The sequence below is a fragment of the Poecilia mexicana genome, unplaced genomic scaffold (genome assembly GCF_051168715.1).
Source record: "Poecilia mexicana isolate PSO_F unplaced genomic scaffold, ASM5116871v1 scaffold_20, whole genome shotgun sequence".
In the NCBI taxonomy this organism is placed as follows: Eukaryota; Metazoa; Chordata; class Actinopteri; order Cyprinodontiformes; family Poeciliidae; genus Poecilia; species Poecilia mexicana.
The window spans coordinates 14,922,538-15,438,556 of record NW_028263389.1 but is presented as its reverse complement, the minus strand read 5'-3'; the positions used below and the strand labels follow the sequence as shown (position 1 = coordinate 15,438,556).

At 39.1% G+C, this 516,019-nt stretch overlaps 24 protein-coding genes, 1 long non-coding RNA gene and 1 other non-coding gene across 39 annotated transcripts; 13 read left to right on the top strand and 13 right to left on the bottom strand.

Moving 5' to 3' along the window:
• Positions 1 to 50,927: 50,927 nt before the first annotated feature.
• On the bottom strand, positions 50,928 to 60,156 carry LOC106915379 (glucagon family neuropeptides). Of its 3 annotated transcripts, XM_014982943.2 has the most exons (7): positions 59,033 to 60,156; positions 58,747 to 58,851; positions 58,197 to 58,331; positions 57,523 to 57,627; positions 56,829 to 56,963; positions 56,202 to 56,322; positions 50,928 to 51,454 (listed from the first exon to the last, which is right to left on the bottom strand). In XM_014982943.2, exons 2-7 carry the CDS (start codon positions 58,842 to 58,844, stop codon positions 51,446 to 51,448), a joined length of 603 nt encoding a protein of 200 aa, XP_014838429.2. In that variant the 5' UTR covers positions 58,845 to 58,851; positions 59,033 to 60,156; the 3' UTR covers positions 50,928 to 51,445. The 3 variants fall into 3 exon arrangements, with proteins under 3 accessions (XP_014838429.2, XP_014838428.2, XP_014838431.2); XM_014982942.2 differs by lacking the exon at positions 50,928 to 51,454 and having other exon boundaries at positions 54,410 to 56,322; XM_014982945.2 differs by lacking the exons at positions 50,928 to 51,454; positions 56,202 to 56,322 and having other exon boundaries at positions 56,330 to 56,963.
• A 4,417-nt stretch (positions 60,157 to 64,573) lies between these two features.
• trnav-cac (transfer RNA valine (anticodon CAC)) lies at positions 64,574 to 64,646 on the bottom strand. Its single transcript has one exon. It is a non-coding gene; the product is annotated as a tRNA-Val (tRNA).
• Positions 64,647 to 67,508: 2,862 nt separating this feature from the next.
• Positions 67,509 to 91,478, top strand: LOC106915376 (tyrosine-protein kinase yes). 2 transcript variants are annotated; one of them, XM_014982933.2, is made up of 12 exons: positions 67,509 to 69,054; positions 79,176 to 79,482; positions 82,205 to 82,304; positions 83,251 to 83,349; positions 83,529 to 83,632; positions 83,970 to 84,119; positions 84,412 to 84,567; positions 85,919 to 86,098; positions 87,978 to 88,054; positions 88,257 to 88,410; positions 89,721 to 89,852; positions 90,807 to 91,478. In XM_014982933.2, the coding sequence occupies exons 2-12, from the start codon at positions 79,185 to 79,187 to the stop codon at positions 91,013 to 91,015; spliced, it is 1,659 nt and encodes a 552-aa protein (XP_014838419.1). In that variant the 5' UTR covers positions 67,509 to 69,054; positions 79,176 to 79,184; the 3' UTR covers positions 91,016 to 91,478. The 2 variants fall into 2 exon arrangements, with proteins under 2 accessions (XP_014838419.1, XP_087857668.1); XM_088001542.1 differs by lacking the exon at positions 67,509 to 69,054 and adding an exon at positions 73,406 to 74,821.
• A 2,033-nt stretch (positions 91,479 to 93,511) lies between these two features.
• enosf1 (enolase superfamily member 1) lies at positions 93,512 to 100,033 on the top strand. Its single transcript, XM_014982935.2, has 15 exons — positions 93,512 to 93,663; positions 93,755 to 93,857; positions 95,062 to 95,177; positions 95,681 to 95,767; positions 95,859 to 95,885; positions 95,962 to 96,034; positions 97,025 to 97,063; positions 97,225 to 97,307; positions 97,389 to 97,511; positions 97,593 to 97,727; positions 98,176 to 98,217; positions 98,307 to 98,436; positions 99,108 to 99,207; positions 99,280 to 99,361; positions 99,894 to 100,033. Exons 1-15 carry the CDS (start codon positions 93,583 to 93,585, stop codon positions 99,984 to 99,986), a joined length of 1,314 nt encoding a protein of 437 aa, XP_014838421.1. The 5' UTR covers positions 93,512 to 93,582; the 3' UTR covers positions 99,987 to 100,033.
• On the bottom strand, positions 99,976 to 102,833 carry tyms (thymidylate synthetase). Of its 2 annotated transcripts, XM_014982940.2 has the most exons (7): positions 102,464 to 102,828; positions 101,865 to 101,938; positions 101,597 to 101,771; positions 100,954 to 101,055; positions 100,702 to 100,877; positions 100,542 to 100,613; positions 99,976 to 100,458 (listed from the first exon to the last, which is right to left on the bottom strand). In XM_014982940.2, the coding sequence occupies exons 1-7, from the start codon at positions 102,693 to 102,695 to the stop codon at positions 100,321 to 100,323; spliced, it is 969 nt and encodes a 322-aa protein (XP_014838426.1). In that variant the 5' UTR covers positions 102,696 to 102,828; the 3' UTR covers positions 99,976 to 100,320. The 2 variants fall into 2 exon arrangements, with proteins under 2 accessions (XP_014838426.1, XP_014838424.2); XM_014982938.2 differs by having other exon boundaries at positions 101,597 to 101,938; positions 102,464 to 102,833.
• Positions 102,834 to 103,372: 539 nt separating this feature from the next.
• LOC106915358 (clusterin-like protein 1) lies at positions 103,373 to 108,131 on the bottom strand. The gene is made up of 8 exons (XM_014982904.2): positions 107,990 to 108,131; positions 107,744 to 107,892; positions 106,789 to 106,959; positions 106,260 to 106,701; positions 106,050 to 106,178; positions 105,034 to 105,248; positions 104,609 to 104,789; positions 103,373 to 104,422 (listed from the first exon to the last, which is right to left on the bottom strand). The coding sequence occupies exons 1-8, from the start codon at positions 108,078 to 108,080 to the stop codon at positions 104,412 to 104,414; spliced, it is 1,389 nt and encodes a 462-aa protein (XP_014838390.2). The 5' UTR covers positions 108,081 to 108,131; the 3' UTR covers positions 103,373 to 104,411.
• A 4,351-nt stretch (positions 108,132 to 112,482) lies between these two features.
• On the top strand, positions 112,483 to 145,350 carry LOC106915374 (collectin-12). Of its 2 annotated transcripts, XM_014982930.2 has the most exons (10): positions 112,483 to 112,776; positions 115,446 to 115,496; positions 136,744 to 136,866; positions 141,049 to 141,135; positions 141,221 to 142,264; positions 142,343 to 142,828; positions 143,338 to 143,474; positions 143,571 to 143,680; positions 144,372 to 144,517; positions 144,615 to 145,350. In XM_014982930.2, the coding sequence occupies exons 1-10, from the start codon at positions 112,770 to 112,772 to the stop codon at positions 144,623 to 144,625; spliced, it is 2,202 nt and encodes a 733-aa protein (XP_014838416.1). In that variant the 5' UTR covers positions 112,483 to 112,769; the 3' UTR covers positions 144,626 to 145,350. The 2 variants fall into 2 exon arrangements, with proteins under 2 accessions (XP_014838416.1, XP_087857452.1); XM_088001326.1 differs by lacking the exons at positions 112,483 to 112,776; positions 115,446 to 115,496 and having other exon boundaries at positions 136,383 to 136,866.
• Positions 145,351 to 146,610: 1,260 nt separating this feature from the next.
• Positions 146,611 to 159,307, bottom strand: hacd1 (3-hydroxyacyl-CoA dehydratase 1). The gene is made up of 7 exons (XM_014982932.2): positions 158,464 to 159,307; positions 156,967 to 157,084; positions 156,860 to 156,878; positions 156,678 to 156,766; positions 155,726 to 155,847; positions 151,555 to 151,733; positions 146,611 to 147,839 (listed from the first exon to the last, which is right to left on the bottom strand). The coding sequence occupies exons 1-7, from the start codon at positions 158,580 to 158,582 to the stop codon at positions 147,757 to 147,759; spliced, it is 729 nt and encodes a 242-aa protein (XP_014838418.1). The 5' UTR covers positions 158,583 to 159,307; the 3' UTR covers positions 146,611 to 147,756.
• Positions 159,308 to 159,921: 614 nt separating this feature from the next.
• LOC106915356 (transmembrane protein 236) lies at positions 159,922 to 162,850 on the top strand. The gene is made up of 4 exons (XM_014982903.2): positions 159,922 to 160,274; positions 160,462 to 160,534; positions 161,052 to 161,175; positions 162,102 to 162,850. Exons 1-4 carry the CDS (start codon positions 160,003 to 160,005, stop codon positions 162,848 to 162,850), a joined length of 1,218 nt encoding a protein of 405 aa, XP_014838389.1. The 5' UTR covers positions 159,922 to 160,002.
• Positions 162,851 to 165,606: 2,756 nt separating this feature from the next.
• mrc1a (mannose receptor, C type 1a) lies at positions 165,607 to 177,789 on the top strand. The gene is made up of 30 exons (XM_014982929.2): positions 165,607 to 165,747; positions 165,840 to 166,241; positions 166,586 to 166,759; positions 167,456 to 167,611; positions 167,694 to 167,807; positions 167,889 to 168,029; positions 168,117 to 168,296; positions 168,951 to 169,108; positions 169,186 to 169,302; positions 169,379 to 169,494; positions 169,634 to 169,782; positions 170,142 to 170,341; positions 170,443 to 170,558; positions 170,651 to 170,732; positions 170,901 to 171,045; positions 171,488 to 171,526; positions 171,844 to 172,007; positions 172,130 to 172,206; positions 172,312 to 172,412; positions 172,483 to 172,622; positions 172,741 to 172,843; positions 173,641 to 173,810; positions 174,294 to 174,399; positions 175,001 to 175,233; positions 175,327 to 175,489; positions 175,567 to 175,719; positions 175,798 to 175,914; positions 176,157 to 176,315; positions 176,391 to 176,423; positions 176,512 to 177,789. Exons 1-30 carry the CDS (start codon positions 165,678 to 165,680, stop codon positions 176,751 to 176,753), a joined length of 4,320 nt encoding a protein of 1,439 aa, XP_014838415.2. The 5' UTR covers positions 165,607 to 165,677; the 3' UTR covers positions 176,754 to 177,789.
• A 1,648-nt stretch (positions 177,790 to 179,437) lies between these two features.
• Positions 179,438 to 188,598, top strand: LOC106915371 (zinc transporter ZIP12). Of its 2 annotated transcripts, none has more exons than XM_014982928.2 (12): positions 179,438 to 179,686; positions 181,018 to 181,329; positions 181,437 to 181,644; positions 182,104 to 182,237; positions 182,334 to 182,505; positions 182,984 to 183,156; positions 183,644 to 183,799; positions 184,006 to 184,086; positions 185,552 to 185,624; positions 185,743 to 185,901; positions 185,997 to 186,184; positions 186,917 to 188,598. In XM_014982928.2, the coding sequence occupies exons 1-12, from the start codon at positions 179,438 to 179,440 to the stop codon at positions 187,043 to 187,045; spliced, it is 2,034 nt and encodes a 677-aa protein (XP_014838414.2). In that variant the 3' UTR covers positions 187,046 to 188,598. The 2 variants fall into 2 exon arrangements, with proteins under 2 accessions (XP_014838414.2, XP_087857591.1); XM_088001465.1 differs by having other exon boundaries at positions 184,006 to 184,123; positions 185,559 to 185,624.
• Positions 188,599 to 190,463: 1,865 nt separating this feature from the next.
• Positions 190,464 to 258,497, top strand: cacnb2a (calcium voltage-gated channel auxiliary subunit beta 2a). Of its 2 annotated transcripts, XM_014982914.2 has the most exons (14): positions 190,464 to 190,919; positions 192,146 to 192,235; positions 235,098 to 235,217; positions 242,932 to 243,054; positions 243,138 to 243,274; positions 243,396 to 243,472; positions 243,709 to 243,842; positions 247,159 to 247,239; positions 247,336 to 247,394; positions 249,214 to 249,323; positions 250,794 to 250,945; positions 253,690 to 253,785; positions 254,335 to 254,517; positions 255,530 to 258,497. In XM_014982914.2, exons 1-14 carry the CDS (start codon positions 190,836 to 190,838, stop codon positions 256,304 to 256,306), a joined length of 2,223 nt encoding a protein of 740 aa, XP_014838400.2. In that variant the 5' UTR covers positions 190,464 to 190,835; the 3' UTR covers positions 256,307 to 258,497. The 2 variants fall into 2 exon arrangements, with proteins under 2 accessions (XP_014838400.2, XP_014838403.2); XM_014982917.2 differs by lacking the exons at positions 190,464 to 190,919; positions 192,146 to 192,235 and adding an exon at positions 231,246 to 233,254.
• Positions 258,498 to 260,303: 1,806 nt separating this feature from the next.
• On the bottom strand, positions 260,304 to 266,737 carry nsun6 (NOP2/Sun RNA methyltransferase 6). 3 transcript variants are annotated; one of them, XM_014982922.2, is made up of 12 exons: positions 266,653 to 266,737; positions 266,223 to 266,337; positions 265,078 to 265,233; positions 264,906 to 265,003; positions 264,660 to 264,766; positions 264,424 to 264,577; positions 263,638 to 263,719; positions 263,351 to 263,470; positions 262,841 to 262,985; positions 262,610 to 262,755; positions 261,110 to 261,235; positions 260,304 to 261,029 (listed from the first exon to the last, which is right to left on the bottom strand). In XM_014982922.2, exons 2-12 carry the CDS (start codon positions 266,310 to 266,312, stop codon positions 260,850 to 260,852), a joined length of 1,404 nt encoding a protein of 467 aa, XP_014838408.2. In that variant the 5' UTR covers positions 266,313 to 266,337; positions 266,653 to 266,737; the 3' UTR covers positions 260,304 to 260,849. The 3 variants fall into 3 exon arrangements, with proteins under 3 accessions (XP_014838408.2, XP_014838409.2, XP_087857533.1); XM_014982923.2 differs by having other exon boundaries at positions 264,906 to 265,000; XM_088001407.1 differs by having other exon boundaries at positions 266,223 to 266,350; positions 266,653 to 266,678.
• A 387-nt stretch (positions 266,738 to 267,124) lies between these two features.
• On the top strand, positions 267,125 to 274,429 carry arl8 (ADP-ribosylation factor-like 8). Its single transcript, XM_014982927.2, has 6 exons — positions 267,125 to 267,533; positions 270,626 to 270,686; positions 270,808 to 270,955; positions 271,804 to 271,887; positions 272,019 to 272,170; positions 273,178 to 274,429. The coding sequence occupies exons 1-6, from the start codon at positions 267,488 to 267,490 to the stop codon at positions 273,224 to 273,226; spliced, it is 540 nt and encodes a 179-aa protein (XP_014838413.1). The 5' UTR covers positions 267,125 to 267,487; the 3' UTR covers positions 273,227 to 274,429.
• A 1,151-nt stretch (positions 274,430 to 275,580) lies between these two features.
• On the bottom strand, positions 275,581 to 281,079 carry maf1b (MAF1 homolog, negative regulator of RNA polymerase III b). Of its 2 annotated transcripts, none has more exons than XR_015761557.1 (8): positions 280,510 to 281,079; positions 280,171 to 280,259; positions 278,034 to 278,165; positions 277,783 to 277,945; positions 277,580 to 277,701; positions 277,369 to 277,498; positions 276,666 to 276,758; positions 275,581 to 276,573 (listed from the first exon to the last, which is right to left on the bottom strand). XR_015761557.1 is itself a non-coding variant. In XM_014982924.2 (8 exons), the coding sequence occupies exons 2-8, from the start codon at positions 280,251 to 280,253 to the stop codon at positions 276,549 to 276,551; spliced, it is 738 nt and encodes a 245-aa protein (XP_014838410.1). In that variant the 5' UTR covers positions 280,254 to 280,259; positions 280,510 to 281,078; the 3' UTR covers positions 275,581 to 276,548. The 2 variants fall into 2 exon arrangements, 1 of the variants encoding a protein (XP_014838410.1); XM_014982924.2 differs by having other exon boundaries at positions 277,379 to 277,498; positions 280,510 to 281,078.
• Positions 281,080 to 281,672: 593 nt separating this feature from the next.
• zfand1 (zinc finger, AN1-type domain 1) lies at positions 281,673 to 284,852 on the bottom strand. The gene is made up of 8 exons (XM_014982913.2): positions 284,696 to 284,852; positions 284,332 to 284,374; positions 283,970 to 284,009; positions 283,626 to 283,753; positions 283,422 to 283,513; positions 282,751 to 282,869; positions 282,300 to 282,455; positions 281,673 to 281,924 (listed from the first exon to the last, which is right to left on the bottom strand). Exons 1-8 carry the CDS (start codon positions 284,748 to 284,750, stop codon positions 281,748 to 281,750), a joined length of 810 nt encoding a protein of 269 aa, XP_014838399.2. The 5' UTR covers positions 284,751 to 284,852; the 3' UTR covers positions 281,673 to 281,747.
• Positions 284,853 to 286,655: 1,803 nt separating this feature from the next.
• chmp4c (charged multivesicular body protein 4C) lies at positions 286,656 to 290,824 on the top strand. The gene is made up of 5 exons (XM_014982912.2): positions 286,656 to 287,083; positions 289,106 to 289,283; positions 289,454 to 289,562; positions 289,672 to 289,795; positions 290,416 to 290,824. The coding sequence occupies exons 1-5, from the start codon at positions 286,855 to 286,857 to the stop codon at positions 290,475 to 290,477; spliced, it is 702 nt and encodes a 233-aa protein (XP_014838398.2). The 5' UTR covers positions 286,656 to 286,854; the 3' UTR covers positions 290,478 to 290,824.
• Positions 290,825 to 291,177: 353 nt separating this feature from the next.
• gimapl (GTPase, IMAP family member like) lies at positions 291,178 to 297,988 on the top strand. Of its 2 annotated transcripts, XM_014982911.2 has the most exons (3): positions 291,188 to 291,386; positions 295,243 to 296,004; positions 297,195 to 297,988. In XM_014982911.2, the coding sequence occupies exons 1-3, from the start codon at positions 291,356 to 291,358 to the stop codon at positions 297,197 to 297,199; spliced, it is 798 nt and encodes a 265-aa protein (XP_014838397.1). In that variant the 5' UTR covers positions 291,188 to 291,355; the 3' UTR covers positions 297,200 to 297,988. The 2 variants fall into 2 exon arrangements, with proteins under 2 accessions (XP_087857588.1, XP_014838397.1); XM_088001462.1 differs by lacking the exon at positions 297,195 to 297,988 and having other exon boundaries at positions 291,178 to 291,386; positions 295,243 to 296,012.
• Positions 297,989 to 299,370: 1,382 nt separating this feature from the next.
• Positions 299,371 to 382,843, bottom strand: plxdc2b (plexin domain containing 2b). The gene is made up of 14 exons (XM_014982910.2): positions 382,270 to 382,843; positions 347,242 to 347,459; positions 340,091 to 340,237; positions 336,600 to 336,669; positions 327,528 to 327,650; positions 323,165 to 323,283; positions 321,349 to 321,448; positions 317,244 to 317,339; positions 317,057 to 317,138; positions 311,563 to 311,623; positions 311,012 to 311,165; positions 306,862 to 306,900; positions 304,833 to 304,999; positions 299,371 to 304,107 (listed from the first exon to the last, which is right to left on the bottom strand). The coding sequence occupies exons 1-14, from the start codon at positions 382,355 to 382,357 to the stop codon at positions 303,988 to 303,990; spliced, it is 1,584 nt and encodes a 527-aa protein (XP_014838396.2). The 5' UTR covers positions 382,358 to 382,843; the 3' UTR covers positions 299,371 to 303,987.
• A 5,541-nt stretch (positions 382,844 to 388,384) lies between these two features.
• On the bottom strand, positions 388,385 to 431,699 carry malrd1 (MAM and LDL receptor class A domain containing 1). Its single transcript, XM_014982906.2, has 33 exons — positions 431,437 to 431,699; positions 428,798 to 428,926; positions 428,624 to 428,712; positions 427,560 to 427,724; positions 426,063 to 426,159; positions 424,165 to 424,296; positions 423,347 to 423,499; positions 422,152 to 422,257; positions 420,498 to 420,865; positions 419,008 to 419,456; positions 417,942 to 418,029; positions 417,684 to 417,857; positions 417,447 to 417,603; positions 416,855 to 417,011; positions 416,664 to 416,774; positions 416,206 to 416,419; positions 415,851 to 416,098; positions 413,598 to 413,892; positions 408,289 to 408,534; positions 406,561 to 406,718; positions 402,273 to 402,453; positions 399,996 to 400,124; positions 399,719 to 399,877; positions 397,177 to 397,334; positions 396,385 to 396,586; positions 395,571 to 395,849; positions 394,388 to 394,513; positions 392,910 to 392,976; positions 390,715 to 390,806; positions 390,499 to 390,595; positions 390,327 to 390,387; positions 388,978 to 389,085; positions 388,385 to 388,884 (listed from the first exon to the last, which is right to left on the bottom strand). The coding sequence occupies exons 1-33, from the start codon at positions 431,612 to 431,614 to the stop codon at positions 388,783 to 388,785; spliced, it is 5,475 nt and encodes a 1,824-aa protein (XP_014838392.2). The 5' UTR covers positions 431,615 to 431,699; the 3' UTR covers positions 388,385 to 388,782.
• A 1,973-nt stretch (positions 431,700 to 433,672) lies between these two features.
• Positions 433,673 to 436,966, bottom strand: LOC106915359 (leucine-rich repeat-containing protein 14). Its single transcript, XM_014982905.2, has 3 exons — positions 436,440 to 436,966; positions 435,147 to 435,977; positions 433,673 to 434,726 (listed from the first exon to the last, which is right to left on the bottom strand). The coding sequence occupies exons 1-3, from the start codon at positions 436,715 to 436,717 to the stop codon at positions 434,159 to 434,161; spliced, it is 1,677 nt and encodes a 558-aa protein (XP_014838391.2). The 5' UTR covers positions 436,718 to 436,966; the 3' UTR covers positions 433,673 to 434,158.
• A 536-nt stretch (positions 436,967 to 437,502) lies between these two features.
• wdr97 (WD repeat domain 97) lies at positions 437,503 to 449,387 on the bottom strand. Its single transcript, XM_088001351.1, has 19 exons — positions 448,666 to 449,387; positions 447,842 to 447,963; positions 447,027 to 447,747; positions 446,310 to 446,458; positions 445,993 to 446,229; positions 445,801 to 445,891; positions 445,292 to 445,421; positions 445,126 to 445,202; positions 444,968 to 445,049; positions 444,729 to 444,881; positions 443,258 to 443,389; positions 441,014 to 441,097; positions 440,734 to 440,937; positions 440,452 to 440,655; positions 440,237 to 440,361; positions 439,966 to 440,134; positions 439,098 to 439,267; positions 438,632 to 438,702; positions 437,503 to 438,552 (listed from the first exon to the last, which is right to left on the bottom strand). The coding sequence occupies exons 1-19, from the start codon at positions 449,385 to 449,387 to the stop codon at positions 438,332 to 438,334; spliced, it is 3,864 nt and encodes a 1,287-aa protein (XP_087857477.1). The 3' UTR covers positions 437,503 to 438,331.
• A 1,211-nt stretch (positions 449,388 to 450,598) lies between these two features.
• Positions 450,599 to 460,356, bottom strand: dync2i1 (dynein 2 intermediate chain 1). Its single transcript, XM_014998724.2, has 23 exons — positions 460,219 to 460,356; positions 459,977 to 460,030; positions 458,664 to 459,219; positions 458,525 to 458,592; positions 458,169 to 458,420; positions 458,010 to 458,060; positions 457,582 to 457,629; positions 457,154 to 457,379; positions 456,949 to 457,051; positions 456,732 to 456,861; positions 456,497 to 456,608; positions 455,611 to 455,705; positions 455,336 to 455,465; positions 454,995 to 455,167; positions 454,641 to 454,803; positions 454,203 to 454,316; positions 454,036 to 454,097; positions 453,294 to 453,345; positions 453,124 to 453,184; positions 452,798 to 452,897; positions 452,585 to 452,716; positions 451,200 to 451,423; positions 450,599 to 451,109 (listed from the first exon to the last, which is right to left on the bottom strand). The coding sequence occupies exons 1-23, from the start codon at positions 460,231 to 460,233 to the stop codon at positions 450,938 to 450,940; spliced, it is 3,093 nt and encodes a 1,030-aa protein (XP_014854210.2). The 5' UTR covers positions 460,234 to 460,356; the 3' UTR covers positions 450,599 to 450,937.
• LOC148153413 (uncharacterized) lies at positions 450,979 to 451,709 on the top strand. The gene is made up of 2 exons (XR_015761618.1): positions 450,979 to 451,060; positions 451,231 to 451,709. It is a non-coding gene; the product is annotated as an uncharacterized LOC148153413 (long non-coding RNA).
• Positions 460,357 to 461,045: 689 nt separating the features above from the next.
• esyt2b (extended synaptotagmin-like protein 2b) lies at positions 461,046 to 500,961 on the top strand. Of its 2 annotated transcripts, XM_014998718.2 has the most exons (23): positions 461,046 to 462,015; positions 466,615 to 466,656; positions 467,150 to 467,284; positions 467,563 to 467,639; positions 469,232 to 469,304; positions 470,422 to 470,511; positions 477,822 to 477,877; positions 483,444 to 483,564; positions 484,230 to 484,406; positions 484,634 to 484,716; positions 485,081 to 485,129; positions 486,497 to 486,586; positions 486,698 to 486,793; positions 488,205 to 488,306; positions 492,018 to 492,092; positions 493,311 to 493,397; positions 493,485 to 493,634; positions 495,234 to 495,592; positions 495,712 to 495,810; positions 495,963 to 496,094; positions 496,660 to 496,765; positions 499,463 to 499,512; positions 499,611 to 500,961. In XM_014998718.2, exons 1-23 carry the CDS (start codon positions 461,620 to 461,622, stop codon positions 499,681 to 499,683), a joined length of 2,718 nt encoding a protein of 905 aa, XP_014854204.2. In that variant the 5' UTR covers positions 461,046 to 461,619; the 3' UTR covers positions 499,684 to 500,961. The 2 variants fall into 2 exon arrangements, with proteins under 2 accessions (XP_014854204.2, XP_014854206.2); XM_014998720.2 differs by lacking the exon at positions 488,205 to 488,306 and having other exon boundaries at positions 461,048 to 462,015.
• Positions 500,962 to 501,196: 235 nt separating this feature from the next.
• ncapg2 (non-SMC condensin II complex, subunit G2) lies at positions 501,197 to 513,651 on the top strand. Of its 2 annotated transcripts, none has more exons than XM_014998712.2 (27): positions 501,197 to 501,454; positions 501,663 to 501,772; positions 502,737 to 502,907; positions 503,060 to 503,174; positions 504,228 to 504,385; positions 504,537 to 504,671; positions 504,752 to 504,846; positions 504,934 to 505,090; positions 505,514 to 505,606; positions 505,694 to 505,819; positions 506,168 to 506,347; positions 507,045 to 507,197; positions 507,731 to 507,953; positions 508,050 to 508,147; positions 508,495 to 508,665; positions 508,769 to 508,839; positions 508,929 to 509,082; positions 509,210 to 509,383; positions 509,478 to 509,594; positions 510,526 to 510,666; positions 511,795 to 511,894; positions 512,032 to 512,222; positions 512,385 to 512,519; positions 512,664 to 512,767; positions 512,859 to 512,959; positions 513,043 to 513,142; positions 513,276 to 513,651. In XM_014998712.2, the coding sequence occupies exons 2-27, from the start codon at positions 501,695 to 501,697 to the stop codon at positions 513,325 to 513,327; spliced, it is 3,393 nt and encodes a 1,130-aa protein (XP_014854198.2). In that variant the 5' UTR covers positions 501,197 to 501,454; positions 501,663 to 501,694; the 3' UTR covers positions 513,328 to 513,651. The 2 variants fall into 2 exon arrangements, with proteins under 2 accessions (XP_014854198.2, XP_014854197.2); XM_014998711.2 differs by having other exon boundaries at positions 501,198 to 501,454; positions 508,492 to 508,665.
• The last annotated feature ends 2,368 nt before the right edge of the window (positions 513,652 to 516,019 follow it).

Sequence of the window (516,019 nt, the reverse complement as noted above, 5' to 3'; positions counted from 1 at the left end):
ACATACTGTGCATATGCAAGACGAAAATCAAGATCATGCTTGGTTCTGAACCAATTTCTCACTCTCTCACACCAGCTTCATCTTTTTTTTGCTTTTGTTCTGGAGTTAATATGGGCATTTTGCACCATATCCACCACGAGCCTTTTACATTACTGCTGCGCAGCCAAACTATGTTGTAATCTTTTGAAGTGATCATCTGTTTTTGCTCTGTGGTTAGCATATCTAAGTGACAAGCATCACAAAAGTGTAACGGTATTGCCGCTGAAGTAGTTTCTACATTTATTCTTGCAAAAGATTTCAATTTACATGAGCAGAACCTGTAAATAACTGTAGATCACATCTCGTGTTTCTAAACATTCACATCAGTCTGCAGCTCAGATGAAACTATGATGATTTAATTGATGGTAACCTGTTTAAAATGTGCAATTTCTGCACGAATATTCATTTTTATTTCACTTGACTTCACTGACCTCGGTCAAAAGTCTGGATAAAATGTGTTTTGAGAAGTTGTGGAGGAGAGGTGCTTGAAAACCTCAGTCAGGTCTCCAAGGATTTTTTTTTCTGATTGTTTCCCTTCAAAGCAAAAAGCAATCAAGTAAAGGAGCCTTGATTTTTTTTATTAATATACTCATTCTATTCACAATTTATTATATTCATTCAAAGTCACCTCTGTGACTCATGTTGGTATCACTTGCTTTTCAATACCATTTTTTTGTTTACCTGCTTTATTATCTGTCAGAGTCTCAAGCTCTGTCAGAACTTCATCTACAAAGGTTTTTGTTCGTTGGCTATTTTTGTCACCTGTTTATAAAAATAATCTATTAGTCTTCATGATGCCATAACTTCAGAGTAATTTTTCTTTTACTTTATCTTCCTTGTATTTGTTTTTTTTTTTTTTTTTTTTTTGCTCTTGCACGATGGCCAGCATCCGTGATGACGTTATCGGTTTCTAAAAGATCACAATGCGCCAAAGAATGAGGTCATCTTCTCTCTCGCAGGCGCCAGTGAAAGCAGGGGTTCCTGTCAAACTAAAGATGAAGCACCAGCACAAAGACCTCACCGCACAGCTTCCCTGCTCCCCCGATGGAGCTGCGAAAAATCAGCAGCAGCCCAGTGTCTTTTACCAGATCCACAGTAGTCCTTTTCTCATTCTTTCATTGCGTTCTGGTTGCCCTTCAGTGAATATTGAGATTAATACACAGACATTAGATTGCTAATATGCCGATGTTGACTTTGACACTGACCTGAGTTTTATTTTTATGCAAAAATTTCAGAAAATACAAACATTTTCTGTTTCTAAAAAACCCCCCAAAAAAAACAAACAAACAAAAAAAAAACTGTTGAAACCAGAAGTTTGCAATACTTTGAGTAAAAACTTTTTTTTCTTACTGTCTAAAATGAAATTATGATGAAAGTTTCCTGTGTTAGGTCTGTTATGATTACCAAAATGTCAGAATATTTGGAGATACACTTTGCACACTTTTTATTGTCCTTAAGCCAAAATGGAAGGAACACTAGGTATGTTTCTGAAGGGTGAATAACATTATCATATTATGCAAAGCACAAAAATGTCAGTTTTACATAATACTGCTCTTTTAATATTTCCACATAAAGTTCTTCCTGTGGGATGCCATCATCCTGACAGAAAAATACCCCCACAGCCTGATGCTGCCAACACCATCAACTCAATCAGAAAGGTAAATGTTTTGTAAAAGCTATGAAGCCCCCATCTATTATAATACCCTGAAGTATCAGAAAATAACAGGAGATGGGGAAAAAAAGCCCAACAATATATGAGTTATTCTGATTTCAGAATGGATCAACTACTTTGCCCCAGGAGAATATTCCACATCATCAGAGACAATTCTTCTTTCCAAAAAGATGTTATGTTTAAAGGGCTCCAGGAACATAATGCTCTAAATAGTACGAAGCGTTGTCAATAACTTTGCTCACAGGATGAAAAACAAATCCTGTGGTTCAGAAACAGCCGCATAGCAGACCAGCCGTCGTCAGGGCCAAAATCTCCCACAGGAGCCTGCAGGAGATAATTATTTCCTAAGAGGTGCTTCTTCTTCCCGTCTGCTACCGTCCCAAACTCCGGTTCTACGTGTTTGCAATTACTAGAAATGCTGTTATTTCTCTGGCTAAAATAGCCATGAAAGCGCAGCGCACTTAGTAGTTTCATCAGTCCTCTTCAGAGGGAATGTGTAATCTGCAGTGGAGCGTGCAAACCTGAAGACAATTCCCAAGGTATAAATTTATTACCACCAGCTCTTGATGTTTAAGGCAGCAGCTTTAGTATGTTGGTACATTTCAAAAGAGGAGTGTTATAATTAAAACTCAACACACGTTTCTATAAAAGACCTGTCTCATTTTTTCCATCTAATTCTACTTTTACTATAAGGAGCAGCGATATCTTAGTTTCTCTATTTTCTATTGTATTTTAAAACTACTCACTGTTTCAAACTATTACTAATATGTATTAAATAATTTCCTTCCCCTAAAAGGCTTAGTTTTTCCAGAAATTTGGATAACTTGATACAAATTTCCTCATTTTTTGTTCTTTTTCATATTAAACTTACATGTTTCAGATTATCAATAACATTTATATATCAGACAGAAATAGTCTGAGTAAATACAAAAAAGCGGTCTCCGAGTGAACAATTCAAAAGAATTTTAGTTTGAACCCTGTAACTTCTTGTTGCCAGACAGCAGTGGTACCAACTGCATCACCCTGCAGCCCCACATGGACCTTATCACTGCAAAAACCTGTAGAATCAAGAAATTCCTTCAACAGAACCCGTCTGACAACTGGAGGTAGGCTGAAAGTTCTTAGAGGCAACACATCATGGCACAATCTAAAAAAACTGGTTTGAAATATGAAAATTTCTAAGACATTTCTAACACTTTAAGACTCCTGTGAATCAAAGTGAGTCATTATCCACGAATGGAGAAAACACCGGACTGAGGTGAAACTGCAGGAGAGGGAAGTTTAAGAGCTGAACGGGTCCTTAATTTAAAGCATTTTGGGGTGGCCTGGTCAAAGTGCAAACAGTCAAACAGGTCATTCATGCTTAAAAACTCTAGAGAGGAAGGGGGGGACAAAAATCCTCATCAAAGATGTAAAAGATTGCATTACAAGCAACAGTTGCTTCTGCCAACGGTGGCAAAAGTGGATATTAGTGTTTATTTTTTCAAATAAATCCAGGTTAATTTGAACAGCTTTTTTTTTTTCATTATTTAAAATCACCATCTACTTCTCACAGAGCTGTGTTTACATACGGTGTGGGAATACTTATCCATGTTTGTTGTGGGCTCTGTTGTGCCATCAAAGAAATGTTGGTGTAACAGTAAACATACTCCAGGCAAATGATTGCTTTACCATGGGGAAGGAATATCTGGTGATGCAAGATTTGTTTTCAGTGCTGTCCTGATCTGTCCCCAAGTTGGCATCATCATCAAGTCAAAAGTTTACCAGCTTTGGTGCAGTGTTCTCCTATCCGAAATTAAAGTCAAAACAGACAGGCCTTAAAAATAACTTTTTAAGATAAATCCGAAATCAGCATTCTTTTTACCCAGAAACAAAATCTAATGTGAAAAATCTAAGTGTTATGTTTTGACTCCTCATTAGTTTGACTCACACACCAGATCTGTTTCTCGTTTCTGTTTTGTTTTTGTTTTTTTCATTTAAAAGATGAAGTATGAGACATGGACTCCCGAAGAGCTCTAGAGAATATTACTCATGATTTTGTGTCATCAAGTTTGGACTGATGCTCTTTTTACCAGTCTGGACCATCAGTTTCCCATCTGCAGCTTTGTTTTGCTGACTCTATGGAGGTTTTTAAAAACAATCTGAAAACTATTTTAATTTCCAAAGATCTTATGTCATAGTTTTATTGTGGTAGGTTTAACTTACCCATAATTTATTTTGTACAATGTTTTATGACTCTGTGACTCTAACAGGTGCTTTATAAATAAATTTCACTTCTTTTGCATGTATGCATGAAACTCCTCATCTCTTTATCTTCTGCTAATATCTTTGACAGCCAGCTCACAGCTGCCATTTTATACTGAAAGGGCAATGTACCTGAAACTGTTCTTGAAGGCTGATTACAATCCTTTTTGCTTTATTTCCTAAAAGAGGCTAATTTATAGCATTTTTTCAGAGACTTCCCGGTAGCCTGCTAGTCCCCGTTAGCATTCAGTGCCAGAGGAGATCCGAAGCAGATAGACAGATGGACAGCTCCATCCATATTCATTCAGAAGGTACCCCCATGTCTCTCATGTAAAGATCTGTCTGTCGGAGAGGAGCGTGTGTCGGTGAGTCAACAAAAAGGTGTCACGGAGGGGAGAAAAAGGAATATTTGCGCGTCTGAACATGGGCAGTCAGTCCAAAAGTCGCTGAAGGAGATAAATTTGGGGTTATTAGCAGTTTAGGTGTCAGAATGGCTGACAGGTGGATGGCAGCAGGCAGGAAATCACTGTGTGCCAGATTTACAAATCCTTGGGCTTTGTTAGAAAGAACAATTCATGAAAGCTCTTTTTGTTTGCCTTTCAGTTTAGCCTGCTTGCTGTATTGCTTTCCTCTCATTTCAGGGAAGTTGTGATAAAAGCATGTGGCAAAACAAGATTCTCTTCCGAAGCTCTAATTTCTTCTTTAAAATAATATTTTTTTTACCATAAAATGAGGTTAGTATGAAGATTCAGATGCTTTGATCTTTAGATGGAGTTTCAGCAATGGGTCGCTGCAGGTTATCCAAGGTGTAAACAAATTAATGGATATTTTTAAATATGTAGAAGGAAAATTAATCTCTGCAAGGGAAAGACATGCCAACTAATTGGCCAAGAACCCCTGCTGAAGGTGTTTTCAATGCTTAGTATGCTGGTAAAATTACTAGATATGAATGAAGATTTATGCATGCTTTAAAGTATCTTACAATGTATTCTCAATACATGGACCTTTTCCACATCGTTACAGCCACTATCAATTGATTATTTTAGGATTTTATGTGCTACACAAATACAAATTCATGCATAGTTGTGAAGCCCAAGGAAAATAATTTTAAAATATCCCACTGATTCCCCCCCCCTCATTCACTGTGGACTGCTTTGTGTTGATCCATGATGTTCCTAAAGAACACCTTTAGATTCGTAACAAGGAAAAGTTGAAAAGGTCAAGAGGTATGAACACTTTTCCAGAGAATTGCATTTTGGGAGTGAATATTTGACAAAGCAGATGGATTACTTAAGAGAAGTAACAAAGTTTTTGACCAAAATAGTACAGTAAGTTGATTAATATATCACCATAGTTCCCTCTTCCCTTCAGCTGCTGTGTTGACATAAAAATGTCCCTGTCCATTATGCGATATTCCAAAAAATAATACTTTGCAAAATCGACAAACAAAAATAAGATAAAATAAAACAGTGGCTTCCAGATTTCCCACTTTCAGACGGTCTACCTTTGGCATGAAAATGGGATTCATAGCAGGAAACTAAAAGCACTTCATGACCTTTTGGCTCCATGTTATCATAGATCCTTGAAAAAGAGACTTTCATCTTCCCATGTACAAAGATAAGCTTCATTCTTCACTCTTCAATTATAGCTCTGGATGTACAGAGCCTACAAAAGTGCACACATCCTTGGATGTTTTCCCCTTTTTGTTACTTAATCAATCACTATCAACGAAATGTGGCAAAAACAAAACATTCTTCTCCACAACTTTATTTCTGACCCTTTAGGTTTTATCCTGGCTCCTTGTGCTGTCACTCATTAGGTGAAATCTAACAATTAACTACTATCTGAGCCCAGATCAGCACTGAAACATTCAAGAAACGAGGCAAATTTTGACATTTAGGACTCTGCATGGATTCTAAACAAGGAATAACTTTTCAACAATGAAAAATGTACCTGAGCAAAAACAGGAATTTATAGAAAGGAGGTTAAGGAGGTTTAAATGAAAACCAGGAAATAGCCACAATAACCACACTGAGATGTCTAATTTTCATTCGGCTGAGAGACAGATCCAGCTCATCAGCTTGCAGTAGAGAGAAGAGTCTTGTCAGACTTGGCTGTTTAAATGCTGAGATGCTGTGAGCTTTGGGGGGAAGTTGTTCCTGTTGGATGAGACTTTAAGGTGAAAGTAAATGTCAAAGGAGGAAAAAAGGCCGGTAATTAAGCACTTTGCTAGCTGTGAAGAGCAGTTTGTGGTCAAATCATTAAATCATCACATTCCATTTTTTTCTTCTTTGGTGAGCGGGCAGACCTGTAATCATTAAGAAGGTGTTGCAGATAAGTTCATGAGGAAATCCTTTGTTGTGTTCTCACAAGTGCCAGTCATGTATTGACTGAGCAAGTTCAAAGATGGTTCAGACCACCTGCAGGTTGCCTAACTTTAGAACAATGGATGCTTTTAGCCTTTAGTTTCCCCTCTTAATATCTAATTTTGCAGTGAGTCTTGTCCTGCAGAAAGGACATCAAAGTGGATAACTACCTTTACATGTTTTGCCTACATGATCATACAATGGTGTTAATGAAGGGGCGACATGGGTGAACATGGAAACTTAAAATAAATTTGACTTTGCATCATAGCGTATCTGAAATCTTAAAAGTTGTAAATGTGAAGAAAACAGGATAGAATATACATTATCATACAAGCAGAGCAGGTAATGACAATGTTCAAATATCTTTTAGATCTCTAATTGCAAAATAAATTCCCATTAGCTTATAGCAAATTACAGACCTCATCAAAAGCTTCGTGTTCATTTTCACTGAGCAAAGAGTTTGAGATGAAAAAAATTGTTCTCTGACTAAAATCAGCTCTAATAAGTTAAAATTATGTTTGCACCCTCAGTACAAAGAACTAAATACGCATGAGAGTGTGTTGTTCGGTGGGTGCGGGAGCGAGATCTGATGGGAGGCGGGGTGCTCCCAACGGGCCACCGGCTCTTGTTAAATAATAATAAATCACCTTCTGACTATGGGAGATGTGAATCACCACATCAAAGGATGTATAATAAGCTCTTTAAAATGACAGTAACCAATTAGTGCTCAGAACATCAGATCTGAAAACAGGAAATAGACACCAGGTGGAAACCGAGACTAAACTTGGCCTCTTTCAACACAAGATGCCACTGCTATCTGAGGCCACTTCGGCCTCATTGATGCTAACGGGTCCACGGGTCAGGATTGTTTATTTGGTTTCGTGTGACTCAAACGTCTACACAGAAAGGTTTACGGTCTTTGTGGTTCTCAGATCTTTTCACTTGGAGGATTTCAGGCGGCTTACAACAACATGAACAAATCTAATTTGGTGATATTGAAACATGTCTCAGTGTAATGAGGAGTCATACCTCTGAACAAATTTAGTTCCTGCTTATTCATGAGAGCCTGGCTCTGAGCCAGCTCCTTCATGACTCATCTAATTATGTTTGCAAATCATTTAGCACAAACCCAAAGACACCAATTCATCTCCCACTGATTGTTCTTGACTTCTAAATATGAAGACATGGTTAATTTGAATAACTTATGACATTTTCAAAGTTGTTCTGGCACAGAAGAACAACAGAAGTTGTGTTAGTTCTGCCACAATGGAGGATTTTCTAGATTTTCTAGCCAACCTGTCCTTCGGTGATTTTTCTTTTTAACCATTCACTTGTTAATGTGACTTGGATAATTGTTATTCAGCATTACCAAAAGTCTGCTTATTCTTAAAGAGGCAGTAAAATCAACTTTTTTTTTTTTTAGTTTTACAACTTTTGTCATGTTATTCTCTCATATTTACTGGACTTTGACTGAAAATTTGGTATTTCAAGTCCTATAACTATTATGACTGTTGGGGTGAAATGGGTGTAAAGTGATGTCTAGTTTTTTCTTTTTTTTCTTATATTTATTTTAATGTGCTGACGTCATCGGCCCTCTGGGCTCTGCCCCTTTCAAGTAAACATACAGTTTGACGTTTTTGGTCACCTTCAGCAACAGTCACGCACTTTCAAATGCGTCAACTTGATTTTTTTTTTCTCCAAAACATTTCCCATTACCTCATTTTTTTTATTTTTTTTTTTTATCTATGGGACTTTTTTCTGATATTCTTCATCCTTTGCCCTCTCTTGTCTCTTTTCCACTTAGCTTCACCAACACAGTCAAAATAATCCCTCCTCTTAAACTTTGGAGCTCCAGAGCCCAGGAGAGCAGATGCTGAAGTGACGGCATGTCATCGCTGTCCCATATCGGTGACTCACTGAAGCCACTGTGTGCCCCGACCTGTCATCCGGCCTGTCGCTCTCCAGTGCCGGGCCACTTGGCAGCACAATGTTTCACCACCTCACCGTTGTTAACACCAGCTGAAAATAAATCTTTAGCTCTTAAAAAAAAAAGTAAGAACCCCTAAAATATCTCCTGCACAAACATTCATCTTTCCCAAAAAACTAAAACTAAAAAAACCCCCCAAAATGTTAAACATGTCTGTGTTTTTGTGACCGTCTGAATCGTTTCCGCTGCTGGTCAGATTAATAGTAAGTGTCTCAGAATTGGATTTCTCTAAACTGCCGGAAACACTGTTATGTCATTACAAAGTCCTATTTAAAGCCTGGAGTACAAGCTGACGGGAACAAATGGAATAAGGAGGCCATTGATGTGGTTTGAGATATGCATCTTAAATCCCAGAGAGGTTTATGCGGTCTGGCATCTGTCAGGGTGCATTAAATGCCATTTGTTCCAATAAAAGTAATAACAACAAACAGTTAAATTTGAATTTGTGTTGCAACAAATGTCAGACTTGAAGATAGTTTGGTGTTGATCTATTTAAGTAGGAAGTTTCAACACATGAGGACATAAAGCCTACAGGGCTTGATAAAGACTGTTCAATGTAATGTCTTAAAAAGAAATCTCACATTTGAAACCAGATGTTTACACTTGTATCTGTTTTATTTATCTTTAGAAAAGGGAATGGTTTTAAGTGTTTTGAAAAAAACAACACACTGTCCAGTTTTGGAGGTAAAAACTCCCATTTCATCTCTACTGACCAGGGTAAAATCATCAAAAGTGGTCATTAATACTATTTTTAAGCCAAATCTGCTTCTGAAATCCTTAAAAAGAAAAGTTTCTTCAACGCTAATTCAAATTTTCATTACCTTGGGAGAAATAAGTGGTTGATAACTTCCCAGCAGTCAGCTCAATGCCGCAACACCAACCCACAGAGTCTGAGTCAATACTCGACAAAGGTCACTCATTGTCTTCTGTTGCATAAAGATCTGATCTATACAGCAGTGTGAGTTGACTGCTTAAACTGTGGCACTACTGCTGCCTTTGTTTGCACATCGATCAGCTAAACTGAAGATTTTTTTTTCCTACTTAAAAAAATAAAATAGTCCACCTTCTGAGAGAAAGACAAACAATTGAGGTAGTTAAGGGTAGAAATGTCAGTAAAATGCAGTTTTTATATGCTGGAAGTGATTTGATGTTTTAACACCATATATAAGAGTCCTTGAGAGTCTTGGCTTCATGAACTGGAGGTTGTCCTTGACGTAATGAGAAGAAAGAAACTTTGGTGAGGGTTGAGACTCTTTACTGACAGCGATTGATGTAAACATGTCTGAATGACCAGGTACCTAGCTTGCACCAAAGTCTGTCAACATATTTCCGAAGCAATCATTTAACACAAAATACATGGTTTGTCACCCCTGCAGTCAGAAGCTATTTAGACAACTATTAAACTGAGTTCATTATCAGTCAGCCAATCAGATTAATAACACAGGAGAGATTTCTCAGTGTTTAAAATTCATTGAGAATGCATTCAGTTGATCATTTTAACAAAATAATTAACAATTGTTCACACATCTACCAGAGGCTTTGATTTACACAGACTGTAAGTGTTTTAAATAGGGGTTTTTCGTCACCTTTCAAAATCCCTGTGCGAAAATGTTTCTCGGGAAAACTCTGAATAAAGGAGGATTTATTTCAAACAAGCTCATATCATGAAGATTATGCAGGAGGAAACGTTGGTTTCAACCCAGTTTGGGAGTTTGTACATTTCACAAGGGCTCTGAGCCCAAACTGATTTTTGACATTGTTGCTTGACGTTGATGCTGTATGAAGGAAACCTTAGCTTGAAATTGATGGGTATTTTCCTCGAACCTTCATTAAAAGAACCACAGACAACGTATATGAATTTTATGGCGAAGCTTTTGCAAAAGGAGAAGTCTCAGCAAACTGCTCCTCCGAGCCGTTCACTGAGCGTTCTGAAGACCTTTGGTTACAGGTTGTCTTTTATTATCAAGCAAAAACAGGGAGGACAGGTAAGGAAGACAGCAGAGACAAAAAATACTACTGCACACAGACAGTTTCTAAAATAGGGAGTATTCCGGTTGATAAGGAGGCACCTGAGAAAAGTAATTTAAGGTCTGGGAAACACACAGATAACTGCTTCACAGGAAGACGAACAGGCAGATGTGACCTCCAGGTCAGTTTATACACACATAAGGAAGAGAACACTTTAAACTGAAAATCACAATAATACTGAATGTTGATTAACTATTGATTAACATTAGACTGAATATGAACTAAAGTAATAACAAAATGATAATACCAAAAAATCTCTAACAGAAATATAATGAGGCATGTGAAGTATAAACTTTAACTGTTTTGAAATATTTTAATAAAATGATGCATAATTCCATATTTTCAGCTTACATTAATCAAATGAAAAGCCAGAGATGATCTGATTAGTTTCTCTGCTTGTCTTGAGTGACAGGCATTTAGTGAAAGGCGGAAAAAAAAGTTTGTGCTTCCAGGCATGGCAACTCTGAGGACACAAATTCCTTGTTACACAAACAGTTTTCTGGGCAGCGTTCCTGAATCACATTTAGTGCATAAAAATATAAAAAATGCAGAACATTATGTCTTATTCAACAGATGTCTAAACAAGCGACCAGCGCCCTGCATCAAATTAGAAGATCAGCCCAAAGGAAAGACCAAAGATGTGCGTGGGATTTCATAATTTGTCACATTATCATAAATTACAAAAAGCCGGTTTCAATAAGTAAATATGCCACAGTCAATAAGAAAAAGAAAGAACAAACGGGTATGGCTGACCCCCTGAGTCCATTTTCATCTTGTGGTGTGGAGCTTCTGTCCAGGGAAAAGTGTCAGAGACAACATGACTTATCAGCCTGCAAGGAAAACTCCTCAAACAGATGTATGTGCTAATGTGAGTTAGCAGCAAGTCGGCCCTGCAGAGAGCTTTGTCCCGCGCCCTACTTAACCTGTCACGGCTGGTCAAAGATCGTCTCAATCAGGTCTGCACAGGCCCAAAACAGAAAAGTCAAAAAGTAAAGGTGAACCAAACATTAAGAGGATTAAGGGGGCACAGGGGTATTTTTGTCCTGAGACATCTGTCATGCAGGAGAACACGCATCCGTCTTTGTGATTTCTTACAGACAGAAGAAAGAAAAACAGATGACTCTGACACTTAACTCCAATGTGGTTGATGGGAAAAACAAGGGAATCATTGAATCACAACTTTGTGATCTAAACTTCTGAACGTGATGAGTGCATGACGTTAATGCCTAGTTCAGATGAGGGTCTTCCATAGATGAGATTTAGAAAGAAAAACATAGATTTTCTCTATTTGTGAGGCTAGCATTAGCAAACCACTGGCTCTCAAACAAATATTATTATTTACCATGCATAGTAAAACAGGCCTATAAAAATAAAAAATAGTAATGAAAATTAAAAATAAAACAGCAAACTGCTCGGTTCCCACAAATCTTTGCTGCCTGTCACACAAACCCCCCATAAAAGGAAACATCAAGGTTTCCAGTTGTACCATGACAAAATGTGGGAAAGTTAAAGAAGTATAGGGTTTCCAGTAGGCAGCCCTTGTGTGCAGAGGCACAGCAGAAGCCCTGAGATGACTGATGGTCTAACACAACACCGGGATGACGTCCCTCCTTCAGAGGAGGGGGTCAGGGTGACATTTGACTACAGCTCCAGGAGGCCCAGATGTGCCTCTTTGATGGGAAGGTGATGTGTCAGCTCAGAATACTAGCATACCAGAGACAACATGCATGAAGGGAGAACAGCCTCAGGGTCCAGGGGCTGCTGTCCTCTTTTTAAAAACCTGCTGGGCAGTTCAAATCAGATCGCGTACAGTTCCAACAGCACTGGAAGGAAGGATGTATCTCTAACACTGAAATCGATCTGCACAACATCCCTTTCCCCGAGGGATATAAATAAAACGGGGAAATAAATAAAGGGGGCTTTATCATATGCTCGCTGTCAATTAAATGAAGATCTTATCAAAGCCCTGCAGCTTTATTAAAATGCTGCGCGATGACAGGCCAATAACCTTTGACAAATTAATAGATTTTTGACAGACAGCTTGTGGCAAAAACAGCAGTGGGAATGATCAGACTCTGGTGAGCTCGACATTTTAATAGCACTTAAGCACTTATCATAAAGTGGATTTACTGACTCACACTTCGTCAAAAACAAAAATTGAATTTATTAACTTAGATTAAGTTCAGAAAAAAAATTGAACAAAATAATTACATAATTATATAAGAAAAAAAATGTAGACCATTATCACAGAGAGAAAGTCGCAGAAAACAATTTTCTAAGGCATTTCTTAAATCAAGTCAAAGTCAGAGTCTTACCTTGGAGAAAAAAGTTACACAACACAGACGCATTTTACTCACTAATATAATAGCACTTTCATGCGTTAATAGAGAGATTTAAAAAAAAACAACATTTTTTAAAATGTATTTTAAAAAATATTCACACATTTTCTTAGAATGAAATAAGTCATTGTCTCTGTTTTAACATGTTAAATAATAAATGACCTGGGGTCTCATTTATAAATGTTGATATGCACAATACAGAGCCTGAAACTGGTGTATGTCACTTTCCATGCAAAGGTTCCAACAGTGAACGGTTCCTGATGCAAATGCTGACCCATAGGTACACTGGTTCTGGAGCCGGAGGAAACTGGTGACACAGATGGTAAAGTGGGGAATTGAAGCCACACTAAACATTTTATTTCACTCCATCCCAAACTTTAATTGACCTTATCGCATGCATTGAAAACAGTGGAGTTATTTATGCTTCCTCTGGAGAGCCAAAACTGCACATAATGAGCTATCAAATAAAAAAAAACCCTATTAGCCAACTTAAATCGTAAATAATAAAAAAAATGCATATTAAGTTTTCTCACATTCCTCTCCTCAGGTGATCGCTAGGGTTACATGCAACACAGATTAACACATTAGACGTGACAAGGCGTGAGACAGTCAGACTGATTGCTGTAAACATTTAAATACTGTGGTGATGAAGCAATATGTAAGACTCCAGAAGCAATTACTTTCTTTTCACTACTGTAGTTCAATATGTTTACAGGACAAAAATTTGAATGTCCGAAATCACAGATCAGATTTTGTAATGTAAAATATGACAAAATGGGAAAAACTCGCAATTTTTTAAAATAAGTTCTAATTTAACAACTGTATTGATGCCAAGTGCTTCAAGTTGATCACTGCAGCATTTGTCCTATTAGATGTGATTACAAGGACTTTCATAGTGACAAATGGCATTAGACTACAATAGGAAATGATTGAAGTGCATCCAAAAACAGATATAAAAGCAGCTAGAATAAAACATAGTCATGATTGAAGTACTTAATTTAGTAGTGTTATGTGAAGTGTCTATTTAAACAGTTCTGAGGCAAACCTTGTGGGTAAAACACACTCTAAAACATGAATCTTTGTCTTATATCACAATATTCATCATCAAGTGTTTGTTCCCTATTTATTCAGAACATTCTTTTCTTAATTATTTATTTCACTTTTTGTGTATATTCTCTTAGTACTAAATCTCTGATAGCTTTCACAGTTCACTCTACTAAATTAAATCAATCACAGAATGCTTATTCTACAACTTTATGCACTATAATTACCGTAGCAGAGTTTATTTGCTTTGTAAGCCAAGTTGACTTTCCTACCAACCGTCACATGTTTGGCAAAAGCTTGAAGAAACTTTTTATTCCCTCCCCCCCAAAAAAAACGTGCTAGAAAATGTAGAAAACTAAATGCAGACAAACTTGTCATATCTCCAGAATAACATCAAAACAACAGAATTTTTGTAGTGCAGTAAAACCATCAGGAGTAAAACAAAGATTTTCTCTTGTGGTCACTACATTTAATCATTGACGTCCCTTTGCATGTAAAGTTATCACTATTTGGCAACTTTCTGCTGCCTTGTGCTTACCATCAGTCTGTGGCGCTTCATATATGGAAATGAGCACAACCAGCGTGAGCAACAAGCCCAAACACAATGGACTGTATATTTTTAATTCCAGAATACATTAAATATAAAATGCAAAAATTAAAAGAAACATTTTGTTGAAAAACTTTCCATGTAAGACTCTTCAAAAAGTGAAAGAAAACATGAAATTAAAGGCTTGGACAGTTGATGTGCACAGATTGTCTTTTACATGATGCTTATAGGAACATCTCTGAATGCTCTTGAAGGGAATTAAATCAGCCGTTCACCTTTTTACCCTCATCTGAATGAGAAGGTGAGAAGTTCAGCATTTTGAAAGCACCTTGCTGTCCGAGCATCTGTTCGGACTTTAGTCACCCATTTTGGATGCTTTCCATGCATGACAAATAGCACTCAGGGGATGAGGAGCCTTTTTCAACAGCTTGCCTGGAAGCTCCCGGAAAACCCCAACATGAGCAGAGGAGACCCAGAGAGGAAAAAAGTGATTAAACTGGAAGTTTTTTAAAACGGGTTTGAAACCTTTTTTCCCCTCCCAGAAGCATAGGCTCAAAATTATTCACGCATTTTATTTAGATTTAAACTAATGCTTTCATTTGATCAAGATGTTTCTTCCTACTGGATTTATTAGTAAGATTTTGGAGCAGCCCAGCAGAGTCCTGATTTTAATCTGAGTTTAATCTGGAATTTTTTTCTTTTGTTTTTTTTTTGAGGAAACTAAAGATTAAGGTGACAGAAGGGCCTACAAAGACACGAACACATTGGAAATGAGAAATATTCATCAATGCCAGTGGAAACATGCAAATAACTTATCAGCAACTATTGAAAAATAAGCTTATTTTGCTGCAAAGTGAAAAAAGTGCTTTTAAATTGCTTATTGAGAAGGGTACACATTGTTTTCTTTTTAGCATACATTATTTTTTGTTAGAATGTCATTTTATAGATTAATCTTTTTAGCAAAAGGTATTCCTTGAATACATAGGGGTTGCTGAAATTTTGCTGTTTTGTCTTTCCAATTTGAAAGGGAAACAGGAAGTTGTCCATATCTCATTGAACGTTCCCAGACAATGACATAAAAAATGGGATTGACAAACGTGCTATTTTATGTCCCCCATTTATACTCAAACCATATTTTCCAGTGTGTTTTACTGAGTATTTGAACCACAAACTAAGGAAAAACTGCCCAAGGAATGTCCTCTCCCATGTTTGTTCGGGACAGCAGAAATATTTGTGAGTTACCTGCCCTCTGATGTTACCTGTTCTGACCTTTTCTCCTGCAGGTGACGGGATGCGGATCGCCGGGAGAGCGCCGCAGTGATCGCTATGATTAGACCAGATCAGAGCTGCAGGGTGTGGTGTTCTCTGTGTCGCTGTCGCACACGTCAAACAGTTAGGCGTCCCGATCCGGTATGAAGGAGCAGCAGGACACACGCAAAAAAAGACCAAAGGTGGAGAGTGACTCAAACCTCCTTTTCTCCACTTTTTTTTTTTTTTCTTTTTGGACTACTCCTCCTATCACCTCTGAGCTTGTTTACACTGTTTACTGCATGTAATGGGGAACCAGTGGGTAGGCAGTTGCACGTGTGAAAACAAAGAAGAGTGGGTGTAAAAAAAAAAAAAAACTACTTTTTCCACGCCTCTTCACACTGACTGGCTGTATCATTTATGAACATCTCCCTGAAAATAATGGCATAGTAAAACAGCACAAACATGACTCACTCCAATTAATAATGTCATTTGGTCACCTCATCCCTCCCCTAGAGAAAAAATAAACAATACATTTACAGACTGGATTCATGTGGCTTAATTAAAAATCTAATTAACGTGAATTAAGGCTGACCTTATGGACAAATTTGACTGAAACGCCTGCTTTAAAATTTTAACATGTGTCCCAGCCCAACATATTTTAAGTTTGATGTTTTTAATGTTTTTATCTTTACTTTTCATCTATTTATTAATGTCACATACTGTTTTTATTTCTTATTTAATTATGTAAAGCACCTTGAAATGCCTTGCTGCTGAAATGTGCTATACAAATAAAATTTGATTGATTGATTGATTGATTGATAATCTGTGCTGGAAAGATGCGACGTGAGACTGGACAATGAGCAATAACTGTAGATCATTCCTCCCAGCAGCTGTTAGACGCCATATCCGCTCCTGACAAACCCGTGTTCATGTCCCTGTTGTTATTTCCACAGCTTGTTCATTTTGTACATGGACTGTTTTTTATGTTATGCGTAAAAATACATGCTCATTTTGTAGTGAATAACAATCCTACTGAGTTGCACATCTCTGTTAAAAAAGTGTGCTATTTTTGAGATCTATATGCAGCATTTTTTTTTTCCCAAGGGCCTACAGTACAGTCTATTATTTTTCTTTTTCTTTTCTATTCCGCATGCTACCATCTGCTTGTCATTTTGCTCGTGGTACACGTGAATTTTCCTATTGTGAGGCAACATTGCGTTTCTATTTCGGCCTGCCCATGGCCATATTCACAGTCAGAACAACAAAATGTTAAGCTAGACCTGTGATAAACAAGGTTTTGTCCAGATTTATCTTGGGTAGGAAGGTTAAGGCTCACTGAAAAGAGTCTACATAATCAAGATCTATTTCTAGGTTTTTCCACATCTTTACCACAATTATGGGATCTGGTGACTGTGAATATTTTAGAGCTACATTGCCATAACACAAAGTGTAACAAATGGAAATGTAGATGTTAAGCTATGCATGCTTTAAGACTCTATGTGCATGAATGTTTGGGCAAAACTTCCACAATTACAGAAAAACGTTTTGAGTTTACCTACCCTTGTAATTTTGCACCAATGTAATTTTTTTCTTGACATTTTAACACCATGAGTACATATCTTCTATTTTATGAGCAAAATAATTGGATGTTTTCACCAAACGTTGTAACACAGATTTTAAAGCCTCGTTGTGGAGCTTTCAACTTGAACCTGCACAATGTCCAACACTTTCTTTTGAGTTATTTTTTCGAAACAATTAAGCATGTGAATGACTTATAATATTTATTTAATCTGTAAACATGGAGTTCATATATTCTAAAGTGTGATTGCTCAAGTTCTTTATTACAGACTTTTCTTATAAATAACATCTAGTTGAAATCTGAGTCAAGCTGACCTCAGTCCGGTTCTGAATTAGTACGCCAGCAGGAACATAAATTAATTATTTCATGTGTTCCAAGGGAATTATACGATTGATGAGTTTCTTTGTGCTCTGGTATGTTATTACCAAGACTAAGAGTAATGTAAAAAAAAAAAAAAAAGGAAAAAAAAACTTATCTCTACTGACTTCTTTTGTTAGTGCCTTAGCTTTTATTATAGGTGAAAGAAAGTCTTCTGCTGACTTCTGGATGGAGGAGACTTTCTTTTGCACATTTCAGTTTATTGTTGGTAAAGGATGGAGTGAAATAAATTCCATTTCCAGACAGAAAGAGTCCTCTGTAGTTTTCCACTGCGTGTCTTTATGTGAGCCTCAGCATCATTATGGCCAGCAGACGGTGTGATGTCAGCCTTACATCACAAACTAAAGGTGCAAGCTGGAACATCTGCTCACGCTGTTACAGTCGTGAAATCTCATGCCTCAGCCCCGGCGGGATCAGGCCACTCTGCAGACATATCAGACAATAAATGCTGACAGACAGCGTTTGTTTCAGCCAGTCTAAGTTTGGATTTTACATTAAGGCAAAGATCCGAGGGACCGGGAGGAGCAGCTAATGATGTCATCCAGGAGTGGCCAAAGACAAATCATCTGCGTCATTTTTTTTTTTTTTTTTCCTTTAGCAGCATTTTTAGAAAGGCTCATCTGGTGCTGTGGCTGAATTCAGTGTTTGGGGTGATTTGATGAACTGTCTGCAGCCACAAAAATAATGATTGTGCTTTAATCTGTTGACAAAATATTAGAGCTTTGAATGTTTTCATTCTCAGCTCATGTCATTCTTTTCAACTGTGGGGTTTTGCTTGGGTTCTTGATGATGGTTTAGCTTTTACCCATTCGTCCATCCGTCTGTCCGTTCGTTAGGTCTCAGTGGAAACAAGTCCATCAGGGAACTCTAGACGTCCCTCAGCCAAGTGAGATCCCTTAGCTCATTCTAGAGGATCCCAAAGTTTCTCCCAGCCCAACAAAAGATACATCGTCCTTCCAGTGACTTAAGAGTGTTTCCTCATGGGTTCTCATCCCAATGGGAAATGCCAGGAAAATTTCTAAAGGGAGGAGTTCAGAGAGCGTCCTGATCAGATATCGGAAACTCCTCCTCTGACTCCTTCTCTGCTTTGAGCTCCCTCACTCCTGTCATCCTCTGAAAGAAGCTCATTTTGACCTCTTCCTCTTCATCACAAAAGACCAGAGCACCCCCATCCCATCTCTTCTTCTCCTAACAAAACACCAAAATATTTTAACTCCTCTGCTTGTGGCAGCTACTAACCACTATGCAGAGGCACAGCCTACATTTTCCCAGTTGAGAACCATGGCTGCAGACTTAGAAGAGCTAAGCAGTGAATCACACCATTGCAGACTGGTGGGGATGGCCTGAAGAAGCTGTGCTTAAAAAAAAAAAAATCAGTGAAATTTTACCTTCACCTAACAGGTGCATCAAATGAGTGTAAATATTGTTCTTTCTTGTAAGATCATACACAGAAGGATAAAAAGATCCAATTTTTTTCAGATAAATTGCAGATCGTTTTACTGTAATTTGTCTGGACTGACCCTTTATGTGCTTCGGTATTTGATTGATGAAGAATAATAACCGGTGCTTGTCACTGGGACATATGTCAAGCAGCTCATCTCCTTTTGAAGGATGTCTCCTAAGCTGGGATCACATGCGTCCAGCTGAGACCCTGGGTTTATATGATGGTTGAGTGAACAACACATGGCAAGGCGGGGGGCTCAGACATGCCTGGTGCCCTGGTGATGTAAGGTGGACAGTCTCCCTCTTCTCATTATCCTCTCGCTGGGTGTTAAGGAGGAGTGGAGATGAGAGGGTGGAGGAGACTGGCTGGCTATCCCTACATCCCCCGTGGACAGGGAACAGATGGGACCTGACTCTCTGCTCATAAATCACTGCCAAGAAGGCTTTAGCCTGCTCCAGTGACCATTTCCAAAATGATAACTACTGTTTACCGAAACAAGACTGGAGTCATGGATCGAGGGAATGCAAAGAAAATTGAGAGATTACAGTCCAACAGCGAATAAACAAACTCCAGGTTGATGGGAGATCAAATTCAAATCCTGTCAGGTTTTATTGGATGGTATACAAACTGGAAGAATAAAACCAGAGAAGACAAATAACACACTTTTGGGAAATTTGAAAATGCTAGATAGATAACAGATTCCTTATCTGCAACTGTTGCATAACAGCAAACATTTCATTGACACCACCTAAACTTTCTTCTTCTGTCCGCTGCTAGGCAGCTGTATAAGGACAAGTCTGGAACTACAGTCGGTTTGAACAGTGTTAAATATTTTTTTTTTTTTTTTCCCGGACCACGTTTTGTGGTTCTCTGGCATAATTGCCATTGTTTAATTTATAATATAACTTCAAAGTGTTCTAGCATCACCTGCTCCTGGATATAAAGCTGATGAGTTATTGCTATCCACCTTATGGGTGTGTCAGCTGTTGTTGAGCGGATTGTTTAAGCACCAAATAGTGTTATTTTTCCCAGTGTTGTGTTATTTTTCCCAATGCTGCGTTCCAGGTAGATTTTTGGTTTTAAACACCAAAACTTGAACTTGTTTGAGAGTTGGTTAGTTGAGATGTTTTGGGCTGCCTGTGAGTGTGAAATAAACGTAGCTGTTGCTCAAATAATACTGTTTTCCATGAAGCTTATAGGCATTTTTAATGTCCATTCATAGATGCTGTATGTAAAAAAAAAAAGGTTTCCATAATGTTTGAGGAGGCAACAAAAGAACATCATTGTGACAAAATGTCTGCTGTAATAAACTCTGCAGAAGCACATATAACAATTCTCCTGTGGAATTACTGGGAATGATTCATCCCACTGATGGCCCGTCTCCAGCCCTCCCTCCCACTTGTCACAGGCTCAGGGTACCTGGGTAATGTAGTCATGCACTGGGGATATAATTAGAGAGCTGCCACCTGTGCTTCCTCCACGGTCCTCCTCCTCTAGAGCTCATTAGAGACTGTCTGTGTGGGGTGGGAGAGAGTAAATTAATCGACAGTGGAAATCTGACATTAATTAGTCATTTTGGCCTAAACACTTCCATGTCCACAGAGGCAATGACACGCTCACTGAATACATTTTATTTGTGCTGTCAAACACCGCAGGCAAAAACACATCAAAACATTAACAACTCGGCTTTAACGAACATTCATGAACACAACAAAGCAGTGAAACCTTTAAAACCCCAGAGAGTTTAGTGTTATGAAAGTATTTAGCCCTTAATAAATAGCCACCGAATTGATTGTTTTGTGCTATTCATATTTATGTGTTTTGACAGTTAATTTCTAGCAAGTGCTATAGATTATTACATTTCCAGATGATATTGTTCTAATTCATTTTGCTAGATGTTCTAGATTATGCTTGGAGCAGATTATGTTGAAGAAAATAAACACCCCAAGATTTCAGAAAATACTGCAATTAGACCATGTAATTAGACTGTGCAAGGGAAACTTCAACATAATTTGAAAAGTTGACGCCATAAATGAAAAACAATTACCAAGTAGTAAGTGAAATATGAAGATAATGCACTCCTACAAGTTAAAAAAAAAGTTAAAAAGTGACTTTTATCAATACGCTTATGCAACAAAACAAAAATAAACCAACATCCTTTCTTGCTCTTGCGTCATTAAAAAAAAAAAAGTAGCCTTGGGAGTGGAACTAACAGACAAACAAGTAATTAATGATGAAATGTAAGTGAATTTAAAATGAGAGAAAATAAATCATTCATGGATTTAGCATTCGGATGTATAGACCTGCCTCACTAAAACAAAAGGATGTTTTAATCTGTTAATCAGCTTCATTATTTCTCCTCAACATCATACTTTGTCCTCCAACTGGTGGGTTCAACGGCCTCCACAGTCACCAGATCGTAATTCAGTTGAGCATGTTTGGGATGAGGAGGAAAGGGAGATTTTCAGCCAACAAGTCAGCAGTCACTCACTGAATGTATTATGTTCCAGAAAAGCTACCTTAGCAACTACTTTTTAGACTCATATTCTTCCAAACCAGGAAAGGAATTAGCCCAGAGGATACTAATTTATGCTCATCTAGCAACCCTTAAAACAACAAAAAATATTTCAATGTGCTATTTTTCCATTGATATAATTAAATTTGAGAAACTCTTTCATTTTAGAAATCAGGGAAACTTATCTGAGCTGAAAAAACATTCTTCTCTTTTAATTAACATTTAATGCTTACATTATTTTGCTTTGAATGGAGGGATTGACAGGGCAGGAAAATTTTAATATTTTCAGATCAGCTCAGATTGGTTAATCAATATTATCTATTCACTGTTTCACCACAAATGCAAGTTGTTATTTACATACAACATGTTTTTAACCAGCTGCACGCCCCGACAAAGCATTATTTCATAACTAACTCCTAGCAGAAACTTCTGGCAGTCAACTGGATTTCTTTCTGGGTTTTACTCATGAGATTTCTAACAGTTTATAATAACATCGTCCATTACAATATGTATAAATCTGTTGGAAATGTCAGTTTATTTGCAGATCTAAGATAAGAATGAGATTCTGTGACTTACAGGTGTTAAAAGAAACAGTGTAATCACACAGAGTTTAACATAATTAGTTCCAGCCCACTGTAGGTGTATTTCTCGTGGTGCTGTTTCTGTCTTCAACACAGCAGCTCCTTTGACTGTGCCATTTTTTCCCCTCTAATACTTAGTAATTTTCCATTGTGCTCCACACAAGTTACTCATGAAAGATACAACGTTCTTCAGGGCCAAAGAGATTTTAGACCGATTCAAGCATCTCAAATGTCCTTGGATCTGGTAACAGTTTGCTTAGTCCAGAAACAATGAAAAAGATGCAATAAACATTCGCGTTAAGATGAAAACAGACGCTGAACTATATGTTTGAATTCTCCTGGGAGGAAACGGATCAAGCGGTGACAGAGCATGTCTTGTGGCTCAGTGTAGTGGAAGTCATCAGAGCAGAAATGGAGAGAAAAAGAGCTACAGTGAAAGCATCAGGCGTAAATAATTTAGAAGTTCTGGGAAAGGGTGTGTCAGGATTAATTTATTGGTCACAGCCGAAGCAGTACTCATCATATAGTACTTATTAACAGAAACAGCCTATTAAAAAAAATATATATATATATTCCACAGAGAGAACCAGGAATTCAGTGCAGTTTTATAAAGTTTATTTTACTCACTGATCCTGTGCCAAACTGCTGAGATCTTTCAGAAAAATTGTACGAAAGGAGAAAAATAAAATAAAATAAAAACAACTTCTTATTCTGTGCCTATAACTTTTATGAAATTCCATATAATAGTTCCTTTGGAACAAGTGCTAATGCCATTCATTGTCAGATTTATTTTGCTTCGGCAGAATGAGATTAAATAAATTATTAAGGAATTATAATTTAAGGAAGGTGAAGGTGCCACGTAAAATTTTTATTTTCATTCGCCCTCCTTTTCCTAAACCTGCATGAGTGACATAAATGGGGAACAATGGAAAATTATCCTCTAAAAGCAGAGATGTAGGATTAGGTGAAAGAAACAAAAATAAAAGCACCGTACAAAAGCACAGTAATGACGTGCAGTGTTTTTGTGCCTGGAACATATTTAAAGAAGACAAAAGTTACAGTAAAATATTTAATATTAAAAGTAACAACAATGTACGTCAGGAATTTGAAAATGTTTTCAGTTAAGTGCTATTCTAGTAAGATCAAAATAAAGAGTATTTTTTTTTTTTTTACATTGAAAAATTAAATAGGAAGAGCAGCCAGATCAGGAGTGAGAGCTTGGTTAATTAGCACTCCAGATTTAGCTGAGGATCAGGCAACACAGATGTCAGCAACATCGTTACGGCTCTCGCCACGTGAACAAACAGCAAACTCAATAAAGAATTTTAAAAAAAGGGGGTGTCACTGAATTACCACTAATGTTAAAAAAACAAAAAAAACAATTGTGGCCTTGTTTCTTCGTCACTTGTGCAGGCCTGGATGTTCAAGCGAGCGCATGGGTCGTAACAGAAAAGAGAAAATGACAGCAGAACCATTGTCCCGCTACGCAGCGGGGTAGGTATGTGGGAGGAGAGGAGGTTTAGATGAGGAGGAGGAGGAAGAGGAAGAGGAGGAGGAGGAAGAGGAGGAGGAGGAGGAGGAGTGAATGTGTGAAGTAAGAAGAGATACTTCCACATGTCCATGTTTCCAGTGACAGCGAGGAGACAATAATAATCAGTGTGCCAAGAGACAGAGGCAGTGTGTGAAAGAGGCTTAGAAACACAGCAGGATCACACTGGGTTAAGTGCAGTTTTGTAAAGACTTCTCGTGTAAAAAGAAAACATTAAAAATGAAAGTAGGCGCCAGTCTAAACCATACAGGTCAAATGCTTGTATCAGAGTCGTCATTACCTCCACAGTTCCCTTTACCTTGAAATGTAATATGTAAATGATTTATTTTTTAAATACATTAACAATCATCTATTGAGTAAATAGTTTCGTACCTTGTAGAAGAAACTTTAGCTGTTTTCTGAATTCTGTCACATTTTTTAAAATTATTATTTCAGAAATACTAAATTCACAGCCTTCTAAAATGAAGGAAAGCAAAATTTCAGACACTTTGATGCATGACTTTAAAAAAGAACAGATTTTCATTTTCACACATTGCCTCAGAAGAAATGACTTGCTAATTGAGTGTGATTTAAGTGACATTTGTATTTTTAATGACTTGGAGAGTCCCTCTTTCTGTCTGTTTGCTGGTGGAAACTACAATTTGCAGGTTCTTACACTTCATGTTCAAAGTTTCAAATATGATTTCTCAATGACAGTCAAAGACTTAGATCAACTTGTGTTCAGTAAATCCCTTTTAATAAATGTACTTACACCTTGCAAGGAAAATAAATAAAGCTTGATGAACTTTTTTTTTATTTGTAACTCTAAGTTACTCAAGTTTGGGTTTGAATATCTGTAGATGAAACTTACTGAATGAATTGTTCTTCTGCTTCATAAACTTTAAATTATTGAAATAATGGCTGGTATTACACCAGCATGTTGAACAATTTAGCTTTCCTTCACAAATAGGAATATTAAATTTTTTTATTTCCATTCTGAAAACAGAATAAAATAAATGCCACTGGACTTTATTCGTCTCATCTCCTCTACGCCCTTCTGTGCATTGCTGTGCTGCAGGTCTCATCCTAATGTCATCATCATTATTTAATTTCCCTTTGGGATAAATAAAGTATTTTTGAATTTGAATTTGAAAACTAGAGCTGTAAAGCCAGCAAAGAGGTCAGATGAAGAAGAATCTGGTGTATGTGGAGTTGCTGGAAAAAACTAGTCAAGAAAAATAATTTTTAAACCCGAAATGTGGCTGATCATTATGGGAACACTTATAGTAATCATGCTTTTCCTGTTGTATACCATTCAACTGGTGTTATACCACAACATATGCGCAAGCCTGTGAGTATCTGTGCATGCAGTGCATTTTGAGGAACACCATACCGACGGTGACATTTGCGTTTTCCTCCTACTCGCCGCCACATGGAGAGAAAGCAAACAAACGCGCTCACAAGTGTGAAAGTGATGTCGGTGGTCAAACACATGGTTAGCTAAGCAGACGGGGAAAGAAAACACCGAACGGCTATTTGAGTGATTGAAAACAAGGTGGACACGTCCCTCTGCCTCTCTGCAGGGGAACTTGCAAGTGGGAGTTCCAGGAACATGGCAATATTTGTTACAGAAAATAAAATCTGTGCAATCTTCTTGATAAAGTTGGATTTATTACAAAACCTTTATTTTTCATACTTGATGTCCATTCGCACATTTGCTGCGACTTCCAAAGTGTGACTTTGGAACTATTTTAATTAGTAGAAATTACTGAATAGTTCAAGACAAAAAGTAATGTTTGTGGCCTGCATGCAAAGGAAATGTGTAAGAAAAATTCAACACCGCGAGCCACTCATTTCAGTATACAATATAAAACTATATGCATGTGTTATGCATCACATAAGTAGTGTATTTACGGAAGACGCATAAAGAAAGTTATTGTTGATAGAAAGACTTAAGGAGACTAGTTTGAAGTCTGTTGCAAGATATGAATGGGACATGTGGAAGGAGATCTGGAGAGATGAAATTTTTTTTAAAGTTTTTCACCAACTTGTAAAGGATTATGTGCAAAAGAAAAGAAAGACTGCACGTCCCGCTGAGTACTGCACTCACATGGTAAAACATGGTAATATCAGCATCATGCTGTGGGAGTACTTTTATCTTCTGGTGTTAGGAAAGTGCTTCTGGTGCTACTCTGTACTTCAGTCTGACTTTATGGTTTTGCTACAAACTGAAGCTTGTTGTTTTTGGAAATGTTCTGCGGTTATTAATATTTGAATATATGAAAGCATGTAAAGTTCATTTTAATAAGTTAAGATTCAAATTCATTCTGTGAATTCTCTCAAGATTTAAGTATTTTATAAAAATGACTGTGATACTAAATAAAAAAAGGTATTAGATGCTTTCTGTCTGTTTTAACATTGACTCTGTTGGGTAAACACGATAAGTGGCGTAAGTTCGGATTAATAACCGTTTGCATTCATAATCTTGGATCACTCTGTACTTATCACATGCAAGATGAGATGTGATATTTATTCTGTATTTTGTTCACATCGGCGCATATCTTAAAATTGCGAGCAGGTTTCTCAGGAAAACACTCAGGCACTCTGGATTCCCACAAACACTCAGTTTCTGGTGTTTTGCCAGGGACATGCTCCTACATGTAAACAGAAGGATTACAGTCCGTGAGACGGTCCATCAGTGAAGAGCTCACATTCGAAGGATATAGCCACCTGCTTTCAAAGGCATCCGCATATGTCACTCCCTGTGAACGTGCATAAATAAGAGTCACAGGGAGCATGGGAACCCCAAGAAAGATTGATTTAAAATGTGAAAAATGCTCCCATGGATACTGCAACTGAAGATGCATCAATTTCGTCTCAAGATGCATTCATAATTAGGTCGTTTAGCATTTATTCATGAGGCTGAGAATAATAGCCGGGGTTTGATTGTAAAACTCCATAAAACCATTAGCATCTTTTTGAATCAAACACCCCCACTTCAACAAACCAATACAAAAAAGACCCAGTGCTAAGTAAATAAAGCCTCTAAAAAATGAACCCGAGTGCAATTAGAAGCAACCAGGCTCAAGCAGCTGCCTGGTGGATCCCTTGCAGACAAAAACAACCACCGTTCTCCACGCTCAGTGGTACATGCAAAGATTTGAACGAACAGATGCAGATTCCTTTTCTCCACAGGTATCCGTCCATCTGCAAGGTTAGTTGTTCCTAACAGGCTGTTCTGAGATGTTTCCTCTGGGTCTCCCTCTTTGTCCTGAACTCGTATCTTGGTGCTGGTTTGTCCATTACCATGTCAGAAATTGATGGAAGAGCTCATGGAGCACGCTATGTTTGGCTAAACAAGTGACGGCAAAGTTTTTTGGAGCGTAACTAATGAGAACAAATTAAACTAAAAATATGATGCAAACCAAATGAAAATGGTCTTAAAGTGGAAGATGTAGGCAGCAACACTAAAGGTTTGTCTTTCATTGACAACATATTTCACTTTCATTTTATTTTGATAGCACATTCTGATTTGGTAAATCGGGCTAAATAAGAGGGGTTTAAAAAAGAAGAAGGAGGGACTCGTTTCATGATCTTGTAGTCTAGAATGCATCTAAAATTACTTACATAGGAAATCAGGTGAAAAAGTTTCATTAAGATAAAATGTATTTAGATTGGTTTTAAAATAAAATTGTTTTTGTACCTTTCATACGTCACAATCGACTCACAGTAATGAACCACTAATGCACGGAAGTTTTAATCCCAAAAACGTCAATTGCATCTTAAACACTTACTTCCCTTGTTCACAAATATAACAGTTGTTGCATAACTCTGTTTTTTTTATATGAACAAAGCTAAAAAAAAAATAATAATGTTAATTTGCCAAGGAGTCTAAGTACAAGCAACCACTCAAAGAAAATATCTTTTAACACCTTAAAAAGTGAGAAAATGAAATTATGCGGCGAAAGAATCCTCTTGGATTCTTAATCTACTATATGAAACCCGTTTCATTCAAAATTTTACAAGCTGTCACAGCTGGTGTTAAAGTGATGACAACCTCCTTTCGCACAGAAGTTTTGCAAATCAATGACAAAAGAAACAAAGACTGACAATTTCCTCTCTGAGTGCCCACTCTCTTTCTTTTTCTGAATGCACACAAATCACGACCTGCAACGCTGAAAAAAAAACAAAAAAACAAAAAACATTTGATATGGAAACTGAGTTGCTAATTTGGTTTTTACTCCAGAGAAATTACTGATTCTTCAATGGTTACATCAACCAAATGGAATATTTAGCAGAGACTGACATTTCCTCCAAGCAGTCCGTTGGTCCCTTGTGAAATGCTGATAGCAACACATAGAGCATACTTAGTATTTGCGTAAACTATATTAGGATTTTAGTAAGGACCGAGGACAATGATGTTTTCTTGGACGTCCAGTAAAAGAAGCTGAACAAAATACCATGTGATTTTCCAACTGTCGCTGCATGAAACTCAGCAGATCTTTTGAAAACCCTAAACATCTTCGCCGTGTCACTAAAAGCAGCAGTTAGGTTTATATTGCCGTTCTAGTCTTTATCTAATCTAGGTCGGGGTGAAATTAAACGAACATAGGAAGAACTTTCAAATTTCCTTTTTACATTAAATGCTGGTGTGTGGTGTGGAGGTTTGTTTGAAAATCTCAATGGAGATGGTTTGCTTATTTGATCGTCTGGGTGAGCACGGTTTTTATGAAGCGGGTTTATTTGCTCGGATGTAGACTTTCAAACTCTGATAATAATATGTATTATGTTTCTGTCAACAGAGCAAGCGTGGGTCAGAGCGACTCTATGAAGCGTTTCCATTTGTGATCCACAATCATTGCCTTAATTTATATACATCTCATGTATTTAATATTTGTACTTAATGCGTTTTATGTTATTTCAAAATATTATTTACTAAAATTCAAAACAGAAAGATGAAATCAAAACTTTAACAATAACAATATTGTTTTAATACTTGACGTTGCACTATTAATTGTAAGAAGTGATAACCTGTGTCATGATTGACAATAAAACTCTTTAAACAACATGGGCACATTATTTTACCTAATCAGGAAGTCATTTCATTGCATTCCTTTTTGAAAGCAAAAAGATTTACATTTCATGAATTTCCTCTCAGAATCATTGCATTGACATTTCCACTAAAACTGAATCATTATATTGGTACTACTCACCTATGATGAACCCATTTATGGTCATGCAAATACATATTTCATGATTAGATAAGTAGAGAAAATGAAATATGAAAGAGAAAATCATTACCAACAACCACTATCTCAGCCTCTGTGGGTAAACTCACCTTTCCCACTCAAAATTACACAACCTCATACATAAAATCTTATAACTTACCTCTCCTCTTCAGTGCTATCCTGAATTTCTCCTGTGAATCTGAAGGACATTTCGTTCTTTTCATTGTATCAAAACTGTTCAAACTTCTTTTTAGTGTCTGCAGCTTCTGCCTGCACAAGTGTCTCAAATCAAACCAGGACAGGAGGATTCCTTGCAGTGAGGGATCATTACACAGCGAATGCCAAATAAGGCCAAAAAGTTCTAAAATCAAAATAGGAAAAAAAAAAAAATGACAAGAGTGATCTAGAACGGTAGAACTAAAGTCTTAGGGTTTCCCACAGAGGACCTGAACCAAATGGTTGGGATCTGGGCCTCGAATGCCTGGGCAGCTACCACTGTAATCCGACCCCAGATAGAGAAGATAATAATGGAGGGGCAACACATTTCTAATGTTATGCAGATATATATCATTTGTAAAAAATATTTGGCCAGTTGGATGGTCTCTTACTAACCTTGATGGACTACTTTGGTCATGTTTCAGAGGCTGAAAAGGAAAAGTTCACAGAAATGGGTGAGGAAAGAAAGTGGGTTGATCATAATCACCATCACAACATTCAGCAACATTATAATCACATTTTCTTGTTGTTCCAAAGTCATAATTAATGACCTACTCTTCCCATTTGATACTTATGTTTCCTCAGAGTTGGTCAGAAAATTATTTAAAGCTTGAAATGCGATAGTTTCAGTTGTGGTGCTAAAAGCTTTGAATGCTATTCCCAGCCGTCTGTTTTCTGGCTCCAAAAGATTTATGACAATGAAAACATGCTTTGTATAAATTATATACCACATGCTTCGCTTTCCTGGCTAATTATGCCTGGAAATGATAGATCTGCTCCTCCATAGTTTCCTCATCCGACCACTGTGGTCAAATAGCGGTCACCGCTGATGGACCGGTGAATGTCATTAGCGGGGGTAAGTGTTCCCTCGCTGCAGAAAAGATATAATCCACAGCATCTTTTGGACAACATTATTGAAAACCAGAGGCTTGTTTTGATCTCACATGTGATATGAAATATTCAGTACCTAAATTCATTGCCAATTAGCCGAGCTGTAGGTGGTGAATGATGCCGACTGCATTCAGCTAAATGGATGGGATGTGACCGCCATGTTGTCATCCTGCACCTCAAGACTCTGTCTCTGTCCAGCAGAGTGACTGTCCTTTTCCTGAATGTTCTCCCTAGAAAGAAAGAAATTAAATAAAGTCTACATTTAAACTTAATTTATTTTAAACAACATAATCGTAATAGCGCAAAGGTACAACATCTCTTTCAGAAATTTTTGACCTGTGTAAGGACCACATTGTATTTGTATTATTAATAGTCTTAGCTAAAGTGTTAAACCGATGAAACTTTGTCATATTTTATTGCATTACAGTCTTTAATGTCTTATATTAGGAGTTTATGTGAATGACCCACATAAATCAGTGCATAATTGTGAAGTGGAAAGAAAATAATGCATGGTTTTCACACTTGCTATGAATAAAAAAAAATCAAAAATCAAAATAGCTTTATGCTGTGGGGATGTTTTTCTTCTGCTTGGACGTGTAACTGGTCAGAGTTTCTGGGAAAATACATAAAAATACTCAGAAGTTACAGAAGAAAACATTGTAAAGCTGCAGAAGTATTGCTACCAGGAAGAAAGTTAACATTCTAGCAGGACAATAAGCCTGAGAATAGACCCAGAGTCAGAAAGGAATGGTCCAGATCAAAAGCATGTCCATGTCTTAGAACGGCCTGGTCGACATCTAGAGCTAAATCCAACTGAGACTTAACAGTAATAGTTCACAGTCACTCCCCATAGATTTTTGACTGAACTTAATCTATTTTATCAAAAATAATGAGCTTATATTCGAGTGTCCAGATGGTTGAGATCCCAAAAGATTGGCAGCTCTCACTGCAGCCAAAGTCATTCTGCAAAGCATTGACTCATATTAGTTTGTATGGAAATTTAGGCTGGAAATAACATTTCAATGAAATAATGTAAAGAGAAAGGTTTAGGTGAAGTTACTCCTTTTTTTTTTGCCCAACACTGTATAACGGTTAGGTACTAAATCTTCTTCATGGTGTGCTTCTTACTTTTACATTTAAAATTTAAATCTGAAAATGTGATCGAGATTTAATTTAAATCCCTGAGAGGTGACATGGTTGTTACAACGTCCTTGTCGAGGTAAAACTGCTGAAGTTGTCCCAGGATCTGAAAGTCTCATTTGCTATATTGTTTAAGACAAGTGTTTAATCTTCGTTCCTTATCCTGGGACTCGCCTCATGTGGAGCCGGGCTAGATCAGGTAATTTTGTGCGACAGCTGAAGCGGACAGAGAGGTAACGGTGACTTTGACAAGAGGGAAATGTCGCACCTCTGCTAAGATTAAACAGCAGGTGAATCAATAGGGTGTTTGCTTCATGAATAATGTACGAGGGGCGTTCTCCCGACAAGTGTCTTCAAAGCCCACAACGAGGAGGCACAGACAAACTGTGAAATATGCAGCTGCAAATTGGATTGTTGGCCTTTGGAAAGAGGAAATGGGCAAAGAAATCAAAATAGTGATCAGAACGAGAACTTTTGACTGCAAAAGAAGAATACGTTTCGTGTTATAGTTGCGTTACTGTGATGAAATTAGCAAAACCATAATCCCAACCCTGTATTTGTAGAATACAAATACATTCAGATTAGCTTCTTCTTGTCGCTGGGAATACCTCAACGTGAAACCTCCATGATTTGAGCTGCTTTTGACATTTAAAATGGAACGGCAGCTGTAATAACAGAGCAAATGTGCACAACAAAAATGCAGCAAGAAGGATTTCCAAAGTTTGTTTCCTTTCCGAGCCTGTTCTCCGTCCCGCCCCATCATTTCTGTCCATTGGAAACAATGACCATCACCTGAGTAGATTTGCCAGCAAAGCCGCCACATAAATGTCCACTTTTGGTCTGGACTAATATCAAGCTGACCAAAGGACTAATACACCTTTAGCCAAGTCTAAACATTGACTTCCTTCAGCATTGAGTTGAACAGATCCTCACAAGGACAGAAGTGAAGGACAAGGGACACAAACACATCAAGAAACCACCAAACCTGTGGACACCCCAAAGTCCACATGCGTTCTGCTTGATCTCTTTGGAGTGTCTCACATGAAAATATTTCAATATCAAATTAAATTCTATCATTCCTTTAAGTTCCAATCCTCAAAGGATGATTAATAATTTTTGTGTACAATGATATATTGTCTTTTTTTATTATTCAAAACTGTTGGCTTGTTGATTCTGCTCCCAACACCTCGAACATCAAAGTCCTCTATCTCAGGAGGCGATTCCCCCCCCCCCACAAAGGCAGGGTTGTTTCAGTGCTGCAGCAGGCAGCATCAAAGTACCCAGTGTGTTGTGTTATGATAGAAAGTCAGTGTGCAAGTCGAAGGTCATTTCTGAATGCGGGAGCACCTGCTGAAAAACCTCCCTGTGATATAACCCGATCTTTCATTCAAATCTGCAAGAGTCATTTCATCTGAATATCAAGTAGATCTCCATTATTACTTCACTTTAACTCAAAACAACACAGACAAAAGACTAACAGTGATTCTAGAGTACTTTGTACTAAATTGATTTGGTTTCATACCATTGTATTTGAAGTTAGTTCAATTTTTAAAAAGTATCAAACTCCATTAGTTTGTGTACAATTTTTCTTTAATTCCCATTTAGTTGGTCTGTTTTGGATTCACACTGAACAAATCCATGTGTTTCATTATTAAAGGGTTTTTTTTTTGCCAAATGCATCCTAAGCAATAGTCTGTCCAAATCAACTCTTATGCATTGTTGGTTTCATTTTTACATGCTTGAATTTCCTCTCCCACAATTTAATTAAAAGTCCCCCACATAGCGAGAGTCGTGATAATTAAATGGCAGGTAGCTGCTCTATTTGGTGTTGATCAGATTCCAGCGCCATCGTATTTGTGGAGCTCAACAGCATGAGATGCCTTTGCAGCTCTGCACTTGATCAGGGAGCTCAGCTGTTGCTTTTTAATAACTGTCAAAAAACACCTGCGCTCCGTCTCATTGGTAGTCCAACTTCATCCAAACTCTCGATATGTGACCAGTTTGTCTTTAATCACCTCTCTAATACTGAATTTAATTATAAATCTTGCCACACGTAGCTGTGTTTTCCCCACATGAGTTTAAGAGGTTGAAAACTGACTGGCTTTTGAATTTATCTCATGTCAGTTTTCAAAAAAATATATAATTTGCAAAGTACAAATAGAAGGATCACATTTAATGACATGTCATATTTTAATAGGGCAATTGATTTCTCAGAACGTTTTCCTCAGTTCATTCTTGTTTGATGCAAGTTCGGGTTTCCAACAAAGCTGAACTTAAAGGCTTACATACTTATATTCTGAGCAGGTGGCAACATAACTTCACACAACCACCAGACCTCCACTTTTCAGACTTTGTTTTTTCTGAAATTTGATGCGGTGGCAGGTAATTCCAGCACAGATGAATAGAGGCAAACATGCATCTTTACAATGCCGTACATGCATAAGTGGGTCAGATCAATAAGGAGCGGTGGGCCCGAGCTGAATAGATGAACGTGCGTGGGTTTGGTATGGTGACGCTGTCATTTCATTAGTGAATAATCTTAAATGACTGCGTTTTATTGTTTTCCTGTAAAGCTCAGCCTTGACTGAAATCATTGCAAGAAATGTCTTTACTAATTGGCTGCTTCGAAAGTTTTCTTTGACATGTAAAGATTGAGCTTTATTAGTTCAGGCCAGACAGAGGTTAGCAAGCCAGGAAGAGAGAAGGAATAGCAACAGGATGCTGAATATGCATGCATGTGAGGCTCATAAACTCTTGAGAGATCTGCTGCAAACATACAATGCATGTCCTTTAAATATATTGAAATACATAAATATACGACTGCAAAACAGCTTTAGCTATTTTCTTTTTTCGCTGCTTATTTGAACGGAAAAAGATGAACCCATTTGCTATTTGGTATGCAACCATAAGCAGCAACACCTCCTCTGCAGAGCCCAACTGGTCAACACTTCTCCCCGAGAGGCTATTGTGTTACGCTGACTGCAAGCGTGAGAGCTGGTTGAAGAAACAAGCAGCTAATTAGCCGAAAGAACGGGGCAGGTTGACACAGAACAAGCACCTGGACAAGGAAGTAATTAAAGAGCACAAAAAAATACTTTTATGGATTGAAGGTATCGTCTGTACTCTGGGGACAGTGCAAGAGTGCACCTAGAGACATCAAAGACCTAATTGTCATTAATTAAGAGAAAATAGAAAATAGATGGAGCGATGGCCGACTCCATGTGCCATACAATTGCTACTGTCATGTTGCATATATTAGAATATGAGTTTCGATGAGAGCCAGTTGCCAGATTACAAGAACTTTTTGAAAATAATCTTCAAGCAAGCACTGAACTTGCTTTTCATTAAGGCCACAGTTTTTGTGTTGATTTTTAATTGTGGTTCTGATCAAATATTTTAACCTGAAATGGTTTCATTAGCTGTAAACAGAAACAAAAGGTGTTTCCCATAGTGAATTGAGTTATTGAAATAAATGCAAGCACATTCTTTTAAAGATAATTGCAACAAGGAGTTTATTAAAACTTTTAACCAAAAAACATTTGCTGTAGTCTCAGTGTTGCGATAACTGTGTAAGAAGTGTCTAATTTCAATAAATTGATTAATCTTTTCAAAGCTTGGAGGCAATAAAGTTTCATCCATTAGTTTTCTATCTTCTGCTCTCTGGCTCGGGCTCCATGCTGCTTCATCTTCCTTCGTCAACTTTAGACCTGTCCTGCTATCTCTGTATCGGTTTCATTTATGCATTTAGTTTAATTAAACTGGTGCACCAGTTTAATTAACGTGTCAGACTTACAATACATTTAAAAGTAGTGCATGGTGTCGAGATCAGGATTTTAAAATAACTGATTAGCATAGAAGGGTGCATGCATCATTTTCTAAAAAAAAAAAAAAAAAAAAGTGATGCCAGCCTGTGTGGCTTCTCTCTTTGTCTTTAAATACAATGAAGAAAAGGCAAATAGATTTTAAAATTGTGCGTGTATTGTCATGATTGGCGGTTTTGGTGAGGTGAGGGAAGACGCAGGCAGATCCAGGTGAAGTGATGAATGATGATAATTTAATGACAATACAGAACAGAACAACGGGGAGCAAGACGGTTTACACGACGGCACAGAGAAACAGACTGGTTACACACGACGAGGATCCGACAAGAGACGAAGACTAAATACACTGGGAGAGTAATCAAAGAAACGAGACACAGCTGGGAGCAAACAGGGAAGACAGAGACTCACATGGGAGCAGACTAATAAACACAGAAAAACCTCAAAATAAATCCACAGAAGACAGATCACAACAGGTATATAGTTTTAAAAAATGTGTATCATGTAGTCAAGAAAATGCACTTTACAAACAACCATAGCCAATATTTGTTTAACATACATTGAAACGTATTTGATCGGTATCCATTTCTTTTTCGTCAATGTGTAACAGAAAACGCAACTGATGTAAATTTTTCTACCAGTAATGTGATACACCTCAACCTCCAGGTCTGTACCCTCCATGCAAAAACCATTAATTAGAGACAAAGACATTTGAACTTTCAGGAACACGAGCTGACATCCATCTCAATTCATCTCACCCCTCCTCACACATAATGAGGCACAATGCGTCTCGTTGCAGCACGGCCGACCGAGCCACGTGAAATGCATCTCTCCCTAAAGGCAGGTGGAGTTTGTTGTCTCCTTCCAGCTTGGAATGACCTACTGAGAAACACAGCATCTTTTTTTTTTTCCTAGCTAGGGAGTTTTTGTCAAGATCGGGGCAAAAAGTATAAACTAAAAATAATAGAAATAAATATTTAAATGTAAAAAAAAGCCCGGTGAAGGCCTTACTCATTTGATTCACGTGTGGACAGGGAGCATCTGCTCTGTACATCTGAATATCTGAAAGTTCGAAACGTGGAATATTTCCGTTATTGGTAACTTGATATATTTTTCTCACATCCATTCCTGATCTTTACCACGATCATAAACCTGTAGTTAGCATGTATTTAGTGACCCCACTCGCACCGAGCTGATGGAAACTGACAGGCTCTGTGGTAACCCGGTCACACCAACAGGAAGCAAGGTCCACACATACACACATGACTCAGTGAGATCCTCGTTGCCCCAGTATGGGGGCTGCAGGAAGACTTGATCCGTTCTGCTCTCTCACCGGAAACTCCAGCAGGTCAAAGCCCCTCAGGTCTGAAATCCCATATCCATGTTGTGAATGGATGTGGACAACTTTTGCTCAGCATAGAGGTTATTTGGAGATAAATAGAAATCATGTATGATCGGAAACATATTTAGTCTTTAAGTAAGTGGGATTTTGGGGTCTTTTGGTTCAGTGGGTTAAAAGTTAATCTTCACCAGAACATTAAGTCTTGTATGAGAATGATAGGTAGTTTAATTTTAAGTTTTATTATTGTATTTCCCAGTGGCCCTAATCCTCTTCTATAGGTACGGCCTTGTCATTACATCACATTATTAAAAGAAATGCTAGGATTTTTTTGTTTGTTTAAGAACAATTTGACCACTTGGCATAAAGGACAAGGCGCCTCCAGCACTTTACAGATATTTGTTTATTAAATGTGCACCAGGGTAATCTGGACCTCAATTTTGAGAGACAGTCTTTGAGAGACACTTTTTTACTTAGTCATTTTAGGGCATATTGCCAAAAGAAAACTGTACTCAAATTCATTTTAGAATGTGTTTTTGAGAAAATGTGAATAAAAAAAAAGTATTTTCAACTAACAACTTATTAAAAGTTTTTCCAGAACGGCTGCTTAATAAGGTCATGTACGCATGTACACAAGCTCGATGTCGTCTAATTGCGCTGGTTGAAATGTACAGAAATGTGCCTCCCTCCATGCTGTTTACTGCTCTTTTAGCCAAACCAACAAGTCAAAGCATGCGGGGAGTTGTATCTGTTGGCTTCGACCAACAATGTGCTAAATGCCAAAGTCCAATTAGCCTCCTGTGGCCAACACTGCTGGGTCCTCCTGTAGAGCCTTAATTCCAGTCAAGCTCTCGGCCTGACATCCAGCTCCAGTTCAAGGCCATCAGAAACAAGAAGCTCTGCTGTGCCCCACTGTAACACACTGGATAGTGTGCTATTAATCAGCTATTTAATACATAAACATAACATTTAGGTGGAGAAGAATTCAAAATTTGAATTAGCAATTAGTTTAAATTGTGAAAATCTTTGAAACTGCACTGCAGCTTGTTTATATTTTTAACCTTGTTGTTTTATTGGTTAACATAAGACTTTGCTGCATGTTCGCACCGCGGTCCAACAATTATATCCCTGTAGGGGGATTTAAACCCTCTCCACAACTCTTTAGCATTTCAGCCACTAAAAACAGACATGCATCAGTGCGATCCACTATGTTGTGCAGATGCAGACTCGATCACGTTCAAGAAACTGATCACCAGATGTTTCACCATCATTCAGACAAATGTTGCAAGCTTATCTTTAATGTGCTTGTTGGATGACATTCAGCAAAACAGTTTAAAAATGTTAACCCGGTGGGAAAAGAACCACAGCCGATTCGTGTTGAAACACTCCTACGTCTTATGAAATCGATTTATGCACTCGTTTCTTTATTTAAGTATGTATTTTTGTGACCATCATGTTCTCTGAATTTTGTGCATCCTCTGCCAAAAACAGGGCTGCTGGGTGGGATACAACACTGCGAATGCATCACTTGGAAGTGTAAATCTGTTACAGAGAAAGTCTGTCCTGCTTCCTGTTGGTTGCATTAAGTTGGTGAAAATGTGAGCTTTTAATTGATATTAACCTTTTATATCCTCTTTTTTTTGTTTTATTTTAGCATCCATTATTCGGGCAAATGCATTCTCTCTGAGCTATAAACACAGCATTGATTGAAGAAGAGTGAGTAATTGATCATTCAATAATAGCCCTGACTGACAGAGTAAATCAGAGGGTGAGCATTGAGCTGCCCCTCAAACTTTAATGAAGGTAATGAATGAACATGAGCAAATTAGCCTGTCGCTGTCATGAGCCTCCTCACACACTCAATCCTCTCTATCCGCCTACCTCATCTGTGAAACTCACTGTGGTCTAAGCAGCTGATCCATAAATTACATTAAGTCATTACCATGGAATACCCTCAAATGATATAGTTCCCATAATGCCATTACACAAAGTCCGCTTTGGTAACTTCAATAATTTGAATTTGGTGACTAAGAGGTCATAGGAAAGTCTTTAACTTGCAATTTGCATGCTATTTGTTATTTTCAAAATGTTCTTTTAGTTTGGTAAACGAGCCTCATCACATAGTCTAATTTATTGAATGTGACTCTACATGAGGCTGTGTACGTTTTGTACCCTTTTCCTGACAGATACCTTTGTACAATATAAATCATTTGGATATTTTGAAACTTTTTCACAAATTTCAGCTTTAGCTAAATAATCAGCTGAGCAAATACCAAGATATTATTATGAGGACAATAAAAAAAATCCAGGCTTTTCAAGTCTAGAAGTTAAATGACAATTCAATTGTAGATAAACTGATGTAAATACAAATTCCTAAGATATATTTAAATAAATATTTCACTTATGGTTTGCTTGAATATCTGGTACTGTTTAGTGAAATTGGGCCTTTACCAACAATTGTTTCCTGGTCACAATTTTGACCAGAACCAAATTCAAGTTAATTGGCCACCAAAGCAGCACTGCAGCTCAAGTTTGTGCCATAATTTGACAATGCCAACCCCCCCTGTTTACCAACTCTAATTCCTCCGATTCACTGAAAATAAAACACTTTGAAAATGTTCAACACTGAATGACAAAATAATCAGTTAGCTAACCTTCCTTTTCTTGTTTGCTGAATTTGTGTCAAACAGGTGTCGACTGTTTGTGGTGCAACCAGCAAAAACAACACTACTGCACCTGCTAGAGCCGTCAGTCACACCCCAGGTCTCCAGTATTCATCAATTTAATCAGTCTAGGCTTTAGAGTATGACCTAGTTCAACAAAGTGCATCTAAAAATGAGTGGAAATCTCTAAATTGACATGAATTATCTTTCGCTTGGTGTGCTGCTCAACACCGCTTTGCCTACACTCGCATCTGCTTTCTAATTTCTAAAGATCTCTTCACTGAAAGTCCTTGTCCCCCAGATGAAGCTACTGAGAGGCGGCAAGGTCGCAGCTTCACGATCAAATTTCCACAGAGGGGGAGCCTGCCAACTCATTACACACAAAGAAGGGCGAGTGTCAACAGGACAGGGACTTAGCTTATCGCTCAATCATTTATGACATTTTTATTCAAATCCTACCTCTGAGCTAAAAATTTGTGAGGCATGTATAACCGGGACACTGCCAGCAGACAGTGAAGGACTCTAAAGTCAGCCAAACCATCAGGGTCTGTTCCTCTTTCTGCATAGCCTTACTTAACTAAATGTTCAAGGAGCAATCACTAAAACATAATGCAAGTAACAATAAATTACCTTGCCTTGGAAAAATAATTAATACCCCTTGAATATTTGAGTATCTTGTCATATGACAGGAGCAAACTTTAGCACGTTTTGTCACTTTTTTAATGGCAGGAATAGAAACAAAAGAATTCGGCTTTTAACCTTCACAAATATGAATCTGAATAGCGAGGCATGCGTTTGTTTAAGACCCCTTGTTTTATAGTTGGTAGAATTATATTTTGCTGCAGTTGGGGCTGAGTCTTTCGGGGCATACCTCCACCATCTCTGCACATCTGAAAAACTGAAATATTTACTCATTCTCGCTTACAAAATGGCTGAGGCTCGGTTAGATTGGACAACGAACATCTGTGAGCATCAGCGTTCAAATCTTGACAAACGTTCCTTATTAAATTGAAGTCTTGGCCAGTTTAAGACATAAACATGCTCTTGATCTTAACTGATCTAAAGTAGCTCAATGTTCTCTGATTAATGCTCTCTTTGACAGCTATGATTTGTAGTCTTGCCACACTCTTATCTTGAAATTGTTAACTGAACCATGCTCCATGAAAAACCCTGTTTGGCTTACGGAGAGCAGCTGCCTTAACTGTGGGAACAAATAAACTGGAAAAGGGAAAACTATTTACTAATTAGGCAACTTTTACAGTATAGAGTTAACTTTGATGAGATGTTTGTATGTAAAGACATTTAAAATCAGACATAATTTTTCCTCTACTTCATAGTTTTACCCCACATCATGTTGGTCCATCACATAAAATTCTGTGTTACTGTATGGTCTATGCAAACTCCAGTCATCTTCTTTGACATCTCATCAAAACAACCTTGTTGCCAATTCCTAGAAGTACATGTTTATGGGTCCACACATTTCTAATCATTTTAAAACATGTTTGCCCCAGGTTTAGTATTTCTTCAAAAAGAATGCATCTTTTAAATTAAAAAAAAAGTTTCATCTTTGCCAGCTGTGTAGTTTAATCTAAATATCAATCTGTAAGATGACCAAACTGAGAAAAAAGAAAAACATAAATAGGGGGGATAAACCCCATCAATCAATAAAATAAGGATAGAAAAACAACAAATGAAACTTACATAAGAGATATGAACCATAAGTACATATTTTATGGACGTCATATCCATTTTAAGATTTCAGTGAATAAACAATCTTTCCACTTTAATATTCATGGCGACATTTACATTAGCTCATCAGTATACAGTGAGGATATGTGGCTGGGCTCTGTAAGGGGAATAAAAACTCCACAGCTCCATATTATTAAAATGTTTATGTGCCTGTATTATTATTGTGCTGCGATGTTGTCTCAAGAACTCATTGTACTTATTTAATGAGAAAGTAGTATGATCTGCCTCCCTTGTTTATTGCCAAGGCGGCTTCAGAGGGGTATAGTTTTTATGAACAAACATTTTCAAAGGGGAACTTTTGAATCCAGGTTCTATAGAAGAATAATACTGAAACCATTATCAATTCTCGCTACATCAAATATTTACGCATTTTCTTGATAACCTGATATTTTCAACCATTAGCAGCAAAACAAAATCCAAGGGGAAAGCTTAGCTCCAAGCATGGTACAGGCACAGATTACAATAGATGGAGGTTGAGCCCGGCGGATGGAGGATCATTGTCCTCGCAGTTGCAAGGGCCCTACACTTATGCTGCCCGTAACAGTGGTGAGCCAGACAAGAGCAATTATTCACCATAAAGCAATGTGGCACTGGCTGGGAGTAAATTACTGAGAGAGAGCCTCTGCCAATTACTTCTATTAATGGTGAGACAAATCTCATTTGACACTAAAACACCCCAGCATCGAAGGGATCGATAATGAGAGAAGTCCTTGTTCAAGCTAGCTAAAGACGAGGAAACAACCCTATCCACAAAACATAGCACGGAGAAATGTTTTTGACATTATTCGGCCACTGTCGAATGTCTTTTGCTTCTTTTTTTTAATTTATTTAATGCTCTGTAATAAATAGAGCAAGTTAGATTGACAGCTGGTGATAAAATGCTTTCAGAGTGGCTCTCTCCCACCTGGATTTTTTTTTTTTTTTTTCACTTTTCTTTGGCCATAAACTTTAAGGTTATATGAGCCAATGACATGCAGGTTGACTTCATGCCTCCCTGCCCCGTCTTCCATTACAGATTCGCCAAATGAAAATGTCTCTGCCAGACATGTACAGACCCTAATGAGCACAGTCATCACATCCACCATTCAGTTCATGGCAGCTCAGATCACATCACTGTATTAACTTTAAATGAAAACTATATCTTGAAGATTAAACACTGGACCACTTCTCAGCTGTAAGTCAAGGCTGTTAACTGTAAAGGCGGCCGCTGTCAGTCAGTGTTCTTTCTGTCAAAGGTAGCAATACAGTAAAAGTTGTACTCAGGCAAGAGTCACACACATTCAACACATTCTTACTCAAGTAAAAAGTAGCCGTCCAAAAAAATTCCTCAGGTTTAAAAAAGTATTTTGTAAAAAGGTAACTTAAGTACTTAGTAACTAATTATAACATCTAATTTAATATTTTTCAGCAGTGTCATCGGAGAGACCAAAAATATAAACATATGTGCAAATTCTGGTAATTGAAAAACTGATTCAAAAATTACAAAATCTAAAATTTTAAGCAGAAGAGATATTCTTCCAAGTCACGTTTTTTCTATTTAAAATGTCAAACTAATACTTGCACTGTGTAATGTTAGAGCAGAGAAAATTATTTCCAGTGATAATTTTTTGTATTTATTGTACATTCACATGACCTCCAAATGAAGCCACAGACTAAGCAAATAGAAAATGGAGTTAGAACAACAAAGCTAATCTACAAACAAGTAGATTTCTCTCAAGTAAGAGTAGTGATACTTCACAATGTTGCTCAACCTGAAGTAAAAAGTAAGCTACTCCTAAAAGTACATTGTTTCCCAAAAAGTTATTCAAGTAAATGTAACTAGTTATTATCCACCTCTGATGAAATTACACCTCTACAAAGTTCCACATCTGTGACTAAGGGAAAGCTATGTTGCTAAGAAGGAATGGCTAAATTTATGTCTAGATGTGTAAAACTGTTAGACAAAACCCCAAAACAACTGAAGTTGTAACTTCTGTGAAAGATGGTTCAACAAAACATTAGCAAAGGGGACTGATTACAAATGAATAGCACATTTGTCATATTTTTATTTGTAAAAAAGTTTGAAAACAAAACCTTGGCTAATATTCTACTTATACTACTCACATTTAACCATGTATTCAACTCTCTCATTTGCCCTTTTCCTTGACTCTTGCAGTTCAAATATCTATCTTTAAACAGCACCACAGGGTATGATTGTGGTTCTCAGTGATGCTGCTTGGCAAATATTAAAGGAGAAGCATATGCAGTAAAAAAACACCCCAGAGTATTGGCTCTAAACATCTTCTGGACCACTAGAATAAAATTGCTTTCACGAAATATGGCACGCTCTGTCTTTTAAATAAGCTTTAAGCTTCGCTGTACAATTCACTGCTAGACAGTAACGATGGTGGTTTGTTGCGCTGCTGAGATTGGAAAAGCAACAATATACTGGGGTTTATATGACTTCAAACTTGAAGTAAATCATAAAGGGTTTTTTTTATTAACACACTTTGTCTTCTTGCGTATCTTAGATTCGTCAACAATTGTGCCAAATTTCTTATATGCGCTTCTGAGATTTCTTCTATAGTGAAGAAGTGTCCATCTCTTCACATTTCTTCTGCTCCGCTATTTGATCGCAACATTTTTAGGCCATCAAACTAATTTTATGTCAAAGACAATCTACATAAAATGTAGCTTAAAATCAATGATTTTATTGATAGGAAAAAGGCATCCAAACCAATTTGGCATTGTATGAAAAAATAAAATAAAATAAATAATTGAATCATAATTTGAAAATAGCTTTTTGTCTGAAATGGCAAGACCTGTAGTTTACTTTTTTTTTTTTTTTTTTTTTTGTATGCTATGCAATAAAATTATCAAAACTTTAAACCAAAGCTCTGCTCATCTCCTTTGGCTTTAGCTTCATCTACAAAACCATGCTGTCAACATCCTTCCTCTGCTTTCTCAGTCGTTTGCTCCCCGCTGCCTCATCAACACTTCCACACTACGAACAGAGACTTTTATTTCAGGAGCAGTCGCTGACTGCAAAGATGAACTGTGAACGGCTAAAGATAGTGAGTCTATTTTAGTCCCTGCAGATATTAAAGATACATACGAAACAGGCGACGCAGATGACAAGAGTGATGGCACACTCATTCAGACAGCGACGACAAAGCCACTTTAATCAAGCAGCCGGAGGTTACTTTAAGTCAGTGGCCAGTCGCGTAATTTTGCATGTTTTGTAGACGAAAGGTTATCGTGTTCCCGATTGGTGCGGAGGTGCAAATTTGTCCAACATCTGTTTATGATCGTTAACCCACTGACTCTTTTTTTTTTTTTTTTTTTTTTCGGTAAACAAACGAGCCAACTTGCTGCAGTCTAATAGGAACTATAAAATCAACATCACCCTGAACATTTACCGCTATTGTCAAACGGATGACTTCATTCCGACGGAACGTTAATGATGTGTAAAATCCAAAGCGGGATGAATGACTCATTTACTCGACTTTGACCTGGATATGGTTCAGAACGAGCTTCCTAATCATGTATGACAGGAAATTAATTTCTTCCACAAAACAGATTGGAGTCGTCATGTAACTATTACTCAGATAATTTAGAGATATGTTTAGGCTGGAGTCAAAACAGATTACCTTCTCTATTCATCACCTATTTATTAGGGTGTTGCTGTGAAGGGGGCTGCTCAGAGGAGGCTAATGGACAAAATCTTTGACGAAGATAAATGCCTTTTTTTAAAAAGAGTTTTACACTTTACTTTTTTGGAGCACAGAATGCTTTTGTGCAAAACTTGCACAAAAGCATGAAACTCTAATCTCAAAAACATCTAGAGACATTATTACTTTGTCTATTTGAAAATGATACTGTTTTATAAGGTTTTTAAGAAAACCAGAAGGCTACAGATTAAAGTTATCAAGGTAAGGTGAGGGAATACGTCTTGCTGCTGGAGGCAACAGAATCGTTTTTTTATTTTATTTTTGGAGGTGAATCATTTATTATTGTTTGCAGTGCGAGTCTACATCAGCAGAGAGAAGATAAATTAACTCAACTTCTAACTTTAACAGGATTTAGAGCAAGCGGGTGAACTGATTTATCGCCACAATTCTGCTAGTGTCGGGTGAATGATGGGCATCAAGAACCGACATTTACTGCAAGACGACAATTTATTGTCCTGTTTGTTTTTATGTCTACCTTTGTAGCCAAAAGCAAGTTCTGAGCTAGAGAGAAGAAGAGTTTTATTTTCCAACATCAGCCTTCGCGAGAATCTGGAAGCTTCTTATTCCTTCACAGTTTCAAAGTTACAGCCACTGGATCTCTGCGCCATGATTTCGTGCAGAAACAGAGTCTGCTAATGGATCGATCGATAGTGTGACGACAGTGGATACATATTAATGGTGCAGTAATGTGAGAGGGAGTGTGAGTACAGTCTAGCTGTGAGACCAACAGCATCTCTAACAATGTGAGCAAAGTGACATCAGGGGTCACCTGACAAGCTCAGTAATGAGTACAGCGCTCAAGTTCGAGTCCAGGAACACGCTCCCCAACCTCTGGCCTCCAAAGCCCCCCAGACCTGAGTGACGTCCTAGGCTGGAGAGTGCTAATTGGGCTCTGATGTGCTGCATGCGTCTGTGGAGAGGAGAGGAAAAACTCAATAAATGGCAACCGGTGTGCACTGCAGATGAAGGTTCAAAAGGAATACGGCTGCAAAATGTTGGATATTTATGATTTTGGGGTGGAACTTTGCTCGACGGGGTTCTCAGAGCGATCAATAAAAGACGCGTGCCGTCTGCTGCGAAAAGATAAGATAAACAGAATCAACCGTGTAACATGGCGTGCAATGAACTTTTTACTCTTCGTTAATGACGGGAGGAAGGCTAGATCGACAAAAACTGTCATCACGCATTTGTGCTGAAGAGGTAATGAGTCTTATTGCATGCTAGGGATTGGTGTCGATTGTAATTGGACCCGGATTTAGATCCTGTTTGAGGCAAACTTATTTTCAATGAAAATAAATGCAGAACTTTGATAAAGGCGAGGAAAGGAACCGGGAACAAGCACAACAACATGAAACGTGAACAAGCACTATAATCCAGCAGGGAGAGAATCAAAGGGAGGAGATTATATACTGGGAACCTGATTACTGGATGAGAAACAGGCGGCTGATTGTGAACAGGCTGCAGCTGAGAGCATTGAGAGGTCTTCACATGTTTTGAGTACGAGGCCTGTGTTGGATTAGATGTTTTTCTGGGTTCTGTTGTAACCTCCTGGTTCAGACATCAGTGTGTTCTATGGTACAGCATGTTTAGAAAACATAAAATCCTTTTATTTTTCAATTTTTATTCAAAGACAAAATCTGCAGTCTTAACTAGAACATATATGAAGAAGCTTTTTAGCCCATAACACCACTGGTATGAAGATTGCTGGAGTTTTTTTGTTTGTTTGTTTTGTTTTGTTTTGTTTATTTATTTTTTTTTACCAAGATGTATCTTAAACCTCCCATACAAAACTCCTTCATCTGAGTAATATTTAATTTAACATTTAATAATACAAACAGAGCAACATACCAAAAACACTATTTTTGCTTCCAGACTTCACTACTGTAACTCTTTTTTTTGTTTTTGAAAAAAAAAACAATTGACCACATTTTTGCAAGGCCTTTGATGAAAGTAGGATGATAATAAAAACAGGATATTGTGTTTGTCTTTTATGTTGGCTTCATTTTTCAGCCTCTTCTTCTACATATAATGCTCCGATTGACCAAACATTGCAGGTTTCCTTTTCCTCATATACTAGCTTAGATTATCCTGAACTATAACGTTATGCCAAATATTCTTGTTTACGTGAGTAAATGGCAAGATTCTTGAGAGGTTTTAATGTCTCGCCCTTTGTAGGGTGAGCTATATCTGTAAGGAAATACATCTGTTCAAAAAAATATTTGCGGAAACTATTTGGTACTTTTGCAACCTCAGTAATGCTACAATGAGTGTCAAACTCCGGTCTTTGAGAACAGCTATGCTTCAACTTCAGTCATGTTTAGTAATGAAACAATTTCAAAGTTTGTTTGTGTAGTTGAAACTGGCTTAAAAGTTTATTCTGTGGCAAATGCGTCATTTTCAACTAAAATTAAAAAAAAGGTTTTATCTTATCCTTTTTTTTTAAATTCAAGCTAGGACATCTAAAAAAAGAAAAAAAGATTACTTCTCGAAGTGAGAGCGAGAGAGAAAAAAAAGCTTTTTCAGCAAATGGTGAAGTTTCAATCTTTTATTCCAGGAAATATTCCATCATTTATTTTTAAAAATCCAATTTTTCTTCTGTCATTTTGAGAGAAACAAGTTTGTGGGAAGCATGTAAAGGCTTGTATAGAGTGAGAGCTGCCTGTAATAATGCACAGCTCATCCAGCAGGCTTTGTTATGTCTGCTGCACACGCAAAAATACGGTATTTTATAATCACACTAGACTGGCGTCAGATGAAATACCCTGAATGTATTGACTTCATCAAGGTTACTCTTTTATTGCTGAAAACCTTCATTAGCAAAGGGAAAAATATGTTGTTTTTCTGGCCTTGAAAAGAAGTGTCATGTTGAGGTGGGCAGTGAAAGACTCAAGTCTGGCATGAAAAAATGTTTTTCAAAGTATTTCTTTTCTTACTTCACAGCGTTACAACAGATCTGCTGTTGTCACTCAGGTAAAGAAATGTCGAAGATTGGTAAAAACGAAACATTAACAGGATCAGAACACACTATTCCTTGTGTAGGGGTTTTGATGTAGGTCACACAGTTCAGGTGTCTTTCCATGTTTTTTCTTCCATTGGTGTTTCAACAGTGGAGCCAGACGGGCAGCTGCTTTCTCTCTCTCTCTCTTTTTTTTTTAAAGTGAAGGAGTAAAATCATGAGTTTGCAGCTATTTTAACCAAAGAAATCTGATCAAAGTCTGTGAGAGATTTACAAAGTTAAATTACCAAGCAAAACTATTTATTTATTTATTTATTTATTTATTTATTTATTTTATTTTTTTTTTTTTAAATAACTGCTCCATTTTTGTCCCCAAACTCCGCCCGTGGCTTTGTTTCATCCAATTCTGCATTTCAGCATGAACTCTTCAGTCAGACAGTGTATGGTCTAAATCAACTTTTAAAGGCTTTTAATAGAGTGACATCTTTTTCAATCCACATAAATTTGATAAAGTAGAGTAGAAAACATGTCAAGGTGTTGCAGGTGTAGACTGCAGGTCGCTCAGATTGTAACTAATTAGCAATATGGCTGCCAACATCAGGCTACATTTGTATACTAAATCAGGCATGACAAAATAAAATAAACGCAAAATGTTTGCTGGAAAATTAACAACCAACGCTGCCTTCTTAAGTAATTTATCTATTTGCTATGCATGTGCTTTCTTTTTAAGTTTTTAACTGGATTAATTCAGTTTAACTCGTGCTCATGCTTGCAGGTGCTTCCTCAAGTAACTTCTTACTACTTTCCATATTTGTAACAGTTTCTGCATTTTGTTTTTTTGTTGGTTTTTTCTTTTTTTTTTTTTTGGTCTGCTTTAAGTCTGGTTCATTTTGTTTCCGTGTGATTCGCTTGCAAAAGCATTAGTTACACTCTGTGTGCCTGTCTGTACACTGTAATGAATCACTGCATTACTCAACGTCTTCCTCCTCTCCGCCACAGACAGAGAGAGGGAGATGAAGAGGGAGACTGAGTGACTCTCCCTGTTTGCAGCGTTCAGCCCTGCAGAAGACACCAGAGCTTCGGCTGAGTCCGTCTGAGAGAAATGCATCCTTTGTGATGTTTCGTTTTCTCGCGAAGGCCACCAACACACCACCCACTCCCAACGCATTCTCCCGGGACTGGTTGCTTGGCAACGGCAGCTGATTGGGTTAGCAAGGTTAAGAAAGGGTCTGGCACGGGCCGGAGGAATCAGATCACTCCCATTGATCATCCTCTCTGCGAGCTCCACTGAGAACTGAGGACGCAGCCACAAAAAAAGGAAAAGAAAAATCAAAGCCGTGCCCTGGTGTCTGAGTGGGGGGTCATCATGCGCTCAGAGGGAGCTCACAGGGCCGTGGCAGGCCTCTTTGGCTGCGTAGACCACCGTCCCACCAACCTTCTGCAGATATAACTTAGCTGTAGCAGGAGGAAGCTTTTAATGTCAACCTAAAAGTTTTTTTTCTTTTTTTTAAGTCTTTCCTTGACACTGACATGCACGTAAAAAGGTGGTGAAAGAACAGAGAGGAGGACACCAGGGTGGGCGGAGGAGTTTTAAATGCCAGCTTCTGCACCCACAGAGTTTGCATTACAACAGGATATAAACTTCAGTTTTTTTGTTTTTTTTTACAGGGTTCTTGGCAATCTGGTAACAATGCAACTAGTAGTCTGGCATTTCTTCAAGCATCTTATTCAAGGGACAAAAGCTATCCGAAACCAAATTTAAAAGGGATATTTAACATTTGATGATTCACTAATCAAATTTGGCCAAATCTGTAGAATCAAATAAGCTCTTCAATAGAACATGGCTTAATGGCTATAGCACATTTTCAGTTTGTTTTTCTGTGTTCTTCTCTTTGGAAGAACACAGTTGACGGTCCAATGTCTCTGAATTGTTATAATTTACTATTATTTTCTAGATTTTCAGACCTCCAGTAGTTAGAGTAAAAAATGTGGATCATAATACAGTTAAACCACAAATATGCAGTCTAGCATGGATAAGTGTCACCATTTCTATCACCCTAAATGTTTTTTTGCAAAATAAAGCAAAGGAATAATTGTTTATATCCTTTTTTCATGGTTTTATAATGATTATTCCTACAGTCTACATTCACACTTAAGGTAGCCTCGCTTCAATGTGACTGTTCTGTGAGATGACATGTAAAAAGTTTTGTGTTGCTCTTAACTATGTAATGTGGGAGATATGACCATATGAATGAATGCAGGAAGTGCAGTGGGCGGGGCTAAGATGATGTCAGCAAATGAGCAGGCTCATGTAAGTTTGCTCAAGGTCACAAACTGATCTCTGGGATTTCTTCTTCAGGTTTGTCTTCAGGTTTTGTCCATGAGCAGAGTTCACGGTTCCGTCACTGATGACAAGTTTCTTAAGTCCTGAACCAGCAACACAATCCCCAACCATCACTCCATCACCACCGTGTTTAACAGTGGTTATGGTGTTCGTTTTCTGATATGTGATGCTAGTTTAGTGAACTTCTGGATGAGTCGTTCATGGATTCTTAGGCAGGCCAATTGTGAAAGATTAACCAATGTTTCATGTTTTTATTCTCATTTCTGTTTAATGGTTCTCATTTTGAATGAATTCAAACATCAAAAATACTTTATTGATCCGAAAGGAAAATTACATACACATTAACTACAAGTCACAAACCCTTGGAAATGACTTCGTAACCCTATCTAGACTGATAATGTCATCAACATAGTTTCTCATCTGTTCTGAATTGGTTTTTCTTACATTGAGACTTATGGTTTTGCTTATTCAGATGTTTTTGCCTCCTTCTTGTGTGTCAGACTGGTTCTATTTAAGTAATTTCTGAATTTTACAGATCAGGCAACAATCAGGCTTGTGTGTGGCTCGATAAGACTTGACTGAAAACGTATGGTCAATCACAAGCAATTCATGATTTAATTAAGGGAGGCAAAGATAGGTAATCTTTGTAAATTTTAAAATTTGTTTGCTTATCCAGCTTATTGGATGTGACAAAAAAAAAAAAAAGAAGCAAGTCCTGCAAGTTCTTACCGTTCATAAATTGTGAAATTGTGTTCTTACACATGTATCCCCTGATGTCTGCGTATGCAGCCTCCTCTGCTTCATATTGTTGCTCTCTTCCATGGAGCCGAGCGCGGCCAACTGTTCCTCCAGGCCCCGCAGGCCCTCGGCGGCGCCTGCTGCAGGAGGGGAGGTGTAAAGTGCACCGAGACAGCGTGTGGCGCGGGCTGGGTGATCCCTCCCACGTCTCCCTTTTACTCATGCTGTCCCAAATGGAGGCAGACACCCGGCCAACTGGTGTCAACGCTCCTCCGCCAAAAACCACTGAGTCACCGAGAAAAACGGGGAGGAGAGTCTCCAAGTCCTCTCTTTCCCCTTTTGAAATGTATTAATTCGGCTTGCTGATCATATCTGATCATATCCAAATGCATAATGACGAGTTTAACTTGAATGTTTGTTTGCTCTTTTACTCTGAGTAAAGTTCAACAATTCACAGCTCATCTTTGATCTTCTTTTCTTTTATTCTGTAAGACCCCATAGAGAATAGAGGGTATATGTCACCTGAAAAACTGTATATCTTTTGATAAATTCACATCTCAATATATTATTAGCTTCAAAGATTGGACAAAATATTTGTTGTTTACAAAAATTTATTCATACAAATCGTACAACACCTTTTTTTCTTTTTTTAGACATTTATTGACTCAAACTTTATAGTAATCTAATATTCACTTTCCACACAGTAAATATATATATATATGTATGTATCTCTGAAGATTAATTCATTTTCGTAAGGCTATTGGCGCTTTCAGTATTATACATGTCATATTTCTTGGGGGAGCTGCCACCTTCCCCCTCCCCCGCTGTTTTCACAAAAACATGGAGCTCTAAAACAAAGTGCAAAACAAAAAAGCAGTGCAAGGAGGATTTTTCGATGTCTAAGCAGCTAAAGATCCTATCAAACACAGAGACGAAAATGACAAAAAAAAAATTAGTGATGAAGCGTGCGCCAAAGATGTGCAGCATTGTAGGGCCACTAAATAGCCATCCGTGATTCATGGCATTTTTTTTTTATTGTTTTTTTTTTCTTTTTTCATTTTTTTTGTTACAGTCGATGCAAGGCACCACAGCTGCAAACTGCTCCCCTGCGTCACAAAGCCTGGAGGAAAACGCAGAAGTAAAGAAAAATTGATACAGTAACAGAACGATGGAACAACTTTAATCCTGTTCTCTTTTTATTCCTCATAAAATTAATAAATTAAATTAAAATGTCGTCAATAAGATGATTTCTTTCAGTAATTCAATTTAAAAAAATTGTCATATGTTCTACAGGTTCATTACACACCGAGTGATATATCTTGAAAGGTTTCTGTATATTTTTGATTTAAGCATGCATGATATAAAATCCCAAAACTCAATATTTCCAAAAAATGTCAACATTACATTCAACTTTTAACAGAGAAATGCAAGATTATAGAAGACACAATCAAAGTGAAAAGCAGTGATCTGGCAGTTGTTCAACATGCAATCATTGACACCTAAGAGGAGGACAAACCACTGGTGAAGCTGCTTGTTCTCACATTAAAGGAAAGTTGAGTGGAAGAAAAAAGTGTGCTAGAAAAAAATGCACAAGTAGTAGAGGGATGATTGTGACACACTTTAAAACTGCAGCAATCTAATTCTGAATCTAGCTCTGTCAATAGGAGGAATAAGGACACCAGAACCTACGATACAGATGAGATGAAATCTATTATTATACACAGCCATTCTGTGCAGCATAATCTCTGTGCATCTCTTTCTAATGTACTTTTTTCTTCCACTCAACTTTCTTTGTTTTAGACTTGCCTGCAGAACTTTTTTAAATAGCAGGCTTCTTTAGAAATATGTTTTTGTGGCTTGCCCTAATGATTATCTGCTGGACAACTATCTTTTTTTTAAAATGAGTTTAGTCTAAATGCTTTTTTTTTCCCCCATTAGATTTCCATCAAACTGAAAAGAAATATGTCACTCCATGTGTAATGAATGTGCAATATCTGATACTTGAAACTGACATTTTGTATTGAATTCCTGAAATAAATTTACTTTTGGGTATATTTCAAATTAATTCACCTGGAAGTGAGTAATGGTTTGGTTAACTTTGCCTGAAAATCAGCAGATTTATTGCCTGCTTCCCCTCAGTTTATGTGCTTTCTGTCCTTAATATGTCATCACTTAAGGCAGCTTTTGTGCCTCTCTTTGCAGGCAGAAATCATAAGATGCTTATTTGGAATTATCTTTAAAAAAATACAAATAGGCTTTAGTAGATTGCATCAGATTGAGCAACAATAAAGTACATTCAAAACAAGGTCCAACAAACTACTTGTGTAGAAGAGTAAGTGAGAAGAACAGAGCACAAAACATCCAGCAATGGTAGATATGTATGTACGCAGAAGTCAGAAAGCAAGCAAAACCATCTAGTTGTCTGCACAGATGCAATGAGCTGGTGCAATTACTTTAATCATGCAGTCTGCTTGGAGTTTGTACAGCGGTTCACATGACAGAAAATAGGGAAGCACAATAGATCCAGAGTTCAAACCACTTTGTATGTCCCTTACACAGAACAAACTGATGGAGAAAACCATGTAACAAGTATCGTTTCTTTTTTGGGATTTTTCTGCTTGTGGTTTGCTTTTTATGCTTGAAATGTCATTGATACTTATTATATGGACAAAGAGACAAGAGAAAATCTCCAAACACATTGGATTGAAGTTGGTAGGTACACAGCATTGGCACTTTACATGAGTCAAAAGTGGAGGATCTCTTTGTAAACATTGCTGAAGTGGGAGGAAAAAATGAGGAAAAAGTAAAAAAATTAAAATAAAATAATTCTCTGTTCCTCCTCTCAAATCTGATATTTTCTACTTTTGGAAATCATCTGGATCTAACGGGACATGGACTAATTTCAGCAAGGTACTATAAACTTATAAATAGTCATATGTTTATTTGTCTGAGGCAGAAAGGAATCATATCTTAATGAATTTGCAGAAAACTGAACAAATCCAAAGAGCAGTAGAAAATTAATATAAACTGTCAAAGGGGCAGGGATTTAGTTATTTTTGCCTAATTAAAACACTCTAAAAATGTTCACACCTGGTGATTCAACAATATATTTACTGATAATAATCGTTTATGTTTAATATAAAGTGGATTAATTAATGTGTACCAATTCTCGGACACAACACAATAATAATACTTGATTAAATAAATTATTTTAGATGAAAACTAAAGGCGTAATTTTCAAAAGTAAATAACAATAAAAAAAAATCTTAACTTAGTCACCTTTGTAAACTAAGATCTGTAAGGTTCTTATTGTGCTGCCATGCATGAAGTTATTGTGATATTTTTTTTTTATTCTCACCAAAGCCGAGATACTTTACTATCATTTTAACAGTGAGATCAGTTTTTGCGTCATTTTAATTTGATTATTTGTTTGCACTTTCTCATTTACGTATTTGTTGTGCATAATGTATTTCTTCCAATTGGTTTTACGTGTCAGTTTTGATTGTCTCAATATGAACGGTGCATGTGCATTGGGATCAGGGATGTGGAATAGGTTTGAGGGGAAAGTACTTTTGCTGTGATGAGCATTCAGTGCAGACAGAGCGTTTGCATGATGTTAGGAGATTAAGTGTTGTTAACGTTAGGTCTTTTTAATGATATCTGACCAGCAGACAAATGCATTTATGGTACATATGATGCAAGAGATCTGCAGGGCAGTTGAATTTTTAGCCAGTCATTGCAGCTTGTTTAGCCAGTGATCTAAATATGTATACAAGTCAAATTCATAAGAAGGTGATGTTGCTGTATCTTCCTATGGCCATTGACCTCAAGGTAGGTATGTAGGAGAGTGATGGGGTAATACTGAAGGTTTATAATATTCACTTTCACTAAGGCACATAAGAATTATAATTAAAGGCTTTCTAGTGACATGTGAATCTTAAAATGCATTCATTTGCATCATTTTAATGTATCATATTGCAATGAATCAAACTATAAAGTATGTAGGGAAGCCTATGTTTCTCCTATTTTAGCTTCTTTTCTCCAGGTCACTTTAAAATGTCCTCATCTAGTCAAACTTGCTTTATTGGGCAAGATATTTCTCTGTATTTCATATGTTTGAACAGTAAAAGAGCCTGCTCTCATGAGCACTATGTGTGTCACTGGAATAATAACATGCAAAACCTCATGAGTGCTGATAAGTAGTTTTTACCTGTAACTTTTACTATGTTCTATATGAACAGAGGCCACTTTGGACACTAAAGAATTCTGATTTTAGGGGGTGGTGTTGTATTTACAACCAGAAATTACGAATAATACAATTTCCATGTAGTACGAGAACACAACATAATGTTCTTTTGGTGTCTGAAGGACACGTTTTTAGGGACAAGGGACCATTTTTCACTGGCTGTGTGATAGTCAGTTGGATCAAAATACTTTAACTAGATAAAATCTTAGTTGGCAAGTGAATCTAATCCTATTGAAATTGGGGATTCTGTATTTTCAAATTAGCAGATTGTTGGAAGTGTAATGAGATATGAATTAAATAAGCAACAGAGTAAATGTACTAAAACCTAGTATGCACCATATCAACATTCTCAAAGATTTCAAACTAGACCAGGCCTGAACAGCAAGTCAGTCTAAACTCCACATTTTCTGTTTTAGAGAAAACTCAGCTGCAGCTGTGCTAAATAACTGCTCATAAATATTTACAATGTTCACAATAAAGTATTTGGTTCATAATGTGGGAGAACTGCTCTTACTCAAAGTTGTATTCACACAAACTCACTTGAAACCCCAACTAATACAATTCTAAGTGGTCTTATGTGAAATATAGAGAAGCTACGCTTGCATTAGCCCAGCATGTCTTCAAAGTATAAAAAAGCTCAACAAAAAAATGTATAGGGCCTTCAGCTTGGGCTATTTTCTTTACTTGGGTCTCTGTGAACTTCAATTAAGCTACACAACTACAGGTACTTTCCCCATGTGTTCTTGATCACATTCACATCTGCACTGACCCTGGGATTCCACAATTAGCAACCTTGCTAAACCTATGCTGTGCCAACAGGTGGCGACAAGGTCAACAATACGTCATATTGTTGAAGGAAAATATCCTAAGCATGGCTAAAGCTGTGTTGGGCAACAGATTTATCCTAAAACAGCCGCAGCCAATGTTTTCATTAACAAGAATTCCCCCTCAATTATCAATTATTAACAACAAAGTCAGGAGAATGTGAAGCAGATGTGAAAGGACATTCAAACATGTCTCATTTGTGTTGTAGTATCTAGTACAGAAGCAAAGGTGGCCAGGCTCAACGTGGGCAACTACATTATCATGTCTGCTGCACTTAGATATCCCGCACACACATAAACATCTCAAGTATTAATTTTAGAAAATATTTCTGAAAGTTAACTTTTTATTTTCCTTTGGCAGAACTTCCTATGCTCGTGGACGTGATGTGCAAATGCAGCAGTTTCTCTTTTGCAAAATTATCTGTTTTAATGTGGCCAGGCCCCTCTACTGCTCAGAGGGTATATTCACTTTCCTACAAACTCACTAATGTGCAGCATCTTTCCACTACTGGTAAAGTAGATAGCATCTTTACATAACTGCTCTTTAAAAAGTCTGACCTGTCACTTTAACCTCAAAGGTTACGTCAGATTGGCCAATTTTCTTTTCTCAGTCTTAATTAGCAACCTGCGTTCCTGTTGTCCGTGAGCCAAAAGCACAGATGAGGTGAAAGGAGAGTTTGATTCGAGACTCTAAAACAACCTCACAAAGTGAGAAAAAAAAGGAATAGAACAAAGAAGAAAAAAAAAGAAGGAGGGACTTGAGAAGTTCCAGTTTCGGGAAAGAGCCGGAAACTCACCGCAAATTCGGGAGAAAACTGTTTCAGCCAGTCTCCCAAAAAAGCGTCAAGCTCATCCCCGTCCGGGAGGGCGTCAAAGTCTATCGCTTGTAGGATATGTTGGATACCTATGTCTTCAAGGCTGTTGTGGATAAAGACAACTAAACTCTTAATGTCATGTTTCAGGGAGGAAGAAAGCAGCATTTAATGCATTGATTATCTTTTAAGCTGTTTATTTTTCCCTCTTGTTTCTATGTCTTTGCTAAAAGTTTAAAAGACAGAACTACTAAAACAAATTTTCATGTTAGACAAGAGACATATTTTCTCTCTAAATGAACAAAAATTGGTCCACATTGGAAATAAGTGCATCCTTAAGTGCTTCAAGTACAAAAAGAAACAATATTATCAAAATATTCATTTAATGGCTTACTTCATACATAAATACATGTCTTAGGAACACAAAAAGCGATCCACTGATTGGTAAAATCTCCAAAATGACTTCATCTGGGACTGAACACATTGATTTTTTTTTTTTTTTTTTGTGGGAGGGAGGGGGGGACAGAGGGGTTCTCTATACTCAGGAGGCTTAGTGGGCGATGCTACAAATACGCCATCCGCCGTCCTTTGTTTCTAATTCTCTGTCTGTACCTTTTCCCCAGGACTGCCGCCAGGTATTTCTTGACAGCCATTTGCTTCCTGTAGCGGCTGTAGCTGTCTGTGAAGATCCCGTCTGAGTGTCGCTTGGAGAGGGGCTCCGAGCTGTCGTCCAGCGTTTTGCCCCCACTGTGGGAGACGAAACAGGGAGCCGTGTTACAGAGGGTCTGTGCAGGGCACATGTACAGTACATTTCAGTAACCCTAAATAACACGGCTGATTTGAGATTGTTAGGAGAAGACCTTGAATGAAGAATCGTAACCAAAGTTGGGGATTTCAGTGTGCATTTTCCACAAACCGAGTCCACCCGCCTCCCTCCAATCAGAATCCACCGGGATTTAGTCCCATAAATTATTCAGAGGGAAATAAATCTAAAAGTGTTTAACTTAATTCTCCCTTACTGCCTTTTCCACGGCAGCCAGCTTGAAAAGTTAACACTTCCGAAATGAATCAAAGAACAGTTTGCTCCTCTTTCCTGGTGATTTCACGATGAGCTGATTTAGTAGGAAGGGGATGGGGGCACATATTTGGCATCACGTTGAGGGAAAACAATTACACCACAGACATATTACAGCATGAGTTATGAGCATTTAAGGACCCAGCACACAGAAACAAAGACGCACAGAGAACGAGAAACGGCAGATTTAAAGAAAAAAAAAAAAGAAGAGACGAACAAGAAGATTCTTACCCTACACGTTTTGCCATCAGAGAATGAAGGTATTTCCTTGCTGATAACTGACCCAGCGCTTTCCTGTAGGCTTTATTAAACATGCCGTCTGCATGCCTTTCCATTCTGGGATGATATAGACAGCCACACGGTAAAAATCACACACACACTAAACGTAGCGGCACATATTCAAACTCTACAGGGCAGCAAATATCCGTCCTACGATGTTATTTGGTGGAATTTGCTCAAATTTTCAGATAAAAATTTGGCAAAAACTGCTGAAAAGAAACCATGAGAATTTTGCTAATTATGTTTATTATTGTAGTTTAATTGAAAGATGGTATATATATATATATATATATATATATATATATATGTAGATAGATATAGATATCTATATATATGGGATGCATATGATCTATAAAATTGTTGGTCTTAATTATCGCCTGTTTAGAATTATTTTTACAACGAGCTTTTTTTCTGACTGAACTTGTCAAAGGCATCTCCAAATAGTGAATTAAACTATGAGCAAATGAAATACAAGACATACGGAAACATTTTGACAATACATTGATTTTACACAGAACAGATACATAGACAGGAATACAGAAACAGCATGTCCAACAGGGATGTCTCATACACTAACGAATGACAAGGTTTTATCCTCCAGTTTTGCTTGTTGAAAACAAAATCACCTTTTCTCTGACGGGTAGAACATGGTGAAGACGTCGTCTGCGACAGAAGAGGGGCTTCTCACCTCCAACTGATCTCCATCATAATCCAGGGAGGGCAAGGAGTTGCCACCCTCATCATAAAGCTCATTGTCAAGTCTAAAATGTTATGTTTAAAAAAAGGGAGACAAGAATTTTACAACCACAGCAAACTTTAATTTGAAGGGGTTAAATTTTTACTCTAGAAATGAGGAGAGGAAACAGTGTCTAATAGCTTTTTGTTGTATCTGTTTTGCTCCAGTTTAATTCCTATTAATTATACATCCAGATAGATTGATCGATTAATTGCCAGGTCAGCCTAAGGCTGTGCCACAGCAGCCTAAACTACATTACCTCCTCTCCCTGGTAAATGTATCTCAGCCCCTATAGATTGTCTGTCAGTTGATGTTATCCTGTAATAAGCTGTAATACTCACAGATGTAACTTGAAGATCTCATACTTGCTGCTGTGCTTGTACAGTACAGGGATTTTCAACCAGTTCTACCAATAAATAAGTGCTAAAATGACTACATACCTTATACTTGGAAAGCTTATTCCTACAGGCGAGCAGTTGATGCTGTGATGCATTATGATTCCATAGATGAGCAGTGCTAAAGTTGCTTTACTAGACATGGTCCTGCTGAGGGAAAATGAATAAAAATAAAATAAAAAATAACTATGAGACTATAAAAGTGATCCTAAGCATATTATTGTATTAAATTTCATTCTAATTTTCATGGGAAGAAAAAAAAACATAATCAGAAGATGTTTAAATCCAAAATTGTATCATTTTTACGCTGCGTAAAAGCGCCTCTTCTTACCAGTTTCGAGACGATAGACACGATCTTCCGAGGACCTCAGCTAGGAGAGTGAGGTTGGACCTCTATCTCAGTCTCTCTCACTCTCTTTCTCTCTTTCTCTGGGAAGTGTTTCTTCAGCGTCCTTGTTGGGATTGTGCAGCGTACCGTGCGCCCTCTGCTTAGCTCTTTTCTTTCTTTTTTTTTTTTTTTTTAGTAGCTCATGGACGGGACAAAAGAAAACAAAAAAAAAAACCAAACTCCACAGCAGCAGCTGCTGTCTCTGTCAAAACTTTCCTGAGTCTTGTGAAGTTGCCTCTCTTTTGGTTTTTTATCCACGAATTCGAAAGGCTCGTCTCTTTGCACTTATCATGTTGGCAGAAAGGGGTGGGAGTTAGAGTTAGAGGTGGGGTGTGGAGGTGGGTGGTTGCGTCATCAGTCCTTTCCGCCCTCACCCCTCCCTTTCTCTATCCCACATGAGCGCAGACGTCTTCCGCGTCAATGAAAGACCTAGAGCCGACTCATAAAAAAAAAAAAAGAAAAAAGAAACGAGCGAGTGGCTCTTCAATTCAAACATCATCATTAATTAAACCGTGAATTAATGTCAACAGCTGACGTCACGCCATAAATAGCGTCACGTGACGGGCCTTCGGAGGCTGTTGTGGCCAGGATAGGAGCTGTTCGCTACTGGAAGTGCTGAAATGAGCGTTAGAGGCAAGAACAAGACGTAAACGGGAGGAAGTCATTTATTTTATCTGGCTACTTTCAATTATGTTTCCTTTAAGTTTCCATTCGGCCCCTTAAGCAGTTCACACAACTTAATACTGAAGCATATAAAGTTTTTGGTAAATATATATCATAGAAAATTAGTCAATGTTACTATTTAAAAAATAAATAAATAAATAAAGCACTTTAAAAACAACAACAGCTGTGATAAAGTGCTGTACAGAAACAAAAGCATCGAAAAGATAAAAGAAAATACACAACATTAAGATCAATAAAATGTTAAAACGGAAGTAAGAGCAAAAATATATATAAAAAAACTCAATTTAATTTCTATTTTTAGGTTTAAAATGAATTAAAACATATGATCTGCATATCTACATATTACTCTTGGTTTGAGTATGTCATTTTTAATAACTGCACTGTATTTGTTCCCCCATATGTTGAAAATTTGTTCTTACTGTACATCTTCTTCTTATTTTTGTAGTTTTTACTTGCATGTTCCTGTTTACCTCAACTTGCTGCCATGACACCTGAATTTTCCCACTCTGAAAGATAGTTCTAATTTATAAAACTTGTGCAGAAAGAAAATTGGTGCATTTCCTTCAGTAGAGGTTTGTGAAATATTATGTAAAACGAAATAATAAAACACACATTATCAAAGCTAATGACAAGGGGAAAATAAGTCTACAAATATTACTGGTACTTTTAGTCATTCTGTCATGGAAATTCAGCGTAATTATTCTATGAAAAACCTCTAAAACTTGTATTTGTTGTTATAGCTATATTTAAAAACATTTGTTGGCTCTTTATGAGCCATTGTGGAAGATACAAAGAGCGACTTAGCCATCCACAGGTTTCAGATCCGTGGTTTACTATTCAACATGCAACTGCAATAAATCATAAAAACTGGTTGCTTGCACAAGTTTCAATCTATTGTGTATTTTCCTTTTTCCACACAGGCTCAAAAACATACATAAACCTCCAGTAATATTCAGATGCATAAATCTCAGCAAGTTGCAATGCAACTAGATGCTTTTTATAGGCATTGAAACATCAACAGAGCAATCTTTACCAAACCTGGACATAAAAATTTGATTTGATTTATTTGTTTGTGCAACAAATCCAGTCGGGGAAGAGTTTTAATCTCCTTGTTCAGCTCCCTGTCAGTCTGGCGTCACTGTGGACGGTGACACCAGCATTCAAGCTGCTTCCAGTCATGGTGGCTTAAGTCTGGGTGGTTCTTGAACACTATTAAACTGAAAATTCTTCTGTGGGTGACAATTTAGGTCATGTAGTTCATTTGGTTTGTTCAATATACAAAAGAGGCCGGCACATTCATCAGAACTGGTGTTAGAATGTGTCGGGGCAGGATAACGCCAAGCTTCTCCAGTGGACTCCACATCTTTGAGAAGCTGCCACATGAGCAAAATTAGACTAAAATACATTTTCCCAAAGTTCTGGGCAGAAGAGTGAAGTTGCATAAGACTAAAACTCTGATTAAAACTTATGTTGACTTGGCTTTTTTCTTTTCTTTCCTTTTATCTCCCTTTCTACCACGTTCATTAGAAGTCAGATGTGCCTTTCCTCTGCGCAGGCATCATCAGGGCCATGTGTTGAATCTTTAGTAGGTGATTCAGACCTCTTCGGTCTTCTCCGCTCTTTGACGTCATGTCATGGTTTGCTTAGCAAAAAGGAAATGCTTTAATTTAAATTCTTGAGAAATAGAAGAAGGGGAATATGTAAAGAAAAACATAAAAAAAAAAAATGTCTTAAAGATTAACTCTGTTTCTTGTACTGGGTGACCACTGCACCCCAGTGGTTATGGGAAGAAAATGCATCACGAGTCTAAGACAGATCAAGAAAATCAGCATGTTTAGCTACCAATCTTAAATCAAAATTGCACAGAGTGAGCTAAAGTATCATTTAACTGATTTAGATACAAATATGTACTTAATGCTCTGATGTGTAAAAATAGGTCCACTGTCTCTTGGACACTTAACCATGTAATTATGACTGAAGCAGCTAATCATAACATTTTCATGACTATCTTATGTTGAAATGAATCTAAGTAATCATTGTAAAGTGGTGATTACTCATTCAGCTTCAATCATCTCTTAATAAGCTGCTTTTCTGATTGTGGCAGGATATGTGGATCTAATTACAGCCTGCATAAAGCAGATATGAATGTTTAGCTTTAATAAACCAATGCTTGAGTCACAGCAACTTTTAAAGCCCTTACTGTATGCTAAATACTAATAAACCTGCTGACCGCAGCGCATCATATTTGCCATACACTTCACTAATCACAATGCATGATGGCACCAGGTTTTTTTTTTTTTTTGATATCTATTGCAAAAATAAATATGTGCACTGTTTGTTCAGATGTGTCTTCATACTGTTTTCTCAGAGGCTGAGGTCTCAGTAATCATATTACACCACACGGAGTAAAACTGAGCTTTATCACTTCAAACAAGACAGCAGAGGAACATATGACTCATTCTAATTTTAGCTCTGTTTGCTTTTAATAGCCTCGGCTGTCTCCGCCGCTGGTACGTTGTGTTTGAAGAATTTTATTGATGTTGCTGTCTCTTAGCTCAAGTGCTTACAGAACAAGCTTTTTTTTTTTTTTTTTGGTAATCAAATTTGAAAGGTGTGTGGGCAAAGTGGCATTGTGGACCCTCTGTCATGTTGTGGGGAATTGACTCCGTTGCAGGGACGAGAAAGGAAGCCCTTATCTTGTAAATCATTACATTTAATGTGAAGATTTGTGGTCAGTGTTCATCTGCAGGAAATTAACATGACTCACTGTTACAGTACAAAAAGTAATGTTTAGTTTGGGAGATTCTGTGTACTTTTTAATGTAATTTTTTTCTTTTTTTTTTAGCAATTAGAAACTGACTCAAGAAATAAAAGTTAGAAAGTTCTATCCTGTTGAGTCTACTGTTCGTTTATTGCTTGTTGTCTACTGTTTATTTCGTTCTTCTGACAGAATCTGACAAAAGGATTCAATGGCATTATGGTGCTTTTGTGACAAAGACACAGTAGGAATAAGAAGAAAAAGAAACATGAATTCAAAAACATTTTTGCAGCTTTTTTCCCCACAACACATTTGTTCAAATGCATTATCTTACTTTTGACAAATAAAAATAAAGACTGGTGAATTCTGACCAAGTAACTTTCATTATTTTTGGTGTTAGATGTTTTCTGAACATTGAGGTTAAACTCCTTGTCTTTTACCGGGGGAAAAGTGCTCATCTAATGTACCAAAACTGATACAAACATCTTTGCCATTATTATCAGATCTATGGTTCAGAACAATAAATAAAAAAAAGTTGTTCCTGCAATCTTTTCAATAAAGAGGACACAACATTTCCAAAGAGACAGATGTCTTCATTGTAAAGTACATAGTTTAAAAATGGAAACATGTTTTGATATTTTTTCATTAGTCATACAACTGTTCCACACTTTCTTATCCCATGTGCAAAGATGGCAGAGCAATGTTTTTATTTGCAATTTCAGCTTTAATATCTCCTTCAAGTTAATCATGGTAGAGTTTTCATATAAACTCTAAATTAAAAACGATCAACCTCATAGGAATTCATCAGTGGCAGGATAATTGACTTGGTTTGTCAATAAACTGGGTTCATCATAGATAAATTAATGGCAGGAATAGCTCATCAACCACACGAAACCTCCTCGTATATCGTCCTGTAGGTAAACATTTCTGATAAAAGTCATCATTTAATGTAAGCAGACAAGAGAGTGAATAGATTTTATGAAGTACAATGAAGGTTAAAATGATTAGTGCAATATAATACCCTATCAGTAAACCTTCCCAGACAAGGTTCTCAACATTTAATGTTAGTTAATTGGCATCTCTATCAGTTCCTATCAAATAAGTTCAGTTCAGTTCTCAGAAAAAGTCCTTTCTTAATACCCATTAGGGCAGGGGTGTCAAACTCAATTTCACAGAGGGCACTTCAGCATATTGGCCCCCCTCAACGGGCCACATTGACGGTACAAATCAGGAGTGCATCCCTGCTAAAACACACCCAGACAAAAGGTTGACTTCCCTCATTCAGTTCTGTAGAGGCTTATAATGAGTCAATGGTCCAGGTGTGTTAGAGAAGGAACCATCTAAAGCTGCAGATGGTAGCTCTGGAAAACTGGACTTGGGCACCCCTAGCATAAATGTAGAAAAATACAATGTTAAAAATAAATTAAACAACACTTCATAATGTTAAATAATTGATTTTATGTATTGAAGTTTTAAATATTATATTTGAGTTTCCATGGATGTAAAATTACTGCTCAGTTTAAAAATTACAATATTTAAATCAGTGTTTAAAGGTAAGAAAACAAATTATAAAAACAAGTCACATGGGCAGATATTATAGACTTTATGCAAAGATGGCCTTGAGTTTAACACATGTGCATTACGCCATAGAACTGCCAATTGGTAATTGAAGTAAAGTAGCTTCGATTTCAAAGAAGCCGACATTGAAGTCGATTGGCAAATGAACCATCACGGAAGAGGAAGGCTCTTGTTGTCTCACTGCACCCCAAGAGATGCATAACCTACAAAAACCATTTCTGTCTGGTTTCAAACCAGAGACCTTTTACGTGTAAAGCAAACATGATAACCACTACACTACAGGATCTGAACTTCTCTGCTTTGTTTCAGTTTGAGGTTCCAAAGTTGATGATGTGAGATGCAACGCATGAAAATGTCAACTGAGGTTTGCACTCAGATGCCTGGATTCAGAGTACAGACCATGACACCACAGAACCCTTGTTGACTTTTAGTAAACACCTGTGATGAATAGAATGTGTAAAATCTGTTTCTGTCTGGTTTCGAACCAGAGACCTTTTGCGTGTGAAGCAAACGTGATAACCACTACACTACAGAAACTCATGCTCTTTGGAGTGTTCCTGGTAGATGATCCACATTTTGTTAGAGACCAATGTCAACGATGGGCATGGAACAAAGTCAAATACTTACAGATCCTCTCAGAGAGCACAGTAACTTGGTGAACAAACTGTCAGACTTATACTTGTGCCTAATTTCACATTACAGTCCATAAACTAAGCCTGGGATCAAAAAATTGTATTGAAGATGTCATTAGCAGAGACAAATGGTTCTACAGAGACTTGGCTAAATGGCTAACAAATAAAATCAACACTTACAAATAAAAGATGGTTCAAAAATAAAATTAACACATTAAAATAAAAAATATCTCTGAAATACAATCAACACTTGAGAATTAAAAATGGTTCAAAAATAATATCAACACTTCAAAATACAAAATCTCTGGAAAATAAAAATATTATGTATGTTGTTTTGAAAAACAGAATATAAGCACTTTTATCAAATCTTCATTGTGGTAAAATCATGTAAGTTATTCTTAAATCCATGGAAACTCAGCTGTTTGTAAGGTAGGTGTGTTAGCTCAGCAGGTTAGAGCACGGTGCTGGAAACACTGAGGTCATCGGTTCAAACCCCGTATGGGGCAATTCATGTCTAAGGTCTTTCAGACAATCAACACTTCAAAATAAATAAGGGTTCAAAAATACAATCAATACTTTACAATAAATAAGGTTTCAGAAATAAAATCAATACTTAAAAATGGTTCAAAAATAAGATCAACACTTACAAATAAAAATGATTCCTAAAATAAAATTTACAGTTCAAAATGTATAATGGTGTCTGTTCAGTCCATAAAGTAAGCCTGGGATTAAAACATTTATTTAAGATGTCATTAGCAGAGACAGAGTCTTGCACTTACAAATAAAAAATGGTTAGGAAGCACATTACAAACCTTTGGTTGAATTCAAGTCTCCATTACAGATCAGAGAAATCAACGTTGTGTTAATCCATTTGAGGAGCCGGCAGTTTATATTGAGGAAATAAATGACGATGCAAAAGTTAATTAGACTGTAACATGCGCAGTCCGCCGCTGCGAAGACAGAAACCGCTGGATGTAACTCATCCAGCGGATTTAACAAATGGAGCCTTCTTGGTGCACGTTACCCAGGAGAGCGGCGCTCTGGAGGAGCTGCAGACGTAACATCTGTCCGTTTCGGAGAAGCGAAACCACGCAAAAAAAATAAATAAATAAATAAATAAATAAATAAATAAATAAATAATCCGGACCGCACAGGGTCAAACACTCACAGACAGAGTTCAGTTGAACTGTTTGGATCAGACAGATTCAACTGACTGATGAATTAGCGCAGATTTTTCTGCAGATGGGAACCAGGAGGAAGTGCGTTCAGACTTCACCCGTTCAAGTGAAGTCGCTTAATTTATTATAAGTTATTGGGGCCAGTCAGTGGTTTTTGTCACTACGAGAAAATGTAGATACATTTATCTGCTTAATTTGTGATGGGATCTGGATTCACGGTGAATATTAACTAAACCGCATAAAATGCGACTAAATAGCCCATGTTAATATGATTGTAATTTCACGGATAAAAATAGTACATGACCGGTTTGTGTTTTTGTTTTTTGTTTTTTTGTTTTTTTAATGTTGTCGGTCAAGATAGCGGTTAACTAAAAAAGTCTAGCGCGACCTGCCGATGTCTGTTTTATTCGCTGGGAAAATCAATAAGCAGCTTGAGGTGACTCTGCTGCTCTCTAGTGGCGAGAAGCCGTAATGTTGGCTGGTAACAATCGGAATGCATTGTGGGAGATGTAGTTTGTAGTCAATTCGTGCTCAAAATCGATGAAGGTGTTAATGAAGAAACGATTTCACAAAATCCAGGCAGCACAGATGAGCAGTGACAAAAGCTCTGAGTCTGGTACCAACTAGTAAATCAAGATAACTGACAGACGTGAGATGAACATCTGACCAGGAGCGGGGAACACAGGTGGGATTAAACACTCAGGGAGACAATCAGGGGAAACGATCAAAGGGTAGCCGGGGACAACACAGCGACTCAACAGAACACAGAAACCTAAATAAATACATGAAAAAAAAAAACCAAATCCTTACAACATTTGTAAATATCTCTGACTGAAAACATTCTCTTTTACTATAGCTACCTTTTGAAGAGGATGCTTAGTTGTCTGTTATGTGCTTCATTTTATGAAGCATCTTTTTAAAAAGACTGCACGGGACTAGTGGCCTGTATTCAACAGTAGCTGGACAGGAGGAAGGGCATAGAGAGAAGGAAAAGAGATGCAACAATTACGAGGGTTAGGAATCAAACTGGGGAAAGCTGCACTAAGGACAGTGGCTTGCCCACATTGTGCTCCTGCTCTACCACTAAGCTTCGTGATGCTCCACAGAATCCTTCTTTGCGCAACCAGTTTCAGAGGTTCAGATTTCTCTCTGCATAACATAGTTCCAGAAAATTTACAGTACATTCCTGCAAAAACTGAACATCCTAAACTTCCTCAGGAACTGCAGTCTGTCCTATCCCTACTCGTAAGCAGCTTCACTGTTGCAACTGTAGTCCAGCTTTCTGTCTAGATAAGCACTCAGTGTAGGGAACTTACCCTCTATTGCTACCTCCACTTCATTTCCCATCATGGAAATAGTGTTTGATCTATTCCCGTTTCTCCTGAAAGCTACAGCTATCTCCTATGTTTTGTTCACATTCAAGATAAGATAATGGTTTCCACCACCACCATATCTCTGTACTCAGCTTCCTGTACATAACTGACACAGAGGCATCTGCTGTCTTGTCAAAGTATTTCTGCAGATGGCAGGACTCTGACTTGTACTCAAAGAATGAGGTATAGTGAAAAAAGATTGGGGAGAGTACAGTTCTTGGTAGCACCCCTTTGCTGCTGATCACCTGGCCAGACACTGCAGACAGATGGAGGCCTCAATCAAACTTAACTAGTGGGAGTCAAAAGGAGTCTCCTTAGGACCTTCATGAAATGGGATGTCATGGGAAAAGGTTGTTGAGGACTGATGGATGAGCTTTCTTTGGTACCAGATCAACGAAGGATTTCTTCCACAGCACTAGAACAAGGAATCATTAGCATCCTTTTGACTTGGTTGAAGTCTTGTTATGGTCCTTAGGTGTCGGATATTTGGTTTTTAATTCTGTTTCTGTTTTGATCATTTCATTGTTGCTTATTTACTTAGACCTTTTATCTTTGTGTTAGTTCAATTATTCTCATCTTTGGTGGGTTTCCTGAGTTTTATGTTTCTTTCTGTTAGTGTTTATGTTTGTTTCAGGGTCTTCTTCTATTTGTTGAGTTTTTTCTCCTTTCCCTCTGCCTGTTTTTCTGTACAGTTGTTGCACATCTCCTAATTTTTTTCAGCAAACTTTCTTCCCCAGATGCCACCACTAACCTGCTCTTCTGGTTTATTTGTCACTTGCTTCTCTTGATCAGTATTTAAGTTCCTCGCTTTCCTGTTACTGATTTTTGTCAGTCGTTTTGATTTTCCTTATTAAAGATTTTTTTTTTATCATGAGCCTCCCGACTTCCTGTCTACATTTTGATCCTCCTCTAACGCTAGCAAATATTTTGTTATAGCTCTGTACAAAAATTGTTTCCAAGAATTTCAACATAAAAGACCTAAAAACCTACCTATTGAACAATCTGTCGTATTTTGCATGGGTTAAAAGAACTACAAAGCTGGTCATAAATATAGGAAATGCTCTTTTACGAAGTATTCACTGAATATTACTGTTTGACATGCAATAGATGTATAAAACCAGCAGAGGGCGCCACAAATTTACATTTGTCAACGGTAACGGTACAAGTGACTACTCCTTTTTTTTTTTTTTTTTTGGAGATTAAAAATTCTCCTCGGGCCGGTCTGCTTGTTTTCACCCATCCATTTCCCTTCTGCTCTTTGTTATTTTACCCAGCGTAAGGTTTTTCGCGTGAATATTTCACGCCGCGGCTGCGCTCAGACCAGCTGCACCAGACGGCTCCGTGTCTGCGTCTCCAGCTGCGTGGCTCCAGTCCCGCAGGCTGGGTCGGCCATGTTGTTGTGTGGGGGTTGATGGAAGTTTGGTAGTAGGAAGTGGAGAGGAGGCTCCATCTCTCCGGGATACTCCAGGATCCCACTTTTCCTCCTTCCTCTTTGTTTTCCATCAGCAGGCATGCCTCTGCAGGATTTTCCCTTCAGCGATTTCTCCACATGAAGGAAAATGACAGCCTCTTGCAGCGCCAACATCAGCCTTCAGGACTGCAACACTTGATTTAACTTAAAAACCAAACCGCTGGATTGATGAAGTGAGGATGAAGGCGGATCGGTCCCGGCTGGAATAACTCGGATTTACTTTGTCCCGAACTGATTCAAGGAGAAAGTGGTGAAAATAGGAAGAAAAATCACACTGGAAGGACCGGGAAGGTAAAGGCAAAAATAATAAGGAATGTAATTATTTGTTTCTTTGTCAGAGCAGGATGATTAAAACAAGAAGGGCCAGCTGCTCCGCTGTGTGACCTGTCATCAACAAAGGACTGCAAGCACTGCCAACACTGAGCTGATTATATGCTACTGTGTTTTTATTCACCAATGTGTTATATTTAAGAAAAGGAAAAGGCAATGCACGAATTTAATCCCAGTGGGAACAAAAAAAAAAAAAAAAACACTAATTCCCTGGAAAATGTTTAATCTGGAAAATTGCATATAATTATAGCTTTATTGCAAGAAACAGAAACGTTGACATATCATTATGGTGTAAATGAAAACTTCCAACTCATTTTATTGCCGTATTGCAATGCGTTTAACTCAAATATTTATAATTTACACAGCTGATTTTTAATGGGTTTTCTAAAGTAGCTTATCATTTTGGTAAACTGTTAAATTCTTAACCCACTCGTGAGTCATGCTGATTCAGCCCTCTGGAACATCAAGATTCTTTTTTTTTTTTTTAACAGCTAGAGTTTCTCTATGCCTGTCATCAGCACAAAGTCCACAGAATGTCTTAAGATTAGAGCTGTTTTACGAAAATGATTCAGTAACATGTCACATCCTGAACAGCTCTTTGCACAACTCTACCTGAATCAGCTGCTTTCAAACCTTTTAAGGTAGCCTGGATCTGGAGAGTTGGGAGTGCCGCTATTAAAGCTGCTGTCACCCGTTTTCTTATCTGGCTGTGTGTTAGTGTATCTAAAATGGGTTTAAATAGGACAAATTAAATAACATTTTATGTCTTATCACAGACACAGGGTGATGTTTGTCATCCTGGCTTTGGGACAGAATAGAACATCACCAGTAGTAGATGGGTACCGCACCTATTTTTATTTTTTTATTTTTCAGGTCAATGAAAGCATTGACCTTTCAGTCTGAGAATGAAAGGTTCATGCTCTGTGTACAGTCTTATGAGGGCTCCCAAATGGTCAATTCATTTATTAGTTGAAATATCAGAAAGCAGGGCCAAAGTCCCTGTAATGTAGTCTGGGTAAAAAGGGAGACCTATGGGTTCTAGATGTGTTGCTCAAGTTGAATGCTTTTTTCTTAATATCAGTCTGAGAATCAGGTTAGACCTGCAGGAGTTGTGTGTTGTCAATCTATGTGGTAAGAAATCCATTGTGAGTCCAATACACACATGCTGGGTGGGTCCAAGCATGTGTATGAGTGAGGTGAGTGACACTTCATCAGTCAGACAGAGAACCTGATTATTGTAGCAAGTGAGTAAGTAAAGTAAATATGGGATCATCGTTGCGACATTTAGGTATTGTTTGATCGAATTTTATGGCGGTGGTTCGCATGAGAGTTACAGTAAGACCTTCTGCCGAGAAAACATGAGACCAAAGCACGAGTTGGGTTCTTCAAGGTTGACACTTTCATTTACATTTGAGACTTTTATGTACATTTTTATTTCTTTTCAGGTTGTCTAATAGCAAGCATTTGCAAACACAATGTAGAATCCACTCCACCCAAACCCTGCCTCCGCTTCTGAAACTAGCTTTTTGACAAATGCACTGGATTTTACAGAGGCAAAGATCAAGTCCATGTGAATACGAATTCAGATGTTGCCTATCAGATATTGTAAACAAAAATATATCATGTGCCCTTTTTCCTTTACTTCACAACTATGCACTATTTTGTGATTATTAAATTAGAAAATTGTGAAAACGAATATGCTATAAATAAGTTTAACCACGCTCACTTACACTCTTTAAGAAATGGAGCAAATGTCAACATAGACATTTAACTCAAATAAGGTACATAATCACATGATCTGCTGCCCTCTGGTTTTCATGTGTGTACAGTCAAAAGTTTTGGGAATGATTCAAATGTTAATATTTACAAAGTCTACTGCTTCAGTTTTTATAATGGCAATTTGCATATACTCCAGAATGTTATAAAGAGTGATCAGCTTAACAGCAATTAATTGCAAAGTCAATATTTGCCTAGAAAATGAACTTCATCCCCCAAAACACATTTCAACTTCATTGCAGCCCTGCCTTAAAAGAACCAGCTAACATTGTTTCAGTGATTGCTCCATTAACACAGGTGTGGGTGTTGATGAGGACAGGGCTGGAGATCATTCTGTCATGATTAAGTAAGAATGACACCACCTGACACTTTAAAAAGAGGCTGGTGCTTGGCATCATTGTTTCTCTTCTGTGAACCATGGCTATCTCTAAAGAAACACATGCAGTCATCATTGCACTGCTCAAAAATGGCCTAACAGAGAAGAGTATCGCAGCTAGAAAGATTGCACCTTAATCAACAATGTATCGCGTCATCAAGAACTTCAAGATGAGAGGTTCCATTGTTGCCAAAAAGGCTCCAGGGCGCCCAAGAAAGACCAGCAAGCGCCAGGACCGACTCTTAAAAGTGCTTCAGCTGTGGGATTGGGCTACCGGGAGTGCAGAGCTTGCTCAGGAATGGCAGCAGGCAGGTGTGAGTGCAACTGGACACACTGTGAGGCGGAGACTCTTGGAGCAAGGCCTGGACTCCAGGAGGGCAGCAAAGAAGCCACTTCTCTCCAGGAAAAACATCAGGGACAGACTGATATTCTACAAAAGGTACATGCAGAGTACTGCTGAGGACTGGGGTAAAGTCATTTTCTCTGATGAATCCCCTTTCCGATTGTTTGGGACACCTGGAAAACGGCTTGTTCGGAGAAGACAAGGTGAGCGCTACCACCAGTCTTGTCTCATGCCAACTGTAAAGCATCCTGAAACCATTCATGTGTGGGTTGCATCTCAGCCAAGGGAGTCGGTTCTCTCACAGTCTTGCCTAAAAACACAGCCATGAATAAAGAATGGCACCAGAATGTCCTCCGAGAGCAACTTCTCCCAACCGTCCAAGACCAGTTTGGTGATGAACAATGCCTTTTCCAGCATGATGGAGCACCTTGCCATAAAGCAAAGATAATAACTAACTGGCTCAGGGAACAAAACAGAGATTTTGTGTTTTAGAGAAATGTGTTTTGGGGGATAAAGTTCATTTTCTAGGCAAATATTGACTTTGCAATTAATTGCTGTTAAGCTGATCACTATAACATTCTGGAGTATATGCAAATTGCCATTATAAAAACTGAAGCAGTAGACTTTGTAAATATTAACATTTGAATCATTCCCAAAACTTTTGGCCATGACTGTAGAAGAAACATGTTTTGGGTTAAAATGCACAACACATTATTTTTAAACGTATGAAAAAAATCTGACTTTGTGGAAGCATGTGACATATTAAGACCACACCTTTTTATCAGTTGAATATATTTGTACTAAGCCCTCAAGCTTAAGTACAAAAAGAAAGATCCATTCATATAAAAACTCTTTTTAAAGGGAAACCTGACCAAGAGGCACACCGGTGTACAGAATGCAAAACAATAATCACAAGGTGCAGACAATTATAACAGTACAAAGTTCACTTAAGTATACACAAAATATACAAAATAACTATCAAAAGTAGAACATAGAATTGTACTTTTGCTCCTAAATCTGCCCTAATCTGATCTAAATAGCAGGACAATCTTAAACCAGAAATCCCTAACCCCTATAAGACTCAAAATAAACTAGCTGGTGATGGTTTTCTGAAAGGCTCTGAAGGCTTACTTGGATGTAGTGTGTTAGGCATTAAAATTAATGTGGTGCTCGGTGGCAGCCAGCATCTGCTGCAGATCTGAACATCAGCAAGGCTCCACAGACTGCCTTCCTGCCTGTACTCACAGCTGGGCACGCTTTCAGTCGGAGCGCTGGCTGATGGATGGAGGAACTCCGGTCTCATGCTTCCTTTAAGCTCAGCTGCCGGGCTGTCATCCAGCCAAATGTCTTGTGATCTAAACCCCAGAGGAGAAGAATCTGTTTGAAACAGTGAGACTTGTTTTATTTTAGAATCGGCTCTCGGACCATTAATAATCCACAGTGCGCTTGCATCATTGCTACATCGGCTTATTTGTATTTTCAGCAGAGCTCTGCAAGCTTTGTTAAAGGGGCAGGATTATTTGTTTTCCAGCCACATTGTATAATTTTTTTAGTACGATCAAAATGTCACCTTCGATCGTATATATCAAACATGACTTAAAAGAATTCTCAATTCATAACTTTTAACATCTTGAAATTAGGCCTACGTATCTTTAAATTCCTGCCTTCATCACGTCCTCACAACAACACTCTTCTATCAAGCATTTACAAAAGTCCATCAGAGCACTGGACTGAGAAATAATTCATATAAGGTCTGCAGATGTGCAGTTCCACCAGGTGTTTGCTAATTGCTGCTGCTGCTAGTTTGAAGGAGTGGAGTGGGGGAGGCGCCTTTTATAAGTGTTGCATTTATTCATGAAAGAATAAAAGCAATACTCCAGGGGTGTTTCTGATGAGGGAATAACATTATAACTCCACCAGCTACATAAACTTGCCCAAAAATAAGGAAACCAATGCTTGTCAACAATTTCTTGTTAAAAACCTGTTTATTTTCCTATAAATGGTGCCACATCTGGAAGAAAATGACATTTTTGGGTTGAGCAGTAGAGATGAAGGTGTAGGTTTCAACCATGGCGAACTTTAATTATATCTCTAAATAGCTTTTGGTGGAGGTATGAAATATGAAATTATGGATCTCCCTGCCTATTATAAACGATTCCACTGGTGATGGTAGCGGTATAATGCGTGGTGTGGGGGACACTTTCTATGAGGAATGCGTCCAACACTGTGTTGAATCAATGTCTTGAGGAGTTAAGAACCCAGAACTATCAAGGTGGATGTAATAAAGTGAAACATTCCTAGACCACTGAGATTCTTTCCGGATTCACAGATATAACTATAGGTGAGGATTTCTCTCATACCTCCAACTTGCTCTTTCTGTGAACTTAAAAAAAATTATTTAAGTTGTGATCCTGAGAGTTTTTGCCAGGAAAAAAAAAACAAAAAAAACTAACCTCTCCCTGTCTTATCAGCATTTCGTAAATCCTGCCTTGACTGATCACGCTGTGGTTGGAATGGAAGAAGGAAACCACAGGAAGGTCTTGGATATGCAAAGAATGATTTCCTAGCTTTAAAGCTCAGCAAGACATTGCATTTTTTTTTTATTTTTGTGCCGCAGCTGGCCGCGGATCTCTGTTCAAAGTGGTATGTTTTTGGTTAAGCGTGCACAACCCCGGAGCCTCTGTGAAATCCCTCCAATGCTGTCGCTGCACACTGACTGGAGTGTGAAGTATGAGAGCCAATATTAGTAAATCAAACTCGCAGAGATGCACGAGAGCGTGCCTCTGAGACTAATGAAAGCACCAAAGACAGAGGGTCAAGAGTCAGAGAGCCTTTTGGACACGCAGCATCTTCTGTGTGCGTCGGGATGTTTGTGGAAAGATTTCTCCTCTCCAGACATCTGGAGCTGAATCAGGATGTCTGCAGATGGATAGAGTTTTTGTTTGTTCTGTGTTTCCTGGAAAACATGACAACGATAACAATTATTACTCAGCAAAGGATCATCCTTAAAAGAATGCAAATGCTTTCAGATAGAGGCAGATCTCAGCACGTTTCGGCTTTTTTAAATTTTTTCTTTTTTTTTAAGGGCCTTGAGCAACAGACTAAATCCCTGTTATTCCTTCAGGCAGTCCGACCTTGCTGGAAGAGGTATTAAGCAAAATTATTGCCTAATCTGCCACACTTCTTGCTGGACAGAGGAATGAGGAGGAGGAAAATAAGCACTAGCTGGAAAGGTACTGCTGCTTTTATTGCACATATTTGACTGTTTTTGTGGATTATGAAGGAGAGACCACTGGCAGCGTTGACCAAGTGCTTATCCCAGCCGTGTTTATATTTACGCAGAGTTTGGCTGCAGAAGAAGAGATCTATGCCTGGAGGAAAAGGTTTTAAACAGTCCGTTCCTGATTGCTTAACTTCGATTCTGATTTAAATGTCAAGCTCACTTATGTTTGATTTTCAGCCTCTGTGAAGCAAAAGAGAGAGCACAAAGAGCTTCAGTTTGTGTAAATGCTTACTTCTTGTCAATGCAGCTTCCTCGTTTGAACTCTTCTCCTTCCTCTGTCGCTGTGTTTGGCTCCATCTGGGAAGAGTTTGAGTGTCTTCTTATGTTTGTAGGTCATGCTGTCATCCTGGGGGCGGGATGTTGTCCGCAATTACAATAAGCTGCTATAATTAGCAGCACATCATAGTTTCCCAGTGGCTGCATGGCTGTACTGGTCAGAAGTTGCCTCATGTGCAGCAAAGGGACATCTTGAGCTTTTAGATGTACTGTAAGACGTAGTTGCATAAGCTTGGCAAACAGGAACAAACACACAGATGTTGATCCAGATTGTCCCTCTGTTTTTAATGACTTTGCTGCACTAAACTAATATTTCATTCATTACATTACATTTAGATATACAATTGCAGAGGAAAGAATGGTATCATTATTTATCATATAGTTCATATTTGATGGTAATGATGTTGCTGATATTTTTTTCATTTTTATCTATCTTACAATCATTAATTCATTTCCTCTTTTAAATTTGTTTGTTGCTTAGCAGTATTGTAAAAGTTGTACTGCAACAGTAGTCGCAATTTAATTTACGCATTAAATAATTTGTTATCATCCTGTATCTAATGAATTGTGATGATGATTTGTTTTTAAATCAGTTTGTTCCTGGTAGTATGGTAAACCTAAAATTTTAATTTAAATATTTGCATATTTATTACTCTGAATAATGATGATGTTTTACTATTATGTAATTATTCAATATTTTGCTAAAATTTTATTTAAAAAATGTAACTTATGTTGCTATTATTATTATTATTATTATTATTATCATCGTACTTTATATTTTTTTTCCAAATTAGCCTTCCTACTTGTGGTAGTAGCAGCAGCAATATTATCAGGTCTAGTATTTGCCTATTTATGCTTTATTTATTTGTTTGAAATCTTAAGGAGTAGCTTATACTAATTAATATTATGTCTTAAATGTCGCATGACACGTTATAATTTTTACATTTTCTGTCGAGGACGATGCACTCTTCAGTTGTTGAATTTGTATATAAAAAAAGAAAACGGCGTCGTTATGCAACAGCTGTCTGATTTATCCGACTGACAGCGAGTTGTCTGGCTTTAGCTCTGGGCAAAGTCAGGCTTCTGTGTGACAGTACAGGCAGGGTGAGCTTGGCCAAAATGACTACACACCCCCACGGACCCTGGTGGTCACTCTTACTTTGTTTTCTGTTATTATCCTCTTTGAGTAAATCCTTCACCCTTGTAATCCTCCTAGTAGTTCCAGCTGGGAGAGCTGGCACCGTGTGTGCCTGGCTGCCCCCCTTTCATTCAGCCAGGCCTGCTGTCTCGCTTTGCCGTTTCTCCTGCTCCGTGCGCAGAAAGGTCAAAATCGTTTTTTTTATTTGTGCCTACACAAACGCTCGGATGAATTTTTATTTGAACTCGCTGCGCCGGACTTATTGGCGGGGATTTAGAGGCAAGGCAGTTTTATTTTTTACAGCACATTTTCAGAAACGTGGCAATTCAGAGTACTTCACACAAAGTAGAAAAATAAAACGGTTAACAAGCGAAATAAAGAAAATAGAGTGAGGAAGGACAATAGAAAGTTGAAAAACAGATTATGTTCCAGCTGTTTTGATCAGAGGCAGCTCTGACCAAATGGATATTTCTCCTTGATTTAAAGGATCTCAGTGTTTTTGCTGTTTTGCAGTTTTCTGGAAGTTTGTTTTAGATTAGAGGAGCATAAAAACTGAATGCCTCTTCTCCACGTTTGATTCTGACTCCAGGGATGGATAGACTTGGACCAAAAGACCTGAGTGGTCTGGTAGGTTCACACAATGGCGACATGTTTTGGTGCGAAGCCATTCAGTGACTTGTAAACTTACAAAAGTATTCTAAAGTCTGTTCTTCATCTCGACGATTATTGCTGTGTATTTTCTCTAACGATCTTTGTCAGGGACTTAAGAGGTACAATATGTGCTTTTGATCTGTGTTTGAGGTATTTTCTTTAACATTCACCCTGCAAGTCTAAGACTTTATCCCCCAGAAGTCATAACAGCAGAAATTTGCTTTTCTTGTGCCATTTTACAAGACTGAGTTTTTGCAAATGTGGTTTAGGCAGAAGAATAGGACTTTTATTATTGTTCAGCTTTTCTACCACTACTGCTGTTCTATTCAAATAGCTACAAGCAAAGGGTTGACGTTACCTACTTTAATATGAGCGATACAACAAATGAAACATAAATCAGTTTTCAGCCTCACTGCACTTTGTAGGCCTTACTTAAAAAAAAAAAATCAATAGGTTATATTTATTAAGCTTTTTTGCTTATTGTCGATATAAAATAACATAAATATAGTGGTTTAGTTGAACGGATGGAAAAGTCTTCCTGTTTTCTGGTCAGCTTGGCTAGGTAAACCCTGAGCAAAATCAGCAGACTTTCATCAGTTTTTCTAATGAAATTTAGACCCCTCCACCTCCTGCCGTAGTTGACAGGATGAAGCCTGCCTCTGCTTTCCATGACAGTTGTTTCATCCTGAGGCTGGGAGCAGCGTCTGGCTCGGGAACTGTACGTCTCTACTCCATGCCAACATTCTCAGCATGTTGGCTGAACATCTAAAGTCAGACGGTGGATTTATAGCCACACTGACTTCAAACCCTTTGTAAGAAATCTGTTACTTAGAAACCTCTGTAGTGCCTTATTACGTCTAAAGTTAGTTTTCTTAAGGCAACCGTTGCTGCAGCCTACAATTTAAGCACCTGCAACATTTTATCTGTGCAAACTGCTTTAAAATGTTTGAAAAATGCCCATTTTGTTGAATCGCTTGGCAGTAAATCCGAAGAACTCTGGGAACTCTCAATTAAGCACCTCCTTCTAAGATAAGACATAATACACCCTCCTAACCTCAAGGCCACGGCTGCAGAATGAGAGAATGCTACACCTCTTTGACTAATCGTTGCATGATGTTGACTGAGTAATAAAGTAGCCTGATATCTTTGCAGCTACTGCTTCACCAGTGTGCCATCATGCTAGTCGGCACCACTTTTCTTTGGATTATTCTAAAGGACAGGTTCTACTGCTGCTTGTGTTTCTACTTATATCTTAATAGAACAAGTTTTTTTTGTCATATTTTGTATGTTGAGAGTAGGATCAACTAACCAGATTAACTAATTAGATTCAATCTGGAATGGTTGTGGTAACAGTAAAGTATGGACACTGAGGGAGGGAGACTAATGAATACAGAGGAAGTTGAACTAAGACTCAAAAATAACTATAAATCAAGGGGGATTGTGGGGGGGTGGAAACTAACACATACTTAAGAAACTAAACCCAAATGCACAAAGAGAACACAATAATAAAACAATGTGGCTGCACCTTTCTAACAATAATAAAAACACAAAAATCTACTAAATATGTCACAATCTATGGAATATACATGAACAGACAGTTATAGGCAATCTGTAATAGTAATGTTTGATTAAAGAGGGATTCTCCATAATCTGACTTTTTGGATTTTACAGTCAGTTGCCAAAATGATTGTGATGAGTTCTGTTAGTCACTCAATTTGCTTTGTTATAGTTCTCAATAACATTCAGTAGTTGTGAGAAAAAAAGAGATTTGATAGAAAGTATCTATAAACATCAATTTTCAAGTCTCAGCACAGATTCCATAGTTAGATGATAGTCTGAATTTTCACCAAGCCATAAAAAATAAATCAAAGTGTTCATACTTTGCCAAACTATTGTAGTGTAGTATCATAAGACTTAGTGGCTCTCTTGCATGTTATCTCAGTATATTCAGAGACTCATTGTTCATAGCTATGTTCAAAAGCAGATTTAAAATTCACCATATGTCCCAGTTACAACAGGGCTTAAAGTCTTAGTGGTTGGAGCAGCAACAAAATGATTAACATGGAAATATCAGGTCATTACACTTTGATTTCATAACATTCGTACCAGAGCTGGCAAACCATATGTCACGATTCCTAATCCAGGCTCCTCCCTGTATGGCCTTTCATGCAACATTGTCCACTTCTCCAGATTCTGTTTGCGTTAAATTGATCTCTTTTTGTTTTGTCTGTCCGTGCAGGCTGAGACGATGGGCTGCGTGAAGAGCAAAGAAAACAAAGGTCCCACCATGAAGTATCAGACCGAGAATTCCTCACGGTCTGACCCCAGCGCCTCTGCCGCCGTGCCTCACGTCGGCCACTACGGGCCAGACCCGACGCAGACGCAGCAGAATCAGGCTCCCGCGTCTTCCTCCAGCTCCGCAGCTCTGAATTTCAACCACGCCCTCACTCCGTTCGGAGGCTCCTCCTCTGCCATGACTCCCTTTGGAGGAGCGTCGACCTCCTTCTCTGGTCCCATGTCCAACTCCTTCTCTGGTGCCGTCTCTAGTGAGTAGAGTTTTCTTTCTTAAAACTTTACGTCGTTACATTGCCACTGCCCTAGTAGTTTTTCTCTTTACATTTTGAGTGTATTTGCTTTCAAATATTTCTCGTCAGATTTAAACGTCCTGACATCACGCTGCCAATGCCCGCCACTGACATTTGACTGAATTCATTTTGTTGAGCTGCTCAATGCACTTTACAGCCAGTCCAAAAAGCTAAATTGTTTGGTCAGTTAAAGACAAAAACATCCAATTGTCAGTATTAATGACCATTGTTGAGTTAATATGGTGAGTTTGAAAACTGTAAAAGATTAAATCATAATTAATAGCATCAAAAACATCTTTTTCCTTTAATGTATTGTACTTCCTGCACATTTAAACTGAAAACAGACCAAAGATGCTGCAGTAACCTGGTTACATAAGTCAATATTTAACTAATATTGAGTTGAATGACTTTAGTTTGAGTTTCTGGTAGGAGTTTCTCACATATGGACACCACTTTGTAAAAGTTCTCCAGCTCTGTCTCATTTGTCAATGGCCTGCCAGTTAACCTCGCAGATTATATTTTAGAGTTAATGGAGGACAAAACTCATTCAAAATGAATTTTCTTCCTTTTGAGTCTTTGTTTTGTAGATTTGGACGTATGCTTTGACTCACAGTTATACTGAACAATTGGGTTCCTGACGTTCTGTTGCCCAAAACTGACCAGTAATTAAAAATATTCATGTTTTCAGCCACCTTATTAAAACTCGGATTTTCCCTGATGCATAATTACTGCCATCATCGTGTTTTACAGTGGAGATGGTGTCGTTTTAGCCACAGTGTTGCTTCTCGCTAGAATTTTTGACCCAAAGGTTGAGGTTTGTTTTCGTCAGGGTTTGAGATCCTTTCAGAGGATTTTGAGAGAGTGTAGCCAGGACTGGACGTTTGCTTTTGTCTTCAAACCCTAGATAGAGACTCCCTACATTATTAGAGACCTGCTTTCTCTGTGTTTTCAAGACTAAAGAAGAAGAGGCAGTGTTTAGTTCCCATCTCTGTCAGCTTCGGAACAGCCTTCCTGTCAACCTGAGATGTCGTTTAAATCAGCATGTGCATTTTGTTTACTGCAGCTGTCGATCAAAGAAACTGAATAATTAACTGTTTGCATAGACGCCATAGAGTTTGAAAATAACTACTAAATTTGGATTTAAATTAAACATTTTATTAAAGTTTTTACATTTTGAATTTGCATTTTGAATGGTTTGTGTTTTTAATATTTATATTATCTTCTAATACATAAACACATTATAATAATTTACAAAGAAACAGAAAATCTGAATAAAAGTGACAGTTTTTATCATTTAAATGATAATACTATATTATTTGGCCTAACATGCAGTACATAGGGTCACCATTGTTTAAACATTTTTGCAATATGGAGAAGACATTGCAAAAAGTAAACTGTGAACCTGTTTTGCATTGTTTTCTAGCTATACTTAAGAAAATTTGTTATTTTAAGAAGTACTGCAAATGGGGCCCACCCTGGAAAGGTCAGGACAACATAGAGACACACAGGAAATACAATGATGCATCAATAGACACATTCCTAAGAGCAATTTAGAGAACTGACCTAACATGTCTTTGGACAGGGAGGCGAGGGCTGGAGTACTCAGAGAAATATGATTTTTAGACGTGTAATTAACTGTTTTTTGGGTTATTCTTGATGTTTTTAGGGACTTTTTTCATAGAATACTGAATGAGGTGTTTACAAGCCACTAATCCTGTTTCATACCGAAACCTCCTGCCTCTGTGTCATTGTTATTTTACGCTGATACATTTTTATACAAGTCTTTCTGTCAGCCTTGATCCACAGAGAAAAGAACTGATGATCAGACCCTCCTTTTTAGATGGGATTTCGGTTGTAATCCTCCCCAGTGTTGGATTATCTGCTCTTAGACGCGTCGCTGGGTTTCTGTTTGCTTTCTGCAGGTGATAATAGGATTATTGTTGACAGCATTGTTGTCATGAAAGGCCTCCGCGTGGGAAGGCTGCTGCACAGTAGGCATGTTGGTTTACAGGATGTTGTCATGGGATGCAAAGAACGAGCCGATTTATACCATGCAATAACGACAGGTGGCTTTTAATGGTTCATTTGAGGTCATGTTCTAATAAATCAAAACCACCAACCTGATCTGAATTATGACTCAAAGAAATGTTGTATTTCTGCCGACAGGTTGGATATATATAGAATTTTCTTTGACCTATGTAACAATGGTATTGTCAGATTCCATTTGTCATCTTTATAGCTGATGCCAGATGTTTACATACACTGAATAAAAATGAACTTAATTCCCCCCCCCCTCCCCCTCATTGTTGGACTAAATTGTGTCTATTTCAGGATGTCAGCGTTCTGTATCAGCTGCAGTTGTCTGATTTTTTTAGGGAGACAACTGCAGTAATTAATTCAACCAGAGATAATTGCATGGACGAGTTACTCGAGATCTTGCAGGAACATTGGTCCATTTTTTTTTCTCCTGGAAACATTCTTTAAGCGATAGAAGGCCAACTTTGTAACTGTCTTTATGTGTCTCTGTGGATGTAGACCTGGTAGCTGCACAGTGAAATTACACAAAAAGACACTTTAGCCAAATGTGCCTGTATCTGTCTCAGCTGTCTTACTCTGGCATATTTTGTAATGCTTTCTACGCGACCGTGGTCTTCAACTGTGGGTTTTGTTTTCTTATTTTCAGGTGGCGTCACCTTCTTTGTTGCCTTGTACGACTACGAAGCCAGAACATCAGATGATCTTACGTTTAAAAAGGGGGATCGCTTTCAGATCATCAACAATACGTAAGAATCTCCTCAGTTTCTCGCCAATAACTGTTTCCATGGAGGATCTGGCTCTATTTAGTGTTCATGAATGACTTGCAGTAGTGGTCAGAAGTCTACATACACTCATCGTAGGCAATGGAGTTTATTACGATTTTAAGACTTCAACAATATATTTGAATTATTCTTTTTTCCACAATGGATTGATTAAACAACTAATTAACATAGGGCAGTTTATAAACTATTTTTGGTGCAGAAGTTTGAATTTAATGTGGATTTTTTTTGCCCAAAATTGATTTTTCACTATTTGACCCAAAATATGACCCTCGGGTGAAAGGACATTGCTTACCTCAAATCAACAGCTATTCAGTTGAAATTTGAAGATATGTTAGTGTTTCAGTTTGATAATCATCTTAAACACATCAAAACTGATTTTGCAATAAAAAAAAATGTTGGCTGTCATCAAGATTCTGAAATAACATTTTTAAAACCATCTAAGATTTTTTGGGTTATTCTTAGAGGCCAAACCTGTGGCATAAAAACTCACAGGTCATAAATCACCACTTTTTGATGTCTGCAGAAAACAATTGGTAGAAGTAAACCAGACCTTAAAGGGACCTTAATCAAATATTTGTAGGAGTGTATGTATACATGCAACAAATTCAAATTTGACATTGTATGCTGTATACATTATAACATATGTAAACCTCCAACAGCAAAAGTAGCTTGCACACTTTTAATGAGAAACAGATTTATTTCATTTCATAACCAAGATCATGTCGCAGATTTTTTGCAGAACCTCTTTCATTATAGAGTTGGACAGAAAATGATTAAGTACCATTACCAGTGTTTCATTGTTGCTCTGAGTCACTCTGCCATATATACGTATAAGCCTCAGTCCCGACAGTTGACAGTTGAATGAACAAATCGTCTATGTGCTCTCTCCCGTGTCATTGTTCTCCTACAGCGAAGGAGACTGGTGGGAGGCTCGCTCCATTAACACCGGGAAGAAGGGCTACATCCCCAGCAATTATGTGGCCCCCGCCGACTCCATTCAGGCTGAAGAGTAAGACTGGCTTGTTGCCTCTCCTAGCCTCTGTCTGCAGAGTGTGTGTGTGTCAGAGAGTAGAGGCTGTAGCATGAGTGTGGATGTCTCAGTGCAGTCCAACATTATTGACTTCACACCCTTTTCTGTGAGCCAGAATCTGCTGGGTTCTCTGCTCATATGCTGTTTTCGTTTCACAGGTGGTACTTTGGCAAAATGGGGCGCAAAGATGCTGAGAGGCTGCTGCTCAATCCCGGGAATAATCGAGGGACTTTCCTGGTGCGGGAGAGTGAAACAACGAAAGGTCAGACGTTCCTTCTTTTTGAACATTTTTCATTCAGCGTCTACGATTCTTTCTGGTTTTACTGGTGTGCACTTTAATTTCAACATGAGCGAAAGTCTGCCGTAAGCCTCTCGGTGACATTTTAAGGCTTTTGGAGGCTTCTTTTAGCTCTCACGATGAGCTTAAAGTAAGTTGGGAAGGTTAGAAATAATTTTTTGAAAAATTGTCTTTCAGGAATCTTTGGCACATATCCACTGATTCATTCTCCACTTGTGAACAGATTCCCAGAAAACCGCCCGTCCCAGCCCAGTTCATAACTTTTCAAACTGGTCTTTGACCTTTCTTTGTCGTGCCTCAGGTGCTTATTCTCTGTCCATACGCGACTGGGATGAGGCCAAAGGAGACAACGTGAAGCACTACAAGATCCGCAAGCTGGATAACGGGGGCTACTACATCACCACGCGAGCCCAGTTCGACACGCTGCCGAAGCTCGTCAAACACTACACAGGTACGGTCCTGTCCTTCCCTGCAGTCAGACCTTGGAGAATTGTCTTGAAAATTGCTCTGTGCCACACACCTCGCTGTGTTGCCAAGGGAGCTGAACGCTCTTTAATTTTAATAATAGTTGACGTTATACCGTCAGATTTGGCGACGTCTTCAGCCTGAGGACGCCTCCGGTTAAGTCTCTGTGATTCCGCTCGATTTCACTGTGACCCCAGAGAGGTTCTTCCGGTGATTTTAAAAAAGCTTTGTGAAAGCGGAGCATCCTTGTAGCAGCTTTTTGTGCCTCTGTGTCGCAGAGCACGCTGACGGACTCTGCCACAAGCTGACCACGGTCTGCCCCACGGTCAAGCCTCAGACTCAGGGGCTCGCTAAAGATGCCTGGGAGATCCCGAGGGAGTCGCTGCAGCTGGAGGTCAAACTGGGCCAGGGATGCTTCGGAGAAGTGTGGATGGGTAAGAACAAAGCTTGTACATGTTTACCAGAAGTGGATGCAGATAATAAGGAGACTCTTTGTCTGTAGTGTCTTTCCGTTGGTGTCAAAATTGGGGAGTTATCCACTTCCTCCAGTTGCTTCCTTTATTTGTTGTGTCCTCTTTATCTCAACATGTTAACAGCTGATGCCACAGAACTGTGCAAAACTTTTAAACCACCTCGTTGTATTTACGCGTGGAATCCAGGGATGCCGACTTTTTGCTCATTTTAAATTGGTCCTGATTATTAGTCGTACACTTGTTTTTTTTTATACTTCTCTTGCTTTACCTTTGACTGCTTTTACTAATTTTCTGTACAGTCATTAACATCAATCAAACATTAACAGCCTCACCATAAAAGATGTTTTCTTCCGTCAGAATTTTTTTTTAAATAGGGTTAAAAGTTGAAAACATATCTGCACAAATACATTCATTTGTGAATAAAATGTTTCTGAAGAGTTGATCAGGCTGGTTTACTGAGCATGTTTGTTTAGACCAGACATATGGACTAAAAAAAAAAAAGGTCCAATTGTCAACATATTTTTATGAACTAAATAAAGGAGAGACATGAGCGACCTGAAAAAGCAATGAAAGAGATGCAGCGTTCCAGACCTTTTCCATTGCAAGAGCACACACTTCACACTCTGACCAAGGCTGTCGAAAAGGCCTTCGTCGTGACTTTAAAGTTTTGTTGAAATAAGCTTTTATTTCACGGGCGTTCTTGAAACCTGACAGATAATGTTTTCATGGCTTTGCCGAGGTTGTTAGGATTGAAGCTTTTCTTTGGTTGCGTGTTTTACATTTGAGAATACCCCGAACTGCTGCCTTCAAATATTTCCCTCAGACTCAAAACTGATAATTGCGAGAAAAAGAGGGAGAGAGAGAAACGTTTGACGTTTAAGTCTTTAAATGAGCAATGAAATAAATCGTTTCCACAAAAGATGTCCGATAGATGGTCAGTTCTGGTGAAAAGGTTAAATGACTCTTCTAAAATTAGATTCATCTTTGACAAGAAAATTGGTAAAAAAAAAAAAAAATACGAGCTTCAGAAAGATTTGAAGAATGCAGATGAACAATATTGTATGCGATAACAAAACGGTGTGGTCGCTTAGAGGAGGGAGAAAAAGATAAATAAGGGACGAACCGAGACTTTTGCACACCGTTTGTTCTGCCACTTTCTTAACTGAGGTTGAATCTGCTCATAGCTGCATGACAGCACACGTCTGAGCAATTACAAGACCTAATTAATGATACGGCCTTACTCCCAGCCGATTATTCACACTGATTCCCCCTGTGACTTCCATCACTTTGCTTCCTGTCTTTGTCTCCGCAGGCACATGGAACGGCACCACCAAAGTGGCCATAAAGACGCTGAAGACGGGCACCATGTCGCCCGAGGCCTTCCTGCAGGAAGCTCAGATCATGAAGAAACTCAGGCATGACAAACTAGTGCCTCTTTATGCTGTTGTGTCTGAGGAGCCCATCTATATCGTCACAGAGTACATGTCCAAAGGTAACCGAAACAAACATTACGTGTTTTTCCCCCCTGAAAAAAAAAAAAAAAAAAGCACAACCCGTCTTTATTTTCACGCAATCCTACTGAGTTCTGTTTTAAAAGAGGCGTATGGTAAAACCAATCTTTACAGCATGAGTCGGATTAATGCACGGAGATTTCCTTGAAGGAAGAATTTAAATATTGCAGGCATTTTTAATTGATATGCTGTTCTGGTTGAGAGCCCCCTGTTGTTCCCTGAAGGCTGGAACTGAAGACTGCAGCAGTTTTGTTGGAGGTTTTTGCACCTTCAGCTGCAGCAGCACTTTTTTTTTTTTTTTTAGTAGAGGTGTCGGGGGGAGGAGGGTTAGAGGTAGTTAGATTTATGTGAGGGTAAATGGTTACCATTTTTACATGCACCACTCCGTATGTGGATGCAGTTTGTTCATCTATTGTGTGTTTTCAGTGTGAGAAATAAATATTTTTTGTATTTCACTTGCAGATTATGGGAACATATTTTATTTCACATCCACTTTGTTTTAAGCTGGATTTTGTGGTGCTCACAAACATTTAAGATTTGAACTTCCACCTACTTTAAATATTTTCCCAGAAGTCCTTGCCAGACTTGTATCTCTACAACAGTATAACATGCTTCCTTTTATTTGAGTTTTCAAATAATTTAAGTTAAATCAGCATAATTGTTTGAATCAATATCCAGAAAGCTTCAGAATGTCTGATAAGTAATTCATGACTAAATATTTATTGGGTGTTAAACTTTGAATGCCAAGATACTTTTTTTTTTCTTACTGGAATGAATATATGGGCTACAGATAGTTTTTCCAACACAGCTTGTCATTTGGACCTAAAGAGTATTTTCCAGAACCTTCTGTATATGGTGGTTGGAACGGGAATAAAATTATTGATTTCCAATCTGGTTAAGACAGCAAGAAGAAAGGAGTCGCCAGCGTAGCTAATTATTGTGAGTAGGGTTAGAAGCAATGCTTGGAGAGCTGGCTAATGATTTATTACAGGATTATAATGTCTTCTAATCAAAAACAGGCAGAGACGTTGTAAAAATAAATGATTATACTTCATTCGTATTACACCAGACCGTGTATAGTCTTGTACGGTTTGAACCACAAAGACAAAAAAAAAAACACCTGAAAGCCTCCAATCTTAAATTCAGCTACGGACGAACTGAAAAGCTGATGAAATACAAGGAAAGGTAAAAATTTCCCAATAGAAACACTGAAAAATAATTATTTGAGGAATCTAAATGCAACTTTAAGCTTGAAATATTGAAATACTTAGAAAAACTCAAAGTTATAGAATTTTTCAAAGGCTCTATCTTCTTACTAAAGTCATTTCCGTATGAGAAATATCCTTGCTTGCTAATGTGCGATCCCTTGAAAGCAAATTGGACTACCTGAAGCTGGATTTAACCACCAAAAGGGAAACAAGAAACTGCTGCATTCTCATTCTGTGCATTAAAAGTCTGTTAAAAGTGCCAACTTTGCATTACTTTATAAATAATGATACTTTAATGCAAAGTTGGCACTTCTAACGGACTTTCAATGCAACTTTTAGAGCAACTTTGCATTAAAAGTTTCCTTATTTACCGGATGACACTTCACAAACACACACACTCTAAAATAAGATCATATTTTGCACTTTGCAGCTCAAATACTCCACTTTTAAAATAAAAAAATATATATATTTTCCAGTAACAAAAACGTTACGCCTCTAGTTTCTTTCACTAAGCATTAACTGAATAATGGGTTCGCGTGATACAGAACAATGCTGACAAAAATGATATCTCTGCTGTTGCATGTGGATTGTTTCACACAGTCACATCAACAACCTTCCTTTTTACAGCTTGTCCTCTGTGCTGCTTTTCCAGGAAGCTTGCTTGACTTCGTCAAAGAAGGTGACGGTAAATTCCTGACGCTCATCACGCTGGTGGACATGGCCGCAAAGGTGAGACAAACATCCACAGTTTCCCGTTTGTGCAGCACCGATTTCAGAGCTTTATTTTAAGACGTTTATAAAAAGAACCATTACGACAGGCAAGCCTGTCAGGTTTCCCTTTTTTTTTTTTTTTTTTGCCTTTGCTTTGTGTGTTTTGTGTCCGACATTGTTTGAAGCTGAAATGATTCACGTGGATATTTTTTATTTTTAGATTGCAGACGGGATGGCTTTCATCGAGCGGATGAACTACATTCACAGAGATCTGCGCGCTGCGAACATACTCGTGGGCGAGAACTTGGTGTGTAAGATTGCCGACTTCGGTCTGGCCAGGCTGATAGAAGACAACGAGTACACAGCCAGGCAAGGTTGGTACATTCACACAGAGAAAAAGCTTGTGTGTGTGTGTGTGTGTGTGTGTGTGTGTGTGTGTGTGGAGAAGGAATGGAAAATACAGGAGAGCTATATGTGGTCTCCCATCATGGTGAATTAGGCTAATAGTGGAAACCAGACGCTGCTATTTGCTCTGATTAGTTGCACTTTTCACACACTGTGAAATGAAATATTTCTGTCACCGGTTAGAACACATTTCCTTCTCTACATGTTTTTCTCTTGTTCATTGTAAGATCACCATATAAAATTTTGTGCAGTGCTGCACTGATAATCTTTTTCACGTTTTGTCGTGTTGCATCGTGGCCTCAGTGTGTTTTCATTTATATGATAGACCAAGACAAAGTAGGTTACAGTAGGGAAATGAAGGTTTGAGACACATTTTACAGATGAAAATCTTAAAATGGCTGTTGTGTATTTGTATTCAGCCCCTTTTCTTAATCCGAGACCCTGATATAAAGTCCAGTACAACCAATTAGCCATCAGAAGTCATCTAAGTTATAAACATAGCCCAGCTGTGTGTAATTTCACTTTATAAGCCCTGATTTTCTTTGAAAGCCCCAGCAGTTTGTCAAAGAACATTACTGAAGAAGCAGCGCCATGAAAACCAACGAACAGAGCAGACAGGTCAGTTTAAAGCGAGGATAGTTTATGTGATATGTGATACAGTGATATATGTTCAGCCAGTTATCTGGAAATGGGGAAAAAAGGATGGAGCAACTGCACACAAGCCAAGACATGGCCAGAAACTTCAACTCAGAGATCCAAACGTTTCTGGCACAACTTTACTGACTCCCGATGAGGAAAGTGAAGGTTCAAGATCTGGTGAGGCGAAGACTCCAGGAACTCTTGAAGTACTAGAAAACAACTTTATTTGCAAACCAACACGTTTTGGCTTGTGAGTATTTGACTGCTCAGAGATGCTCTTCAAACAATTAACTGATCTTGAGAAATTCTGCAAAGAACAATGGAGCAAAACGTTCCGTGTCTTGATGTCTTGATCCATGTTTTGCAAAGGTATGTCTTTGCAAAACTGGCAAAGACATACCTAAAATATTAACTCAGGGGAGTGAATATAAATGCACAGCCTTATTAATAATGGCTTTATGACATTTATAAAACAAATATTCTTCTTCTATTTCACTTTTTTTTTGCTACTTTGTTCTGGTTTATATTATTAATTAAATGCATTAATCCTGTGTTTGTAATTAGAACTACTTTCAGTTATGCAATATATATTTTTTGAGGACACTGCCTCTGATGTCACACCTCTTCATAACCATCACAGGAGCCAAATTCCCAATCAAGTGGACGGCCCCCGAAGCCGCTCTGTACGGTCGCTTCACCATCAAGTCAGACGTCTGGTCCTTCGGGATCCTCCTCACCGAGCTAGTTACCAAAGGCAGGGTGCCCTATCCAGGTGAGCGACACACTCCTCCATCATGCACACAAGTCTCTTTCTGATTTATGACTGCAGCAGATTGACTCCAGTCTGTCAGGTGTTGTCATGCTGCTGTTGTTAATGTCAGAGGACAAAGTGAAACGTCTCATACTTTGTGTAAGGTGGTTGTTTGTGGCTCTGCAGGGGGGCTGGAGGAGAGTGGGAGGGGGGAATACTGACACACACTCTCACACACATGGTCAGATTTGAGATTAGATGAGGCCATCTGGTGGGAGGCGAGCAGGAGACCAAACAGCTCAGTTATTAATGGCCATCTGCCGGACTCATTCTGCATCTCGATTTCCTGCAGTACCGTCGCAGATCACCTCGCAAGTGTCCAATGCGGCGTCTTTAAGAGATTAGTTCAGACACACAAAGTAGATGCTTAAACTACGTGTCTTATTTAGAATTGTCTCTGTCATGTATCGAGTTTCAAGCTTTATAGAGCAAAGAAAATGTTGCGTTATTGCAAAAAGTAAAATTTGCAGAAGGAGCTTCAGGAACATTTTTAAAAAATATATGCAAATTATTATAATTCAAACCAGGAATGTAACTTTTTTTTACCAAAAATTTGCAAGATTAAGAATTTGACTTAAGTATTTTCAATCTGGCTTTTGTCCATCCGTCCATCCATCATTAATGTCCCATACTTTAAAGACTGACCAGTGTAAGAACATCTGCAGTAAGATATACTAAAATATTCTAAAACCTCTCGGGAATCTCTAGGATTAACATAATAATTAATTCCAGACATTAATTTGTGTATCTTGAATAACAGATACACAAAAAATTTTAAATCAGAATCAAATACATTCAGACTGTCCAGATTTGTCCTTACGTCCAGGTTTGTGATTATTAATGATAGTGAATAAACATCCGTCCTGGATGTCCAGCTCTCGGTGTAATCTGCGATCCTGACGCCGCTCCTTTTAGGTATGGTGAACCGGGAGGTGCTGGAGCAGGTGGAGCGGGGTTACCGCATGCCCTGCCCACCAGGTTGCCCTGAGACCCTGCATGAGATGATGATGCTCTGCTGGAAGAAGGAGCCGGATGAGAGGCCCACCTTCGAGTACCTGCAGTCCTTCTTGGAGGACTACTTCACCTCCACAGAGCCTCAGTATCAGCCTGGAGAAAACCTATAGCCATCAGGAGGAAGAGGCTTTGCTAATGACTGTTGCATACAACTCTACTTAATTTGTGTCCATTGTTTTTATTTAGTTTTTTTTTGTTTGTTTTTTTGTTCTTACATGATTTTTTTTTATCTTCTCACATCTGGCACAACAACAATTATTGGAGGGATTATTATTATTATTTTTTTTTTTACCTCAACGTCGATTTTATCAATATGTATGATTGCTGTTATGGGCATACACATTCACGTTTAAATACCAGACATCACACAGTGTTATGTTTCTGTGAAATAAGCTGTGATTGAACATCCACAATGAAATTTGTAATCATTTTTGACATCTCTATGGTTTACTAAGGCAATTTGCCTCCTTTTATTTGAACATATTCTCCCTGATTTTCTCAGTTCACAACAACTATGAAAGTATGGAATGTTATTTCATTTCTCGATTAAAAAAAATAAAATAAGAGCACAGATTTTTATTTATTTTTATTTTTATTTTGGTCTAGTCAATATAGGGAAGAGAAGGGGCAAAGTGCAGTAGCCAGTTCAGTATGTGGTAAAGACAGAAACGGTCCAGAGGTAACGCTGTGGTGTCCAGTCTTTGTAGTAGCGATCTTTGAGCCCAAATATTTAGTCCCCGATCCTGACACGAGTCATTTATGATTGGCTTTTCACCCAGGCTGATATACCTCAACGTCAAAACCATTTGTACACCCAAAACACTCATCCGATTTAAAGTAACTCGCTGCATTTAATCAGTATTACAGGGTCCACTTTCGATTGTGCTCCACTTAACTGTGGCGTTTTTCATGATGCAGCATGCGTTTTGTTTTGACAGCAACCAATATTTAGTCCCAACTCTATTTTCTGTAGGACAACCTTATGTTTCTAAAGGTTTCTGTGACTCAACTACTTCTATACTATAGTCTCCAATAAACTTCAGAGCAGTTTTCAGAAACGGTAGGCTAAGTCTGTTTAGTGTTTTGATATTACTCTTTGATAATTTGGCTTATAATGTGTAGAAATAACATACAGATGATGTCCTCCCGCCTCGTCAACTTAGCATCTTGTTTTGAACATCATAAAATCTAATGGATTGTGTTTCAGCTGCTCTCTGCCCAGCCCTGTTACACAGTGAAGGTCTTTTTAAAGAGTGAAACACTTTTTGAGTGAGAAGGAAAACCCAGATTTGCAAGATTGACGAAATAATGTGAACAGTCTAGAAACGGCTTTGCAGACGTTGCAACTTGTAATACAATTGCTGTGGTCAACTGTTGCATCACTCTAGAAAACTGTGATCCCAAAATCATGAGCGAGCAATAATTGTTTTGTTTTCTGAGCGTGATTTACAGCAACGATGATGAACTCTGATCAAGTTTGCTGTTTCATCTTTTTTTTTTTTCCACTCCATGGGAGCGTTGGTAAATATAAATGTAATTAAAGTATTACTAAATGTATCTACTGTTTGTTCTTTAGCCGTGTTACTGCGTCATCGAATTGGTGTTCGAAAGTAGCCCATTTGAAGGAGGTTAGGTTGTATTTTCATAGCAATGTTTCTGTATCAAGGAACAGATGTGTTGCCAAAAAAACGGTTTATCATCACTTTTATTATCACAGAAAAAAAGCCCAAAATCATTGTGACCAAGTTTTGAAAACCATAGATTTTGTAAATGTGCCGTTTGTTAAATTAGCATTTTCAGAAGCAAGGGTAATATATTTTGTCAGTAGAAGTTCTCAGGGGGTGAATCTCATGCATTCTTATTCATTTTGGGGTGATAAAACTTAAAGGAAATCTTACACGACTGAATCTTACGTACTTTGTGTTTTCTGTGCTCCATTTTCATACTTTGTTATAATATAAATTTTCTTACATTACACAGTCAGTGTCTAATAATGAGACTTTCTATTTGCTCACCACTCAACCAAGCAGTAATTTGTGTCCTGATTATCACAGTCCTTCTTTATAACCGCTCTATATATTGTCTCACCGGCTGGGTTTTTACAGTGAAGAGCTGCTGAAGAAACCTATGGACTGAGGCTTTCTGTCAAGTCATCATGACACAAAATGTTGCTTCCAGCCAAGTATGAAGAAGACCTTTGCTGATATTTGTCTTGAAGAAAGCAACGCCTTTTATCCACTAAACTGTGACTGCTGAGAAACCTTTGGACTTGCCCGTTTATGTAACCAAAAGGACAATGCAAACACTATATTTAAGACATTGGATGGATGTTTTTAATGTTTATTTTCTTTTTTCTTAATGTTGCTCTTTCATGGACTCGGCAGGATTGTATTAAGATGAAAAGTGAGCACAGGCCCTTACAATGAGGGCTTTGTATCATAAAATCAGAATGCATCTTGAGGCGTTAACCTGTGGGGAATCATATGTTCAATTTGTAGAATAAAAACTTGATTTTACACGGAATATGTCCCTTTTGAGACAATTTGATATGTTTCTTTAAATCGTGGTTTGTGTCTTTTTAGCCAATGGCGGTGTGGTGAGGGAGTGGGTGGGATTATAATCCGCAGGTGACTGGAGAGTGAACCATTGCAAGAGACTAGTTAATTTGAGTGCAAAAATGTTGCAAAAAATAACCAATTTGACTGTGAGGGACGTGAGATTTCCTACGTCTTTGGAGCAGCACGGCTCAGATGCGATGGTGAGACGTTCATGCACAAACATCGAGCAGATTGAGTTCAGATTCAGTTAAAGACCAGGCCTTTGTGCGCTGTCTCCTGTCCACGCTGCAGCACACGGACCCGGATTACTCGGCCGCTTACGTGGTTCTGGACACGGACAGTGGGCTGAAAGGTTTCGGGCTCACCTTCACTTTAGGGAAAGGGACTGAGATCGGTAAGAGTTGAAGCAGTTCTGGAGACTGTCACTGCGTGTTGTGTTTCACGTGACCAGAAGTTTAACTTGGTGCTGCATTCAAGTGCTTTTAAGAAGCTCGGATTTTTAATCTTCTTTGGATTTGAGCAAGATTGACCGCTCGTGCTGATTGGTGAACAGAGGCCATAGAGAAAACGACACATTTTAGGCACAATGTAAACGTACATAGATAATATGTAAAGGTAATACTGAAAGAACAAGAATAATATATAACATATAAGATACAAATAAGAATTTTCACAAGTCTGACCGAAATATTTTTATATAACATCTTTTTATTTGTGACATTTAAACTGAAATATGTGCACCCATTCTGAAATAATATAGGAAACGTATAAAAGAAATATTTTGGCAATTAAAGTTGACAATTTTTTGAAAGCTTTAAATGAGCCTTTTCATTGAAATAAAATAATTTCATTTTAGAAAAAAAAAAAAAAAAAAAAAAAAAAAAACCCTGATATTTAATTTGAGTATTCAGAGAAGAAAAATCCCAAATATGTTGAAACAACTGGTTTAGTAACCTTAACAATTCCTTTAAAATAAGTTAGGGAAACTTTATAAAATTTCTCACAAGTTAGTTTTTGTTTGTGTCTTCAATCTAGAAATCCACAATTGTCTCTGTCTTTGTGAGACAAAGAGCTTGTGAACCCAGAATTATCTGTGGCAGATTTGGAGTCAATGTATTGTTTTCAGCTGCAGTTTGTTTCCGACTGAAAGTTTCGCTGTGGTCCAGGTAGAATTTTGGTTTGAATCAGAACGAGAATGTATCAGATAGGACAATGATTAGGATAATGGCTGAGGCCATCCAACCTCAAATACCTGGAGGTCATCACCAAGTAATATATAACACATGGAAAACTTCAAATTTGATTATTGTTATTCAGTACTATTTGTAGCTGGTTATTAAGAATAGTTTAAATAATTCTTTAATTTAATTAAAAACCTATTTTACTAACAGGTTCTGGATAGGTGTGTTTCTAACATTGCTGCAAGAAAGCTTTTCTGTTCTCCTGTCAAAACCAACAGTGCCACCTTGTGGTCAGTCCGTGCATTTTTTTAGACCTCTGTTGGATTAAATATTCAAATGTACTTTGCGGAATGTAGGAGCCTTTATGCACACATTAATGCATTCTATTGCAGTGTTTTACCATTTGAACTCCTGCAGTGGTGCGTGCCGTTCAGGCTCTAGCAGGACTGGTTGTTGGGAAATCTTTGCAAGACATTGTGAGCAACTTTCGAGACTTTTACCGGCTGCTGACGAGTGACGGCCAAATGAGATGGGTAAGTTGGGATGGATCTGAAACACACAAAGGCTTTTAGATTTTGAATGTGGTTGCTGTGTGAAATTCGCTTTCAGATTTCATAGAGGATTAATGCTGCAACCAAGGAGATTTTGGTGCAGCTTTATCATGAAACAGTTTACTTATTTCTCAGTTTATTGACTCCAGTCAAAAAGCAAAACTTTCTGTTCATAATTATGTTCAATATAATAAAGCACAAATCTTTTGGTTATACAGACTTTTTTTCCTTTTCATACTTTAAAGAAAAGATCTAATAATAAATGCAGCTAATGTTATGCTTGTATTTATTTTTATCATTTTTTGAATCTTTTTATTCTGGACAAAATTGAAGAAACAAACAAATACAACAGAGCTGGAACTCCTGAATTCAGGTTTTTCTTTATTCACATCTGTTGTAGAACCTAAACAACACCCTATTAGAGATCAAATATAAAGTATTGCTTTCATTAAAGCATCTGCAATACCTTATCTTGGCTGGCGTAGCTGGGTCCAGAGAAAGGAGTGATCCACTTGGCCACCGCTGCCGTTCTCAATGCTGTTTGGGACCTGTGGGCTCGGCTGGAGGGCAAGGTGGGACCTTCATATCAGGCTCTCATGATAACATTCACAGTTTGTCAGCGAGGCTCGAGATTCACAACCTACTGTCGCTATTTCCCTGTAGCCTCTGTGGAAGCTGCTGGTCGACATGGTGAGTGTGAGATAAATCAGATTTGTGTCCAGGATGCGATCACCGGGGACAGATATGTTGTCGTGTGTCGATTCAGGATCCGAAGCAGGTCGTCTCCTGCATTGACTTCAGATACATCACCGATGTCCTGACAGAGGAGGAAGCTCTTGGTGAGACACGTTAGAGGACTACTTGGCCTTTCGGTCAGGGCTTTTCGTCCACTCGTATACATGAATCTGCATTGATTTGGGGGTTTTAAAGACAAAATACAATATTTGGATTCACAAGTTTGAATTTGCTCTAGACTGTCTCTTATTCAAACAGGTTCAAAATTATACATAAAAGCTAAAGAATATAAACATATGTCCCTTAATATCTGGCTAAATGTCCCATAGAAAGCTGCAGAGAGACTTCTTTACCACAAAGAAGCCTCCAGTGCAATCCTGTTGGATGTTTGACTACATTACTAAATTTATATATATTTTTTATTGATTGGTTCCCCTGTTCAGACCTTGCCTTAAAACCTATGCCACATATCTTCAGTGTAGTTAGGGTTTGAACTTTCCAGAATAGTAATGTTAACCTGCTTTATCTGCTCAAAAGTCCATTTTTGATGTCTGTTTGGCACAATGTCTTGCTGGAGCACCTAACTGTGTTCAATTTCCAACCAGTTAGCTGCAGATTTGGGGTGAAATTGAATAAACTGTCCTTGATTTTCATTATTTTACTCACTTGCTGCAATTCCACTTGGAGGTCTGGCAGAAAGACAACAAAGCGTGCACCTTGGTGGTTGCTGGATTTCTTTCCCTCTCAGGGTGATCGTTTGGGTCAGACGGTTGCTGATGTCAGCACATCGTCAACTGCATGGTCCTGTAGGACTGCGGTCCTAAACATGCATCAAAATTAAAGTAGAGATGGACAAATCAGATAAAATGAATTCCCTTGACTTCCAAAAAGCCTCCTGTGTTCATCACTTTAAATTAACACTTGTGCAGCCCTCTTGTTCTTTTTTAAGTTGTTGTTTTATGCTGTAAAATTAGTCCAACCTAAAAAAAATGGTTCAAATGTGTCATTATATCTGTTAATGAGATGCGGTAAACTCTTCATTGTTTTTCTTAATGTGACTAGTCGCCTTTATTTGCTCCCTTCTGCTTTTTCAGGCATACTTGTGAATGCAAAAGAGGGAAAGCAGCAGAGAGGTGAGCAAACAGAAGAGCCATTCATTTCACCCCTAAATTGGATTTCGCTTGAAAAACCTCTTTTGGCTCTAAGTCGAGCACTTTTTGTTAACTTAAATATCCTCGCTGAGGTCTGTTGTGGGTAATACTCTTTAACTGCAATGACTTTTCTCACCTGCCAGAGGACCTTATGATGAGCCAGGGTTATCCTGCCTATACCACCTCCTGTGCGTGGCTGGGATACTCAGACCACCAGCTCAAACAGGTGGACTCCACAACAACCTGCTGCGTCTCCACACATTGGAGTGTCTCGTTTATTTTTGTTTTAATAATGTTGTTTCTCCAGCTTTGCGCGGATGCTCTTCAAAACGGTTGGACCCGCTTTAAGGTGAAAGTTGGCGCTGACCTAGAGGACGACATCCGGAGGTGTCGTCTCATCAGGCAGATGATTGGGCCTAGTAACACATTGGTAAGTTTTTGGGGTTTTTTTCCCCACTTTTAACCATGCAGTGAAGTGTTTTTGTTGAATTACGAAATATGTTCGTGTTAGATGATTGATGCCAACCAGAGATGGGACGTAGCCGAGGCCATCAGCTGGGTGACCAGACTGGCGGAGGTCAAACCTCTGTGGATCGAGGAGCCCACTTCTCCGGATGACATCCTGGGTCATGCTGCTATTTCTAAGGTGAGAGAAATGTTCATAAATATGTATTTAACAGCACGTTGAACCAGATAGTGGTTTTCTGTGTATTGTTTTTAGTTGTAGTTTGTTTCTCTAAGCTTACTTCATAACTTTTTTGTTGTTATTTTTACAAGAGTTTTTAACTTGCTTGTGGATTAGTTATATCTAGAATGCTTTGAAATGCAAAATCAGTGTAGGCCACGTACTTCTAGATAGGTTTAAAATTTTTTAGCTAGTTTAAGGACTGCACATTTCGACATATCACTAAACCTTGATAAATTATATTAAAGATCGTTTAAAAAATGAATAAATATGAACAAATGTGATATGAATTAATAATTTTATTAAATGTAAGAATTTACAAAAAACATTATGAAAACCTAGGTCAGAACTTTAACATGATTTTTTTTTTTTTCGTCTTTGATCATAAATGAATAATCTCTTTTCTCAGGCTTTGGCTCCTCTTGGGATTGGAGTGGCTTCAGGCGAGCAGGTTGGAGTTCAAGCGTTTTCTACGCACTTAAAATAAGGCTAAACAACTAGATTTGTTCCTCAGTAACGATTTTGGTTTTTATTCTGCAGTGTCACAACAGGGTGATGTTCAAGCAGTTCCTGCAGGCTTCGGCGCTGCAGTTTGTTCAAATAGACAGCTGCCGGTTGGGCAGCGTCAATGAAAACCTGGCTGTGCTGCTGATGGCCCACAAGTTCAAAGGTAAAAAGCAGGACAACTTGTCTTCAGTCACGCATCATTCAGAGACCCATGCTCTGGAATAATGTAGTCAGCTTATTTGTATGGCCTCACTTCACAATAAACCGTTTCAGGGTACTTTACAACACAAACCCACCCAACAAACTCGTTAGTAACTCGCATACAGTGAAATTATTTTCACTGCAGCCCAGTTATATTTGGATTAAAACACACACAATCCAGTTCAGTTAGAATTCATATACAATGCAGTCAAGTTCAGTCGACTCATTCAGTTCCAATTAGCAAATCTCAAGTAGCAATTTGACGAGGCTCATTTGTCAGATTAAAAGATTGAAAGTCATTTTTGCACATTGACAGGTATTAAACATGCTCTTAATGCCTTTTTCAAAAGGCTACATTTCTGCAGAAGCATATTACAGTCAAAGACACTAATCATTCTTGTTTTGTACAAACTGATAATTATGCTGTATAAACATGACCATTGCGTCCAGATAGTTTCCTTTCGGTGCTGAATAATGTTGCAATGTCACTGAATATCAAAGTTGAGACTATCAATTGTCTGTTTCATCACGTATCAAGTACAAAGTGTAAACATTAAACCCTGCTCCAGTGTCTTTATATCAGTGGATCCATCATGTTTTTAAATAACATTGTGTAACCGTTTGTTTTTTCAGTGCCTGTGTGTCCTCATGCTGGAGGAGTCGGTCTGTGTGAACTGGTTCAGCACCTCATCCTGTTTGATTACATCTGCGTGTCGGCGGATCTCAGCGGCCGGTGAGAGGCGTTTTAATTACCGACTGCCACGCATGCCGGTACCGTCTGAACAACCCTTCGGTGCCTTTGCAGAATGTGTGAATATGTCGACCATCTCCACGAACACTTCACCAGTCCTGCGGTGATACAAAACGCCCACTACCTGACCCCGAAGGTAAAGAAATCCCAACAACACTCGTCGTTTAATATTTGACCGAAAGACGATAGGGTTTTAAGTGATGGACCAAGACAAAGATCTGCAAATTTGAAAATTGGAAAGAAAAAATGTGGCAAGGTTTACAAAACATTTTACAAGTAAAAAAACTGCCATATAATTGTAGTTGGCCCCCTTTAGTCTAAAAACAATGCAACCAAATGCCTTCTCAGTTCACCTCACAGCATATAGTAAATCTAAATCTAATTAATCTGTCCAGTCGGACTGAACTGGAGCCATTTTGCTAAGAATGGTTAAACATTTCTGTCAGGCAGTGGCACGGCCAGACCTGCAGCAAAAGGTGGTTCTACAAAGCACCGACTCAGGGTGGCTGAACACCAAGACGCAACTCTTTCATTGTTTTCTGGTCTCGTCCATCACTCAAAATAGATTTAGGCTGGTAGCTGTAAATTGACAAATGTGTGGAAAGGTTTAGAGGCGTGAATAATACTTTTACAAGGCACTGAATCTGTGTGGTGCTTGTTGGTTTTAGGATCCCGGCTATTCCTGTGAGATGTTGGAGTCATCAGTGAAGAGACATGAGTACCCGGAAGGAGACGTTTGGAAACTACAACTCAACAAATAAGGACTTTATTGTCAACATTTCACTATTAAATACTCACTTTAAAATCATTTACCTCAAATCAGCAGAGCGTTGTCAAACGCAAAGAATTTGGAGGGTTCTTGTGATTCGTTTGTTTCGAATCAGGTTGATCATAAAGTTTTTTTTTGTTTTTTTTACAGAATTAGATAATTTATCAGTTATAATACAGGAAAGAAAAAAAGATAGTCAAGACCAACAAACAGTAGAAAACATCTTCTGGAGCAAAAGAACAATTTTCCCCCTAAATTAGGCAAAACATAGCCTTGTGGGAACCACAGTCTTAAGTTTAAAAGGCACACACGGCCAATTTCAGGTCTCACACGGCCATCTGCATCTTTATGGTGGGGTGTGGGTTGTAGCCGCAGATCTCAAAGTCCTCTGCCTGGAAGTCATTAATGCTTTCCACTTGCCTCTTGATTTTTAGTGTTGGAAAAGGGCGAATCTCCCTCTGGAGCTGCACATTTGAAGAGATCGCATGAAAAAGAAATCAAACGCAGCAAAAGAAATGTTTGAGCTGAACCGATCGACCTAACCCACCTGCACTTTCAGAGGTTCGATGTGATTGAGGTAGACGTGAGCGTCTCCCAGAGTGTGGACAAAGTCACCGGGCTGCGAGAGACGAGATGGCGAGATGAGACGTTGGACAACACGTCTGCAGATTAAAACAAGAATCGAGAGGCTTGCGCGGCGCTCGCACCTTGAGTCCCGTAATGTGTGCAATCATGTAGGTGAGAAGTGCGTAGCTGGCGATGTTGAAAGGCACGCCCAGACCCATGTCGGCGGAGCGCTGGTACAGCTGACAGGACAGCTCCCCGTCGCAGACGTAGAACTGACAGAGGGCGTGGCAGGGGGGCAGCGCCATGATGGGGAGGTCTGCAGACACCGAGGATGTTCAAATCAGAAAACAAATAACAGAAGAAAAAAAAAAAAACCTGTAACCTCGACTTACCTTTGGGGTTCCAGGCGCACATGATGATCCGTCGGTCTTCCGGGTTTTTCTTGATGGTGTCGATGATGTTTTGTAGCTGGTCGACACCTTGTCCTGTGTAATCTGTTGAAAGCGCGGGGGGAATCAACACATTTAGATGAATGAAAATCAAACTGGATCCTGTAATTAAAGAAAGAACCCTTAGCAAATATACAGTAGTTCTTAAGAGGTTTACTGTAGCTTTTAAGGTTAATTCAAGGCATACAGTAATAGTAGTAGTAGGTATTTTGAAAAAAGGGATACTATATTTTCATACAGTCCATGGACTTAATTAGTTATTTTCCATTTTTGTTTCATTTAAATAAACAAGTGTGTATTGGCTGACTTATGATGGGTATCTAATATAGCAAAAACTAGAGGGTGGGCCGGCTCAGCTCTCTGCAGTGAACCATAACAGCTGCAGGTCCTGTTTCTCGTAGACCACTTAAGTGATTTGATAACAAATTAGATTAAATATATTATTAAAGTTAAGCAGTTAAAGTGAGAAAATGTATTTTCATTAAAAAAAGACCATCATATGATATGCTTTAGTGGACTTTATGGGTCAAACATTAATTAAACATCCCACTGAAGTTATTCTAATAGCTTTGCAACAGTGCAGTACCTGTGTGCATGTCCTTGTACTCTGCACCAAAGTGCCTCCATTGGAAACCATACACAGGTCCCAGATCCCCCTCCTCCCTCTCTGTGAAGCCCAGGTTGTCCAGGAAGTCACGGGACCCGTTGGCATCCCAGATCTTCACTCCTTTCTCTGACAGCTCCTTGGCATTTGTTGATCCCTGCGTCGTACAAAACAAATGCAACAGCCTCGTTAGCCCTGGTGAAACATTGAAAAATGAAGAATCAAGAGGGGGTTTCCCCATCATCGTCACCTTAATAAACCACAACAACTCCTCCAGGATGCCTTTCCAGAAAACTCTCTTAGTTGTCAATAATGGGAACTGGTCTGCAAAGAAAACAAAAGTGAAACAGATTAACTGCTAATAATGCTCAAATATGCATGCTTTTTATATCGCAATTCTAAATTCATACCTCTGATTGACCTAAGGGAGCTCTAGTGTTTTGAAAAAATAAATCTTCACACACCTTTGACTTTTTCTGACTTTATTCCATCATAAACAAAATATTGTGTGGTGTTTTTTTTTCAACCCTAGCCAGCCTAGCCAAAGTGCAGGTCTGGTCTTTGACTAGGCCACATTAAAAGCCACATTTAGGTAGGGCACAGCTCTGTCATTCCAAGTCTGTAACAGCCTCGCCTTGGTTATCTTCTCATGAACTCTAATTTTCTCACCTTTTTGGAAAACTAAACTAAAGCCGCCAATGTCCTAATCCCTTTTTGTTCTAAATCTTAGATCTTAGTAACTCAAAATATTGTCTCTTACCATCTCTGCACCTGTACTGCATTTTCATTCATCCATTCCTTACACGACTGTGTTTGGACACACACATATAGGCTAAAGCTGGTCTGTACCTCGTAGGTTGTATCGGACTTGAGCTCCGAACAAAGACAGGACTCCTGTCCCGGTTCGGTCTCCCTTCCTGCAGCCGTGCTCCATGATGTGCTCCGCCAGACTCAAATATCCGCGTTCATCACACAGAAAGCCGAACTTCTTCTCCTCTTTCTCCACTGCAGGCTTCTCGTCCGTCCGAGAGGCGGCATCTCTCCGCACCTCCTCGGTGTGTATTTCAGAGGTTGCAGGCATTTTAACAGATAAAAGTTGAGGTTGCTTCGGTTAACGGAGCAGAGTCCGAGCCTCTTGAGTTAATCAAGACAGTCACGAACCCGCGTGTTTGCTTGTATTCCCCGGGCAAAATTTCCCGGGCAATACCGGGCTTCCTATTGGCCCGACAACAGGAAGCCCTGTAGAAGGGGAGGAGCCACGGGGGGGAAGGTGGGGCTCCCTCCCCTGAGACTTTACCTGTTTTGGCCGAATGAGAAAAGGCAATTTCCGTTACCTCCCACATCTCTCCCGCCACCCATGACCTTTATGCAAAAATAAATAAAGAAAGAAAGAAAGAAAGAAAGAAAGAAAGAAAGAAAGAAAGAAAGAAAGAAAGAAAGAAAGAAAGAAAGAAAGAAAATCCTCACTGGAGAAAACAAACTTTTGCTATGTTTTAGTATTTTTTTGCCCAAATAAAATATTACAAATATATTATTGCAGAATAACATTTCACATATAGTTAACAGGTTATCTACACTGCATTAGCGTGGCACTGTAAAAACAAATAAAAAACAGAAGTTGCATGATGCTTATTGTGTAAAATGGTGGCACCCCAGTTCTGGAATGCTACTAATCACTATGCTCCATACAACCCCAATACGGATAGATTTTTTTTATTATTATTTTTTTTAACTTGCATAAAAGTTGATGACTCAAGGTGTGATTCTTCTATTTCTTTATTTTCCTCATGTCATTGCTGAGGATCATGCTGATGAAAAGTTTGGCCCGTTAAGAAGGAATAATAATCAGTGCATCAGATAGTATACTGTAAAGCACATATGTCAGAGTCAAGGCCCGCGGGCCACATCCGGCCCGCGAGAAGGTTTTTTACGGCCCCTGGGATGATCTTGATTTATTATTAGAACCGGCCCGCAGACCGCAGCAAGCCGGCACCCCGTCTGAAAAAAAATATCTTCCTTATTTGAACTGTAAGTAGTTCTTTAAATGTTCTGTGAGATGATGTACTTACCCATGTATCCATAACAACCGGAACTTTCAATATCCACCAAGTTATTGCCGAAATATACCGTCTATTAAACGAGTGCCCCCCGGATTAATTACACTCTCTGCAGCTGCAGCTGCGAAGTTACCGTATTAACCCGATACTTGCTGGAAAGTGCAACGTCTCCCCTTTCAGAAACCGTTGGAATTTTTCCACTTAGCGCTACGTGTGGCGGAATTACGGTACTGCAAATTTAGATGTGTCGCCGGCGACACATCTAAATGCCTTGACTCTGACATATGTGGATTAATAGATTTTTGCACTTTATTTTATTGTATTTCAATCCAATTATATTTTAAAAATATTTCAGTTGTGTCTGTTGAAAATTAAAGATTACTGACAGAGCCATAAGAAAATATTGCTTTATTTATCTGATCATATTGGAATATATTTGTTAGGTTTTCAGTAGGTTCAATTAGGTTCACTAGACTATATGCGTCATTTAAAAACTTTTCAATGAACATTCGATCAGTCCGGCCCTCGGCTTGTAGCTAATTTTTTTATTTGGCCCTCCGTCCATTTGACTTTGACACCCCTGCTGTAAAGCAATTCAAAATCTATCAATGAAAAGCCAAGAAGCTGAAAAGCTTTCGCAATTTGTTTTAGTGACATAAACTTCAAATTAGACAAGATGAGTGGACTGGACTGAGCATTTTTTTTCCCATCTTCAGAGGAATTTGTTCCGAAATGGGTGGTCAGTTCGTTCCTGTAAGAAAAAAATAAATAAACACATTTTTGATTTCTGTTCAATGTGACTGAGATACAAAAATCAATTTTAGCATTAAAGTATCTAAAATTCTAAGAGTTTTTATAATCGCAGTGTTTTAACTTTGATTTCAGGGTGTTCTAAGGTGACACACAGTGCATCATGGGAATTAAGAAGAACATTTACCCCTTATTTGCTGCTTATAGAGTGTCAGAGCATGGTGAGCAATATATTCCATGAAAGCAGGATCCTCTACCGTCAGATCTGCTGGGACCGATACAGTTAGAGGAGCTGAATCCAATATGGACACAACCACGCTGCTGCCATCTCTGGGGCTGTTAGTCCTCAGTTGTTGCTGCAGATTCACCTGAAGAATAATCAGAGTACACCTGCATCATCTCACTATTTAAATAAAAACAGCTTATTTAAGATTTCTGTTAATAAAGAGACTATGTATTATTAACATTTTTGAAAGTGTTTTATTGCAAAAAACATCAGATGCTGAATATTCACTCATTATAAGTGGCAAATCTCTCCAGAATTGATGTTGCGATCCAACAAGAAAGAACGAAAAGCAACACTTTGCTTTGTAAGTTGTTCTCCAGACGTACTGCGATCACCCTGAAGATGCTGCTCTGAGCCCCAGAGACATTGGCCACCCGGCTGATCCAGCCATACTCGTCCCTGGTGTCCCCAAGCCACCTCTGTGTGCCCGCTGCGTGTCTGCGGACGAGCTGCAGCCTGTCGTCATACTGGAGACGAGAGACGTTCAGCAGGGTATGCATCTCTTCCATCTCAGAGTGCAGCTGCTGCAGTCGGGGACACTCTGTGAGCAGAAACATTAATGAAAGGATCAAATCGAGGTTAAAAAAAAAAAAAACTTTATTATGAAATCCTATAATGTTTAAAACATCACTGGGAACTTTTCAGTCCATCTTATTTATACCATTGCGGGCTATTCGGTCTGGGTTGCGTATGTTCTCTTGTGAAACAGGACTGAGGTCGTGCTGTTATCATTAAAACTTAACAGCGCCCACAGATGTTGTGCAAAACGATAATTGTATCGATAAAAACACAATTCAAACAATTTTATAAAAATTGTATAAAGGTTTTAGCTAACTTATTTAAGTCTTTTTTGCACCTCAGTACCCCAGCAGCATCATGGAACCTCAACTGTCCTTCGATGTTCTTATTTTTTTTATTTTTACTTTTGCGCAAATTTTTACCATTTATGTATGAACTCACTGAAATAAAAGCCTAATATAGAACCAACTCACAGGAAGCACAACGAGAAGAAGACAATTTTTGTTTTACTTTTCTCTTAAAATTTTTCTTGTTAAACATCTTGGAAAACCATTTGTCCTTTCTTTTCACTTCATGCTCTACTTTCTGTTAACCCACCACTTAAAATCTGAATATAATATGTTTATTGTAACATGATAAAATGTGTGGGGGAAAAAAAGGTCAGGGGGCAGCTGCATGTGCCTCTATGTCAGAAAGTTAACATAACTCTTTTTATCATGGTTCTTGTTCTATCTACAGTGAAAGAAAGCAGTTCAATTTTAGTTAGTTTAGTTAAATCAATTTATTAAGCAAACAAAGGGCTAGGAAACAGCACTTCATTTACCTCTTATCAGATTGTTTCCGCAGGTCTCACACAGGCTTTGGAGCTGCCAACACTCTGATGCCTGTCTGCGGAGCGTTCGGCACAGATACCCATTTGGATGCTGTCCAAAAGAAGAAAGCGATTCTGCATCTTTGGACATTAATAAGGAATTTGTCATTTTTGCTGGCATAAAACAGATAAAGACATAATGCGTCAGGACGTGTCAGATACCTCTGTTTGAGTGGTGGAAATATTCATCAGCTTCTTGAATCTCTTCGAAGACATCCTCCACCGTGGAGCTCAATTCCTCCAGCACATCTTTCCCAAACTCAAATGCTGAGTAAAAGACGCGGTCCAAACCCCAACTTCTTAAAAATCCACCATCAGATTCATCCGGCAATGCAGAGGTAGACCCCGACTGGAGCTCTGAGGTGAAGGCTTCGAGAAGGGAGGGTCCAAGCACGTGCTGGAAGCTCTTCATCAGACCGATGCTGTGGTTGTACAAGTCACTCATGTCTGACAGCAGCTGAGTGAACGCAGCATCGGCCTGTAGAAGCTCCACGTCTGTTTCGTCCTCTTTAATCTGGCTCTCAGCTGAACCAGATTTAACCTTATCTGAATTCAGCTCTGTGGCCTCAAGCTGGGAGGCCGTTTTCCTAAAAAATTCCTCAACCTGAAAACAAAGAGGGATTTTTCAGGTCAGCACCTGTTATGCGTCATCATCACTTTCTGCCAGACTTTTTCAAGCGTGAAGTCAAACCTTAAAAACAAAGGACGCGTAGCCACGGCGACATGTAGAGGTAAAGAAGGCCTTACAAGAATCCTCCAGACAAGGCCGACAATCCCCAAAGAAAGACTTAGTTAAATCTCGACACTGCCGCTCGGCCTCCTCGAGTTTCTGCTCCGTTTCCCTGGCCAGCTGCATGGCCCCCTGAAACAACCCCCAACAGACACCGCTTAATAAGCCAGAAGTTTGGCATGCAGCCAAGCCTGTTCTTCTAAAAAGAACAGAAAACATATAAATCTGTAGACGGTTCATTTATCCTACACAAGCTGTGTTCCCACATTCACGATTCTCTGACTGCTTTGTGGTTTCTCTGTGGCTCTGCTGTTTAGGAGGCAGAGAACAATAATTTGCTTTGAGAAGAAGCAAAAAGACAAGCATGACACTGCAGCGCTTTTTCTCTGTCAAAGCTTTCAAGATACAAATTGTAATTTTAATCATGAGTGTGTCAGACGTCTGTGGAGGAGGATAAGGGACACTAATAAATGAGAGGATTCCAACTTTAATCTCAGAATTATAACTTAAATCTCAGCATTATAACTTTTTTTTTTCAGAACTTTAAAACTGCAAAAGTACTGAACAGTAAGTAAGGAAAATGACCTGCACCTGGTAAAGTCCAACTTTCTATTGTAACAGTCTGGATGAACAGACAACATGCCAAAATACAGATTTCCTTTAAACGGCTGCTAAGACATGTTGTGCTTGCTCTTGTTCCCGTTTTAGACACGTTGCTGAAATAGAAAATAGATTAAATAGACTACTTTAAGTCTTCTTCTTGTAGCAATAATTTTCTCACTGCATGATGCATTCAATGATCATTAAAAATAATTGATTCTTTAGTTTCCAACCTGTTATCAGAGGCTGGTACTTTCATCCACTAAAATGCAAAACTGTTATTAAATGACAAAAAAAATAAATAAATAAATCATACCCTTTTCTTGTCTCCACTGTGCTTCACTTCCTCCATCAGGTGTTTGTGCTTCTCTTCTTCTTTCTCCATTTTTTCTTTTACTTGCTTCACTCTGAGTAGAGATTCCTTTATCTGCTCGTTCACATACTTCTCGCCGGCTGCAGACAGATCTACACAAATCAGAGAAGCAATTAAGTTGTCCTTGATTTCTCCCCCCCCCCCCCCCTTTTTCACAGTCAAATTATTTACTGTAATGGGAGACCTTACTTGTCAGGCTGTCTTCACTCAGTGAAGGAGAATTAGCAGAACACAGGAAAATTTTAGTGATGCACAGGATTTGAACTAGAAGCCTCCTCATCCTGTTTTAAAACATCCAAAAAAAAATTGTAGAATTTCACTTATTTTTTGTTGGATAAAGCAGAGGTTTCTTATGTACATTGCAAATCTGGGAACTTTTGAAGACATTTAACTCAAAATATATGTGGAAAGTGTGGATTCTTTTATATTTCAAAACTGCAGAATTTCTGAAAAGGTGGCCACAAGGTGGCGCCATTTCTCAAACCTTTCCCTCAAAACATTAAACATTTGCAACACAGTAGGAATGGTAGGAATACATGCATTAAATGCAACTTGTGTGACCAATTGTCTTACTTCATAAGTATTCTGGAAATATGCAACATTTCTGAGTGATGCAGGAAGAGAACATTCCAGACATTTAAGCTTTGATAATGTCTGTGAAGTCATTTAGACACTAACATAAAATGTCATAATGCAAAAGTTCAAATGACTTCTTTGGCTAGAAAATAAATAAAAAATTCTGTTTCTTTTGGAGAACCTGTATATTATTAGCTGCTGCTTTTAATGCTTTACTTATTTGTTAATTTAAGTTCTATGCAACACAGAGGGAGAAACAGAGTAGACCAGAGTTTTACCTTGATGAATAAACCAGACTCAGAGTGAAAGCTGCAGGTCCTCTCGGATGGGTGAGAGTGGAAGAGTCTGCCTCCTGTATTCTATTTTTGTGGAGCTACTCAGCAGCACAGATCCTCTTAATGTATTTGTGCTATGTGTGGAGCATACCCAGAGATCAACGTAATACCGGCATTAACACACATTAATGTGAGGCTCAGTTGTTTACATGTCTGTCTCTTGCACATACCTGCCTGTAACAGACTGCAGGACCTTCCTCAGGTTAAACTTTACACTCTAATCTCCAACAGGCTGACGGTAAGCCTCGACCTCCTGCAGAGACCCAGCACCTACTTCCTTTGTCTCAGACAGTGGCTAAGCTTCTACTTTAGAGGCCACCACATGTGCAGGACAAGAGGAGCGTGTTACTGGGAGACAAGGAAACAACTTATTTAATGTCCAGCATAAAACATGTCTATTGCATACTCACGTTCATCAGTTGGCTTGTATTTTTCTAACTCTCTTTAGCATGCTCCCAGATCCTGGACACTCTGGGAAAGCATCATGAGAATCTGTCTCTGACAGAGAGTTAGATCTAGACCTGGACGTTTAGTTAGATTTGTGGGCGTCTTCTTTCTCTTCTCTGAGGGATACAGATAGAGTCACAGAAACCATTTTTATGAACTAAGTTAGTGGTTGACTTTTTTGTACTGATCTTCGTACTCTTCAGTACGAAGATCGGTACTGAAGAGTGTACCAATCTTCAGATCGGTATCAGTAAGTGACAGTCCCCACATTGAAATGTTTTTCCAAATGGAATGTGTGTCCATGGAATAATTCTGAAGTCCTGCAAAGTCCTACAGAGCCTCCAGTCTTTGAACAACATCATCTGTGTGGGACCAGCTCAAGCATCAACTCTGACCCAGTGCCAGTGTGAACGATTTCAAAGACCGGGTACAACAGCTGTGGGCGGACTTGGCACAGATTTATGCAGAGTCGCTCTCTGGTTCAGTTTCTCTGATTCAAATTGCCTCTGTACTCAGGCTCAAGGGAGTCCCAGTCCATACTGGCATAAGACTTATCCATATGACCTAATAATCATTACAAGACCTTCAACATGTGTGATTTTATTTCAGTTCCACCTACTCTGATTTATAGTTTTTTTTTTGTGTGTGTCAGAAGGTGCACAAGAATTCAGATACAGATGGAGCCATGCAACCAGCCACAAAGGAAAGAAAATGCATTCTGATCTGTGCAACATTGTGCAGCCATAACATGAAAGCCACAAGCAATATATCACACACAACCTTTTCGTGCTGCATAACTGAAATTGTTGGACTCTTAACAGCTATAAAAATTTTTCTTGGAGTATGAACCGTTTTTTTTTTTTATTTAACTGGCCTGAGTTTTAAGGAATCTGGAGTTAAATACTTTAGAAATCCTATTTGAAAGGTGCTTTTCTGCTTCCTGTCATTCAAGCCTGCAGCATCAATTTCCCTCTCCTTCCACCAGCTCAGAAATGTTAGTTGACATACTTTCTCTTCATAATATCCTCTCATGTAAGCTGCATGGTGAATGTGGAATTCCTCTGCCGTTTTGGAGCCTTGTTTTAATCCGAATCCGCTGCTGAAAAGCCTTGACCCAGCAAATGAGATCCGAGACCCTTGAGTGAAAGCCAGCAGAAGGAACCTATAAGATATCTGACCCTGCATCTGCTTCTTATCATCTCAACACAATCTTTGAGCCCTAACACAAACCTGCTGCTGAAATTATAACTGACAGCGGGATAACAGTTTTGAAGCCTTTTGAAAAACAAGAAATTAGTGTATTTGTCCTTGAGAGGTTGGTCTGGAATCTGATATATGGCATACTTTGTAGTCTTTTGGAAAAGAAATAGAGAGAAATAGAATAAAGAATACAGTTCAGAAGAAATGAGAGCAAGGTTTTCTAAATCCTAAACTATAAATTAGCTAGTTTGAACTTTTGTCAACATGAATTATCATCAGTAAATATCAATACAACAGCGTGCATTCTGTATTGCTTCCTGTTTGCCCCGCAGGGATGCAGCTGGGCATTCAACCTTTGATCATCGAGCTGCATCTGTAGGCCGGACAGACTGCAGACGCAGGAAGTGTTGGAATTATCACAGCACCTGGAAGAATTAAAGGAAAGTGGTTTCTGGTGGACGCTCTATTTTATAACCTTGATGAGACAGGGATCATTTCGGTTGCTTTAGGGAGGCCATCTGTCTGTCACCGATAATGTTGTTCAATAAAATTCATTGCAGGGTTAAAAAAAAGAGAAATCATCTTTGTGTATTAAGAATAATTAAAATGTATTTATTTGTGCATGTGAATATATAACCAAAACAGTTTTGTGTGAATATGCAAAAATGTATTTATTAATTAATTAATTAATTTATTTATTTATTTATTTTTGGTTGGACTTAGGTTTTAACACTAAATAAAATCACAACATATATTTCGATAGGAATTGGGCTAAACTTTCTGTTTTACATATTTTTGCAGGTTTTTAGGTTTATAAACCCCCCCCCCCCCACACACACACACACACACCCCCACACACACACACTTTTTATTACAAATATTCCATCAATTCAACATTGACAACATTGTTATCGACAAGATACAAAGACTTTTTAAAAAAATTTATTTGCTCATTCATCTATTTAGAATAGGTATAACGGATAAGTATTATTAGGTTTCTGATCTATAAAGACATAAAGAATATTAGCAAACGTCAAAAAAAAGTTACAAAATGTGTAGGCTGCATTTATTACTTATTCTGGCTATTAACTAGTATTTGTGCCTTTTTAAACATGATGATGTAAAAACAGGAACTCGGCATAAAATGTCCTTGAAACACAGTAATGGGTACCAGGTTTTCTCCTGGGGGACATTCATGACGGCCATCCCCCCCGCCGTTAAACTCATCTCCGGATGGATTTTAGGCTGCAGTGCCGCTCGTTGGAGCCTCGTCTTCCAACAGGAGGAGACTGGACTGTAATGCAGAAGCAACAAGTCAAGTTCTAGAGAATACTGCGGAAAATACCGGAAACGGAAGAGCTGACAAAACAAAAGTTTCACAGAGGTTGGACATTTACTTTTTAAACTTACACGCAGACGGATACTTTTAACTAACTGGTGCTTTTGTCGTTGGACCCAAAAACATTAACGACACACATAACGCAAACACCGTAATTTGCATCTCTAGCAAAGTTTCCTCCAGAACTGAAGCTACTTTTTGTTACGCCCTCTAGTGGATGATCCCCAGTATGCTACACGCGGCCAGATGCGATTATTAATAATGGAAGCTGCGCATACACTTTACGAAGCGTAATTATCCATCCATGACCCACCCATTATCTTTGCTCACTTTTCCTTGTAGTGTCCATTACCTCTATCCAGCGGTCTTTGGCCGAGGGGTGGGGTTCACCTGGACAAGCCGACAATCCACATGGACAGACACTTTCCTTATTTTAGTTTTAAAATAATAAAACTATATTTATATAAATTAAACAAAAACAAAAACTACTAAACACGTTTGATTAATTCAGAATATAGACAGATGTATTAGAAATGGAATTTGATGTGTCTATATAATTGATCAATCTCATAAGAAATCTTTAGATAGCCTCTCAAAAGCAAACAGTTCAAATTTTAAAGTAAGGCTAAAAATGACAGGATATAATTCACCAATGCATTGGTTCTAAGAATGAAATACAATCTTCCTGACGTGGTCGCTAGACTGAGCTTTATTTTGAAACTAACAGCAGCAAATGAAACTCTCGTCTAGGCCTTGATTTGGTTAACTTGCTTTCAGCGCAAGCTTCTCGGCTCCTCTCCGCGCAGCGCCGAAGGATAAGATCCTCAGATCATCAGTGCAGCTTCCGGAGCTCCTCTGAACCCCAGCGAGCGGAAAATCAAGAGACGATGGAATTTTAAATGCAGAGCTGGACATGAGCTCAGGCGTATAACTTCGCAGAGTGTTAAGGCAAAGAGGAAGGTGTTGCTCTGAGCGTGAAAAAGTTAACTCCTTTGCACTGGATGCGGAGATGCGCAGAAAGTGATTGAGATCCTCATCGCTTCTACAAACCTCAACGAGCAATTGAAACGCCATGAAAGGTACGAACCGTGGAGCGAAACAGTTTCATGCTTCCTTATCTCTATAATGTATTCGTAGTTTGAGTTTTTGTTTAAGCTGAAAATACGTTTGTCAAATGATAAATGTGATGTAGCTCTGTGGTAAAAAAACAAACAAACTTGTCAAATCTCAGATGATGTTGGAGACTTGTCAACATCAGGTCAATTAGCACAATTTGAGTTAAATAGAGACACGCCTGTGGTTGAACTTTAACATATTACGTCAAATACATTCCTATTTTTTTAAATGACATCATTGGAAATTTAAAAGAAATAAGTGAAGATATCAGAAAGAGAATAGTGGAGTTGATAATCTAAGTTTGGGTCATTTTGGGTTCTATTTCACATGTTCAAACTATGCAAACTCTATTCACATAGAGAAAGAGTCAGGTTATGTGTCCAAGAAATGAGAGTGTCTCCGTATGAAATGTGGATATCAACCACCAAACCAAAGTCCACTCAGCAATGAACAATCCATTTATCTAAAAGCAAAGACCATAATTCCAGCAAACTATTCTGAGAATCTTGTGGAAGGATTAAATCCCTACAAAACAAACAAACAAACAAACAAACATCTCTTTCAGTGTTTTGGTGTTGAGTAATATAAATAATTTTGGTATTCTTAAATGATCTAAAACAGGAAAAGTTTATTTAGTCTTACTTAAAATCAGACTGAAGGGAAAATGGAGATGTGTCTGGTTTCAACTGTATAATCATGCAGAACTGGCATGTACCAACTTACTTAATGAAACATAAATAATTGGACTAACCTACTAGCAATGTTAGTGCAAGCATTAGCAAAGTAGCAAAGCTAGCTCCTGCAGGAAATTAAGAAAAAAAAAAACATTCTATGGGATTGTTCATGGTTCATTATTGATTATTAAATTCCTGATTTCCTAACTTTGGCCCAAGCCCCACTGGCTTTACCCTAAATGACTCTAGAGGTATGGCTGAAAGCCCTCCCCCCAAAAAACAATAGAGTGTTCATACACATTCATTTTGGTTTTCAAAAACCTTAAAAAGAGAAGTAGCGAGGAGAATATTTTGAGATGGACAACAGTAAATCAAGTGCAGGTGCTGGTTTCTATCTGGGAAGATCCCAAGTCCATTCGAAAACCAAACGGCGTTTCTTATCCTTATCAATATAAGTTGATGAACATGAAAAGCCGTGGCTGAAATTACTTTTTTTCAACAAACTGTGCAGTGAAATAGGATACTTTTTGCTCTTTTTTTTTAAATATGACAACACCAAGTACAAATTCTACTGTTGTAAAATTTTGGTCATTAAGTCTGTACTTGTAAAACAACCAACTAAATATCCTGTCTCCCAATTAGTCTGGTTTGCTTCAGCTAAACTTTCAGTGACTTTGTGGAAGCCTTGAGTGTCAAGGACCGCTATGCTGCACTTTTTATAGATTTGTAAAAAGTATTTAACGGCTTGTTCTTCTCAAGAGTCTGTATCGGAGTCAAAGGTTTTTGTGAATTGCATTGGGTGAAATTAATCAGATGGCTCTCCCCATTTCTAAGCTGATGACACAGTTATTTATTTACATACATATAAACTCTGTTGTCATGGAGTTTGACTGTCTAGTCTTCAAGTCGCATTCAATGTCATTACATCACATTTGTTCCACCTCAAAATGTTACTTAATGTCAATAAAACAAAGGGTTTGTTGATTTTAAGCGAAATGAAAATGATTGCTGCCTTTCCGGCTGTCATGTCAACACAAAATATCTTGTTTTTTTTTGTGTTTTGCTATATATTTAAATAGATTGAAAAAACTTCAAGACACATGCTAAACATGTGATTAACTTATTAAATAAAGTTTGAGAACTATTGCACCAGTCTCAACCAATGACAGCGGGAGACAGACAACAGCTCTCCTGCGACCCCTGCATGCATAAGCGGGTATAGGGAATTGATGAATGGAACTTTTATATCAAATTGTTAACAAATTAAACAAAAATCCAGAACAAACAGCCAAGATAAGATACAATTAGACCTCAACTCTTAGCCAATGTAAAAGACACTGATGTTAAGTGAATAGGAAGTGGATTGAATTTTATTTAGCACACAAATAGCTTTACACTAGAGCCAAATTCGCTGATTCCTACTCATAAATTCACCTTCAGTTGCCAATTTGGTATTAAAAGCATTACCCACTGGAAAACCTGTACACGGCAGAGGCAAGCTGGAATCAAACCCACAACTTTTGCCACAGAGATCCACTAGTGATTCAGTCTTTATCCGCATCTCTTCATCTGATCTCACGCCTTCTGACCTCCTACATCGATTAGTTCTCCCCTCTCACTCCTATCTTTCTCCCCACAGCTCCATCTGCCTGTCATTACCCAAAATGCTCTCCGTGTTTTCGTCCCGGTTTTCATTGTAGTGTGGCACGGTGTAATTAGAGTTTACCGTCAACAAACCAGAGAAACCACAGCTTGTGGCGTTCCTGGGACCACTGAACCCCACACATGAACACAAACACAAAGACAAGAAATCTTCCTTGCATCCCCACAAAAATTATTTAATTTGAAGATAAAAATCTAAGTATTTGGCTTCATGAACTTATCCATGTTTCTGTTTTTTATGACAACAGCATTCGATTCATTTTTTGCTGTATTTTTTTCCCCATTATGTCCCCCAGACGACTTTGGAGACGAGGAGGAAGTACAGTCTTTTGGATACAAGAGGTTCGGTGAGTGGGAACTGATTTCTGTTTTAAGTGTGTCTTAAAATTGTAGTGGAGAGAAACGAGCACACTTGGACCTCTGATTATAAAACTTTTATGGCTTTTCAAAGAAGTTGCCCTCAGGAACAGACTCTAAGTGTGTGGGCTTAACTCTTTCGGATCTTAAACAGTTGCTTACATACTATTATCTTTATATTCAGAGACATGATGCAAAAATCGTCGTATGCCCGGACCTCACCAGATATCTGGCACGAATGCTGACGTTTACATCACCTGATTTGATCTCAAAATGCAGTGAGGTCCAGCTCACTGCAGGCGGAGTACATGTTGACAGGGCTAACCGGATCAGGAGGCTTAAGAGAGTCTCTCCTCTATCTGTCTTTTATCAACTTACTGACTCACTAGATCTCATTGACTCACATTAAAACCTCTGGGGTGAAAAATTGGTTGCACGTGCAAAATTTATTATGGGTATGCTTTTTTTTTTTTTTTTTTTTTTTAGTTTTACAAATACCCTCTGGTGGTTGCTGAAGGTCATAGCAGTGTTATTACTTGAGAAGAAGAATTATTGTTCAAAGCTGAAACAAAAGGTGCTTCACAAACCTTTTGTTTAATGTATACATATTTAAGCAACAAGCTTATTGCAGTTTTTGTCCAATAAACTAGTTTGTTTTTCCCCTCAATTTTACAGGATATGTCACCTTTAGAATTGAAAAAACTTTAAAACGATTCATTAAAATGTATTTCAAGTACAATACTAGCAGGAGGACACTTGAGAGGCCTCCTGCTAACACTGATTATGATGCTAGCTATTAAATACGACTGAAACTGTTCAGTTAACAGCAGAATGATCCAAAGTTTCAGAAAAATATTAGAAGTAAATGCTTTTGAAGCTGAGAAGGGTAATTCCCTAAAAAGCTGCAGTTTTTGGAAAGCGTTTTTGAAGTGGAAAGACTCCTGTAGATGAATACTCTTATGAGTTTTGTCCATCAAACGTCACTAACTTCATCATAACTTCTTTCTTCTTCACTGCAAATAACACACGTAAAAAAAACACATTTCCTCCACTTTTCTGACATATCGCACAAACCACCATCGCACTGTAATTCTGATAATTCAACACAGGTTTGGAGACCTCCGTGTTTCTGTATCCAGGGTGTTACAGTTTAGCGTAACTCATTCAGACCAAGATTCAGACAAAGGTCCTCCACAGAGACCATGTTAAGCAACGACCGACTCTGCTCGACTCAGCACCGGAAAAGATGGATTTATACCGTGTTGGAACGCAATCTCTTTCATCCCAGTCATCTGAGTAGAGGCATCCTGTTTGTCTTTCTCTCCGAGCGCGTGCGAGTCCTTTGACTCATTTTTTTTCAACTCTGTTCAAGCAGAGCCAGAAAGTCGCCGAACTCTTTGCCGAGTGTCCTACGAGACGCAGGGCAGCTGTTTGGGTGAGCTGGCTCCAAGGTTCTGCCTCACCCCTCCGGAGGCTTTGTTGCACAACAACGCTGCATGCATGCAAACCATCACAAGCTTTCATTCTTCTGCTATTAGAGCTGTCGCGTCAGCTCTCCTGGGAAATCAAACAGTTAGCTCCTCTTGACATGCTTGGTCTTAATTCAGTGCAGCCTCAATACAGTCTGAGGGTGTTTAAAAATGATCAGACATGTCAAAACTGTGAGTGTTTTGAATCTGTCTCAAGTTTCTACAGTCAGGTCTCAGTTCTGAAAAACAGAACAATTCATCCTGACCATCTTATGTGGTGAATAACAAAAAAGAGTTCCTATTAATGTTCATATTCCCATACGGGACAGTTTGTGAATAACTCCAGAAGGTTTGTTTGGTAACCATGAAGGCAAACACTGGTCAGATTTGTCGCATAGGTTAATTCCTTGCTTTTAAATCATCATGCAAGCATCAGAAGAAGGCCCAGTACACACTTTAGTCTTACAGAATGTCATGCAGGACTGTAGGTTAACCTCATGCCAAGGCTTCCACCTCGCCATGCCCACACTGGTCTGGCATCGCTCCAAGTAAGCTGTGATGGTCAATAGAGCCATCTGTGTGACTCTGGCTTTAACCAAAAGATAGTCCACATTCTCACCATCAATACATACAGCTGCACACTTAGACCTCTTGCATGCGAACTGGTCTGCTACTTACTTCCCACTGGGGATAAGCAGACACACACACGCACACGCACACACACACTTCAAAAATACAACCCTAGAGGATGGCTGCAGCAGATTCAAACAATAACTTCTGAGATCTTCGTTCACAAGAGTGTAGCTGGAGGAACATCTGTTGTGTGTAGAATCTTCCAGCTCCAGTCACAATTTTGAAATGTAAGCAACAAACATTTTTTCAAAAACAAACAAAGAAATGTTTCAGAAAATGTTTTATTGGTTTGAACCAAATATCTGAAAATTCCCAGTGTGTATATATGTGGTGCTTCCGACAAAGTAAAATGGTGCACAGATCTGCTAAGTACATCATGTGCATTCATTCTGTGATATGATGCTCTCATTTGTTTTGTAATAGAAAGCAGCCTACTGACATGGCCTCTATTTAGTCAAGATAAAATATATGTACTCAAGTAAAGTCTGGCATGTTTCCCAGTTTCCCAAAAGGCTCCCATGAAACATGTGCTGTGTGTAACATCAACACATGTACATGTAACACAATGTGACCAGGTGCTGAAATATGTCTGGAGGTACATTTGGAACTGTCAGCGGTTTTACTGATATGCAGACTTGCCAGATTCTTGAACTCAGATTGAGCCCATTAGACCAATACACACACACACACACGCACAGCACACGCACACACACACACACACACACACACAGCACACGCACACACACACCCGCACGCACACATACACACACACACTCATTGAAAGCAATGAGATGTCTCTGAACCTCTCTTACTCACTCGTCATCCTGAAGGCATTCGAACATTCTCTATAAGTACACAAATACATGCAAATACATGCATGTGCCTCTTCAGCTCACTGGAGACACACAGTTTGATATATAAGCTGATCAAGTTCATCTGGTTATTCTATTGTCCGCCCTGCCAAGGTAAAGTCAGGCATGACTTGTTTCCATGCTACTCGAGGTTGAAAGATTTTTTTTTTTTTTTTTTTTTTTGTGAGGGTCTGTTACTTAAAGGCCAATTAGGTAAAAACAAATTTAGTTGAGCTTTGGCTGAACTCTTCCTACCCAATTAGGGGTTGGTTTAGTCATTGGCCAATATACTGGTACTGGTCAACCCTTATGTGGTTCACTTTCAGCAGTAATACCACTAAATTAACCAGGTATCCAAAAAGAGGAAGTAATGTCACTGTGCACATTTTATTTCATAAAACGTTTGGTTTTCTAGCTTGTTCTCCTCTGTTAATGTAGCTAATGTTTTTCACCTGTGTTACCTGTGATCAGTTATTCTCCTCACCTGTTTCCTGTAGTAATCAAGTTCGAGTTATGTCCTTTGTTTCAGGATTCCTACACGTCTCACTTGGTGTTTCCCATGTACTGTCAGATCGTGCCTTTGAACACAGAAATAAATCTGCAAAATGCCTTGCTGCCGTTCGCCTTTTGGCTCACCTTTATTTCCTGCAACGCTAACCGTGACACACTGGTCTGTTTTTACTTGGATCATATTCACCTTTAGCTCCTTTATTACAGTTTTCGAGATTTTTTGGTGCATTTCTTATATCAGTCTAAACACATAGTGCTACTATGATGTGCACAAATGACTGAGAGTTGCTGAGGATGAACTAAAAGTTATGAGAGCTTCAGTGCTGATCAGAGAAACGCACCAAAGAGCCAACAAACACTGTTAGCTGTAGAGTCATTCCTTGGAGGTGGTCAAGGTCAACACAATTTATAAAGCACACATTCAAAACAATGCTGAATCAAAGTGCTCTAGAGGCAAGATAGAAAGATATTAGCAAGGTGTCACAATGAAACATGAAGAAACCTATTAAAAATGTAATGAATAGTAATGACTAAAAGCAGAGAGCTAAAAAAAGACTTATGAGGACAAACTGAAAAGATAGGACAGAAATCAGCTCTAACCTAAACCTCTAACACCAACTATCCTAGGATTTGATGATTTGAAGGCTGCAAAAAAAAGCACCAAAATGGCAGAATTGCTAGAGTCCTATGTATTCTTATGTATTTATGCCAAGCACCACTTGCATCTCAGGTCAAGCACCACCCTGAGTTTTCCCTGCTGTGGCCTGTATTTGCAGTGCAGCATCTCTGGTACAACATCAGCACTTGACACTGAAGTTTACTAGTTTTTACAACTTAATTTGCTTTTAGAGTTCAGTTAAACCGATGAGCATCCACACCTATTAAGTGGAATGAGAATGGCTTTCCATTGGACTCAGGAGGGTTGCGGCTGGCGCAGGACCCCGAATGCACTGTATCTATTTCCTGCACTTGTTATGGTTTCTCCAGCAAGGCTCTGGAACATTCCTGCAGTCGTGCTCGGTATTGGAAGGGTGTCTGTGCCTTGAGCCAGCTGTGTCAGCACAGGCCGGCTCGGATCAGTCCTGGGGGTCTTTGTGGTTGAGGGAGGACCCCCTGCTTCACACCGACACCTCACCCACCACCTCATCCCTCCTGGTTGATGGGGATTTAGACATGCTTATGTTAACTTGAGCACTTGTAATGCCCTGACACTTTTAATGCAGGCTGCAATATTAGGATTTCATGCTCTTTTGTGTGGTTCCTGCTGTATTCTCGTGTCCTTCTTCCTTTGGCAGCTTGTGAGCACTTAATACATCTGTGAGGTGTAAAATTCCCTTTTTCACTGCCTGCCATGCCACAATTTCTTCCACTGGCTTTGAGAACTCAAAGTCAGCATGTCTCAGCAAAGACATTAATCATGTGTGTGGATGATCCTCATTTTCTTCGATTACTTCTCTTTCTCTTGATGCAGTTCATGCGTATTTTCTTAAACTGTCATAATCTCTTCTTATTACTTTAAGTTACTTACTACAATAATGACGTTTGGTATCTAAAATGAATATGTGTCTAATATATTTGCTCTAATTTGGTCCCGCTGCTTTTGACATGGCAAGAATCATTAAAAACAAGTTTACGGGTAACACACTGGCCTTAAATTATCATTTTATGTGGCCAAGAGCTTTGTGGCCGAGTTGCCGTCCTTCTCAGTCAATTCCATTTTGTTATAATACCACTGGTATTAATAACAAGAAAACTTTAATGACTGGCCTTTTTGCAGAGGTGGCACGCAAACTAGAATTCACTAAGCAACCAAGATGGGTCAGTTTTATTGGCCATATGCCGTATATTTATACAGAGAAACTATTTTAGTTATTTTTAAGAATTTTGGTGCTTACAAATAACTAAAACAAGTGCATCACTAGCACTTGTACCTGATTATTTGCTATTTGCACACATTGCTTATTGTGTACCTCTACACATCTAAGATAAACAGTATCATTTGCTTCATTTCCTTTGTTAAAGACGTATAAGTTAATGTGACATGAGGATGGTGAGGGCAAATATATGTCGTCACTGTCTTTTATGAGACAGAGCAAAAACAAATGTAAGCAGATGGTACCAATTTATTTTCCCGCAGAAACACCCAAGTGCACTGAATTAGTGTGAGTTGAAATAAATAAAGTCAGACGACCAACATTGTGTTCGCATCTCAATTTCACTGTTTTATTTTTGCTGGACAGTAAAGCGACAGACTTGTAGATAAACAGTAGGATGATGTCTGGAAAAAGGAGGAAGGATTTCTTCAAATCTACTTTTTGGGAGTACCTCACATGTCCCAGGATAGAGAGAGACGTATCTCATAGATTTAAGATGAGTAAGGGGTTCTGGCACCATGGTATTTTATCCCAGGAGAAAGTACAGGAAAGTGAGAGGTGGGAAAAAAAAAAAAAAAGAAAAGGCAGCTGGTTGAAAACACGGAACAGGGAGTAGTTGGATGGGCTTGGAGGAGTATGAGGTACTGCTGTAAAGAGATAAGTGAATTAGATGATAAAGCAAAGCTTGAATGTTTCCAGATACAAGTGTTTATTTGAATCACACTTCCCAGACAGCATGTTACCTAAGTGCTTTCTACGGGAAAGAAAAACAAAGAGAGTTGATGGTAACCACAGGTCTGTTAGTGGAACAGCCCAGTGAAGATGCAGTTCAACACAGAAACACTGACTCAGGACTACGGTGGGGAAAAAAAATAAGGCAAAGAGAACCCAAAGGTTAATGACAGCGATATTTTCTTCCAGGAAAGAGATACAGCTAAACAATGAACTACTGTGTAAATCTACTCAAAGTAAAGCAGTGAGGAGGCACTGCTTTACAGTATTGACAGGAGTCAGCTGAGTTGGTTTGTGCATCAGGTCAAGATTAATCCTTGTTAACAACCTTTGTATGTCTTTTGCGACGTGGGGCTGGTAGAGAACTTTATTCAACCCGCCTGGCCAGAGAGCTCCCTAATATCCCAACAAAGTGAGACAGAGTGTGTTTCTGGCCTTTCCAACTCTGCAGCTCCAGATGACAAAACGTATGACCTGAATAATGTAATGACAGGCTGGAGAAAGCCTCTCAAGTGGGATCTGAAACACCTCAGTTGAGTTGTTCGTTTTATGGTTTGTTATGTAACTTTGATGTATCATTAAACTTCTAAAAACGGCTTCGACTGCATGGCGAGGGAACAGTGGTGGCGTTAGCATCTTTTTGAGCTCCAAGAGGTCCCATAAACCTTTCTGTCCTTTAACTCCCTTTATGTCTCTCTCATTGGTGTCGCTTCATTAGGCTACATAAAACATCGCAGCAAAACTCCAGGTGCTACATATAAAGAGGAGGCGTTGATGGGTGATGTGCTTGCCAGATGAACGCATGTGCTATTAATTAGCTGCTGTTTTCGACGTAGCCTGTGATCCCTGAGCGTCAGCCGCTATTCTGACTCTCCATTAAGAGTGAAGGAAACCAGCAATGTCTGTGTGTTCCTCCTCTAGAATAATCTGGGTGTCCGTGATGTGACCCACATTACGGATGTCAGGGGAAAGTTTCAGGAGTTCACCAATGCCTCCATAAAGTGTCTTTCAAACTCTTGGGCTCGACTCTTTGAATGAGTAATTAAATAACGGCGAAGGTTCGCCAAGACACCTGTGTTTCTGTAACTCCTGCAGTTGGAACGCTTACACTTTGCTTTGGCAAGTTGCAGTTCTCTGTTCTGCAAGAAACACGCTTGTACCTTAGCCCTTACGCCGGCGTTCCCTGGAGGGTGTGTGTTTCTACATGCATGTGTGAGTTACGCTCAAGAAAAACACACGGCATCACTCTTTTGTTGAACCAACTGGTACTTTTCCGTGCTCACAAACACCCCCGGCTGCAGAACACACAGGCGCACTTTTACAATGAGTTTGGGGATTCTAATTTTTCCCTCTTTTAGTGTAGGCAATAAAAACAAAACAAAAAAAACAAAAAAAAACTCAAAATCTGGTACTCACGCTCCAAGATGTTAATGAAAGGAGGAGAAAAAAGCAACTGAGGGCTGCCAAAATCAACCCACTGCTTCCTGGTTTGCAGAAAGGGAGTTGAAGCGGAGAGGAGCAACGTTCGACTCCAGAACCCTGTCAGTTGTATAATGGTTATCACATTTTCCATGTGTGCATGAGCCTGCAGACAGATGGAATTCACTATGTTTCATTTTCTGGTGCCACTCCGGAGTTCTTATCACACAGATATGTTTAATAACAATGAATAAAAACATCCTTCAATCTACAGTACATCTCTGTTATATCGCAGATTCCATACCTGGTACTGTTCAGTATAATTTCATGTAAAAGCATCTCTGAACATTCTGTTTTTAAAAGGTCTGTGTCTTGCAATTCATCTGTTCAACATTTCCAAGTTTCCAAATCCGGTAGTTTGGTTTTGTTTGTGGAGAAATAGCAGCTGATGTGCACATTAACAGGACTTTAGACTCTGACCTAATTTACTCTGAAAGCCATGAAAGAATTTGATGGAATACTCTAGAATCCTTTGGATGAGTTTCATGTGTTTGCTGTATGAGTGAACATGCATTTTTGTATATTTTGAACACGCAACTTGATTTATATGTAAGGTCTCTAAACTGTTTGTCCAATTTAGTCCTATGTTTTGTTGCAGTATGTAGGTCTAGCCTTTATTTAATCACAGTTTCACAACCTTTACACAATTAGTTGTTACTTTCACTGTACTGGGGTGAAAAACTACAGTATGCTCTTGCAGCCATGTCCTGCCTTTTAAGATAAAAAAAAAAAAACAGCTGCCTCACTTAAGTGATATGCTCTCACATATTCCCCATTTTTAATAGAGGCTAAAAAATGTGTGTTTTGTCATATTTATGCAGTAGAAAAACAGAATGTCATTAAAAAATAATCCTTTATCAATCTAAGTTAAAACAGGACTTTATAAAATGACTCAACTGTCTTGTTTAGAGGTTATGTGTGTGTTTGTGTATATGTGTGCATTAAGAGCTTCTCTGAGAAGACAGCTGAACAAATTTGCATAAATCATCTTGTTGATGCTGTATGGCTCTTATTATAACATTCACCACACATGTAAACCCAATTCAAGACATATTCCCCATTTTAGCAGATTGAACCAGGAATCAAAAGGAGAAACATGAAAGGGTTACACCAAGTGCCTAATTCAGTTTTGGACATTTTTTGGTTAAATAGAAATAAATCAGCAGACAAAAGGTCATAAATATGTGTGCAATCTTCAGGACTGCAATGACATTTTGGCTTTAATATTTGTCTCTCTTGTGGTATGAATGGAATTGCATTTTACTTTAACATCCTGCCAAGATTTCCTCGCTGAGACTGATGAATTTATTTCAGCCATGAGTCTGACTCCTTTCTTCAAGGATTTATGTCCTAGACTCTGCTACTGAGTTGATCCTGAGATTCTTTTTATTCTGAAAGTGTTCCTGAAATTGCATCTCTCCTAAATCAAAAATGTTTGCCGCTGATTTCTGTACAAAACTTACGTGAGTATTGTTAGCGACAGTGGCAACAGATGCGTTTTGTCTCCAACCGATGGCTGAAAAACTCGGATTTTAAACGTCCGATCTTGATAGAGGTTTGTCCTCTGGCACTTCTTAATAACTCTAAACAAACTGTGATGTGGAGTAATTCAATCCCCTTGTCTGGAGTTGATTATTGCTATCAGTGTGTGTGTGTGTGTGCGTGTGTGTGCGTGTGTGTGTGTGTGAGTGTGTGATTCACAAACCAGATGTCAGGCAGTTCCTCTTGCCTTGAGAGGGTTCATGTTGACTGCTAGGAAGTGGAGGAGCGTGCCGCCCTCACGTCTGGAGTGTGGCTGTCTGAACGGACGCTTCTTCCAGCAGCAGGACGGTTTGTTGTCTTTCACACCGACTTGCCACACACTAGCATCAGACCACAGAAGAAGTCGGAGGGCCCACCCAGTAAAAAAAAACAAAAAAACACCGTGTTGCATTAAAAGGTTCTGTTTCAATTGATCAGCTTTTTTTTTTTTTTTTTTCTGTATTTTGACTTGTTGATTTTGGAGGTTCAACAGCATTTGGAATATGTGCATAATTGGGTAAATTAACATTCTGCATGTGGGTTTGAAAAATGTTTGCGTCCTAAAATGAATTTTTGTGGCGAGCACTTCATACATGATTGTAGTTATGTTCTTTCCGTTCTGAGGTTTCCTCTTTGAGAAAGGAGTGTACAGGACTGTCTTTAATAAAATAACCATCACTTTCTGATACTTTATATTTGTGTTGTCATGCTGTAGAGTGCCTCACAAGAGGATTCATAGTCCTTCAACTTTTAAGATTTTGTCATATTGTCATGATCAAATCAAAGAGATTGTTACCATTAAACTTATAGCTTCAGCTATGCAGAGCACAGTTCATCACTTGTACAATTATCTTTCCATTAGGTGTCTTCCGATGGTAATTGGACTGGATTTTATATGGAGGTATTCAAATAAAGGGGGCTGAACATCACTCTTCAGCTTCTTATTTGTAAAATGTTTTGATAACCATACAACCTGCTGCATCTCCTTCACAATTGTGTGCTGATCTATCACGTTATAAGACACTGTAGAGTTTTTGTCTGAAAATATATTTTTAAAACTCAGTTGGGCTTCAGCACCCAGACCACAGTCTTATCCGTATTTTACTGCTGCTGTTGGATGATATTACACAAAACCCTAAAATCACAGAGCGGTTTCTTCCACCGTGACCATGATGTTATATAGCCACTGCCCACAAATGACAGCAGAGGTAAAAAGTCAAGAACGCTGGATTGCATAGAGAAGTCTGTCCATGAAGACTTTATTTGTCCAGGTGGCAGGGTTTGTGGTGGATAGGGCTGATGTGGTGACAAGTTTTTTTTTTTCTACAGTTTGTTAGACCACTACGTTCTTGGCATGTTTTCCAGAGATACACACAGCTCCTTCAGCTGTTCAAGGTTTTAATGTGGCAACATCTCATCAGAACAGTTTAGTGTGTTTTAGTGCTTTTGAAATGTCAGAGGCTGCTTTGGGATTACAGAGGAAGACATTCTCTCTTTTTATGGTGTTTTTTTAAATTTATTTATTTTAAATATTGTCAAATTGGGCTCTCAAAGTGGATTTTGAAGTTTATAATTTTGTAACTGATTTTATCCATCTGCATAAATGTATATCTAAAAGAGCCATCACGACCTGAGGCCATAGACTTTGTGTTCATCCCGATTCAACGTGACTAATTAACTCTAATTAGAGGCACATGGCCAGCGTTGTCGTCACCTACCAGTTTAAAAATACTTCCAGGTCTCTGGAAGTATTTTGGCTCAGTAGTGTTACTTCTCCTGTTTTTAGCTTTTGTTTAGCGTCTTCCGTCTCCATTTTGTGACTTGTAGGAGGAGTCAAATGCAAATCTTTTAGGTTATGTGATTGCATTAGTTGTGCAGTGCGCTGTGTTTGTTACAGTCTAAGTTTTTCATCTTACTTTTGTTGCTCCTTGTTAGTAAGTAGATTAACACAACTTTATAAACTTTATTTTGCACGCTCTCATTTGTTTTCTTTGTGCTATTTGTATTGCAGGTTTTTTATAAAAACCATTAAGCATATGATCTTAGTCCAGATTGGGCTCAGACAATAGATTTAAACTCGAATTTGCATAATAGTGTCCATGAAAAATCAGATTCTTAGAACTGGCTTTTTTTTTTTTTACTGCTTACTATTATTGCACCATAAGCAACAGTTTCTCAGTTTTCTTTCCCACCTTACAACTTTAGTATTTTCATAAAAGTTATAGATTGAAATAAGACCGGTGTCATAGTGAAGTATTTCCAGCTGTTTTTGTTTTTTGTGCCTCTGTGGTTATGACTAAATTGCTAAGAATGGTCAGTAATTAAAACATGCCCTTCAAAATATCCTCACCATTCTGGTGACCTATTTGTTACTTTTAGAATTACAAACTGTTCTCATAAAGCATTTTATTACGTTGAAAGCAAAGGACAACAACTTTAAAAAGAAAAAGAATTTAAAAAACATATTCATATAGTAAGTTGTCATTTTAAGAGATTGTCCTTTATAAAAAAAAGTTCAAGTTGAATTATACCCCAAGTGCCATTCTGGGGCTTATTATTCCAGCTGCTCATCAGAGGGAGGACGTCACTGTATTTATTTTATTCCTGGTTTTCTCCGATTTGTGACATTTAGCTGTTTGTTTTCCTTTGAACTGCTTTCCAGCGCTCCATCTGCACCGGGGGTCTGTGTAGTGGGTTCTTCATTTTGACTGGCACTTGAGGCGAACAGCAGGAGGTCGGAGAGAACGAGCCAGAATTTGTGTTTTGTGCTTTTGTGGGTTTAAAGCTATGACAAACAATTAAAGATTTACAGTTTGTGTTGTTTTGTGATTTTAGACATATAACGAAGAGTGTGACATTAGTGATTTAAGCAAAGATTTCATTTTTTTTGTGGTAGTTTTAAAATGACCTTTGAATTGTGTTTTGAATTCTAGATCAAAATATTTCCTGCTTTCCTGGAATCAGTTCTGACTAACTTTTCTCCTTGCTGATGGCGTTGTTTTCCCTTTAAAGTCGAGTGTGGGCAGACTATCGAGTTCTGGATGCTAATGTGATGGTAATTAAGCAGTGGGCCACACACACAAAACCAAAGGACATCACACACACACACACACACATGCACACTCAAGGACTAGAACTTTTGGAGCGTTTAAGCTCTGATGTTTTGCTTTGAAACCAAAACCCAAGTCACTCTGTGGGCCCCAAATCTCAAAGCTGAGTAAGACCATTCCCACTGCCCACTGCTTTGTTGATAAAATTTTTTGGAAAGATGAACTGTTTGTTTAACTGCAGCAAGCGCCGAGTTTCACAGTCGAGTGGGGGCCTTGGAGTTCGTGGGAGGGGAGTGGACAAAGCAACGCAGGAACGTTTCTGGATGCTGCTGCAGCCTTGAGGAGACAGCATCTGAAAACTATTTGTCAAAGACTTCTTTACCTTTCATATCAATTATGTAGTAGTGGGACATGTTTGGGTTACACAACCTCCTGAAAATTGAATGGGAGTAATTTTGCAATAAAGTTGTTTTTGGATTATTCTTACATCTATTTGAGATATCAAACTCCAAGCCTCAGTGTTGACTTTGGCTTTACAGAGAATTTTGCCATCTTTTAGCTTGTTGTTCTGGATCGACAGCCGTGAAATCTGTTCTCATCGGTTCAACTTCAGCAGCTTTTCGCAGCCGGAGCCAAAAAGCTGTGATACGTCTGCTGTGCACCAACCTTAGTAACAACCGTAGAGAACTGACTTTATCCCACAGGATCTCCTGTAATGCTGCTTCATGTTGCTTTTGTTCAGCTTTATAATAACAGGGTAATCACTGATGCTTGCTTTTTTTTTTTACCGAATAATTATTAAACGAGGTAGTTCAGTTGAACTGCGTTGATCTGTTGTGGTCATTTATCTATGGTGATTCTTGTACAAGCAACAAAGGCTTAATAAATCTCAATAAATATATTAAAGAATCACTGTTCCGTTCTGGACTTGACCTTTTTAAACTAGAGATAGTAAATAGGGCCCAGGTTCCTTACAATAAGTGAAATGTTCCTTTACTTTGGCAAAGATTTTGAAACAATAAATCAGATGCCGACTTCAGCGTCATTAGAAGAGGAAAGTTTATGGCAACATTGGGCTTACTAATAATTTATGTTCTGTGGGTTGCAGACTGTACCTTGTACCCAGAATGCCGCAGCACATACAATTAAAGTTTCTTGAAAGAAAGCGAGGCCTTTAGTTTAACACCTAATGGACCTTTTTCCAGGATCCCGTGATACTTTGCATCTTGGCAACTTCTTGTAATGGTATTTTTACATGTAAACAGGCGAGACAGGTAAAAGCATGTGAGAACATCATGTTTCACAACTTAAACTGGATGATATTGTTGCATCACTTCCTTCATATTTCAAGAACTGAATAGTGAAAAGCCTTAGAAATGGACTTCAACTACGTATACCAGCTTATTTGTCTGACTTGCCAACTTTATTGTTATGAGAACTGAAGTACAATATAATTTATTTAGTTTTGATTTAGCACTGTCCATTCTTTTTGATCACTGTTAGCACATTAATGGTCAATTTTTAAGGGAAAATATTCTGTGGCGAGCAAGAATGTGATTAGATAGGGAATGATTAGGGCATCATGCACAAAAGGGTTATCACTGATCATGAAAGAATGTAACTATGTTACTTGCTATTTTGTTAAAACTCAAATTTGTCAAGAAGCTTCTGTTGGTAATTTATTGAAACTATCCAGGAATACTAAGTTCTACATCTGGGGTTTGTGCCATTGAGCGTATTTTCTCAGGATTTATTTCATTCTGGCCAATAAGTGACCTGTGAGCGATGGCCATGAGTTGCGGAACTGTTTTGTGGACATAAAGAATCATCAAACAGCATTGAATAAGTTGGATATGAAACTGAAAATCTAATATAAACTTTAGCACCATTCTTCAGTAGTGGTGCAAATGTCTGTTTTTATCCAGGGCCTATGCTGTACACAACAAAGTTGGGGAACCAACTCAGTTTTGAAATGATATGTAAATAATATATATTTTTATAAAAAATACAAGTTTATTTGCAACTTGCATAGTAATTATCTTATTGGTAAGCTAAGATGCGACTTTATCATATGCTGTTTTAGCTACAATCTCCCATGTAACACTTCACACTTCCCCACATTACAAGTCTCAGTATCTTGTAATGTGGGGAACAAAATGGAGCTTTAAATTTGCACACTTTTATTGAAGGGCTATAAACTCTGTGATAGTTACAAGTAGTGGATCTAACTGTAATCACCTCAGTCTAAGTGCTGAGTTTTAATAAAATATGGAAAATGAGACTTCAGTTAGCAAAAACAAAAGCAATCCAGACTGTCTGGGAGATAAATTAAAGGATTAAGTAACTAGGTTAGTTCTGGTAGCCTTTTAGAATATGTTTTGACATATTCACATGTGCATCTTTTAGCTAAAGTCATAACTTACAGAGGTGCTTGAAGGATAAATGTGATCTCATTTTACTAAGATTCAGTTACAAAAATTGGACGCTACACACCTACTCGCCAATTTGGCTCTGTGTACATATGTTGGCAGCTCAGACTCAGCAGATTAACACCATCCCCATGCTCCATTACATAATTCCCACTTTGACAAAGCCAATGTGTTTAGAGCCTGGACTTCTGAGAGATTGTAAAATAATATAAGCTTGATTTAAAAAAAAAAAAAAAAAAAACATTTTCGCAGTGGGTCTGATGTTGGAGGCACATTGGGAGATCTCCTGTCAGCGAAGTGCCACGTTTTTCTTGATCTTTCCATTTTTGTACGGTTGGTCTGTCTTGTGGCTTTGTGCTGGAGAGATTCTTGGCTAATTCTTTTGACAGAAGTGAATGGATTTCACAGTTTGTCCATCATCCGTTTCTCTGTCCAGCTCTTACGTCTTTCTTTGCTTTCCTCCTCTAGTTTATAGCTTTTCTCCCAGTCCATCCTGTTTGTAGCTAAACTTGGCTCTCTCATCTTTACATCTCCTACTTTTCCCTCCTTTATTGACAGGCTTTGGGCTTCATGTCTGACTGTCTCGTGTGATGAAGGCGTATCTTTTCCATCACATGCAATACAAGAGACCGAGCCTGAACCAGACCACACAAGACGCCGGGATGGTGTTAGTTCCTAGCAAAGCGCCAAAGCTTTCTGATGAACTCAGAGAGGGACCCAGAACTTTGGCCACAACTCTCTGCCCTTCCTCTGGTTACATCACTTTCCAGGTACAACCTCGAAGTGAGCGCAGTAGGCATGTAGAAGGACATAATGTATTCTCCAGGCTGCTAAACAGTTATTAGGGGGGAAGCATCCCGAGAGCCAGGACCTCCACTGCGAGAGAAAAATGTATTACCAGCAGACGTTTTTAGCATGGATGCACAACATTTCCATTTGCTGCCTCCATTTGAGCAAAACACTCACAGGAACTCATAGGCGTTTTGCCTCAAGATATAAAACTACTTTTTTTTCTCTCTCCTCTTCATTACTGCTACAACAAAATCCTCCTCAGAGTAAATATTCTCATTGAGTGCCTAATTTGACACTCAAGCCAGAACCTCAACGTTTTCTTTTTTTTTTTTTTTTTTTTTTGTCAAAAACATGAACGGGGCCCCCCACCTGATTTAGTGCAAAACCCTTTAACGTCCCACTGAGAAATTTGAGCAGCGGGTGACTCATTTACTGGGCCGTCATCTGCCTTCTGACTGTAAAACAACTTGGCCCAGATTACATTATGTCAGAGATCCTGTTAAACATCTTAGTAACGAAGGACAGATGGTTTGACATATTACAAGACTTTGGAAAATAACAACAGGAAACAAACACGCTGCGATTTGGCAGTGCTGTGCGCAAGATCTATGTATTACACAATTTTAGATGACTCATCACAAGATTAGATTTGTCAAAAGGATAAACATGTGTCTTTATTTTCCCTGGGAGTAGCGTGAACACAATAGCTTAAGAATGAATAAGCAAGTAGACAATGGAGGTTTTTTTTTAACAGGGTGGAAACTACATATTTTATGAGGGGAAAGATTCAAACTGGATTTTAAGGGATATCGCCAGGTGAATTTCTTACACTTGTGTAAGAAATCCAGCAGCAGAACATTGATGTTCTGCTGCATCATGATGGTTGTCAGTGTGGATTTCTACAAAATCCAGTCAGCTAAATGCTCATGCATGTTTTTTCATCGTGGGTTGTTCTGAGTGTGCTTCACATTTTCTATTGCTACTCAAATCTTAACTTTATATTAGTTTTAGATTTGATCTCTTATTCACTTCCCATGCAAATCGATGCTGTCTCTTATAAATATATATATGCACAAGTCTGGTTTTGAAAGCTCTTTAGAACTGCCTTTAAAATTACAGATGAATTCAAGAATGTAGCTGCACATTAGAATAGAAGTGAGCAATTTGAGATGGGGTTTCTTTGCTTGATACAGACACCCTATGATGGATTTTTTTTTATTCAAATATTTTTCTCTCTGACTGCCAAAGGCGGTGTTCTGCACATTTTCTGAAATTCCTGCAAAAACTCAACCATTCTACTGCTCCAGACTTTAAAGGACAAATATCTGCAGCATGGCTGCAGATGTTTGTGGGGTTGTTCTTGAATGCCTCAAATTTCAGGGTGACAGTTTTGGCCATACGGTGAACTCTTGGCCACAGTTGACTTTTCCAGCATTGAAATGATCCTCAACACACAACAGGACTGGATTTAAAACAGCTAAATCAGGTTAATGTTAAGATTGTTGAATTGCTCCTGATTTCACTTCTGTTCAAAATGCATGGACTCTGTTTTCCATTCAGTTCCTTGTTGGGAAACCAACTAATTTGGTAGGTTCTTCCGTTAGTGATCATAAAAGTATCCCAATACTCAACCAGGATCATGCAGACAGCTGTAAAAGCTTAAATATATTTGTGGTATATGTGACCTAATCCAAATTTGTGTAGATGAGAGAGAATTAATAGTTAAATGGAAACATGTGTACCTAATTCTTGCTTTTAAAAGAATCACCCAACTAATGGCTCAGATTTGTCTTTAAAGTCCAAAATTTGTTATGCTATTAATCCCCATAATAAGTGGCACGAACTCATCGGCTCTAATCAGAAATTTAAACAGAAAGAGAAGGTGAAATGGAGCCGTGGAAATGTATAAACATCTTTCATTGTTTCTATTAAACCCCGCACAGAACCGGTGAAAACCAAAGACGAATTTTTCTTCACTAGCGTAAATTTCCATATAACCGTACATCCATCACTTCTACATCCCTCTGGTGTTGTTACCTCCTCTCCGGTCGTAAACTCTTCCTCCACTGCTGCAATTTGTGTTAAACTGCTGTTTCTCTTTGGTGCCAGGTGTAATTTTCTTACCAATCTCTTAGTAGATTTGCTCTCTGCTTTCTTGAAAGTGTTTAGCGAGGCTGAGGTCCAAATCACAGTTTCTGTGACCTAAGCATCACACGGCCTTGTGTTCACCATGGTTTCTATAGCGTTCCTGCCGCTGTTTACTGTAAATAAACACAGTCTTTAAATGTAAGAGGCTCATGTATCACTGTGACCTCACGGACTTTGTTTTGGCATTTCAGAGGCTTGGTGTCTGGGTAAGGCTTTTGTTTTAGGAAATTAGGCTGATGAATGACACTGACTTGGAGATGCATCGACATCACAAAAGGTGAACACTCTCAATCACACCAGCGCTGTGGTTTTTGCAGAAACAATGAGTGAATCTGAGCCAAAGAACATAGTGACAAAGTGAGGTTAGTAACATGTCAAAGCCAGCTCTCGCAGTGTCCTTGTTTCAGAAAAGACCCTTTATTTCCAAAGCTTTGTTTTCTTTTGCTAGGGAGTAAAAGTGTGGCTGTCAGCCTGTGGCTTCACTTCCTTGGTTATTTTTCAAGTCGTTGCCCGTGTGACCTGACTTCATCTGCCTGTGCATCAGCTGATGGAAAAACTAAAGCTGTGGTTTCTCTCTCAGCCTTTTTCAGAGTTTTCATTTTATGATAAGTTACTGGTGATTTGTCGTTTATAATCTATTTTTATCTTTTTCATATAAAGCAGTTATTCGTATAGCATCATATGTGACCTCTAAGGTAAATAGAGTGCCTTGCAAAAGTTCCTCAAAGGTTTTCACATCGCAACCAAAGCATGCAACGTATGTCTGGGGGGATTTTATGCGATAGATTAAAACACTGTTGTAATTGTGAAGTGGAAGAAAAAAAAAACACATGGTTTTCAATTTTCAAATTTCTAAATAAATCCTGAATCTGAAAAGTGTGGCTTAATGCATTCAATCTGTTTGAGTCAAAGTTGTTTGCATTCTCATTTTGGTACAGTTTGAACTGCAGGTCTTTGCATATAAACTCGTCACATAGTTTTAGAAAATAACTGAAGAACAGTCAAATTGGATCGATTTTTTTTTCTTTCTTTTTTTGTGAGAGCGCTAAAACGGTCCTCTAATCACATTTTCCCACCTGAGTTGGGGATCCCTGGAACTCCTCCAGAGCCAAAATAGACCTCTTGACAGTCATTTAAAATATTTAGTATTTCTACCTGAGAGATCATGAAGTTATTAGCGTTGAATCAAAACAAGATGTCTCATCCAGAAATATAAAAAAAACCAACAACAAAAAAACAAGTTTCTGTTTCCTCTAGTAATGTGACCTTATCTCTGACTGATCAGCCACATGTTGCATGCATTTGACCGCCATACCAAAAATATCCAGCTTTTTACGGAGCATCTAAACGTCATTCATAACCTACAAAGTGTGTCTGCATCGGTTTGCCTCCGCAGATTTAACAAACACGTTCACCTTGTTTACTCTGAAACAGCAGCTTTGGACAGAAGCGCCTTGATTTCTGTGAGGTGATGGACCGATATGCATGCTTCACTGTGGAGTGTGCATAAAAGAACTCCTCAAATATGTCAGAGGGACATGAATGATTCCAAAACGGAGTCGTTTCATTGTGGCTGCATTCCCAGCATCCACTTTTCTGCTTGCAGTAAAGATTTCTGCTGAGTAACTCTCCCCACTCCCACATTTGTAGCAGATGTTTCTATAGTGGAGCCTAATGTTGATAAAAACCTTCCCTCGCTTTTATAAACTGTTTCTGACGTAATTGGCAAGGAATCTTAACATGCTGATTTACAGTGGGGCAAAGTGGCCAAAAATGAAATCACAGTATTTCAGTCACTCCATTTTATTTTTTTTTGTTTGTTTTTAATTTTAGTGTGGAGCAGCAAGATGGAAGGTTTTGTTCACAACATGAATGCAGAGAAAATATGCAAAGAGTAAGGATGTACTGCCAAAAGAAATTGGGTAGATTGGTGGTATTTGAGTTAGCTATAGCAAATTGGAATATTGCATTTAACTTCACAAATCTGTTCCTGTCTGTGCTGTTTCTACTCAAACCAGTCAGACATCGGGTTTTTAAATAGTTTAAATCAGAGGTCAACAGACATGAGTGGCGAATACAGATATTCAATAATCATGCAATCCTCTTAAATGCCAGTTTTTAACACCTTACTTGTAAAGATGTGCCACTTGAACGCATCTAACTGAAATTGCTAATTAGCTGTTACCAGTTTTATACAAGTCTGATTTCTGAGATTTTACTCCTGAAGGAAGTTTCTTTGAAGACTGAGATGATTGGAACTGTTTAAAGATGGAAAAAATCCACATTTTTCTGGTGGATAGCTCAACTTTCTGGTTTGAACTTCTTTCAGCTTCTCAGAAATTTGTAACACGACTTTAAATGTACAGAAAATATTCTTTTACACTACCCGTCCAGCTTGTGTTTGCAAATAAGAACAAAATTAACAGAGTAAAACCCAACCAGTGGTTATAGCGGCAAATTAAATGTGCCTTTTTTCTGTCATGTTTGAGATTAGGATGCAGTCATAAACTGTAGAGTCTGAGGTTTAGCTCTCAAACTATTTTGCAGTTTGCCTGAGGAAACATGATCTTTAATTTTATTTATTTATTTATTTATTTTTACTTTGTTCGTTTTGAGCTTTTACAACGTTGAGTTTAGATTTAAATAATGTCGGAACCTGGTAAGGACCAGCTCTTAATAAATTACTTGACCCAAATTTGTATGTTGACTGTAAATCAATCTATCAACAGAAGAAGAAAAAAATACATCAATGAATATAAAATCACCTATTTTGTTGGTGATATCATTTGTGGAATTTATGGTAAAAAAAAAAAAAGAGCTGTCTCTGTGCCTCCCAGGTCCAACCCCCAACTTTTCACCATAAACTTTCACTTCCCATCCTGCGTTTAACTGACTCCTAACTCTCAGTGACCATTAGCAGTCCCTTTACACCTATAAGGACAAGTCGTGCTATTAACTTTGGCATCTAAAATCCCAGTGGGATCTAGCAAAAACCAATCAGTGCTGCGAGTGTAATCTATTGAAGCGCGGCCTCATCGCTCTCGAATAGACGTGCACGATGGATGATTCCTGCCGGCTCGACTGTTTTCAAATGTTGAGTGACTGATATCTTTATACTACATCTAAGAATCGTCAGGAAGTCCTACTCCAGGTGCATAAAAGCTACAACACCCCCCCTCTGCACTCACACACATACGCACTTGCCCTCCCAACCTTTCCACTCACACAGACACACACTTCCTGAATTGAAAATGAAATGCAGCTGTGTTCCCGGCAGCACTGTGGATCTTGCCACTCGTCTGTTATGAAAAATATCCTCAAAGAGGAATATTCCACTGGTGCCCTCGTAAACCGGAGGACCTTGATTTGACTCTGATCCTGCGAAGAGGAGGAGGAGGAGGAGGGGCCAGAGTTCGTGCTGAACAAAAGTACAATGAAGTTAAGGGGACTTTGCTGAGTGAATCGTGAGTTTGGGGAAACAAGCATGTTACTGAGTGTAAACAAGGCAGTGTTGGGGGGGAGAGCGGGGGGCTGTTTTTGTGTCCCCTTCCCTTTCACCGCCCGTTCCCGGAGGGAACTGTTGCTCCCTTTAATGTAGACCCAAGGGCTATTTATCCAGATGTGGAACTTCAAGCTCCCCTAGTGACCGTCAAACTCCAACAATATGTCCATGCTAAACGTTTTTTTTTTTTTTTTTTGCTCCAGTATGAAACACACTAAATCATGTGGTTTTCACTGTTCTCACCCAGGGATCCAGGAGGGCACCCAATGCACAAAGTGTAAGAATGAATGGGCACTGAAGACCTCCATAGCTCTGCTCTATGTGCTGTGCACACTACTCACTATTGCTGTTGCTGTTCTTGGATACAAAGGTGAGATGAGTTTTCTCTTCTGACAGTTTTTCCTTTCATGCATATATCATATCATTTCATGCATATCATCAGCGAAATCAAAATGTGACCATGGAGTAAATAGTTAGCAAAAATCTGTGCAATCTATAATTTTTTTTTTCAAGAAAAACATTCTGAATAGAAACCTGAGGTTGCTTCCATGGACACTTTTGCATGTTTTCTATTTTGAGACTTTTCCGCAGAGGCTCTGTTCTTCCAGCTCACCAACGGGGAAGCTTAAATCACCGCGCACGAAAACTTTAAAAGGCTAGCACAATTACCTGTTTTGTATTAAGTCTTAGATGTGTCTAGATTTCCTGGGGGTGGTTTATGTAACCCTGTTTCCTTCCTAGCTGACTTATAAAATAAAACTGTTGTGATTCGAGATAGCAATGAAGAAACCGGTTGGTGACTTGCCCAGCTGCGAGCGTAAACTAGCCTAAAAGGCAGGAGTACGGCAGGTCAAAACTTCAGCAAATGAAGTGAGACACAGAAACGCTTACATCTGTTACGGAGGTCTCCGGATTCCAGCTATACTTGAGGTCAAGCTGCGTCGAAACAAAGCAGCCGCACTGATACGCTTTGTGTGGGTCAGTGATGGAGAACAGAGAGAAGCACACATGTTAAGTGCATAGAGGGGTCTGCGTCTTGCTGACATAACCATCTGGAGGTTGGAGAGCATTTGAACTGTGGTTCCTTTGACAGAGCAGCGTTTCGTACGAGTAAAAACTCAATTCTAGTGGGTTTCTCCTGGAGTTGCACTCAGTTCACCCGATGCCCATCTGGCAACAATTAGACCTGCATGACAACATGCAGCGTAGAACAAGAAAGACCGACTTTGCTCAAAACGTAGGAGACTGTCGTCGTACAGGCGGTCAAGGCGCAGCGATAACCTCTAAAACATGTTAAGTTCATGCCGTTTACACCAATTGAAGTAATGAGGGTACATATGGGAATGTTTAGCACAACTGCAGCAGGGACATTACGGATTCAAACTTGGAAAAAGACTACAGAACTGATTTCTGAACTGGAAAAAACAGAATCGGGACGTTCAGCCCAACAAAGCCTTTAAGAGGTTCTCCAGAGGTGTATGGTTGGGGGGGGGGGGGTGATGGAAAAATACTGGGAGAAGGTTACGGGGTGGAGACAAATGAGCTGAATAAAAGAAAAAAAGAGGAAGAGGAAGGAAAGGCAGTCACTCAAAGCTGAAATTTAAAGGGCCTGCTCGCACAAATTACAAGAATTCAATTACTTCTTGAGGTTTGTAGCGCCAGAGATCAGCTTGGCTAAAGTGCGGAGGTCTGGAATTTTTTTTGTCTGCACAAAAATGCTGAAGGAGGGAAGCAAGTATTTTATTTATTTTTTAACAAATTCTACTGAAATTCTTAGAGACAGTACGACACATGAAAAGCAACATAGACAAACAGGAAATATGGTATTGTGAACAGATTTTCCCTTTTCTCACATTAACATTTAACCTTTAAATAAAAGAAAAACAATTTAAGCAAATCTACACCAATGTGAGAAAAGAATTTACCCCTTGCTGAATCATGAATAACTGTAGGCTAAAAGATGTAAAGAAAGGAACACATCATGTCCTATAGAATGAAACAGAGGAGAAACAAAATTCAGTCTGCTAAAGGTTGCCAAGTCTCTTTAATAAAAATGCATTTGCATTGACCATAAAATGACAAAGTGGAGTTCTTGGACATCCTGCTCAGATGTTTTACAGGTTTTTCACCTTCAAAATCTCTCCTAATTGGCCAACTGTAACTGTAAAAATAGTCCCAATAACAGAATGACAACAGTATTGTAAATCCAAAACCCAGAAAACAGTGAAGTTTCCTACTGTGGAGCTCAGTCCTTACAGTGATTGGAGTGTGATCAATAAGTGACCTCATTTTTACTCTAGGTGATATTTGATGAATCTGTTTGACAGCATGAGCAAACATTTCACACATAGACCTTAGCTTAGTAGGTACACAAATATAAACCAATCAGCCAGAAGAGCATGACTACAGGGCCTGCATAGCTGCACACAACCAGGGTGGGCTCAACCGTACGTTCGATTTCATATCACACACTTTTGAGAAAAGGAACGCAGAACTTACACTTAAGTTTCTCCTGGAGATTCATCAGTGTTAGAAGGTTGTATTTCCAGGAAAGGCGCGGTGAGTCGTGGTAATGGTACGTCCCCTTAAATGATTCCTGCGATTGTTATTTTTGTAACTCTAACAGATTTGAAGTCATAATTTCCAGTCGTGATTTACAGTGTATGAAGACGTGCTGAGACAGAACGGTCATGTCATACTTGGCCACCGCGAAGGCCGCTAGTGAGACAAAGAGCTGCTAACAGGAGGTCTCATTATAATCGTAAGCTCACTGAACACCAAAGGTCTTGGCTGCATGATGAGAAACCTAATATGTTCGACCTCTCGCATTTACAACGTAGTGGAAGAAAATCATTACATTTAAGGAAACAGAGTACATTATCTTCTAATTTAAAAGATTTTCTAGTGCCACAAAACCTTGAAAAATCAAACAAGAAAGTAGGAGATAAATGAATACTAATATGCCTTTACATTTTTCTGTGGCAGATGGGTGACTTTTAAAACACTTAGCTTTAATTCTTTATTTGAGCTTAGATGTCTCATCCCTGCAGCTGAAAAGCTACCTGAAGCCTCCAGTAAGAAAATACGTTGTTTTCAGTTCATTGCATCAGTGTTGATGGTCGAGGCGTTAACCTCCAGTTTAAATTTTTAAATTCAAAGAAGGCAAATAGTTAAGTTCAAAGTACCAACGGTTTGCTCACTAAGAAAATTGCAGATTGCATTTTTCATTCATATTCAAAGAAAGCCTTATGAAATAATTGTGTGTTAAATAAAAGTTTGTCTTGTAAAAAAAAAACCTTCATCTGACTGGACCATTGCAAAACTTGATGTACGCTTGGACTCACTGTGATGTTTAAAGGAAATCATTTGCTTTCTAATGAAGGTATGGATTAAAACTGAATGGTATTGGGTACAATTCATAACCTCACCCATCTTTGCAAAAATCATAATTGCACCTGATGAAACGTAATCCCATGACTCTAAACTCTGCTCCTTAGTCTAGTCTATATACTGTATATGCAAAAGCTGTTTGTCAATCTCATCCTGTGCATGAAAAACAAAAGTTGCATCAACAAAACCAACATTTTAATCGGGGTGCGTGGACTGTTAGATGTGCTCCATTTAATTTGAACAGCAGCAATTTACAAGGCTCTGTTAATGCGCTCAGATTTATGATAAAACAATGGGGTGAAGATCAGCGCTTCATTTACCTTCAGGATTAAACTCAGGAAGTAGTATTCTCGGCTCATTTTGCGGCATTATTGTCAGTTGGACTGCAAACGAAACCTGTAGCTAAGCACGCAATCAGCATTATGCTATCCCAGCATCTTGTCTTTCTGGTAAAAGGCTTTTTGTACCTTATGTATTTCTTAGCTGCTGGGGTAAACAGTCTCCCGGTAGAAAAACCCATGCTGCTCCCAGTTGGAGGAAGTGTCCCCCTGGAGAGGCTGGTGGTAGAAGTGGGCTGCATCCCTGGAATCCCAGACGCATTCCAGAGGAAATGAACGCTGGTGTCGCCTGTGGGGGCGCAAAGAGCCTCCCCGCAACAGTGTCTGTCTCCAGTGGGTTGTCTTTGATCCGTCTGTTTACTGAAGAATTCCCTTCACCCCCCATTCCCCCCCCACACACACACACACACACACCCTGATGTCAGTTCCTGTCCCCCAGGGCCCTGGCCTGTGTCCCTCCATGCAGCCTCACCTTGGTCCAACTCACTGACCACCCAGTATTTTCGCTGAGTCATTGTTTCTTCTTCTATTTGTCTTTTCCTGAACACATACATGTGTTGTGCAATTTCTAAATTCCTTTATTCACCTCTTGTCTTTTTTTTTTTTTTGCTTAACGTAAGCAATGACTTTAATAAAGTCTATCTTTATTACATGCCTACAAGACATGCAGATGAATTCCTGTAGTATTAATAAGATATTTTCATCAGTTCCTCTCTGAGCTCTTTTATATGATGATGTCTGTAGCTGGAGGTCCTTCTGCCTTTTTGAAGTACGAGCTTGTTATAACACTAAACTTTACGTTACCCCCTTTGTTTGCTTTGCAGTGGTGCAAAGAGTCGACAGTGTGTCTGAAGGTATTGCAAGCTATGGCGGAAAGATAATTGCGGTCGAGACAGATCTAAAAAAGCTTGGTACGTATTTACTAGTACGAAAAGAATACAAAAGTGAGACAGCGGAGAGATTTCTCCATTTCAATGTGCTGGTGGTCATTTTCAGATGACCAGACGGAAGAGAAGTCCGAGAACACCACCACGGAGATTCAGGCTTTCAAGAGCAACGTCTGGGCCCTGCAGAGGCAGCTGTCTGCGGTGCAGGAGCACGTCCACAGCGATCAGGTCAAGCTGAGTCAACTGCAGAGCATTGGCTCAGAGATTCAGAGCAGCCAGGGCACCATTCGGGGGCGTCTCGGCAGCAACACAGCCGCCCTGCGTTCGGTAAACGGCACGTTGCAGTCTTACGGCAACATCATCGAGAGCCTGCAGGAGGACACGGCCAGACTGCAGAGGGAGCTACAGCAGCAAGTGAAACTACAAAGTCAGGCGCTTCTCAGCATCAGCAACCTGAACCTCACTCAGGCCCAGCAGAGAGGCCTCATTGCAGCTCTGCAGCGGGTCGTCGATGAAACCAGCCAAGCAATTCACAAAATGCGCAACGACTATCAGAACCTGGAGCAGACGGCGCGTCAGACACACTCCGACGCCGAGTGGCTTCGTGGGAAAATGGAAAACCTGCAGGTTGTAGCGAGCAATGCCTCGACTCTGGCTAAAGCCAACAACGACAGCCTGGAAGACGTGGGGGCACAGCTCGCTTTTATGACCAGCCAGCTGCAGAACACCAGCAGGCTGGCTGAGGGTCATGACCAGACGCTCAGAGCGATCATGGACCGGCAGAGGGACTTCAGCAACCTCACGTCCGCAAAGTTCGACCGGGTAGAGATGCAGGTGGATGAGCTGGAGGAAACTATGGACCGCGTTACGGGCAACATGAGCCACACCACGCAACTTCTGGGAGCCATAAACTTGAACCTCAATGACTTGCGCAGCTGCTCCGAGACCATCGGCCGTCACTCAGACGTCCTGCAGAACCTTAACGACAGCGTGTCAGACGTCAGGATGGATGCATCCAGCCTGAGGTCACAACAGGAGGAGCTGGCAGCCCGCTTGGACAAGGAGGTCACCAGCCTCTCTATTGTCATGGAGGAAATGAAGCTGGTGGACACCAAGCACTCACAGCTGATAACAAACTTCACTATTTTACAGGGTGAGTAATCGGGTGAAGCCTTTCTTGAACTGCTTTTGAGAATTTTTCCTAACTTCAAATTACCTTTTACATTTGAAGGCCCGCCTGGTCCGAGAGGACCAAGAGGGGACAGAGGACCTCAAGGACCACCTGGTCAGATGGGAACCAAGGGAGAGAGGGGTGAAAAGGGACCTCCAGGAATCAGAGGATCTAGAGGAGAACAGGGTTCACCGGGACCACCAGGTCTCCCAGGGTTAAAGGGCCTCCCGGGTGTACCTGGAAGCCCTGGACCAAAAGGTTCTCGAGGGTCAGGAGGCAGAGCTGGACCTCCAGGAGCAAAAGGAGAACCAGGACAGGCTGGTCTTCCTGGAAGAGATGGCCAGACTGGTGTACCAGGACTGCAAGGACCACCGGGCATCCGCGGACCAATTGGACCAGCTGGGGAGCAAGGCCCCAGGGGTCTACCTGGACCAGTTGGGCCCCCAGGGCCTGTGGGACCACCAGGGCTACCAGGAATCCCCATTCAAAGTCCAGCAGTGCCTTTTCCACAGGAAGAGGCAGTTCCTCGTGCACTGATAGCCCCAGGTAAATCCTTTTCTCTTCTTTAAATGCTTCCAAACATTATCTTGTTCTTCAATGGCCGGCTTATGAAGATTAATGTGTAATTCACAGTATGTAAACGTTAAAGATGCAATGAAGTGAAACTGGCCGCATGCCCCTTCTGGAGGAGGGGCTTCTCTAAATTTAGTAGCTTAATGAAGTGCTGCATTAAAAAAAAAAAAAAAAACCTTCCCGGCTGGCATAGTAAACTGATTCTTACTGCATTGTTTTGTAACTTGAGTGAAGTTGGAATGTATGTAATGGAACTTGAATCTTTCACTATGTCTGTATTTAATCTACTATATAATTTTCCTCAAAATAAATTGTTTTGTGAAGTGGCGCTTTGTAAAACTAAATTGAATTAATGAAACTTTACCCTTAAGAGAAATTAAACCGCTAGCATCTGATTATTAGTGGTTGCACAATTTTCCATCCGAGAAGAATCTGGTGCATTTTCCTATTAACTAATTATGGAATCTCTTAACGTTTTGCAGGTTGCCCTCTTGGTTGGGTGAACTACAACGACAGGTGCTACTACTTTTCCAAAGACCTGGACAGTTTTGATGATTCAAAAGCTAACTGTGAATCCCAACTGGCAACGTTGCTGATCATCAGCGACAAGGAAGAACAGGTGACGTGTATATGTGGTCAGCAGCTGTAAACACAGACAGAGCTGCTGTTGCGAGTTCAACTTGTGACTGACTGTTTTATTTTTCCCGTCGTGTAGAAATGGTTGGAGGGGCAAATAGTTGGAAAGGGCTACTTCTGGATGGGTTTGACGGACAGAGAAGAGGAGAATGCGTGGCGCTGGGTGGATGGAACAGTTCCTGCGTTCACGTCAGTGTTGAATAAACATTCAGAGTTTTTTCTTTCTTTGCTTCCAGAATGATGTCATCCCAATTAATTAAGTGTGTTTTGGCATTGATATATTGTACAAGTGGTGTTGTATGTTTAAAGTTTTACATCGTTACTAGGTAACCCTTGTGATTTATTATGTTTCTGACCCTCCTGACTTGGCTTTTAAAGTGACCTTCTCAGGGCCTGCTTTAAGTCCATTTTAATCAGCATACTGAAATTTCATAAATATCCCAATACAATTTATTTGTGGACTATCTCCTAAACATTTATTCCAATACAAAAAAAGCACAATAAAATGATTTATAAATTTAAGATTAAACTTGTTCACTGAAAACTAAGGCATAATTTTCTTTGCAAAACAGTTCAAACAATAGATCAAAACCATTTCAAAATGTGATCCAATTCTCTTAACATGCAACATGTAAAAAAATAAAAATAAAAGGGGATAAAAATATATAGAAGACCCTAAAAACATATTAAAGCTAAATGTAGTGATGTAAAAATCCTTAACACTGCAAATCGGTAGCCAAAAATTTTCCTTTTCTTATTACAAATTTCTTTTCGGAGGTAAACTTGTGCTCTTTTTCCACCTGCCTCTCACTGTGCAGTTACTGTAAATAAAGACTGTTGTAATTATAATGTGTGGTGGCCCCCTGTTGTCCACTTGCAGGAAGTGGAAGCCCGGCCAGCCTGACAACTGGGGCCACAGCCATGAGTCGGGGGAAGACTGTGCAGGTCTAATCCACGAAGGTCTATGGAACGATTTCTTCTGTGAAGATCTCATTAGCTATATCTGTGAGAAAGAACTGGAGACCTGTAAGTCTGCTTCAGTGTCTGGATTTGTATTTGCAGCCTGACCTGCATTTATTTAGGCAGTCGTTTTTAAGGGTTGCTCTCGTTTTTGTCTTTACAGCAAAATCATAGCAGTTAAATAAAGGAGCGCGGCGAGCAGCTCAGCTTTGTCCATGCAGCACTGATTGACTGAAGGGGCTTGTGGACAGTCTGGACGGAGAGCGGAAAGAGACAATTTTGAAATGAGTCCAGGGGCTGCGGTTTTTCCGAAACTGTGTCTTCCGAGGAGACTCGAGTGCATCATTACCAGCAAGTGCAATACAGCAGGACATCCAAATGGAGGAGAAACTGTAAAAAAAAATCGACAACTGATTTTTCTATATAAAACATGTTATATACCTGTACTTGTACAACTAAACACCTGAATGTTTCATTAGGCAAGTTTTATAGGGAAGTGTAAGGGTTATAAACGTCAAAAGGATTGTAATTTTGTATAATTCAGAGATTACAATGTGCAAAATAATAAGTAAAAAAAAAAGCACATAGCAGACATACTGTCTTCAACGAAACATGTATCTAACCTCATGAATGTGTATGTACTATTTTCATTTAAATACAAATATAATGAAGGTACATGTATAAGGAAAATGCCACAATCAAATTAATCGGTGCCTAATTCAGTCAGGCACCAATTTCTTCTTTAAGGTCTCATGTGCCGATTGTGAATCTAAGGACTGCAGCACATATGAGAGAGAAAAAAAAAGCTGTACGTTGTTTGCTGGAGCTAATAGTTCTGAATGTTATAAGAAGTAATTATAAGATTCTTTTTATTTGGCCATAAAATCATTTGTACCAAATCTTTATCTGGCTGTTATTGAACTCAAACAAGAGCATCACAGTAAAGCTGCATCCTAACACATTAGAATGTGATATGCACGTTTCATTTATTGGGTTTGAAGGTGAAGATCATGCAGATTCATTGCAGAAGTGGTTTATTTTAAGCAATTCTATATAATAATTTTAATAACTTAAAAAAACAAAAACATTACATGTATGTATTTGTCCCCGTCCTACAGTTTTGAACTTAGTACTTGAGCCCAGCTGCTATTGCAGAAATACTACATCAATACAACGTGGCATGGAGATAATCATCCTGTGGTTTTGATGAGGTGTAATGAAAGCACATGCAGCTTTGACGGCTGCGTTGCTTGCTCTGGAGAAAGAGTCTTGTCACTTTTCTCCTAGACTTATGTAAGGCAATCCTGATATTTTTCCTGTTCTTCAGGAGTTATTTTGTTTCCTGGATGTCTGGAACTGGTGGTTCTTGCAGCATTAACTCCAGCCTTATTCCACATCCCAGAAATCTGCCTCAAACAGGTTTTTGAACGTTGCTTTAGAGTCCTCTGTAGGCTCTAGTTATCCTTGTTGCTTTCTCACCTCTTTCTACCAGTTTTTCCTTCCACTTAGCTTTCCAGTAATACATGGGATGCAATACTTTCCCTTCCTCCTTATACTAGATCCAAAGGATTTCTACTATTTGCAGGACAGCTATCAAGTCAGCAGTTTTCCACATGACTATATGCTAGGACTTCATATAATGTTTCAGTTAAAATTCTTTTCATTATCAGTAAACCAAAATTTTTAATTTAACAAAATGAATTGCCTGAAATATGCCCCACTGTCTGTAATGACTCTACATTCTAAAGTACCAAGTTCTGTATTTTATAACCGAAATAAATATAATAGCATTTGAATTTATTGAGATGTACCTGCATCATCATGTTGGATGATGCATTTAAAGACAAATGTTTAAATGCTATTAATGAATGAGGAAGAAATACCTCGTTTTAAATAGTTGCTCTGCCAAACAAAAATTAGAGAATAAAGGAAAAAATGGCTGATCCTAATCTCAAGGCAGTCGACTGGTTCATCTCTAGGACTCTCAGTATAAATAAAACACATATGTTGAGCCTTTCTACTTGTAGAAAATGTGCTTTTTTTCTGCACTCAGCTTTAAATTACAAAACAATGAAGGGAAAACCTCACCAATAAATCCATTAAAACATAACGGTGGTTTGATTTCTGCGCAGCTTAACCGAAGTTCATCACAAACTCTCTTCGCTGTTGAAGGATTGAGTTTATTCATTTTGCACAAAAAGGTATTTTCACATTTCTTTTTAAATATCTTTCCATTAGATTTAACATTTGGTGTTTGTTTTCTCCTCTTTAACCCAGATGATAAGCAAAAAGTGTTGATTCGCTTTGATTAACCACAGTCCATGCAGATCATTGACCGACATTTCCTTTCGGGTCATTTCACATCCAGCTTTCCTGCTTCAGGTCAACTCCAATCACAGTCACTCCTTCAGCTGCACAGAAGATTGAAAAGATCTTAATAGCACCTTTAATAGGATAGAGGCTAGCTACCTTTCTACGAGTATGGACACGTTAAAACACAAAACGAGACGCAGAACGATGACTCAGAGCGCTGACACAAATCTAAAAATGCTCTTTAACAAACTGTTACCTCTGCAAAGACTCTTAGGAAGTCTTGTGGACACAGTAAACATCAAAATATTAAAATAAAGCACTAGCTGAGCCAAGCAGACAGAGTTAAGTTGGAGCTGTGCTTGCTCTAAGTGAGACGGTGTGTGGTTTAAGATTTCACATTGCATCATTTACACGAAAAGGTAAAACAAATATACACAAAAGCAGCAGCACATTTGTCTAAATGTAGATTTATTGTTGAGGTATGGTTGAACTTTTTGAACCATGATCTGTGCAGCCACGTTGTTTTTTTGTTGTTTTTTTTAAATCTGCCAATTAGTTGGGCTGAGGGACAATTCAGAGCACACAACGTACAATCTTCCTTCCACGTTTCTTCTCATGTTTCCTGTCATGACGCAGCGATGTGGCTCAGTTTCTCTTCGGTGCAATGAGATGGTGTAAAGCCAGTGGGTGAATGAAGGAATCCAGATCTCTCAGAGCTGAGACACAACTCCAGAACTGTAAACATCTTGCCAAATAACCATTCAAAACAGGAATTTATCCAAGTTTTCGTCGTCGTCATCATCATCATTATCATCATCATCATCATTGCTGGTTGTCAGGCAGGTTGTCAGCTGCTTCTCGGGTCCCGTGCAGTTAAGAATGCCAACAGCCAAAAAGAAAAGGTGAGATGTGTTGGGGGTGAGCGGGTGGAGCGGAGGTCAGGTGAGGGCGATGTGGAGGCAGGCTGGCTCAACGGATGAAGTGGTGCCCATCTAGTCATCCTTCTCCACTATGACTTCACCGTGGAGCACCCTCCTCCTCTGCCGCAGCATGTGCAAGTAGAGCTGAGGAAAGACTAAGAAAAAAAAACACAGCACAGACATAAACTGATGAGAAATCACAATAATACGGTTGCCATGAGGACATCTAAACAGTGCCTTGCTAAAGTGTTTTTACTTTTGGTGTACATTTGTATTCAGCCTTTTTGACTCTATTAGTCCTAAATCCTCTGAAAGACTCTGCAAACCTACATATGTTTCCCCCGAAACAGAGCGGCAGAGTAAGAAGAGAATTAACCAGAGAAAGCCAAAAGGATAATGACAACTTGATGAGCTTCAGAGATCTACAGCTCAGGTGGGAGAATCTGTCTCCAGGAATAACTTCCTCTAATAAACACTGGGGAAGAAAATGAAGATGGTTCTAGTGGGTGATGTGAGGGCGGGGGCTGGGGGAAAGCAGCAGAGAAGATGCAATATTGTCAAGAATAGAAACACCACATTGTTTAAAACAGAGAAAAAGTTGATCTTCCACAATCCTTTAAAAACCGTCAACAACTTGCACAAAATGAAGAAGAAAAACAATTTCAGTAAATGTGAAATGTGGAACCAAAGTGTGGTTCCATTTTCTAGTTGGACCTAATAAAATGATGCACTGCCGGCGCCGGTTTTACAGGAAGAGGGTGATTTTGAGGGGGAATAAACAGAGCAGAGCAGCAGGAGGAGATGGATTCTGACTGTAAAGAAGGTACAAGTTGCATAACCAACAGACAAACAGGTTTGTTGAGCAAAAGGCAAATACTATACTAGATATTATATGTTTGTTAATTTTTAGTTCATTTTTTCTTCTAATGTCATTTCACTCAGATATCAGCAAGAGCAGGGAGAACCCAAATTTAAAAGGCTTGATGGAACAACCAACAAGTTAAAGAAAGCTGGGACTACATACTCCTTACTGCCACCTAAAACATTGCTCAGAGAGAACACGACGACTCACTTGGCTCTGATAACAAAGGAAACTTTAAGACTGTTCTGGAATTAATTGCTGTCAAAAATGAAAATGTTGACATTTGTGCAGAATGCAAAGTACATAAATAAAATAATTGAGAATGAGGTTCTGGATTGTCAGGCATCCGATGGTGGCGCAGCAGGAGTTGAGGCTACAATCAAGGACCAAGCAAAATATAACTTTTACATCCACTGTCTCAAATTAACTTTAGTGGATGTGGTCAAAGCTGTTCCACAGGTTAATTCTTTACTGTGCTTGTACTTAATTGTTCAAAAGTAATAGATTTAGTTAACGCTTTGGTTCAGTCACTGAATGACTTCAGACAGGAATTATAGTTTCTTATTATCTATGGTAGTGGACATTTCTGACCAATGTGATTATGTAACACCTGCAGGCAAAAAAAAAAAAAGATAAAAAAAACTAGGCTACAAATTTGGTGACAAATCAGTTTTGACAAGTGTTGGTCAGAGAGAATTTAAACGAGATCAGGATTTTTTTCAAACAACCTTTTTCTACCCGGTCATTAGATCAAATGCTCAGTAGGCTGAACAAGTTATTTTCAGACAAGCTTTAAATCCCAAAAGTCATTCATTCCTAACAAAACTACTTACATTTGATCGTCTGTATAATTTAAATCTTGATGACTTAAGGAACAAATTACTTCATTTAAGTGCCCGTTTAGGAAGTAAAGTGCAGAAACTGTTGCGAAGACCCATCTGCTCTAGCAGATCCAACTCTGGTTCTTGAGCCATATAAGGAGGTGCTTTTCAGACTCTGCAAGATAACAGTTGCAATCCCACTTCAACTTGTGAACACAGCTTTTCTGCTTTATGTCAGTCGTAACTGAAGAGAGATTAAAAAATCTGTGACTGCTTTGTACTGAGTCTAAATGAGCTGAGGCTTTGAGTCCTCAGCTGTTTGTTGATCGGTTTTCCAAAAACCACAAAACAGAGTTACTGCAGTACTAATAAATACAGTGAGTTTTCTGGTCGAGCTAATGGTGTTGGAGTTAAGGTTGCACTGAAATTTAAGAATGCATTTTTAGTTTATTTAGCTAAAAATGCAACTAGCATTAAAATGCACAGATCTGAAGTTAAAAAGAGATGCTGAGACGAATACTGTTGTTACATGTTGTCACTGAACCACATAACTAAGAGATTGAAGTATTCTTTGGTAAATATATTTATATTTTGGAACCTTCTGAAATCTATTGTATCTAAAGCGACTGCAAATGAACTGCTGTTATTATATTGTTGCAGTTATAAACTAAAATTTGAGATAACTAGAGATAACTTTTGTAGGGTCGTTTCTTTTATTTTTCCTTTTGCAAATAAGGGTAATTTCTCTTCAACATCATAATTATGCACTACTTTATTTTGGCCAATCCCATAAAATCCCAAATGAATACAATTAAGTTTGCATTTTTACCATGACAAAATATGTCAAAATTTAAAGAAGGCATGAATATTTTTAAGGCTATATATTGCGTTTTTCTCATGACTGTATATCAAAGCTAAGTTATGGTAATATGCACACATTGTCATCTTGCCAATAAAAGCAAGGCCATTTGTGAAATACATTAAGTTTCAATGTTTGTTTCCACTGATAGTCTTGGAATAACCCTGAGTCATCATTTCAACTTGAGCGTAACTGCTTCTTCCTGTCTGAGGGTGGTGCTGTCACTCCAGTCAAGATCTTGTGCTCTATGTTTTGAGCTGCTGACTACATTAATAAGGGTTTCTATACATTTGCCATATCTGCACTTAAATTTGTGAGTTACGAATCTATTGTGCCCATTTTAAAATATGACTATGGATGACAGAGGGGCATGCTTTAAACATGAAACCTGTAAAAACCAGAGACTGAATGGAATACAAAAGGACAACAAGGGAAAACCAGAGCATAAGGAAGAAAGACAGTTGGACAGAAAGGAGAAAATAGAACTGACACACTAAGGACCGAAGAAAAATTAAGGAAACAGGAAAATGCATAAGAGAGGAGGGTAAGGAAAAAATTAACAAAAGACTTTGAAGAAGGAAGGGAGAAACAAAAGAAAAAAATCTGAGGCGGAAAGAAAAGTATAAAGGATTGCGGGAAGGATACAATAATAAAAGAAAGCATGGAGGGACACAATAGTTAGATAATGGGAACAGCAAACAAAGTTTGGAAATACTAAGATGTTTCCTTACTGTCTTCTTCCATACTTATCCAGACCTGGAAAAAGCTGAAATAAAATTCCAGACTTTTGCAGTGTATGTCGAAAAACTTGTCTATGCTAATGTTGCAAGGAAAATATGTAATTGTGACACTACTGCTGAATAAAATCTACCATTTTCCCTGTATCTCGACGCAATGTTCCTACTACTTTCAGAGAGTCAAGAGTCCTTGTAACTGGCCAAATATATTATCGAAATGCAGGGTTTGAGCGCATGACATTCAAAATACAGCAAACTACCAAAGAAAAAAAAATCTTTGCAACTACCAAAGATGCAAAGATATTCATCCAAAGAGTATTCTACAAATCTTGTGAATTTTTTTACACTGATATTGTAATGACAAAGTGCAATTCAATACATTTAGAAACCCTTGCTTGATGTCTATTGTCACTACTGGTTGTACAGTGGCTTCTAATACACAGTAGTTTCAGAAGCTTTACATGTCAATAGAGCAATCTAAAACAACCTTTGGATCCATTTTGTTCAGTTTAGACTTAGTTTTGTGAGGATTTTTCAATTATGTCACGTTTTGTAGATTTGACAAACTTAAAGAGGGAAATGTCTCCTTACGTGGGATGTAGGACAGCATGACGATGATGAGGAAGTAGTAGTAGTCGAACGACACATTATATTTGTTGGGGAGCCTCATGGAGTACATTCCAGACCTGCGCACGAATGGCAGAGCAGCGTAAATGGTGAGCAGCTCTCCGACGACTCCCAGTGGGTACAAGACGATGAAGAAGTTGTATCTGCAGAACAGAAAAACAGCAGGATGTCTTTCAATCCCAGTCTAAGTTATAGGCAAATCCAGTTGAAGACAGTAAGGTAAGCACACATAAGACTTGAACAAACTCGCATGCAGCACCATCACTTCTTTCATAGGTTAATTTCCTTTTGATTAAAAGCCACTTGTCATAAAAAAAACAACTACAGGCCACTGATATTTTACGTTTCATTATTTGTCACTACTTTGCCATTTGCATGGAAGGTCAAGCTTAGTTGAAAACACTCCGTAGTAATTATGGGGATTAATTGATTAATTACTTGGGGGAACTGGAAAGAGAGAAATCTATATGATATCTTCACGTTTTCACCACTAATTGCATGCATTCCAATACCTTTACCCAATTATATAATTAAAACATTTAATTTATGCCACCCAGGAACTTAAATGTGAGCCTAAAATAGTGAACAAGAATGGTCGATGTTTATCTGTGCTTGAGCCTGCTGCGCATTAAGCCAGCCAGCGGATCATGAAATTGAAGAAAGCGCTCTGAAGTTGGAGCTGAGGACCTTGATCCAAGATATCTGCTCCAGTCAGTGATCTGGCAACTGGAGACTGTGTGTATGAAACTGGAATGACCTGTGTGTATACATGGCCCGGCAGAGTGCACTGAAAGAACTTGTTGTTTGGTACATACAGGTGGCCACGACATTATGGCCACCTGTATGTAACAATGTGTTTTTCCCGGCCGTGACGGCATAGACCTCCATTGGTGAAGGTGTGCCGAGGTAACTGGCACAAAGACGTTCCCAGCAGATCCTTTTAGTTCTCAAAGACGGACATGAGGCCTTCACTGATCCGACTTGTTTGTTCAGGACATTTTACAGAAGCTCCGTTAGATTGAGAACAGGGGGAATTTAGAGCCTAGATCTACACCCTAAACTTCTTTTGCCCCTCAAAGCTTTGCTGGAGCCTTTTTCTTTGTGAAAAAATGGGGTGTGCTGCTTAAGAGGCCAGACCCAAAAGGAAATATTGTATTCATGAAAGTGAGTACATGATCTGCAACAATGGCCACAAGGATGTCAGGTCCTAATATTTCCTGGCAGTCGCATCATCACACTGTCTCCACATGCTTGCTGTCCACTAATGCATTCTGCAGCCAAGTATTTCCCAGGTAAAGACACAATCACACCTGGCAATCAACCTAATTCATCAGTTCATCAATTCAGTGTACAGTACTGACATTGGGTCACCCATCAGCACGTTCTCTGTATACTGATGTCCCTTCTTCGGACCATTTTTGATAGCACTGACCCCAACAGACCAGGCAAACTCCACAGAAACAGCAGCTTTGGAGAGGCTCTAGCCAAGCTTCGTGTCCAATGGTTTATCTGTTATATCCCACCCTCTAACAGGTACTACAATGAGGACATAGCCAGTGTGTTTCCCTACATCCGTCAGTGGTCATACAATTTTGCCTGATCACTGTTCTGCCAACTGTTTAGAGTTACTCTGGGCACATTGCGCTCCAGCACCAAAGCTGAAAGTGGGTCAACAGCTTCATGGAGAAATGTAAATTTTAAAATTTTAACTGCATTTAACCAAACTTGTCCAATAAACAGATGTGTTTTGTGGAACAGCTGGAAAAATTACTTGTTTTCCTTAGTGTTTGTCCTGTGGCTGTGAAGTTCCAGCAAATTCAAACAAACACATTGTGAATCACACCTTTCAGTCATTAGACATTATTTGTATGCATTTAGACGGAAAATGTCATATAAGACAACAGTAGAAGTTCAGCAACTAAAGTAAATATAACCAAGGTTTGATTGTTGGTGTGATGCTTATCGGCATGCCAGGTCAGCAGTGATAAAAAAGCTGGCAAGTTGATCTGTTTTAGAGTGTAATAAATATAATTTGTGCCCCACATGAGCTGACCAGCAGCTCAACAGGAAGCTGCAGGACAGAGATTTGGTTTGGCACTGTTTTATAGCAACTCAAGCCGCTGGATCAGACTGTGGCTGTAATTCGACCTCAGACAACAGTTCACAACAATAACCGCACCATGACTGGATGCACTTTGAGTATTTAACATAGTGACACTTGAATTTACACAAAGCACTATTAAAACTGTTGTTGCGAATCAATAGTTTGGCACTGCTGAGCTGAAAATGAGGGACTTGCTGTTATGAAATGTCCGTTAAACTTTCTTTATTTCCTTTTTTTCCCCCTCAGCCTGTCACAGTGACACTATTTATCCAAATCTTTTTAGCGACACTGGTGAAAAGCACCAAATATGTCTACTTTGCGATAAATAAAATGTATACCAGGGAGCCTCCAAAGAGCCATCAGCTTGAAACTTGTATTACAGAAGAAGATCAACTGAAAGCTGATTCATGTGTTGGGTGTAAAGATCACTTTTAGGCAACGTATTCAGACCCCTTGAACTTGCACTCAATTGTGAACTATTAAGAAAAGGCTGCTCAATATTCTTCAATGATGAGGAAAGCAAAGAACTTTAAATGACCTCTAGAAAACCTAGAAAACTCTACAGCCCCACAATGCACTTGGGTTCCTTGAAAGCAAAATATGGAGACATTACTGGTGGTTGGCAAAACTCAGATGGCTAGAAACATGATGTTTTCTGTCCTGTCACTATGTACATACATCCAGACCAAAGTCCGTGCTTCATTGTACTGTAGTATACCATGGCACGATCCAGGACAGTGGAGATTAGTGGAGACAGCAGAAAGACTCAGGGGAGCGTCTCTGCGGATGTGAGAGAAACGTCGGCTGAACATTCCATGACCAAAACAGACGGTCTTAAAAACAGGAGCAGCTGAACATGAGCCCTTCTCCGGGGGCCTGCCTCTTCCACGCTTGAAGAAAGACGTGAAGAGCAGGGGAGAGAGAGAGAATCAAGACCAGAGACCGAGCAAAAGGGAGAAAAAAGCCCCCCAAAAATAATCAAGTAGATGGTCCTTGTAGGTACGACTTCAGAGGGTGTCGCAAAGAGCAACGTCTCTCTGCGGTAGTGAGTTGTACACACAGTGCCTTTCAGCACAAAGTATTGCATAACCGTGAAATGAAAGAAAAATGATGCATATTTATATTTCAGCCCTTCTAAAACGATGTTCTGTAGATCCAATCACCTTTTCCCGCAAATACAGCTACAAGTCTTCAGTTAGGCCATAAATTATACCCTAGCAGATTTAGGTTTACAGCAATCTTTTAATTTTATGAGGAAGTTTCTGCTGACTGGAAGTAAAGTTAACGTTTTGGAGTTTTGACTGGAATCTGATGTAGAATCTGAGGGGAGGAGCTAAAGATTAGGGTGATGGAAAATACATCCCTAAAAGACCTCTGAGTCTTTACCGTTCTCACAGCTAAGTCATGCTATGCTATGCTAATTTGTACTGGTCTGCCATATAAAATCTTAATCAAATACATGAAAGTTTATGGCTGTGACATGATAAAATGTGGAAAGGTTCAAGTCATATGAAAGTGTTTGGTGGGCTGTTATTCCAGATGGCTGATGGCTCTCTCTGTTCTATAAGACATGTGTGCTTGGACTGCTATCAGTGTCAAAACACTAATGTCTGCGTCTGAAGTTCCCTCAGACGTCTCTGGTTTCAGGTGAGCCACTGTGAGCGCGGATCACCTCGTCACGAGTGATCACAGACATCGGAAGGATAGCATGACTTCCCTCTACAGCTGGAAGCATTCCTACATTTTTAGGTTGTAACCTGCTGATAGTTAGGGATGCAAATGTCCAAAGTTGGCAAATAGTCAATTTAAAACACATGCAGGTTATTTCTTCTGTACGATGTGAGCAGTTAGCTCCCAAGTGATGGATAACTGCTGTAAACAAAATGCAATAACAAACACACGCATTACTTCTTTGCGAGAGTCAGTTGATGAGTAATACACACACAAATGTACCATTACCAGACCAGACCAGCATGCTTGCAAAAAGTATGCAGCACCACAATATTAAATCGTTAGAGACGGTGTCTCCACCTGGCCCATTTGATGAAGTACGGCAGATGGTGGAGCAGGTTGAATGTGTAATAAGAATATCTGGTAATCTCTGTCACAGTCCACACGACCAGGAACAGGATTACACTTTCTTCGTTCTGAATCTTCAACAAAATGTACAGGTTATTGCCCATTATAGTAATAAATGCTGGCCCCAGACATCTTACGCTGACGGCAAATACTTTGACACTTTACGGATAATTCTAAAGGTAATATAAAAAAAGAAACGTTCAATTACAACTGATTTCCCTCCAGAAAACAGATACACCAACAATTCAGAGTTTATCAAAATTGACTGATGATCAGCCGTTCAGAAATAAAAATAAATAAATAAGTCAACGCATCATGCTTAAGCACTATGAGTTCAGGCTGATAACAATCTAGATCTAGGACATATAAGGAAAGAAGAAAAGAAGGAAGTAAATATCAGAGTAAGGACATAGACTAGGCAGGAAGGAAAGAAAAAAGAAATCAAAGGACATGAGGTAGGAATAAAGGGACACCAGAAAGAAAACAAGGAAAGAAGGAAAACAAAGAAAGATATAAAAGGAATGAAGGAAGGAAGGAGCGACGGACCAGTAGAGAAAGAATGATGGACACAAGGAAGAGTAAACTATACACATATAAGCTTTCAATTTATCCATAAGAGGCAAAATGTATTTCTTTTTACTATTATAGTGCAACTTCATCACTATTTTAATTTCTTCCTCATAGAAAATTGAAAAGCAACACGTCAATGGGAAAAAAGTTATAAACTGGCCAAAGTGAACTGCAGAGGTTTCAAAAAGGTACTAAGTATTGCTTTTTTGCATACGTGTCATTGCAATAAATAATTTTTTAAAGCATACCAACAAAAAAGTAGATAAGACGAGACACTAACCCAAAGATCTGAGAACTACATTTTATACGTCGTTTGATTGGAATGAATATTTACCTGTCTGATGCTACTGGTGATGAACCAAACCATGTAAATCCTTGAACACACTTGAACCCCAGTTACAATCACAGAAGTCCTCACAATTCCTGGAGTAGAGGCAAAGGAAACACATTCACAACCTGGGAACATACCAAAGTGTATGAAATAGGATCATATAAATGAAGTCAATCCTCACATACCAACGGCACAATGTCCCACCTGGATGACAAAGACGGTAGCAATTGGAGTTAACAATGTCTTTCACTTATTAAACAAAACTTTTTTTAAATATATTACAAACACTTACCTCAACTAATGCAAAAGTCTGGAAAAACTTGAGTGTCCTTGCTATACTTCTGTAGAGACCCTTATGTGTGCCTTTCTGGATGTAGAAGCGCATCATTGTGATTGCCAGAACCAGCCACCTGGAGAAAAAACAAGCCCCAAGCCATAAATCCTGTCCAGACAAAGCCATGGTGCTGCTCAGAGACAACAATCTGTAAAGGCTAATGGTATTTTTATACATTCGGAATAAAGAACGAGATCCCAACTCTGTAATGAGTTAGCAATGTGTTACATAAAAAAAACTCGATGTTCAGCAAAGACTTTCTTTATAGATATGCTGTTCAGCAAATATTAAAGTATCCAGATTTTCTTAATCAAAACATTACAAACATAGAGGCAAATTCAATAAAAATAAATAAACATTCCAATTCAATAGCAGCTGTGATTACAGTTGAGTCAAATTCAGCTTAAAATGTGAGTTAATAAAATGTTTTCCATTTACAGAAGTCCTGCTGATTGGGGAACAGTGGAAAGGAGTGGCTGTTTTATCACATGAATACAAACTCAATAAAAACATTTATTACAAAGACAAAATCACAGTGGAATTAAATTTGTCTGCAAGATTCTCAACACAATTTTCTCTTAACAAGCTTGTTGATGGAATGAAAGTTTCTGATCCACTGATTCTGACTAGAAGTCACTCATCTGTTCTCTGAAAACGGCCGCTGGTTTCATACTGTAAGACATACAACGTTATATTGTGATGATGTGATGATGTATTCTGCAGGTCTATTCATTGTAGTGAAATTGCCGTAGAACTGTCACAAAAGACCCACATAGAACATACTGAATTTTGTGGTTGTACATACACTATATACAATTTGTGAATGGAAGAAAAAAAAACACTTTTCAGGACCATCTATGTGAAGGACTATTTTATTCCATAACCATTTAACCAATTGTAATTTGCTTTTATGCTTTGATCTTATAAACACACCATAGCCTACTGTAGCCTGACAGATGAGTTGTTTTTTTTTTTTGTTTTTTTTTAATTCTGCTCATTGAGCACTTTCCCCATCCCAGACTGGGTTCCAGTGTCACCAGCAGCTCAGTCCGGCTATACTTATCACTGCGACCGTGGGACTCACAGTGGGCCTTGACGCCGACAGCATGCAGTCAGCCCTATTTGGACACAGCTCCAACACCAGCCTGTCACTTTAAACCAGCCACTGTTCATTCATTTTCTGTCGCCTCTCTCTGAAACCTCCCGTCTGGCTTTTCTTTAAACTCGTCATTTACTCTCAGAACCAGCCTCCATAAAGTATTTTTCTACCAACTCCAGCAGCCAAGCAGCTGCTAAATCCTTCGAGCTGAACAGGCACTTTCAGGCTGACACACACAGGCTCAGTCCTATAAACAGCAACACACGCTTACAGTTTTTTAGGGAGCGGCAAACTTATCCGGCTTTCTTATTAATAGGCAGCAGGAGGAAGAGAGGGGGTGGAATAAAGGGACATACCCGGCTGTCATGGCGATGTTGTAGAAAGTGAGCCATGCGGTTATGAGGGCGCTTTTCGTTCTCTTCTTGTTGTTGTTTTCCTTCTCCTCCACCGTGCCGTCCTCCTCGCTGGACGCCATGGCACCGGGGGCAGGGTGGGGAAGTCAGGAAGGGAGCTGACAGCTGGGGTGGGGAGCAGTGGGGTCGTCCATCCATCTAGCCACCCACAGAGACCCCCCTCTCTGTCACTCTCTCTCTCTGTGGGGCAAGTGCGTGGCCTGCTGGTGGGCCCCTCGACGCGTAATTAAACTCAGATTCTGATAGCATAAGGGTTCATTTACATCTTTCTTTATACTTTATTAATTCCAAAGGGAAAATAAATGCTCCAACTCAGATTATCAAAGTTTCTTCGAACGTTGCAGTTCCTGAAGGCTGTGGGTAGGAATTATCTTCTGTAGCAGTCTGTGTAACGGCAAATTAAAGAATCGTCTGACTGAAAACACTATGTTCTTGTTGTGTAACAGTGTCATGAGGAGGATGCGCATGACGTTCTGTGGATTTCAGTTGGACCGTTATGAGCATTGGGATATTTGCCAATTTTAAGGTGAGTCAGGAAAATAAATAGCGGATTTACTGGAAGGTAAAAAATAAAAATAAAAAAAAGACAAAAACTGCTTTCAAAGGTGGGAGTGGGTAAATACTGAAGCATGCAGACATGAGATCTGCTAAGACTCCTGATAGTCTGAGGAAAAATTATAATCCTGAGTCACTAAGTCTGTATGCTTTTATTATTTGAAAGGCAGCTGTCTCCAGACCAAGATGTAATTTGTATGAAAGTCTTGTTACAAAGCCTCTGCAGAGCTGAATGACTACTGCTGAGGAGAGCCATTTGATTTCGGTGAGTTGAAGCAGGGATGCATCTAAAGGTTGCAGGATAAACAGGACTGGACTTGGGAAAACCTGTTGTCAACTCTAAGCTGTACATTCAGCAACACATTCTCGTTTCGCCTGAATGACAAGAAAACACTTTTATTAAAACACACCATGTCACCTCTAGTGACAGATTCTAATAATTTTTAGCATGAAAAAACTTATCAGATCAGTTTAGGTGTCACTGGCTCACCATTAATATGATTTTTGCCACTAGATGGCGGTGCATCAGTGAAGAGAATCAATTTGTTTTTGCTATTGTTGAAGTGGGATTCTTGAATTAAAGATCTCAAATCCACTTTATTATAGATTATAAATATATGAAATCTTTAGCTTTAGGTGCATTACAACTCCAACCTTCAAGGTGTAGAAATTGATTAACTTTGTTTTCCATATAAAAACAGACTAAATGCCAGTCGCATCACTCTGGCGATTCACAATGCCTAGTGCAGTGTAAGCAGTTGGTTGAGCAGAGAGCTCAGGCTGTGGTGTGTGGAAAATGCTAGTGGAGGCAGACAATGCCGCAGTCCGAGGCCTGACCAGCCCTGAGAGGGGCAGGGGTCGCCTCACTGCGGCAACAGCCCCCCACCGTCTCCCTCCTTTCCTTCTCTTTTTGCGATCTGACACAGGATGGGATCAGGGAGCACACTGAAGTTTGCCCTCTGCGAGGTGCTGCAGTTTGCTGGCTTGTGTGTGCCACTCTTCATCGTGATGCAGAGATTTGCCATCATTGTGGCAAAGGTCAAAGCGTCTGCGCAGCCCCCCAGCGACACCAGCACAGCTTACTGGCTGATCGTGGCCTCCTCAATCGCCTATGTCACCTCCACCGCCCTGCTGGTGTGGGTACCCCTGAAGTACTTGGTGTTTATAAAAAAGAAGTTTCTTGTTGGGAGGAAGAAATGGTGAGTTTCCGATGTTCTTACTGTTTGTGGTCATCAACTTGCAGTGCAGCCCAGACTGGAACAAGACCGGTTGGTGTGAGACAAAACAGGCCTGTGGCAGCTTTTAAGTTCATGTAAATACCATGAGTTAGCAACTTCTGTAACTGCCTCTGTCCTGCTCTCTTATCTTTTGTTGTCCTCACTTCAGGAGGCCTGTGGCCCTGGTATATGTAATCCTGTCCACGTTACCCTGCTTTGCCTTTCTCATTGCCAGCTCTGAGGTAAAAACATGCAGAGAACTATTTGATACATCTGTTTAGGTTTGAAGGCCTTTGCAGCAAAGGTGACCATTAGCAAGAATCCCCTTGTTCTCAGGGGAATAATATCTAACTTAATGGTTAAGAAACTACTGATAAGCAGCTTGGTTCCTCTTCCTGTCTATGCTGTCAAATCATCTATCCATGAGGCCCATTCGCACTTCCTTGCTGGCTGCAGTCCAGTCCTGATTTGCCGTTTTGTGAAGTTTTCTCAAAAGTCTGAGCTGACCCTATGGCCCTTTTCTTATCCGGTGTCTTCCAAAAATGCCGTAAATTCTGCTAAGATGACCATCTTTGTCAGCTTTTTTCTGTGTTCCATCAATGTGAACTACTGACTCAAGCAAATACCATAGGTGCAAGAGATATAATGCAGCACATCATGGTCATTCTTGCTGACTTAAAATGGAAAGGTTTGGGTCATTTGTAACTCAATTATCAATCCTAACCCAAACTCATTATTGTCATCTCATTGTTTGTCCAGGTTCAGATAAACAACAACATGAAACACGACACATTTACGGAGATCCCTGTGTCTTTGGTCTTCTTCTCCTTAATCTGCATTGATGTTGTGGAGAGGATCCGACACTGCAGATTGACCGGACAGGGTGAGAGCAAAACCAGCTCCTTTAATACCCAGTCATGTGCCCATTTAGAGGTAACTCCTATTGATATTAGATGATTTTTCAGAACGCAATACAGTGATAGATTTGCTGACCTGTCCTTAGTGTATGTTGCCTCTTACTCATTGACAGCTGGAGGTAGGCCCCAGCATCCCCTGTAATCATATTAGGATAAAGTACAGTGAAGGAAATTATTAATGAACACCTGTTAATTTTGTAAGATTGCTCACTTGTAATACGAACAAGCTTTAATTTTATGGAAGTTTCAAGATCCAGAATAAACACACTACTTACCATGAAAAGTTCAAATATGACTATCATGCACATCTATCTTCTTTCTTCAAGTACCTTTTAAATCTCCATAACAGACCTTTCATAGTTTAATTCCATTGGCTGGTGAGGATCGTTTTTTTTTTATGAATAATATATAATTCAGTGAACTAAATGTTCAGCAGAATAGAGTGGTGGAGGTGACAAATGCATTGAAGGAATAGGGGACACTGATCTTGAATTAGAGTCTTCTTCCTCCATTGAGAAAATTGAAGATGGGTAACTAACGACCATCAGTTAAGACTCACTCAGGAAAATCTTTGCTAGGAGCTAAAAAGTTGTTCTTGCCAAGCAGTAACCTTAGGACTCAGAGAAGCATTAAGGGTACAGAGGAGTAGAGTTCTGAAATGTGGACTTACTTGTGAGCAACAAAGAAAAAAAGTTTAGCTTCGCAAAAGAGATTTCAGTGAAGTTTTAAGTCATGGATGATCAAATAGTTATTTCACTCTGATGTGAATAGAGCCTTCATGTCTTTGTAAGTGAGATGACTGCATGTTTTTTTTTTTTTTTTTCCATTTGTATGACTTTGGGTTGTATTTCTTTTCAACACCTTTTTCTCATTTGACCTTTTTTCGTTGCAGCTAATGAAATGGGAAGAGATGCTGAAATCCCCTCCACTGTCTTAACTCATGTGGAACCAATAGCACCAGTATCCCCCATCACTCCAGCTGTGTCAGGAGCTGCCGTTTCAGGACCAGCTGTGCCCGGCCCGGCTGTATCGCGGCCGTCGATGCACAGGCAGGGTATGCCAAATCCTCTTCAGCCTGGAACAAGTCAGATAAGTGACAGGAACCACAATGGAGGAGGGATACGTCCGGAGACCAATGGTGCCGTAGCTGGAATAAATGGGACCTCTGGCCGGCCATTTATCATCTCTTCTCCTGAACTGAGTTCACCATCAATGAGTGGACCAGCTTATCATTTGTCTCCATACACCTACACGGGCCCTCTGAGGTTTCTATGTGTCAGTGATGCCCGAGCAGATGTGTTCGTTGATAGCTTTATGTTCTGGATGGATACGGTGGAGATGGTGAGGGTGGCAGGACATCCACTGGTCTACTACTCCGGCTGGGTCTTTCCCATCTACATCTTCAGCTATGTGTCCTGCCTACGTGTGGTGGTCATGCCCAACACCCCACTCCTTTCCTCTCTAGGAGTCGCACTGCAGGACTTACCTTTCTTCTTTGTGCGTGTTGGCCTCATAGCCCTCTTCGGGTTCGTCACGCCCGTACTCTACCTGATGAAGAATCTGTTGGTCTGTCTGGCATTTGTCTATTTTAATTTCATGACCAAGCTGAGGGTATTTAACACAGAAAGGATGTTCTTTTGAGACCATGAATGCGAGGACAGAACGCTGTCAGGAAATGCAACCTGATGGCATTCAGAAAGGGGTTCCACCAGTTTATAATTCATATTTAGCAATGGTATTCAAGGCAAAACACAACTGGATGCAAATACACCATATATGTCATAGAGTTTTGTAACCTAACCACTACATATCATTGAAAAAAAAATTACTAAAAAGACTAAATCGAATCTTATTTTAAATAAGAGGGTTTATTAGTGAGGCAAAAGTTCAGTTTATCTGAATGAAATCTAGCTCCACACATCTTATCAGCCCTGGTACAGATTTGTATAAAGCTTTCCAGTACATTTGTATGTTATTTTAGTAGCATAATCTAGACTGAATTTTTTTATTAGAAAATTTAACTTTTTTGCTTTATTTTGCAGACTTGATCTGAGTGATTAGAAATTTGTTCACTTTCTCTTCCCTTTAAAAATGACAATACAGGCCACTAATTTGATTAACACTCTTTGAAATGGGAAAGGTGAGAAAAAGGGGCATTCAAGGAAAACCGATGTGATGTTGTTCTTTAGTAGTTTTAAAATAAAAAAAGTTACTTGAATAAGAAGGTCTGATTCTTCCCCTGACGAGATGCCGCCCTGGGCAGTTGCCCATGTTGCTCATATCAGAAACTTCCACCAACTAAGCTGAAGAGAAGACATCATGAGTCTGGATGATCTAGAAACTGAGCAAGAAGGAAAGTAAATAAGTTACTCAAATGATAGGCTGGATTTCTTTTAAAAATCACTGATATTTTGCTACTGCAGTTAAAGATTCATTTCTTTAAAGGCCCTTTGGATATCTTCACAAGGGAAACTAATCGAATTTAACTGTGAACAGCTCTGTTTTTAATAAATTTACGTAAGGAAAAATTTGTAAGAATTTTAAACACAACTTTCAATTACAAAGTGTTGAAAGGGCGTATAGTTTTGCTCCCTAAAAAAAAGTGGTTTCCCAGTTAGTTGAAAAATAAAACATTCATTTTCTTAAGATCAATAGTTTTAGAAAAGTGAAAATATTTGTGCTCAAATGTCATAGAACAACTGGTGGAACCAAACAGTTTGCATTTGATTAATCAAAAATGTTTTGCTGAAATAATCAAATAGTACTTTTCACAGGCCAAATGGGAGCTCTCAGGCAATGCAGACACATCCAGTGTCAAATAACTGCTGCAATATGTTTCATTAACTCAATGTGCAAATATACTGTTTGTACCCCTTTCTACTCCTTTTGCAAAAATGGTTGTATGACTTTGACTGTAAGCTATGTGTTTTAAACCATCATAATGTGTTGTGAATATGTGTCATATAATAAAACAGAGTTGTTTACATGAGATTTAAAAACAATATATATCCATAAGAACATCCGTGTGAGTTTGTAACATAGATATATTTATTTTGGTAAGATTATTAAAGAAACTCTGAAAATGTTGATTTTTATGTGTAATTCATGTTGAGCATAGATTTTCCCTTTGTTCTGCCTGTTTTTGTCCCCAACTTCAACCTTTCACATTGGAATTTATACCATTTCTTCCCAAGTGCGTCCCGAGAGAAGAGGTTTCCTGCCATTCTTCCTGGCAACATTCCCATCACACAGATGAGCAACAGAAGGCATGGCTACAACGCACCTGCAAAGTGTGTTGTGCTTCAGCACAGCAGCCTTCATCGTGTAGCAGTTTGGTTAAATTCAGGGCTTATAAATGTGGAGAAAAATGTTTCTCCAACATCTCTAACGTACATAACTGAGCGGCAATCGTAAATTTGCTGATGTGAGAAATAAGCAAAAGAGAAACAAAGTCATGCAGACATAATTTAAATACAATTCTATGCTATTTTCTGTATTAATTTGTGGATACCAATGATGATAAGATAGCCAATTCGTCTTCTAAGCCTCACACAGCAAAATGTCTTTGACTAATACCTCTACCTATTTAGTTAAATTTTTTTAGATGTCGATTCTTCTTTGGTCGCACGTGGAAGAAAATCTTTTCTAAAGTGATTATTTTCCATTTTTGAAGTTGCAAGTGAAGTAAATGCATAAAAATGACATGTTTTGTTATTGCTAAGCTACCGCAGATGAAGATACAAGACTTTAGGTAAATCACATTACAGCATGTGATACCGTAGGATATGTAAAGTGATCTCCAGTGATTTAACACACATATGCTCCCTATGCATCCCTTTCAACAGACATGTAGCCAATTTGCCTGTATCCATGTCACTGTTGCAACATTTCTGGACAGTCTTGCAGACCAGATTGGGATAATCTCTGCTTACTTCCCCAAACAGGAAGCAGGATTTCCTTCTTGCATACTATCTATCTACAACTAGAATAATCTCTGTAATCAAGAGATTACAGAGATTAATCTCTGTGATTTGAGGGGATCCCGTCAAGAATTAGATTGGCAAAGCAATGCAAACTTAAATTAGTCGTTCCTAAAAACCAACGATCATTTGCGAGTCATCTTGATAAATCTTTTCTGATTTATTAGATGCACATTGAAGGTCTTTTATAACTTGCCAAACCTAAAGGAAAACATTTGTTTCAGGTGTTGTTCTTCTACAGGTCATTTTTGTGTAGTAGTGAAAGCCTACTTCCTCTTCTCTTTTTCCACAAAACTCTTTGAAATCCCAGGGAAACTGCAGACATCCGACCAACCGTGCTACCACGTGACAGGATGTCCATCACTGTGATTAAGGGCACAGAGACACCATGATTCTGTCATTGCTGCTCTCTGTCGAGCAACTCTCCACTCAACAGACTCCCATTCTCATGACTGGGAAACCTTCTGAGTCTAAACCAGACTTTGAGGATGTCACCTTTGTCAACATTTGCTCTGATTCTTTGTCTCCTGCAAGCCCTCCACATCAAAGCTGACATTGGTGAGTATCGTGGATACATTTGTCGATTCAGTGAGTTTGGGTGAAATTCATCAAATTCATCAGCATATTTGTGTGGTTTTGTTGTTTTGCAGACAGTGGTATTTTTCTGATCTTCAACCAGAACCACAACAAGTGCATAAAGGTAGAAAGCGCCAGCTCGGTAATACTGGCACAGTGCAATCCCCGTGCCAGAGAGCAGCAGTTTCGCTGGGTCTCAGAGTCTCGCCTTCTAAGTCTCTCCCTCAAGCTGTGTCTTGGAGCCACGGCAATTAAAGACTGGGTAAAGGTGCTTCTTTTTGAGTGCGACGAGAGTAGCAGTCTTCAGCACTGGCAATGTAAGAATGAGACCCTCTTTGGTTTGAAAGACCAAGATCTGCACCTTAATTGGGGCAACTTCAAAGAGAAGAATGTAATGATCTACAAAGGCGCAGGGGAGTGGAGTCGCTGGAAGATATTTGGCACTCAGGGGGACCTTTGCTCAAAGGGGTTTCAAGGTAGGAGTTTCGGGTCTACAATAAATTAATCTATCCAGCTTTCTGGAAAGCTTGGAGATGACTCAGAGGTTCCCCATACAATAATTTCCGTGTAAGTGAGAGTTGCACAGTCTCATTACATCAAAAATAAAAAAATTAAAATTCAAACACTGGTGTAAGTTAAAGGCAAACAACTTGAAATGCAGATCATCGAATAACTGACTGGATATGCTCAGCCCACTATGCATGCCCTCTGAGTTTCACATTTCTTTAAGTAAAATCTGATTTCAATATTTTTCCTGTTTTGTCAATGTTGACAGCATAATGACAGTGATTCTAACCATATCTAATCTTTACATGCTCAGAGACCTTTACCATAGGAGGCAATGCGTTCGGAGCCCCCTGTCAGTTTCCATTCAAGTACGCTTCGAAATGGTACGCTGAATGCACAACGGATGGGCGCACAGACGGGCAGCTGTGGTGTGCCACTGAGAAGGATTACCACACAAATATGAAGTTTGGGTTTTGTCCAACCAAAGGTATGTCTGTTTTTTTTTTTTCCTTTTTTCGTAAAGTTTCTCCTGGGTTTGTATTTTTGATCTTTTTTTAAATATTTGTGTTCATCCTTATTTATTTTTGTTTTATGTCATTTTGCACATATTTTTTATTAGACTCCCCTCTGTGCCATAACTCCTACAGCTTGCCTGTTTGATTTCTCTCTCAACTTCATCCTATCAATAGTCAGTCACCGATTCTCTATCCATTGAGCTTCCCTGGTATTTAAGCTTCTCAGTTTCTGAGTGATGGATTCTTTCATGTTTCTTTCATTTTCCCTTGTACTTGTCCTCATATTGGTAGTCCAGTATTTCCATGACAATTTTATGTTAATTCTTTCATTGAAATCTTTACTACTCAGCTTTGTTGGCCCAATGCCTTTCAGTCCTTCTGGAAAACCGTGACACTTACATTGTATTTCTAAATTACTTTCCCTGAATTGGCTTGATCATCAGGTGATTTACAACTTTTTATACTTTCAGGGTCTTGCTTGGAATACATGAACTTTCTGGTCACTAAAACTTCTGAGGTTCTTCCTAAAGCTACTCTTACTCTCCTAGATCTTAAAACATAATTTCCCCCTTCTGGGCAATTAATCAGTTTTCCTTAAAAAGTACCTAGAAAATTATGGAAAGTACCTGTTTTTTTCCTTGTTGACTTCTGTATTTCTTACAATCCAGGATCAATTGGTTGGGACACTGACCCAGTCACCAGGGTTCAGTATCAGAGGAATACACAGGCGACTCTGACATGGCACCAGGCCAGGGTGAGCTGCCAGCAGCAGGGAGCGGACCTCCTCAGCATCGTAGAGCTGCATGAACAGTCGTACATTTCAGGTATGAAGCAAGCATTCGGTCAATTACCTGTAACATGATTCAGCTGAAAATCAATCACCCTCTGATTTATGTGTTGATAAAGGGCTAACAAATCATTTGGGAACATCTCTGTGGATTGGACTAAACAGCTTGGACTTTGAGAGTGGATGGCAGTGGAGCAATGGAAACCCATTCAGATATCTAAACTGGGCCCCAGGTTTGCTAAAGAACTTGATTCTACAACATTTATGTATCAAATTGGAGTCAAAGAGGTTGCAACTAACAGTGAATCCTACAGGTAATCCATCTTCAGTCCCTGGAGACAGCTGTGCAACTCTAAATACAAGAAAAGCATCAAAATGGGAAAGCAGCGTTTGCAGCAACAAACTTGGCTATATTTGCCGTAAAGGAAACTCTACCAGTCTGCCTCCACCACCAGGTAAATTGTTTACAGAAAATACTTCAAGATAGGGCAATGCATCTGTATTTGCATGTGTTCTTACTTCTGTTTGTCCTTAATTTCTAGATAAAGGGCCCAGCTTCTGCCCGAGTCACTGGGTGCCCTATGGAGGACAATGTTATTACCTGGAGAGGAGTAAAAAGATGTGGCGGGACGCTTTGGCAGCGTGTCACAAAGAGGAAGCAGATTTGGCCAGCATAAGCAACATAGAAGAGCAGAGCTTCATTATAACGCAGTCAGGATATTGTAAGTGGTGATTTACATGACTAGACGTCTACAGTAGTTATAAAGCAACCAGAATTTGGTGGCACACTACACAAATATCTACGACGTGAATTCAGTGTTTGGTGGTGGGCGGCTAAAATACGCTTTCTTCTGAGTCGGGAAGTCCTCACCTTACTGTGACTCAAAAATGGCAAACATTGCTAAGCAGGTACTATTTCTTACTTTTGACGTTGTTACACATTAATGGTTTTATTAGTTGTATTAAAATTCCTAAATCTTCAGTTGAAATAGCAAAATTATATTTTTTAGCATTTGCTTTTTATGTATTTGTTTTCCAAAAAAATGGTACAACAGTTAGTAGGAAAGGCAAGCATGCCCATAAAACAAATATCTCTGTAGAATTTGTTTTAAATGTGAAATATCAAAAGATATCTATGGAGACTGAGGGGCTTTACAAGTCTCACTTTCTGACGTTTATAAGTTAGTAAAACACGGGTGGAAATAAAGACAATTCACCAAAACATGCTGATATCTACGTACATTAAGCAAATTAAAAGTTTAAAACAAATACATCTGTGACAAACAAGGCTGGATGAAATATTTTAGCAATTAAACAAAACAAACAAACAAAAAAATGTCTTGCATTCACTTCCATCTCTGTGTTTTTCACCTCAGTACAGACAGATGTGCTCTGGATCGGGTTGAACGATCAGAGGAACCCGATGTTGTTTGAATGGTCTGATCGCTCTCATGTGACCTTCACCAACTGGCAGAGTGATGAACCATCTCACGCTACCAACCACCAGGAGGACTGTGTCCTGATCCGAGGAAAGGTAACATCTGCAGCTGTCCTGTTGTAAAGACTGAAGTTAATGGATATGCTGTAATCGTTTCCATATTTCTCACGAAGGAAGGAAAGTGGGCAGATCACATGTGTGAGAAGACATATGGATATATTTGTAAGAAGAAAGCTTCCACAAAACCGACCGGAGGTACCCAAGAGGAAGTCAACCCAGGATGCAAGCTCGTGAGTAATGTGGCTTAACGTTAACAAAACATAGAAGTAATATGACTCAATGCGTTAAGGCTCTTTGGTTTTGTAGGGCACCACTAGATTTGGTTCCTATTGCTATGAGATTGGACGTGAAACGAAATCGTTTGAAGAGGCAATGCAGGCATGCTCAAAAGGGGGTTCGAACCTTGTAGATATTGCTGACAGGTAGGAATCATTATTAACCTTGCGACTAAATGACCTTAAATCTAATGAAATGATACAAATATTACTAAAATGTGAGTTCAGATACTATTTATGGCACTTTGTGCTGAAACACTCATCAACTCTTGCTTTTTCAAAACAGGTATGAGAATGCTTTTCTCGTCAGTTTAGTGGGACTGAGACCAGAAAGGTATTTTTGGACGGGGTTGACCAACACGGAGGAAATTAATGTTTTCAAGTGGACGACAAGAAGACAGGTTACCTTTACTCATTTCAACGTTGGCATGCCAGGTAAAGTCCATGTTCTTTAACTATTTAGCTGTCTATCTTTACAGTTAAATTGATGTTTCTTACTGCGGGGTGTTTTGAATTACCATATGTTGCATATGAAAAGTGTAAAATAAACTTACCTTGCCTCAATGATGCTTTTTTAAACTATAGATTTGCTTAGTTGACCTCCGTCTTTAGTTTTTATTCAACAAATGAAAGAATCTGAGCATAAACAAGCAGTCTTTTTTTTTTTTAGATTTATTGGTAAATGTGAACATCTTCAATATAATTATGCATGTAAATCTAATTTACATGTGTCGCTTCTAAATGAGTAGAACTAAGATGAGTTTATGCTTTTTTTTCTTTCTGAAAAAAAAAAGATAGAAAACAGGGGTGTGTTGCCATGACAACTGGGACTTTTGCTGGTTTATGGGATGTTATCAGCTGCAGCAACAAAGAGAAGTATATTTGCAAAAAAAAGGCCGAGGGTGTGCTTGCGACAACCGTCCAACCGACCACCCCGCAGCTGAGCTGTGCCTCCGGTTGGACGCCTGTTGCTAAAAGGAATGTCTGCTATAAAGTAAGAAGGAAGTTGTGAATTTTTTTATTTTTTATTTTTTTAATAATATGATGGTACTTGTAAAAAAATATATGTATACATTTTCTTTTTTTATTTGAAAGGTTTACAAGAAAATGAAGGAGAATAAAAAGACTTGGCAGGAAGCACAGGACTTCTGCAAAGCCATTGGTGGAAACCTGATCAGCTTACTGAGTATGAGGGACTTAGAAAATGTGAAGTATGTTAATCTGCGCTGACATCCTCGTTGGAGCTTCCTATATTTGGCAGTTCCAAAGGTCCTCCGTAAATATGTTTTCTGTTTTCTTGTAGTTTTTACGTTTCTGAGCCGATCTGGATAGGCCTGAGACTCATGGGTCCCAATCAAGGTTTTGTCTGGAGTGATGGATCACCTGTAAGACATGCAGCATTTTCAGCAATAATAATAATAATAATAATAATAATAATAATAATAATAATAATAATAATAATAATAATAATAATAATAATAATAATAATAACAAAGTTGTGGCTGATCGTTTTAACTCTAATTATTCTTTTTGTCCTAAAAACTGTAATCTAGTTCAGTTTTGAGAACTGGGGCTTTGGAGAACCAAACAACCACAATGACAATGAACACTGTGCAGAAGTTCACTTTTACTATTCACGTCACTGGAACGATCGGAACTGTGACTCCTATAACGACTGGATCTGCCAGATACGCAAAGGTAAAACTCACTGTAATCCCAACGAGAAACAAAGGCTAAACAAAGCTTTTCGCTTCAACGTACTTGAAACACTTTGCTTTAAATCAGTCATTTTTTAAGTTTATTGTTGTAAACAGTTTCTTAACAAAAATTTACCGGAAAATTTACCAACTTCACCTCAATCAGATTTCACAAAACCAACCATTGCTAAGTACTGATAATGAGCTCAAATTGTGTTTTTTTTTTTTTGTTTGTTTTTGTTTTGTTTGCTTTTCTTTTGTCTGTGTTGTCACAATTATATATTTCTGTCTTGGAGGTGACTTTCCTTCAGATTATCAAAGTTAGACTCATAATTACAACTCAAGGAGTTAAATATGTGGTAGCAAGTCAACATTTTGAATGTGGGTGAGTTTCAATTCCATAAATGTCACAAAAATTGTTGTTATTTCTATTGCTTTTTCAGGTGTGACTCCCAAACCTGAACCAGTCTTTATTGTAGAAGGTAGGTTTCAACATTATGACCATTTTCATCAGAAAAGCTAATCAAGGAACAAGTCAAAACCTACATGGTGGAATAACAGTCACCTGGAAATAGAAACCAAGATTCACATGTCAGTTTTAGCAAATTAATATCGTAATAAAAAGCAAAAAAAAAAAAAAAAAAACTCAGCTGGAAGTAAAAGAGCCAAGCATAACTTACCAAATTGTGATAAGCCAACACTCATATTTATGTGAACTAAGAAAACTGTGAGTCAAACAAAATGAGAAGCAATCTTAACTAATATTGTTGACCCGTAAAACTCTTTGTTCTTTTTCCAGTATTCAACACTACAGAAGATGGGTGGCTCATATACAATGACAGTCATTACTACATAAACAAAAACAAACTACCGATGGAAGCTGCAAGAGATTACTGTAAAAAGAACTTTGGTGAACTTGCAGTCATAACAGGCGAAAGTGAAAGGAAGTTCCTCTGGAAACAGGTGAGAGTTACATTTTATTGTTCAATAAGGGAGGTCAGAATGACCACAATACTTGTTTTTTTTTTTAAGTTATAAACAACAGTTTTTGATTTAAAGTTTCTCTTATGTTTATGCTTACACAGTTAATAAGGGACTCTCAAGCACAAAACCATGCACAGTACTACATTGGTTTGATTGTGAACTTGGATCAGTCCTTCAGGTAAATAAATTAGCTAGGGCAATTGAGTTGACTACAGAATTTGCCAGTAGATTCAGTTTAGTCTTTTTAAATTAAGTAACTCCCTATTTTATCTACTGTTTTCAGCTGGGTAGATGGAACACCAGTAACGTACACTGCATGGGAAAACAATGAGCCAAACTTTGCAAATAATGATGAAAATTGCGTGACAATGTACTCAAGCATGGGTAAGTCTGATTCAGATAAACTTTGAATATTTACTGTTGTCACTTTGCTTTATAAATTCTGCATGTGTAGGTTATTGGAATGACATCAACTGTGGTCTGGAGCTGCCTTCTATTTGCAAAAGAAGAGCCAGTTTTATTAATACAACAATGGCACCAACTACCCCTCCTAAAGGGGGATGTGCACCTGAGTGGCTAAACTTTAAAGGAAAGGTATTATTACAATGTTTGGCACATATTTTCTCACTGTAGTTTCCCAGTAAATTCTGTTTACAAATTCTAAGGATATTGGAAGTGACGCTAGCGAATAAAATTTGCCTTGTAAACTCAGTGCTACAAATTCTTTGCGGATAAGAAGAACTGGAAAGATGCCAGGACCCACTGCCAGAAAGAGGGAGGAAATCTTGTGTCTATCACCAGTGAGAGAGAGCAAGGTCAGCACCCACACTGTCTCATAAACACTCATAAAAGACGGATTCGATTTGCTTTGCTCAAGATTCACAAACCAAATCAATCTTAACTTGTACAAGTTTATCGGAGGGCTGTCCAAAGCTTAGGCACAATTTTAGTTCTGCTCTTGTGTCTATGTTTGGAATTTAAAGTTCAGATTTGGCTTATTTAGAACCCCAAAAATAGCTTTGCAATTTTCAACCAAATGTCTTTTGAGTTTTTGCGCATGCATTTCACGCAAGTTGAGAATTTCTGTCTTTGGTAACACTTTATTTGAAGGGGGGTGAATAAGACTGACATTACACTGTCATAAAAACCTGTCATTAACATGAATAAGCCTTCATGAATATTTATGACTGTTGTCATAAAGCGTCATTCGGTAAATTATGATACTTTTAATACAAAGTTGACATTATTCAAAATGCCTTTGTTATGACAACTTGACATTAACCAAGAAATCATTACTGATATAAATTTGTTATAAAAGTATTACTGATTGCACTTTAAAAATGAGGTAACTTTATGGTATTAAAGGTAAAGTTTGAACAGTAATGATTTCCTGGTTAATGTCAAGTTGTCATAACAAAGACATTTTGAATCATGTCAACTTTGTATTAAAAGTGTCATAATTTACCGAATGACGCTTTATGACAACAGTCATAAATATTCATGAAGGCTTATTGATGTTCCTGACATGTGCTATGTCATGTTTATGACAGTGTCATGACAGTCTTATTCACCCCACTTCAAATAAAGTGTTACCCTGTCTTTTCCTTTTCAGCATTCCTAACAACACAAATGCTGAGCCAAAAGGAGGATCTGTGGCTAGGCATGAACGACATCAATTGGGAAATGCATTTTGTGTGGACAGATGGCAAAGCCATTTCATTCACCAACTGGGCCAAAGGACACCCCATATCAACACCCGACGGACGCTTCTTTCTGGATGAGGTTTTTACAACTTCATTGAAAGTGCCAGCGTTTAGTTCACTTGCGGTTATATTTACTTTACATTTTGTTCTTTCATAATAGTTTGTTTTGTAATTCAGTAAACAATTTCTTTTTTCTGTCTGTCATAATATTTGTCTGCTCTTTGAGGCTACCATAGATTTTCTTCATCATAGTTTTGTTTGTTTATGTGGAAATACTTAAAATTCAGACTTTCTTACTAGAGTATTTTCACAAACTGGCCCAAAATGATCTAAATCTGATTGAACAAGTCCTCAATTTTCACTCCCGTTTTGCAATATAAATACTAGATACGATAGGGATATGAATATTAATGCTACATTACGTATACAGATTGTGTCTTATGCTTTGTTCTTTATATTATGGCCAGAACTATTCATTTGTCAGATTTAATAAATCAAGCAGGTTTTGTAAATTTTGAAAAGAAAAAGGCAACTCGTATAACTTTTCTGTCTTCTTCCTGAGGTGTTTGACTGTGTGATCATGGTTGGCAGCATCCTCAAAATAAAAGGACAGTGGAAAGTGGAAGACTGTGGTGAAAAACGCGGCTTTGTCTGTAAAAAGAATGTTGGTGAGTAACGTGTGGGCTTACAGCAGAGAAATAAAAATAAAATGAGTAAAAATAAAATAGAATAGAATTATGTCCCAGTCATACTGTTGCTAATATTATTTGCATTTTAATGACATATGAAACTATGGCTACTCTGTACAGATGTAGCATATGCAATCTGATGTCCAATTCAACCAGATACATAGCATTTAAAAAAAAAAAACATTAAAATTGAAACTCATCTTTGTGTAAATTCCTACAATAAAACCTAGAGAACAAATAAGGTTTAATTGAACCTCTGTTGTTATTAAACACAAAGTGAGGAAAAGACAGGCCTCCAAGGTAAAACCACAAAACAAAAAAAAAAAAAAAAACACATTTAAATCTCGTTGGTTTACTTTACCCCAATGACACAAACTGGAAGTTGCACAACTTCAGCAATGGGTGATTTCTTCAGCAGTAGTACTGCTTGAAGTCCTTGACTGCCAGAGGCAGTTCATTATGGCCTTTCATTTTGTTTGGAGACAGAAGTGTTTTTTCAAACACGTTAAAGAAAGATGCAATTGCCAGGACTTCGAGAATAAACCTGTCGACAACTGACTCACATGTCTTGTTTGTGCAGATTCCCAGATTGCGGTGCCAGCCACCACTGTTTCACCAAAGTCCTTTTACAAGATTGGCAATGACTCCTACAAAGTGGTGGCCCAGAAGATGAGATGGGATGAGGCTCGGAGACAATGCCAGGCAGACGATTCAGAGCTGGCCAGCATCCTGAACCCCATGATCCAGGCTTTTGTTACCTTGCAGATTTCCACACTCAAAGAGCCAGTGTGGATCGGCCTCAACAACAACGTGGTAAAGCCTGCTTTTAAACATTTCCACCAGAATTGTATTTTAAACATAAAACCTTTCTAGTTCTGTGCTAATTGTCAATTATTTTCTTTCCAGACCGGAGGTCGCTTTAAGTGGGTCGATAACTGGCTTCTCTCTTACACCAAATGGGGCAAGAATGAGCCAAAAAACTATGGCTGTGTGTATATAGATGTTGATCACACATGGAAGACAGCGGAATGCTCCAGCACTTATTATTCAATCTGCAAAAGGTCACAGGGTAAGCTAATCTCTTAGTTACCTTTACAGCTGCCCACTGCCTAAACTATAGAATAACAGATCTTACCTCTTTTTCAGACTTAGCGCCGACTGAACCACCACAGCTTCCTGGCAACTGTCCAGAGCCAAAGAAGGACAGATCCTGGATGCCTTTTAGGGGTCACTGCTATTATTTTCTGGGCTCTGTGGTCGACAACTGGGCTCATGCCTCAGTTGAATGTATGAAACTAGGTAAGTTGTGAAAACTTTGCACATTCTTCCCTTATCCCAACGGATGAATTCCAGCAACACGTGTTTGGGTTTTCTTAGGTGCTTCGCTGGTGAGCATCCAGGACCCTGTAGAGGCAGAATTCATACAGAAGAATATTGAAAGCCTGCAAGATGAAACCAAAAGTTTCTGGATTGGTCTCTACAAGTCCCATGATGGTGAGCATGATAGGGCTAATTTCAGACTTTGTTGACTTAAAAAATTGTATATTGTGCTTAAAAAAAAAACAAACCATGAAGGTTCCATGTTAAAAAACATGAATAGTCTCTTTTCTTGAGAAAAGACCACGTATAGATTTGGTTTAAGCATGCACACTATTAAAAACTCATTGCGGAGGTTGCAGTTCACTGTCTCCTGGTCGTGCAGATTAGTTTGTCTGATTATTGTTTCTCTGCTTCAGATGAGTGGATGTGGATCGATAACAGCGTTGTAGACTATACCAACTGGAAAATAGGAATGCCAAAGTCTGACTCGTGTGTGAACATCCATTCTGACAGCGGCGAGTGGAGCACAAACAGCTGTAGCAGATACAGGTCTTACATCTGTAAAAGGCCTAAAGGTGAGTTTAACCTGCTGCTATGTTATTTATATCTATATTGGGCACTTACACTGAGGTCTTGCTATATTTCTACAGTCATCCCACCTACATCAAAGCCTCAGTTCATAGGTAAGTAAATGAAGCAATTTATTCCATAGCATAATTAAGATGAATTATAGATCATTGTGTCTAATTTATGGTTCTGTTTCTCTGGCAGTTCAAACTGTTAAAGAAGCATCAGTACACGGCTCTGCCGGCATCACAGTGGCTATTGTGCTGATTGTCATAGCTATAGTCGGACTCACTGCCTTCCTCCTGTTTCGCAAACGGATACGGTTACCCATGGCAACCCTGGCCGAGTGCACCTTTGACAACAAGCTGTACTTCAACAATCCAAATCGAGTGCCTGTGGACACTAAGGGCCTGGTGGTGAACATAGAGCAGAACGAACAAGCATGAGGAGACACCAGTAATAATTAGCACAATAACAGACGATTCTAAATTATCTTTATTACCTTCAGTTTATGAGGAAACTGGCTGAACGACTTTGATTAAACTAATTGAAAGGTCATGATGGTAGAAACCAAACTCCATTGAGTTTATGTTCATATATGTATATACAAACACTATATTGCAAAACGTATGGAATTACCCCTCCAAAAAGTATAGTTTGGCCAGTAGTGTGTAAAACCAGAGCACCTACTGTAGCCATACAGACTGCCTCTGCAAACACTGGTCATGCCATAATAAGTAGATGTGTACTAGACCTCCGAACTTCCTGTGTCCTTCCGATTACCTCAGTGAATGAGTTTCCATTGCCAAGAAAGTGTATCTAAGCTTTGCATCACCAAGTGCAATCCAAAGTGTTACATGCAGCAGGGAAAAGCGGGCAGCTAAGTTTGGGATTGACCCCTTCCTATCACAACATGACTTCACACCAGTGCACAAAGCAAGGGCCAGAAAGCCATGAATGAATGAGCTTTGTGTGAAATAACTTTATTTCCCTCCACAGAGTCCTGACCTCAACTTGACAGGACATCTTTGTGATGATTTAGAGCGGAGACTGTGAGCCGGGCCTTCCTGTCCAGCACCAGCTCCCAAATGTATTTTTAAAGCAATGGCCCAAAATTAAAGTATACAAATTATTAACCCCTTTTGGAGAGACATAAAGATTGAAATTGTTAAGATCATAATAAGTAAAAATAAAATAAATAAATAAAATTATTGCAGGTAAATTCATGCATGTATGAAGGCAAATATACTAATAATTTTGGCTGCATAGTGGATGTATCAGTTTAATATGTACAGAAATTGGTGACATATTAGTGTAGTTGTGAATATTTACATGTTCAAAATCATGAAAAGAATATCTGCCTTTCGAGATCAACAAACACTCCTCAGATGTGATGCTTGTCAATATTTGCTACAGACCATTCAGTACTCCTTGCACTATTGTAAATAGACACTGAATAAATAAAAAATATGATTAAAGTGACTTTTTTTTGCCTTTTTTTTCTACAGAACCCTATTAGAAGCAATGTAGAGTTGAATAACATTCTCAGAGCTTGGTTTCCAAATGCACAAAGGATGTTAATTTTTTTATCAAAGATTAGAGAGAGTAGAAGATGAAATACCAAATAAGGTGAAAAGGGAGGAAAGAGATTGATAGTCCTTTTTTGCTTTCAAAGGTTCCTAAAAGTGGGAAATGAAGACATAATTCAAAACGGGAGCAGTAAAATCTGCTTCAGCTTTGTAAAATACTATTTGAAAGAGCTTAATTGTACCGTTATTGTTTCCTTCCTATTCTTAACACGGTTGGAGATTACAACTTTTACCAGTTTGCAGTAGTTTACTCACACTACTGTTGCTGGTAATTTACTGTGAATACAACAACGCACTGAAAAATAACATAATATGAAACAATTGCTTTATCCCTTATAAGAATAATCTATTTAAGTGGTTGTTAAAGTGGTTGTTGCTGAATACTGATAAATTTTACAAAGAAAAAGGTAAATGGTGGTGTTTTAATAGGCTTTTCCAGGAGTTTCAAGTGAGGGAAAGTATAATCTGTAACAATGTTGAACTTTACACAACTAAAATCAGATCTTCTTTAAACATCAGTGCAGATCTGAGCCAGGCTATAAACTGTAGCGTTAGTAATTCGCTCACAACTACCATGATCTCACACCCACTACTAGTCTGAATGTTGCAAATGAAGCTGTGACCCCTTTAAAGCTCTCACAGCTAATCTTCAGGGACTGAGTCAAACTCTTTTTCTTCCAAGACAGCTCTACCAGCTACACTGACACTCAAAAAAAATCTCGCAAAATAAACCTTCTGCTGATCCAACAAAGACAATCTGTTGTCGGAGATAAACAAAGCTGGATGCAGCAGCTGTGAAGAGCAGAGCACTCTGGTAGTCTGATGTGCCAGGTGTCAGTGTTGTTTTTCAGGATCGCTTTTTAGAAAAGAAAAAAAAAGTAATCTTCTTGCTGCTGTGCTGATTCGACCTGCAGGGTTTCCCACGTGGGAGGATCATAGAAAGCCTGCTGTATCTTGCTATGTATTTTTTTTTTTATCTTTGATGAGTCAGAGATCATGAAAAAGTAAGAAATGCTCACTCAAGCCTGCTCCCAAAGTGGGAGAGACACATTAGATCCACAAAATGTATTTACCTGTTGCCAGTATGAAGCACAGTGAAAAAAGGATGAGATTTAAAGTACATCGTAAGGAATCAACCCACCCCAAAGGCTGCACATCACCTCAATAGAGCAGCTTTGTGTCGTGTATTTGTTGTGTAGCTATTTGTTCCTTCTGTCCTCATTTGTCTTCAAACACTAATTAGTTTCTCGACAGCAAAGCAGCCAGTTCTTTCCCCCTTCTATGTGCCCTGTGCTCTTTCACTTGCTTGCGCTAATCCTTTTGTTTGGGGCTGAGAGGCCCAGGCTTTCACTAACTAACTACGTAGCACTGTAAGGATTGGTTCGACTCAAGGGTGCCCGCTGAGATCTCGTTTTCCATCTGCTCAACTTGACTTTTTCGTCTCTTGATTTTCTTGTCTATGTTTCTTATCCATCACTGTCTTGGTTAGACCTATTCCCTGTCCTCGGGGCTTGAGGAAGGCTATCTACGCTGTTGGGAACATGCGCTTTTGGAGCTCGGCTCCATGTCTGGTGCTCCTGCTGCATCTTTGTGAACTGGGGAGAGTCACAGGAGGTAAAGCACAGGACTGGCACTATCTGCCGGAGACTCTTAGGACATTGGGTCTACCTTTGGGGAGTGATGAGAAACCTACACTCCAGAAGAACAGGACTGGACTACTGATCACTAAATTGCTCCAGGATGTGCACTGTGCTGAGAGGACAGGCTTCACACAGGACATATGTGAGAAAGTAAGGCCAGCCTTATTCTTTTTATGATTCTGTCGATATTTGATAATCACTTGACAGCACAGTGCAGACTGTGCTGTATTCATTTCATATTCCAGGAAAAGTACAACGCTTTGCAGATAAAAATTATATTTCCTCTATATCAGCCTCACAAAATGGACTTCGGTCTGGACTTTGTTTAGGCCATTCTAATTGATCGAATTCAGGGGTTTGGGACATTTTCTGTTGGGAACATTTTTCTGGAAGTCTTTTGTGGCCCACACTTAACTTGTAAACCCCTATGATCCAGCACTTGTAATTTGATTAAGTAAACCGAGACATATGAACAGTAACAGAAATGATCAGTTTGTCATTTATTTTTGGACTCACAATAAAAAAAATATTTACCTTAACAAATCCACCATTTAATGGAGTTTTGAAAGATTTATGAATGCATTTATCAGACTCACCTAATGTGACTCTTAGAACTGTTGCCAAGTCTCATTTGCCTTATCAAATGACAGTTTGCAACTTTTCTCCTAAACAAATGATTGCAAATGATTTGGCTTCATCACAATCAGTCAGCTCTGCAGGCACATGTAGTCCTTCAAAACCCCTCCCTCTGCATGATGCTTTGGGCTTTTTGCTAATTCACAATAAATCCTGCCCTCATTCTATTTTTTCTGCCAAACAGGGATCTTATAATCGCTGATTGTTTTAGTATTCAACAGTGAGGGTTTCTAATGAAGCACAGAAACTCTCATTAGCTTGCTTAGGCCTATGATGGTGCTCCAGACTACCTTAACTCAAAGATTTGTCACCAATTTCACGTTGCAATGAAACCAAAAAAACATATAGATTGTCAGTTTATCAAAGCCTTTCACTAGTTTGACTTATGCTGAATTTTAAATACTTAAGTCTTCACTCTTGGTTTATGTTTGTTTTATTTTAGTTAATGGCTGGGAATGCAAGTGCAGAGGCTTGAGCTCTTGACCTCTCTGGGCCTTTCATGCTGAGTGGCTTTAACGTTGCTCGGTTTGACCTAATAAAATGGATTTAGAAGCGGTGCATGTTTGGCCAGTTGGGCTGTCAATAGGATTATGTCCCTTTTGTGCCTTGAAAGTAAGATTTAGAATTCAATAAAGCAAATTCCTCTGCAGATTTGGACTAACAGCAGAGTTTTACCTACTTTGCAAATATTTAGACATTGTTGGTGGGTCAAACTGGGCTTTTTGCATTTTCTTCAAAAGTTGCAGTGTCCTAACACTTATCAGGCTAACTCTTTAGATCAGAAACTAAAGACAAAAACTTCCTGGCCTGATGGTTTACATCTTTCTTTGTATTTCTCCTTGCAGTGCCTGACACCAAACGTGGCCCTCTCAGTGCTGGACGATGACAGGACTGAACTGACAGAGGAAGATTACCACAAGATCTCAACTGTCCTGCTGTACTACATAATTAACTTGAAGGATCTGTGTGTTTCAAACACCGGCCCTCCACCAGCCCTTCCCTCCTCATCTGTGAACTTGCAGTTCTACCTGCTGCATTTCACCAGCCTGAATCCAAATGAAAACCATCAGTTCCTGTCACACAGCGAGACAGAGAGCATTCTGCTGCTCATCAACCAGCACTACAATCCCTCCAACAAGGACATGCGTGGTTTCCAAGTAGGGCAACTTGTTTTTCTGGCGTTTTTTATTTTTTTATTTTAAACAGATGTATGTTATCAGAATGGGTGCAAATGTCTATGTAAATAATTTATATTTGATTTCAGTGCATTCATTCAGCTCGTCTTCTCGAAGAGGTGGACGTAGATGGAAATCCTGGTGCAAGAGTGGCAGACGTTCCCAAAGTAGCAGCAGCTATAGTCAGCAACATCCTGCAGGGACACTGCTTTGCACCGAGGAGCCTCCCATCCCCCGACTTCTTCATAGATTACATATTCCAGTCGCTAAATTGCTCTAATAACCTAAAGATCGCAGGTAAGTGAAAGAAAACACCATAAACACCATCATGTCATAAGTTTTTACCTAATGCTTTTGGTTAAAAGAAAGTGCACCGTTTCAGTGCAAAGTAGTCATAGCTTCAATTTTAATGATTGTATTAATTCACTTGTTATATGGCTCATAGAACATATACGTTTCAAAGGCTTTTGTTCACTATTATATTTAGAAAAAAGAATTATGTACAGTTTTGACCTTTCTTCTCTTTACCTTCTGCGCCAAATCCTCACTGATGGTGGCACATTTTTATTTCACTATTGCTTGGTGTTGATCCAGATTTGATCGCTTCAGTTTAATGCATTTATTCGTAATTGTTTTGCCCATTCCTGTCCCCTCTTTCAAGACAAATTTCTCCCACCTTATCTTCTTATTCACAAATCTTTGGCGACATGTAATAAGTTTGAACCAATGCTGCATTCTGACCATATCTCTACCTAGACCTGGAAGAGCTGCTTCATCGGTTAGGTGATGGAAAACCAATGCACTCTTACAAACAGAAGAAGAGGGGCATCAAACAAAGTTCGCATTTGCCACAAAACTTTAGCCACAACACTGGTGGAGATTGGACACAGGTGAGGTTTAATATCATAGGGCAGTATCGCTTTAAAACTGATTTCAAATTCTTTAATCAACTTGTTGTTTTTGCTCTCTTTTTTTCACCCAACTAGGTGTGTTTCTCAGCCAACCAGCTGGTGGATATTTTTGCTCTTGACCCTCATTTATCCATTTCCAAAGAGCAATTCCAGCAAATTTGTCCTGCCATCGTTCACCAGTTGCTAGGCAACGCCTGTGGGTCACTACAGCAAAATTCAAGAGGGTCGGTGCCTACTGCTATTGAGAGTAAGCCAGTCCTATAATGCTTCATTTCGTAACATCACAATCCTTTCAAATGACCGATTTTAAGTTGTAAGGTTGTTTAAAGAAAAAGAATAAAACTTCACAATAATGAATCTGAAGATTCAACAGTGTAGCATGCTTCTCCTTTTAAAAAATATCAGTTTGATTTATTCTACTTCCAGTATAGTTGGTAATACCTTTAATATTTTTGGCAAAATAGCACACATTTCTAATTTCAGCCGATTGGAATCATTAGCTCGATCAATTCTGACCAGGCTGTTTCAATACTGAAAAACTGATTCCTCTTCCAGTCAGTCAATACACCACACTAATGTTACCAGGTGTTGCTGAGTGAAAATTCGGTGTAAGCTCTTTCTCCAATGTAGGCAAAATATTTTTCCTCTTTCAAACTGTTTAATTCTGTAATGTGTTTTTAATATGTTATACCTTTAATCTAGACAGAGTTTCCTCCTTCCTGTAGAGTACGGCTACAGCACAGCTGCCGTCCTGATCATCACAGTGGGATCCATGTTTGGGATCTGTCTGCTATTCTTCAACTCCTGTCAGGAGACCTACACGCTCATCCTGCAGCTGTTTGTGGGCTTGGCAGTGGGAACCCTCTCAGGTGATGCTCTCCTGCACCTTATTCCACAAGTAAGAAATCCCTGAAGCAATGGCAAGACCCTTCACACTGGATAGTGCCTGCACCATGACACAGAAACATACAGTAAATCAACAACGGAACGTGGATGAAGTTTGCAGGCGTCTCTTTTATGTGCAAAGCAGTGTGAGAGCTTCCCAACTTTGGCACCAATGAATCTGTGTATCCTTTGTTCTCTTCTTCTGACAACCAAAAATGAAAAAGTGACTGTTTTTTAATTTGACGCAAATTTCAATTCAAAGTCTATAGATTGTGGGACATTTTGCAGATCGGATGGTAACATAGTGGTGAAATTGTTAAGACAAGAGGAAAACAAAATTTGAGTATTGAATGCAGTAAGGTCAACAATGTTCAAATGGTATGTTGAGATCCAGGAGATGATTTGATAGTTCAAATCCAGTGCAAAGGGTCCCTAATAATCCATGACACATCTTACTTGTGAATTAAATTTTAAATGTGCATATTTCATGTCCTTTGCAGATTCTTGCCCTACATGACAGCACTCACAGTCATGATGATGTGCTCTCCAATGAGGATAAAGACTATCTGTGGAAGATCTTGGGCTTGATTGCTGGGATTTATGGATTTTTTCTCATTGAAAGGATATTTTCCTTTTTAGCCCCTTCTCATGGTCACGTAAGAGTTTTGTTTTCTGGAGCCTACATTTCAGATTTACTGACACAGAGAAAGACACTTCAACCACAGATTATCACAGGAAAGCGACTAAAACGCTGACTGATTTCTTTTAAATAAGCTGTGTGAGAGTCCTGCAAAGACAAACACTTTTGTCATGACTTTGCATGTTGAGTGACAATGGTCGCCTGATTTTCTTTTGTCCGCAGGGTCACTGCAGCGACCTTCCCCTAGACCTGAACTGTAACGGTCAGTCTCAGAGGAGCAAATCCATTTCCACCATCCAGTTGGTGAGTCTCATCGCAGCCCCGAATGAACTGACGGGTAGTTTGAGGACTCCTGGCAGAACACCCTCATTCACGTTATCTGCCCTTCTATTTAAGTTTTTGTAGAACAAGAGATGGGATACATGACAAAGCAGCTCAGAAAATTATACTACAAAAGTTGCAGAGAACAAATAAACTCAAATAAAAATAAATATTTGCTCTACTAAATTCCCCTTGAATCTTTCCTCCTCTGTTGTTATGTAATTGTAGACGTGAAGCAGTGTGGGAGGGAGTAAAGAAACACGGCAAGTAGGATGTTGGACAATGAAGGATTACATTTTCCAGAGAGCTTGAATTGAATTGAAAGGAGGCCTTTGAGTGCCTACTTGAAAATATTTTTGGACAGACACAAGTCCAAAAAAACAAATGAAAACAAAAACAAAGCATCAATGTTCAGGAAAAAAATCTATATGTTTACTGCACAGATACCCTTTTTTTTTTTTTTTTCAAGAAAATATGTTTTGGTTCATCTTTGACGTTCAATTCATTGTGGTTGATTTTGGAATCTCAAACTTGGATCAAATGAAAGAACAGAGAACTTTGTTTAATTTGAAAGTACTTCATGCTCTGAAAACCGATACTCTAAATTTATATCGAAGTCATAATCAATGGAATCAATGCTTGGAAACACTAACGTTTTTTGTTTTTTTTCTTTTTTTCTCTTTCTTAGACCTCAATGTGCGTTGGAAAACATATTTAACATAGTCAAAGTCCTACTAAAATGTAATATCAATAAGTACATTAAAATATTTTGCAGGTACATGTCACAATAAAAGCATGTTAACGACTTGGTATGTTTTGTTTTACAATCTGCTGCCAAATATACATTACCAAAGATCGTCCGGTATAAAACACATATTGAGAAGGAAACATGCATGTAAGTGTTTCTGGTCAGAATAACTGTCTTCTTCAAGACTAAAGTGGTGGAAAAAAATAATAATAATGTTTTAAGTAAACAGAATTGTATATTTTCACATAATTTCACATTTTAATCTGTCCACATGACATGGAAACATTTATAGAAACTTGAGTGAGTCAATCAAAAGTGTAACAGGTTTTCAATATTTTGAAATCAATGTATAAAGCACGTTGGAAACTAAAATTATAAAAAGTAGTATGTGAAGGATGTTAAAATATGGGTTCATTTCCTCCCTTTGTAAGTTTGAACCCTCCTTTTGCTACCAATTCATTGCCATGTTTTTCTAGTCTAGATGTTTAAATCTTACAGAGATCATGACCCCTGAAGTGACCAATTTAACTCAGTGATTTATTGAAGACAAATAACCACATTCCAGACAGTAAACTATAAGCAGGTCACAAAAAAAGGGGTTCAAAGAAGTTGAAGGCCCAAAGGAAAGCAATTCAAATGTTGAGAGGTTAAAAACAAATCGCCTCAGAACTCATAATAAATGTCCGATTTTTTTTTTAGGGTTCAGTGGAAGATGTAGAGGGCTCAGAGATTTATCCTAAACGTACAAATACAGAAAGCACTCCTGGACAGAGTAAGTAAAACAACTAAATCAGAATGAGTCAAACAGTCCCCTGCTGTGTAATTAGTAATTTGGTACAAAAGAGCAGCTGTCTGAAGACCAGCTGTAATTACGCACTCTGTGTGTCCAGAACAAGGGGTTCCTGTGCTGGCTGTGATGGTAATCGTGGGAGACAGTCTTCATAACTTTGCCGATGGCCTCGTCGTCGGAGCGGCTTTCTCCTCATCAGCCGAGACCGGCATGGCAACCACTGTGGCCATTCTGTGCCACGAGATCCCACACGAGATGGGTGAGAGGTCATCATTTCTGTTTGTCCCCCTGAGGTTAGAGAGCAGAAAACAATGTGCAGGAATGACCAAAATATGCCACTTTTCTGACTTTAAGGGGACTTTGCGGTGCTACTCAGCTCTGGGCTCTCAGTGAAGACTGCAGTGCTGATGAACTTCCTAAGCGCCCTGACGGCTTTCATGGGCCTTTATGTCGGACTCTTTGTCTCGTCAGACACAGATGTGCAGCAGTGGATCTTCTCCGTCACAGCTGGGATATTTCTCTACTTGTCCCTGGCAGAAATGGTAAGGCACTTTCATGTGCTCTAAATCTGATGCTGGATTCTGATAAGAAAAGGATTAACATACGGTACACAGTTTTATAAATAACCCCTGGTAATGAGGTGTACAAAACCCTTAAATGTTTTTTTTTTTCCTTTGCTAATTTTCTTTCAACCATAACACAAATATAATTTAAAACAATTGGCATGAATACATTATCTAAAATGTTGATAGGTTTGCAAATAGTAGGTCAAAAACTTATTCTTCACTTCCATGTTTAGCTGGATGGTAAAAAAAAAAAAAAGAAAATCCCTAATACATGGATAATGATGTTGCAGGAGGCTAAAACCTGCTTTGCTAGTGCAATGAGATACATCTGCAAAGAAAACATTCTTGTAGATGCTGATAAAAGTTTTTTGTGTTTGCCTGTTTTTTGGTTTTATTGGATATATCCCACAGTGTTGTGGTGGTGATTTTTACAGGAACATTATAGTCTTACAGACACTAATGTGTCTATAAGAAATCTATTTAGTCCTTACCATTTAATAATGCAATTTTGGGTTATCAACATAGAAACCGTGTTTCACAACCTGAACGTAAACTTTGGTTTACCACAGCCTTAAACAGCAGCTTCCTCTTGAGATGGTACAGAGAAAACATTGGATTAGGCAGCAATAAGAAAATTAGAGCCAATTGTTGTTTCTTCACACAGACTGGTGTTTGAAGTTTAACCTCTTATCTTCCCTCTGTTGCTAGCTTCCAGAGATGAATCGAGTGAAGACCAACAGACCGTTTGTCATGTTCCTCCTGCAGAACCTCGGTTTGCTTCTGGGCTGGACTTGTCTTTTGTTGCTGGCGCTCTTTGAACACAAACTCAAATTTTAATTGCAGCTGTCACGCAAGATTAAATTGCGGCAGATGCCGACTGTATATTTTCATTTTTTTTTTTTTTTTGCTTCCAAGTTAATGATTAACTCACAGATACAAGCACCACTTCCTGGAGAAAATTGCTCAATCACAGTGTAATAGTCAGAGCGCTGGCTTGTGAAAATATGCTCGATTTTTGTGAACGTTTGAGACTCGTTTTATATTTTTGATTTATATTTTTTAACCCCTTGATTTTTAGTGTTGTTGAACTACAGACAATGCCAGTCACTGTTATTCAAATAAAGCAATTTAAAAAAACTAAATCTAGGTTTCCATTATTGCTTTCATTTTTCATACTTCTTAAAAATGCAAAGGAACCCGGAGTAGCCATGCTTTTACACAAATCTGCTGGCAACAGGCAAAACTTTAAAGTTTTCAATAAAGAAGGACCCTTTTATTCAGGCATTAATGCTTTTTTTTTTTTTTTACAGCTATTTATAAAACTCTGTTGTTATAGTTGTTACTCTCATCTTCGACGCTTTGTTCTTTGTTTTTCCGAGGTCTCTGTGTGATCCAATATGAGGGCATTTCCACCCACCTGAGCTACTCATTTTCTCCATCCACCAACCTGGGTGACTAATGCCTGGTACTGTACAAACACACAGAGTCCGACCCACACAGTGCAAAACACTCTTCAGCTGTCAAAGTGGGCCTGCAGGAGGAGGAGGAGGTAGAGGACAGTGAGATGAATAGATCAGCTGCAATAAAATAAGTGAAAGATAATTTGACCACAGAACTGAATTTGTGATAATCACATACAGTGAGTGGGCTCAAAAAAAAGTTTTGTTTCTTTCTTAATCAGTCTGTGATTAACCCTGTAACCTTGTTTTTTTGTTAAACTGCACAATCAGTTCCATCGGCGGTGCTCTCTGGGATTATTTGCCTATCATGTCAGAAAAAGCTGACGCCGTTTACTGCAGCTTCCCGATCAGTGTCCAAACAATAGAAGGAAGTCCACAGCATTTTCTCCTATTCTTGCAAAACCGATGTTGGTTTAGAAAATGCCAGCACCCGTTGGCATTTCCAGGAAAGCACGGACCATGTGCGTTGTGTGTAAGTCTGCACTTTAGCAGTGAAAAAGACTATTTTTTTGGCACGTGTGCATCTTTTCAAGGCAACCGATGCCAGCATGGAGGAAGGAAGAGCTTTCAACTGGGGGCACGTTGTTGTGCAACGCCGTCTATCCTCGCTTTCTCAGCAGAGCCCTGACGGAAGAGTTCAGCTGCAAGGGCACGAGAGCACACAAACAAGAGAGAGCAGAGAGTCAAGGCAGGAAACATAAAAAGATTTTTGCTTTTTTTTTTTTTATTTAAACCACATCAGTGACCATAATCCTTTGGATTTTTTGCTTTCAGACAAAACCACACAGGACCAATCCATAACTTTCAGCAGCAAAAATTATTTCACACTGTCTGCGACACTTGTGTACAACGGATTTTTTTCCAGGACTTTGTCAAAGAATTGCTTGTTTAACCTTTTTACGAGTGTGAAAGTCACAAGTTGAAAACAAAACAGCGCAGAAACAAGACTGGTTGATTTGTGTGTGATACGTCATCTGTAACCTCAGGAAAATGTCTGTGCAGGAGTATCATTTGGCATGTTAATGGTTTTCCAGATAGACAAATAGATAGATACAGATGCTATCCTGCTATTATCACAGGCTGAGTCACAGCAACTGCAACAAGCAAACCAACCTGAGATATTCCTTGCATTTAGTAGCAATATAATGCAAATGCACCGAGAGCCACCAGAGGGCGATGATGAACAGTAAAGAGAATGCAACAGCTCACAGCCGATCTTCACAGAGCTGCTCCAGATTTCTTTGATATAGCATAAGAAAAATAAATTATACATTTAACTCAACAAGAAATGTTTGTTTTAAATCATTTATAACATGTTAAACTTGTTAGAAAATACATATATATATATATTTACATGGATTTTGGATGAGAAAATCAGTTGTCTATGACTGACATTTATTTAGTTTTACATTCAAGTATGATAAAAAAAAAACCCAGCTAAACTGTATAATCTTTGGTTTATAGAAAAATAGAGTAAAGAATAGATCTCACATTGAACAAAGACATAAAGTTCAGCCTCTCTGTATTTTCTATAGTGTGACTGTTTTATATGATATAGATCTATGTTGTGGTGTGTTGTTTGAAAAAAATGTAAGTCATTTAGATTAATAAAATTGTCATATCCGTCACACTGTGATCTGAAAAAAGAATGTTTTTGACTTGAGTAATAGGTTGCTTAGTGGGTGGACATTATAATACTGATCAGTTTTATTTTTTCTTAACTGGTTGGACCCTGTCCAGATCAAAGACTAATTGAGAATAAGTAAGCTAAAAAAAAATGATGCTCAAAGACTCTTTCAAAGACACAGATACTAGCTGAGTTCGTCCTGACTACCAGGAAAAAAAATATTGTCCAATCACCATTTTTTTTAAATCCCACAGTCTTTGTAAGATAATAAAAGGTTTTATGCACTTACTTTGTCTCTTCCCATAAAATGTGTTATTACTGATGAACGTCATTTTTATGAATTAGAAAAAGGTACGTACAAAAGTCCCACCCCTTCACATGTGGTATCATTGAAAAGCCCTAAATGTCCTCTACAGATATCAAAAGGAATTAATTCAGTAGAATGCAGGGGGTGGGAGACATTCAAGTTTAGAAATGTCCTCTACAGAGGACAAAAATGAACTACTGGTAGTCAGGAGGATAAAACATTGGTCTCAAAGTCCTGTCCTCAAGGGACAACCTTTAGCACACCTGGAGCTTTGGAGCTCATTAGCAGCGTTCAGTGGAACTCGACTACATGCTAGCTCTTGTGTTTAGAAATGGGGTCCAACCGACCCCACACACGTAAAACGTGTATCATTTGCCTCAGTCCTTGCACGCTCAAGGCCCAGTGAGGCTGTTTTACTATTTTTATTCAAATGTAAAGGACAATGAACACGTCTAAAAGTTACAGGTCTCTAGACTTGGAGGACTGCAATTTGAAACCACCGTCATACAGTCTGGGAAAAACGTCTTCATCCGAAAGCACAAGCACAAGTGCAGTTTCAGCGGAAGAGGGCCCTACGACATTAGTTATTTTTGACACAAATGGAACCCCAAAGTATTTTACCTTCACTTCCACATTTATGCACTACTTTGTGTTGGTCTGACTGCCACACAATCTCAAAATACGTTGAAGCTTAGGGACGTGTTGTGATAAAAAATTAATACTATTGCTTTCGGCGAAATACACTCACGCGAAAACAATTAAGCATTTTTGTTCCATGGAAACGTGTCCACTCCTTGACGCGGCTCTTTCTAATCTGAAGAATTAATGTTAAACTTGCCTCTTTTGGAGAGACTCTATGGTTTAAGTTCATCCCATGACAGTGTGAGGAGCGTGGGTGTTGGGCGGCGGAGGACAGGGCGCATGGAGCGGCGACAGCAGCGCTCTCTCTCAGCCCGTGTGGGAAGGAGAGCGCTGCTCAGGAGGCTCTGTGATGCTGAAGGCTAAAATAAAACAAGGAGTCACATCATCACCGGCATCGGAATCCGAGTGGCTCCTCCTCTAATCCTGCCGAGTCCAACTTGAAGATTGGCGCTGAGAGCTGAGCAACAAGCAGCTCCTCTCCCCTGCTCAGCACGCACGTGTTAGGCATGCGCGTTTGCGTTCGTCTCGGTCGCAAGTGGGGTATTTCTCCAAGAAAAAGAGGGTTCTTCAGTGTTTTTATGAAGTGATGTAATGGTCGTCAACAATAGCCCCAAAGCTAAAGCAGAAAACCCTCCGGAAAGTCACATGGAGACCCTGGAACACCCGACGCTTCAAGTAAGTTGTTTTAATTTAAAGTAATTTAACTTCCTGCTCTTTTAGTGTTTACCGAAAAAAAAAAAAGTTTAGACGGTGATAATCTAATTAACAACTCACCTGTCTACTTCCGTTTTTCTTATTGGTGAAAACGTTCTTAAAATACTGGCGATGTGTCAAATATATTTGTGCAATGCATCATTAATTGTGTGCCATTTCTTAGTAATTTAGTTTGGATCACATTTTCTGTTATTCGATACTTAAGTTTATTTATAAAATGTTTACATTTTTCATTGATTCTTTTCGTCTTCACTCTACAGTTTTTTTGTGTGTTTTTTTAAACTTATCTGTATTTAATCAATTCTAGTTTGTTTTTCACTTATGTAAAACACACTTGCAACATTTGTCTGTTTGAGAAGTGCAATAAAAACAGTCTGGTTATCTGACTGGTGGATGTTAATGGTTCACAACTATTATTTAAAATTCTGGTGTATTTTAGCTGCAGGTTTTGTTATCCTCTGTCTTAATTGGTATTCTGAGTAGAAATGCATTCCCCACTCCCCCCAAAAAAGAGGTCAGCCTATTCAAAAAGTTATTACTACAATAATTACTTTTTCTAGCCAAATTGCACTGTTTGATTGATTTTAAAATTATACATTTTCTAAATTTCAACTCTTCCTACTGGTTTGTTCATATGTTTGTGACATCCCCCCCCCCCCGACAAATATCTTCAGTTTTAACAGTTTAGTTGATTACCGGTATATATTATTTTCTGCGCTTGTTCTCATGACGTTTAGCTGAAGTGGGGTTGTTGAGGAGCAGCTCTCTGTGTTCTCGTTTTATATGCATATTTAACATGTCCCAGGGGAGTGAGCTAGACTGAAAGGCAGGCTGGAAATAAATGTCTGTTATTCAGTTGCTAATGACAACATATGAGCATTTGCGCTCCAGGCTACGTTTCCAACCCCTTCATCTTACTGCAGAGAAAGTGGACCACCCACATAATTGCCATCATTCTGTGAAATTGAACGAATGTTACACCTGAGAGAAAACAATTGTATTATTGAGTTAACAACGATTTGATGGGCTATTTAAAATAGTACGTGTAAGACCACATCTGAGGACAAACTGTCAAGCAGTTACCTCTGAAGAGGGCATTTTCTGTTTTTCATACCTGTCTTTGGTTTGCCACTTTTCATTTTGTTGAAGAAATATTTCTTTAAATATGTGTCATTTTGTCTCTTTAGACTGGCAAGGGAGCCAGGAGAAAAGGTCGGTTTAAAGGATCCGACGGCAGCACTTCCTCTGACACTACAACAAACAGCCTTGTTCGGCAGGTAACTACGACATTAAGTTTTATTTTAAAAACCCTTTCGACATTTTCAGTTTGCATATAGTGGGTACTTTTGATATGTGCTTTTCCAACACCTGGGAACAAGTTTCCATTATTTTGTATACAAACTTTATTTTTATCACCATTAATTAGGTGCCAACTTGTTTTCACTCCCCACTGAACTGCAAAAACTCACAGAATGTAAGGCGATGGACGGATGGACGGACTGATACAAGTTTATATATAATACATCTGCAAATACACTTTTTTTAAAAATCCATAATTAGTTTCCTTGTATACCCAGAGCGGAAATCAGATTCCTTACTTTTTCCGGACTGCACAGTAACCGCGCACTTAAGCGTTCAATGAGATGCACTTTGATGTCTTGTATACGTTTTCTTTTCCTTTGGAGTCCAACACTTGTGTTTGTGTGTGTCTGAGGTTTTTTGTAAACAAATTGACAGCAAAAGCAATTCAGCTCAAGAGCTCAACCTCAGTCATCATCATCCATCACGGAGAAGATGTGCACGGCAGCGAAAGGCTTCTGTAAACACCTCTGGGTACGTTGTGTTGAGTGGAAGTCTCTCGTCTTAGCTGCATTCTGGTGTGGCTGAAGCTTCAACTCAGCGGTTTGTTATAAAGCAGACCCTGAGGGGAACATATTTAATGAGCCTGCTCTTTGTTGAGCTGACCTGCAAAGGGACAGGACAGGTCGGGATGAGGATGCACACTGCTGAATAGTTCTGCCTTTTTTGGAGGAGGCATGGGTTGTCTTGTCTTTGGCACGGCGGCGGCAGAGAGACGGGAAGCCGGAGCAGATCAGAACAAAATGGCACCTCCTAGACGGCCATCTGCTTCGTCTCAGTTCTTCAGAGAAGCTGCTTAGTAAGAAATTGCCGGATTGTACCACCACCACCCCTGGGAGCTCATTCCCATTCCCACAGTCCTTTTCCTAAATGAGGATTTTCCCTGCAGTCGGAGTCGTCTCTTAAGTGGGAAGGGATTGGTCATCCCTTTACTTTCTTACACCATCATCTAAAGAAAGATGTGGCTGTTTATTAGCACGGGGATGTGAAGATGAGGTCAGCGAGGACCTTGTATGCTGAACAAAAATATCCTCCTTTACATATTTGCTGCAGGACGATCCCAGAAATAGCAAGCTTTCCCGTAACCTCCCCTCTGTTTGGATAATAATGTAAACACTTATTCAGCTGTGGTGGCAGCTCTGACCTTATTCTTCCTTTTATTTGTTGTGAATTATAGTTCTCCTTTCTGTACAAAGAAGAAAACTTAGCACAAAACTTACACCGTCTTGGATTGAGTCACACAAATCAGTCTTCTTGTCTTTTTTGATCGGATATATAAAAACTTGCCACCAGTAACCAAGAGTTTAGAATAATGTTGAACGTTCCTGCTTCCTGTCTAACCTTTTATTTCTGCACTTTTATAAATGTTTCGGACCTGTAGGTGTCTTCGGAACATCTCATATGCGTCGCTGTTTGATCGATCCCGTACAGCCCCAAGCGTCAGCTGCAACTTCCGCTAACTTCTCACGAACAGCTCCTGCAGGACAGAATTACTCATGCCGAGAGACAGAGAGCTGGTTGCGAGAGAGAGGATGAGAGATGCTCCCTGTGGTCACGGCCCGATGCCCTGGGGGGAAGTGTGGAGGAGGCTGGGAAGGATGCAGGGCCATGCCAGACATGACTGCTCAGCCGTGGGAGTAGCGGGGTCAGCGTTTAACTAGAGCTCACCGCTCCATTGAGAGGGGATTAGGGCAACACTGACTCAGATTTGGTAGAAAATGTAAACATCCAGAGGTAAATGGTTTGATATTTTCGTGGAGGTGGATTAGTTTTGCTGTGGAACTGCGTGGTTTGCTAGCACCTGCCTGTTTTTAGATGTGCTGAAGGGCTTTAGTCCCTTTTGCAGTGTAGTTTGCTGTTTAAATCGAGTCAAACTTTGGCATTCACTTGTCAAAGTGCAAGGTACCAGAATGTAGCATGTGTGTTACTGGCTTGCCCATCCATTTTTTTTAAGGTACCTTGTTTCAGTTCTTCACACTGCACAAATATTTATCATGGACTCATGATGAAGTTTTGTCTTCATACTTGAAATCTTGAAACCAGCAGGTCCTGGGTCCAAATCTGGGTCTTATAAAGCATTCATATCCTCTCCTGGTGCTCCAACTTTGATTTTCCCTAAACTGCTTTCAGAAGTGAGTGTGTTTGTGCATGACTGTGTGTGTGGTTTGGCTGGAATGGCAACATGCTTCTCGATGATTGATCATTGGAGATCGGTACCATAGCTTCCCTGACAAGGACAGTGGTTGGCTCAGTTCTTGAGTGTAAGTAAGAGCTAATCAAAGTAATTGTCACCAACTTTACTATAAATACATACAATGTTTTTATTTATTTATTTTTTAATAGGTTCAACAATATAAAGAGCCATACTACATTTTCCCTCTGGTCAGTAAAATGTCACCAATGGTCTGTTGAAGCTGTGAAACTTCTAGAAAGCCTGAAAAGTGACTGTGAGCAGTAAAAAGGCTAAAAGTATGTTAATTTTTGGATATTTCCTGTACATTTACACTTTCACTCAATTAAAAAAAATCACCATAATGTTTATTTAGTTCATTAGTGAAGCTTCTATGTCACATAGATTAATTACAATTGGTGTTGGTACATCTGACTGTGTGGACAAGTTCCAAGTCCTACTGGAAAGTAAAACTCACAAGAAAGCTTGTGAGCAGAGGGAAGCATGAAATTCACTAATGTGGCAGATTAGCGAATGGCTAGAAATGATAAAACTCAGCAGACATCAGATATGACACGGCCTCCCCTCGACTCTTCCTCCTGGGTTTTGAAGTTTGATTTTCATATGAAATGCATAATAGACTGTCATTATATTGTCCCTCTCTTACAGCAGAGCTGACAAGGCAGAGAGCCAGAAACGGAGAACAAAACAAACAAAATCCAAACAGATACTTTGCTGTACTGTGAGCCATTAGATTGCTGCCCTTTGCAGTGATTAAGAAAATGACTAACCTTTTAAAGCAGAAAAATGTTGCCATGTCAGTCTTTTTTTAGACTGTATTTATCTCTATTTATTTATTTACTTCTGTCTTAAGATGTCAGTTTGTCTGCGCTCAGCAGATCGGGTTATACATACAAAAGTTTCATTCTGACCTTTTATTTATCAGTAAGTCATATGCTGTGATCTTTTTAGTTTACCCCATAAGCAGAAGTAGCAATCTTGCGTTGATTATATTTACTTTATTTCATTAATTCACTAAAATACTCCCTTTTCACCCCTATTCCTTTCCATAAGCATAACAAGCAGCTATTGAGGAGCTTTAGCCAGTATAAATGAGGACACAGAAACACAGTTCAATCAGTGATTTTTTTTTTTTTTATGTAACTCCGAGCGTTACGTCATAATTAACCTCTTGCTTCTTCCCACACTTATGTAGATGTAAATGGTTGCTTCAAGTTGCCCACTTCCACTTTCTGTTGCCCGCCTCCTGCTTCTTTCACTCCATCTTTTTCACAAACGTCTCATGATTCCATCTACAGCATTACTGCCGTGTAATTTTACTTATTGTACCACATTTACCAATAAATGTCGCTCAAACGTTCAAGAGACAACAAAAATACACTTTTTTACTCTTTCTTTATGCGCGTCTCTCTATTTTCTGGACTGTGTTAACTCCAAATGGTAATTTATATTCTGTGATTAGAAGTTAATTCCTCGCACCAAAATCTTTGTGGATTCTAGAACAGAAGTAAGACGTCTTGAAGATGCTGTGGACACTTTTATCATTTGTCACAGTGGCACAAGACTGACATCTAGTGGTAAAATATATCATTGCTAGCATATAATCAGATTAATGTCTAACACCTTGAAATGCGAATGAAACCTACGTTGCATAGCCTGTTCAAACTCGTACCTCTGTATATAAGATACAGAGGTATCGTGTTTTCCTGACTCGTGTTGTTGATGCGACGTAATGGGATTGCATGTTCTTGTAATGCTTTGTGCAAGCTTCCATGTGGAGGATACAGTCTCAGTTAAAAAAAAAAATCTTGATTCACTTTTTAAAGTTGATTAAAGCTCTCTCTCTTTTTATTTATTTATTTTTTTGGTTCTTTTTTATTGAATTTTTTGCACAGCGATCCAAATTTGTGTTTATCTTTTGTTGGCTCTACATCATCTTGCATTTTTTCCAGTGTTACCACACAGAGCCTACACCCATCTTCGGTTTCTTCTGGGTTGCAAACGGCTCTGTTAGCTTTGGCTTCCTGCACTGCTGGGCAAGAGCCAGCAACTTGGCTAATGCAGCTTACTCCTCCAGCAGTTCAGCATCTGGATGGGGAGCTGCGAGTCAGAGGAACTCACTGTGGTTAGCTGCTGATTGTATTCCCTAGGTTTTTGTGCTTACAGTTTTATGTCCAAATCAGTTACTTTCCAAAGGGCCTTTGTGGGAGTTTACCATGAAATATCAGACCTACGAAAAGTGATTTTAAATATTATGTGGAAGCAGTTTCATAATATGACGAATTTGTAGCCTCTACAATATATTTATATTGAAAATGGCTCGTCTTTCAATGAAATTGAGGAATTTTTGAATCGGTTTGGGATTAAATTAAATTATTTACTAGTCTAAAACTTATTAGCTGGTTGCTAGGGTACTGCAGAGCTCCTATCTTTGGTACAAATGAGACAGGAGGAGAATCATTGACGATTTGTTAATATCTAGGGAGCTCTTATGTCTGTGTGACCTAAAGCAAACATGTTTGATCCAAAAGTGTCTCATAGGAAAGGGAAGCTAAACATAGTTTAGAGGGCAAAAGTTTAATCTAATGAAACTCTGAAGTAAATGCTTAGAGTTGTGTTTATTTTCATAAAACTTTAAAAAAAACTGGGATAGTGGCCGTTTTTATCTTTTGTTTTCATCCAGAAAAATCCCCCGAGGGAAACGCTGACCTCCTTTCTTGTTTGCCTGATATGTGTCAGTCAGAGGAAAGAGGATGTGGGGAACATCATGAAACAAACAGTTTAACCTAACTGTTGCAAAGATAAAAAATAAAACAATGGTGTTGAGAGGGAGAGATCAATGTCTTTGCAGATCACAGTTATGGTTTGTGAATAATTCTGTGATATTCCAGTTGTGATGCTTCGATGCTGCGATCGGCTTCAGATTCACATGTAGCCGAGGTAGGTGATGAACAGCTGATCTCGGACGGGCATCTGATCCGTGCTAACTCGAACGTCGTTGCAAATCTTCGTTGGTGCTTTACAGGCGAGGGTGAACTTCTCATCCCGTGCAGGTTTTGCTATTGCATCCTGAAGAAGCAATTTGGAAACCCAATGAAGGCCAACGGGATGGATTTTCTAGAATACAGTAAGACACAAAGTCAGTCACAGGAGGACACTTGCAGCATAATGACTAACATCAGATTGCTTCAACCAAGTTGGGCAATCTGGCAACACCGAGAAGTCATGCTGGTCCTCTAAGCTTGTGGCCTGATGAAGTGATTGGAAACACTCGAGAGTGGAGCCCAGCAGGAACAGCCCCACTCTGATGAGGAATTAGCAGCACAGGGAAAGGAGGGAGACACCGGAGTAGGGGACAGCGTAGGAAAACAAAATCACTTAATCGCTTTATGACGGAAATTAACAGATTTTTAGTATGTAGAACAAAAGTGAGCGTGAGAGAAATCTATTGGAAGCACAATGGGTTATTAAAAGATTTTTGATTTTTTTTTTTTTTTCCTCAAAATAGTCCTTTTATAAGGCACTCAAAACTTGTTTGAAATGTGTAATGAGCAACTTTGTTGTGCTTAGTATAAAGTTTGTAGACTGCAGTTAGATCACTGAGGCAGCTTTAGCACTTTATGAAGGGATTTTAAGTGCTTGGGATGTGCTTAACTAAGCTTAATTTGCCTAATCTACTCAATATAATAGATGTTGGGAGGGGGGAAAATGGCACTCTTTGAAGTTTAACTTGCTGAAGTTATTGTTGTAACTTGCTATGTTTGCTTACAAGCTAAATCAAGAGGGAATGTTTATTTCTACTGTCCAGCTTGGAAAATTTCATATTTTGTTTTTAACAAGTTTTTTTTTTTTTTTTAAAGGGTTCAGTCTTTAACTTGTCAAAATCTCCATCAAAATGAGAAATCTAGTTAGATCAAGTTGTTCAGAAACATCAACAAGATTTTTGGAATTTGCCAGTTTTCTGCCACTTCATGTAGTGTCATAGAAAACAGCGGAGTTGCTGGTTCAGACCCCAGTACATGTCACCTGCCCTGCCTGCTGATGGTGGTCAGTTCAATGGTAGCCTCACTTCCCGTCAGTCTGCCCCAGAGTAGCGGCGGCTCCCTTGTAGCTCTCCACCAGGGGTACGCAATGGGTGAATGACCGATCGTACTGAAGCGCTAAACAAGTGCGGGCTATTTCCATTTATCAAAACATTTCAAACAAGCTACTAGAACAAAACAAAATCTATGAAAAACGCGTTATGCATAGAAAAGCGAGAACCTCTCGCTCTGATCCATAACGAGTGTGTTTAATTACGTCAGTTTGGTGTTTTTAATCAGAAAATGAAGTAATTTAATAAACTTGTTCCCATGTATTAAAAGCCTGCTCCTGCTGCCTGGGTGATTAATTGATGCCGTCATGATTGTACAGAGAGAAATAAACACATCTTAGCTGTTTTATTAGTACCATGATTAGACTGAGTTTGTTTATTTTATGCATTGGGCAAAACCCAAAGCAGGAGTAAATGCATCCTTTAAGTTCTAAAAAAAGCAAAAAACAAAACAAAAAAAAAAGCAAATTGTGATTAAAATGAAAGCTTTTTTTTTCTGTGATGTTGCTCTCCAGAGTTATTATTGGCACCACTTGGTGAGCGATGATTATGTCTTAACAGTGACAGGCTCTGACAGGTTAGCTGATATATAGTGCTCCCCTCTCACTGTAAGGTCTGCAGTTTTGCTTATAATGACGCCTTTTCATCACAGCAGACACATGTCAGCCCATGAAGTATTGGCTGCAGGAAGCTTTGGCCCTGATGAACGACGTTGCCAGGGTCCTGTTAGGTTCTGTATTCGTCAAGCCTGGAGAAATATATAGATACTGATACACTGTCATGGATGAGCACGAACCGTCACAGCTGACGGTGTGCGTTTTGTTCGCTGGTGTCAGAGGAGAAAAGAAATACCCAGATTCGATAGAGAGAGAGAGAGAGAGAGAGAGAGAGAAAATATATTTTACTTGTTTTTATTTTCTTTGGCAAAAACCACGACCTACATTATTAATGAGGAAAACTGAGTTGAGCTCAAATTAAACAATTGCATCGCAGCCTAATTCACTTCTGCATAATCTTTGTACTAGAAACAACAAAACATTTTTAGTTTTCCCTTTTTTTTAATACGCCTGGAGAGATTTGACACAGATGTTCACATTAAACTGTGTATTTGATTAAAAAAGATTATATTTTAACATCCCTTCAAATTCCAGTTGCAAAAACTGGTGTACCAAGAGACGATCCATTCAAGAACAGGGAGAAAAGGCTCCTGTCCAGGACCTTCTTGCTGCAAAGGCCAACAGCGCTCACAGCTGAGCATTTTCAGTAGCTGTGCTCTGAATTTTGATCGCTTGTCTTTCTTAAGTTGCAGTTTATATGGCAATGCCACCAGCTGGCCCTGAACGGGTTCCGCATTATTATTAGGACGCCATTTATTCTTGTCTGGATGGAGATTATTGCTTGAACTTTAGATCAGTTTAAATAAAAAGTAGACGGTTTCTAACAATAAATTCTGAGAAATGCAAAAGGCTTGCTCTCCGGCTACCTTTTTATAGTGAACGTTGGATTGTGTGACGGCACAGAGAATAGAGATCATCACCACAACTAACATGTCCATGATCAAGTGTGAAGTAACTATTATCAGACTAAGATGACATTTTAACTCTTCTTTTTTTCTGCTTATAATTAATTGACCATATCTGCCTTGTTTAAATGTTGTTTCAAAAGCATTTATTATTTATTTCTAATCAATAGTTGGACTTTCTATCAGGGACGTACCGACCAGAAACGCCTTGACTTGCCGATACCAATTTTAGCCACTTCCACTTTAATTTTATTATAGTATAAGACACATATGTCAGAGTCAAGGCCCGCGGGCCACATCCGGCCCGCGAGAAGGTTTTTTGCGGCCCCTGGGATGATCTTGATTTATTATTAGAACCGGCCCGCAGACCGCAGCAAGCCGGCACCCCGTCTGAAAAAAAATATCTTCCTTATTTGAACTGTAAGTAGTTCTTTAAATGTTCTGTGAGATGATGTACTTACCCATGTATCCATAACAACCGGAACTTTCAATATCCACCAAGTTATTGCCGAAATATACCGTCTATTAAACGAGTGCCCCCCGGATTAATTACATTCTCTGCAGCTGCAGCTGCGAAGTTACCGTATTAACCCGATACTTGCTGGAAAGTGCAACGTCTCCCCTTTCAGAAACCGTTGGAATTTTTCCACTTAGCGCTACGTGTGGCGGAATTACGGTACTGCAAATTTAGATGTGTCGCCGGCGACACATCTAAATGCCTTGACTCTGACATATGTGGATTAATAGATTTTTGCACTTTATTTTATTGTATTTCAATCCAATTATATTTTAAAAATATTTCAGTTGTGTCTGTTGAAAATTAAAGATTACTGACAGAGCCATAAGAAAATATTGCTTTATTTATCTGATCATATTGGAATATATTTGTTAGGTTTTCAGTAGGTTCAATTAGGTTCACTAGACTATATGAGTCATTTAAAAAAATTTCAATGAACATTCGATCAGTCCGGCCCTCGGCTTGTAGCAAAATTTTTTATTTGGCCCTCCGTCCATTTGACTTTGACACCCCTGGTATAAGAGAATGCGAAACAATTATTCAAATATTATTTTCCAGCTTTCATGCGCTGAGTGATTATTAATTATTTACTGTATGTGTATAAAAGAGCAGTTGCTGTAACACCAGAATTTACTAACATGAAAAACATGAAAAGATGGCAGCCGCCTCTAAAACTCTCCAGTAATGTGAAGGATTTTCTGTTGGCAGGTGAATTTAATTTTTTGTTAGGAAAGAGACTGGGTTGCTGTTCTGCTCATGATCAAAGTTAATTTAAGACTAGCTTGTGATTCAAATTTCTGAGATGATTTATTTATCGAAAGATTTAGCATCTCATGAAAGATGCATATTTGTTGTTGCGATGTTTCAAATGGGATCAATTTCAAGGGGGGTAGGAATACGCTAGCAGAGCTCTGTATGTCTTCAAGCCCTGAAACGAGGAGAGACAGAGTAATTTTTGTCTATCACTAACTAACCAGGAGAAAGTCTTTCATTTGGGAGGAAAGACAAGAGTGTGTGTGATTTAAAACAGCTCACACCAACAGTGCTGCTACAGTCGCAACTGAAGTGTGCAAATGACTTCCCTCCGGTGCATAAGCGTGGACGGGCTGCGGCTCTGCTCTCTTTGTAACATCAAGGCAGAGTCCAGCCTTTTAAGCCGCCACGTCTCGTCTCAGTCCGGCCCCATCATCCACACCTGAATGCATGAAAGCTGCTGCATTGCAAATGAGAACCGAGTGATGACACAGGCGCTATCCGGGGACAAAAAAGTAACTTCACGAAGCCTGTGCGTGTGTGTGTGCGTGTGTGTGCGCATCTGTATGTGTATAAAGCTTTTAAAGTAAGAGCAGAGTTGTGAATCAAAGAGGCGTAGTGACTCGTACATTGGTCTATCAAGGACACTTAGAACTCCACCTCCCATGCTGCTGAGAAGAAACTTCTGTGCAACGAATAGGTCAAAATCTACTTGCAGCTAAAACAGCGTGCCAGCCTGCGACTGACTGCCACAGCACAGCAGCGCTGCAGAGGATTTGGCAGCACAAAAGATGTGCTGGAGCGTGGACAGATTCTGGAGTGGGGTAAACGGTTTAGGCGTGCACCTCGCTGGCGGACGGCGGGAGCCCTGCTGCAACAGTCTGGAGATGGGTCGGCAGGGGAGGATCACAATCTGACTTTCTGAATCATCCGAACTGGGGGGGGGGGTGGATGAGGTGGAGGGGCTGGTGAGTAGGACAGTCCTGTACTCTCTTGTCTCACTCCTGCAGTGTGTGTCCTTGGCATTTGTGTGTGTGTTTCGGTGGTCCGCAACGCTGTGGATCAAGTCCGCACGCATGGATCGAGGCTGAGCGTCGCAAACCGCCTCTGCCTGATGGGGAGTCTGTGAGACGGCCGCCCATTCCTCCCCTCCCTGGTCCCCTTCATGCCGTGCTGTGGGCTGGGCCATCGCCGGAGAGCAGAGCTTCCATATGTGAGTTTGATGCTCTGCTCCTGATTTATCACAGGGAGGGGTGGGGGGGGGGTCCTGAGGAAAGATTAAAAAATAAATTAAAAAAATGCGACGAAGGCAAAAATGGGCATCCTGTGCAAATTAATAATCTGTTTTCTTTCAAATAACAGTCTGAGATGAGGTTGGCTGTGTGAATAATTTATTGGAGAACATGCTTCAAAGCACCAGCTTTCCTTCTTGATTTAATCGCTGCTCTGCGATTTTTAGATTGTATTCTGAAAGAGTCCAAAATGCTGCATCATTTAGCTGAGTTTTTTTTTTTTTTCTCAGCTCCTATATGCTGAAAGTTTCTAGCATCCAGCCAGACATCATAAATGTTTCATTCTGTATTTATTCTAGGCTTTGCACGGAGAAATGAGATGGTGACATGTTTGAACACAGTGGCTTCACGTTTAATTATTACAGAGACAAGCTCAGTTGACACTTTGACTTTATTGGCCACTGCTGGTTTATTGTTGTTTGTTTGCTGGTGTCTAAAATTAGAAATGTCACACGACGGTTTGTCCCCAACAGTCATTCTGTAGAGATTTGTACGCTTAAATCAGCCTTTCGTCATTTGAGTAGATTCTCTAAGTGCTTTCACTTGTACTCTCTGTGGGAAGAGATATTTTCTGCTTCTGTTCTCTAAACTGGAGTGGTAGATGCTTTTCAGCCAATGCTCTTCGACTGCAGAGAAGAATTGTTCACACTGTTTGAGTTCTCCACTAGATGGCCTCGTTATGCCTTTTAACTTTATACTCGCATGAGAGCAAGTGCTCGCAGTGCAAAGGCATCAACAAAACTGTTCTACACAGACTTAATGTCCCAACATTATTGAGACAATGATTACATTTTAGTAACGCTGAATTTTCTTAACATATTGCTTAAAATGAGTCATTTCAACAATGGAGACAGTAGTTCTTCGAGTACAGGAACACTGTGTTCCCATCACATAAAACGGGATAACAAAGTGCACATGGATTCATACTTGGTTTTTAATTGTGCTGTTTTGTTCAGTTTTATCCTACACCTGGCTTTGGGGTTTGAAGTGTTGGAAAGGCATGATAGACTTTCAAAAAGGCTTTAAATGTAATGGCGCCATTACTGCTGTTCAGTGTTTTTACTATGAACATGCAATCTGCTTTAATCAATGAAATTACTAATAATTACATTCTTTGCATACAGTCTTTGATGCACTTAAGATGTTAATATAAATGTAACTTCTTGTCCAGTTCAGGATAAAAAGTAAGGATGGAGCTTTTTATTTATTTATTTTTTTCCCTCATGACTGATCACTTATTTCTGTCCTGCAAATAGCATTAAAGTTAACAAAATTATTGCTATATACACTCAAAACCAGATGAGAAATGAAGTTGAGATGGTCCCTCAAATCACATCTTTGGGTCAAATGTTTTGGATATTCTTCCACAAGCTTATTAACATTTTTTTTTTTTCTTTCAAGATTTTTTGTCCACTTTCTCCTGATACTTCTGGTGTGGCCGGGTCAGGTTTGTGGGCTGCCTTTCTATGCCCACAAACTCTCTACGGATTCAGGACTTGATAGCCGCTCTAAAACATTGATTTATTGTCTTCAAGCCACTTTGAATCTAATTTGGCTGTCTGATTAGAGTCATTGTCCATTTGGAAGACTAAAATGTTCCCAAGTTTGAATTCCCTGATATATCCCCTTGAAAGTGTATTTTAAACAGCATAATCATAGTTTTATTTTTCTCTAGTAGTAGCGATTTCTTCCTTTCTGAGTGGACTTTCAATCCATATTTGTAAAATATTTGTAAAATATGGATTATCCTCACTGTGGATAAGGACTCCCTTTTACTCACTTCTGTCAGCACCTCAACAGTGTCTTCTAATTTTTTTCTGTGGTGTACTTCTCCTCTAACCCACTCTGAGATGTTTAAAAAGAAAAAAAAATGACAAACTCTATCCAGAGTCCTACAGTTTGGTCACACCGCTTGGATTTATGTTATGCAACGTTTACTGTACGACTGAGCAAGCTTTAATTTAAAAGATGATTGGGTTGTTGCTGGCCCATATCTTGAGACACTAGTAAAGAATGTTAAAGTGCATGCCTAAAGGATTTGCATGAAAAGAAGCATTTGCTGTGGTTGAGGATCTCTACCAGCATGTGTTTGTTTGATGACTGGGCAGACAAGAACCATGAAGAAATTAATATAATGAGCTGGACTGTTGGCTGGGGGAACTGCGTGGCTGAACTTCAGAGGACTCCAGCTGCTGTGACACAGCCCTCAGTCTATGACACCCCTTCTCACGTTTCCAAGATGGGGCACCAAACCGCCGTTTCACATCTGAAATGGGGCAGAACACAATTCTGCTCTGGATGGAATGTGGAGCACAGAGACCCGGCCGGATGGGAATCTGTCTAAAAGACTTGGTAGCCAATCCCAGACACTCCTCATGGAAAGTCGGCTAATTGAAGACAGCAGGCCTGCTTTCGTTCCCCAATTTGTATTCAAGGTTCTCCTGCTTACCGTGAAGCAGCAGCAGAAACCCGAATCAGGATCAGGGTTATGAGATCTCAGCAAAATCCGCTCAGATTAATTGGATCCAGCGGCCGGTCTCAGAGCCCTGCCATTATTTTGCCCTTTTTGTTTTTTTTAAATGCACACTCGTCCTGTTCCTGGTCATCACTGACATTAATAGGCAAGAGATAGTGTCATCATCAGACAATGTTTTAGTCTCAACCAGCTCATTTGACACTTTCTGACACAACGTGGAAAGCAAACCTGAGTTATAACGCAGACTAGTGTAATTCTTCCCAGACTATAGATTTTTTTTTATTTTTTTAGTTGAACTTTCATGGTAAAAGTGTATGCTGGAATTCCTTTTTTTTTTTTCTGCCACTGGGAAGCACGCCCAGTGAGGTGAGTCCAGCCAGCACAGAGTTTACTGCAGCAGGGTTTCCTTGGCAGCAGCTACACGTTCTTTCACTTTTCCAGAGCATGTAGAAATTTCCGGAAACCGAGCGACTAATTGGTCACAAAGGCCCCTCAGGAATGTCTCAGATTTTTTTTTTTCATTGCCATTGCATAATGTATCTCGTCATCGGAATGGAAAGTGTGATATATATCTGCGGAGGTATTCGCAGCGTATAGCTCGATTCCAGCCTGGAAACACTGATGTCAACGAGATCTTGCATACAGACTTACAGTGCTGCAGTTACGACTGTCTGAGTTTTATGCATTTCACTGGTCTGGAAAAAGTGAAATAATGGCTGGAAAGCCTTCGAATTTTCTTAATATATCTTAAAATCGATTTAAACTGCTCTAATGATTACTAATGTTTTTTTTTTAATGTTTAGTTAATTTTAACTGTATATTAGAGTTTAATCTAATTAATATGCACTTTCTATAACAGTGTGCTAAATCTTGTTGCCCTATTTGTTTCTTTCATATTTTCCTACATTTTCTACAAAGAAATGTTAGTCAGGTTTATTCTGACAAACATTATTTTAGCCCAACGTATGAGTGACAAAGTTACGTCACTTTTAGCCCACAGGTTTGCTTGGCCTTTAACCAAATAGATGATTGACCGTTGTCCAGAGTTAACACCCACTTGTGCCAGCTGAGAATTAACGTTAATAACTTTAACATACTATAAACCTAGATGAACTAAACTAAGAGAACAATGGACTATGGAGCAACTGGTAACCTTTTGTGACACAAGTCGCAAAATGTAGAGCAACTGTAACTGTGTGTGATGATATGTTGCTACATATACAGCAATTTGCCATGTGTGTCTGCCTCCCATAATGCACTATGTTTGCAGCTATCAGAGAAAAGCAGCTGCTCTGAGGGCTGCAATGCTGTCATCTTTTTTTTTTTTTTTTGTGAGGCTTGTAGTTTCTGGCACAGACTGCTTAGAAATTCCATCTTTAGGTGTCGTCACATTATATAACAGCACTACACATGTCTTTAGAGAGGAATGTCTCTCTACGTCCTCTGGTGTTTGTTAAGCTGTGGTGTTTGTTTGTGGTGTTTGCTAGTTTTTTTTTCCCTCTCCTTTTTTGTTTAAAGACTAATTTATGCTTTTTAAAAAAAAAAAAAAAAAAACATACAAACACAACTACCTTCGTTCCTATTTTTATTTATTTATTTTTTTTCCATTGAATTTTCGGTCTTAAGTAACCGCTGGCAAATTTGCTGGCTTTAATTTCCCAACATGATTAAATCTGTGTAAAAGCGTGTAGTTTTGCTGACTTTAGACTATTAGAGCTCACACCTCTGGCAAGGATGCCCAAACTGAGCATCACTGGAAACAGGAGCAGATGTTTGTTGAGGCCAATTAACAGCATTGAGAAGAAGACAACCTTGTGCACTGGAGGGGGGTTTGCTGGCTAATATGCATGCTATAAAATTAATTAGATTGACAGACATGGATCGCGAGCTGTGCTTTGCCTCGATTAACTTAGATTTTTTTTTTTTGCATGCTATTTTTAATGTTCTCTGATTTTAATGAACTGTCTTTCATCCTCATTTAGGTAATATTTTCCCCACACAAACTGTAACATTAGACATGACTTTTAATTGGATACGAGTTGTTCCTTTGTAAAAAGTTAAATGTCCTTTTTTTTTGTCCTAATTTTACTGACTAGGTAATTAACAAATTACCATATTATTAGCCACACGTACTCAGTCTTGCAGTCATTAGTTGTGTTAAGGTAATTATTGGAGTGTAAAGTAATGTCAGTAATGCGTACTACACCCAAGCATTCTTCCATGACTGACCAAACATTCAAAATGTCTTCCAGAGATCCTTGCAACATGTCAAGGAATATTTGTCCAACAAAACCAAAACTATGGACTGAAATTGAGTTTCCTGACACATGCTCATACTTTGTTTCAATGGCAGTAAAACCGTCAGGTTCAAGCCTGAAGGCAATTAAGAGCCTGGGGACTTGGATGTACTTGGATGCTACATCAGAGATATGTCAGCATATTTCAGGCAAGAAGAAGCAGACATTTTGTTTTTGACAAGCAATTCCCTGTTCAAATTTTAAGCACCAGCGTAATCTTCATCTTATAATCCGCTGCACAGGCCACAAGGCTTATCTGAGTGCTGTTGAATGAGAGATTTTTTAGTAAAAAATGAATGCTATTTTTCCTCCTACAGAGTGTGATGAGAGAGAGAGATAATTTTACCCTCCATTGTACGAGTCAACAAACTAAATGCATCCACAAAGCTGATTAGAGATGCACCAATTAGCTAGAGACTGGAAGTGGTCAGTTGTCTTCTTTTGCTCTTTGGTGATCTATAGATCAACTGCTGGAAAATGGGTGGGGAAATATCATCCACTAAATGCCTCAAAACTAATAACTCATGTTCAGTCTGCACACCCACATTACTCAATAGCATACACTTGTTTCTACTTAAAAAGATGAGATAAAGGTTGAGTCTACACACATTGATAAATATCTCATTATTAATTTCTGAAATCTGCTATCTGCTACTTGATGAGACAGTAGCATAATGCCATTATAAGAGCAAAAGCATGACCTCAGTATCTTGAAGAAGTCCTTTTTTTTTGCAGTTAACGTTACACCAAATATACATAAAAACTGATTTAAAATACACTAACTCCAGATAGATGTTGTTTTATTGTACTGGACACTAACCATTTTTGCAGACGCTGATCAATTTCAGCTAAGTTTAGCTTTTAAAATCAAACTGTGCAGCTCTTTTTAGTGTAAGTGACGGGGGAAGCTGTAACAAAAGTGAGTGAAGCAGGAATCCAGAGGGGTTGAGATCAAAGTCTCATTTATTCCTTGCGGCTCATAAAAGAGAGGATTTAATATAATAAAATCTATTACAAAAGACATCAAAGGCAGCGCCGCCTAGCCTTTTTCTTAATATCTGTCCAGGTATTTGTCTCTTAGCAAAAGGGCACCATGACAACAGATAGTAGTCAGGTGACAAAATGTTCCCCTGGGAGAATAAGAGCAGAAAATACCGGACGGTAATGAGTGGAAAAGGAAACTACAGTAGATTAAGCAACTCCAATTTTATTTAGTTATTTTTTTATGTCTGTTGCTTGTTGTTTATTTACTCACTGATATCTGTTTTGTGTACTTGACAATGGAGAGCTCTGTTCTCTCCTCCAGAGAGTCACTGTCTTCATCCTAATACTTCTATAAGCTCACCCTCGGGAGCTGGCCACGGCAATCTGCTCTGCGATTGGGCACATGCTGTGGCTCAGGAGGGCGGGGTTAAAACTGAAGGGATGCTTCATAATAGTAAGCTTAAATTCATAACCAGTCCATCAGGTCACATAGCGCTGGCATCAGAAGGAGATACGGAACATTTTCACCCGGTTTTGGCTATTTTTTTTTTTTTGCCTTGTCAAGGAGCCCGAAGAAGTCTGTGAACTTTCTTGTTACCCCATGCAGCGGGACTGGAGACTTGTCAGACGCAGTGTTCAGTACGAGCGGACACGGTTCCCTTGTGGGTTTGCAGGACAGAAAATGACCCATGGCTGAGCTTGACTTACCCCCGGGCCATCAACCTTTGAACCCGCTCAGACACGCCCAAGAAGAAGGTGGTTGGGCTGACATCTGCTGAGGACCTGGGTTCCTCTCGCAACCCCACCGGCCCGCACTTGTTGCCATGATCAAACAAAACAAAAATAAAAATGTCTCATGGGTAAGTGGACCTTTGTGTAATTTTACCCTTTTGGAGTGATTGCTTTGGGGTTTTTTTCCCCTTCAGAGCAGCTGAAAATCACAATATGTAGCATTGTACATTGGAACTAATGAGATGTATTGTGTTTCTGACGTGCATTATTATCCTTGATTTCTAATGCTTTGGGACCTTTTGGCTGTTCCAAAGAGGGGCTTAGAGATTTAGTTATTATATAACTACAAGTTACTACAAGTCCACTTTATGAAATCTAGTCATTAAGGCTGCTAAAACTGCCTATTTTACAAAAAACCCCCAGAAAAAACAAGTTATATTGTCAAGATTACTTAGAAAACAAACTCTAGCTTCTGAGAAAAGGTTTACACGGTGAAAACATGAATAATTACATCAGATACATCAGCGTCTTTTTTCATAAGTCAGTTTTTGTTTTTTTTTAACATGTGCGTGGTTGATATCTGATTCCCTGCCAGTGCAGATGGATCAGGGGAGATTATAATGAGAGTGGCTTTGCTGGGGATGAAATCGGCTACTTGGAAGTGGGGGAGAAGTGGCAGGAAATGTAGGATGGAGGTAGGGTGTACGATTGGATGCACTTCCTGTATGATTTTCTTGACACATTTACTGGTTATTTACATATATATATATATATATAAAGGATGTGCTACCTCTAGCTTTTTATTTAAATGTAATTAACAGAGTCAACAGATTTACCCACACTGGTGTAACGTAAATACAAACCAAATTAATTTGCGTAACACACTGAAGTCTGCAGACTTGGTGATAACATAAAAATATACCAAGATTGCATTCATGTGGTGCGTCTAAAGCCTAATTTAACTTCATCTTATGCATTTCCATTAATTAGCAGTTTGAATTGTCATTTTTGTGCAGCACAGTGTACACATGGACATGTGCATAGAGATGTACTTATGTGTTTTCCTCCGGAGGGAAACACTGCTCCACTTTCCCTCAACCTATCCATATGGCACATATGTCATGCTGCTGCCTTCTGTGTCCTCACCCTGAACCTAAATACTCCTGCAACGGACAGAGCTGGAAAGCTGAGGTTGTTAACCTGATAAAATATATTCTCGGCGTGGTGGGAGAGCGACCCTCTCCTTCACACCCTGCCTCGCCCACAGTCTGTGGGAGGAAATCGGAGGACCCGGAGAGAACCCACAGATGCACAGGGAGAAAGTACGAGTTTTGTGCAGAAAGACCTCATTTCGGGATTCAAACTTTAAACCACAAGGCCGAAAAGTGCCAACTATTTATTTTTTTTACGTATATTTCTACAATTGTCATAAACAGAGACCAAAAAATGTTACCAAGAGAAAAAGAAATTGAAATAAATGAACTTTTCAGTGATTTTTAAAAACATATATATATGTGTATTATTATTATTTCAATAATTCAATTCAAAAGGGGAAACTAGTGTAAATTTAATGCACAAAGTGTTATATTTCACATCAGATGCTGATGTTGGAAGAGAAGGCTGCTCACATAAGGTTGGAGGCATGAAACTGTCCCATGATGCCATTCTTTACAACTGTTTATCTGGCACTTGGTGTGCAAACCAAATGGATGCAGCTGCTTGGTCATGAAAACACGTTTAATGAAGTTCTGTACACCTTGTTTCTCAGGCTGATCTGAACACACAAAGAGCTTGTTGTCTGCAGACAACTGCTGACCTCTGCACCACATTTACCACCTAGTTCCTGAGTTGCATTCATTCCCAGTCACATCCATGTTGTCATAAAATAAACAGATGACTAATATGGAGTTGGGAGGAAAACTCGTGACTGTGCACAGGTGGCATCTTAACGCAGTGCCGTATTGGATTTCACCGAGCTCCTGCAAACAACCACTTCTTTGACAAATATTTGTCGATGCAGTCTGCAGGCCTAGGTGCAGCATTTTCTCTACGTATGGTCTTGGAAGCGATTGGAAGGCCTGAATTCAATGATTTGGACCAGTAACCAGTACTTTGGGGAATGTGGTGTATGCTTTCCTAGCTGATCAATAAAGTGACCTCACAGATTGGAAAATGTCTTGGACAAGGCGTCCCACATAAGGACAAAAGCACACACCTCCAAATTGTGCATATAGGCTGGTTTCTGAATTTGTGTTATTTTTAGACAGCCTTTTAAATAAATAATTTATTTGTTAGACTATCGAGCAGGATACTGATTTATAGTTGGAGGTTCCAACAGGATATGCTGAGATGTTTCACACATTTAGTGATACATTTGTTTTGCCAATGCTTACTTGTAAAATAACTCAACCTCAGTCTGACTGCATTAAACGTATGTAGGGCAACAATTTTCAAGTCTTCCCACAGATTATGAAATGGTTTTAGGTTTGGACTTTGAATAGGACATTCTCATACATTTATCTGATCTAACCCATTGCATTGTAACTCTGACTCTATGTCTAGTGTTGCTCTTTTATAGGGTGAACCTCTGCACCAGTCCAAAGGTTCAAACATTTTATTGCAAGACAAAGAGAGGAGGAGACAAAATCATTGAAAGACCTGTTCTTCAAGAAATCTTAAGTTCCACATTATAAAAGACTTGTGATAAGTTACATAAAGTAAAAACAAAAAATAAAGCTCTCTTCCTGGTCTTTCCAGTCTTTCTCTATTCAACTGTTGTTCATCTAGATGAAAGTAACTGCATGCACTGAGTTATCAAACTTTTGCAACCAGTGGAAAAAATGAATTGCCACATTTAAGTAATTCTGCCAGATCAGTCTTACCTAAAATACAAATTCATTTTTAAGTAAGCAAAGCCTTTTTTTTTTTTTTTCATCACGTCAACTTGCATTACCATTTTTAATTATTTTTTTTTCTCGGTTGACACTTTTTGGGTCCAGTGGTCTACCCTTCTGCGACCCGCCCATCCAGTGCATCCACTTGTCTGTCCAATAAGCCTAATGACTCTGAGGACCACGTTTATAATCACCGGGGTGGGCCGTGCCAGGCGGATTAGAACTCCAGATGGTGCTGTTACTGCCTGCCTGCCTGCCTGTCTGACCACGGATGCACAGCTGCAGGAGGTCACATGTTTTACAGCAGAAGTCCAAGCTGCTCAGCGTCATGGTGACACTGCGACTGAACGTTGCTGGTAACTGCTGAGTGCTGTTGGGAGTTTTAAGGTGTTTGCAGGATGTGTGTGCATGTGTTTTTTTTTTTTTGTTTTTTTTAATGCTGATTTAGATTGTCTCTGAAGGTTGAGTGGCCCATGTAACAGATGTCACGCTATCAAATTAAAGCTTAATGCCAAGCCAGATAAAGAAAAACACTGCAGGGCTAACCGTGACACCACAGAGCTTAAACACTTGGTTGTGTCAACTTGAGTCCATGTCAGTGTGTGATCTGCCTCTGTTGAGACTCTTCGGTCGACTTCACTCTGCTACACTGACTTGAAGCGTACCATTAGAAGAGGTCTTCAATATGCTGACAGCTCACCTCCTCTGCAGTAAGTTTCATCCACAGCTGGAAAACCAATTGTATTTATTTAAGAGCTACTTGGCAGGCAGAGGAGTACAGGTGCTGGTCATAAAATTAGAATATTGTGATAAAGTTCATTATTTTCCATAATGTCATGATAAAAATTAAATTGTCATATATTTTAGATTCATTGCACACCAACTGAAATATTTCAGGTCTTTTATTGTTTTAATTTTGATGATTTTGGCAAACAGCTCATGAAAACCCAAAATCCCTGTCTCAAAAAATTAGAATATTATGAAAAGGTTCTCTGAACGAGCAATAAAAATAATCATCTGAATCAACAAAGTAACTCTAAACACCTGAAAAAGATTCCTGAGGCCTTTAAAAACTCCCAGCCTGGTTCGTTACTCAAAACCGCAATCATGGGTCAGACTGCTGACCTGACTGCTGTCCAGAAGGCCATCACTGACATCCTCAAGCAAGAGGGTGAGAAACGGAAAGAAATTTCTGAACGAATCGGCTGTTTGCAGAGTGTTATATCAAGGCACCTCAGTGGGAAGTCAGTAGGAAGGAAAAAGTGTGGCAGAAAACGCTACACAACGAGAAGAGGTGACCGGACCCTGAGGAAGATTGTGGAGAAGGGCCGATTCCAGACCAAATTAAATTTTCATCTCCATAAAACTTTTCAGCAGATGGAAGCATGAAGTGCTCCAAAATCTTCTGATAACTGCTGCATTGATCCTGCCCTTGATAAAACCCAGTGGACCAACACCAGCAGCTGACATGGCACCCAGACCATCACTGACTGTGGGTACTTGACACTGGACTTCTGGCATTTTGGCATTTCCTTCTCCCCAGTCTTCCTCCAGAGTCTGGCACTTTGATTTCCGAATGACATGCAAAGTTTGCTTTCATCCGAAAAAAATACTTTGGACCACTGAACAACAGTGGTCCAAAGTGCTGCTTCTCTGTAGCCCAGGTCAGGCGCTTCTGCCGCTGTTTCTGGTTCAAAAGTGGCTTGACCTTTGACCTGGGGAATGCGGCACCTGTAGCCCGTTTCCTGCACACGCCTGTGCACAGTGGCTCTGGATGTTTCTACTCCAGACTCAGTCCACTGCTTCCCCCAAGGTCTGGAATCGGCCCTTCTCCACAATCTTCCTCAGGGTCCGGTCACCTCTTCTCGTTGTGTAGCGTTTTCTGCCACACTTTTTCCTTCCTACTGACTTCCCACTGAGGTGCCTTGATATAACACTCTGCAAACAGCCGATTCGTTCAGAAATTTCTTTCCGTTTCTCACCCTCTTGCTTGAGGGTGTCAATGATGGCCTTCTGGACAGCAGTCAGGTCAACAATCTGACCCATGATTGCGGTTTTGAGTAACGAACCAGGCTGGGAGTTTTTAAAGGCCTCAGGAATCTTTTTCAGGTGTTTAGAGTTACTTTGTTGATTCAGATGATTATTTTTATTGCTCGTTCAGAGAACCTTTTCATAATATTCTAATTTTTTGAGACAGGGATTTTGGGTTTTCATGAGCTGTTTGCCAAAATCATCAAAATTAAATCAATAAAAGACCTGAAATATTTCAGTTGGTGTGCAATGAATCTAAAATATATGACAATTTAATTTTTATCATGACATTATGGAAAATAATGAACTTTATCACAATATTCTAATTTTATGACCAGCACCTGTATTCACCGTTATCTGTTTTGACTGAGAACGACAGTTTTTTTTTTTGTTTGTTTGTTTTAATAATGCCAGGCATCAGATGTTTGCACCCCTGGGTCCTGGTACTGTGAACAGAAAGAAGAAGAAAAAAAAAAAAGCAGGGTTTGCATAATTCATGACAGTCGCTGCAGAGCGGAAAGACGGCACAGGTGTTCTGCTCGTTGTGGGAGAGCAAGCATGTCAAAGAAGAAAAAGGTAAAAACAAAAGTCATTTCTATGTAAATCTACAGCTTGCTTCTCTATCTAGCGTTTATCCCTTGATTATTCACTGCACCTTCTGTCTCAGTGATGGTTCCCATCCTTTTATTGTGGCGTCTGTGCTGATGTTTGTGCATCACGATTAAGATAGTTAATGGATGAGGTCTGTTCCACAGAATCTACTCTTAGTGGACTTTTTGCCTGGTTCGTTGCTGCCTTCTTTCTGCAGATTGCTGTTGGTGAAAGACAATCTGCAGGATCGTCTTTCTGACTTGCAGATGAGTAACTCGGGTCCAGCAGAAAAAAACAGGCTCGCTTAGCTAAACCCTCTGTTGAATCATTCAGGGAACGTTTTACCTCTCTGTTCTAGAAAGCTGATGCGTGCTTTGGAAGGCCTTGTCATATAAAGTCCTCTGCACATTTTAAAACTTCCTAAAAGGATTTGCTTTATAAAGACAATGCTGTAGACCCTGGAAGACATCAGAAATCAATTTTCCCTTGTAAACTTAGTGAAAATAGAGATCCAACTAAATCCCACCGCCAAAGTAAACCTTTTACCTCAGAAATGTGTTCTAAACACACCCTCGGTGTACAAAAGTATCTTTTTGTATGTTGATTTAACATTAACATTAACCCTTGATATGCTAAAAGACTGACGAGGATTTACATCTCCTTAAAGGAGTGATCATTACAACGAGACTTGGGGGATCAACTGGACGCAAACAGTCACCTCTGCTTGTGAGCGATTTGAATTTTGTCCTCCTGATTGTAAAGTTGCACAATAAGAATGGATGTTACTAAGCTGCTCAGACAGCTGGACCGTGTTGTTGCTTTTATTGCGTCCAAAGGCAACAGAAACGGACACGAATGGACAGTTTTAGGCATGACTGTTCAAACTTGGCTGCAAAATAAGCGGCTTTGTGAACATTTCAAGTTTTTGTGACTTAGAAATTGAGAGATTATTGCTGACTTTTAATGTGACATGAATCTTGTACAAGAGAAAAATTAAAAAAAAAGGTCAGATAAGTGCATAGGCTCTGAGAACCAATACTCGATCGAAGCACCCTTTGATTAAGTTTCAGCAGTCACCTTTTTGAGTTCACATCTGTGAATCTGCTCTTGTGAATCTGATTAACCGTAATAAAGTTCAGCCATCCCAGAGGATTCAGTCTTTAACCAAAGCCACGTTCAGAAAGCTGATGAAAAGGCCGAAGTGATTGTCAGGAAATTAAATTAGGGCAACACAATTTCTCCTTTAAGTTCATTGCATTAATTCACGCTCCATCAGTCTAGTACATTTTATTAAGTTATCTCCGTCCTGTTTACTCAGTTACTCTCATGAAAGTGTTGTAGACCCACAGCCCACTCCACCCTCTCTCTGCCCCTGCTTGTCCTGGTCCCATGCGTGACCGCATTGGTCACAGCAATCCCAGTTTGCCAGTTGGAGTGATTTTTCCAATGACTCCATGTGGAACAGCCGATGTGTTGATGTGCTCAGCGAGCGTGAAGTGACTCAGTTAGCACCATAAGCAGCGCTAGACGTCGCACACCGTTTTACATGTCAGCACTTCATAAGTCATCAAGTGCTCCCACCTCTGAGCTCATGATTTTCATTCCTGTTGACCTGCTTGACTTGCTTCCTTTGTCTCCGCGGACAAAACGCTTTTTGGACAGGGTAAGATTGTGCCAAGTTTTCAGTTTTGTTTTTGCATTCTTTTGGAAATCTCTTGGTTTGTAATTCAGGGTGTGATATCTGAGTGGTAGCCTGATTTCTGTGGGGAGTGACCAGCTTTAGAGCTGCTTTCAGCTCTGCTGTACGCAGTAGTGGGATGCCCGGTGGTGGAGAGGAAGAAACAGCCGTCAAACTCTTTAATTGCTCCGGGTGAAAACAGAAGATACAGCAGATGCGGCTTCCATCTCACGCTCCGCTTCTGTTCATCTTGCTTAGCGCAGTATTTTCCATCTGATCTTTCTTTTACTCTTTTTACCTTCATTGCTTTCTTTCTTCATCTGTAATTAGAGATGCTCCCAGGGCTCGGGCGTCCTGGCATGTGCTGGAACGTCAGTCTGATGCTGGCTGCTGCCTCTGGGGTTTTCAGTGGGCTACAATCACAGCCGTATAAAGCCTGGCATGGTCCATGCAACTCTGATCTAAATTATGTTATAGATTTAGGTTATAATTTTTTTTTCTATAGAAACTAATCCCTGGAAGTCTGCAATATCTGTTAAATTTTTGTTAATCAAGAACAATCTGATCGGGAGTTTTTCTGTTCTCTCCATATCGCTTATCTTGACAAATAATTGTAAAATGTCTAAACAAAGCGTAACAAATTTTCCATCTAAAGTAGACGTGAGGCCTTTATGACATGACAATCATTGTCTGATCGACTGCAGAGCAGTTGTTAGGACCAGGGGTTCTGGCTGTGTTGTGTATGTTTGGATTCTTTCTAGTTTTCCCGGCTAACTCCCATAGTGAAAAAGCATGAATGTTTTTTTTTTTTTAAGTTTGAAAGTGTTGATGGAGCAGTGAGTACCCCGCCTCTTGCACAATGACCACTGGAGATGGGAAGCAGCTCTTATATCAGGCCATTAAGTGCTGCTCTGTACAGCACAGAATGGCAAAAAAAGGCAGAATATTTTGTGCAGGAAGCACATTTACTTAAAAGGGTAATGTAAAAAAAGCTATTCTGTATCCATTATTATAACTAATCATCTGCAAATCTTGCTGCTTTTGCTGCAGTATCAATAATTGATGCCTTTTCGTTTTAAAACAAAGAAATTAGCTTATATAGTTTAACTATATAAACCAACCAACTTCTTATCTTTTTGTATGTCTGATCGCAGCACTCTAAAGAAAAGGAGGATAAGATGATAACCTCTTTAGTCAAATGATAACCAGTTGTGAGAGGTTATTTTTCCAGACTGAAAAAAACAAAGATTCAGCAGCACTTGAAGGCTTCTTGGAGAGTTTCATCTGTGTAATGGCATTCTTGGCAAAGCATGACCCCTTTGGAGAGGCCTTTCTTGATATTTTCTCAGTCATACATTTATAGTGCTCTTAAGCCTTTTGGGGATCTATTTCAGTTTACTAAGCATTGAATCCATGTTACCATAGCACCTTTGACAGAGAGCAAAACCCTGTTTATAATACTGGACACAGTCTCTGTCGCCGGCAACAAGCCATGTAAAAATCTGTAAGCTTGATTTATTTTTAGTTGTAGACTAATGAGTGATAAAACACACTAATGTGTGTGTTTTATCACATAGGTTGCTTATTTCAATAGCAAGTGGTGGCTGTAATCTCTGTTAAGCTGGGCACAATATAAAAATACATTCTTGGTGTAAAGTTATCTTTTTTTATTGATCTCCATTTTCCGTCTTTGAGAACGTGCCTCTGAGTGGTGGCTACTGAACTGAATCTGTAGACTAAGGACTTATTTAAATACAGTTGATCCGCACTCATTCACATTTTCACATTCGTTGATTTTTATTTTTTATTCCTGTGGAACTTGACTCTAAATTATTTGCAGAAAATTTGCCAATTTGCATTTTGTTAACTATATTAAAAAATGCATCTTGGAGAGCTGAGATACCTTGACATAATACTATTGGCTGACATTTGCAAAGCTGCCAATCCAGGTACACAGAGTGGACACAGAGTCAGTGTCCACTCTGTGTATTCATGCATATTAAGGGGACTCAGGTTTGAGCAGATTTTAGCTATTTGCAGATGATTGTGTGATACGTCCAACTCTTTGACCGTTTTCTTCTAGATTTATTATATTGTAGGAGCAACGAGACACAACCTGAAGTAAAAGTGTACAAAAAGACCGTTTGTGGTTTGGTGATAAATAATTTAGAAATGGACCTTTAATTTAAACTTTACATGACACCGGACTTCAGTTTATTTTGAATGAACAGAGTACAGGAAGATTGTTTTTTGTATTATACTCTTTACATTTTCAGGTTTTCTAAAACTGAAAAGATTAAACATTTGTAATCTGGTTAACAAAACAAAAATGATAAACCATAAATCTTTTTCAATAGGATTTTATATTTTACAATACAATAACCTGGATGATATTTGCGGGTTTACGTACAGTGAGAACGTTCTCTACTCTAATTTTGGAGAGATGTAAGCTTTTTCATTATACACACTGCTGTCAAAGAAGTGTTCACCACCTTGCAGATTTCTTCGGATCTTGTTTTTGGTGACACTGAAATGTTCCAGATCAAATAAATGTTAACATGCGTGATTGTTTAACCCTTTTCATGAACATCTACCATCAGCATTTAAGTGTCGGTGCCTACAACCAACAAGTCTTTTACATTGCTGCGGAGGAACTTTGGTTCAGTCTTCTTTCAGAATTAATTTAACGCGATATGTATATTATTGGGTTGTCAAGCACGAACAGCTTGGTTAAGGTAGGGGTTGAGGGGGGTCACTGCTTGCAAAATGTTTTGCAAAAATATTGCCTGAACGTAAAGGCAGGCAATAAATAACTAATTTCTTTATAATGAAGTGATCGCCAGGGTAGGGAGCCATGTCATTTGCTTCACAGGGTACAAGGTGACTTTGTAATTACAGGAAACAACTGTTGGCAGTTTATTTCTCTATGGGATGTCATATTGATTCCCTCACATGGTCCAATTACTGTAAGCTGGTATTGTAAGCTACCGATGTTTGTCTGCGTGTGTTTGTCAGTGTGAATGTTTGCTGACGTCACTGCGTGCATGGACACTGATCGATAGGCCAAAGGCAGAGCAGTGACTGCTTTCCCAGCTGAATGGACATTGATCTGTTCAAGCCTACTGAGATGGCTGAAACGCTTTCATATTGTGTTTGGTGTAACGTAATCTGGGCTGTTGGATCAAATAAACTCCTGGTCGTGTCAGTTGTAGCTGCAGAAGAATGACAAACGAGCCGTAATTTTCATCTATCGTCCAAGAGAGTGAATTTGTCTTTCGTTTTTACCAAATGTATTGAACTGATTTGCGTTTTATGGAAACGTGACAGAGACATCAAACCAGGTAATGTATATATCACAGTTACTTTTTTCTTGTAACTTTCATGGAAATTTACAGAAAAAAATGGGGAAAAGATTAACTTGAATAACTGGGAAGCAGGTTTTTTTTTTTTATAATGACATTAATGGTTTATGTTCTACTATGATACCCCTAAATCAAATCCAGTGGAATTATTAGCCAATGAGCTGTACTGTTGAAGCCTAAGAGGTTGTCGGATAACTTTACAGAACACAGTTATGTGGAGCATTATGAAGATGCATGAGGCAGGGTTAGGTTTTAATAAGAGGTCAAAACATGGCCGCTCACCTAAACTGTCCTGCCAGGTAAAGAGAGCATCATTTAGAGAAGCGACAACAGGACTCTGGATAATCTAGACAGGACAATCAGTCTCGCACTTCACAGGAAGGGTGGCAAAGAGATATTCTTGTAAGAAAACCATAAAAAATCATGTTTAAAGTTTGCAACACAAAGCATGCTGTAGCTATTTGTGAGCGACTGTTTATTTTTTTCCCCCCGCATATCTGATTTGCATTAAAACTGGAAATAGCAGAAAAGTAAAATGTTTTCGATTTCTGCTCTGATCAAATTCAAGTAGGACTTGAAACATTTGCTAAGGTCAAGCGGGGATAACAATTCATCAAATTGCACACACTACACACACACACACACACACAGACACACACACAACCTGATGCTAATCCTCAGAGAGGGGCTAGCCCTGATCAAACACAATATAATCTAGGATTTATGTTGGGCTGCCCAGAAAACATTTTTCTACAAATCTGGGTTTAGCAGACAGTTGAATAAAGCTCAGCAGCCAGGCGATCGTACAGGTCGGAAGAACATAACGTGTGTAGATTAGTCTCCTCCAGAGACTTCACTGCTTTCTTCAGTTGTTGCTTCTGTTTTAAAACCGGAACACTTGGATTAGTTAGGGTTACACTTTTGGAAACTCATGACCAAAAGAGTTTCGCTCGTGTTTTACTGCCTCTGTAATATTTAATGTTTCTCCCTGCATCCTCTGAGCAGCTTTGATTTCAAAGAACAACACGGTGTCTGATCCCAGATCACAAAGATAGATCTAATCTTTCAAGTAACCGCTACATTTGTTAGATGCAAGCCAGCTGCTCTGTCTCTTGATTACTTACCCGTCCCTTTTATATGCCTGTAACGTTAATAGAGGAGCTCGCAGTATGTAAATGCGCCTTAGCTCTTCCCGAGAAACGTACTCTTTAACGTCGAGTCAAACACAAGCAGGCTGATGTGCCATCAAACGTCCGCACAGACGGGGTTTTGCTGGTTTTCATCCCGATGTTGATGAAAGCAAATATGGCATTTTTTCGATCTAGTGGAGATAATTACTTCCTGACATTTCGGTCTCTGCAGCCATGTGTTGTGTCGACACAGTCAGCTCAGATCTTTCAGGAGCCTCTTGAAAGCAAAGGAGAACTCACATAAACTTTGCAGATCACACGCTCAGACATAAAAAGCCACTGCAGCTGCTTTTGGTGTTTTCTGGAATTTTCAGGCTGGCCCCATTGGTCGGAGATCTTACTTCCTAACTAGCAGAGTGTGTGTGTGTGTGTGCGTGAGTGTGTGTGTGACAGGGAGAGCGTGTGGGTATGTGGGAGGAGAGAGGGGCAGAGGGGGCTTGTTTTTTGGGACTGGAGGACGGTCGCAGTGCTCTGAAGGAGTGCTCCTCCAGCGTGGGAAAGACGGTTGACTTTGCCTCTGCCTCTCAGGGACTAAAGTAGGCCAAAGAAGGACTGAGGGGAGCCAACTTTCCTTCTCCGGCTAAAACTTTCTATGCTCGGGCTGCTCGGGAAGAGCTGTTCCCCGCTGGAGCTGGGGTAGGAGGGTTTGTAGGTGCGAAGTATTCCGGCTGGCTGGAAGTTCTTGCGTTCGGACAGAAGATGAGCAGTAGCTGAGGAGCTTTCTCCCTGCCCAGCTCATTTGGCTAGAAATGTTTTACTCTACGAGTGAGGAGTCGGATCTGGTGAGTCTGTTTAAACATATGCTCAACTTTTCGGAGCCCCATTCCTGTATCGTTTAAACAAAGAGGGAGGGCTGGGAGTGCTGGAGAACGGAGGGGATAAATGCAGGATTTAAAGAGGCAAAAACGGTACAAAGACAATCTTATTTTCTGGAAAGATAGCAGACCTCCAGGAAGATGCATTTTGTGAATCTTCTGTCGAATAAAGTTGTAAGACAAAGGCATCCACTGGGAATCTGTATGAGCTTGGATTGGAGGAAGGAGCTTCAAATGCTGAAGGGAGAAAAAGAAAACACCCAGTATAAGTTTGACTAGACCGGCAGAGAGCACGAAACCTGGTTTAGTCTAAAGACCTCACGTTCGGAGCTGAAAGGCACAAAAATCCAAGTTTCTAAGCTCTGTTGGTGTAAATGAGCTGACACGATATGTTCACTCATTCAAGTTATTCATATCCTGTTTGAGAAATTGCATTCTGTGGTTATCGTGAGCACTTCTATAGGTAAATAACCCATGAGATAAACATAAAACTATGATGAAAACCCATAAAAACTCACAGAAAATCCATGCATTTATGATCAGGCTTACATTTAATTTGAGGACTCCTAAAATAACATGAATTTTCTCTTTTTTCATAGTGATTTCCACATAAATGTCACACAGTTATGTTTTGGAGCAAGACGGTATATTACAAGATATCATAAATGACAAATTGTCTTTGCAAATGTGGAAACTGTGGCATGCGTCTGTATTTAGCACCCCTTGAGTCAATATTTTGTAGAACCACCTTTCACTATAATTGCAGCTGTAAGTCTTTTGGAGTGTGTCTCTAACAGCTTTGCACATACAGACCGGAGATCTTTGCATGTTTTTTTCCTCACAAAATAGCTGCAGCTCAATCAGAACGCGTTCAGAGAGTCTGTGAGCATTAATCTTCAAGTAACGCCACTGTTTAAATTGGATTTAGGTTTGGACTTTGACTGGGCCACTCCGGCCATCCAATTTGTCAGATGGTTTGCTCAGTGGTTGTTTTCCTCCACATGTAGCATGTAGTGTGTAGACACAAAAGCTTAACTTTGGTTCTGTTGGACCAGATCGTCGTCTTCTATGTGACTTTTCATGGCTCTCATCTTGTCACTCTAAGATCCGATTTGGGGAATGCACAACTAAAAATGGACTTGTTAACACATTACGTTTGCTTAAGTTGTTGATCTACGTAGCTTTCAAAGACAATTGGTGGCACTACTTTCTCACAGTGGAGCCCTCCCTCTGATATTGGATATTGCACAGTTGGAAGGATTTTTGCTCTTACGTTTTATTTTGTTTTTTGTTTTTTCTTTTGGACAGTTGTCATGATGCATAATCAACAAGCAACAAAGTATTGTTTTAACTCTCTCTCTCTCTGCTCGGCTTTCTAACCATACGGGAAGACAGATTTAAAAAGCGGCAAAAGCAGATGAGGTGGAGTAGTAGCGCTTGCCAAGAACTGATGGTGTCATCCAGGACGTGTTGTAGTGGAATATTGTCTCTGCTGCCTGATATGGAGTTTTTGAAAGTCATGAGACTGCCGTACAGAAACCGTCTTCACTCTTCAGGCATGTTGCAAGTCTGACTGCAACTGGAGATTCTTCCCGCCCACAGAATCACCCTCCACAATGACTCTTTGAAGACACTTGGATGATAAGAGTAATGACAATTTCCCCCTTTCGGATAAAGAGAGTACTTTTTGAACATGTCAGACAGAAAATTGAGTGGATAGACGAAAGTTTCCCCAATCAATTTGGACTCGCATTCCACAGGAAAATCCATGAATAGGTGAATCTGCGAGGACTGAGCCACAATTCTTATTACATAAAATATGGAATGATGCACTGAAGTTAGTAGTTGTGACTTGCCACAGTGTAAAAACATTGAAGAGGAATTCATTATTTTGCAAACTGAATTAAACTGGACTTTATAATGTTTCAGTTTTCCAGTGTGCACATCTCCTGTTAGTTGCATGCATAGTTTCCTCAGCTGACTTGAAGTTGGAGCTACATGAGACAAACCACTTAATGTATGGCTCGCTGCTCCTCATTAGTTCCTACAGAATCAGTTGCACACAAAAGCTAGTTTGGTTATATATAGGTTGTCCTCATGGGCCGCTGTTCAAAGTGTCCACATATCTTTTTCTGGAAACTAAGGTGTAGCTTTGTCAGGGAGCGCTGTGAAAAGGTCACTTCATTTGATATTGCTAAATTTCAGGAGGTGCTTGTAGGATAAACTCCGGTTTGGGCCTTGGATCGGACCTGCTACAGTTAAGCATTCAACAAAAATCAACTGTTCTCATAGTTGTTAGGAACAAGAGTTCACATCTCAATAGGAGTCTTAAAAATGTGTGTTTTTAATAAACGTAACACATCTAAACAATAAGCGTCAACTTTTGAGATATAACTGGAAACCAGTCGACCTTCGGCTGGCACGTTAAACCGTCAACGCAGTACTGTTGAACTTTCTGAGTCTCGTTGCAAAGCCTTAACATTTTCTAAGCTGCAGCTCTGGTTTAAAGTTGCTGCTTAGTGTTATCAGCTTGCAGAAAATGAAAGATGGAGAACTGTTTTATTACAGACAGATCCAGTTAGTGGACTGTTTATTTTTACAGTCATAAGAAGCTCGTTCTGCTCTCTGAGCCAGTTCTCATCAATCATGTGCTGCCTGCCTCACACAGGAAGCTGTCTGAAAATTGCTGACGCAAGCACAAAAGCAGCAACTGGACTTTTTTTTAACATTTTTTTCACCGTGTCGTCTTGATTGGCTCTCATCCTATTACAGCTCTGTCTGTCTTTGCACTGAGAAACCTGAAAGAGAATGGACAGCTAGTTAACTTGATCTAATTGAGGCAGTGCTGCACATTTCCATGTGCATTTGGCTTCACTTGCACTCAAGCACTGAGTTTGAACCTCACTAAACTTGGTTGTTTAGCATCTGATTGGTGCTTTTGGAGAACAAGTAGGGTTCCCTTTTCAGGTTCGGGGTTATTAGCCGCAAAGAATCAAAAATGCTAAAATTTCTCATCTTCTCTCAGAGCATCCCAGCTCACCACTGTTGTTTAAATGCATATATTTCATTATACTTTGCTCCCAAGAAGCCAGATTTTTCTTGCAATCGTCCTTCTTTTGCTTTTGAACATATTTAAGACAGATTAAATTTTGCAGAGATTGCAATTATTTAATTTTGTGCAACACAAAATATTATATAATGTAATGTTTTATTTCTGTAACACACATTTAGAATTATTAAAAGCTGTGACCTAATATTTGAGAGAGAGAAAAAAAAACAACTCTCACTACAAATACAACATCAACTAAAACACAAAGCCTCTTCAATCTCTTAACACTTACATATGGAGTATTCACTTATCAGAGAATTTTGTCTCTGGCCATCCTTTGGTTTCTTGGTGAATCTCCATTAGTCTCGTTTTATATCAAAAGTTAATTTGTGCAGATATTTTTGAAAGCTGATAAACTTGTTTGTTCTTCTCAGACTAAATAGGTTTAATCTGGAAGCTAAATAGTCTGTTTAGTTTCCAGACTATTTCCAGTCTCCATGTTGGTTTTTGGTCCTTCACAGCTTGCTTTTAACTACAGTAACAGTCAGTAATCCTGTCAGGTGACAGATTACGTTGGATGATTCTCGTATTTGACATACTGGTTTATGTAGTGCTGAGTAAACACTTCTGAAAGGACTGTCAGTCTCACCTCGATATCCGTACAGCATTGTACAATACGTCTTTTCTAATTTCTTTCTCCTGTTCTTGCCTTTTTCCTTGCGCAGATGCACCGTCAATCTGTTTCTCTTCCCCTTTCTCGCTCTCCTGCTTTTTATTTCTTGCACTGTAAAAAGTTTAGTAACCAATTATTGTAGCAATGACACGTCTCTCACACTTGGCTGTCATGTCTGCTGCCATTGTCTCCTTCTTGATGAAGGAGACACTGTTTGTAATTTAATTGACTTTGCGCTGCATCAACTGAAGTGCCAGTGATGGACAGATGGCAGGAAAAAAGAAGAAGCTTTAGTTCTTGCCAGCAATGAGTCACTCAACGTCAGAAGCTGCTTGCACACTCGCTCAGCCTATTGTCAGCTTGCTTCCGTCAGCTACAGTGTATCACAATGATCTCTAGAGGCTTTGGCATCAGTAATAGCATGTTTTAGACAGCTATAATAAAAGATGCAAAGCTGAACGTAGACTGACCAGTTTATATGCTGTCTTTGAGTAAAGACTAGGGCAATTTCTTGGTAAATTTAACAGATTGTACTCCAGTTATTGTGTAATACTCATGTTATCCTTTTTATATACTACATAATGCATTAAAGTACCCAGATACTCTTCTAATCTTTTCATATTGTCTTTATTAATGTTTCTTCAGGCTTTCTAAATATCTATTTTTGGTGCTCTTCACTCGCTTTCTAAGCCTTATCCAACCTTTTGCTGAGGAATGTTTTTGTTTCGCCTCTTAACTCTGATCTATGACTCAGCCACACAGGAGTCCTGGTCATTTTGCTCTTTCGTCACATCGTATTTTTGCATTTTGATCTATTTGTTGACCCAAGACTGAGCTGTTTGTGCTTCTGACTAACAATTACAACCAACTAGAAGTTACTCATTGCTATTTTGGTTTGATAAGGAGTCAAACAGTCTAAACCGGCATCTGGATCAAATCTTCAGAACATAATATGCAATTAAAGTAAGAGTGAGATTTGAGGAATTTTGTGAATAATCACCACAATTCTTCAAAAATACTAAACAACCAAGAGAATTAAACTGATATGCAAAGGTTTAGTACTTGGATGTGATTCCATACTTCATTTGCAGGTATGAGATAGGGGATGGTGAAAAGTAGGAAGCAGGAATTGATGAAATGGTGAAATAGTGATTTGTGGATCTAAAATAGAATTTTTAATTGCCGAAAGGTCAAATCGAACAGGAGTCTCGTACAAACTTGACACACAAACAGAACTTTTTCACATTCATTTGGGAAATAACCAAATTTTTATCAATATGTTGTTCATAGTAATGACCGATAAAAGAGAAGCAAGGAATAGCTTTGCTAGATTTGACAACATATGAATGTAAGGACCATACATTGGATTTGCATGTGCTTCATATCATAAACTCAACAGATTCAACTGTGTGTTATTTATATGAGCTAGGAAAAGAGATTAAAAAAATAATATGGACTAAATACAGAAAAGTTGTCTTTTATGAAATATTTCAAGGTTTGTATAACATCTTTGCTCATTAGGATTAATTGTTTTAATGCTTAAAACTGGTTTAATGAAGTCGTAGTGTCACAAATGTAATAGAAAATATCAATACAGTTAAAAAGCTATAAAATATGATTTTTTTTTAATATTGCTATTTTGAAATGATTGTAGTTTCATTCATTGTTTCACCGAGTTTAAATAAAAATAACTACAAATATTACTGTATCCTAACCACTAAAAATCTAGAAAACTTTTTACAGATGATATATAAATTATTTATATATCTTCACCTCTTATGGTTCTTATTGCTTTCAAGCACTCAATTCTTTCTAGTGGGAACTCTGTAAAAATGCAGATTATGAATCTCTTTCCTTATATCACCTTTGCTGTTTCTATCATCATACAGATCAAATCTACGGTGAATTTTGATAAATCTTGTTGCAGAACTAAATCAAACGGCTCTGGCTGAGCTCATTGCAGTAAACAGAGACCATCAAGTGGGATTTGAGGAAAATACGTCAGTGGCTAAATGCGTAACCATCTTCCTCTGCTTGCGCAAAACCAGTGAGTCAAGAACATCAAAGCTTCTGGGAATACTGGGATGGAAGTAGCAGAGAGAGAGAGAGAGAGGAGAGGATAAAAGAGATGGGAATGGGAAAAGGTGAAATGAAATAACAGGAAAAATGAAGGTAATGGAGGGATACTTAAATGACAAATGACATTATTGAGAGTGCAGCTTAGAGTGCAGAGAATAATGGACCACACACGGAAACAACCGTAACTTTTCTGCGTGACTGCGATTTTTTTTCGTGGACTTCTATAAAGCCATGATAAAAATGACTTAATGTGAAATTGGGAGCTTTCAGGCAATGAAGGGGTGCGCTGCTGTAGCTGCTTCAGCCACAGTAAGTGATTCTGTCAGATAGAGGAGGCTGCACAAGCTGACTCAGGACCTTTTCCTCCACTCTCGCTATTACAGCTGTGATTTGTATGTTCTAATGCAGTCATCACCATGCAGTCGCTCCATGTAGGGGTCGCCGGTGGTCCTGGAGAGCCGACCTCTGCTTAATGAACCGTGATTAACAGTGGAGACTCCAGGATCGTTACCTTTTCAAAACCTCCCTGGGTGGATAGAACATTTTTAATTGTCTGGTACAACCCAGCACCCACTCTGGGTTCATTCAAGAAGAGAGTTCCTAACCACATGACAGATGCTTTAGAGAAATATATGTTGTTATTCAGAAACCATCAGTTCCCTCACAGAATAAATTATATTAAAAACAAAAAAAAAAAAACAGTTTGCTTATAGGTAAACTTAAAGATGGCTGAAGACAAATACAATTTAAATATGAATTTCCGAACTTGTCTTTTTGGAGTAAAATAAGCTTATGTTTCATCTTCATAAGAGTTGTCTTTGTGTTTCAAAGATAAAAATAAAGAGTGTCAAAATCTTGCCAAACCGTATCTCCATTTTGCCCCGGTACATTGTGAGTTCATCATTGACTTCCTCTAGTTCACATTTGTTAATAAAACATTCTGTTCCTATGTACTTAACTATTATAAATCTGTTAATTTCTAGTTGTAGGGATGATTTATAAAGATAAAATAGTCATAAAAATGTTCCAATCTCACACATCAATGCAAAGTTTAGAGATATATCAAGTTTTAAACAAAACCAAAATAAAATCTAGCTAATTTTAAAGCTCACACCTCTAAATCAGGACTTCAAAGCTGGATGTACTCTTCTATTTATCATTAAAGCTGCAGCATGTTTTAACAACACTGTCTGAAATATCCCCTGTTTTAATTTCAGAATTGATCATTTTGTAGATGGAGTGAGCATTTCTACTACAATCATCATCTTGATAGGAAACGTGGGTGAGCTTTATGTGTAAATATGTAAAGCGAACAGATTTCTCCTCCCCCTTATGTTGAACAGTTGAAACAGTGTCAGTATGACTGTTGTTTTTGAACTTTAAGTTGACTAGTTATTTCTAATAATTCTTGTCAGAGCCAGGGAATAAAGTAAAATGTCTATATTAAAGCTTCCATCACTTTAGTGTTTTGATTTAAAGTTTTTATCACAAGCCCTCATTCACCAGACTGGCCTAACCACTGAGAGCTTTTAAATCTCTGGGTAAGGCGCTGGTTTGTTGCGTCTCCAATTGGCTGCTCTCTTTACTTCCTTGTCTTTATTTTATAAATTGCCATGTAGCGTTTGGGTTACACTGTTTCCACGGATTCTGGTTCAAATCCTCATTTTTACCAGGACAAGGTATGACTTGAAACCAAAACTGCCCTGGCGTAGCATTCATTGGAGTCAATTAATTACATGTACTTGTACGAAAATATTGTTTTATCACAGAAAATAACAAGTCAGAAAGTTTTCAAATCGACATAAAATATCTGATGAGGTGAAAACAAACTGACTTTGAAAAGAACTAAAACTGCAAACGTGTTAGATTATTAAAAGGACAAAAATCATCACCATGTCAGAAAGAATCAGGATATTGTTGCTTTTCGTCAAGGGCTGACATTTATATAGTTTTCCAAGTTTAAGTTAATAGAAAAATGTTTGTGCAGTGAAGCAAAGAAACAAGAAAATCACTGGTTAGCATCCCTTTTTGGCCAAATATTTTTTGTATCTAAACAAGCCAAAAATGTAACATTTTAGCGGACGATAAGATAATTAGTTTGGCTGTAAATTTCATGGTACATTATCTAAAAGCATTCAGTTAAATTTGACCCAGAATAACAAATATCAACCTAATTACAGCGTTAGATGAATGTCATGAGATTCCCTGATATAACTTCTTAGAAGGACAGATTTCTAAACACGTATTAACTCATTTCAAGGAGATGTTTTTCCCGAATGCAAGGACTGTGGAGATTTTTTTCCCTGGCTATGCAACACTGAAGAAGTGGCAGCAAGAACCCTTCGTTAGCAGAATTAATTCGAGTTTTCCAAGAATCAGTTTTATGGATGTTTCTTGATACCAGCTGCTTCAAACAGAGCTCCGATTGTCTCTCGGCCTGAAGAAGACCTAAATGTCATCATACCACTGCCGTATTGTGATTAGCGGGTTTTGTGGGAGCGACGCTGTGCCGTCGGGGTCAGCACAGCATCGGGTCGGGAGGCCTGTAGTGTCAGGTCGCCCCGGGTCCTTTCTGTCGCTGTGTGTTTTTGTCAGAGCTGCCAGCAGAGTGCAGCCTTCACAGACGGCGTTAACGCCCTCCTCTCTGGTCCGGAGCATCTGCGTCCTGCCCTGAGAGCAGCGGTGGCAAGTGTCAACACGGCACATCAAAACATATGTGACATTCGGACAGAAGCATTGGCTTGTGGAGTTCTTTGACGCCGACGTTGTTGCGTAGAGCTGATGCTACAAGATTTCTTGCAGATATGATTTACTCAGTAGTCGTTGTGACTTTAATGTAACTTCTGTGACTGCGTCATCGTTTTCCGTCCATACCAGTTCACCATTATAAAAAAAAACTTATTTACCCACATTTAGTTGATGTAATTTCCTTCCTCATTAGCTTGTTTAGCCAAAAGAAGCTATAATCACAGGTATCGCATTTATTGATGTGAGGACATTTATACTAAAATGAAACCTCTTTACTGATTTTAACCTCTTTACTGAGCAGCAGTGATTAAGACAGAAACGTCAGGTTTCTTATGAATATTTTGACCAATGTTTCTGCAATAGAAAATACTTTGTCTAGCCATATATTGTGCGTTATGTGTGAAATACTGCCTGTCAGATGTACATAGTTTTCACTTCTTCATTCTCCTGTCCTGATCTCTTCTGACATGAAAGCTCTCTTGTAGAATAAGAGAGCTTTTGATTAAACAATAAGTTGTGCAATCACATGAGCTGCACTCAGGTTACTTAATAATGTAATTTAGTCTTAATTTACACAAATATGTGAAACTTTTGCGGCATCCGGCCTTTCACAATCTTTCCTTAGTTTTACAGCATCGCCGTAAAACTCTGAACACCAGGGTGTCAAATCTTCGCTTTGGTGCAGCTGATCGATGTCAAAATCACAACAAAGTTTTCATGTCAGCAGGTAGAAAAGACTGTTCCTAAAATGTTGAGATTTGTTTTTACTTTGTCTGAGACAAAGATTTTCAGGCAAAGTAATTTTATTTCATAACGGAGTAAATTAAAGTTATCATTTCATGTACAAGAGGTTGGCACATTTGGTTGCATTGTTGCCTTGTAGCATGAAGATCCTGGGTTTAAATCCAAGTTGGAGATATTTCTCTCTGTACATATGTAGGCTCAGTCTGGGCACTCCTCCCATAACCCAAAAACATGACTGTTAGATTAATTAGTCTGCGACGTTAAAGTAATTATGTGTGCAAACCACCATCCTATAAGTACCAGGCACCAAGTACAACATGAACTTTTTCAGATGTCATTTTTTATGTGATGGAGCAACAGAGTCGTGTTTTATTGTCACATTAAAACTTAATCTTATATTTAATCAGTAGAGTCCACTTAAGTGTAATTGAAGCTCAGTATAAACACAGCTGTTCTATGAAGGCCTCAGTGGATTTTCCTTAGAGGGCAAACAATGTCCTGACAGCAGAGCAGCACAGCAGACAAGAAGTTCAAATCATTTTTTACAATTTGTCAAGGTTTGAACATATCTGAGAGCTCTGTTCCGTCCATCATCTGGCGAAAAAGGGAGCATGGAAGAACGTCAAACCTTCCAAGAAATGGCCGTCCGCCCAAACCGGCAGGACACTAATCAGAGAAGCTGGCAAGAGGCAAAAAAAAAGAAAAAAGAAAACAATTAAGAGAAAGAAAGAAAGTACTGCCAAATTATAGAAAATGTGGAATATGGTACTCTGCTCATAAGAGAAAAGGAAACTTTCTCACCTAAAAGCGACATCTAGAAGAAAATTAACAATTTTACTCGCACTAAAACATGGCAGTGGCAGGATAATACTGGGGGATGCTTTTCTTCAGCAGAGTCTGGGAAGCTGGTCAGAAGTAACTGGAAGATGAATGAAGCTTAAATGCGGCTTAGTCCTAGAAGAAAACCATTTAGTGGCGGATAAAGTCTCAACACCAAGGCAGAAATTGACTTTCTGGAGAGAAAACGACATTAAACATGCAGCCAGAGCAACAAGGAATAATCTTTTGGTGTTTATTGGTGTCGTTAGGTGTTTATCTTAAAAAAGTTTTCTTTTTCTTCCACTCCATATCTATGCTCCTGAAATCACAGTAAAATACATTGAAGTTTGTTGTTTCAACATTAAAACCTTAAAGGAGTGTCAATACTTTTGCAAGACTGAACATGCAGCAAAGTACATTCTATATCTATTAGTGCAAAAAAAAAAAAAACCAAATGTATGCACTGTTGACTCATGACCACCGTTCATACAGCACTTGCAGTTTCTAGAAATGATTGCTGCAGAGACACGAGGAGCAGATGGACTGACTGTGCGAGGAAAAAAAGGGAGAAGAGGGGTGATGAAGAAGAAGGGTTGAGGTAGAGAAAGAAGAAATGCTGAAACGGCACAGCGGAGCTTGTAAGAAGGAGTCAGGAAGAGACACTCTGACAAGCCAAGTCACAGCGTGAGAAAGGGAGAGCTTGCACCAGCAGCAGCAGCTTCATTATCATCGGCGGGAGAGTCGGTCACATGCAGCCACATCGGGACTCTCGCAGATGAACCGTCACGCGTCGCTCGCGGAGCAGCGCGAGGAGCCAGCGACGCAGCAGGACGGGGAAGCTTGATGGAGGGGATGAGGAGCATCTCTGCCACCTGACTCACTCTGGGAGTCAGCCTCAGCACCTGCAGCGGCACGCCGAGCTCTCCCTCCACCAAGGAGTCTGAGGCAGACAAAGGGGAGAGAGCTGCTGAGATTATGCGCGGGGCAGCGAGCTCCAGCGGATTCCCCATCTTTGGCAACAGCGACGGCGGCAGCAGCAGCGGGGGTAGTTGGAGCTTTGGCTCTCCAGACGACAGCAGAGCCAACTGGAGCTGCAGCAGAACAAGGAGCTACGACTCCGAAGCTATTTATTTATCCGGGGATGAAAGCAGCATTCGCAGCCCCGGCGTAAGAGGAACCAGCTGCCAATGCAGCCACAGTGTTGAATGTACCTGTAGCCAAAGCAGTGACAGCTGCTGCAAAGCGGTGCAAAGGACACCTCAGCAGTGCAGTTTGGTGTAGTTGTAGTAGCAGCAGTGGGGGGCAGTGGCTCAGGACACTGAATGACCAGTGTGGCTCATGAAGGCCACCTGGATCCGCTTGCTGAAACGAGCCAAAGGAGGTCGAGTCAAGAGCTCCGATGCCTGCGTAAGGAGGATTTTCTACCGTTCATGTCGTGAAAGTTGCTTCTGTGCATGCACTCGTGTGTAATTCATGGAGTCTGTGCTTTCCCCGTGCGTCCATCGCCAACGCGAAGTGTTGGGGTTCAGCGTGGCCGTGTTGTGACGATGAGAAGTTGTGTGTGTGTTGGTATTAGTTATGGCTGTCAGATTCTGGGCAGAGCTCCAGATCACCTCCATGCGGCCCACTGGGACGGCTGCTCATGATCACGTCTCTTATTTAACGGTGACACTTGAGGGAGGCCAGGTGCGCTAACCTGCATCTTTCGCAACCAAACGTACCTCGCAAGCAGTAAATTTCATTTTACTTGAGTGTGGCATCGTAACCTTGAGCAGGTGTTAAACTGCCGCTAATTGCTTTACTAATCAAATCTGATCAGTAAGACTGGATCCGTTTGTTTTTTATTTACCTCTTCTCCTCTGTAGCAAAGTGGGGAACATGAAAGACATTCAGATGATTGATGAGCAACATGGTTTTTGCGTAAGATGGAGGGCGTGAATTTGACCCACCTTGTTCCGTCTAGAACAACAGCACCTCCTGGATTGTCTCTTTTGCACAAGTCAGATGGTGCGAGTGAAGAGGATGAGGTGGTATGATCTTGGTTTGGTAATTCTAATCATGCACAGATTGAGGAGAGGCTATTTTTAACTCAGACAGCAGAGTGTAATGGTGCAGTGAGATGAATGAAAGACCTTGTGTGAGTGGCTGCCACAGGAACGTGCAGGTAGGGATAAAAGGTGCACCGACTCCGCTGGATGAAAGACGAGCTGCTTTTATTCGCGGTGCTTGATGACTGTCTTAGAAAAATGAAGGGGTGTTCCTCATTCACAAACGGAAACTCTGTGGCACATTAATAGGACGATTCCATTCATATTTAAGTGTTTACACAAACCTTGAAATAAATTAATAATCTAGTGCAGAAGCGTAACGTCACACAAGAACGTTTAGAAACATACAGCTGTTGATTTGAATAGATGTAATTCACTGGGGGGGGGGGGGATCTCCCTTTAAGAAATAAATCACCAGTGCAGGAAGGTTGTGAATTTTTCTTTGAAGAACTCTTATTTGTCAATAAGAAAATAAATTGTGTACCATAACATTTTACAATGTTGGAGCATAAAGTGAGATGGATCTTTGAGTCATGAATCTGATCAGATGCTCCTCTCTTCTACTCACTTTATGGATTTTCTTTTGGATTTAGGTCTAGGAGTCTTAAATTCTTCAATTATTTCAATGTTATCTCTCAGAAAGTCTAGTTAAGGTTTTTAATACCATGTCTTAAAATGTGTATCATCAGCTATTGCTGTTTTTTTTTTAATTACCTTTTTTAGATTTAAAAATACTGCCACTATTTTACAATAATACATTAGTGTATTTTATTTCAGGGCGTTTAAATTGGGTATTGGAAGTGTAAAAGCACTGCCCTTCCATGCCATTATCAAAAATATACCAAATTGTTCGTACTTGCAGTTAAGAATTCACAGATATGAAAATTTAGGCTGGTATTTGAAATTAATATTGCTATTATAGCAGATATCTTAAGCAGATACTTACAGGCAAACAGATGGGTGTGTAGATGATAACTTTTAATCTGATTTTTTTTTCTGCAGTGGATTAATTAAAAACAGACACATTCAATAAAAGTTGACTTATTTCTGTAACTCAATCGACAAAACGAAATATGTGTATTCTTCATGTGTCTCTTAAAGCCTCCAAGGTTTTCAAAAATACTTCTATTGTTCCCAAGCTGTGAGTTCATCTTTGTTCAGTTGTAGTCGTTGCTGAGGTGCCGCTGTTTGTGTCTCCACAGGGTTCGGCCGACTCTTACACCAGCCGTCCATCAGACTCCGATGTTTCCCTTGAGGAGGACAAGGAGGCAGCGCGCAGAGAGGCAGAGCGACAGGCTCAGGCACAGCTCGACAAAGCCAAGGTCGGATTCTTTAAGCCAGGGATCGGAAGCTCACTTTCCCTTGTTTACCTGGCAACGTCAAATGGCACTGAAAGGGTCACTTTGAATGACTTAAAAAGCATTCTGAAAATGTTTTTTGTGCGATCTCAACTTTACAAAAGCAAAAAAAAGTTTCCGCTCCGTTTTGTGGAACGTGTTTCTTGTTTACTACACAAACAAGAAAAGAATGATGATGATGATGATGATGATGATGCTTTTGCATCATGAAGCTTTTTCATGATGCAAAAGCTTCATGAAACAAATATATGTAAAAAATGTGTATATCCTTATTGGTTCTGTTGGATTTGAGAGGAAAAAGTGGCTGCCAGATACTTAGAATTAAATGCATTTTATGAAATGGTCAAATGTAACCCATCTCTATAAAATCAGAGAAGACTTCAGCATTGGCCATAAAGAGGCAACTGGCCGTCCATCTGGGTAGAGTTATAATGTCATCGCCAAACAATTTGAATTCCATCATTCCATCTTAAAGCAGATTATTCATGAATGGAAACCATTTAGGGTAGGTTCCAATCTGCATCTTAAACTTTACCCATAGATGCGCATGGTCATAAAAAGTCCTAAGTCTGATCAGTAGGCTTTAAATTGGATTTAGCAAAGTCCCACATATAACTATTAATTCTGGAGTTTGGAATATGTAACAATTCTGACATAAATATGCTGATGTTCTATGATAGTGTAAAAGAAGGCATGTTTCTGGACATCACTTTAAATCGTGACATCACTTCTTTACTGAAGGTCTGGTACCATTTGATTTGATTTGGTGGTCGACTCCCCCTAGTGGTCTGGAGCACCTCCATTCTGTGGAGCAGCATTTCATACTTGCTGTTGTTTTGGCACTTTCTCTTGTGCTACTATTTCTTGTGGCTGCAGTATTTTGTCTGTGGTTGTAACATTTCTTTCTGTGTTTGCATCAATTTTTGGTTTCTTTGGGGGAAAAAAATTGTCATGTATAAAATTTGCCCTCCAATGTGTTTTCTGCCTAAGGTGGTTCATGGGGTGCACTTAGTTTTCACAGTTTTTTCCTATTGGCTTCACCTCTGTTTAACACATAGTGATAGCATAACATCTGAGGTAGTTTTTGTAAACTTTTGGATAGATTTATGTAATTCTAGAAGCCTGTTGAAGACCAGATAATTTTTTTTTGCATAATTTGAAACATAATCCTTGAATTTAAAGAGGATGTGGTGGAGGGTTTTATTACAAAATGCAAGTTATGTTGATGGTAATTAACAAAAGTAAGACCTTGCAAGAAATGCCTCTATAAGTATATAAATATAAATGTGTGTTTGCAGATAAAATTGGTTTATTTTGTTTGATTAAGTGATGGCAGGCATCACTCAAAATATGATGTAAACTTTACATGGATCTGTTTGTTGTTACAAAGCTGAGTCCACTTCCTTTCTAGAATTCCTCTGAAAGTCCTCCATGTTACTCAGTTTGCTCCATTTAGACTTTAGTTAGGTGGATTATGCATCGCACTGTGTCAAATGGATCCAACCGAACTTAAAGTAAACCTTTTGTTATTGAACCTCTCGTAGCTTTGAGGTAACTCTAAGTTAAAGCTTTTTTTTTTTTTATGGATTTCCAAAGAAGCAGGATGTTGGAGTAGAGTTCAGCTGGTCATATGAAGTGGTCCTTCTCGGTCCTTCTCCTTCTCACTGATGTGAGAGGTTAGGGGCCTCAGAGGTCTCGGCGCCACTGTTTGTCAGAGCTATAAGCCTCGCCTGATCTGCTCTCGGCCGCAATTAGCAACACATAAACAAACACACACATGACAGAGTGGACTCGCCTTTTGCGCAACAGGAATTCCAATCAGAGCCCACTTCCACGGAATCACTGAAATGCTCTGATGAGATGCAAGTCTTTGATCTGCAAAAATAATTTTGCTGTGCGTCTTGCTCTCTCTTCCGGCCCACTGGACGGCTCGTGGTGTTACATTTTTCACATTAATTCAAGCGACTGTCTGAGAAATGTTTGTGTTGTCTTTCATCGGGTGTTTAGTGTCTGTAACAGCTAGTTAAGCTTTTGGCTATCCATTCATTCAGGCAGACATTTTCCTCCTGCGCTTCGTCTCAGAGTAGCTCCTAGCTGGCAGAGACGGATCATTCCTGCAGATCTGTGTCGTTATTTTCCAGAGTCGCCCTCTCTAGCACACTAATTAAAATGATAAGTTGACTTTATAGATAACCTGGCATAGATTACCCCCGCTGGCATTTTACATGACAGATGAGTGGTAAAAAATAGCTTCTGGTGGTCTGGCCAGCAGAGAGAGACAGACCAGGCTGAGGTCAGAGGAAGTGCAGACTCTCTGACTGTGAGCTTTTATGTGCAGAAAGTCACACTCGCTTCCCTTCAACTACAAATCCGTAAGGATTTAGGAAAGATTGGATACTGCCAATGACTATATTTTATTCCTGACATGCATGAATGAAACCAAACCAAAATGGGCTCCTCCTAATGGTTTTTTACGTCATAATCAGTAAATGCGCTACTTTTAAATTAACTAATCCACTGAAAAGGAAATGAAGGAAAGTACATTGTAAGTTGAGTGATTTGCTGAAAAAAAATACAAATAATTTTAAAACATAAGCATAAAAAAGATTCCCTGATTGCATAAAAAAAAAAAAACTTGCTGTAGGGAACTTGTTGCAATTATTAGTGACTAAACCTCCATATTCCACATGGATTATAATAGAGGGATTTATGATAAATTAGTTAAATGACTGCATTGCTATGTCCTCATTTGTATGTTACTTTGCATTAAGCCTCTGTCAAATGCACAAACATAATTAAAAACAGTGTATTATGCTAAACTCTTGCTGCAAATTCAACCGTTAAGTGAACACTGTTTTTTCCCTCCAGCTATCACCTTATTACAGCAGAATTCACCTACGGTAGGCGTGTAACCTTGCAGCACAGCAGAGGACACTTAAAGGCACGAGTTAGAAACTACTAAAAGAACACAGGAAAGACTCTTAAGTTTCAACAGGTTCTCTGTTTGCAGATTGGTCAGAAGTTATTTTGTTTCATGCCCACACTAAGACAAATAAATGGCACAGAAGAGGGCATTTTTCAACACAACATTTTTACTCCTTTTTTGATATCTGAGTGTCTCTAGCTAAACTTGGACTGCATTTAACCTCATAACCTTATTTATGAAACTAACATAAAACTGAAAACATTTAAGCCCCCCCCTCCCAACTCGAATCGAGACTTTCTGACCACGGCACAAATCAAAGGCAAAGTAAGCTGAATTTCTTAATAGTTCAGAATATTTTCTGATGTTTTCTGACATTTCATGATACCTCCTAATCAATTTATGATAATCACTAATCATTTTCTTTTTGTTTCTAATCAGTTCTGGCAGTGTATGATATTTCCTGAGCAGAGCTGATTAATTAGCACTGTGAGCACACGAGCATGACTTCACAATATGTTTTAAAAAACATATTGTTTGTAAAACTTACATATTACAGCTTTAAGACTTTGAAACGCTGCGGTTTTAACTCTGTAATTCACAGATCAGTAGGTACATATTGCTTTGGTGGTTCTAATGCTATTGAAGATCGCCGTTTTAAACGAGTAAACACACAGAGAAATTATTAAATGTTGGAAATAAAACAGTCGCTCTGCAGCTGTGCAGGAAAATCAGAAGAGTAAATACCTGACGACTCGAAGGGCCCGGTCGATATACTCAAGCAACCTTGGAGAATTATAGAACAATCTTCCCATTATGGAATAATAAAAGTTATTATGGTGCCATATAATAATGGATGCTACAGACTGGGAGTACAGCCTGAGGCCGGTTGCACAGGGCTGTGGAGAAATCATTTCAAATCGATCCACAACATTCAAGGTGAAACAATGTTGGGTTGTTGATTTATAGTGCGTGGCCCAGTGTGTGTGTGTGCGCGTGTGTGTGTGTGCTAGTCTTGGAAAGCTGTGGTATGTAAAATGTAAATCAGCCACAGCGAAGGCAAGTGTTCACTCAGCTGGTGAAAAATACATGTGAGGTGATATTAGATCAAGCATTGTGGGTTGTTTCCAACTCTCACAGAGTTCCTAGTTAAAGTTTAATCGGCTATGCTGCGTCTCATTCTCAGTTCCTTTTTCCTTTTTTCCTATCGAGTTGTTTTCCTTGTTTTTCATCCTCATTATTGTTTGTTTTTTTTGCACCCTGTACAGCCTCCATAACGAAGGCTTGTGTTTTGTAAGAAGCAGCGTGGTTCTGATATGTCTCCGTTCAGAAGTCTGCAGTACATGTCTCGTTTGAATCTTTCAGTCATCAGCGATGTACCTGAGCGTGTGTGCGCATGATTGCCTCCGGGTTCTAATATGTCCCGATAAAGCCAAGTCAAGCTGAGCATAAGGACGGGAGAAAGGAAAGACGCAGCTGTCTGTGAAATGAATGAAACGGCATAAATTTGTAATGGACTTCACAACTTCATTCAGTGTACGCAACGCCAAGGACTCTCTGTCCTTCAAGACCTCCAGCATTTCATATTTTTAACTGGGTGTTTTAGGGGAAGCACATTTGCATACATTAGACTAAAAATATCACTCCGCTGAATATTTACATTGTTATCTGCATGAAGGGAATCATTTCGTAGGCGGTTATTAATTAGCCATCATTATCATTTTAAGCTGGTTGTTCTACAGTGCTGGGATTCAATGAGTATTACCAGCAGTTTCCTGCAAATGCAGCAGGAACAAAATGCTAACCTTCCGAATTTATAAAAATCAAATGAGTCTTCACACCTACGGTAGATTTTGTATTGTCCCAACAAGCCTTTTTTTTTATATTACTCTCTGCTTGAAAACTCAGTAGCTCTAAAGTGCAATAAAAATAACATCAAGTTTCACCAGTGTTAAATGGGGTGTGCATTAGTATTGTTCCTGTGACCCATCACCAATGACATTCGGGACGTTGTTGTCTCTCTGAGCTAAGATTTATCTACATATATCTGACTCAGTGCTTGCAGATACACGTCATTATGCTTCTCCTCATGCTGTTTCCATGTGAAGCAGTTTGCTAAAATGTTAGGACAGGGTTGCTGTGTTTAATCTTTGTTTTCATATGACTCATTGATAATTTGGCTCTTTCAATGCAGCTACAGTTAACCAGGGGTAGAAAGAAAGCCAACAGAAAGCTTTTCCCGCATCAGACTCTTGTTCTCTTGCTTTATAAACTTAGCATTGTTCTTTGCATATGTTTGTTTTCCCGTCAGTGTGCAAAGGAGGTCACATGACACAAACAGACTGGAAGGTGCAGCAACCATCAGTGTGGACAGGGCGTGGAAAAAGTACTTATTTGTTTGCCTAATCGATCAAAGAACTTTGAAATAAAATGGTCTCCTGATTTTCACATAATAGCAAGTGAACATAATCAGAAATTCATACATTGAATATCTTTATATTTTTGTCTTTAACTCTGGATCATCCAGAGAATTTCGGACCGGTTACACTTCCGAATGATTCATAGGTCACAGTTAATTGGCCAAATAAATTAGGATTTCTAAAGTGCCTTGAATTGAATTGAATTGGAATTGAGAAGAAAGCCAGACTCCAAAGACTAAGATACAAACTCCTTTTATAAAATGTCTTTTCAAAGTGGTGCCTGTCATTTTCATTTTAGTTCATAATTTTATTTAAGTGTGTTAGCTTTTCTCTTTGAATGTACACTGTCATAAAAAAAATCACATCACATTAAATCATCAGCTCCAATATCTAAATATCTAATCTTTTTTCATATATTGATAAGTGGGAACAAAAATCATCAGACAAATGATATGTCCAAATATGTTAGGAAAACCTGCAGGCTATCATGGAGTGTCCTATTTGTTTTTGTCTAACTCTAACCTGCACTAAGAATGATGTATAGGCATAGATGGTCAGGATTGATCTTTTGCAAGTGCAATATATTATAGCTTAGACCTTCTAGTCTGTTGTTCGAATCTCGGTTTCATCTAATCAGAGAAGCAATCAGTGCAGCTTTAAAAGGACAGCACAACATATTTTGACTCTTACTACAGGGCGAGATATTCTCATCTGTTCTTCTATGTTTCTCATGGAGTTTTGCTATAGGGCTAACACTGTGGTGAATTTTATCTCTGTTTTCCTGTTTTGTTTTTTGGTTGCCTAGAGAAAATCAGATTGCGGTCCAGCAGGGGAGATTTGAGTGCACTTTGAAAGCATTTTTCAAAATCTGTGTAGAGTCCAGCTGAATTATAGCCTCAAAGCTCTGATCCGGTGGGTTCATTTTGGTGTCCTGGTTGGATACTGCACATCACGGCTCTCTCTTTTTATCTGCAGGTAAATATTTAGCATGTGAGGGTGCAGCTGGGGGATTATTTTAAGCTGCATCCTCGTGCATTCTGTTTGTTTTTTTCCAGTTGACTTTTATCCAGCTTTTTGCTCTGTCAAAGGCTGAGCAAATGTAATCTGGTTGAGGGCATGACCATGCTGCCAACTGTTGCAGCCACTGCCGCCAGACTGGCTCCAAGATTATGTCCAAAAGCATTTTATGTAACTCTTAAAGGAATGTGTGCCTCAATTTGATATTTTAGCGTGACCAAAGTAATACCAAATCTTAATTATCGTGCAGGAAGAGGAGATGTGTGTTCTTGCAGCAAAGTAATCGGCGGTGAAAAGGTGCTCCCATCACCCCTCGCAGTCTTCCAGAAATATTTCATTAGATCTTGCTTTATCGTAATGATTATGTGTCCAAAAGAGGAAAGGCAGCAGTTATCAGACAGGAAGGTCATTATTGAGCCTGCGGTCGTAAAGATTGTTAAATTGATTTATGAAGCATTTGCACAAGAGCTGTTTGTGCTTTTTATAAGTGTAAGACAAGAGTGCTGCTTTACAAAAAGGTGTGGAAACATTGATCGGCTGACAGGCTGTATGTGAATTACAATAGAAATGGGAAACTCGTCGCAGAGACAGCGACTGCAGTCAAACCATTTTTGGTGAGAAGTCCAGATGAATCAGAACTTGCACAGATCTCTTACCCAAACGTATTTTTACATCTGTAAAAACGAAAATTTCAGCTCGCTAGCAATGGCAGCCATTAAACTGGGATGAGACGGGTGAAACTGTTCGAAAAATGCGGTTAATTAGAGTTAACTCATGATTTAAAGGGGTTAGGTTACTTTTTCCACATAGGAATAGGTTTATTTGGTATTTTCTTTCACTCTTGATAAATAAAATCCAATTTTAAAAGCTGTTTTTTATTATTATTGTTATTTTATTAAAATTGTTTTTGTCTGTTTGCATTACTTTGATGTTTTGAACTATTTAAGAAATCCGCAAGTTCTTTGTTGATGGCTACAAAACCTGTGGATTAGCAGCTACAACTTTCCAAGAGATATTTAACCAAATATTTCTGGGAATGCATAAATTTGAGTTTGTACTTACGATATTGATTCTGTGTGGATTGCTATTAAAAATGTAAGCTTTTTCACTCGATTCTTGGTTGTTCCATGTTGTAATATACCTCCACCTTGGAAAAGAAGCAGTTCAATTGTGTCAATGAAGCTCAAAATTCCTATGACATTTGTGATGATGATGATGATTTTATCTTAACGTCCCGCCAGAAATGTTTCTTTGTCAAATCAAGAGTTTGTTTGATTTGACATTTCTGTCTTTCTTTCCATTTTGTTCCCTCTGGTAGACCAAACCAGTTGCATTTGCTGTCCGCACAAATGTCAGCTACAGCCCAAGTCATGACGACGACGTACCTGTGCCCGGCATGGCTATCTCCTTCGACGCTAAGGACTTCCTCCATGTCAAAGAGGTGAGCTGTTACTGTTAAAGTTGACATTTAAGAAGCTGATATTAGGGATGCTCCTCATACCTTTAAGTGTATTGTTCTGGCAGAAATTCAACAACGACTGGTGGATAGGACGTCTAGTGAAAGAAGGCTGTGAAATTGGCTTCATTCCCAGTCCGGTGAAGCTGGAAAACACTCGCATCCTCCAGGAGCAGAGAGCCAAACAGGGCAAGTTCCACTCCAGGTATTACCAACCTGTTCGTCTCTGTCATTTTTGTTTGGCTATGAAATCCGTTACAATGAGCAAAAACTGTTTCCGCTCTAGTGTTTTTTCTGACTTAAACAACACAATTTTGCGGTTTCAGCAAACTGGGAGCAAACTCATCGTCTAGTTTAGGTGAAGTGGTTCCTAACTCAAGGAAATCTACTCCTCCTTCATCTGGTAAGTAGCATTGTGGAAACATTTTATTTTTTGTTCATTTTTAACCAACCTATAACAACTGAAATCTAACTGAAGGCAAAGGGAAAATTTTCTAGCAATATGTATGTACATATATGTATTTTTCTATGCTTCATTTTACTCTCTCTGTAGTAAATCCATTCTGCGCTACATTCAGTGTGACCCGTCAGTTGTGATTACCTCTGTGTGACGTTGCTCTTGTCTGTCTGTGTCGGTAGCTGTTGACATAGACGCCACAGGTTTAGACCCAGAAGAAAATGAGCTCCCAGTCAACCTGCGCTCCCCTAAAGCCAGTCCAAACACTGTTATATCACCCCTAGCAAAAGAGAAACGAATGCCCTTCTTTAAGAAGGTAAACTCTAGAGCTCCGCACTGCCTCTTCTTCTTCTCTGCCCGCCGGCACGGCTCCGTCTAATAAAACGCCTGTGGCCCCTCGGCTTTACACAGCGCCCTCGCTCGTTTGTCAAGCACCAGTGTCCCTGTCGTCCCACGATGTGCACTCCACTGTTAGCATGCCTGCCTGATCTTAACCTCTCTCTCTTTCCCTTTCTTCTGGCTAATCACAGCTAAGCAGAAGCAGAAGTCGGTAAGTTTTGGTGTTCAGACCAACAAGACAGCAGGGTCTGAGGAGGAATCTTCTGATCTGTTTAAACTCTGCCTTTCCTAAGCAAGAGGCTTCACCTCTTTACTAACTTCCTGCCCTTCTCATTGGTCCCACAAACCTCTCTGTGTGTGTTGACGTTTGTATGTGATGTTGTAATCCTGACTTACTGGGACCTCAATGTGAGCGGTTTTTCACTAAGACTCAGAGTAGGCACCATAATGTTTTTAGTTTATATCACTATTTGTAGGACTAATACTTAAAAAAAAAAAGTAGCACATTTTAATCTCACTGTGCAATGTAATCAATTTCTGAACTGGCAGTTGAACCTTACGGAGCTTAACTGAAAACGTCACTTATGGCTCTATACATTGTTCATTCACAGCCAAAATGAGGATGAAGTAACATTACAACTAAACTTGGTATTGTACGACAGATGGGAGGAGAAAAAAATATTAAAGAGAAAATTATGTTGCTTCAGGGGCTAAATAAGAGAGAATTTAGAAAAGCTTGACTTGGTTTGTCTGATCATAATTTTTTTTTTTTTTTTACCAAAACTCTGAAATTGCATCTTTCCTAAAATGTCAAACTTGTTCTGTAGTCTGTCAAAGACATCGATAAGAATGGATTCAGACAACATTCCAGTGAGCGTGGCATTCTCAGTTTGACGAAAAGCCATGTTTCACATCATCACATTGTATTACAAGGATTAACTTCGTCCCACCAGACGTATTTGAGCAGAAGCACATTGTTCAATAATAGCCCTGCTCTAGCCAATGGCAGTGTTCATCAGTTCCCACAGCGTAGTGACGTGAGAAAACATTCAGAAGTGGGTCGATGAGTAAGAGAGGGTGATGGACTGCAAGACAAAAGTCATAATAAATCCACTGAAACACTTATTAGAACAACATATAAGGTTGAGACAGGGACATCTGCGTCAGGGGTGACGGAGAACATGACTGGCTGATGAATGAAAAATCCTTTAGATTAGGTTCCTGTTTCTCAGCTGGCTGCCCCCAGAGTTCATGTTGAGTCACGGACCGTTTTTTCTTCAGGGAATAGAGGATTTTAGTGTTTATCTGGTGCTTTTCAACATGAAACATCCAATTTAAATTTAAAAACTTAAACTGTCTTTGAAGAATACATAAATGGAGAAGTAGATCAGCAGTGGCCCATTGGCTTTAAAAGGTTATAGGGATTTATTTAGTGTATAAGATTGGATAATGGGGATTTTCAAGGCTTGGACAGGAATGATTTTTTTTTTATGATTTCAGATGTTATTTCTTATACCTTATCTAGAAACAGTGTCCAAAGTGTGGCCCATTAGACATATGTGAGCTGTAAAAATTTGACCTGCCAGTGCAGGCGGTTGATGTGGATTTACACTATTTATTTTGGACAAGACTTTCACTTTCACTGCATACAGTGGAAAATTTTGGGCAGGACACAAATTGTTCTTCTTTTAAGAACAATTAACCTCATATTTTGATTATAATCTAGTTTCACTTTAAATGGGACATCTGACTCTCAATCAAATGCAGGGTTGACTGAGTCCGTTCACTAAACCTGGATTAATACAGCAAGCACCTTCTGAAATAGTTACTTGTAGTTATCATATCACATCACTGCTGCGGAAAATAGACAAATAAGGTTTTCTTAAGCAAATACATGGAAAATAATTAATTTAGATTCTGTGACGACATGACATAAATTCTAATTTACCTTATTAATTGTTTTGAGCCCATGTTAGATACAATCACACATATTGTTATTATAAAATTATAAAAAGGTCAGCTTTGCAGCTTTTTGGCTTATACATTCTTTTAGTTCAGAGTTCAATTTGAGCATGTTATTCTTTTCTTTCTGTTAGATGCCAAACAAATCATTAACATTTTTTTTTTTTGGTTTTACAAAAGCAAAAAAAATAAATAAAAATCACAGTGCTTCAAATTGTGCTTCAAATAATCTAATTAGGATAATTCAGTCCAAATTTGGTGTCAAGTCTAATTGTGGTAAACTTTAAAGTTTGTATGTCAAAAAGAAAATCTCTGAAACATCCCATTAATACTATGTCGTATAAGAAACTAACTTCAGTATTGGGTGGTTTCCAGATCTAGGAATGATAAAATATTCTAAATGAAGTAAAATTGAAATTGGATCATCCTCCTTCTTGTTGACCTTAAAAATTAGTTCCTGTTATTTTTCTTTAATAACAAAATCACACCAGCAGTTCACAAAGTGTAACTCAAGAATTTGTCGTCATTTTAAGAGACACACTTGAGTTTTAAGTGAATATTAATTCCTTTTAATACTTTTCTTAGATCTTCATATGGGGCTCCTATGTGAAAGAAAGTTGAAGCGGTTTTAACGAGAACAGAAAATAACAAACAAAGGGTTTTATTTATTCACTGAAATAACTTCAGCTTAGCAAAAAATCATTTCAGTTCATATTTTAATGGAGTTTAAGTCTCCAGCGTTTGCTGATTTCTATTCAGAGAGAGAATTCCAACAGATTACTCCATCTGACATTTGCAAACTAAGTAAATTATGTACAATAACCAGATAATGGACTGAAAGACTTTACTAAATATAGTGGATATCTGCCGTGATATCAGTGTTGAATGCTGATCTGAAACTCCTCAGACTGAGATCCCAGCTTGTCCCAACAGTGAGCTTGTTTTTCTAGCTGTGTCCTCTGTTGATCTTCTGTCTCCAACTAACCGTCCCTGTACGATGACCTTCTCCTTTTTTTTTTTTTTGTAGTGACATGGACCATGACACATGCGATATGATCCGTCTCAAGTTCCTTTGAGTTTATTCAATTTTTGCTTATAGTGGTCTCTTTTTATATACTCCAAAACCACTAACATTGTTAAAACTTGAGTTAACTGGCTAATTGTGTTAGACATCAAAGCCTGCTTGTGTTGCGATGGGCTCAACGGGACATACGGTGTCATGGTTCTGTAAAGTTCTAGCATTTTTAAATATATGTTCCTTACAAGTTCAAGTGTTTGTGTCTGCCGTTTTATTAAAAACTGAGTTTCTCCTTTGTCCGTTTTTTTTTAAGACGGAACACATTCCTCCATACGACGTTGTGCCTTCCATGCGGCCCGTAGTTCTGGTTGGACCGTCTCTGAAGGGCTACGAGGTGCAGCAAATTTTTTGCGTTTTAAAACTTTGACACGTCCACCGTGAGCAAACTGTAACTTTCGGTCACCACCTCTCGCCAATCTCCTGTCAACAGGTGACGGACATGATGCAAAAAGCACTGTTTGACTTCCTGAAACACCGATTTGAGGGAAGGTGAGTGCGCTGAAGTTAAAAAACACAAGCTTCTCATCCCACTTCCTTCCTGAATTCTTTCTCTCTCCATGTCAATAGGCTGGTATTTATCTGTCCCCTGAGGTTAGAGAAGGGAGTGTGTTACACGTTTGCTTGGCCTGGAGATGTGTGCTGCTGCTTTAAATAGGTCCTCTCCATGTCCTTAATAGGCCATAATGAGCCCTGGAGCAGAGCTGGGTTCTTTTTATTCAATGCTGAAGCCATGGAAGTTACTCGAGATCCACTCAGGCTGTCAGCAGCAGCAAAGAACATTGCTCATTTGATTGTAATCTGATAATAGGGTGTTTTTGCCCTCAGTCTTTACTTAGTTGGCACTTATTTTCTCACTTGTCCTTAAATGCAATGAGGTTATACTTGATACTCATCTGTAACCTATAGGTTAACATATAAATTACCAGGGATAACGTGTGACCCCCAAGGGAGACAAATGGAAAGTGGACTAACCCTATAAATACTTTTAAAAGAGCATTTTAACAATACAAGTCTTATTCATACGCCTATGCTTTTATACAGCAATAGGTATGTAACTAAGGGTTGAGCCTTGCCAAACGGCCCTTCAACGTATCGTGGGGAAAACTGGTGTCAAACTCACAGCTGCTGATTACCAGACAACTGAAACGTGTGGATATCATATTGTTTATTAACATGTAAAATATTGTCCCACACATTTCACATGTGAAAATTTAACTCTATAGTAATGTGAAAACTTCCCACAATTCCGCTCATGTTTGGATATTGTATTTTGCAGTACTATGTAAAGTACATTTCTATGTGTTTCTTCATGCGACAATCATTCTGTGTAGTGACGTGAAACACTTGTTACGTAAATACATTTCCACAGATGTTTTACATGTGAAAATTGCATCACGTAGTGAAGTGTAAAAACTTAAAATGTGGGATGAATTTCCATGCGTTTCATGTTTGGAGTTGATTTTGTATAATAACATGTTAAATGTATAATATCTCTGTCCACGTGTAGAAACATTTCCCCACTGTTTTCACATGTGGAATTTGTGATACTAGCATGTGTGTGCACAAGTGTTAAAAGTTACACACATTTTACATTTGTGTAATAATGTTGCCAGAAATGTTGTGGTTTAATACTCTTTTTGTCTAGGAGCAAGAAGAGTATTCACTTTACTGGCCATTCACTAAATCTTAAACTGAAATAAAAACTATTCAAGGAATTTAGCTTCCTTTTTTTTCTTTCCAAATCAAACACAGATTAGTTCCTTGATCATCTGTTCTGCTTTTCAGCCGTCTTGTTTGTTTTACGGTGAGCCGAATAGTTTCTCAGAAATCACTAAAAGAGGTATCTGCTTTCCTTTCAATATAACTGAGCATGATGGAATTTGGTTGGTGCTGCTCAAAGCAGCGAAAAGAATAAATGTGTTTGACATGTGATCGTTATGAGGCAGGTTTTTCTTCTTTTTTTAATGACGTTGGCTCACCTGACTGAGGTTTTGCAGACATTCATTTCTGTGCAAATCTGTTAAGGTTTTAGCACAGCATTTCAAAGGGCGTTAAACGAGGAGACGTGTTTTTTTTTGTTGTTTTTTTGTTTTTTTATCATTATTATTATTATTAAAACTTTGCGTACTTAAGTCATTCCCAGGTTTTGGACCACTAACAGTTGCTTGCTGAAAGTTTATGTTCTACCACCATCTTTTTGTTGCTTAACATTGTATGCCGCATTTCTAATTACATATATATGCATATGTACTTTTTTTTTTTGGTCGTGTCAAATTGATTCAATAAACTCCATCCTTCTCTTTTTCAGAATTTCAATCACTCGTGTCACGGCGGATATCTCGCTTGCCAAGCGCTCGGTTCTGAACAATCCCAGCAAGCACGCCATCATCGAGCGCTCCAACACGCGATCCAACTTGGGTAAGTTTGCTCTAAATCAGCCTGGGAACATCTGGGTTCCCTGATTCATAATGTTTTCAAGGAGAACAGTTGACGCAAACGCGGAAGGAAACAATTATAGAAACTCTTGACAACGATAACGATGACTCCCAAAAGCTCTCTGTGGCCTTTGCTGGCCTCGCTTTGTTGGGGAATGAAAGATTGGGTGTAGAGGAACGATAACGAGCACCACAGCTGCTCTGATATGACTTATGTTGGTTAGAGTTTAGATGTGATTAGAATGAAAGGGATTCCTGAGCAAAATAAAGGCGACAAAGGCTAATCTTGACTATTTATCACCAGAATCATCAGTCAGCAGCTACGGCAGCACTAGGAGTCCCTGCCAAAGTGAATAATGAAAGTAAAACATGCTATTATATCATTTGTACTTAAGGATCTCGTCATTTAAGAGAGTTACCGCACTGTATGATGATGATTTAGTCTGTTTCCAATTGTTTTTTCTACTCTAATTGGGGTTTTTTTTTCGCTAAACATAGCAAAACAGATACTTAGAGCAAATGATTGTGCTTTCTTTATATTTGATGAGTCCCACATGAGACCTATTGAATCAGTTCACTAACAAAAATATCCCTCTCTTTATGAAATAATTGAATAGAATATGATGGTTGAAAGAAGATCACTGGAAGATTAGAGCAGTTATTTGTAGACAACGTCTTATTGAAAACGAGTGGAAATTATTTTTCTGCTTTGGTTGTTTTGTCAGGAAAATGACACTGAATGAATTGTCGTTCCTGCAGTGTGACTGGAACGTTTTTAATGTTGTCTGTTTACGTCAGGCTTAGTTACTGTTGGGAGTTTTAAACTTTCACTCCTGTCTTTCTGGGATGTCTACAGACGTGGTTTTGCTGTCAAATCTCTACTGTTTAAGTCCCATCTGTCGGAGCGTGGTTTTCTGCTGTCCGGAAACATTTGAACTCATTTAAATATTCTCCTGATTGGGACGAGCAAGGGAAAAAGCCTGGAATTTGAGTGAAGTATTTCGAGGTTTGTGTGGTAAAAAGGAAACAGTTGCTTGGAAATGTTACAAATGTAAAACCATGTTTCCTGTACCATTGCCTAAAGGTTGTGTGTGGATCCATCTAGACATCCATCAGTCTGCCCATCCATCTATTCGTCAGTCTTATTCATCTCTCCTTCTAGTTTGTAGTTTTTCCAGGGTTGATATTAGATCAATGATGTCTGAAGAAATACCTGCCAAAAATTCATGGCAAACGTTTGTATTTATAATTGAAAAATGACTCAAAAAAGCAAAGAGATGGTAAAAAAAAATGTGTAATTTTGGCATTAAAAGTGTATAAAACCTGAAGTGAACTGAAGCCCTTCCCCTCAGATCCTAATGATTTTACACCCGAGTCTCACATTTTACTTCTTTCGCTAGCTTTAACCAAATACAACTCCACAGCTGTTCTAACAGGAGTCTCATCCTTTCAGCTGAAGTCCAAAGCGAGATCGAGCGGATTTTCGAACTGGCCCGCACGTTGCAGCTGGTGGTTCTGGATGCCGACACCGTCAACCATCCGTCTCAGCTTGGGAAGACATCCCTAGCCCCCATCATCGTCTACGTGAAGATCACCTCCCCCAAGGTGAGACAAAATCTGCACGAAAACAAGTGTTTCTGTAGCATTGAAACCGTCACAGCTTGTGCTGTTTTCCTGTAACTTTGCCGCTACCTGGCAATAATCTTAATTTCAGTATGTCAGACGGGATTGCCAGTTTGTCAGAAAGAAATGTAGGGGAGGACTGATTCATCACTCTGACCTTCACCAAGTGTAAAAAAAAAAAAAAAAGGATCGTGATTCAATGATCGGTCAAAACAGGCATGTGAGTAATGCAGAAAATGAAATTAGATACTAAAGATATAAATGATGAGGCTTTAAGTCTGTGGGTGATGTTCACAGTGAGACATAATGAATTGGCTTTAATGGCTGTACTTTATCTTACCACAAAGACAAAATCATGGTTTATATTGTAGAACTCATGTTGCCTATAAACAGTGAGGGGAGGAGAAGTCAAATCAATAAATTATGTTTAATCAATTCAATCCATCTGATGACTCCAAAGGATTTGTCATAAAGTGGTGTGGTTATAGTGAGGATCGCACGCTGAGACCCAGGTAGATGAAAAAAAAGTAAATTTAATGAAAATAAATCCAACAGAACAGCACGAAGGAACAACAGGAGACACGAGGAAAACAGGCAAAGGTTTGACAATGTTAGACAAGGACACGACGAAGAACACAGACACAGGTGGGTTTAAATACACAGGGAGGGTAATCGGGTAAGTAGACACACCTGGGGGACAATCAACGGGGAGGACAGGACAGAGACTCAGAGTAAACAGGACAGAAGCACAGAAAATGTCAAAAATAAACACACAAAAACACGGAACATGACAGTACCCCCCCCTCAAGGGCGGATACCAGACGCCCACAAAAACAGTTCAACAAAAAACAACCCAACTGGGTGGGCGGAGGGGCGATGGCCGGAGGGCAAGTGTCCAGAAAAACAATCCAACAGGTGGGCGGAGGGGCGGGTCCGGCGGGCGTCGCCGGCGCAGGAAGCGGAGTCCCGGAGGCGGGTCCGGCGGTCTCTTCCGCCGGCGCAGGAAGCCGAGACGTGGAGGCGGGTCCGGCGGTCTCTTCCGCGGGCGCAGGAAGCCGAGACGTGGAGGCGGGTCCGGCGGTCTCTTCCGCCGGCGCAGGAAGCCGAGACGTGGAGGCGGGTCCGGCGGTCTCTTCCGCCGGCGCAGGAAGCCGAGACGTGGAGGCGGGTCCGGCGGTCTCTTCCGCCGGCGCAGGAAGCAGAGACGTGGAGGCGGGTCCGGCGGGCGGCGTCTCCGGCGCAGCAAGCCGAGACGTGAAGGCGGATCCGCCGGGCCGGCAGGAAGGCCGGCTGGGGTCTCGGGCGGAGCAGACTCTGGAAACTCGGGCGGAGCAGACTCTGGAAACTCGGGCGGAGCAGACTCTGGGAGCTCGGGCGGAGCAGACTCTGGGAGCTCGGGCGGAGCAGACTCTGGGAGCTCGGGCGGAGCAGACTCTGGGAGCTCGGGCGGAGCAGACTCTGGGAGCTCGGGCGGAGCAGACTCTGGGAGCTCGGGCGGAGCAGACTCTGGGAGCTCGGGCGGAGCAGACTCTGGGAGCTCGGGCGGAGCAGACTCTGGGAGCTCGGGCGGAGCAGACTCTGGGAGCTCGGGCGGCTGCGCTCCGGCAGCAGACTCTGGGAGCTCGGGCGGCTGCGCTCCGGCAGCAGACTCTGGGAGCTCGGGCGGCTGCGCTCCGGCAGCAGACTCTGGGAGCTCGGGCGGCTGCGCTCCGGCAGCAGACTCTGGGAGCTCGGGCGGCTGCGCTCCGGCAGCAGACTCTGGGAGCTCGGGGGCTGGAGCTGGTGGAGAAGAGGCAGACACTGTAGCTGGCGGGGCTGGTCTGGATCGTGCCGCCAACTCCGCCTTCACTGTCTGCAACTCCCGCTCAACCTCTTTGAAAAAGTCCACCAAACCCAGCTGCGGAAGAAGCGGGATCCACCTGTCCAGCTGGATCGCCATACGTGTGGCTGCATTGAGCCGGCTGAACGGCGAGTATGGTTTGGCCATTTCAACGTCGTATTTTCTGATTTCCCTCAATAAGTCACGTCGGTCTGCTGGGTCCATGATGTTGATAGCGTTTCTCACCGTTTAGTGGTCGTGTCCTTCTGTCATAAAGTGGTGTGGTTATAGTGAGGATCGCACGCTGAGACCCAGGTAGATGAAAAAAAAGTAAATTTAATGAAAATAAATCCAACAGAACAGCACGAAGGAACAACAGGAGACACGAGGAAAACAGGCAAAGGTTTGACAATGTTAGACAAGGACACGACGAAGAACACAGACACAGGTGGGTTTAAATACACAGGGAGGGTAATCGGGTAAGTAGACACACCTGGGGGACAATCAACGGGGAGGACAGGACAGAGACTCAGAGTAAACAGGACAGAAGCACAGAAAATGTCAAAAATAAACACACAAAAACACGGAACATGACAGGATTAAGACAACCTTACTTTGATTTGGAGTGTCATGCAAGAGGCTTAAGCCGGACTTTAATACTCTTTAAAGTTGACTAAATTCTCTAATCCTTTAAGGTAACCTTGATCAATTTTTATTCAAAATAGCCAAAACTCTGCTGCTATTTCCTTGGACTCTATTGTCTAATTGCATTCTTTAGCAACTGTGAGTTTGTGAGGATTTTATTTTGTCCTCCCTCTTTGTTTAAGGTGAAGACGAACAGACTATAGCATTTTTTCCCACACAAAGTCTTGATTTAATTTAGTTGTCTGTCCCTACTTGCTTTCAGGTGCTGCAGCGGCTCATCAAGTCCAGAGGCAAGTCTCAGGCCAAACACCTGAATGTCCAGATGGTGGCCGCTGACAAGTTGGCGCAGTGTCCTTCTGTGAGTACAGACAGATCTTCACTAATGGGACCCGGGGTTTAAATAACTTTCAGTTTGGTGTTCTTTGGCTCAAACTTGAAGTGTTTTTTTTTTTTTTGGTTTGTTTTTTTCTCAGCAATTTCTTTAGCCGAAAGCTTCATATTTCTCGCCAGTAATTTTTCCACTCATTAATCAGCTTGGTTGTTATTTTTGAAAGTGGGGTGAGCACCCCCAGCTTGCAAAAGAACAGGCTTAATTTAATTCAAATAGCCCTGGGTGTTCTCAGGGAATTACTGTTCAAGGTTTTCCTGAGAATTCATCGCTAAAGTCGGGGAGGTGGGGGCGGGGGGGTTATTCGGAGGAATGTTTGTTCAACATACGCTCTGACATTTTGTGCTTATGAAGAGTAGGACCAGTTTTTAACCATTCAACGCGTCTGTCATCATCTGCGGACTTCTCAAGGCATTCCGATAGTCAGTTTCTCAACAGTACGGCCTGATATTCCTTGACCTGGTCAAGTCGTGTGTCTGTTTCATTTCCTTAACACTGGGACTGTCTCTCTTCTCCCAGGAGATGTTTGATATCATCCTTGATGAGAACCAGCTGGAAGATGCGTGTGAGCACATGGCTGATTACCTCGAAGCTTACTGGAGGAGTACTCACCCCACCGGTTCCAGCCCCCCTGACCCGGTACTGACAAACCTGCCCGCAGCGGCCCTCCCAAGCGCGCAGACGCCAGCCTCTGCCGTGCAGGTACGATTCCCGAGGAGTTTGGCACAAGGACAATAGCACATGTGCAGTCGGAGTAATGCAGTGTTAGAAACTGGCTGTACTGGTCAGTCGTTAAAATGATGTTTGCATTCCAAAACGAGCCATTTTGATTTTCTAACATTTAGCTTTATTTGAAACACATCTTTAATAGCACCATATGGTGCAGGGCTGCATGATACAGGAAAAAACTGAAATTGCAATCCACCTGATATAGGCCTAGGAGTTTTAAATAAAGCACAATGTTTACAAAACATGCATTTGTTTTAAAAAAAAAAATCTTTGGCACCCCAAAAAATCGGGCCTCTGTCAGCCTTTTCTGTAGTCTCTCTTTAAGGAAAGTCTAAAGGTATTTGGTTGATTATATTTTCGGGTATCATATTGGAGAGGATCAAACACAAATCTACGGCATTTGTAGACTTTTGGAAAAAAAATGTAAAAGCACATTGTCTTTCCATTTCAAACCCATACGCTCCCTGTGTTGATCTATGACATGAACGACCAACAAAACTCTGAAGTTTATGGTTGCAAAGTGGAAAAATGGGGGAAAAATCCCAGGAGTTTGAATAGTTTTGGAGACTCACTTAACTGCCTGTTTTATTAATGCTCAGCCTGTAGAACAAGTAGTTGCAGAAGTCTGCAAATGGTAAGGTGTTTACCTGCACTCTTTCTCCACCCACTGCCATCACTCTGGGGAATGTAAGACTGAGAATGAGGACAATGCCAATGAGGATGAGGAGTGAGCTTATATTTGCTTGTGTGGTAAGTGTGGCGAAGCCGTGCGACTGAGGTGGAAAGAGTAGCTTAAAACCTTTCCTGGATTTGACACAGTTCTGTGCTTTTGTGTGATGATCCATGCAGGGAAGCTGTGCATGACGCTAAATGATTCTGCGCTGAACTGGATGTGCTGAGTGATATTTTCTGTGAGGTTTGCAGTGAGGTTTCCTGGATGTTCTCACTGTTTTTGTCTTTATTAATAAAGTGCCACTGCTTCCAGGGCAACGGTACAGAGCAGAAAGGAGAAAAGGCGTTGGTGGAGAGGAAGGGGTCCAAAGAAGACAACCAGCAGCATCATCATCATCACAAGCACCATCACCACCACCACCAGAGCCAGGAGCAGGCAGACATAGAGGCTGACGGGGACAGCAATGAGGAGGAGAGGCCTCTAAGGACAGAGTCCAGCAAGAGAGCCCCACACATCCACCACAGGTCATCGTCCACCAGAACTGAGCATCACAACCACCACCACCACCATCACCACCACAGCAGCAAAGCCAGGGGCCTCTCCCGGCAGGAGACTTTGGACTCCGAGACCCCCGAGAGCAGAGAGAGTCGCGAGAGCAAGGACTCGGCTCGCATCGAGTCGCGGGCTCCGCTCCGCCATCAGGACGAGGAGGATGAAGAGGAAGAGGATGAGGAGGAGGAGGATGAGGACGACGACGACGAGGAGTTAGGGGAGGGCCACCCCCAGCAGCAGCAGCGCTACGAGCCACTGCCCCACCGGGACCACAACCACCATCACCACCACCACCATCACCGCAGCGGGGCGGACGAGGCCGGCCAGGGACATCACCGCTCCAAAGAGCGCGAGCAGGACCACAACGAGCGAAACAAGCAGCGTTCTCACCACCACCACCGCCCAACGCGAGACCACCACCACCACCACTACGAGCGGGACAGGGACAGGGAGCGGGACCGTGAGGGGGAGGTGGCTCCCAAAAAGAGAGGTGAGGCAGGTGAGGTGTGGGTCAGAGACTCACACATCCATCAATGACAGACCAAAGTCCTGCTGAAGCCCTTCTGGACTCTTCGTCCCCCCCATCATGCTGCTAAACCCTGAAGCATCCCGTTTCTCTCCCCATCTTTGTAAATGCTGACACGTCTTTTACAGGATTTTGATTTTATATATATATATATATATATATATATATATATATATATATATATATATATATGTATGTATATATAATATGTGTGTGTGTATCTATGCATAGACATTGTTTATGTGTGGATATGCATGACTATTTTTAAATATGCATATTTTAAACCTGTGTTTTGATAAAGCATGACACAACAGCAGATTTTTTTCTGTTCTGAGCTGTGCTTTCTGTGATTAGCATTATAATTATTATTATTATTATTATTATTATTATTATTATTATTTTTAATATTATTATTATTGTTTTATTGCTTGCTACCACTTGAATAATTTGTTCCTTCAGACTACTGGGGGAGGGGTGGGAGGCTTACTGGCCAACATGGTTTGATGCTGTAACTGGAGATTAGCCTGGCACTTTGGGAAATTTGCTTATTTGGATTAAAACCCAGTCAAAAAAAAAAAAAAGTTGAAAAATATTTATTTCTAATGCAACAAATATATTCCTGTTTTATTTATATTTTATTCATAAGTAAAGAATTGTATCTGACTTGATGTAACTTTGTTTTACTGCTACTGTACTGCAAGACATTTTCATGTCATGAAGATTGATCCTGGATTTAACTTTATGAATATTTTAGCCAAAATGCAAAACTACTAGCAAGCCACACCCATTCACACAAAGTGGACATGGCTTGGGTGCCCTAATGCAGAGATGTTCAATTTTTTTGACACAAAACTGTCAAGTCAACAAAGCTTGCCAGCCAAAAAAAAAAAAAAAAGTTTTGTCCAAGCTGCCATATTTTAATGAAGCAAATAGTTTTGTTGGATAGGGTTATCAATTGTATATTCAAAACTTAAAATTGGTTTTGCAGATTTGCCTCATTAAAAGAATGGCATCCAGTTTCAAATTTATTCAGATCTCAAAAAAATAAATAAATAAATAACTTTGTGCTGTTTTTGAATTGCAGTCAGGAGTCACAAAATAATCTGTCCAATGGCCGCAAATGGCCCGTGAGCCGCACTTTGGACATCCCTGCTTTACGTTGCATCTGCATAGCTATGCTCTAATGCTACATTGCTGCTGGAATTTTTCATGTTATGAGGGTTGATTCTGGTTTGGAGGGAGATGGGCTTAGCTTTATGATTATTTTAGACAAGACAAGAACTTTTATCCTAAGCCTTACTTACTTTTCCCAAAAGTTTAAAACATACAATTTTAACTACAAAAGTAATAAAGTGAGAAATATTCTCATGCATACACCCACATAATTTTGCAAGAGGCTGAGCTGACTTTAGTCTTTATATTTACCAGAAAATATAAACATAAAGAAAGCTTTTTCCCCAAAGTGTCAGACTACTCCTTACGTTTTCTGTTCAATTTCCACTGCTTAGTTCCTTCTCTTCATTCTATATTCACAGTTTCAGACATTTACTTTTGGCATATTTATGCCTCCTTTGAGGCGGATGAGCTCAACGGTAACCCTCTCTGTATAAACATGCAGTGCTATTCCTCTTATGGGTCCAGAAACATTTTCTAACATTGGTACACCATTTATCCTACATTTTGTTTCCGATTCATGCCGGGTTCAAACAGACGTGGTTTCATACGACACTTGGGGAAATCTCCATTCTGGTTCATCTTTTCTCAAGTCTGACCCATTTCCTAATGAATGTTGTTGAATTCCCTGCTGGACTCCCACTTCTTACAGTACAAAGAATGTTAATTATAGGAAATGTTCAGAGTGTTCTGCACTTAAAATATTCATTCATAAAACAAGCTCAAAGTGTTCTAAATGTTCCTGTCCGCCATCTGTTCACTCCCCCAACCTGATCCGTGCAGTTTCCACCAGATATTTCTGCTCAAGCTACGTCTTTCATGACACTTTTTTTATTTTGACTCCTCTATTTTCAACCCCCCCCCCCACCCCTCCCACAACCACCTTTTTGTTCCCACCTGACAAGTGTAATTATAAAGACAATTTCTATGCTACATTTGTAGCCCCACAGATTTTATAATAGTGTACATGTGTATGTATGTACATAATGCATAAATATGAAGAATAAAGTTGACAACAGAGAAATGTAATGGCGGGGGGAAAATCTCGATGTGTGCTTTGTCAGAGGAGTCTGTTTCAGGAGGGATGCTGCTTCTATAAATAGTCAGGAGAAACTCTGCTGGAGGAAAGAAAAAAAAAAGAAAACAACTGAGGAAGGCTCACCGGCCCTTCCCGCCCAGCCTCCAGTCGTCATGACAACCTCAACATCAATGACAACATGGAGCATCTAAAATAGCAAGGCGCGTCTTTACGCAGATCTGCCATCTGCACAGACGAGTCCTCCTGCGGGTGCAACTGACTGGCTCTTTTTAAAAACGTCAGCAGTCAAGCTGCTCTTATCACAGTGACTTCCATGTTTACAGAAAGGGATACAATGCATATTGAGCAATAGCAATTTGCTTAAAAATGTTATTTCATTATAAAAATATATGATTAAAATAAAAGGTTTTAGAATGTCTAAGGTCGCTACAGTTCCTTCCATGGCTCAAACAGTGGAGTTAAGTATCTTGGTGTCTAGTTCACAAGGGATGGATGTATGGAGAGGGACAGGCCTATTGGGGCCTTGTCAGTCAGTAATCTAAGCCAAAAAGCAGAATTCTTGATTTAGTGGGCTATCGACATGGCATTTTTCCAATATGGGTGCTGGGACTAATACTCATGTACCATTATGTCAAGGAGTGGAGTGGGTGCATGGGTGGGGGAGGGAGTTTTGTACTTTTTAAAATTATTTTTGCCGTCATCACACTGGAAGTAGTGTCTTATTACGCTTGAAATAAGACAAAACTAACCTATAAGTAACTTTCAGCCAGCTACAGGAGTTTGTCTTAAGTCAATACGTCTTTAATATTGATAAAAAAGAAAAGTTCTAGTTCCACTGCCAGATTTTGTCATTTGTAAAATGTCGTAATAAGTGAAAAACAATCTGCCGATTAGTCAATATTAAAGAATTATTGACTTAAACAAGCTCCTTTATTTTACTGAAAAGTTACTTGTAAGTTGGTGACATCTTATTTCAAGTGTACTAAAATATTTGCACTAGAAACTGAACAAAAACACCATATGGTGCTCGCAGTACGGTATTCCTCCCAATGTGACCTCTTTAAGTATAAAACCATGATTTAGCTGAATAATGAACTGATTTGAGATTTCTATCTGGCGCTAAATTAAAGAGTGGTTTCACTGTTTGAAGACTCTTGACTGCCTTTCATTAATGTTTAGGCACTGAGAGGACCTTAAATTGAGATGGGCATAACAAACTTGACAAAATATATATTTGAAGGTATGTTTTTCAAAAAATGTTCCAACACCTCAGTCTAGGAGCCAGTCAGCTGGCTGAGAGCAAACTCATACACTTGTCCCGCCTGTTCCAAGAGAGGCAATTTTGGCTGTCTAGAAACACTTCTCGTCACAAAAAAAACACAGACAGTCGTGGTGTGGAGACTTAAGGAGCACCACCCACACCATACTGGTTTTAAAACGACAGTTTGCAAGCTACGAGTGACATGTCTGAGAAGCAGCTGACTGTAGACTCGATTAGAGTTGATAACCTAATTATCTTGCTCTAAATGCTTGTGCAAAGCTATGAAGAGCAGAAAAACAGTTGGACATGGACTTTTTCGTGTGTATTTTTAACATCAGAGTAATCCAGAAAAAATGTGTCATATTATTTAAGCAGCAGTGACTATAGTTATATCTATTTTTTTTTAAATGCAATTCGATCATAGTTTGTCAAATTTGTGTCAGTACTGTACACAGGTATAGCATAATCTCCTAGTGGCCCATGGTAAGCAGCAATTTTAATAAATTTTTTGTTAAAAAAAGACAGAATAAGTTAATTTTTTCAGGTAGAATTTTTTTTTTTATTGCATTAAAAAAGTACTTCAGTTTCTCAGTACTGAGCAAAAATCTTCACACTGTTTATAAAAGCTGAATGAAGACGGCAGTGCGCATGTGTGACAAAAAGTGAACACAACATAACTTGCCTCTGCAGACCTGAGCATCAGACGGACTAATTACACATCCCGGTTGTCTGCACCACCAATGAATTGTTAATACCTCTTTTGACCTCTTTCTGTAAGCTACTTCCTGAATCCACCGTCACCATGGCAGCTGTGTCGTCACTGTTGCTATGGCGACCGCAGCGCTGCTACTGCTGCATTTGCTAGTGCTCCTTCGGTTTCCCTCCCTCTCCCTGCTCTGTGTTTGTAAAGCTTATCCCTACATGGCCTGCAGTTTTAAAGAGCAGCTGTTAAGAGGCAGATGCTGTAAACCAGAGTGAGTTTGCCCGTTTTATATGGCCCATCAAAGTAAACACAGTGTGTCAGTGTAAGCAATACAGTTTCCCCCCCCCTTGTCTGGGTGCAAGAAAGCATATCCTCCGGTCAAGTTTTTAGGAACTTGGCGATAAAGAAGCCGATGGTGTCGGTGTCTGCCCTGCGGGCGAGGGACGCGGCCGTGTCTGTCTGCTCCCAGCTCAGCTCAGGACTGAATCTCTGGAGGAGGCGTAACTGCTCAGGTGACAGTCCGGCTCCCAGCATGCCCTCTGAACCGATGTGAGGTTCCTGAGAGAGGTGAGAAGTTTCAGTGGCATCTCCTCATATCTTTGGGTTTTGAATCTTTCCATGCGGTGAAAGTACTCTACCTGTGGCTGCAGAGAGAGGCAGGGAAAGGTGCTGAGGGCCCAGGCTACCTGCTCCTCATTCTCTGATAAAGTCACGGTGCAGGTGCTGTAGACCAAAACTCCGCCTTTCTTCAACAACCGCACAGCCTGCAGCAACAAAGACTAATTAATTCTTGAACAGTAAAGAGATCATATCGTACGTCAGAGGCGCCTATGCAGAGACGACCCCCCCCGATTCAATTCAATTCAAAATAGAGGGAGATTAAATGTTGCAACTGATACGATTTTCTCTAGAGGTTTTGCAGATGCTGATGTTTGTGGGCAGAAAGGATTTTGCTTTCAACCACATATAACATTTATATGTAGGCAAAAAAAGTTGAATGACAATCTCATGTGAGCAGAGCATTTACTCCCCAATATTTATGCGAAATTTTATGTATGAAGACTTTTTTTTGTATCAAAAAGACTTTTCATGGCTGTCTTTCATCAAGAGCTTTCTTCTCAGCAGTCTTTACTGTTTATTCATTTATGTCCTCTAACAAACCACTGACAACTGTAGACAACTGCTGTACTTGTAATGAGATTAAATTAGACAGTTACAAGTTAAGAGGCACGTTAAAAGTATTAAACCACATTTTATTTGGAGGTGAAATTTTGTTTCTTCTCAATTATGCATTACTTTATTTTGTGCTGTCACAAAAAAAAAAATCCCGCACCAAATATCCCTGTTGTAATCTAACAGATTGTGAAAAAATGTAATTATTTTGCAATTAACTGTAGCTTGTTGGGAGCATTGAAAATCTTAAATGTTTACTTAAAAATACTTTTTATAGTCGGCTAAATTTAAGAAACCAGCCAATATTTTGAGTAATTTTATACCCTTACTCATAATTTTCACAGTTTTCCCCTCAGTCAGGAGTTGGGGAATTTCACAAATTAACAAGCATCAGAAGGAAACAATAGTTTTATCACAAAAACAAATGTTTGAACATCAATAAAATATGGCTGATATAAGCAATAAATACTTGCTTTAGATTCTAAAAACTTCCTAAAATGTCTTTGCTTCATAAGACTTAAAGGTAACCAAGTCTCAACATCTTATAAATAGTTTTAATCTCACTTGTCAAATATATCTTTGATTGGATGAATATATCTTCAGAGAAATCATCTTACCCGTACGGACAGAGGACATTTTTCCCATGCGTCAAGAGAAAAATGGTTCCTGAGCAGTTATTTTCTATCTAGACACCAAATGTAATTACAAAAAGTAGCCCGAATCTAATTACTAATATTATAGAACTAATATCTTAATAAAACTTGAGAACAGACTTTAAATATATATATTTTTTTAATATATATATATATTTAGAGTTTGCTTCTTTCAGCCAGAAGGACACATGTATGGTATTCTTCAGAAGCCTCTTTGTTTCACTTAAACGTGATTAGTGTCCAATGCTGTCCTCTACAGGTAAAAATGAGTAAACGACAGGAGTGTTGTATCTGTGTGTGGCAAAGGCCTACAGCCTGAAACAACTTGCGCTGCAGCGGCGGGTAGGAGCAGATCTCCTTCAGGCTCCAGGTGCTGGCCATGTTGGGCCGCTGACCCAGGCCGCTGCAGGGAGCGTCCAGCAGAACCCGGTCGAAACTCTCCGGAGGGAAAGGAGGTCCTGGAGTGATGGGAGAAGTACACTGCTGGTTATTTAACTCAACCAGAAACACACACAAGAGGATTACAGATGTCATGCTTTTTACCTTCAGCTTCCTGTGTTCGCTCGTCACTAACAGCCTGAGTGCTGTTGAAGCGGAAAGCTTTGATGCTCTGCAAGCTCAGCGTTTGTGCGTTCTGACGAATGCGGTCGATCTTATTTCGGATTCTGTCCAAGGCCACGACTTCTCCCTGTGCGGGACAGTCGAGGAGGACTTCAGTTCTAATAACTGTATACTCTAATTGTGTGAAAATGTTTTTAATTATTTCTAGAAAACAGGAGCGTCGCTACAAGAAACATATATTTCAAAAAGCATGTGCTGAAACTGTCATAAAAGCAAAAAAAAAAAAAAAAAAAGAATAAATGAACAGGCACAAAAGTGTGAAGCCCCACACAAAGCCAATTACCCGCTCTCTAAAATATCAGCAACAAGCAGGAGGCGCCCACGCTTCATTCATTGGCATATAAGCAACAGAAAACTTGTTGAGGAGCAGAAAGTTGTATAGGGTACAATTTTTTTTACTTAAAGAGTCCACATCAAAAACTATCACAGCACCTTATCCCCCATGAGGGCAGCAATGTGGCACGTCTTCCCTCCAGGGGCAGCACACATATCCAAGATCCGCTCTCCAGGTTGGGGCGCGAGCACATGCCCCACCACCACAGAGGGAAGGTTCTGCAAAAAAAAAAAAAAGAAAAAGGCAATGTTAGCAGATTATGCAGCACAGGTTCAACAGGTGAAAAGAAAGTTAATAGGCTTTATTAAATAAAGTCTGTACTCTGTCTGAGTTTATCAGATGACCAATTTATCATCCTCGCTTTAAAAGGCTCTGGCAGAAATACCTGCAGGAACACCATGCTGGGCAGAACGCCGTCGAAGGAGGGACTCTTGTAAAGTGGATCCACCATCCGAACACCCACACCTCTGGAAACACACGTCGCCATAGAGATCTTTATGAGCACTGGTGTACAGATGTAAACACTTCTGCTTTCTGATGAAGTGTGTTGAATCTAGTATTCATTTCCTTGGATATAGCAAAAAATTACATTTCCTCCTTAAACAGTTATAAAGGCTGTTTCACGGCTTTGAAATGTGCTGTCAAGCAAAATTAAAATAAACTCAGTTTTCTATTAAAAAACTCTCTGAGTTATAAACAGTGAAAACAGCTAAAGACCAGACAGCAACAAAAATGCCATTTATTTATTTACATCTAAAGAATGATTACACTTAAGTTTATTATTTTATTTCTGTTAAAAGATAACTTGTTTTAGTAGCTAGAGGAGAAAAGTAGTGTAAAAAGTACCAGATAAATATGAAAAGCTTCATGAAAATAAATGAGTGTGTAATTGTAAAGTGGAAGGTAGATGATCCTTTTTTGATCATTTTACAGATAGAAATCTGAAAAAAAAAAGATAGTGTTTTTAATTTGTACAGAATCACTGCCCAAATATTAAGACATTTTAGGCAGAGCTCTTATGAAATTCTAGATGCACTTAAATCTACAATAAAATCTCAACCCAACAGAGTTTCTCCGCAATCATCTTCTCATATCATTCACATTTTCCTGAAACTTTCTTGGCTTGCTGCTGGTTAAAAAAAAACAAACAAAAAAAAAAACATTCAACCACCTGGCCGGGGTTTCGGTGGCGAAGATGGCCGAGCGATCCATCTCGGCAACTCCGTTCCCCACAAACACCTTGTTTCCCTGGAATCTTGTCGCTCCACGAGTGCACCTTCCTTCTAAATCGGAGAAGACCGACACCATGTCTCCCGCCTTCATGTCTGAAGACAAAAACACAACATGAAGGGCTGCTGGAGGACACGAGAAAGACAGTTGAAGTGATATTAAATACAGCTGTGTTACACTTGGGGCTGGCGACGATCCCTGGGGCGAAGACGTGAGCTCCTCTGAGTACGGCGCTGCCACACTGAGCGTCCACCACCAGCTCAGAGCTCAGCCGCTCCACCGCCCTGAGGATTCAGAGGAACACATGCATTTCTTACATGTATTTCTATAGTTATTCATTTGATTTCCAAGCTGAGGTTTTGGGTACGCGTTGAGTGTGAGCTGCAGAGACATTCGGAATTATGTCCGCCATTCCTCGCATACCTCGGGCCGTCAACAGGAAGTAGCAGCACATCTGTGATTCGTGGGTGTGGCGCAATCTGCACAGACGGTTCTTCTGCTGACGAGCCGCATTTCTGCTGCTTCGGAAATAAAAATAAGTCTCTCATCTGTGACTCTAGTGAAAACATAATGCACGTAAATTCTCTTTGCTCACCTTCTTGAGCTCTTCCTCCAGACTGAGCCTGATGTCCTCCAGAGGAGCCAGGTGAGTGCTGGCTCGCACACACGTGGAAGAAGGCGGGTGAGACAAACATGCGAGCAGCTTCTGGAAACGACTTTCTGCCTCCTGGGGACCCACAGCAGCTAAAACCTGAGCAATTTACAGCCAACATGAGAAACACTTCATTTTCAGAACAGGTAGTTCAGTGGGTTAGCACGGTTTCAGAGTTTTTAATATAGTCCAGTACATTTTCAACGGGATCGAGATCAGGCTACTTACTAAAAGCTAGTGTGCTTTATCCAGCAGGAAAATTTCATTGTGTCTAAATGTCAACCTTGTCGCTTAATGGTCTGCAATCTGCAGCTCGAGAGGCAGAGATGCCTCTTTGGTCCTTCTACAATGGCCAACTGATGTTTTAAGTATGGAAATAATAACAAATGCAGATTTTAGCAGGTGTCCATTGAATAATTGCATCGAGTTTTCACAATGAAAATTTCTTGCATCCTTTATCCACAAATGGATAAAACATGGACAAAGGTTAACCTTCCCAGAGTAGCAAGCTATAAAACTTACTCCCAAGAGTGCACTGAAAACTTATCCAGGAAGGACTAAAAAGAACTCTAACAAAAAAAAAAATACAATCACCTCACAATCCCCAAGAAAAATATTGATGATTCCTAATACATTTGGGCCATCAGTTCATGACCTTAAGCTCATGTGTACTTTGATATTGCTGTAGGATAATGGTCCTACATTATCCTACAGCAGATTTGGAGCGCACAAGCAACTCTAAATCTGAATGTTTCCAAGAAACAAAATAAAGGTTTTGGAATGGCCTAGTCAAAGTCTGGAATTAAATCAGACAGAGATAATGTTCCATAAACTTAAACAGGCAGTTTTGTGCTTAAAAGACCAACAATATAACTGAATTTAAACAATTCTGCAAAACAAAGACCAGAGAAATATTAAACAGTTATGCAAACGACTCATCAGTTATAAGATGTCATAAGATGGCAGTTGTGGCATGTGTTGTTGCAAGAAGAATGTTATGCAAAAATAAGAAAAAAAAAACACAACTATGACATAGAGTGCTCAAGCTCACAACTCAAAATTATAAACTGTTTCCAAGAAATACTTACCTCTTTGTTTAGGAAGACATTTCTAAGATATCCTGTCACTTCTGGCTTCAGGGAGATTTTTGGAAAGACTGACATTTCTCCTGAGTGCATTGCGACGTGATTCTGTTAACAGACACTGAACAAAAATGCTGTTGGACATATATGAAATACTGATAAACATCGCTGACTGGAGACTTTTCTGGCAATCTATCAGAGACTTGACTGTGATAAATGACTCCTGCTTTTAATAACTCCCAATACACAATTCAAAAACCGTGTTCAATGGTTATGTTGATTTTTGTAAAAAATAAATGTGCTCTAAGGTAATGATATAACAACCGACACCTCTGACCTATTTAGCAAGTTAACTTTTTGTGAACGTTCATAAAATTAGCATTCATACTGATTTTAAGCAGATAAACTTTACCAAAATTTGTAATTCCATACTTACGGCATGGTTCTGATCTGGTTGTTTAGACTACTACTTCCGCATACGTCACTGAGAAAGTCACATGGCGAAAATCATCCCCATCACCCCCCTTCTGTTGTAGTATTACAAAAGTTTTAAAGTCTGTTTTAGTTTCAACGCATTCCTGAATGTACTTACATATAATAATAATAATAATAATAATAATAATAATAATAATAATAATAATAATAATAATAATAATAATAATAATAATAATATCGTGGTGTAGTATTCAGAAAGTATGTTTTCATATTTTAATTAAAAAGAAAACTATAGTCAAATAGATTCAGATTTACTCAAAATAAAAAAGAAATACTAATTTAATTTCAATTTCAATACTTACATACAAAGTTGCATCAATATGTTTTAAAATGTGTTTTTGACTGTAAAAACCGAACATAGACGAAGGGGCGGGGGTGGAATTAAACGTAAGTAGTGTTACGTCATTACGTAACACGCTGACAAGTGAATAGTCGGGATTGCTCTTCTGCGACCAGCTAACTGGCAGAAGTCCTACCCAGCTGTGTGGACGTATCTTTCCGTTTAACAGCCGTTTGTCCGATTTGTTGTGTCTTGCATTTTTTCAGTAACTATTTATTACATTACGTTATTCATCCTCCCGTTTGGTATATTTTAAAGAAACGGACGCGTATGGAGTCTTTGTTTTCGGGAAGGCGCTTTGTTGTAGAGAAAATGTGCAGTTAGTCTTATCTACCGCAGCCAGGCTCGGACCGCCGCCGCACGGTGTGGACAACCAGGGAGCCGAGAGAAGCTAAAGTGCTGCTGTTAGCCGACCACCCCGAAGCCGACCAGAACGATGGGCCTGATTTTCGCAAAACTGTGGAGCTACTTCTGCAACCAAGGTAGATGTCGTGTTTGGAAAAAGGGGTGGGGGGGGGGGGGGAATAAAAAAAATAGTAATCACACTGTTACGGTTCACTGCGAGCTCAAGTCTACCGGAGATAATGGAAGCCCGTTAGCTTGAAGTGAGCAGCAAGAGCCGCAACAACAGATTGAAGGGGTGAATTATCTCGCCACGCATCTCTTCGGCTCTGAGTTGTCCTCTTCTTTGTTCGGGCTAAGTGACAAAACAACAACTAAAACTCTCAACGTGTCCATCTGAGCCACCACTGCGGCGCTTAATCTGTTTATCACGTAGTGGACGACATAATTACATTAAGTAAGAGAGCCTGCCTCAGTTTATCCATTTTGTCAATCAGCTTTAGTTCACTATCCAGGACACAAAGCATTGCATAACTTATCATGGGCTTTCTAAGAGTTTGATGAGCTATATCAAATTTTCAACAGTGCTCCGCTCCATCGAAAAATGGATAGTACTGGGTTTTACTGCAGCTTTGAAATGAACTTGAACGCTTTTCCTGGCCCGAATAAGTTGACATAAAAGATAGAAACTCCAAGATCCTCCCAGTGACAATGATACCAGCATATTAGCTGTGTATAAACACAGCTGTGTTTATACACTACAACTTTTTTCTTTTTTTTTTTAAATGAAGTCTTTTAAAACTTTGCTCACACGTTATTACATAGTTCATTGTGATGTGGCCAAGCCCTAAATCTGTTATTTTCTTAAGAAGGACTGTGATTTTATAATAAAGAAAAATGTTTAATTGAAGATGGCTTGAGCCTTGTCCTTTTAATGTGACACCACAGTCACCTAAGCTGTCTGTTACTTGTATGGAAGACAACGTAACGCAGCATTTCCCCCTACATGCCCACTGCTGGTGAGCTGCTACACTCTTCCTTCACTTATCAAGATATTTAGTCCTACTAGGAAATTTTCAACTTGACAGGTGGCGATCTAAAAGCAGCATGTGCCTGCTGAATTCCTCAACGACTTACCCAGTTAAGATTAGCTTGTTAAAACGGCATCGTTTTGAAACGGAGCAAAATAAAATCACAATATGTGACTTTAGATCATGGCAGTGATAAAGTAGGTGTTTTTATAGTTATTATATTGGTCATGTTATTTGACATTGAAGACAATTTAAATCTAACTTCTCTCCAATTTCATAAGAACTACTGCTAATTGACTGTTTTTGGGGTAGGGCGGGATGTTTCTAGGGATGCAGAGAATTGATTTGTGATTAATTGTTGATTATTGGTTTATTAGCTCAAAATTATTTTCTATCAATTAATAACTTTCGCTTAGACCTTCTTTTAGTGCTGACGTTTGACCACCATACCAGAATGAGAAAGATAAACTGTCTAAATAGAGTTGATATGGGATACAAGATACACTTTATGTGAGTCTGTTTTGAAATATAAACACTTGACAATAAACACTTGACAAGCTCCTTAAGTTTCACAATGTTTTTTTTAATCGAGCATATTATGAAAACGTAGCCCTTGTTGCTTTCCAGAACGACACCGAAAAACAACCGTGTTTTATTTTTTTTATTATTTTTTTTTTTTAAATGGTGGCTTATTGGTTAATTGTTAGTTGATCAATATGATTAGTCAACTTTAGATGAACTAATCAGTAACTTGCATCAGAGGCGGTTTCATTTTTGCAAAATACTTTGTTGCTACGTTTAATAACAGTATTCTGATGGTGGTTGTTGAGTCGTTTTATTGTGTGTGTTGGGGAAATGAAAGCAATATTACTCCGAGCTGCTTTAATGAACCTCCTGCTTAAAAATCTCCAGATTTAATCATAAATCAATAAGGTTATGTTGCGAGACCTTAAGTAGTTGCACATGGCCACACACACACACACACAAAGCTTTCACATGAAACCATTACAGATTCTCTGAAACTCCTGCAAAGATATTGTCTGCTTCTTTTGGGTGGTTCCAAAGAAAACAAAAGAAGTGGAGGTGAGAACAAGAGCGGATACGTGCGACTGGACTCGAGGAAAGTGCCTGAAGGAAAATATTTTACTCGACTGGATTCTTAAAAGCACTCCCACACAGCGTGCTTAAAGAAGGCAACACATTGAGGTCAGATGGCATGGAAGCAAGATTAATCAATTTGCATTGGCTAAGAACCGACAGGAACTCTTGGTGTGGCATACACAGAAAACTCCAGCTGAACTTTTGTTTTGCACATTCAGAACACAACATCCACACAGTGGTGATGGCATCATGCTGTGGGGTCCTACTTAATCAGGAGACGGATAAAGCTAAATACAGGGTGACAATGAGGGTCAAGGGAACTTCAAGAGACTAAGGAATAATTTCAGACTTTGGAAGGGGTTCACCCTCCTGATTTAAAAAATACATAACAGACTTTTTTTTTTTAAAGTTTTTTTTATTTGTAAAATTTTTTTTTTTTTTCTTTCCACTTAAATTTTCACTAGTTTGTGTTTTTTCACCTAAAATCCCTATGAAGTCAAAGTTTGTGGTTGCAACAGGGAGTTCAGGAGAATACTTCAAAGATTGGAAAATAGTCGAAGATGAGAATAAAATCTGTTCCCGTCGTGTCTTAGCTTTATAAAACAGCAGGTGAGAGATTCTGTGTTCATGCACACATTTTATCTGCTGGCATTGCTTGTCATCAACACATGGTAGCAGGCCACGAAGGAAGCAATACGCAATGTATATCCTGCAAAAGCGAGCATAGTTCATCCTGACCAGCAGAACTTCCTTCCTTACCTCTGCGAGTCAGAGGGACAGAAATGTTCATGTTGGCTCCCTTACTGTGTTCATTCAGCCCAAATCCTCCCTGTAGTTCTTATGAATGGTAAGAAGTGATGTCAGGGAAAACTGAGACAGGAAGTTCAGAGCTTGATTATTTTTTTTCTTTAAAATGTACTGCTGTGGGTGTCAGGGGAGAGCGGGGTGCTTTGTGTTGACTGAAAACCTCACGTTTAGTTTTTTTTTTTTTTTTTTTTTCCCCCCTCCTCTCTGCCACGTAGTGCTGTTACAGTAAACAGTGCAGTTTGTGTCTTTCCTCAGATCGTAAAACAAATCCTGGTTCACTGTTTTTGTCACAGAGCACAAGGTGATTATTGTGGGCCTGGACAACGCGGGGAAAACCACCATCCTTTACCAATTGTAAGTACAATCTTTGAAACCATCCAGAAAACATAAACTACATTTTTTTTTCCACTGCTCTTAGATTCTTTAACTTTTTTTTAATTATTATTAGTATTAATATTATTATTTTATTGCACAGTCTGATGAATGAGGTTGTTCATACGTCGCCCACCATTGGGAGCAATGTGGAGGAAATAGTGGTGAAGAACACCCACTTCCTGATGTGGGACATAGGTGGACAGGAATCGCTGAGGTCCTCCTGGAACACCTATTACTCCAACACAGAGGTGAGAACCACGTTACGTTTTTTAGGTCAGCATTGTTCCAAACTTTTTCCCAGCACTTTCGCCTTCCGTGTTTCCTTTCTCCCGAGTGGCAGCTGGTGCGTTCATTCAGAGCTCAGACTGCAGCAGGGGTCGCTGATGTCAGCTGGGTTAGCTTTATCACAAAGGAGTCTGTCTCAGAGGCAAAGTTGGGGTCAGCTGCCGCAATACTTGGGATATAAAAGGACAAAAAACGGAACAGGAGAGGCAGATGTGTTGGGGACAATGCTGAAACACCACCAACTCACGATGGGAGGCATTTAACAAAAGCTTTTATTACATCTTGGTACGTCATTTATGAAAAATATTCTGATCTTTGTGCTCATCAGTGACAAAATTCTAAGGTTTAAAATTTGAATGAGGAAGGTCAACAGAAAATATCCTTGTTCATCTTTCACTTGGAAGTGGCTTAAAAACAAACGCAAGGATTTTCAAATCGGCACAGAGAATCCTTTTATATGAACTTTATTTAGGTTGAAGTTTTTCTAGATTCCCTGTTGCATCCTGAATGTGTCCATCCCTTTGTTCAAGTCAAGTAGTCATGTTACAACCCCCTCATGATTGGTGTGATATTTACATGTTAAATACACCGTGTCAGCCCATTTGCAACTCCTCTAGAGTCGATTTGATTTTAATGCCATCTCTTTCCATTACAAAACATTTCTTTGGTCTCCGGTCATTGAAGGCTCCTATTTCTCATTCAGAAGAAGTTGTCGGGTTTGGCGTCCGACCGACTGGATATGCCCACCAGTCGTGTCGCACTTAATTCCTTTAAAAGTGGCTCTGTGATTTATTTATTTTTCTCTCTGCAGTTCATTATTCTGGTGGTGGACAGCACCGACAGGGAGAGACTGGCCATCTCTAAAGAGGAGCTCTACAGGATGTTGGCTCATGAGGTGGGCGACGCTCCAGGAAAGGAAATAAGCTTCACGTTGTCGTTTCTGTGCCATAGTTGCGCCGTTGTCAAGAACTTACAGATCAGAAGATGTGATTTAAGTTGCATTGTTCTCTGAATTGTCCCCATCAGGACCTGCGGAAGGCAGCCGTGTTAATATTCGCCAACAAGCAGGACATGAAGGACTGCATGTCGGCAGCGGAGATCTCCAAATACCTCACCCTGAGCTCCATCAAAGACCATCCCTGGCACATCCAGTCCTGCTGCGCTCTGACAGGAGAGGGGTGAGGTCATCTACTGGTTTACAAACCAGTCCCAGATGATTGCTTAAGATCTCTCCTTCTGTTCAGAAAATAGAACAGAAGGAAAGCAATCCATGTTCCTTTTATTATTTGTTTGATTAAAAATCACACGGTCATAGTATACATTCAGCCCCTTTTTAGAATGACGCCACTAAATAAAATTCCGTTCTGACCAGAAGGGTCTGGGCTCATCTCCCAGCAGGACAACAACCCTAAGCAGCATACAGCCAGAGCCGCAGTCAAAGTATTGTGTGAAAATGGACCATTCCTGAGAATCTGTGGGGAAACTTGAAATTTGATATTCCGACACTCTCAAACTAATCTTACCGGATTTACAGGCTTTTTGTTTGTAGGATATTTTGAAAAATACACGTTTGCCATTCAATTGTACTATTGTCACATAAAATCCCCAAAAATACATTAAATTCATTTTAAAACAATAAAGTTCAAGGTTAGGAAGATTTTAGCTGTTATAGAGTGCCTTTAAAAACTACAGCCAAGTCCACATTTTTCATACTTGTGGTAGATTTATAGTTTTAATTCATCCAAAATGTTGTTTTCTGAAATGATGTAAAAAGCATATTTATTTATTTATTTTTTATTTATGTTTTTTTTGCTTTGCTAGCCAGCTCTTTGCTCATTTCCTCTGGAATGTCACTTTCCATCACTGTAAACTTAAACCCCATCCACAGATTCAACTCAGGATTCTGGTGATTAAGTTAAGATCACTTTTCTCAGACTTCTGGCAGATTTAGGTTGAATTTTGGGCTTAACTGCAGGCCTTTGAATCTGTCTCGCTAGAAGAGTCGTTAGCCACCAGGTGTTGCTTTTTTTTTTTTCCACTAAACGGTCTCCTTTGAACGTGATTGTTTATGCATGTGAGTCAAGTCAAGATGCTAGCATTGCCATAAGCGGCTAAATGTGTCTGAAAATAAAGTCCCGTGTGGATTTTGGGTCTTGAATCTCATTACGTGTCTTGTTTGTTCCAGTTTATGTCAAGGCCTTGAATGGATGACCTCCAGAGCCGGACTCAGATAGCCCCCCTGTCCTGCCATCAATGCCTGACGACCTGCACCTCTCTCCCTAATGAGGTGGCACACCATTTTTGTCCTTACTGGCTTCCTTTTTTTTTTTTTTTTTGTCTTCAGTGACACAACAACAGGCAGCACCGCCGCCGACGGACCACCACAGAATCATTTGGTGGAGTCGGAGCTAAAACAAAGACTGTGAAGAAGGTTGTCAGTCAAGGACAATTTACACTACATGCATATCATGTCGCGTTACATCTCATCAAGCTGAGTACTTTAAGGGAACTTTTTAATATGGTGCAGCTTTCTTCAGGTCAACCAGAGGAGTTACACAGTATTATGAAAGCAGCTCCAATGATTATATTCACACTAAGATGTTCTATTAATTTGACACAATAATGCTTTTATTTGGTCCTCATTCTAAGCACAAATGTTTGTTACATTTTGTTTCAGGTTCATAAGCTACAGTCATCATGTCTCACATTCATTTGGAGTTTTTAAACCAACCTTTTTTTTTTTTTTGCCATAAATGATCCAGCCAATGTTGACGTGGTAAATTTGGAAGATGGAAAATCGCTTAAACGTCAATTGGACTGCAAGTGGAAGCTTGGGTTTTAACAGTATTTCTCAGCATTTTATAAACAATGCATTGAGTTATTTAATTTTAGTTTTGCTCTATAGTCATTTTAGTGATTAAGAGGTTAGTTTGTAGGCTTATTTTACTCCATCTTTCTCTGGAACTGTTTTTTGTACAATTTAAACAAAGGGATCGGCAGAAGCCACTATGAAACGGGTGCCAAGCGTTTACAGGAAACTGCTTGCACTGCAAGGTTTGGTGGTCGGCGGCAGGCAGGATGGTACCGACTCGACGTTTCAGCTCTGGTACTTGACGTTCAGCCTTAACTCAACCTCTCTAGTCCGCCCGATTCGTTTCCTCTTCCGGCTTGTCAAATGAATCCTTTACCATCGCATCTATGCACGTGCCACTTTGAGAACTTGTTATACAAGTTCAGACGTGGTCAAATTTGGAGGTGCACGGCTTACAGTGAGCCTGAGTCGTCAGGCGGCCAGATAAACAGGAAGTTGAACTCTGCGGCAGTGAGGCTTCCAGCTGGAGCTCACAAAGCGAGGAAACGGGTCACATGCTGTGCTGACATCTCGTCTGCATCATGTACTGCATTTGTTTTTTCATTAAACAGTTGTTTTTGAACAAGTGTTCCGTCGTCCTTTAAAGGGAGCGAGTCCTCCGTCGGTACATTAGTTAGCGTTCCAGGTAGGTACACTTTACACAGTGGAGGGTTCCTGAGTCTTTACAGGAATATTTCCTTTAAAAGACTCGATTTTCATAATTATCAGTTTCAAATTTTACATTGAAGTACAGAGTTTAATGGCAGATATTTCTAAGGTTTGTACACTTTACATATGGATGTGCACTAGAGCACAAAGAGGGAGGACACAAGGAATTGCAGGGAAAAGATGAAACGAAAAGCATATTTTAAGAAATAAAGCCTGGGGAAAAAACTCAAAACTGACAAATTTGCCAAAATCAAATTTCAAAGAATGAAACCGTTTTGCTCAGATCCACCAGCATGAGTGATAAACTCCTACTTCATCCATGTAGATGAGAGAGTATCTTGATGAGATGTCAAAGGATGCATCTATAAAATATGATCCAACCTGGCTGATTCCCAGTGATTCACCATTAATCTTTACAAGCAGCTGCTGTGGTAAAACTCGGCTCTGAATCGGTGCTGCAATGAGATTTGTCGAGTTGGATCAGTTTCACCCACTTCTTTCATCTATGCACAATACTGAACACTTTCATTGTTCTGTGCACCATCCTCTGTCAGGCGTGTGAATCTACGCCAGTGAGATTCCAAAAGGCTGAATATATTCACTTAACATTTATTGAGAACATTTTCCCAAAATATCAATGAATATTTTACACACTGATATTACACTATTTGGAACACAGAGGTGCACATTATTAAAAATTACACTATTAAAGGTCATTTTAGAGATTCTCATAAAACCCCAAAACTTAAGTTTCTTACAAGACTAGAAGATTATGCAATGCAAGTTATTGTTTCCTTCCGCTAAACTTAATTAACGTCAAGATATCACTGTCTGCTTCATTATGTTATGACTTTTTATGGTTTAATATTCAGCATTTACTATGATTGCGTAGACTGTTTAAATTGCATTTCCTTTATACTATTAAAACAAATATACATTACCTGTAAACCATAGTAATCAAAATAAATATTTACTGTATAATTAACCTTTTGACTACATTCCTAGATAAACCTAGAAGCCAAACCTTCCATTGTTCCAGTTCTGTTGTGGTAGAAGAAATTCAGGCCGTTAAGATATAAACACCGATTTATTAGGGTCTGTACCACTGGCCAATCAAAACAAGGCACAGTAGTCTTAAAGGACGCTGAACCAATCCCGTCTTTTAATGAGCGTAAAAGTAGCCGTGCAGTTTTTCAAACGTCTAATCGGTAAATTTACTACACATTCACTTGTTAAAGAACCACTGCAATGAGGCGATGAGCGAATGGAAAAAAAACAGCAGGAACACGCACTGAGGAGTGGAGCGTTAAAATAAACTCAATCCAACATATCACAAGTGTATATCAGTGAACGTCTAATAAAAGCTGGTATGTTGTCCAAGCTGCAGCCCAGATGCAAACCCCTCAGTGTCAGAACAGGTACAGATGAGAACTTGCGGTAAATACCTACCTTAAGATAAAGTTTCAGTAATAAAAAGGGTTTTTTTAGGATGTCAAACATTTCACAGTAACATCACTTTCACACATAAAAAGACATTGAAGACACAAAGTCGGCTGTCCATTCAGTCCTGTCTGCCTTCCGATCCACTCAGCTCAGTCCAGACTTAAATGTTTGTTGTCACTGGTGCTGGTGTAATCTGGACCTCCCCCTCAATTAGGAACAAAACCAAACTCTCTGGCAGTCTTTTGCATCTTTCTCTGCCATAAAATCCACTTCTGCTCAAGCGCCCATGACAAAGTCTTTGGGGAAAAACAAAACATGTACAGAAGAGCCCACGGGTCAAAAATGATATATTGTAGGTGGTAAAAGGAACTTCTCGTTGCGGTGGGGCGCCTTTATTAAAACGTCCACCACTTTTGTGGCCGCAGAGTTCGCCGTTGGACTGAAAGCGACCAAACATGCTTCAGTCCCAAACAACAAAACGCCTTTGGATGAGGCAGCAAAACTCCCATGGATTTTACACACACACAAAAAAAAGGACAAAGAACAACAGGAGTACGGGTACGGGTGATCTTTGGAGGTTGCAGATCTGGGATCTACACACACAGAGCTCTGGGGAACCTGAGGAAGAAATTCAAAAATGTTAAGTTGGGAAAGAAACAAAAAAAAAAAAAAAAAAAACCCACAACATCTTAAGCCGTGATTAATCTCACCCTTCTTCGGTGAAGCCGTCCATCTCTTCTTCGTCCTCCAGCTCCATGTCCAGCTCGTTGTCGAGGGAACCTCGGCCGTAGCCACTAAGAACACTGTAAATAATCACAATGGTTTTGAATCTTTGAGCAAGATCCATCTTTACGTATTATTGTCCTACTATATACATTTTTAAGAACATTTTTTCCCCAATTTGTTGCTGAACAAATAAAGATAAAGCCTAACCCCAAACAAAACAAGCTTCAGTGCTTTATGCTGGTGACGAGGCAGAAGGAAACTAATCAAGTCGATTTAGACAACATCCTATTTTATCCTCTGTGTAATGTCGCTTAAACCTTTTTGAGTTTTGTTCCAGTGAAATGATGGAAATTCTTGGCTTTGTTTGCAGGTAATCCAGCAAAAAGAAAAAAATAATTAACTTTTCAACCTGCGGAACACTAATCTGAGTCAATAAGAGGAAAATTGGCCAATATGTTCATCTCTGATTCATCCATTACATTGTTCAAAATTCTGCCTAATCAGTTCAAATCTCATGCCTTTTCTGACATCACTGATCCAAATGCACACATTTGGATCAGTGTGCATCCCAAAACAGATTTCCCAAAACAGAAATCTCTGGTCTGTTTTGGGAGCCCTTTAAAAGAAAAAAAAAAAAAAAGCAACTAAACTTTTTACTAGGTGGCATGTTTAATAAGTAATGCTTACTGGCACAGACCTGACGGAGCGACACGTGAAGAACACGATCCTCTTCAGTTTTTTGTTGTAAAAGAAGTAGTTGAAGGACCAGAGGCTCCCCTCTTCACCAAAAGGATCAGAATCGAGATCTGGGTTGTAGCTGAGAAACAAGGAGAAACAAAAGTGACTCCCAGCTGTCAGAACGGTGCGTTTAGGCGTCGTAAACCGCGAGAACGCCGACCTGTAGATGTCGCAGCTCTGGAGGTTGATCTCCTGGTCGATGGCGTTCCACAGCTCGGGTCCCACGGAGTTGAACTCTTCTCCCACCGATGAGAACAAGCTGCTGTTCACCGCGTTCACCACCTGAGGAGAAAACTACGGCTTAGCGACGTCTCGTCGTACTTTCAGAGCAGTCGCACCTCCTGCGGCGGCAGAAGCGCTCACCCAGTTGAGGCTGGGCTCTCGGCTGAACTCGTGGGCCCGGGCGGCGCTGAAGTCGTAGTCCGGCCTGAAGGACTCGTTGAGCGTGGTGATGAGGTAGAACAGTGTCTTCCTGCACACCTTGTCGCTCAGAGGGTTTTCGCCGTCCTCGCTGCTCTTCCCCAGCCTACCAAACAGAAACACAGTGGTCGGCATCCCTTGAATACTCCCCGTTGCTCTCCCTGGTTTCTGCTGAACTGGACTGCTGTGCTTACTGAGATGGGCTGGTGGCGCTGGTGGACTGAGGGGGAGAAAGGGCCTCCAGGACGTGTGGCTCCCCCTCCTGGCAGAACTGCTTAAACATGTGTTTATCGTCTCCTGCCATCTTGCAGGAGTAGCTCTCGATCCTGCAGGACAACAGGAGTAATAAAAAAAATAAAAAAAAATCTTTAATGCATCAAATGAAAACATGTGATAATAACAAAGATTGTTATTGTAATGGGTTTTTTTTAATTTATTGGGATCATTTGACGCATAATAGCACCGTAATATTTAGCAAAGTAAAAAGCCATAACATTATCATCCAACTAAACATGCTTTAGGTTGCAATTATAGAAGCATATCTAGGTTTTGCCATAGATTCTCAATTGGATTTAGGTCTAGACTTTGACCAAGCCATTCTAAAATGAATGTGCTTCATTGTAAACCCTTCTATTGTAGCTCTGGTTGTTTTTTCAGGTCTTTACACACATTTCTTTCAGAAAAGTCCTGCCTTTGTGCACAATCCATCATTTCTGCAACTCTGACCTGGAGTTCCTGAGGATTTAAGACACTGAAAGCCACATATACTTTTTTCCTTCCAGTTCTGTTGTGAACTACTATCACGTCAAATCCATTAAGTGTGTTTTTGGACCATTTATCAAGCTCTGGATATCCTCGGGAAGCCATGGCAACACAAACACCTCGCCAGTCGCCGTCAAAGGTCTCCTGCGCTCGCGTATCTGGGTCAGACATCAGCGGGCAGCAGACGGCAGTTGTTTATTTTCCTCCGGTGCACTCTGAGGTTACACAAGGTGCCACGGCTAAGGATAGAGCGAGTGTGAAGATCCTCCCAGATTCTGACGGCTTTAATTATAGGAACGTCCGAGGGACACGGAGTGGAAATAGCAGCACTGGTATTCCCAGCACAACACAACACAGCTGACCTTCTGCTTGAATCCTGCTGGCAACAACTCAGCCATTCAGACACAGGAGTAGGCAGCGGGCATGTGTAATGGAGGGGGCTCATGCATTCATTAATGGTAAAGCTACTTATTTACCTAAGCAAGTGAGCTTCACCTACTTTCCCTGCTACCTTGTGAAGCCCTTTGCACCTCAATCTCTTACAGATAAGAAAATACTTATGTCACTTCAGCTTGTCTGAACTTGAAACCGTTCTTCGCTACAGCTGTCCTGCGCTGAAAGACTCCTCCAGTCTGGCTGAAACACCAGCAGAACTCGGCTCTCATGTAACGAGTGTGTCAACACTCGGGCCGGCTTAACAACGGCCTCCAAAATAACCACAGAACGCAGTGATCTGCGTCAACCCAGGCCACGGCCACCGCACCGCTCAGTTTCACCAGCCCACGCAGCAAAACTGCATAGCTGCACAGCCCACTGGAGTTTATGTAATTACACTCCTTTTAGCTGCATCTGCAAGGCCCAGCTGGGAGGCGAGGGTTGCATAACCTGAGGCACACTGATATGGTTTACAGTCTGCAGACTAAATAACAAGAACATCACCGGTGAACTTTCGACGCGAGCTTTGAAAGGAGGCCTGTAGAGTAGTAAAACACTTTAGTCAAATTGTGTAACCTGTAGAAGGCCAATTCAGCACAGGGTCTGTGATCTCTGCATCTGCTGGCAGTTCTGTTCCATGACGTCAAAAAGGGAAAACTTTTTTTTGCTGCACAAGAGAAATGCACAATATGGACTGCTCCCTTCAAATGCTTTATGCTAAGAAGTCAGAAGTGCAACCGTGAGGGTTTACTCTCTGCATCCAGAAAACAGAGTCAGGGTCAACTGGGAAATGGTTGAGGAAAAACTGGGAAAAGTTGGGCTCTAGCCATGTTTGTGTCCAATGCACAACATAATTCAAGATTCAAAAAAAAAAAAAAAAAAAAAACTCCCAACAGTTCCAAATCCAGCATTTTCAATGACAAATTTAAAGTCTAATTGGATAAAAACTGAAAGTAATGTGTACTCTGCCTTCACGTTATCTTCTGAAAGTCTTGCTCTCTGGCAATGTGATAAAAAATCCCGATAAGTTTGATCATATAAACATTTCCCTTTAAATTGCTTGTTACACAAATAATCACTCATATTCGGTCACCACTTCCACACAAAGCATTACTCCAGAAGGGACTCATTTACCTGCCGAGGATACGGGACTCCCCTGTTTCCACACACAGCCGGGAGCTGAGGGCTTCAAAGCTGGAGTTTTCCAACAGCTTCATGGCAGCCTGGGGTAGAAAAAAAAATACATTAAGATGACATTATAAACCTTATGTAAATGAGCAAGTACAGTTTTATTTACAAATAGCACCGATTAAGTGAACAGAAAAAGAAACGAACAAGACAGAACTGCGCAGCAGCGCCCCCCTTGGATAAATTACAGACCAAAACATTATTTCCTCTAACGGAAAACACTGCCCCTCCCCCACACACACACACAGTCTTCCTGGTTCAACACATCGATTTTAATTCACTTACCAACAAATTATCTTCCACACAGGCAGAGATAAGAAGGTTAAACCTCGTAGCAGTCGACTGCACCGTTAGAAACTCGACCTCTTTTGTCAAAGCGGTTCACGAGGATTAACGATCCGCGCTTTGTTTTTTCCACCAGCTAACACTAGCCGCTAGCTTGAATATTTATTCTTCGGTCTTCGCCTCAACGCGAAACTAATACCGTGAACTTGAGCTGTGGTATCTTACGGAAACACTCGGTCGAGCGGGAGACGTTCTGAGGCTCTTTAAGTTTATAGAGAAGCTGCTCTTCCCGATTAAATGCGACGAGATTAAATCCAGAGACAGTTGGCGTCCGTCGGAGTCTATCTGCAGCGGCATCCCTTTAGACCTGATTTTACAAAACGATCTGTGTCGGGGGGGATCAAGTCGCTCTTTTGTCAGCGACTCGATCAGAAAAGCAGCAAAAACGCTACTGAGCCTATTAATAAAAAAAAACACACAACTGAATGACGTTTCTGCTATTTATCGATAACCTTCAACAACCGCTCTGTTCTCACCAAAACAACAGGGTCTACTGTACGTGTTGACCCAACCCCTTTTCATTTATATACAGGTCCCACCCATTTTTTAATGCCCCTTTGTGATTGGCTACTTTTGCCTGTCGCTATGTGTACAGTGAAATGCGATTGGTTAAGACAATTGAGGTAGTGGCTTAATGTTTAATGTCAAAAAAGGAAATATCTTGTAGTTCCTGACACTACCCAGTTCCGTCAGATTCAGTGGAGCTTCTGTGACTATAAAGTTTCATATCAACTGGGTTTGTGTTTGGACTTTGATTGGGCCATTCCAGCTTTGGTATTAACTATCCTATTGTAGTTCTGTCCGACTGTTTACTGTTGTCATCCTGGACCCAGTTTCAGAAAACTGGCTTAAGCTCCGAGTAGCGGGCATTTACTAAAAAAAAAAAACCCCAAAAAAACTGAATTATTTAATTTGTCCAATACATATTATATTGAAGCATTGCAACCAAGTAAATATGTATGAGCTCATTATACTACATTTAGCAAGTTTCTAATTGGGATAAATTATATTTCTTTAAATCCAATCTAAGGCTATAACTACATAGATCCAAACTTAAATTAACTTTCCCCACAAATCACCAATATAAAAACAAACTCCACAAATACCATACAATTTTTTATTCACATAAAAAGTAGTTTGCACATATAATCCATCTGTACATCCATGATACTCCTAAGTCAGGTCAGAGCGATATAGTCAGAAACATCCTCTAGTCCTGTGCATTCGTTGTCCAGGTATTCCAGGATCACATTTCCCCCGTTATGCAGCGGAACGTCTGGGTGAGCCAGCAGAGAGAGCAGGGAGTCGTCCATCTGGAGAGCCTGGCCTGTCTCAGGATGACAGAGACGCAGCTTCTGCAAATGGAGACATGGGTTGATATTGATGCATATGACCCCTAACAACAAACTGAGGCCAATAACTAAGTTTGTTGTTAGGGGTCATATGCATAAAAAAAAAAAAACTGCAAGGTCACTCCAATAGTCCTGTGAAATAAATGTGATTTCCATTATATTTTTATTTTGGCTTTACACAACCACAAAAACATTACAATGGACAATATTTTCAAAGTGATTTAGTCACATGTTAAATAATCATGATTTCCATGACTACGATTATGCCCATGATTTTACATTCCAGCATTATTTGATGCTGGAGCTTCTGACAATCAGTCATTTACTTTAAACATTAAAGTGTCCAAATGTATTTCTTAGATGTCTTTCTCTGTTTACCTTGGCTGTCAGAACATTGTTGTTGTTCTTGAGGCTGGCTAAAGAGGCTGCGTAATCCACCACTTTACCCACACTCCATTTTGAAGAGAAAAACATGGGCCGGCTGCACTCTTTGGCTTCTTTTGGCAGATAAACCTGAAAATAGGTTCTTTCTGTCTGGAAAGCATAGACAACAAGAAGAAGAAGAAGAAGAAGAAGAAGGCTTAAGCAGTGTAACGTCAGTGTTCTTGCAATTTTCTAAATCAAAATTCAGGGTTTTGTTACACTTTACTTGAAGTTCTCACTCTTAAATCCATATTAACATAAAAATACTCAAATAAAGGGATGCTTTAGACAGAGGGAATGAAGAAAAATATGGAAAAATAGGTTTCTTTTTCCTTCCCCAATCTAGAAAATACTGAAATCAAACAAATGAAGTCACAATTATGGTGGGATGTGGAGCTGATTTTACCTGTGACAGTCCCTTGTCTCCTGCAGCATGCAGCTTCAGTTTCATAAGGGCAACCTTTGCTGCAGTGGCAGCATTCTTTGCTCCTCTGCGCCCTTTGCTTTTGGATCCATCCTTTGATTCTGAACAGAAAGACACAGAAATTATATCCAGAAGTGGTTACATTTCTGGATCCACAGTCCTGCAGAAGTATTCATAACCCATAATCATTTTCTAAATATTTTGTCACAAACATAAATGACTATGAAATGACACAAAAAATAAACAGTACACACACACACACACACACACACACACACACACCCCCACACACACACACACACAAATCTTAATCCATTAACCATACCCTTTACTCTGACATTCCCTTATACAATCTGGTGCAACTAAAATTCATCTAATAAGTAAATACATAACTTCTTAAGTTATTTAAGAAGTTTTTTCTTAAATAACTTTTTAAGTTATTTATTTACCAAATATATGTCATGTATTAGTAATATAAATACAGTTGTTGGCCATTCACCTAATCTTACAGACTAGACGAGGACAGCAATAAAAATCTAATCTAAATTCAAAAGAGATTGAAGGGTACAAATGCTTGTGTAGTGTACGATAAGAAACAAAATTGCCATCTGAATCCAAATAAAGGAGAGATTAAAAAAGAATCACTGCCTGACCTAAAATCTTCTGCACTAGCTCCTTTGTGGCTGCCATTCGAGGCTTCTGGACCTCCAACTTCTCACACTTGTGATCATCTTGATGACGATGGCTGCAAAAAAAAAAATGAAACAGAACAGTAAATTATTCAAAGATAAAACACAGAAGGAACCCTTCCCCTCACTTTTTGAAGTCTACAAAACAAAAACAAAACAAAAACCTACGCCAAACAGAAGTGTTTTTCACACTGCGGGCATAAAACTGGCAGCAATTCTTTTCCCTTACAGTCTTCAAACGAGCAGGGATAACTTGTGCTGCCACCAGCGGTCTTAGTTTCCCTTGTTACATTTTCCTAAAGCAAAGAGTAAAAGAACATCATGAGGAAAACACACTCATTGCTTGTAATAGATTTACAGTTTAGGTAACTCTGGTAAAGTAGTCCTAATCTTAGCAAAGAAAACCACTTATGACAGTAAGAACGTACTATAAGCTCATTAAAGAAACACTTATCAGTTCCAAAACTGCAGAAGAGCTACAAGCCATTTCCTGACCATAAATACAGACTTACCTCTGGACATGAGTGGGCTTCTCTGCTTCTATGCTCGAGACTGTGCAGGACAGATGTAAAAGAAAAAAGACAGCACAAACTTTACTGCACAGTTAGTTCTTTTCTTTCATTTCCAACTTAAGACTTTATTTCTATATAAAATCTGAACAAATATCTTTCTAATTATAAAAACTACTTATCTCTTAGATGCTTATTAAAAGAAACTATAATTGTTCAAAATTGTTTCTATAACAGTCCAAATGTCAAAAAAGGTTGAGTACAGCTGGTTGAGTCTAAATGTTTATATAAGATGATCAGACTCCTGTTTGATATTTAAAGTAATAAAACTGCAAGTAAAATGGACGGAAAAATTAAAAACTTACCAGTAAACACCACTGCAAGAGTCGCACACAAATGGAAGAAAATCTGTAGAAGTGTGGAAAACAAACCAAATCAAATTTGGGATGATTTAGTTTATACATATTGCAAGGACTATACTCGACGTGTAGTAAATAAACTGATTAAACTACATTTTATTTGAATTAATCATTTAATTAAAAATGCAAACATTTTGTTAAAGCTTAAAGGTGGAGTCTACTCCAGCAGCTGCTAAGCTAATTAGCCGCTAGCTTTCATGCTAGTGAAGAACAGGCTATGTATGCTAAGAAGACATTTGCCAAATCATGCTTAAAAAAACAATTTAATATTTTGTTTATTTCTAACTGTTCTGGTGAAATCACAACGAACCTTTCAGGTTGCAGGAATCGACCTGACAATGTTTACCAATGTCTAATTCAGCCATTAGCTAGCACTTTTAACTGCGGTAAAGCTACAAGGCTCTTAGGAAATAGTAGTAAAGCCAGCCGGCACTCGATTTTGACGTGCGCGACGACACAAGGCGTTACGGTACCCTGCTTTACAATCTCCTTTCAAAACAAAAGCGCACCTTCGGTTTATATTTAATTCACATTTTAGATTTATTTCCAGCGGCTATAGAGTTAAAGTTTTTTTTTTTGTTTATGTTTTTGCAAAACGAAATTATTTATCTGACAATAAATTAAAATGTATTGTGTGAAAAACAAATCCTGTAAACCACATATTTGCGACCTCAATCAAAATTGGTGACATTTGACAGGCAAAAAAATATTTCTGATTCCATAAACAAAATGCTACCAGTGACTTCTCTCATTTCAGGGTGACAGAGGGACACCTCTACAGGATTTATTTTTCACACATTATATTTTAATTTATTTTCAGATAAATAATTTCGTTTTGCAAATGCATAAACACAAAGCTTTAAACTTTTATAGCCGCTGGAAATAAACTTAAAATGTGAATCAAACATAAACCGGAGGTGCGCTTTTATCTTGAAATAAGATTGCAAAGCAGGGCGCCGTAACGCCTAGTGCTGTCGCGCACATCAAAATCGAGTGCCGGCTGGCTTTACTGCTATTTCCGAAGAGGCGACTAGCTTAAATTGTCTGCCTTTGTGGTTTATGGTTGACAAGGAACGTCCTGGTGTGTTACCGCCACCAAGTGGCAGGCAGTGGAAATTACAGTCGTGAAAAAATAGAACTCACAAATGTACGGTTCTTTAATATTTCTTAAAAGTACAGTGATTCAGCTACAGACAAACACCAACATGACAAGTAATTTAACTGAAGAAAACGTTAGAATAGCCTGCTGCCCTAACCTAATGGCTGCTATTATAGCCTGCCTTTGACTGAAATACTCTAATTGAAATGCTTCTTTCGGAGTGTTTGTCACACTCCTCATTTCCAGCTGCGCTACAGCAGGAACTGACTAGTTCCCTCTGTTGCAAAGTATTCGCTAGTTTCATTTCCTTGCTTCATCACTGGTATGAGATTTTCTTTTTTTTTTTCCTATGATGCTGTATTTGTTACCTAAACATGTGACAGTTCCCCCTTTCCATGTCATAGTAATCTGTGTAAAGAAATTGTTCCATAAATATGTAATGTATCTCATTACATAATTAGGACGCATAATTTCATTACATACTTATTTATGTAACAAAAATTCTAAATGAAAACTCCTGAAACTGTATTATGGTCTGCAGTTTTACTATAGCACCCCAAGATAAGCTTGTATTTCATGCTATTCTCATCTGATTTTGTCTCATCTGATTTCTTTTTGTGGTGCTCATGGATGCATTTGCTGCAATAAAATAAAATAAATATTGTTACTGAGAATGCTTTATATTTTTTCTATTTCTTTAACAGTTCATTTAAACGTGTTCATTATTAAGAAGATGTTTTAACAGTTTGTTGCATAATTGACAGTGTTTGTCAACTGAACTAAATACAGATTTTTTTTTAAGTAAAAAAAAATTATATTGCTTATGCACTTACTCGTCGAATTACTTTAAATTGTGTGGGATATTTAATAGTGTTTACATAAACTTAAATAGAAACAAAACTGCAAATATATCCCTATGGTAATAGTATACACTCTTGTTATTATTGATCAGACTCATAGTAGCCTATTATGACCTAAGAAAAATACAATTAATGATTAGTGTTTATTTTATAAACTATGGGAAAAGGGAAATCATTTTAAAACATCATTTCTTTTGTTTTATTTAGTCTTAAAGGTAAAACGTGTAAAGGGTTAACTCTGGCAGACAAAGGTATCATGACGTCACGGGTGTAGGTAACGCTGACAGGTGTGTCCATAGGTGCTCTCACTGGCTGGTTTGAACTAACCTCACAAAGCCGTCGAACAGGAAAATCTGCAATACAACACCCGCCTGGGGAGTCAAGTGAAATATAGAAGGCCGTCACTTTCTCGGACTCCATCGAGTTCGCGTCTGATTATTTTGGACTATTAACGCAGTTTACAGTAAAATAAATAAATAACATAAGAGAAGAAGAAGAAGAAGTCTGAAAATGAGTAAAATCTCGAAGCTTTTCAAAGGTAGCTCCAGCTCGGGTTCATCATCCAGCTCTTCCTCAAAGTCCAAACACCACCGATCGAAAGGTGGACCGAGTCCGCAGGAGGCCATCCACAGACTCCGGGAAACCGAGGAAATGCTGACGAAGAAGCAGGAATACCTGGAGAAGAGGATAGAGCAAGAAGTAGCCACAGCCAAGAAGCACGGCACCAAAAACAAGAGGGGTAGGTCTTCATTGTGGGTTTTCTAGGAAGTAAAACACCTGCTTTTTCTGCATTTAAGTCATGATTTAGTAATATATTAGAGCTTAAACTCTCCACGTAATGGTAGCTTTCATAAAGAGTTGTTTTGAATAACTTCCTCTTAAGTCACAATCACATTTTCAGTTCAAGTCATGTAAGCAGACAGGGATAGCAATATGTTACTTTAAAGTGAGCTTTTGCCATTTTACTTTGTGATAATTCAAATGAAATCACAAACATGAATGTGAACGTTTCTTGTCCAACTTGTCTCAGATGTTGTCCTTTTCCTGTTTCTGGTCTTAAAAACTATATTAAAAACGCAACCAGAGGTTTATTCTTCCATTTCTCCTCCTCGTCTTAACTTGAGTTTAAACTTCTGAACATGAATTGCATGATCAAAATCAGCGCCTTTTCACATTTGGCTCAGAATCGTTTGAGCATTATTTTGTGACAAGTTTAACTTGAAGGTACCCATTGTTTTTATTGCACCCCTGTGGATGCAGCAGGTGGAGGCAGATGCAATGCAGTATTGCATTACTGAAAACATGGCCTTTATAGCATTGCCTGCTATTCTTATCTGCACGAAAAAAATGTAAATGATCCAAAAATTTAGGAATGGATCATAACAGAGAAGCAACTCGCAACAGTTTCTCCTTCCTGTGGAGCTCTACCCAAAGTAAAAATGTTTTCTTCGCTGCATTAACTGTGAATCACCAAAGACTAAAAATACATGCAGCAATGTAAAGGGAGGAAACCCGTGTCTGGTCTTTGGACACACCCGACGCTTGTCTGACAGATGATAGAAAGGGATAAACGTGACTTCCAGGGTTTTATCTCAAATCATCACCTGACGTATTCTGAGACGGATTAATCTTCTGCAAGTGAATGGAAAGTGTAGGAGCCTTCTATAAGCCTGCTGACTGACGGTGTGCAGCAACAAGTCAGGAATTGCATCTGTGCATCAATCTATGCTCCATGAATTTGTAGAAAACTCAGGTCTCTCGGGCACACTGATAAAAATGTGTAGCATGAACCAAAGACTGAAGATTCTCTGCTCTCCTGCCCACTTTAGTTAACAGCTAGAATGTATTAATAAAACTAAATAAACCCTGGCTGCAAACAAAAATATTTCTCCAGACACTGACCTGGAATCTTGCTGTCAATATGAAGCCATCTCATATTGGAGTTTCATAAATCAGGGGCTCATCAAAGATAAAGACGTAATTCCGTGTTAAACAGGACAATGCATATTGAATTATTGTAATGTCTAGTTGTTGATGTTTATTTTGTCAACATTTGAATGTGGAACTGCTTTTATTCATTATTCAGCAGAATGTCAGGTATTTAAATCCATTGACCTTGAACTCAGTCCGTTTCAGATACAAAATTTTTTTTTTTTCCCTGTGGTAAATTTCTCTGGCAACTGTGATTGGCTGGTCTCAGACTCCCCCCTCACGCATTGCCCGTCTCATACAGTGCTCTGAAAACATATTTTCTTCTTTACATATTTCCTTTTGGATTTTTGGGTCAAAGTTAAAAGTTTCTGATCTGTGACTAGACAACTCAGAAAGAATCCTTTGTTTGAACATTGTTACTTGCTGGTATTTGTAGATTAGATGACTTTTTCCAGTCGCATAACCCATTCAGTGTAGTCACGAACGTATGGCTGGATGTTGCCTTTCACGATTCCATCACGTACAGCAATTTGTCCAGATCATAAAGCAACCCCAGACCGTCACACTAAAACACCAACAAGACATTTTAGCATGAATGAGATGGATAATCAATGATAACATTTGGTTTATGACATCAGTGACTACAAAGTACTATAAACTGTGAGAGCAGTAAGGCATTGTGTTTTTGAATTCATAACTGTTCAAAACCTTGGTGTACTTTTATTTCAGTAACAGGTACATACCGAGATGAACTGATCTTTAAGAATTAATGTGATTTTTTTTTTTCTCTCTTTCTTTTTGTTTACATGGTTTGTTTTCTCCGGAACAGCTGCCCTACAGGCTCTGAAGAGGAAGAAGCGCTTGGAGCAGCAGCTGACCCAGATCGACGGCACGCTGTCCACCATTGAGTTTCAGAGGGAGGCCCTGGAGAACTCGCACACCAACACAGAGGTCCTCAAGAACATGGGCTTTGCTGCCAAGGCCATGAAGCAGGTCCACGAGAACATGTAAGGAACTTGGTGCAAACTATTTTAAATCTCAGTGTGTTTTGGGTGGGTTTTTCACCTGATTGGTGCGTAGAGAAACTCTTTTTTTTCCTATTGCAGCCTTCAGATAATAAATATTGCACACCAGATTAGAATTTGAACTTGCATCGGTTGTATTTTATCTTTCTCAGGGACGTCGACAAGATTGATGATCTGATGCAGGACATCACAGAGCAGCAAGATGTGGCTCGGGAAATCAGCGAGGCAATTTCCGGGCCGTTCGGCGAGCAGTTTGATGAGGTTTTTCAGTTTTCTCCACCTTCATCTTTAGATGGGTCTTTCATTTTTTCTTTGTTTTTTTTATTCATGTTGCAGATCTTTTAGCTAGTTCTTGCTTTATGCTTGTTAGGATGAGCTCCTTGCAGAGCTGGAGGAGCTGGAGCAGGAGGACCTGGAGGAGAGCATGAAGAGTATGGGAGGACTGCCGAGCGTTCCCAGCTCCAAACTGCCCTCATCGCGCCCCAGTCGTGCAAGTGAGTCCATCACGCAAGCTTACATGTTTGTAGTTTCAGTGCCCTGCAAAAGTGTCATACCCTTTGATCATGTGTTTTAATAGCATAGGCCAACAAAACGTATAGCATAATTGTGAGGTAGAAGGTAAATGATAATTTTCAAACCTTTTGCTCCTTAAAATCAAATACTAAGGAGTAAATACCTTGTGCAATACAATTTTCCTTCAGCTTCCTAACACTGCACCAATTTATGTTGGTCTATCACATAAAATACAGTGAATCTGTTGTAATTTGATCAAGTGTATAAAAGTTTATGGGGTGTGAGGCACTCTATTTACATTAGGAATTAGTGTTACTTAAGTTCTAAGTCACAGTATATACTTATAACTTTATAGAACTTCGTACAAAGTAAAATATTGTGCAGCAAGTAGATGAGCCAATTGGTTACAGAGGCCCAAGCAATTGAATGACGAGATATAAAAAGTTAAGGTTATCTAAGAATGTCTAGATGTTTGTTTTATTATCTGCCTCACACGTTGGAGGTAATTAATAATCATCTCAGCTCATTATAGAAAATACAAGTAGAATCACCTCATGTAAGTTAACGTTTCATCTTGTTTTTGCTTTGTCTGTTTTTCTAGCAACAAAGAAAAGGGTTGAAGACGACGATGACATGCGTATGCTGGCATCATGGGGAACATGAGTTTGTTAACGAAGAGAAAACGTCATTGAACACTGTTATGACAACTTTTTGTACTTACTTGTCACTTTTTCAAGGTTGTTGAAGGTTTTTAGGGAAATTGAGAATGATTTTATTATTAGTGGCTTTTTGATTAATGATCTAAAAGCAAAGGAATACAACAATAATTTAGGTTTAGGTTCTTTTGTTAAGAGTATGCTGCACTCATGTTTTTTTGTCTAACAAGGATATACTTGATGATATTAATCCACAGGGCAGATCTGCTTCTTCTGCAGTTGTAAATAAATGCAGGTTCAGCCTAAATGTTGTAAATAACATTATAATCTCTAACAATAAAACTGACTCCTACACATTGTGTCAAATTAGTTTATGAAAAATTACGTTTTAGCATTTCTTTGTGACACGGTGGAGTGGAAGAAGCCTCTGGCTGAACACACTGCATCAGGAGATGCTTCTGGAGCAGGGGTCCTCAAATCCAGGACTGAAGGCCAGGTGTGTCAGTCATGCGACTTTACATGTCTCTGCTTCAACACACTTGAGTCAAATAATGAGGCCATTTTTTTGTCCGAGTATCCCATAGTTTTATATTTGTTTATTTAAAAAAAAATAAATAAATAAATATATATATATATATGTTTTACAAAGGATGCCAAATAAAAATGTGCATCGTCTGTAACATCCACGTTTGAGCAGTTTTTTCCTTTTACTTCCGGTCTCCTTTTGTCCTGCTTTAACTCTGAAAGGGTTTACCGGAAGTAGCGGTGACGTTACGCTTTTTCCGGTAACTTGGGTCATCATCAGGAGGAAGTTCTTCGAAGACCGAGGCGCACGAAGTGAATTAACCCCCCTAAAGAAGACTTTATCCCGAGATAAAACTGACGATGGCCGACAATACACCGAAAGAGACAGAAGGTGAGGCAAAGCAGGCTCCATCCGGTTGATTTATGAACTTTAAAAATAATTATTTATCGTCACCGCGGTTAGTAAAATTAGCATTAAAGTTAGCAGACAGTTTTAAACTAAAGAAACGAACAGAACTTGGACACGTCTTATTTCCTATTGTTATAAACATCGGATACTTTGTTTCGAGTTTATATTTCAACCTTAGAACCAAATAGCTTGTGTTCATGAATAATTAACTTCTTTGATGTTATAAAGTGGTTCACTAGGCAAACATTTCAACAACAAAGTCATATTTAGATAGCAAAATGTATGCAATTTATCGAGGATTTTACACAATATATATTGAATCATTTCATATTTGGATATTTATATAGATTTTCGTATAGGAGACCGTTATAGTATTAAGTTCTTTCTTGGTAATACAATTTTGAAAAACAAGTTACTAAAGGGTCTTAATTTAAAACTCCTACAACAAGTCTTCATATATTCTGAAATAAAATAAGTTTCAGATATATTACCAGGAAATCGGGCCTTTAAGGAGTCTTTCTTTTAGGGGAGAGGAAATAGGAATAACCTTGAAACTAATGGGAATTTCCCTATTGTGAAAAATGCCCTTAAATAAAAGTCACAACAATTTATATTATGTGTTCTTTCCTCTTTAAGCTAAAGACCAAAGTGCTTTGACTACAGTAATGATAGAAGCAATAATAAAATAAAAACTATTTACATTTTAAGTAGTATCACATAAATTATCATTTGAATAAAGGTCATGACTTATATCTGTATTATTTGCTTATGCTATTGCAGAGTAACCTGACTGATACATGTTCCTCTCTGGGTGTTATTTGTTTGGTTTTCTCATATTTGTTTATTTGTTTACAGAATAGTTTGTTGTGAACTTTTTACCCAACGTATAGCCAGAATAAACTCCAGAATTGTGACTACAGAGTTTGATGTCTTTAAAAGTACGAAAAAGCAAAACCAAGGCTTGCTTTTTAGATTCGTACAGATTTGGCTGTAGTAGTAAACATTCATTAACTAATCCGTTAGAGATTTAAATCTGCTGGTTTTCTTTTGATTAGTGCTGCTGATTAGAGATACTGAGACATCAGATTTTTCTTTGTATTTTTCATTTTATCTTTAAAACAACAACAAAAAAATACAATAAATCTGTAGATATTCTTTGATGGATCTAGTGACATAATCTTGTAGTTTTCCATTTGTTGAATTAAAAACTACTTCAGGTATCAAATAAGCTGCATCACTTTTTTCTCTTGAAAAAATGAGAAGCAGTCAAGAAAAGTGGGAATTTACTTTGACTATAGATCACCAGATTGGTGCATCTTTAGATGCAGGAGATTGGGGAAACAGTTTCACTTTAAGATGTGGTCTTTTGCTGACATAAAACCCAATTACTGTGTAATAAAAGTCAACTTGCACTAAACTTAAACCCATTGGGTTCTATTAAGAATATGTAAATTTCATTAGGTAACAAACCCAAAACAGACAATTGCTAATCATTTTTTAATAAACCTATTTTCATATTTATTGTCAGAGTTAAACAGGACAAATACCATCCACATTTACACTTGTAGTTGTATTATGTAAAGAGTCTTAATGCATCTTTCCATATTGAATTATTTCAGAAAAAAAGATCTAACTACAGTAATTTTGCTGAATTTTCTGAAAGTGATATTGATTATAAGTCATTTTGATTTTCTTTGTAAAGGTTAATGCCCATCCAGCTGGCCAACAACTGATGTTGTTTTTGGCCAGCTGATTAATTTCAGTTCAATTAGTCAGTAAGAAACAAATTTCACTTTCAGTTATTTAATTTTTATCACAATTTCATTTTTCAAGGAGGATTGTATATAGGATATTTTATTTAGAAATCATAAAATATATTTAGAAAGCTTGGCTGCCCTTCCCAAGTTGGAGCTTTGTTATTGAAATATTATTAGTAAACTGAAAAAATGCTAAGCTAGGGTATCTACCAGAGAACATGACCCAATTATACAGCTAATATTAGCTAGTTATTCCTGACTCAAGTTATTCTAAATTTAGCTGGTGTTTAATGGAACATAACTATAATAGCTATTGTAATATTATGACAGAAGTAGGAATATGGCAATTGTTATTTATATATATAAAAAAAAAATAAAAAATTCCCTTCTCACCCTCCGCGGGTGGTCTCTTTCATCCTCTGAGCTCGGGTCCTCTACCAGAGGCCTGGGAGCTTGAGGGTTCTGCGCAGTATCTTGGCTGTGCCTAGAACTGCACATTTCTGGACTGAGATGTCTGATGTTGTTCCTGGGATCTGTTTGAGCCACTGCTCCAGTTTGGGGGTGACTGCCCCGAGGGCCCCTATGACCACAGGCACCACTGTGGTCTTCACCTTCCAGGCCTTCTCCAGTTTGAGCCACTGCTCCAGTTTGGGGGTGACTGCCCCGAGGGCCCCTATGACCACAGGCACCACTGTGGTCTTCACCTTCCAGGCCTTCTCCAGGCTTTCCTCTGTTCTTTATCCACCACCACAATGTCCGGTTGGTTCGCCATTACCATCTTGTCTGTTTGTGCCATATTCGGCACAGATGTTCCTGTACACTATGCCCGCCACTTGGTTATGTCGTTCCATGTATGCTTTCCCTGCCAGCATCTTGCACCCTGCTGTTATGTGCTGGACTGTCTCAGGGTGCTGGATTTGGGGTGGAACCCTCCATGCATGGTTAGTCTTAACGTCCGTGGCCTTTATCTCTTCCATTGGCCAGCTAATTATTCCGGCAGGGTATCTGATTACTGGTAAGGCATAGCTGTTTGCACGGATCTTGTTCTTGCCATTGAGTTTGGGTGGAGAATTCTCTCTTGTGTACCTTGTGTCATTTCAAGGATCACTGATGCTGAGTTGTATATCAGCTCATTGGTTTCTGTTATGGTGTTGGTAGGGATTGTTCTCAATGCTGCATTCACATCTTGAATGAGACTTTCTGATGGTACTTCACTCAGCCGTTGTAATTGCTGGTGTTCATTCGGGCCACGATTCGTTCAGCTTTGATAGTTCGTTCATTACTGGGGCTGCATACCCAGTCTCGGGGTGGGGAGTAGTTAACTCCCCCCTGACCTTATCTTTGGGCTCCTCCCTTTTGCCGTAGCATTTGTGTTGTACCTCGTCAATCTCAAGTTGTGATAGCAATTGCCGTTTGCGGATGTTGGAACACTGAGCTACTAGTTGTTTGGCAGTCATTGTAGACTGTGGGTGTCGAAGTAACCATTCCACCCTCAGTCTTTGCATGTAACCCCTCTGACTAGGGTTACTTGAGTAGTAGCATTCCAACAGATCCATGTTTTCGTCTCTCGCCCATTTCCGTCTTGTTCCAGTAGCCCATTTTTCATCAAGGTGCTCTGGTTCCCCAGCACCTGACGCAGACCTTGTTTCGCCGGGCGACGTCTGAGCCGGCATGTTATGCGTATCAATGTCTCTCATGGTATGAGGTAGGCTATATAGCTCCAAGGGTCTTGCCTAAGGACCCACACTGCATAGCTCAATTGCACAATTGCACTGTTGTAACTCGCCCCAGCCCGGATTCGAACCCCGGTCTCCCGGGTGGTAGACTGGTGTCTAAATTTCGTGTAAATGCTAAACCATAATGTTTTTATATGAGATATGAGGATTTTCTTTTACACCTATCTTCCTTAATAGTGATAATACACTGCACATTTTTGAATGAACTAGAAACCAATTTCTAGTTCATATGACACTATTGCAGAAAGGAGTCATGTTGTTTAAATATGACTACTTACTAAAGTCCTTCCTTGGTTATTAGATGTTGCCCGCTCACACTAACTTGTGTAACCTCTCTGATTGCAGCCAAAGATGCTTCTGGTCCAGAGAAAAACACCCAAGAGACAGCAGCTCCGGCCAAAGACCCGCCATTTCTGCCTGAAATCCGCCTGGTGGTGTTGGGATGGAGGTGGCCGGGGAAGAGCCTGACGGCCAACACCATCCTAGGCAGAGAGGAGTTCCACCTGGAGCGAGCGGCCGAGTTCTGCGTCACCAGGGAGACGGAGGTAGATGGCCGCCAGGTGGTGGTGGTGGACACTCCCGGCTGGTTCTCCGCGCAGGACACCCCGGCCTCCTATAAACAGGAGCTGGTCAGGGGCGCCTCTCTTTGCCCTCCGGGTCCTCACGCCTTCCTGCTGATCATCCCCGTGGGCATGTTCACGGAGGTCGACCGCGCACGCATCGAGGAGAACGTGAGCCTCTTTGGGGAGCACGTGTGGAATCACACCATCGTGGTGTTCACTTGGGCGCAGGTATTGAAGAAGATCACCCTGGAGAGATACATTCACAGGGAGGGCAAAGATCTGCAGTGGGTGTTGAGGAAGTGTAAGAAGAGGCTCATACTTATTAACAACAGCATCTTCGGGGACAATCCCCAGGTGGGAAAGCTAATGAAGAAGGTTGAGAAGATGGTGGCAGAGGAAGGGGGCCACTACAGTTTAGAGGTGAAAGAGAAACCTTTGGATGTGAACCAGAATCCGGCCAGGCCGGCGCAGGAGCTGGGAGCCCGACCCAAACAGAACTCTGGACTGAACCTCTCAAAGGCCTCGGAGGCAGAGCAGACCTGCAGTGAGTAATGATTTCATGTTGTTTCATTAGGTCACACAGAATCAGTCCGTAATACAGGCTAAGATGTTAGATTTAGTAATTTTATTTTTATGGTGCCACTCCCAACTGCTTGTTTGTACAACAAATGGATCCACAGACAACTAAAAATCCTCCAGCGTTCCACTCTGTGATTTTTTTTCCTTTTCTTTTTTTTTTTATTATAGCCGTCTAGTTTTACTGTTTTGCTTAAAGTCGTCATGTGACCAAAAGAGGGTGAGGAAAACTGATGAGTCACACCTGCCTCTTTCTCTCTCTGGGAGTGGATCACGTTAAACACGACTTTCATGCCACACCGACTACAATCAGCTTCTTTATTCAGAGTTCACCCTTTTATCCACTGTTAACTCACATTTCCCCAGGTTCTTGTACAATCACAGTATTGTGTTTGGGTCAGAAATAGTGTTGGGACTCCAGTATAGTATATAATTCAATTAATTTGTAATTAATCGCATTTTAATCAAAAACGATATATAGGCAGAATAAGAAATATTTCCTATTTAAAAAGACCCTTTGTTTTTAATTTGTAATTTTGGTTATTCAGCCATCACGTTTCGGGAACCCCTGATCACTCCTAGAACTTCTTTGAAAAAATACTTCTTTAGATATGTGAACTATGGAAGCTGTGTTTCATTGAGACGGTGCTGCTGTTCTGTTTCCAGCTTCAGACTGGATCGCTTTTTAAAAATTAACCCGCAGTGGGCCAAGAGAAGTAGTTTTTGTCGTCCATCATTGTTGTTTTTGGATGCCGCTTGTGCATCTGATGTACGAATGTACCAGAAACACAAATCAAAGGTTCCAGGTCAAATTGAACAAAAACAATTAATTGTGTTGCAGTTTTTAACACTTGAAATATATGTATTAAAAATTGTCTCATTGCAGAGTAAAACAACTTTCTTTTTGATGCTGAATTTAAAGCTCTTAATGTAGAAGCCAAATGCCAATTTGGATGCAAATTACAATTATCCATTTTTGTTTTATTTTGGGGAGAACAGATAAAAAAAAATAAAAAACAGTAATGTGGTGAACACATTTAACTTTATTGTGGATTTTCTGTATTCCACAAAGCTAATATAATGACAGCGGTTTATAAGAATGCATATAGACATCAAGTTAAGTGAAGTTTAACTCCTTTTTTCTCTGTTTGGTTCTAGATTAACGAGAGCCTGCGTGCTGATGGAATCGACTTCTGACCGAGACACATAGAAAACGGCATAACTGTAAAAAGAAAATGTTACTGAATGAAACTGAATGAAAAAAACGTATGAATATATCATATTTAAAGTAATACCGAGGCATGTTCTTTGAGGCCTTTTTAGCAAACGCGTCGTCCAAAGATGATTATTTTTTTTACCCTGGTATTTTATTTGGATGAACTGTAGTGTATGTTTTTAGTAGAGGGAGGTGGGTGTTTTACTATTAAACAAAGAAGCACGGGCTGTTACACTCAGAAAGTGGCCGTCGTTATTTTCAAACTGAGCACTCCTCAAAATGGCCGACACTGACAACAGGATTGCACTACTAAACTGTCACCATTATTTACTGTAGAGGAGCAGATGGATTTTTTTTTTTCCAGACAATTCCCTTCTTTTGTGACCAAAATGTGAATAGTTTAGTTTTGCTGCAATGTTTCTTCCACTTGTCTGTGTACAACTGTAAAGCACCAGAGCATTTATTGACTTTTCCCTGCAAAGTGTTGCCCTGAAGCAGTGCTTGTGTTTACTTTAAACAGATGTTTATAGTAAATTATGAGAGAGGGGAGGGGGGCATAGTTTTTTTGGGGGGGGAAAGTGTGGCCTACTTGTACGTTTTTTGTTTTTTTTTTAAACTTCTGAAATCCCAATTGTCATGTTATTATGTTAACATTTCCGGTTACTTTGTGCATGTTCTTTTTCTATTGTAAATGAAATATCTTTTACTTTCTGACAAAATAAATGATTTCAAGGCATTTTTGGGGGGGGGGGGGTCATGTGTGTGTGATGTTTTTCTTTTTTTTATTCTCGAGCAAAATTTATATTTATTATAATATACATTTTCATCCTTTCAATTATCCATCCATTAATTTGTCAGTCCATTTTTTGGTCCCATTGTTCTTCCATCATTCTATTCGTCTCTCCAACATCTTTTGTCTCTGACCATCCACTTATGCCTGACCATCTAATATTCTGTTCTTCCACTGATGTCCACCCATCCTTTCATCAGTCTCTTTCCATACATCTGACCTCTGTTCGACCTATCCATACGTCCATTTGTTTATCTGTCCATCGTGATATCCATTCACCCATCCTTTCGTCTATCCAGAAATCTGTCTGGCATCCATTCCTCTTCGTCCAACAATCCATCCACTCACTCCGCACTCGGTGATTTGTGCAGAGCTTACACTTAACGCCAGACTTCTGTAGAAATATTTGCCGTAAACGTGTAGAAAACTGCTGCAGTTATACTTAAAAAAAGGTTTGAGAACTCGTATAGAAAACTGGAAGATTGACATACAGCTGACTTCAGGTCTGCAGTCTATCTCAGGCTCACTCCCTGTGGCACTGATTCCATTCAGTTTGCTCTAAATGGGATCTTAATAACATCTTTCTCCTCCATCTGTGGTTAAATGTCAATAACTTGTTGCCCTTGGGAAGTCAGACTGAAATCTGGAATCCTTTTGTCTTCCACATATAGTAATCTGCCAGATGGTGAACTAACAGTGTTTTTTTTTTTTTTTGTTTTACAAGCAGTTTATTGCAGCAAATCTCTGTGTCCTGTTAGTCTGTTTCTGGGAGCAGCTGGTTCGCATCTGTTAGCTGCCTTTTACAAAGAAACTGAGCTCAGCACTTGTTTGGGCCATTGACAAACAAATTTGTGGACACACATCTGAGATGGGAAACAGATCCAGTGCCTCAAATGACATCAGTCAAACTGACGTTACCTAAACGGCAACAAGAGCCAACAATGCAACAGGAGTCGGGTTCTAAATGGTTTTGAGGCACGTAATGTAGCTTGTTTCTATGTTGGTCACAAAGACCACATTTATTTTTCATCCTTTTCTAGATCAGCATGCAAAATCTTGAAATCTACATTATTGCTTTTACATCCAGGAAAAATAATTTAAACATGACTGTGTGTGTTTTGTTTTAAAAAGAAATATGTTAGTGGAGGGGGAAAGAAATTGTTTTAAGCCTTAATATCATTGGCATTCTGTCATTTAACCACTAGATGGGGCTAAAACACCAGATCACAGAGATGACGTTTGATAGTATTTGACTCAGGATGACTCCATCTTGTTCTACACTATAGATTGTCTACGGCATTGTTCAGACTGACAAACTGCAAAAACAGTTTTTTTTTTTAGCAACTTTATTTATTTCAAATGTAATCAAAACAACAGTAGTTACAGAAATTACAGACAGCTGATACTGAGTGATTTTGTGTACTATGTATGTATTGTTATAATGAAAAGAAACAGGAACACAGAAAAAAATATATATAAACTTTTCTTTTTGTGAATATTTGTCATATGTCAACATTCAATCCAACACATGAGGAAGTAGCACACAGCATCAGTACCATACCTCAGCTCCACTCAGTTCATGTGTCAGACATAATGTTTATAACGATGGAAGTAAAAGCCAGTTATCAAGTCCAGCAACAAGAAACCAAACAAGCTCCAGTTTCTGCAAGATCAAGTGTTGTGGTCTCTGTAAAAGTCTGTTTACACACACAGTCTCAATCACTCTCTCCAACTCCCTTTTGACTGTTTCTATAAAACACTTGGAGTTTCAGGGAAAAGAGTAGAACAGGAACGTACAAGCACTTGTATGGAGCCGTTTCTCCAGAGGAACTCTTGTAACAGTATTAAAACACACCTGAAGGCATGGAGAACCTGCTACACTTACCTAAACCTCCAGGGTTCTCCTTTACATTAACACTATTGTGCATATGGGTTGTGGGCTTTCCTCAGTGATCAATATCATATTACTATGTGCACAAGTTTAAACAGTCAGCGTTTTCCAGTTTTGGGGCTTGTACAGAATTTCTATGCATGACTTTGATTGTAAAGATGAAAGGAAAAAGAAAAAGAAACTGTTAGCTTTGATGCTAAGCCTTCTCCCTTAGCTGCTCTTGCTCTTGAGAATAGTGACTTCTGTAGATGCATTTGGCAATTTTATGAACTGGCAGTTGAAAACATTAATGAATGTTTTTGAACTTCCTTTGGGGCACAGTTTCTTTATTTTCACAGAAATGTCAGTCCTCCAAAAGTATGGCTGAATATGGAGGCTCTAAAAAGCAACTCCAAGAAATATTTTGTCCTGTTGTAAGTTCTGATCATTATGAACTGGGGTCTACCCCAGAATGTTATTCTGTCATTTAGTTGGTTTTTAAAAGACTTAAGGTAGATTGATATGTTAGTGGAGGCAACACAATTTAAAAAGTGTTATTAAAAAGTGTTTACAGCTGCACTGATACTATTTTTTATTTGTCTCAAGGCTACCTCATTTTGAGAGTCTTAAAACATTTGAAGGATGTCCTTTGGTGGATTTAACATACAGTGTAAGAACAGATTGCAAAACATTAGTTGAGGGTAGTTTTATAAGAAGCTGCAAAGCTTCTAAGCAGAAGAAGTTTGAAAAGGATAGGGAGATGCTCTTCTTGGAGCATTGGCTACTGGAAAGTGCCAATGTGGGTTCCAAATTTCCAAATAGACCTATAATTGTTTGGATAAATATCCTGTGTTCTGCACAATTAAGCCATTCGAAACATCTGTTTTTATTGTGGTATTTAAATGTGACCAATACAGTTTTCAATAGAAAACCAATTTTCTTAAAACAGTATTATATTAATTTAGGAAAATAAATATTTTTGTAGTTCAAAATAACATTATTTTACACATTATTGTGTCATTTTGGTAGGGGTGTTGATGAATTTTCTGAGATTAATTTAAGAATTACTAGCAAAAGTCTAAGCTAAAAGGTTTACATGCTAACATCCATACAGCAAATTTTGTCTGTAGAACCTCTATAAAATCTCAGAAAAAGGAAAGGTATTCATCTAATTCAAATCATAAAGGCATACAACATTTGATACTACCAAATGAGTTTCTGTGTTAATGTCAAACAACAGCTAGCATTAGCCTAAACAAAAAGCTCTGTTAGCTAGCTTCCATAACTACTGCTAATTTTGTCTTTGTTCTATTTTTAAAATTCTTTTAACAGAAAATATCTCTATGTTAACTTACTTGAAATCAGAAAGTTGGTTAGCATTGGATACAAAAAGATAACATTTATATTTTTGCGTTTTATCCAGGAAGCTTCTAGTATCAGCCTAAACTAAAAACGTTATTGGCTGGTTTTTGTAGTTATTGTTAATTTCACCCTTACAATGTTTTAAAGTTTCTATGTATTTGGAAATTTTTACATGTCTTCAGAGTTATTAATAATTTAAGGACATAGGAGAAGGATTTAGCATGTTTTACAATTTTTACTGTTTTCAAAGAATACTTTGTACACAGTTTTTAATAACAGAAAATGGCTTCTGACTATCGTAACAGTACTTCATCAAAGCTACCGCTAATGGCAGCTGAGTTGTGAGGTGTGGAGGCTGTGAGGGAAAATGGTTCCCACTCTCATTCTGATTAGTCTTTGGTTTCAATGTGATGGCAACGTGGTGTGAGCAGAAATAAACATCAAAACAACTGGAAAGTTTATGCATTTTCTGTGTCCTGAACAGATGGAACATTGCACTTTTTTGTTTTGCAATTAGAATTTCAGTATACTAATCTTGAGTGTCTGCCTCAACAATAAGTCCACAATCATTGGTGTAATCAGCAGAAATTAATGTTTAGATTGCGTATTGATCTGTGACAGCAAGAAAAACACAACAGTGTTCACATTTAAGTAAAAAAGTAGAGGACAAAAAGGCCACTCATAAAAAATAAAAAAAATGTCTCTCAGTACCATCACTGCTATAATATAAATGTTTGCCATGAGTTACCTGAATCTGCAAATGTTTTGGTTTGGTATATACATTATTATGTTCAGAACTGGTTATTTCCTGCTGTGAAACTAGAAAAGGAAACAGTCCTTTAAATTCAATAAAACTCCAATCAGTGACATTTGTTTTCAGAAATAGTTACGGCCAGACGTTTACATACATTCATCACATTAATTATTGTAATTATTTTTAACAATTTTCTAAACATAATTTAGCTGGATGTTGATGTGGATTTTCTCACTCCACACAGGCTCAGAACATTGGAAAAGTACAAAGAACTTATTGAAGATCTACAAGAGGAAATGCATATTTTCACAAACTTGGGTATTTCAGATTTTAGGATAATCCATTTCAAACAAGTGCTATTTGACTGTGTCAAATGAAGGCTTATCATTCACTTCCAATCAGAAGTTAGACTTTTAAAGGTTAAATTTCATCACAATTAGGTGTTTCAATGAACAATAATCCCTTATAGAACCTATGATTTTGGAGTAAATAAAGCAGATTAACTTTAAGATAACCCAAACCCTCAGATTAAGAATTTGTGGAGTATTTTGCACTTATGACAAGTGGCTAAACATGAAGCCAGTGTCATAACACAATGTTGGTGAGAGCTACCAAAAAGCCTGTGATCTAGGTGCAACTTGCCATGGGACATTTAATCAAAGATTAGTGAGGAAGATTGTGCATAATTTTGACTGAGGATTCGAGAAAATCTACAATAAATTGAAATTAGGCAAAGACTTAAATGAATTGAATGAAGCTTTCAAACTAAATAATCCTACTGATCAGAAAGTGGCTAACCAAATATTACCGTGGATCAAAGAAAATCTACAAAAGATTAAAATTTCTATGCCCAATTGTTTTTTTTGTTTTTTTTTTAAATGAATGGAGTTGTATGTACAATCTGGAAAAAGGTTAGAAGTAATTTAAAATGTATGCCATACATTATCATGATGACTGTATGTAAAGACCTGACTGCACATCCTCTGACCCTCTGAATGTAAGTCACCTGTACAGAGCCAGCTCAAGCATAAAACCCCACATAGTAAGCAGATATCCCATCAGTGCTGTTAACTACTCCTCTGTATTCACACACACAAATCACTGACACTTCAGAAAATATATTCACACTCACAAGCACCTGTCTTGTAAATCTGCAAGATCTAAAAATGTGCATGAAAATGAAAGAAAAAAAAAACTGTGCAAATTTTAGTCAGGGACAAAAGGGCACGGCCTTAATGAATATAAAAAAAACACAAAACAAATGTTCCCATCACCCATGAAAACAAAACAAAACAAAACACAAAGTTTCCCCAGCCGATCATCATAAACTAACCCATAAAAAAAGAAGCTGAGTGTTCAGGGCTCTGATTGATCTCAATGACTGTTCAGCTCACGTCATGTCGCACAGCAGAGCAGGCTGTGGAAAAGTCAATTACATCTGCTGTGGTATTGAAAAGCAGTACCAACAGAGAAATGTGCCAAGCCTATCGTACTGATAATTGCAAAAAAAAAAAAAAAAAAAGGGAATAGAAAGGAAAACTAGTATAAACCAGATGGATATACAAAGGCTTATAACACCACTGACAATCAAGTGGAAGTCTCTGTTCACTTACTCTGTATTGGTTCTGAAAATATATATTATATAGGTCACCCTGCTTCCTGCTTGGATAAAAACAACCCAGTCAGTCCAGTCCCTCCAGCAGCCAGAAATCCTTACCAATGCCAGCTGAATTGATGATGCCTCAGTGCCGTCCCATCCCCCCCTGTCCCCAGCAAGTCTGTTCCTCACCGACAGGAGCTGTTCAGTGGGTTTCATCTAGCTCTAAAGGGCCAAATTCAGAGTTTTACCAAAGCTCCGATAGGTCGATCCTGGAGGTTATGGGTGAGAGGCTCCCGGTGAAGCAGGATGGGTTGAGAGGGAGGCACCAGGTGGGGGATGAGAATGCCTCACCTCCTCCCTCAGCACTGCTCTGACTCGATGAAGCCCTCCTTCTCGTGGCCCACCGGCTCCACCTCAGCGTACGCGGGATGACCCGAACCCCGGCGAAATTTCATGGCCGGCCACCTGCTCGGGCGTCTCTGCGGTTGGGTGGAGAGGACACACGTCAAGATGGAAGATAAAACTACAATGTTTGAAGGTTACTGTCAAAAAGTATTTACTCTCATACGCATTTCCTTCTGTATTTATCACTCGTAAGTGTGTTTCAGATTGTTTAAAATATTTTAAAGAGACAAAAATAACTTGAGGTAATACGACAAGAAGTTTCTAATAGTGATTTAATCTATAATGGAAAATAAACTGTGTTCAAAACCACCTTCATACAGTCACACTGAAGACTTTCAATGCATCAACAGTCTGCCACAGTAACAGCATTAAATTCAAACCCTGACTTTTACTAAGGCCATTTCAAAACATTAATTTTCTCTTTTGGAGCCATTTAAACGTCGCCTTGGTTCAGTGTTTTGCATCATCGTTCTGCTTAATAACCCAAGTATGCTTAAGGTTAAGGTCTCAAACTGATGGCCAAACATTACCACCGCCTCAGAAATAAAGTTACAATGTTCCCTGGCAGTTATTTGACTGATATTTAATTTGTGTATTATGATATCACCCTGGTACAAAGTCGATAACCTCTGATGCTGCTTGAGAAAAAAACAAAAAAAAACAAAAACAACGTCAGCTGTGATTAGTTTGTCTGAAAAAGGTCTGGTTTATTTCTCAGACAGAAACGACTAAGAAATAATGAACAGACAGTAAAAACTCAAGCCAGAGTTTTTACCCTGATGTTTCTGCTACAACTCACCTCGATGAGGAAGAGGCTGGCAGCAGAGGTTGGGTGATGGTACATGTAGACCGTGATCAGAACGCCGGCAATCATGATGAGCATCACCAGCAGGATGCCCAAGATCATACCGGTGTGCAGAGGATGTGTGCCTGGCACCCTGTTGACGGCGCTGTCAGCTGGCATTACTGAAAAGAAAACCCATTTGTATTCGTTTCAAAAGGCTACATTTAAAAAAAAAAAAATTTTATTTAAAAACATTTTCAAATTTTATTGCAGCTCTCTTGGTAGCCACTAGGGGGCACTCACCATTTATCAACTGAAATGGTTTCAATATTCCCTGAAGTTCATATATTTACCATATTGAAAACAGAGATGGCACTTTAGACGAGTTTATTGAGGCATGCATGTGTGAAAGAGCAATTTAAATCGTATCCTACATTTTCATTGCTTTATATTTGCCGTCCTTCTGCAGGCCTTGAAAGGTCTGCTTTAAACTTTAAACTTAAAAGATAATTTTCTCTTCCTGCAAGCTATTGGTGAAGTGACAGGTGTGTGGATCACTTAAGATTCATGCTTGCCACTAGACACAGCAGAGGTTGTGATGGTGCTTTTGAAAGATGTAAAGAGATTCCTGTAAAGCTCTACCAATCTCTTTTTATCGTTTTTGGCTCGTTTTCAGGAGAACAAAACAGCTTCTCCTGCAATTTCTTCCCAATCTTTCAGCTAAAATAAAACATTCGGGGACGAGAATAAGCTCAGTTCTCATTTACTCGCAGTGAAACAGAGAAAGCAAGCTATAACGTATGTATTCAGCAGATGTACACCAGGTTCAGGTCGCATCCATTTTATTTCCTCTGTGTGCCCCCTGACAACCTCTCCCCAGGCTTCTCTCCGTCTTTAATTAGCAGCTGAAGGCAGCATAGAGCTCGTCAGCCCACCAAGCTCTCCCCTGGCTCTCTGCCTCATTCATATCCAGCGCACAGAATAACAGAATGGTAATCAAACCTGTCCAACATGTGAGAACGCTCGCTATAACTGTATAGGTCAGAGCATCCATTAAGTTCAATCATTGAGAAATATTAATAACATACATGTATGTATATAAACAGTTTGTCTGGAAAAAAGACACCTGATTACATTCAGTTTTGAAGCTACAGAGAGCTTTAAAAAAAAAAAAAAAAAAAGAGAGATTGATATTATGTCGTTTCAGTTTCAGTAGGAAGCCAAAATGATGTGACGGGTTTCTGGTCTGCCACGGCGGCGGAGGCTGTGCGACTGGGATTCAGAGATGATCAGAAATCAGTTCATGCTGGAGCCACAAAACTGGGATAGAAATGCTCAGCGATGTAGGAGGATGGAGAAAATATAGCAAGAGACCGGTTGGTGCGGCGGTTTTCACACACCATTTGTCATTAAAGAGCATCAGTGACAGAAAATCCCAGCAGTGCTTAACTAATGTTGTGGAGTGGGAGCATTCTGTTGCAGGTGGAGGCCGGTCCTCTATTATCTTGGTCTTGATTAAGGTGTCTAAGGAAGCAGAGCTCTAACAGAGCAGTAAAACGCATCGGACAGATGACCTCAGCAGAAACCCAGACAAATCAGCTGTACGGAGGGGCTAATCCTGCTCCCTCACCTCACAAGGGATTTAAAGAAACCTACAATGAAAGCAGAACTATCTACAATCTAGTTTTGCTCCGCTCCTGAGAAAAAAAGGTGATTTAGTCTAGCTGTGTTGTTGCTGCACCTAAAATCACCTCAAGATGACTTCCTATGCTTAAGCTGCATCTTCTTCACAGACCCCCGTCACCTTGAATAGCATTACAACCTCATACAGGGTGATAAAAAAGTTAAATGCAAAGAAAATAAATGCAAAAACATCCTTGCAGTGCCTGTGCTCTGCTGATTTGGAGGCATGTGGCATTTTAGCAGCCAGAAGCGTGATAGAAAGCCGCGGACTCGCAATTTCTCTCAAACAGGAAACGAGAATGTGTTTTCAAGCAGCACCAATTCTCAGAGTCATTACAATGTTCTGCTTTTGAAGACTCACCTTGGTTGTCTCTGAGATGCAGCGCAATCTTGGTGTCATCTGTGAGGAGACAAAGAACCACAGGAGTCAGACAAAGTAATCAGAATTTCTCTTTGTAGTTTGTTTTTGAGGCTTTAGCTCTATTAGGACCCCCCTCGAAGGCCCCAAATGAGACAAAGCTTCTTTCATTAGTGAACCATCTTCATTTACTACGCTTATTAAAAATGAATGCCTTGAATATAATGAATAAGCATCAATAATTCAACACATAATATCAGTCTGGGGTTAACTATACGTGTGAAATATGGAAATGTAGCATGACCCACTTCTACTTCAAGGGTAGCAGGCTCTTACACACCATACCATTCACATTATGCTAATCTGGCACTTTTTCCACCAGGTCTATTTGCCTCAATGACTTCATTCAGAGAGAGCCACTGCTTCTAGTTTCAAACAGACAATGAAACCATATCCTCGTGTTCAATGAGTTCTGTAAGAGGCAACGATTATTATTTAGTGGAAGATAATCACACACCATAGAGTGGTGGTAGGTAGGTGCTGATGGGAAAGTGGATGCTGGTCAATCTGGGAAGAAAGTTTAATGCGTCAGATGTTTCTGTGGGTGTCCGCCCAGCAGCTTTGAACTCACAAACAAGCACACTTTCCACTCAGAGTTTTCACTATTGCCTCCTAAGGGGTGATAATGTGCTGACTTTTATGTAGTCTATTCCAAAGAGGAGGAGAAGAAGAGTATCAGCGCAGTTTTTGTATCCTTGTTTCCCACAAGATAAATTGTCCACAAAGTTAGATGTCCCACCACTGTATTTTCTTTATCCGCTATGTTTGGCGCCACCTTATGTCCGACACTTTTATTGTATGGGTATAAATTAAGATATAAAGCCTGTAAAAAATTTGAGAGTGTGGAATAAATTCACCTTCCAGCAGGACAATGACCCTGAACATACAACCTGAGCTACATTACATTGGATAAAAGTATATTCATGTGTTAGCATGGCCTAGCCAAAGTCCAGACCTAAATCCAAATGAAAATCTGTGGCAAGACTTGGAAATTGCTGTTCACAGGAGCTCTCTGTTGACTGAAAAGATATTATTTTGATTTCCAAATTGGTAGTGACAAATGAGTTTTGCACACCAAATGAAATGTGCTACACAATAGGGAGCTCACTAAATGACTAAACTTTGTTTAGTCATTTTTTCCCCCACTTTACAGTAATGCTCCACTTTTGTTGGTTTAACATAAAAACCAATAAAAACACATACACATGTTGTTTTTCTGGGTCCAGACATCTGGATCCCCATTATTAAGATGTCCTAATTAAAGAAACAAATAAAAAAGTTTTTCTCTTTTAGCACAAACTCCTTACATCAAGGCAAACACATGAAGTGCTGCAATCGACAGTCTTCCTCCCACATGTACTTCTCTTCCTCTTTCTGCCTCTTTTTCTCTTTTCAAACTCTCCCATCCAGTCACAAGTTGCCTGCATTTGAGTGATCCACAACCTGCTCACTAATCTGACCTCTGACCCGCTGCAGCTGAAGAGACAAGCGATTGTTGAAGGACAAATTGTCCGCCGTACATGTCAGATAGTCAACCAAAACAAATGCACATACCAGAGCGTAACCCCTAGCATCCCCAGACGCACGGCTCGTTCTCTCGCCACACCCTGTTTTGATCTGAAACTGTCGGACTCCTCATTGTGTTTATCCCCACAGCTGGATTGTTTTCACACAGCAGCCCAGCCATCAGGGCCTATCCTTAAAAACCTCAGACACAGAGGAGGATCAATGGGCCTGTAATGAAGAAAAGGTCAACCTCTTTCTCAGCAAGCGATGGAAGTAAACACCTTTAAAAATAATCCACTGCAAAGATTAAACGCGGGGAACCCTGAAAACATCTACAACTGAACAATAAAGGAAAATTGACATTAATAGGACGAAATTAAAGCAGGACTTGTCAGCAGGACATTGTTCGTGCTCTTTTAGTTGTGTTTAGCTGAACTAACTGAGCTGCTTTTAACTAAGTTAACTGCTTTTCTGCAGGTCTCTTGAAAATCAACTCGCAGAATCAGAGATTTGGCGAAAACATCTTGTTCACACTGGTGACATGTTGGAAGTGGAAGCTGATGTTGCCGACATAGAAACTGAGAAAGCATAGAATTAATTCATTGTCAGAATTTTAAACATCGATAAGCGACGGTGTCAAACCTTGAATATGAAGCTGTATTTTATTAATTGGAATGTAACACGCATATATTCAACATGTTAAACTGAACAGGTTAAGTAGCACAACACAGATCAAAGCTATGTGCCATTGGTTCTTTTTTATCTGTTTGTGCTGGCATAGAACAAACCCTGCAGCCGTATGTTCTGCGCTTTCACAACTGTGGGATATCTCACGCCTCTGCAGGGTGTATTTCCTGAAAACACCCGCTCCGAGTCCTGGTTTCCAAATGTGCCAGTGTCAGAGACTCCGATCGCTGGAGTCGTGTAAAACTTACAGATGGATCGCAACATAAACGTAACGGTCTCACTGAAAAACCGGCTTTGTGTAAATGAGGCCCAAAGCATCCCAGTAGAATAACCACACACAAAAAATGTATATGTTTTTTTATTTTTATTTTTTACAACCTTTCATCAAAATGTCATTCGTTTTAAATAAATCAGAAAATGGCTGCAATAAAATAGCTATGTTTAAATAGCCACAATAAAATAGGTCCGACAATGACTACATTTTTAATACAAGAGATGTGGCAAACATGGTGAGTCAGGATCCAGGCTTATCTGGTCATCCTGTACAGTGGACAGGATATTAAGGGAGGTAAAAAGAAATCTCCACCAGCTCACTGTTATGCAACTGTAGTCATCCGTTCCCAGGACTGTGCTAAGGTGATAAAATATGAATTGTGTTATGAATCTTTATCAGGGATGCCTCTAAAGACGGCTCCAAACCTTTACACACTAATGTAGCTCATCAGACTGGAAAGAGGACATGTTTGAAATCGAGGTCCATTAACTCATTGTTGATCCCAGACATCAAGCCGGAGTAACATCAATAGAAAAGCACAAGAAGAAGAAAAGGAAAGAAAAAAAAAACCTTACATAAAGTAATGTGTGCTTTTAGTTTTGATTATAAAGGGTTTCTATGGCAACACATAGTGCGTGGGCACAACGTTCAAGCCAGCCACATCTGGGGTTATTTTTGATAAACCATCTTTAACTAAAATAAGTTACTAAATAATCATGCGAGTGGAAACGAGTTCAAAGTGTAAACAGTAGCCTTAGCCAATGCACAACTGCTGCAAACGGCAAGCCAGAGAAATGGAAGTAAACACACTTCAAAGGAGACCTTGACTGTTTTCCTGTTATCAGGAAAAGAACTGTGTCAGCTGCTTTTTACAGAGGATTTTCACTAGATAACTACCACATTATGCATTGGTTTAGTCTCCTGCTGAGGTACAATAATTCGTGCTGGATACATTTCATTACAGTAGCAAAGGAGCACAACCTTCTTGATGTTTGTTGCCTGCACAAAACTTTAGGGAAGAACACAAAGATAATATTCAGATAAATATTTGAAGTTATTTAGGACAGTAATGAACAACATATAATTGCTGGACAAATTAAAGGAAGCTACTTTCTGACTTTTGTTCCCCTTTGCAACTACGTTGCAGTTGTTTTAAAGTCAAAGCTTTGCCTTTTTTGTTCATAGGCTTGTAAAATTAATTCTCTATTTTCCCTTTCACAAATGTTTCCACGTTTGATTTCTTAAAATTGTTGGAATATTTTTCAAATGTTCAAAAATGGACACATATTTTAGCTAATTCCCTAAAATCTTAATTTGTTTGAAGCCCTTTGGCTGTAGGTTAAATATTACAATACTTTACAGAATTTACTCTTAAAAGTGAGCAGAAAATAATGAATGTATATGTCTGAGTAATTATTATTAAGTATTTTATTTACTGGTATCACCAGATGGTACATACCTCATCTGAATATGCTTGTGAATTATAGCATCCTTTTTATTGGCACAAATTTAAAAAAAAAAAGTTAAATTATCGTGACTGCCTGAACAGAGCATCATTCACTAGTTGTCCTGAAATCCTATGAAGACTTCATTGTCGACTTATTTTTAGTTTATCCGGTACTTTACCTTCAGTAGGAGCGCTGGTGGGAGGATGAGAGGTGAAAGGTGTGCCCCAGCCTGCTGTGCTTCCTTTACTTCTCGATGCCGTTCTGGCAGTGATAGTGGTGGTGAAGGTGTGCAGTTGCGTCGTGTCGTCTATGTCGCACATCTTGTCTTTGGTCTGACGGAAAGAACCTCTGTTTTATGTTTTGCACAAACTCTCAAAGGATATAAAGTGCAAAAGAAAGCTTCAGCCACAGCCATCAATACATTTGTGTGTATGATTTCACATAGTAGAGAAGAGATGCTTCAATTTAGGTTTTTTTTTTTTTTTTTGGGTGTGTGTGTGTGTTTTTTTTAGGTCCAATTCAATCCAGATGTTTAATTTTAAAACACTGACAATGCCAATAATCCCCAGCCCTATTTTTGGTCATGTTGTCTAGAAACACAGTGCCGTCTGGATCGATGAGCTCAGCCTGATATCTGATCCAAGAATGACATCAGTATTGGGTCAGATACTGTTACTAAAACGGATCGGTCTGAACTCTGAGGTCAAGTCTTTTTTATTGAATCCTTACCTCATCTGGGCAGCTGTTATCCACCCAGTCCTGTCGATGGCGGTCAAAGCCGCTGGAGCATCTGAGGAAAGAATAAAGAAAAAGTAAAAAAAAACAACCAAAAAACAAAAAGGTTTTTCACTTATAACCCACACATTGTCTCGTTTTCACTAAGAAGATGACCACTAATGTCAAAAGAAGTGGTATTTTCAGGATTGTGAAGCTACTGAAATTGCTTTGCCATTCACACAAACGGCAACAAAACGTTAAAACTGTACAGTTACTCTAATATTATAAATATATATAAACAGAATTAAGTTGGTGCAGTAAAGTGATCCCTTAAGTAGCTGTAAAGCCGACTGTGGTTACTTAGATGTTTTGTTTGACTGATAGTTAAAGATAATTACATACCATTTACTCTTTAGTCATGAGAAGAAAAGCTGCAAATTATCACTTTTTAAAAGAGTGAGCAAGCAACATTTTCCTTGTAATAAGCCTAAATTACTAAAATTGGGGCAGGATAATTTCATGCCTGTTAAGCACATGACTAACTTTTCCCCTTTTAGTTGCTTAGACACCTCTATCTAGGTAAAAAAAAAAAAAGAAATATTGTGAAAAACAGCTTTTCTCCTTATTAGTGGAGAAAGTTTTTTTAATATAATTATCAAATAAAAAACAATATTTTTAATAAAAACCTAAGTGTGAATCCTCAAATGATTATTTTTAATTATTGAAATTTTACACTGAAAATTTTTGAAAAATTCAACCTTTAAAAGAAAAAAAATATGCAGTGCAGAAAACAATCCCATGATAAAAACATGGTTTACCAACAAGAGAACCTAAAACCTGTTAAGGTTTGCCCAAAACTGTAAATAACAATATGCAGGACTTCAGATTAAGTGAGACTAAACAGAAAGCTTAATCTCACATAGTTTACAGAAAAATCCACTCAAGGAAACAACAAACAGACCCACATCCCAGGAAACAAAAAAATGGTTTAAAGTGAAGCAGTGCTGTAAGAACACTAAAAATTTAGCAAAGTCTCCAAAAGATTCTCTAAAGAACGCATTGTTATGGTAATTTATCTATGCCCCCAAGTCCGTCTGCTCAAACAGCTGAAGCAGATTCCTCCATTTAATCCCTCGCTTTCCCCTGGCTGCTTTTCCCCTCCCTCAGGGTGCAGCGAAGGCAGCACAGTCTGGCTCAATATCACCAGGGAGGTTTGGTCTAACTTTGTTTCTTCTCGGTGGCATCCATCTCAGCTAGTTGTCGTCTAGCGCACTGAGCCGCGGCGCATTTAATCAGAGATGGGCAGGAGAAGGTTCATTTGAATATAAATGGATTTTTCAATTCGGTCTCAACAGGACGGTCTGATTGTGTGTTGTTTTTGCCATTTTTGTTTCAGAGAAAGCTGGCATCCATGTTGCCAAGTTATTATTTTAACCGAGTCATATTCGTGTTCTGAACGAATTTGAGCCAGATGATGTGTTTTTAATTGATTTGCTTTACGGTTTTCTCTTGTGAAGCCAAAGCCATGCCATCGGAGCCAAATTAATTTTCCACTGCTCGTTCACGTAATGAGTCAGTAGCAGGACTTATAATGTGCCCAGAACAGTCTATCGGTTAAGAGATAAAACTCAGGTCGCAGCAGTAATTATTTTTCTTATCGGCACAATGCAAGTCAGTCTAGCTCAGGCTAACGCAGCTGACCAAATGTTCTGATAAGAAAACAATAGTTGACAACAAATGTTGCCTATTTTGTAACTACTTACTTCAGCTATTATTTGAAACGTTTAATTTAACAGGCATATCCGCACATATTCTCAGTACCTAACTGTACTTACAAATTTGATGGCTCCTCCATGAGAACTTATATATGAATATTTTCTTTTTTTCCTCATTTAATTGCATTTTTCCTCTCTTGATACATAAACGACTAATGGTTGGTGCCAACAAATTAACAATCATTCTCAAGGTTTCCTCATAACTTTATATAACAATTATATTTCCTTTATGTCCCATGTGAACATGAATTTTACCAATAAACAACTTTGTATCTCTTTTTTTTAGAATTGCATGGTATGAGTAGCTCGGATTGTGATCCGTCATCTTTGCCACATTGCTTAGTCTTACTCCTAGGCTTGAAATTAACTTGATCAAATTAGAATTAAAGCTCATCAGCCACTGAGTTAGCTTGTTGTGAAACAAGCAAAATTAATTCATCAGAATTAAGATGAAATGAGCAGACACTAGCATCTCACTCTTCCAGCAGATTTAAACAAATCATGGACAAAAGATTCATATTTCTGAAAACAGCACTCTCCGTGTTGCCGGCCAAAACAAATCCAACCTCAGTTTTTGCATATTTTCTAACTCAGTGGGGCACACACTCACTCAGCAGGAGCACAGATGTGACTTCTGTTTCAGTAGCGCACATCTGGATGTAGGACAACTAATTTTCAACATCTGGTTTTGTGTTTTCCACCATCAGTTATTTAAATTGTGTGCAACGGATCACAATTGTTATAAGCCTTTTTTGTTTTTTTCTAAACCTACAAAGGCACCGCATCCGTACTTCTAGCTCGGGACACAAACTGCAGCAACGCAGCACAGACTGATTGTAGGATGTCTGCATTAAACACGTTTAATCTAATTGCACAGTTCTGTCTGGAAGGTTCACATTGCATCAGATGTTGGGTGCACACCGAGTTGTGTTTTTTTTTTTTGGCACATTTACAGAAGCTGGGGATCGGGGGGACTCTGTACCGAGCAGCTTAATGAAACGTGCAGCCAAACGAACGCTCTGCAAACTATAAAGTCAATTTTATGATGTGGACAGAAAAACAGTGTGAGACTTCTGCAAAAAAATATGCAGTAAGCACGGCAACAGAAAAGAAAATGCAAGATAAAGTAGAGACTAGAGAGAGTTCAAGGAAATAAAGTTTTTAATTTGAACAAAGATATCCGACTTAAAACATCACCATTCTGAAAAATGGTGCCATAAAAGGCTGGTCTTGCATTTGCATGATTTTAACATCTTGAGATGTTAAAATGTTAGCAAATTGTTTATTTATCAAGCCAATCAAGTCATGGTAAATGTGAATGAATTGGAGAATTAAGTTTCATTATGTCCTGAATGAACCAATTCCTTCATGCAGGCCATTGGCTTGGCAGTTTTGGTTTGTCACTTTATAGCATCTTGTGAAGTGGTCAAGCTCTCTAGCGGCCCCCTGCTGGTCTCAAAAGCCGAAACAGCAGCTTCGTTTGCTTATTCTTTTGGTCGACTCTGTACAATTAATTTTAAGGAAAAGTCTTTCCAAGCTCAGCTCCTTATGCGTTGACTGTAAAGTATGTCACGTTTATGGTGTGCAACCGCTTTTGTTCTTTCCTTAATAGAAACAACAAATCTTTAAGCTTGCCCCAAACGCATCAGCATTCAGATGCTTTATTACCCAACTTCCACTTGTACCTTAGCATGAAAGAGAAGCTGCGCTTGCACCGTCCCGGCCCTGTAGACGGAAGTTCATTGAGGCTGTTCTTTCACAAACGTCAGCGTCTCTCATTAACTTCGCAGCCAGCGAAGCCACGATGTTTTTTAATTAGTGCGTGCCAAAAGCATGTTTGCCTTTTCTAAAAGGAAGTGGCTCGAAGATGCTGAGGGAAAGGGTAGGGGAGCTGAACTGTGAAGTATTAACACAGTCGGAACGCTAATTAAAATGCAGCTTAATGAGACTGCTGCTAAAGGCGTTACAGTATCTCTCCGCATTCATAAACTGCTGAATATATAAACACTTTTCTTGTTGCTGTAAATTAGTTTGTCTTTGTCAAATGCGCCAGGATTTGAGGTGCCAAGTCGTGAGAATGTTGTATGAAACGAATCGCAGAGCCTCGATGACAAATCAAAATGAGCGGGACACCAATACGGCTCGCTTTCCCTCAAACACATCACTCACGTTTACTGGCTGCTCAAAAAAACATAAGGGAGTGGCAGATTCATGTTTCATATTTACAGATTGGAAAGTAGATCAACAGTGAAAGAGACACGATGGTCATTCCACAGGCCAAACAGCAACCTCCGCAAAAGGACAGCAAACATCTTTTGAAATCAGAGCGGATCATGCGTCATCTCGCCGTAATTTATTCCCTTTGCTCTTGTGTGTCTTTAACTCAGACTTTTCTATCCGACTGAATCAAATCAAATACACTGCAGCTCACATTTCAGCTGTCAGGAAATTCTGTAGAGGAACGCCAACACCTCTTTGGCTGCTCAAATATTTACTTTTGTTTGAAGTGCGGGAGAGACAAGAGGGATAAGGTAGAAAGAAAGTGGAGCAGAGGTTGGCTGAACAGGTGCGAGCCGAGTGACTGTCAGAATGAGCTGCCGACTAAATACAGCTACTTTTCTTTGGAGGGGAATAAAAAGCTGAATGAATGAAATCTGTGCCAAGTCTGCAACTGACAGGTCAGAAAGTTAGATTTTAAAAATATACTTTCATAAAAGTAGAAGCACAACATACTAAAAAGTCAGACTGAGGTTTAATTTTTGTGATTGCTTTTTGTTTTTTTTTCTAATGCCATGCTGCTAAGTTTTCCGAAAAGGACAGGGTAATGTTTTTCACTGAATTGCATCACCTCGTCTGTCAAAAATGCCACTGCATTGCTGGAAATATGGGTTTAAAATGCCTCTTATGTGGAATCAATGTTACTTCATGCAATTTTCAGCGCACAACTTGAAAAAAAAAAAGCAAATAAACTGGTACTAAGACATTCATACATTGCTTTGGAGCTACTTTGCTTTGTAGATCTGAGCAATCCTGCACGACAATTATAACCTGTGCACAAATGATCAACCTACATTCCTTCTTTTCATCATCATATATTCAGAGAATATGTCAGGCCTATCCTAATTCTAACCTCCAACTGAACTCATGCACTCTGTGCTGTTTTATTTTCGTCTTATTTCTTTGTAACTGTTCAACGCTTTGCATGAAAATGGTTTATAAATAAAATCGTTATTATGAAGTTTTTATTAAATGCTGTCAGGATCTTAAGTTAGTTTTTGGTTTTGTTCATTTCTGTGTTCCTTAGCCCTTTTCTTTCATTAGATAGGCCGTTTTTCTGTTTTGCTTACTTTTAGTCCTTCTTAGTGCTTCTAGTTATGTTTGTTTCTTGTCTCTAGTTATTCCTTGCAGACTTATTAAAAATCACAATGAAAAAAAAATGGAATTCAGCATTGCCTCTTGGGTTTTTTAAGGAACAAACTTGAATTTTAAAAGTCAAACTTTTTACACGGTTTTGTTTTTAAAGGTTGGATGTGCAGTGCAGTGTTTCCCAACCCTGGCCCTTTTACTGAGCTGCAACCGTCTGACTCAGATGTGTGAAAGCAGAAAAACATCTAAAACATGCAGGGCGGTGTACCTTGTAGACCAGGGTTGGGGAAAAACATTGTTGGGAGTATAAATAACAGTGTGGATATGCTATGGAGAAAAGTGTAACGGAGTAAAATAAGTCAAACCTGTTGAGCCGATGACACCAGCTGCAGTTGAAGTTAATCTGAGAGGAGATGCAGGTACTACAGCTGGTGAACTGGAGACAGGCTGCAAAAGAGAAGAGTCAACACATATAGACTGTTTTTGCAATCCTTCTATAAACAGATGATGATGAGAAATTAACTACTAATACAATGTAAATATTCTTCTTACTGGGTAAAGGTATGATTTCCACAGCCGAAGAGTTGGTGATCCTCGTCTTTGTAAGCTCCACGCGGTGGTACTCATAAATCGTCCTCCGTCTTACGTCTAGTTTCAGAAGACAAAGACAGTCTGAGATTCTGAAGACAAAAAGTAAATCTTGAACCCTCCGACAAAAAAAAAAAAAAAAAAAAAAATGGGGACAAAAGGTCTCCTAAAGCGGAAATAGAGCTGCTGGGAGAATCGGGTCACACTGGATGCTGCTACAGCACTTCTCTGCTTTCTTTGTGCCCAAAGTGTCAGGCTATGACTTAGCAAATGGACCAGGGCAATTTTCTCTGGGACCTGATAGCATCAGTCTGACCCAGTCGGTTGTAACAGCAAGACATCTGATGGGGTAAGATGGAGCACATGATTAAAGATAACCCCACACCGAACCCTAGCTGGTCTAGAAAAACCCATTAGCTTTTGCTTGCCAGGCGAACTCGAAACCATCAGATGAAACTGAGGAACAGAGTACTGTTGTGAAGCACATCCCATACAAGCTGCAAATAAACACATGGATTTTTCTGGGCACCAGAGATTAAGCCACATTAGTGTAATATATTACTTAGACGTGCATTTATCATTTCTGGAAGACATAAGGAGATTATTTATTGAGATGCAGAGGGAAATTCGATACAACTAACTCTAGTTAGTTGTAACTCTACAGGCATTTCATCCACTTTATAAAGTCAGAAATGGATTGGTATCAGGGTTCTTTTTGGATTAAGAAAATACCGATTTAGGTAATTTATACAATTCGGAGAAAAAGGCTGGTATTTCCAGACTTTATTCTCCATTTATCGTATAAAATTTTGCTTGTTTATTCGTTCATTTCAACCTTCTCTCCTTCCTTCCACAAGGACAATTTGGGTTGGATGTTACAGTGGCCCTCCATCTATATCTGGTTTGGTGTGCATTGAACTATTCATGTAGTTTTCTGTGGAATGCAACTCCAAATTACATGCGGAAAAGTTGCCTTTTTGTGGACATTTTGGTAGAGCAGATCTCAAATGTCCAAACCTGATTGTTTCTTTTGTACCATAATAAATGAAAGACAAACCAACATGTTAGTGTATAATGACACTTAGAAAAATGTAATGTTTCAATTGTTTATTTTTTTGTGTTTTTATGATGTAAATCACTTTGAACAAGCTTGAATAAACTTCAGAAAATATTTCTTCTGGAAGAAAATGCAGCTTAGAAAGTTAAAGCCCCCTAAGCACAATGTCATTTGACAGCATTGGCTGGCTTTGCAAAGCAGCCAATCCAGGAGCGCTATTTATACTCCTCGGCACCCCAAGAGCAGAAATAAGGAAAAATGAGACATCAGGTTGCGCAGTCGTGCTGGGATGGTTTCCAATTTGTGTGTTAATGAAGAGTAGGATATGTTTGGTGTTTGAAGCAGTAAAACAGGCAGTTATATAAGCGTTTTTAAAAGGTTTTAAGTATTTGCGGATGTCGGCTGTGTTTCTTAACCTCTGTAAATAACGGAGTGAAAAACCACAGGTAAATTAAATACAACCCGAGTAGCTACTGTCACTTGTTCTCAGTTCACTATTATCTGTGTTAGTGTAGAATGCTGTTTTTAGAGTTTACTACATTTACATTTCAGTTGTACCTGAACCATATGATAAATATGTAAACAGTAAATTCTACCTGCATATTTGCAAATGGCTTTCCACTAAATCCACTTTGAAATCACACTCCAAAGAAAAAAAACAAAAAAAAAAAAACAAAGGTACATTCAAGTCTTGTGAGTCCCTCAGGGTTAAACTGTGGTTGTCGCTGCTCCAGCTGTTCACATCTTTCCGCTTGGACTAATTCTCCTTGCAGACTTGTTTTACTTCTCCAGCTCGGCTGGTGTTTTAACCTGGGACCTGTTGAGTGCACCGACCCTGTGTTGCTTTCCTCATGTGATAGGACGTCGCCTCCCTGCAGACCTGTTCATTTGGATTACGCACGGGACGACTGATCAGAGGAAACGCCGGGCAGCTCAGATCAGCCTGAAAATAAGTCCACCCGTCATTTTACCCCGCCAGTCCCCCTGTGCCTGGCTTCCTCTCGCTTCTAGCAAAGAGATTATCAGGTGCCTAATGGCGAAGACTGAGCCTGGGGAAGGTTAGTTTACTAGCTCGAGGCTGCCAGTTGATTTTAAGGACTGCACAGGCTCAGTGGAGACTGGTTCTGGAGATTATGCCTGTTCTTCCCTCCAAAAGAGCACCAAATGCAGTAAATATAATTTGCACTTGTTTAAATCTTTACCAAGTGCTAATTAAAAACAGCTCAAGACTCTGCATAATTCCCAGCTCCAGTCTTTGCATCATCCTCTGAAAATAGGCGCTGGGAGGCAAGAAAGTATGAAAAGTGTGGAGCAGAGTTTTGGCTTCATTTTAAAAAAGAAAATATCACACAGTGAGTAAAGTTTAATTAATCTTCTGAGACGTGCATTAAAGCTGGGTCGTCATGTGTGCTTGTGACCTGTTAATTATACAACCTGACTGTGGGACACCCATAAATCTCTCTCTGCCCAATCTTCTGCCCGGAGGTAAAATGAAATCCTTTATTAAAGCTAAATAAAATCCTCTCGTTACCCTAGTCGGTATGCAGTAATTGGCTGCAGAGAGACTTTCTGTTGTAGCCCGTAGCGGTCATAGTTTCCTTTTGAGTACTACAGCTTAATGCAGTTAAAAGAGCGGAGATAAAATCGGGCATGACAAGGGTGTAAAAAATCTGTCAAAATATATTCCTTCCTCTGCATGATAAGGTTTAAATTGGACTTGGAATGTGCTTGGGCAGATATATGACCTAACTTTTACATTTCCATGTAGTTTTGCAGAAACGGCAGCCAGGAGACAAAATAAATCAGAGAATTAAAGTTTCATTGGCACTAGCAGAGCCAGAAGGGTTTATATGGAGGGCTTTTCTTGTCATCTGTCTTTCCAGGATCCATTTTCCCCTCCTTCTACAGCGACTACAGTAAAAGCGGGAACTTGCCCAGGTGACAGATGAAGCGTAGTGATGCTAAGTGATTAGTTGCTATGGCATTCTGCTTTCCAATGGTGTTTTCTCCTCTTCCTGAAGAGACAACATTCATCTATAAATGCTCACATTTTTATACCCTCTTCTTTCCCCATCCATTAAAAATAGAACCTAATACCTCAGTTATGTGTGCTTTTCAAGATAATGTAAGACTTACAGTTTGTCATGATTGCTGATGTCACTTAGTATCAATTTAAGAATTTGTTTGGACTTGATCAAAACCTGCATCAGTGAAGCAATATGAAGGAAGTTTAACACACCAAGATATTTCTTTGAAACAAGTTTAGCTAGGATTTCACATGGGCAATAAAAAAGGAGTTTAACCTGCCAAATACATTATATTTCACAACTTATTATTGCACCAGATTCTATATCTGAGAGTGAGGAAGGGTTTGATGGCAAAATCTGAAGTATCTCCAATCTTCTTTAAACCATTATTGATTGCAATAAGTCAAAGTGGAATGAGCTGCGTCTGGTTTCCTTCGAACCAGACACATCTCTGGAAAGAAAAAACTAATTTGGCTGAACAATTTAAGAAAAACAAAGTTCAGTTGTAAACTGGGAAACTTTGATCCTTTTAAGTACTGAACACAATTTGAGATGACTTTGGACCATTCCTTCTGGTTAAATGCTTAAAAATCAGGTTAGTTTTTCACATGTTTAGAACCAACCTACTGAATCAGCATGGTCTCTATGCTTTTAAGTTTAAATAAACTTGAAACATCACCTGCCAGTCGACTCTATCACATGACAGAGCATACAGACAATTCTCCCAAATTCCTGTTTAGCGTATTATGTTTGCTAACCTTTGTTTGCCAGCTGGTTGTAATCCAAAAATGATGCACGGCTAGGTAAAGCGCTATTTTAATTATACTAAAAGGCAGAAAAACTACCATCCTCTAATGCCAGATTGGGTGCTACCCTTTCTTTTAAATTGCACTCCTGCATTCTGGCTTTAAAGTGAATAACTATTCCAACTTTTCAAACCGTGTATGTCCCTTATTTAAACCGCAACCATCTGTTAGTTACTCACTGGGTATTTGCTGGATCTTGTGGACCACCACAAAGGCGTCAGACAGGCCCACCTTCACCGGGTGATTGACAGAACTGATCTGTGATATCTCGATGGGGAGCTGCAAAGGAAATAAGTGAATATCCATCACCAGCAAGACACAGATCTCCCTGGAGCAAGATGTTAAACACTGACAGGTCTAAATAGCCTCACGTTTCACAGTGACAGTCTACAGGAGGAATGCGTACAGTAATCTGTAACCCCAATAAGCAAATGGATGACTCTGGGTCAAAGAAAAAATATACATCACAGTGGAGGAATGTGCGCCCGCTCTTCTTCGCAGAATTGTTTTAATTGGATCATTTTGAACATGACCTTTAAGGGTCAACTCACAGCATCTTAATCAGATTGTATGTCCAGACTTTAAAAGGGACACTCCAAACATTTATTTTCCATTTTATACCTTCAGCTATTTAAAGTGGGACTTGCTGATACGTTTTGGATCATTGTTCTACAGCATAACCCTCTTATGAAGGTGTGACACAAACTGATGGTGGGACATTTTCCTGCAGGATTTTCAGCCAGAAAACAGAATTTATTGATTTAACCAATTGCAGCCAGTGATGTATTCTATGTTTTAAATGTGTTTTCTCTGTTCCTTTGTTTTCCTGAAACACAGTTGTGTTTTTGACACAAAACAGATAAAATAGGCTTGCTTTTTTTTTCAATAATTGCTGTTAGTTTTATGCCAGATTCCTAACTTTAAAAACTTCCACTGTTATCTCGTCATTTCACAGAAAGATCCTAAGTTTGACCAACATAATATTTTTTTGTTAGCAGTGATTTCGGCTTTATTGAAGATTGATCTTGAGTGGAAAATCATGATTTATATGTTGCTCTGAGTTATTTTGTGACTTCTTGGATGAATTATGAATTATTTCATTGCACTCTTTGGGTAAATTTGGTCTTGGGAAATTTCAACACAGCTTCTTGGTTTTTTTTTTTCCATTTGTGGATAAAGAGTCTCACTGCAATCCCAAATCCTTAGAAATTATATAGGAGTTTGTTGAGTCCACCATTCAACAATCAATTAATGATTTAACAATAGGGTCTTTTTTTCACATTTGACAATGTTGGTTTAACTTTTTCCTTTGAAAATCTCATCATTTGAAAACCATCCTTTCAGGTTTTGTTTGTGAATACTTCATTACTGAGTACATTATTTGACCAAAATAAAAAGTGTAAAGAAGGGGACAAAGATATTTTTAAAAGTGTTAAAAGTTCGAAACAGCAGGGGGAAAGACTGCTAGAGTTGTGAGATTTAAGTGTGAAATGAGTCACAGTTTAATTTGTACTAAAGTTGAGGTGATAATTAAAATGTGTCACTTTCACACTGAATGGGTGTGTTGGAAATAAGGTCTGCCTGACATATTGTTCAATAAGACTTCTAGAACTACAGAACGGCTTCAGCTAGAAGGGCATGCAGCATTTTGAACATCACACGCAAAACTATAAAGATGGAAGATTCGGTAATAAAGCCCAGAGACCCATTATGTCATAAAAATCCTCTATAAGTAAACAAAAAAAGTCTCAATAAACAAGTAATTTAAGTAAATTTATTTAGAGAAATCAGATTCGAATCTCATATTAGAGCACTGAAACCGTTTTGTACTTTCTTTTGACACATATTTTGCATAAAAAATGGAATGCAGTTTTTCCAGGTTTACTCTCCAACTCTGGATTCGGGGAGCTAAAGTTTATATGGACAAAATGACTTGTGAAAACAGAAAATCAGACAGAAAAGGGAAAAAAATGGTTGCCATAAATAAGAGCTCACCTCTTTATATGCAAAGACAATCCTTCCTGTGTTGTGCAGTGTGGCCTGGAAGGTGAAGCTGCCCAAGTTATAGTTGTCCTGCAGGTGGACGTGGTCCCACTGCACCACCAGAGCAGTGCCTACAGAGAAATGAATGCATTTAAAATATACGTATTCCCACATACCGGATAAATTCAGATTAAAGCAAACCACAATAACACCGAGTTGTGGCCCCTTCTGATGTGAAGAAAGACGTAGAACATGGAAAATAACAGAAAGACATTAAATCCGAAGATATCCGTTTCTTTAAAGCATCATTTGTCGGCAGGAACTACAGAGATTGACACTGAGTCAGAGTGAGTGCTGATATGAAAACACTGTGCTGGAGGAGGATAAAACCGCAATAAAACCTCAGCTTTCAACAAAACCAAACCAAAGAGCGACCGTTATTGTGATGGATTATACAGTTCGGGCAGTTTTTAACCACAGGGAGCCACTGCGTTTTCCATGCTGTGCAAGACCGTGCTGAATGACAAAGTGAACAAGGAGCGGACATTCACTTTTCTTGTTGGTATGGCAAAGAATATAAGTTTCCATCTGCTCTGTTTGACAGCAGTTGTAAGTGTGGAACAGAAATTGGATAAGAGATGTTGTACTTTTTTTTCTTCCAGCGAGAGTGCTCATCTTACAGGGAATTGTTACGTTTTGGAGCTTTGTGTGCAAAAGGTGTGTATACACATAAATCAGGCATACATCCTTTTCCAGTTAAGAGTTTATATTCCAGACATGGTTGGAGCTCCATGGCAACTCCAAAGCTTGCATACAAAGGCATTTGAATCTACAGTCTGCTTTCGATGAGGTGAAAATTCATCTTGAGGTTTGGATGCAAGTGTTTAAAATTGGTTTTAAATTTAAAAAAAAAGCAAAAAATAATCCTCCTTTCAAATTTGTTCATGGTAGCATGAACTGCTCAAGGTAAAACTCTCTATGGCCACCACTGATTACAGTTACTCAGTTATATTTACTTCTCTAAGTTTTCAGGAAAATGTACTTCAGCAGTAATTTTTATGAAGTATTGCTACTCTATCTTGAGTAAAATTTCAGGGATTTTACCCAACAGCAGTAAATTTGGTGACGGAAGAAGAACATAAGCCTGAAATGATTCAGCCTGATCGTTTCCCCCTGATACTTTTACAGTCATTTACACCAAGTATGTGCAAGTCTGTGGTGTAAAAATGTTCATTAATAAGATACGCGTAGAATGTCTATATGTCTAGTTTGTGTTTTTACGTAGGTCAATAGCATTTAGGAGTGTTTCCAACTATCGTTTTTACCTGCACGTGTGCAGATTTTGGGGTTTTTTCCCCATCACTTCGAGATGGGAATCAGACATGCAGGGCACATTTACACCTATTTGCATATTTTTGAAGTTGATGCACTTTAACAGAGGACTTTGGTACTCCCTCGTGTGTTCTCAATTACACATTGAATGAGATGTGGAAACAAAATGTGCCTGGATGCATTTGTACAGAGTTTCATCCATGCAGATCTGTTCGCATTAATGCAGTTTTCTTGGTTTAAGTGCATGTCATGTTTTAGAAGGAAAGTCATGCGTTTCATAAAGTAGAATCAAATAGTTTAATGGTCTAAAAACAATTTGATCCACTAAAGGAAAATGTGGATATTTTGCTCCAACATCAAGTTGTTTCTACACGTTTTAAGCACAAAATGATAAAAGTACATACAAAAGAATCAGAAGACAAATAAATCTATTGACAGTTGTTTCCTTTACTGTTGCAGTGCAGATTGGTTTTAAAATAAAACCCCAGAGGTTCAACTAAATTTAGCCTGCAAGAGTGAGTAAATCAAGGAATAATTCCCTAACATGGCCTTCATCTCTGCCCTCCAGAAAGTGGGCCTTGCATTACTTTTAACACCACTTTGATTTACTGTGGACTTTGGAGGACCTATTGATGTGAAAGCCATTTGGCCAGTTGCCAGAGTAATAAAAGTTTGTTTACACAGCAGCCAATCAATTTTTCCTTTACACAGCCAGAACACTTCCCATTCAAAGTAAATATGAGAGTCAGCTTCTTTGCCGACAGCTAGGAGAGTCGGGGGACTAGTAGCACAGCAGCTCCTAAAATAAATCGCGTGCTGTGTGTATGGTGGACACTCAGTCTGAACACATGCTTCACATGGAAGAAGGATTAAATATCGTCTCTCGCGTGGTAAAACATAATTAATAAGACAAGGGAAACAGAAAATGCAATCATGGTAAAATAAGAAAGTACACGCTCTGCTTCAGATTATCATACATCAGAATATAAAATTATTCTGAGTTGAAATGCATAAGAACAATTTAAATTCAATCGCAAATGTAAAAACACAACAGGATTTGCTTTTTTTGTTGTTTTCAGAAAGGAAGCCAAAAATGGAAAAACACTGGCTTTTGAAAAACAAGTTATACCCCATGAATAGCTTTTTCCCCCTGGTGTCTAAAGTTGTTGTGGAGCAACTTTTTGGCCACTCTTCTTCTTTACAAAACAGATTTTAATGACTCCAAGTTTAATTTAGCACTCCATTCATTCTGTGCCAATTCATCCTAGACACTCCTTGAAAGGGGAAAAAGAAGAGACCATGCAATTCAAGTGACTTGTAACTGTGCACTGGTCTAGTATCCAAAATGTAACAAGATAAATCTGCTCAACTAAAGATCTACAAAGTACCAACTACAATATAGAACTGGAGATAAGACCAAGTTCATTCTGCCATGAGAGAGAATGGTAATGGGATAAAAAAAAATTGAGATAATAAAACACAGAGCAATCTTGGTGTCACCAATTCCCTATAATGATAATTAAAATCAGAAGGGGAAAACTCTTTTTTTGTTTTTTATGGAAAATGATCCAAAACATGCAGCCAAATCAATACATAAAGACTTTACCACGCACATAAAATCAGCCATCCTCAATCACCATATTTTGACTCAGCCGTTTGAAACATATTTTAGAAATGCAAAAGCTGATCTGCCATCCATGTAAGACGTGTAACCGGGCCTTGGCAGTGAGTCACTGTGCATAATAGCAGAAAACGAACCCCAAAGAAATGGCAAGAATTACGGCAATTATGTAGAACGGCAGTTTCATAGTTACAAATTGTTATTCTCCTACTTTGTCACATCAAAATGTCCGACTCATAGAAAGGCAACAATTCTCACAACATTGGCTGGGGTTGCGTGTGTTTTGTCATTGTTTTAAATGTGCAACATTCAAAACAACTTCCATAATTCTCCATCTGATGAGTCTTCACATTGTAAAATTCTTTAAGATATGGTCATAAAATCCCACGTGGGAATGGGAAAATAATTGGCAGCCAGAAAAAGAACTTTAAAGTCTTGCCAAACAGCCTTGGAGATGTCTTTCTATTAATTTTCCAGCAGAGCATATGACAGTCTTGTCCTCGCCTGTTATATTTCTTCTTTTTTTTAGAAATTCTAATCAACAAAAGATGATAGGACAGCCGAGCTTTACGCCTTCACTGTGAATTTTCACACACAGCCTTGTTTGTGAACAAACAGCTCATCCCTGCTGTGGACGCTTCATCAAGCTTGTTTTTACATATTTAATGAAGGCCCATCCACAGCACAGCGGAGCGTGCAGCTCTTGTTTGGTATCGGCAGAACGCTGACTGATGGAGAGCGAGCCGGGCTCCGGATCGATTGGCTGCCATCGTGGCTAAAGTCTGATGAGCTTGTCTGCAGAAGGTCACAAAGTCGGTCTGTCAGTCTGTTGCAGAGCGTGAGACAGTGATGAGGGGAGTGATGGACAAGACCCAGAGTTTACCTTGGCTTGCAAAAAGCTTTAATAACCAATTAACTTTGTTATATTTTACAACCTCAAAGTATTTTACTAGGATTTTATGCAAGAAACCAATACAACATCATACATGATGGTGATGCTTTGTAGAATCACTTTTCACTGTTGTTGCAGCTGCTCAGCTGCACTATATGCAGTAAATATATCATCATCGCAATATCAGTGGTGTAATATTCATATCACAAATGATTGCTCAGAGTGCAATATTTGCTGGCTAATATGGTCGAAGTGTAATGAAGATTTGCATGCTAATATAATATTTAGCCAGCTGGTCAAAAAATGACCCTACTCTACCCTTGATGATGTTACAGAAAAGTATAACACTCCACAACACTGAATTCCAAATATACATACATTACTCATAAGGTAAGATCATCAGCAATGAGGCAAGACGTGACTCAAGTTTTGACTGAGAGTTTGAGATGCATCAAAATTAGGGAGACAACAAGAAAACTCATTGGGATCATTATAAAACCAAGATTAAAAAAAAAAATAAAAACACTTACCATTGTCAAAATAGATAACAGTAGAGTTTCTGGAGACACTTGGGTCAAAGTTGGCCATCAGAGGAGCGATGTACTGTGTCGCTGTGAGCATCCGATGGACGACATCTCCGGTATAAATAAAACCTGTACATGCAACCAAAAAGACAAAAAAATATATATATACTTCATACAAATGACTTTTTGTTGGAAATAGCTCAACAGGTATACGTTTTTGTTGTTTTTCTTATCTATATACAGTGATTCTTATTTAGTACAAGGCTTTTCTCTATACATCTGTGCAAAATGTGCAGGGCTCTGAGACTAAGTGTTCCTAGTGTGCTCTCCCTCCTCTCCCTTGTCATTAATTATCTAGTGTAGGATAATGAGGACAGCACGACTTCAAAAATGGGCTTTTGTTACTTTTTTACTCTTTATGGAAAGACAAAACAAACTCAGGTTCTATATTTAAAAGTCTCTAAACATGGTTATTAATGGAGCCCATTAAAAAGCATAAACACAGCCACTAAATATTACATTGGGGAAAGAATTTGCACTGAGAACAACAGGATCCAGCACTGTCCTCACTTCTCTGCAGACTGGAAAATTGGGGGCAGTCAGCTATTATCCTACAATTTCGTTTTTAGGAAAAGCTTTTATTCTTTTGTATGAAAAAATCTGTATGAAATACTAGCTGACTTAAACAGTCTTTCTGAGTGTATCAGATGTTTTATGTAAGATAATTCTGAGCAATGAACAACACTTTCAGATCATTTAATTTGTTTATGTATCTAGGTTACAAAAGAGACATTTTTTATATTTATCAATTATCATTTGTAATTCAATATCAGCTTTCAGATTTTTGTATTTGTGTTACAAGCTGAAATCTGGCTATTTAGTCAGGCTATCTGCTCAGGTAGCCTGCCAGAGGTCAGCTACCTAATAAAACTGTTTCTTCCAGCTTCCAAATTCTAGTTTTAAAGACCAGCAAACCAGCAGCAACAGGCGGGAGAGGGAGCATATTGCATTGCTCTGTACTGCATTTAGCTGAAGATAAAATATGCTGTTTTCCTCACTTTAAATAGATATATTTTTAAATATTCCTTTAAATCATGCCTGAACCTTTGATCAAATCTGTGAAGTTAATATTTCCAGTAAAATGCAGTGTTATAACCGCATGGCTCAAGAAATCCTGTAATGCATAAAGTTACTTAATTACATATGAAATAAGATGCAGACTTGAGGAGTGGGGGGTGGAGGGGACAAAACCCTACTTTTTTTAATTTTTATTTCTTGCAAATATACAACCAGATCCAGACCCATAAACTCTCATTTCATGTGACAAGGCATCTCCTCACATATTGCGGATGGGCTATATAAACACATCCATCACTCTGAAAACTATACGCAGCCTGCTGTGGGAGGAAACAGTCTTTCCCAAATACATCTCCCTGCACAGAATTACCTCGATATGAAGAATGGGAGCAGAGAAGAAAAATTTGACTTGATTTAGTTGTGTACGGATATCACCTGGAAAAAGAGTGAATGCAGAGTCCCACAGAGCTCTACAGGAGTTGCTATGGTTACAATTAGTTTTTATCTTACACCTACTGTTCCTTGATATGCATTAGTCTCCAATGGACAATGAATGAGGAGGAAGCTTGGTGAGAGACAGTAAGAAGATGCAGAAGTGGTGTAAGGGGGTCTGACTAAAATGTCACAATATTTCCCCATCTGTGAAAAATCCTTTGGAATTACTCCAGCGTTTCACAAAAATAAATATTTTTGGTCATCCTGTCTGAAAAACTGTAAAAGTTTAGATTCATTTGATGTCAGACAGCAATTAACAATGGTTACGTGTATATGTGGAAAGAGGAGTGTTGGAAAGAGCAGGAGGTTCTTAAAGAGACGGAGGCTCAATTGCAAGGCATTTCTTTTAATGTACTTATTAATTAATTTTTATAACTACTGAAGGCAACATTGATATCTGATTGTGCTATAAAATGGCACTTACTGTAACGTTCATTTTATCTTGTTTTTAGTCAATGTTCTACTCAGTCGTGCTGATTTATTTATTTTTTTTTTTTATGCTGTATTTAATTTCAAAAGAGGTTAGAATGTCCCTCGACGAAGCATAAACACAGACCCGTCTGGATGGAGGCACAAAGCCCGGTGTGAAAGGGATTTATTTGTGCTGCTGCGTCTGCTTTCCACCAACAAAACACAACCCAGCTTAATACACAGTCTAAAGAAAATCAGACACCCTCTCAATACACTAAAGAGGTGAGGGCTGCAGGGCGCTCAATAAATAGTCTGTTCATTCATTATAGTTGTCACTATCACCAGAAGGAGACTGGACAGAGGAGGAGAGAGACCAGGGGGAGCAAAAGATAGAGGCGAGAGAGAAGAGTAATGGAGAGAAGCCTGACTCAGACGAGGGTTTTTTTTTTTTTTTTTTTTCCTGAGTGTGTTTATGAGTTACAAAAAACCTACAAAAATGAGCTGGACTGCACATGTCCAAGAAAAACATGAGCGGGAATGATCGGAACCATCAGACTGAAAGCTTTACTTTATTGTACAACATGTTTAGACAAGCTCTTTGTCCTCAGGAGCAGATCTGTTCTGTGTTTCATTTCCAATACGATTTGTGTTTATCGCAGCCGTTTCGAGGCTTAGGAAGGTCCGGGAAAGGAGCAGCATGCCCACCCGCTTTGTATTTAGTCTTCTGGCTTTAATATGACATAGCTGTGAGGCTTCATCTAATTAGAGCGTCTCCTTCTATTTTTATTTTATTTTTTTTATTGCTGACTGTGAAGAAACCATCCATAGCCGACTAGTCACCACTCTTATCCCACCCTCAGATCACAGGACATGAAGCCAACAAAATGTTGGGATAAGTTATAAAATCAGCCAGAGAGAAACTGGAAAGCAGCAGATGGTCAGTAATTTTAGATGACCTGAACAGTGTGTGAGGACATTAAAGCTTTTTATGCACCGACTGCATAAAAAGCTCCAATTGCAAAGTTAACTTTGTCATCAGATAGTTAGCTGAATATCCTTGAACATGTTGCAGATTAAAGAGAACAAAACTGTTGTCTTTAAAAAGAGCACAGCTGGTGTGAGGCTATTTATTCCTTTTTTTTTAAAAGTGTTCTTTAGTTCTTTAGCTGCCAATTGCACTCGATGTAGAGTTCCTGGCAAAAACATACATAAATTGTAACATCTTTTAAATTTTAAATTTATTCAGTTCTTTCCTTAGACTTGATTGTAATTATTTTAATGTACGTATGTTTTGGACTTTAGTTAGTTAGTCATTGTAGACCTCGTTCCTGTTTTATTTTGAAACCTGTCTATCCTTAAGGTCAGCATTCTGTGTTTTATATCTTCCTGTCATTGATATTTCAGGGTGGACCATGTGGTCATCCTTTCACATTAAAAAATAGTTTTTTTTATAAACCAACTGACACATTTAAGTGTTCTGGTAAAAATGTTTTGCTTCATGATTCCAGAGTTTTGGCATGTAAACATGAAAGTGGATCAGAGGCATTTGAAAAGGCCACTTGCCTAAACAATGTCGTGTTTGAGAGTTATTGGCTCTTTTACTGTTTAGACCACATGTGTCAAACTCAAGGCCCGCGGGCCACATGTGGCCCGCCTTGTCATTTTATGTGGCCCGCCCCAGCATTTTATAGGCCGATGATTGACTTAAAATAGGTTTTGAGCACGAATTGACTACAAACTACATCTCCCACAATGCATTCCGATTGTTACCAGCCAACAATTACGGCTTCTCGCCACTAGAGAGCAGCAGAGTCACCTCAAGCTGCTTATTGATTTCCCCAGCGAATAAAACTGAGACATCGACAAGCTAACATCAAAACGTCCAAGAAAAGAAACAGATGTTTCTTTTCTTGGACTTGGTCTTACTTATAAATCGATCGATTTATAAGTAAGACTGTGAATGAAGATGTGTGTGAGTTGGTGTCAGGGCGGCAGGTGGCGCTAGACTTTTTTTGTTATCCGTTATCTTGACCGACAACATAAAAAAAAAAAAAATCGGTCATGTACTATTTTTATCCGTGAAATCACAATCATATTAACATTGGCTATTTAGCCGCATTTTATGCGGTTTAGTTAATATTCACCGTGAATCCAGATCCCATCACAGTTTAAGCAGATAAATGTATCTACATTTTTCTCGTAGTGACAAAAACCACGTGGCCCCAATAACTTTTAATAAATTAAATTAAGCGACTTCACTTAAATTAGCAGCATTTCACCCGGTAGGGTCTGAATGCACTTCCTCCTGGTTCCCATCTGCAGACAAATCTGCGCTAATTAATCAGTCAGTTGGATCTGTCTGATCCAAACAGATCAACTGAACTCTGTGAGTGTTTTACCCTGCGCGGTCCGGTGTGCGCTTTTACCAGGATTTTTTTTTTTTTTGCGTGGTTTCGCTTCTCTGAAACGGACAGATGTTACATCTGCAGCTCCTCCAGAGCGCCGCTCTCCTGGGTAACTTGCACCCAGAAGGCTCCATTTGTTAAATCCGCTGGATGAGTTACTTCCAGCGGTTTCTTTCTAATTCCGCAGTGGTTGAGCAGCGGACTGCGCATGTTACAGTCTAATTAACTTTTGCATCGTCATTTATTTCCTCAAGATAAACTACCGGCTCCTCAAATGGATTAACACAACGTTGCATTCTCTTTAGTTTTCTCTGGTCTGTAATGGAGACTTGAATTAACGTGCCATTTCAACCAAAGGTTTGTAACCATTTTTTATTTGTAAGTATTGATTTTTTGGACTGAACAGACAGAAACAGTTACCATTATACATTCTGAAGTGTTGATTTTATTTTTGAAACCTTTGTAAAGTGTTAATTTTATTTTTGAACCATTTATTTGTAAGTATTGATTTTATTTTTGAACCCTTATTTATTTTATTTTTGAACCATTTTTAATTTTGAAGTATTGATTTTATTTTTGAAACCTTGTTTATTTTGAAGTGTTGACCTTGGACATGAATTGCCCCATATGGGGTTTGAACCAGTGACCTCAGCATTACCAGCACGGTGCTTTAACCTGCTGAGCTAACTCACCTACCTTACAAACTGTTGAGTTTCTATGGATTTAAGAAGAACTTACATGATCTTACCACAATGAAGATTTGATAAAAGTGCTTATATTCTAATGTTTTTCAAAACAACATACATAATATTTTATTTTCCAGAGATTTTGTATTTTGAAGTGTTGATATTATTTTTGAACCATTTTTAATTTTCAAGTGTTGATTGTATTTCAGAGATATTTTTTATTTTAATGTGTTAATTTTTATTTTTGAACCATTTTTTATTTGTAAGTATTGATTTAATTTTTTAGCCATTTAGCCAAGTCTCTGTAGAACCTTTTGTCTCTGCTAATGACATCTTCAATACAATTTTTTGATCCCAGGCTTAGTTTATTGACTGTAATGTGAAATTAGGCACAAGTATAACTCTGACAGTTTGTTCACCAAGTTACTGTGCTCTCTGAGAGGATCTGTAAGTATTTGACTTTGTTCCATGCCCATTGTTGACATTAGTCTCTAACAAAATGTGGATCATCTACCAGGAACAGTCCAACGAGCATGAGTTTCTGTAGTGTAGTGGTTATCACGTTTGCTTCACACGCAAAAGGTCTCTGGTTTGAAACCAGACAGAAACAGATTTTACACATTCTATTCATCACAGGTGTTTACTAAAAGTCAACAAGGGTTCTGTGGTGTCATGGTCTGTACTCTGAATCCAGGCATCTGAGTGCAAGCCTCAGTTGACATTTTCATGCGTTGCATCTTACATCACCAACTTTGGAACCTCAAACTGAAACAAAGCAGAGAAGCTCAGTTCCTGTAGTGTAGTGGTTATCATGTTTGCTTTACATGCAAAAGGTCTCTGGTTCGAAACCAGACAGAAATGGTTTTTGTAGGTTATGCATCTCTTGGGGTGCAGGGAGACAACAAGAGCCTTCCTCTTTTGTGATGGTTCATTTGCCAATCGACTTCAATGTAGGCTTCTTTGAAATCGAAGCTACTTTACTTCAATTACCAATTGGCAGTTCTATGGTGTAATGCACATGTGTTAAACTCAAGGCCCGCGGGCACATGTGGCCCCCCAGCATTTTATAGGCCAAGGAAACTCAAATGCAATATTTAAAACTTCAATACATAAAATCAGATATTTAACAATATGAGGTGGTGCTTAATTTATTTTTAACATTGTATTTTTATACATTTATGCTAGGGGTGCCCAAGTCTAGTTTTCCAGAGCTACCATCTGCAGCTTTAGATGCATTCCTTCTCTAACACACCTGGACCATTGACTCATTATAAGCCTCTACAGAACTGAATGAGGGAAGTCAACCTTTTGTCTGGGGTGTTTTAGCAGGGATGCACTCCTGATTTGTACCGTCAATGTGGCCCGTTGAGGGGGGCCAATATGCTGAAGTGGCCCTCAGTGAAATTGAGTTTGACACCCCTGGTTTAGACGGACGATAAATGCAAAACTCCTGAAGTGACACCTCTGCTATCCTTTATTACAATAAAAACCAGAAAAAACAAAACAAAACCCAGACTAATAACCAGCTCTCATGTTCACTGGTGGGGCAGACAGCCATCTATGACCGGGTTTAAAACTTTCCCTCTTTAGGTTCCTTTTAATAAAGTTTACAGTTATAGAGGTTTAGGTTTTTGTTATCATTTAGGTTAGCTATGTTGCTTCAGGATAACGCCCTTGAAAGCTATACTGATATGTTTTACTCACTCTGCTGTTTCCTCTTGTTTATTCTCAGAGTTTCTTTCACATAGAAAGTTCCCCTGGCCAGGTGTTTCTGTGTGAGTCTTTTATCTGGATAATGTCATGTATGGATCTGTTGCTGTCATTTACCTTGTGTGCTTTTTTCCTTTCCAAAATAATATATATACATTTTTTTGCTTAGCTATGTCTTGTTTGCAAGTAAAGCCAATGGTACAGCTATCCCTCCATTAACTTAGTGTTTTTCTTTCTTATAGAAAGTATTCCTGTCTCTGTGCTTTTGTGTTTTTTTTTTTTGTTTTTTTTGTCTTTCCATGCTGCTCTCTCAATCCCAAGTCAGCAGATCCTGAAACTGGCCCCATTTTCATTTTGTAAAAAGCTGAAAGGTTTTGTCCACGGTTGCCACATGGCTTCACAGGGTGATAGTTTACTGCAAAGTTAACAACTTGATGAATTACAAACTGGGATCACCTGAATATGACGGCACTGTCATCTAATATGGACTGAATTTGGTCATATGTAGCTGGATCTGAACCAGACTGAAAAGGAATCATCTGGATTCCTCTGAATTGCATTTGGACGGGATTTAAATCGGAATTGGATACGACTTGGAGCGTCTTGTCTTGAGATTATGTTTCTAGTGAATGGGCACAATATAAATACAGTGGAAAGTGGAATTATAATGATCCTTTTTAGATGTAAAAGTCTAGTGGAAAAAATGATGCCTTGAGTAAAAGCTGAGTTGCTGACAGGAATGAAGGCGAAAAGATGGCTGAGAGGATGGGCTGACTGACGAAGGGATATGAGAGAAGGCCGTCTCGGAGACAAAACCCCTGAGGCCTGTAAGAGGAAGATAGCTGCCTCCTCTTCTTCCTCCTCTTCTTCTTGCTACAACTGCTTGGTGACGCCTCTCCATCCCAGTCTAGAGGAATGCAAATTCTTGTTATCTCCTCCCTGCTAGTACGGCCCGTGCCCATCCTCACAGAGCGACTCTAAAAGCAGTTTTCGGAGATAAGAATCAAGACTGCGAAGATAATAACGATAGCCACAACAAATCATTTTTATATTGTTTCAGAGGCAGCGAAAGGCAGCCCTGCATCTCTAGAGTAGTTGGGTAAAAAAGCAGGGCTTTGGTCTTTGATGTGATAATAGCTGGCTGGGGTATTTGTGGTCTTGCTGTCAAGACTCAAGTGGAAAATTGCATTGCACACAGCGGTGAACACAACCGCCGTGTCACTTTCCTCGTCTTGATACCCCCCACCTACGTATCCGAGTCTATCAGGGTGCGACTTGGCGGAGCGATTCGTGTTTCCAGCCCAAAAACCACGGGTCTGGTTTTCTCCCCCAGCTAAGTCTGGTGTCGCGAGAAGCTGGTGCTGAATGCCGGGAGCGGTTTGTTTTCAGTCTAGCAGACGATTACATGGAGGTGAGAAATTTAAACAGTCTCCCATCATGCCGACCGCTTGGCTGGACAACAGCCGTTCGTGGTTCCGTTGTGTGATTTGTGCCAAACGAGACATTTTAACCCTGATACTTCTAATTTAGTTCACGCAAAGGCAAGATTTTGGGATACATATATCATTGACATCAGATATTTGCATACACTGCATATATTTTTTAATGTCTAGCATTGAATCCGAAACTAAAGTTTTTCCCCTTTTATAAAATATTTCTATTTGCTAATGAGAGGGAGACAATTATATTTATTTTTTTAACTGAAGCTTACAGGACATGTAGTTTGTATTTGGTAGACTTCCCTTTTGGAAACTTTCATGTGTCCAAGATTTAACTTCTTGGTTGATGTCTCTGTGAAGTAACTTCAATATTTCAGCACAATGTTCTTATTTCTTGATTTAATCATGAATGAACTGCAATGAACTGTTAAGTGCACCAGTTAATCTCGCAGCAAAACGCCTCCATGGCATAATGCAGACACCTCCATACTTGGGGCAGTGTTCTCAGGTTTACAGGATCCCCACTTTTTCCACCAAATATGTCAAAAAATTCTGTTTTATAAAAAAAAAAAAACATGGGACAAGATTTTAAGTGAGAGAAAAAATAATTATGTGGGGTTTTTTTTGGAGTGTATGTAAATATTAGGTTCCACACTTCAATAGAGCAGTCGACCAGGTAGGTAGCATAGCAAAGATCTGCTTATTATCTCCATAGAAATTTTGTAAGCCCCCCAGCTCTCTCCTAAACCGCATAGCAATAAAAAAAATAACAGTACATTCAACTTTGCCAAGCACATACAGTTGGTCCAACAATTACAGACACAGCTACTATTCAGAGAGCATATTCCAACTTACCACCAGTTGCTACAGTGATTTCACGCAGGAGATGTCCATAAAACGGGAAATCGAAGGACAGATTAACTCTCTGTGAGTGGAAAAACAGACAGATGGCTCGAGTCAGGAAGATGAAGGGAACAGAAAATCCAAGAAGAGACTCCTTTTATCTTAAAGACCAGCAGAGGATAAAGATCAGAGGGGAACTGGGAACAGTAAATATAGAGGAGTCTTGTTTGTAACTGCGAAGATAAAGAATATAAATGATTATCTTTGCCACACATTTGTCACGAGTACAGAAAAAAAGACAAATCTTGGCAATAAAATGTGATTTTCTTGTTCCTAAAAGAATAAACAACAGGGTATTTATTAAAAAGCAGATTGTAACGGCCTTCAGGACTCAAGGGGAAAAACTTTTTCGTCTTTCAAAAACCGTTTCTTCAAATGTATTTTAAGTTTTTTTGTAGTTTTACATAAATCCTGAAATACAAGTAAAGTAAGTGAACTTAACGTATGCAGAGTGAAATTCAAATGAGAGTAATGCTTTCTGAAACAGAACAGTCTGGCTTCACAACAAGCAACTCAATAAAAGTAAACTAGTGAGAGTATAGATATTAATGCATATAATATATGAACATAGAATGTGTATTCCTATTTTGAGCTTTTTGTCATTAAAATAATCTCACTTTTGATAAAGTTATTCAGTATAAACATTACAATATAGCAAAAAAAGACATATTTTCTCAAAAGTCTTGAATTATCAGCGAAAATTAGAAAGATTTCACATTACGTTTTGCTTCAGAGCACACATTTGTGTCATTCACCACTTTGTCTCCACTCTTGGCAGGATTTGACTCGCATACCATGGTTTATGGACGCATCATTTCATCTGTACACCGAATATGGCACAGTAACTGCCAGAAGAGAGAACGGAGATTGGCAGCTGCAATAAATACTGGAATACATAGCCCTGCATTAGTAATCCTGTGGTAAACCGCCCTGAATCTCACTAGCTGCGCAGCCAATTCCACAGCTTAACTTCTCAGCAAAGCTCTGATGGAGCTGACCTCTGTTGATGTGTTTTGTTTTCTGACCTTATCAGCCATTTTTTTTTTTTTTTTTTTTCTGCGCTGGCAGCCGGCGGGTCTGGAAAGGAGCACATTCTGCTTTAACTGCCCATCGCGATAAACTATTTGTTTAAAACGTTTGCCCTCCGTCACGAGACCACAGATGATTCCAGCACAGATGGTTTTCCGTTCTCAATGAATCAGCCGAAAGCGCCAAGTGTCCTATTTGACTGTCTGTTGATTCAGGACATTCTTTTTACTGATTTGTAAGACTAAGTCAAATTTAGAGGATAATAACAGAGAATAATAAAAGTCATTTAAATATCTTTTTCAGCTGCAACGCCTCATGTCTGGCAAAAAAAAAAAAAAATGAAGGCAGAGGAGCAGAATGTGCACAATGTGGGAGTCTATTCTGACTTCTCAGCAAGTATTGTTCTATCAGGTTACTTCCTTTCTCTCTGCTGCCATGCTGTTCTGCTTCTCTGGTCGGTGGCTGCTGCCTCATGACTGAATCAGTATGCAGCTCACATGGGTCACCTGCCTGCACCGACCTGTGAGCAGTGGGGGCTTTAAACATAGCTGCAGAAAAGACTTTAAACTGCATGTAGAAACCTTGGATTTTTACTCCTCAACTCACCTCATCTTGAATATATTATGACAGAAAGATGACAATTGTGGACCCTTTGGGTAAATAAAACAACGGTTTCATTTGTGTTGCAGTGTTAGACTGACTCCTAAGAGGTTAACACAGTGAAGTTCTTCTCGAAGAAAGAAGAGCTTGGTTAAAAAAAAAACAAAAACAAAACTCATCTGATGTAGACCTATGTGAACACTAGGTGACGCTTGTTAAGAAATAAGTCGTATTTATTTAGTGTCCGGTGGTGCCTGTTGTTGCAATGCATCAACAGCATTAAGGTAACCATTAGGCAGAAGTGATGAGATTACATTATATGTATAATCAACATTTTCATACAGCAGCTCTGTATTTTAAACTGTGTTCAGGCTTGTAGTCGACAATATTGGTATCCAATCAAGAAATCTGGAGAAAAAAAAAGAGTAAAAAGAAGAACAAAGCAGCTGAATAGGCAGCTGAAACTTGTGGTGCATCAATTAAGAAAATATATAATATAAAGTGTCCACAAGAAAGTAATTCATAAGAAAATAATAATTAATATCGCTTACTTTTATTCTTAAGAATAAATGAAATCAATGTATTCATAATAAAGCTCAGGGAAAGTCGTGTGTAAGCCACATGTATCTGGTAAACCAAGCTTACCCTGAACTTGAACTGTATTGATGGATTCACCCCAAAGCAGAAAGTATCGTTGAATTAGGCTAATAAACTGCATTTTATTTGAGTACATCTAAATCTTAAATAAATAACATGAGGACCTCGAGATTCTCTTTGGAGTACCCAGAATTTTTTTGGGACTTTGTTGGACCTGTGCGCTCTTATTTTGCCCTGTAGTCAAAATAATATCAAGAGTACAGTGAAGCTTGATGATTTGGTCTCAGTGGAAGAATTTTAAAGCTCCTCTGTAAATGAAAACTGCAACTGCAACTCTTATTTCAACCTTATAATATGTGACTTTGAGTTTTTTTTTGTTTATTTGTTTTTTTTAAGTTGATTTATTTTTATGTTAATGCCAAACTTTTGAACTTGAGCCTACTGCCTTATAACTTATAGCACTGTACCACCGTGGATGGGCTTCCATTAAAATATTGATTTTTATCCCAAGGAACCTCCAAGGCATTTAAACCCATTAATGTTTTACATAAAAAAAATTCTACACTTTAACTGATATAAACTGTCAATTGCCAAGCTTTAAAGGCAATGTACATGCAGCATACTAAGTGAAAGGCTCTCAATTTGCAGGCCATTTAAAAAAGACTTCACGCGCCTTTGATCTTCCCACACCTTACCGTTTTACAACGACAAATATCAGTTTATTATATAAGGGCTTTATGCTTTATTTTCCTGCAATTGCAGGTAGTTGAGCTCTATTTTATTTAGAGAAATCAGGGTAAAGATGGCTAAAACAAATGCATGCCACCATTTTCACATTTATTCTTGTAAAGAAAACAAATCGGTTTGAAAACTCATTTTCTTTCACTTGACTACTTTGTGTTGCTTTATGCAGGTTTACCGCATGAAATCCCAATTAAATTTTTTTAAAGTTTGCGGTTGTAGTCTGCTACAATGTGGAAAAAGCTTAGGGGATATGAAGAGATTTGCAAAAAAGGAAACTGTTCACTAGGTTTCATTTATTACCATATGTCATAGGGCCTGAAGTATTTCCAAGCTGATTTAGGATGCTTCTTTGTTAATTCAAAATATCTCGGAAAATATATTTTAATACAAGAATTTTAGCACGACAATGACTAAGGGCTTAAATCCAACATTTAGAGTCCACTAAATCTCCAGTTCTGCTGTTGTTGACTTACCGCCGCCTGTCTGTGTGTGTTAGACAGAATCCCATGGATCTTCACTTTGTCCTTCTCCATCTGGTCAATATTTACCCACAAGTCTTTGCTCATAGGATCTGACGGTCCGTATGTTTTTGATGTGTAGTAGTTGTGATCCATGTCTTCCTAAAAGAATGACAGAACAAATGGTTTTTGGCTTTTAGTTTACACAAGAGTAAGAAAGGAAAATGTAGTGTCTTGCTAAAGTTCACACATTTTGCCATGTTGCAGCAACAAACCTGAATGTATTTTAATAGGACTTTATAAGAGACTAACACAAAGTAGTGCATAATTATGGAGGAACATCTTGTTATTTTATTTTTTGTTAAGTCAAGTTTATTTTTAAAGCCTATTTCTTCATCAAGGCAGTTCAAAGTGGTTTACGTGACAAAATTGAACAAAATTACACGACACAGACACATTATGTTCCAGTGGCACAAAAAGAGGAGTAATAAAAAGTTGTTGTACAGACCAGCATCAGTCTATTTTCCAGTTACTGCTAATTAAATGTAGCTCTTAAGTTGGTTTTTAAGACTTGATTTTAGGAACTCTGTGTTTTAGCTGTTTTACAGTTTTCTGGAAGCTTGTTCCAGATTAGTGGGACACAGAAACTGAATACTTCTGCATATGTGGTTTTGGTTCAGGGGATGCACAGCAGACCTGAGATCTGAGTGGTCTGGATGGTTGATGCAACAACAACAACAGATACTTGATGCATTTTGGCGCCAAGTCATTCAGTTATTTATGAACAAAAGTATTTTAGAGTCTGAGCTACAGGGAGCCAGAGTAAGGGGCTTCAGAACGGTGCCGATGTGTGCCATCTTCCTGGTTTTAGTGAGAACTCAAGCAGCAGCATTCAGAATCACCTGCAGACCTGTGAAGACACTGTTTCAGTAATCAATTCAACTAAAGATAAACGCATGGAGGAATTTCTCTAGATCATGATGGGGGCCATCTTTTAATCCTAGAAATGTTCTGCATGTGATAGAAGGCCGACTTTGTAATGGTCTTTATGAGTCTCTGATATTTCAGGTCTGAATCCATTCGGGCTAAAGATAATAACTTGAGTTTTGTTTCTGTTCAGATGGAGAAAGTTAAGGCACTGGTTTGATCAATGCATCTTCTCAGTGCTTGTATGGGTTCATGGTCACCCGGTGGCGTCGTAATGAAGAGCTGTGTATCATCTGCGTAGTTATGGCAACTAATCTTATTGCTTGTTAGAATCTGAGCTACCCTGAGCATGTTGATACTAAATAGGAGGGGCCCACAGAATAACACATTTTACTCAAGTGCAAATTATGAAAACACAATACAAACATTTACATCACCATACAACATGTCCATTCTGTTTAAATTCTCAACCAGACTGCATAGTCAAGGCTGCTGCTGGTAACAGAAACATCTACTGACTTTTACAAGCTACGTAGCAGGAGCCTGTCTGCTTTTATTGTGTCCTGTGCTGAATTAGGAGGAATGTTTTTGTTATCCGTCTTTCCCTCTGGATGTAATGATACATAACAGCTGTGTCTTTTATCTAAAACATAGTTAAAGTTAATGTTCTGCTGGATCGGCAGACGGGGAGGGGCAAGCGTCTCCTGGCTGTGATCTGAATAAAGGAAGCTCACTCTGTTCTGTGATTGCTTTGATATACAGGCAGCGACTTTAAGAGCCATTTCACTTTGGTTGTCAAAATGCCAAGACACAAAGAGAACTAAAGCGCAATATTTCTCTTTTTAGTTTGGTTTGCCTTCAGGAGCAGTACTTTTTTTTTTGTCTTGGAGATATAATCTAATAACTAACCTCAACATTCATAATTGAATATTAGATAAAAACAGAATCATGTTTCAGAATTGACAAAGCAAATTTGGAAACTGAACATGATGATTTTGATTTATCCTGGAAAAACATTGCCAAAAACCTTTATTCACAGTTATTTCAGTAGATAAATCGAGTCGCCAAAATGGGAGCCCTCACCTGGTAGTCTTATTCAACACAAGACAAAACCAAAAATGTTTAAAAATGAGCAAATGCAGGCCTACAGTGCTCTAAAAAGCTAACTGTAGTAGCAACTTTGACGGAAAGAAAAAGAAAATTCACTGAAGGCTTCCATTCATTTGTGTTTGTGGCTTTTACCTCAGGTGCCCATTACATCAATATTGAATTATTCTGAGTATTATGCCAACATATTTCCACTTCTGGATGGCTTTCCAATAGCAAAGAGACCTTGAATGAAGCCTTATGCTTTAAGATCATATTTGGGGTGAAGAGAGTGAAACATGTTTATAGGGCTTCTGAAATCTGAAGGCTGCATAAAGTTCATCAGTCTGTAGCTACAAGACCTCTGGACTATCGCTGACCAAGCACTTTTGGCAGTTTAGTACATTAAGAAAATTATGCAGATGGTGTCTGGAGGCATTGCTGCACAGAACTGCATTTGCAAAAGCAGTTTCATTGCTGCATAATTCATGTTTGTTTCCTTGCATTTTAATAGAGGTAAATAATAATGTTATCGTTTCCTGACGTGTCAAAACACCAACATATCTTATTACAGGTGAACACTGATCAACATGAACTCCTAAAAACATTTTTGCAACTAATTTCACACAAATTGCAAATTAAATGTCCCATAAGAAGGTGGGACACTCAAAATGTTACCCCAAATCTGCCAAGAGGATTCAGTTTATTAAATAATATTATGTTCTCTGTTCCACTAGTTCAAAAAGCAGCATGATCCGAATCCAACAGACTAATGTATAATTTAGGTGTTCAACTCATGACTGTACAAAATGGGCTACACACCACATCCACAAGCTCATGATCTCAAGTGAAAGCAGAGGATGAATTTTTGAACACATTCGGGTTCACTTGAAGAGCATTTCCAACCTGCAGCAGCTGTATGAGAGGGCAGAAAAATCAGTTTTCACACATTTTCTTTTTACCCGTCTATACCATCCAATGGGTATCAGTGAGCAATTAGATTTTGAATTTGAAGCCAGTAGTAAAGAGCAACAGAGTCACTTGTCCAACCATTTTCTCTACTTACTCGACTTTACCGCACTGATTTGAAGCATGTTAAACAAGCAGGCCAATCAGCAGGACACACTTTCACTGACAAACCTTAATTACCGAGAGGAGCCGTGGCTCAGTTTCAGGACAAATGTGAAAACATGGACAAGACAGTAAATATGCAACTCAATCTCTTATCAATTGTCCAAGACTTTATTTGTCTCTCTCGGTTTCATCCGAGCGCTGCGGTGTGGGTTTGAAGGAGACTGTTGTCTGTGCAATCTGTCATCACAGAGCCTGCCACATGTTTCCTGTGTGTTTGTTTTATTCCTGGAGGAGATAAGACTTGAAATAGTGACGGCTTCAATCAGCGACCGTCACCGAGGTTCTTTTAGCTGCATTCTGTAATTTTTCATCTGTTTTCTACACTGTAAGTTGTCATTTTGCTGTACATCTTCCAAGCGGCTCCTGGATGTCTGAATTGAGTGTGCAGAGCTGTGTAGAGTGTGTGTCTACTGGGAAAGATTTATCACACTAAGAAATATAGAACTGGCTTGAGGTCAGGGATTTCAGGTTTATGTCTGCTTGGTATTCAGGATCTTAAGGTGATTTTGCAGCCCAATCAGTCAAGCGGAAGTACATTTAATACATGTAAAACATTATTTTGCAGCTAAGAAATATGTCACACTTAAAGTCCTACTACATAGCTTGGAAACAAACGGGGGGGGGAGCGTGTTCTGTCTTCCTGAATATTTATGTCAAAGATCTGCGAATGTGTGAGATTCAGTCAAGCTGGAACGAGCGTTCTCATTAAAAATAAATGAGGCTTACATTTTCTGATGACTACTGTCAACATAATGCGTCTGAGCTAATCTAACAGAAAACATTTTCCAAGCTCACACCTTTAAAAAACTTTCTTGCAACATTCATAGAAACCTACAAATGCAAACATCTGTAATAAAAATAGAGACGTCATGATAAACGAACTGGAAATCTGTTTTCAGCAGTGACCACTGAGCCGGAAACACAAACTGTTATAATCCCCCAAGTGTTTTGGACTTTTGCTTCAGTTATTTTCAATTTAGATTTCTGTATCATTGTATTATTCCTTGTGTTAGTTCAGTTATTCTGAATTGTGATTTTTGGATTCATTCTGTATAATTTAGTATGTTACTGTTTAGGTTTATTTCCCCCGCCCATTCCCTTTTTCTGCCTCTCACTTGCTCCCTTAAGTGTTCGTCCTAATTTGCCCTGTATTGTCTCCATGGTCTGCTTGTGCACCATTTTTTCCCCCCATATACCATTTAAGAAATCAATCTTTTCATGAAATCATAAACTCTATGATGATGCCTCTTAGCCTTAACCTCAACAACACAACAAAAATGCTTTCATTTTAGGTATGGTGAGCACACCATGCCTTAAAGGTACCAGGTTGCCTATAGCAACACTCATCAAAGTGGATGTTGCAGGTGTAAACTTGTTTCAGGTTGGCTCATGTTGTTAAGATGTATAATTAATGATAGTAAAGAGGGAAGCTTTTGCTTTCAAGAGTTGGACGGAAATACTGTCCCACTTGCCTGGGGATTGTTTAGAGAGAGAGAAAAAATAAATATATATATATATATATATATATATATATATATATATATATATATATATATATATATATATATATATATATATATATTGCATGCAGGACACAACATTTAAGGAGTATAAATTATAAATTTTGAGGTTAAAATAAAAACTGGACCAAGAATCTAGAAAACAATTACTACCAGAATAGTTTTTAAAAAATCCATTAGTGACAACACGAAAAACACCTCTGCACTAAATAAATGAGATCTGGCTTATGGTCAGTGGCCATATTGACTCGTTCCCACAGGTTTTTTTTCCACAATTTCTCACAGCAACCTAAAGACCAAGTCAGCAAAGGAGCTCTTTAATCTGGATTAACGATCCGGAGAGCTCCTCCAGTAAGTAAAATCCATTCAGTGTGTCAGACGCTCTACAATTAAAGCCTCATTCAAACTTTCAAGTCAAGGTGAAACAAAATGAGGCATTGTTGGCAACGGAAGATGTGAACCAGTTAACTGAAACAGACTAAGGTGAGATTTAAATGACGTAGGCTTGATTTATTGAAATGAAAAACAAATATTTTGAGTTATTTTTTGTTTGTTTGTTGATTTGTCAGCCAGGCAAAACTGAGACTAAAACGGGAAGTAGTTTAACACAACAATGATTTTAATGCTGGAATGTTACTTTAGATTTTGGCACAACTAACTCATGTTACTTTAGTTTCTCAGATGTGATCAAATTAACCATCTCCAGAGAAACATTTATGACAAATTTGGACAAGAAAAAAAAAATGTAAGAAGTTGAGATATTTACGGTGACCAAGGTCACATTTGGCCTGGTTATGCCACATTTGCCAAATTAGCAAAAAAAAAAAATATGATGGAAGACTTCTAATCATACGTAGTTATTCTCTTATATACATTTATTATGTATAACATATATGCATATGTAATTGTATAAATATGATCTTATTAATCAAAATATGTTATTTACATAAAACGCTATTATTTGTGATACTAAAGTTTACTTTTTAATGAATAACTGAGCATAGCTGTTGCTACTTCAAGAACATGTTTATGAAGGTTGAATGTTATTCTGTGGTTAAAGGCTAACACTTATCCTGCCCAAAATCTTGCAAAGTTTCTGATTTTGGATCACTCTGAAGCACAATTGGGCAAGAATAAAACAAAACATCAAATTGAGTCAATAACTGATTATATTATCACTCTTGAAGGTTAGAGCTAATCATGATTGTATTATGGATTACTTTAAAAGCGTCTAAACTAAAAGATTATTCCGTTTTAGAGGACTGTCTGATATGTAACTAAACAAATAGTTTATCCTGGAAGAACAATATAATCTTAAGCACTCATATCTTGAATGTTTTGGGACATCATGTTCAGAAAAGAGGTCAATTTAACCAGATCTAAAGTAACAGAGAGGGCCTTGTTAGAAATAAATAATGGGTGAAAGGTCAAATCACAGGTGTTTAGGATCTTTCCAATATTAGTTTTCAATAACATTATTAAAGCTCCTTCAGCAATAATGTATATATTGTCAGTGTTTATATGCCGTTCAGAAAAGCTTAAGTCGTGGAATACTGCTAATAAAATATGCATAGGTTGAATTTTACAGAAAGTCAAGCACAGATCTCAAAAGTGTGGTAGCAACGTCAATAAACACATAACATGCACATTTGGCGTAAAGAGGTTTTCTGAAGCCATTTAGCCCTGCTCAGCAGAATATTTCATTTTGAGTGTGTTGAGCTCAAAATGGCCCGTGTACACAAGTGTGTGCGTGAATGTTTACAGCCGGCGATCAAAGCTTCCTCCGTCTTCGCTGGGAGACATGCGCCTGTGAACCTGAGATGATTAGAAGCTGCAGGAGAACTTAACGAGCCGTCTGAGCCCAGGCACCCGCCGTCATTATGGCTGAACTCCTCGGTGCAGAGAACCAGACAAGACGCCACAAAAAGGTGGCAGCCTGATGCCTTTCATTCCCACAGACTCTAACGCAGGTCAAGCATGGCTGTTAATCTCCTGCAGGTTGACCGATGTGTTCTCATAGGAATCCGGGTTAATTTCCTGCTCCATTCATCTGAGGTCAGATTTAAGGAGCTCCACTCCCACATATGAACACCTTAAGACTGAGCTTCATTTTATATGAAACATTAAACCTTTAAGCCTCCTCCTCATATATATATTTTTTATTGCTTAGATATTTAAGAGGTTTGATCAGTCAATGTGACCAAATAATAATTTTAAGCACCACTTAAAAGGGAACCTAATTTAGATTAAACTTTCCTGAGAGGAGTGGTGATCACATCTTAAAATAAAATCAGCAAGACCAAACATTTTTTTTGACAGCAACAAAGTGACCAGGCTTAGCTGCGAAAAGCGATGCGGACAATTCGCCAACTAACTGGACCCTTTGCACACTGAAGTTAAGGTTCTATGAATGAATACTCAGGTTTAAGTGAGCAAAAGACTTCTTTTACTCGCTGCTCTTAACACCAAGTGACGGTGTTCATTTTTTCCCAGACTTACCTCAATCTGGGAGCTGTTGTCTGTGTCCTCTGCGGACAGCAGGCCGGGGAAACCTTCCAGCTCCTCCGGCTCCGGCTCCTGTTCCTGGCTGGCCCTGTTGCTGTCCATGTTACGAGGTTTTGGGGGAAGCCACCTCCTCCACCGGTGACTGTACAGCCTTACGTCCACCGCTGCCCCCTCGTCTCCATCTCGCTCCAACACATACGAATAAGAGACCCCTAAAGAAACATGCAAGAAAACATAAGACGTCACCTTTAAAAGAGGTAAGCCACTTTAAGGTAGTGAATTGTGTTTGACAAATTTAAACCGTCACTACAAATACAGTATAATCCAAATGATGCACTAAGGCAGACGTTACCTCTGGAGCTAAAATATTTAGCCAGTCAAAATGCATAGAGGCAGGTGAATATATAAAGATGCACATACTCGATGATAGAAAATGAAACAACAAAATTCTTAGCAGGACAAGAAAAGGACTAAGAAAAACCTGAACTTTAAGACTAATAATAATAATAATGATAATCATAAAATGCTAAACCAAATAATGGCATCACTTGTTTTCTTTTTAAAACAAAAGAATTTGAATTTCTGCTAATTGTGCCTTGCAAAGTTGCTCTTAAACCTAAAGTTAGAGAATTCAGTTAATTCTTGGTCTTATAATTCAGATTCATCAGTTTTGACATTCAACACTTTGCCTTCATTTTCATTCTCTTCAGTTAAAAAAAAGCACTGTCTGCAACATGATTAGATCCTAAAAACTCAATTAGTATTCATTCTAGTCATGTTGAGACCTCACCAAAAGAAAAGTTGAACCCAAGTGTTTCTGTAAAGATATTTTATCTCTTATTATTATTGCTCTGTCATGTGTAAACAAATTACAATTTTCTTGGTTTTCCTAAAAGTAATTGCCGGGTATGACATGCAATAAAAACAAAGTAGCTCTTGTGAAATATTTAAAAGTCTTCCTCCATTAGATCTCGGTCTGTGCAAAAGTGGAAATATTTCATTGTACTCTGTTGTAAAGCAACTTGTCATATGACACTATGTGGGAACCAGACCCACCATATGGGCTGTCCAAGCAAGAACTCAATGTAAAAAATAAAAAAAAAGATAAAAAAATTAGAGAATGTTAAATTACTGTTTAGTGTTGTTTTACAATAAGTCAGGTGAGCAGCTAAAATAATCTACAAACAACCAATTGCAGTAATAATTCCAGTTTGTTTCCCTTAATTTTCCAATACTCAGCATGCCTAGACAGCATTGTGCCTCACATGACCCTAATAGGATTAAGTGGTTTGATACAATTAGCAATAAACTTCATTTTCATAGCTCTCATTTAAAGATTCGTTTACAAAGTGCTGGCATGCCGTTGGTACTTTATGCAAATAGTTTTGGCTTGAGGACAGAGAGAAATGCTGATTTCTCAGCCGTCACTGATCTGTGCTCTATTTTACGAGACAGAGGTCACAGGGTTTAACCAGCAGAGCATATTTTCTACTCCTTCCCCTTGTCTCTTTTCTCTCACGCTCATGGTCAGATCTGAGAGCTGTCCTCCTCCTTCTGTTGGGCCCCCCGGGTCAGTGGTTCTCCAAAAGGGGGAGGAGTGGGAGTAAATGGAGAAGCTTAAGATGCTAATTCACCCGAAGTGGAGGTTGACAGATTCAGTGGCAAAGCAGAAAAAAAAAAGCAGCAAGATAAATTTGCTTGTGGAAGAGGGTGTTGATCTGGAGGAATTCACCAGGGCAGACTCCTGAGTATGAAACATGGGTGGGAGTACTGTGTGTCACAACATGCATACAAAGATTTCAGAGAATAATTACAAGGCTCTGAAATTGAGCCGCTACTCTTCGTGCAGAAATGGACTTACATGTTGAATTTAATAACTCCAGTGACACATAAAGTTACAGCGATTTATCAAAAATTTATAGACTTCTGTTACCACTAGTAAATATATTTAAATCAGTTGTAAGACATATAATTTTAGCTTCTTTCTAAATGTTAGTATACGAACACACATGAAAATATGCTGAGGAGCAACAGGACACTTGTTAGCAAGAGGTCATTTATTAGCTCTTTGGGTTAATTAGCATCGTTCATGAGATAAAGATGAGCATACAGGCATTTCAAATAATTAATATTTCTTGAATAGTAGTTGGCATACAATCAGCTGCCCTGCGATCCTAAACTTGATTAGTTGTCTGCCAATGATTAGGTGTTCAACTCCAGCTTTCCCCAACACAAATCAGTGTTATGCAGGACCGTCGTTGCGTTTGAAAGAACAAACGATTCAATGACATTAATAGTGATAAAGTGCGTTGACTGGTGCGCATGCCTAGAAATGTGCCATGAGATCAGTTCATTTACCCCAGCATTACTGTTTAATGTCATGAAATGATTAAGTGTAAAAACAAGAGTTGTTACAGTTGGCTCAAGAACAGGAGAGATTAACGATCGTCTGGCGAGACAAATATAAAAATCCATTTTCGTGTAGGCTCGGGTGAATAGAAAACATCTCTGACTCAACAGAAATAGTAAAACCAAAGGTTTTAAACAATCAGTTTTGAAGACATTAACGGCTCCCGTTGCAGTGTTCTTCTGTTTGAAGTCTTTTTAATGAACGACCAGTAAAAATAAACTTCCATGAATAATTTCTCCCTGACTCTGAATACAAAGCTATGCAGCGTGCTTAAAAGGTTTTCCACAGAGTACACATTTTTAGATCCTTTGTTCAATGACTGGGTCATTTTTGTCTACCGAGCAATGAAACGGCTTTCCTTCTTAGAGATACAAAAAAGTGATTACACATTAATATGTGAAAATTAAGTTAAGTTTGGGCCAATAACGGGTATAAATTGTGAGATATCTTCCTAATGAATGACAACAGGGAATAGGGATCTGAGTGATGCTATTTTTGGTTATTATTACAATGCTTCGTTATTTTATGATGTAGTCTGTGTGACACCTGTAATGGTGCTGAGCAATGTTGTCATCAAAACCAACATTTGTGCTTTATGTCATTCAATTCTCAGTGCAAATGTATTCAAAGTCAAGCATTTTTTATTGAAGTTATACCTTAATTCGGAAATGCTAATAATTGCAAAGCCTGTCTGTCGAAAAAAAAAAGAAAAATGTTTTCCAAGCATCAGTAGGAACTTTTTCTTTTCCTGCTTTGTCCCCAAAGTAGATTTTGTTTTTAAAAATATTTTCTTGCCGTCTCATTTTCAGTATATCTCCAATATATTCTGACTCCCACTCTGTGTCTAATGGCCTTTAGTCACATCCATGCAGACAAAGCAGCACAGGCCTCTTCCTGTCAGCACCCCTAATATACAAGCTAATTTAGGAAGCATCTACAAGAACCATTTTGCCTACATAGAGACATCTATTTTATTCTTTCTTCCTCAGGTTGTCAACATACAGTTGAAAGCTGGATAACATAAGATAGGGGTCTTGAATAACTGGCTGCTCTTTTCCCAGAACCTTCCTCTGAATGGCCATAATGAGTCACCCTTTAAAGGATCACTTGCACCTGCGTTTCTCATGAGAGCACCTCCTCTGTGGTGCAGGGATGGCTGAGTATCTTATTATCCAGGGGAGAATTGGGGCCTTTTGTCATGGATTTAAGAGGGCAATAGGGGAAAACCCTTAAAGGGACACCTAAAATATCCCCTCCCTGCCCATCCACCCCTACCAGTATAAGGCTTCTGCTCCCGGATGAGTCTGCTCCTCAACTTTTGTGTGAGAAGAGACACGTTTCCGTCCATATTTCCTCCAGTGCCTATGAAAGCCCCCGCATACTTTCACCCTGACTTTGTCGTGCAGCCTTGCTGGCCAGACTCACACCTGTCAACAGCTCTGATTCACAAAATACCGGAGGAACTATAATTTGGTTCCACCTAGGACCATTTGAGGACTCGGAGGTGACTGCAAAACCACAGAAAGAAAAAAAAACAACATCTGTCCGCACCCATCCTTTGTCATTGAGGTTAGTTTGTTTGCTTCCTTTTCTTTTGGGCTTCACCCAAAAGAAAAGACACACATTACTGGCTGCTCATGAAAATGGAAACTACTTTCTTTTATTTGAATGCATCTATAAAGAGGTTAATTTCTGCACAGGACAGAACAAAAAGTTCATACATCAGAAATTTCTCCGTCTTTCAATCTCTAAGAGCTTATTTATCAACTAAACAGCAGACCACACTGAAGGCCTTCTCCACATCGGTCATCATTGTCTACATTGGCACCATTTTGGAAATCTCCTCCTTAAGGCAGAAGTATACTTACTGCATAAAGTGTATGCTAAACATGCTAATCATGCTAACCACTTATACATAGCCCACAAATTTTGTTCAGTCCATTTCCAATCCTAATTTATCCAAATATCTCTTTTTAATGCATATTTCATGCATATTAAGTATTGTATTGGAAGCTCTTTGCTGACATCTAGTGTTTGGAGTATGAACTGCCACTGTAATGTTGACTTTTGCATCGACGTTTGTTAGACTTTTGTAATTTAGGAGTTGGTCTGTTTGGGTGTAACTTTGTTGTGAGCTATCAGAATAGAAACGTCAACAAGCTAGCTGTCGGTTTAGCACAGATCCAGTGCGAACAAAGGCTTTCAGACAAAATCTGTCACTAAACTCTGATGGGTACAGCTCAGATTTTACAGCTGTATGCATCACAAGTGATCAAGTGCAGTTATATGGTAATATGACACGATGGAAATCATACTTTTCACTTTTTGAAAGTCATCTCGAACGACCTTTCTTATTTCATTTTGCTTCCAGGAGGATTTTACATGACTTACTTATTAAATATATCTGGAGCTGAAGTGGCCCATGCCCGCAGCCGCTCAATACGCCTTCACTCAATTTGTCATGCAAACTCCTACAAATCTGATTTTAGTCTAACGAGGCGGGTTCATCAGGTTCATCTCAAAGTTTGTGCTAGAGTGGCAAACATTTCTAAACAAGTCCTGCATGTTTTAGAAGCCAAAGCTGACACTAAGAGACAGAAAAGCTGAGATATTTAGTTTGCAAAATTGAGCTAAAATAAAGAAAGTTCAACCTTTAAAAACAAGTTCCCCTAAAAATATATCAACCCAAGGTTCTTTAAAGCTGCAGATATATTATACAGTCTTACGGAAAATGGATTGCACACAATTCATAGCTGTCGACTGAGAACACACTGAGAGCTCAAGCCCCAGACACACACCTATCTGAAGCTATTATGCAAAGAGTGCTCTCCGAACTTGTCTTATCTTGCATTTTACACATGCCCTCTTTAAAATGCAACCTGTCATTAGACAAACGCATAAAAGTACAGAAAAAGCTGAGTGGAGAAAATGTTAAACTCAGGTAGACAGAGTCAGCACCCGCAAAGCAGAGGCGGTTTGAAACAACTCAAAGTCAAGAGAACACATTCGAATTCATCTAAACTCGAGATAATCAGGAATGAGTCCAGACGTGGCGTTAAACAATGTGGAAGGTGAATGGAAGGGGGTGAGGGGATTTTCGATGAAAAAGAAAGAAAGGCATTAGCAATGTTCATGGAGAAGCAATTGCTTCCCGTCAATTTAGAATCCATCACTCTACAGAAAGAAAGATTATCAGCCCAGGAATGGATGTCTCCACAAATTTAACCCAATGCCAGATCAAACTGACCAAAAAGCCCCAAGAGCTCCATCACACACTCTGCAGGCCACAATTTGCATGTTAAACATTAGAGTTCACAACTGGGCATTTAGAAAATGACTGAACAATTATGGGTTGGAAGGAAGAGTTACCAGGAAGATACATGGCAGCACAACTTGAGTATGCAAACTGCATCTGAATGAATCACAAGACCTCTGAAAAAATGTGTTTTCAACAGAGAAAGACTAAAGTAGTAGTCTCAAACACAAATCCAGAACATGCAAAAATGTGAAGCTATTTGTGTGGTTGGTCAAGTCTGAAATGGGGAAATACAAAAACATCAAATTTCCAGAAAGAATCAAGGTCCTGGAATGGCCCAGTCAAAGCCCTGAGTTCAACTTCACTAAGTCGCTAAGTCCAAAGTAGGATAACATAACCATCATCTGTTATTTCTTAAACTATAAGACCTTATTTCCAAGGTAAATCATGGTGTCATCATAGTATATTGTTTACGATGAGAGGGCTAAGGGCTCCCCTCAAAGCAAGAATAAGAACAAAAGTTTAAAGGAAATATTAGGCAGATACTATGAAGATTAACTGTGCAAGATTCCACATATTAACTATAATGTTCCTGTTGTTTTTAAAGAAATAAAGTTGAGCAAAAAAGCTCATAGCAACACTATATTTAAGAGACAAACACAAAGTAATGAGCAAGCATCCTGGAATGTTGGCTAAGATAAAAAAAAAATGTTGGAGACTAAAAATAAAAGCCAATTTCTGAAGGCTGGGGGTGTAAATTACAATTTGCAGAGACTAATTCATTAGAAGGCCCAGTGACATGACACATTGAAGGTATTGCATCTAAGAGAGTACAAGTATCAGGGACTGCCTGTCAGGAGATGAAATAAAAAGGTGTTCCAACCAGTTTTAGAGGTTTTGATGGAAGGTTTGTTCAATCCAGTTAAATTCAGACAGCTACGCCACTAAACTCCCAGAAACATTCCCAAACTCTAAGGATCTAACCTCAAAACACAGGGTATAAACTTCTGGAGTCAATCATTATACAGTCTGCCGTTACCGCTGTGGCTTTCTTTGTGCAACTGGTGGTTTTAGTGGCTCTTTATTGGCCAGTAGAGGAAGTGTAAGTAAAATTAGATCGGGCAAAGCAGGTATGAACAGTTATGGAGCACAAGCAGCAGCGTGACCACAAGAGTGCATCCTGTTAACAAAAGCATCCAGGAGATAAGTACTCCAGTCAGACATGGCTTTTGTCTAAAGTTTCATAACATTGAGTGAGATGGAGAGTAATGAACTCTCAGAAGCACTGGAGCTTTGAACCTTTCATCGCGAGTGTAAAGGCCAGCAGGCAACGTATCGCCGGACACAGTGAAGATCCTCCAGCAGATTACAAGGCTGGAAATCTCTCGGTAGACCTCGGTTATTCATGTCTTGCTTCAAAGAAGCCTGACCTTCCTGCAGTCTTTTAAAGTTGTTCGGGGAAGCAGCTTTCTGAAGGTCTTTCAGAGGGGTTTTTTTTTTGTGTGTGTGCATATTTTCACAATTTTACTCATTTTCAGCAAAGTTCCTGATAAGAAACTCTTCAGCAGTTGACTGGGATTCTTCATTTATGAAGCAGTTTTATGTATTTTTTTTTTTTTTTTAGCTGTAATGATTCGGGAAGAAATTATGTTTGTCCTCTGGGCATTTTTAATCACTTCTACACAATAAAATCACACTAAACTTTTCATTTAATAATGAATGATCAGAATGATTAAAATTTCTCAAGAATAATTAAAATGACTTTTTCTAGACTGTTTTATTTTTTGTCTTCACATTCAGACATTTGCATTAATTTCTTTGGAATTCAGCAGGACAGTCTTTTAAATTGTATAACTTTATTTTAAAGGTTTGGTATAACGGATTTCATAACAGTTTGGAGGAAGTTTAGTCCACTCCTCCAGCTACACTTTTCAGATTTCTCCTTTTAATCTCCGTCCAAAAATATTGCTTAGGACTGAGATCAAGGCGGTGTGACGGATACTCCAAAATTTTATCTGCTGTAGTTCGTTATTTGTTGCCAAAAGTCCCATCTGAGGAAAAAAAAATATATTACTTAGCATCTTTGACTCTTTTCATTTCCCTACAGTCTTTTTAAATACTTTGTCAGACATAGCTACACATCTTCCACATAAAAATAATAAACCCCTTTGTTCACCTATAATGAAAGCACTTTTCCACTCAAAGCTCCTGCCGAGAGCTTATCTCTTCATCTTCTCAGCCTCATAGGGGTTTGAGGTCAGAAACTTGCTGACGCACCGATATCCTGGATATTTTGGGCCAGCTGTAAAATTGCTACCAAACCTTAGAGGAACAGAAATGTAAACACGCTCTGCTGATGTGCTGGCTTTACCTCAGTGGTGTCAAGACTCAGAAAGTAGCTAAAATAGATGCTTTGACCTTTAGACAGACAGTTTTCAGGCAGGTATCATGAAATCAAATGCATGCTCAACATTAAATATGCAGATGAGGTCCAGTGTTCATCTTTTGCTTTTATTAAAAGCAACAATGAACAAGCTGCTGATCATATATCAAATGCATATCACCAAACCATATCAACCATCCGCCCAAATAGTGATATGATGAATTTCTATTCAACATCATGAAAGTTTGCAATTATGTTTCTTTACACTGCTAGTATTTTGCAAGGTCTTTGTTGTAGCTTGTTTAAAGATTGGTCAGCACCAATAACTCTTTATGCCACCGACTCCCCTTCATCCATCCCCATCATGCATCAACACACATCCTCTGGTGTGATTATTGTGTTTTCTCCAAGCCCCGTCACCTGCAGCGACATCAAAGCACAGGAGAAAGCGGGTCCAAGAATCAGATCCAGTCAAAGTGTATTTTTCTTCCAAAGAGTGGATTAAATTTGCAATGAGAGACACGGAAACTGAAACCTCTTTTGCTTTTCGACCTCAACAACTTTCTGCAGAAGGTTTCTAAAACCAAATACAGGAAACTAGCTCAACATTAGTCTGTGTATGTCTTTGGCCATTGATACAGTATTTTCTATGCAAGGACTACTGGCTGTAATACTGTTTAAAGGTGACTTAAATATCACCTGACTCATTTATTTCTCTTGCCTTTTTGTGTATGTCCTTTAGTCATGTGATACACTTAATTTTTTTGGGGGGGAGGGAGGGAATTTATTGAATTGCTTGAAATACTTTACCTACTGGACATAAAGTACAATACACACCTCTATTATGTTAAATGTACTATATACATCTAACAGATTTTAAACAAATTGATCAGAGTGCTTTAGGCTGATTAATCACTTAAACAGAGCAGTTTCTCTGAAAGCAATCAATATGCAAGGTAACTCCGAGGCAACATAAGCGTGTGCAAGAAACGGAGCATCTCTTTAGCCGGAGATTGATTCGATGTAGAAGCGAGATCTATGTGTGTATGCGTGTGTGTGTTTGTGGTCTTCATGTCTGCGTCTCTTCCTGCAGGTAGAATTTGATTGAGAGGCAGTCCAAGTGCATTAACTGTATTTTTTCACTTTTGTCAGAGTTAAGAGTTCTGTGTGAGACCAGACAGGACCCTTGGGCCTGTCCGCCTCCTCCTCGCTAATCCATCACCATTAAGGATCTGCTCGCCCCTGCAGCCTGCCATCCCCTCTCCCGTCTACAGCGTTCCTGGAGCAGAGCGCATGCTGATATGTCCACCTCGTCACACTTTTGACCTGGCGCTTCCCACAGTTCAAAGAGAGTCAAGGTACCTGCTGGCGATAAGACGTACGAGAACAGTCCTCGGTAAAGCTTTGTTTAAATATCAGATAAGATATTTAGTCATTTTCACTTACACAGATAAGAGTGCATCAGAGAATAAAACTGTTTAAACTAAAGAGACCTTTTAGTCAGCTGAAAATCACTGCCAGCAAAAATTATGGATAGCAAATAAATTGTCATGTTTGCTTTTAGTTGTTTGTAAGAATCAAACTTTTTTCCTATATCGAAATGTTGGGTTGAGCAGAGTGTAAATGTAGAGAAAATGGCTGCAATTCTACATGGTTGAAAATAAAATTTAAAAAAAGCATCATCAGTCAATTTTTTGGCTTTATCTTACAAATAAACTGGACTCCAGTAGGTTCTCAAGCTATTTAAATAAGGCAATGACTAATTTCCAATATCGAATTATCAAAGATTTTTAAAAAGTATAATTTCATAATTTTTAATACTGCTTACATGGAAGAAAAAAATTGTGGTTCTGGAAATATTTCAAGTCAAGAAAAACACAAACGTTCGTGGTACGAGTATTTTCCATCAATAGCTGCCGGACATGATGCTCCATCTGTTGTCGCCCTCCGTCTCCGTGCTGCCGCCAGCTCACCACCAGGGGGCCCCCTCAGTCCCCCTCCTGACGCTCCACCTTGCGGGGGTGGCCTGCACACACCTGCAGATCATCTGATCAGTTCCGGGACTATAAGAGGAGCCTCCAGCCGACACGTCTACGCCAGAGTGTTGACCCTTGTGGTAATCAAGAGCCATCCGAAAGTCTAGAATTATTATATGTGCCAGTTCTAACCTCTCGTCTCCTCGCCTCAGGTTCGATCGAGCCCTGGACCCTGACAGATCCGGACCCAGTCGAACCCGCTGAAAGGGATCTGGATCTCCTTACCCTGAAGGACCCCGCACCGCGACCCGCACCGAGTCGCTCTCCTCTCCCTCACTTTCCCTGAGCAGGAGCTCATTGGACCCCGAACCCAGCCCCGGCGTTCCCGACCTGTCTGCAGTTCCAAGCCTTTTCCGCTCACATCACCTTTTTCCGTCGCTGAATAAAATCCTTAAAGCTTCAGTTTTCTCCTGAGTGTCTGCTGCATGTGGGTACGGAATATTCCTAAAATCATGACACCATCACCATTTTAAACAGTTTTGGTCATTCTATACCAGTATATCAGACATATGCTAGAAACAATTTGTCTGAGATTCATTTATTACTTTTTTACTGCAAAGAGAAAATTTTAGTAGTGTTTTATTAATACCATCTGGTTTGAAAACTCCTCCAGTATCCTCAGGGCTAAATTTAATAGGCACTAACATGAAAATAATAAAATTAATTTGCAATAGTTTTGACAGTTATTTGTCAAACTTGAACAGCACTGCGTCTAATCAGTAATAATTATGATCAATTCAAGCAACACCCACTATAGAGCACAGCTCGTCAATATCATAAAACTAAAAACAATCTACATCGTTATGACGATTTAAATGTTTGTGGCGGTAAATACTGGACATATGAGCAGGGAAATAATAAATCTTCACAAAGATTTATGCAGGTTTTTAACCAACCATAGTTGTTTCCAAGCCAACCTAGACTTAGAATTTTTAATGATCTAAACATATTTGGAAAATTATGGCAAATTAAGATATTGTACAGATTCGACATCGTCCCACCTGCAAGCCAACAGAGAAGCTAACAAGGAAACTGACATAATGTACAGGAGCAGCATTTACAAGAAATCTAAAATATGTCAGCCGATCCATCACTATGCATTTTGAGCAAAAATATACGAAGAGAGAGGATGTTCTAAAGCCGTGCTTACAAACTGTGAACCCCATCCAGATCAAACAGTGTCTCTAATTGCTTCAATCTCTTGACATTCAGCACAGGAGACTTGGGCATCTCAAAGGAAATCAATAATGAATACTGTTTACAACACACCCTTCTCGCCTCACCGGGAGTTTAGCTGTGCAGAAAATGAGACCCAAAGAGTCGTGTGTCACAGAATAGGCTGACAATTCCCTCAGAAATCCTGTTGTAGGCTGGCATTTCGTGCACAAAGATGTGCATCTCATTAAGTACCAGTCAGTCAGAAATTGGTACCATCAGACATTTGCAATGCTCTGACTTTCTTAGGGTGCAGATTTGACAAGGAAACATAATTAAACTGAGGTCTGCTTCACTTCTTCTTCGACAATAAAATACTATCTACTTGGTAAATATGTATGCTTAATAGGATACATTTAGTTTTATTTATTGTACTTCCTAAATATCATAATGACTGAAAAATAAATCATCAGCAGAACTGAGGTCTTATTTTTTCTTGGAAAGAGCTGCAGGTCAGAGGTTAATTACAAAGTAATTACAGCGTTCATTGTTTTACTTTAAACTGCTTAACTGGATTTAGACAATAAGTTGTAAAAATGACAGTCAGTGTTGTATTATTAATTACATCACAATGGATTAAAAAAATAATAGAAACTCAGGCATTGTCACAAACGAAGTCTGCAAAAATCTGCATGTGCAAGCTACAAACAGTTAGCATGAGTGCTTTGGATAAGTGTGTCAATTTTGTGTTAAGAATAGGGTATAAATATATGACACATTCATTTCATAGCACCAGTTGTTGCTTTGAATTACATTGCACAGGTAAAGGACGTTTCCATAAAAAATATTTTTTTAGTTAAAAGGTTTTGTTTCTGCTCAAACGTTCCCTGACGTTTTAATCCAAATGTCGTCATCGATTTGTTGCCACATAACTCTGATATATGATTTGTTCAAGAGGAGAAAAATGGTACGTAGCTAACAGGAAGAGCCAGTGGTTTGCTTACACACAATGCTATTTTGCTAAGGATCACACAATGGGGCCCAATTATATGCGCTTCAGTATTCACAAATTCCTGTATCGTAGATTTTTCTGTAGAATATAGCTCCAAATTATCTGCAGAAAATTTGCTATGTTCAAAAACTATTCTTCATACAAGTGGTGTCCAAAGTCAGTCCTTGAGTGTCGGTATCCTGCATGTTTAGCTTCCTCCCTGGTGGTGGTTTCTACCTCCTCAGCATGTCAATGTTTTGCAGAGGAATGCTAATGAGCCATGATTTGATCCAGGTGTGTTTAACCACGACGAGAATTAAAACATGAAAGATACCGGCCCTCAAAGAAATGAGTTTGGACACCCTGATATAGACGGTATATTTATTTACTAGAGAGAAAAAAAGGGGGCACAAGCGTCAAAAGGAGGGAAGCTGTTTTTGTTGTTGCCATGTTTTTGTTGTAAACATTTAATATAACCGTAATTCTTTTTTTCTAAATGGGAATTTCCACATTATAATACCGACAAAAGAAAGTTTGGGTTTCCCACAGCCTCACAACATCTCAAATCCTGCTGTACATGTATTATGCAATGAAAGTGTAAGCAGTAAAAAAAAAAAAAAAAAAAGATAGCTTTGATGATCAATAAATCAGTGTTACTCAAAACATGTACACTCACTGCATACTTAATAGATACACCATGCTAGTGCCAAGTAGTATGCTCTTTTGGCTTCATAAACACCTTAATACTTTGCAATGTAGCCTCAACAAGTTGTGGGGATGATTCCTCGGGGATTTTAGTGAAATTACAGCATTCCAGGTATTGCAGATATGTCACGTGAACATCCATGATGAGAATCTGTTGTTCCACCACAAACCAAAGATGCTCTGTCAGATTGAGATCTGGTAACATTGAGATGATTGGACTTTTTGTTCTCAAAGTAATCAGAAGATGGGATACTGCTTTCTACTGTTTCTCATGTTTTGGTTGTAAGAACTGGTTGTTAGAGATTCTGTTTTCTTTCCCTCACCTCAAACCAGTCTGCTTGTTCTCTTGACCTTTGACTTCAACCTGACACTTTCATCCACACCACAGTTGCACACTGGATACTTTCTCTTGTAAGAAGCATTCTCTGTGAACCGGAGAAATGGTGAAGCCCGGAAATCCGTGTAGATCAGCATTTTCTCACAAGTGACCAAGCTGCATTCAAAGACACATAAAAAACACATAGAAGGCAATACATCATTCCTAGATCCAGATTCTGAATTTCAAGTAAAGGAGCGCAACAAGTCGAAAGAGACTCTCTTTGTAGTCTGAAAACTCAAATGACCCTATGTGTGAAAGTTTTAGAAGTCTGTTTCAGCCTAAGTTAACCATAACACGGTTGTTTTCATGGTGAATTTCTTTTGTTTCATTTTGGTTTAGTCTGCGTGCCTGAACTTGTTTCTTCCCTTCGGTCCCATAGTTGCATGCCACCTAGCAGCTATTACTCATTGTTTTGTCAGACTGATGCATGAACTCACTTGCATGTCAAAGATAAAAGCTTTTCACGACAAACTGAAGGCTAAATTGGAAAGAAAACACGTTTGCAATTCTACAGCTTTTAACAATTATTCAATTATGCTAAAGACTTAACCAAACCTGCACAATCCTGAGTTCCACAGAAGAGACAGGATTAGTGCTTCACTTTGAGGACGAACTGTGCCATTTACTTTGAAAAGCAAACCAACTTTTGGGACTGCTGGGATTCTCTGGGTTTGGATGGAAATGCCGTCCACTCATTCTGAAGTATCATTCAACTTTATCCCCTTTTTTTGCTCATTGTTTTGTCTTTAAATAGATAGTTTGGGTGCCTGTGAGAGCTACAACACATTTGAAAGATTTTTTTTAATATAAAGTGAATTTTAAAAACATTATTTGATGTTAATACAGTAAAAGAAATTCAGTTTGTTTGCAGAATTTACATATATTTCACTCTGGGTGTTCAACTCTCCCTGTTTTGGTAATCCAAGTGTGACAAGTATGCTTCAACCCTGCCTCCTACATAGAATGGTTCTGGGCTTTGTGCCATCAGAACTGGGCTGATCTGGCTCTCCAGGGATTGTTGCTCAAGCCTGGAGGGTCAATGGCACTGTCAGAGCTTTGGCTCACCTCTTGCTTTCCACGCAAATGATCGAATAAAAATCTGGAATTATGCTAGGGCTATAAAATAAATTCTACTGTAAACCTTAGCAAGTAGACATTTCTTAAAGAACTCCTTTGTGACTGGTGGGAAAATTTAAAATGCGCAAACTTTATCTAGACAAAACTGACACCAAGATGTGTCTAACATTTCATGGTTTTCAGGATTGTGCTTAAGATTTGCTTCCATTTTCAATATGTGTCAAAGTTAGAACGAAAAGCTAATGGTGTTGTTTAGCATGAATGGTTCCCCTCAGTCAGTTCCTTGTGGGACTGCTCAGTTCCTCTGAATTGACAGAAGTCTGGTCAGGTGGTTAAGACATCTGATCTTAAGACATCTGATCTTAAGACATCTGATCGTGCGTTGCGTCTTTTAAAAGATTAGAAATTGGTAAAAAAAAAAAAAAAAAAAAAAAAAAAGAAGTGATTCAATGTGGTAAAAAAAGTCTGCAGTGTTTTAGAGAAACTATCTTTCAGTACATGCAGAAAGTTTCATTTTAGGGTATCATGGGACAACCACACTTTGGCTCAATATTTTCTCTCTCAACCAAAGACGTAGTTCAAGGTGGAAACACCGTACCAAAGCTTGTTTTTGAGCACTCCTCTGAAATACTTGCAAACAAACACCAAGCAGTGGTGAATAAAACATGAAAATTCCCCTGCAGCAATAACCAGACTCTGAATTTTTTATATATATATTAGGTGGAGCAAATATGGTTTTGCTTTAGAACAGGTAAGAGCTAAATTTCACTGATCTCTCTGAAATTTTTACAGCAATGTGTCAAGAACGAGGTGGAAAGGCAAGTTGAAAAACTCCACAATATCCACAAGTGATTTGAAAAGTTCACTGTAGGTTAAAATAAAGGTGATATAAAGCATGACCTGTGCAAACAGAGGAAGAGGAGCCCTGAGGGGTTGCATGTTGGGTTGACTCTCTATGTTTCTTGAAGCTGCGGTAGCTGAAAAACTACTGTACATGCACCAACTTCACACCAGTTCTCTTGCAGAGGAAGAGAGAATGTGCTGGAGGCAAGTACAAAAAGAAACAAAAAAAACTCTGGGACATATAGGATGGATGCAGTGCAGTCCATCCGAACTGACGCCATAATTTGTGTTCTGATCATTTCCAATTTGTAGAGGTGAGCCACTAAAGATTTGTCAGTGTCAGAAGATTATAATGATACCATTAAGGCTGCGATTTCTGCAATCGTTCACCTGTTTCTAGAACACCGGAAGAACAAATCTGTCCTTTCAAAAAAACAAAAAAAAAGAAAAAGCCAAGGACTTTAGTTTGACAGGAAAATAGCTGCTGCATTAGCATACCATCTCATGTTGGCAAAGGAACAATAGATCAACCATCGTGTTTGGTCTCTCTCCAGATGTAGCCGTCATATTTTGCAGAAAATGCCTCTCACCCTTCTCTTTGCTCAATCAACCTACATTCTCTGACACAAAAACTGACATAAAAAAAGAGATGGAAGAATCAAAGCTATTGATCGGATTGCAAGGAGAAAAACAATATGATTCCGAGGAACGATCCAGTTAAAGCCCTTCGAAACTAGAAAATATAATAAATCTGCTGCAGTGATATTGTTTTGGATCAGTGAGTTTCTATAGGACGTTACCTGCTAGCAGCCGCTAGAAGTTTGTTTCTACATACCGTGTCCCAAGCCTGAGCTAACTCTGTGTATAAAGAAATAGCGGCCTCGTTTACTGAGCCCATTGTGGCACCAGAGTGCCTTGGAATAGCATTATTATCTATTTGATCAACCATATCAACCATAAATCAATCATGTCAACACTGCTGTCTAGAAATCTGATGAAAAACGGGAATCGAAATCCACCAAGAAAACTGCCAAAGTATAGCTAATGGTGGGGATTGGAATGAATCCATCCATTGTGTTAAAGGCTGATATGCACAATTCTCCATCTGATTGTGTTGCCTTATGCCTCCTTTTGTCTTATCAGATCAACAAGCAATCAAGCTCTAAGTGTTCAGAAAGTCAAGCACTATATACCAGTCACTCCTAATAAAATTATATGAGGCACAGATATCACATCAAGCCATGACAATTGAAATGCCAATACCTTCCTGGGAGCCTCCTACTTCTGCTCCCCTAAAATGAATTATTCCTTACGTGTTGGCTCAATCTGCAGCACTGCCAGCAAAGCAAATAATGGAAAAGTAGCTTTTTAAATTCAGAGGAGCAGAAATTAATAGCCCGAGTTCTTCCAACTGGGAGTCGTTCTACAGTGTTACATAGCCAAACAAACAAAAAAAAAAAAAAAAGCTCATTTCTATTATTTAACTTCTATTTAAGCACATGTTTTACTTTAATGTACTGATGGTTACAATGTTAACTGTTACATTTTCATTTTCTTTGTGCTTTCACTGTTCAAGGGCTTTAATGTGGTAAAAATAAACTGTTTTTGTAGACCTTCCAAGACTATATAGGAACAATAAAAAATCTAGTTTGTTCATGCCTCTGCATATTATGAGCGAAAGTAAAGCAAAACAAGTCAACTAGTATATCTCGAAGCAAATTTACGTGACCTTGAGAGCAAAAAAAGCATCGCAAAAGTGCCCAAATACTGATACAGGTTTGTTTTTACTTTTAGCAGAAGACACCAGCAATGAAAATACCACACCCACAGCTAAATGGGTCATATCTACTTAGTAATATTAAATGCTTATTAGTGTAGTGTAAAGTGAGTGTCAGAAATTTTAATATAATTTTACAAAATACTAAAAACTGAAAGTCAGACTGCTCTTCTCTCTCAGCTAAGGCGTCTTAAGTTTATGAAAGAAGTCGGATCAAAACTAATAAAAGAACCATAAACCTTTCCAAATTCCTATTTTGTATTCATGATGTAGCATCTGCATGCAGGGGATGTTCACCGAAATAAAAACAAGCTACAGTACCCCTGTAAAACATTTCTGAAGTTTTCCGGAGCCTCAGAAAGGATGCTTAGTGACAAACAAAAAGCCTTCAAAACATGCAGAAAAGGGAAATGGGAGAAGTGGAAAGAAATAAAGGTCAGACATAAGCAAGGCATCGGTAGGAAACGCAGCATTCCTGACAACAGTGTAGGATGTGAAGCGTGGGCTGAGTTTGCCTGCAACCGTTTCAATGAACGTTTCAGCTGTTTCTCTTTATTTATGGTAAAGTGAAAGATGATGGGAGGAAAAAAAACAAAGGATGTTTTTCACACTTCAACAAACATTTAGCCAGAGCTGGGAATGAATGGATATTCATGTCAGAGTGGCCAAGTTAATGTCCAGCTCTAAATTCAATTAAAAGGTTTTGGCCATGACGTTTAAAGTCGCTTCCCATGAAATACGGAAAGCTTTTAGAGGTATACATGGCAAAGGTATGCAGCAAAAAGTGGTTCAACAGAGTGTTGACTCGAAAGAGAAGAATACAAATTCACACTGCAGAGTTCAAGTTTTTTTCTTTTAAAATCCAGGCTCAAGATGTGTAAACAAGCTTTAGGATTGAACCGAGGAGATTTCCTTAAACGTCCTTTACAATCCTGATCCAGCTACTTTTGTTTCAGGTCCACTTGTTTTCAACTTTTAAAAAACACTTGCATCTTTAGCAGGGGCACAAAGGAACGTGGAGACAACTGTCTGTGGCACGATAGCGATGCGCGTACTCAAGATGGGACAAAAATAAATAAAAACGATTTCACCAAATTCTAAGACCTAATCCTGAGCAAACAATAATTGACCAAAACGACAATCCTTTTAGTGATGCCGCTCCATTAAGACAGTCACCATCAACACACGAGGTCAAACTTCCTCCGCCCATCGAACTGGGGTCTGAGTGGGACACTCAGAGTGTTGGGGCCTTTCATTACCATCCTGTCAACATGATTGCAGCCTCATAGCATGCTCAGTGTGCCTCCTGTCACGCCTCAGCAGGGTCTTGGAACTGCAAGTCTGCCACTAGACATAAACACCCCGAGGAAGAAGCACAGAAACCCACATATTGCATGATTCACGCTACCTGCATGCATGTGTGTTGGAGAGATCTGATCTGAGGCTTTCAGGCATGTTCAGGCCAAAAAACTGGGACTTAAAAAGTGAATGTTTAAAATCAACATGTGGTTAAAACACTGCTTAAAGAAGCTATTTGTCAAAACTATATGTACAATAAGCAGTCAATCCTCTGGCAGCTTATCAGAACCACAGCATGTGGATATATTCATACAGTATGTGTACACACTTGTAGCATTTATTAGTTAGAATGTGCAGTTCTGGTTTCACAGCTCGTCTCAGAGAGTAGGAAAAGGATTTTAGTTCAGACGACCTTACTAATAAATAAAACCTTACCGCACTGTAGATTCTAGACATATGTTGGACCATCTCAACTGATCACTTATAATAATGCTCAGTAATGCAGTGTCTTACAAGCACTGTAGGGGATAATTGTGAAATTTAAGGATTATTACACACGGTTCTCAAAAGTTTTTCCAGTAAAAATCTAAAGAGTACGTCAAGGTTTATGCCAAAGCAAAACCTCAAAAACTGTTTTATCTCCTTTCGTGTCTAAATGAACGTCAGCCTTTGTTATTGTCAAAATGGCATAAAGGGATTTGGTTGTTGCTTTTTTAACCTCAGAGCCTTTGTGTAGGTTGGCTGGTTGCAGCTGTTTAATTTCTGTGAGAAGGCCAGAGTAAACATTTGCTGGTAACTGCAGTTCACAAGCTAATCCAGTTAAGATGTAATGTTATTTATTTTGACATTCTCATTCAACCAGTTCAACTTCATTACAAACTTAGAAGAAGAAAAAATACATTTATTTAGTCTGAACGTTATATAATTATATTTTTTAAATTCTTTCCCTTTTTCTCAGCAGGGTTGTAAACTTTTATGTGGCATTTGATCTCCTGAGCTCATTTTGTGACAAATTAGTAAAGAAAAGTTAGAACAGTCAAATCCAAACATCAGTTTTACATTTTCTGTGAAAAATGAATCCATTTACGAGGCTCCTGAACATTCGGACCTAAATAATTCCAAGCTTTTCTCCCCTCAAATCCCCGCTGCTGATTTTAATTATTTTCTCTTCAAATTCCAACATAAAAATGCCAATTTTATACTATGACAAGCTGTAGATGAACACAGTAGTACAAATGTTATTTACTCTGACTGACAGGTTTTTAATAAAACACCACGAACGTAATCAGTCGGGCGGCAATATTATTTTTTGGGAGTGGATAACCGCACAACTCATTTAGGGAACAAAATTGTTTCAAGATGAAACAAGAAATCAGTTTTTTCTTCATTTCTTATGAACACAAAGAAGCGAAACTCCCTTTTTAGCAATACTTAAAGTTTATATTAAGGTTTGGAAATGTTAAGGAGTTATGAGCATTGGTTGCTTATTATACTCCAGTCACACTACTACCATAGATAGTGCTATCTGCTTTGCTACTCTTTGGTGTCTTAAGCAAATATTGTTTTGACGTAGATTTTGTGAATTTTGGGTACTGTAGAAAATTTTACTTTATCTATAGCTAAGCCAGGCAAATTTTTTGACAGAAAATAATAATAATAAAAAAAAAAAAACCTTCACAATCCATACTTTAACGCTCAATTTTGATTTTTTGTGAATTGTTTTGTTGTATCCGACCTTCTATGTGAAGCGCAAACAACGTAAAAGTGTCCCGCATGCGCAGTAGAGGACGCAACGACATCACACACAGTGAGCATGGCGACTAATGATAATTGATTGTGCATTGAACTTTCAGTACAAAATGGTGTGGAAATAAATAAATATGTATACAGACACAAACAAGATGTGATGTTGCAGCAAAAGTGGCCAAGATGAGGAGTAACATGATGAACGTTATCCAGTAAAGCTCTAAGCTGAGCATTAAGTCCTGCAGCTCAGGGAGCAGCGACACATGAAGTCGCCAAGGGGAACAGGTTTAGGTTGCAGAAACCTTAGAGAATAAAGAGGACAAAGGCTTATTGTTTGGCTTCCTGTTAATCATGTTATGCATTATTATGGCTGTTTATAAAGAAAGCAGCGCTTTTCCCCTTACCTCAAACATCAATGCAAAGTATTACTGCTCATTTCCTATTTCTTCCCTATTGATTTGAAGACATTTAATCTGCTGGACTGACAGCAGATGAAGGATTGCTCTTGCAAACACCAGGATCAGACGGCCGAGTGCTGAGACGCCACCAGAGAGTCCATTACTCAGCTCACATTCAACAAAATAGGGCATGATGAGAAATGATCATTAGGAACCGGGCGGGACGAGGAAGGAGATATTGGAGAATGTGAAAAACGGATACGACTGAACAAGGGATGAGGAATAAAGCTGGTGTACATTTTCAGAAGGTCATGAAAATAGCCTCCTCGGTGATGGCTCAAGCAGCAGCATTAGATGTATTCTGCAGTGATTTATTTAGCAGCCAAAGAAAAGAAGAAATAGGAGAGCTGAAATATAAAAAAGGGTTATTGCAAAAACACCCCGATAAATTTGTAAAATCCCAATATAACACACAGATGTTTGTGATGGGATAAAAAAATAAATGAATAAAAAATTGGAAGAATAATTCACAACATTCTTTTACTAGCATACCCGCAGAGCTGACTCTGATCTTAACTCTTGTATTTGAAATACTGACAAGGACCAGCTGAAAATTCGACAGATCATGAAAAGCTGTACATACCATGTACACGCGAAAACACGCAGGTTTGCATACACTTCATACACACACCTGCTCTCAGACAAAACAGCCATATATATATATTCCCAGAGCTTTTAATAAACCCTCTGACTCATCTCATTCAGGCATATTCACCATGACCAGAGCTGATGTTTGCATAGGAAGCAGTATGTAAAGAGACGACCAAACCTGATGCAGCATGTCGCTTTGCACCTGCTCAGACAAAAGAAGCCTCCAGGTAGAAACCATAAAAACGCCCAGCTATTATTTAGGAAGTATTTCTGAGGTCTGCGTTTTTGTAGACGTTTCTTCAGTCCAATTGTGTCTCAGCTGCTCCATACTTTACGCCCAATAGCTAATATATGCCAAATGATTATCTTCTTTTTTTTTTGTTCACTGGCTTTGCTCGAGAGTTGCAGGAAGTTGATTGATAACTGAGTGACTTTTATAAACAGTCACGTATAAAAATGTGACATATTATAAAAATGAAGCCAGACATTTTTTGGCTTGTTGGGAAAACAAAAAAAGACATTAAATAAGGAATGTGCACCCATGTTTAGGATCTTCAAGCATAGATCAGTGCAGCTCTCCAGGGGGAACTAATATCATGCATGACCTGCAGTTTTTGCTGACAAGCCAATCTTCAATCTTTTATCTGTCTAAAGCAAAACAAGAGGGATATTTATCGGTGTGCAGATGTCAAAGCAAACCTAGCTCTGATTTGTTATTTATGGCTAAAATAAATATGTTATGATGAAGTTGAGTTGGCAGAGAACAGGTCTTAGTAGCAGTGATGCGGAGTATATTGGCACACTGCACTATGTGTGATTTCAGAAACCGTCAGGTGAATGTCGAGCCTGCCAGACGTTTAATCAATATGTGAATTTCCTCAAGTTGAGACATACGTTTCTGCTGTGAGGCCGGAACAATGATGTACCGGTCAGCATTACCCTCAGGGTAGACGTAAATTTTCCATTTTTCTCCAAAATCTGCTAAATATTCTAAAATTGATGGCAGGTTTTGATGTTCAAAAGGGAACTGGAAGATAAAATAAAATGACACATTATTTTTAACACTGAGCCAAATCTGACTTTTATAGATTAAGAAACCTGTTACTGAAAGTCATGTTTTCTTGTGTCAATACACAGGAGAGGAGACCACAACTTCACACAAACTGGGGACAACAACTGGAACTGAAGTAAATCTTGGATGTACCATTCTTACAGTGAAACAAGGTGGTGGCACCATCATGCTATGAGTTTTTTTTTTTTTCCAGTGGGGACAAGGAAGCTGGTCAGAGCTTGTTGGAAGACGGATGGAGCAAAATACAAAGGAATTGTGGAATAAAACATGTTAGAGGATGCAAAAGGGTTGAGGGTCACCTCAAAGCAGGACAGCAACTCCAAACACACAGCTACAAAGGAATGGTCCGATCGATATTTGAGTATTAGAATGGCCTACTCAAAGCCCTGATTTGTATGAAAGTGAAAATCGGCGGCCAGATATAAAGCAGATAAGACAAGGAATGAAGAAAAGACAGATGGAAGTGATGTAAAACAAAAATTGGAAGATGGAAGGACAAGGCGGTAGGACCAAAGGAGGGTAGAAAGGACAATAGTAAAAAAAAGAAAGGAAGAAAAGTAACGGGAAACAAGGAAGGTAGAAAGGAAATACTGCAGAAAGAATACAAGAAGAACACAAGGAAGAAAAGACAAGAGTGAAAGAAAAAAACTAGAGGAGGATAAAACACTAAGACAATCAAATGAGAAAGTCGAGAAATTAAAATATTTCTGTTACTATTACCTTCCTTTCCCATACTTATCCACATCTGGAAAACACTGAAATCAAACTCCATACTTTTCTACTGTTATTTTTTAAGTATTTGTGTGATGACCTTCAGTGCTTCAGACCTTTGTTTTGTGTTCATGCTTTTTGCCCCAATATTGTTTTTGCACTTTATTCACCCTGGATGTATTTGTTTCCATTATTTAACACTTTCTGGTGTCATTAAGATCAAAGCTCTTACTCAGGTGGCACCAATATTCCTTTAGAGTACTGATATGGGTTCTACATTCTGTCCTAAACTCCTCGATCCAATTTTCTTGTCATATAACCGAGAGGTTCTTGGGGAAAGCAGACAAAAGTATTTCACTGGGAGTCAATTACAGCTACATGATACGTCCTCTCACTCCATAACAAACATTGTTTTTCCACTTTCTGCTCAAGCTCAGGGAGTCCCGGAGAGATGACAAAGTACTTCAGCAGAATTGGCCCAGATCACAAAAGCATTCATTTTCAGTGACACTCATTGAGCAAACATGACATGCTCAGAAACGAGAGAAAAGGGAAGGAAACTATTGAGCGCTGCCCTCCCACTTTCTCATGCTGCACCCAAACTGTCATTTCTGTGAGAGAGAAGAGGGTTGGAAAGAAAAATGCAAAACATATTCATCTACCCCCCCACACCACCCAACACCCACAACAAAAACGGTAAAGCATTCAGAACAAAACTTTCATGGACTTAGTTCGACACTTAGACAATTTCTGATCTGCTGTTGCTTTTTTTAAAAGATCCGTTATTGCCTTCTGAATCTTAAAACGCGTGCATACACCGCACCCCGTGCTTCTGTTGATATGACGACGCAAGATTTCTTAGGACTGTGTCAGACAACACAATTAAGACCCCAGTTTCTTGTTACCTGGGCAGAAACGGAGAACTGCTACCTGGTGTTTTCCTTTTACACTGCAGGCACCACAAAGGCGGTTCGTACACCTTGCAATTTATCACCGCGGAGGCTCAAAGCGAGCTTTTGTTCCCTTCTCTGTGCTGAGCTCAGGGAATGACTCTCTGCAAGCAAACACGGGTACAGGAGCAGAAACGTGAAAGAATCAGGAGAAGATTTTTACCTGTTGTCCGTTTCTCGGTTGAATTTTTGGTTTATAAAACTAGTTTTTACCAAGAATATGTGTGTTGTTGTTTTATATTATGCAATAAAGTAGAACAGTTGAGGGGAAAAATATATTTCACATAAATAAAATGGTGGCATGCAGCCGTATCGAGCCCTCTTTTCTCTGAGGAAGCTAATAAAATCCATGGAAAGCAATTCGTTGCAGGAAGGCTTGTAATCAGAGAAAGAGTCAACAGGTAACTCTGGAAGAGCAGCACAGATCTACAGCTCAGGTGGAAGAATCTGTTCACTCAAGCACTCACTGAAGAGTGTCAACAAGAAAACCACAGTGAAAAAAAAATATTGAGCTTTAAATGCAATATGTGGTTGATGAAACACTAAAATATCATTCCGACAGGTAAACACAGTGGTGGAAGCATTATGCTGTGGGGCTGCCTTTCTTCAGCAGGGGCAGGAAAGCTGGACAGAGTTGGGAGCATGGATGAGGCTAAACATATGAGAATGTCACAACCGGCAGTATGAATACTTTGATAAAATTCAAATTTACAAGACTCTACAAACCAATTTTCTTTACATTTTTACATAAAATTGACCTGGAGTTTATATATTCTGTTAGCGGGAGTTTGGTTTCAACGATGTCCGCAAAGATCGGCCCGCAGGAAGCCTGAAGCCCAGGGAGTTTGACTTCAATGAGTTTCTTGAACAGACGGTGCACAAAACTCATAGTTTTGGGTTGTTTTCCACCTGCCATAAATACATGGTGCAAGAATGATGAAAACACAGAAATGCGATGCAACCAACCCCCACTGCGCTCGGCCAGCCATGTGGCCTCCTGTTTACAGTTTCACCATGAATGCAGCGCAAAAGTTGGGAGAACAGCTGGTACAAGGCTCATCCAAGACTGTGTTGCTCTAAATATCCCCTCCAAGCCCCCTTCCAGAAACCTTGGCTGTTTTTTTGTTGTTGTTTTTTATTTTTCCAGAGAAGTTCTTCATCCTCCCATTCCTCGCAGCCCTGATTCCTGAACGGTGATGTGATGACCAGCTTTACAGATGTGGTACAGCTGTTAAATCTCCATCAAATCCTTGTGACTAATTTGAGCAGGAAATTAGCAAGAGAAAGAACAACGATGATTATTCTTTGTCCAGCCAGCACAGTAACAAATTATGCCCAGTTGCGCAGGATGTTACAGCAAAGCCAACAAATGTCTGCCAGGAGGTTTTTCCTTTCTGTTTTGTGTTTCAATTTTTTTTTTACATTTCCATTCTGTACACCAAAGCAAGCCTCCAAGTACAAAGAGGAATGTGTTTACCAGAAAAGCACATGACAGTAGTTGTCACAACCTAAAGATTTTCCTCTGTCTGTGGATGCAAGGTGGCAAAAAAGAAAACAACTTTGAAACATACAAAGAAAAACCGCCAGGTGGCTCTAAGCTTTTCATTTCACCAAAAATCTGCTCTGGCCCCAATCAGTTGCAGATTGCAGAGTTTGGGTCTCTGGAAGCAGTCGGTTTGGGGCATGCACGTTTTTTTTTTTTTTTGTTTTTTTTTTTTTGTCAGGATGAGTTTGGAGGGGAATGAGAGAGCTGTGGACAGAAGACGCCGGGACACTTTCCGGGCAGAGCAACAAAGGCAGCAATGTTGGACCTACAGCAGTGAAAAACACATCAATGTCTGCCTCGAGGAGCCTGGCACAGCTCTACTAACATTGTCTGAAAACTGTGTACAACATTAACAAGCTAATCACTGAAAGGGGAGCTTTCATTCAGAGGCCGAGCAACCAGTTGCAAATAAAGCTGTAATTGATGGCCTTTGGACTGGACATGCATATAACATGATTAGCAGGCTAATAAATCAGTTTTAAAAAGGGTTAAATGTGATTGCCAGGACGGGAAAAAGGCCTCTTTTTCCCGTCAAATGCAAGAAAGTCTATCAGCAAATAACAATAAATCTGTCACCATTACATATTAGCCAACAGCTACCTCTCTCATACATTGAGCACTCATGGCATATTCAGAAAACTCAAGAGTTTCCAAACATTTATATTTTACTATGAAGCTATTCCAAATGAAGGTATTCCACTTTTTACAATCACAGTGACTGAACAGAAGAGAATCAAAGCAGTACATGAGCACATATAGGCAAGGTTAACACACCAGGTCTTGATGTCCGATCCCAATTTTTTTTTTTTTTTTTTTTTGCTGAAATCCAATTTATTGTAGATGGCTGCTCATCCTACTGAACGATGCCATCACAATCAGAAATCCGCGTGAACAGTTTACGACCCCAAAGCGACCAGATTGCACAGAAGAAGAACGCTGACGTCACTCAGCAGCGCACTGTTTGCAGGAGTAATAATGGACGCCACTGTGTATGGGTAGATTTTTTAAAAATTATTCAGAAATGGGAGCCAACAATATTGCCACAAGATCATAACACAAGCAAAGCTAATAAAAAGAAAGCTCAATAAAAATGGCCTTTTCTGGAGCATCGGCTGCAAATTCTGTGGAGAACTTGGAGAACCCCTGGAATACTAAGGTTTAAAGACTAAGATGTTTCTTCTGACTGGCTGTGGTATTAACAATTTGCACTAATCTATAGTCCTGACTTGAACTCGATAGGAAATCGAGGATGAGAGCAAGGAGACTGCAATGACTTAGAACTCATCACCAATGATAAATCATCAAAACAGCATGAATAAACTGAACTGGCAAAAATTGTCAAGTCAAAACGTAGGGTGCTGATGGATTTCTGTCAAGTAAGACTGGCTGCTGAAATGAAATCAAAATGTACTTCCACATGGTATAAGGTTAAGGTTGGGAAAACCTATACAACCATTAACTTTAAGTTGAATTGCACAAGATAAATGTAGCGTTATACGATAAGACAGTCAGTGAAGATCCTGCGTACTGTGTGTATATCATAATATATGCATCAATTTAGGCTGATCAGAGCCATTACCGGGCTATTTGAAGTTTTACTCTCACCCAGCCTGCATGAGATTCAAAAATATTTTCATTGGTCTGAGAAATCTGCACTTGGAAGATTGGAAATGTGATGTTTTCGCACCAAATTATAATCCAGACTTCCTTCAACTCCTGCCCTGGCTCTCGTCAATGTCAGAAAGGAAGAGTGAAATCCACTGCATATGAACTCATCACAAACAGGCAAACAGGCAGAGACCAAATGTGAGAACGATGTGAGGCATGTGGAAGTACGCCATCAACCCAGAGAGACTTGCTTTTGGTGGGACAAAGGCGATTCACTGCTGCTGCCGGGTGGGCTGGACGGCTCCTCTGCCACAGAAACACCTCATCTTTCTTCAACATGCCCAGACAGACTGGAACACTGCGCTCATCTGCCCTCATGATAACAATGCATGTTTACACTTCAGGATCTTCTGCTTTAAACTTAACCGTGCGCATCGGATATTTGGGAGTTTCACTGCACTTTGGTGCAGGGGGCAAAAAGAAAAGTGTCGAGGGTGGGAACAGTACGGCTGATCTGCAGAGCAACCAGGGTTGTTGCATAATTAAAAGGAAATTAAAAAGACAGTTTCCCATTTTAAAGGTTTTAATTTTTTTTTTTTTTACTAAGGATAGCTATATACTCTAGACCTCAGTCATACAACAGAACATTTGAATACAGTTCTGCTATTTATAAGGAATTAATATCTCCATCATTGCTTCATGTCATTGGTTTTCCAAGATTTCTTAGTGAACAGGAATCCATAACAGCAGCCCAAAAAAAAAAAAAAACAGTTTTGTTTTAAAATATCATCCACTAGATAGTGAGTGTCAGGTCTAAACAGATATTACAGTCAATTTTATCATAAAGGAGATCCTACATGAGCATAAAACCAACTAAATCCATAAGAAATGTTAAACCTTACCTCAAAGGTCCGAAGGTTTTTAGCCTGCTGACTCAGAAAGAGCACAAAAGAGGAACCAATAAGACAATAAGAATGACATTACTAACTCCATAAGAAGAACACCCCAAAAAATCCAATCTTGTAAAGAGACTTTTACAGAAGAAATGCGTTGAATGTGGGAAAAATAAATATTTCCAAATATCACAATAAATTTGTCAAAAACAAAGTTTGGTAACACTTTATTTGAAGGGAGTTGAATAAGACTGTCATAACACTGTCATAAACATGACATAACACCTGTCATGAACATGAATAAGCCTTCATGAATATTTATGACTGTTGTCATAAAGTGTTATTCGGTAAATTATGACACTTTTAATACAAAGTTGACGTTATTCAAAATGTCTTTGTTATGACAACTTGACATTAACCAAGAAATCATTGCTGATATAAATTTGTTATAAAAGTATTACTGATTGCACTTTAAAAATCAGGAAACTTTATGTTATTAAAGGTAAAGTTTAAACAGTAATGATTTCCTGGTTAATGTCAAGTTGTCATATCAAAGACATTTTGAATAATGTCAACTTTGTATTAAAAGTGTCATAATTTACCAAATGACGCTTTATGACAACAGTCATAAATATTCATGAAGGCTTATTCATGTTCATGACAGGTGTTATGTCATGTTTATGACAGTGTCATGACAGTCTTATTCAGCCCCCTTCAAATAAAGTGTTACCCAAAGTTTCTGTTTTTTTTATTATTATTATTATTATTATTATTATTATTATTATTATTATTATCCTTCTTTAGAAGACTGAAATGGCAAAAATCTGAATTTTAAATTGGCCAGAAGCTTAATCAGTGCATCTCTGCAACAAACCCAAATTTGCACAACTACATACAACAACCCCGTCTTGCCGGCCTTGGCGCTGAAGTTCAGTGTGATTAAACCAAAACAGCTGAGCCAGGGAACCACTCAGCCCACAAGTGACAAACAAATCACACACATACTGATTAATTGGCCTATAATTATAAAGCTCCACAATTGCACAGGCAGGAGGTGTTTCCATTTGCATGGTGTTGCTTCTAGATGATTAGAAAACTAGTGAACGACACCGTTATTGTTCATTACAGCAACATTTATACAGCTCTTGACCCCAAAAATGTAGAGCATTTATTAACTGAGCAGCAAATACCTGGCCTGCAACTCAACTGACAAACATGGCCTCTTGCTTCTCCCTCCTGTGGACTGTAAAACACCCCTAATTCCCTTTTAGAAATACTGACTAGAAACTTTCAGGAAGAAAATCGTCCAACTACACAGACAGCATAATGATATTGTTAATCAATGAATAACTACTGTACTCAATGTCTTGCAAAAGTGTTACTATACCTAGAACCTGTTCAAACTTTTCACGATACAACGATTTATGGGGTTCCCTCCTGATGCTGCTCCCGCTCATCTGAGAAAAGCGGAAGATGATGGATGAATGCTTGGATGAGATTCCAACTCTAGAATCATTTGAAAAGCCATGCATAATATTCTTTCCACTAACAGACACAGACAGACGTACAGGAAGTAGCGCTTATCTCATCAAATCTTCAAAGCATATGACATTTGTGGTTTTCATGAGTCAAAAGGTGAAGAAGCTTAAAGGGTCTTATTACTTTTGCAAAGCACTTAGTATTCTATTGCTACCACATCGTAATTGAATCCTCCACTGAGAAAGACATACAAGAAGGAAACATATTTGTTACCCGCCTTATCTCTTGCATCGTTATTCCATTAAACTTTACCCCTCTAAAAAGTTTAAATCCATTTCCTCCTGTAAAAAAAAAAAAACCCAAAACAAACAAACAAAAAAAACATTTCCACTTCTCGTCTGATAATCTAATATTCCTCATGTGGCAGCTTCTTTTAGAGGAGTCACCAAGAAGAGCAGATAACAGCCTGACTGTGGCCTGCTGACAGCTTTACAATCATCCGAGTCAAGGCAGGATGATTATTATGAGTGGGAAAATGCCTGTCAGCTATTTACTGGGCCACTAACTTCAACATCCGTGCTGCTTTAACCATCACAGGCCTCTTTCCCATCACTTTTCAAAGGTTCTCCACTGATGCCGAACATAACTCATGTGATTTGGTTTTGCCGAACAAATCTCACAAAAGAAAAAGGTGCCAGAGTGAAGACCAGCGCCTCTAAGAAGTTGTAACCCAGGCAGAGCTCTGCATCAGCTTTTAGACTGAAGAAACCCCTATGAGAAAAACCCTAAAGAAGGGCTTAAATATGTCGGGCATCATTAACTAGTGGCCTCTTGGCTCTTTGTCTCTCAGCCTATTGAACCCGATGTGGTGCTTCAGCTCTCTAAAGCAGTCGGGGCTGAGCTTTTTCCCGAACCGAGAGGGGCGGGGGAGATGAGCGACAAGGGCCACAGCGTGACGAATGCAGGAACCTGGTGCTGCTGTTTCATGCCGCTGAGAGAGGATCGGGGGGAGGATGATACGGCACGACCCGCTGCCGCCGCACACAGGGCAGCACAATAAGCCTCGCCGCTGTTGCTGCCCCTCCTTGTCTCTCACCCTCTTAAAGACACCCCAACCCCCTTCATTCATTCCTGGCAGCTCCATTCAGCAGGTCGTACAGAGAGCCAATAAGAAAGCTAACTCGGTCTGCTACTCCAAAATGTGCAATGTCAGAAAAATAGCAGACACAGGGAGAGGAATGAGGTGGAGGAAATTCCAAGAGGGGCTCGACAACCAGCTCAAAAGAGGTGGTGGAGATGAAGCCGACTTAAACTCTTCATGAACTTTTCACATTTCGTCCTTCTACGTATTTTACGGAACAGATCAGGAAGGGAGATGACATCAAGCTAAACGTCTTAACCGTCACCTTCAAGTTCGTAGAACTTGTTCCTCTACATTTGGAGGAAAACTAAACGTGACACGTGGTGGTGGCGGCAGCATCATGCTGTGGGGGGATTCTGCTTTAGAACAGAATAGTTTGTAAAAGCTCAATGTTGATTCACATTCCAGCAGCATAAGAACTCTAAATATGCAGCCAGCGCTCCAGGGGAATGGTTTAGATCAAAATACACCCGAGCGTTTGAATAGCCTGGTCAAAGTCCAGATATAAATCCAGGTGAGAATAAGCACCAAGGCTTGAATATTGATGTTCAGACATTTTCCATCCAATGTGACTGAGCTTGGGCTACATTACAATGAAGAATGGGGGGAAAAATTATTCTTTAGATGTCCAAAGCTGGTAAAGACTTGCAGCTGTTTTTGAATTGGCTGATGGGATTCCTTTACATCAATTTTTTTATGATAGTTGTCATGAAAGCATGAATGGTTTGTTCTTCAATAAATGTGTGTGATCTACACCATGTGGGATGATTAAGAATCTGAACAGATGTCTTCCCCCACTTTGGAGAGGCGACAGAGCGAATGGATGAAGGTTACAGTCCTCTGGTCAGTCGTATAAAATCCCAATAAACCACATTAAGTTTGCGGTTGTAACGTGACAAAATGTGGAAAAAGTCCAAGGGTGTGAAAACGTTTGGAAGGTTTTAAGAGGAAGCTTTCATGGTGGGTGTGTAAACTACTTTTTTTTTTCCTTATAAAGCTTCAGCTGTTTGTTAGAAGAGCCGGTGAGATGTGTTGAGGTAGCTACAGCCTCGGTGAGGCGGGACAGCATCAGCCTCAGTGAGAGGCGGCAGCACACTGACAGCAACATCCAGCTCTTTGAAGGCAACGCAGGTGAAACACGGGTCATGCCGTCTGTAAAAGCACAGAAAGTCAGGTTTGTGCAATTTTAAAACAACTCCAGTTCTAAAAGCTTTGCATTTCTGGTTGATTAAAACTCTTGTTTTATGAATCGTAACCCTGCTATCTGTTCTGCATTTGATGGAAGTCACTGATTCAATGCAACCCCCCAGGCTTTTTCAGTTAAGATGCATTAAGCCAGTTAGAATCTTATGATCAACAAATTTTGACTATTTTATTATTACTCAATTGAATTTTACAGCATTAAACAGTCTAATGTGACTATATGATTAATTCATGTAAATTGAAAACAATTCTTTATTACTGCCTTTAAATCAGTTCTATTTGTCCTGTAAAGATATATTTTTTTAGAGATAAAAAAAAAAAACAGATTGGTGAAAAACAGACACTGCCCATCAACTGACTGACGTGAGGCTATTGTCAAGCATGGTGGTGGCTGCACCATGTCATAGGAAGGTTTCTTTTTTTTTTCCCAGTCACTGGACACGAGGCTGCAAAGATGGTAAAGTGACTAGTCAAATATGGAGCTTCTTCAACAAAGTGCTCTGGAGTGTAAGGCAATGATCTACAGTATCTGAAAAAAAATAAAATAAAATAAATACAGCCAGCATAACAAAGGAGAGGCTTCAGGAGCAATCTCTGAATGTCCTTGAGGGGCCCAGTCAAAGCCTGGATTTAATTCAAATTTCCAAAAACGGCTGTCCACCTCCACCACCTGTCAAGCCTGACTGACTGCGATAGAAATCTGAAGAGAAGAATGGGAGAAAACAGAATAGGTGTGCCAATCTTGCCGAGACACAACCAAGACGACTCGAGGCTTGAATTGTTGCCATGAAACTTGTAAACTAATGGATGTGAACACACGTAGCTTTTGCATTTTTTTTTTATTTTCTGTTTTAATCAACAACTATTACATTTTTTTTCTTTTTGTGAAAACATAATAGCAGCCCACACAACAGGAGCCGGTAAGCTAATGTCAAGCAATTCATTAGAGTCCTCATTACAGAGCTACATTTGGCTGTAAGCACGCACCATCCATGCACCCGAGCGTGTGCATGACTGCAGAGGCAGCTCCTGGCAGCATGATGGATGAAGAACGGGGCGTCTGCGCTGGAGACGTCCACGCTGCTGCAGTCTGGGACCAGCCTACAACCCCTTTCAACCTCCTCCAGAGTACGAGGAAAGGAAATTCCACATGCAGCCACAGTCTTCGCACATTAACAGCCTCCAAACACAGAGCTTTTAACATCAAACCACGTAGTTAAATGAGCCAAGCCTCTCTCTCCACTCCCATCGCATGGACAGACACACTCCAGACTGTAGTGGAACATCTCCATCGCCCCCCCTCCCACATTCAGGGGAAAGCAACAGAGCACAAATTGACCCAAAAAGTCAGCCCCAATTTTCTGAGAGTGCCACCGCTGAGTGTGGCATGGAACCTAAAAGAAAAGAAAAGAAAAGAAAAAAGGATGCACTAAGCTGACAGGATGTTGTGTAATTTTACCCAGATGTTCTCTACTTCATCTGACTAATAAATGCAAGGAGGGGAAATGGATTCTTCAGCCACTCCTCACATCTTAGGCTCTGCTGGAGCTAACGTGATACTTTTCCAAGGGACTGAAAGCTTTCTGGGAGTGAATGGTGCATTAAATCCTCCCCGTGGAGCGGCTGATTTTGGAAACGTCATTTTGTGCTCTATTAATGAGCACCAATCTAAGCGAGGACAGGGGGGGCTCCTGGTTCCAGCTGCACAGGCGTTAAGGTCATCCAACAAGCAGGGGAGCACCTCGTCTAAAAATACTGTCCTACATACAAATTCGTCCAGCTTGCCCCAGGAGAGGGTTTTATTTTTGTACATGTTGATGCGGGGCTAAGATTTCCTCCACTTATATTTTCCAAAACCTCTATCTATAATCTGCAACTGTCTGCAAAAATGCATGTGTGCGAGGGTCTGCAAAACATTCCTACGCATCCCTGAGGCATGCCATCACACACACATGTGAGTTTAATCTGCAGTCACTGTCAGCGGAAGAGAATTTCCCTGACCGCTATCTGGAGTAAAAAAAAAACAAGACCTCGCGTGTGTGTGAGCTGAATCGCAAAACTTATCACATCGTTAAGATCTGAGGTTTCAGGGGAACCGTTGGTGTCGTCGGCCTCCGTTCTTCATAGTGGACTTGTAGCTCCACTGTGGAGGAAAAGGAACTGTACAGGTTTTTTTTCCCCCCTGATGTGTGAGAAGTTGCAAATAGGCGATGTTTTTTCTACAGCACTTTAGGCATTTGCTGCTTACAGATTGCTGGTGTGGTGATATTTGAGATTTAAAAAAAGACAGCATTAACAAAAATGAACTTGAATACATTTGAAAGCTGATTTCATTTACTCAGTTACCTTTAGATAAAGGTAACTGAATTCCTACCTGGAATTCAGTTGAAAAAGTAATTGCATCTCTTATTAAATCATGACTTAATAGTGATTCACAGCATCTCGTGGTTCAGTTTAAGCAGCCACACCCAGACCAGAAAACTGTCAAACTTGTTTAATCATTAAATCACTTGAGTACCTGTAGATGCAGGGTAAAACATCTAGAAAACGAGCGTTATGTGTTTAGTTTAATCTGCTGATTTGATATTGGGACATTTATGTAGCCTCACACAAAGGGTAAAACACTAGCTAACTTGTCAATGCCTTTAGCCACATCTTACTGGGAAATTTGGTACCACCAAACATTCACAAACACGGTACGGTTTTGTGGAAGATTCAATGGCAGCAACTTCTGCAAACTTTGCAAGTTAGCTGCTGTCAGTAATGGCAGTATGTGATTTAGTAGCACTTCTTAAATAAGAACTGCTGCTGAAGGACCACCTTCTGCAGACCCTTTGGTAAATCAAAATGCAGGAAATGAACATTTTGGGAAGAGAAAAATACACTGCATCCATAAACACAATATAAATCTGAGCCATCCCATTTCTAATGCCGTCCAGGTCAACCGCCCATACTCCCAAACAAAACATATAGTACATCTCATCCAGTCCGACTAAATGTTGTGCATGCTGAGTAAATCAAATTATATAGTCGTTATAAAATTAGCATGATCTTTAAAAAAAAAAGTACTTAAAGTTGGGTCATGAAAGCCTTTTTTTTTTCTTTTTTTTTTTTAGTTTAATGATCTAATGAGTCCTAAAAATAAAGCAACAACAGCCTGAGGGAATTTTTCCTGCACACATTATAAGAGTCTGACAAACAAGCGGGTCCCTGCTGCACAACACATCCACTCTCCACCAGCTTTGTTGTATTTTCGTTACGGACAAGCTCTGGTCCTAACACGCAGGTCCGAGTAAAGGCTGAGGGTTCTTACCGTCGCCGAGGTCCGCTCGGATATTCCACACACAGAGCAACAACGAAACAACTCCAGCGAGAAGGTTGAACGTCTTCACAGCAGCCATATCCAAGTTCTCTTTATTCCGCTGTTTTTAATTCTTGCTTTTTTCCCCCCACCACCACCAGCGGAGTCCGTCTTCGCTCCTGCACCGACAGCGCAAAACTCTCCAGCAGCCAGTCGTCCCTGCTGCTTTTTAAAAGAGCAAAGACCTGCCTGCGCTGCACTGAGCACTGATTGTTTTTTTTTTTTCCCCTTGTCTCCAAATGTGCGCCGCTCTGCGCGCTCCTCGGGCGCGCTCTGAAATGAACCAGAGCTGATGAGGGCTGGGAAAAAGAGAGTTTAAAGCGTAAAAAAAGAGAGAGAGCGAGAGAAAGATGCAGCTCAGCTCCACATGGTGCTGTGGTCCCAGCTGCTGGGTGCAGAAAGACGCTGAAGAAGGCGCTCCTGGAGAACACGGTGCGCTCTCACCGTCATCAGCTCCCCAGAACCAATGGCTTTCATCCACCTTCGAACCCGCAAAAAATGAGACCCCCCCAGGACGTTTAATTTTCCCAAACAAATTTAGAATTATTGGAGACAGATTCTTCTTTAACAGGGCTACACCTGTTTAAAGAGTTTTAATATGAGGGGGTGCCAATAAAGAAGGAACATATGTTTTTCATGGTTCTTGTTCTAATTTTGGTGTTAGTTTTTATAATGAAAGGTCTTGTCATCCTTCACCTTTTGCACAGTGACAGGTTAGTTAGAGCGCCCTCTTCAGGTGCAAAAGATTTTGCATTAAAAACATGCTTGAAATGTCTATTTCCTGGGTGGAACACAATTGGAGGAAACGGTGACATATATATATATATATATATATATATATATATATATATATATATATATATATATATATATATATATATATATATATATATAGAGAGAGAGAGAGAGAGAGAGAGAGAGAGAGAGAGATTTATCAAATGTAAAAGATTTTAGAATCTTTTGCTGCTAGAAACTTTGTTTCTCATATGTTCTTCAATTTCCACATGTTAATTGTATATCATGCTGATCAGTTTGATGTCCTGGATCATTTAAGTGTGTGACAACAAAGCAAGAGAAGAAGCCTGTGCATAATTTTCCCACAACTTTGTACATAAGCAAGTTGGTCCTCATGAAGTCAAATGACTTGGTTTCATAAAATGTTGTTAATGTCATCACAAATTGTGCAGTGCCAGACATTAAAAACCTCTCACGGTCATTTGGTGCTGTCCTGTCACATGAGATGAAACACAAGTCCTCTTCATTGCTTAGCAGGAAGTCTGCACAGGAACAATAACTTTGACCACACGTTTGTCCCAATTAAGACACTACTGTGGAACGTCACCACAATGGAAACATCTTAAAAAACAATTAAGCCAAAAATGTAATATCAGAAAACAGGAGTAAATTTCATACTGTATTTGGTTGTTTTTTATGTATCACTGCAGCTTCTTTACTGCAGTGACTCAAAGACATTATGACCATTTATGATGAAGACATCTGTCCACAGTCAAATTAGCCTTTTCACACAAAATCCAACCCATTCTTCACACGTCTCTTCAGCAGGCAAAGCAAAGCAGTGCATGTAAACCACAATACTGTAAGCCTCCAGAAAGATAGATGTTATGCAATACATGTTGTGCAATGTATTAAAAGCCACAGAGCTTAAAAAAGGAAAGGTTTTCAGCGTTAAAAAGAACTGACTTCAGTATCCATCTAGCCAGCGAAAGTTCACCTGTAGTCTAATCTCAGTACAAATCCAGCTGTTCTGTGAAGGTGTCAGAGGACAGCATCATGAAGCGACACAGCAGATGGGTCAAGAAGAACGATGGAGAATTTTAAAGCAGTCAAAATATGCATTTTATTTAAACATCTCAAAGAACTCTGCTCAGTCAATCTGAAAAATGTAAATAACTAAGAGATGGTATCCAACTAAGCTGACAGGCAGCATTGGAGAAAGCTATGGAGGAGCTACAGAGATTCCTTCGCTCAGGTAGGTTCATCTGTTGAGAGGATAACTATTCGTCATGAACTACAGAAACGTGACTGATGAAGAGTGAGGAGACGGCCACCAGACGTTTGCCGGTCCGAGCTGAGCTGAGCTGTTATATGATTTCCCATTTTGGTTTAATAAACGAAAAATACGAGTCTATTTATTTATTTATTTTTTCATTTTTCATTTCAAAAGTAAAAACAAACTGCCTGAAAATACACGGACCGTGGGTGCTTCTAGGGAACGACTTTCACGTCAGACTTGCAGAAGTGACAGAAAGATGAGTGACCAATGAGCGAAAAGGTTTCCACAGCAGAAGTGGCTTCCAAGGATTTCCTCTGCAGAGGCTTGAGTCCTTTGGGTTTGGATAGTGAGAAAGAACAAAGTGTCCATTTACCACATGTGTTTTATCTGCGGGACCATAGGGGATAACCTGTGGAGTTCCCAGTAGAGAAAGGAACTCTACAGGATGGAAAAACCAAAAGAGAAGAAAAAAAAAACAACTATGGAAAGCAGAAATTCCAGATCACCTCTCTGATCTGGTTTGATTATTGGAAAGATAATGACCTTTTTATTAGATACTGTAGGGTTAGAGGTTGGGTAAACAGTCCAGGTAGGAAGAAGAGATCCAGAATGAGCAAGGCAGCAATCGACGTCTTTGTACATGAAGCAAAATGCACAGCAAAAAAGCAGAGAAACTCACAGAACAGCTAGGGAACTGGCAGTAGTCAGGAGACAGAAAACAGGCCAGGTGCACATCAGGAATTCACACATGGATCATGCAAAGTCTTTGTCAAGGAGGAAGACAAAGTCTGCATAGCAGGACTTTGCATAGACTGCAGCACAGGTAAGAGCCATTAGCAATAAACAGGCAGCAGGAGCAGCAGAAGCACAGGTGAGAGAGAGCAATGAGCTAATCAGCAGGGACAAGAGGAGCAGCATGACTCATGACAGGAAACATGGGAAACAGAAAAATCCCGACAGGATGCACAGAAAGCAGGAAAGAAAGGACCAAGACTGAACGTATCATTTACTTTTTTTGATCCCCAGAGGCTCAAGCTCTTTGTGAAATTGTTGCAGAGCTCTTATAGAAAGAGCTGAGGCTGTGGGTGATGAAGCATTCTGCATCTCTGGATGGAAGTTGTCCTTACACCCCTCCAGCTCCAGCATTAACCACAATCACTCACAGATAGAGTGAACTTTAGCTTGGCTGCAGATCTAACAGCACTTTGGTCTCCCTGGAGGTGGGGTGGGGATTTAAAAAGCCTCAAGACATTCTGGACGTCATTACTGAAAAGTCAGGTTCTTTGGGTCGGATGGCGCTGGCAGGTGAAACACTTTCCACTGAGTCGAATCCAGCTAGCTGAGTTTTGTCACCGAAGTGTTTTTTAACGATCGACCAGTTAATAAACAAAGAACAAAGAAGCCATGTGGCAGTCAGAAACCACAGAAAGAGGAAAAAAAAAAAAGAGAAAAACTTCAGGGGAAACAAGTTACACTCTGTCTTCATCTTTCCATTCGCGCATTTCACATTATTGCCCTTCAAGTGACATGAAGGGGAGCTGAAAACATTTTGTTTCTCCCTCAGTGGAAACTGTGCTGCACAGGTTTACTTACTAGAACTGGATTCTGTAAGAGAATGTCATGGACGAAGGCTAATAAACGAGCTCTTTATGGCGGCGTTTGCGCTTTTCCTCAGTGTCATATAATACCAGCTGCTGGGTTGCTGGTTTCATTAGTCAACTGAATGCATATGAAGGGACTCCACATGACAAACATGTATCAATGACAATTAGATTATTTTTTCCTTAAGAAATATACCATCAGAAATCAATAGAATGATTTTATTTTGCATTTATAAACCCTAAGCTTTGTATCCCTCAGATAAATGTTTTCTTTTTAAAGAATCACTCTTACGGCTCATTCAGAAAGCCCACATCTAGAGCCACGGTTTTATCTCTATGTTTAGGTTTTAGAATAAAGACAAACAATTAACTGTACAAGAACAGAATAAATGTATTTCCTTGTATTTTATTTTCACGGAGAACGAACTTTAAAAGTCACATACATTGTACCTTAGTAGAAAAAGAATTTGGGGAATAAAAAAATAATAATTTTAAGCAAGTCACTAAAGAGATACAGGTTGTAAACCCCTGAACCAGGCAGGCAAATAATATTTAACACAATATTTGCCAAAGTCATTGAGATACTTGCCTTTACACATTGAGCTGTAATCACATCCCATTCCTCAAACAGGGGCTCTGAAAGGATGCTTGCTGTGTACAGTCATGTTGGGACAGGAACAGGTCATCAAGAAGCCGTTCCCTCAATATTGGAAGCATGAAATTGTCCAAAATGACTTTCTTTTACTGGAACTAAGGAGCCACACCCAACCTTGGATATCCATAAAGCTGTCTTTGCTCCGTTCTTGAGCTAACCTGACAGCCACAGGAAGTCTGGACGTCTACAGCTGTTGACTCCACTGAAAGATGGCCCCCAGCTTCCTCTGACCCCACTCTGATTTTATGTGACCCCACTGCATAAAATGTTCCCAGATTCCTTCCTCTGACAGCTGACTGTGGAATAAGCAGGAGGGAAAGAGAGTTTACAACCTGACTCATTGCACAGGTGGCATCCTATCACAGCTGGAGTTCACTGAGGTGACCCTATACTTTGGGAAGGTGGTGTATCTGTAGCGGAGTCATTCACCAGTACAAAAACACCTCTGAAAAGCAGTCCTTTATTAATCAAATAGAAATATCAGCATTCAGCAGTCACAATAGTCAGTTATAATGGCCAATGTATCTATTGAACAGAAACGGAAGCGTAAATTGTTAAAATTTGAGAATCTTTCAAAGTCTACGCCAACATTTGCAAGCCAACGGAAAAAAAATAAATATTTAGCCGCACAAAGGCACCAAACTAAACTGAGTCTTTTTGAACCCTTTTGCAGCCTCCAGAATCACTGCACATTTCATCAGAAACAGCTCACTGGTCTTCTTCTTCTGTCTTTTGCCGAATCAATGAGCTGGAAACTCTAGTAGACGGTCAGCAAAGAGTGTCATGCTCAGTGACAACAGAGGTGAAACAGTCATTTTGTCATGCACTCACACTAAAAAAGATTTTTAAAAAAATAAAATAAAAATGCTGGGCTGCTCCTCTGTCCAGTGAGAACCCTTACTGTACTCAACCAAGACAGCACTAAGTGGAAGCTTGTTAACAAATACAAAAGTCAACTCTTATTTTCAAATAAAAGTCCCCGAAGGCTCTCGCAGATGAACTTTACGGGAGCACTTTCATGACAGAGACGTCTCTGAACAGCGATGTATGCAAAAAATACACGGTGACCTTTTGGCTGGACTGAGCCTGGTGGTGAGCACAACTGTCACAATAGCTGCAAAGGGGAAAAAGCTGACTGATGTTGCTTCAGAAACAAAAGCTCGTGGCACGCAGTGGCTCCTCTCTGAGCCATTCAGCTGCACGAATAACGAAGCTACCAGAGAGAGTTTTCCCAGGTCAGACGCACCGATTGCTGCAGGTTTTCGGCCAGCTGCTGTGCATGACAAGTGGAAGGCTCTAATGTTTGTGTGTGCATGTTTGATTGTTGTGAGGTGGAAGGGGGGAAAAAAAACCGATGGAGAGACTGCAAAAAGGCTGAGCTGTTGCTTTTTCGGTGGCTGAGCTTGGCAGCAAATTTCTTTCACTGGATTGTATTTTTCATTTCGGCGGCCTGACGTTGTTCATTTTTATCAAACCGGTGGACGTCAAATATGTACTGCACTTACACACTCAACAGAGACTCTGCTGTGATGGAGAATCTGACAAAAATGACTGATTCTATCAGCTTCGCTTATTGTGGAACTAAAAGACAACCTGAAATCTATGGTGGCGGCATCTCCGTATTTCTTGAGGCAGAAATAAGTTGATGCATTTAAATAGGCATAAATGCGTTTGTGTAGAAAGCCTTAAATAAAACCTATTCTTCATTGCTGAAGTATAATCTGACTCTGAAAATTCAATAAAATCCACCACAAAGTATTTTGGGGTGATTTCATGTGACCCACTGACACGAAATAGTGCAAAAGTAGATGGGGGGGAAAAAATATATCATTTTATAAGTATTTTAGTTGTTACAGTTTTAGTCTCTTGACGTGCACAGATGGTGAAAGCATACATCAAAAGACTTGCATCTGTAGTTGAAACAAAAGACATTTTCATAAAACATTTTTTAGTCTGGTGACTTATTTTTGGGTTGTTTTTATGTAATACTTGATCAAAAAAAATAAAAAAACATTTACAACAACGACAAAAAGAACTAACATTTCAAAGATTTTCTTCACAATTTTCCCAAAAGTTCATATCTATACAATATGCATAAGTTGTTGTTTTTTTTCTCTCGCTATTTATTCAGATTACCGATGTGTTTCAACATCATGGAAACATGCCAAAAACCAACCCATCATGTTTTATCGATTTTATTCTTCTGAGCTTCTGTTGCCAGCGCCATTAGTGTCACAGGGGTAATTGTACATTGGGTTGGAGAAGGATAGCTTGGCGTCTTTCCAGTTTGAACCCTGCTGCAGATAAATGCAGAAAGAAGAGACGAGGATCACATTACAGACACGTATACGCACAGTCGGAGGTCAAAAGCCGATGCGGAGACAACTCACCTCCACCTCTCTTCTCCAGGGGTAGACGCTGATAGGAAGCCCAAGACCGTCACTCGTTTTGGGGTTAATGGGTGGACCGCTGTCTGGACTTTTGTCCTCTGATGGATTCTGAGAACAACAACAACAACAACAAAAAAGATTAGATGAGCTCTGATGTGCGAGAGCACTTGGACAAGGGGAAGTGACCGGACTGACCTGTTATGCAGCCAGGCGTTTATAATTACATCCCTAACCTCAATAAAAACATTTCATCGTCTACTATCTTCCAGCGCTCTGCAAAACAAGTGCTGAAGTGGCAGAGATATGAGTTGAGACTCACACTCTCTAATAATAGCTGCATCCTCAGTGGTAGGATGGCAGCAGAGGGACGCTGACAATGTCAGTATTAATGCACAAAGCAGAACTGCTTTATGATGTATTTGTGTCTGTGCTGAATCAAACTGCTGGACAACGAGCTGTACATTTGTTATTAAGCAACACATTTTTATATTTATATGCGTTTTTGATTTATACTTCTCTGAATTAATTTTAAAATGCTACGAAAAAAACATGAAAGATGGATGGATAGACAGAGCAGGCCTCTCCACACTGGAGAGTTATTACTTCTCTTATGGATGTTTGTTTTACGTAAAAAGGTTTTATGAGACACATCAGGAAAAAGACACAGCACAGTTTATTCCATAATAACCACATTAAATTTCATTATAGTGGAGGCACTCCAAATCCCTTCTAGTGTTCTTATTTGACTTGGTAACCAGATAAAAACGACTTTCTACGTGTCTGAACACATAATTCACTCGTTTTCTTCTCCTGATCCCCTCATATGAATCCCCCAAAGTCACACATCAGCCATTACAGCAACGGAACGGCTGTGATCGTATCGTCTCCTGTGTGTGTGTGTGTGTGTGTGTTGCTTCTCATGATGGCAAGGAATGACTATTGAGATTAAAACTGCAGGGAACAAGGCGTGCAGTCGGTGAACAATAATAGCAACATCTGTGTGAGAATTAAACCTTTTTTGTTCGAGCAAACGCTGCTACCCAAAAGGCTTTGTATCTTTTGGTTTGGCAGCTGATCACGCTGGTTGTTTATGGTCCTACATGTGTCGCAGAGTGTGTACTGAGCAGCCCCTAAACACTGCAGAGGGACTCATGAGAGGCTAAATCAATAATCCTAAATCAAAAACCTAATCAGGCAAAAAGGCTTGGCGATCACCTTCTGACCTCCTCTCATGTTGGCTCCACTTATTGAATAAGTGTGGGACCAAATGGTGGAAAAATGAATTTTGTGCAGCTAAGAAACCCAAAATGACTCCACCGGTGATTGATTGGACATTTCTGTGCACTGACCTCTGCTCTCCAGTCAAAGCTCGGATTATCCATCACGCCGTATTTCATTGGGTCAGCTTTTCTGTGGATCCAGTAAAACATGCTCATGACTTTATAACCGAGAACCGGTTATAAACTGGCAGAACCGGGATCTTATATATATACATATAGAAACAGAAAAACCAGGACTCACACAAAGCCACATATTTTCTTGCACAGGGCAAGAAAGCACACGGCGAGTCCAGCCAAGAGCAGCACGAGGCCTATACCGATGCCAGCGTAAACCGAATCTAGACAAGAGGGACGAATTCGATCCTGTCGTTAACTGCAGAGTTACGAACTGCAAGGATCCAGATGCAGATGAGACGGTTTAATGCAGGAGGTTTAGAGAGGCGTGCGTCTTTATTACCAAGCTGCGTGGCTTCGACAGTTGGTGATGAGGTGGTGAGGGACGGTTTCTCCTTCACATGACAGCGATTGCCCGACCATCCCGGCTCACACCTGCAGTCAAAAAAAAACACAAAGAGGTGACCACACGTGTGTTTAAAGGGATGCTGGAATCACATGCTTTATTTTGGCATGCAAAAAAAAAAAAAAAGGTCCAGACCAAGGTATTAAAAAAAAATCTAATTTTTAAGGGTCAGAAAAGGTTCACCCTCTGCCTCAGAAACATGGGAATAAGGGCTAAGAATGATAGAAAAGATTGCAACAGGATTGCTTGTTTATGTAATATTCTAATACAGTACAGTACACAAAGCATCTGACTGCATATTGTCTTGTCGAGCCATTTCCCTTTCTAAAAGTGGTGTGAGAAATATCTGCTGGACGTCCAGCTCGGAAACTCTGGAAATAGTTTGGCCGGCCTGGCAATGTGCACGTCTGGGAAACCGAGTGAGCTCTTCCTCTCCCGAACAGAGACTCGGCTCCATGTCAGCATCTGTTCAGTATCATCTCGATATTTTTCCTGTAATGGGAAACACACAGCTTCCAGCGAAGACAGACAGTGGCATTATCATTCAGAGGGAGTCAGTATCCAGATTGTGTGACAGTGGGCTGTTCCTGGCCCAGTTCCCCGGGAGGAACCTGATGCCAACAGTGAGCCTGAGGTGTCCTCCCAGTGCTGGGCTTGGGATCTACTGCACTGCCGTCTTGCACGCTGGAAAAGCTTCACGGTCTCCACAACACACTGAGCAGTGCATGACGGCAGTAACTTCCTCTTACAAATTGATGGAAGGCGGGAAATGAGGGACAAAAAAACTAAAAAAATTAAACAGAAACCTTTAATAAGAAAGAAGCTTTGGTGATCAACACTTTCTGAGTTCTTTTTCTTAACACGGAGTGGGGAGTTGGTTGGAAAGCAAAATGGCTGCAGACCAAAATTCAGGGTGGTCTGAACCAGACAATCCACAGTTAATTCAGTTTAAAATGTAAACTCCTCTATCGTTGATGTATAAAACACCTTATTGTAAAGGCCTCTTTTATTGCCATAGACTAATTTAACACTTAAAACTGCAGAAAAAAGAATGTATGGAATAATGGCCCCACATTAGGAAATATTATGTGTGGGAATGGTCAGGGTTAGCTCAACCCTGGCAATTCATATAAAAGAAACATATCTTTTGTAGTACATACAAGGATTTTATTTTATTCTTAATTCGTAAGCCTGCGATTTGGCCAAAAATGAGTTGTTGCTGGGTGATTCAGGGTAATGATCTAAAACAAATCAGATCAAAACAGAAATAGTTCAGACTCAAAATAAATCTGTTCTCAAGATTAAAGAGAAGTTATTCTAGTTTCTCACTGTTTGATTATGATACTAAAATGTAATACTTTTTACATGTCTTTACCAGGAGAACCCATAAGTGTGCCAACATGGGTCCAAGATGAAAATACAAACTAAATTTCTCCTGTGAAACAGAATAGCAGGAACCTTCTGACAATTTTATTTTTATTTTGTTCATTGATTTCTATAAGTAAAAGCAAGAAGTAATTCTTTAAGAAACGTCGAGTTTTCTGGTTCAGGTCCATTTCTGTGCTTTTTTTTAAGGACCTGCTGCAGAACTCATCTTTTGTTTTAGCAGAAATGACATTAAAAAAATGAGAAACGTGAACATCTCAGAGAGAATTCACTTATACATAATGATGTTAGCAGATTCGGCAGCGAGTCCCATCACAGCATTCCTACCTTTATAGTGAAATCGCTCAGCGCTGACATTCCAAGCTGCTGATGCAGAGAAACTCCATTCATGAGCTTAATTATAATGAAAAAAAGGAAACTCCAACAAAGAGAGTGGCGCATCATTCAAGCAAACGTGCTTTTTGAAAGGTAAAAGCTGAAATGGAAGGATATCATTCTAATGCACAGCTTTTTGTTTTTTTTGAGGTTTGTATTACTAGAGGAAGAGATTCCCAGGAAACTATGCAGAAGCTCTATGTTTAATCTAGAGGGATAAGCACAGAAGCATGTCTTTTTTTTAAGTAAAGGTTGACAGGATTTTCATTTTTGAAACAAAAAGATAAAGGGTAGTGGAGACAAAGGAATGAACAAAAACAATGCATATCTGTAGACTTTTAAAAGTTTTTGTGCATCAGCCTGCATCTTACAAGCACAGAGGTCCGTTTTCCTCAAGATGGCATGAACCGTGACCCTGGCAGTACGCTGGAGGGCACTCTGCAAAACAAAACAAATTTACATTTGCAAATATAAACAAGCCAAATATCTTGCGATTGTTGGGATTGTTGATGTCTGTCCTGAATAACTTTACTAGATGTTCAAAGACATTTAATATCTTAACACAGCTTTAAAATTATGCACAACTTTCTCCTTGACCTAACAGCTGTTTCCTTGGTCTTCATGGCACACAGAAGCATGGGCGTAAAACCCGAGGGGGTTGAGGGGGCCCAGACCCTCCCAATTTGGAAAAGTCCAGAATGGTCCACCCCATTCCCCCAAAGAAATCATAAAACAAACATTTGGACTTAAACAATATCAATATAAAAAGGCAATAGAAAAAAAGAATGAAGTAAATCTGCCATTTCTCTGAGAAAAAAAAATAAGGATTAATTTTTCCCTGTTTATGGTCCCCACCCCCAATAATCAGATGGGATTTACGCCCTTGCACAGAAGAGCTGGATTTATACACCCAATTGGACTTCATTAAAAAAATCAGGTGATTTCTGAAGGTCACCTAATTGCTCTGGATGCTCCTAGATTATTAATCATATGAAATTTTGATTTTATTGGTGACTGATTTATTTGCCAGTGTTATGAGGCTTAACCAGCACTTTGAAATAACTCAGGTGCAGCACTGCAAACACAAAGCTAAATAAAAACTCTTCATAAGTCTGTAGAAGCAGAATGTAGGGCCATTTGAAAAGACTAAAATCAATTTAAAATAAGAAATATAGAGGAATAAGGGATGAACCCTGGACATTTGCCAAGTACTGCATGTTTTAAGACATTGTTTCTTCTTGGTTTATTTGTCTCAGATGGTTGAAAGTGTTTAGTTTTCAGTCGAAAATTTCCACATGTAATATCTCTTTGATATGTGATAAAAGAGCTACTGTAGCTAGACTTTAGATTAGATTAAGCTAGACTAGACTAGATTAATACATTTTGATTGCTACCATTACAAGTTTTGGTGAATTCTCAAATAAACTGCGACACTGAGTGTATGCTATACATTAAAATCTTTGCAAAGCTGCAGGTTTGAAGTAAGCAGGCATGAATGAAGTTTGAGCAGCATTTGAATTGAAAGTGATGGACGCCCCATGAGTGTATGGACACAAAGAGAACATAGGTGTGTGATCTGTCTCAACTAAGATGATGAAATGTTTTAAGAAAATGTGTAAAGACTGACATCAAAGCTCAAAAAGAAGTTAATGAAAATAAATAAATAAAACCAACTTATATAATTACAGACTTCAGAAAAGATCGCCAAAATAATGCACGGCTAATGCAGTCATCCCCACCTTGAGTGTGTACAGGCAGAAGTGAGGTCATTATAATTTCACAGTCGATGCAACCTGTGACATGGCGGGACGTCGTAGAGGCAATTAAGAGCTAAAAGAAAGCATGTTACCATGGCAGCTGGACTCGTCTGAGTGGAACGGCTGACAGTCTGCGGAGTGGTCGCAGCGCATGTGAAGCGGGACACAACCGGGCCAACTCTCACACACGAGCTCTCCCGGCTCACACTGCAGCAACGCTGGTGAAAAGATGATGACACACGAGAAGAATGAAGTGAACAGAAAGAAAGAAACTGGGGCAGTAAAAGTCAATGTTTCTGGTTCAGTTCTTTTGTTTACTTCTGTATTTTGTTCTGCAGTTGAGACTGATAGCATTGTGAAAAGCCTTCAGAAGACCCAAAACGCCACAGTGAGCGTTTTTTTATTTTTATAAAAATCTAAAGGAGAGCTCATATTTCTCCACTTCTAACTTCTCTCCCTGCTGATTTCTGAGTGGAATTTTGAATTCTTCTTTGTACATTTGGAGGTCTGAATCACCAAGCTCCACCTTGTGCTGGAGATTTATGGACTCATTTTTTGTTTCTCCCAGACTGTGGGTTTGCTGGTGGGTCCTGGGGTTTTTAAAAGCCGAGAGGGAGTCACATCATTCACTCCTTAGGTTTCTCCAGATCAGGCTGAAAGTTTTCTTTCATTTTTTTTTTTTTTTTAGGTAGATTGGCTTAAACTAAGCTGCTGGGGAGCATAGTGGCCATTTTTCCTGACCCTGCTGTTTTCTCCAATATACATTACCTACAGTTGTTGGTGTCATGACGTTTTGTTCTGTAGAGTCTGTTTCTTTCCTTGACAAAGTAATAAAGTAGGTCAAACTAATCATAATCGTCTAATAACTGCTCTTCATTCATGCATACACAGTTTAACATAGTGAGATCTGATGCAACATGCGCATGGATATCAGTTTTTCCTGAGTTTCTGATTTTCCTTTCATCTCTCAACATGCATGGTGGGTATAAAAATTATTATTCTGAAAACGTATAAACATTGAATTTTTTAATATAAAAAGGAAATTATTTATAGCTACAACCAAAGCTTTTTATTTTATGTTTTCATTTGTGCAAAATAAATAATTAACAGTTTAATGTTTCCCAGAAAGCCTTTTTTTTACCCATGTATTCATTCGCAAATACATTAAACTTTTTTTCATATTTATTCCCCCTCCCATGTAAACATTAATTATCACAAAATGTCTTAAAGAAACGCAGTAGATGTTTCCAAATAACAACGTGACCATAAACTCACGGCAGCTGTGTTCGTCCTCTCCGTTGGGGCAGTCGTAAACCCCGTCGCAGCGCAGTAAGGCAGGGAGACACCGAAGGTCCGAACACTGGAAATTCTCGTCGGGACAGTCGCCCTGAGGAGGAACGGTTCCAGGCAGGGCAGTCGGGCAGCGCTCTTCATCAGACTGATCCGCGCAGTCCGGAGAGCCGTCACACCACCAGGTCTTTGGGATGCACTGGAACGAGTGCGTGCACTGGAACTGGTCAGCGTCACAGGTCAAAGGCTGAGGGGTTAATGGTCCTGGGATGGAGATACATGTAAATGTAAAACTTAATCTTCTTTATAGATTTTTTTTTTGTTTTTTTTTGCTTATACAAATAAAACATCCTTCCCTGGGGAAACTCTGATGGCTGCTTGAAACAGAAACAGGATTTTTTTTTTTTTTAGGTTTTCAAAGTCTTTGGAAAGTCAGTTGAGAGAAGCGAAGAGTGAGCAGAGAGGCGAGGCTGAGGAAACAACACAATATAAATGTAATTGCTTTTCCTCCAGTTGTGCTAGTTCTCAGCATTGACCTGATCTCCGGAGTGAATTTATACGGACCCACAGGGCAACAGGCTGCACTGACTCTCTCCCCCTCTCCCCGAGGGTTCGCCTTGTTTATGAGGAAACCCAGGAATGGAGGGTGGAACGTCAGAGCACAAAGGGAAAGGGAGAAGCTGGAGAAGGTGAAAACGGGAGGAAATGAAAAATGAGGGCAGTAGCAGAAGCGGAAGAAACCAGGAGAGAGGCAAAATGAGAGAGCAAAGAGGCCAAATAAAACTTTAATATCTTTTACCTCCGACCACACACTCTGCTGTGTACGAGATATCGTCCAGGGCGATGTCCGTCCACATGTCTCCACCCACCTCCGCCTGGAAGGTCACTCTGAAATCTTTTGTGTTAGACAGGACGACGTTGGCATATGTCCACTGGTTTCCATGGTTTCCAGTAGTGGCCCACATAAGCAAAGGTGTCCCGTTAGCTCCAACGGTATAAACCTAACGTGTTGGGGGACATGAGGTTAAAAATGTATTGTACTACATTGGTAATACATTTTATCACAGAGAACCCAATATGATGAAGAACCTATTAGTTGGTGGAGGAAGCTTGATGCTTTTAGTAATATAAAGCAGTAATAATATAACAAATTAGACTTTGTGTTTGTTGGGTCTTAGGTTTTTAATGCTTTTAGTCTCCAAAATGTTTCTGATTCAACATCTATCTGCAGATATAGCAGTTACCCTTTATATCTCCAATATCCTTTTTGCTTCTCAACTGGTCACACTTTATGCCCTGACATATTCTTTCTTTCAAAACTTTCTTGGCTTTTCAAAGGTCTAATAAGGCTTGTTTTTCAGCTACTTGTTTTTTGAAGATAATCTGATAAACAAATGTGTCCAGAAAAAGACAAACGTGATAAATTAAGTTTGTAAGTGGAGCTGCTTGGAGCCTTTATTTGTCATTTTTTCGGTGAGTATGCACTGTTTGGCAGACAGCAATGTGCAAAGTTGGCTTGGGTCAAACAAAAACATACATTTGTGATAAATTAAAGATTTTTTTTTTTAGTAATTTCTGGTGACAGGATCACCTTCAGAGTTCCCATTTTGGGCGAGCCGTACATGAAGAACCAAAAGCGCAGGTGACATAGACCGATGCTGGCAGGAAATGGGTTCGTCGTCGTCACCTTGGCAACGTCACCCTCCCTCTGAATGGCTGAATGTATGTACAGAAAGTTCCCACCGCCATCTACGGAGATAGATGCAATCGATGTAACATTCATGTAAGCTAGGACTTAAAGATTTCACAAAAGCCGTCCAGTTTCAGCTCCACTGACAACAAAACATTGTATGTTTGGACAGGAGAGGATTGCTGTGAAATGGTGATGCCCGCAGCCAAATACTGCAGAGAGCTTCTTCAGCTCGGCTACACTCTGAGATGAAACAGCCTCTGTGCAAAGCCAGAACAAAGTGGGAGTTTTCCACATGAGTTAGGAGGAATTTAAAGTCATCACAACCCACAGCGGACAGCAAACCCTTCTCCCGCCCACAACACTTGATCCTCCTGTGGCTACAAAACAAAACAAAGAAAAAAAACACCCAAAGACTGTTGTCATAGATCAGCTCTGCACACGTGTTGATCCAGCTTATAATGTGACTACAGGAAGACCACACAATCGCTGTCCTTGTTTTCAACTTCACTGATGTGCCGCAATGAAGGGAGCAAGCAATGAATGAGCACATTCATCTTTACAGTCGATAAAAACAGTTGGCCTGCAGAAGGCGATTAAAGTGTTAAGAGTTGCAATTGGAAACAGATTTAGCCCCAGGTTTGTCGTCCAGGAGGCAAAACAAGCAGGATGTGATATAACGAGTAAACAGTATCTGTGCAATCAAGAACAATTTTACCTTTCTGTACAAGAACCACAATAAGGAAGCCTCACATATCCCTCTAAACCACGAGAAGCGTAGCATGCAAGCCAAAGAGCTTCCTCCCACGCCTGGCGGCGGCTGATGGACGTGGAGTAAACAACTTTCCAGAAACAACAGCAAACAGTATTGTATTCTTTCATCAACCAGAGGTTGCCAGCTAAAGCAATGAGATGAGAAAAAGAGCGAATGATGTGGCAGATAATGAATCTCTGTTTGCCGAGTACAAGTTAGCGTTAGCACTAAGCAACTTAAAAACAGCTTCTTACACAAACAGCAGCAGAGAACAATTCAAAAGCGTCGAAGGATGAAGACAGAAATAAACAAATGATCAGAAACCAAGTTTATATGTTTATATGTAAAGGCTGCATCAGTGCTACAGTATAGCTAGTCTCAATAGGAAGTTAGAAAAGTGGCACGATCTCTCTTCCTCATGAGCTTCGAAGTTGTAGCATTATTTCTGAGTCATTATTGACATTTGCCACGTGGCAACCATTTAATTAGACTATTTCTGTTTTAGTATTGTTCTTGTTTGCTTTAGTACTACAGCCATAAAAAGCTCTTGCATTAATTAGCCCTCTACTGCCAGCTTTTGAGGGACCCCAAGGCTGCTACTGCTAATGTTCAATTGGGATAGTATGATGATTAATTGTCTGCTGATGAAGACTCTTAGTCGCAAATTCACTGCAACTAAGGTAAGTTTTTTTTCTAATATGTATGGTTGAAAAGAAAAATCTTAATATAGCATACCACGTAATTTACCTTGACAAGAAAAAAATCTCCCTAAATGTGCTCATTCCTTTTTTATGTAAATCATTTGTTTATGCTGCTCATTTTATCATCATCTCTGCAGAAGACAAACAAGGAACAAACTACAAAATACTGAAACTCAGGAAAAAAAAAACATCTGAGTACAGTTACATTTTCTTATGTAGACCAAACTAACTGTAACCTTTTTATTAGAACAAAAGAATGTAGAAAGCCTAAACAAGGCCAGGTTCTTTTAAGCTCTGTTTAACTCTGACTGGTTTTCATCTGGATGTTTCTGGTAACCCTGCCTTCACAGGCTCCTCTGAAGTTTTTGTTTCCCAGCTGCCAAGTTGCAAGTACAAAGACACTGCAGAGTGCTGCCAGAAAGCCGCAAACATCGAGGGTGTCGGGGAAAACAGACGTTGTTGTTTTTGTCGTTTTGACAGAATTAATAATATTTCGGTGCAAAGCACCAAACAATGATGCCTGGTCTGGTACTGGGACAACTTCTGAGTAGATGGTTGGAAAATTAAGAGAGCAGATTTTGATGTAAATCTGAGTGAGGTTTTATTACATTCAGGTAGAGTAATAAAACAAAGCTATTACCACATAGCTTCTTTCAGTGGTACAAAAAAGTATTTACAACCCTACAGATATGTTCTGTATTAACAATCGTTTGAAGGAGAATGAGGCTTTGACCTATGAGTTCAGTTTAAAATGTTTTTGAATAATGGTAAGACAACAAACGTTGCAGAGTCTTGAAAGTCATTCTCAGTCTTTTTGGACAGCTCTAGTATCCTGAAACATAGACACAGAACTCCAATCAAGCAGATAATTTCTACAACAACCTAGCAACATTATTCTGAGCTTTCACTATTAAGCTACTGCTAGGCTTTGATCCATTTTTATTTTAAACGTGACTAATAAAGCATGCATTTCAGTACATATGCAGACCTGGACTGTGGTCAGACTGAGGTCCAACTCCTGTCTCTGTCTTGTGGCCGATCCTCCAGTCAAAGTCATCGTCAGGGTCCTGAGAGAGCTGGCAGACCTGCTCCCACCTGTCGTCCTCCATGTTGAAGTCACAAGCACCCGGTGAGCCAAATATGTAGTCTAGAAGTAAAGAAAGATAACAGAAAAGTGTGAAACAAGTAATGAAAGCAGTTATTTGTCTTTGCTCTGATGGACTCATTCTCACCACCAAATACAATTATTTCCTCTTTTCACTTACCACAGTCCTTCTCATCTGATTCATCGGCACAGTCGGCCTTGTTGTCGCACACCAGGTGGGACTCTATGCAATGGCCGCTCTCACACACAAAGTCTGTGGCTGCAGGACATCTACCTGGCTCCACAGCGCCTGAAACATGAATGGTAAACAAGGAAGGGAGGAAGAGAGGGACAAAGGAAAGACGGCGTATTTTTTTTGATACTCCATTTCAAAAAACCTATCTTGTTTTCCAGACTCGTAAAACACTTGAATCACATTTTGTACTTTTCAAAACTGCATGTGGACACTGGGTGAAGGAAAAAAAAAAGGCAAATCTGCACTATACTCCTCAGTCTGAATGTTTGTGAGCTGTTAAACTTCAAACATAGAGCATTTAATGAGAACCATGATTGGGGGTGAGTGGGGTAAGTTAAACTTCCTGGAGGTCAGCAGGGATAAACCCATCACGGAGTAAACTGAAAAACCATTTCGGCTTCCATTTGAAGTTGATGGAGACTTGTGTGTTTGAGTAATTTGCTTTTGGACAGACAGATTGTCTGCTTGTCAGTCTCTGCATACCCTCCCCTCTGTGTGTTTTGATGTACGTCTCAACTGAACCAGAGGTCAGTATTTATTCCCCCCGCCCCCATAAGTGTGTTTATGCCTGTGCGCTTCAGAGAGAAACGGCCTTGATAGAGCAGGACGTTGTCCAACCTCACGTCAGGTCCAGTTTAATGTGGAGCATCTGTCTCGGACACAAACATCTACCGTAGCCTGACAGCAAACGTTAGCGCTGAAAAATGCTTCCTTTCAACACTCACCAGCTCTCCGGTTTTCCAGAATGCACTTCATTGCAAAAGCCGTCAGCTGGAGCAGTCGTTAAATATGTTCACTTACACAGATTAGGAAAAATTTACTTTTAAATTAAAAAGGGCAAGGAAATTATATAACTCATTCTTAAAATATTTTTTTTATTTTAAAGTTTCTACGTCTTTTACCCTACTTTTCCAGGCAGGTCTTGCTTTTTCTCATTCCTTACTGATAGAAAACTCAGTTCACTGTAGATAATATTGCAGTTTATAATGGCAGATGATGTTAAAGTGCTGTGGTTCTTGGGTTTTTCCTTAACATTCTCAGAAATGTAATTTAATCTTATGAGGGCAGTTTGGATCTTCTTTCAGACACGTGTATTTGTTGGAAATGACGAGCTTGAAATCTGCCGTTCCACAAATATTTGCCAACATGGCCGGTCCAGTTGTTCATTTTCTCAATGCAATGTGAGTGAAACTGCCAGCTACAGGCAAAACGTGTTTACTGACGGGAAATTAAAGGGGCTTCACCTTGAAATAAAAGATGATGCAGAACCACTTTCTGAAACTGCGTAAACAATTGAAACCGGACACTTAAAAGCTTTAAACAAAAGGACAACCATTTCTTTCTTACTGTCTGACATTAAAGTCGACTTAATGTTTTAGGTTGCGGATGTTGGCTAAATTCCAGGTAATGAAAGAGAAAAGTTCTTAAAATTACGTACTTCAAATTTGATATACACTCAGATTACTATGACTTATAGTAATTTTGGTAAGTGTGGAGAGCCAAGATAAGAAGAGAACTGTAGACCTCCACCAGCATGTTTAGTTCTTATGTGCAATTTCCAAGTGGATAAAAACAAACAATTACACAGAATAGGTATCACATAACACCCACTGTGATCTCCAGCCTTTAAAGGGCAAAGTTTGTCTGACTTAATACGGGATAAAAGATAACGAGTCTTTTTTTTTCATGTATGTATATGGTTTCCACTGTATTTGAGTTTATATGTCTAATTTCCACCCTGTGTGAATTAGATGAAATCTGCCGTTAGTCTAAACTTGCTCACCCAGATGTTCTTAAAATTCATTGCGCTCAGATAAATGATTAAAAGCCACAAATTATTATGCAGTTTATATTTCAGACTTGTGTTAGAAATAACAATGAATCGGACTTTACCACACATTCAAAAGTGAAGTACTTCCCCTTTGTGTAAAAATCAACTAGAAGTTATGCTTTTAGCAGACATAACCCCATTTCTTGAGGTGCTGAAAACTAGTCACCCTGATCACTTTGCCAGGTGGCCCCCAAAGAAATCTCTTGTCCATTTTCCAGTTCAAGCGCCAAAAGTTTCAATATTTTCAAAATGTTACGCTCACTGCCAGAAAGCTTAAAAAACACCATTGTTTTTTAGCAAGTGGTCTTCATCCCAGAAGATCTCACCAGATGCAACATTTGGGGTCGTCTGAGATAACGCTCATCACTTACTCGGAGCACAGTCGATGTACTCCAGGTCATCCAGGGCAGCTCCTCCGCTGACGTCTCGGGAGCGAATCCCCTCGAAAATCACTTCAAAGTTCCTGAGGTTCCTCAGGGGGACCACCGCTTGGATCCACTGGTTTCCCTGATGTCCCGTTTTATTCCACATCTCAATTAAGCTGTCCTCCATCTGCAGAGGAGAAATGACAAAGGATACACCATGTGGTAGCGTTTCACATTCTGCTCTGGTTTTTAACAAGAGGTTTCAAAGCTGCTGCAGTGATTACTGACAGAACTTCATCCTTCAAAACTCAGAGTCACGGGCCACAGGGGATATTACTGAGGAAAAATGAGCTAAAAGTACGTTCTGGACTGACGGCTGCTGGGAAACAGTGGACTTCATCTAAGAGGAGTTATTAAAGTCTCATTAACATAACATGACTGTAATAAGTTCAATGCCTGAGAGCAACTTTTCAGACAAAAAAAAAAAATGCTCCGAGTTATGTCGACGAATTTGCTTCATACCACATATGGAACATATTAAGTACAAATTAGAATTTATTTTTCTGGAAGTCCACTCAGTTTTTTCCCATGATGCTACAGCTCAGGCACTAAATCATAGCTAATGTGACTTTGAAACAGGTTATGCGGATGCAGTTCTCTAGAAGCACAAACAGCATCAGTGACACTTACAAACACGTGTTTTATTACAAATGTTCTGACCTCTGGACTTACTAAACTGAGAGTCAATAAAGAGGCAATAAAAGGCTTTTATGCTATATAAAATTTATATATAACAACATTATGAGTTATAGAGCTTAATTAATTGGTAAATAGTCATTTTTTATTGGCTTCTTAATGCACATAAAAATAAAACTGATTGGCGTAGTCAGTCTATATGTAAGCCAAAAGACACTTGATGCTGATCCTCTTATTGTTTGCCATTACTTACTAATTTCCAGGAAATGCCCAGAAAATTTTAAACATTTTTTTTATTTTTTATTATTTATATATTGCTTTAGTTGTGCTACTAGGCTTCATTTTTTTTCTACTTGGGAAATTGCATATAAGGTAGGAACTTTAGGTTGCCTCTGAATGGCAAAACCAGACATCCCATTCCACTCGATCAATACGTATTGGATAATAAAATCTACTAAAAGTCAATGGCAGTTAACAGAGCTAAAATAAAATTAAAATCACAATCCACATTAAAAAAAAGAACACCATCAGTAATATTGATGGGGTGGAGTATAACTTTCTGTACTGTGTTTTTTTTTTTTTTCTGATATCACTGGTAACTACAGAAAATTTTTTTAAACATGCTTCAGAGTAGAGAATCAGTTTCAGCAGTGCAAAATGTTTAACTACTGCAGACAGAAACACTCTAATATATATAAAATTTTTTTTAAAAAAAACATGATTTTACACTTGCTGAATCTGAAGTTGCAAGAGGTGACCAGAGGCTCGACTGCAGTGAGACGAGTTCTGGTCTAATATCCTGGGAAAAAAAAAAACACACACACAGAGGACAAGCAAAGTCACACTCTACTCTGCAGCTTGAAAGCATATTAAAATGCACCCTTGGGTGAGGCTTGTCCCCTCTGCTCTGAAGCCCTGACTTGAAATAATCTTGTTACGGCGAGAGTAGAGCACAGATTAATAGGTAGAGTTACAGCAGGACTTATTGAGATTTATGTCAGGGAGTAACGGCTCAATCTATAAAAATAGCCCAAGAGCAACGGACGAATATACCATGATAGCTCTCACTTAAAGCCTGTTTGGCATATCGGTCGAGGCATTCATTTGATTGCTTTGAGTCTTCGCCTCCTGAGCTTTCAGTTAGGGCACTGCAATCACAAATTTGGTTTAGAGCGCAAATATGTCGCAATATGTGAAACTCATTCTGATGGGTGAACCAGAAACAGAAGAAAGACACAAAGTTGTAATTCTATAAAAATGCTTATGTCGTTGAAATTTAAATGTGGTAACCATTGAGCTAAAATCCAATTTATATTCATGGCCTCTTTCATTTTACTGAACTGCTGGGAGCTGTTTTTCTGAATGACTATTTTGCTTCTTGACCAAATAAAACAACATCAAAACAAGGAGGAGACACTACCTTGCTTTTTTTTTTTCCTCTTAAGCTAAGGGTAGAGTTTTGTCTCAGGTTCAGAACATGTCTAACTGATCAGTGTTGTCATGTAACATATATTGTGGGGAGAGCATACTCTCTTGGCGTTGACTAATGGCTCTCTGTAATGTCAGAAAAACAAAAACCATCCAAAACGATGTAAATCTGCAAAAGAAATATACCATTGCTGTACAATATTTCGCTGAATTGTAAATTCCTTGAAGATTAAAATGTGATTTTCAGATGAAGGATAAGATAGGAGATTGTAAGTTGATACAGTGCCTAGTTAACTATTCACACTAATTAATGTTTTTTGTCACCACAAGATACTGTAAAGAAGCAAAAAGCTGAAGTCCTTTTTTTATCTGGCCATCATGTAGGTAAGTTGCAAAAAACAGCAGAGGTATTATCTTCATTTTTCTTAATTGGAGATTTAGTTAGCTGACGTGCTTAAACTATGCTAAGCTAATTTTCACACTGTTCTTGTTAAGGGTGACTTGGCACAACACTGTCCGATCACATGGTCTTCAATATATTGCTTCAACGTCAGGCTACTCTTTTTTTTCATACTTTGTTTTTAGCATTATTCATTTATCCCTGAGTGAATGCCAAAAGTATGAATGTAATTGCTTGTTTCTCATGTCTTCTGTGTAACAGAAAATACAAAAGACACTGCCTTTCTGCTGAAAGGCAGAATCTGAATTATGGCACCATTAAATAACGTAATTTCCCAGTGATCGTAACTTACAAGAAACAATAGTCTTTTATCTGCAGAGGAGTCTCCCTCCCTTTTTCTTTATTTCCAGCCCATGTTTCCATTTCTCTGTGTGACATCGGCCCTGGTACTTAATGACGAATGACTATTAAGAGCAAATCAAGGATCTGGTGTAACAAACTGGGCTCTTAGCAAATTTCACAGGGGACCCACCTGCAGTGCTTACATGTAGGCGTTATTGCTATAAAACGTGGGCGTGTGTAAGTTTGTATTCATGCTGCAGTTACAAGCCAGTGAATTATGAAGGCTATAAATGTGCAGTAATGTTATACATGAAAGCACAATGCAATATTCTGTAAGTGTTAATGGCTTTGAACCTGGAAGGTCACACATTCACCTAATGCCAAATAAGAGCTTAAAGTTACACTGAAAATCCGATCCCCCCCCCACCCACACACACACACACACACACACACACACAACAGCTTGACTAATTAATGCTGATTTCTAAACTTTGCACCTTCACCCACACGTTTTACTGGCTTCTTTTAATATCCACAGCAAAAGGCTAAATCTCCCTTTTTCCATCCGTATGCCAGAGAGGAGCAGATGTAAAATGGTCCACAGACATTCATCATCTCCTGCTTCTCATGCAGTCACATAATCAATAATGAGAGCCACAAAACCTGACGCAATAACTATTAAATCCCGTCATTTAAATTTCTAATATCCTACCACATTATGCTTTAAGGAAGAATCAATCGCATGAAGGGCTTAAAAACAGCTGTATTTTAAAAGAAAATGTATAAATAATGTCTGTATAAAATAGATATAGATTTTAAAAGATATGATTTTTTTTTTTAACTTCTGGTTTTCAGTCAAACTCAGACTTATATTCTTATGCATCTCATTAACCGAAGTAGACAAATATGTAAAGAAACAAAAAAAAAAAAAAAATCATGAAAGAAAGGCGTAAGCCAGTCAAAAGCCTGGCAGCGACTGACAGAGAAGACACAAAAATAACTTTAAAAACAGAGTAAAACAATAAACTTTCTTGCCAGAGAAACTTTTTGATCAAAAACAATACCAGTTTTTGAGCAAAACAACACAGTCTACTGTGTGTTATTACACTCTGATATGAATCAACAAGCATTAAACCTTGAGAACGAGCAGAGACTGACTTTTTTCAAATGTTTGGTTTGGGTTTGTTTTGGGCATAAGAGAGGATCTTCAACTCCATGCATTCCTCTCCAACATCCACTGATCAAGCACTGGAGGAAAGACGATCCACCATCCTCCCAGCACTTTACCAATTTACTTTGAACACGGGGTGAATATTTAAATGATTAAAGATCGGCTTCACTGGCTGAGTGTAACCATGGTGATCATGACTGGCAGTGGGTGAAACCAATTAATTTCTTCCTTCTTGTCTCAACCAAAACTCGCTGTACCTTGATCAGCAGCCGGATGGTCCCTGTGGCCTTATGGGAAAGGTAGTACCAGAAGGACAGCTTGCAGACAGCGCTTGACTCTTTCCAAACAGAACTCCTTATATGAGCTTTGTCGCCTTTCAGTCCCACCGGAGTGGCCTCCAGGTAGACAAAATGGCCTGGAAGGTAAGAGAAGATAAGACAAGATGAAGGAGAAAAGTAACAAGATGAGATTTTTAGAATCTATTACAGCCACTGCAAAAATTGTAGCAAGGTCAAGGAGACTGAAAGGATGGGGTGGGGGGGAGATTGAGGGCTAAGGGTCACTGCGTAATCATGAACACATCTTTTGATGTGCCACTGGCTTTTGTAAAAGGGTAGCTCAAGGTTATTTTGTTAAGGGAAATCCATAGAGAAAGAAGAAACGTTTTAACACAGCTGAATTCAAATGAAAAGAAAGCATCTGGGAGCAACATCTTTCTGTCTGAAAAAACATCTGTGCACCGCTTCAAATTACACACTTTCACCTGTGCCTTAAATGATTTAAAGGGCATTTTTAAGCTTTATTGCTTTGCAAGAGTAAAAGTGATCGTCACTTTCTTTTATTTGATTGTGCTAATCTGTCGTCATTTACAATTATACCCGGGACTATACTAACAATGATTTCACAAATTACCTGGCTGTCAGTAGCTTCAAGTCTGAATATTTCTTCTCCAAAACACAACCACTTTTCTTTTCTAAAGAGGCAGGAATTTACAGATGCTGCTGTAACGACTATCCTACTTTTCTGGGATTCTCCTCTTCGGGGATAAAGGATGATTTTTAAAAAAGCAGGTGTTATAAAATCGCAGATGGGATGAACCTCAATTGAGGTTTACAAATTGCAAACTGAGAGTCGCTCCAGTTTGAATCAACTGATTGGTTTTTCAGAAAACAGAAAGCAAATGCAGGCTCTGCTGGGAGAGCATGCAAAATCTAGCAGGCCTGAAGAACTCACATTAGTGCTGAGCATCACTCCACCATGCTATTGTGCAACTAATGTTTGTTAAATAACCATAACAAGACTTGCGATTTTGATGGTGCTCTAGGTAGTAGGTGCATCTTTCTTTTTCCTTTTTAGCTTTAAAGCACAACGAGAAAAGTAATCAGGAAGGAGTGGTAAGATTAAATCAAATCATTTCTTGGTTGGCTTAAATGCATAACCTGTTATCTGACGCAATATTACATTTACATTATAAAATATACTTTTTTCAGCTAATGCCAAATGCTGTTGAACTAGTATGATTGTGACCTGTATTTCTTTAGTTACTTTTAACTAAAATTACAATTAGCATTTGTAGTTAAAAGTACCTAAACTTGGCTAAAAGCACACCAATTTATGTTTGTAACGTGAGTTTCTTTGTGGTTAAAATCATCTTAAAAATTACGTTTTAAGATTAGACAGACTAATTTGGAAAAATTGCAAGTTGAAATGCAAGCATCTGCTGTATGCTACTTTTGAACTACAAAGAACCAGATAGCAAGCTTTACTATTCATTTGGGTTATTACAACGCACCTTTTAAATGAGATTTCAGTTCTGAATCAATAATCCGAGTTTCCATTTTCAGAAAATCCACATACTGTGAAAAAGCTCATTGACTGACTTTGTGATTTGAATCAAACTGTAAAGATACATCACCAGAGGACAGCAGATTTATTTTTTGCAAACCTGAAACGATATTCTAGCTCTAACAAATGGAACCACATACCGTTGTCATCCACCAGCGTGTGGTCATACGGCGGCCGTATGCTTTGAAGAGATCCGGTACCGAGAGCCCAGTCGAAGTTATCAGCCAGTGAACTCTTCCAGCCACAGCGGCCGTTCTCAAACGAGCAGGAGGTGCCGCAGTCCTCCTCGTCCGTACCGTCGCTGCAATCGTCGGTGAAGTCACACATCTGCTCTGGAGTGTAACAGCTGCCTTTTCCACAAACGGAAGCCCCTGGAGGACAGAACCCTGGAAAAGAAGGCAAGACAATTCAACATATTTCACAAATTCAGATGTTTGCAACCAAACTTAGTTTTCTGTGAAGGTCAGTCTCTGGTCTAACTAAAGACGTTCTGTGTCGGTAATAGATATGAGGAACAAGGTAGTCTATTTCTGCCTGTATGCAAGATATTTAAGTTACTACCAGCTCAAAACATCAGAAAATACTAGTGATATCCAAGATGCAGCCATGCATGATGAGAGATACTATTAATAAAGTTTGTTTTCAGGTGAAAAATGTAGCAAAATCCACATAGCAGTCTGGTAATGAGACTCACCCAGCTGAAGTTTATATTCAGTAGAATAATGAGTTTCACATCAACAACCTTGAGAACAACAGAACTGAATATATTTCATGGGATTTAATTTCACCCCTGATTTCAAAGGTCATAAGATAATTCAACACAAAAATAACAGACGCTGTTCCCCTTTTTTCTATTTGTCATTTTTGCAGGCAGCCTTGCAACAGACAGCAATTTCTGTAACTGTAGTTAAAATGTCCATTGTTTAAAACTGTCAAATTTCACATCTAAGGGTTTGGAAAAGAAGCAGAAAAATCTGGACTCTAAAGAAGCCACTTTGTGCGTTTCACAAGATTAAACAGCATCCCAGCAGTGCAGTAAACCCTTAAGGGCACCCCTCTGCACACAGAGCTGTAGTTTCCTTAAGAAGCTTAGGAAGGACACAGGAGCATGGGGCTCTGAGCTCAAATCACTGTATCATTGATGGCGATACTTGGAAGGGGACAGTGGTGGGGGCTCTGCTTCTTTTGGAGCCAAACATTCCAGCAGGGTCAGTGCTTAGCCTTAGGGTGGGGGAAGTGTTAGAAAGGAAGAAGGGTGGTCTCTGTAATTAAAGGAGAGAAAAGGGGTATAAGTCCTTCCTAATCCTTTGTTCCTCTTGAGGTGCACAGAACCAGAAGCAATGTGACCCCAACAAAAGAAACACAGGAAGCCAGGAAGAGACAGCTCCTGACTCCCGACTGTCCCCTGCCTACAGAATCTGTGAGGGGAATTCAATTAGAGAGAAATCATATTTTTACAGGGAGTTGACTCAGACATCTTCTACATCAGTCACCACTACCCTATATTTGGTGCTCTTTTAATGTAACTCATGCAAAAGAAAATAATAATAATAAAATGGTATTGGAATCATATTTCTATATGAATAACTTAAGGGTCATGACCCTGGGTGACAATATCTCTCCTAGTGGATGGATTTTAATTGAGCTCTACATTTTGCACAAAAAAGGCAACCGAATCATATAAAATAAACTGATTACCCAAAGGATTTTTAATCGTCTTTATCTGAACTATATGAACTATGCAGCTTGAGGTAGGTCTCTACAGACTTTGCACATGAAAAGACTGAGATGTTAGTCAATTCTTTTTTCAAAACTTTCTTCAGTCAGTCAAATTGGAGTGTTTATGAACATCAATATTCAAATGTTGCCACAGATTCTCCATCAAAACTCTGGAATCAATGTCCTGCTGGAAGACAAACTGTCTCAAACTCTCTTGTTTTTTTTCAAAGATTACGCAATATTTGGCTCAATTTGTTTGACCAATTATCCTGTTGTGAATTAAATGCATATTCCACAGGATGATGCTGCCACCGCCATGTTCCACCACTGGCGTGGAGTAATCAGGGTGCAACTCTTATAGTCTCCATAGGTCTTTTTTATTGCCATTGAGATTATTTTTAAAAGCAATTGGTTTTTCATTCAGGGGTGTCAGAATAAGTCACAGAGATCATATTTTCACCACAATTCTTTTATCTAAGTTTAAATAAGTACACATACTTTTGTAAAGCACTATTAGAATAACAAAATACTCATTTTACAATGAACGCTTTCTTTTAGAGTATGCCAGAGAAAAAAACAACAGTAGGAGAGACAGTTTTACTGGCACACACATCAGGAGCACCTTCTCCTGATGGTCTTCTTCCAATTATCAGCAAATGTAATAAAATGCTTCCAGCAGTTTCATTAAAGTCTGTTTTAACAAGCTGGTAATGGCCTAAACAAAGAATTTAGAAAACATTTGGTGGGCTATACTGCTTGATTCAAATTTTCTCGATTTCCTCTTACAGTATCACATTAACTATATGCACACGGACATCCTCCAGTGGATGCATACATGACTGCATTAAAAGGAAAACAAATTTGCATGTTAATCATGAAAGCCATATAAAAATGTTTTTTATCATCCATAAAGTGCCTGTATTATCATGAGCACAAACACAGAAACTGTGGGGTGCAGTCGACCTCAACGCTGAATCATGTGACGGTATATAAATTGAAGCTGTGGCAGAAAAAGCCCCTGAGGAGTGATAGTCTGTAATTACAGTTCCTGCTGCCTCTTGTCTCATCAGTATTACTGTACATCCTGCCAACACACAGACAGAAAGAGCTGCATTCGGCCACAGCTCTACTCCCTGCTGGCTACTCAATTACCGAGAGGGCCATGGATTTTAGCTCCAGTTCAGTCTTTAAGTGATGTTTTCTTTATTGCTCTCTTTGTATTTCTTTTCCTTACCTACTGTATGTCTTCCAATTTTATTACCAAAATGTGTGAAAAAGTGATCAAAATAGATTCACCTTTCATCTTAGCATAACTTCATATCTTCCTTCTGGCTCTGATTGGTTGTTTTTGACTGGGAGTGAAACATTTCTGCAGATGGCAATAGGACCACGGGGAGAAGTTGGAAGAGCACAGATTTGTTACCTCATATTATACTGTCACAGCATAGTGACAACTTTGATAAATATGTAAAAAAAAACATAATTAATTTTACTTATATTTAAGATTTACCCATTGCTGCATTAACTCTTTGTGTAGCCAGTGATGTTGTGGCCATTCTGAAGACAGAGAAAACCCCATTGCTAAAGACATCCAGCTGATTACAGAGCGAGGCAATAAACTGTGGGTCTGACACTTTTGTAATTATCCAAACTAACATAAAGTTGTCAATACTGTTCTGGGTATAAATGAGAGCACTCCTGACAAACAAGAAAATGACCAAAAAACACTGACAGCATTAAAGTTTCGATCTTTACTATTTATAAACCCTCCTAATTATCTTCGCTCATATTGAAAACAAAAGCTGGGCAACACATTTAATAGTCCCTTTGTAACTACATTGACAGAGGCAATAAATCCGCTGCTATTGTTGTTGTTGTAAGGGTTCCCTCATAAAACATGTGAGTAATGTTGGAGAACTTAAATAGGACTGAGACACAGAGTGTGAAAAGATTAATTTACACTGCTTGGAAGATATTTTCCTACAAAACTTAACAAATTGTTTTATAACGACTGGATAAACCAGATTGTTACTGTGGGAATTTCCCAGCAGTTATAGTTCTCCGACTGCCAAAATTTCCCTGGCAAAGCTGATTAAAATCGCTCACATCTACAGAGAATTGAGTCCGTTCCTAAAACCAGGCAAAAAAAAAAAAAGAAAAAAGTTTTAATTGGGCTCTTGTGGCGTCTTTATCACGTTAGCAGTAATTTTTAAAATGTGTGATTAGATTGAATATCTGTCCTTAAGGAAACTAAACGTGCAGCTATTAAACGAAAATGTGAACAGTACCAAAGTCAAGGTATGCAAACAGCTAAGTAGTTCAGAAGAGGACTGAGCAACAATAGCAAATGTTTTATCGTTACGCTTTTAGGGGACAGACGTTGACTCAGTCTGTCAAAACTAAGGTGCCACCTGTAAGGTCTGCAGTTTTCCGTTGTTAAGAAGCGGTCAAAGGTCACAGCTGTTACCTGGAGACATCAGACACACCCAATGTCTCACCGGATTTTATGGGGCTTAATAAAACTCCCTTTTGCAGCAGAAGTTTTTACTTGACACTTATCTGAAAGCACATGCAGCATTTCAGTGAGTCTTCCCATAGTAACTCTTCTACGTATCAAGCAATTGCTTTAAGGGCAGCCAACAACCTCACAAAATATTTCTGACTATTTTAACAAGTATAAGTTTGATTACAGAATGTCTGCCATATCATTCAGTGTGTAGCACAACATTGTCTAACAACTAAACCTTTTTACTCTCCATGTGTTTAAACATGCTGTCCCTACCATGACCTTTAGTAGTGGCAGAATTGTTTTTAGTTCAAACAATCAGAGCTGATTGTTTGAGCTACATAGGGGGCTATCCAATAAAAAAGGTCTGTTAGAAGCTTCAAAAAACTTGAGACTGAGACACAGGATCACCTCTGGACAGACTCGAAGTTTTCTGTTAACAGATAACCTCCAAGATAGTGAAAATATTCAGTCTCTCAATGTGCAAAACCCAAATACTTTGGAGGTTGTTCTATAACTTTTTTATCGTATATGAATAGATATACACTGCTCAAAAAAATAAAGGGAACATTTCACTTTAATTTTGTGTGTGGCTCCAAATCCAGGCCTCCATTGGTTAATAAATTTGATTTCCATTGATGATTTTTGTGTGATTTTGTTGTCAGCACATTCAACTTTGTACAGAACAAAGTATTCAATGAGAAAATTTCATTCATTCAGATCTAGGATGTGTTATTTGAGTGTTCCCTTTATTTTTTTGAGCAGTGTATTTAAACCATGTATCATTTACATTAAATCGCCCAAAATGTATTCGTATTTGTGGTTTCAATAAATAATAAAAAGTCGCCAAGTTTTATGCATAAGAATACTTTTGGAATCCACTGCATGTTGCCACATTTTAAATTAGCTGCTGCACTCCAGATAGCTTGTGATGCAGAAATGACTGATTTAGGCTGACACTCCTAGCAGCTGTCTAGATGAGACAGCGTCACCCTGGCAACAACTCGAAGATGGGGAAAAGATAATCTGCTAATCCAATTCAAAAGAAATGTCAGGGAATCACACCTGAGAGAAACTCTGAAGACCGAAATCATTCATATCCCTGATCATGAGAGAAGATTTCCCAATCTAAATCCCCTCTGTTTTTTTAATTTTTTTTTTAATGTAGTTTCAAAAAAGAAAAGGCTGCATGTTAATTTTAATGTATTCTGAAGTGAACTTTACCTGTTGGAGGAGCAGGAGGAGGAGTGCTGTCCGTTACCAACACTGTGGGGGAGAGGAGGCATCCTGGAGAGAAGGTGATATCGTCCAGACAGATGTCTCCCTTTTCGCTGCGCCCCACCTTCCCTTCAAACACCACCTGGAAGTCTGCAGAGGAGCTCAGCTGGAGTTCCTTCATTTGCCAGTAGTTGCCCTGATCTCCAGTCAGGTTCAGCAGGAGGTGAAGACTTTCCTCGGTTTTAGCGAAAACACTGAGGGTTCCGATACCGTCTCCAGACATGTGATAGTAGAAACGCATCTACCCAGAAAAAACAGTAAATCTGTCAAGACCTGAATGCATTATCATATTTATGCAATTTATTTAAACAGGTTTTATGTTGCTGTCCATTTGTGTCTATTTCATCACAAATATTTAGATTTTCTTAGGATTTTTTTTTACTGTATCTCACTCATATAAATGATTTTTGTTAAATAATTTAAATAAAATGTGACTTTCCCTTCACTGACACCAACAAGCATGGATTTGTATACAATTTCTTTTTTCATACAACATTTTTCTATTTTAAAAAAAAGAAAGGAGTAAATCCAAATTTTCAACTTATGTCATTATTTATACATCTAAATATAAAAGAAATGATAAATAATAATAAAAAAACAGAACTGTTTCGTACTTGTCATTTATTTCCGACTTTATTAAGAAATATGTTATATTTATTTCTGTGTTTACAATGCATCCTTTTGAATTTTAGTGTCTTACATTTTTTATTTTTTTTTCTATTTCCTAACTGCATGGCAGCATTGTTTCCTTAATTCTCTATGTTTGATTTCAACTAATTTTTTGCAAAGTAGTGGTTTAATCTAACTAATCTGGCTAATTTCTTGAAGAATGCAGACGTTTTAACTAATTACTCATTTAATTTACGTCTTTTAGGGTTGGCAAAGATAACTGATTGTTTTTATATCTACTCACTCAATAAAGTCTAGTTGCTCTTTTTCTAGCTTACTTCTTTAACGACACAAAGATAATGTATTTCTCCAAGATTCAGATTTGAAAACACTGATGCTTTAAGAGCATCCTCTGAAAAATGGAGGCTTTATTCAAGAGCGACTGGTCTTCTGCTGTCTACTTCATAGAAAAATAAGCCTCTTTCTCTCCTCTCCATTTCCCTGCTCCATCTTTCCTTCATTTTCATTCCTGCCTTCTCGCTGACTTTATGATTGATTGACGGGTCAGGATGGTGATAAGGTGCGCTCCACACAGAGCCAGCAGGGCAGTCAATCAAGAAATCAGTCCTGACGGAGGCCGAGAGATACGAGCACAGAGTTTTGAATAAGTGCATCAGCAAATTTTTTATTGTAATTTTTATGCTATTTTAACCCCAAAAATCTCATATGAGATTTTAGGTGCTAAAATCTCAGCACCTACAGATCCAATCTATGATTTATCATTTTTGAGCAAAGTTTGGGAGAACATGTTTTTAACTCATTCAAAATTGATGTTTTGAATGATGCTTTGAATGCTCTGACCGGGATTTATCAATCCCAGTCAAAACGGAAAGACACAGCTCTACTATATAGATTATGAGCGGAAAAGTATGCTGATATTATTGGATCTAAGTATTGATCCATGGACTCAAGATCAGGAACTGCTGTTGTGATTTAAATTTTATCTGGGTGAATTCTTCATGAGTTTGTCATGTCTAACATTACAAAGTGATACATGGAGTTCCACAACTCAATTTAGTTAATTGGGGCCTGCCATGGCAATGCACATGCACAGGAGATTTTTTTCTGATAACGAATTGCCACAAAGTATAAATCAGATTTTTACTTGATGTTGAATGTCTGTTTTATAATACTTTCACCACCTGACAAAAAAATATATATATATTTTCACTTTTCTGAAAAATTCACGTACTGCACAATTCTTAAGTAGTATTATAAACAATAATATTACTTGTTATATTTCACTTTTGGTCCAAAGTAGACACTTAATAAATCATTTCATGATTGGCAAAATATATGTTTTGCGCTGCTCTACTCTACTAGTACTTTCTTAAAAAGAAAAGATCACCCTCTAAAATTTGGAGGGGGTTCATGTTGCACAAATGTTACTCTGTGAATGAGTTTTCTGCCAATGTTAGCATTGATTTTAAGCTACTTATTGTGACTTTTCTTAACATGTTTGTACAGTTAGCTTATGACAATCTGATTTCAAAATTAACTTGAGAATCTGTACTGCAAATGTGGACTCACCTTGCACTGTGAACTCCTTCTGCTCAGTAAGGGTCCAATCACACGGGCAGCGTCACCCACCGCCTGAGGGAATGAGCTTTCCAGGTAGAGGTAGTGTCCAGTGGGATCTCTCAAGGTGTGGTCACTGGACGGGCCCGTTCCAAGAGTTGGGGTGCTGCCTGCTTTGATCAGCCAGTCAAAGTCGTCCTGTCGGCACTGGCGCCAAGAGCAAAGGTCAAACTCAAAATTGCAGCGTCCGCTAAAGCCCTCTGAAAGACAACAAGAGGAAAAGAGATATCAACATAGGTTTTCAAATGATTTGGGAATCAATCTTTCCTCACAGATAAAAAAAACAGAAAAAAACGTAAGGTCTCACTGCAGATGAAAGGGTCCTCATCTGAATTATCCCCGCAGTGGTTGATGAAGTCACACAAATTGTCCTGAGGGATGCAGTGGCTGTTTGCGCAGGCAAACTCCTCTGATGTGCACGGCTGGCCGGATGGAAGAACGGGGGAGCAATCCCGGAAGCTGACATCATCTATCACTACATCCCCCATGTAGCTGATCCCTCGTTTCGCCCTGAACACCACCTGACATTTTTAACACCAGTGTAAAAAAACAGATGACTGATAACTTAACATTCAAGATGAATCATGATCTGTGCATGTGTTTGCAATGTAGAAGAAGAAAACTGAGCATTTAAAATTAAATCAGAATTTTTTGTAGTTGTCAGATAGATAGATAGATAAGTAAGCAAAGGACATATGTGTAATTGCTTAGAATCTGAGTATGTCACACATTACAAGATCTTGGGTGCAAAAATCATCAGCAGACCTGAAAGTCATTTGATAAGCCCAAAAACACTTCAGCTCGTTTCCATCCGTTGCCTTGGTTACCGGTCTGAGACCAAACCACATGGGTGAGGTTTTTGTGTCTGAACAGCACCTATGGAAGAGATGAAACATCTCTAACATGGTTCTGATGGGACATGCATTTTAACTCAAAGTTTCACTGGGGGTATTTACCTGCAGGGTTCCCACGGTGAATCCACTCATGTGGTACCAGAATATGAGGATACACTGTGGAGCAGTGGAGGAGATGACTGGTGTTTGGAGGTCAGAGAACTGACCATAGCCGCCATTTGAGCTGTCTGCATACATATACCAACCCTTAGGGCTGTTACTGCAGAAGGAACAATACAGAACAGCAATAATTACGTTATTGAAAACCAATTGAATTAACATTTTCCAGAACTCTTGTCATTTTTCCCCCCAAAATTGCTTTGGACATTTCTAAATTATTTTACAACAAACTGTAAAACAACCACACCTTTTGACTATTTTCTATAATTAATATTTTGTTAGAATTATTCCTAGTAACACCAGTCAGTGGCTGCAAAGTGGGGCAGTTGGAAGCAACTGATGACTTGCAGCAAAAAGGCACTGATTTTTACCTGGGGTCTTTCTGCCAAAAAAAAAAAAAACTGTTGTTAATCATAGTTCATTTATGATTTAAAAAGAAAAGCATCACTACATCCTTACAATGGCAGTGACACACCTTCTTGTTTGACAAATGACGTGTTTTAAACGGACATGAATATTTATCTCTGGCTCTCACAGAGTGTGGTCGTTAGTTGGACGGTGGTTCTGCTCTCCGTCATGACTGCTTTCCCCCTGGTCAGCTGCCCAGCGAAAGGCGTGGTTCATGCTGAAAGAAGGACTAACGACAGTCCAGCCGCAAGAAACGCCACCTTCGAAATCACATCTTTCCTTCACTGAAAGAGAGAGAGGCATGCAACTAGGAAAAAAGCAGGACAGGGAAGAATAATAGGTAGTAAAAACCGCAACCATTTACCGCAGTTTGTTTCATCTGATCCATCAGAACAGTCCTGCTTGAAGTCACACACTTGGCTTGGTAAAACACACTCGCTATGTGTTCCACACACAAACTGCCCCTCGGGACAATTGTTGGGTATGACTGTCGGGGCCAGAGTGGTCAGTGGTGGGGTGATCGGAGAAGGTAGCTCTCCTGCAACACGAGACAGGGGGTGGTGGATAAATAAAACAGTGCAGAGCTGCTGCCCTGGGTTTATCTGATGTGTTGAAGGCTTACCATGAAACAGCTGACAGTCCAGGAAGGAAAGGTCATCGATCGCAATGTCTCCTTCAAAATCATCTCCAACTGTACCTTCAATTAAAATCTAAAAACGGGAAAAATTACTAAAACATAACAGGCAATAATATTAATTATTATTGTTGATTTTTTTAAAATGATGGATAGATCATAAAAACACATCTCAGCACATCTCAGCTGTTATTAAAATCCCTGCAGTTCTTCAAAAATATCACATCATTGTTACAGGTTACACCATTATGAGCTATTGTTTCTTTTTTTTTTATATCGTCATAATGACTTTGAATACTCAGGAATATGTTTCCAATCTAGGAGCTCACGTTTAAGCTTCTGTTTTTGTCCTTAAATGTTCTCTTCTTTCCACTGTGCATGCAGGCAGATCCCTCTCTGCCAGAATTAAATTAATCAGTGTCAATATTTTAAACGTTTCCCTGTCTGCACTCAATTAAATTAACAAATGGAGCTCCTGTTCCAGTGACACGGCCCAGGAAAAGTCTTTAACTGCCTGTCAAGTTGGAATCACTCATGAGTGATGACAACAGAACATCCATCTCCAGTGATCGATGCTGAGCACCAAAGCAATTAAATGGATCTTCATCACGCAGTGCTCTGGAATGCATTTGTAAATATGGACTCTTTGTTTCACTAGAGATTCGCTGCGAGCTGCTACGGATCTGTATTTACCCCGAACTCAGGTTTGTCTGTGCCTGCAAGGTGACTGCAAATGATTTGCAGTCAGATGTGATTGAAGTTATTAAGCCAGACAGTGAAGAAAATGTCTCAAGAACTTTAAATGTATTTTTTGTCTAATGTACTTTGAGACATCTTACAGTAGTGACCTGTAATTTTACAACACATAATTCACCTCTCACCTTTAAGTTCATACTGATTTGTAGAATAATGGTCGAATAAGACACCCTTGGATCTTAATCTTACATGACTTTTGTAACCCTTTTGTTCAAGACTCTACTTCGAAATTAGATGTTCAGGATGCATTCTTGTGTGTGTATTTGGTTGGTCGTAATCCTAAATACTGATCTCTTACCTGGAAAGGGTGCGCACTGTGCAGGTACATAGTCTTCCTGTGCCATAGGTTTCCTTGGTTTCCATATTTTGCCCAGAGGAGCACACCACGGCCTGTCGTGGTTGTCCTCAAGTACACCGCGAGGCTGAACACGTGCGATCCAAACATACAGTAATGGAAGCGAAAAGCACAGCGGTGGTGGGGGGAAAAAGGTGGGTCCTTGCCAGGCTGGTAGGTGGGTTCAAATATGGGGCTCAGCAGCACAGCTGTGTCCTTGAACTCCTGGGGGAGGGAAGACTCAATGTAGAGGTAATGACCGGAGGTGTTCCCCAGCGTGTGGTCCTTCCATGGGCCTGTGTTTCGGGTTGGAGTCGGGCCCTGGATGCGGGTCCAGTTAAACACATCTCCTCCACTCGTTTCCTGCTTCCAGTTGCACAGTCCATCTTCAAAGTCGCACTGAATCTCTGGAGCTGTGAAAACCAAGAAGACCGAGAAGATCTGAAATTGCAAACTTTAACAATTTAAATATGCCCTTTGCTTTCCTGATGAGTTTAGGAAAGCATTCGATTTTAGATAGTTTGCCTACGATACTACATTCAAACTTTGCTGAAAATGTAATTAAAAGGCAAAAAAATCCAATGCAATCCATTGCTGTGAAATGTTTCAAATCGTCAAACTCAGACAAAGATCATTTCAGCAAATAGAACTATTTTGGTCATACACTTTGGGACTCTGGTCTTGTGTTTTGCTTTATTTTTGTCAGTCTTTCCACGTTCAGTTCATTCCTTAGGTTTAAGATTCCTACTTGGCAGTTGTGGTAGTTGATATGCATTGTGAGTTGCAGTCCTTCTTACTTGATCTGAGGTCCTAATTTCCTGATTCTTTATTAGCTCTTGTGTTTTTGCTATTTACTATTTAGTTTCCAGATCCACACCAGATGTGACAGAATGCATTTGTCCTAAAAATGTCCACTTTTGAGTCATTAAATGGAGTATTTTCCACAAACATACTGGAGGTCATCAGTATGTTTTAAGGAAATGCACAGTGGTCTTTGTTTTCTTTTTGGTCAAGGTCTTCTGCCTTGGAACTCTCCAATAAGTCATTTTGATCAATCTCTTTTTTTATAGTTGAATCATTAACTCTCATCTTAACTGACTGAGGTGATGCTGTTCTATGATTTAGATTTTTTTATGGGTGCTTTTGCCTAGTGTTAGCCAACTACATGTTGTCAGCCAGGTTCAATTTTTTTTTAGTTATTTAAGCAAATACCTTCTCGTATATATGGTCAGATTGGTTGGGATGGCTTTTTCCATTTCTAAATGAAAGTGTGATTTTTAAATTGCATTTTGTATTCGCTCAGGTTATTTGTGTCTGATATTAAAGCTTGTTTGTTGATCTGAAACATTTGAGATTGACAAAACAAACAAAGTCACAAGATGTCATATTCTCCAGCTTATTCTCGTGCACTTATAGACCTAATTGTTCTCACTTCAAGAAGTTGAAACACTCACAACACCCTTCTTCATCCGAGCCGTCCCCACAGTCGTCCACAAGGTCACAGAGCCGCAGGTGCTCCACACACGCTCTGGTGTGCACGCAGTGGAAATGCGTGTGCTCGGGGCACACTGCCACTGCCGGCGGCATCGAGCAGTTCTTGAAGGAGACATCGTCGAAGGCGGAGACTCCGTCGAACACGCCGAGGCTAATTTTGGCCAAAGCAATCTGGAAGGGCTGAGTGATGCGCCCCAGCTGAATGGTGACCCGGTTCCACCGTCTCCCTTGATCGTACAGGGTCGTCCATATGACGGTCTTGTTTTGAACTCCTTTGAATCGGAGGTAGATGTCAGCAGCGCCCACAGATACACCTGAGTTATAATGCCTGAGGGGATAAGAAGTAGATTGAATCTGAAACTCGGCTGATAAATTTATCCTGACACGGTAAGGAGCACATTGTAAGATAATATATCTATGAAATTACATACTCGTATGAGATACCCTAAATTACAGATTCATCCTATGATAATGCACCCCGCATGATCCCCGGTCATGATACGTGAGCAGTGAACAAATGTGAGCTGTGCAGGTTTTCATTTTCCAGAATTCCTATGACCATTAGGCAGAAAAACATAATCAGTCACTTAATATGAGCTTTTGGGACCATAAAAATGCCTGAACATGATTTATCAACATTCATATCTTATCCCGGCCTTAGTCAGTGGGGTGAAAGAAACATTAAACGGAGAGGGGAGGTTATTTTGAAACACCTGGCAGAGCAGCTAATCTGATTCAGAAGTAAGAGTGCAATCAAAAAGCAGAAACGGTTCAGTGAACTTAACAAGCAATATCCCCCAACAAAATAGGTAGTTATTATAATTTATTCAAGAATTTTTATTAGTAATATTAATTGTTACAGCTTCACTGTTGCCTTGAAGCAAAAAGGTCCTGGGTTCAAATCTCAGTCTGGAGTCTTTCTTCATCGAGTTTGCATTCGTTTTCCCTGAGGACTCCGGCTTCCTTCCAGAGTCAAAAAAAAACATGACTGTGGTGTAACTACATTTTTATGAATTGCAGTTTGTGCTACAGATCCAGATGAAGTCTAAGCTTAGCGGTACAACACAATGAAAAAGTGTGACTACTATAATTACTTTTTGATTTAAAAAAAAAAAGTTCACATTGCAAAGACAAATGATCCTTTTAGTTCAATCATCTCTGACTTTCACAAACATCTTTAAAGTCCCTGCCTGGTCCTCTTTGAATATATACTGAGTGAGTAAACATTTTGAACATATCTATGTTCTATTATTATTACGTAAGATGTGATTTGGAATTAGTCAAACAACGATGTGATTTGGAATTAGTCAAACAACGAGCAGTCTAAGTTCAAGAAAATAATCTCTATTACTCGGCAGGTAAGACATTAATAAGTACTCTTAACGTTTCCACAGAACCCTGCCTTTAAAACGATCTGCGCTACCGCTAAAGATGGCAGCACTTTGAAAAGAGAAGCAAAGGTGGAGGAATGGTTGATACCTCAATACAGTACAATCTATGAGTGTGAATGATCTCTGGTTGTATGGTCATGTTGAACAATGTTGAACGTTGTAATATTACAAGAAAGAAAGAAAAATAGTCCACAGAGGGGAAAAGATGTCGCATGTTTCTCACCAAAAGGTCATGGTGCATCCCGAGGCTGATTGCTGGAACCAGGGTCCAATGAGAACAGCATTTGGATGCAGACTACTGCTGTTTCTCAGTATAAACATGTAATGACCTGCGGTCACAACAAAAATAAATAAATCTTGGTCAACATGCTTCTAAATCCTGTTTTTTTCTTTTTTTTTCTTCCTGAAAGTAATATGTTTGACAGCACAGTCACATTTCAACTAGGTAGTTTGTTTACAGATAACTTTGTCTACACCTTAAATATTCCCACTTGGCCACTTGAGCCAAACAGATCAATTTTATCTACTTCTCCCTTTGGCTTCATGTCCAAGTTGCCATGGTAACCTGCATCATTGAAAACCTTAGTTCCTCCATAGAAAATCTTTATTTAACCCCACTTTCCCTGGTCTTAATTAGAAAGAACAAAGCAGATGTTAGGATGCAGTGCCATCAGCTGGTGAGGGTGTAGGAATCGCTGCACACGACTGTGAACAGCAGCATCCTAGGATCAGAACAGTGCTATGACTTTGTGTTGATGATGCATATTTTGCCTCCAAACATATCGTGAATGCATGGCAGTCATCTCCAGAGAAATTTGATCACGTCAGCAATTAATGGTTATTGGTTAAAACTAAAGCATCCTTCTCGGCAGTGGCGATATTGAATGCTGTTAAACACTTCATAGGAGCAATAGCCTGTCTACAGAACGATTAGTACTAATTGGCTGTCAAATCATAACAGAATTTGGCAGCATATTCTAAAGATGTTTCAAATTATATACATATTTCAACGTTAAACACTGTGTTTCTGTAGACTCCAATTTTAAACCTAATAGGTGCCTTTTTCAGACCATTTCACTCGATAATCATAACAAAAACAACAGATGGTGCTTGTTTGGAGTCAGCCAGCAACAAAGTTGAAGCTGCGACTTTAAACAGTTCTGTTCAGGAAAGAAACAGGAAGATGTAATGAAGGATGATAAACAGTAACATATTGTGGTAAATGAGCAAAATAGGCTCTCGTGTTTACTGTTATTCAGACGGCTGCGAAGGTAACGTCTCCACGTTTGGAGCACATTGAACTACAATGTTTTTTCAACAAAAGCTGATTTTTCCAATATTTTTGACGGGCTCAGTACAGTTCTTTTCAACCTTATCACATGTCACACTTCTTTGTTTTTCGTATTTGTTTCCTTTACCTTTAGTGCTGTTGGTAGTGTGGTCCGGTAGGGGTGGGTGATCATAGTAGTCCGGCGGTACCTTGTCAGATGAGCCCCTGATCCAGTCAAACCCATCTCCAGGAGTGAGCTCATACCAGCCGCATGAACCGTCCTCAAAGTCACACTCAGAAGCTAAAAACAGAGAAAGAAAACACTGTAGGGACGCTGCCCTTCTGGATAATCAGTCCGGAAAGGCAACTGTATGTGATTAGGCTTAATTGAACCAATTTACAAACTCCATAAACACTTTAGTTGTTTATTGGTGCACTATAATTTAAATCAGCTGCACCTAATTGCTTAAGGATTGATATTTTATGTGCTGATGGTTCAGTACTACAGTGTTCAAAACATGTTATTATGATCAAAAGCTTTAAGTGGACCTGTAAACAGATGAATTTAGCAGCTATACAACTAATAAAGTGGTGGTACAGTCCTTTTGAATCTGACCTACTGCACACATAAGGCAAGACAAGACAAGACAAGACAAGACAAGACCAGATAAGATACGATGCAAACATCACTTAGCACTTCTGAGGAGGATAAAATGTGTTTTTCTGTTTGCATTTTGTTCTTATAATCACTGTAAGAGTCTATAAAAATTAACTTTGTATACCTGCAGCAGGTAACAGACTGATGAACCATTACTGTCCAATGCAAACGCACATCAAAACGACTGAGCTATGTAGCTTTTTAACAGTCTGATGGCAACAGAGGGTGTCAGATAAATCCTGAAAACATCTTTCAGTGGGACTGAAATGTGATTATTTCAAAGTGTTACTTAGTAAAGTGGTTCTTACGGCATCTGTCTTCATCTTCTCCATGGGGACAATATGGTGAGAAGTCACACACTTTGCTCTCCTCGATACACCCCCCTCTAGCGCAGGTGAACCATGAAGGAGGGCAGGGAGGTGCAGTGAGGACTCTGCCCTCTGCCAAGTACACAATAAAAATAAGAGATTAATACAATTAATCAAATTTGTTTGAGTCACTGTTGTAATTAAAATATTTCCTTGAGAGAACGTGCTCAATTAGCATAAATGAGCGCGGTGGTTCCCAAAACGAAGCAAGTGCATCTGATTAAATTGCAGTAATGGTTCAGATTTTGATCAATAGCACAGAAAAGACGCCATCGCTTAAATCAACTCAATGGCACTATATGATGAGCACGGGAAATATATCAAAACCATAGCCCAGTTTTTTTCAAATCACTGTTAGCTGACCTCAGAAATTAATCTTTTAAATGTTGCCATTTTCAAAATATATTCTCAATGACCTTTAAAATGACTCATTTCAAACCCTAAGATGGCAACTGCATTAAAAAGCATATAATATATAACAATTTAATGAAATTCTCTTTTTAAAAAAGATTTAATAGGTACAGCTCGGGCGTGTTCAACCTGTCTTGCCTACTCTTTGCAAACCAAAAATCCTGAATGTCATACGCAAGTGTGTGTCGCTCAAAGGAAGCAAAATGCCACTCTGATTATCTTTTCCTGTTAATGTTCCAATGATGGCAATCTCTATTCTTTACAGTCAAAAGTGATTCAAGAGCACGAACAGATTTAGACAGTACAAACACATCAGTTAGCTATAACAACAGTACATCAATAATCTTCCAGAAGGTGACTATGATTACACAAAGAGAGACTAAATCTTCTGGGGTGCTTGAACAGGACAGTGTGCTCACCACACATGTAATGGAGCCTGCATGAACAGTGGTAGCTCATTATAATTATGCAAGCATGCGCCTTTGTGTGCACCCTGCATTGTTTGGTCATTGGGTCATTTTAGCTGTGGCCAAACAGGCCTTGTGTTAAAACTACAACAGGATCACACCAACATAATGCTGTCCACATTCCAAGAAGACTCATTTAGTGTAATGTTTGGCTCTGCTCCTGCAAAGAGAATAGGCTCTTTTTTATTGTTCTTGAATCTTGTCAAGTACCAAAAATGCACCATGCAAAGTGTGATTAGTGTTGGTTTCGTTTTGCTTATTAAAGCCTACATTATTGAGCCAATTCAGTTTGGTCTGGTTATAGTCTAAAAGGCTTGCACATAGATTTTTCACAGTCTGCAGTTTGTCTTTTACATTAAGTGTGATAATTCTGGTTCTTATGGTCCTTTGACACACATGGCTTAGATTTTTTTCATGCCTGGCAGCTTCTGATTAACTTAAATTGAATGCTGATGAAGATGGATGGATGGATGGATGGATGGATGGATGGATGGATGGATGGTTGGATGGTTGGATGGATGGATGGATGGATGGATGGATGGATGGATGGATGGATGGATGATCTGTTTTCTTTTTCGTTGCTTTTTCAGATTACATTGAACTCCGCATATTAGAAAAGCTGTGAAAATGCTACAGGATGATCTTACAATTGTACATCAGCAGAGATTGCTGATAAAAATTGCGTCTGAAATGTCACATAAAGTACAATTTATGGGATCAACTCCTCCACTATTGCATAACGTCTATGTTCACTTCCAGAAAAAAGTACAGCAAGCACAATTTTAATGACTCAGTTATCCTGGTATAAATCCAATCATGGGTGTTTTAATGTCCTCACTCTCATTCATCGGTATTCAAAACAAGCTTCTGTTTATGTGTGAGGATATTTCAAAATGTCAAGGTTCATGTGGTGTGTGTGCGTGTGTGTGTGGTGAGGTGTTAGAAAGCTATAGCTAATACCAGGCAGAATGACACATCCAGGACTGAAAGACAAATCATCAACGGCTAGGACCTCAGATGCTTCACTGCTGGCTGAAAGTTCCCCTCGAATTACCACCTGGAAGATAAAACAGTGAAACGATCTCACACACATCAGGGACAGTTTTTTTTTTTTACTTTATTATTATTAGTTTATTACAGTTTAATTAAGCTGAAACTACAGATGAAAACTGGTTAAAAAAATTCAGTAGAGTATTGAGTTGGTTGATGCACAGAAAATGTTAGGGTCAAATGGAAAAATAAAAGAAATGTATAAAAAGCAGCAGGTTTCACAATATGAAGAAATAGAAAACAGAAAAATAACTGCAGTTGGATAAAATTAAAAACAAATCAAGGCAAATGGAAAAGGAAGGTGAACTACACCTGCCATGCAAATGTATCTATCATAATGATCTAAACTGGCTGTCATGTCAGTCAAATGTTGGTTATATATTTTTAAAATCTTTTCCAACAAAAGCAGAGAAAGAGCTTATAAATGCAGTGCAGTCAGTACCAATAATATTAATGGTACGAGTACTGTATGGTAATATGCATTTTACTGCAAAAGTAAACAAACCTTATTAAGTTTTTAAATGTTGTCATGTTACAGTCACAAATTTCAACGCATAGTATTCCCATTTATGTGATAAACCAATACGAAGAAGGGTATAATATGATACTTTAAAGTAGAAGTGTCAGAGATCCACAGCTCAGGAGAGAGTCAGCCAAAAGGGCTATTAGTTATCCATCAAAGCAATTAAAGAAATAAATCTATAAGGAGCCTTACTTAAAGATTTCCAAAAGCCATTTAAGGGAAATGATTACAAGTGGAAAAGATACTCGAGTTTGGCGAGACCAAAATTAGCCTTTGTCAGTCTACCTTTAAAATTTAAAAAGGTTTACAAGATATAGATACATTCACAAGATATTGTAGAATTTCATGGCATTTCATCTGCTCAACCTTCAGATATTTTTAAAGACAAATTTCCTGCGTGAGTGATTCCAATTTCCATTTTCAAATTTAGGCAAATGTGTAGATTTCCCATCCTGAAAACACCATAAATAATAATAATAATAATAATAATAATAATAATAATAATAATAATAATAATAATAAAACAATCCTCCATCAGCAAGCATCTCTTTAGGCCTCACAGAGAAATCTTGCTGACTAATACCACTGAAACAGGAAGTGAATTAATGGCGCAGAAGGTGAATGTCAGCAGATGTGACCTCTCTTTATCACCTGCAGACATCCAGATGGTAAAGAGGCAGAGAAGAGGACTGGGTGACACTGACATGCTCTGAAGATATTGAAAGGACACTAACAGCAAACTCACATCCAGATGGTCTCCGAGGAGTCCAAATGGGTCAGTGCACTTCCCCGGTACACTTTGCTATCGCTTGGGTCATTTAAGCTGCAATTTTCAGTTTTAATGTCAAACAACTATGTGAACTCATTGTGTAATTATGACAGACCTGAAAGCGCTGATTGCTGGAGAAGTGAGCCGCTGCCCGCAGCCATGCTCCCTTCTCCAGTTGAGTGGAGTGTTTCCAGAGTTCAGAGCTCTGAGCCACCAAATGAGGCTGCAGTAGGATCTGAAGCTCTCCATGTGCTGTCCCAGCATAGTGGTAGAAACGTATCTGATGAAAACAAAGAACATATTGGCCCTACTTATTTTGAATCTACAAAATCCCTCGTTTCCAGATGTTGCGTGTTTTGAGACTTTCCAAGACTCGAATTCTTTAATATATTAATGGATTTTTATTAGGACATCTTTGACGTGCAAGTCCAAAGATTTATTGTGACCTAGTTTATTTTTCAGGGTTTGAAGTTTAGCATCAGTATCTTCCCTGCCATGTGACAGGCTGGAATTGCTGGGGTTAGGTAACAATGCAGTGATGGTAGAATGTGACTTAACAATCGGGAGGTTTTTGAAAAGGCTCATTTTTCAGACTACATAACACATAAACTTTTTGCCAAAAAAACAGCTGGGTGTTTTTTTTTTGGTTTTGTTTTTTTTTAATAGAACCACATTACGAGCTCCAAAATTACTCACACAACCATTTTGAAACTCCAACATGTCATCCAACAAGAAATACATTTTTATGACATTAACTACACAAGTTGTGTATCTCGTTACTTCAAGATAACGAGGTGCACACCCTAGCTCTGCAGGTTGGATTCAACATAATGTTATATCAAGAATAAATCTTAGTCTTATTTAGTAGTGATAATTGTTAACAGTATATCAATTTATTATTAGAGCATGGAAAATGGAACACGGGGAGGAGTTTTCAAATGAATCCTTTAATTATCCAACATGCTTAACCGTTGTGGAGTAGCAAAGGGTGCAGGTGCCTATAGCCAGCGGTCAACGGGCTAGTGGCAGAGTATACCCTGGACAGATTGCCACTCCGTTGCAGTAAAGTAAATCCTACTATGGTATTATTTTTCTATATATATTTTTCCAGACTTGAAAAATGCTCCAACTATTTCCTAAACTTTTAAAGACACTGCTTGTCCTCTGCGACATAGTTACCTGGCAGCCGTGAGTAGGCAGGAAGACAGGACTCCTCAGTTCTGCAGTGATCTTTTTTCCTCCAGTGGGTGAAAGTGACAGAAAATGTGCTGAGGGTAAAAAAAAATGCAGACAGTTAAAGACAAAGATGTGTGATTAATACAATGTTATTGTAGGAATATCAGCTTCCCCAACCTGAGGCGTTTCTGTGGTCCTGTTTTAGTCCTGGGGCCTCTGCTGTTCTGGTCCATCTGTAGAGGGACTCCGAGTTTTGGATCAGATCACAGAAACTCTCCTCGAAATCACATCTTGTATACGCGGAACCTGTAATATCAAATGTTCACTTAAGCTAAATATTTTCTTTCAAAAAAAAAAAAAAAAATTAGCGGTTTTCTCTAGAACATATTAAACAATACCCCTTTCTGCCTTAACGATATAATTTAAAATCAAGATTTTCAAGCTGAAGTGACTCAGATCTTCAGATATTTCAGATATCTGAAATACTATGGATGGCTTTTCATCCATAAAACCACTCATGGTTTTATGAATGAAATGAGAATGCCTTTTAGAGCAGATGGATGGGCCCGTGGGTGGATCAGTAACGGGCAAGAAGCTCCACATAAAGTCAGAAACCAGCAAGGTGGAGGTGGGGTAAATTAAAGATGAGCTGGTTGGACATTTTCAGGTTGAAGATGGGCTCAAAATCAACTCCTACACTTACAGACAATACTTTCTTCAAGCAGTGATGCAGGAAGAAGTCTGCATCGTTCAAAAACTCAGTGATTGTTATGCAACACAGCTCTCCATCACAAGCATCCAAGCAATCCTCTGCATGGTTAACCAGTAAAGGTGTTAAAGATGAAAAACTAATGACATGGCCACCCTTGAAAACTTGTGGGCAGTTCTTGTCAGATAAGATAATATCAATCTTTTACTTAGTGGTCAACATACATGGTGGTGGCAGCATCACATTGTGTGGATGTCTTCATTCAGCAGATACAGAAAAGCTGATCAGAGCTGTTGGATGGACCTAATGTGGTCCTGCAAGCAAACCGGCCAGTTTTGAAGATTTGGGTTTGTTTGGAAGCCACAAGAAGTGGCTGATCCAACCATGACTTTCTCTTTGTACCAAATTGTTGTTGAAGCCTGGAGTTTGGCTGGAAGTGGTGGATTAATTGGACAATGATCACAAATCCAACTCAGCAACAGAATGGCTTAAAGACAATTTAAATAGGGTGTTGCAATGGCCCAAAGTCCATACCTCAACCCAAATGATTTCCTGACGAGGTAGTGTAAGGTATACACTATATCCTCAGGTTTTTTGGAGACTTTTGCTTAAACAAAAGTCTCCAAAGGGCAATGAACTGAAGCAGCAACAGGTCTATAGCTTAAGTATTGACTACTACCAGTTATTGCTGCTAAATTTAGTTATCAGTGATTCTTGAGAATAGGGACAAAATGGGTTTTAATTTTCCCATATTTTTTTTTTATTATTTCTCAACCTTATGTATGCAAATATGACAAATAATGTTTAGAAAATATGAAGATGCTAAGGTACAGGCTCCCAGTTGCGAATTTTTTTTAAAAAATTACATTTTTAATCGACCTGACCCAGAACTTTGTCATCACCATCTGACAAAAATAAATCTAAAATGATTTTTAAAATACCCCATTAGTGATATTTTTACTCAATTTACAGACAAATGCTTCTCAAGAAATAAAATAAATATTATTTAAAACAAAAAACAAGAAAAAGTCCATCTGATGGAGTTGACAGTGCATGACGGAGTTGACACAGAACTGAAGGTGGTGACAAACTAGTGAGTAAAATGAAAAACTTGGTACATGTGAAGTAATGCAATTCATGTAAAATACATTAAAATGAATTAGTTGCACAATTAAGTGAGATTTGACAACAATTTCACTGAAAGAGTCAGAAAAACTCTGACGGAGTTGACATCTGACGGAGTTGACGAAATGCCAAACTACCTCAATTTATATGATGTTATTCTGAAGGAGGCCATATTGTAGCTCGTCAGGTCCATTAAATCTTTACAGTTTACCAAAATTAAGCTTTTATTTCGCAAAATTTCATCAAAGTTTTGTAAATTGTCAGTTATGGAGTTGACACATCATGGTTGTGACAAACAACTTAGGAATAAAACAGAAGAAAAAACTAAAGAATAACTTAAGCTAACCGGAGCTAACTAGCCCTCCTAGCAAAGGAAGAGAAAAGACAACGTCATGGGGTCCTCAGAAGTTCTGGTGCCCCCCAATAATGCCTGATTTTTTTACATTCTTTTCATTTCTGACGGTGTTGACAAAAACTAAGGACAAATTTTAACGGAGTTGGAAAATATCTAAAAATTATTTTTAATTCAATTTATCGATACTTTTATAATTATTTATATGACTACTTATACTTAATTGTCATAATATATAATTTCAGTATTTCTTTAATTGTTTTAAACTATAAGAATGTGTTGAGTTCTGCTCCTGGACAAGGGCTTTTACAGGCATCATCCACCGACTACAATGTTTAAAATAAAAAAATATTCAGCAAAAAAAAGAAAAATATACATTGTTGTGCTCACATGACCCAGGTTAGTTTAGTTAGATATTTGAAAAAAATATATTTTGTGTATATTTTATTCAAATTTCATGCTTTATCCATAGGACCTGTTTTGTCCCTATTCTCAAGAATCACTGTTATACAAGCCAATAAAACCATAAGGCGCATTTGGTTTTTCTCGCCACTAGCTAGTCATTACTTGAGGTCCCGCTCTTTTAAATTCTGGTCTGTTAGAGTCATATATTTTTTTTAGTAAACTTACAGTTTTCTTCATCGCTGCCGTCTCCACAGTCGTCGGTGAAGTCACACACGGAGTCCAACGCCACACAAAGGCCCTGACGGCAGGTAAACTCCTGATGTGAACAAGCACTAACAAACACCGAGCTAATTAGCAAATTTAGGGCCAAAAGCAGCCACACTGTGCCAAGCAGTAACGCCATCCGCTGGTTATTTTATCCAAAACACATTATTATCAATTCCAGTTTTAGCATTTTGCTTCTATGATTTAAGGAAGACGTGTAGTTGCGTTTCCCTCTCTGTGCGCAGTGCTGAGAGATATGACTGACCCTTTTTGCCTGTCTGTGGGTTGTTAGCATGTTGTAAAGGGCAATAAATGCTTTTTTTATGGCTGTTATTCAATAAGGTTACTTTGTGAGTTTATCTGTTACAGCAGAATAGAATAAAATAGAGTAGAACAGAATAGAATAGAAAATTTCTAAAGCAGCTCAGACTTTACATTAGATTAAAAATGTAGAAAAAAAAAACAAGTTTGAAGTTTTTTCAGTGTTCCATCTAATATATTGAAAACTGTTTACAAATAAAACCATTCGCTTGTGAGTGGTGAATATTGGATTTTTATTCACTGATACTGATTTTGTTCTAGTCGAGATGTCTTGGGCGCAATTTGAAGTTGGCTGTACATGAAGACAGACATTATACTTTAGCGCCATCTGGTGGTAATATTTTTTCAATAACATTCCACCCATTTACTTACATTCTTTAAGTCCTGTCCTTTTTGACTTTGAGAAAAATAAAGTGTATATTTTATGTTTTTCTAGAACCTTTCACTTTTTTATACTTGATCAAGTATGCTTTTCAGATGACCTGCACTGTTTTCTTCTGTGCACGGTCAGTTTTATCTACCCTGACTCGTTTCCATTAGGTTGGCACGGCAACATATTATTTGCATGGAGTACAATGGCTCAAATGAGACAACAAAGGTATTATTTACTGGTATGACATAGATCCACTGCTTAATGAAAAATAAATGCCATTCGGGTCGGAGGGCAGCCTGGCAGCTTATCATGACCCTTCATTAGTGCCGCTCTTTTTCCACAAGCACAGATGCGTCAAAACAAGACGAGAGCAATTTGAACCTTTATTATTTTATAAGCCTTCTTTTGAAGATATTGTATGCAGATATTGAGAGAGCTGGTAAAAGAAATCCTTTTTGGTGCTTAAAAATATTAAAATATTTCTTTTTTGGTTTTATAAGAGCCTCATGAGACTCTGGAGCCACAGGTTGCAGACCGCTGGTCTACTCTCTTCCTTCTGTGCCCAAATCTCAGGATATCACAAACACATTTTAGGTGTTCTAAACCTCCAACCATCAGACGGAAATCACGTCATTACTGGAAACAAGCACACAGCGCTTTGTAAAAATGTTCATAGTCCTGTAAATATTTCACGTTTCGTGGCGTTAATTTTGGTAAACGTTGCGAAGGTGAAATCAGTTGTGATTTCAGCTTATTTTCATGTTTTCTATCCATCCAGTCTCTGCTTTCTACTCTGTGATCTTCAGCATTTTGGGCAAAATCATTGGCATCCTGTCTGAGCATCTGCTGCTGTGAGACTAGACATTACATTAGCACGTAAAACTTAATTCAACACTTGGTATATAATAGCCAACAACTATTGCATTCCAAACACACTTTGCAACATAAATAATACACACACCGAAATGGTATATTTGCGATACATCGTGCAGCCCTGTCATGCAGCATCATGTGGCTCATAACTGAAAAGGAAAATTTCATAAATGTTTAGAAATAAAATGTAAGAGGTCACAAATTGAGATTTTAATTTGTTAAACATTTATAAGCAATGTATAATCTTCCTTTCACTTCACCATTATGCACTACTTAAGTGTTGATCCATTGCTTTTAATCCCAATAAAATACAGTTACGTTTATGGTTGTAATGTGGCAAAACGTTTAAGGGATGTAAATACTTTCAATTGCACTGTAATTGAACTAAACTGGTTAAATTAACCCTAAATATTCCATTTTATGTTGCTTTGGCAGGACCAGGCAGAGTGGAACGGATCAACTGAGGATCCCATCCTCGTTGTCACGGTTTCGTGTGCTTCGTTTGAGTAAAATCTGCCGCGCCCCGACTGTGAAAGTAATTTGTGACTTTCAGTATACAAATCAGTTTTATAAAAATAAAACTGGCTTCATTTCAGTCTTCAAGGCAGAGTAAAAATGGAAGTAAAGGAGAACATGTTATCAAACTTTATTAAGACAAACTAGTAACAAAAGTTTTGTTTTCAAACACAAGAAACTTATTGCCATATTACATGCTGCTAGATTCTCATATGAACAGCAATTTAAGACTGATTTGTTGTAAATTGGTCCTGATATTTATTAAAAAAAAAACATATTGGTAGATGAGTGTCGATGAAGCATAAAGTTGTGCATTTTATATGCTACAGATAGACTATAACTGTAGTTAAAGCCTGAAAGTGTCACATACCAGGTCAGATTAAGATTTGTGTGGATTTAGCTCTTGCTACAAACATTTTTTTCCCCCCCAACCAAGAAGAAAAGAAAATCTGGTTAACCAGGATTGTCTTATGAAACAGACTCAGAAGGGAGAAAATACGCATGAAAAATTCCAATGTGTTTTTTTCATGAGGTTTAACATGATTGTCAGGTTTTCTTTCGCTGGTTTGATAAAATAATTAAAGCCTCCTTGCCCCTTCTCTAGTCCACCATGTCTTTATCAAAATTAAGCAGGTCACAGGTCAAGACAAGGTCAGAGCGTCCGCTGTCCATCATCACCTGGCTGAGCTTGTTGCTGGTTGTGTTATTGTCTACAGATTCATCCAGAGGCCACTCCAGCAGCTGGGTGCTAGAAGGCAGCTCGGGCAGCCCCGGCTGGTAATCCTCCAGAGCGTTTGGGTAGAGCAACAGTCGCAGGCAGGGCATTCTTGCTGCCGTCCGCATCAAATCACAGAGACCCGCCCTGGACAGGGGGTTCAGGGCTAACGCCAGGCTCTTTAGGGCCCAGCAGCCGCCCAGCGAGGGCAGCAGCGTGCCCAGCAGGCGGTCGGTCAGACCACAGCCGCTCAGCGAGAGGTGCTGCAGGCTGCTGGAGGCCTGGCAGAGGAGGCGGCGGATTGAGGGCACCGTGGTTTCATCCAGACAGTTCTCACTGAGATCCAGCTGCAGCAAAGAGGAGACGTGATGGCTGCAGGACAGATAGGCGAGGTCGGCTGGGCTCAGGCTTAAATAGGGAAGCTCCAGGACCTCCAGGGATTGAGGCAACGAGCTATGGGAGAAGAAAAAGTTAAAATCTTCAATATGGCTCATTTTAAATTTAATCTATATTTTACAGCATTTTAGGTCCACAATGTAGGGCATAGCTACAGAATGAAAAGATAATTTTAACTAAATGAATCTGAAAAGTGAGGTGTGCATGTGTATTCAGCCCAACAGAGACTACTCTGCAGAATGACTTTTCATTGCAATGACACCTGGAAGTCGTATGGTTTCTACCAGCTTTCTGCATGTAGTTAATGAGATTTTGCCTTTTTTTTCCTTTGCCAACTGCTCAGCTCAAAAGTCGTTCCACAGTTTCTCATCCAAAATAAAATCTAGAATTTGCTTTGCTCATTCTAACACTCAAATACATGTTTTTCACGCAAGCCAACCATAAAAAAAAAAAACACATACGAGGAGATCGAAATACCTGAGCAACACCCGCAGCTGTCCTGGAAGCCGCAGGGCAGTGAGGCTGAGCTGTCGCAGTTCTTGCAGGTTTGAAAGCCCCTGTGACAGGTCCCTCAGGACCCCCTCCTGACCAAAGTTGTCTCTGCGAATGTCCAGGTTGCAGTAATGCAGCCGCAGAGAGTTCAGCTCGGGGAAGGTGGAGAGAAGAGGCAACAGTTCTGCTAACCCGGCCACACCGAGGCTGCTGTAACGAACGTCGATGCCTAAGAGCGCCCTGCGAGGCAGGAGGTTTAGCAGAGTCCTGATGCTTGGCACTGAAATCTCTTCCACTCGCAGGTATCTGCACTGCAGCTTCAAGGGTCCTGACGTGCTCAGAGCCAAGCGAACACGCTCCCAAGAACGGGCGTTGACAAAAATATCAGCCCTAACCTGCACCAGCACCTCCCAGTCGGCCTCTTTTTCTTCCGTTTCAAGTTTACAGCCCCCTGAGCCCGTCACTACAACCCCTCTTTTTCTTTCCATCTCCATCCTCCTTCTGACCCCTTTTATAAGCTCTTCATCACTGACAGGACTCTCAGATCTCGTCTTCTCTCTGCAAGTCTCACCATCCTTTAACTCCTTCATTCCCATCCTCTGTCCTCTTTCTCTTTTTAAATCCCTTTCCCTCTCGAGGGCTGAGAATCGTTTCCTCTCTCGGTCTCCTTCTTTCCTCTGAGTCCTGTGTGCTCCAGCTTTGGCCTGTACGACCATGGTGCAAAGGGCCACAGTAAGCGACCAGCCTCCCATCGGGTCCCCCATTCCTCCCTCGTCTCCCTGCAGACCACAGACGTCCAGTACCTGCAGGGCTGACCTGGAGAAATACAGAACACAGATCCAGATCTTAGCTCCAGTGCTTCACAGACCTATTCATGCAACTTCAAGAAATTATCGGATTACTGTGAGATTTGTGAAGTTTGTGGTTATAATGTGACAAAAGGTGACCAAGTTAAAGGGATACGGTTTTGAGATTAGGGGTGGGCAATGTGGACTTATTATTTTATTGCGATATTTTGTGAACAATAAAGCTGACAAAACAAAAACTATACTGATACTGATTTTAGGTAACTGTATGCCACAGCATCCATAGCACCACAAACGCAAATATTGGTATCTAGATAACAAAATTAATCACATACAAGTAGAAGAAATCTGCATTTTTGATACTGACATAATGCGTCAGGGAGCCTTTTTACTGACAATGCCAAACTTTAAGAAATACAGAAATTAAATAAATAAATGAATAAACAAGAAAAGAAAAACAGTCAATTCTCACCTTTGGTCCGCCAGTCCTCTGACCACAGCCAGTAACAGAGCCTGGATGCAGAGCCGACTGGGCGCAGTCTGCCCAGTTTTCTTCCGTCCTCCGACGCGGAGAGTCCGCTCAGGCCACCGCTGCACCAGTTCGCCCACCGTCAGCGGTCTGCAGCAGGCGAAGGCGGCCTCCAGCAGCGCCCCGTAAAGCTCCCTGGGAACCCAGCGAAGCCAGGTGGGTGACGAGCTGTGGTCACTGACCACCTCCCTGGCACAAAGGCTCACCAACGAATGCACCATGTTAAACAAAAGCAGGAAAAATGATCTGTGACCCGGTCTGTTAATACATCTGACGGGAAGCTAGCTGAGCTAATATAGCTCGAACAAGGCTAAGTTCATGGCAGCAACTAGATACGGTCTAGTGAGTGAAAAAATATTTTATGACTTCATCTGACAGCTATAGTAATAGAGAGCAAAAATAACTTATACAGGCTTAGTTAAACATTCCTCATGGTGGAAAGCGGACAGATCATGTTTGCTAACTCTGAGGCCCACCGGCTGCTACTGGAGAAGGTGTTTACATTACTCAGACGCCACGCAGTGACGTAACACGCACAGGCATCCCCACAAGGTCCAGAGAGTAATTGTAAAAAAAATATTATTAATAATAATAATGACTTTACTTGAGATCCTGTTTACAAATTAAAAATAGAAATAAACAATGACCAAAATATGATTGGGAAGAAAGCTGTTTATTCAAAAGGCAAAGGTTGAAAATTGCAATTCGAGATTATATCTAAAACAGTCTTGTTTAAATAGCGTTCAGGAAAGAGTTCAAGAAATAATAAGTAAAGTCAAGCAAAAGTTTAAAATCCCTTCAAACATCTATTGTTTCTATCCAATTTGATAATTTTATTAAATTGTCTGGACTGTTTTGTATTACGATGCCCAGTTTAATGAAAACGCTTAATTACTAGTAAAGAATGTTTATATATTAGCAAATCACGTTCATCAATCCATTTCTGTCTCCCAGATGGTGGGAGACAGAAAAACTCTGGCTAAAATAATACCACTGTAGGACAATATTTTATTATTTTTTATTGACCTTTATTTAATCAGGTAAAAAGCCTATTAAGACCATTGAGGCCTCTTTTACAAGGGCAACCTGGCCAAGATGTCAGCAACACACACTTCAGAAACACAGAGCAGTTTAAAACAGTACCTTAACATATAAAGTTCAATAGATTTAAGACATTAATATTCAAAAAGCAATGCAGTGTCTCACACATCTTGAATATAGTCTGTGAATATAGTCTGTGCAGAAGAACTCCTTCTGTGACAGACTGCAGCATCCTAGGCGCATAAAGGAGCCTTACTGCAGATCATTTCTCCAAGCAACTTTAAGACTCTATAATCATTACTACTTCCAACCAACTCAATAATACTTTATAAAAAACTCATGATTTTCACTTGCTGTTTTATTGAAAGCAGGATGTAATCTGCTGTAAATGACAAAAGTTTAGTATATGGTCATTATCTTTGTATAAATGTCTAATATATACTCTTACGTAAATTTGAGTGGGCAGAGCAAACACTGTCCCTAAAGTGTATTATCTGCAATGTTACCTTTAGCTATAAAGACAACTAAATCCTATGTTTAATTTGAATTCTTTTAACATTTACAGTTTTCATTCCAAATTATTGAACGATGTTTCTTAATGGCTGTGTTATTGAAGATTCCTAACTTCCTTCTTCCATTTAAGAGGACCTGAATGTTGCCATGTTTGAGACCCGAGTCCAACAAAATGCTGCTGGACAGCAAACACTCCCAACCTTGAAAAATGACTTTATACTTTCATTCTGAAAATATAAAATTACTTGAACTTATTGCAACTATTACTTTTTATTTATTGTTCAGTTGGCAGTGGGATGGCGGAGGGATGGTGGTGGTGGGATCAGTACCGGCCTTTTTTTGAGTTTTTGCCTGTAGTACTCCACTGTAGAGTGCTCATGGATGAAGTACGTTCGGGCAGGGAGCCTCACCAAGCGCTCGAACGAGTTTGTGTGAAACGGACGCAGGTTGACACGAGACATAGGCAGCTGGATCCAATTGGGAAAGCGAGGCTCAAAAACACCTGCAATTACACAAATCACATTTGAAGTCGACTTTCTTTTTAAGGCATTAAATTTTAAGTGTTTGCTGACAGTGCTGACAGTATCTTATCTTTTTCCATTTTCTGGCCATGGTGTGTGTCTCTCCCAGGCGAAGAATTGGTTTGAAACTCCTGCAAAAATACAAAACATAACAGTAATCGGAATACTATTGAAATATTCAGTGCTCTATTTGCTTCAGCTTAAAATCAAAAACTGACCACAGAAATACAGTTGGAAAGCAAAGTGTGAAGTATTTCCAGTGCAGAAATTCATAAAGTACATTTTTAAAAGTAATATTTATCTAACTTATCCACCAGACTATATTCATATTTGTGTCTGAATGTGTCACTGCACCTTAGAAACACCTTAGAATTAGAAATTTGATTAAAATGATGCAACAAAATAAAACTACTTTAAACTATAGATGGAAAAATGCATCTAGTTAGTTCGACTGAATCTTATAAAAAAAAAAAAACGTCTGCAATCTACAGAGAAAAACAACTATTTTAAGTGTACATTCACATACCACTTCTGCTGAGGCACGATCACTTTGTATTTTTGGGCAGCAGGAATAAAGAAGGATCTTCTGATCTCTTGTTTTTTAATCAAACAGAAAAATTTCAGGACATCCAATCCGCTGAAGGGAGGCTGTTTCCACTCCGGTGAAGTTGCAGTGTTCAGAAAGCGGTTATAATCCTGTGTTGCATAGAATGAAAGCAAACGATGCAAATACAGTCCCATATATAAGCATCTTTGACATATACAAATATGTTTTCTGTAGTTTCCCCCTTTTTTCTGTATTATTGCTGTTCCTGCTGATCATTATGCATATTTATCTATTTGCATGCAAAGGTGTAGTTTGGATCCACCCATCCATTCAACAGCATCAACTTAACATAAAGCCTGCATCTCCACATCCACTCCAGAAATTTATTTATGCAAATTATGTTGTTCTTTTTTTATTTTCATTAAATGCAAATATTCTCACTTTACACAATTACAATACTTATATTTTAACTTCCCTGCACAAAGATTCATACCAGCAGGTAGAAAAACTACCACTGCACATTGACCTGCCCCATGTGAAACATGATGGCAGCTCCATCGTGCTGCAGCGGTTATTTAAAATTCTTATGCCCTTATATCACTTTCTTTACACTTCAAAATGTTGAACACATTTCTGCTAGAACGCTCCTAAATTACAAAACACACTGAAGTTTAGGATTGTAGCACGGGGGGGGGGGAAAGTGGTTACCAGTAGACCTCTTCACACACCTGTCCTTTTTCTTACCTTTCACTCAAAGTTCATTTAATTAAGTTTAATAGTGAACAAAATATACATTTTGACATTGTTGGAGGAACAAGATAAGAACAAAATGAAATGAGGAACTAACTTTGAATTTTGAGGTCCAATACTCCATCCAGCAGCCTGCTTTTTCGTTAATTATCTCCATCTTGTTAGGGTTGTCCTCCAGTCCCTCACCCCACTTTTGAAACTCGCGTTCCAGGAAAGACTGTGCCTGATGCACACCCAATCCCTCAATGAGGCAGAATATTGGTTTCCTATTGACAAAGAAACAGGATTTTTTTTTTTTCATCTCTTAATGAAACACAACAAACAAAAAACACCACTTATCTTCCAAATTAATACTGTCAGAAACTCACTGGACATTCAGTTCCTTATTTGCCAGAAGAGTTATAACTTTTTTCGTAACATCGTAACTGACTTCCGACTTCAACTCCACCAGCAAATTCAACATCTCAACAACCACATCGCGTGATTGATTTGTCTGAAACATGCAAAAAAGCAAAACGCCAACATATTAGCAAAGCTGTCAGTTGTAACTCAAGCCGTTGTTTCAATACTGGTTTTGCTTTACCATCGTTGGCTGTATGAATTTGTCCCAAGCGTTGGTGAGGTTTGCGTACTGTTTATCTGTGACATCAAAGAGGTTCTGGCTTTGCAGAATTTGCGCTGCTTGAACTGCTCCAAGGACCTTGGAGTTTGCTTTGCCGCCGGAGTTTTGCACGTAATTTAATAGCTGCAGGAAGACATCCTCAGGAGAAATGTCGCTTGAGATAGACTGCAAACATTCAAACATCTTAACCTGAGCCACATTCATCACCAAGGATGCATGTATTTTCATATTTCTTTTCATTACCTTTCTGTCAGGATACAGATCTGAAAACCATTCCATACTTGAAAACCGAGTGAGGAATGATGGAATAGCAGTGGAGACTCTCTGGAGTTGCGATAGTGTTGGGGTTTTAAGTAGAGAAGGAGGAAGAAGAGATGTTGCTCTCTGTTTCTGATTCCACCAGTACTGCTGGTGGGTTGACTCCACTGGACTGCTGACCTTTCTAGCCTGCAAGAAAATGTCTGATAAAGTGCCACTGGCTGCTGCTCCAGTCCCAAAATGACTGAATATGTCTTGTTTTTACCTTTTCCATTTTGGCTTGTTTTCCTTGTTTTGCAAGCACAGCTTTCAACACTGGAGCCTTTTTGATCACCTTTGTCTTTTCAATCTGGATATGTCCTCCTGACTATCAGGAAAAAAAAATATTGTCCAGTCACCATTTTTTTAAATTCCACAATATTTGTAAATTAATTAGAATACTGAAAACATTTTTTTGGGGGGAAAAAAGTTTTTATTTTTGAAATATTATGTGTCCACTAGAGTGGACATCGGAACCCCATACATTTGAAATTGAACCTTGATGGCAACCAGTTTGTCCCAAAGAAAATATCCAAACATCAATATAAGAATGAATTTCACATTGACAAAACTGAGCACTGTTGCCTAGCAAGAAGGCCAAGAACCCAGAACCTGGCCCAGGGTTCTGGGTTCTTGCATAGTGGGTTCTCTCCTGGTTTTCCAGCTTCCTCTCACAGTCCAAAAACATGACTGTCAGGTTAATTGGCCTCTCCAAATTCTCCCTAGGGGTGTCTGTGCGTGCGTGCGTGCGTGCGTGCGTGCGTGTGTGTGTGTGTGCGTGGTTGTTTGTCTCTGTGTTGCCCTGCAACAGATTGGCGACCTGTCCAGGATGAACCCCGCCTCTCGCCCGGAACGCTAGCTGGAGATAGGGAATATCTCCAGGATGAGTCAGAGAGGTCCGAAAGGGGATGGATGGATGGATGGATGGATGGATGGATGGATGGATGGATGGATGGATGGATGGATGGATGGATGGATGGATGGATGGATGGATGGATACAGAAAAAACAGAAAAATAATTACAAATGTCCACTACAGAGGATAATTTTTCAACTTTTAAATACTACGATAAAGTATAGTTAAAATAATTCATAGAATGTTTTAATATGCTGCTAAGAGACTTATTTAGAATATGCCAACAAAATTTTAAACCAAAATTTGCACAATAAAAAGTTTTAAGCACTTACTTTGTCTCTCCCCATAAAATGTGCTTGTACCGATGGACGCCATTTTTATGAATGTGAAACACGAAGGTACAAAACCCCCACCCCTTCACATGTGGTATCATTGAAAAGCCTTAAATGTCCTCTCTCTGGTAGTCAGGAGGATATTTTTGGTTTTATGTTATACAGTGCTTTAGAAAAGTTATTAAACAAATTTGATGACAATTAGGGGAAAAGCAATCTACCCAAAACAACATTGCTAAATGTGAAAATGAACTACGCCCTAAACCTAATAACTAAGAGTGGTTGTCCCCCTCTTGGTAGAAACAGCTGCTTTGAAGCACTTATGATAGCTGGCAATAACTTCTTAACATCACTGTGGAGGAATACTCTTTAGATTAGTGCTGCCTAACCCAATCGTGCTTGGTGTCAAGGTCACAAACTGGTGGATTTCTCCTTCGGAATTTCGACTGGAAAGGAAAATTTATGGTAATTTATGTGTTTTCTTTTGTGTGCATAACATATCAGTTCTAAAGAAAAGAAGTATCTACAGTCAACTCCCTTGACTGTAGACATCATGTTCTTTTTTTTAAAAGATGTTAAAGGTATCGATGTTGTTGAGCAAAATGTACAATGAGCCTTAATGTTCTTTGTCATCAGCACCATGGAAGTCATTTTGCCCAAATGCTCCTGGAAGGTTCCCCACTGTTCCAGAGTTTCTGCAGTTCCTGTTATTGGCCACCTTTTCCAGACGGTTACTGTAGCTAGGCAACCTTTTTATCTCCTCTTGAATTTCTTTAGATTGGAGCGCAATGTTTTAGTTTTTGGCACCTTTAAGCCTGCTTCATGTTGTCAGACAAGTTCTCATGTTATTTCTGGGTCCTACAGATCTGGCAGTAATCAAACCTGCACGTAGCTTATGAAATTGAACTCCAGCTTTCCTCCAGTAAAATGTAATTAATTACAGATAAAGTGTCTTTTAACAAGGGGCGCATATTTTCACATAGAGCAACATTGGTCAATATAGCCTTCCCCATCTAATAAATATAAAAATTGTAAACAATGCTGTTTGCATTTCCTATCTGTTCTTTTTTTATATTGACACTGGTTCAATGATCTGAAACATTTAAAGAAGCAAAGCTAAAACAAACTTAAGAATGAGGAAAATGCTGTGATTACAAACGGAAAAAAGAGAATGATACAAGTGTCATAAATTTTCTCCTAAAGCTGTCACTTTGCTATCTGTCACAGGAAAATTAAATTCAACATTAATAGATAAAAAATATTGACGTTGTAAAGGTTTATACCTGTTTTTCCGCAAGCACTTCAGTGGCCGTAGGACCGACCTTTAGTTTTGGCTTTGGAACGTACATGGTTCGCATTAAACGTGCTTTGGACTTCATTAGAATAGCTTCAAAATCGTCCTCATCTATGCCAGCCTGAAAAGCAGAGTGTTTAACAAATTAGTATGATTTTTGCAAATGTGCTTAACATAAAAAATAAAGTAGCACAAAAAAAAGATCCTTTGCATGTAGATAACAAACAGGATGTCCAATGTGTACAATAATACACGTGGGGTTGGTTGGGTAATTGTTTATTTTTGTGGTTTTGTTTTTTATTGATCTGTACAGCATTTTCAGCTGCTTTTAGTATGAAAGGTGCTTTATAAATACAATTGATCGATTGATTGATTGATCGATTGATTTATAAATATTGATAAATAATTTCTCCACATTTTCCGCCATTAATTTGACATGCACTCTGTTGCCAAAAACCTGGCCATTTTTTTTACATGTTATGGGGAAATAACGTGAAATGTGAAAATAAATAAATAAATAAAAATCTTGCAACCTTGTAGCGTAATAAGTGCACATTCCCTTACATCAACAACTTTGAACCAAACTAAACCACTTTGTAATTTAATTTCAGATTCAAGTTGTAGAACTCTGTTAGCATACCCCATCTTAAATTGTGGATATTTGCATACTCTTTCTTACAAATGTTTTCCAAATTTACAGATTATGACCACATCTGTCTTCCGGTAAAACGTTTAACATTTTCTGCTGATTTTAATTCTTGTCTCCTCTCAGGAGGCCATTCCAAAAACTTTTTTTTTTTCTTCCGGTGAAGCTTGCTGTTATGGATGTATGCTTGAAGTCATTGTAATGCTGAAAAATTTCTTCAACTTTCATACAGCTATTTTAAGTTTTTAAAATGTGCGCCATGGTACGTATGGGGGGTTTGTACACTTGTCCCGACTGACACCACTGATTGATTTGATCGTTTGGATCATTTCAAATGAGACTTCAGCCAAATGGTGCAAATGAGAAAATGTCAGAAAAAAACCTATTGAGAGAGTTAATTTCAAGTTGATCTTATTATGGAAAGTTTTACTCTAAACAAATCAAATCTAGGTCAACAATGGGAAGTTTAAGGCCTCGCCCACTTCTTCCTCCGATGCAGGGTGTTTCATCTTTAAAACATTTCACTCCTAAAGGATCTGTCATATATGTCACATTCATCCGGTCTTATGACAACACTAAACCTGGCCATTTAATCGGGATGTGCATTAATGTATTTCTTTGACCGTTGTTTAAACAGGTTGTCTCAATGAGATCCAAGATTTACTTTTCAACAGAGACCTGCTTGGATACTTTTGAGGATCACTGAAAACTAGTCCAGTATACTAGAAGTTTATATAGTGGACTGATTGACGGTTTCATTTGTTTTCAAGTACTTGAGAAAATCAGGTGAAAAAAAGTTGTTGCTGAAATATACCTGCTCACAAGGTGACAATCCATATAACTCATGCATGTAGTGGTTAAAGGCGTCCATCTTGGTTTGTTTCGTACTCTGAGTTTTCTTTTGTGTGCATCTTACTTCTCCTTTTACTAGAGCCTTCAGGTCCATGTCAATGATCACTGACGCCTCCTGACACAGGTGGGAAAAAAATGTATTTGTGAGCCAGGTGTTTTAATTATCAACAGATCTTAAAATGTTCCTTTTTATATACTCACCTGGTCCTCCTCCAGGTATATGTTCATTACCTCATTGTTGTTGATAGCTTCCTTTAATCTTTCTGCCTCATTAGTTGGCATGCTAGAATACAAAAGTGCTCAGAACTCATTCGGATAATTGCATTATTATTCCAACCTGAAAGTGGAACATGTCCTACTCGGCTTTGACGGGTGTTTCTTCAACCTCAGGAATAGGCAGCTCAGGAAGGACATTTTCAAAACAGTAGCAGCGAAGCTGGAAAAAAAATCAGGCATAGTGATGATAAAACTTTCCTGTGTGCAATTTTTAAATTCAGTCAAATAATAAGCAGCCAATAGTTGCACCGTTCGTTGGTATTTCTTTGGTAGAAAGTGTGCAAACTCTAGCCTGTACAGGTCCCCGTTCATGCCCAGAAATAGCTCCCCGTTTCCACTGTATTCCATACACTGAGGTACTGCCACAAGCTGTTGCACCCTGAAAACAAAATATGTGGTGTTTGAATATTTATTCTAAAATATGCAATGTCTTGCAAAAGTGAAAATGCCCCTTGAACTTGTTTCTGTTTTGTTGTACACCCAACACAGAGGAGGTTAGGGGGATGCAATGTGAACTTTCCCTCTTTAAACAACGTTTTGCATAATGACCAAACATTTTATTTTTGGCCTCTTTTGGTATGAATTTAACACCTTTCCCTTCACAGAGTTGCACATTGAAGTCTGTGGTTGCAATGTGACAAAATCGGAAAAAAGCTCAAGTTGTGTGGATAACTTTTAGAACCCTAGCCCAAAACATATGAACATTCTGGTAAATAAGATAAAGCGGGGTTAAAAAGAAGATGTGAAGTAAGTCCAACCAGATGAGCTTATTCTTCTCATTCCAGATGCGCACTGTCTTATCCAGACTGCAGGAAGCAAACGCCTTTATTTCAGGAATCGCGCACACTCCTGCAAAACAAAAACAAAACAAAAAAAAACAAAAAAAAACAATCACTCTGGTAAAAACCCCCTTTGCAGTTTCCCATGTAGAGGTTATACCAAGCTGTGACCTGTGAGGGAATCTATATGTGCATTTGTTTGCTGACATTCTGCTCGTTTCAGGTTTTCCACATGGTAGAGTTGTAGGCTGTAGGAGTTGCCGGTAGGCTCTCGAAACGCCAGGGCCACCTGCAGCTCCAGCGCCGCCAGGTAGACCTGAGGCTCATAACATATCACCGTCTGCCAAGGGGTTAGACACGCTGCAGCATCGGGGTGAACTTTCCACACCATCACCGTGAAGTCCGCACCTTGATGATTAGATTTAAAGTAATCAAATCGTCTTTGAAAAAGACGTGCGAGGATATAAAAATGTTTGATTTAAATTCACCCGAGGAGAGGAGGTAGTTGTACTTCGGGTAGGCCTTCACTGCTGTGACGTCCTTGCCGTTGTGTGCGGGGGTTCTGTACAGGACCGTCCCATCATCCATTGTGAGGACACTCACACAGCCACCACTTTGGCCAATGATAATCCAAAATCTGATTCAAACACAAAATGTATAAAGAAAATTCCACACAATAGATCAACTTCTAGCGATTCAAATGCACTACCATATAACACCATAGGTAGTCACTCATCTGCCTTCACACACAGTCCTGAGTGACAACCCGTTTTTCTGAGGGGTTTAACATAATGTTGGCTTCTCCACCATTAGCACATTGAGCAGCACGAACACAAGCATGATTGACGTTTTTTTGGGGTTTTTTTTGCAGAATATCACAGCTCCATTAAATATGTAAAAATACATACTATTTACAAAACTTGCATGCTGCACCTTTAATACCTCTAACAGCTGACTGTAAAATATTCAGCAGGGAGGAAATTCAACGACTGGACTTGTTGTAAAGGGGGGATCCTATTATGATACTACATACTATGATATTCCTGAGGGCAATTCATTTGTAGAAGCAATTTCCATGCTGAAGTGCTGGATTTTATACACCCGTGGCCATGGAAACAACTGGGACACCTGGATTTAGTGATTTGGATCTGTGAGCGAATACATCTGGCAAATACGCTACTTTAATATAAAGAGAAGCTGCTTACCGATTCTTGAAATGATCGATATGTTTGCTGTCCTTCTGACTGCTGCCTCTCCCACTTTGTAAACTTTTCCACCTCTCTAAAGCCTTCTCAGGGTCTCCTAAGGAGCTGTAAATCACCATGCAACAGGCGGGGCCAGGATCCGGCAGATTGTGGAGATCCTTTTTACTAACAGAGTCTGATATTGACCATAGAGCCTGGCCTCTGCCTTCCCATTCTTGTATCAAAGTGGCTGGATTAGCGAGTGGGTTGACTTGCAGTAAGGTACCACCCTTAGTCAAGACAATCAAAAGCTCTTTTTGAAGGCAGTAAGCAGCACATAATACCCTCTTTCCTGCCTTAAAGGAAGTCAGTATTTCTGCTTTTCCAGCAGAAACCAGATAGATATGATCATCTTCACTGACACAAGTCACACGGGTTGGGTAGCAAGGAGGCAAATGTGAGACTAAGATTTGTTTCAATGCGATGTCTTCATCCCCTTTGACCTTTGTGTGGAGCGTGTACCAAGCTGTTAGAAACCAAAGATCCACACCTTTGTCTGAAAAAGAGAAAAATGGGTGTTTGTTCTCTATGCCCCCTAAACACAGTGGAGGGTGGTTCTGCTCTGTGTGGAAACAATCGATTGCCAAGTTGTTTTTTACATCCCAGCTACGCATGGTGCAGTCTGCAGAGCATGAGATCAGCAGGTTTGATTTGGAGCAATAGAACAGCGAATTCACCACACCTAAGCAGAGCAAACAAATAGAAGTTAGACAAAATGAAGTCAATTGGATAGATAAATACATATTGAACCTGAAGCAGTTTAATCTTAAAGTTACCATCGTGTCCAAGAAAAGTAACACGCGGAACCCAGTCAAGACCCCAGACTGTGATGGTGCAATCTCGGAAAGCGAGGATCAAACTGTCAAGTTGGGTGCAGAACAACATTGCGGTGATTTCACTGTGAGAGAAAAAGTCTTTTAAAAGAGTTCTCAGAAATGTACTTCTATATCTTTTTTAAATAACTTACCAGCTTGGTAAGTTATTTATTTATATTTATTTATTTATAAGGATCTGTTTTTCAAATTAACACATAAAAGAATGATGGTTGGTAAAAAAAAAAAAAAACTAAAAAGGAAAAACTAAGTCATGCCATAAAACATACAGATAGGATTTCTATAAAAATGATGTAAAGTTCTGCTGATTTAAAACAAATATATTCATATTTATGTTCAATCAGTGCCAGCAGCCACTGTTTCGGTGGCACCTACTGGCAGCTGACACTGGAACTGCCATTGCCAGCTGTGAGTGCCACAAATTGAGTTTGCTGTCTCTCTTTAACAAAGCATTGACTCTGGTGGGCAAAATACAACTGCAAAGTTATTTGTAAAACACTGTTGCAATGCACTATTTTGTGGGACACATAAAACGTATTTGTTGTGGTTGTAATTTAAGACAATGCAAAAAAAGTAAAACGAGTACTTTTACATTTTAAAGCTCTTCATACTGAGGATAATTCAATCATTTATATGCTGTCATGCTCCAGCTACTAAGGTGGTGCATGAGATTCTGAAACAAAGAATGACCTCAACAATATAAGGTAAATCTGCATAGATACCACAAAACCAATAACTGTGCATAACATCATCATGATCCTGCAGACCTTAGACAGAGTCTCTCCTGGTGATCCAGAACTATCCCATCATCGAGGTTGATCACAGTCACATCCATTCCACATGCAACAAAGGCACGGTGAGGCCTATTCTTCTGTGGAGGAGCCAATGCCATGTGAGTGAAAGCTCTCTGCTGCAGCCCTTCCTGTAGCTTCACTCTGCACCTCATGAGCAACACCGACCACACACACACGTTCCCAAAGCCTACAGTCACCAGCTCCCAGGAATGCTCCGCCGCCTCACACAGCCGAATATCCAGAGCGTTGTCCGCAGTATCCAAATGCCGCAATTTGTTGTCCAGGAGGGTGAAGATGGGCCCGGGGCCCCAGCCTACCATCCATCCCAGGATCTTTGTTGCAGTGAGGCCCAAAAAGGGCAGTTTTCTCCAGATGGTCTCCTTGAGGCACTTAGGTCTGAAATAGCTTACTCTGTTGTTTGCGTGGAGGCTGATGAAGGCATGATTTGCAGGGGAGTGCAACATGAAACGCACTGGGCTGTCACAAGGGAAATGCTTGAAGTGATAGAACCCATGAACAAGGAAGTGCTCATCCTCTTCATAGGCAAAAACCTGCAGACACAAATCGAATGCTTTACTGACAGTTACGGCAGTAATTTCCCGGTAACCACCTGCAAGCTGATCTACCTTTTTTCCAGTCTCCCTTCTATCGTATATGAGAATTTTCTGAGCTTGATGTCTTGTTGGTTCTGTCATCTTAGAGAGTTAAGATAACAGCCTCTATTCTGAACCTTGGATGATTTGCTGCTCTGTCCTGGAGCCACTACCTCAAAATGACTCGGTCTTCAGAGGGTGGTGGTCTCCAAGTCTGAGATGTGATTCTGCTCCGAATCTTTCTACTTGAAAGCTCTGCAGAAATCTGAGGACAAATAAGTGTACTCATCCTGAGGAAAATGTAAGAAAACGGTTCCCATGCCTGCATTACAAAGAAGCTAATGCAAGGCACTCTGGGAAGTGAAAACAATCAAGTGAATTGAATTATAAATGAATCCACATTGTAAACTTTAAAAGGGTCATGGAAGTGTATTGAAATTCGTCATTTCAAAGTTAAAATCATTTCTCAATTATCTCAAATCCTTCATAATTCATTTGTGCAAATGGTACTACTACTACTACTACTACTACTACTACTACTAATAATAATAATAATAATAATAGTGCAATACAATACCAAGTTATGCATAGGCATCCAACATCGAATGGGTGTGAACCTCTGGTGTAATTTTTTGTTGGTAATTTGTAAGACATTAAAGAAAGTACTGTTTGAGTCTATGAAAAATAAAAAATAAAATCCCAAAAGTTTAATGTCTTTGACCTGCAAGAATCCAGCTTGCTGCTCCCATTTTGTATGTCTTTAAATTGTTTCCCTTGTTCTTTGCTTGTTTCTCGGCAACCATAGTTACTTGGCTGCAAAAACTCTTGCTTTATTTCAAAAATATTTTGAAGATAATTCAACTCCATTCCAAAATACTTTATTAGTCCTAAATGGAAGATAAATGTTGTTGTCACTCGTATTCCCCAAGGTTCTTCAAAGAGTAGATGCTAATAGCTGTTGATAGCATCTTCTGTAGCAGTCTGTATTACAGCAAATCTAAAGAAGCCTCCAACTGAAGACACTTATTCAAGTTTTTCTGTTACTCTTTATGATTTTGTTTGATGTACTGATCTGTTTGTAATTTTCCTTGAATCCTGTAAAGTGTGTTTTTAGAAAAGTACTATATAAATAAAATTTATTATTATTATCATTATTATTATTATTATTATACTCCTCAACCGTCTCCACTTCTTCTCCCACGATGCAGTTAGTGTCTAACCTAATCCTGCTTCTGTGGGGTTAAGTCAAGTGGAGTAATTTTACACATGACATTACATTATGGTGTGATATGTATGAAAAATAAAACCCAACATTGTATATACAGGTTTACTATATTTATTTAAAATAACTCACACTTTGTAATAAAAATATTTTATAGCCAAATAGTATAAATATTTTCATATATCCACAAACGTGTGCAATATTCTTTTAAAACTAAGGACAATCGATGAATTAACAACGTTCCCCTCATGGCCATGTTCAGCTCATGTTTGTTCAATTTCACATTGAACAAACAGAAAGGTATGTAGGATGATGTCTATAGACGTTGTATTAGTTGCATTTTTTGCTCCTTCTGTGTTTAAAAATGAATTGAACCTTTAAAGTAACAGTAAAGTGAGTCTGTATCAGTATGAAGTCAAGATGGATGGTTTCAAAAGGCTTCAGTCATTATGCTCTCCAACTTTCCCTCCTCTGCAGGGTTGGGCAACGTCAAAGACGGAGTGAAATACTGCAGCTCTATGTTTCCTGACTTGTGTGCCAGCGCAATTCCTGAGTATGTGTTTTGTTGTCCCGAGTCTCCAAACGCAGCCATAGCTGTTACCCTAAAAACACAAAGCACACACCTGATATGAACACAGGATGGCATAAAATTTATGCTACACTTTACATGTCGCTCATTTAATTGGTGTTACCTATCATCACGAAATGTCTCCGTCATAACAGGCCGTCCATCATCTTTCAACATGTCCCATATGTGAAGGTTAGAAGCGGCGTCGAGGACACAAAACACAGCAGGCCTGGTCTGGGTCCACTGCAGCGAGACCACCGCTTCTCCACCGGTGCCGTTCATCCATTCTGCCACGGGCTGATCGTGGCTGACTGCATGCATCCTGATGCTGCCGTCTGCACAGCCCACCTACAAAAAAAGGGAAGAAAAAAAAACTCACAGTAAGGTCGTAAAGTACACCGTTGCACCAAAACATGAATCAAAGTACCTGGAATTCATCATTTCAGAGTAACAGGAGAAGAATCTTCTTTGGTGGAGGGAACAGAATAATGGTAATATTATTTGTGTAACTTGGTCTGCTTATTAATTTTTAAAAGAATCAGCAAATTTAATATGTTAGCCATTTTCCATTGATTCTCTGTGTATGCTAAGATGATCACCAATATATCTAGCAAGCTATAAAATAGATCCTACAGCTCCTGGCGCATTTATTGGGACTCAAGCAAAATAACTCTGAAATAAATTAATTTCTTGATGCAGTAGCAAAGACTCATAAACAAAAGTTTACAGTTAAATGTCAATGTCAGTGTTGATCTGGCCATACATTTTGGATCTTTAACCTGTGGGAATCTGCAACCCATTTTCAGTAATCCAGGAGATTATACCAGATTTTAAATTTTAAATCACCTTACATTTAGATTGTTCATGATGCGTTGAGCTTTAACACAGATCCTTCACCATACTCAACAATAGGCATGAGTTGCTTTTACTATTAATTTAATTCATTCTTTGCTTTATGCTACATCTGCCTCGTGTGTTTGTTGCCAAAAAGAAGAAGAAAGCACCATTAATAGTGATACTAGAAAAAAAAAAATCAGTATGACATCAAAATGAACAGCTGGTGAGAAGATGGTGTCTTCTATAGTTGCTATGAAGACTTGGTAAGCCAAAGTCGCCACTTTTTGCAAGTTATGCAAACTATTTTTACCTCCCATACTCTTTTTCCTTGTGCAAAACAAGGCACACACCCTTGTTTTGCACAGCTCTGGCATTTTAAGCTTTTTAATTATTGTCTTGACTGAGAGAAATCATTTCCAAGCTAAGAATCTTGAAGGGTACCAATGATTTCAGGAGTAAAAACAGTTATTTCATAATATGCAATTTACTTTGAATCTGGACAATTGTCCCTAAATAAAAGTAAACATTTCCTAACATTTTTCAGTGTGAAAGAATTATACTGTAATCAAAGATGAACATAAGTGTTTTTACATATCAACAAGCAGCACTAGTATGTGTGCAAAAGGCTGCATGTCTTAAAACTGATTCAATTTGAAAAGGAACGCTTCCTACCAGGAAGAGATTTGGTCTGAAAGGAGAGAAGTGGATTGAGTTGATGTCAACAGTTCTTTCTTCCACCTCCTGGGACCTGTAAAACTGCGGAGGAGCCTTCAAACCGTGACTTGTTCCATGTCTGACCAGACCCTGGAAAGAAACAGGAAGTCACAACATTTCCCAGAAGGAAACTAGGGATCACTAGTCTGAATGTGGGTACATTTTGCTCACCAGATTGGTGCCAATAAAGAAATGATTGGAGTCTGTCGGATGGTATTTTAAAAGCAGCGTCTGAGAGGGCCTTGTTTTTGCTGCCTCTTTTAGTAACGGCCTTGGAGACGAAGAGAGCGCAACATTAGATCTCACAAACTGTCCCGTCACATCATGTTCCCCCAGCCTGTACAAGTACATGACCTCCAGAGACATGTCGAGGGGACAAACACTGGATCATGTGACCACTGTCAGAACAGCTGCGTCCCACTGGGTCAAGCCACTTTGAGGTATTTTTAAGCCCAGCGGCTGACAAGTGCTCATCATGAGCTATTTATCAATCTAACCTCTGAACAGTGAGGAGGGAGGAACTGTGAAGCAGCTTCACTCTTCCCCCGGGACGGAGACCTGCAGGGTGGGAAACACAAGACAGAATTAAGGCCCAAACACGTGTGGGAGAAATATGAGTATGTTTACTGGATAGAACAGGGAGGACTATAAAATGTGACTCAATTACCTAAATCTGTCGGCGAGCCTGCCTCGTTGCCTCCAGGGAGCTCCACCACCACCTATAGGACGCAAAGAGGAAAACACATAAAAGTGAGTGAATACTGATGAATATCAGTGACGCCAAACAAGACTACACTTTATAGCATTCTGAAGGAGTGGATTTATATGTTCACATATAACATTTCCAAGCAAATTTTCAGACGTTCCACTCAATATTCAGGGTATTTTTTTGAGCTTTTACACAGATCTGTACATAGGCACGACAGCTAACAAGGAGTGAATGGGGTGACAGTGGCTCAGGAGGCAGGAGTTCATCCCATAACCACATGGCCTCAAAAGGTGGTAGAGGACATTAATGAACAAACATGATCAAGAAACAAAGCAGACAAGTCAGGGAGAAAGTTTATTTCCCTTCTATGTCATAATTACGGACTACTTTGTGATCACATAAAGTCCTGATAAAATATGAAGAAAACTGTTGCAAAGAGTTTCAGATTTAAGCAGATTTCTTATCTGCTGAAATCAGATAAGGAATCATCTCATGCATGTTTACTGCCTTGTCTTTCCTTTATGAAAAGTTTTTCTCTTTTGGGACGGATAGGTTGAGGGTTTTATTTGTATACTATATTCCAGAAATTTGTGTTAAAGTTTTTAAGAGGATAACAAATAAATAAAATAACCAAACGCTACAATGTAGCACCTCTCTGGATCACTTCATTAAACTCATTTCTCTTTGTTGCCAGACCTACCCAGAAATTTAAAATCCCGTTTTCATCCAAGGAGGCAAGCTGGAACGACAATCCTGATGATTCTGAGTGATGAAGATATAATTTTAGTTGACTGATTTTGATTGGGTTGAAAAAAACAAAGTAATGACACACTAATATTCAGTCACTGTGTAAAAAGAAAGTCACACCTTCCTCTGAGGCTAGAAGTGCGACCTCTGGTCTCGGTCCTCCAGCAACAAAGGAGGGAACGACCTCTACGGAGGTGACAGGAGAAACATGGCCTGAGCCGGACATCACTGCGTCTGTGTTGACAGAACAACGAAAGGCAAGATGTCAGCGCTCACCGCGTTTCTTCTGTTTACGTAGATAAGCAGCTTCTGCACCGGAGGGATGCTGTAAGGGATACTCAACGAAATCAACAAAAATAAAACCCTGGATTTAATCCAGACAGTTTATGAGTTTTATGTTTTGAAATACTGAAACCAATGTGGTTATCTCATTTCTTAAAGTGCCCCTGGATTTGGCGCAAGTTTGCAAGAACAAAAACATTTTACATGAAAATGAATATTATGGAAAAATCTGTGTTTAATGAAAATTTTAAGCGAATAAAACTTTTCCTGACATACCGGTGGAAAAGGTGGGATGTCTGAGGGTCCACTCATGATCACCAATCTTTAATCTGTAATGGTTGCTGGCATACTCCCTCAGGTCCCACAGCACCACAGAACCAACCTGTGTCCCTGCAAACACCAGAGTGGACTTTCCTGGGCTGAAGCAGCAACACTGGACCTGCAAGGAGCAAAAACGTTAGAAGTGTTAAAAGTCGGTTCTCAGGGATTTTTTGTTAGTCTCATTAGCTTGGTTGTTCTCGTCTCATCTATTTTGGCTAAACTTCAATCAACTGGCGCAGGACAGGCAAGTATTATTCTAAAGTCAAGCGGACTTTGCTGAAGCTGAAATTAGATTGGGTAAATGTGAACCTCTGATTCATAGATGAGTATCTTCTGAGGTCTGGACGGCTCCCAGATGTTCCAGACACAGATGACGGTGCAGCCGTCGAGGCCGGCAGTGCTGGCTTTGGATGTGGGCATGTGGACGGACAGCATGATGTGCTTCTGAACCTGAGAGAACTGCACCAAACTAATCTGGCGACCTGCGATTGAAAAGTTAAACCCGACTCTGTTATTTTCTGAATGATGTACAGCATTCTGATAATATTAGGAATTTGTATTAAAAAAGAACACAAGTAGATTAAGGGGGGAAAAAACAATATTAAAGCAATGTGTGACTGTCTTTGGAATACTTTTGCATGGTACTGTACCTAAAAGAAAAGGCAACTTAGTGTTGAGTTGCAAACTTCCATCGCTGAAAGAAAGCGAATCTGTTTTAGTCTTCGGCTTTCTTAGGGATTTCCTCTCTGCCTGATCTTCCTCCAGTAGAACCACCATGACCTGCGTTTGGTCAAAAAGCACAACAAGTTACTGCTTACAAGTCGAAGAAAAATAACACATTTTAAAACTTTACAAAGAATGACACAATGAAGAAATAATAATAATAATAATAATAATTAAAAAAAAGTTATATAATATGTAAAACCTGTGAGGCTGAGCGCAGAAACGACATCAGACATTGTGAATCGAGAAGGAGGTCAGTCCTGCTTTTGTCTTGTGCATCCTGAGAGAAGTTTGGATCTGCAAAGTAAAAAGGTGCAACATCACCGCCTATAATCGATCCACTTCTTCGTTTTTTGTCCTATTTGTCTTCCATGGTGATTCATTGGGATTTTATGTGATAAACCAACACAATGTTGCAAATTATTAAGTGGAAAGGAAATGATTCGTGGTTTTCAAACAGTTTCACAAATAAAAATCTAAAAAAAAAAAGAGGCATGCATTTTTATTCACTCCCTTGGCCTGACAACTCTTAAAAATAAAATCCAACTTTCCGTGAAGGCCTCACAAAAGACAGCATCATGCAGCCCAAGAAACACAGCAGAAAAGTGAGGGGACAAGTTTTGGAAAAGTTTAAAATGTGATAAAACAATCTCTCAATCTCTCAGAATCTCCCATGGCAGTGTCCAATCCATCAAAACCAATCGAGACTTAGACATTCCCCCTAAACTAAATGGCTGAGCAAGGGCAGCCAGAGTTACGATTGAACTGCTGCAGAGATCCATTAATAATGCAGACAAACCATTAGTCATGCACTCCACATATTGGACTTTTAATGTACAACAGTAAAGAACAAACAAAAAAGAAGACAGAGGGGATCCCATGTTTGGCCTAACACTGCACTTCACCCTCCAGCAGGACAGCAACCCTAAACACTTAGGCAGAACTACATTGGAATGGTCAAAATCATATGATGTTCATGTTTTAGGATCACCCAGTCGAGTCAGTACTTCTTCTGCAGTCAGTAAGACTTAATACTGTTGTTGGGTGCAAGCTGACAAAATGTGAAAAACCCTAAGACTCTTTCTTACCTCCACATGCTCCATTGTATTCAGGGGGATGCTGAGTCCACTTTTCACATATTTCTACTTCCTCTGTCTGGACGTATCGGTCTGCGTTATCCTCGTTACACTGAACGTAAGCCTGGGAGGAAGACAGTCCCACATCTCACTCAAATGTGCCGTTTCCTTTTTACACCTGTATCTCAGGTGTTTTGTCACAGACTCAAAAAAAAAACACAAAAAAAAAACAGAAAATGAACCTGACCTGCTTGGTGTTGGCATTTCCAAAGCTCTTTATATACATCTCATATTCACTGACAGGAGGGATGTCGAGGAGGGAGAACGTCATGGAAAAGTCCAGATCGATTAAACGAAGCAGCTCTGTACTGCGCTTCCTGTTTGTCAGAGAATATTTACCGGCTCATAAAGCACTGCATCAAACTGCTTGAGGAATAATATTTTAGTTTTAAATTAACACGTACATCTGCTTTGTGGCAACCTTCTTGCTGATTTCACGTTGCTTTGCAGCCACGAAGTTGATAAATTTGCCATGGCGAGAAGTTTTACTCTCATTCCTTTCAGAGCCTTTAAAGCAATTGATTGTGATTAATTACATTGGCCACAATGTCACATAAAACTTTGTTGAATTATCTAAGTTGTGTACGGTATTGAACATAAAGAGAGCACCTTTGGACCATTTGGGCCTGTTCTGCTCCTCCTCTCTGGCCGTACTGCTCCTGGACTGAGCCGTTCCAACTCTCTCGTTCTCCTCAGCCATGGCTCTCCGGATTGCCTCGATCTCTTTACTTTGTTCTGCAGTCTGCACCTCTTCCCCATCATTGTCCTCACCTTCATCATCGTCCTCGCCTTCATCGGCACTCTCCTGCATGTCTTCAAAATCCTCTTCATAATCCTTTGAGGAAATAAAGCGTTGTTTATGCAAGCAACACAGTGTAGCAGATGAAACGTCCAGCGCTGAGTTCTTACCAGTCTCTTAGAACGTAAATCGATAAAAGCGTGCAAAAGTAAACGATTGAATGTTAAAAAAAAATGAGGATGCTGACAAAATAAAAGATGGAAGAGAACAGAATTAGATATTTCTGCTCTTCCTTTACCTCAAAATCCTCTTCATATTCTTGCTCTGCCATGTCTGCATTTTCTATCTGCAGATGAAAATAAGCAAACCAAGATGGAGGAAGGCAGAACGAAAGAACTGCGCGCAGTCATATGTATGCTGCACAGAAAGCACAAAATGTGAACAAAAGACCCATTAAAGAAAAAACAAACAAAGCTTGATCTATGAAGGGACCTTTTTGATACACAGGTTCAGCAATTGTGTCAAATCAGTAAACTTTCTGGTCATGTTGAATCTCTGTGATTCAACTTTTTTTTTTAGCACCTCTCTAGTTTTTTAGAATTTTTTTTTTTTATTTATTTTTTTTATAAAAAACTAGAATTTTTTTTCTAGTTTCTTTCCTTTACAATCATCAGGCCACTTTTCTGCAACACTTTATGTCCCCCTCAGTTTTGTGGTCAAACTTACACGGTCCTCTCTTTGTTGTCCATCTGCTCTCTGCTGCTGCTCTTTCTCATCCTAGTTATTTGGAAGTAACATGTAGAAGGAAAATGACATAATATTATGAGAAAATAAATTTAAAATGAACAAAAAGAGGTTTTAAGGAGAATTTAGGGACCAACTAACCTTTTTCTCTTCCTTCCTTTTGTCCGATGAGGATTTCTTGGAACTGCTTCTCTTCACGTCCTCTTCCTCTGCCTCCCTGTGTCGTCTGTCTTTATGCCTTCCATCGGCACTGTCCTCCTCTTTTTTATGTCTTACTTTGTGCTTTTCCCTTTCTGTTCGATCCCTGTCAGCGTGGGAGCTCCGGACATCGCTGTCAGATTTTTTCAAGTCTTGACGTTCCTTGGATTCACTTTTGTATTTCTGTTTCTCATCCTGTAGCATCAGAGAATCAGAGCGACAATATAACTGTATCCCACATTATTGAAGCAAATGTGACCAAAAAAATCGAAAACAGGAAATTGTTATCATTGTCCTACATGATGTCTTCTCTCCTTGTGTCTTCCTTCTCCTTCCTCTTTAAGTCGTCTGTGGTCTCCTTTACGTGCTAAGGTAAAAAAAGGCTGTCAATCAAATGGACAACCCAAACATAGGAAAATGGAGTTTAAGGAAGCCTACCCCCATCTTCTATTCGCTCTGAACGCCTTCTTTCTTCTTGAACATCTTTGTCTCTTCGCTTGTCTTCATATTCGCCTCTGTGCTGCCTGTCCCTCAGCTCTCTGTGCAGTTTTTCTGCCTGATCTCTACCTGCTTCACCCCTTTCATCATGCCGCCTTCTCTCTCTCCTGAGCTCCCTTTCCAGTTCCTCTCTTCTTTCCTTTTGTCTTTCTTCTCTCCTTTTGTCCCTGACTTCCTCCCTTACTTTTAGTTCCTCTTTCTCCTTATGTTTGTGTCTGTCCCTGATATCTCTACCATCAACTACCTGTTTTTTCCTGTCCTCGTCATCTCGTCTCTCCCTGTCTTTGTCACCTCTCCTGTCACGAGACCCGTCCTTCCTTCGCTCTGCATGTCTGTCTCTACTGTCTCCATGTCGTCTCTCTCTTTCCTTGAGCTCGTCTCTGTCTCGTCTGGACTCCTCTGGATCTCTGTGCCGTCTCTCTACGGACTCTCCACCACGATGCTTTCTCTCATTGTCTTCTCTCCGTCTTGAATAGCCATCCCCATAGTCTTTTTCCTTACAAACACATAAATACAAGGGTATTGATTTTGTCCCCTTTTGTGAAAAAAAAGGCCAAAAGTTTAAATCTACTCATCATGGGCAGTAATGTAATTTAAATTGTTGGTTTTCAGCAATCATTTAGATACACAAGTTAGAACTTATTGTACATTTTATTTGATCTACACAGAGTATAAATGATCAGAGGGATTAGTTATTTTTAAATGCTCCTTGTTTTAGCCTCTCTAGCATGAACTTTCTTGCATTTGATTGTATCAAAAGTGCCAAAAGTGCTCTATAAATAAAAACTGATTCAAAAGGCAGTTTTTAATGTACTCCTCTTTGATATTGACGTTGAAGAGGAGAATTGTACTCCTCTTCTTCATGTCAAAGGGGAGTACGATTTGGCAAAGATATAAATTGACCTCGGTGTGTTCTCTAAAAGATAATCTAATGAGGGGCAAAGAGAAATAACCGACTTTACTTAATGATGATCCCTAAGGAGGAGTTAATAAGCCCGAGTCCTGTCATATTAAAATACACTCTGAAGCCTTTAACGTCACATGTTACAAGGTTTGGGTGAATGTATGAAAAAAAGCAAAATTCACTTTTGTATGGACACAATATACACAATAAATTCAAATATGAGCACTAAACGTTCGTTTTTAAAAATTATTTCAGCTTAATGTGTGATTATTCTATGTTGGATAAATAACTAATGAAATAATCACTACACCTCCCAAATAATCTGATTATTTAAGAACCGTTGACTTACCCTGAGGTGTCTTCTCAGCTCAGCAGGTCTCCATGTGTCTTCCTTAGTTAATTTCTAGGGAAACATATTATCTGTCTTCACTTGGTAATAACAGTGAGATTCACTTGGACCAGCAAAAACACAGTTTAAATAAGAACAAGTCTAATTTGCACAACAAGACTACGTCCAGAGTCTGAGACAAGGTATATAACAAATCTCTGGCTTTTATTTGCCATCGCTAATGATAAACGTCAACCACTTACCTTATCACTGTGCATGTTTTCCTCGTTGTTTGGGGGTCTCAAGCTCTTAACACTCTAAAAACAACATTACACTTTTGTATACGCGACGCCATAGTGATAACTGTCTAGACCGCATGCGCAGTGGGTTGAAACCATGGCGAACGCGTCACTTCGGCTTGACAACAGACCTCACTAATCAGAGCAGGAGCAATCGATGCTCAAAAGTCAGTTTCCATGGCAGCGGTCCAGGCTTTATAGTCAAACTTGATTTATTTTTTATATACAAAACGACAATTGACGTTTTTGCTGGTGCTGAACAAATGGCAATGTCTTTTTGCTAGTTTCCTCAACATCTTAGTCTCTTTTTTCTTCACTGTGGAACTTTTTAAGCTTTTGCTTATTTTGTCTGGGGTGTTACCACTCTGTCTTTTATAGCTGTTTATGTTATTTTCGTTTTTAATATGTCTCAGTTTGGTCTCTATTTTATCCTAAATGGGTACTGCGAAAACCCACAAATTTAAAAGCCACGTCCAGGTCAGACTACTGCCAGACCTACAGAATTAAACTAATCACTTAAATGGGACCTGCCTAACTAGAAATTCAAGAACAGGTAAGAAAACAAACCAGTGGATCTCTCAGTCTTCAGCCTAGAAATGGTGATAGTTCAATTTTCAGGTTTTGGAACAAACTCCAGTCAAAAACAAACAAACAAACAAACAAACAAACAAACAAGAAAAAAAAAGATGTAAGCTGAGTGAGCAGTGTCCAGCCTTTAAAAAAAAAAAAAAAAAAAAATATATATATATATATATATATATATATATATATATATATTTTTTTTTTTTTTTGTTTTGTTTTTTTCTCATCTTGTATGGAGTATGGAGAGCCATTTCAGCCAGAAATAAATCTGGGAATAAATAAAATTATAAATGAGTAAATATAAATGAGAATAAAGATGCCAATTACTCATTTATTTATTTATTTATTTATTTATTTATTTATTTATTTATTTATTTATTTATTTAACCCATTTATTTATTTATTTATTTGATTTTGGCTGAAATGGCTCTCCATGATCTTGACCTACTTTCATGAAAAATAAAATAGCGTCAAATGTCAGCATTGAACACTAGATGGCGGTGTTTCTCGGCTTTAAGTTTTCAGAATCCTTGCGCGTTCTTGGAAATGTTTATTCCCACCCCTCAGTGCCACCCCTGTGCAGGCAGGGTGAGCAGAACAGTGGACGGTACAGACATGCATTTTGCAAGCGGCTCTCATTGAAAACTAATAAAGCAGATGTCAGCGCAGCCTCGCAGGACCATGGGAGGTTGCGCAGGTGAGCCGACGTGAAACGCAACGCTCCGCACATGGAACTGTATTGTTAGACCTAACCCGCACTGTGACAGTTTGAGGACAAGAGACATGTCAGGAGACAGAATGACAGCAGTCCGCGGAGCCCACTCACACAATGCGAGCCCTGCGACTCCAAAGGAGAACGGACACAGCGTCCAACATGCGTCCAACTTTCCCCATACCTCTCCGGGGAGCGCACTCGACGACACCCCGGTGTATTCCAGCAGCGAATTCACCCACACATGGGTCCACTTCGTAAAGACTTTTGTCATAATTTTCCCAATTTACGCCCTGGGCTATTTTGAATTCAGTTTCAGCTGGCTGCTGATTGGACTTTTTATCTTTTTCTGCTGGAGGAGAAACGCAGGAGGGAAGCTCAGCCGGCTGAGCCGAGCGTTTGCTTTCTTTGACCAAGAGGAGCGATGTGCCAAACAAAGCCTAACCAGCTCTGATTTACCACCATGGGTAAGATAGATTGCTTGTACATTTACCGAGCCGCTTCTCTCAGAAGCATTTGTGCGGTTCTTGTGAACAATATGTTTTGAGCTTCCAGGAAAATAAACAACCACCTGACCAGATCAGGCGTTGCAGGTTTGAGCTGTGAAGCCGCGATGAAACAGCTGTTCAACCCCCCTAGACTGTGACATGAGACCCCGGCCTCATTCTAAATACAGAATGGTACAATGGTACACCAGACACCACGCTGGGAGGGAAACATGCCCACGGAGTCTCTGTTATTTTAAGATCCATACAGATTTACTGTATCTCCTTCAGAAATCCATCATATTTCTGCACTATCTGTGTTAGAAGGGCTTGAATTAATAATCAATGGAAACCCATTAGTGTTTCAAAAATAACTAGGACGCTATTGATAAGCTAGCATCCAAACAGAATAATAAAAGTCTGGTTTAAAGCATGATAATAGGTTATGAATGTTTTTGTTTACTGGTATCAAAATGTACTAAGGTTTTTAAGGATTTCAAAATCAGATTGAAGTATTTCTGTTGCAAAACTGAGCATTAAATATTTTTCAGTTACTACTGAATGTGGAGTTCCACAGGGTTCTGTTCATGGATCTATTATATTTGTGCTCAATTGGTTCCCTTTTGTAATAATTTAAGAGCATTCTGTGTTTTTATTTTCTTCCTTATGCTTTGTCTTAAGATCTTTCAGTGATATGTCCCGTTGACCACAGGTCAATTTGTACCCTAAGCAACGCATTACCTTTTCTACGTTCTTCCATTTCATAGCCACGAGTAAATCAACTTATACCTAAACTTTGATCAATTTGCATTTAAACATTTTTATGTCATGGAGTTGAATTGTCAAAGAAAAGTCTTTAATTTTACTTACAATTTCATTTAATTGTATTCGATTTTCTTAAAACATTCTAATACATCAGATTCACATTTATTTGGGTTGTTATTCCTGTTTCAGCCAATTAACTCTTCCTGCTTCCTGCTGGTATATATATTAGTAATTAGAGTCATATTACCACATTTTAATACTGTAGACTTGGAAAATATGAAAACTGTTTTGAAAGGTCAGTTGTCAACATGGGTGGGAAGTATCCCCCTTTCAGGTATGAAGTGATGCATAGCTTTCAGTTTTAAAGAAAATAAATGAGATCAACTTATACATTTTTGTCATAAATGTCTGTGTAGCTATGAAAAAATATATATTGTTGTTCAATTCCTTTACTGAAATGAAGAGATTCTCTCTACCTGTCAAACATGTAAATTTTGCATGACATTACGTAAAACTGAACCGTTTAGTAGAATACTTTTAATTTTGTTTTTCATGTTCTGAAAATACGAGTGCAAAACGGGACTTTAAGAGCATCAGAAAGAAGGCGGTCAACATGTTTGCATGGATTGAATTTGCATGGATTTAGTCAAATAGAATCAGCATCTTGTCATAAATTTTTTTCACATGAGTCAGTATAATATTGTCATAGTTTGATAAACTTTACTATAAATATCACTGTTAAATTGTCTCAAAGCCATTAACAAAATTTAGGGTGAAAATGTAGAACATTATCGAATTTCTAGTGTTATAATGTTCTCTATCTTGTGCATTTTGATTTTCATAGATGTAAGCAAAATAAAGAACAAATATCTGTTAACTTTAGTAACTCATAAGTGCTTATTGTGGAGAATAATATAAACTTTTGGCTTTTTATACAAGTATGTCATTTTATATGTGCTGATCAATCAGTCAGTGCATCTGGTCAGATTCCTGCAGTGAGCTGCTTTATGGATTTACAACATGAAGTTGTGGTTTAAGATTTACATTGCTTTACATAAGTCATTTTATTTATTTTGTTTTAGCTTTTTTCAACATGACTGCTCATGCTTTTCTTGAGTGGAAATATTTCCAAGCTTCCAAATGTCTTCTTCCTGAGAGCCTTCTTTTTGACAGCTGACTGGTAGAGTGGATCGAAAACAAAACGGCTCTGAAACAAAGCAAGATATTGAGACTTAAAGACAAATAAAACTACCAGCAAAGCGGAGGTGCACTGTATAATTTCAGTCTCGGTTGTGGAGGAAGATGTACTGAAGGCCAACGAGTTGAAGTTATTGAGTTCAAACATCAATAATATTTGGCAGCAAGGGGCTTAATATCAGCATGTAATGGAACTGTTCAATGTTTTGATGATAAATGTGATCGACACACTTTCCCAACTCTATTCTTTCTCAGCAGCTTCCATCACTCTCTGTGACCTTTAGCATGTCATCTGTGTCAGGAATGATCCACTACGATGATCCTTGAGTGCTACTGACACACAGTGTATAGATTTACATTACCAGGAGTAAAATTAGCTGCAATTTCAGGAATATCCAACAGCTCTTGGTGATTGAACAAACCGTTTGGCCTATGGAGCTGCCAGGTAGTAGGGAAAGACAAAGATGAGAAAACCAAGAATCAGTACAGGAGGATGTGCAGAGGATTTTTGTGACTGAGGACGAAGTTAGGGAGAGGGTAAGACGGAGGCAGACGATCTGAAAAAAAAATTGTTGTAGTAAGTAGATCTATTTGACATTTTTAAAATCATTTCAGTGGCTCACCATTCAGGGTGCCATTCTCTTAGGGGGTGACATGAATGTTTAAACGAGGGAGAAGTTATGTCATTTACACCCACAGCAAGTTTTCCATTGCTTCTTGGCTAAAAATCGTCTGAATAGGGCCTTTCATTCCTGATGCAGTAAGCCACTCTGACGCTGAAGATGGTATCTGAGTTGAGATTCCTGTTAGCTCTTATGCTAAAAAGCAATGTTACAGTTTTTAAGAAATTTTTGACTAAATATGATTTTCTTCAGAATAAAGCCTATAATTACTAGAGTGATTAAACCCGAACCTCATATTTTTAGACTGAACATAGAATTTTTTAGAAACATAGCTTAAGATTCACAAACTCGCCATCTTGTATGTGCATGTGTGTGTGTATTAAAAAGATGGCAATAATGTTATTTTTTGTGTGTTAATTTTACACTTTTACAGTAGGTTTGTAGTGTGCCATGCGCTTTCCATTTCAAGATAAAGGTCCTAGCAACCCCACCTCCTCTGCAATCACTTCCAGGTGTCATTTAGAGGTAACAACATAAAAAGGGCTGAAAATAATTTCACCAGCCATACTCCTTAGTGTTTGATTTGTAAAAAAGTTAAACAATTTGATTCCAAGTCAAAAGCACCACTTGGAGTGATCTATTTATTAAAATCCCATCCACAATCAAGGCTTTAAACAGGCGTCTCTCAGTCTTCTCTGCTATCATGCTTTCTATAATCTGGGCATCATCTCATTTTTTTGTGAGCTTTGTGTTTGTGTTTTGAATATAAAAGTAGAATTATGTCAGATCCTTTTAGCTGTAACTCTTTGTCTCCAACGGAAGGCTTTAAGCTCAGGAGGTAACACAAACGAGACGAGTGTGTTAAACATAGCTTAAAGACCTCAAAATCTTTTCAGTTTAGCACCACCTCAACATAAATGTCACTGACTGAATAATCAATATTCTCACGCCTGTGCGTCTCTACTTGACAGCTTTATTAAACTATTAACCTGATTTTTAAATATTAGCTGAAACTTTATGCTCCCCATCGCCCTGCTCTTGTCACTTTACTGTCCACATTTTGACATGAATGCTGAGTCTTGAGAAATAGCGCTGTCTCTTCAATCTGTTGCATCACATGTCAAATCCTATCTGACAGCCACTCACATCAGTTCAGCTGTTTTATGTTGGGTTTGAAACCCCCAAAATCTCAAACACATTTATCAGACTTATGCAGTACTTTTCAGGACACTCAAAGAACCTTTTCAGTGAAATCAATGCACATCGTCATGCTAGCAAGCTACTGGATTGCAGCACCAGCTGACAGTTCAGGCATCTATTTCGTGCCATCAGCCCTCCTGACCACCACCAGCAGGCAAGGTGGGTGAAGTGTTTTGCCCGAGGACATTAGACGGACGCTCAAATCAGTGACCCACTGATTACAGGATGAACTCCTACCTCTGGTGCCACCATAACTTCAATTATTTTAACAGAAAACCACTGACTCTCAGTCCACGATGCTCCACAAAATGCCATTACTATTAGTCGTGCTTTCTTTTTATTTTATTTCTTTTTATATAATACTGGCGGCTCCCATTGCTGAGTGAACTTTAAAATCGATCCTTAAACGGTTCCATCCATTACTTGTTTCTGTAAACAGTGCGCTGCTGTGCGACGGCAACGTTCCTCTGTACATGCGAGTTTCCTTGGGATTATAAATCATTGACACTGAAGTCTGATTGTGGTTGCATATAACTTATAGTATGAATGACCTTGCAAAAAAATAAATAAATAAAACTTCAGCAAAACATCGGAAATGAGCATCAAGACCTGCTGTCTGAACGTAGCCTTATTCTCTTAAAAAAAAAAAAACATGAATAAAAACATACAGATGCACTAACAGATGGAGCAACAATGTGCTTACCTGCAACAAGCAGAGCTGCAAAACTATTATGATTCTGTAAATTAGAATTTTAAGTATTCTTTAAATGATCATGTCCTCTGTTCGTCACTGCAGGTCCATTTCCCAGATGTAGAGCGGGTGGAGTGGTTAAACAAGGTAAATAAATTGAGCATCTGCCTCTTTTGCTTTGCATACATCAGTGAATCTTTATTTTCCCTTTTTTCATGAAGTTTCCTAAACTGAAAGTCTATTACCCTGCTACTCTTTCCTCTTCCCACTCTGTCTGTCACACTGCAGCAAATTTAACTTTAACATGCAGTCTTGTGTCTGCACCAGTGTGAAAAGCATGCTGTACCCGCTGTGAATCCCCATGGCAACAACCAGGATGTGCATTCGAAGTCACGCATGAGCATATATTAAAATAGTTGTGGCATTCTGGGGAGGGGCAGGGGAGGCGTGAGTAAAAATTGCATGCTCTGACGTCCCAGTTGATGGGAATAATTCTGACCCCGCTTTCCTAAAATAGAAGAATGTTTTCAATATTTTAAACCAATATGTCATTCACAGAGTGACACTAGCAGCAACACATCTGAAAGATTTCTACTTAAGTCGTCCTTAAAAAGTGACCTATGCCTTTACTTTCCTGCAGACTGTAATGCAGATGTGGCCGTACATCTGTCAGTTTGTGGAAAAACTGTTCCGCGAGATGATCGAGCCGGCGGTCAAGGAGTGCCACGTCCATCTCAGCACCTTCTGCTTCAGTAAGATCGACATAGGAAACAAAGTGAGTGTTGCAGAAAGTGCCGGTGTCTTGCCCCAGCAGTTACAAAACAGGCCGCTGTCAGCAGGTGCTGTCTGACAGCTGGGGGAGGTTCTAGCTCAACCATGAAAATACACGACAGAGAGGTCAGTGTCACAAATAGTTTCCATGGATGGATGGGTGGGGAGCTGGAAAACAGGTCGACCTTGTGCCAAGCGTGTGAGAGTTGAGGGGGTGTTGTCATAGTGTTAATCAGCTGGAGCGGTGTGGTTGCCATAACGGTTACTTTTGTTATTTTCTAGCCGCTCAGGATCAATGGAGTCAAGGTTTATACAGAAAATGTGGATCGGAGGCAGATCATCATGGACCTGCAGATCAGGTGAGTCAATAATGTTTGCCATTTTGATTTATTAAAATATTACTCCTGGCTAGAATAATAACACAGTTAGCGCTGACAGCAAGCTCTCAGAGAACCTTGTTTCAGAAAGTCAAATTTTTGCCAAGACCAGACTTCTCCATCATCTGTGTAATGGCTTCTTGCTTTTCACATCTCCTCCAGCTTTTGTGACCCTTAACTTGGCAGTTACTGAGAAATTGATAAATAATCAAAAGCATCCATGTTGGCACAGACCTTTGGCTTGCAAACTGCCCAGAAAGATCTCTGAGGGAATATAAAATCACTAACATATTTATTTTTGTATAAAATGCCTACAGTGCCCTCTACAGTAATTGGCAGTAATTGTAAAAATGCTGAACTTTCTTGCTGTGGCATTCTCTCACTCTGGAAAAAATGAGAAAAATCATATTTTTTATTTTCTATACATCTATTCAGTGAGAAAATAAATCCTATGTTAATAAATAAAGCTTGTAGAAAGAGGAATTTTTCTTGTAATCTAATAAAAGTTGCCAATGGCCTTTGATGGGAAACACAAAGGCCATTGGCCCACAGCATCACAGAATTTCCACCATACTTAAAACTGGGCATGGGGTGTTTTCTATATATTCATCTCCTATTTAACACAAGAGCTACCTGCACTGTCTATTGTTGTAAAGGTGAATCTTAGGCTCATCTGATCAAAACACACATTTTGATCACATCAAAATATATAGAAAATATATTTTTGATGGTTGTAGAGAAAAAAATATTTTCCTCATCAGTCTTATCAAACAAGGAGTTACTGAGAACTCCTTGTTTCTCAGTAACAAGAGAAACAAGGAGTTCTTGTTGCTCCAAAATAACCTTTTCTGGCTATTTTGGAGACTTGGTGACCCCAAGGGGCAACTCTGTGCTGCAGTTCTTAGCTATAGATGCTGACTTTACTTCAAGGCTTTTTACACATCTACCGAGGAGAGAATAAGCTTGGAGGGTGTATAAGCGTGGAAGCTAATTTTGAAATCTATTTAAATATAATCATTCAAAAATAACAGAGCTTGTTTTTTTAAGTAGTTATTTGAATTTAGAAAAGTCTGTTTTCTCATTAGCAGTCATACAAAATGTTCCATTTTTTTTTCTTTTTTGCCTGGAATCAAGAGAGTTACACAACAGACTAATTAAAGCTGAAAATGGTTTGTCAAGAAACGTCCCTCACTGAGCACACTATCACTATAATACAGTATTGAATTGTGTAGTCTACACTATAAACTATTGACTCATAAGTAGGTGTCATGGCAATGACTCTAAGAAAAAATAAAACTGTTGTTACACTCAGTTTTATTATTTAAACTAACATAAAAATAACAGGATAATCAGCTTTTGTTCCTGTGAAAAATCACTCGAAAGTTATTAGCAGCAGTTTCACCTGTTCTCAGTTTTCATGTATTTTTTTTTAAGAGCGTTTGATTTTTTTGTTGTTTTTTTTTGTTGTTTTTTTTTAGCATTGTAACATGAAATCCTAAAGGAAATAAATCAAGAGCTGAAAATTGTTATAAAAAGTGATGGAAACCTGATAAGATTTTGTCCCTGCCTCCCAGCTTCGTTGGGAACACTGAGATTGATGTGGACATCAAACGCTACTACTGCAAAGCTGGGATCAAGAGCATTCAGGTGAGGAAAATCCCTTTGGTTTGATTCATTTCTCTCTTTTTACTGAGGTACTTCCTCTTTCTCTTGAGTTTTGGTCTCAGCAAAAACAAACATCAAACAAAAGTTATACAGCAGCAGATAGAGAGGGACATAGCGATGGGAGGCAGAGCTCTGTCCTGTCGTTTCTAATTTGCTAGACTATTCTGTAAAGCATATAAAGCCAGAGTTATTTTAGGGAAACATATAGAGTCATAACAACATGATCAAGGCACTAAGGGAGCAACGTCATTCTTACAGACATTTTTACTTGGCACGTAAACTATTACTAAATCGTGTGTTCCAGTGCATATGGTTTCCTTGTTGATTATCATTAATAAGTATAAAGACAATTGTAATATTGCTTAGCTGTAGAAATGATTGTCAATATGTTCCCATATTGATGTCTAAACCTTTCATTACTTACTTCTATCTCTTCGGCTCTGTCTGTGTTGCTGTTGACGATCATTAGGCGGTAGGAGAAATCTGCATTATTCCTCCGTGTGCTTTTATATCTTCTCCTGAGGAAACATTTGTTGCACCCTGCTCCTATTATGCAACTCATGGAGACATGGAGAGAGCATCTCTTTTACAGTCATTAAGAACAGCACTAATTCAAGTTGTTGTTTGCTTCAGGAGCACTTGGATAAAATCCTATTGGTCATTGATCATGCAGTACATAATTAGCTTTTTGTGGGGTCAGACGAATAACCAACAGGAGATTTGAAAAATAAAGTAGAAGTATTTTGTGTAAAACTGGAAGTAAGTTTTCAATCAGGAAATACATCTTCAAACAAAATGTCAATGCTGGAACTTAAATTTCCTTTGTTCCCTGCTGGCGCTCTCAGCAGCATTTTGTTTACCACACAACACAACTAAACCCTTTCAGATTCTATAATCCTAGCAATTTCCATAAAACAATATGGAAAAGGTGGAGGATGAAGCTGGCAGGTGCAAAGCCGGACAGCGATCGAGTTTCCAGCCTATCGTGTGTGGCAGCTCTGGCCGCTCCACCGCTCAGGAATGTCGAGCTCCCACTCTCTTAAGCTTCCTTCTCTCGTGTCCAAATGCATCACTCTTGTTCTCTCCTGTGTTTCCATAGATCCACGGTGTGATGAGAGTGGTGATGGAGCCCTTGCTGGGGGATGTGCCTCTAGTTGGAGGACTGTCCCTGTTTTTCCTCAAGAAGCCAGTAAGTTCAAATCACGCTAGGCTTGGGAATTATTCAACTTAACATGCTAAACAGAGCAATTATCAGAACAGATAACTTAAATGTGGGAATACGGGACCAGATATCTTCTGAGTCTATTCCACAACCTGTGTTGTAAAAATAATTCAGTTTTATATTCAATGCATGCATTTGTAATGCATGCTTTAAAGGATATAAAAACTGCCACCACCATTCGGTTTGCCCATCTTCATGACCTAATTACTCACACCAATTCAACCATAAAAGGTATTTTATAAAGTATTTCCATAAAGTGGAAGAATTTTACGCATGAGAATCTGAAAGTGCTTAAATAAAGTCCAGTGGTACCAGTTGTCTTGGATACATGCAACTCGTCCACTGTGTGTGAAGACCTCAGGGAACGTTCTTAAGCAAACAGCATCATAAAAACCAAGGAATACAGCAAACAGCACAGGGATAAAGTTGTGGAGAAGTTTAAAGTTATGTTATAAAACAATATGTGAGCATTAGGGGAAAGCAGTAAAATGTCTGCCTTCATTTTACTGCCTTGAGAGTCTTAGTTTAGAGGAATCTCCTCTAAACTAAGAGGCTGGGATGAGAGAGCAATACAAAAACAAGGAGAGTGTCGGAGATTCTCAGCTCAAGTTGATGGTCCAACTATTTGCCATGCATTATGCAAATATGTACATCTCCATACAGTCTGATGGAGTTTGAGCTAATTTGGGTTAGGGTTAGAATTTACAAAAAATACTGCAGTTGTATTTGCAGAAAGAAATAATTTTGGCCCAAGGTGGTTGAATACAAACACAAGGCACAATTTCAGATTTTATTTGTAAAAAGATTTTAGAACCATATATTATTTTATATCCATGTCACAAATACACATGAAAGTGTGTTTTTGTGACTGTCCATCATCTGAAGTCCTGCACAGTGAAGTGTGTGATTGAATTTTAGTAAAAGGAGGGAAAAGTACTTTTCCCATGGACTGCATGTTGCATCTTATGAGCCAGTTGTTGCTTTTCTTCTAACTCTTCGGAAAAAAATCCCCCCTTAATCACTTCATAAGGTGCCTGGATTATATTTTACTGCTTCAATTTCCTGATAGATGTCAGTTATTTTCTCCCGTTGTTTCAAATGCGATCAAGCACTGTCTGATAGAGTCATCTGACATGATTTGCCTCCACATTGTTGGTATTTTCCAGTGCACGCGCTCTATCGATCCCACAATTCAACACCTCTGTTGAGCCGCCGCTGCAATGCTTAAAATTGTTTGACCGATTTATAGCAAATGCTTGGACTCAGTGGAGCTTTACTGGCGCTTTAAATAGCTGCAGATCAAGCCAGACCTACTTTGGCAGATTTCTTTACCCCAGGCACCGAGCTAAAGTGGAGCTATTACTCCTCTACAGGAGGCAGAAGGAAGAAGCTGCTTCAGGCCATAAATTATGATGTAATCCCACATGTAAACAAATGGTAGTATAAAAGCATTAATTTAGAGTGGTAAAGAAGAAATGAAAAGCTAAATCAGCAAACCTATGATAGAAAAAAAAAAAAAAAAAACAGTCACAAGAATTTGTGTGGTCCAAACTTTAAATAATTTATTCTCCTCTCCTACAAGGCTGGTCGCTGAATGATAAATGAGACGTTTCCAGATCCTGTGAGGTCTTAGCCATGTCTGGACTGTGTGTGATCACAATAGATGTGACTCGGTGCGGCGTAAATAGAAGATGCAACACATTCTGCAGTGAGATTTTATTGCTGCAGCTCTGATGAACAAACACTATGTTTAATGACTGCTGAAGCCGAGGACCGCAGACCGACGATCTGTGGAGGATGTTTGTCCAGGAAACGTGATTATTTCATTGTCAGTTAATCAGCGTGCATTTTTGGATTGAATTAACTAATCACACATTGAATAGCTTTCACACAGTTGTATTCACACAGTTTGTTCACTGAAGATGTTGCTCAGTATTATGGGAAATTGCTGACATTTCCTCATTAAAAAAATGTTTTGAGCTAATGTCCTGATTTTCTTGTAAGTTGTAATAGAATAAACATCATTAGACTTACTTTAGCTTTAAGCGTCAGGTAGAGGACACTTTCTCAATCCTCAAAAAAAAAATGTGAGCCATAAAATATAAGATTTAAGTTTATTGTCAGATGTCTTTAATTGGTGGTAAGGCTGCTTAGGTCATTTGAGTGGCTCTAATTGTAATCCTTTTGGAGTCACCAGGTTACACCAGGCTCCTGTGTCTTGGCTCTTGGCTCTTAACATTTTAATATTTTAAACTTCGTAACCAAACATTGCAGAGAATTTGAGAATTTGACATTTGAGACAAAAGTCCTCCAAGGTTTAAGTGGGACATTACAAGACATGGTATGGATTTTCGCATAATGTCTGTTGAAGATTCAGGCTAGTTTCCTTTATCAGGAAAAAAAACATCTTCCGGGTGTAGACTCACCACGAATGCCTCCAACACCTCTTCCTACAAACATTCCTGTCAGAATTGATCACTCTCAGAAGCTCGGCAAATTCCAGCTATGACCGGATTCCACTAGTGCAGTAAGTTCTGTCATGAAATATCTTTGCTACTTTATAGTTCTAGATCAGCTGTTATGTGCTAAGTGTATGCTAAGTGTACAAGTGATTGGAAACAGCCACAACTTGGCCACAAAGTGGTAGGCCACTATAAAATCTAAGAGTGGGACCTGCAGAGGCTGGGATGCATAATGTGCAGAGGCCACCAAATGTCTGAAAAGTCAGCAACTAAGTACCTCTAAACTTCATGTGGTCCTCAGATTATGTCAGCATCAGTACATATAGAGCTTTCTGGTATGGATTGCCATGGCTTAATAGCAGCATTTGTTTCCAATTGCATTGCAAAGCATCAGATGCAGTGGTGTAAAGCAGCAGAGACATGTTTTCCGAAGGGGCAAATTATGCTTCTTTGTCTGGAAAAATCCAATGAACAGGTCTGGGGTTTGACTGATGCCAGGTGAACAATACTTTTCTGATTGCACTGTGTCAAGTGTAAATTTGGTGTAGAGGCGATTGTGGTGTGGAGCTGTTTTTTCAATCCCTTCATTCCAGTAAGAGGAACTCTTAATGCTTCGGCATATTCAAGTCATTCCGGTTAATTTAATGAGCAGTTTGAGGAAGGCCCCTTCCTGTTCCAGCATGACTGCACACACCAATGCACAAAGCGAGGTCTGTACAGACATGGATGAGCGAATTTGATGTGAAGGAACAGGACTGAATTGCATCAACTTCATAGACAATCTTTTAAGGACCTTTTGCACCAAATCTTCACGCATCACTGACAGATGCTTGCAGTTAGATGAAGAATATGTCAATTAAACACAGACTGCAACGTTTCTGGTTCAGAGTAATTGTGTTTTAAGTGAAATGAGTGAAAATTTGTAAGTAATCCACATCACCAAAATTATTCTTTTTAGAGACTTGGTGGGTAAGAAAAGCCAATGTGCTTTGGACAAGTGTGTCCTGTGTAGGCCGGTCACCATAACAAATGTTGCCGGACGATATGTTGTCCCAGTACCTATTGCGATAAATGATAATGTTGTTTTGAGACCATTTTCAAGTAATATGCTTATAACAGAATAATGATAATTTAAGTTCACCCTCTCAAAGACATATAAACTTCAATCTTGAAAAAAACACTTAAAACTGGAACTGGAAGATATTGTAAATATACAAAATAAAACAACAACCAGAAGCAATAAATAAAATGGAAATAAAAAACCACAGCCAACAGCATAAATAAAGTGGATTTTGATTTGTCTGTAAATACTAAGAAATATTAATCGTCAGAATGGAAATGATCAAGTTCATTTTAAATTTTCATGCAGTTAATTGATGAATTGCTTGTTATGACAGGCTTAATCCTGATTGTATTTATTGTCTCTTCAAATATCTACTCCCAAGTAGCTAGCTTGAAGAGTGTATTCAAGTCTTTCAGCGAAAAAGACTATCTGGTTTGGTGTACAGTACATTTATCTCATTTGACCAAATGTAGGCACAATAGGACCCCCTGTACAGTAGATATTGGCTCTGCTCTCTGGTATTCAGATATTGGTATTCTACACTGGAAGCTCAAAAATATTGAGTGTGATCCCCAGAGATGTTCTCCTTAAAATATACCTGACGGGTCGCAGATTGAGTGCTCACAGTGTTATTGATTAAAATATCTGCAAGACAGCAGAGCAAACATGCCTGTGTGGAGGTCCAGGTGTTTCCTAAATTTGCTCTTACTAAAAAAAAAATAAAAAAAAGTGTTTTGTGCAGGAAAGGAAGTCAATGATTAACCTTCAAAAATGCAATGTTCCCTGTTTTATCCATCACATCAGCCGAGCCATGTCCAAAAGCTTCATTGTAGAATATTTTCATGTTTTGTCAATGAGCTGGAGTCTTGCATCTACACCACAAATCCCCCTCAGAGTCCCCACCCCATCATTCACAGTCCCGCAGTCCTCCCGCCCTCCACCCTGCAGCGTTTGGTGTTGTATGCTGTAGTCTGCTGCAGAATGAGCAGAGGAGCCTGAGAACAAGAGTGAGAAAGGCTCATTAAGAAAACACTGCTTTTAGAGCTCGGAGGCAGAAGCAGATCAAAGCCCTCCGAGAGGCTGATTCCGCTCGCACCCCTGTGCCGAGTTCTTTCTGTTCAATCCTCTCTTTGATTCGTTTTTTATCACAGACCTTCCCCCGTCTTTTCCTTGTTGGAACTGGTAGGTTTCATGTGATCGCGAATAACGTTCATAGCAGCTTTCCATGCAGCAAGACTACAATGTCCCTCACCTCATTATTCTGAAAACTAATGAGACCCCAGACAGCGTCTGTTGCTTTTGTGGATATATCATTAAGCAGGTGTTTTGTGTTCATTTCTGTTCAGGGACATGTGCTTTTAATGCCATTTCTTAAAGCCGTAAACTGTGTCTAATATTGAATGCGTTTGTTTTAATCCTAAAGAACATATTCTTTCCTCTAGTTACTGTAAATGTCCAACACTTTCATTTAGCTCTTTTTCTTCAGTTCTATACAGAGAAGAATCCAAGCTTACTCCAACTCTGTTTACATTGATGTCAGTGGTGATCAGGGTGTTAGTTTTGTAACACAGGGTTACAAATTGTTGTTCCATTGGGACTTTCGCACACGTCATCCTAAGACTTTGCAAACAATGTTCCAAAGCAGGCAGCATATCCAGAGGACTGGAACTTGTTAAATACAAGGTGTATTGGATACTGCAGTATATTTTAAAACACCACATTTCAACACTTGAATGAGATGGGCTATAGCAGTAGGATACCATGCAGGGGTGCAACTACCATCTGCTACTGTACAAAGAAAAAATGTGGCTGCATGTCACAATTTTGACAATAGGAGATTTTATGACCATAGTGTGGTCTCCTACTGTAAGCAGGGTAGTGTACCATGCTGGAGAATTCGTCTTGCAATGACCTTCATTATCACCCGATTAGCAATCTAACCAGACCATATCTGAAATGTAGCGAAACAAGAAATTCACATAATGGATGTACAGCACACAGATCTACAGAAACCACTTGATGTAATCACGTCTTTACAGAACAAAAGCTCTGAGGAATATTTGTGACCTCTTTTTGAACTTCTACGACCAAAAATATTGTTCAAATATGTACTACCAAGCTGAACCTAGTGTGGTTTAAAAACAATTGCGATTATTTGTCTGGTGGAAATTGTGAAGCGGTATCTTCTTTCAGATGTTGGCAAACCAGCAGCACTTGGGAGGGCAGCAGCAGCTAGTATATCACTTGACGCCCAAGCAACAGAAGGACTTGCCTACTGTCTGTGGACTGTCTGTACACCAGCTTTTCTATCATTTTATTCCCTCGATATGTTTGTTGCTTTGAGTATTTTACATTCGCAGACATTATGGAGCCAAGTATCCTCAAGGTAGAAAAGACATTAAAATAACAAATGCTGCTTTGTAAGAATGAGATAAAAAGGCAGAATGCTTTTTTTTATTTATTTTTTTATTATTATTCTGAGCTGGTTGATAATAGTCACCAGGAACCTACAGATGCTTTTTTGCTACAGTTATATCATCAAATAGACAGAAGAGTTTCTACATTCTTACTAGAAAGTCATCTGACTCCAAACAATTGTTTCCTCAGCTAGACTAACTGAAAGGGTTAACTGTTGGACTGCCCCTGAAACAGGACTTTTGAATTCTTTGGCCTTGACAAACTAGCTCTGGAATATTTCTCACTTGCATAGCCACGTCTGGCTGCAGCAATTCATCACTTTCATGAGTTGTGGAAGTTTCCACACAGCATTTTCTAGTGGTGACAATGACTGTCCTGTTGTTAAGCTGGCTCCTCCAAAACAAAATCCCTCGTTTCTTATCTCATTTCATTGTCTAATGGAGAGTAGTCCCACATTTTCATAAAATATTCTCTTGAGTTTTCAGCTTGGTTTTCAACCTGAGATCTCTAAAACTGAGATTAATACCGAGATGTTTGCTTTGCTAAGTAAGAATTTATGTTCTTCCAATCTAAAATCCTTAAAAAAACCCATATTTTTTAAAAAAAATTTAAGATGTTTCTTACAAATTGCCATATTATGTTGTGGTCATTGCTCCCATCCCACATTTCACCCCCATATGGGGCAATATATCACAGAGTGGAAAGGATAGATGGTGGTTTTAAAACTTATGCACAAAATCTTTATCAACATTGTCACAAATTAAAAATCCTATTAATTTAAATTAAAGTATAAAGATAAACTTTTTTGTTGCTGAAAATTTTGATATTACATAGTAATCAGTGAAGCCTGACTCTAAGAGTTTTCTTTGTTACTGTGAGCTGTTTATTATTTAAACCTGTGAGAAAAAGAAGTTCATCCATTTTAAGATGAGTCAGAAAACTTTGAGGTCAAGGGCCTAAAAGAGTTTGACACTGTCTTATAGGTGCTGCATTTGGGTGGGGCTAAGATAATACATATGACATAATTATGAGGTAGGAAAAGTTTGCTGGAACAAAACAAGAGCAACTTTTCCAAGAAAACTTTTGATATATAAGTTTGCTACTGCTTGAGACACGTTTTCTGTGTGTGCTGTAATCAATCAGCCTGTTTATTGGCCAGAAAACATGAAGCCAAGTGGTAAATGGAGGTTGGTGGCAGAAAACAATAACGTTAAGTGTTTGAATCCAGTAGAAGTCATTCACACTCTTTGTTCCTGCAGTCTTACCCATGGGTATACGTGTATGTTCTCATTGTTTTTTTTTTTGTTTGTTTGTTCTTTCCCCCTGTGGTTTAGCTTCTAGACATAAACTGGACTGGCCTCTCAAATATCCTGGACATTCCTGGGCTCAAGTAAGTCAATGCAAACTTGATTTTCTTGTTCTTTCACAAAAAAAAGCAGCTATTTTAAGACAGGATGGAAGTTTTCAGTGCTACTTCTTAGGGACATTGGATGCATTTTTGCTTTGCTTTTCTATAGACGTGTACCTTCGTTGTTTAAGTCGTTTAGACAAAGACAAGCAGTGACATATTCCTAGGTAATACCTTGATATCCATGCTTAGATTTAAAGCAAATTATCTAACTGAGCACAAGAAGGCTAGAAAAATTTGTATTATATAAACTCTTAACTCATTATTGCTCTTTATTCTTTAACTTTTCCCCCTTGGTTATTAACTAGACCGGGTAGAGAGCAAACGGGAGCTAATTAAGAGCCACTTTCATCCAGACACAATTACTCCCTTCCATCTTGAGTGGTTTCCTGCATTATTTAAACTGCTTTGAAAGTGACACAGTCATTAATACTGCATGTAATATTCTGGGATTTCAACTGCTTGTCACGTACAGCGGTGGGGCAGAAAGACTTGTTGACAAGCAGAGCCCAGTGGACGCTCTCTTTTGTCCCTTTTGTTTCTTTGCTCTGCGGGGGTGAAATGAATCTGTTCACTCTGAGGGCGGTGGGGTTTCTTGCTTGATGCCGTAGTGGGGAGCACTTGCCGTAAAAGAGGAAGAAGCTGCTGTAGTAGAGGCGGATTGTAAAAGCAAAATGTCTTATTGGATGCATAAGGCTTACTGTGCAGTAAACCTTATGCATTTCTAATTTCTATTCAATTTCTATGCAATTAGTCTACATGCTGTAGACTCTAATTGCATATATATGTTTTAAAAACTAAGCAAATGTTTGTGATTATAATTTTAAACATTCTCATGTAGTCATAAGGGTAGCTGTTGTCTTTCGTTTCTCATAACAACAATTAACAGACAAGTGGAAAATTATGATGATACACTTATTAATATACTGTTTATTGTTGCTAACTTTGGTTCATTTGAATTCACAATCCATTCTGGTGCGTCAACAGTTTTGTTGCCTTTGCTTTTTTGCCATTACTCATTGTCCTTGGTGCAGGAACTCAGAGGCTCCACCAGCCCACATCTCCCCCATGGTGGCTGAAATATAAGGCAGTATAACTGGAGAACAGCGTTCCCATTAGGATACACAGAATCATCTTGGAACATTGTATATTTCAAAAGGCTAATATGCTATCAAGATGTATATGTTGCATTTTTCTAAAGGAAAATGGTTTTTGCTTCATTTGCACAAGAGTTGTACTCTTCTGCCACAAGCACATCAGATATAGATGGCATCTGTTATTTTAATCAGTAGATGTGCCCTGGTGCTGCCCTGTTATTTAGATATTATATGAAAATGAAAGTGTACAGACAAGGTTTTGCAAGGTTGATGTTAAAAATCCCTAACAATAACCTGAAAACAGCTAGATTCAACTTCACGTAAGACACTAACAGATTACATTTCTTCCTTTAGAAAAAAAGAAATCTAATCTTTTGGCATTTTTTGGCATCCATTCAGAATGTTCTCCAGTTCAGAGAAAAAATGTTTTTACCCCCTTCAGATTTCTTCAGCATTTGTTTTTTGGCCGCACTTTCAATCCAGTTTCTTTCATTCTCTTTATATTATTCATCTATTGTCATTTAATTTTACAAAACAAACAGATCGTACTCTGGTTGTACAGGAATGTACAACCATTTCCATTCGTATAGACAGATTAAAATATATTTACAAACTTTCCTATTTGATCTTGGCTATAAAACAACACAATAAGGATAAACACTGAAACTATATCTTTATGTAGGCACAGGTTAGTTTGCATAAATTTGAACTCACTGTAAATGAAATTATCATAATAAAATTGCCTTTTGGAAATACTGAAATTATCTTTACTTGATATTGAAGTTTGTTTGAAAATCTTAGACGTGTCAATTTCACACAAACAGACTGAACCTACAAAGGAGCCAGCACTTGATCACAACGCTGCACATTTAAACCTCTGCCATTGGAGAAGGCATTAAAAGATTTCTTGGGAGAGTTGTGAATATCTGTTGCACCCTGATGTAGGTGCCAATGAGTTCTGCTGATGAGGGAACGTTTTACCGTGTAACTGAAAACATCTATCTCTTAATTGTGCAAGAGGGCACATTCAGGGACTATTAAAGCCAACAGCATTTATCGTCTGTGGACGATGAATGTTTGTTCTGTAACATATAGATTTTATGGCAGTCTGGTAGCAGCTACAGCAAAAATGATGAAGTGACTGGCACAGCAATTAGCACAAATCATACACTGGCACGGCGAAGGCATTGAAATTTGCATGACTCAATGGTTTGTAAAAACCATTACTGCCATGTTGTTAATTGCCAGTAAAGTGCATATACAGTATGCATGCAGTCCGTAGAAGTATACTATCATAAATAACTCGCACACACAGATATGTGGGTGTTTTAGTGTTCATGCCCAGAGAGCAGAAAAATGCCACTACAAGCACTAATGCAGCAGGAATCCCTTTAACTCTTTTTTTTTTTCAGAAATGTTTCAGCTCTGTCATCATATAACCGTTTCCCTCAATGATAAACTGATGACGATGGATAAATTGAGAATTTCCTCTTGGCAATAGACCACAGAGGGAGAAAGTCTCCATTCAGAAGTAAATTTGCCTTATGTTTCAGTTTCAAAATTTTTTAAGGAACCAGATCATGTTTCAGAAAAAAACTACTATGGCATTGTATTGTCTCACTTATTTGTAATTATTTATCATGGCTATGCATTATTAATCACTTGTTCTTTATATGTAATGAAGGGTTATATTTCACCTGCTTAATTAGTGGGTCTTGACCTTGATGGTCTTATAATGTTACAATGCATAAAACTGAAAACAATTAAGGAAAGGCCCTTAGCAAATATGAAAGAAGTGGAGAAAGGTCATGATGCTGTTGATTTAAGTGTTAATTATCACAAACTTTAAAAACAAACTGCAAATCTGCATTAGTTTTTAAGCATTTGAATGGAAGTTACTGTTAATGTATTAGTTTTAAAAAATGTGTTATTTTTTCATGTTAAAAACAGTAAGTGTTTTAATAATTTTAACTAAAACCACTCAGAGAAGCCTACATTGCCACAGATTTTTAATTAGAATTGACTTTGACTGGGCCATTCTAACCAGAACGTTGATCTACACCCTTTCATAGCCTCTGGGTATAATTTGGTTTCCTGAAATTTGGAGCTAAGCCACAGCCTCAAGTCTTTTGCAGCCTCAAACAGGTTTTCTTCCAGGATAACGCGATACCAACCTCAATCCATTCTTAAAGTGTTGCCTTGATTCTTCCATGCATGTCTGAAGAATCTTTTAATCTCTCGTAGCAACCGTTCAGCTGTCCCAAAAAGCCTGGCTGGACCTAGCACCGCCTTTGAGTTTTGTTTGAAACATGTAAAAATTATAAAAATTATACAGTAAATTCTATCGGTGAAACACACTTGAAATTTGAAAGAATGCAAAGAGCGGGAATACTTTTGCAAGCCACTGGAAATCAAATGAAACTAAATGTCAGTTCCCATACATCTAGTACATTTATATTTTTATTTTAATTTACATTTTGTAATGAATGTGAAACTCCTTGCTGACATTAGACTTATGTTGGTGATTGAGTATTTACTAGACCTGCAGGTTTTCTAAACCGGCATGATTCTAAAAATAGTTGCAAAATGCAAAAAGGGAAAAGGTTTTTCCTCTCACAATGCAAACTAGCAGTGTCAACTGAGTAATCGATATGTAATGTCATTATTTTCTAACTTGACATAAAAATAAAAGTCAGAGAGATCATTTAGGTGATAGAAATCATGTTGCATTGTGCTCACTATTTAGAAACATAAATCATGCTAAAGGCTGCAGCATCAAAAGCATTCTCTGACATCAGGATGACGTTGCTCTTCTGTAACCCAATCTCTCAGCACTCAAGCATTTGTGCTGCACAGTATTCTGTCTTGTTGTTTTGCCAGAGTAGTCTTGGATTGCCTAAAGCTAAATGATCTTTAAGCTGAGTCCTCCATTCATTTCTTAATGCTGCCATACAATTAACTCAATGCTGCTTATCCAACCAAATAACTTGTGAACTCTGGAAATGGAACAGAAAACTATCTCATTCTCTTTATTTTATCAAACCCCCATGAACAGGTCTTTCAACTAAATTCATCTGAATTTTATTTATTACCTTTTTCTTTTATGATTACACTTGGATTTTTGGTTTGTGGGCTATCGACCTGTGGGTGTGATTCAAAAGTGCAAGGAATGAAGCAGTTGTAGCCCACGTCCTGAAGTTGTTGGTTCATGATGCAATGATTTCATGTTCTGTAAAGATCTTGTCAATGTCCACCAAGTTTTTGAAAGGGCTTTGCTTCGTGATTTTCTCAAGACTTTTTCTTTCCACTTAATTTTCCATTATTATGTACTATATAAACAGCCAGCTTCTTTAGCAATGATATTTGGTGACTAACAGTTCTTCCACAGAGTGTCAAATGGGGCCTTTTTGAATTAAAAATTATTTTTATTGATCTAGTGCAATATAATTTTTTTGAGGAAATGAAGTTTAGGTTTTTATTAACTGTAAGCCCAAATCACCATAATTTGCAGAAATACTTGGAATCATAGAAATGTTACTCACCAGTTTTCTGTTGTATTTATATTGTTCCTTGGGCAGAACTCTTGCAGTGAATTTTCCCCTTACCTGCATCCATTCAATTTATTAACTTGGTTTGTTTCATCATTTGATCAGACTAGCTTTGAAGCTGTTTGTATGAACCCCATTTGTATATATTTTTTCCAATAAGACCAGTCGTTCTCTAAGCAGAGTCATCAGTGTTTTAAGTGATTCATTTGTGGTTTAGACATAAAGAATTCAACAAGACAGAATACATATGGTTTTCTCTAAATTTTGGACACAAATTACATGCAGACCAAGCTGCGGCACATTTTTATATGACTGAATGAGTCGGAGTCACAGGGAATGAACTCATTAAGTTCTGTGTGACAAGATGTTATTTGCTTTTTGCAGCCTGATCATGTTTCCTGCAGCCAATTATGCATTTTCCCTGTTTGGATGATTAATGCTGAGAAATCACTCCCGAGACCTTTTCAGGATTGCATCTAATTCGGATCCGAAGCAATAATTTTCATCGGAATAGACACATCATGTTACTCGGGTACTTTCTCTGTAATAACAGCCATCTGTCTTAGAGGAGGAGCCTGACCAGTTGATGAAAATTCGTTCTAATGACAGTTCTCGGCGATTATAATTTTCCAGTTTTGCCTCAGAAGTTAGCTCAGTAAAAGAGCAGCACTGTGCAATTTTGTTTTGTCACTTCACACATGTTGTCATGCGTCTCTGAAATATTAGAATCATCGAGAAGAAGCATAAACCAGCTCAAGCAATGTTCCTATATACCACAAAAGAATTAGACAGTAAGGGGATATTTATAGCCAGAGAGTACTCTTCCTGTCTTTGTTGTAAAACTAAATACTTCAGCCTGTTTACCTTCCTTTTCCTCCATCTCTGTCCTTCCTGTCCCTACAGCGGCTTCTCCGACAATCTGATTCAAGACATAATCAACAGTTATTTGGTTTTACCCAACCGAATCACTATCCCTCTGGTTGGTGTGGAGGACCTGGCCAAGCTACGATTTCCAATGCCTAAGGTACTGAAGCAAGTCATACTTCTAAAGTCTGTGCTCGACCTTAGCTGTCTTCAGTGCCACATTCAATTCGATGAAATGTATGTCCTTTGAGCCTTGCTTTTATCAGAAAATGAAAGGGCTCTAGGCTATTCAGAAGAAGTATGGTATTTTGCTGAGAAAAGTCAAAGCTTTTCCACTCAAACTTTTATCGATGGCAGCAAGTTTGGTTTGATTTGATAGTTTCTGCTGCAAATAACACACATTTGCATTTTTTGCAAGAGCTATTACAGATACGATTTTGACGTGAGATCAGATAATAATAGATTTTATTATAAACAAAAGATAAGGTTAATCTTTTATTTGTACAAACGTTGCCATGAAATCGGATAAGATGATTTGAAAGTGTAATTCTTTACCCCTGACCCTAATTACAAAAACAACATATGAAATTGAACAAAAGAGACTTGAAATGTTATATTTACCGGTAAGATTCTGTTCCTTTATACATTTCATGTAAATATGTTTTAAAACATTTGAGAAAATAGCACCACACGCTTCTTTTAAACTTTTCCCAAAGTTAGTCTCTCTCCAGGTGAGACGTTCAAAAGCTAATAACAACAAGTAACCCCCTGAACGTCACTTAACAGTAAAACTTTTTTATCCCTCTGCTCTGCATCTCTCCACAGGGAGTGCTAAGGATTCACTTCCTTGAGGCTCAAGATCTGGAAGGAAAGGATCAATTTCTCGGAGGACTCATCAAGGGGAAGTCGGACCCTTATGGCATCCTGCATGTCAGCAACCAAATGTTTCAGAGCAAGACGATTAAGGAGAGCCTCCATCCCAAGTGGAACGAGGTTTATGAGGTGATGAAGTTGCAATGCTTCTAAAGACTTTTCTTAATCTTATAATATCGGAGAAAACTGCGATTGATTTTGTTCCCCTTGTTAGTTTCCTCTTATGGAAGTTCACTAAGCTGCTTTTTAATTTCCAAATATTAGGATCGTCTTCTTCCAGATTGCTTTAATTCAAAATCTGTCTCCTGATTAGTAGTTTGAGCAAGCCTCCCTCTGCGTGTTTCTGTGTCTGTCAGGCTCTCGTGTACGAACCTTCTGGTCAGCATCTGGAGATTGAGCTGTTTGATGAAGATCCGGACAAAGATGATTTCCTTGGAAGGTTTGCTGCTGCTATTTCTTACCCTGCTGTGTTTTTTAATCACACATCTTTTAAAATGAAACAGGATTTGTTGCACCTCCTCTGTTCAGCTGGTGGATAAAGAAAGCTCCTTGTAATGCAGCTATTTATTAACGTTCTTTTCATGCAGAGCCTATTCATAATGAGCCAGTGATTATCCCACAGTTATTGCCCCACCAGTAAATTTCAGAGATTAATTTGTGGTAAAGCTATAACTCTGCGCTCATTGCTATAACACTGAGCAGCAAATCAATGTCTGCCTACCTCTACTGTAATTAATTGGCCTCATTTTATGTTTACCGATTTCTGCTCTGAATTTTCACTGATTATTAGTCGTTATTTCCAGCCTCCTGATTGATTTGACCAAGGTGTACAATGAACAGAAGGTTGATGAGGTAAGATTTGTTTTCTAATGTTTATTGTTAACATGTAGCCTGTAAAAAACACATTTCACAATATTTTGATGGAGAAAGGAGGAAAAAAATTAGATTTAGTCCTCCTTGGGATATAGCTTAGGACCAAACTGAAAACAAGAGAAAATGATTCATTTCAACCACTGATGAACACACATGACCTATGTCCACAGCTGGGTTTTCTCTGTTAGGCCAAATACAACGCAGTGCTAAAAGCATTAATTCACACTTTTTACTCCAAGAAGCCACTTCTTTCTCTTAGTGTGACCTCTCTATTACTGCCCAGCAAAAAATAAGTAGTAAAACAGGATTTACTGATCTTTTGGATGACAAATTAGGAAAACTAAAATTGGCTCAGGCTGTATTTTGCAACTCATCAATAATTTCAAGAGAGAAATCGCCTACCGTCTTTGCGTTCTTTTGTATGCAACTTCAAGCAGTTTACCGGACCTATTCAGTTTACTTAGTCTTGTGGAGGTAAAATATATAAATAATAGTAACAAAAAATACATTTTTGTTGTGTTCATATTTAAATTCTGTGATTGTTTTAAGTGTCATTTATTTGTGCTAGCTGCTCAGGCTAACTATTGTTAGCTTCTAAGCTCCCTTGTGTTAGCCTATCTTCTCAGACTTGTAGCTATGCTGTTAGCACTTGAAGGTTAATATTAATAATAATTCATTATTATTAATAAATATGTTTTATTTATTGATTGAAATAAAACAAAGTTTTGTCATAACAAAAGCCAATCTTAAAAATCTGTTATGGCAGTCATGCGACACACAGAAAACATAAACAAAGTGAAACTGCATAGTTTCACTTTTGGAGTTTTTGTATCTTTTTAGATTAGTCAAACACATAACAGGGTACTGTGCACTATCTATATTTAGACATGTCCCTTTGGTGTTTGAATGCACTTGTTCTGAGAAATATGTTGTTTCTTTACTTGTAATTCTTACAGGAGGTAGACTAACCTCTGGGTACAACGGCGTATATGCTTGGTTTTTCTACAACTGCAAAATCTGACCCCCTTGTCTATTTTCTTCTGTGAACACACCATTTACCGTGTCATTAAAGTGCAGATATATGTGTAACCCTGAGCTGTAGCTGACTTTAACTAAAGTAGAAATAAAAGTTTGTTCAAACTACATATTTGTTGAGCTACAAACAATAAAACCTGTGAGTTTTCGATTTTGTTTCATTTACTGAAAAGGAAATCAAAAGCAGTTCAGAAAATATTTCACCTGTTATTCTGGGAAGAGGGCCAGGCATAATAAAATTTACCTTTTGCTTTGTGTGTCACCAAAAAGACCAAAATATTCTTTCTGATTACTGGTTTTGGTTGTTTTAGTGGTTTGAACTGGAAGAAACACCTACAGGGAAACTCCACTTAAAACTGGAGTGGCTGTCTCTATTCTCCACCCCAGAGAAGCTGGACCAGGTAACACTAACGTAGTCATTAACTATTGTTTTTTTTTTTTTTTTGTTTTTGTTTTTTTACTTTTTACTCAGTGCAATTATGGCATGTTGATGCATATTCCTGTATCCACAGGTTTTAAGATGTGTGCGTGCAGATAGAAGCCCAGCAAAAGATGGACTCTCGTCAGCACTATTAGTGGTCTTTCTGGACTCGGCGAAGAATTTGCCGGTAAGACACTAAAATATCCTTATTTATATGCTGGTGATTAAACCGCTCTAGATGACAAATTTGTGCTATTACTTTCCTTCATATCTTCCATCTGAACCATATACACTTCATTTATCTACACTGACTCAAAATTTGTAGAAATGCGAGTGTAACGCTTGTTCAAATATTAATTACTTAGTTTGCGAATGTCACACAATGACACCCTTTGTTTTGTCAGAATATTTATTTTCTGTGACCTCATCTGTTTGTTGAGTTATTAAAAATTAGATTCACACTCTGACATTTGCACATTCTGATTTAGGGGTGAAACTTAAGAACTTCATCACAGTTTTTACACCAATCATGGATTAACGGTTAAACAAGCTTGAAATGTAAGGTTACCATAATTTCTCAAAATTAGATTGTGTTGTCGCATAGAACTTCATTATTTTACCCGTCAGCTTTTGTACTACAGAGTAGGTCTAAGTCATGTCAGAGCACATGACAAGTTCACCTTCCATGCTATAACCGCGCTTTTATATGAAATAATGTCAGGCCTATAGATAAGTATTATCATTGTGTCGGTTTAAATCCGAAAAAACGTAAGGTGCAAATATACTGTTAATCTGAATGCAGCAGAAATGCAGGTTATTTTTAATTCCATCACTATGTTTTGACAGTGACAGATTATAATTGCAGCTTGCTGTCAAAGACATTTTGATACAGTAAAATATTTGTGCTGTAGATACTCCAGGTATTTCCATGTACAGTTTTCTTGCAATAGTATTCACATTTTGTGAACTTTTTCCACATTTGACTACATTACAACCTGAAATTAAATGTTTTTATTTGGGTTCTATGCATAGGATCAACTTAAATTTTGTTTTTCCAAAAGTATACTACTTTACTAATGAACTTGGGGGTCAAAGCAATGCACTGCACTTCACTGCACTGCACACCTTTCAGATTTGAATTTGTGAAAAATGCGAAACCATGAAGAATTTTCCGTACTGACAATTATCTCACACGTTTCATTCACTTATCTTACAACATTTAATTAAAAATAAACTAAAGTTTGAGACTGACAAAATGTGAAAAGACATTCAAGAAGTCTGAATAGTTTTGCAAGGGATTGCAAACACAATTTGGATGTAGAAACATCTGTATTTAGTGCTTGCCGCTCAAGGACTCGATCTAATAAAGACATGTGCGGTCGCTATTGTTAAAGGAGAACCTTGGATGAATAAAGCTTTTAGTTTTCAAAATCTCTCTTGAGATTTTCTTCAGCAAATGAACAACCCACATTTAGTCCTTCATTTTCTAAGCCAAAGTGTAGTGCCAATTTTGTGATTTACATAAATGTGTCAGAAATACCGAATCGATTTGAACTCTTTTTCTGTTTCCTCTTTATTCTCCTGCGTCTCCACCCAAGGGTGTCTTCACAGGCAGCTTAGGCTGCGGAAACTTGAGTGAGAGGAGAGCTTCTGGCTTAATCTTTTGTGAGAGTGATACTTCTGAGTGTAGTGCAAATTTTGTGAGTCCACCGATGCTTCTGCATCTTCGTAACCTTAGTATTAGCACTGTGTGATGACATGGATTGAACCATAACGAGCTCTTTCAATGTTTTCTTTTAGAGCATGTGTTAGCTGCATGCTTTTTTTGTGTTAAAAAAAAATCCAATAACCATTAACATGAAAAAGACTTTTTGAAACCGCAGGATCCAGCCATCCAAACAGCCCCTAGTTGCTTCTTTGTTACATATTGTGCCTCGTAGTGCTCAGTTCAAGGCTGGAGTGAGTTAGCTTCAGCAGTAACACTGCTGGCAGAGTTTTTAATGATCTGTCAGTGCTCATGCAGAGCAGGTACAGAAAGCCTGCAGCGTGTTGATGTAGTCATACAGGGTCTTATATTAGTTCCACCTGGTCTTTTCTGTGATGCTTTTATTACTATGTTATTGTCAGATCCTAGCAGTGCCATAAAGACCAGCCCCATACATCCTGCTGTTTATTGTTAAACTATATTATGCATACATAGCATGTGGAATTTTGACACAAAGGTGCATCTCAGTTAATCAGAGTTTTTTCAAAAAGTGCATTCTCATTTACTCAGTTCCATGAGAAAAAAACTTGTATTTTACATACATTGAGTGCACACAGTGGGATTTTTTTTTGAAAGGTGCTTTTTTCTGTTAATTTGAATGATTATGGCTTACATCTAATGGAAATAATTTCACACATCCTTAGAGCATTAGATAGGAATAATGAAAATGATTTCTAATGCAACTGAAAAGTACACTCATGTACTGTGCAGGTGCAGTTCTGGTTATGACTGTATGGTGGATTTCAAAGCACTGACTCCAGCCTGAGTCGGCTGCTTTTATGTCTGAGCCAAACTCGGATGGAGAGTTTAGATGACGGTCAGCTGGACAATCTGCCTTCCCCACGAATTTGGCCAGCAGTCAGGCTTTGTAATTATCCCCCGAACTCTTGAGTGCTCTGTGCTTCGCAGTCCTTTCAAGACATTTTTCTTCCATTCAACTTTCTATTAATATGCACTATACAAAGCCAAGTTTATTTAGCATTGATCTGTTGTGATTTATAATATCAATGTCTGTGGATTACCATCCTCCAAACTCTAGCAAACTGTTGTTTCGCAGTTGTTTCAAGGCTGGAGTTTTTTTCTTCCACTAAGCTTTCAATGGAATATTGAGTGGAAGGAACAAGTGCTTGGATGTAACTTTGTGAGTAGCTAGGTTACCGAGTACTGCTCTTTTGTCGCTTATGTTTCATAGATGGTGACAATTATTTGTGTTTTAAAAATCCTTCTCTGATTGATCTAACACATTTAAAAAAAAAATAAAAAATTCAAAGCTTCCATTAGTTGTAAACCATAATCAGCAAAATAAGACAAAGGTAGACTTGAAATATATCACTCTGTTTGTAATAAATTTATGCAATGCATTGATATTCTAATTTATCCAGATTCACCTGTCATTTTTTGGGGGGTCTTTTTGTTCCCCATGACCATGTTGACTCATTCCAACTAACCACGGGTGTGATTTTTCTCCCTCAAATCTCCTTGTGGCTTAAAGAGCAACCTGTCAGATATCACCCATGACGGGTTGAAGCAAGTCTCGGTCTTTAAGGCCCTGAAGGTAACGTGGGAGGAATGGTCTGCATGTCAAGATCACACCCCTACACTGCAATGCTGGGCCACAGCTGTGTCACCCACTGTTGAGTGATTGTGATGATTATCAAGGTGTCAAAGTGAAACTGTGCATGACAATGACATGAATGTTGAATAAGGGTTTTCATTACCTAACCCCCAGCTTGCATGCAGATGGTTTATACGACACGAAAACTCACTAATGTGATTATTACTTTTCTCTGCTTGTCTGAGTATCTCTCTTGCTTTGCCGTTGACTTGAACTATGACTTCCATTTAGCAAAAAAACAAAACCAAAACCTGCAGAACCAGCCAGCTTCAGAGGAACATACGTCCATGTTTTGCTAATCACGAACTCGATAATGTTGGAATTTGTGGCTCAGGATCCAAGATAAGATTGTCATGCCTGTTGGTTGGCTTTTTGTAGTTTTCCAATGTAGTGATTACAATTTTCTTTGGAATGTGTCCCACCTAAATTCTGACAGGGCAGGTAAATAGAAAAAAAAAAAAAAAGGTTCGACAGCTGTAGTTGGATTTAGAAACAGCCCAGTTGACCTGCTCACACAGCTATGATTGTCATGCTCTGCGCTTCCAGGAGCAGCTAGACTGTAACAAATGTTATGCATTTCCCTTACTTAGAAACCAGCTGTTGCACATTTCTAGTAAGTGTTTCGCCGTTTCTTAGAAATTTCCAACGTACAATTGTTCCTCATACAGGTAGCACACCCTCAACCTTTCTACAGTGGTAATTCAGCATATATAGAAACCTTACACCCATATTCAGGCTTGACATTAACATTTCTCCAGAGTCTGTCAGCTTTAAGAATGAGTGTTCAGATCTTCCAATCAAACTATGGTTGATTACTCTGAAACTCATTTTGAAATGAAGAAAAAACAGGAAAACATATAACATGAAGTCCTGACCCTGGGTCAAATACAGACTAACACTGTTCTATGTTCATGAGAGGAATAAGAGTTAATTTTTCAACTCTAAAGCTCGGTAAAAAGTACCTAATGTGGGGTGTCTAACATGCAGCCTGGGGGCCATTTGAATGATTTTGTGCATCTCTTGATCTAAGAATGGCAGACACCTGGTTTGCTAGACCATGCATTTGCATGCAAATACAAAAAAACCATGTTGGGGTGAAATGTTCACTGCTTTGGAGGCCTTCCAAAAAAAGATGCAGACAAATAAAAGATACTCAAATGAACAATTTGAATATACTATCAATCGTTTATTTGCATTTTCTTGCATTTTAATTTGTATGTTTGTTGTACAGCCCTACATCCTGTAAACACAATGATTCAAATCAGTACCCACTGTTCAAATGAAGTTCATGCCCTTGATAAAGCTGGAGCTGTGCATACTGTGCCTTCCATAATTATTGGCTTCCCTGCTGAAGATGTGCAAAAAACCTATAAATAAAGGGATACCTGTTTGTGTTCTTTAACACAGACATCTGTACATAACTGCAGCCCCACTTTAGGTTGTTATATATATATATATTTTCTACATTAATAAACAAAGTCTTAACTAATTTAGGCAGGAAAATAAGTCACACTTTAATGGTGGGGAAAAAAAACCCCCCTGATATATTTAATCTTTTGTCTGTTAGAGAAAGAACAGTAATAGATCTTGCGTTAGGTCTGCTGTTTTTCTTTTGTATATTTTGTGTAACCCGGTATACTAAATGGTTGTGTTAATGAGCATGGGCATGCAACAAGAGGCCTAATCATATGCTGGTGAGAAATGGAAGACCTTTTCTCTCTCTTTTCAAGTCATCTGGGTCTTTAATAATAGGGGCACGATCCTTCCGTGAGGAATACTGATTAATTCCCGGCTATTCAAACTCATCATGCTAAATTTAACCTGTAGACAAGACGAAGCCCTGCAGCCTCTTGGCCTCCTGTCTGCCTGCAGCCTCACCAGTCTAATAATCTTCCCTCCTCTCCGTGGTGTGTGTGTTGTGCTGATCGTGTCCTCTAACATGTTGTGTGATTGTGCTGTCCGTCACTGAATTGTGTTCCACGCTGTTGGTGGTTACCTAACACCTCTCTCTTTCTCTTGATTGTCTAATAGTCGGCCAAGAAGAACAGCAGTGAGCCCAGCCCTTATGTCCACTTCACAGTTGGGCACAAAACCCTTGAGAGTAAGGTGGGTATTGGAAATACTTGCTTGAATTTCTCCATCTTCTTTTTTCTCTTTCAGTTCTTTGTTTGCTTTCAGTCTCACATCTTCATTTGAACTGATGACTGATTTATTGGCAGCTCACTCTGGCAAATGTTACTTGTTTGGCTTAGAGGAAGAAGAACATTTGTCACCTTTCATGCGGTGTGCTATATTTAGTTATACATAATTTATTCAATATAAATGTCAGCCAGAAGAATTGAAGAGCTGAAACACTCACAGCTCCTCAATGATTGATTGAAAACCTTTCCCAAATTAAAGTTTATAAGCTACCTGAGCAAGAATAATTAAGGCATTAAACACTTAGAGGGCTGGTTGCATAAGAGGAAAAGCTTCATATTATGACACAGTTAAAAGGTGTTACAGTAATAACATTAATATATTTGTGATGTTTGGTATTTCAATGAAACCTCAAGATAACAATCTGTTGCTTGAGGTTTTTAATGTGTTTGGAGTATTGTCAAAATGTTAATTCATTTCAGTAGCTCTATTAATGAAATATAGCTCATGAACTAAAAAAAAAACAACCTCATTACAGTTACACATTCAATTTCCGTAAAAATGTTATTACATAAGACCAGATATCAGTGCTGCTGATGCACATTTTTTGCCACGGGTTTTCCTTTCACTCAACTTTCTGCTAATATGCTTGGCTAGATTATTCTGTTAATCCCAAAAGACTGAAAATTTGACTTACAGATCGGGAAGAGTGCTGAGTTGTTTATTTTTAAACAGCCATTTGCCACAAACAGGCATTGCAAAAGAAGCCTGCTCACAGAGTGCTATTTGACAACATGTAAAGCAAAAGCTGAATGGTAGGAAAAACGGTGCACACTGAACAGAGCTCACTGTTCAATATCCTTTATGTCCAGTCCTTTTTTCTGTAACACACTTTTGATGTTGCTTCTGATTCAGGAGGGGCTTCACCAAAGGAATGTGTCTATGTTGGCTCTCAAGTTTGTTGTGGGTCTTTTGTGATATTTTAAATTCCTAAGAAGATACATTTTGGGTTTGCACGAAGCTGCATGTCATAATCTTCTGTACAAACAGAAATCAACTATTTAAATAACTCAGTGTGTATACTGAATCTATATGAGTTTTATTTTTAGAATTAAATTACTGGGAAAAAAAATAACTTTTTGATATTCCAGTTCATTGACATGCACCTTATGTTTCTCCGTCAAGATCCGTTACAAGACCAGGGAGCCTCTGTGGGAGGATTCCTTCTCTTTCCTCGTTCACAATCCCACAAGGCAGGAGCTCGAAGTGGAGGTAAAGCCACACCAAAAAAAAATTGAGAAAATATACTCCATGAAATGAAGGTTATAAGTTTTCTTTTTTTTTTTTTTTTTTTTGCAGATAAAGGATGATAAGCATAAATGCACACTGGGTATCCTACGGGTGCCTTTGAGTGACCTGCTGTCGGAGGAGGACATGACGCTGGCTCAGTGCTTTCCTCTGAAGAACTCTGGACCCAGCTCCACCATCAAACTAAAGATGGCTTTAAGGGTAAGAACAGGCCTTACACAGGTTCTGTCTGTGTGCCTGAGTCATTTACAATTGATGTCACCCACAACAGATGTCCAGACAAAGCCAAGCAGCAAACAAATTACGTGAGATTATTTGTATCGATGATGCAAAATGTTTTATCTAAATAACTTTCTGCTCTCAGCTGGTTTCTTCCTAACCTTTCACCTCCCTCTTCTTTGTTTCATCAACATTTTTCAGACACCAGATTAATACACAACTGTTTTAGGCCTTGTCTGTCGTAAATTATCTTTTTTGCCTTCGTAAGAATCAGTGCAGCTGTTTGCAGTGACCTCTGATGTTTCATTTTATTTCTGTGTCCTGCTCTTTGGCACCTGTTTTCTATCTGCTCATTTACTCACCTCTGTTGCATCCAATAACAAAGTCTCCAGTATATATACTCCTCAAACTGGTTTTATGTCTGTTTAGTTCATTAAAAATAACACTTTTCACCTGTGTGTCCTCTGCATTTGGGTCCTCCTTCGCTTACAACATGACAGAATCATTCGTAGTAACAATTTTTTAAGTAAAACTTGTCTGACACTAGGAAGTAGACTAGGAGATTTCAAAAGACTACACATCATGCCCCGGTCCAAAGAATTTCAAGAACATTTGCCAGTGTGTCAATGATTCATACAGGAGGTCACAAAAATACCCATAAAGCACTGCGGCATCTCTTACTTCGGTTAATGTCAGCGCTCATGACTCAACAATAAGGAAGGAACTGGGCAAAAGCGGCATCCAAATGAGTGTTTCAAAGAATTCAAATGTCCGCCTTTGCCAAAAAAAAAAAAATCTTAGGGATTCTCAAGACTTTTGACAACACTGGAACATTTTTATAGTGTGGGTTCTTCTCTCTACCAAAAAATCCTGATCGAGAATGTTTTTCTCTCAGTTTCAGACCATAACTTCATAACCTGGGATTAATGGGTTAGTGCAGGTAGCTCAAAAGAAAAACCACAACACAAGGAAGGTGTAAATGTCCTCTAAGTGTTGTGATATGATCTAAAGCATGCCATTGATGGTTGAAAAGTCTCCTTTGGTAAATTAAAACTTTTATGCAAAGAAAAGTGGATAAAAATTCCTTCACAGTGATGTAAAAGACCCACTGTTGTTGCCCCCAACAACCCTTAAGATAAGTTAGATTAATGCTTAGACATTTTCCAACTAAATAAAATCCTAAATCAAAAGCTGAATTTTCAATTCACTCAGGTTATCTTTGACTGATATTAGAAACTTGTTTGACAGTCTAAACATTTAAAGAGTGATAACAAAAAGCAAAAAATCAGAAAGAAATCTGTCAGGAAGTAAATAGTTTTTCACATCCATTAGTTACTGATACAAGTGTTTCAGTCAGTTACTGCTGTGAATCACTGGGCATTAAATTGAATTGTCCTTCATTTGGCTGAAACTTAAGTTCATTAACTTGTTCTGATCAGATTAAAAAGAAAAAATGCATCCACATTAACGGATGTTCTTTTCTCTGACCGTGGCTTCCTCAAACATTCACTTACTCTACTGAGATCGCACTAAATCTTTTTATGGTTCTTTAAGCCTGCGATTGATTTCCTGTCTCCTCAGATTCTTTCACTGGAGAAGCAGTTCTCTTCAGATCTGCCCTCCGCGGTCCAGGTCAGGAAGTCCAGTGTTCCCCAGACGGCCCCGGCCCCGTCCCCCTCGTTGAGTCAGTCCGCCTCAGAGTCCCAGCTGCTTTCTGCCACGCCTTCAAAGCCAGTTCGCGCCTCCACTCTCACCCTCCAGGACCCCGACGGCGAGCCGTACTCCACCAGCCCTCGCCGCAGCACACCCAACCTGAACACCAGTATGTCTAGTTCCCAGAAGTACCTGCCTCACAAGGAGTCCACTCCCAGCCTGGCGTCGGACATCTCTTTGCCCATCGCCACCCTGGAGCTTCAGCAAAGACTTCATCAGCTGCAGAAGTAAGACGCAAGGACCAATGATTTCCCTCACCTTACGTGTTCTGTGACCCATCTATCCATATTTTGTGGACACATTCTATGTCTGAAAGTGATCCCGGCTGACTATGGTGTGTTTATAGTGGCTCGGCCTCCAGCCAGTACCCGCTGGGTAAGATCCAGCTCACTGTTCGGCACAGCTCCCAGAGGAACAAACTTGTTGTAGTGGTGCACTCTTGCCAGTGAGTTTTAAACCTGTTCCTGTAGCCAAGCATGGCTTAAGTGATTATCCAGCATACTTAATAGCTTATTATTCAGATTACTTTGTGAATGAATGAAGACCCCAAAGCCAAGCAGCAGGAGCATGACACAGTTTTGTTCCACGTTTCCACAGAAACCTGATAGCCTTCACCAAAGACGGCTCGGATCCCTTCATACGGCTGTACCTGCTGCCTGACAAGAGCCGGTCGGGAAGGCGGAAGACGAGCACGATGAAGAAGACTCTTAACCCGGTTTATGATCAAACGTAGGTTTAGCACTCTCCGATCAGCTTTTCTGCCACACTGCTATTAAATCTAATTAAAACAACTACCCACCTATATTTTCCACACCCAGACCTTTAGTTTATTTTATTTGCATCATTTTCATAATTCTGGGGCGTGGGGAGTCCAGATACAGCTTTATGTCTGCAGTGATGCACCACAAGGGAAACCAGGAGGCAAACAGATACAGGAGAACGAGATCTTAGCGGTGAAAACTTAGTGGCGTTATATTATAGGCTTTTGCAGAAAATCCATGTGTAACGACAGAAAATTGATGCAATATTGATATATTTGAAGTTGTTTTAGAAGTTCAAGTTTCATATGAAGCAAATCTGATATCGTCACTTCTTCCTCATCGCTTATTGCATTCACATTCATGAAAAGATATGGACTTTTCTTTTACGACCTTCTTCAAACAATCTCAAATTTAGTGTAACAGTGGTTTAAGATTACGGGTTTGCTTTTCAGGTGGACTTTAGATGTCGCTAAGTGATCTACAGATTTTGATTTGAGTCTTTATAATGTTGATGTGTGAACTTGTGTCTGCAGGTTTGAGTTCAATGTCTCCACAGTGGAGCTGCACAGGAGAACTCTGGATGTAGCGGTAAAGAATGGAAGGAGCATCCTGTCCAAACACAAAGGCCTTCTGGGAAAGGTGACAGTAACACTGACAGGTGTCTTTATGTACAGTACAGTATGTCTCTGACTGTGAAGGTTTTCTAAGCATCACATATGTTGGATTATAAAAATACACAAAATGAAGACAAAACACAATTTTCCTTGGTTGGTTTTTTTTTTTTAGCCTCTTTTAAGTGTCAGAATAATTTAAAATTAAAATTATTTTAAGATTTAAGATGAATTAAATTAGTTTTTGTCCAAACTTAACAAAAGCAAAACTAAAATTTGTAACAGCAAAAAACCCAGGATAAATCTGGGGACACTACTAGTCCATAAATGACGAAATAACTTTAACATCTGGAAATATTAAAATCATACTTTTGAGAAAGTATTATTGCAAAAGACTTACAAAAGAAAGCCAATTTAGTCATGCAAGGCGTTCAAAGAACGCATTTATTTGTGCATTTTGTGTGTCTATGAAATGTTGCGCTTGTCATTGGTCTCTTTTCTATGAACCAGTTTTTTTTTATTACATTTGTGATAATATTAACAAATAACAATGTTTTCAGAATAAAAAAAACATTCATTTCTTTATTTTTTTTTTCTTTTTTGCCCAAATGTAGTGAACGATGCAAACAATGCACAAAACTGGGACTACAACAACAAAAACAAACACCAAATCGACCAGTATCAGAAGAACAACTAAATAAAAAAAACAAACACATGATTTAATTTCAATATATTTGAAAGAGAACAATATCTACATTTAAAAAAGATGACAAAACAGCAGCAACATCCGAGAAAACATTTTTTAACCCTCTGATGCGTGAGTGACTGACTATACAGTCTTATGTGAGTGGGTCCTTTTTGACCCGGGTTCCAATCAATGTGTTTTTATGCTACTTTTGTCATTTTAATTCAAAATAATGTTTTGTATAATACTTTCTACTGTGTTTTATTTCACACAAGAGTTATTTCATGTTTGAAATATTTTCATTTTTCACTTTTTTAAACATTTTTAGAACAATTTGTAGAACATTTCTGACAATTTGTAGAACATTTTTAAAACAAAATGACAACAGCAGCAATTTTACAACAACAATGATGAAATGTCAATAATGGACAATGTTAACATCTATTATATATATGTGTGTGTGTGTGTGTGTGTGTGGGCATGCGGGGGGGTGCAAAAGAGCACGTTTTCTGAAACTAGCTAACCAAGCTAGCTAACATTACTGTCGCTATTCTATTATGCTGTGTGTATCACGCATGTGAATGTGTGTATGCGTGTGATCCATCCATCCATCCATCCATCCATCCATCCATCCATCCATCCAGCCATCCATCCATCCATCCATGCATCCATGCATCCATCCATCCATCCATGCATCCATCCATCCATCCATCCATCCATCCATCCATCCATCCATCCATCCATCCATCCATGCATCCATGCATCCATCCATCCATCCATGCATCCATCCATCCATCCATCCATGCATCCATCCATCCATCCATCCATGCATCCATGCATCCATCCATCCATCCATGCATCCATCCATCCATCCATCCATCCATCCATCCATGCATCCATCCATCCATCCATCCATCCATCCATCCATCCATCCATCCATCCATGCATCCATGCATCCATCCATCCATCCATGCATCCATCCATCCATCCATCCATCCATCCATCCATCCATCCATCCATCCATCCATCCATCCATGCATCCATCCATCCATCCATCCATCCATCCATCCATCCATCCATCCATCCATCCATCCATCCATCCATCCATGCATCCATCCATCCATCCATCCATCCATCCATCCATCCATCCATCCATCTTTCGTTTTTCCGGGGTGGGGTCGTGGGGTCAGCAGCCTAAGTAAGGAGGCTCACAGTTCGCTCTCCCCAGCCACTTGTTCCAGCTCCTTTGGGGGAACCCATGGATTTTCCCAGACCAACTGAGACACATTGTCAGCGTGTCCTGGGTCTTCCCCGGGGCCTCCTCCTGGTGGGACATGCCCGGAACACCTCACCAGGGAAGCGTCCAGGAGGCATCCTAATCAGATGCCGAGTCACCTCAACTGGGTCCTCTCGACATGAAGGAGCAGCAGCTCTAGTCTGAGTCCCTCCTGGATATCTGACTTTCTCACCCTATCTCTAAGGAAGAGCCCAGACACCCTACAGGGAAAACTAATTTTGGCCGCTTGTATCCATGACCTCGTTCTTTCGGACATGACCCAAAGCTCATGACCGTAGACGAGGGTAGGAATTTAGATCAACCACTAAATCAAAATGACCCGAACGCGGGTCATTTTGGACCCACTCACGGAAGAATGGGGTAGTAATATAAAACATGCTGTTTCTTAAAATGTATAAAAGGCAAATTAAAAATTTGAATTGCATGATATCAGTAACATGTTTCTTGAGGAATACCTGGAATATGAAGTGATGAAAACTTTTCATTACAAAGATTTTGCAAAAAGATGACCTCACCGGGTCAAAAAGGACCCACTTACCCATCAGAGGGTTAAGGCAAGTTATTTCTGCAAAAGATGAAATAACATAAGAAGTATAAAAATATCATGGAAAAACATGATCTCAAATGACACATCAAATGTTATTAATTAATTCATGTATTGATTTTCTCATTCAATGTTTATTTCTGTACCTTCATGTTTTTTTTGTTATATTGTAAATTAAATTTCTTGTCCAAATTTGCAGGTGCTGGTAGATTTAAGTGGAGACGACATATCAAAAGGATTCACTCAGTGGTAATCAAACCTTTTAATCTGGATTCTTATTCTTTCCTTTCATTCACTGATTTAAAGAGAGTCTTATTGATTTAGCCCTTTAATATTTTATTCTGCAGGTATAATTTAACGGAAGACGGTTCATCTTCTCAAGAATTGAGAAGAAGTCAAGAATCCCTCATCACACAGTGAAACCTCTCCGTACTCTAAAAGTTATTTTGTTTTTCAGACTATTTATTATGTTTTTTCATGAAATTTAAAAGAATTTGGGCATTCAAGAGATTTTCTTTTTTGAGAAAAACGGCTAAAGACATACTATACTTTAAAGTTGTAAAAAAAAAAAAGCAAACCGTCTTGTTTTTGTTTCCTGGGTTTTATGTAAATATTAAGATTGTGCATATTTATATAATTAAAAAAAATAATAATTTGCAGACTTTTTCGTGGAATTATGTTTCCTTAATGGACGTTTTGTAGAAATATGTCCAAATTCCTAGAAATTTCTGTGACATTTATGCAAAAAAAATGAGACACAATCTGTTTTGTTGTTTATGAAAATGAACCAAAGGAACAGATACAATCCCACACATTGGCCTCATAAGTAGCACTCCTTTTTTGTTATTTATTTTAGTTTTGTTTTTATTATTTTTGTCATGCAGTGTTATTGAGCGTTTACGTCCTATTGTTCTTTATGCCTGTTAAAAAAAAAAAATACATGTGACGCATGTATGCAAATTGTATTTATTTTTGGAGATTTGTACAATATTTGTGATTTTGAATTTTATCTGAGATGCTGAAGAAAGTGGCATTTAGGGCTATGAACAAGTGCTGCAAACTACATAGGTATATAAAAGAGGATACTTTTATATACTTTTGAAGAGTTTCAAACCAAATGTGAGTCACGTGAACAAAGGGAGATAACTTTTTATGATCAGGTTGCTGCAACATGTTGAGATGATGCATCTTTGCCTATGTGCTTGTAAATGTTTTGCCTTGCAATTTTAACTGTTTGTTGCAACTTTTCAACACATTTCTTCTGATCTATCTTGTGCCTTAAAAACCTGCGATGTGAGTTTTTTTTTTTTTTTTTCTTCTTCTAAAATATTAACATTTTCAAACATTTACCTGATGCCAAGTGGCTTTGAATAAATAAATATGTTCTTTTGGAAAAATCTGTTTATTTTTTATCATTGTAATAAATACAATATTGCTTGTATTAGAAACACGACAACAATATTTTTGTTTGATTGTGTTTGCACAATCTCTTTAGATCAGATTCCCAGGTTTTATGCTCTTTTTGTTCTTCAGCTCACCTTGCAGGTTTTATATAGGATTACAGTCTCAGCGAGCTGTGAAAGAAGGTTCATTTTGCCTCCAGTGAACCATTTCTGTGTTGATTTTGCCTTGTTTTAAATGACTGTCCTGCTGAAAACCTTTTTAACAACAATCCAATAAAAATGTTTAAAAACACGAGTCACATGTTTTAAAACTTTGAAGACAAGGTTTTGATTTTTCAGATTTTAAACATTTTATCCAATTCTCCCAAATCACCATAATGCATTCTGATGGATAAACCTTTAAGTGTTTCTGTTTTATGACGAAAATTCATTTTTACAACTCCAATATCAAATTCAACTTCTGGGATTTGGTCTTTCTGAAAACAATTGGGTTCCTATGTCTATATGTTACAGTCAGACCTCTTTATTGGTTTTATAGACGTTAGTATTATTTTATTTTATTTTATTTTAGAGCATCTATGTAGAAAAGTATCGCTCAAAGTTGAGTTGCTGTGGAGAAAATATTTATGTGGTAGTTTGTCGCCCTCAAGTGGTTGAGAAATGTAACAACTCTTACGTCAAAAACAAACGCCTGACGTCAGGACGGAAACAGTCTATCCAAATTTGCGCGGGTTAAGTCGGCTGTCATTTTCTTCCCGGTTCCCGACTACAATAACATAAACAAAAAGGTAACAAACAACTGAGCTAACTTTACAGTCAGATTAATTCTTCATTTAAATGTTAGCTCGGAACTATCTGGTTAGCAGAGAGGAGTTAAATTTATCAAACGTAGTATTAAATGTGGTCGACTAACAGTCGGCCATAGTTGTTTTGGTTTGGCAAATACTCCGCCTGCTTGTGAAGAAGTCAATGTTCTCACTTCTTTCAAATATTCAGGCCACTTCGTATCGCTTGGATAACCCGGAATAATGTCCAAGCGAGAGGTGTTTTTAGAGGCTACCTCTAAGGAAAAGGTGGAGGACTTTCTTCGCTTTATTCAGCTTCATGTAAGTGGCAAGCTCTGTTTACTGTATTTTATTACGGCGAACTATAGACGCAGACATCGGTATCTTAATTTTCGGGTTATGCATTGTCTTAACACATGCCTATCACCCTCAAGGGTTTTGATATACTGTTTTCAGCATGTTTTTATTTACTCTAGATGTTATAGACGTGTTCCTTCTCCAGTGGAATTGATCCAAATGCTTGAATTACTTCCCCAAAATGTTACCATCATTTTATGTAGGTCTGTCAAAATCTGAAACATATAGATAACATCACAAGTCTTTAGTAATACATTTTGATTGAGAGGAGTATAAGTTGACAACATGAATAAATTTATTAAATATTACATTTAGTAATACATTTAATAAATAAATAAATAATTTATGTATAATATTTTTATATATATTTTATATATAAATATATTTATTTAATAAATAATTTATAGAGAGATGTAGGGACTTGAGTATGTCGAAAATGCTTTTCGAATATGAGAATCTTTGAAAACATGTAAGTATTGCATAAAAACATCATTTGAGTCATCATGAAAATACTAATATTGCTAATAATGCTTGGGTGCAAAAGTAATTGCACCTGTTTTAAATATAAATAGTCATGTTATACAATGTCACAATCATTCCACAGGCCTGTAAAAAAGGCATAACCCAGTCCAGCTAGACTTTTTACAATACATAGGTATAATTAATATTTGATTATTGAATGAAAATAACAAAGGCCAATGCTTACCTTTCGGGTTTGGATATATTAATATTTACCTCTGATTTCATCCAGTTTCAGTGCCAGAGATGCAGACAAATCTTTAACAAAACTGCACCAAAAGTTAATGACATGCAAAAGATAAAAACACGGTGACCCAGCCTGCATCCTGGGTTTGTTTCAGGAAACGTGAAACCCTGAATCTTCTTTCTTTCTTCTTCTTTTTTCTTTTTTTCTTTTTTTTCTGAGCAGAAGGACAAAACTGAGCCCTTCGATGTTGAAGAGGTGGTCCAGGAGATGCCCAGAGAGCAGAGGGAGGCTCTCTGGAGTCAGCTGGACTCGCTCCTCCAGGAGATTCTGACGGATTTACCTCCAGGTCGCTGGGAGGAGGACGCGATGCAGCAGGAGTCGGCGCCGGATCCTGTGAGTTCATCAGTCACTTCCTGTCCAGCTGGACGACATCAATCAAGCGTTACTCAGAGTACCTCCAATGTGTTGTTTTCTGATTGTTTTGAAATGCGTGGCTACATGATTTCTTCTCTTGATGATTCGAGAAAAACCTCTTTTAATTGCAGAAGCACGTCATGGCGGTGGTGGACGGTGTTACCCTGGTGGCTGCTGTGTCTCTGAAGGTCTTACAGGACGGAGACACGTACGGTGCACTTTTAGATATCGCCTGCAGGCTTCATGGTGAGAATTATGTTGTTGTTTGATTTGACAGATTTAATGGTAATTGCACTGAATCTTACATGTTGCTTTTCTACTGACACCCACCACTCAAAGCGCTTTACAACTAAAGCCACTTTGCTCTCTGTTCAGACTGTTCCTGAACAGTCTGAACAGGTTTGGAAGTCAATTTCATGAAATTTCACATCTCATTAGTGCGTCTCTCTCTGTTAAAACTGGACAATATATCAGGAATATGTTGTCATCGCAAGATCATTGTGTTCAATATTCATATCTCAAATGTCTGTTTGGAGTTCAATAATAACTGACTAATGTATCCTAAGTGTCATGAACTTACATTTTACATTTTACTGTTATGTTTAGTCAGTCAGAGTCTGATGGCAGCAGATGCTCACACAGGACACTAATGACATTGTCCAATATGCTAAAAGTCAAGAGAGATGGAAGCACAGATGAGAAAAAGAGGAAAGAATAAAATGGGCTTCACAACTAATGTCGCTTTGCAATATTTACCGATAATATTACCACCACTGCAAGATTTTCTAACATCGTACAGCCCTAGTCTGTGTGTCTGCCGGTCCATCGGTCCATCCATGTGTCCTTTCCTGCAGTTGCAGGAATGCCTGACATAAATTCACTCTGAATCTTTACATTTAAAACCACAGATTCTTAGATTCCAGAAATTAGCAGTTTATGTATCGTCTCGAATTGGACTTCAGCTTTTTCCAAGTCTGGGTAGGTATGGAAAAGGAAAACAAATGCACGTGGAAAATGAAAAATGTGTTTTTCCACACTTCTATTCTCTTGTTCTTTTCTTATTCTTTTTTTGTGTCTGTCTTTCGTTCTTTGGGTTTTGTACGGTGCTTGCATGTATCCTTCATTATAGTCTCTGCAATCTTCAGTTTTCGATGTTTTAAAATGTATGTTTAAAGCAGAAATTTTTAAGCTGTGGCATAATGAACCTGTAACATCAGAACTGGGAAAACTATGAGAAGTGTTCTGTGAATAAACTTCCTGTGCCTCTCTGTGATTGTAGCTGTTTTTTCCCCCCACCAGATGTTTTGGTGTCCCTCCCCGTGTCCGAGGCGCCGCTGCAGCTCCACTTACAGACGCTGTTTGAAACCTGGTGGAAGAAGGAACTGCTGGAGAGGGAAAAGTTTGGGCGCACTGCTTTCCTCATCTCCCTCCAGAAGAGCTTCATCCTAAAGAAACCGGTCAGTGTATTCTCCCAGGATGTTCAGTATTTTTAGAAACAGGAGAGACGTTTTCTGGCTGAGGGTAAGATCATTCTGACAGGCAGGAGGAGGAGGAGAGAGAGAGAGCCGCGAGCAGAGCTAATATTCTCATCTCTGATCTCTTTGTCAGGCTGCTGAGATCCAGAGGCTGTGGAGTCTTCACAACGTTCTTAAGAGTCTGGAGTACACATCAGAACACAACAAGCAGATAATCGACTTGCTGCTTCAGTGCTTTCACCGTCCTACTCACATTAGAAACGATGATGTGAGCGGAGGCGGTCGTTATCGCAGTTTCTCCGACTTTGTCCTTGAGCTGTCGGCCTGACGGTGTGTTTACTGTCGCAGGGAAAGCGATTCCTGGTGTTCCTTTTCAGCTGGAACGTTGATTTTATCTGGCTTATCCACGGCACCATCAAAAACCAGCTGGAGTTTTATCAAAAGTAAGAGGTGCTCTTCATAGTCAGTGACTCCAGTCAGTATATATATATTTATCAGAGTTTAATACTTTTGTTTTGCTTTATTCTCAGGACTCTAGCTACTCACATCGCAGAGATCTATTTCAGAGCCTGGAAGAAGGCCAGCGGCGACTTCCAGGAGACGATTGAGACCACATGCATTCAGGATTTCATGCAGAATGCCATTTTGCTTCAAAGAACATCACCGGTTCACAGCAAAGTTAGACAGGTCTGCCTCGTTACGGCTCGTTCACATTTTTGTAATATCACAACCGTAGAGTTAGGATTTACAAATAAGTACAAAAAAATATGGAGAGTGATGTGGATTTCTGCTTAGACCCCTCTAATCTGATACTAAAATCCTTTGGCCTTCAGAAGACAGATCGTTAGTGAGGCCTTTTAGCAAAGAACAATGCTTGTAATGGATAACTACACTCCAAACATAACATACCCATTGTGAAACATAGGAGGGGCGTGAAACAACGTGCTGGGGGCATGCTTTACTTCCTACTTCCCAATCGTGTCCTATTCTTAAAGGTTTACAACATAAAATCCAAGTGAAATGTGAAAAGTTTGTGGTTTTCTTGTGGTAAAATGAAGAGTTGTATCCTGTTTTGCTTTCAGCGTGTTCTCTTTTCCTTATTTCATGTAGATCGTGAGCTATTTTCACTCGAGGAAAGGATGCCCCAGTGTAGACAAGATGCTATACAAACTCTACAAGCCGATTCTCTGGAAGTCTCTCAGCGTAGGCAACACACACAATTAGTTCCTGGGATCATTCACACTGTGCTTACGTGCTGTTCCAGTGTTGATGTCTGCTTGACGCCTTCAGGTTCCTAACTTTGAGGTGCGAGCAAACGCCACTTTGCTTTTCACCGAGGCCTTCCCGGTGCACGACCCGGAGCTAAGCAACGAAAACGTGGACATGAACATTCAAAAGCAGCTGGACTCGGCAATGGTGGGGATTATTTTAAGAAATCAGGATGGAGATTAGTTTTTATTCCCTGTCAAATTCAGTTCTTTCATCCTTTTTTTTTTCACCCATTAGTTTTTCTGATTTTTACAAATTTCATAAAATGCAGAAATACTTTCTTGAGGAAAACGACAAAACTCTATTATTTTAAGAATGACTGACAAATGAACTTTGAACACTGGTGTTGAGAAAGGAAAAGTACGACTTCTACATGTGAAGAATGAGGGAACGCTGAGATTTCCAGCCTTGTTTTATCGTTTCAGTGGAAAACGATCACTTCAGGGGGGGGGGTGAGCAAATCTTCACACGTATCTAAATGTCTGTCCTCCTCAGGCGCTCCTAGATGACCCTCACCCCACTGTGCGCTCCAATGCCACGCTGGGGGTCTGTAAGATCCTGGCAAAGTGCTGGGAGCTCCTTCCGCCAACGATCATCACAGACTTCCTGAAGAAGCTGGTAACGGAGCTGGCCGCCGACAGCAGCTCTCCTGATGTCCGCTGCTCAGTCTTTAAGGTAGAACGCCATGGCCTTAGTTCATCTTAAGTCAACCTACAGCAGAAAAATCCTGGAAATTTCATTTTGAATACTTTGATTCAATACAGGTATTCATGGAGTTCAGAGGCTCACAAGCCTAACTTAGAAAATCAGTGTCTTTGCTTATGCGACTGATATTTGATTTCTTAACTAGATTTTCTTTTATTTTAATCTTTTTTTGTGTGTGTTTGTTTTATTAAAAGAATCTACAACCTCAATTGTATTTGACGTATCCCAAAATATCCCATATCAGCGAAAAACCTTTATTTATCAACATTTTAGATATTAGATAAAAAGCACAAAAACCCAATTTGTATATCAGTATAGCAGGAAAAAAAATAAAGATTTCTAATTTTATAATCTTTACAAAACGCATAGATGTTAAAGGACATCTTTACATTTTATTAAGATTGAATATGGGGGATTTATTAGGTGTGATTTTTTTTCACACCATTTTACATTTGGTCAAAGTGACATCTTACCCACAATCAGCTAGGCACAGGTCAACAACCACAATCTTTAATGAACGTAACAAAAAGTAATTTTTGCTTCGTAAAACTTGTTACCATGAAAGGCCCCTATTTTTTCATATTTTATTTTTATATTGTTTTTTTTGTTGTTGTTTTTTTTTTATGAATCTTATGGATTTTTATGTTTCCTTTTTTTTCTCATGCAGTGCCTGAATATTGTCCTGGACAACCCACAGAGCCACCCACTGCTGGAAAAGCTGCTGCCCACCATCAAGAACAGTCTCCACGACAACTCTGAGAAAGTCCGCACGTCGTTCATCGACCTGCTCATCAAGGTCAAAGCAGTCCGTGCTGCCAAGGTGCGGTTTGTTTGGAGAAAAAAAAAAATATATATAGTTGCATTTTCATTCTGGTATTCAGTTCATTAAGACTCGACAAAGTGCTCAAAAAGTTGCAGTGATGTGAGGCTGAATCTAATAATAAAGTGTCAGTGTCTCTTGTGGTCAAAAGTGGTATTACAAAAACAAACTGAAAAATAAAGCTGATTTTTAAAGTCTGGCTAAAAAAAAAATACTTAACATTTTAAGAGCTACAGGTTTCTTTTTTGTTACCGGCTTCTTGTGGTAGACCTCAAAAAAGTTCCTTACATAACTGTTGATAAATCCCAAAGTTATACAATTTCTTTTAATGCAGATTTAGAAACTGACTCTCTTGATGGCTTTTGTAAGAGTGGTAAAGTAATAGTAGTCAATCCACTACTATTATTTCTGAAAAACATTTTCTATCACAAAGTAATTTCTGATTTAATCAAATAAAAACGTGCCACAGCTCCACCGATTAAGCAAGTGGGAGGCTTTTCTCCTCACCCTCCCCTCTTTCTGTCTCCTTCCAGTTCTGGGATGTCTGCAGCATGGACCACCTGCTGGCCCGCCTCGCCATCGACTCGCTTTCCGTCTCCAAGCGAATCGTCGACCTGCTCTTCAAGTCCTTCTTCCCCGTCAACGAGCCGGAGAAGGAGTGGTGCTGCAGGTGCATCACCCTCATCCAGATGAACCCCCTGGCTGCCAGGAAGTTCTACCAGTTTGCTCACAAACACACAGCTGCCACCAACATCAGTGAGGAACAAAAGTTTGTTTTTATGAGATCACACGGCAGGCTGTAGCACTGAATAATTTAGTTGCTGTTCTTTTTTTTTTTTTTTAATATTCCAGTAAAACTGATTCTGGCTATTCGTCGAACTCTGAACAACTGCATCCAGGTTGACTTTGACGCGACGGAGATTAACGACAGCAATAAGGAGAACAGCACAGTAAGACGGAAGCATTTATAGACTCTATTGAACTAATAAGAAGTGCATGAGTGAGAAGAAACAGTTACATAGCATTCATCGCCATTCATTCTGATATCCTTGAATTAAATTTGGGGTAATAAACTGTCCACAGCTCAGGAGGGAGAACCCGTAGACTGTGTAATTATGAGTAACGGACTAAAATGCATTGACGTTTGAGGCTGTAATGGGATAAAATGTGAAAAAGTGGCTATGAAGACTCTTGCAGGCGACGCAGAACCAATTTAAACTCGATGTCCTGTCGCCAGCAAGATCTAAAGTAGCACTAAACTCTGTGTCAATCAATGTGTGTTTGTTGCTCCCAGCAGGGCGGACCGCTGGTGTTGGGACAGGACTTGTCCGTCGTGTCCAGTTTGCTGGAAGTCGTGGTCATCCTGTGGAGAAGTGTTGAGAAGGCGCTGAAGCAAAACGAAGAGGCGCACAAGTACACAGTTGCCAAGTTTGGAAATGTCATGGCCAAGTATTTCCAGGCTTTTGAGGTAAAATAGCTGCAGTCCGTTATTATTTTAACGTTTCTCTAAACGACAGCGTAAATGTTTTTTGTTGTTTTTATTACTGTTTTTTTGTTGTTGTTTTCTTTAGGATGAGCGCTGCACTGTACCTCTAATCCAACTGGCCTCTTTTATGCCTCCAGCTGCAGCTCCAACATTTAGGTGGGCTACAATGCTAACTTCTGATTGCACTTGATTGTATCTTGATGTAAAACGGTCTTACTCGACTGTCTTGTATTGAAATGTCCTAGCCGCGGCGTGCTGTCCAGACTGAGGAGGATGGAGTCGGGATCTGCTCCAGCTCAGTTCAGCCAGCTGCTGGACTGCGTCTGCAGCTGGGGTCAGGCGGCCGACGTCCTCGAACTGGTCTCTGATTGGCTGGGCGAGGCCGTTCCCAAGCAAGGGGTCAGTGGTCAAGGCTGCATTCCCTGTGCTCTCTGGGAAACTATAGACAAAAAGTTTGAAGACCGCTTTAAAAGTCTTGAATTTTGCCAGGAGAAGTGCGTAAAATGTCGCCTGCTCCCAACTCTAGGACAAGGCCGCTAAAAGCAGAAAGGTGCGAATCCAGGAGACGGCGGAGGCCAAACCAGACCTGGCTCTGGCGTATCTGGAATACCTTTTCAGCCACACTTCCACACGGGAGAAAGTCCTGGCTGTGGGCGAGGGGCCCCTGAAGGAGCTGCACACGCTTTTAGGGAGCTGGAAGGTATTTTATAAAACGGAAAGGTTGAAACACGTAACAGTGAATCCGTTGCAGCCTTCCTCTACAAGTAACATGGTTCTCTGTGTTGTCTCGGCAGTCGGTTCTCTACACTCACCTCAGATCCTCCACTGAAGACCCAAAAAGACCCGAAGTGGAGACGGCGCTGAAAGCCTTCGTTTACCACGCTCGCCTCGGTGCTCATCTCCAACATCACGTAAGTCTCTCTCTCTCTCTCTCTCTACTGATTAGCATCTGTCGTCCACCTGCTCCTGTGTTTTGTTGAAATGAATGCTCCTTTTCATAGCTAGTTATAGTTTGCTGAAACAAAGTGGAAGAAACCTTTCGCTGTTTAATGGATTTTCATAAAAATAAACCTGTAAATGTTCAAATTTGTTCTTCTGGAAAGAAAACAGCAGTTTACGCGTAAGCCCAGATTTTGCTCACAAGTTCAGTTATGAACATACATAAATCTCCACAGCATGATGCTGCCACCAACATGCTGGACATTGATTGGATTGTTATTCTTCTTTGTTTTTGGAAACTTCACTCTGACAAATGCGAACATGCTTCTCGTTATTGTTTTCACTCTGCTAAAATGGCCAAACGTTTTCCTCCTGAGGGAATTTGGTCTCTTTAAGGCTCGACGTTTTGTTCTTCCTGGGTTGTTCCTCAACATCCCAACCAGTTTCCTCTCATCTGATTGTGGCTGTTTGTGTCTTCCAGGCCTCAGCAAAGCGGTGACTCATCCGAGTAAATCACATTTATGTAAAATTTGTTTGAAACGATGATTTCTGGAGCCACGGTTACGTAGAAATTGCTCCAGAATACTTCTTCACACCTGCAGTTCTTTTTTATTTATTTATTTTTATTCGTCCTTGAGAAGTGTTTTGCTTTCACCTCCCTGGAAATAGTCATAATATTCAAAATGAAGATGAAAGTCGTGCTCTTTATGTCTTCAAACATCTACACCCGTAGACAATTTCCCTGAACAGCTTCCAGACATCTCTCCAGATGACAGATTTTTATTTTATTTTATTTTATCTTTTTTGTAAGCCAATTTGTTCCTGGCGATGAGCCCGCTCCTTCTGTCTTCAGCTTGACAAGAAGCTAAAATGAAAACAGGAAGTGTTTTCTCTGTCTGCCAGTCGACAGCAGGTCGGGACTACCTGGTCTCCGTGGAGCGAGTGGCGGCGTGGGTCGCAGAGAAGATCCTGCCCTTCCTCACCGGGAGCGACGACGGCGAGGTCTCGGAGAGGTCGCGGAAGCTCGCCACACAGATAACCGAGGTGAACTTCACTGTTATCTCTTTTTGGAAACAAACACACAGCTCCAAAACTGCGGCTTATTTGCTATGTGAGATTTGGTTTCATTATTGCTCTGTAGTTATTAAACCTCAGCTGACCTTAATAATTCTAGAATGGAGAATGATTCTCATTAGGCAGATATTAAAAATGAACCCAAGAAGTAATGCGATCTTCTTCCTTTTCTCATTTCAAAACTGAATTTGTATTTGCATGATTGATGACTAAATAGTCTTATATTCTCAGACAGACGGAGCTGTTATTTTTAAAGTAATACCTTTTCGTTCCCGGTATTTGACATTTTGAAGAACTCTGATGTTTTTTTTTGTTGTTTTTTTTTCCTACATCCAACATGATGCAGGTTTTCTATTTTCTCCCGGAGGAGTTAAATATGACGTGAATGTGCGTCAAGCTGGAATCTGGAGTCTATTTCTATGATCGCTAATGCGTTTTAGAAATCAAACCTGACATTATGCAGGGTTTAATATGCAGTATGGAAAAGTATGAGAGGGAACAAAATGTGTTTCCAGATTTACTCATGCCTCTACGGGTGCAAAACCCATATGGCTCTCGGTTTGATCATTAATTGGTTTGTCCATCTGTTTCGCCGTCTTATCAGTTTCTCCTTTGATTTGTGTCAATTTATTTGTTTTCCTTTAACTCATTCATCCATCCTGTTCTCCATCCAAATGTTGGTCCTGAGAAGTCTGGGAAAAGTCTGGAATTTTGGACATAAAAATGAGTTGAATTCCCTGACACTGAAGATTAGATTAAAAATCTAATCTTCCAGATTAGATTTGTATTTCGCTCACTTCCACTCCGGCTCATAACCCGGATCAAAAGGAAGCCTGCTGTTGCTGCTGTTGTTATCCTGGATGTTTGGTTCCGTTTAGCTCGTGTTCCTCCTCCATCTGGGACTCGGAGCGCCGCTCAGTAAATTTAGAATCCTCATTGATTTTTCTGCTCCAGTCTCCACACCACGCTGCTGTACGCATCCCTCCTTCTGCTCGCACTACTGAAGCGGATTGTTTTCCCATTTCTCCTATCAATCCCACTGTTTTGTCAGCTCTTTAGAGTAACTGCAGATGTTTATTTATTTATTTTTTTTATCAGAGCTTCCTGAAGGTGTGCCGAGACATTTTCCTCGTCGGTTTGGGGGACGAGACGTTCAAAGGCCAAATCCTCCACCTGTGCTCACTCATCCTCCTCTCAGGTGAGAATATCATGATATGTGAAGGAGACGTTGCAGTTTTGCTAAAGCAGACAAGAAGAAGGACATTTCCCTGAGGTTTAGCTCGTCTAACTCTGGAACGTCTTACAGGGAAGTAACGGCAGCGTTTGTGTTTGCAGAGGCAGGCTACACGTGTATCCCAGCAGTGCTTCCGATTCTAAAGGAGGTGGCAAACAGCTTTGTGCCTGATTATAACGACCAGGATCAGGAGTCCAACTTGGTCATGTTGGGTGTGGTGGCCAACATTTTCCAAAAGATCATAGAGTTGTTGGCACGTCGCCTGAGGAAAGAACCGGAAGAGGGACAGCTTGTAAGGAGTGTTTTTCTTTTTTTTTTTTTTTTTTAATTGTCATTCAAATAATTCTGTTTACTGTTTCAGTGGCTTGCAAAAGTATTCACACAAAATATAAAGTATGCGCGAAAATTTAGAGTTCCGGTTTTTAACGTCTTGAAACTCTCCGGTCCACTTCAGCTGTGTCGGTCAGCCGTTCCCGGCCTGACGGACTTCCTCCAGGTGGCACAGACGTGGGATGCGGCGCTTCGTAGCGGGGTGCACTCCACCGTGTTTGCGGCCATCATTGTGGAGAAGAGGCATTTGCTTCAGAAGGTAAAAAAATAAAATAAAATAAAAACTGGCACAGAACAGAGCCTGTCAAAAGGCTGGAAGTTACCAGCTTTCATCAGCTTTAGTTGACGGAACCCTAACCTTAGTGAAAGATGTATTAAATGGTTTGTGTTTCTTCATTTGAAGCTTACACATCCTGAAGAGGTTGTCATCCCGCAGTCTGTTGATGAAATGCCTCCTTTGTCCAGCTTACTGCTGTCTGTCATCCTCAAATCCCCCTCTATCACAAGGTACACACACTCAGTGCTGCTGATTTAGTCAAATTCGAAAGACGTTTTATAGATTTTTCTTTATTTTTTTCTTTATAAATTCCCGCTTTAGGTCATTTTTGGCAGAGGTCTCGTCATCTTTGGAGTCGGACGCCCTTGACAGTCTCTCTGAGCTGGCGGCAGTTCTGCACGTCTTGGCGGTCATTAAACAAAGTACGTTTCCGTGCCTCAAAACGTTCACATTGACATTTGCCGTTGCCATTTATTGAAAATGAATGTGGTTTGTTGCTCATTAGCGGGGCACTCCAAAGGCGGGATAAAGAGAGCTGCCGTGTCTGTTCAGCAGCATCTTCATCAACATGCAGGCTGCTCTGTGGACAGCAGAGAAACCCAGAGGTGAGTTTTCTTTTCTTTTCTTTTTTTTTTTTTTTTAATTCAATCAGGGTTTCTGTGAAGGACTGGAAAAACGGTTTAAAAGTTTGACTGTTTACGGAGCCTAACAGTTTTTCTTTTTTTTTCCCCCCCAAAGGGTTATGTATGACTCTTCAGTGAAGACCCTGAATGCTCTTCTGCATTTCTAATCTTCCACAAATTAAAAATGATGAGTTTGTGTGGCGTGTTTTTGTTTTTTTTTACATCTCGTCATGCTCTTCAGATTTTAACTGTATCAACATGGAGAATTTATATGAAAAACTCTTCAGTTTTTACATTTATGATATTCACAAACTGACCCTGACAGTTTAGAGATTTCTTGTTTTCCTGTACACTTTTCAAAGCTCTCATTTTGTGTCTTCATATTTAAAACACATTTTTGATGTGTCTCTATTTGTCTTCATATCTGTTGTGTTGTCAGCCCAATTTTTAACTCCGAAATAAAACAAACAGCTTGATGGACATTTATAAAAGGTGATTATTATTTATGGCTAAAAAGGACACTTTGTGTGATGTTCATACCTACTAATCCTACTATACCTGCAACCCAAATTTTTAGAGTTCAGGCCTTAACATTTGTATTTTTATACATCCCCTAATTTCTTATATTTATTGGGTAAAAACATTGGTGTTATTTTTTTATTTATTTATTTTAACTAAATAACATACTTCAGCCATAAGAAATATGTAACTTGCAATATCCTTCAGAGGTCCTTAATGGTAAAATCTAAAATACATTAAAAACAAATATGATTAAGGGCATTCAAATAAAATCAACAAACAAAAATATATGTAACTTTTTAATAGTGGGATGAACTCAAATGTAAATATATAAACAATAAGAAAATTGGTAAATTTGTAACCTGTTGGGGTTTCCTTATGTTATGCTCCACCTTTTGAAAATTGACATTTAAATATCAGCACAGTCTTCATAGCTACAATCATTAATTTCTTTTCTTGCAATTCACAACTCTGTTTATTTTTGTTGCGTATACGTTTTAAAAGAAAAAAATAATAAAGGCTGATTAATTTTCTTTCCTGTGTGTGTGTGTAAAATCTAGTTTCTTAATGGCAGCAATAAATGAGTGAGAAAGTCAGCAATTCTCTGCCACATTCATCTAAAGATGAAATTATGTTTTTTTCTGCATAGTTCTTATAAATCCAAAAGTTTTTTGTTTTTTTTTCTTCCTTATTTGCAAATTGGTATATTTGCAGTGCATCAGAAAATATCTTCACCTAATGGAATTCAGTAAAACTTTTGAATGGATGTTCAAATCAAATTAAAAAGCCTAAGATGGGGTTGTATATATTTTTTGTATCTTAGCAAATAGCATCTAAACATACTAGATTACCACAGGTATTAATTAGGTCATCTCTCCAAATCAGTAAATTTAGATCCAGTCATGAAATATTCTCTCCACTATATATTTCACAGTCAACTGCTGTTGATTCATGGGGTCATGTGTGTGAGTTTGGTCCTGATATATTATTTGAGGCTGACCTTTTCTCTTCCAACATCAGTGTCTGACCTCAGAAATGCGATTCTGGAATGATGGTCAAAACTCCCTCCAAAAGCCCTTTGTGATGACACGATAATGTGTGTGAAGGCGGGCGAGTGAATATTATTATTATTATTTTTTTTTACTTGTATATGTATCACAAATCAATGTGTTTTGAGGACTTTGCAACAGAATCAAATGCGTTTGCCTTCACGCCGTTTCGGTGTTTCATTTATAGTTCCTCCTGCCGTCAGTCTCCTCTCCTCTCGCCATGTGTGCTGCTTGACGTCAGGACCCAAGGAGGGGCTCCTCCGTCAAGCTGGTCGCTGTTCGTGGTGCTGAAACAACGCCTGGCTTCGGTTGTGCCTGAGCGAATCGTTCCGCCTCTCTCTCTCTCTGCCGTTCCTTCTCCCATCACTTTTAATTTCCTGTCCTGTGCAGCCGTCCTCCCCGCCTTCCCCCCCACCCCCATCACCCCCTCTGAGGTCGAGGCTGAAAACAATGCAGTTTTAGCGAAGGTGTGCGGGAATGGATTAGTGCTGAAGGCAGGAGCGGTATGGATTCTCCGCGGTGTCCCGTCCTCGTCGCTGCGCTGGTCGTCTGCCTTTGCTCCTCACCTGCCGTCTCTGACAGGAAATTCGGTAAGAATCCGCGTTTTATTTATTTATTTATTTATTTAATCTTATTCCACGGTCGTTCCCAAATTACACTTCTACCAGAAGTGGGATCGTCTCTGCTTTGTTCCGTCGTCACGTTGTGGCGCTAAATCTCCAGATGCATAAACAAAAAAACAACCAAAAAACATTTAGCCTCTTTGCAAAACTTCAGGGGAGAGCTCAGCGTGCAAACGGAATTATCTCGCAGAGTTTCCACATTGATGGAGGAGGTTGGATGAAGTCCGAAGATCCATCATTAGGAAAAGTTACGTAATCTCCCAGGCCTAATGGACGAGATGTTTCCTGTGGGACTTCTTCTCTACTTTCTACCCCATGTGTTTTCCGTCTGAACTGCACATCTGTAGCACTCACTGTATATTTAGTAGTATGACACAATGATTTACAAGATGGGCTAAACATGATGGGAAATGTGTGAAATAGAGCGAAGTTTGGTTGGATGGACGTTTTTTTTTTTGGTGACGAGACAGTGATAGTCATACAAGTGCATCACGGTTGATTTATTTCGGTATGTACAGATTGACTGCACAGTACAGAAACAACCCAAAAGAAAGGTCACAGAGTGATGCATTTCAAGCACCAAGCGGTTTCTAAAAGTAAAATTTGTCAGTTTTGGTTACTGAAGTCACATGCTGGTATCCTCGTGGGTAATTGGAAAATATGGAAAA

Bases quoted from the DNA above. Each gene is read 5' to 3' on its own strand.
- LOC106915379 (XM_014982942.2), bottom strand. From the start codon at position 58,844: ATGTCTAGTAAAGCAACTTTAGCACTGCTCATCTATGGAATCATAATG. The intron at 57,628-58,196 runs GTGATTTTGTTT...ATATCATCCCAG, and splicing joins TTCTACCCGTCAGAGAAAAG to AATGGAAAGGCATGCAGACG. The intron at 56,323-56,828 runs GTACAGACAGAG...TATCCACAACAG, and splicing joins GCGGCAGTCCTGGGGAAAAG to CCTTGAAGACATAGGTATCC.
- LOC106915376 (XM_014982933.2), top strand. From the start codon at position 79,185: ATGGGCTGCGTGAAGAGCAAAGAAAACAAAGGTCCCACCATGAAGTAT. The intron at 84,568-85,918 runs GTAAGAACAAAG...TTGTCTCCGCAG, and splicing joins CTTCGGAGAAGTGTGGATGG to GCACATGGAACGGCACCACC. The intron at 88,055-88,256 runs GTGAGACAAACA...TTTTATTTTTAG, and splicing joins TGGTGGACATGGCCGCAAAG to ATTGCAGACGGGATGGCTTT.
- enosf1 (XM_014982935.2), top strand. From the start codon at position 93,583: ATGTTGCAAAAAATAACCAATTTGACTGTGAGGGACGTGAGATTTCCT. The intron at 93,664-93,754 runs GTGAGACGTTCA...TCCACGCTGCAG, and splicing joins AGCACGGCTCAGATGCGATG to CACACGGACCCGGATTACTC. The intron at 93,858-95,061 runs GTAAGAGTTGAA...GAACTCCTGCAG, and splicing joins AGGGAAAGGGACTGAGATCG to TGGTGCGTGCCGTTCAGGCT.
- tyms (XM_014982938.2), bottom strand. From the start codon at position 102,695: ATGCCTGCAACCTCTGAAATACACACCGAGGAGGTGCGGAGAGATGCC. The intron at 101,056-101,596 runs GTACTGCACTGT...CGCTTTCAACAG, and splicing joins GTACAAGGACATGCACACAG to ATTACACAGGACAAGGTGTC. The intron at 100,878-100,953 runs GTAAGTCGAGGT...CGGTGTCTGCAG, and splicing joins GTGCGCCTGGAACCCCAAAG to ACCTCCCCATCATGGCGCTG.
- LOC106915358 (XM_014982904.2), bottom strand. From the start codon at position 108,080: ATGAGGAGGCTTCTAGTTCAAATCCTGTGCATCACTAAAATTTTCCTG. The intron at 107,893-107,989 runs GTAAGGTCTCCC...TGATTTGTGTAG, and splicing joins GAGTGAAGACAGCCTGACAA to ATCTGTCTGCAGCCGGCGAG. The intron at 105,249-106,049 runs GTAAATGAAGTG...TTCTGCTCACAG, and splicing joins CGGAAACAATCTGATAAGAG to AGTGTCCCCGACTGCAGCAG.
- LOC106915374 (XM_088001326.1), top strand. From the start codon at position 136,659: ATGTCCATGCTAAACGTTTTTTTTTTTTTTTTTTGCTCCAGTATGAAA. The intron at 141,136-141,220 runs GTACGTATTTAC...GGTCATTTTCAG, and splicing joins GACAGATCTAAAAAAGCTTG to ATGACCAGACGGAAGAGAAG. The intron at 142,829-143,337 runs GTAAATCCTTTT...AACGTTTTGCAG, and splicing joins TCGTGCACTGATAGCCCCAG to GTTGCCCTCTTGGTTGGGTG.
- hacd1 (XM_014982932.2), bottom strand. From the start codon at position 158,582: ATGGCGTCCAGCGAGGAGGACGGCACGGTGGAGGAGAAGGAAAACAAC. The intron at 157,085-158,463 runs GTATGTCCCTTT...TTTTTTCTCCAG, and splicing joins AACATCGCCATGACAGCCGG to GTGGCTGGTTCTGGCAATCA. The intron at 155,848-156,677 runs GTAAATATTCAT...ATTTTGTTGAAG, and splicing joins TCACCAGTAGCATCAGACAG to ATTCAGAACGAAGAAAGTGT.
- LOC106915356 (XM_014982903.2), top strand. From the start codon at position 160,003: ATGGGATCAGGGAGCACACTGAAGTTTGCCCTCTGCGAGGTGCTGCAG. The intron at 160,275-160,461 runs GTGAGTTTCCGA...TCCTCACTTCAG, and splicing joins CTTGTTGGGAGGAAGAAATG to GAGGCCTGTGGCCCTGGTAT. The intron at 161,176-162,101 runs GTGAGAGCAAAA...TTTTCGTTGCAG, and splicing joins CTGCAGATTGACCGGACAGG to CTAATGAAATGGGAAGAGAT.
- mrc1a (XM_014982929.2), top strand. From the start codon at position 165,678: ATGTCACCTTTGTCAACATTTGCTCTGATTCTTTGTCTCCTGCAAGCC. The intron at 165,748-165,839 runs GTGAGTATCGTG...GTTGTTTTGCAG, and splicing joins CCACATCAAAGCTGACATTG to ACAGTGGTATTTTTCTGATC. The intron at 167,612-167,693 runs GTATGAAGCAAG...GTGTTGATAAAG, and splicing joins TGAACAGTCGTACATTTCAG to GGCTAACAAATCATTTGGGA.
- LOC106915371 (XM_088001465.1), top strand. From the start codon at position 179,438: ATGCGCTTTTGGAGCTCGGCTCCATGTCTGGTGCTCCTGCTGCATCTT. The intron at 181,645-182,103 runs GTAAGTGAAAGA...ATCTCTACCTAG, and splicing joins TAATAACCTAAAGATCGCAG to ACCTGGAAGAGCTGCTTCAT. The intron at 184,124-185,558 runs GTTTGAGGACTC...TTTAGGGTTCAG, and splicing joins CCCGAATGAACTGACGGGTA to TGGAAGATGTAGAGGGCTCA.
- cacnb2a (XM_014982914.2), top strand. From the start codon at position 190,836: ATGGTCGTCAACAATAGCCCCAAAGCTAAAGCAGAAAACCCTCCGGAA. The intron at 243,275-243,395 runs GTATTACCAACC...TTGCGGTTTCAG, and splicing joins CAGGGCAAGTTCCACTCCAG to CAAACTGGGAGCAAACTCAT. The intron at 243,843-247,158 runs GTAAACTCTAGA...TTTTTTTTTAAG, and splicing joins GAATGCCCTTCTTTAAGAAG to ACGGAACACATTCCTCCATA.
- nsun6 (XM_014982922.2), bottom strand. From the start codon at position 266,312: ATGCACTCAGGAGAAATGTCAGTCTTTCCAAAAATCTCCCTGAAGCCA. The intron at 265,004-265,077 runs GTGAGCAAAGAG...TTATTTCCGAAG, and splicing joins TGGAGGAAGAGCTCAAGAAG to CAGCAGAAATGCGGCTCGTC. The intron at 261,030-261,109 runs GTAGAGTACTTT...CACCTCTCTCAG, and splicing joins GCCTCTCTCTGCAGCCACAG to GAACCTCACATCGGTTCAGA.
- arl8 (XM_014982927.2), top strand. From the start codon at position 267,488: ATGGGCCTGATTTTCGCAAAACTGTGGAGCTACTTCTGCAACCAAG. The intron at 267,534-270,625 runs GTAGATGTCGTG...TTTTTGTCACAG, and splicing joins GAGCTACTTCTGCAACCAAG to AGCACAAGGTGATTATTGTG. The intron at 272,171-273,177 runs GTGAGGTCATCT...TGTTTGTTCCAG, and splicing joins TGCGCTCTGACAGGAGAGGG to TTTATGTCAAGGCCTTGAAT.
- maf1b (XM_014982924.2), bottom strand. From the start codon at position 280,253: ATGAAGCTGTTGGAAAACTCCAGCTTTGAAGCCCTCAGCTCCCGGCTG. The intron at 277,702-277,782 runs GTGAGCGCTTCT...TTTTCTCCTCAG, and splicing joins GAGAGCCCAGCCTCAACTGG to GTGGTGAACGCGGTGAACAG. The intron at 276,574-276,665 runs GTGAGATTAATC...TTTCTTCCTCAG, and splicing joins GACGGCTTCACCGAAGAAGG to GTTCCCCAGAGCTCTGTGTG.
- zfand1 (XM_014982913.2), bottom strand. From the start codon at position 284,750: ATGGCTGAATTAGACATTGGTAAACATTGTCAGGTCGATTCCTGCAAC. The intron at 283,514-283,625 runs GTAGGTTTTTGT...TTTTTTTTGCAG, and splicing joins GAAAAACACTTCTGTTTGGC to CCATCGTCATCAAGATGATC. The intron at 282,456-282,750 runs GTAAAATCAGCT...TATGCTTTCCAG, and splicing joins GAGACAAGGGACTGTCACAG to ACAGAAAGAACCTATTTTCA.
- chmp4c (XM_014982912.2), top strand. From the start codon at position 286,855: ATGAGTAAAATCTCGAAGCTTTTCAAAGGTAGCTCCAGCTCGGGTTCA. The intron at 287,084-289,105 runs GTAGGTCTTCAT...TCTCCGGAACAG, and splicing joins CGGCACCAAAAACAAGAGGG to CTGCCCTACAGGCTCTGAAG. The intron at 289,563-289,671 runs GTTTTTCAGTTT...TATGCTTGTTAG, and splicing joins TCGGCGAGCAGTTTGATGAG to GATGAGCTCCTTGCAGAGCT.
- gimapl (XM_088001462.1), top strand. From the start codon at position 291,356: ATGGCCGACAATACACCGAAAGAGACAGAAG. The intron at 291,387-295,242 runs GTGAGGCAAAGC...CTCTGATTGCAG, and splicing joins TACACCGAAAGAGACAGAAG to CCAAAGATGCTTCTGGTCCA.
- plxdc2b (XM_014982910.2), bottom strand. From the start codon at position 382,357: ATGGCTGCTGTGAAGACGTTCAACCTTCTCGCTGGAGTTGTTTCGTTG. The intron at 336,670-340,090 runs GTAAGTCAACAA...TTCCACTCACAG, and splicing joins ACACACACAGACAGGCGGCG to AGAGTTAATCTGTCCTTCGA. The intron at 306,901-311,011 runs GTAAAGTACCGG...GTCTCCTCACAG, and splicing joins CACCAGCGCTCCTACTGAAG to ATGACACCAAGATTGCGCTG.
- malrd1 (XM_014982906.2), bottom strand. From the start codon at position 431,614: ATGGCGTTACTGCTTGGCACAGTGTGGCTGCTTTTGGCCCTAAATTTG. The intron at 423,500-424,164 runs GTAAGAACCACT...CTCTGTTTTTAG, and splicing joins AGAAGATGAAGACAGATGCC to CTTCTGAGTGTGACTTTGAG. The intron at 417,012-417,446 runs GTGAGAGCCAGA...TTCCTTCTGCAG, and splicing joins CCAACTAACGACCACACTCT to TAACAGCCCTAAGGGTTGGT.
- LOC106915359 (XM_014982905.2), bottom strand. From the start codon at position 436,717: ATGGTGCATTCGTTGGTGAGCCTTTGTGCCAGGGAGGTGGTCAGTGAC. The intron at 435,978-436,439 runs GTGAGAATTGAC...GTATTTCTCCAG, and splicing joins AGAGGACTGGCGGACCAAAG to GTCAGCCCTGCAGGTACTGG. The intron at 434,727-435,146 runs GTATTTCGATCT...CTTCTCCCATAG, and splicing joins CAGCTGCGGGTGTTGCTCAG to CTCGTTGCCTCAATCCCTGG.
- wdr97 (XM_088001351.1), bottom strand. From the start codon at position 449,387: ATGACAGAACCAACAAGACATCAAGCTCAGAAAATTCTCATATACGAT. The intron at 441,098-443,257 runs GTATAAACCTTT...GGACATATCCAG, and splicing joins AAGTGCTTGCGGAAAAACAG to ATTGAAAAGACAAAGGTGAT. The intron at 440,938-441,013 runs GTAAAAACAAGA...ATTTTCTTGCAG, and splicing joins AACAAGCCAAAATGGAAAAG to GCTAGAAAGGTCAGCAGTCC.
- dync2i1 (XM_014998724.2), bottom strand. The intron at 458,061-458,168 runs GTTAGTTGGTCC...CCAAATAACTAG, and splicing joins AAAGGAAGGAAGAGAAAAAG to GATGAGAAAGAGCAGCAGCA. The intron at 451,424-452,584 runs GTAGGAAGCGTT...CTTTTTTTGTAG, and splicing joins TCAGACCAAATCTCTTCCTG to GTGGGCTGTGCAGACGGCAG.
- esyt2b (XM_014998718.2), top strand. From the start codon at position 461,620: ATGTCAGGAGACAGAATGACAGCAGTCCGCGGAGCCCACTCACACAAT. The intron at 493,398-493,484 runs GTAAAGCCACAC...TTTTTTTTGCAG, and splicing joins GGCAGGAGCTCGAAGTGGAG to ATAAAGGATGATAAGCATAA. The intron at 496,095-496,659 runs GTAGGTTTAGCA...TTGTGTCTGCAG, and splicing joins AACCCGGTTTATGATCAAAC to GTTTGAGTTCAATGTCTCCA.
- ncapg2 (XM_014998711.2), top strand. From the start codon at position 501,695: ATGTCCAAGCGAGAGGTGTTTTTAGAGGCTACCTCTAAGGAAAAGGTG. The intron at 501,773-502,736 runs GTAAGTGGCAAG...TTTTCTGAGCAG, and splicing joins TTCGCTTTATTCAGCTTCAT to AAGGACAAAACTGAGCCCTT. The intron at 509,384-509,477 runs GTATTTTATAAA...TTGTCTCGGCAG, and splicing joins CGCTTTTAGGGAGCTGGAAG to TCGGTTCTCTACACTCACCT.